At 38.2% G+C, this 576,716-nt stretch overlaps 1 protein-coding gene and 1 long non-coding RNA gene across 2 annotated transcripts; both read left to right on the top strand.

Moving 5' to 3' along the window:
- The first annotated feature begins 51,106 nt into the window (after nucleotides 1-51,106).
- LOC124237062 (uncharacterized) lies at nucleotides 51,107-54,260 on the top strand. The gene is made up of 3 exons (XR_006887926.1): nucleotides 51,107-51,324; nucleotides 52,773-52,832; nucleotides 54,062-54,260. It is a non-coding gene; the product is annotated as an uncharacterized LOC124237062 (long non-coding RNA).
- Nucleotides 54,261-119,228: 64,968 nt separating this feature from the next.
- KCNH8 (potassium voltage-gated channel subfamily H member 8) lies at nucleotides 119,229-456,716 on the top strand. The gene is made up of 16 exons (XM_046641053.1): nucleotides 119,229-119,306; nucleotides 226,345-226,578; nucleotides 258,817-258,948; nucleotides 310,184-310,311; nucleotides 315,344-315,584; nucleotides 344,257-344,414; nucleotides 346,891-347,098; nucleotides 383,300-383,497; nucleotides 394,053-394,252; nucleotides 395,126-395,375; nucleotides 400,682-400,896; nucleotides 423,046-423,084; nucleotides 427,441-427,799; nucleotides 430,163-430,269; nucleotides 432,958-433,034; nucleotides 456,009-456,716. Exons 1-16 carry the CDS (start codon nucleotides 119,231-119,233, stop codon nucleotides 456,714-456,716), a joined length of 3,330 nt encoding a protein of 1,109 aa, XP_046497009.1. The 5' UTR covers nucleotides 119,229-119,230.
- The last annotated feature ends 120,000 nt before the right edge of the window (nucleotides 456,717-576,716 follow it).

Raw genomic sequence — 576,716 nt, 5'->3', positions numbered from 1 at the left:
TTGGAGCCGAGAATATAAAAATACTCGTCTTAAAGTGTGTGCTTCAGTTATGAGAAGGAAAGTGTCGAGATCATAATGTTTTCTGTGCAGGATTCAACACAGCATGGGTGTTTTAAAACAAGCGGTAATCATTTCTCGTGGAGAAATTATAAGCTGCAGCTCCAGGCTCAGGACAAGCACATGGAAGACTCGATCTTTTCATCTCTCCGGGGAGACACACGGTAGTTAGCGGCTGAGAGTCCCTTGAACCAAATGGCAGAGTTAGTGATGGAGAGAATTATACAGTTTAATTTGCTCCGTGCTTTATTCATTCAGAAAGAAAAGGCACAGAACTCTTCTAGAATTCCGAAAAGTAAGAGGGAGGAAATTTTGGTTTGGAAAATTGACCTGTCTGGCTTCTAAAGAGGTTACAGAACAAATCGGTCAACTTCGCAACCAGGAAATAACACAACATTGTTACAATGATTTCTCTGGCAAAGCTGACTATATGATTTCTTTTAAAGATAAGACCTTTTTTGAGCCTGATGCAAAAACAGCCTCTGCCCCGTTAGACAGGGCGTTGGAGTGCTTGCTGTCGTCTGGGTGCATCCATGTGGCGTCTGAATCACTGTTACATCTCTGTTTAAAGATTCATTTTTACTAGAAATAATTTATCTGAAATAATAAGCAATGCACTGTATAGCACCAAAAATTCTTAGAAATAAAGGCAAGGAAATTAGTTATAATTATTCAAATAGTTCTTCAAAATGGTAGCACATGAGAAGAAAGAGGGGTCCGTCTCACCCTTTTTCTGAAGACCATCTTTGTTTACTTCATTCCCAAGTATTAAGAGATTGCATGAACCATTTGCATAGGATAACTAACATATACCACATCATTTGCACGTCTGCAAGTACACGTGAGTAATCGTAATTACACGTGACACCAATTACTCTATTACTTTGTATTAAATTATAATGGAAAATTCCACTAGAGAATTGAAGCCTAATTGCATCTTAATTTGCATAATTTTGCATATTAATTACATCTCAGATGAATAATAAATTTCAGCAGATTTTTAATTTATGCATAGACACAAAAACAAGTGGAGAAATAATTTAGAAAAAAAAATACCAGCAACTATTACTTAGGGCATTCAACTAATTTTGCTTAGTTTAGCAAAACAAAACTTGGTTTGTTTAATATAGCATCTTTAGGCTGATTGCTGTTTATTGCACAATATGTCAGTCTTGAAACATAGGTGCAGACATGGCTTTTCTTAATAAAAAAAGTGTTCAATTACAGCATTTTAAGTTTGGGATTTTATATTTTGATAAAACTGTCTTGGGGATAACATCGTTTCGTTGGAAATATCTTTAATTGTGATATATTTTTATTGAGGTTTAATTTCTGTCACAGTTATTTTAAATGCAAGAGATCACAAAAAAATAGAATGTAAGAACATTTTGGTGAAGGAGATCATTAATAAAATATTTCAAATCCTGTCTTATTTTGAGCCTGCTATGCAGTCACCCAAGATTGTTTTAGTGATTTTGCATGAAAGATTCAGGGTGAGAAATTCCATACATTTTTGTTTTGCGGAGTATAACAATTTAGAGGAATGGATTTTCAAGATTACTATTATTTTCTAATTGTTTTCTTTGTTTTTCACTGCCTGCTGGTAAACAGAAATACTTCTTGACTGCCTTGGTTTTAAATGTAGTCACCCTAGCTTTGAATTTATCCAACAAACAGAAGGTATATTTCTCTGAGATAATTAATGCATTTTAGTTCCATAGCTGTATCTAGGTTGACAGTCACCGACTTCGTGTGCCTCGAATGACAGTTTGTAACTGAAAATTCATTTCATCCACCTCTTGCCTAAACCCGAGCCTTATTGCTTTCTACCTGCTGACACTGTTACAGGAAAGGGGAGATCCCTCAGCTCTGTCTCCACTAAGTCTAATACTGTGATCATTTGCCAAATTATACAAAAGAAGAGGATGACAACGTCCTAATAAATCAGGAAACTGTCACGATTAATAATCTCAGCCGTCATCTGTTTTCCTATAAAAGCCCTACTGGCATCAAATATTTTCCAGTTGGGTTTGCAGTTCTGTTGGTGCAGAAACTGGACCTGTGCCAGCCTGGTGCCGTGCGACCTCGAAGAGGCCGTTCTATATGTCTTTTATCACATTAATCTGGGTTTCACAACTGTGCCGGTTCAAAGGGATGTAAGCAAGAATTCTTTACAACATATGTTCCCTTTTTCCAGTTACCGATCACTGTTATTATTTGCTATTTCACAGGCAACACTCTGAGCTAAGGGTTTGGATTTGTCTTTGTTTCCCCATATTTTAATATTTTCTGTTTGCATCAAAAAAAGTTTGCCTGGTTCTTAGGCAAACTAAGACCAACAGAAAAATAAAGAACCGTCCGTGCTCTCTTTATTCCATGGATTTCTGGTAGGTGCCTGACTCTGGTCTTTGGTTTCTGTTAACTGGTTACAGTCCTGGGAACGCCTTTGATTATTTGAATGTTTAAAAGCTGAAATACTTCAGCTATCAAAAATAGAACTGCATCAATGATTACATCGGTCACTTCACTTTTTTATTCAACCGTTTTGACCAGATCCTTATAAAAGAGAGATTGGAGCTGGATGGATTCCTCAAAAAGACCCAATCCCTCCAACATTTAAGCAATGGTTCCCTCTTGTGGCAATGCTTGAGTACTGCGACTTGAGAAAGGGGGTGAAGCGTTAAAATGGATTGCTACGAACCAGACGGTATTAGTCCACCTGCAGATTGCATTCGGAGGCCTTCCCAGATCTCCCAGGCCTTTCCTACCTATTTTCAGCCAGGTACAAGTTTTGAAATTTGTTGAGAAAGAACAGCCAAGCAGCCCGATGCTTATTACTGGCAGTATTAGGAAAATAAATAAATAAATAAAATAACTCCTTTGGGGTGTCATGTCCACTTTTTAGGACAGTTTTGAAGATGTTAATATGGAGGTAGGGAAAAAGGCAGTTTAGGCTTTCATTGAAGGCTTCTGAAATGGGTTTAGAACTTTACTATTCACAATATTCATTGTCTCCTGCAGGAACTTTACAAGTAGAGAATTAAATCTAAACCATGTAGAGGCTGGCCTGGTGGCACAGCAGTTAAGTGCACACGTTCCCGCTTTGGTGGTCCGGGGTTCCTTGGTTCCACCCCAGATGCAGACATGGCACTGATTGGCAAGCTATGCTGTGGCAGGAGTCCCACGTATAAAGTAGAGGAAGATGGGCACGGATGTTAGCTCAGGACCAGTCTTCCTCAAAAAAAAAGAGGAGGATTGGCAGATGTTAGCTCAGGGCTAATCTTCCTCAGGGGAAAAAAATCTAGACCATGCTTGTTCTTTCTGGTATTGTATCCTCAAAGTTCATCTGAGAGGGAGAAAAAAATCTTACACTTAACCAGTTGCTCAAAGATGGTCTTTCCAAGCACCTTTGATATATGCTCTCAAACATTTAGTTTGAGTCAAATTTCCCCCGGGGCCACCATCTTTTACAGTTTCCAAATTCCTGTGATAAAGAGGACACAGCAACTGAAAACAACCCACAAATGCTTTCTCTCCGTTTTGAGCTATGTTCAGAACACAACAGCCAAGATATGTCCCTTAAGTAGATTTTTTTCTTAAGATTATGTTTAATATAAAAGTAAAGTGCTGTTAGGAACAGAGATAAGAAGCTGCCTTTGTGATCATATGACTGTAAGGATTGCAGCCATCACGCAAGACGGGTGTGATGCTTTTTACTACGCATCAAAATCCTTAGTAATAAAAAATGCCGTCTTTCCATTCTACTCTAAGGACCCTTTTTAAGGAATGAATGCATTCGTGTTTGTCAAGCCCTTTTCGAAGCACAATCCTTCTCATTCACCAGAGTTGATTTATTTTGAAGTGTTACACGGGAAATGAGGCTCAGGATGGAAATGGGTACCAGTTCTGGGTTTCCGCGGGAGAGTGTTGGAAAGAGAGCTAGTGGCCAAGAACCGAGAGCACTGAGATCGTGTAATGACCAGAAACATGCTGCTTACTCTTCTGATTCCAAGTGAACTCCTCCTTCCCTCCCCTCCCTCGCCCACCCCAGGCTCAGCCTCCAAGTCACATGTCTCTTCACTTCATCGCCAAGGCAGCAAGGCCACCACAGCCCACCACTGCATACTTTACTGACCATCCTCCATTTTGTGTAGAAGGACACAGGCAGTAACATTTTAACTATCCACCTTTAATGTGAGTGATATAAGAAATGCATATAACAGAGAAAGGTTATATATTTAGGAAATGGGATGAGCATCAACTTAATTTTTAGCCTGAATTCCAAAATTGAAGAAAATAACTTTCTTTCTTCAAATAGTGAAGTTTAAAGAAAAAAAAAACAAACCTCTGTTTCTTATGGTGATTCTTTGCTACCCCTTTCTAGCCTCCCTGGGGTGGGGTGCCACTGCTTCTGCACCCCATTTGTCATGCTCTCCTGGGGCTAGTGTGAATTTTCCTGGGTGTTAGTACCCAGTCTCCTAGGATGCTTTTCCCTAGACTTTTCTTTCTTCCTTTGTGTTCAAAATAACAATATAAAATTACCTGAATTAATGACCATGACATGCCCCCCCTTCACAAATGCACAATTATTAGCATCTTGTGTCTACTTTTAAAAAATCAGCATCCCCTGGTGTGTATGGCTATGTACCTTCAAACACGTCTCTCTCCCTGTACTTGCTCACTGTGTCTCTGTCTCTCTCTCTCTTTCTTTCTCTCTCTCTCTGAGATTAACGGTGTAATGCATCAGCACAAGAAAAAACACAAAATAAAAATCCATTTGGCTTTTCACCTTCCTTCTCTTAGTAGAACACAGAGGCTCTTAGACATTTGCAAAAACTTAAGGAAATAGAGGGAACTGTAACCCAGAGGCGCCCAGATTTTAGATTTTAACGATCCAATGAAATGTCAAACAAAATATTCGGAATTTGGGGCTGAAATATATTTTCCAGGTTTTTGTTTTTCCAAAGAAAGTTTTCTAAAAATAACCATATATTCTAACCAACATTTATAAAAGAAGAGATAGCCTAACAACAAAGGAATAGGTAGAACATATCTGAGAAAATAAAAAGGATATCTTTTTTTTTTTGAAAGATTGGCACCTGAGCTAACATCTGTTGCCAATCTTGTTTTTTTTTTCTTTTCCCCAAAGCCCCCCGGTACATAGTTCTATATTCTAGTTGTGAGTATCTCTGGTTGTGGCCTGTGGGACCCCGCCTCAGCATGGCCTGATGAGCGGTGCCATGTCTGCGCCCAGGATCCGAACCACGAAACCCCTGGCTGCCGAAGCAGAGCGTGCGAACTTAACTACTCTGCCAGGGGGCTGGCCCCAAGGGTAGCTTTTTACTTTGGCTATATTTAGCTTTAGAAAACAATCACTCCACTTTCCTTACTTTTTCTCTTGTCTTTCATCAATCAGATCAGTTAAACTTCAGTCTAGAGCCCCGCCCGCTGGACCACACAGCAGCATCTGGGACTCCCTAGCTCATGGATTTTGTCCCTTAAGGCCATGGTCAAACTCCACCTCTTCCAAGAGATGCCCCTTAATTTCCTGTATCGGAATGACCAGCTGTGTCATCTAAGCTCTCATCGTGCCTTGTTTTATTTTCATCATTTGATTTTGAATCTGATAGGTATTTAACTGACCTCCATCTTGAGAGGGAAAACTCCTGAGGTTAGGAATTTCTATAACTTCAGCATTTTTTACGAAGCATTCCATAAATTTCAGTTGTCCGAATGAACCCAAATCTAAAAGAAAAGGATATGATTTCTTTTGCATTTTTTATGAAGCATTCCGTAAATTTCAGTTGCCCAAATGAACCCAAATCTAAAAGAAAAGGATATGATTTATGCAAGAGTTGATTTCTCCTCCTATAGACCAATAATTTCTTATAGGCATCCAGAAAAAGGGTGAGAAATGTTAGGAGGTAGAATTGATCACCTTTCCATATACCAGCAATGAGGGCAAGTGTCCAAAGAAATGTAAATTTCTCAAATGGTTTTATCTATGTTCAACCCCCAAATATATTTATATAAAATAATATAAAATATATAAATATATTTTAAAAATGTGTATAATAAAGTTTACACATCCCTGCTCTAATTAAGACCATAGCCTTGGGTTTAGATATGGGGAGGAAAATATATATTTCTATTAGTCTTGCTCTTGGCTAACCACTTCTATTTTTCACATTCTCTTTGATCAACTTGATTCCTGATAACTAGGATTCAGAGGTCCTTGGCTATCACGGGCTTATGGTTCTTTAGAGTTAGGAAACCTTTTGGAAATTATCTGTCTCAATCTTCCAAATATATGGAAGAAGAAATCAAAACTGAGAAAGACAGACAGATCTTCTAACTTCCCAGCCACTGCTTTTCTCACTCAAACTATTAGACTGACAGAAGGGAAAATCATGGAGCAATTGGTGCTTTTTGAGCGAGAGAATTTTTAGAGGTAATCTAATTATTTTTACATTGTATTAAACAAGGGAGAAGGGAAGGACGAGCAAGCCACCAAAATCAGTAAGGTCAACTCTATGGAAAACCTGGTTTTCATCAGCTGGTCCTAGCGTTGGGAGCCAGACTAGGGCCCAGAGGAAAACCCAGGACTGCTCCATTCTTGGCAGAAACCGTTTTTTGGGTGAGTAAGCCGCCCACTAGCCTTTTTTTCCCTCCCATCTTCTAGATAAAAATGAGTGTTTAAAAACTGTGCTAAAATTTTCAAAAACACCTTAAAAAGATTCCATTACTTAAAGTGATTTGGATAATTGTGTTCAATGGTAGCCATTATTTAAAAATATAATTAGTTGCTGAACTCAGAGAATGAGGGAAATTTCTGCAGGTGTTTCTCATTATTTGCTATGCATACAAAATATCTGCATAAATTACCATTATTATTCCAATGTATACTAAGAGACAATAAAGCATTAGCAAGCAAAGAAGAACGCTGTTGACCCACAGACTGTGAGAGGGGCCTGGATCCACAGTAACAGTGTGCTGGCCTTCAGAGCTGCTGCTACACATGTGCAATCACATTCAGGATTGAAAGAAACAATTTTGCACCTGTAACAATATCACATATGGAACGTAACTCCATCAGAATGATATTGAAAATGCAGGCGGGGGCGGGGAGAAACAACCACAAAACAATGTGAAAAGGAGCAGTGGATGCTCTAATTGTTTCAAAAGGTTTGCACATTCTGTAGGTGGGTCTCTGGGATATTTCTTTGAGTTTAAAGCCCCCATAGAACACAAATGAGGTGGTTTTTTTTTTTTTTTAAGTATGTGGTGCATTTCACATTTTTCTTTTATGATGTTTCTAGAGTTTGATGGCAATGTTATTGTCAGTGCAGTCCAACAGAACTACCTGTGATAGTGGAAGTGTTCAACGTCTGCCTAATCCGATACCAGTAGCCACTAGCCATGTATGCCTATTGAGCACTTAAAATGTGGCTGGTGCAACTAAGGAAGTGATTTTTTTAAATTTTATTTTAATTAATTTAAATAACTTCATGTGGCTAGTGGGTGCTGAATTGGACAGCACAGGACAACTTAGTTTCATTGAGTTGTCCTTGTCAATAAAAATAATAACTAATATCTTTTGAGTACTTACTATATACCAGGCACTGGGCTAACCATTATCTCATTTAATTACCATCATAGGTCTGTGAGGTCAATACTGTTATGGCTGAGGAGACTGAGGTCCATAGAAATTAAGTTACTCATCCTGAAGTCACCAGACTAGCATGTGAAGGAGTCAGGATGTAATTTAGAATCTGACTCCAGATTTCTCCCTACTGAACTCTTGTTAAGGTGGGGTCAAGAAACATGCTGTGAAATTCCCTTGACCTATCCACAATATATCAACTGCAGGTATATAACCTGAGAACAAATTATGAATGAATGATCCAGGAATGCGCCACATTGGAGATAAAGATTACCCAGTGATTAATCCAGTTCTTAATATCGATAAGACGGAAGCCCGGAGGAGCTGAGTTCAAACACATCAGTCAGTGGTTAGCAAGCCTAGAATCAAGGCCGTTGAGATATATATATGTATATATTGAGTGCCCCAAACAGCATGTCCCACAGTAACCACTCAGAAAATGGTAGATTTGCATCCTGTGGGGGAATCTGACCCAGCGACCAAGAAGGAAGACATGAAGGACATGCTGGGGCCTGATTATTTGCTGACAGAGAGCAAATGAAAAAAACTAACTGGAAAATGAAGTAAGTTACTGACAGTTTGATACGTAATTCTGCTTTTCATTTATCATCCTTGCTTTGCACGAGTAATGCTCCACCAATATACCCTCGCCCCTTGTAGTTCAGAATTCACAAACCTCCTCATGCTAAAGGCTCGTCCAAGAAAGGAGTGATGCTAAGAGGTTGTCAAGGGAATGAGGAAGACAGAAAATTGGTGCAGCTTATTTTTATCACTGTCATGTTGCATTGGGTGATAACAAAAACCTATGTGCAGTCTTGCCACCAGAGCCTTTGTGATATTCTTTGAATTCATGTAGTCTTCCTGAGGGTTTTACACAACTACATATCTTTTGACTAAATATGTAGATGTCTAGAACCCCTCTGGACTAGAGGGGTCCAGAACATGGAAGAAAACTTTCTTTTTCTCCTTAACGGTGGACTAGGCATTCTGCAAATCTTAGGCAGGTAAAATTACTCCCTTTGAACTTTGGAAAAGTTAAGCAACTTGGTCCAAATCACATAGCTATTGAATTAGAAAATCAGGATTTGAACTCAGATCTATTGAGTTCCAAAATTGGCACTCACTTTGCTCTTCAGACCTGCTCCTCATTGCAATGTGGTAAAGTCTGTGATCCTGGCTTGAAATTCTGAGTATAATCCAGTCTCATTTCTGATGTTCATCACAACCAGAGCTTCAAAGACACAAACCAATTCATCAGATTTGTCTAACGACATGTTTCAAAATCCTTGCTAATTCTGTTCCTTCCAACTAAATGAGACTCCATACTCTCTAATCTTACCTTGTGCCATCTCCCACAAAACTTTCCAAATTTCTAATTTTTCACATTAATTTTATTGCTCAATTCCCAGTTCCCTCTTAGGAACAGAGTTGATTACACCTCCCTTGAGCTCCCACAGCCATTCTTCTGTGTTTACCCTGTTGCACTATATTATGGTTATTTTTTTGGGCACCCATATCCTCCATTCTGCCACTCAAAGATGTGTTCTAGCCTTGTTCCTTTCTACGTCTTCAGAAACAGAGAAAGTTCCTGCACACAGTAGGTGCTTAACTATGTGTCGAATTGAACCAAGCAGCAAGTTCACACAAACTCTAGCCAAATACTAATTAAACCAGGATAGACATTCTTTCCACATAGACAATATTATGGAGTGAGCTAACCATAACAATGATATCTTCATGACTATTTATATGTTACTTTATGACAGTTTGCTTCTGGCTCTGTTTCCCCACAGGACCTGTGAGCCCTTTAAAGGGAAAATCATATTTATGTCAGTATAGCTCATACGTTAAGAGCATAGACTCTGAAACCAGATAGCCTAATAAGTCCGAACTCCTTACTAGCTTTATGATTGAACTGTACTTGGGTCTTAATTTAGAAAGGTGATCGAGTGACAACATGGAGAGGTTGATGCCATTGAAAGAAACAAGAGGCATGGCACACCACTCAGAGCCACAGGAGAAAGCACCAGATTCAGTTAGGAGGCAGAAGAGAAATGAGGGAAAACCTAGAGGAGAGCTTTTATTTGGGTTTCTGTAGGAAAGGCAAGGCAGGGAAGAATAAACAGTTTAGGATTGGCTAGTTTGAATAATTCCAGTGGTTTGGGGCTCTAGGGATGGTCTTTAGTTCCCTGTTACCTGGTCCTGCGAAGATTTAGGGCAGAGGAAATATTGGCCTGGTATGTGAGTTAGATGAAGCGGGTAGTTGGGAGGATGGTCTTGGGACGGGTTGGTTTGCATATAAAAGGCTTGCTCCCAGCTGAGTCCCTTACTATCTCTGAGAATTGGCTCCCCTCAGAAGGAAGATTTTCTCTCTCTACCCAGCAAGATTCTTAACATATCAAAACATCATAAGCTATAGAAAACAAAAAACATGATTCATACAACGACTTTAACAAGTTGCTCACCCTCTTTTCCTCCCTTTCCTCATCTGTAAAATGGGGATCACAATAGTTACAACATCATAGGGATGTCATGGGGATTAAATGAATACATATATCATACAGAACAGTAAGTGACATGTAGGAAATGTAATGTAAAAATTGCCAATAATGTTTGTCACTATATCTGCTCTCAACATGCCTCCCATGAAGTAAGAGTTTCTTGAAAAGTACTGAACCAATGAATGCATGAATGAGCGAATAAGTTTCCATAATTGTGCACCTTAACGTTGAGCAACCCACATTTTCAATTTCTTAGAGAGAGAAAATGAATCCGTGGGTAAAATTGGCACCGGAGTGGGAAGATGAATCAAATCTCGAGAAGGAATAAGATTCCCAGCAACTAAAGGCTTTGCTGCCGTTTTCCTATAGTGCTGCTTTTAGTCCATCTATCTCTGTCTCAATATTTAAGGCAGGCATTTGTCTTTCAGGTTTCTTTTGGCATCACTGCAGTCATCAAATGAAACATAATTTCCCCCATCCATAACCCAGTGAAGTTTAGTTGGACTTGGTACCGCTACTCTCACTCCCAATTTAAGAAAGAAAATTTGCATCCTCAGACATCAGCAGCGTGAGACAACCTAAGAAATAAGCATGCATTATGCTTCTAAATAGACTTTTCCTTTATTATCTGTATATGGCATCTATCTAATGGAAAATGAAGCAACAGTATCCATCTCTTTCTACTGCCATTACAATTCAATGGAATCGAATGAACTCTCTTTGTTGCAAGCAGAGGATCTAGTACCATTCTCTACTTCTAATGAACCTGGCATCTCGGATGCATAGACATTTAGAGTTGGAGAAAGGGATAGTATTTAATCTACCCCCCTAGATTTCCAAAGACGATAACAGATTCCAATGCCCCATCTGCCATCTCTTGTCAACAATCCTGGAAAAAGGAGTCATTTCTTTGCATTTAAGACACCCAGAATAACATCTTAAATAATGTCTTAAATCAGCATCATGGCCCGATGAATGCAGATATTTTACTAGTAATAATACAAGAAAATTACTTCAATGAACAACGAGGCTTGGAAATGTCTGTCTAATGTACCCTTGATGACAAAAGCATGGAAGAAATAGTTCGTAGTATAACATTGATAAGTAACTAATCCTCTTATTCATTGGTGTAAATAGCTGCGTTGGAAACAGCACAGAGACTTCGGAGGCCCAGATCTGCCAACCTCCAGCTACGTGACTTCGTGTAAATTATTTCAACACTCAGAGTCTCTGTTTTCTTATCTGTAAAATGAGGACAGCACAACCAGATGTTCAAGACCTAACATTTTCTGGTTTGATGATAGGAATTATACTCAAACTTTATGGTACTAATTATCTACAGGTCACTTTGGTAACAATGAATAGCAACACCATTTCACACAGACCCAATAGAGAATTAAGCAAACCACATGATAACCTCATAAGTATGCTCTTTATACATTTATAATCTTTTTTAATCTTTTGAGGCTATTCCCTATAACAAGAGATCCAATTTAGAAATGAGTTGAGTTACAGGTCTTTATATAGCATTTATTTCTACACACTTGAAATAGGAAATGTTAGCTATTTAATTAGTCAGGTTCATAATTTAGTTTGTAAACTCAGAGACCATATCTAGGTTTTACATAATATTGATTACATGATCAGGGCTCATTAAAGGATAATAATTTAAAAATCACTTTTAAGTGTTAGCTTTTTCTAGCTAATTTCCTTTCCATATGAATGCTTCATATTTTAATATATCACCTTCTCCTCCTATTTATTTATTTTTGCTCTAGAAAACTGGTGAGAGTTAATCTAGAATGATGACAAATTTAATGGAAATTTAAATGAAAGTGTAATCTTATTGGAATTTCATTTTTGATGACATAATAATAGGCTTATGTAGCACCTTTCATCTATGGACCTCTAAGCACTTTACAAACATTAGTTAATTCGCACAACAATCCTGTGAGGTTGGCAATTATAATCAGCCCCATTATGTAAATCAGGGAAGTGCAATACAGGGAGGTTAAGTTCCTCAGGCAACAGGAAAACCAGTGGCAGAGCCAGCGTCAGACCACAAGCTTTCATTTGCTTAGCATTGCACACCCAAAAAGGCTTGCGGAAAGCCTGCCATTTTTGTTGGTTGCATCGAAAAGATGTCTTTTCAAAAGAAACAAAATCCCAAAGAGATATCTAATTTTGTTACCTTTTCAGTGTTCCACACTGGATGTGAAAGAACTGGAAGGGTAGGGTAGGACAGAGGGTCACTTGCCTTGAAATTTGAAGAGAACTGGTACTGTTATGAACTCCCTCACCAGCATGAGACTCCAGCCAGAAAACCATGTGATACCCATTGATACATCAGCAACACTTGAAAGAAAAAAACTAATGTGATCATTGTTTATAGTAGCAGAAATTCTTTATTAACTCTTATTGATTGATGGGCCTTATGTTAGGTGTTTTGAATATGTTACCTCATTTTAATCCTTATATTAACCTATAAGTGTATTAGTTAGCCATTTCTGTGTAACAAAGCATCCTAAAACTCAGTGACTTTAAAATACATTTATTCTTGCTCATATATCTGTGGGTCAGTTGAGGGTTGATGATATGGGCTGGGCTTGGCCTCAAGCTGCAGGTCGAGTCCAGGTCTGCTTCATGAGCCTCGTCGTTAGACAGTAGGACAGCTGGGGCATGTTTTTCTCATAGCAAGCATACTTTAAACTATTACTGCACCATATCTACTGATATCCAGTCAGCCTGTGCAAGTTGCATAGCCAAGCTCAAGGCCAAAATGTGGTGAAGTACACTCTGCCAAGCTTGGGGCTAATCAAGTTGCATGGCTAAATCCAGCATCAATGGGGTAGGAAAGTTTATTCCCCCCATGAAGTTGGTGGAAAGTGTGAATAGTTTTGAATAATAATCTAACTTCCCATTGTAGTTGTCTTGTTCCCATTTTACAGATGAGAAAGTAGTCTGAAGGAAGGAAAAGCTTGGGAGCTTACGTGTCTTTATTTCTTTGTCCTAATCCCTGCTCCCACTCTTATTAAGCACCAAGTACATTGCAGGCTGCTTTCTCACCCCTCAGATCATCCACTCAGAAGTGATATAGACACACCTCCTCCTCGTCACTGGAGACTGATGATGATTTAAATTACAGGGCCATGGACCTCTCCATCCTGCTTATGGCTTAAGCAGGGGCTAAAAAACCCTTTTTGATTCTATGCCTATAGTTCCTCATGGGACCAAGAAGCCCTGAGCCCTCCTCATCCCTTCATCACAAGTGCATTTAGGCCATTAAACCATCCTGCTGCACTTCAAAGAATAATGCGGACAATTCACAGAAAGCACCCTTTAGCTTTTGGATGTATGAATTAATCATTCCAGCTAACTAGATAGAAAGTTCACCTCAGGTCTCTGACCTTCTCAAGATAAATATTAAACGTGTCAGACTTACTCGGTGGAAGCAATGCAAATTACCAATAGTCCCTGGGTCAAGGATCTGAGAAGTGATAAGAAGTTCAAATAAATCAGATCATGAGGTCAGGCAAGAATTTTATCCCTGGTGTGAATATTGTACCTCGTCCACGTACAGCTGTCTCCTGCCAATACCAACAGGGACACCAGGAAGTGTGAGATGGGCTGCTTCAAATCCTATACTTTTGTTGGCTGCTCCATCTTTCAACTCTCTTTACAGACTGCAAAATCACGAACACAAGAAAGGAGAAAGATTTGCAACTTCGTTACCGTACGTCTACCAATTTAAAAGGAGCTAATTATATTTAATATCTTTGAAACTATGAAATGGATGGAAGCTGCAATGTTCCAATGTTTGCTTTTCCAATTCTGTTTTGCAAGTGCAAGGATCCCCTGGCAGGGCTACAGGAGCAGCTGCAGGAGAAAAAAGAGAGGCAGAGGATGGTGCCCTTGGCCTCCCCTTACTCTACTGGAGCAGCTGCAATTTTATCGGCTTTATCAATTGAACTCCATGTACCATCACATTTGAATAAAAGCATTCTGCTGCTTAAAAAATGGTTGAAAACCATTGGTTCTGCTCACATCTTCCTCTGCTAGAAGACCCATTTTTCTACCCCCAAGAACAGTGCTTCTCTTGAAGGTGGCCTTAATATTTATTAATTTACGCTTTGGCTTTTCATGTATCAGACAAGAATGGGATTGTCTTTGCCATGTTTTAGCCTTTTTTTCCGAAACATGCTCCATTTTGTTTTGATTGCTTTAATCTTTTTGTTCCCCTCTCCTTATGTTCAGCCTCAAAATTGCTATTTTACTCCTAGCCTAGGGACAGGCATGTTTGATATCATTTCAAACAAATAACTGGAGATTGGAGAGGAAAACAACGTGATCTCTCAGATCTAAGAATGGTGGTATTTCATGTAATTTATGGAAAGCCTTCTGTATCACGCTCCCTATGGAGTGTCCTTTGGACGCCTGACCGCTGCCTTCCAGGATAGTCGAGTTTCCTGGAGCACACGGTAAGGCTCAGCATAACCCAAAAGGCTCTTTCCAATCACTTCCACTTCTCATTTCTTTTTTCTAAGTGACATGTATGGATGAGCAGAGAGACCACAGACACACACAGGCTGCTCCCTGGAAACCAGAGCTGCTTTCTGTCTCTTCCTGTGTGGACACAGTGGGATCCCTTGGACAAGCTAGAGCAGCGCTTCACTGAGAAATGCTACAGACTTCTCTTTTAACACAATATTCCAAGCCTCCCTTTTTCTTACCATCCTGAGTACTGCCTCACATGGTACCATCCCTCAGCTCCTCGGCTCTCTGAACTGTGCCATCACTGCACCAGAGAAGGAAGAACCAAATTTAATCCTCGATGATGTCAAGAGTCTCTTGTGTCTTCTTTGGCACCACCCCTGGTGGCAAATCTCTGACCCATTAAGGCTACTGGGGCTTTATATCTGCAATCATGTTGAAATAATATTCAAGATTCTTCTTGGTCACATTTTAGGGTTGTTGACAAAAGTAAATTAGAATACTTATTATGAACCTTTACAGTGTTCAAAACAGGGGAACTATACTGACATCTATTAAATAAAGCTTATTTTTTACCTTTCATGTGACACAGAGATAAGCCTAGTTAAGATCCTACCGCTGTTTTAAGTTCTTCCTTCAGTCCCACAGTATGAGCTTATGTGCAAATCCTGATTCTGTGAAATGCTAGTTACTTAACTCCTATATAGATGTTGTCAGTGCCCCACCCAAATCTGCACCCAAAGGTGCTTTGTGCACCTATTACAGTCAACTTCCAATTGCTAGCCCCTGCAAATCTTTGTCTAAAGGCTTTCTCTAGTGGCCAGATACATGTCCAAAAGTATGATAGGCTGAAAGCACAGAGAATTAGTGCCCCTTTGGGAACAGCTCTAACCTATGAGTGACGGGAGTTTGGGGTAAATACTCTAGTTTGAGGTATAAATATTACCCTTCAGGTGGGATAACTGTAAGGGGCAAATGTTCTGCACTGACTTCCAGAGTTCCCCAGTGGGCCTGAGTTCCAGTTAGCCACAGTGGTAATTAATAACTTAATAACACAGCATTTTTTATTTTCTTCCCCTCTCTGACTCACTTCCCAAATTTCCTACTGGCATCTTCTGGGATCACCTCCCAAATGAACTACTGGCACTGAGATCTTTGTTTTGGGATTTACTTGTGGAGTAACCCAAGCTAAAACTTTGCTATAAACCTCAAGTCAATCACTAGTAAAAGGAAGGAAATATTAACTCCCTCGTAGCCTTGTAAAGATTAAATTAAATAATGTCTACATAATTCTTACCCCTGTTACTGCCACAGAGTAGGCATTCAATATATTCTAGCTATCCATGGTAACCCCCAACTTGCCCCCAACCTCTATGACATTACCTGATTGTCTACCACTCTGTTTCCTACTCATTCCAATCGAGACACAGTGGTCTTCTTGCTCTTCCTCAAATATCCCAAGCATACTCCTGCTTCAGGGTCTTTGTAGCCTCAGTATCATCTTCCAGATACCTGCATGGCTTTCTCCATCACTTCTTTCAAACCTTGCTCAAATGTGGTCTCATCAATAAAGAGTTTCCTGACCATCATGTATGAAGGAGTAGTTCCCCTGAGGTCTCAGAATCCCCCTTTCCACACTGCACTTTGTTTTCTCCATTACACTCATCACTCTCCACTAGAAGAGAGACTCCATAATGGAAGGAGCCTTGTCTGTTTTGTTTCCTGGAATACTCTCAGCTTCTATAACAGGGCTGAGCACACAGTAAGTACAAAAATAATTTTTGTTGAATGATAAATGAATCTTCACAAAATCCTAAATTTAAAAACTTTTTTTTAAAGTATTCTTATGTTGAGATATATTGATGAGGGGAATCTTACCAGATTATGACATGATGTGCTGGAGCTGGCTTGTCTAGACTCATAAGAGACAATTGTTAAATATTCAATAATTTTGCCAACCAGTTGTTAAAGTGTTATATCCTGGGGCTGGCCCCGTGGCCGAATGGTTAAGTTCGCACGCTCTGTTTCAGCAGTCCAGGGTTTCGCCAGTTCGGATCCAGGCACAGACATGGCACCGCTCACCAGGCCATGCTGAGGCGGCGTCCCACATAGCACAACCAGAGGGACTCACGACTAGAATATACAACTATGTACTGGGGGGCTTTGGAGAGAAGAAGAAGAAAAAGAAACAAAACAAAAACAAGATTGGCATGGCAACACATGTGAGCTCAAGTGCCAATCTTTGAACAAAAACAAAGTGTTATATCCTAAAATTGTCCATGATGGAAGTATTTACACCATGGAAACTGGAAAATGCCATAAAACAGGATTTTGGGTTTTTTGGAGAAGAGTTTGCCAACACATCACTAATGACAGCCAAGATTCTGGTACAAACAAAAGTGCCCTCAAATGGCTAGAACATAGCTTTGAAAAAGGACAAAGGGTAACATTATTGAACACTGGCAACACCCTTGTCACTGAGTTTGGCTTTATGTGTGTGGTTTACACTAGCCGTTTATGCCCACCCCCCCCACCAACAATTCGTATGTTGAAAACTAATGCCAAATTTGATGTATTAGGAGGTAGGCCTTTGGGAGTGATCAGGTCATGACAGTAGAGCCCTCGTGAATGGGATTAGTACCCTTCAAAAACAGACCCCAGAGAGCTCCCTTGCCCCTTCCATCGTGTGAGGACACAGCAAAAAGATGGCTGTTTATGAACCAGGAAGTGGACCCTCGCTAGATAATGAATCTGCTAGTGCCTTGATCTTGGACTTCCCAGTCTCCAAAAGTATGAGAAATAAATTCCTGTTCTTTATAAGCTACCTAGGCTATGGTAATTTGTTAGAGCAGCCCAAGTAGACAAAGACAGTGTGAGGGATATTATAGAAGGATCCTCCAGGCAAATTTAGTAACATTCTCTTCTGTGCTACACCACACCATGCATACACTTTGACCATTGCTCATATGACATGAAGTTTTCATTGTTAATATAAAAGAGTTAGCTCTATGAGGACAAGACATTGTTCATCTTTAAAATCCCAGAGACTAACAAAATTTGCCCACACGGAAGGTTTGTTGAATGTTTGAATGATGCAGTGATAACAATCAGGGTTATGAAGACTGACACAAAAAGTCAGTATGTGCATAACTAACCCCATAATGCTTCCTTTCCTAGCATCTTACGGAATGAAGTTGATTTCAACCTCATCTGTAATTTGCAGTCATTTCTGTGGAGATGGTGACTAATTCAATGGGCTCAGTTTATTTTTCTTTGCACAAATAAACTCTGCTAAGGGTAGCCGTTCCCAAGATATGAATGCTAGTCAACTTTTAAATATAAATGGACTTCTGGAGCCACAGGGATATATCACAGAGAATGAATTAGGCTCTCAGTTTGGACCTTGCATGCCATTAGTAAAAGAAGAGCTACTGGAAGTCTGGGTAAAATTTTTCTATTTAGATGGGTATAGGAAGCAAGGCAGAAGAGATTATGTTGCAATGACAAATAAACCTAGGAACTGTAGTGATAGAAATCAATACAAGTTAATTTTTATTTGAATCTCAGTCTTATGTAGGAGACGTGGCTCTCTCGGGTAGATCTCCTCTAAGACACTTCTACCGACTTTCCATGGGTCACATGGCCCCATTCTAATTGCAAGAGAAGCTGGAGAAGGTAGTCTTTCTATGTGTTATGGAGGAAGAAATTATTCAGGTGAGCATCTAGTCAGTCTCTGCCGCAATATATCTAAAAAATTATCAGAGAGTCTACGCATAAATTAATTTTATGGGAAATCTTACTACCCTAAATTACTGACAACAAACTATTTTTCCTATGAGTGAAAGTCTCTGCTTGCTGCCCAACCATAACCTTCCCACTTTTTCTGGTTGGGAGAGCCTCCATCCCTCTCCTAGAGATTAGTTTTCTTAGCCTTTTTTCTCTAACCTTTTGAGTCTGAAAAAGAAATCTGATGGGAGCTGCTGGGAAAGATTTTCCTCCCTAATTAAAAAAGAACAGGAGTAAATTCTCTCTTTCTCCTCTATTGATATAGCATGTGGTCTATGGCTTCTGAAATTAGTACCACCATCTCTTGACAATAAGCAGAAACATAGCAAAGGTACCGAAGAGCCAAAAGTCGGAAGTGACATGGTTCTAGATAACAGCAAGGAACGTTGAATTAACTCTGAAATTCACTAACGTTGTGCCTTTTATTATTGGAGATGATAAAATTCTTTCATGATGAAATTTTTTTCAGTGTACTCTTTACATATTTTTAGGGTATTTATGGTTGGATTCAACAGGCATTTATTGAGTGCCCAGTTGGCACAAGGTATAGTATTAAGCCACAGAAAGATAATTTCCATGCGCCTCCAGATCCGCTCCTTTATTTACCTTGACTGCTGCCAGAGGCCTCTTTCTAAAAGACAAACACACGCTCTCTCGTGTTGAAGCCTGCCTGAATATTTTACCTGGAACCTTTCTGTCAGTCAGTTCAGGCTGCTATAACAGAACACAATAGACTGGGTGGTTTGTAAACAACAAACATTTTACTTCTTACAGTTCTGGAGGCTGAAAATATGAGATCAGGATGACAGTATGTTCGGGTTCTGGTGAGGACCCTCTTCCAGGTTGCACATGGCTATTTTCTTGTTGTTTCCTCACATGATGGAGACAGGAGGAGAGAGCTCTCTGGGTCTCTTTTACAAGGTCGCTAATCTCACTCCTAAGGACTCCACCCTCATGATCTAATCATGTCCCAAATGCCCCACCTCTTAGTACCATCACATTGGGGGTTAGGATTTCAACATATGAGTTTTGGGGGGATGCAAACATTCAGTCCATCATGCTTTCAATCCCTGGAAGACGGGTTGTAGTTTTAGAACTGCTAGGGTTTGTTGTGTTTTGCAGACCAAAGATAAGGGGAGAGAGGACCAAATTCTTAGCTACTCTGAGGTCTGATCTCTAAGATTATGTTGTTTTCTCTTTTGTGCTTTTATTTCGTCTTCGTTATCCCCAAACCCTCAGAAATTTTGTTGTACATAACGGTCGTGTACTGGTGTCCTGAAGAATGAGGTGAACAGCGAGTTCATTTTTGCTCAGATCTTCTCTGCTTTCAGCCCAGAAAGTCCCACATCCCTGCATATCAGGATGGTTGGTCACCCTACATGGAGATTGAAGGCACGAGGACTGGATCTGTTTGTGAGAGTGGTAGTTATATGGTGAAAACTAATCGAAATTGAGCTGAGAGCAGTTTTCCAGCCAGAAGGTGACACATCTCAAGAGAATAAAAGTACTTTCCTGGGCATCAAGAGAGACGCAGGACAGGTCATCAGACTTTCCCCCAAGGAAAAGGAAGTCAAATGGACTATTTGAATGGTAGCGACAGGAGTAACACCAGACAGGATTGGGAAACAGAGATCCTGGTGTTGCCAGTTTTAAATCATTTCTATAATTGTGATAAGTACTGCTAAGAAACACAGGGCTCACTGAGAGCACATAACAGGGCCATCTGTCTAGATGTATTTCAAAAGGCCTCCCTGAGGACATGAGTCCTGGTCATGTTGAATGTGAGGTCTTCCAGGCAGGTTAATTCTCTACCACCACTGACGTAAAGTAGTGACTTCTAATGAGTACAATTTATAGATACTATCAGTGACTCCAAAGAGAACTTGGAAACTAGTGTTAGAATTATTATAATTCTGATTTTAGCTACTTCAAGCAATCCTTTTCAGGCCTTTCCTCCTCCTATGTAACTATCCTTAAAATGTGCCAGACTGCCTCATTTCTACCCTGAGGCTAAAATTTTCCCGTAAATCAATTCTGCGTAATGTGTTCTCTAGTCAGAGAGTTGAGTCTCCCAGATCAAGTTATCCAACAGGAAGGAGCAGGGATAATGCTGGATGGCTTCAGCCATCAGTGTAAGGTGTTGGGACATCACAATTTGACCACACAAAGCTCAGTGTCCCTCCTGAGTAAAACCAGTGTCCAGAATGAACAAGGAAAAAGTTATCTATAACTGCAGGTGACACATTCCTCGAACCACACCAAACTCCATTACCTGGACAGCTTGCTGTGTGTGCAGGAAAATATACCATGCAGCTTTATCAATGATAGAAAATAAAACTTTCTCCAGCTTGCCAATAAAGTTCAGTGTCACTGGCTTCATATTCCTGTTACTGGATTGTGATCAGGTACCCATTATGTCTGCTTAGAAATGATATCACTGCCGCTTACTGGGTCAAAAAACTACTAATAGAGGTTCTCTGTCTGAATAGAGTACCCCCCAAGGCATTTTTGAAATTCATTTTAAAAATGAGGCAGATGAAAAAACAAGCTGCAATGGAGACTCTATAAGGCAGACACTTGTTTTTGGTAAAAATTCTTATGCATTCTGAACTGAGTAAATCTAACCTAGATTATAAACATTATATTATATATATCATTACATATGAAAAATAGTAAACAGTCAAGTCTGAAATGAGAAATAAAGAAATCAAATAAATAGATTAAAGGGCTGAGCGTGTTTCAGCAACTGGCGGGCTTACGCAACGGCAGTGAAGCAACAGGCGCAGACCCATGGTCAGTGGCCAGAAAGCTTTACTGTTCTCAATTTCCTGGCTCTGAGATTTTCGTGATTCTCGGACTCCAACTCTGGCTTCTCGAACTTTAACTTCAGCGGTACTTCCCATCAAGCAGTGACACTCTGGACACTGTTTCCAAACAAAATAGCCAAAAATGAAGATTCTTCTACCACCACCAGTCCAACTACACAGAACTCATGCCGCAGGACCACAGCATCCTTTGGCAGAATTTTCAGACCTTCCTGAACAGCAGCAGACAGGACACGGTAGCGGTTTGAAGCATGCACTCTGAGGTCAGATGGCCAGAGCTGGAATCCTCGCTCCACTGCTTGCCACTGTGTGATCTTCGGGAGGTTGGAAGCCCCAAAGCAGGGTCTATAACCAGCATTCGTGGCCACAACCCAGAGGGCAGTCTTCTCTTTTGTACTTCGGTTTACGTGTGTACATCTTTTTCCCAGCACAGCTGTGACTACCTTGAGGGAGAACCTCTCTTCCCCTCCAAGGAGAACCTTCTACACCGGAATGCACATAGTAGGAGCCTGATAAATATCTGTAAGATAAAAGACTAAATAATTCAAGTGGGTTAAATTATTATGTCATTCTTGATTTTCATTGCAATTTGTGACACGGACAACAAAGATGAAAATTTCTCAACTAAAATCTTCCATTTCTTGAGGTTCAGAATTTTTTTGAGGGAGAACAGGGTGGCGGTAAGAACTGCTGGGTTTGTCTCTGGTCCCTGCCACTTACTTGCTGTGTGATATAGGGAAAGTTCCTTATTTCTCTGTGCTTCACTTTCCTTATCTGTAAAGCAGGGACAATAACAGTTTCTTTGTGATAGAGTCATCATGAGGATTAAATGAATTAATAAATGAAAAGTTCTTAGAAATGCGTTTGGTGCATAATAAGCAATTTATAATTGTCTGTTATACAAATAAATTTATAAAACCAATAGTCATCCCAGAATTGCCATGTAAAATCAATGTATCTTCTTCCCCTCCCCCACACTTTTATTAAATCCATGGTATATCGTACAATTAGTGATATTTAAAAGTAAAAGAAACATAGTAACTAAAGGAAAGCAAAAGAAGAAATACAATAAGAAAAATAACCAAAGAAATTGGAAGGGAAAGGAAGAGAGTGAAAGTGGAAAGATACACAGAAACTTGGCCCTTCTCTCCGGTCTGGTGGCTTGATCTTGAGAATGATAGTGATCTTGTGTTTTGCACTTTGGTGGGAGGATGAAGTAGCTGAGAAGAACTGAGAATGATTTCAGGTAGAGTTATGTTATAGATTGAATGCTTGTTTCCCCCCAAAAGTCATATGTTAAAATCCTAGCCCTGGTATGAGGATGTGGCGCCTTTGGGAGGTGAATAGATCATAAGGGTGGAGCCCTTATGAGTGAGATGAGAACTCTTTTATAAAAGAGACCCCAGAGAGTTCCCTCCCTCCTTCTATTATGTGATGACACAGGGGGAAGATGGTTGTCTATGAACCAGGAAGTAGACGCTCACCAGACACCAAATCTGCCGGCAGCTTAATCTTGGACTTCCACACTGCAGAGCTGTGGGAAATAAATGCTTGTTGTTTCTAAGCCACCAGTCTATGGTATCCTGTTCTAGCAGCCCGAATGGCCTAAGACGAGTTAGTTAGCCTCTAAAGACACAGGACTGGTTAAAAGGATTTGCTCACGTTTCCCCTCAGCTCCTTCTTTCTGGTGTTGGTGCTTTTTGTCAGAGGTGGTCTGGAAGGAAGGTCACGACAGCAACAAGGAAGGTGAGAGGGACCGACCGTCTCAGGGCCTTTTCCCCAGAAACGTCAGTACGGGTTTTATGGTCATAATGTTAAAAGAGTTGATGGGAATCCTTCTAGAGAGAAGAGATCAGGTACATTTCTATTTCATATAAATACAATTCCAACTTTGTCCTAAAAATATGCGTGCAAAAATAAGCAACTTCTCTTTTGAAAGCTATGAAGTTATGATGTCTTTACTTTTTGTTTCAGGGTCATAATTAAAATAGTTCAGACCTGGCTTCTTAAATTATGTTCTAGAGAAAACAAGTTCCATGAATACTTCTTGTTGTTTTGTTTGTGTTTTCGTATCTCCCCTCTCATGGAGTTTTAACAGCTTTAGCTATTAAAGTTTTAACTTTTTTAAAAACACTTTTAAAAAAATTCAATGGTCAAAGAAGTAAGTAAACATTGAATTAACCAAAATTTAACGTGTTCTTTTTTTTTTGTGAGGCAAATTAGCCCTGAGCTAACATCTGCCGCCAATCCTCCTCTTTTTGCTGAGGAAGATTGGCCCTGAGCTAACATCTGTGCCCATCTTCCTCTACTTTATATGTGGGATGCCTACCACAACCTGGCCTGATGAGCGATGTGTAGGTCCATGCCCGAAATGGGAACCGGTGATGCCTGGGCCGGTGGAGCGGAGCATGAAAACTCAACCGCTAGGCCACTAAGCAGGCTCCTAACAAGTGTCTTTTTGATGGGACTTTTCAGAGCCTTTAATATGCTGACAAGCATTGTCCATCTCCTAGAAGGAGATAATATAGGCAGTTTTTGCTAAACATATTTGATCACACAACATTTGCAGCATTTTCCCCCATGGGGCATTGTGACAGGCATGTTTTAGGAAAAATACTACAAAGGGCTGACTGAAACTGTTTTATTCATATGAATATAAACAATGATGCAATGCATTTGTTTGACGTTCTGTACTTTTCTAAAATACATTCACACATATAATTGTAATAATTATCCATCACCACAGTCCCTGGGAAACAACAGGAAAATAATCAGCATTGTCATTTTACAAAGTTATGAAACAGAAGCCTTGGAGAGTTTAATTATTTTCTTGTCACATCACGTGCATCTAGGACTTAGGCCCCTTGATTCTTATCCTCTCAAATGCTCTCTTATTCAAGAACTACATGGACCATGGGCCACACAATCTCTCTGTAGTCTTGCAGCAGCTCCCATCTATTTGTTGCAAATCCAATGAGGGGTGAGAACATCTGAGGACACAGTAAGTGGATCTCAGGTCCAGGAGTAACTGGGACGGGCTATTTCTGAAGAGTCAGCATCAAGAGAGGCAGCATCTGTGGAGAGACTATGATAGAAGTTGGAGCAGGCCTTTTGAGATTGACAGGCAAGGGAGTGGTATGGAGCTGGAAACTGGAGCCGTGAAAGTCTGATGGTTGCTTAGGAGTGATGAACAAGAGCCATGTTGGCCAAAGTTCCCTCTCATTTGTTGGTGGCCGGGTGGCCTGTGGGTAGATCATTGCATAGTAGTCACAATCCGCTAATGTAGATAAGGGGTACGCGTTCTGCTTACCAGCTCCCAGTTCTGAAAGGCCAAGGAGAGCCTGAATGGGGCCAAGAGAAGGAAATCATGGAGCTAACTATTTGACTTCATTCTTTTTGGCATTTTCAAGGCGAAAAACATTCTCAACAATCACACTTGGTGCAGCCCAGCATACCAGGATATGAATAAAGTCTTAGAATTCAGTACCAAACATAATTACTATGTATGGACAATACACTTTCTCATCATCCAAGTCTTCAAAGCTGAAAGGAATGTGCAAAGTCAAGTACAAACCACGGCTTCCCAGGGAAGAGAATTCTATTCAGCCAGAAGTCAGTTAATCTCATAATGTGTTTTCCTGTGCTAAGTGGTATTTCACTGTATAAGTTGTCTAAGCGGCACACACTGGATTGCCACCAGCCTCCAGAGCTGTAGGAAAAGAAAATGATCACTTGTGTATCTTGGTGGCTTATCAGGGAACATAAAAGAATTAATGTATTTATTCTTTCTTCTGAGATTAAATGTAATTGCTTTAAAAAGATAATCATGCTATTGTTTGAATTGTATGCATTTCTTATGAAGCATTAATACATTTTCCTGTAGTCTGACAAAGTGTATGGTCTCTTATCCTCATTTCCCTGTGGATAAATACTTTGTTAATTAATAAAGTATTATATGAGCACTTAGTGTCTGCATTTAACAGTGCAAGGATTTCATTCAGATTATGTTAATAGATTGTTCGCATTATTTCTTGCATTAATTACAACTTCTCTCTGTGGTTTCATCATAAGAGCATTGTCTCTGTGAATACAGGGGGCTTTTTGGATTATATTCTTGTTTGACTGCTGAAATAATGCTAGGAAAATATTATTATATTGAGAACTATTCTCTAGGACTTGGATCAAAAGACAGAAACAGAGATTCAATTATTTCCAAATCTTCGAGGAGACACAATTAGTTAGAGTCTGCCCTAGTTGAATCAAAATCAAGCAATTTGGGAATTTCTCTGGAACCCACAATATCTCAGGAACAAATGTATGAAATTGGTATTCTGCATCATGATAACTTAGGCATAATTATGAGAAAAAAATTAAAAGGTTTCCTCTGAGTAATTGATAAATGTGGAATTCAGATGAAGCAAATACGTGGAGTAGGTATGAATATTAGGCCACAGGTGTGCAGGAAATTTTACTTTCTTTATTTTCCTTGAATCAACCTAGTTCTGACTCATCCTGCTGTGCTGCTGGGAAATTTAATCACAGTTATTACCTGACATGCCTCTCCCGGCCCACCCCTGCCCAGTGTTATATAAAGGTTCTGGGGTTTTATGTAACTTCTGAACATAAGGAAGCTCCTGAGGCATCAGTCATCAGTCCATCATGGGTGCCAGTGTGGCATTACAGGCCTCATTCTCAGGGTGCCTGACTGTGCTCAAGCAATTTGACATGTTTTAGAAGGCTGGGGATCTCTCTGTCCACTTCAGGGACGAGCCTCCCCAGACACACTCTGAAGAATGTACTCCCTTATCAGTCCACAGGAGGAGCACCACCACCAGGAAACAGGCCCATCCCCACTCTCCCATTCGCTGCCTCCATCTCTTTTTTTCTTTTCTCGGAAATAGTTCCCTCCTTCATGCCTATAGCTTTCAGGGCCACTTTCTCTCTCTCCAGTTGCACTCTCTTAGCACTATCTTTTTAGGCTTTTCCTGGTCAGGGAGACTAGTTCAGGGAACTGAAGCTTTCTGCCAGGCCAAAACATCTCAGAGGTCTCCTTGCAAAAGAATCAGCTATGCGAGCAGAATAGGGGTGGGAGGAATATACAGGACAAACATTACTATCTTGGTAACATATCTTGGAACATAAACTATTTTCCAAAGAAAGACAATTTTATTTAAAAAAATTAAACTTTACAAAATACAGTTCTGCTGTCATTATTTCATGTAAAAAGAGAAATGATTTCTAAAAATTAAATCTACTAGTTTGAATTCAAAATTTACAAAGGCTCAGATTTGACGTTCTAGATGACAATGTGATAAAACATTATCATTTGATGTTTAACTAATTGTATTTGTTTATAAAAATGATTAGGTTATTTTCATTTTATTTCTTAAAGATTCCTATGAAGTGTAATTCTTGAAATTAAGAAGCATATTTTCTTTTCTCCTTTTTTTAAAAATTTATTTTATTGAGGTCACGTTGGTTCATAACATTGTGTAATTTCAGGTGTACATTATTATATATCAGTTTCTGTATAGACTGCATCGTGCTCACCCCCAATAGTCTAGATTTTATGCATCACTGTACATATGTGCCCCTTTACCCCTTTTCCCCACTCCCACACCCCCTTCCCTCTTCCCCTCTAACCACCAATCTGTTCTCTTTATCTACGTGTTTGTTTATTTTCCACATATGAGTGAAATCATATGGTGTTTGTCTTTCTCTGTCTGGCTTATTTCACTTAGCATAATACCCTCAAGGTCCATCCATGCTGCTGCAAGTGGCCTGATTTTGTCTTTTTTATGGCTGAGGAGTATTCCATTGTATATACACCACTTCTTCTTTATCCATTCATCAGTTAATTGGCACTTGGGTCTCTTCCATGTCTTAGCTATTGTGAATAATGCTGCAATAAACATAGGGATTCATAAATCTCTTTGAGTTGTTGATTTAGCGTTCTTTGGATAAATATCCAGTAGTAGGACAGGCGGACCATATGGTATTTCTACATTTAATTTTTTGAGAAATTTTCATACTGTTTTCCATAGTGGCTCCACCAGTTTGCATTCCCACCCAGCAGTGTATAAGGATTCCCTTTTCTCCTCATCCTCCTCAACACTTGCTAGTTCTTGTCTTGTTAATTATAGCCATTCTGATGGGTGTAAATTGACAGCTTATTGTATTTTTTTTTCTTAATTAGGTTTTTTTTTCCTTGAGGAAGATTAGTCCTGAGCTAACTACTGTCAATCCTCCTCTTTTTGCTGAGGAAGACTGGCCCTGAGCTAACATCCATACCCATCTTCCTCTACTTTATACGTGGGACATCTACCACAGCACAGCTTTTGCCAAGCGGTGCCATGTCTGCAGCCGGGATCCGAACCAGTGAACCCCGGTCACCGAGAAGCAGATCGTGCGAACTTAACCACTACAGCCACCAGGCCGGCCCCTCGATGTAGTTTTAATTTGCGTTTCACTAGTAATTAGTGATATTGAACATCTTTTCATGTGCCTACTGGCCATCTGTATATCTTCTTCGGAAAAATATCTGTTCATATTCTCTGCCCATTTTTCAAGTGGGCTGTTTAGTTTTTTGTTGTTGAGTTGTATGAGTTCTTCATATACTTTTCTCTCCTCCCTTTTTATGCCCATACTCATTGTCATCTTTGACTCTTGAGTCCTTCTGTTCCAACTCCTTCAAGTTCCAGGTGCAGTTCCTCTCACTCATGACCTCCTCTTGCCCTTTGCGTCTAGCTTTCTCCCATTCCTAGAGCTGCAGATTTAACAAATAAAAATACAGAACAGACACTTAACTTAGGGTTCCTGATAATAATGAAGAATTCTTTAATAAGTACGTCTCATGCAATATTTGGGACATATCTATACCAAAACTTTCTTTGTTGTTTATCTGAATTTCAAAGTTAACTGACTGTTCTGCATTTCATCTGGCAACCTGGAAGTCACTATCTCCTTTTTTTCCTGACCTCTCTCACCTCCTCTCACGGAGCAATGGAAGATTGCTCCATTTAAAGACCCATTGTAGTAAATGTGGTTGAATATCCCAAAATCTCTGATGAATTTCTCAACCTGTGTTCCCAGGTCCTTAGCTGTTTAGAAACCAGAAACTGGTGGTCAAAGATACAACCTAACAGCTTCAGGATCCCACACATATGGCAGAAATAAAGAGTCGAGATAAGGAGTGAAAGTTTGGGTTCGAAGACAGTTTGTGTCACATAAGAAAGAAAATGGGAGCAGTTGATAATAATCAGGCATTCTGAATTCACGAAATAAAGTGAAAATAATTTCACAGTGCAGTTGAGATGAAAGAAGATTTTTGGTTTTTTCCAACGTGATAGCCCCAGAATCAGGAAAGTAGGCTTATTCCTTGAACGATTCTCTTCAGAAACCATCCATCTGGAATATGAAGACCCTTGTTATCTAGAGAGGTGTGGCTGGGGAGGCAGAGATCATTGAATTTTGTAGTTGTGCTTGGCCAAGCACTTAATGTATTGAAGCAAAGGTAAAGTTTCAAGGATTGTTCCCATCGGAAAACAGATTTAAACTTGTAGGCCAGGCTTTCCAAATAAAAGTGCAAGGACAAGAAAAGTCGAGGCTTTTATTTCAAGGCAAAGTAAGAGCTGTGTAGGATATGGTCCTTCTGGTTCAATAAAATCTCCAAGACGCTTTCAAGTTGAACATGTTTCTGAGCATTGCGAGGACATTTCAAAAATGGTTCTTCTTAAGCTGTTGCTTATTAAATCAAATCTGAATCAGGCAAAGGAACAGCACGAGCCAGGGGAAAGCCAGTAGAGGATGCATTAATGCAGCCTTGAAAATAACTTTCAAGTCTTACTCACCAACAAAATTTGGTTACATTCCACTTCATGTAGAATGATTTCATTCCTCTGTTTCCTTAATCAGTCCACCTTGTACAATAGCCATTTAAATCAAGGATTAAGCTTATCAAAAGGGTATTCTTTATTATAATTAATTCTAGGGTACAGAAGATACCACCTTCTAAAACAAACACAGAGTGAGGAACTCTGACATTCCATCATATTTATAGACAAAGGAATTGTATTTGTACAGAAAAAAAAAAGTCAGAAGATTGAGGCAGCTTTGTGTTTAAAACCCAGCTCCATCATTTACCAGCTTCGTGACTTTGAGTAGATCCATTAACCTCTCTGACTCTCTTCCCTTAATTGTAATATGCAATAATGATGTCTTGCATACATGACAGTTGTAAGAATTAAAAATAATATGTGTAAAGTGCTTCATACATAATAATACCTGCCATTTATTGAAGTCTATTAAGGTATCCCAAGACTCATAAAGGAGAATTGCTGAGACCTCTTGGACAACATTTCTTAAAATGTATTGGGAAAATATCAGTCCCTACAGATGGGTCTTATAAAGGGATTCTATTATCAAATAAGTTTGGGGAATGTGTTCTATAGACACCTCTTAGAAACTGATGAAACTCATTAATTTTTTTAAAAGACTCTGAGAAACTCTGCAACTAAGAAATCTGTTTAAGTTTGTGCAACACTGAATTTTCCAGGCTTAAGAATCTGGTAATCTTTTTGTTTGTGAGGAAGATTCACCTGAGCTAACATCTATTGTCAATCTTCCTCTATTTTATATGTGGGACACCTCCACAGCATGGCCTGATGAGTGGTGCTAGGTTCGCCCCCAGAATTTGAACCTGCAAACTCCAGGATACAGAACTTAACCAGAGTACGGGAACTTAACCACTATGCCACCAGGTCAGCCCCAAGAATCTGGTAACCTTTTATTAGGCATCAACAGGAATTCCAGCCTTTATCAAATCTTGCTTCTTGCATCAAAAAAGCAAATTTGTTGATATTTGTTCAGCAGAGGTTGTATTTCCCACTCATGTTGATCTTAAAACTTTTACCTGTCTTTTTCACTGATTTTTTTAACCTTTAGTTTTAATTCATGAAAAGAAATTTGGAGGAAATGTCATTTATTAAAAATTGTACCAATCCATTTTCTTCAGGGACTTTTCTGGTGTAACTTTTAAGTTTAAAATTTTGATTTCTTTAAGGAACTATTTTATCAACAACCAAGAAAATTCACTGATCCTTTGCCTTGTGAACAAAACATGCTACTTTCCTGGCTTCTGCTGACCTACATCCTAGATGGCTGGCTCTCACAAGCTTTGAGCTTCTCTCCTCAACTTACCATTTCAAATTCCATCGGCTTCTGCCCTCACTGCTCTCTCCACCTAGGCTATCACTTCACCATCCCAACATAAATATAATCCACTCTTCTATTTGTTTGTCTTCAAACTTTATCTCTTCCCTGGCTAGGCACCCCCATCCCCATGAGCACCTGTCTATAAACAGCATTTGTACAAACAGCTGTACAGAACCAGTTGGTGAACCAGGCCATTTCCCCTCCTGGCTTTGACGCTCCATGATCCAGCCAGTATCTACTTGACTTCACTGCTTCCTAAAGTGTCCCGCCAGAAAGATCCTCATCTGACCCATCCCGGCTTCAAAAGTTAGATCTGAATATTTTTAATAAGCCAGAAGCAAATTGTTGGTAACCAGAGAACGAAGAGTTGTTGATAATACATGTATGGAGCAGCAGCAGCGATTGTTACGTGAATGGTAAAGTACAAATGACTTGTATACAAGACAATGACTTATCTACTAGCAGACTAATAATACGGTCTTAGTCATGTACTGTTTTTGGTCTTTGGAAGGAGTGGTCTATTGGTAGTAATTCTGAAGGTGCCAATTTGCTCCCATCAAGCCTTTTTGAGCCTTTCATACCTGGCCATCGTGCAAGGAGCCCAGAGATCAACAGCTCTGATCCCATAGGCCTTGTAGAGAGTGCCAGTTGTGAGATGCAGCCAGAACATTCATCTCACAATCTCAGTTCCTAGAACACTGAGCCATCAAACAGCCTGCTGGGTTGGCAGGGGCTGCCTTGTTGATGTCCAAGACCAGGGTCGCGGCAGGGAAAGGGCTGAGGTGTTTTGGCACCCGGGATGGAGAACGGTTTGTCAGCACCTGCCCACAGTATGCTTGCTTCCAGGTGCTATGATAAACACCTTGGCTTTTTTACAACTCTCTAAAATTATTCTGCAGCACAACATAAGACTATAAACAAAGAGGAATATGGATGAACTCCCTGAATAGTGAAACATAAGACCCCTATTAGAGCAGAATGCAATATACCTACTCATAATCAATCTTTGGTTGTGTTTTTCATGTTGTTGACTTCATGAATATGAAAGCTCACTGTAATAAAATTCAAGTGTAGGTTTTCCATAAAATTTCAGCTTCCCAGAGCTGGAGGCTTTTGAATAAAAATTCTAATGATAAGAGTTAACACACAGAGCACTTTTCCAATACAAGCACAATTCTAAACATTTCACATATCTTAACTATCTTAATCCTTCCAACAATCCTATGAAGTAGATACTATATTCCCATTTTAGAGAGGAGAAGTGAAGTTACATAACTCTAAACATGGGGATGGAAGCATTGTTGAGGGTGAGCTGTTACAGAATCGATAGCCCTATTAGAGCGAGGGGGCAGCAGGTGAGCATGAAAACGGACTTGAGGTTGACAGGAGGAAACTCTGACATCGTCACTGCTTAATGATAAGTGTAGGAAAGTCATTCTACTCACATTTGGTCTCTGTTTCGCTATCTGTAAGATTAACATATGCTCATCTTTCCCCAGAGTAATTTGAAAACATATTTTAAAACATCATGGAAATCCATGACAGCCACGATGAATAACATGAGAGCCACTAATAATAAATAACTGAAAGCTATAGAAATGGACGAACCATGGTTTGAGCCATAATTTCCCAACTCCCTGTGCCGTATTGCATCTCCTGCAACTAGAATTAGGTGACGACTTAGAATGCTCTCTCTGGGACCATTCAGAGGACAGGACTCCGGAGTAGACTCTTAAGGAAGGGAGGCAGTCATGTTTCATTCAGCGTTATTTTTCTACTTGGGGCCAAGTATTAGGCTGAGCCAAATGAAATTGTCTATATTCAACCACTTTGACTTAGGAAACTAACAATTACGTATGGCCAATCTAATAGAAAGGCCAACTTCATGGGGCTCCTAGGAAAAGCATCTTTGATTAGAAGGTAATTCTATAACAAGTCTAGGCTGAAATATCTAGCCCAAACGAACCAACCTACACCAAACCTACAGTACCCTTGAATACATGATGGGGAGAAAGGTATGCAAACTGTACTCATTCTCGTGGAAATTTGAGTCAGTCTATGAGATCACAGTTAGCACGGGTGATACAACTGGAAACCCTGGATTTTCTTTTCCCCATGTCCAGTGTTCCAGAAAACTTGGTGCAACCATGCTCATCCTTTCCAGCAGGAAATTTTAAATACAAATCTGCTAGACCTCTTGCAAAACAAACAAAATGAACCAATAACAAACGCTCTTCCTAGAATTTTCTTTTTTTCTGGAAAGACAGTGAGTGAGGTAATGTAATGGAACTCTGTAATGCACTTCTACGATTCTCATTGTAATCTGTGAGATATCCCTACACAAATAGATTAGGAGTCACTCCAGTTCATGCTATCATTTTGGACTAAGACAGGCAGTATAAATGGGCAGACAATTTTTTTGATAATGAAATCTAGAAATTCGTTTGGAAGACCCTGAGCAACGTCATTGGTGCTTGTTTGATGCTGCAGTGTCATCAGTATGAAGTGGAACAGCTCTGCTTTAAAGTGCCTGGCAACACAGGCGCATGTCTCTGCATCTCAGGAGCACAAGCAATAAATATGTTACTGTAAATTCCATTCTTTACGGAAGAGATTAATAATGTATGAGCATGCATTTCTTATTGCCATCCCAATGAACTTCCAGAAGACTTTCAATTCCAAATTAGAAAAGCTGTGTTTATATTTTCCACGCTGTCATGTGTGTGCTGTACATGTAGCAAGAGATACAGACACATAAAGAGAAAATACAAATTATGAATCTTGGAAGAATCCTCTTTCTCTCCATAGGCATTTTTTGTTGTCTCTGGAGAGATCAAAAGTGTCACTGTACATATTTCAGAAAGTAAGAAAGGAACAGAAGCATAATGATGTTATGTCTTCCTGGGGATTTCATTACTTACGAGTGAATTGTGCAGGTGAGTGCAAAGGAGTGGTTTCTCGAAGAAATCCCTTGGAAAGTGAAAATTAGCGTGACATTAAAAGTGCCATTTATGTGACAGTGAATGTTCACCCTGACATGCATATACACACACAGACACAAAATATATGCACAAATAGAATGTGGTGGCTAAGACTGTCTTCCTGCAGGCAGGAGAGAAATTCTTAAGTTGCGAACTTACTTTTAAGTCTTTGAAGTCATTCAACCTCATACTTAGACTGCAAATGGGAAATCATGTTCAGGAGGCCCACCTGAAAACTCTTCTGCTCACTGTGATTAAGTGTAGCCAGCTATCTCTTCTTGGTCCTTTAGCTAAGATCAAATATAATTTAGCCAACTATGCGGTTGGGTGAAAAGTACTTGCTGTCCCACCACTTGGATTGTTGAGTGAGCTCTATGACTTCTGCTTATCTCTCTGTTTCTGGATCCTTCTCCTCTTTATAACGTCGTCCTAGATTTTTACTTCATCTTATTTTTAGATTTAGATAGTATCTCTCCCCACTACACACGCACAATGTAGGCGGGCCTTTAATTGCATGAAGCCAGTAGAATAGTCACATACCTAGCTCTAGGGTCCATTCTTCAGAAATTGATTTTACAAAATGACCTTAGAGGGATGTATCCACCCTGCTGTGAGATAATTTGAGTTTTGCTTGTGCTTACCTTATGTGGAAGATGGTGATACTTGTCGACCTAAAATTAATTCCTCAATCACTTCTTCCTTCTTCAGAGTGGCAATGTACCCAGTTAAAAATAGTCTATGGCAGCTAGAGATGGCCATGGGACATAATTCTAGCCAAGGAAAATGGTTGAGGCTTTCTGGGAAAGTTTAGATTTCTCAGTATAGGTACCATTCCTTCCTGTATGACCTTCTCTCTTCCTGCAATAGAAGTGAGATGAAGGTATGGCAGCTATATTGCAACGAAGAGGTGGAAAGCATGAACACAAAAGGATGTTGGAGCACAAAAATAAAAAATGTCTGGGCCGGCCCACTAGTGTAGTGGTTAAGTTCGTGCACTCTGCTAAGGCGGACTAGGGTTCACTGGTTTGGATCCCCAGCACGGACCTATGCACTGCTTATCAAGCCACGTTGTAGCAGGCGTCCCACACACAAAATAGGAGAAGATGGGCATGGATGTTAGCTCAGGGTCAATCTTCCTCAGCAAAACGAGGAGGATTAGGTGACAGATGTTAGCTCAGGGCTAATCTTCCTCAAAAAAAAAAACAAAAAGAAAGAAAGAAAATGACTGGGTTCTTGACATTATGCTAAGCAGTTGGAAGAGACTTGGACTCAACTACCTCTGTCACTACTACTTTTTATCATTTAATCAAAGTTAACTTCATATGCTTAAGTGACTGCAGCCATGTTTTCTGTTATCTGCAGCTGACCTCCTTCCTCAATTGATGTACAGTATTAGACAGGGTTCTCCTGAAACAGAACCAATAGGGATTTATCACAAGAAATTGGCTCGCTTGATTATGGAGGCTGAGAAGGTACATGACCTGCCAGCTGCAACTTGGAGACCCAGGAGAGCTGATGGTAGTTCCAGTCCAAGTTCAAAGGCCTCAGGATCAAGAGAGTCAATGGTCTAAGTCCTAATCCAAAGGCAGGAGACCAGTGTTCCAGCCCAAGGAGTCAGACAGAGAGGGAAAATTCTCCCTTCCTCTGGCTTTTTTCTCTACTCAGTCCCTCAGTGGATTGGATGACACCCATTCACATTTGGGAGGGCAATATGCCACTGATTCAAATGCTAATCTCATCCAGAAACACCTTCACGACATACCCACAATAATGTGTAAACAAATATCTGGCTATCCCGTCACCCTGTCAAGTTGACACGTAAAATTAACCACCGCACATACCTTACATTGTGCTAACAATTTCAGGTAACCGCATGAGTTCTTTGTGGGTTGCTTTAGAGGCTAGGTGAGTGATGGATGGGGCAAAATGATCAAGAGCCAGTTCTTCTTTCAGGTTCCTCCCTTCTGAGCAGGTGGGCCCACAATACCACTGGAGAACACTTTATTTTCCCTGCTTGCCTTCAACTTTCAACTATCCTCTCCTGTTTTGTTCAGCCCTCGCTCCCTCAGGGCTTCTATTTTACTCCAAAAACACGAACAGAAAAGTCAGGGAGACTGAATCGGAAGTAAAAGTATCTTAGTTTGGGTTTCTCCAAAGCAGATGTGGTATGAGTAGTTCATTTGGGAGGCGATTCTAGAAAGCACCTGTAAAGAAGTGGGAGGTGAGTCAGGGAAGAGAAGAAAGCAAGTGAAGGGTGTGTTATTGTACAGGTAACCAACAGTAGGCAATGAAGACTCAGAGAAATGGTGTGACATACCTCAGAGTTATCCCAACATGCCCAGATACTAACCCCAGCAAGGTAGCTGGAATATTTGTCTACCAATGCCTGTCAATCAATGTTGGAAGGCTGTTGGGGTGGGGCGGTTACTCCCTGACACCTCTAGCCTGTGGACCGAACAGCTTCAGGTAAAGAGTTGCAGGGGCTTGTAACTGGCAGCTATTGAGTTGTGTGCTGAGGGGCTATGGATAGGGCACCATCAATATCCGCTCACACCTCACACCACTCACATCCACTGCCCATGCCTCAATTTAAATTCACTCTGTTAAGTCAATGCTTCTTCAAGGTGGTATCCAGTTGCAATTAAAACAACAACAACAACAACAAAAGCCTTACACAGTAGATTTAGTGGAACAAGCTATTACCCTTGTTGCTGCAGTGCATCCAAGATTTTAAATAACGTACCAGGACTCTATTTATCACCCGGTCTTTGCCAGCTCCTGCTCTATCAAAGGGAGCATGTTGCTATTTTTGAGCTGTCTGGTTTCAGTGTCATCTGAGATTGTATATATATCAGCCATTGAAAGACCTCAGTATTCTCCTTTCCAGAGTTACTCTGGCAAATAGCCATAAAGTCCTTTGGGAAAATTGCTACTATATATTCTTGCTGTGTCATTGCAGGGATCTCCCTCAAAGGAACTTGGAATGTCCTCCCATTAAAGAGAAAACTGTCTCATGCCTTTGAGAGCTTGCTCAAGTTTGGAAGCTGGGTTGAGAATTGTGATTTTCCCCTTTGATGATTCTCATCCGTCTTCTTGCTCACTCACTTTTAATTTTTTGTTCTTGTATTAGACAAACAACGTCGTTGGCTACCCATCTATCTCACCTCCAGGCACAGCATGCTCTGTTTGCCATTGCCAGAGAGCGTAGCAGCTCAAGGCTCTCTGGGCCATGTTGGCAGGGCTGTCCACCATGAAATCACATTCATGTTATCTCTGGTGGCCTAGTGCTGCCATCTGACCACTCTATCCTGGTTCCTTATTATACCCGTTGACACAAGCAAGCCCACTTGTATAATGGCAGAGAATAGCCACCAGTGAACTTCTCAGTGATGCCAGTGTCTCTCTCCCTAGTGCATTCCTTATCATCTTCATGATGGCAGTGTCTTCCAGGCCTTCCCTGGGAATATAATTAGCTGGTGGGTTCTCTAGTCTCATACATCTTACTTAATAATCCATTTTAACATAACTTTATAGACTTTTAAATCCTTACTCAAGGCTGTGCCAGTGCATTCTGACATCTCTGCCTCATTTATTACCATCGTTTCCAGCCCTAAGGAACCATCATCTTAAAGAAATTAAAAGGGCTATAAAGAAATACTTGGGGCAAGCCCGGTGGTGCCGGAGTTAAGTTCGCACGTTCTGCTTTGGTGGCCCGGGGTTTGCTGGCTCAGATCCGGGCATGGACCTATGTACTGCTTGTCAAGCCATACTGGAAACCAGTCTGGCAGTGTCACAAATGGTTAAATGTAGAATTACCATATGATCCAACAATTCTACTTTTAGTTATATACCAAAGAGAAGTAAAAATGTAGATCCCCAAAAAACCTCTACATGAATGTTTACAGCAGCACTAGTCACAATAGTCAAAAGGTAGAAACAACCCAAAAGTCCATCATGTGATGGACAGATCAACAAAATGTGGTATATCCATGCAATGAAGCGTTATTTGGCAATAAAAAGAAGTGAAATACTGATACATGCTACAACATAGTTGAATCTTGCAAACTTTGTGCCAAGTGAAAGAAGTCAGTCACAAAGGACCACACATTGTGTGACTCCATTTACACAAAATGTCCAGAACAGGCAAATCTATAGAGACAAAAAGTAGATTAGCAGTTGCCTAGGGCTGGAGGTCAGGGATGGGGGGTGGATTGGGGAGTGATGAAAATATTTTAATGTTGATTGTGGTGATGAATGCACAACTGTGAGTATGCTAAAGTCATTGAATTGTACACTTTAAATGAGTAAATTATAACGTATGGTACCAATAAAGCAGTTTAAAATAAAGCAATAACTAAGTGTCACGTTCTCTGTAAAATGAGAAAAGTAGGAAAAAATATACAAATACATGCCATATATATTTTCTCTGCCCAATACAGTAGCCACTAGCCACATGTGCCTATCTAAATTTACACTTTAATTAATTAAAATTATGTATAATTAAAACTTCAGTCCTTGACATCCACATGTGGCTAGTGGCTCCATGTTTAACAGTGCATATACAGCATATCTCCATCATCTCAGAAAATTCTTTTGGACAACATTGATGTCTATAATCTATACATCATAAATTTATTTTTACATTTGCCAAATGCATTCTCGACTTAAGAAAAATTTCTTACTTTGAAATTTTTGCCCTCTCTGGTTTTAAATGATTTTTTCTAATAATAGATATTGTTTTTTGAAAATATTTTTACCTGGGGGAAAACGAAAAGGTGGCTAACCTATACTAGCTTGCTGCTCTCATCTCCAATCTCCTCACCAGGAAGGCAAGGATCATTGATGTCTAATATTTTCAAAAGCATCTCAATTTGAAAGTTTATCCAGAAAAAATGTAGTTTGTAAGACTGAAAGTTGAGAAAGATGGGAGTCTTGACATATTAAGATTCATCTTATTGGTATGTAAATATTGGGTATTAATTTAGAAACAAAGGGGATTTTGACAGTGAAGTGCTAATATTCCAACCTCCTCTGAGGGGGAAACGCATTTGATTGAATCAAAGGCATTGAAAAAGGAAAGTTATTTCAGTTGCTGTGTCACTCAAGAACAAGAAGAAAAGGGTAAAAGAAAATACTCTATTGATATGTGTTGTCATCTGGGGTTGCTTTTCCGTAGTCATCTGTGTGTGTGTTTGATTGTATTTTATGTCACCCTGGTGAACAATACCACAATATGTCAAGACCATTAGAATTCAACTACAAAGGAGCTAAGAAAAGAGTTCTGGTTTTCATGTCGATCAGCATCTTCTGCTTAGATTTGGAGGCCTTAAAATTAACTCAAGCAATATAAAGAAAAATATCAGACACAAGGCAGAACAGGCAAGCTCACAAAAGACTTCCTTTATGGCTCATCAGAGTAAATTTCTTGTCAAAATACTCCCGGCGCTAAGTAAAGGTTATCTATTCATATGAACACCTGACTTATAAAATCAATCAGGGCACAATAAGAAAGCAGCCTGCGTTTTGCATGCATTCAAGTTGTTGCTTCCATTAACTTAACTTCCTAAAAATATATTTCATTTTTTCCGTCTGCTCTGCACAACTCATTAACATCATAATCGCCAGCAATAATTGCCTGATGTGAGTAAAGAAAATCACGAAAGATGAAGAGTTGAATTACCACTTAATGAAAGAAGAAAAAAAGAAGACAATTTAAATCAACAGTCTACGATATTGCCACCACTCCCTTCCTTGAGAAAATGTATAGTAATTGTGTTTTGTGGAGCTTGTTGTGTTTATAAATGAGGATTCTCAGACAGTGAATTCTCAGAATGATTCTAAGGGCTTAATTGATGATATGAATCAGATGAACTTAAAAATATTTGCTCAGCAATCTAAAGATGCATTTTTTATAGCAAGTTGCAAAATAATACTATTTAAAATATTTCAAAATTATCTCTATGGGAATTAGAAGCCCTGACCAAAATGAAATATTTCCTCTCAGTCTTCAAAACGTATGGACTCTATCAAAGTCGTGTTTAATGTATTTGGGGACTTGATGAGTATCCTTTTAAATGAGAGCTTCTCAACTAGAGTTGATTTTGACTCCCAGGGAACATTTGGCAATGTCTGGAGAAATTTTGGGTTGTCACAACTTAGAGGATGCTACTGGCATCTAGGATAGGTCCCTACAACAAAGGATCATCTAGCCCCACGTGTCGATAGTACTGAAGTTGAGGAACCTGGTTTATACCAACAAAAGGACCTAAGAGACTACTACAAAAGGTAGCAAGTAAATAAAGGGATGATATTTCTTAATAACAAAAAGAACACAAAGAAGTCTGATCAAAGCTAAAAAATTAATGCAATATTTTACAAAACAATAATTTATTTTACAATTTAGTGAGCAAGCTGGAGCTAGGGAGATGGGAGAGGAAGGATAATGACACATTACTCCAGCTGCCCTTGCTGGCCAAACTTTCAATTCATGGTGATTTAGGTGTGATGAGTGTCAGATAATGAGCAGGCTCTAATTGCAGCAAAATATAATTATGATTTATCATTTTTATAGCTACTTTTTGAATCTGTAAACATATGAATTATTATGAGAAACAGATTAAGTGGGTGGACAAGTTCAGCCAAGCACACATGTGAGAGGATGTTAAGCGGAGTTTCAGCAGATGCCTTAAAACAGTGGTTCTCAAATGTGAGCATACAGCAGAATCACCTGGAGGGTTTGTTAAAACACAGACTTCTGTGCTCCACCCCTAGAATTTCTGATCCAGTAAGGTCTGGGGTGGGCTCTGAGAAGTGGCACTTTTAATAATCTCCCCAGTGATGCTGAAAATGCCAGTCTGGGATCACCCTTTGAGAACCACTGCCTTAATTCAATGGCTACTGCATTCTAAAATGGAGTGCAAAACAACTACGATGAAAATTTTTTAGAGGAAGTGGCTACAGCTCCTCCCCGACAACAAAGATATAAAAGAGTAGAAATTTAGAGATGAGGGAAGTGGAGGTCTTTTTAGAGGGAACTGTAAAATGTGTGCTGTGAGTTCCATCCCCTCCCCAGTAGTTGGAGTGCAGACCCCTCCCATCACAACTAGGGAAAAAAGCTTCAATCTAAGCACTTAGAAAGAGATGTTCCTTCGAGTTTGCAAACACAGAATGGACTTGTGTCTCTCTCGCCTGAGAAATCTAAACCATTAAGAAAGACTGGTTGGCTAGCTGATCTGATGGTGGGGCAGAGGGGATGTGGCTACTGTGTTGGAATTAGCCTGCACTGCTGGAATTTGTCAGAGAAAGAGATAGATGAGTGTCCCCCAATTGGTAGATCGTATGTGGGCTGTGTGCAAGGGACTTCACATGAGTCTTCTTAAATTCTGGCCAAGATGGCAGCCTGCTGGGCATAAGTAGAAAAGCCTAGAGGTATTGTTGGATTAGTAGAGGCCGGAAGGCAGTAAGATACCAGTCACACTAGAGAAACATTTTCCTTCATCCAGGCAATGAAAAGTCAAAAATTTCTGCACGAATGAGGCGAGTGAGATATCTCCAATGACCCAGTTAAGTGCCTCCAGAAAGTTCATTTTTAAATGCCTGCCAAATCTCAAGAGCACTGAAATTAGGTAAGTAGAAACCTACATGTTAAGTGGGAACTTTTCCCCCTTAGTGCATCTCCTTCTCTTGCTCCAGCTCTGGGAGGGTCAGAAGCAAGGTTTGTCAGATGACAGAGAAAGAATAAAATATGGAAAAGATGCCAACTACACCCTCATCCCTGACTCCCACCTTCCTGTCTGCAGGATGCCTGAACGACAAGAGGAGGAAATATTTTTAACTACGTGTGAGACTGGACTTCTAAATTACTAAACTGAGAGTGTGCTTGTGATTTTAATTGACTGCAGAATTGTTGGTTTTACTGGAGAGGGACCAGAAAAGTCAAGGGGCTGCCTGAAATTTGATCCAGAGACAAGGGAAGAATTTGCCCCACAATGGAGATTTAGTAAGAGAATGGAAAGGTAAAATTAAAGTTGCTCTTGCTTTGCCTTGCCCCCAAGAGTGATGTGTCTCCAGTAATGGTTATACACACAGCATTTATCATACCTTCCTAAGGTCTGTGAATGAGTTTCCTGCTACGCAAATCTATGCCTAACTTATTGCTTTGCATTTGTTCCAAGCTTTCTTCTTTGATAGAAGAGACCAAGGATTATTTTATAAAGCATGGATAATTGTAAACCAAAGAAAGTCTGATAAATGCCTGTTTGAATGCATTTGAATGCAGAAACATGATGTTACATTCCACAACAGATAAGTAGACCAAAGAATTTACCTGGGGTGTGTTTAATAGGAGCTGGAAGTCTTTTAATAACACTAATACTTGGATGAGCAATTGAGTAAGCCATTTATGGATTCAGTTTTAATTTATATAGATAATTGTAGAGTAAAACAAAAAGAATAGATGAGAATCCTAATGGATACATGTTATCAACTGCATCTGCCTTGAGTATTTGGGATTTCATTGTTATGAGCTGCGACAGTGAACTTCTCTTCAGGTCCCCTGATTTCTTTATCTTCTGTTTTAGTACACCTGCTAATTGTCACCATATCAGGGTTACGAATTGAAACATCATTCTGATCAGATCCCCAATCAAAATTGGTTAATGAGTCCTCATCTCTACAGAATTATACTACTCCATGTTGGTTAGGATTGTTGAGTAGGACATTCTTATGAACTATGGATATGATATTTCTGGAAAGGAATTTGGCAACTGAATCAATCAGAGTTCCACCAGGGAAACAGAACCAGTATTATCTATCTCTCTGTCTATCTGACATATATGTGTATACATGACATATATGTGGCATATACACATACATGTGACATATATGTATACAAGCCGTGTGTGCTACATATATGTGTGGCATATATATACATATTGCATGTATGTAAATATGTGTATGTATATACAAGAATTGACCAGAGTGATTGTGTGAACTAGGTAGACAAATCTGAACTCCGTAGGGGAAGGTCAGGCTAGAAACTCTGGGGCAGGATCTGAAGCTGCAGTGCACAAGAGGAACTTCTTCTTCAGGGAAGTCTCAATTCTGCTCTTAAGACCTTCCACCTAATTGAATCATGCCCAGCCAGATTATTGAGGATAATTTCATTTACTTAATATCAACTAACTGTAGATGTTTAATCACATCTACAAAATGCTGTCACAGCAACACCTGGATTAGTGTTTGATTGAACAATGAGACTATAGCCTAGCTAAGCTGACATATAAAAGTGGTCATCAAGACAACATTATCAAGAGGTGTAAATAGCTTCCTACTGTTTGACCCGGGATTCTAATTCTTGAAATCTGTCCTAAAGGAAATAAGAAGAGATGTGCACAATTTCTTACATGTGTTAGTGGCTCACTTCAATTACTATCATGAACCAAAGCTCTTTCCCACCAGCCATAGGTACATACATTCTCCCTCAGAAAGCATGCTAGTTTCACAAGTTCAAGTCAAGGTCATTATTGATTCATTGACTAAAAACTTGAATTTTTAATGAAAAGTAGAAAGGGGTTAAAAGGTGTTAAGTTTGCATATTGTGGTTATTTACATCTTCACACTATAGCATTTCCCAAAGACTCTTCAGTAAGCACGTGCATTTTGTACTCTGAAAAATAAGCATTTTATATATATTTTAAATAACTGCAAGAGACATTTTAAAGCACCAATAAGAGCAAAAACAACATTGTAATTAATTTAAGTACAGCACTCAGAATATGACAACATAATTTGTATATATCACAATGTTATGATTTTAGTTCAGTACCTAACACACCACACGGTACCTAATATGAAGGAATTAAAACTGGGTATTAGAGAATTGGGCTCAGACCCCTGAGTTCCACTGCAGGACGACCCAGTGACAACCAGAGCAGATAGTACAATAAGAACAACCTTCTAGTAATGAGTGGAGCTTGCATAGACTCTATTGCTCCTTTACCTGGTACCCACCAGGCCAAGGGCAAAGAAAACCTAAGTGTCAGCATAAACAGCTTGTTGCCAGCTCCAATGCTCCTGAAAGTGGCCTGATCTCTTCTTTGCCACCCAAAGGCTTGTCTGCTCTTCTCCCTATGCCAGCTCCCATAAAAAAAAATATTCTCATTATTTTTAGTATCTTCAGGTCCTCCCCACTAATCCAGAAGGGGCAAAATTCTTCAATCGACAAACTTCCTAACTTCTCCTATCACCAGGAGAGGTTACGCTTGTGTCACAACCCTGGATATTCATTGGAGCAGGTCATATGTAATAATGGACAAGGCTGCGATAGCTTAATTGTATGAGCCCAGCTTCCACCCTTTATCTTGACCTGCCAACTTCACCCTCAGAGTAGGACTGTCCATGTGACAATCAGTTAGTCTTTTGAACTTCCTTTTATATTCCATGTGGAGGTTGAGTGGACTCAGAGCCCTTGGGTTAAGTGTTCTCTCTCTCTCTTGCTTTTTCTCTCTCTCTCTCTTCAGATTTGTCTGATCACATTGGTCCCAAATTTTTAGATTTGCAGTTGAGAGTGGGGAAGAGATAGTCAGAGCCTAGCAGTTTCTACTTAGGCCTCAAGCTTTAGCCCAATTCTCCAGTTCAGCTTTTATGAGACAGCCTACAATATGGGATTGAATATTCTCTCAAATATCAATGAAGGGCTGCTTTGAGTCAAAGTTCCACTATTGTTTCTCTCAAACACAGTTCCCTTAGGAAGTCAAAGGGATTTAAAGTAGTTAGCAGGCAGCACTCAGACATTTCCAAATTTCCTACTCTGATTCAGGCACATTTTATTTAATAAAATTTAAATCTCATCCTTAACCCCTAACGAGGTCTAAAATTGGATGATACTCTGGTGCTAACCCCATATCACTCTCACTTCAAGATTAGATAGAACAACTGACCCTATTGCTCTATCAATTACAGCTACTCCTAATGACCCTAATGCCTTTGTTCTAGTCTGATTTCCAGGACCATGCTTGTCTCTTCATAGTCTTGGTCTTTCTGAGTTACTATTTCAGTCTCCTGTTCGAGTCAAGCCCTGGTGTCCAATAAAGAGTCTCTTCCTGCGAGATTTTAGTGTTTACCTCCATTGTTCCTCCTCAGCTTTGGTGATTTACTCTGCTGCCTCATCTTGAGTCCCATGGTAGGCACAATTATAAGATAGCCCTAAGATTTCTGATCCTTAATGCATATGCCCTGTGTAATCCCCTCCCCTTGAGTGTGGGCAGGGCCAGTGAATATGATGGATGTCACTCCGTGATTAGTTTGCATTATATTCTGAGAGGTATGGGATTTGGTAGGTGTAATTAAGGTCTCAAGTCAGTTGATTATGAGAAAATCAAAAGCGAGATGATCCTGGATGAGCCTGACCTAATGTGGACTCTTTAAAAGAGGGTTCAGGGGTAAGAGAAAAGCAGCAGCAGAGACGCTCCCTGTTGGCCTTGAAGAAGCAAACTGCCACGTTGTAGAGAGGGCTGTGCAGCAGAGAATGCCGGCTGGCCTCTAGGAAATGGGGGCCTGAGTCCTTCAAATGCAAGAAAATAAATTCTGCCTATAATCACACAACCTTTGAAAAGGAACCCAGGCTTTAGAAAGAAAGGCAACCCAGTCAGCATCTTGATTGCAGCCTCATGAGACCCTGAGCAAACGACCCAATTTAGCTGTGTCTGGACTCCTGACCACAGAAGCTGTGAGATAACGAGTGCATGTTATTTTAAGCTGCTAAATGTCTGATATTTTGTTATACAACAATAGAAAATTAATACAGCTTCCCAGGTTGTTGTTTTTACTAGAAGCATGACCGAAGATTGCAGTTCTAAAGGCTGCGTATGCGGTTCCAGGGTCAGCCAATTCTCTTAGCACCCTCATCCCCAGCAAAACACATTCCTCCCTTTCTAAACTGCCAGTATCTCTTCGGCTCTAAGGGGAGCTGGGTCTAATTTCACGCTAAGACTCCTCCCCCTCCTGCACTGGACTGATACCTGCCGACGACCCATCACAAGTCCTGAGATAAAACAACATTATGCTTCAGGAGTCACAGGATCAGCTGGGGAAGTTTCTTCCATTAATTACAGTACAAAGGAACCTACTGAACATGGTATTGTGAAGTTTGTTTTGAAAATCATATTCCTTTAGAAAATTACCATTCATTATGCCTCGTAGCCAAATCATTTCACTTAGAAGCAAAAATGTGATTTTCTACCAGCTGAAAGGTCCCTCCACAATGAAGCTGGAGAATCAATTCCTGAGCAAGCCTGTCTCTCCTGAAGTTAAGCTCTTCCTGCATATTTAGGGGGGAAAATGGACAAATCACATGTAAACGAAAATTAGATCTTTGAAAGCAAGAGAGACCTCCCTTTTGGTTCATTTCTATGAGTGTCTTTTTCTTCTTTTGCTTTTAAAATGGGAAACAATATAACTATCTGTATTCTTTTGTGAATAACTATACAATTCATCACTTCAAAAATGTAAATCTTTCTCTGATCCGTAATACCTCTTGGTCTCCGTAATGAAACAATCAAATCCACTCAATGTGTCTCAAATCTGCCATACTTTGTGACATTCCTGTGCCAAGTCATTTTTTGGCTCCTTGATATTGTAGTTTCTTGATGCATGCAATACCATATTTATAGCTATGGATTATACCTGCTGGATAGACTGCAATGATTTGCACAGTGATTTGAGTGGGTAATACATTGAGGAGGATGAGGCTTGTTGTGGACACAAAAGAAACGGAGATGATTCCTTTTCCTTCTTTGCTTTCTTTTTCTACCATCACAGGTTAAGAAATGAGGGGGTGGCAGTTTGCCATGTTAGTCACTGACTCAAATAAATATGCAAATAAATGAAAACCAAAGAGGTCCTAAAATGCCTTGACTTCCTTTTGGAACTCTAATCATTGCTTTGAATAGTTCAGAATATCTCACTAGTTGTTTTGAGCTTTATTTAGGGAAAAATAATTTTGAAATCAGCAATACAGCCAAGTTTAAAAAGACAGAAAAAAACCTTATCTTATCCCTTCTTCATATCTTCCCCACTCCCTGAATATGGACTGTCGTGAATTTTTCCCCTCTTGTTATCATGCCTAGGAAATTTCATGCTCTATGGAGGTTGACATGGTGACTTTCCTACTCACTGTTATAGTCCCACAGTTTAGCAGGGTTGGACACATAGTGGGGGCCTTACAAATATTTATGGATTGCATGAGTATCTCTAAGCACTTAGCAATTTGCATTTCCCTAAAATCAGAAAATGGATTGCATACACCTGGTTGAGATTGAAATTTCCCACCACTCCTTTAACCAATCTTTGACTTACCACTAAGTTATGCTGACCCAGGGATAACCCTTAGGAAGCAGAATTAAAAATAAAAATAAGAATAAAGTTTTTTGAAAAACAAACATAAACATCAGTGTTCACACACTGCAGAGAATATAGACTCTACAGAATTAGTTTAGGAATAATCACTAAACAAGTAAACAAGTGAAAAAAAAAAACACAGTGATATCCACAACCCCTAGGAGAGGTGAAAATCAGAATCGGGAGTGTACAATATATTATCTAAAATATCCAGTTCTCAACAAGACAATGCAAGGCATATGAAAAAGTAAGAATATTTGACCAACATACAGGAAGAAACCATATCTGTTGCAATAGAAAATCTCTGAAGGGGTTCAGATGTTGGACTTAGCAGACAAAGAAAGGTGGTTATTACAATATGTTCAAAAGCAAAAGGAAACCATGTTCAAATAATTAGAGGACAGTATGATGACAACGGATCATCAAGTAGAGAATATCAATAAAGAGATGCAAATTATAAATATTAACAAAATAGAACTTCAGGAATTGAAAAGCACAATAATTGAAATGAAAAATCACTAGAATAGCTCAGTGTAAGACTTGAGCTGGCAGAAGAAAAAATCAGCCACCCTGAAGTGGATCAATAAAGATTATCCAATCTGAAGAACAGAAAGAAAAAAGAATGAAGAAAATGAATAGAGCCTCAGACACCTGTGGGACAACATTAACCATACTAACACATGTACAAAGGAGTCTCAAAGAGAGGAGAAAAAGGAGAAGAAAAATATATGAAAAAATAATGGCTAAACATTTCCAAAAAAAAAGAGCGTTAATCCACATATCCAGAAAGCTTAATGAACTTCAAGTAAGATAAGTACAAAGAGATCCACATCCAGACAAAACTTAAACAAAGTCAAAGAGAAAATCTTAAAAGCAGCTAACACACACACACACCCCCCAACTTATCATGAACAAGGTAACCACACTGAAATTTGCAGATAGAAAAAAGATGAAGCCAGAAGGCAGTAGGTGACATATTCAAAGTGCTGAAAGAATAAACTCAACCAATAATTCTATATCGAGCAAAACTATAATTTAAAATTGAAGGCAAAATTAAGATCTCTCCAGATAAAGAGATTGAAAGAATTTACTGCTAGCAGACATTTATGACAAGAAATACTAAAGGAAGCGCTTTAGACTGAAGGGAAATGACACTATATGGCTATTTGAGTCCACACAAAGAAATAAAGAGCACTATTAAATATAATTATGTAAGAAAATACAAAAGATTAAGTAAAAATATACTCATAAGTAAATAAATACGTAAGTATAAACACATTTTTTCTCTTGTCTTAAGACAATTTAAAAAACAATGGCATAAAGAAATTATTATAAAACTGCGTTGTTGAGCGTATACGTATAAAGATGCATGTAGACATATGACAATAACAGCATGAAGGAGTGGGAAGGGGAAAAAAATCTGTGTTGGATAAAGTTTCTATATTTCACTGGGCTCAGGGGGTGGGAGGGGACTGGAAATATTGATACTTTATTGTAGAGTTATCTAGATTGTTTTCCAGCCTGAGAATTAACTAAAAACCTGGTCTTTGAGGAGTGGAATACAAGGCAGGTAAGTTTTGAGAAGCCTAAATTCTCCATCCCACCCCATGTTAGTCACTACAATGAGAACCATATCTGAGTGAGTCGTGAGGGTGATGAGTCTCAGCAGACAGAGGAAATAAACATAAAAGATGCCAAACTGGAGTGGCATCAAATGAAAGTTCATCATGTTTCAAAATATCCTCTGGCAGTGGTGCTGTTAATGGGAATGAGTCTATTTCAACTCAGTTTCAGTTAATTTTTTAAAAAGCTAATAGTGTGATAGTTTGATGATGAATATAAAGAAAGTTGTCAAGATTTGAAAGAGAAAAGGAGAGGAAATGAAAAGACCGAGAAATGCAATTCAAATGACAAGTGCGAGAAGCAGCCAGGCTGGGCATCCATCTAAATACCCACGTAACCTTGACCTTTGACTTCGCTCTAATCTGTCATTCTCTACAGGTTGAGTGATCACTTCCTTTTTCCTTTTTCCTTCCTGGTATTAATGATTATTTGAATAACTCCCTGATTTTATGAGAACATTAAAAAAATTCAGAGCACATTTTTATCATGTCAAAAGATAAATGATGAATTTTCTTCCCATGTTCCATACTCCATTAAAGTGACCCTGGGAAGTTTGATTGGATGTCTGGATCTCTAGCACCCGGAAATTTATGTAGATAAGCCACAGGATCCCAGAAGTCCTGAATCTTCTTTTGTTTTGCAATTCCTCATGGCACACACAGATAGCATTTGTGTGAATTATGCTAAGCATTTTTTTTTTCAGATTAGAGAGATTCAGGGAAATAAACAATTGTTTTGGAGCCTGGAGATCAGATAATTCTAGGATTAACAAAAATGGCCAGCAGTATCTCTATGGAATGAATAATTCAAGAAAACGACTTTTTCTATCTCTGTGTCCTTTTACCTTCTATCATCGCTCTTCCTATTCCTTCACCATTCTTTGTTTATATGGGGAAATATTGCCTCTAGAAAGTTGCTTTGATTATCAGCAGAAGCAGAAGTCACTATGACAACCTGACAAGCAGCCGTGATGCAAATGTCCTCTCTTGTTAAAAGATATAATCCCCCAAAAAGAAAATCTTGAGTGAAGAGCTCAGCATGGACTCTGGCCATTGACATGATGAAAATCGCCAAACACTATCCGGAGATGTTTGTGATTCACTCCTTGGGGGAGACTCCACCTTCCCAATAGATAGAAGTCATTGTCTACTTAAGGTCCACAGGATAATCAGATCCTGCCTACAGTGACCATAATTTTTATGTTATAACAATTTGTAACTTCTTACCTTACTGAAAAAAGTATAAATCGCTCAGTTTACTGAAGGTGAGAGAAGTAAGCTAACATGTCGAGTTGTGCTATTTTGTGCTGAGGACATTATATTATCATTTAATTGACTCATCTGCATAATTCTGTGGGGAAGACGCAGTTATGTACATTCTATGACTGAGGTGACCAAGGCTCATAAAATTTAAATGACTTTCTCAGGATCATACACATAAGTCCAAAATGGATTAAGAGGTGGAATACCTGGACAATTTCCTATGGTATCAGACTGTATCCAGCACTAAAACATTATCTAAGTACTTGGAAAGTTTCTTGACCAGTAATCCAAGAACTCATGTTAAATTCCTTACCATCATTTGGAAAGTGTAATTGGTCCCCTAGGGCAGAAGCAGAAAAAAGCAAAAACAAGAGTATAAAAACACTCCTTGTTAGTGTTGATCCCATCCCTGTGGAGTAAATGCTGACCAAACATTAAAAGAATATTTTTTAAAGTAGGGCAGCAGTGTTGCTTTTCCAAGGACCTCACCTGTCTCAACCAAGCCCTGTCATGTAGTGCCATGGGGTGAGTGTGCTGGGCTGCACACTCTGAGATGGAGTTAGCATGCAGACAACTTATTAGGGCGCATTTTCAGAACCAACACCTTTAGTAGGGACGGGAAGGATGGAAGATAGGCTAAGGGAGAAGGTAAGCTGTGATGGAGATTCAACAAAGGCCCCAGCCAACTCCAAGGGCAGCTGTGCGCTTGGGCCCTTCAGAGTTGGGCTGAGATGCCCAGGTCTCTGTAGATGCCTGTCAACCAGCCATTGGATGATATGGGTCAGCTGCCCCACGAAGGGGTGTGACCTTGGGCAACGGATTACCAAAGGATGACCAGGAGTAACTTTTGGAGATAGTGACAGCTGAAAACTGTCTTGTGGCAGACTCCCAGTCATTGGGAGAAAATGTCTCTCATTCCTGGAGAGAGTTCTGGGTGGATCATCACAGTGTCAACCACATATAACTAGTTGATAGTTAGGCCAGTCTTCAAATCTAGACCTATCTGACTCTAAATATGCACCACGTCCCTTATAAGCCTATATCTGTGTGAATCCGCAAAGAATACTATTTATGACTATTATCAAGGTTTTAACCTCTCTAACCAGGCTTCAGAGTATCTTAAAGAGCAAAAGTTATGCTCCTGGTTGCTCAAGTAAATGTCTGGTTTAGCTGCAACAAGTGTGAACTAGATGTGTGAAGGAGCAAGCTACAGCATGATATTTTCCCCCCAGGGTCCAGACACAGTGAAGTAATTCAGAGAAACCACTCTGTGATGCAGGCACATGGAGACGTACACCAAGGCTTTATCGTAGGAAGGCAGCCCCGGAGCCTTGCTCCATGCCTGGGAAGTGACCTGCAGGGAGGAGAGTTGGGTCCCTAGTAAACTCCCTCTAGCTCTTGCTTCCCATCCTGAAAGAGGTGTTTGTAGCTTTGCAAAGGAATATGGTCAACGCTGCTGGACATAGGCTTTGTTTTCCCCAAAGAGGTACCAGATGGCCGAAGATTCACTGCAGAGAAGCCAGGGTAAGTTCACAGTGTTTCCTAAATGCTTCTCCTGGCCGATGAGGAGTGAGTGAGAGGGAGGGTGTGGACAGTATCCAAACCATAATGTGGAGTTTTAGCCTGGGTTCCTTTACAAGCAGAGCCTGAGACAAGGACTCAAGTGCAGGTGGATTCTTTTGCTCTATTTTGGTGGGGGAGGGTTATCCCAGGGAGCAAGAGAGAAAGGTAAGGAGAACAAGACAAGGAAAGGGCTTTAAAAGGTGTCTCTTTTCTGAGTTGGTTGTGGCTGTGGGCAACTGGGACTCAGTTCCGCTGAAGACCTTTTGAGAAATTTTGCAGAACACACTTCAGAATTGCCCCATCAAAAAATGGGTGCCTGGGGCATTTTCCTAGGACTCCAAGCTCCCATTGTGGAATACTCTCCCTTGGGGAAATGAATTCTTTTGCAGTTCCTGAGCAAGTTCCTTTGGTTTTAGAGAAAGCGTTGTGAAAGCACAGTGGAGCGTCCAAGTGTGACACTGTTAGCGTGCATAGGAACTGTTGACCACAGCTGCTGCTGAAGTCAGACGTGGGTCAAGGGAAAATCATGTAGGGCTCCAAAGGTCTCTGCTACAGCTGGTAGTTGTCTGGGTAGATGGTTATTTGATGGTTATTTGAGGGATTAGTTCTGAGAAGAGCAAGAGTAGAAAGGTGGTCACCTTGACTGTCAACTCTAATCTTCAATGTTTCTGCTCTGCAGTGCTCATGGGAGCTTCCTCCAGCCCACATTAAAAAACATTTGTACCCATAGGAATCATTTCTCTAGGACATTTGTAGGCTCCTTGCTTTTAGTTCTGGCTGAATCCTCCAAGATGCAGGGATAATTTACCTGCACTGGGCCTCGCTTCTCATCTCCAGTAAATATCAGCTCTTACACCTGCCAAGAGGAGCAGAGTCCAGAGATTATATAAGTAAACAGTGTTGGCAAGGCTGGGGTGGTTTCTCCAAACTATACACGTTTTAAATGATTGGCTTGATGAGTGCTTACTAAAAAAACCAGTTACCAATAACCAAAGGTCATTTTAGCGACCTTCCATTTTGTCTGCTGAAGTCTTTCTTGGGTTGAGAAGCGCCTCTGGTGGTATCCTTCACCACTAACTCACTTGGTTCCTTCCTTGGGTTTCTGCATGTCTTATCCCCAAATTCTATGATTTCATTATGTATCATGAAATGGGCTTCTGTTTCCTTTTTTTTCCAATCATTCAGGCAGTTGAGATATGACATTTCACTTCATTTTGATTCATTGAATATAATTCAGTAAAGGGTGGAGAGAGAGCTAAACTCTTAGAGCAGATGCTGTTTCATTGCAAACCAGTTGGCTTTTCTCCTACTATTTGAAAAACTCTGATAACATTCATGCTTCCAGATTTCTGCCCCCTTACCTTTTTTGGCTATATCTCTGCATTGAACCTTGAAATGCAATTTTTCAGCACAGAAAAACAAGGCCGCCTTCTTTGACTGACGTCTAGAGAAGAAAAATAAACATGCAGGTACGTTTTAGGCTTCTTTCCTTATTACCTGTCAAATGTATGATTCTAAATAAAATGGAGCAGAATTTAAAACTCAAATACTGGCTATAGCTGGTTCTTCAATAAAGGACTCAACAGATCTTTTTTAAAACAATGATCTGGATTTCTTTGTATGTCATAACTTTCCTTATTCTCACAGCATCTCTGTAAGTAACTCCTATTGTTAGTCCCATCTCCAGATGGGGAAACTGAGGCACGTAGACATTAGCTAGCACTCCCGCAGTCTACAGAGCTACTGAGTAGGGGAACCAGGATTCAAATCCAGGCAGTCGGGCTTCAAAACCCTGCTCTTTACCACTATCCTACACTGCCTCTCAGCTAAAGTTCTCTCTGTAAAAGTCTTTGGCGTGAATTCACCAATACCTTGTGATGCTCTAAGAAGTTGAGGACACCAATATTGTTTATATGAACTGTTTAAATTTGTTTGAAAATTATCAGTAAAACAAGAAATTTCCTGCTGCTTCTAATCTCTATACACACGCTCTAATTTCAGCAATCCTGATTTCTCCCACAGACGAGAGCCCAAGGATGTACCTGTGTGTTTTGCTGGGATTCTAGAAAGTACTCCAAACGCGAGGGCTGCAGTTTGGAGATATTATTAGCCATAGTAAAATGTCATTAAGAATAGGAATTCTCGGGGCTGACTCCGTGGCCAAGTGGTTAAGTTCGCGCGCTCCGCCGCGGTGGCCCAGGGTTCGGATCCTGGGCGCGGACATGGCACCGCTCGTCAGGTTACGTTGAGGTGGTGTCCCACATCCCACACCTAGAAGGACCCACAACTAAGATATGCAACTGTGTACGGCGGGGTTTGGGGAGATAAAACAGAAAAAAAAAAAAAAAAGATTGGCAACAGTTGTTAGCCCAGATGCCAATCTTGAAAAAAAAAAAAAAGAATAGGAATTCTGTTAGTGTGCTTTGACTTGTTTGTATCTTAAAATCACCTGAAAACCTCCCTAATAGAGCTAAGAGGAGGAGTAAGCATATGGGCATGAGTACATGTTCCAATTCTGTTCCGAGTCTTTCTTTCTGGTTCCAAGGTGTAATGAAGTCTATTGCCCACTAGATGGCAGCCTTGCCACATGAGCCCCAGGCCTAAGAAAACTAAAGCGAGGACGGTTCTCATTCCAAAGTCGAACATTTAAAACGATGTTACTGCAGGGCTGATAGTGAGTCTGTTCCTCTAATTTCAGGATTAGAGGCCAAGACCTGTGGAAGAAAAGACTACCACGGAGGTGAGAGAATTGTCTTCTGCTCAATAGCTCGAGAGGAGTCAACAGGAGTTGTCCGAGAGAAACTTTTTCCCTGTGAGGCGAGGAAAGGTCACTTTCTGCTCCTTGCACAGTTGGCATCATTGTAGAAAGCTTCTTTGGGGGCTCATCAGAAAAACAGAAAGAGTTCGTTTGTAGTTATACACTGAAATAGCTGATTTCTTGTAGCTGTTAAATTATATGATTAATTTATAACCATATATAATTATATGATTATAAAAAATATATGCTAGACACTGTGTGTATAATTTTGTTTTCAAAAGCTCCATTTTTTTCAATAACATAAGAGATTTGAGGGATGAATAGAAAGTTAGTCATCTCAGTGTTATTACATACGGTCCTGTAGAGTCATTTAACATCTCCTATCTTTTTCTTCATCCCAGAAATGCCTCCTCTAATCTTTGTCTCTGTTAAACTCAGTCCAAGGTGAACGTTCCATACCCAGATCCTCCAGTTAGCATGTTCTCCTCGCTGCTGGATGGAAATTGAAGCAATTAGAAGGGAGAAAGGAGCTCCCTGCCTCAGGCCAGAAAGACAAACGTATTCCCGCCCGTCCCACGGGGGACCCTTGACCACATTGCCCTGTAGCTACAAAGACTGCTTCAGTTGGATTAGCCACTAAACAGGCTGTTGGGAGTTGGCTGAGGAACCGACTGCCACGTAGGTGCTTGCGAGAAATAGATTCATTGAGCAGTGCAAACTGTTCAAATTGGTTAAGCTACAACCAGCTCCGAGACTGGGGCCTAAAAATAATGTTTATCCCTTTCATTTTCTGTTGGCCTCCTACAGTTTTAATCAAATCTCCTAAGTCAGATGGCTGCTGATGTTCCAATTTATCTTGCTACAACTATTTATTAACAGAGCAATAATTATGACATGACATAAGCTCAGTAGGACAATACTGCTTTATGATTATCTTCTTGGAGATAAAAGCAAAAAAGATTGCTGTAAAACCCTGCATTTGGAGGAGGGGCACAATCTAAGTGAGTACTTTGTACAATGTGGAGCAAAGACAATTGATTCTGAAAAATCTTCATCAAACTATTCTTTAAAGAGATATAACAGGGGCTGGCCCTGTTGCCTAGTGGTTAAGTCCCCACACTCCACTTCAATGGCCCAAGTTCGGTTCCTGGAAGCAGACCTACACAACTCATTGGTGGCTATGCTGTGGGGGCGACCCAAATACAAAATAGAGGAAGATTGGCACAGATGTTAGCTTAGGGCAAATCTTCCTCAGAAGAAAAAAAAAAAGATATAACAAAGTCTTAATCCACATACAACATATTTGCAACTCATCTCAATGGTTATAGATTTTTTAACCATATCATTGTTATGGCTGTTGGCCTTCCTTCCTTTGTTCATTTATTCTTTTCTTCCAACTCTCTTTCCTTTAGCAAAAATACAGTGAGTATCTATGCATCTGCTACTGTATAAGGATATATGTAACATGTTATAAAGCAAGGAATTCCTCACCTATTATCTAGAAGATAACTTGAAACCACGGCGTTGTATACAATTGAAGTAACATTTAAAGATTTGCAACATTGCCAGCTCTTTGCTGTATGCTATCATGTACGTTACAGCATTCAATTCTCAGAACACCTTTTGAGTTGAGAAAACAGATGCAAAGAGGTTGAGTCTTGTTCAAGAGCATGTGGTGAATTCCAGAGCCACAGCTTGACTTCAGTTCTCTTGCTTTGGTGTCCAGCAGACTCTTACTGATTAGAGTCACAAAGGAATGCCTGGACATTTCCTCGGTTTTAAAACGAAGCCTCGCCTAACTGCTCTCTGAGTGCCTAAGCCAGAAGACTTGGCAAATCGTGATAACACCAGCTCTGTTAAGGGTAACTGGCAACCTATAACTGTGACCCCATTAACTACATGTTTCGTTTATACAAACCCTCCCTAATATTTGAAAAGAAGCATTCGCAAACAAAATGGTTAGGTTTTTGCCTGTGTGGTTACAGACAAAGGAACAAGCCAGTCCACAGTATCCTTTATATTTGTTCTTGATTGTACAAAAAACTCATCAGGAGAAAAATGTTAACCATAGATGACCTTATTAGATTCCACCGGCTTCCAGATGAGGAACATGAGAAAGAATTTCTGTTCTAGAGATGAAGATAGATAGGGGTCTCCAGGTACCACAGTCAAAAACAGACTCCCAAGTGTAGGTCATTCTGACAAATTTCACACAGTAGGTGCTTTCCATCTTCACAATGTTTGGGTGATAGTTGTGCATGAAGGGGGCCACCCCCCGAGAGGAAGCTTAGGGGTATATACGGTGTCAGTACTGTGGAGATTTCATACAAATGCCCAGCACTGGGGGCAATCCTAGTGCCCTCTCCCAGTCCTCCTTTCTGGGTCCAAATGTGACAGTAGCGTGCCCTCGCACTCCTGCTGCCCGAACCTCTACACAACGACCTAATGCAAAAAACTGCGACGCTGCCTTGAGCCTCTATTCGGCTCTCTGCTTCCATCACACCCACTCCCGCTCCAGGACTAGAGGCCTGTCTTCCTTTCCAAAAGGCTGGGGGCTCTCTCCACACTCTCCAGCCCACAGATGAAGGTTTATAGCTAAAGTGACTCTATATTTATCATCCAAATCAATACATATTAAAGATTGAAAAGGAACACTATTAATAAGGATGTGGGAAAGGAGAGTAAGCCAAAGTAGTCCTGGGCCAGCCAGGATGTGGGATATGAGTCCCTCTACCAATAGCCAATCTGGTTTTGGAATGAACCTGTGGCCTGGAACCCACAGTTAATATACATCTTCCTTGCTGGGTATCTAGTAAGAGGGGCCACTGGACTCAGTGACGCATGCTGTACTCATTGCACATTGCACGTAGCACACATAGCACACTCATGTTAGAATAATTTTAGACTTGTTTTTACAAAAGGACTAATTACAGAGTCATGTGCAGGGAGTAGGGGAACCACAAGGAGATGCAGGAACCTGGGGGTAGCAGTAGTTACCACTCGTACCGTAGAACAGGGTTTATGAAGCTATGGTGGCTTCTGGTGGGGCACAATGAATGACACTCAGGAGAGCAGAATGCCAAAGGCAAATCTAATTTATTACTCACAGGTGCAAGGGAAGAAACTGCAGCAGGCCTTGCAGGGCCAACAGGAAGTTGGGCAATGCGAGGCCTCAACCAACAGGTGGGGAGAGGGAGGGAGGGAACTGAGTCTTTATTGGAGCCCAGGACATAGCCAAGCCGGGTTCCCATGCTAATGAGGGACTGGTTATTTGAAAGGTAGCAGGTGGTCCCAGGGGACTGACTGTCTGGTGGGAACTTGAGTGTTTTGGTATCAGCTGTCCCATATTTTGGTGGGTGAGAGCAGAAGTCAGGATGGTCGGGTGAAGTCAGGATGTGGGCCTTATCTAAACAGTGCAGTAAAATGGGAAGTTTGGTTTTGCTTAACTGAGCTGGTTAAAGGCCCACAAAATGGATGCCGACGCAGCACAGAGAATAACTAACAGAAGATTATGATGCCCCGACAAGACTGCAAGGAATGAGAGGAGAGGCAGCAGTGAATATTAAGTGCATATTTATTTGGAACCCAGGAAAGCACGTAAAGTGTGCTACCTTGAGAGCAGCTGTGTCTGGAGTTGAAGGCCACAGCCTGAGGCAACTTCTCAGAGAGAAGATAGAAGAATGATTCCTCTGACCTCTCTAGTCTCCCTCTCCCTGGACTCCCTCCAGGGTCGCAAATTGGCTGACATAACTGGACACTGGAGGGCACAGGACCCTGTTGATGTAGTCCATGCAGGTCAGCATCCACACAGAAGAGAGCACGGTGGAGACAGGTAGGAAGTAGATCTGGGGATGAAGAAGCAAATGGAAGATGTCTGCCCCACCAGCGTTAAACAGTTGTCCTGGTTACTACTGCGGCATAACAAACCACCCGAACTTACGTGAGTAACACAACACTCGGAGTCCGGAAACACAGGCATATTCCTGGCATCCCACAGGAGATGGGGCACAGCTAGTCTCTGCTCCGTGATGCCTGGAGCATCAGTTGGGAAGGCTTTGAGGTGTGACTTGATGTCTAGGGACTAGAATCATCTGCTCACTTATCCACATGGCTGGCAGTTGATTTTGGCTATTGGCTGAGACCTCGGCTGGGACCGTCAGTCAGCACACCTGTATGTAGAGCATCTCCCTGTAGCCTGGGCTCCTGTGCAGCATGGTGGCTGGATTCCAAGAGGAGATATCCCAAAAGAGCATCAAGTGGAGGCTGTGTCAACTTTCGTAAATTAGCCTCAAATTACACATAACGTCACTGATACTATAGTCACAAGTTTGCCCAAATTCAAGGAGAGAGAATACAAATCCTAACTCTCCATGGAAAGAGTAGGATGGGAGAGAACGTAGTCATTGCTGGAAAATGCAATCTGTCACTCTAGGTCAATAGAACTCCCTATCTTACTTTTAACATCATCATGTATATGCTTTTATGCTTTTTAAAATAAACGTTGAATTAATATATTATTGACATAATTTGATTGATTGCATTCTTTGGACATTATTTATTTGGTTGTGCCCTATGCTAACAAGCAATACTTTGACAGAAGGAGCAAAGCCCTTTTTTGAAAATGGATGTGATTCCTTATAATACTATATATATATATAATTTTTGTATTTGTAATATTACATATTATAATTTTATAATATTAAATAATTGTTACAATGTAATTATAAATCCTGACTCTCCTTCCATAATTTTAGTGTATTGAGCACCTCTAGAATACTGCCATATGTCTATTCACACATTTAAAATATTGGGTTACAGCCAGTCAGTTTTATAATATATATATTTATATATATATATTCGATAAACTTTACGTTAAACTGGGTATTTTTTCCTAAATGGTTGTGGTAAGGGAGCAACATTTTGTATTCCTGCATAAAGTCCAGAATGGAAGATGTAATTATGCAGTGGTAAAATCTGATTCAAATATAGAGAATTTGAGTCATAAGCTGGATGTATTCCATATCTCTCAAAGTGACCCATTTATTGCTCCAAGCACTGTTCTGCTGTGAAGGAAAGAATTCTCTCTTGGGGTCGCATTAAGTCCTCTTAAAGGGATGACTCAAAGTACCAAAATACGGGCAAAGTTACTCTCTACGTTGTCGTGCTTGACATCGGTAAATGACAGTTCTCCTCTTAAGAAGAAAAACCCATGATCAGGGCTGAAAGATGAGAAAAACCTAAAGAAAACTTTTGAACAAAGACATTTAAGTCGGTGGGATAGAATAAAAATAAGCTGGTAAAGCAAAGGACATAAACAAATTAGGCAGAGGATTTTGTTATATGATCGAAATATAAATGCTTCCATGAAAAGAAGAGCTTAATATGTATTTGTTACAACTCTGCAAACAAGTAATTATTAAATTACTATAAAAACCAAGAAAAGAATAGACAATTTGGATAGGCCTATATCTATTAAAGAAATTGAACCAATAATTAATAACCTTCCAAAACAGAAAGCACCAGGCCCAGATGGGTTCACTAGTGGACTCTACCAAACATTCAAGAAATTATACCAATTCTCCACAATCTCTGCTAGAAGACAGAAGCACAAGGAATACTTCCCAATTTATTCCATGAGGTTGGCATTACCCTAATATCAAAATTAGACAAAGACTTTACAAGAAAAGAAAACTAGAGACCAATATAGCTCATGAAAATAGGTGAAAAATCCTCAACAAAATATGAGCAAATTAAATCCAACACTGTACAAAAAGAATTATATACCATGACCAAGTGGGGTTTATCCCAGGTATGCAAGGCTAGTTCAATATTAGAAAAGTCATTAATATAATCCATCATATCAACAAGCTGAAGAAGAAAACTTGCATGATCATATCAATAAATACAGAAAGCATTTGACATAATCCAACACCCACTCATGACACAAACTCTCAGCAAAATAGGAACAGAAGGGGTGCAGTGGTTAAGTTCACATCTTCGTCTTTGATGGCCCAGGGTTCGCCGGTTCAGATTGCAGGTGTGGACCTACACACTGCTTATCAAGCCCTGCTGTGGCTGGTGGCCTACATACAAAGTAGAGGAAGATGGGCACGAATGTTAGCTCAGGGCCAGTCTTCCTCAGCAAAAAGAGGAGGATTGGCAGCAGATGTTAGCTAAGGGTTAATCTTCCTCAAAAAAAAAAAAAAAAAAAGGAATAGAAGGTCACTTCCTCAACCTTATAAAGGACATCTACAAAAAACCTACAGCTAACATCACACTTGATGAGAAACTAAGTTTTCCTGTTAAGATTAGGAGCGAGGCAAGGATGACCTCTCTTACCACTGCTCTTTAACTTTGTACTGGAAGTCCTAGCTAATGCAATAAGACAGAAAAGGAAATTAAAACTATACTGATTGGGAAGGAAGAAATAAAACTGTTTTTGCTTGCAGATAACATGATTACGTATGTATAAAATCTGAAAGAATCAACAAAAAACTCTTGGAACTAAGAAATAATTATAGCAAGTTTTCAGGATATAAGTTTAAAGTACAAAAGTCAGTTGCTTTCCTATGTACCAGCAATGAATAAGTGAAATTTGAAATTAAAACACATCATTTACATTAGCATCCTCCAAAATGAAATGCTTACATATAAATCTAACAAAATATGTACAAGATCTTTATGAGGAAAACCACAAAACTCTGATGAAAGAAAAAATGAGCAAAGAGATAGTCCATGTTCAAGCATGGGAAAACTCAATATTGTCAAGATGTCCATTCTTCCCAGTAGGGTCTATAGATTCAATGCAAATTAAAACAATAATGCGATGCCACTACACATGTATTAGAATTGCTGAAATCCGAAACACTGACCACACCGGATGCTGGCATGGATGTGGAGAATAGGGAATCTTATTCATTGCTGGTGGGAAGGCAAAATGGTACAGACACTTTGGAAGGCAGTTTCTCAGTTTCTTACAAAACAAAACATACTCTTATGACCCAGCAATGGTACTCCTTGATATTTACCCAAATGAGTTGAAAACTTATGTCTATACAAAAATCTGCACAAGACTGTTTATGGCAGTTTTATTCATAATTGCCAAAACTTGGAAGCAACCAAGACGTCATTGAGTAGGTGAATGGATAGATAAACTGTGGTACACCCAGGCAATGGAATATTATTCAGTGCTGAAAAAGAATGAGTTATCGTGTCATGAAAAGACATAGAGGAACATTAAACGCATGTTACTGAATGAAAGAAGCCACTGTAAAAATGCTGCATACTGTATGATCCCAACTATATGACTTTCTTGAAAAGGCAAAACCATGAAGTTAGTAAAAAGATCAGTGGTTTCCAAGGGTCAGTGGGAGTGAAGGATAAATAAGTGGAGCACAGAGAATTTTTTAGGGCAGCAAAACTATTCTGTATGATAATACAGTGGTGAATACATGTTATTATACATTTGTCAAAACGCATAGAATGTCCAACACCAAGAGTGAACTCGAACATAGACTATGGACTGTGGGTGACAATGCTGTCAATATAGATTTATCACTTGTAACAAATGTACAGCTCTGGTGCAGGATGTTGACAGGTGGGGAGGCTATGCACAGGTGGGGGCAGGGAGTATATGGAAACTCTGTACTTTATGCTAAGTTTTGCTGTGAACCTAAAACTACCCTAAAAATAAAGTCTATTTTAAAAATCAAGGAGAGGATAGGGCAGTATAGATAATAATATGATCTTGCTAAAATATTTATCCTGTTCTGCATTGTAGGAAAGTTGTGCTACCCCAGTGAATGGGTACACCAGTGTCACGATCCTGGAAATTAAATCAAAGGCATCTAACCTCAGTTTTGGTGGCAGTTGGATATGCTAAACCTCGTGTCTAAAGCTATGGAGACTTCTGTAATTATTTCTGACTCAGAGTTGGAGGAGGAACTGATACACGGCTTGGGCAAAGTGAGCTCCTCAGAAGCTTTACTTTCCAAGTATGCCGGAGAGGTTCTACTCCTTGGGTCCTTCCTTTGTTAGTGTCAGGTTGGTAGACAACACAGGACCAGATGCCCCCATCATTTGAAAGGAGTTCTGCCGTAAAATGGAAAAAACACAGCAAAACAACACTTTCATAGTCATATTCTATGAATATTAATATATATGAATGACTATATAATTCGTTATACCTACGAACCCACAAGGGGCATATATAATTTAATAAGTAGATGAAGAAAATGTAGCTTAATATTAGGCCTTTGAAACTCAAATTTTTATTGTCTTGAAAAAGTATCTTCTGTATGTAGGTGGTATCTCACAGGAAAAAAGACCTTTGGAAGGAAAAGAACATCGCTGGCAATTCTTACAAACAGCATTTTTAGTGGATGAAAAATAGCTTTCTATTAGTGTGCTCATTGTCACTGACGACTTTGAAAATATCATTTTAGAGCAAAGATATTTCCTATGCAGATATTATATTTAAAATATTTCTATAAAATTCAATGACACTCATAAGTACCTTAGAAGAAGTGTATAGAAACAGACGGCACCACTGATTTGATTGATACTAAGAAAGAATCTTGATTTGGAATTTGGCTCGGTGAGCCACACATTATTCTCCTTTTCAACTAGCACATTTAATAGCCCTTATTGTCACTGGAAAATTGCTTTCTTTTTGAATGACTAGAGAACACGCTTGAGCCTTTTCAATCTGGATTCAGGAAGATGCTAATGGATCCTCTTAAGCTCAGAAAGAATATATTTTCCTGGGGTCTAAACAATCAGGCTTCCTTTTGCCAGCTGTAATTTTATGAAGGTGTTCTCCTCTAGCTAACTTTTCTTGACCGTGACTCCACACTCCCAGGGGTAACTCAAGCCATCTCTCACCTTCCCTCTACCACAGAGGAAGACGCAATGTAAAAGGGGTTAAAGGTGTATAATCAAATGCGAAGGGAGGAGGCATCACGATTGTTCACTTCCCCCCGAGTGGAACCCCCACCTTGGCACAAGTCTAGGATTGCCTCCCTCCTACCTGGGTGCTGTCCCTGATGGTTTTTTCTGACAAGTTAGTCCTGTCTGCCCATGAAAAGCAACCCTGCACTCTGAGAACAACTTCATTGCTGTTTTATCTTTATTTTTTAATTTAAAAAAATCATTCAGGCTAAGCAAATGCTCAGGTAAGTCCCCTTCTGACAAATTTATCCTGCGCCTGTATCAATAGGCTCAAATAAAGGATATATGTCTATATCACATCATAGTTTATGAAATACTCTTGTATATTACCTCCCAGCCAGGGGCCCATTATCTCCATTTATCTTTTCAAAAGGAAGACTCAGGGTCTGAGAAGTTATAAGGTTTACCTCAAGGGCACAGAGGGAACAAGTTACAGGACCAGCATCGGAGACCAGATTCTCCAACTTCTTGTTCCTGGTTGTCAAATTAAGCATGGATTAGAACCTCCTGGAGGACTAATTGGAACACAGATCTCTGAGCTTCACTACCAGGGCTCCTGAGTCAGCAAGTCTGGGGTGAAGCCAAGCATTTGCATTTCAAACAAATTCCCAGGTGATGCTGATGCTTCTGGTCCAGGGATCACACTTTGAGAACCACTGCTCCAGAACATGCTGTAAGCACATGCCTGCATTATTTGCATGCCTCTCACTCAAGATCCAGACAAATTTCACGACATTAAAGCAAATATGTAACAAAAACGAGAAGGGAAGAGAATCAAAATCTCTTTAGGCCTGCTGCATCCCTTCTTTTGACCCCTTACTATGGAATGCAGAGTCTGTCACCATTGCTGTTGTACCATAATGTCCTGAAATTTAAGTGGTTACAGCCAGAGGCTGTGGGGAGAGGAGAGTAGATGGGCTTTGTGTTGACAAAATGCATTTCCAGGATATGATCGTTTTGGTCTTTGCTGTCGATTTCATCACACTCTGTTCTCTCAGCAGGCTTTCAGCATCTGGCCTCCACAGGAAACTTCAGATTGACTCTAAGAGTGAGGTAAGTCTTTATTTTTAGCAAGGAAATATCCACCATTGCTAAATGTGTTTGATTTTGCTTTAGATTTCAACATAAATTCATTTAAAAAGGCACTGAGGCCAAAGGAAAAATAGATAGTCATGTTTGTTGTCGGAAAGTACTGTTTTACTAGAAATCAGGGAGTTTGGCCAGCTGAAATTTCAAACATTTTTCAAAGCAAAAATGCCATGAGCATAGGGAGTCACTTGAATTTAAATTCTAGAATAGCCTAATAATAACGAGCACTTGCTATGTGGCAGACGTGGTTTTAATACATGTCTACAGAAATTATTTTCAGTAACATTCTCAGCAATTCTAAGAAGCAGATACTACAAGTATCTCTATTTTGGAGATGAGGAAACTGAGGCCAGAAGAGATTAAGTGACCTACCTAAGGTCATAGAGGTGATTAAAAGTGGGATTTGAACCCACACCCAGTCTGGATTCTGTGCTTGGGCTTTGAGCCACTATCTCTTCACTGGATGACCCAAGCTTTCTGGCATGAATTCATAGGGAAAGGAGAAACAGGAATGAGGAAACTAAGCCCCAGTTTGATGCTATCCCAGGACTGTGCTGGCAGCAGCAGTGACTCTCCGTCTTGATTGCGTTGACTTGCAGTTGGGAACAAATAGTCCGGGTCCAGGACAGGTAATCTCAGACCTTGGATGACCCGTGGCTACTCTTAGCTTGTCTAGGTAAGTTGCCTTAACAACAACAACAAATTAGTGAGTAGTAAAGGGAAAATAACACCAATAAAATAACGTGACTCAGATACAGAGATAATTAAGGAAGAAAACAGTTCTGTTTCATCTGATGGGTCTTAGTTTAGTTAGCATGTCTGTCTAGTATCAATCATTTCTCCTTTGAAAGAAAAAATGATTATGATGACTGATCTTTTGTTACATAATGAATCATTTTGTGACAATAATTGACTTCCAGTAGAACAAAATGCACTCCCATAGTTTTTTTGGCTAATCTATCAAAGTAGTTAGCTCCTTTACTTGTTTATCTTTTCTTTTTTAATTGTCTCGAGAAATAAAGTTAGGAAAGAGGAGAGGGAAGAGCAAAGGGTGTCACTATTGAGTGTTACCCTTCTCTACCTCCACTGGGTGACCAAAGACTTGAGCCTGAGATGAAGTGACATTAGCCTAAATTGTGACCTCTTTGCTAGTTTCAAATTGTTTTCAAAGACCCAATTGTCAAACTTTCCTTGAAGTTTCTGGAGTTCTTAGTTCAGTGTCCAGAAAACAAACATCTTGAATTAGCATACTAATTTCCATTTACAGGGAACTTTATGTATCATCCAATTTGATTGTTACAACAATTTCTGGGCTAATTCTGGTGGTTATTATCATCATTGTTTTCTAAATGCAGAACCTGACACCCAAAGAAACTCATGTGGAAAAGCTTATATTTAGTAAGTGACAACGTTCAAACTTGACCCCCAGCCTACAAACTATAAAATTTTAGTTTCTTTTATTTTTTTTACTACAATGTAATACCTGAATGTAGAAAACAGCTTTATTATATTTGTTCTTTTAATTGCAATTGAAGACATCCCACATATATTTTTTAAGAGAAAAAATAACAAAATGGGTTTTTTCCAAGCAAGCTGTTAACAAGATTTGAGGAATGTGACAAAACAGATAAAAAGCAAAATTTCAATACAAAATGTTTTAATTATGAAAAAGCTTTGAAAATTATTTATAAAATATTTTGCAAATGTTATTTTCAAACATTAATTTGTTGACGGGGCTAATTTTCCATTGTAAAGATATAATCAAAAATAAAATGTAAATGTAAAATGACATTTAAAAAAAAAAAGGAAAAGCCAATATGTATAGTGATGGACAAAAATTAGACTAGTGGGGGTGAGCACAATGAAGTGTATTCAGAAATTGATAAATAATAATGTATACCCGAAATTATACAATGTTATAAACTATTATGATCTCAATAAATTTACTTGAAAAAAGAAAAAAAGAAAAGTCTTGCAAACGGCTGATGCACTTTATTAACTGAACATCCAGGAAAGTCCCAACCCTCAGTGTTTGTAACAGCAGGCCCTCCAGGACCAGTTCAACTGACTCCATCTTATCGGCAGGGTAATTAAGGGTGGTTTCTCAGAAGCTGAGGCCCCTTGTCCAGTTCAGGCTGGTTGAGACCACCAACCCATCAACTACGCCTGTGCAAATGCCCCACAAGTAACCTTTTTGATGTCAAGGAGCTAAAAACTCCAGCCTCAGATCAGGGTAACGCTGCCATTTTGTGGACATGCGTCTTGTTAGGAGGCGTGAAGCTTGACTTCGCTTGCACTGACGTCAATTACCTCACTTCTCCTCATAGCCAATCATCTACCTCTGCGACTGCACAAAATTGGGCCTCTCTTGCCTGGTGTGCAAAAACAAAAACCAATTAATCTATGGCATCAGCTTTTGGGGGAGAAATCGGTTTTATTCTGAGAGATTGATCTGCAGGAAGACGGGGGGGTGTGCCCTCAGATCTGTCTTCTCAATTCAGAATTTGGGGTGAAATTTAAGAGGTTAGGGAGAACAGGCTGGCATGTGGTAATGCTGGTGGGACAGGTTTTGATTGCTGGGCTTCAAATATTTAGGGAAAGGTTTTAAACACCTATGACAGTGTCCTAAACATTTTTGATGAGGTGAGGAAGGAATTTTAACACTGGATCTTCCTGAATGACGGACCCCTCGCTTCTGATAAGAGTCTGACTTTCAAGTTCCAGTTGTATCCCGGTCCTCGGGTCCCGTGAAGGAGGATCTTTCTTTGTGCAGTCACTTCAGGTCACAATTTTTCTTTTGCACATGCTCTGTCTACGTGACTTTGCAGTTTTTCTGAAAGACAATCCTTAATCACTTTGTTGATAAGAGAGGGGGTCTGTTTGAACTGGCTCTGTGGGCCCATGGTTACATCTCCCCTCTTCAGATCGTCCTGCTCTTCATCCCATAAATTGTACCCCAAGCCCTGGATCAGGGAGGCAGATCTGACAGCACATGCCCCTGTCTCCTTACAGATCAATCTAGCAATAAAGCTGATTTCTTTTCCCAAAAGCTGATGCCATAATAATTGGCTTTTTTATGCACATTGGGCAAGAGAACCTCAATTTTGTGCAGTAACATGTTGATCACACAGATGCAGATGTGGCTAATTTCTTGGAAGAGATGGAGAAGTGAGATCTCTGAAAATATATAATAGTATGAACAAAAATGTAAGAATAAAAACAGGAACATAATTTAATAGTGACAACTAAGTAAGAAAATTCATTTAATCAATTACAGAAAGTTATGACCTAGGAATTAAATGGAAGTTTCTGGTTTGGCTTCATACAACTCCTAAGCCTTTCCCAGCTTCCAGAACCAATAAGGAAGAAAGTACATGAGTGAAATAAATCCTAAGTATTCTTTCTACCAATTAGGACAGAAATCAACCGAGGGGATGAGCAGGAACGTTGCAAAAGGGAAATAGCAAGTCCCTAAGGTGCAGAAGTTCTGCCTTCTCTATAGACTCTCAGCACAGCCAGCAAAAGTGGTTAGAAATCACCGTTTTCCAGGACTCCCCACGGATTAGAGAAAATGGTCCAAAACTTAAAGGTATCTCCCCAAAGAAACAGGCAACATTGCTGTCTATGAGGAGTGAACCCAAAGGTAAGATATTTAACCCCATACAAAAGAAAGGGCAGTGTTGCCTACGTCCTTGGGGAAATGCAAACTAGCAATATTATAGTAAATGAAATAGAATGTCTAGACAAACATGACCACAATATCATGAGAAAAGTGAGAGGACACAGTGTGGCAAATATTAGCGAGAGAGAGAGAGAGAGAGGAGGGGGGAAAGAAGGAAGAAAGGAGGGAAGGAAAGAAGAAAAGGGGAGATAGAGAGGAGAGAGGAAAGAAGAGAGAGAAAGGCAGAAAGGAGAAAAGAAAAGAGAAAAAAGAAAGGAAAGAAAAAAACTTTTAAAAAGCAGATAAAGAATCCAATCTGGAAGGAAACAAACAAAGCAAACTGAAAAATAAACCCCAAAAGTGCTTTAGCAGAGTTTAAAAAAGCAAGAATTAAGTAAAACAAATCCTCAGATAGTAAATAATGAAGAAATATTAAACTTGAAAATTATTATAGAGATAAGAAAATGAAGATTAAAATATCATTAGGGAATTAATAAATAAGTTAGAAATAACTAATAATGGTAATAATAGTTAACATTTGTACAGCAGTGACTCTCTGTCAGGCACTGTTCTAAATAATACACATATACACATATATTTACCTATTTATACACACACACATTGAATGCTTAAAAGGATACATTATGTTACACCTAACCTCACACCATAAACAAAAATTAATTTGACACAGATCAGAGACTTAAATGTGAAAGGTAAATCAACAAAGCTTCTGGAGGAAAATATAGCAGAATATCTTCATAACCCTAGAATAGGCAAAAATTTCTACCCCAAAAACCTTAACCAGAAAAGATTGATAAATTAGACCTTATGAAAGAATTTCTGATCATCAAAAAACCACATGTAGAGCGTGAAAAAGCAAGCTACAACTGGAAGAAGAAATTCACGATACTTATATCGGAGAAAGGAGCTGTGTCAAAAATATATTAAGAAGTGCTAGAAGTCAATAAGACAGGCAAATCTATTTTTAAAAATGGCAAAAGATTTGAAGCGACACTTAATAAAAGAAGGTAGCCAAATGACCAACAAGTATATGTAAATATACTCAGCATGACCAGGCACCAAGGAAATGCAAAATAAAACCTCAGTGAGATCCTGCAAAAATGTCTCAAATGGAAAGCACTGACATTATCTAGTACTGGAGAGAATGTTCAGCAACTTGAAAAGTCTTATATGGTTGGCAGGAGTGTAAACTGGTTCAGCCTCACCAAATGGGTCCTTCCAGAATGAAGCAGGCAATGAAGGGAGTAGGGAAACCATCCTAAAGACATATTTAAGGTTTCACTGTAGAATACATAATCGACTTTCAAGCACATCAAAAATGTCTGTTTTACAGGTAACCTATTCACCACTAGGAATCTTTTTACACATGCTCTTTTGAAAACTTGTAAATTATTTTTTGTTTTTAATTGATTTATGTTTCAAATGCACTGAAGAAATTTACATTGTAAATGAACCCTGAGGCGGGTACCATAACACAGATATTCCTTTTGTAATATGAATAAGCCATGTTCCATTGTATCTGTTTTCTAATTAAATTTAATAACAATATATAATTGACATGTTCACCTAATCTTTAAGACAGCACAGAGATATATTCAGAAAACAGTTAATCTCATTCAGTCCCCTCCCTTTCACACTCCCATCCCCTTGAAGTAATCTGTGTTAAGATAAGAGTATGTATCTTTCCCAACTCTTTTCCAAACTCAAACAAAAAGTTTATAAAAATAACTGAGATGTCTGTTGTCTGAAAATAACTGAGATGTCTGTTGTCTGAATATGGGACGATGTGACATACATGTCTCTGAAACTTGTTTATCTCACTGAACTATACATCATAAATAACCCCGGAGGTCAGCATATACAGACATAATTCTCTTTGGAGCAAAAGCTTTCATTCTCCTGCTGCTGGGAATTTCTGCTGCTGACAGCTCCCATCTGCAACACCCCGGGAACTACCCTGGCAACAGAGAACTGCCTCACCTAAGGTGACGCCCCCTCCCAGTGACTAGGTGCAGCCAATGATTGACTGATGTGGGAATACCAAGGCCAAATATTTGTCTCAACTGGGGATGACTGTGAAGGGCCGTCTCAGCGCCAGAGTACCCTCATGGGATCGGCTGAGGCATCAAAGGAAACCATTGTGGGACAGCTTGTCTTTCTGCCCAGTCTTGCCTTTCCCCACCTCCTAACTGCGGTATCTCCTGAGATCTCTAATCAAAAACATTTTTTATCCAACGCCCCATCTCAGAGTCAGTTTCAACCTGACTTAAGACAACTGCCTATGTGAGGGAGATGGGGGTAGATAATGGCAACAAAGGGAAATAAATAAATACAACAGAAGAGACACCTTGTCTAGAGTAATGATGTTACTGCATTATGAACTTGGGCAATGATTCTCAAAGTGTGGTGCGTGAGCCAGCAGCATCAGCATCACTTGCTGAAATGCAAATTCTCAAGGCCCACGCCAGACCTATTGAATCAGAAACTCTGTAGGTGGGGCTCAGGAAGTTGCATTGCAACAACTCTTCCAGGTAATTCTGATGTTGCGCAAGTTTGAGAACCAATGGTATTGGAGGTATGACTAACTCAATACTCTACACGTAACATTTAAAAAAGAAGAGAAAATGAGTGTTATTGATGGTAGAAAGGACTTCAGAGTAAGAATTACAAAGCACAGCATTTAGCCTGCATTCTCCTATTTCTGCCCTACTATGGAGATTAGGTATTTATTGTGGAGTCAGTTCTGAAGTGTGGTAGAAGTGTGCCGATGTAGACATCCGTCTGTGGAGACAGTCATTTCCTGTCTCATCAGGCATGAATACACAAGACCAGACAAGTGACTTGGGATAGAGGAAAACCAGCCATGCCAGGGCCCTGTGACCACTCTTGGTTAATTCCAACTTCTTGATCCTACTATGGGCTACCTGGAAATCCCATCAATTAATTTCTGTTAAGGGCTGCCATGGCTCTTAATAACCTGTCCAGGTTAAACACCTCTCAAGGCACAGTGGGTCCTCGATGATGGACTCAAGAGGAGAGAGGAATAAACTGGAAAAGGAAAGAGCTTAAACTAGTAATATTTAATGTTGCTAGAGGGCTTGCTTCCAGGGAGGGTGGTTATCAATGTAAATTATGTCATTTGACACAGCAGAATATATTTAAATTCTAGCAATCACTGGTCAAGAAGCTAGGCCTCCATTTAATGGAGGGACATCTCAAGAAGTCCTCCCCGAGGAGAGGATGAGTGACCACAGATAGGATTCAATGGACAGTAAATGCTTTTTTTTAAAGCTTTTGTACCGAAGTGGAAACATAGAAGATACAATGACAGGAGTCCTAAAGCCTGGACTGAAGATAGGAGATGTATCATAAACAGAGGAGAATTGGACCGTGCTTGAAAACATGACCTGAGAGTCAATAAAATATGTTTCTAACATTGGCTAAATTAGTAAATTAGTCCTGTATAGCAATAAACTACAGTCTCAGTGGTATGTGACTTTCTCAAACTTTAGGTTGGTTGGGACATCCCTGCTGAGTTCAATTCCATCACTCATGTCAGCAGGTCAGCTGACTCAGGCAGGGTTTGGTTGGCTCAGTTCTACTCCGCGTGTCTCATTGTACCTGCTCAGCCTGAGGGGGCAGTGGCCACACAGGGAGAGCTCTTTTCATGGTAATGACAGAGGCACAGAAGTGCTTGACCAACTACAGAAGCACGTTTCAAACCACTGCTTGCATCACATTTGCTAATCTCCAATTGGGCAAAGCAAGTTTTGTGGCTGAGCCCAGAGTCCAGAATTAGGGGAGAAGGCTCCTCCCATGGTGGTGGGGGAAACTGCAAAAGTTTATGGTAAAGGGATGCAGTACTGGGGCCAATAATTCAATCTCCAACTTAAGTTACTTTAAACAAGAAACATAAACTGTTCTCTTATCAGAAAAAGGATGATAATAGTAGCAGCTTCACAGTGTGAAAAGGGATTGATAAATTTCTAGATAGTCGATAACTGGTAGACAAAAAAAAAAAGGAAAAAAGAAAAGCATCTGCCATTTGTTCATTAGTAAATATTTGTTCCAGACACTGTGATAGGTCCTAGAAATATTGTAGAGAGCCATTGACTAGTTCACAGTCTGATAGGAAAGACCAAGATCCAAAAATATAAGTGCAATATATGGACAGTTTGTGAAAATTTATAGATCTGTATCCTAATGACACGTACATCTCTGATATATTTCAATAAAAAGTTTAAATAATACTAAATGTAATAAGTGGATTGATGGGGATAAATAGTATATGTGGTGATAACATGAAAGACAGAGAGTCTAACTCTGTTTTTATCCTGGAAGACTTCCCAGGGGAAAAGATACATGAGCTGGGATTATAAAAGAAAGCGTAGAAAAGAGTAGAAGTTATCCAGGTGGTTGGGATGGAAGAGATAAGTGGATTGAACTTATTCTAGGAGAGAAAACATCATACACAAAATAGATGAGAGCCCAGTGCTTGATTCCCAGCAGTGAGAATCAAGTGTAGAAAGAGACCAGGGCAGACGTCAATCACAGAGTTAGGTTTCACGTGAGGGAAGCGTCATCTGCAGTTCCCTGAGCCCAAGCATTTCTTGGGTTCTTGGGAGCTTGGGGAGAAATTTATTCAAATTCTATCTGCTGGCTAGAGTAGAGCTTATTGTATTCTTTCAAGCCCTGTGCTCCTTGATCTTGGAACCGAGTAGGAGCTCATTCTACTGAAAGTTTTTAAATTTTTCCTCTAGGAAGAAAAGACCAACTACTATAGCTCGAACAGTTGGGTTTTGAGATGTCCACTGTATTTTATGATCCTTGTAAGCAAACCACTTACAACATTTTAGAAAAACAAAATAATTTGAGAAGAATCCTTATTATAAAATTAAAGGACTCAGAAACAAATAGGAAAATTAATAATTTTAAAAATTTAAAAATACTAATCATTGTTAAAAAATCTTCATACAAAGGAAATCCCAGGACGAAACTAGTTTTACTATAAAATTCCACCAAAACTTCAAGGTACAGATAACCTGAAGGTTACACAATAGGTAACTCCCTCTAATTAATTTTATGAGACAGTGCAACCTTGATATTCAAATCAACAAGGCATAATGAAAAACAAAACTTGCCAATTGTTCTCACTTGTTAATATGTATGAAAAAATCCCAAACAAAATTTCAGCAAGTCAATTCCATCAATGTACATCAAAGATATATCATGACCAATTGAGTTTATCCTGGGTGTGCAAAGTACATTTAAATTAGAAAATCAACTAATGCAGTTAACGACGTTAACAGATTAAAGGAAGAAATGTCATCCTCTGAATAGAGGCATAAAAGCACTCAATAAAAGTGAATGTACATTCATGATTAAAAAAATTATTAGCAAACAAATAGGTTGGAAATTCCTTAACCTGATAAAGACAGAGACTGTGATTTGCCTTTTTATTATTCACTATCTCCTTCTTTCTTAGTTAAACAATCTCAGGTTGGGGGAAGATATCAATGTGGGCGACAACAAAATGACATTTCTTAACTTCACTTACAGCCAGTTATTCATAAAATGTAGGGGCAAGTTTTTTTGTGAGAACTCAGTAGAATCTGATTCTGTTTCCCTTTCCTTTTTTCCCCCACTTCCTGCTTCTTGCTCCTGGAATAGCTGCTGTGATGACTGGAGACCCAGCAGCTATTTGGGGTCATGAAGTGACCTTAAAAGGACAATTTGCAAGAAGAATGTGGGAGGAGAAAGACTGAAGAGCTACATTCCTGATGATTTTATCTTCTATCCATCCTTGGACTGCTTACTTCTGTACTATTTTAAATAATAGAATAGACCCTTATGTATATAAACTAATTTTATTTTGGATTTTCTGAAAGAAATTGTGATGAATCTAAACTGGATACAATTCTGATATAGAATTTGCCAAAGGAAAACCCTGAAATCAGCATCATGTTTAATAGTTAAACATTAAAAGTATTTATTTTAAAATCAGAGTCAAAAAAGGCTTAGGACTTCTGATTAACACTGTACTGGAAATTCTAGCCAGTGAAAAAGACAATAGAAATATAAAAATGTATGATTTTCGAAAGAAGTGAAAAATGCTTTGTTATTTGCAGATGAGGTGATTTTTTATATAGAAAACAAAGTAATATACAAATACATTATTAGAATTAGGAATAGGCGCCGGCCCCATGGCTGAGTGGCTAAGTTCGCACGCTCTGCTTCGGTGGCCCAGGGTTTCACTGGTTTGGATCCTGGGTTAGGACAGGGTGCCACTCATCAAGCCATGCCGAGGTGGCGTCCCACATAGCACAACCAGAAGGGCCTGCAACTGGAATATACAACTATGTACTGGAGGGCTTTAGGGAGGGAAAAAAAAAAGAAGATTGGCAACAGATGTTAGCTCAGGTGCCAATCTTTGAAAAAAGAAAAAAAAAAAGAATTAGGAAGAGGATTTAACAACATTGCTGGTTTCACACTCTGCAAAGAAAAGTCAACTACATTTTGAATACTGAGGCAAGGGTAAAACATTTAATAAAAAATAGGTTAAGAATATAAGGAACTAGAAATAAATCTAACAAAAGATGTGCATAACTTTCTGAGAAAATCTTATCGAAATACATTATAGAAGTTCTAAGTAATGGAGAATCATAACTGTTTGTGCATAGATGGGAAGGGGAAATTATGAAGATGACTCTTTTTCTCAAATTAATCTATAGTTCAATACAATTCTAATAAAATTTCCAACAGTATTTTTATTGATCTTAGCAAACACATTGCAAATATAGGTGGAAAAACAAAAGACCAAGAACAGATAAGATATCACTAAAGGCAAAGAGCAGCATGAGAGCTTTACCTTATCAGATATCATTTATCATGAAGCCATAGTGGTTAAGACATTGCAGGATTTTGGGAGCTACAAATAAACAGGGCAAAGGAAGAGAATCCAAGAAACAAAATAATATAAAAATGGAAACTTGTTTTATGATAGAGCTGGCATTTCATATCAGTGGTTAGATTGATCAAAAATTGCACTGGAGGGTTGGACCCATGGCCGAGTGGTTAAGTTCGCGCGCTCCGCTGCAGGCGGCCCAGTGTTTCGTTGGTTTGAATCCTGGGCACGGACATGGCACTTCTCATCAAACCACGCTGAGGCAGCGTCTCACATGCCACAACTAGAAGGACCCACAATGAAGAATACACAACTATGTACCAGGGGGCTTTGGGGAGAAAAAGGAAAAAATAAAATCTTAAAAAAAAAAATCCCAAACCATCGCTATTTAAAAAAAAAAAATTGCACTGGAACAATTAGTCTTTTTATATAGAAGAAAATAAAATCAGCTCAAAGTTTGTTAAGGGCTTACATATCAAATTGAAAATTTTTGGTGCTTACAGAAGACAACAGAGTAAAAAGTCTTTATAATCTCAAGATAAAGAAATAATTATTTTGAAAATACAAATGATGCAAACCTCAAGAATATTACAGAAATTTTGCAACATTAAAATGAAATGTTTTTTCATCAGAAGACCTTATAAAGAAATAAAAAGACGAGCCATAAGCAGACATAAGATACTTGCAATGTTTAGAAATAACAAAGCGTTTAGCATCTAGACTATATAAAGAATTCCTGTAATACATACAACAGAAAAAAAGACAACCCAACAGAAAAATGGGCAAAATTACTGAACTGGCTTTCATGGAAGGGTTGATGTGAACGACAACAAACACAGGAAATGATGATAATCTTACTAACGATCATAGAAAAGCAAACTAAAACCACAGTGAAATATAACGTTACTTGACATAATTGACAGAAATTTTAAAATCTGACAATACCAACTTTTGCTGAGGTTGTGATGCCACCGGGGGACCCTTTTCACTGCTCTTGGGCATGTATATTTCCACTACCCTTTTGGAAACAATTAGACATTATTTATTACATTTGAAGATGTGAACAATCGATTAGCCAAGAAGTTCTTCTCCAATGAAAACTCAAATGATTACATGTATGTTTTAGGAGACAAATACCCAAATGATCAAAGCAGCATTATTTTTTAGTAAAATACCATAAAATGCTCATTCACAGGACAATGGATAAATAAATTGTGGTGTATTCATACAAAGGGATGCTATAAAGTAGTGAAATGATTGAACTAAAAGTCTGCAAATTAATAGGGAAAATCTAAAATAAAAATTTTAACCAAGTTTCAGAACAAGACATAAAACATTCTATTAAAATTCAAAAATAATGCATTTAAATCAAAAATACTTATGTGGTAAACTACACAGAAATGCGTGGGAATGCTATGAACAATATTCCAAATAGTGTTTACCTGTGGGTATGGTGTAAGGAGTGGCTAATGGCAAACAGGGCCTTCAAATATAAGGGTGATGTGGGCCTGCCCCAGTTGCCAAGTGGTTAAAGTTCCATGTGCTCCACTTCGGGGGCCCTCAGGTTCACAGGTTAAGATCCTAGGCATGGACCTGCTTCACTCACCAGCCACGCTGTGGAGGTGTCCTATATACAAAAAAAAATAGAGGAAGATTGGCACAGATGTTAGCTCAGGGCTAATCTTCCTCAAGCACAAAAAGAGGATTGACAACGGATGTTAGCTCAGGGCAAATCTTCTTCAGCAAAAAAAAGATATATATACACACACACATATATAATGATGATGTACTATTTTCTGGCCTGGATGGTGGGTACATAGGCTTTATTTATTATTATTCTTTACATTTTTAATATGTAGTCTTCTGTATGTGTGAAATATTTCGTATTAAAAAAGCAACCCACAAAAACAAAAAGAGTGAGAATTGCTCACAACTGACTACCGAACTGTATGGACATGATTACTTTAAGATAACTAAGGCTCTATCAGCTTTTATAACCTCCTCCGGGTAAAAATGATGGCTTCTGATGCCATTTGATTGCAAGCATCCTTTTCTGGATGCACTGAGGGTCAGGGCTGTATTTCTACCCACTTCCCCAACAGATTTCGATAGAACATTAAAACAATAAGTTAGCATAATCTCTGGACAGGTTGATTTCTCGCAGGAATTTTCAAAGAATGGTGTGCTCCTTTCTTTTGTGGAAAAAAATAGAATTTATACCTGGGAATAGGAAATTCAGGACCTTAAGGGTAAATATACTAAGAATATTGTTAAAACTATGTATCAGTATATTCAAGCTGAGCAAATTGTTAAGAGTTTCAAATATATTCACTCATTTGACTTATGGTTACCAGTGAGCTAGGAATTACTACCCCCATTTCACACTTGAGGAAACTGTATTTTCTGAAAATTATCCACACTGTTTTAATCCCAACATTTCTTCTAAAATGCGGAAGAATGCAGCCATGATGATGCCCAGAGACCTCAGTCTGTAAACATGGGTCTCCAAGAATTTTAGTGTTGACTGGAAGACATTCCATTGTCTGACTCATGTGTCTCTCCAGCCCTGACATTAATCAGTGTGACAAAACTACATATCTGAATTCAATCCTTTTTTATTCTGTTCCCTGTCCTCCATTCCAGGGCACCCACTTTATTCCTGTCTAGTATTTCAGAATACAAATAAATTACAAAACTAATTTCCAGATATACAACAAATGCGATGGTTCAGAGCAGTAGGGAAAGGATGCTAATTTCAATAGTGTTGGGCCAATTGTTTATCTGTATAGAGAAAAAACCAGTATACTGAATCCTACCTCACACTTTACACAAAAATCAACTCTAGATGGATTGAAGATCTATATATATGAAGTAAAACAAAACTTTCAGAGAAAACATAGAATAGTGTGTTTGTGTCTTTGGAGTATATAGAAATTTTTTGAACAGGGTGCTAAAAGCTCTAAACATAAAAGATAAAAAGAGGGCCAGCCCTGTGGCACAGCAACTAAGTTCGCACGTTCTGCTTCGGCGGCCTGGTGTTCACCGGTTCGGGTCCCGGGTACGGACCTGGAACTGCTTGTCAAGCCATGCTGTGGCAGATGTCCCACATATAAAGTAGAGGAAGATGGGCAAGGATGTTAGCTCAGGGCCAGTCTTCCTCAGCAAAAAGAGGAAGATTGGCAGCAGATGTTAGCTCAGGGCTAATCTTCCTCAAAAAAAAAAAAAAAAAAGACATGCTTTACACACCCACTAGAATTGCTAAAATGAAAAAGACAAACACTATCAAGTTTTGATCAGGGTATGAATGATTAGAGCTCTCATACTCAGCTTGTGGAAGTGTAAATTTGTATAAACACTTTGGAAATTGTCTGGCACTATTCATTGCGCTTAATATATGAATGCTTTATGACCCAGCATTTCCCTTCCTACATATACACCAACAGATGCACCATAAACTTAACAAAAGACATGTTCATAGCAGCAATGTTTTTAACAGCCTAAAACACAAAACTACCAAATGGTCATCAAAAGTTAGACGGATGAATAGATTGTGGTAATCACACAAAGTAACACTATACATCAACGAGAATAAACAACCTACAAATAAACACCGTAAGGATGAATCTCAGAAACATAACATTGGAAGAAGGAAGTATATATACTGTGTAGTTCCTTATATATCAAGTGCATCTATAGGCCACACTATTCTACTAGGTAGAAATCAGGATAGTGATTCCTTGGGGATGGGGGTTGGTGTAGTTACTGAAGGAAGGAGGGCCTGCCGGGGTGTTGGCTATGGACATGCTCAGTTTGTGAAAATTCATCAAGCTGTACAGTTTCCAAATGTGCACCCTTATGAACGCATGTTATATTTTTACAAAAAAAGAGCTCCATCCCATGATGACCTTACAGTCCTTCCAGGTGGGGACTTGCTTACCTAAGACAGAAAAATAGGACTCTGGAGGTGAAGTCCCAGTTGTGGGATTCTGACTGGAGTGGAGCAACGTGACTGGCGGGTTTACTGTGACACACACAAAGCTTAAACTTCAGAGCCCTTTACTCCCAGAAGTCCCTTCTAAGGCCCTGGGCAGGGGTCAAGAAGTAGGTGTCAGTAAATTTTTCTGAAGTGTCTGTAGAGCTTTTCACTCTCCTTTAAGTCACCACCTCATCATGTAGAGTAGAAATAAGCGTCCATGAAGAACAGTTTCACGCCTCCCCCCCAGTTATCCGCCGGCGCCAGCCTTTCCATACCGAGTGCTCTCTCAGCCCTGGACCGCACCACTTTGAGTCACTGCTGACCCTGTGCTGCTCGTGGCACAGGATCCCTGGAGTTCAGGCTTCCCTGTGGTTCGGGTGATGCAGAGGGAGTTGTTTGCTGAGAGGAGACGAGACTCGTTTCCCCTATGGTTCCATTCTTTATTTCCTTCGAGAAGAGCTCCCCACCTTTACATGAACAAGTCATACTACACTGAAGGCTTTGGAAAAACTAACGCAAATGAAATGTGAGGGAGAGAATTGAAAACTATGAACTATCTCTTGTGTTTGTCAAAGTCAAAGGGACAAGTAGCCAAGAATTAAAACCCTTCACAAAGAATGTGTTTGTAGATGTGCCCCATGTCCCAATGTTGTTCCCTTTGTTCTGGGTTTGCTTTCCTTTCAGAGAGTAATGCCACTTAACCTCGGGTATGAAATTCTTGATCTGTTCTTTGGGAAGCCTCAAGCCTTACCTATTGGTTGTTAGAGCTACATCAGCCTTCATCCCCCTTACCCTATGGTTCAGTTCTTTAATTCTGAGTTATTTAACCTAGAAAACTTCCCTAGAGACTCTTAAGGAACAGTTCAGGTTGACTTTGGTATTCTAAGTCCCCCCAGCACAATTCAGGCTGGGTGCAGCCCCAACCAAATTCGGTCATTTTCAAGGTTTCCCAGCTACTGTCAGTTGTAGCTATGTTTCCTTATTTTTTTTCAAGTCTTCAGTGGATAACTGATCATGCACACACACTCGCACACACACTGAAAGCATATCATCTCCCTGGGACAAAGATTGGTTCTCAAATTTCCATAATCAGTAAAGTCTAAACTCAGAATGAAGATGATGATTTGCTTACTGCTCCACCACCTGTAAGGTCATTCCAGACCACAACAGTTTTCTCTTTGATAGTGGAGTAGAGCACTGCTGGTGCCCGCATCTTATCTTCTCCCTACTCCAGCTTTCAAACTCTAGGCTACCAGGCCTTTTGCGGACCAAGAACCAGCTGGTTACTGAGTGAGCTATTGTTCCACTAGACCTGCAAGGACACAACTGAAGTCTCAAAAGGACGCCTTGTAAGGGCCCGATTAACTGTAGACATGACATCGAGCTCTCCTCTTCCTTGGCTAGTGTTTGTGTGTGTGTGTTACAGATTGGTGAGGGTGGGAAAGGGGGCATTGTCATAGAACTGATCCGATTTTTTTTTCTTCCCTTGCATTAGAAAAGTGAATCTCAAAGTATTATTCCAGGTCAGCAGAATCAGCCTGACCAGAGAACTTGTTGGAAGTTAGAATTCTCAGGCCCCTCTGCCAAACTTCTCAATCAGAAACTCAGGGTGGGCTCCAGCTGTCTGCATTAAAGTCTGGGGACCACTGGTCTAAACCTCCACCCTACTGCCTTTTAATTCACTGCCTGGCAAGAATGGGCCCAAATGTCAGACCTCTTTGTCACGCCTTCCCCACACCCATAACCCCGTGAGCTAAGCAGAGCAGAATTGCTCTGAATTGCTCTGTTCTCTGTGCTTTTCAAGCACTTTGGTCATACGTACAACTCTCTATTATATTACATTTTCTAAAATGGCAGTTTTCCACCCACATCTGTTTCAACTTACTTGTATCTCATGATGCCAGCTGCAGTCAAAAGGTGTAATAGAGAAGTCTTCTTCTGCTGACAGTGTTGGCCCAGTAAGTCATGCACGTTGAAGGGAGTCACTGGAGAAAGACAGCAGGAGCAACATGGTCCTGAAATTTTCATAGATGTCTCTTCCTCCATTCTCGAGCCTTAGGAGAAACATGAACCAATAAAGTAGTTATTAAGAAAAGAAAGGAGTTGATGAGCTAGAGAAGATTACACAGCAGATCAGTGATGTGTCTGAATGCTGAATGGTTGCCCTCTTGCTGAGTTTAGACTAATTTGCCATTTCTTAATTAAGCAATCTTTTTGCCATTACCATTCAGAAGGCTTCAGACATCAGTGCTTCTCATATATTGGGTTGCATATCTTCACCCTTTGAAGGAATCATGTGGTTAGAAGCTTATGAACCAGATATGGGTGTTGGAGACATACTTGCAAACAGATCCACATTGCCTCAGTGGAATGGCTCCTTGATTATAAATTAGATACTTCGGGGGACTGCAGAATTCCTTTTTAGTTAACTGTGTATAATTAGAAAATTACTGCTCTAGCAAACTCAAAACAATTTTTAAAAGTGAATACTAAAAATATAAGTTCTGGGAGAATTCAGCTCACTTTTCATTCTGTGTTGGTAAACCATAGCTGGATATTTGGAGCTGTCTGAGCAATCTTTGCAAATCAATTTATTCCTACTTTTGTTCTGTGTTGGGATTAGCTCCATGAAATGCTTTTCACAAAATGGACTTTCATGCGGTGGCCAAGTAGAAAGATTTTTCTTGTAGACGATGTTTTGGAAAAGTTGAGCAAATTCCTTTCATGGCTGTTCTCCTGGTACTTTCAAGAAAATTCAATGCCATCTTATTATTGACAACCATTCCTTTGAAATTTATTGATAATAGGAGAGAGTTAATCGATTAATCCACTAATTGACAGTGGATAATGAGGGAAAGAAAGTATAAGGTATTCCTAATATATTTATCATATATTACATAATTTAGTTGTGCTATTGTATACTGCTCCCAACAATAGAAATAAACATTTCTCATTGCTTCTGTTCATTTTTTCCACATACAATTTTTACTAAATATTTTGTAAATAGATAACAAAAGGACATGTTTCTATTATGCTATTTTAAAAGTTAATAATAAAAATTATGCATTATCTATTTTGGATAATTAGGAAATACAAACATAATAAAAAGCCACAATGACACTTAATCCCCATTAAGGAAAAATCTATTATTAATATTTTTATGAAGAATTTTCCAGCCATTTATCTACATGTGTGTCTACCTTTTTTTCAAATTTGGGATCATAATGTACTACATTGTTTTAATAGTGCTTTATTTAGATAATATATCTTAAGCATTTATTAATAGCTGTGCATTTTTAAAATTTTATAAAGTGAACTTATTGTTTTTTCACGTACTTTAATTTTCTTTCATAACATGATTTTAAATGACTTTAAAATTGTCCAAAAATGATTTTGATTCAAAAATCTTCCTCAGATAGAGAAGAAGCTCTAGCCAAGCTCTGTCCAAGAGAAAATGTGAGCCATGCATATAATTTAAAAGTTTTTGGTAACCACATTAAAAAAAGTCAAATGAATGTTAAAATTAATTTTAATAAGATATTTTATTTAACTCAGTATATCACAAAATCACCATTTTAAGATGCAGTCAAGACCAAGTATTACTAATGAGACATTTCACTTTCTTTTCTTCATTTTAAATCTTTGAAATCTGGTGTGTGTTTTACATGGAGCACATCTTAATTCTGATCAGCCATGTATCAAGTGCTCAATAGCTACACGTGGTGAGTAGCTGCCATACTGGATAGTGCAGCATTTTTCACTTGACTACAATAGATAGCAAATAAACAAAATAACTTAAACTAGTACATAAAGGTGTATGAGTTCCTTTACGTGGCTCTTTCACAATTTTTTCATTTCTCCGGTCACATTTTCCCATTGGATTCTAAGAGAAATTTGACGCAAAATTCCCAGGGGCCACAGGTGGCGTAGCGGTTGTGTGTGCAAGTTCTGCATTGGTGTCCCGGGTACGGACGTGGCACCTCTTGGCAAGCCATGCTGTGGTAGGCATCCCACATATAACGTAGAGGAAGATGGGCATGGATGTTAGCTCAGGGCCAGTCTTCCTCAGCAAAAAGAGGAGGATTGCCAGCAGATGTTAGCTCAGGGCTAATCTTCCTCAAAAACAAAATAATAATTCCCAATGATCTGGAGGTGACAGCTCCTTAAAGAGCCCCAGCCTACTCTGTCCTTGACACCCCCACCCTCACTCCCAACCCCAGCAGCCCAGGGTTCTGCAACATTGATCCTGAACTGCTTGCTTCAGCCACTGTGTGTCCTTGTTCTAAATTTCCTCCGTCTCTGTGCCTCATTCTCCTGCCTCATGATTTCTTTGAGGTCATGCTTCTAGGGGATATTTTCCGGTTACTACATTCCTTTGGCCCTTCCTCCTCTGGGCAGTCATGCAGCCTGTCCTCTTAGGCAGCCGTCTTCACACTGGGGTCTGGGACTCCCTGGCTTCCCAAGGTGCCTGGGCACGTAGAATTTTTAAGAGAAGGAATTTCCAAATCCTCAACTTCCATATATATTCTCATCTAAAATCAACCTGCTGGAGACTATCTCAGAAGTTCTCCTTTCTCACTTCCTTTTTACAAACGCCCCTTGGCACACCTCTCACTCATGTCTCTGCTGCTGTGCCCAAGCTGGAAAATTCTCCGGTGCACGCGACAAAGAATCGTTTCAAATCTCGGCGCAGGTGCCAAGAAAGGAATAACTAAGCCAGCAAACGCTTTAGGTCAGGGGCCATCCAATTCTCTGCTTTACACAACTCATCTAAGTGACTTATCAACTTAAAGGTTACTAAAAATAATTTTTGATAATGGATCACTCAATAATTTTTGTTATATAACTTGGCTGTCCAAGAATTGCAGGGTCATTACTGGTAACACGCTCTTTTCATTCCCATCTATTTATTTATGTAAACATGTTTTCTCAGTACTGACATCAGAAAAAGACATTAGATAGGAAAAAAACTGATGCCAAACTCTGTTTTTAAAAAAGAAGTAAAATTCGCCCTGAATGCATGAGGAAAATCTCTGTCCATCTCCTTAAGAAATGCAGTAAAATTTTATTCTTTATGTTTATTACTTATTAACATTTGTAATATATCTATGTCACTTTTATTAGCTATGTATTAATAATAACTCTAAAGACAATGCAATCTGGAGCCTTATTGTTATAAGAAATAAAATATTTAAATTTCAATTTATATGCACCGTTTTGTTGAAGGGAATTTTGATAGAGTGATCCATTCAAGCCTTTCAAGTACAGAAATATATTTTTAAGATAAAAATCCTATGACGGAGGTAGAATGGATATATAAATTCAAGGAAATATGAATTCAATACGAACACAGAAATACGTAAGGATTTTCTGTTAAAGAAAAACTTGTTCGTATATATTTTAAGAAAGACAATAGTCGGCATCAAACAGCTCTTATATTTAGATTGGATTTGTCACATTTAAGAGAGAGGTGTCAATATTTCATTATGCTAGAAATTACATCCTTTGTACTTAAAGTGTATGATGAAATTTCTTTAGATATCAAGTGAAAATGTGTAATGCGACCGTTACTTTTTTATAATGAGATAGTACATGAAAACTTTGAAAACCTCTAAAATTCGCTCAGCCCACCTGCATGTGGCCTCAGGGAGCCCCCATTGGCAAGACCTTTGAACTTTCTGCACCTCAGTCCCCACTTGGAATGATATTATCATATTAATAACATGCAGTGGTATTATTTACCTGACAGTGTGGTAAAGGTAAAATGAGATAACTTGTGGAGAAGCGTTGAAGTATTGAGGAGATGTTTGCTAGTAATAAATGTTTTCATTTATGACTTCCTTCAACCCCAAAAAATTTTAGGCACCTACTCTGTGACAGGAACTCTTTTAGGTTTTGCAGGTAAATGATGAAATAAAAATGGGACGTCCATGTTTGCGTAAATCTTACATTTTAGTGGCACAGGTAGAGTACACAAGTAAACAAATGAACAAAACAGTATCATTCATTGTAGGTAGTGATAGCTGCTAGGAAGGAAATAATACCAGATATTTCAACTGTTGTTGAATTTTCATTTTAGAGTTGTTGAAAGAAAAGAACATGCCCTGTGTCACATGGAACGTCTCTTTCTCCATGTTCTAAGACAGCCAAAGACCTCACAATAGTTTACAGCTCCCACTCCTCTGACATGGTCCCCTCCCATGCTCCACTTTGTCCACTGTGTTCCAGCCACTGTGACCTCTTTCCTGAAGCTTGACCAGTCCAGGCATGCTCCCTCCTTGCAGTATTTGTACAGGCTATGTTCTTTCTCTGGAACGCTCGTTTCTGATTTGTGCTTGGATGGTTCCCCCACTCCCTTACCTTTTTTCTTCCTCACGTTTAATCTTCTCAATAAAGCCTGCCCTGACCATCTTACCTAAAATTGTAAACTGTCTCCCCTGTCTTCCAACTCTGCATTACCAATCTACTTTGATCTATCCTTTTTCCTTTTTCCTCCACAGGACTTCTCACATTCTAACAAATTATATCATTTAGCTATTTATTATTTCTGTCTGCTCCTTCTAGAATGTAAGCTCCACAAACAGAGAGGTCTCTGGAATGCTGACGCACTGGTACAGTTCAATCACTAACAACTGTTGAATTTAATTGCAGTGTGTCCCCATAGGGTGCTAATTGTTTTATTATTGCTATCTGATTTAATCCTAACGACCCCCACATGAGATAGATCCTATTTTTGTTTCAGTTATCTATTGCTACATAAGAAGCCATTCCGAAACTATGTGGATTGATGCACAACAATTCATTTCTCACTATCCAGTGAGTCAGAAATTCAGCCATGTCTCAGCAAGATGGTTCTCCTGCTACGTGGGGATCATTCACTCATCTGGCTTCAGCTGGTGGCTGGGCTGGGCTGGAAGATCCATGAAGACTCCACTCAGATATCTGGGGCCTCAGTGCTTCTTCCTGTGACCTCTCTGTCACTACATGACTTTTCCTCCAACTAACAGTCTCAACTGAATTTCTTTATAGTATGGCAGCTGGCTTTCCCGAACACAAGCTACCAAACCCCTTAAGGTTTATTACTGGAACAGGCACAGACTCATTTCCTCTACAGTCTATTGTTAAAGGAATTCACAAGGCTGGCCTACATTCAAAGGGATGGGAAACAGAATCTACTTCCTAATGGATGGAGCAGCTTGGGCATATAGAGAGAAAAGGAAATGATGGCAAGCCACTTTAGAGACTATCTACTGCAGTTCTCATTTTTCAAACGAGGAGATTGGAACTCAGAGAGATTAGGTTGATAAATTAATAAGTGGCAGAGATGTGAGTCAAATCTAGGTTTCGCTGATTCCAGAGCCTGCATCCTTAAGCATTCTGCTTTACAGCCTCTAGAAGAGTGGCTTCCACACTGGCAGAGAGGAGGTCTGGGCCTTATGAGACAGTCTTAGAGGGCTGGCTGGAAAGCAGGCCTGTCACTGGGGAAGCAAGCAGTAAGTGTCCCAGCATCCTACCCTTGCTTCAATCAGAAGAGTTCAACCTCAAACTATTTTACCCATCGAACTTCCACAAAATTTGGACTGAAGAGAGGATGCCACAGATTTAGAACACGATCAAAGTATACAAAATAATTTTCTGAATAAAAAATGAATTTATGTCTCTATGAGTTAAAATCTCTAATATATTCAAAAATATGTAAGGAGTTTGTTTTTATGATTATTTTTATTCTTATTTTGTTTATAAAGATAAATTGGAAAGAGATAGCTGTTCACTATTTCAAATAGATATTTTATGCATGAGGCGAGGGTGATTTTTATACCGTGATTTCAAAATACTAGATTTTTGGAAAGACTCCCTTTGAACTCTTTTGAAATGTTGTAATGTGTGATGTGTCCAATTTCAAGCTGATAGGGAAACTATACATTTCCGTTGTGTTTGTTGCAAGGATATAATTTGGGAAGCAATATTCCATACAGTTGACGGGCATGTTACATTACAATTTTACTCAAACTTGGAACATTATTGTAAATTCTAATAACTCTATTTCTTCGTAAAACTGCAAATACTGGGGGAGGGAAAAATGGTGAGCGGTCACACTCCCAGGTTTCATCCAGAGGAATGCTCATTGTTTTCTTTCATACATTGCCATTGCATTTCTGCACAAGATTTTGTTTGAAAAGGAATCTGATGGAAAAATACAAGTTCAAAGCTGTCTCACTAAATGACCTCTGAGCCATGGAGTTCAACTGCAAAGTCTGTGGTTTTCTAGTCACCAAGTTCTTCATTTGCCAGAATTTATATTAAGATATTCCTGGAGTGGTTAAAGGATTTGATAATTTTATGAAAATTTTTGGCAATGATGACATTAATTGGAAATCGATGGTGATATAAACAATAATGAAAAACTTCCTTCTATATGCTGTTGCTAAGCTGGTATAAATATTTTGCCCAAGTATAACTATTTTATTCAAAATCTCTTGAAGGTAGTTAAGATGCCCACAGTTTCTCTAGAAAATTTCTTAACTTTCCAGAAAACTGCTCTAGATAAGAAATGCATAGACTTTCCATCCAAGAAACCAGTGGAGGGCAAGAATAACTGGCTTATTGTTAACCAAGAACCATTAGAGAATAGAAACTGTTCTAAATTTTTAACAGCCACAAGCTCAAATTTAATTCAAAATCCATTCCACTTTCTTGACTAGTTTTACTTTGCATCCAAATCATATTTTCAATATGTGCCTTTGTTTTTTAGGTTGACCCTAAGCAAACATCTGTTGCAATCTTATTGTTTTTTCCTCTTCTCCCCAAAGCCCCCCAGTACATAGCTGTATATTCTAGTTGTAAATCCATCTAGCTCCGCTATGTGGGAGGCCACCACAGCATGGCCTGACAAGTGGTGCTAGGTCCGTGCTCAGGATCCAAACCAATGAAACCCTGGGCTGCCAAAGCAGAATGCATGAACTTAAGCACTCAACCTCAGGGCCAGCCCTCAATATGTGCTTTTAATGAGTACTCTTTTCTTGGAACAATTTACTTTTGTTCCTGAAGTAGGAACCTGAGAATTTCAGGGGTCCCTCCAATTCCTCCTGGATTGGGAAATAGCACAGTAGATACTCACCCCACATAGTGAGTGTTGGAAATCATCAGGCACTTTCAAGTCACTAGAGAAAATATTAACTTGCTCTAGATCTGGTTTGACACCAGTAGTTGATGCACATCGGATCTAGAAAACATGCAACATTTTATATAGGCAAAATAGATCATTTCCCACAGCCCAGGGATGGTCTCTTGAACTATTAGAACAAACAGACAGATATCAAATGTCTAGCAGACAGAAACTTTGGTCTCAAGTTAAATCAGATACAGAACTAGTGTCAAAAAGTATAGTTTAGAAGCTATGAGTGCTCTGGGTTCACAAACTTGGAAATGATTGCTAAAATCAACAATGTCTGAGGCCCAATGATAAAAGCAAGAAAACCAGTTAGCAGACTACTATAGCAGTCCAAATGTAAAATGTCAAGGAGATGAACAAGGTTAGTCATAACTAACAGAGAGATGGAGGGAGAGATGAAGAAATAGTCTGATGTACAGTGACCAACCATCCTGGTTTGTGTGAGATGGAGAGGTTTCCCAATATGTAAGACTTTCAGTTTTAAAACTAGGATATTCCTGAGCAAATTGTCCAGTTTTCATGAGATTGATGGGTTTCCCAGAATCCAAGGCTTTTTAGTGCTAAACCTGAAAAAGTCTTAGGCAAACAAGGACAAATTGGTTACCTTACTCAACCTTTCTTCATTTTCTTCTAATGACCTAGCTCTTTCTTCCTTGGAGTCACTGCAGAAGTTTTTCCCTCTGCTGACGATATTGAACCTATCCCTCTAGAACATTCAATTATATCTGGAAAGCTTCAGACAATCTTATTCTAAATGTCACTGGAACATCTTGAGATGAGCCAGAGAGGGAAAAACACATTATATGGATGAACAGTGAGAAGTATGACCAGTGACTCCTATCAATATCAATGCAAACAGGAAGGTGATGGTCTGACATCTTTAAAATGCTGGAAGGAAAAGAAGAAAAGAAAACCTAGAATTCTATAGCCAACAGAGGTATCCTTCAAACTGCAGATAAAATACATTTTCAGATAAGCAAAAGCTGAAGGAATGTGTCGCCAGAAGATCTATACTACAAAGAATGTTAAACAAATTTCTTCAGCTTGAAGGAAAATGATCTGAGGTAAAAATTCAGAGATATCAAAGGAACGAAGAGCACAAAAAACTGTAAACTTGGAGGTAAATAAAAATGACTATTTTTCCTTGTTTCTTAATTCCTGTTAAAGACACATTACTGTTTAAAGGAAAAATAATAATAATAATGTATGATGATTGACTTCTAGCTTTTGCTCAGAATGGAGAAAATTGGAAAGAATGTCACTCTCACCCTTATAGGAAAAATTCTAAAAACAACATAATCTACAGATTCACATTTTTCTCAAGCCCAGTGGATAGCTGAGGTTGCAAGGCAATCAACTAACCTGAAGTCTAAGGAAGAATGTGGGCTCCTAGGAGACAGGGGACACGAACAATTGCTTACCTGGATCAGGACCCCATACAACCCGATAAGAAGAGATCAAGCGAAATATTTATCAAATTCCTAAAGGACATTTGCGGACTAGCAGTAAATTATGGGACCTCTGGGAACAACAGACACAAAAGTATTGCCACCTACTTGAAGGCTCCTATCAACACATGTCCCCAGGATTCACAAGATTCGGGGCAAGGAGGGAAACCTGAGAAAGCCTCCACTGTGGGGCAGGGTTAGAGAAGGGGCACAGCAGCGACTGTGAGGAAGCCACAAAGACCCGCTCTGATGCTTCTCCACCATCTCCCATACTGAGCAAAAGTGTTAAGCCTCTGGGAGAGGGGCGTCAAATCCTGTTGCCGTTAGACCACAGGTGAAAATGCATTGCAGCTAGAGGAAGGGAAGACCAACAAAAGAAACTTCTGCCCTGGGGGAGGGGAAAGAAAACATCCTGAACCTAGAGTGTTAGAGATTCTTTGTTGCCAGGAGAGATGCAGAGTCACCGAGAAGGCCTTGTCCCTGATATCCAGTCTCAGCACCTGCCTAAGACTGAGATCAAAGCTGAACAACATGGGACACACCCTTTGCCCCTCACCATTAGGCCAGCAAGAGTTGAGTAATCAGTAATAGCGCTCTAGTTCTGGGAGAGAAGGAAGAAGATGGAGAGAAACACTTTCTGAGGAGCAGATTCAGAGAGAAGACCTAAGGCCAAAGGAAAACAAGACATACAGAAAAACCCTTTAATACACTAGTTCTCAGCCAAAGTATAACGTAGGGCTGATGGAAGTCAGCAACAACAAAGCCCAAATCCAGATCAACTCCTCCACGCTAAACGGCTGTTGAAAAACAAAGCTTGCCCATTTCCATCCATAAATTCTAGTTACCTCATCTCCAGTATTCTATACATGTCAACTTTCAATGAAAAATTAAGCCACACAGCACCAATAGAAAGATACTCTGTCAACAAACATTTATATATGAAAAACTAAAAGTGAAAAACATCGTAAGAGAGATGAAGCATGCCTTCAATGGGATCTTGAGTAGGCTTGACACAGATGAGGAATGAGTCAGTTAACTTGAAGAAGTTACTCCAAAGAAGGTACAAGTGAAAAAGGAGTGAATAAAACAGAACAGACCAGTGAAAACTTGTGGTACAATATCAAACAGTCTAATATATATGTAATTGCAAATCCCAAAGGAGAAGAGAGAGAGAATGGTGCAGAAGAAATATTTAAAGGAGTAATGACTCAAAATTATCCAATATTAGTGGAAAACAACAAGCCACAGATCCAATTAACACAAAGAAACCAACAAAAATAAACACCAAATAATAACACTCATACCTAGGCTCATCATATTCAAACTGTTGAAAATTAAAGATTAAAAAATTCTTAAAATCTTAAAAACACATTATGTACAGAACAAAGAAGAGAAGTATAGCCAACATCTTGTCAGAAACTATGCACGTTAAAGACAGTGGAGTGACATCTTTAAATTGTTAAAAGAAAAATATCATCAACCCAGAATACTATATCCAATGAAAAATCTTTCAGCAGTAAAGGAGAATAAAGAATTTTCAGACAATCATAAACTGGAAAGATTTATTACTAGCACATCTGCAGTATAAGAAATATTAAAGGAACTTCTTCAGGCATAGGACAAATGATTGGATTCTATGAGAAAAATAAGTGACTCTTGATTCTAGGCATGTACAAAAATCAGTTTTGGTAGATTTTAGAAATAATGTAAAAATCCCAGCAATAAAACTTCTAGAGGATAATGTAGACAAATTTTCTCATGACCTCATGGTATGAAAAATTTGTTTAATAGATTAGACTACATTAAAATTAAGAACTTCTGTTCCATAAAAATGCATAAGTGAATGAAAAGGGAAGCTACATAATGGGAGAAGTCAGTCACAATACACTCAACTGAGAAATTATATGTATTCACGGTGTATGCAGAAACTCTTTCAAACCAATAAGACAAAGACAGACAACCCAGTAGAAAAATGGGCAACAGGTTTAAGCAGATATTTTACAAATGAAGACATCCAAATGGCCAAAAGTATTTAAAAAGATGTTGGTCATTAGTAATTAGTGAAATGCAATTTAAAAGCAAATGAGATATCACCAGAATGTTTGAAATAAAAATAACTGACAGTGCCAAGTGTTTATAAGAATGCGCAGCAATGGGAATTCTTACAAACTGTCGGTGGGATTGTAAAAGGCACAACTATTTCAGAAGAGTGTCATTTTTAATGAAATTAAACACATACTCACCTCATGACCCAACAATTCCAAGGACTATGCCCAAAAGAAGTGAGTACAAATTTCCATACAAAGACTTTTAGGGGGCCAGCCCCGTGGCAGAGTGGTTAAGTTCGTGGTCTCTGCTTCAGTGGCCCAGGGTTTGGCCGGTTTGAATCCTGGGCGCGGACACGGAACTGCTCATCAAGCCATGCTGAGGAGGCATCCCACATGCCACAACTAGAAAGACCCACAACTAAAAATACACAACTATGTACCCGGGTGTTTTGGGAGAAAAAAGGAGAAATAAAATCTTAAAAAAAAAAAAAGACTTTTAGGAGAATGTACATTACAGATTTAGTGATAATAGCCCAAGACAGGAAATAATCCAAATGTTTATCAACAGTAGAATGGGTAAATAACACATGGAAAAATTATGTAATGCCAATATTGTACTGCAATGAAAGAATGAAATATGGCTACATGCAACAACATAGATGAGTCTCACAATCAAAATTTTAGTGAATGAAGCCAGACAAGAAATGATATCTACCATATGATTCCATTTGTATAAAGTTCAACATCAGGCAAAATAAATCTCTGGTGGTAAAATTCAGATAAAGATAACCTTTATGGAGGAGAGCAGGATAGTGTCTGGGAGGGAGCATGAGGGTGCTGATAATTTCTTTCTTTATGTGGTACTTACCAGTTTGTTCACAGTGTAATAATTCCTTACACTGTACACTTATGGTTTGTGAACTTTTCTGCATCTATGTTGGAATTCAATAATGTGTATATTTTAAATTAATAAAAATAACATGTAGTAAAGTAAAACATATCGAGTTCCAAACTTGAGTGAAATTAATGACCATAAAATTGGCAACTATTTATTGTCAGTTCAATCTGAATGTTTCCTGGAAACCAACATTCTGTGTTGGGTAAATGACTGTGGCATGGGTTATGTTCTCCATCAAGTGCCCTGTGGAGCCTGAAGTGTGAGTCAGTTCAGTTCAGGTGACATTGGCCTTTGAGGGGTCTGTGCCCAGCAGGTGGCTTCCCTTTGCCCTTTCTGGCATTTTTCCCCTGTTTACTTTATGCTCCCTTCCTGCTGAGAGGTCCCTGGTATCAACAACAAATAAATGGGCAGCTGTAGCCCACACAAAGGGATGCCTTAGGTAATCCTTTTGTGACAAATCACCTAATTTTTTATTAATTCTTGTCCTTTTGATTTCAAGAGAAGGCAGAGGGCACTGCCTAGGCTCCCACCACCAATGAATACTATTTGTGGTTCGCTTGCCAAGAATTGAGGGAATGGATTTTTCTAAAGTACATGATAATTATAACTATAGCTATGCTCATTTGTACAGCATCTAATAAAACATTTTTATTACGAGATACATATTATCTCATTTGTTCTTCATAATAATCATATCAATAAGATGGGACAAGCATTATTCTCTCCCTTTTATTCAAGAGGAAATTGAGGTTCAGATATATCTTGCAAAATAAACACTTTATTTGAAATAAGTAGAAGATGCAGCTTACATATCACTGTCTGAGTGTGGGTTTCCTCAGAGGCAGATCCTGAGCCAAAGATATAAGTGCAAAGAGTTTATTTGGGAGAAGAAGGAAACACCAGAAGGGGAGTGGAGAAGTGAAACAGAGAAGGGAAAGCAATCAGTAATGGATGTGTTATCTACTCATCCACCACTGTGGGCTATTGGGATTTAATCCTGCTCTGGGAACCAGGGTCATATGTATACCTTACAATTACATCATCCACTATGGGAAACAGTATGGAGGTTCCTCCAAAAGTTGAAAATAGAACTAACATATGATCCAGCTATTCTACTTCTGGGTATTTATCCAAAAAACATGAAAAGACTAACTCAAAAAGATATATGCACCCATATGTTCATTGCAACATTATTCACAGTAGCCAAAACTTAGAAACAACCTAAGTGCCCATCAGCAGATTAATGGATAAAGACAATGTGGTATATATACACAATGAAATACTACTCGGCCATAAAAAAGATGAAATCTTGCTATTTGTGACAACGTGGATGGATGTTGAGGGTACTATGCTAAGTGAAATAAGTCAGACAGAGAAAGACAAATACGGTATGATTTCAATCATATGTAGAAGATAAACAAACAAATAAGCACATAGATTCAGAGAACAGATTGGTGCTTACCAGAGGGGAAGAGGGTGGGGGAGGGCAAAAAGGGTAAATGGGCACATGGGTGCAGTGACAGACCGCAACTAGACTTTTGGTGGTGAACATGATGTAGTCTACACAGAAGCTGAAATATAATGATGTGCACCTGAAATTTATATAATGTTATAAACCAATGTTACCTCAATTTTACAAAAGAAGAATTAAATTACCAAAAAAGCAAAAGACCTAGGGGCTGGAGTATTTATCCACCAACACTGGGGGAATTAACTTCCTATAACTACTTGCCTGCTGGGTAGGTGGACAAAGAGGATTTTGGAGACCAGAAAGGTCTTCGGCCAAAGAGATGCGGGTACTGGTAGTTGGAAATCAGGCCCAAGTTGCACTGATGTGTGTGATGATATGAACAGGAAATTTATTTTTTTATTTTATTTTTTTAGAAGGCAGGCAAAGAGTATTTAATGGGCTTTTATGGGGGTCCTCGCACTCCCACCAGGGCAGTGGGCATGTACAGAGCACGGAGAGCATCCGCGCAGGCTCAAGAGGTGCGATTCAGGTGGGCGAGATGCGACTGAACCTCCTCTGGGGCTTCCGGTAGCCGGCGTGGTCTTCACCTCCTGGAGGAGTGCAGGATCACCGCTCCCTGGGGGACCCTGTCCCAGTTTGAAGAGATACAGAGGTTGGACCTGGGGGCCAGACTCCGGCACAGGGACGACTGGGGGAACGGGCACAGAGGGGCCCATCGGGCAGTGCAGGCTCTGCTTGGGCATCCAGTCAGGAACCACCACTCTCTGCAGCCCGACAGCTTCGGCCATGTACTTGGGTCCTCGCCGTGCACAAATCGTGAAATACCAGTTTCTGGCACAGCCAAGGTCGAAAGGGTTGTAGACATGCAGGTATCGGTACTTGCCCTCCTGGTAGCGCTCGGCTGCGCTCACTGACCTGGCCTTGATGAGCAGCAGCACAAAGAGAGGCAGCAGGAAGCCAGCGGCGGGTACGGCCAGCGATGATCTTGTCCACACTGTAGGGCTGCTGTGGACAGGAAATTAATGGATCTGCTACACTTGGTAAATAAGTGTATTTTCTTGTCATTCGAGGTTGCCTTCCTTGAGTCCATTCTCTATTTCTTTCTTCCTGCATAAGAGTTCTGTATTATGTTTGGGGATGCAGAGATGGAGCATGTGACTTAAGCTGGTCCAATCAGAGTTATTGATGCGGGCTCGGTGAGCCAAGGAGTAGAAAGAAAGATTTCTTGGACTCTTAAGGTCTGGCAGTAGTGCTCTTTTCTTCAGAGAATAGCATGGAATAGCATGGGGATAGGACCCATGGGCAGTAAAGAGCTGCAGACATGGGTTGAGGGTAGGGCTAAATTTAAGGTATAGGTATGTGAGTTATCTCTTTACAAGACAATGGAAAGAATGTGTAAAAAATGTTGTTAAAATGGTTTCAGTGCAGGTGGGGTCTGGTTATTGGGTGGTCCTATAACTTTAGATAAGAATCAGACCTGATTAAGTCAGGATGTCCTGTGCTTCCAGGAGGATGTTGGTGGTGGAGGGAGTCAGTTACATGAGGTTACCAGACAAGCACAATAAACAAGAGCAAGATTATTATGCAGACGTAAGTCCTTGCCTTCCCCATTAAGAGTTTCTAGAGATAGGGTCATCCCTCCTTCTTCCTGGTGCAGAGAGGGAGATACCCTTACAGATACAAATTTCCCTTACAAATGTAAATGTCTCCTAACAAACAGGTAAGTAAATTCCAGTCCTCAGAGCCTCCTTCCTGTCTGCAGTTTTTAAAAGTAACCAGCCCAAAGTAATCCTCATCAGTTATCTGCTAACTTTTTCTGGATTCCTGGGAGAAATTTCCTACTTTATCATGATGGATGAGGAAAGAGAAGCCTGTTGACCTAGCAACTGCTGCGAGTCCTCTTGACATTACAAAGAGAGGTGACCCGGAGATGAAGTGCATAATATGGAAGGCAGGGTGAGGACACAGAAATCAATTGCTTAGTGATATTATGAACCCCTGGCTCAAGGCTTATCTGAATCAAGCTGAAAAATTGGACTTTATAGTTAAATAAAATAATTACCTTTAGTGTTTAGGCAAGTTTGAGTCTTTTACTTTTTTACTTACAACAAAAGGATTCTAACTGATATGAAATATGTCATCTCATCTAAAACACTGTCCATTGTAAGAATCATCATTATTTTATATACTACTGAGAAAAAAATGCTTTCAATTAAACTAAGAACCAGTGCTTTATATCCCTTAGGTTTTTAAAATTTTTATACCTTTTGTAAGATCTCTGTTAGACTTTTTTAGACATAGTCTTTTTCTATCATATAAATTTGCAAGGCATTCATTAGGGCATATGAGTGAAATATTCTAGTTAAGATAATCCTAAAATGCGTTCTCATTCGGAGTTCAACTCTCAAATCATCTCAGTCATCATCATCATCATTACCCATATGTTCCTGCCGCATATCCTCCTTGGGGACATAGCTTTTCTTATATGCCCACAATTTTCCTCTAGGCCCTACACATCTATTCTGCAAATTTTGATGCTTACTGTTTCTTGTGTGTGATAGGCAATACGTCAGCACACATCTATTCTGCAAATTTTGATGCTTACTGTTTCTTGTGTGTGATAGGCAATACGTCAGCATATATATATTAGCAACAAAACCTCACACATCATCTACAATGGATTTCTCCCTTTCTTGGGTCTCATAAAGCATTTGGTTGCAGCTTTACAAGAAAATGCAGAATGAGCTTATTCTTCCAATGGAAATATTTGCTTTGCAAATAGCAAATTTATGTCCCCACTGCTTTCTTCTGTTGCCTTTCTAGGTACACAATAACTTTTTACCTTTAAATCATAGTGAAATTTAAAAAATAGCAACGGAACTCAGTAAACATAGTAAATTTTAATAATGTCTTTAGCTCAATTGATGTCATAACAAATTACCAACTATGACCAAGGTTTGATCATGCACACAGGCAATAATAACTATGTTATGATTGTTGCCTGACTGAAAACCATTGTAAGATGCCATACATTGCATGACACACAACGTCAGAGATATTGAAAGTAAACACATGGAAAGACTCGCATCTTAAAATAGGTGAAATATGTTATCCCATGTCTAGTAAGGCAAAATCAAGTCCTCTCTGCTATTCTGGGCTCCTTTCAATACACTGTCTGCCTTATTTCAACAAGAATGTTTGGCTCCTTCCATTTCATTATTATAGTTAGAATTCTTTTGTTTTTCACTATTTACATGTTTTTTATTTTTTTAATTCTTTGAAACATAAGAATTTGATGGTCCTTAAAATATATTCTAATATCTAAGCATTTTTAAAAAATTGAATAAAATAAAATTTGAATAAATGAAGATAAATGCTCAATTTCTGGTTGTGAAGAATTAATACCAGTGCAAAGTCAGTCACCAGTAAATTAATTTACAAATTCAGTGAGTCCAATTTTCTGTAGATCCCAATAAGCTAATTGTGCGATTCTTCTGGAAGGGATAGTGTGCAAAAGTAGCTACTGTTTTTTTAAGAGAAAAGGAAAACTTTCTCTAAAATATATAAAATATTCTAGAAGAATACGTTAATGATAACAGTATAGGTTAGCACAGGTATAGACAAATATAAATGGAGCAGAACAGAGGACGCAAAGACACACATTTATGGAGGAATATAATAACGAGTAACAGTGGCATTGCAAACTAGTGAAGGAGAAGGATGGGTACTGTAAATGAGGTTGAAGCAAATAAATAACACTGTGGGGACTTACATGATCCAAAAGTTAAGAAATACAAACAAAAGAACACACAAATAATCTCATATTAATGCTTGGAGGAAAAAACCCATGAATTTTTGTTGTAATCAAATGAGGCAATTTTATTTTAAAAAGACAGGAAATCCAGAAGAATCTAAGAAAAAAATCAAAAGATTCTACCAGTATTTTATAAATATATGTACACAAAAGACTTGATAAACAAAGTTTGGGGTTAAGTGCTACATTGGGAGAAAATAGAGGCAACATACATAACAATGGAATAACTAATATGCCATATATATCCAAAGTATATAAAGTATGTCTGCAATACCATAAGAAAGCAACTCACTTTTATGTAATGAGATTTTGCAATTAAAAATTCATTAAAAATAAAACAAATTATGTTACTTTCATACCAAGAAAAAAAGAGATGTATTGTATTAGGAAGATTATCAAAATATATATATATCTTTAAATGCAGATAACAAAATATGCAAATTATGACTGTACTATTGAAAATTTCACATATTTTTATGATATATTTCATGATAGCTGTGATTATATGTGAGAAGTACAAATATAAGTGATTTTATTTTCTCTCTTTTTTTTTAAAGATTGGCACCCGAGCTAACAATTGCCAATCTTCTTTATTTTTCTCTTCTTCTCCCCAAAGCCCCCTAGTACACAGTTGTATATTCTAGCTGTAGGTCCTTCCAGTTATGCTATGTGGGATGCCACCTCAGCATGGCTTGATGAGCTGTGCCATGTCTGCGCCCAGGATCTGAACCGGCGAAAGCCTGGGCCACCGAAGCAGAGCAGCGAACTTAACCACTCGGCCACAGGGCTGGCCCCTGATTTTCTTTTTCTTCATGGGCATTATTGTCTGAATTTTTAACAAACATAACACATCAACTGCCAGCAAATATAAAAACTTTGTAAATGTACTATGGATGTTATTTTTTCCTTCTTCCAACTTTTATTTTCCAAATTTACCTAATCAAAATATTTATTTATTAGGATAAGCTGGGTTATGCCGCAGAAAATAAAAAATAAAAAATGCCAAATTTTCAGCAGCTTAACACACTAGAGTGCACATCTGATTTCTATTTTCAGCTTCTTGGCTATCCACCAGTTACATGGGCCTGCATAACTATAAGGGAACCGGGAAATGTGAGGGAGACCGTATTATTCCATGATCAGTCCAAGTCTCCACCACCATCAGCCCTTCCAGTCAATGAATATTCCTTTGTTAATTTCTTTCCACTCATAGAACACATTCAACCTTTCCCAAAGGAGACAACTCATTGTTACAGTCAGTCCCTTTATCCAGCTCAAAGTCCAAATTTTACTCCAGTTTCTTCCTCAGATTTGGTTGTGACTCTCTTTGGTCCAGACATCTATCAAACAAAAGCGAGTTTCTCCTCCCTCAACCAATATACCTGGTGGAACAGGGGCAGGATAACTTCAGTGAAATCTCCCACCAGAAAGGGAAGGAACGGGAGCCACCTAGCCTGCACCGGTTGATAGCAATTCTGAAATCCTGCAGGCCTCTCTACCCGGGATGCACCTTTATTAGGCTCTGACTCAACTCTGGGGAAGAAAATCCCTTGACCATCGCATTGTTTCTCCTGGCTTTCCTTTTTCAGTTGACTTCCCATCAATGAGAGTTTGGGGGCCTAAGGACTTTTATATATTGAATAATCACAAATATTTTTGGATCCAACTCTTGATTTCTGTAAAACTCTAAAAACTTCAGTACATTTACCCTTGATTTGCTTGCAGTCACATCAATGTGCCATAACCACGGCTCTCAGATTTGCTACATTTCTGTGCTTTCCTGCCCCTATCTAGCTTCTCTTGCTTGAGTTAATCGTGAGTACCTTAAGGCTGTCAGAGCAATAGATATAAAGGTCAAACACTTAATCTGATCTTTGTTATTTTAACCAACTGCCCATTTTACATTTATGGAAAAAAGCCTTCTTAAATGCTCTTTCTTATAGGTTGGTATATAGACTCAGTCACTTTTCCAAACCTACAAGGCCTTGAGTTTCTGGACTCTGTTTATACTTTTTCAATTCCACTTACATCCCAGCCAATTTCTTCACAACCTCAGTTTTTTCTTAAAATAACTTGCCGAATATAACCGATAGCAGCACCTCATACCACCAAGTTTTACCAAATGTTTTACCACGGGATAACATGGATCACCATTTTTCCAGCCTCTGCATGTGTTTCTTTCACTTCCTACTACTGCCCAACTATTAAGCTAATGCCACGTATTTTAGGGTTTTGTTTTTCTTTTTTTGCTTTTATGGCAGCCCTCATTCTAGTACCAATATTTGTATTCATAAGTATAGTTAGCTGAAACTGAAGTAAGAAACAAATCCTGAAACCTCAGTGGCCTAACATAACAAAGATTCATGGTTCACAAGTGTATATTCTGTTGCTCATTGGTGACTCCCTTGATTAGAGGATCTCTGTGCGGAACACCTCCAGTTTCGATCTTAGGCTTCCAGTTTACTGCAGAAGGGATGAAAGAGAGAGAGTAGCACCGTTAGCCGGAATTCATCACATGGTTCTGTCAACTGAAAAGGAGCTGAGAATTGTGAGGAAGCATGTGGGTATTTGGTGAGTAGTAACTGTCTCTGTCACTATAGTATCAATACTGAGTATTGAGTACTATATTTAAAAAAGTAAATCCACTTGACACAGGTTATCACCGCCCCTCCCAAAAGGAAAAAAAAACAGTAGAAATTATTTCCTATAAGTTATAGGAAGAAAGGAAAAAAAGCTAAAAGAATGTATTCCAAACTGATAAAAGTAATGCAATACCTTATATTCAGAGAAATATACTAATGTTTTATTTGTATGTCAAAAACATTAATCATAATTCACAAGTGTAGAGGACCTATATTTAGATATCTTTATCTTATAAAATTTTAATAGTAGTGACAGCATAAGCATTTATATTTTCAAATATAAGTAAAATTAATGTTTAAAATTATAACGTAATTTTAATCCCAGTTTTCTCGCAAAAATACTTGCAAATTATGAAAATAGGATATACAGAAAACTGCGAAGAAAAGAAAGTAACAGTCAGACTTCTGTTCCCAGTAACAACCACTGTCAGCATTTACATTTATTTCCTTTAAATTTTCACATTCATTGTTTACATTACAGACGTAATATTCTAATATTATTTGATGTTTTTCATTTTGCTAAATATTTAACATAGCATTTGTTTGTACTATTCAAAACCACTTATAAACATCATTTAATAACTATTCAATTAATCACATGGTATGTGATATAATTTATATAATTATATTCTTCTTGTTGGACATTCAGGTTTCTTTGCAATTTTCTAAATTATGAGTTATAGGAAATGAGCATCTTTGCACATAAATCTTTGGCCTTCTGAATGATTCATTGATATAGATTCCAAGGAGTACTATTACTTGATCAAAGGGCATGCATATTCAGAAGCTAATGAATATCGGCAAATTTATTTCCATAAATATGCTAATTTGTACTCCCACCATCAACATATGAATATGTCCATGTTACCAAACTTTTATCGGCACCTTTTTATATAAATATTTGCAAAGATATATACGTATCATGTATGTATATGTGACGTATACATACAATATGTTATATATCTTTGCTAATTTGAGAGAAGTAAAAGTACTATCTTCTTGCTTTACTCTTTGCCTGTTATTTCTTGAAGTAATTGTTTTTAAGTGAAGAATAATTTGAATAAAATAAAATGAATAGATTTTAAAGTGACAGTTTGTTTTGACAAATGTGTACAACAGAGTAACTACCACCCCAATCAAGATATAGAGTATTTTGATCATTCTAGAAAGTTCCCTTGTGCCCATTTCAAGTCAATCCTCTCCCAGAAGCAGACTCTATTCTGATTTTATAGTTTTTTAGAATCAATTTTATCAAAGTTGATATCAAAATGCAGCCACTTTAAGTGCACAGATAAGTGAGCTTTAACGAATGTGTATGCGTGTGTAACTAACACCCCAATGAAGATAAGCAACATTTCTATTACCTCAGACATTCCTTCCTTTTGCAGCCAATCCCTTCTACCTTGGCCTTGGACAACCATTGATCTGCTTTCTGTCATTATAGATTAATTTTGCCTATTTTAGAATTTCTCATAAATGAAATAAGACGCTATGTACTCTTGTTTCAGGCTTCTTTAACTCTGCGCAACATTTCTGAGAATCATCCAGATTGTCACATGTAGCAGTCATTCATGCTTCTTCATTGCTCAGTAGTAGAATATTGTGTGGATAGATTTTTTTCTATCTATTCACCTGCTGGTGAAATTTGGGCGCTTCCAGTTTGGGGCTATTATGATTTACAGCTGTTATAAGCATTCCCGAAGAAGATTTTATGTGGGTACGTCTTCTACTTCTATTGAATAAATACTAGGGATGGAATTGCTGTGTCCTATAGTAAATATATGCTTAACTAGAACTTTACTACAAAACTGATTTCCAAAGTGCTTGTACATTTTGACTTGCATGTACAAACCTTTCATTTGCCCACTTTATTGCCGAGGTGTGATATTATCAATCATTTTTTTAAATTGTAGTCATTCTAGTTGCTGTGTAGTGGTATCTTATGATTTTTTAATTTGTATGTCTCTGATGGCTAACGATATTGTGCATTTTTCCATGTCTTTATTAACTGTTGTATATCTTATTTTGTGAATAATATATTCAAAATTTTACCCGTCTTTTTTAAATTGGCTTGTTTGTCTTCTTGTTATTGAGTCATAAGAAATTTTTGTTTGCTGGATATTTCTTTCTGTCAGATATATGGAGTGTGATTTTTTTTCCCTGTCAGTGACTTTCCTTTTCCTTTTCATATTAATATCTTTCAAAGAGCAGTTTCTTTTTTCTTTTGACTATGTCCAATTTCCAATTTTTTCTTATATGGTTAGTGCTCTTGATAACCTAACAAATCTACTTTTAATCCAAGTTTACAAAGATTCTCTCCTTGTGGCCTCCTGGACATTTTGTAGATTTATTTTTTCTGTTTAGATTTATGGTGCATTTTGCATTGATTTTTTGTATATGGTGTGAGATAAGGGTCAAGGCTCGTTTTTTCCCCCAAATGGATGTCCAAGTATTTCAGCATTATTAGTTAAAAAGAATTTACTTTCTCCATTAAAGTACCTTGGTACCTTTATTGAAATTCAAATAACCCTGTATAGACGGATCTATTTCTGTATTCTCTATTTGGTTTCTTTGGGTTTTCTGTCTGTCTTTGCATCAACACTATATAGAACTGATTCAGAAATCTCTTTAGAGAGGTCTTTGGTGATGGTCTTTATCCATATGACAGCTTCCACGTAAAAGCCTTGAATAACTAATGTGAAGAAACTCCCCAAGACATAAAGAACCACAGTCTGAAGAAAAACAAAGCTTAGATTGGGGTGCCCAAAATTTATATGTAAGATACTTGCTGTGTGGTCTCTTTTTTGCTATCTAGTGAGAAAATACTGTGGCGGACTTTATTAAAGGCTTGTATTTAAAAACTGGAAGGAATCTCAAAAATACGTCATTCAGTATTTCTCAAAGTGGGGTTTGCATAGCGTAGGGAGCTTTAGTTCCAAATAACCAGGCTTCTTTCACCACCTATATATTTTTTGACTTTACTACTACCTGTAGTATTGTATATTTAATATTTTATATAATCTCTTTTAAAACATAAGTGATTTAAGGAAGCTAAACATAATACAGTATTTTAATCTCTTATAAAATGGGAAAATATTTTGATGATATGTGTTTTCATAATAGATAATTAATAAAATAAAATAATGTCATCTTGGTAACAATCTAAAATCAACCCACAACAACTCATAGTCCTATACTATGAGAAATACTGCAGGTGAAGCCTATAAAACTGTGCTGTAGGTCCTTCAGGGAGATTTCCACAGGGAAGTGGGTGATATTGAATCTAGCAAGTTTCATTTTTAGGTGACAAACAAAGATTCTGAATCTTTATAACATGGTTTCTGTGTCTTAAGTATTCAAGACTAGGACTCGAGTCTCCTGATTCCAAGTCCGATGGCTTTCTGATTATACCACCGTGTGTAGTGGGCCTTTTCTCTCTGTCTACTTTCTGAAACACGTGTATTCAAATCGTTATTAACATAGTTTTTATTAGAATGGAGCCATTATCCACATTAATATAATTATGTAGAAAGAGCCCAATTGGTAAGTCAAGTTATGCTTTTTGTGACTTTATAATCCACAGAAAGTCCCCTAATTCCTGGTTTGCTTAAATTATGTCTTAGGAAGCAATAAAATAAAACTTGAAATTTTGTAAATGGGAAAAACACATTTTCAGTCAAGTATTAACTTTTATAACTATCTAGTTTATAATAGAATTTCTAATTTTTGCTGAAAGCAATCGATCTAAGTACTATTTATCTTCTGAATATAATATATCATACCTTATCTTCTAAAAAATAAAGTAACCCTTTCAAATAATCAAGAAAAAAAGAAAGAAAGAATAGAGGTGATTTTGGCTACTCTCCCCCAAATGCTTCTACATGTGCTTAAATAAACATTTAACAGCAATTAAAATTGTTAGATGTTCCCGTTTTGTTGCCTTTGGCAGCGAAGAATGAGTAAGCTTACAAAATGCTATCTAGGGAAGTGTTTAACTGTTGAAATTTGAACTTAATATAATGGAGCTGCAATGTGGGCTTGTTGATCGATAAAAATTGCCTTCATTTCCAAAATTCAAGTAAGTCCACTCTTCTGCATTACACTGTACAGAAACAGCACATTGAGTCAAGGCATCTGCCTCTTGATCAAGAAGTACTTTACTCAATTCATTCATTCATTCATTTACTCACTCATTCTCCACTGGAACAATCACACTCTCTACGGTACTTGAACTGTTTTGAGGGATATTTGTTTTCGATCATTTTGTGCATTAAGCACAGCTGTGATATTGATCCTTATATATTTTCAATGAAAAGAATAAGCCTTTGAGGCTTCATCCCATTCAAATGTATCTTAGTATTGCCAACAATTTTTATAATTTGTTTCTCCGGGTCTAATTTCCCACTCCCAAAAGGGATGTGACTGCCACATGAAATTATCAGCTGAAAGAAAAAATGGAAAGTTAACTACAGATTATATTCTTTAAAACAATGATAATTTTTGTTCTCAGAAAACATTCTCTCTTTGCCTTACATTTTTTACTGAAAAGATAAAAACCACAAGTGTACAAAGATTTAAATTTTTTTTTTTTTTTAAGATCGGCACCTGAGCTAACAACTGTTGCTAACCTTTTTTTTTTTTTTTCCCCTGCTTTATCTCCCCAAATCCCCGCTAGTACATAGTTGTATATTAGATGCAGGTCCTTCTAGTTGTGGCATGTGAGATGCTGCCTCAACTTGGCCTGACGAGCGGTGCTGTGTCGGCGCCCAGGATCCGAAGCAGCGAAACCCTGGGCCACCGCAGCGGAGCGCGCGGCCACCCGGGCCGGCCCCAGATTTAAAATTCTAATAATTTCATTATTTCTAGTATTGCGGTTTTTTTTGCTGTTTTTCATTTTTTCCTTCTAATTAAAACTTAAATGTGATTGTTTTTTCTACAATGTTACAGAAAGAGGAATTTTTATGTGTGTCTCTCATAGAAAAACAAAAAGAGACGACATATAGGATAGATAATTGTGTAATAAAATGATCAATTAATATACATGTAAAAGTCACTGAACTTTTGGGGCTGGCCCAGTGGCTTAGTGGTTAAGTTCATGTGCTCCACTTCAGTGGCCCGGATTCCAGGCACAGACCTACACACCACTGGTCAAGCCATGCTGTGGTGTCATCCCACATAAAATAGAGGAAGATTGGCACAGATATTAGCTCAGGGACTATCTTCTTCAAGCAAAAAATGAGGAAGATTGGCAACAGAGGTTAGCTCAAGGCCAATCTTCCTTACCAAAAAAAAAAAAGTTACTGAACTTTAATTCTTGTTCTTATTATAATCCACATGCATAATAGGCTTTATTGAACTTTCCGTCTAACCTGGAATTGTTCTTTTCTAATTTTTCTTAGAGTTTAAAATATTCTCAAAGTGCTGGTCCTTCTCAATTCCTGTGATACATATGGCATATCTGGGTCTTCATATTTCCTGAGGCAGAGTCTGCCATATCCTCTACCTCTATAAACAGTCTCAATAAATATTTGTCACTCTTAATATGTATTCTACATTTATTAGGCAACAAATATGTATTGTGCTCTGTACTTTGCTAGATGGTAGGGGACCCAAAGAATAAGACTGACAGATAGAAAGTCAAGGCTGAACCATAAGCTATACAATAATTACAGATAGTTTTATAAACTGACATTGCAGGTGTTTGGCAACTCACTAGATATTGTTACATATTGTTACATTCTTTACTTGAACTTTTCTTCTTGAGTTCTGCTAACCTCAAGGCAGCCTTTATGCATGTTCCAGGGAGAATAGCCTGAAGTAGCAGCCACAACTTTGAAATTTTTAAAAATCCCTTTATTAAAAAGGAAATATCTAGCTGCATCTGAATATGAAAATAAAGTTTCTGGAAGATGTGCCTTGTTTATCCTGTGGCTTTAGAAATACCTTTACCACATACCATGAATCATCAGAGGCACGTATACTCCAGTTCGAGAAGCTTTAAAGGTGATCTACAAAGGATGATCTACCATGAATATTTTATCAGAAGAGTTACAACTCAAAAGAAGAGGAAGAAGGTAATCTTCCATGGCCACATTAGAGATGGAGCATCAAGAATTGCACCACCTAAATAGTTTGAAAAATATTGATCCAGGAAAGAACAGAAGTACAAAGGAAAAGTCACAAGGGTATTCTGCTGAGACAATTTAGATTTGTGTCCTCTCTTGAATGGACTGTTTGACCTTGGAAAAGTCATAGCCTTTCTTAAGTGCACCACTCTCCCTCTGCTAGAGTGATTGCATGGTCTCTATGGTCTTCTCTAGTTTTGCCATCTTATGATTCAAAAATATACTGAATTTCTTGTCACTTTATCACACTCCGCTTTGAATTTATGAACTCAGTTGAGTGGCAATGGTCCCTGAGTGGCAATGGTCCCTAAGTGCCAAGCTCACCCCCAGAAATAAATTCAGCAATGTAACTTTAAGGTACATTTTGACTGCCTGCAATTTTGAGGCTACTACAAAGGGAAGAAACTAGCATTTATTCAGCTACTAAAATGTGCCAGTAGTTGCAGATTCCACAATAAGAAAGAATTGACTCAACACTGTTCCTTATGATCTACTTAAGAGCAAAGATTATAGAACACAATTATATAAGAAACATTTCAAAACTGGGCAGCAGCAAAGGAAAAACTGAATCTTGAAAGTTAAAGTGATGCCCAAAATGGGAAAGAATTAATATTAGACGTCTTTTAAAGAAGGCGAATTTTGAGCTGAATCTGGAGGAGATAATAGCTGAGTAACAGAAAAAAGGAAGGAAAAGGAGGTATTGAGTTGGGGAAGTAACAAAAAGCGCAGTTGAAGTGAATCTGCAGTTCAAGAATTTTGAATGAAGTCACAGAATGAAAAAGTTGGCAACTTGAAGATCATAGTTGAGTTCCCTTAAATCAATCCACACTGTATGAATAACCCACTATGTTCAGCGGATGTAAGTCTATATTGGAAATCTACAAAAAGCACAATTTCAAATTAGGTACCATGAAAGATTCAAAGCATCCAAAATACAATCCTGGCACTTAAGGCATCTGTGATCTAGCAAAAGACCCAAGGCAGGCAGACAAAGAAAGGTAATAAAACCAAATTTTATAGAATGAAGTCAAAACATCAAAAAAAGACATGTCTTGATATTTCATGAGCCATGACCAAATTAGGAGTTTGAATAGTGCCCCTACAATTCAGAAAAGAAAGAGATCACTGAATAAGCACCAGGAGATTAAAAAGAGAAATGAACAGCATGATGTCTGACCACCAGGAGCTTATAAATTTTAAACATCTACTTCATCAACACTCAGAACTGCTCAAGCCTTCCCTTTCCCACTCTACCCTTTTATTTCTGTTTTCCGTTAGCTGAGTGATGACGGCATTACCATTTACATCAGCACTGAGCATCTATTCTCATCTTCTGCTAAAACATTGGGTTTAAATACATACAAAAGAGCAGCAGGAGACTTGAAAAAGACAGACTTTATATATATTTGTTTCTTCTTGCGAGAAAGTCTAAAAACAGAAACCAGGATAGACTCTAGGGAAGAGAAGGAGGGTGCAAGAGTCACTGTTTTCATCTTTCATGCATTACGCAAGACTGGATTGTCTTTATCTGTATGTGAGCAAAGGGATACCGTTTTTCTTTCAAGTTCTCAGGGGCAGCAAAGATTGTTGCTGGGGTTCAATTTTCAAGTGTAAAGAGGTGATTCCCAATCTTATTTTGAAATTTTCTACCTGAACATGGATCATGTTAGATTAAAGCAGGGAGGGACCTGGGAGACCTGAAGCTGCTCTTCCTTCTTTCTCCCTCTATGTGAATCCCAGAGATAGTAAATGATTCGTTCAAAGTCTCGAAATTAGTTGAGAATGAGCTTGGAGTGGAACTTGAGTTTTTGAAGCTCAATATTTTGCTTTTTCAATAAAACCAAGTGAAAGTTTCTTCCTGGGCTTTGGTACCAGGAGTGGTTTTGATCTCAGTCAAACGACGGAGATACTTTTATTCACCAGGCGATCTTATGGCCTCTACTTAAGTCAGAGCTTAATTTAATGCTCAGATGAGTAAACCACAATCCTTGTCCAATAAATTGCCCCTTCCTTTATATAATTTCTGATTTTTCCTGTTTTTGTTTTCAGTGTATTTTGGACTTCATTATAAAGTAATACATATTCATTATGGAAAATCTGAAAAACATGTCAGACGATAAAGAAACCAAAAAAGGTTCTCATAGTCCCACCACTTATATTACTTTATCTGAACTATGTTTCTGTGTCTGTTTTAATTGTAGACTGCTTTGAAATAGTTTGAGAAGTAGGAGGAGATTATTTTATTAAGCAGAAATTATATCACCTCACTTTCCACAAATATCCACATGTCTTTTAATATGTGTAGTCCATTTAGCTTAACTGGCATCCAACAAATGGAGCCCTCTCTTTTAAAATATGTATGTCATGGGGAGATGGAAGTCCCAGGGCAGGACAGAGGGAGCTCGCCTTGGACTCTTAATGAATGGTTATGCAATTAAGAAATATTTTATAGCTTGAAAGTTTTGCAATTTAAGAAATACACATTATTATAAAGCACCAGTTGCATAGCTGGAACAGAGAACTTTGGACCTTATACCAAGTCCTCCCCTCATCTTTTGCATGTAAATGATCAATCCAGCAATGTTGGGGAGCACACTCAGAATATTCTTTTAAGTTAGAACTTGTGTGATTTATAAATAAATAAATAAAAAGTGAATACCCATGTCCATACACACACGCCTACATTCGGGATATCAATCAATCAAAGGAGAAGAGACTGGATTGCAAAAGGAATTATAATGAACAAGCCATGAAGTCAGTGTTGACACTTGCCGCAGAGAAAGATCGGCTGTAGGATAATTTCATCCATTCATTCATTCATCGAACATTTTTAAATACATCTTATTGCCAGATAATCTTAAGTAAAAGATTGGGTAAGATAATCTTCTTAAGATAATAACCTTAAAAAGCTCAGTGTGTGGTGGAAGAGACAAGAGATAAACTGATAAATATAAAGCAATATATTGGTGAAATTACTGAGATAATAATTAGAACTAACTTTTATTCTTTCAACAAATATTTATGTGTCTACAATGTGCCAGAGACCATGTTATTCACTGGCAATACAATGGTGGCTACTGTCCTAATCACTTCCTTTATGTTGTCTCATTTATCCCTCACAATTGCCCTGTGAAATGTATGTTAATATAATTCCTGAGACTCAGAAAAGATAAGTAACTTACCTAAAACCACACAGGTAAAACTGGGTCAGATGATATACGAGTACTATTATGAAAGCAAAATGTCTCCATTTTAAGAGAGATCCACATAAGACAGGAGAGGAAAGTGGGGTATGCATGTGTTAGTCATGCTAAGGAAGTTTGGGAAGCACTTTTCAGAAAGCGAGGATAGTGTGACCAAAGTCAGCGTCTCTACAAGAGCACTGAATATTTTGGGAACTTCTAAGAATTTTGTTTTCCTTGCACATGAAATTCGAGGATGATAAGAAATGCATCATGAGAAATAAGCTGAGCTCAGAACATAGACCTCTGACTTTATCCCATAGGCAGCACGAGGAGTGACATGATCAGATTTACCTCTTAATAAGTTCACACCAGCTGGAGTGTAGAGAACAGCTCTATGTAGGCAAAACTTTAAGTCAGGAAACCACTTAGGAGGCATTGCAGGGGTTCACTCAAGATATGGTAAAGGCCTAAACTAGGGCATCAACTGGATGGAGAAATTAGAGACTCTTCAGACTCTACTTAGGAGATAAAATAAGGACTTAAAGATTAGATGCATGTTAGGAATAAGCTACAAGAAGGATGATTCCCTGGGGTCTCAAATGGATCACTTGATGGTGAGTATAAGAATTTATGTGAGAGAAATATTCAAGGGGTACTATAAAGCTCACAGTTGGATATTGCCGTTCAGAAACTTAGAAAAGAAGCCTAGGCTTCAGATAAAGATATGGAAAGTGTTCTCACAGAGGAAATACTTAAGATAGAACAATAGTTGAGATGTATAAATTCAGTGGCCCAGTTTACGAAAACTTGAAAAACACTAGAATATGAAGAATGGCTGAAGGAAGAGAATTTTTTGAAGAAAACTGAACATGCAGCAGGTAAGGGTCTTTTTGTCCGAGGAAGGAAGTTTGCTATCTTAGAAACTGATGGAGTAGAGAGGTTTAAGAAGGAAGTAATTGATAGAGTTAAATGCAGAAAAAAAATCAAGGATATATGGATTGAAAGTGTCCATAAGTTTAGACAACCAGGTATTAATGACTTCAATAAGAGATGTCTTGGTGGAATGGTTGAAGAAGAATCCAGAATACGGAGGGTTGGTGAGAGAATGGGGAGGTAAGAAAGTGGTCACAGTGATTATAGACTAATTTTCAGGAAATTTGCATGTAAAGGAAGTGTGAAAGATTAGATAGAACAAGGAAAAGTATTTCTTAGGACCAGAGAAGCTGGAATATTTATAGGTTAAGAGAAGGAAACAGTAGAGAGAGAGAAATAAAGATGTAGGAGAGGAAAGCTTGACAAATGGAACACGACTCTAGAAGTAGACTATGAAAAAGTAGAAGTGGTTGTGTGATACTTTTGAAGAGAAAAACTAATATTCTGGGAGAAAAGGAAAGATGGTAGGGTGGATGCAGATGTAAATTCACTGGTAGATGAGAGAGCAGGAAACTGAGGGTGTTCACCATTAACTTCTGATGACATTGGGGTGGCAGCATTTATGTAAAAGACTTGAGCAAAATGTTGAAAAGTTGGGATGGGTGCTAAGGACAAAATGTTAAGTTTCCTGTGTCAGAATATCTTCAAGACACGGGAAAGATGGTGAGAATTAACAAATAAAGAAAGCCAATATTAGTTCTACTTTTCACTTTCCACGCTCCCAAAGAGACTCACATTCACTGAATGGCAAAAAGATATGGATTATATCCTTGGCTGTGTGACTTGACTACTACTGTGAAATTTTACCATGAGTTGAGGATGCTACTAGATGAATCCTTGTACCTCTAGGAATCTAATAGCCATCTATTGCCCCAGGTCTTTTGTAGAGCCTAAATTCCTAAGGTGAGGGTATGTACAGGACAATCTAAAATAATAATAATGATATCCTATATTTGTTGAGCTCTTACTATAATTCAGACACCAAACTATGTGTTTTTACATTATTAAACCATTTAATTATCACAAAAAGCCCAAGGTCACAGTGTTATTATTTCCTTTTTATGGATGAGTGCCCCCTCTTATAGGTAAGGAAGACCATATGAGTAATTCTGGTCAGTAGCTCCAGAAAGAAATAACATGTATCATTTCCGGGCTGAAACTTAGAATAGCAGATGTGTGACCTTGCAAGTGACTTTTCAGTTCAGTGGCAATGATAGAGGTTTCTGGATGTGCAACTACAACATGGCTGAGCATCTGTCAGCCTCAGGTACCTGAGAAACTGTGTATAGAAGAGACCCCTCTATTGCTCTATAAGCAATAATTAAATTTTGGTGGTTAAGCCACTTAACTTTGGGGTGGGGTATTAGTAATACCACAGTGTAATCTAACCTATACTAACTAACAAGTTAGCAAAATAAGAGATGAAGAACTAGATCACAGAGCTAATAAATACTTTCTTCACTTTCCTCTCTAATGGTAAGATGGGACAAATGTGGCTCTTAGGAATCTGTTACCAAACTCACAGCCCCAGGTGTATGGCAATGACCTAAATCTCTAATGTTTTTGGCTGATATGTGGTCACTGCCTTCTTTCTCACACTCACGGTAGACATCTCTAGTTGATCTTGAACTCTCTATTACTGAGTCTGGGAGTGGTCTAAAAATTACTTTCAATGAAGGAAGCCCAGGAGCTGCTATCAATTTTTCAGAATTGATACGTGATGTGAAACCTGTTTGTCACCCATATTATAGACCTTTGTTTATGTCACTCCATGTTTATAACAGGCACATGTCTATACCTGTAGGGTGAGGGTTATGATAGAGTCATATGTGATTTACTATCGGAACACAAGGAAAGAAGTACTTAAATTTGATCTGAACTGGACCATGAGTTCAACCGGTAAGGAAAGTTAAAGTATGAGATGGTCACTTGAGGTAAAGGTAACAGCGTGTTAAAAGTGCTGGAGGTCTCAAAGAGAACAGCACATTCGAGGAACTGTGTGTAATTTATCGTGGATCAAGCATAAGAGGATGCAGGAATTAGAACGCTACGTGTGTGGTAGACGAGACTGGAGGGCTATGTACAGGCCAGCTCTTAAATGGCCCCCACATGATAGGTGATGAAATTTTGCTTTGTCCTCTAAGATATGGGGATTTTTAAGGAGGAAATTACATGATTCATTTATATCATAGAAAAATATTATGGTGGCTGCAGTCTAAAGGATCAAATGAACAAGAGTAGTTTTGTGTCAGGACAAACAGCAAGGAGAAATTGTCCTTCTGAGAAATACTGAGTGCATCAACTAACAGGGTGACACCAGAAAATGTAGAAAACACAGATTTTAAAGAGCTAGAGGTGAGAGAAATTAGTGAGATTATTTAAGTATAATGAGAGGATAAGCTAGATTGGCCCCCAGATTACAGTTTGAGCTAGTGGTGAATGACAGATAAAAAATGGAAAGAAAAAATAAAAGTAGACACTGGAGATTACACAACAGAGATATGTGAAGATTTTTCCCACTTAAGATTTATTATCAGCTGTAGAATCGCACAAATGGGCACGTGGATCTCTTTTTTCAGGAAACCTCCCTGATATGTACTGGTCACTTCAGGTCCTTGGAGAAGCAGACACCAAGGCAGGATTAGATGTGTAAGAGATTTATTGAGGAAAGAGCCTGTTAAGGATGAAGTGGGATGGGATCAGGCATAGGCAGGGCGAGTCTTCAGACTGTGATGCAGGGCTGACACCTGTGAAAGAAGAAGAGGGAAGGCAGGAGGAGTGGGTAGGAAGAGTGATACAGAGTAGGGAAGAGGCTCTGCTAAGCTAATAGGGAACTGCTGAGCAAAGATTACCCATTAGAAGAGTTCCACATTGGGCACGAATGGCCAAGCTTTCATACCTGCATCATGTTAGTCATTGGCTGGGGGCAGCCCTGAGAGAAGATGGCTCAGCCTGAAGAGCGTGGCAGATTTGAATGTGGCAGCTAGAGGCTGTCACTGGCAACGTTTGGCCCGCAGGTTCTCTTAAAAGGAGACCTGAGTCTCCTTCATGGCCACGAAATGTCTGTTCTTGAATATTCCAGAGCTCCTTTTCTTCAAGACCATGGTTGGATTGTGCTCAAATTGTGTTTTCTTAGATTCTGTATTTGTCTATTTGGCATCCATTCATCACAGGGTCAATTATGTTAGCCATATTTTCTTAATTTCTGTATTTTTGATGCTCTGACATTTGGGGGCCTTACAGACCCTGGGGGAGATTGCCCTTTCCAAGGTTAGCTGATTCCTAAGATGATAAAAACTTGCTTATGAGTACTCCTTTCATATGCAAACCAACCCATCCCACATTTATACCCCCAATCACCTCCTTATCTAAATCTCACACACCAAGCCGGTAGTTCCCCTGCCCCAAATCATCCCAGGACTGGGTGCTAGGTAACTAAAGCCCACACCTATAGCCCAAAGCCGGCCAGAATTACTCAAACTAGCAGTCATTAAGTTGTGGGTGGAAGTTTTAAAACACATTTTGAGCAGAGTTTCCATTAGTCTGGACCCTGATGATAAGCAGAGGCACATGCCAACTTATGTTGGAAATGTAGAGTGAGCAAGAAACAACACTGTTGTAATAAGCCACTGAGATTTTATATTTTTATTGAAGCCTAATCTAGATTATCCTGACTGTGATTATAGCTTCGGAGGTTTTGCCAGAGTATTCCAGTTTCTACACACAGTGAGAGTATTTGGGGAACAGAAGGTAGTGACCAGACCACCAGAATCCAGTTTGGTTGGACATCAGAGCAGGACACTTCAAAAGCATTCGTAAAAGAAATAAATGAACTTGCTTTTCCTTCTCAGCTTCTAGAGCCATTTATATTTAGAAGGAAAAGCTCAGAAGCCTTAGATTGTGACAGATGATTAACACATAACTGTGTTCTGAGTTTATAAGACCACGCGTTGTAACAGTCAGTCAACAATGTTTATTGTGTTTAAAGAATTTTGAATTAGGTGTGTTAGAATACAAAAAAATGAGAAATAGATTATAATAATCCCTTATGTCATATCCTACACATAATAGCTTTCAAAGGTTTTTCACAATTATTTTCTTCTACTCAGTGAAGTAGGGAGGGAAAGTATGATCCTGGTTTTTTAGGTGAGGAAACGGAAGCTCACGAAGATTAAATGACTTGCCCAAGGTCTTATGAAAGTCACAAAGGGGATAACGGGGAGAGTCAAAACTAGAAGCAACACTTCTGAGTAGAGGCTCTTTTATAACAGCCTATAAATTAAAATAGTTACTTCTCTTAAGGACTAAAATTCATGTTGCCAGAAAAAGTTGAAGAAAATTTTCAAAGCCTATAGTCAAGTACGTGGACATCATCGAAGCATTTGTTTGTGCCATGGCATTGGATGAATGCTATAATTAGAAAATGGACATGAAGAAGACCTAGAACGATCAAACAGATATGGTGGTTTCTAAAGCCCTTTTCAACTTCATTCAGACTGAAAAGACAGCATGAAGTGTTGGGGAGATGTTGGCTCGAAACCTTGGGAGCTTCCCAAGGTGAAGTCTGAAACTGGGCCCCATACATGGAGGGCAAGGAGAGATGGGATAAAGAGGCAGACCACTCCAGATTGGCAGCTGGCAGGTTTAACAAGCAAGGGAACTTACATACGAGGCTTGTCTTGGGCAGCCAAGAAACAAGTAGATCTCTGCACCTACCCGCCAGAATCTTAAAAGTTTATATTGAGGCCTTCATGGGGTTTAGTCACATATTCAGTCCAGATGGTCTCAATAACACATTGCTCTCTCGAGGCTGCATCCTTGAAAACAGCTCCCACTGTGGGAATGGTGGGCAGAATGCACATTTCCAAGGACAGGAGAGGGGAGGAGGAGCCTCCAAGAGACCAGGTCCAGCTTGCGGGTCAACCTGCAGTCACATCCTCTTGATGAACCTTTCCCAACAGGGGAGACTCGACATTAAAGAAAACAGAAACAATTGCCATTTATGTGTGGCTTTAGATCTCAAGGAATTTTAGTGTATATTTTTCCACTTGTGTCTTAACATTTTCTCTATAAACAATCATTGACTTAAGCCCAAATCTTGTACCCTAAATCCTAAACTCTTATGGAAATATGTAGAATAGGTGAAAATAGATTTTTTAATCAAATTTTGGAATACTATTATAAGGCAATCTCTTTTGAAACTTGAAATACTAAAATTAACGTGGAGATTTTAACACATGGACTTATGTTCCCTCCCATTGAATCTGGGCTCTGTGCCTGCTTCAGTTCTGGCAGTTTCTGGACGAGGTCTTAATAAACTGGTAGCTGCTAATTCCTGTCTCTTGGGACGCTTGCTCCTGAAACCCAGCCACCATGCTGTAAGGAAGCACAAGATGTCCATGGAGAGAGCCACATGAAAAATAACTGAAGCCCCAATGCCCCAACAGTGGCTGAGCTCCCAGCTGACAGCCAGCACTAAACTGACACCCATGTCAGCGAGCCATATTGGAAGTGACTCAGAAATAGGCTGTACCATTGACCCTGTCCCAAATGGCAGATCTAGGAGCAAAATAAAATATTGTTATTTTAAATTAGTGGGTTTGTTACACAGTAAATCAGCAAAATTTGCCTAGATTGGTTTTACAGAGAGAGGCCTTCCATAGTACATTATTTAGAGTACGTTGGTCTGAGTTTAGGGATTTTTGTGTCTTCTCTTACATTTTACAGTCAAAGGAATGATCTCCTCTCCTGTGAACATGAATCTCTTCAAATGGGTCTTGGGTTTACTGTATCGTGTGGTTATCCTGCGTTCTTGTAGTGTTGTCTAATTGAGGTCATAGAGACATGTCACATCTCCCTAAGATGGAAGAGGCCTTCAATGAAATGAGTTGGAGTTCTTTTTGGTGATCAGTGGGGACAGTGGGGACATTTCCTTTAAGGAAAGGAAATGAGATTTGGGACAGATGATAGAGAAATTCCCAACTCTCATTGTGCCTCTTTCTTGTGCCTCTGATTTCGAAGTGCCAAAGTACCTTTAAGGGAACTTAATATGCTAAAACTCTCACCAAGGTCATGTTTTAATGGTGCAATTTGGCCTCACCCACATCACAAACACTTACAAAGAGCATTAGGTCTTTGACTGGGCCAGAATTTAGAGAGGCCCTGGGCCCCAAGACCAGAATGGTGATGACAGTCTTCATTAAGAAGGACTCGTTGGTGGGAAAACCATGTAAGAGGTGGTGAAATCCATTTACTAATGAATAGGATCCAATAGGATCCTGGGCTTGAATATGAATTTAAGGCAGGGATCTTGTCATGCCTAGCACAGTCCCTAATACATAGTAGGTTTTAGAAGGGTGACTAAGGCAGTGAGTGAGAAATGCTGTGCTCCTCTTGCCATTTAGCTGAAGCTTTCTTTGGGGTTGCCCTTCTTAAGCCCCTCTTGTTGTTTGTTTCTTGCAAGTGATTTCACGCATTTGGCAACACAGATCAAGCCCACGAGGAAACAGTTTTTAGACACACACGCACAGCCCTACAGTGCACATTTTATGAATCCGAATCGTGATTCACACAATATATTTCATGATGAACTTCAAGTCACTTCAAGGGAGGGATTTTTCCGGCTTTTAAATGGACAGCAACAGTCTGGGTTTTTTTGGGACCTGATGCACCGCCTAAACAGCAGCAGGGACTCCCTTGTCTTTTTCTCCCGGGTTCTACCTAAGAGGGAGCCAACAGAGGCACCCGCAGTTGGCTCGGCGCGCCGCGTGGGGGACACCACCCTCGGGAGCTCGGTTTCCTCAAAGCACAGCTGGCTCGGCACGGAAGGATTGCAGGGAGGACAGGAGCGGCCCTGGACCAGCCCCGGAATCCCAGGCCCCGGGGACTGCCGCCCCGCGCCGCCCACTCAGGAATCCCCTCCCCTGCCGGACGCGCCCCAGCCCCGCTGGCCGCGCGCCGCGGCCGGATCTGCTTGAATTTCAACACAAAGGGAATCCTCGGCCGCAGGAAGTGCATCACCAGAAAGGGGGACCGGGGGCGGGGAGAGGGGGATGCTTCCCTCCCTCTCTACGCCCCCGCCCTCTTGGAGCACTGGACAGCAGTGAAGAAACCCTCAGGGTCCCCCCCTACGCCCCAGGAGCCGGGAGAATTCAAACAAGGAGCCTCCCCCCGCCCCCTGCAACAGTGGGGTGGGGAGGGGAGAAGCGGGCGCTGTCGCCCTCCAGCCAAGCCCTAACTCCCCGGCGGCGAGGACGCCCACTACCCCTCACCGCGGCTCACACACCTGTTCGCTTCCCCACTCCGTTCCTTCCGGGTGCACGAGCACCTGGGCTTGCGTTTGTTTTTCTAGCCCTGGGCTCTCAACTTTCCTACCACATCGCCTTCCCTTCCAGGGTTTTCCGTAGAATCCCGGCTCCGGGTGTCCTCCTCCGTTCCCAGCAGGAGTGCGTGCGACCCGGGCTTGGGCGAGGCTTTCCCTGGCTGAACGTTGCTGGAGAGGGAGTCCCCGCGAGAGCCAGAGGGAGAAGGACAGGGAGGGACCACTTTCGTTTTCCAAGACACTTGCTGTTCCAGGGACTCGGCCAGGCTTTCTACCTGGAGGTGCCAGTCTTGGAGGGAACCTCGCCGTTGGGCGGGAGGAGAGGAGGCAGGCTAGACTAATTTGTCTTGAAGCTATGTTTACAAGGCAACCTTACTGCTGTTACTTGCATTATATTTTGCAAATCAATAAAAACAGCAAACTTTTCTAGAAATGTTTTATTCACATCTCTCCAGAGTGTGGGAAACCATCCATTGTCCATATAAAAAGCTATTATTTTCTTTTAGTTTAAAATGGCTTGGGTAGACCAATGGCAGTTTGGGGAGAGGAGCTGAAACACCCCTTTTTGGAGCACAATTAGGAGAGGTGGACAAACCCTGGCGCTTTGGACCACTTCCCGTGTTGAAAGACCCGGGTGACCGAGGAGGGGGCCATGCAACTAACTCCAGGCTGCCCTGTTCCTGTCGCGGGCACTCGCGATGACAGGTGCGCCGGAAGGGGGCCGCCTCCCCCTGGGGCGCCTGGCTGCCTCAGCTCTCTTGGACACCACTGGGGGGCCTCCCCCCTCCCAAGTTCTAGGCGGAGGCCAGGTACCTGCCGCGACCTGTCTCCTCCCCTTTTCCAATACCACACCCACGGGACTCCGGTCTCCCCGGGAGAGGGACGGAGCGGGAACAAAGGGGTCTTTGTTCATCGGCTCCTGGGGGGGGTGGGAGTAGTGCTCGCTCGAGTTTCCCGGAGCTCCTTGGAGACGGGGAGGCTCAGCGCCACCGAACCTCGCCCACATCGAGCGCTGTCCTCCATGACCCCAGCGCCTTAGGTCAGGGCACGGCGCCCCGGGCCACCGCGGGCTCTTTCCGGGCGGGCGGGGTGGGGGGCGAGGCACCGCGCTGCGGCGCCTGGCGGGCACTGCAGTCCGTGGAGGGACGGTGGGGGGGTTTCGGCAGCTGGCGGAGGTGGAGGGGGCGGGAGAGGGAACTTGCTCCGGGCAGAGCCTGGAGGTGAGGGGCGGGCTCCGAGAGCGCTCTCCCGGCTGCTCCAGGCAGAGCAGCGGCGGCTGGAACTCGCTCCCTCTCTCCTTCCGTCCTCCCCCTTCCCGCGATCAGCCCCATCACCACGCCAGGCCCCCCTCCCCTGCCGTCATCACGCTCCCCTTCTCCCTTCTTGGCACTTTCCTCTCGAACCATCCTTCTGGACAAAGTTTGATGGAGAATTTCACACCACACTGGAAAAATGCCGGTTATGAAAGGATTACTGGCGCCCCAGAACACCTTCCTCGACACCATCGCCACCCGTTTTGACGGAACACGTAAGTCTTGCACTTCGACGAGTTGCATGGTATTTTTTAAGAATGATTTTGCTCATATAAATTACTTTCGTTCCCACCTTTCTTTTTGCACCAGTGGAGTGAATCCCTTCTATTCTTGCCAAGATGTCTTTTGTGCGGAGAAATTTTTTTCCTCCCATGGTTCAGTGTAGTATTAACACTTTGAAGTAGTCGCCTGGCTTGACTTCTTGGGTTTGTAAGGGCTGGAAAGACCGACGCCCGTGGTCACTATGCGACTTGTATTCTGGTACTTCTTTAAGTAACTGGCTTTTATTAATTTTATGAGGTGAAAGTAGGAAGTGTCCATATGGTGAATCGCCACCTTATTCTTCTAGAGTTTCAAGGCTCCCTAGGTTACAAGGAGAGTTTGGAATATTCTTCATCCATGCAGCTTCATTCTGTGAGGTCTTTCCCATAGGCATGATTTCCCTTCTGAGTTTAAGAAATGCAAACTAGAATCAGGATTCCCAAGTGTAAGCTTTCGGCAGAATTCTAAGCGTTGTGAGTTTGTCAGAATCTTGATTCCTGCTTTTGAGATAGAATACCATACCTCTCAATCCTGAAATCATCCTAACGCTGGAGGAGAGACTGTTGGGGAAGGAAGAGCTGGGCATTAGAAAGGCTGATCTGATCATAAGAAAAAGTTTCGACATTTTTTTTTTGATGGAGAATATTATTGGACGCTTAGCTTGTTTAAGGCAACAGTTAAAAAACAAAGATGTGTTGGTGTGTGGATGCTTGGGGAGACTGTTCGCAATTATCTTCAAGTTGTTCTCTTTCAGGACCACGGTCAGGGCCCCGTTCCTTCCCAGGCTTCTCAAGCTCCGTTCCTAAGCCAGTTGTTTCCCAGCAGGCTTTCGCCCTGTAATTAGGAGTCTGTTCTCTCATGCCCAACAAATGCCCTCATTTAGTTTCCCTATGACTATCCAGACCTTCCTCCTAGCTTATGTTGCTTCTGTATGTTTTCCTTTTTCTGCCTATTTCACAAGACTCATAGAAACTCCTTTATTCTAAAGGCTTTTTCAGTGGTTCAGGTATCATTTTTTACTATGATGGTATATTTCCTAGAACTGATATGGGAGAGCACATGTAACTCTATTTCCACTCCAGTAGTCTAGATACACACTGTTATTATGGTAGAAAATATGCCCTGGACTTTTCTGCTTCAGGAATAGTTGGAAAAGTTTACATAAGAGAGAAATGAAGCATTTACTTGACTTTGTTCAATTTTTATTTTTGACATCCAGTCTACTAATGGTAGTTGGTGTGGATAGTCTTCCAATGTTTTTATCTTTGGCCATTCTCTCCCCTTTTCAGTTCTAGAGGTGTCAGACTGTATGAGTGAAGTGCAATGCCATTATGTATCTGTCTTCCTTAGATAATAATATGAGAAAATTTTGTAATAAAACTTCATGTTCCTGCCACTGCCATTACCTCCATCACCCAACCACCACACAAAATCATCACTGTTGTTTTTAACCAGGCATGATTGTGGGACTACTATTTATTACCTTAGGAACTGATCAGTTTCATGTGGATGTTCTTGAAGTTGCAAATTTAAACCCAAAAGGCTTTTAACATTGATCACAAATTCATCTGTTGAAAATGAAGTAATTGGCACATGGCAGTTGCTTATCTCATTGTCATTTAAAGTTGAATGGAGTGCACTGCACGGTGAATGATCCCAGCATAGCCCCAGGAATCTCTGCAGCCATCTGTTTAGATATCAGTTGCTAAAGAGGGGGCTTTGGATTCCCAGTGTGAGGATAGTGTTGCCTCTTTCTCTTATGATAGGATTTGATAAGCAGAGGGCATATAGAGAGATGTCGGTGTACTAGTTAGTAGCTCTTTTTCTATCTTAACTACACATTACTGTTAATAAAATAGAAGGTTAGAAATCTGAAATCCTTATTTGGGAAGATCATCAGCACATACAGGCATTTAAAATAATAATAAAAAAAAACAGGAACTGTTGGATAGCATCCTTGGTCCGTGTTCCACAGGGTCTGGGGATTCATGGAGGGAGCCACTCTGTATGAAATCAATTTGAAAATCAGTGAAGCAAATTTCAAAGTGATGAGTAACATAAAGGTTTACTCTGGCAAGATTTTGTTTACAACATTTAATGAATACCCCTTGTCCCAACAAACCCCACTCCACGGAAAAGGATTGTGTTTTCTCATTTGCCTTTCATTTGAATTGCAAGATGGCTTGAATAATCTGAAATTTACAAAAACTACTTTAAGCAAATTTTTAGCCACAAATTTTGCTTGATCTAGAATCGTGGGCATACCATTTCCCCTGCTAAACATTTAGTTTATCTTATTATACTATCTTTCCTGTGTTGACAAATTTTATCAAGTATCATTACTACCCCTGAAACTCTTTTCCTATAATTGTCCTTCTTTCTCTTGATTTTTTATAGTAGTCATTTATTTTCTCGTGCAACATAATACTCTTTTGGCAAAATTGCCACCTGCCCAGATAAGGTATACTGGAAAGTGAATGATGCTCAAAATGTAATGTGTTTACTTGGTACATTTTTCTGCCTTATTTGTTAGGCATATTTTATAGTCACGTTAGTTTCTTATTTTGGACAATTCTGATGAAAACTGGGGGAGCAAGCAACAACCCTGGCAAACCACCTTGCTAACTTAACCACCATGTAGTATTACTAACCTCTTTGATTTAATCTTGTAATGGAAAGTTATAAAACTTAAAGCATCATCTAAAATTTCTCCCAGGAAAAAAATAAATATATGAAAATAAAAGCCTATAACATAATCTTACTTATTTATCAGTTGCGATGTTATCACAGGGCAACATAAGAGAAGTTAATAGTATATTTTATCACCTAGTGACACTATTGTTTTACATAATAGTATATTTTTTCCTTTTAATATTTAAGAAGTGAGCTTGGTCAAGATTGAAAGACAATTGTGGACCGTTAATTGAAACTATTTTTTTCTCATATACAATATAACTTTCAAAAACTATTGGAAAATATACATTTTTTTTAATATAAAACTACCCTAAAATATATTTACTCTAGGTGCCGACCCTGTGGCCGAGTGGTTAAGTTCACGTGCTCCGCTTTGGCAGCCCGGGGTTTCACTAGTTTGGATTCTGGGCGCAGACATGGCACCACTCATCAGGCCACGCTGAGGTGGCGTCCCACATGCCACAACTAGAAGGACCCACAACTAGGACATACACCTATGTTCTGGGGGGATTTGGGGAGAAAAAGCAGAAAAAAAAAAGAAGATTGGCAACAGTTGTTAGCTCAGGCGCCAATCTTTAAAAATATGTGTATATATATTTACTCTTGAAATATGTTCTCCTGTTTGTGTTTAACTGAAACATAAGTGAGACTTAGGAAAACTAAGAACCTTGCAAATATTGAATATGTTTGCCCTATTTAAGGAGAAAAAAGTGACTCCAATGAATTTCTTTGACTCATTACATGTATCTATACTTTCCACTTGAAACACTCTAAAACACACATACACACACATACACAATCTTAACATTATGACCTGCATATAGTTCACTCCCACGTAGTTCCTTTCTTTTTTTTTTTTTTTTACATGTTTAGTATATTTAAAAGAAATCTTTTCTGAGTCGACTTTTGCTTTAAGTACATGAATATTAATGTGGACAAAGGGAAAGTATAATAAGAGAACACATAAGCGCATATTTTTAAAAATAGTTTTTCAGTACAAATGTTTGCCACAGGGTACCATTTGAGGACAATGCATTTTTTTTTTTTGAGGATATAAAACTTTCAGAGGGAAGTGTCCACTTTCAAACATAATGGTGCATTAGCCTACATTTTCCAGTCATATCAAAATTTGGCCGAAATCCTCCTTTCCCTTTGGGGTTAGTGAGACAAGATTTAAGCTTTAAAGAAAGTTTTTAGCCCAGTGGACTTTATCAAGGAGATTCTAGTCAAAGTATTCAGAATAACGGTAGTTTCAAAACTCATTCATATTTGCATTTATTTATGTACTCCAGTATAGCCTGTTCAAAATGGTCTTAGGAAATTTGTTAAAATTGAAATATTTCACAGAGGCAATTCTCAACGTTTTTTTCTTTTCCTCCTTATGCTTTCATCAAGGTACAGAGATCTTTTAACATTAGAAGTGTATAGAGAAAGGTACTGTAGTCAACGCTGTAGGAAGGGGAAGAATAAGGTGAGACAGCGGAGATCTTCCTAAGTCTTTGCTGGGTTGTAGTTTGGACAATGTCATCAAAGGCATTTAGCCAATAAAAATGAATGAGCTCCATTATGTGTAGGTCTGTCTGTTTTACATGAAAACATTCAAGGAAATACCTAACACTCCATAGATATCTCTTCACAAATGGAAGTTTATAAAGACTCTTTGTTATTTTTATTTTTTGCATGCCACTAGTAGTCTCTTTTGTCCCTATTTTTTTGTTTAGGGAGATAGTTTCTGTGTTAGTTTTCTATTGCTGTGTAGTAAATTACCATAGACTTAGTGGCTTGTTACCTCACATTTTCTCTTGGCCAGACATCCAGGCAAGGATTAGCTGGGTCCTCTGTTCAGGATCTCATGGGGTGTAAACAGGTTGTCAGCTGGGGCTGTGGTCTCAGCTGAGGCTTGAGGCCCTCTTCCAAGCTCATGTGGTTGTGGGCAGACTTTAGTTCCCTGAGGGTTTATGATGAAGGTCCCTGTTTTCTTGCTGGCTCTCAGCCTGGGACTCTTCTCAGCAGCTAGAGGCTGCCCTCAGGTTCTTGCCACATGACCTCTTCTATAGGCCCCCTCACGACAGAACAGCTGCTTCAAGAACAGCGGGAGTGTCTTTCTTTTAAGAGTTCACCTGACTAAGTCAGGCCCACCCAGGAAAGTCTCCCTTTTGATTAAGTCAAACTCAACTGATTATAGATCTTAATGACATCTGTAGAATCCCTTCTAAAATCACATGTCCTGTCACACTGAAGGGAAAGGGATTAGACAGGATGTGTACACAAGAAGTTGGGAATCTTGGGAACCATCTTAGAATTCGATCTACTATAGTTGCTATCCATTGTTGTACTGTCATGCAAAGCCTAATGTTCTCACATTTGTTCTTCCATGAAGCAGATTTCTTGAGCACACTCTGTAATTCTGTATGCACTATGCACATAAACTCTGTTGAGTTTATGTCTGAAGTCTTTGTGACTATAAGGCCCAACTCAGTGAGGGGAGGGTTTTCGTTCACCTTTGGTGGTGGCATATGAATAAACCTAGCCTAGGCAATGTTTAGTCAGCTGTGCTGTCAGATTCTTCATTCTCTGATCTAGAAGTAATGTGGGAGGTATAGGAATATTTTCAGAATATTAACCCCAGCCTCTTGACAGGGTGTTCCCTCTTTCCAGATAAGGAAAGTACATGAGGTCTATAGGTCTGTGTGTAGGTATCTTAACTTGTACTGGATAGAGAACCAGTCCAAGAATGTGGCATCTGTAACGAATGACACCCGAGGCAGGTCCTTGCACTCTAAGATGGCTGAGCTGTTTCTACCTCACTAACCTTTTAACCAGTCCTGTTTCTGGGCCAACTATGTGGACTGTTTTGAAACAGTATATGTTTTCCATCTCTTTGTCATGCCTCTAACCATGTTTCAGATTTAAGGAACTCCCCACTATGCATTCTTACATTGAGCTTGGCTATGTTAAACTAAATTATGTGCTTTATTTAAACTTTATTCCAGGTTTACTAAAAAGTAGAAAGGAGAACAGAGAGAGGGAGAAGGAGGAGAGAGTAAAGAGGAAGGAGGAGGGAGTTATTTATTCTCATTCTTTCGAGTCTGTAGATGAAGGACTTATCACAGGGATTCTCATAACTTCCCTGCAAGGAAGTGTGTGATTTACATGATTTGGATTGATATCTTTACCAGCAATGCATTTCTTTTTATGAGTGACATATACAAAAAGTAAGAAAAGTTTTATTATATAGTCTTTAAGAATATCAGGTAATTTTATTTTGATATCATTATGTAGAGGAAAATGGATACCTAACATGTTCAGAATGGAAATTATGTCCACAATATATTTTTTCCAGGCTCTGGCATTTGGCATAAGCTTTAGACCAAAGGCCATAGCTTGAGTCCTCTTCTGGCATGAGAAGCATATTGAAGGTCCTGTATTACTAGTTTCTAGGATATCCTAGACCCAATGTACTTCTGGGACGGTACAGTCTCTCTGAAGAAATCTTTATTCATTCAATCAATGGATCATTTCTTCTATAATATTTCTTCAACAATCAACACTGAATATATACAGAATCATTGTGTTAGGATCTTTGAGAGAAATCAGGCTTGTCTTTCTCTGAAAAAGAACAATAAATGTATGCACAAATTACCATAATATCGATTGGAAAGAAATAAGAGTATTCAGGAGTTGTAGGCACGGGGTGGTGCACATTTGGATGAGGGAGGAATAATTTCTGTGGGGGCTGATCTGAGAGGGCTTCATATGGTGAATGACTTCTGGATGGGAGTGATTGGCTTATGTATGATAAGAGCAAAACGAGTATTCCATTGACTTTGCCAATTTGTGTAGCACTTGTCATTGAGGCTAATAAAGGGGGCCTTTAGGGAGAATAAAGTATCTTAGAGGATGTGAAGGGGGCAGGGTAGAGGCAAGAGGACAGTAGAAAGTCAAGCAGGCTAGACATGGAGCATCTTTAAAGCCACAGTGCTCTGTCATAATGAGCCACTGGAGGTTATAGATCTATAAGAAGACCTTATAGTAAGAGAAGTGTGATGCCATCTATGCCTGGTGCAGAATCTCTCAAGCTTCCCTATTCCTCAGGTTGGTACATAATACAGGAGGAATGTCAGCCTTGAAACCTAAGATGCTTCTTCCTCCTATCTCTTCTAATAATGCATTTGCACTTGGACAAGGGTCCCACAGAATGTAGTGAAATGAATGTGCTCTTCATTTTCTTGCAAATGTCTGCTTTGCCCAGGGAGCTAACTTTCCCTTAGGAAAGGAAAAGATTGATTCCTGACCACACAGCTGAGTACTCGCCTCCTCCAGGACAGTTCACCCCTGTGTTGTACTATAGAATTATGCCTGTGGAGAAGAAAAAGAACCGAAGGTGTGCTAGAATTTAGTCCCAGTGAAGTCGATTGGAGAAATGCCAACAGTAAAAGGCACAGAACTGCAACTGCTGCAGAGATAGCAGGGTTCACCCCAGCAGTGTATATTTGCTGAGGTAGTCTAAATACTAAGTTTTTAAATCCATTTTGGTTTAGCAGAGCCTACAAACGAAAAAGATGAGACTTCAGCTTTACCTATGGCCCGGTTCATATTTAGCAACTGGAACAATTGAAGAGCTTTTTCAGTCGTTTAAAGAGTCAAATATAATTCTGGGCTTACAAATTCCCTGGAAGATATATTTTATAGCTTTCCTTTCTAGCTGTTAATTCAACTGTCTGTCTCCCTTAAACCCTTAAAAATTCACATGTCCCCAGATGAACCAATAATCTTTTCTAGCTATGAAGCCTATTTGTCTACTTATGTTTTCTGGCCCCATTATTGGCATCACCACCCACCCATTTCTCTGAGCTAGAAATCTGAGTTGGCCTTGACTGCCCACACATCAAACTGATTATCAAGACTTTGAGATTTTACTTTAGAAATGCCCTAATTTGGCTCCTCATCTCCCTCTTCATTGCTTCTGCTTTAGTTTGGATCCTCTGTTTCTTATCTACACAACTGTAACCTTCCTCTAACTAGACTCCTGTGGCCATAGGCCCTTATCCTGCTCACTTGCTCCTCCTTCAGTCTACATTGTCCCCAGAGTGATTTCCGTTGAAAGCAATATGACCATTAACTCTCGTAACCCTCCCACTTAAAGCTATCCATCGGCTCCCTGCTACCTCTTGGAGAGTGTCCAAAGTCCTTCGTGTCATCTGACCCCCAAATGATAGTGCAGAATCTTTTTCCAGCCACTGCCTCCCAGGCTGCAGACATACTCACCCCCTGTCCCATGCTCATTCGTGTCTCTGGGCCTCTGCATGTCACTTGAAGAGCAAGATCTTTTGTTTTCTTCAAGACCTGTTCTAAGTAAAGAAAGATACGTTCTAAGTAAACTCTTTCTGTGAGGGTCCCGGTAGAGTTAGGTGACATTTCCTCTATGCATCCCTCTAGTCAGCTCTTACATGTGCTCAAATTATACTCCCTCATATTTCAATACTCGGCTATCAACGCCTTGAAGCCCTGACTGTGTCTTCTTTCATTTTGTCTCCCCCTTACTTAGACGCATCCTTGAAACAAAGTCTTTACTCGATAAATACCCCTTCAAGTAAAAGAATTTCAAATTCCTTGAAGGCCAGGGCTGGATATTGTCTTTATTTCCCTCCAGTAGTAACTAGTGTTTCTTTTATTCAGTATTATGTGATATGTGATTAAATTTAGTTTTGAAATGTGATTCTAGACTGGCTTCCAGCCCCTCATTTTCATGTAGTTCGAGTACTGGTTTCTTTTATAAAACTCTCATGATAATAGTGACTACCATTTGGGGCATGGCTACAGACACACTATGTACTATGCTGATGCTTTCTCTGTTCCTACCACAGCCCAGCAACCCAGCGAGGAGGAAGGCAGCCCCTTTTTTGTTACAGATGACAGAACTCAAGCTCAGAATTTTTCTACGTTATCACACTAGGCTGTGATGTTCTTACTATAGCCTATGATTTTTCTACTATATCACACTTCCTCTAAAACATGTATTTTTATAGCAAGTATAAACAGACTGGGACAATCTGTGGTATTAATTCTTGTTTCTAACTCTTGCAGAAAGGGATTTCTGCTTTAAAGTTTTTAGCCATTTCTAGTTTATATGCTGTTTCTTTTCTTTTGATATATTATGCTTTAAGTACTTGTCATTTAAAGAATGTTTTTAAATTGATATTTAAGACTCATGTCTGGAACTACTAAATGCATTCACTGTGCAAAGCAGTTTTGCTCATCAAAGAAAATCTACTGTCCATTTTTTAAAAAATAAAGAAATTCACTTTCTTTGAGATTTTGGTGCTTAGAACTTGCTGACTTTAGAACTTCCTTGTGATTTTTTATTGTCAGGCTGATCTCTCCATAGAAGATATTCTAATTCTCATAGCAATTATAGTGACATCATTTTGCATTTTTCCCTTGTTAGTGTCTTACAGAGGAAATTTTTCTACCTATTTTGAGGCTGTTTTTATTGGGAGAAATATCTTCTCCAGTGACAGGTACTGTTGATGTCTTTTAACAGAAATCATTTACCTTTTCTCCACAGTGAACTTACAGGAAGAAATCTAACTCTCAAATCTAGTCTAAAGCTCTTTTTTTCTTCTTTATGTTTTCTTTTGTTCTGTTAAGTCTTTTGGACAGACTTCCTTATTGCCCTTGTCAGTCCAACTGAGTTTCTTACTCTGGTTATTGAATGAGAGGGAACCGAGATCAGATCATTTGTCAGTCTTTCCATGTTTTATTTGATTTTCTAGGAAAAAGGATCAACATAAGAAGTTCAGATGTTATCAAAATGTCAAGAAGTCGACTTGTTTGACTTGTATGGTGTTCTGTAATGGAGAGAATAATTTAGCAGATAAAATTGGGCATACTTTTGACCTTAACACCTAAATAAATGTTTCTACCATGATTCCATGAGTGGTGGAGAAGAATGAAAGTCTCAGGACTGGAGCTTTTCTATTGTATTAATCTGGTGCACTCTAGGAGAGGTTACATCTCAATCATCTGAAAATGAGCTTGTCACACTTTCTCAACAAATGTGAGGATTCAGGTTTTAGGGTATAGAATTAATAGTCACCGAGGGTTCTTGTCTATCTGTATAGTGCTCCATATCATGTAGTGTATTTTCGGTTGGAATGAACCAAAAGTTATAAAATTATTTGAAAGATGGTAATAATAGCTAATATTTGCAGAGCATTTCAGTATATTCATTTTTTTATCCCATCACCTAAATTACTTTTGAACTAATAGACAAAAACTGGCTTCCTGTTACAATTTTAAGTGTGCATTTGTTTTACTATAAGTGAAGTTGAGCATTGTTTAATATATTTAAGATCTATTTGAATTTCCTTTTCTGGGCATTACTTGTTCATATTCATTGCCCTTTATCAATTGGATTGTTGCCATTGCCTTTTTGACATCTACAAGCTCTTTACACAGTAACAAAATGAACACGTTGTGGGTAATGTAAGCTGTATAGATTTTTTCTGATTTTGGTTGATCTTTTGATTTTTATATAAATGAATGAATTAATTTTCCTTTTATGATTTCTGTGTTTTGTGTTAGTCATACTTAGAGAGTTGTTTTCTATTCTGAAATTATTTTAAAAATACAATCCTGTGTGTTCCACCATAATTTCATTTTGTGTATTCAATTTTTTTCTCCTTCATTAATAAGTTCTGTAATTTAATCTGTTGAGTATGATGTAGGGCATCAAAATGTATTCTTTCTAGATTCCTGTTCATTTTCCTAACAACACTGTTCAATAATTCATCTTTTCCATACTGATTTGAAATGTCTGGTTTATCATTCTATATTTATCATATATTTATCTATATTTGTGTCTAGTTATCATTCTATATTTCTATATTTAATTCTATTTTTTGACTCTCTACTGCTATTACATTCATCTTTTTCTTTATATGCTAGTACCACAGTTTTAATTGTAGAAGTTTTATAATATGTGTTAAAACTCTCATTTCATTCTATTTTTACCCCAGAATTTGGCTTGGCTAATCATACTTATTTAGAAGTCGATATCAACTTAAAAATTAGATTATCTACCTGAAAAAAATCCTGATGGTAATTTTAATGGAACCTCCTGTGGGAAAAATGACATTTTTATGATGTCGAAAATTCATATCCAAAACCTTGCTATGTATTTTTACCATTTACATCTTTTTAGGAGTTTCTCAATAATGTTCTTGCATGTTTCTTGTTTATTTTATTCCTAGTAATTTCCTTTTTATAATTACTACGGAAAATGGAGTCTTTTTTCCCATTGTTTTGTTTTTCAAATTCAATCATGTTTGTTTATTTGAAGTCTATTGATCACTATGTGTTACTAATTTTTTAACTAGTCTGCTTGCTGAGTATTATCTTTCATAATACTATCCTTTGTAATAACTTAGCAGTTGGTTTCTTGGGGCTTTCAGGTAAGGAATAATATTGTCTTCAAATAATAAAAATGTTACTTTCTTGTTTCCATTTTTCACTAGTCTTACTTTTTGCCTCCTTAACTTTTCTTTCTATTGTCTAATTGCCTTGGCTTGTATTATAAATACTATAAAAAATAGTGATGATAACGAAAATCCTTTTTTTTTCCTGACTTTAATGGGAATTATTTTTTTTAAAGAATACCTTTTTATTTATTTGTTTGTTTGTTTATTTTGCTGAGCAAGATTTGCCCTGAGCTAACATCTATGCCAATCTTCCTCGATTTTTCATGTGGGTTGCCACCACAGCATGGCTGCAGACAAGTGGCATAGGTCCATGCCCAGGAAAATGAACCCAGGCCACTGAAGTAGAGTGCACTGAACTTAACCACTAGGCCATGGGACCAGCCCAATTGGGAATTATTTTACTGTTTTCCTAATAAGTATTTTCCTGGCTTTTAGTTTGAGAGAGAGGTATTTTTATCATATGTTTCTCCTTTTAAGAGATTTTGTTACATATTCCTCTTTTGTCAAGCAATTTTATCAATTGCCTTTTCATCATCTATCCAAGCAATTCTACGTTTCTTACTGAATCAATTAATATAATAAATTAAATTGACAGATTCCATGAATTGAACTATCCTAGCATTCTTTCAATAAAAGTTACCTGGCCATATTGCTGGATTTCACTTGTTAATGTTTATTTAGAACACATCTGTATGTGTGTGTTTGCATGTATGTGTAATATTGACATTTATTTTCTCTTTTTGTGTGTGTGTAGCATTGGATTTTGGTGAGGGAACCACATATCCATGTTTGTTTGTGCCTGTTACAATGTAGTCCCATCTGGTTTAGCATTTGCGCCAGATTTTTCATATTTTAATGAAATATTACTATTAATCATTGCACTAAAATGAGCCAAGATGGGTTGGTAGGCTTCCAGTTAGTTCTTATAGCTTTGACTATGTTCTTGTCTAATAGTATCTCAGATGCCTATGTGGTGAATATAGTTCTTATTTTAATGTGTAATTAAATCTGAAAGATGCCCAGCAATAATACATATCCTTTACCTCAACCCTTTCCAGATACAAAATATTTAATTATACATATATTTATGTATTTATCTTTTCCTAGGACAACATATGCATTGGAGCACTAAGGCCTATGAGATGCATAAAGTTACCAGGGCACAAGTTAGCAGAGTCAGTAGGAAACATGGGAAGTTATAGCTTAAGTATACATGAAATATATGTAGAATGTATCTGTATTTTTGGTAGTTTTAAATATTTTTCATTGAACCTTTTGTAGCATCAATGACCTCACAAAAATGAAAATGTTTAATGACATCGTGAATTCCTATTTATTAAGAAAGTTGATGATGAATGTATAGCAGGAAGAAAATGTTGGCATTTACGTCTATCACGGGTGCCCACATTGGGGCAGTATCACTGACCACGTTGAAATCAGAAGACACAAATCTGCTGAATAGCCATCAGCATGTTGTTAAAAAATTAGTAGTTGTCTGCAGTTTACCTGCAAATGATGATTCATTTCACAAAAAGAGTCTTGGACGTACAGCTCTGTGAAGCATGACTTTTCACTTAGATCAAGGTACTGCTCTTCTAAATGAATTTCATTCATTCTTTTTTTTGTAAAGTTTATAATGATATAATTTACATGCAATGAAATCACCTGTTTTAACTGTCTAGTTCAATGAATTTTGTAAAATGTCTACAGTCCCATAACCATCACCACAATCAAGATTTAGAATAGTATCTTAACCTCCAAAGATCACTACCCTCCCCCTACTTCCAGTTCCTAGTGACAGCTAGTCTGTTTTCTATCCTTATGGTTTTGCCTTTTCTAGAATGTACTATTAATGAAATCATACAGTAGGTAGCATTTTTTTTTCTGGCTTCTTTCACTTAGCAGAAAGCTTTTGCAGTCAATTCCTTCTTTTGCATGTATCAGTAGTTTGTTTTATTTTATTGTTGAAAACTTCATTCACATTCAATTTTAAGTTTTCTTGTACATGTAGGAAAAAATGAAGCAACAGTGGTTAATGTATTGTTTCAGTAGTAGAAGAACTTAGCAAGTGTGAATACCATCAGGGTTTTCAATGGAAAAATCAATTAATTTTAATAATGCGTGAGTTTTTGCATCTAATTCATGGATATAAGTAAAGCTTTTCAAAGTTGATTCTATAGACAATAAACCATATGTTATTGTAAATGTTATTTTATGGATCATTAAAGATAAAGTCACTTATTTTGTGGTGAGAAGACAAATGTAAATTTTGATAGAACACAGTGCCACTGTAAAGACACTGTTTATTAAATTAGAAAAAAATGTATGGAGCAGAAATGTGCTTGGACTTGGTTGTGATGTATGCATAATTCATTTTTCTGTCCAAAAGATGGTGATATTCTGTCAATCACTCTAGAGGCTGTAGTGGCCAAATTACTAAATATCTTACAAATGAGGAATTACGCTAGTTACACCAAAACATATGTGAGGTTAAATACAGAAAAATTTTTGGCATGGCAGTACATGGTTTCTCTTTTTACTACCATCATCGGTCAGAATTTTAAAGGGTCTGAGCCTTTGAATTAATGCTTTGCAAGCAATCTAAATGTCCAACAAAGTTATTAGTCTTTTCTAAATGAGCCTCTTATAATTTTCTTTTCATTTTGTTTGAAATCACTTGAAAATATTGAATAAAAATACTTAATAAACAGAGTACCAAAACCTTCATTTTAGCGAATAGCGGCTCTTGCAAACGAAATTTAAAAACAGGAAGACTTTGAAATGTATCACTCATTAGGCAAGGGAAAAAATTAAACAATAAAAGCGCAAACTATGTACTAGATTAATTCTGAAATTCTTTTTTTTTTTTTTAAGATTTCATGTTTTTCCTTTTTCTCCTCAAAGGCCCCCAGTACGTAGTTGTATATTCTTAGTCGTGGGTCCTTCTAGTTGTGGCATGTGGGATGCCGCCTCAGCATGGCTTGATGAGTGGTGCCATGCCCGCACCCAGGATTCGAACCAAGGAAACACTGGGCCGCTGCAGCAGAGGGCATGAACTTAACCACTCGGCCATGGGGCCGGCCCCCTGAAATTCTTTAATCTGTGTTTTGAATGTTTCAACTTGGAAGACTCTTGATGAGGCTTCCATTTTCCTCCTTTTTTTTTTGAGGAAGATTAGCCCTGAGCTAACTGCACCAATCCTCCTCTTTTTGCTGAGGAAGAGTGGCCCTGAGCTAACATCCATGCCCATCTTCCTCTACTTTATATGTGGGACACCTACCACAGCATGGCTTTTGCCAAGCAGTGCCATGTCCGCACCCGGCATCTGAACTGGCAAACCCCAGGCGGACGAAGCGGAACGTGTGCACTTAACCACTGTGCCACCAGGCCGGCCCCCATGAGGCTTCTATTTTTAATTGGATATATTTATGTTCAATATTGAAACAATGCCATTGAAAAGGTCTGTGATTTTGCAACTCCTACATTTGGCAAAACACTAGAAAGAATCATAGAGACACCCTTGATGTCAAATTTTTGTATTATAGAAATATTTTTTGAAGGTATTTACTCTGAATAAGGCAAAATGAGAGGACCTGTGAAGTATTTGGACTGAATATTTATACTTTTCAGCATAAAAAATAGAGTTGAGATTTTCCTAACATAGCAAAATTTGGGAGGGCAGGAAATGGAATTGAGAATATTCATTATTTAGCAAAATTTGCCATGTGCCTATAAGGTATTTCAACTACTACAGAGGATTTTTTCAATTAAAATTTTTATGGTCTATAGCAAAGAGTTAATTGAAGGTGTCTACAATTTCAAATTTGTTAACCATAAAATGTACCATTGAGGAAAATCACAGGCAATTTTACAAAAGAAATTAAAAGTAATAATATTATCTAAATAAAAAAGACATGTTCCTACTTTAAGGATAGAGAAATTGAAGCCCAGAAAGGCTGAATAAATTATCAAAAGTCACATACTTTATAAATAGTGAGGCTGGAATTTATACATATGATTTTCATTATAACAGTCTGTGTTTAATAAAAAGACAAAATTGGATCTAAATTCTAAGGCATTAAGTTTATATGATTAAGATCTTAATGGTCATGTTTGACTTGAACTTTGAGGCACTTAAACCATTTTCATGCTTTTTAAGAGCACACCATTTGGGAAACAATTCAGAAAGTTGTAAAGTGGCAAGGTTTTATAACCGGTATTGGGTGGATTATCCAGAAATTGACTTCCCTTGTTAGAATAAGCACAAAAAATGGTTCTTCTTATCCGAGGGGTCATGGCCCACTAGTGTTGGAGAGCTCTGCCACGAGTGCAGAAGTCTGATAATACTAGAACATCAGAGCAATCTATAGAACAATGTCACATGAACTTGAATTTTAAAATGCTGTGGCCGGTCAGTGGTTACTGAGGAGTGGGCGTAGGGTGAGGGATGGAATTACAAAGGAGCCTGAGGAAACTTTTGGGAATGATGGATATGGTTACTGTCGTGATGGTGGTGGTAGTGTTTTGGGCGTATATGTTGGTTAAACTTGTGAAAATTATACATTCTAAATATGCACAGTTTATTGTATGTGAATTGCACTTTACTAAAGCTGTTAAAAATGCTTTCTTGGTGGTAGGGAGAAGGAAGAGTTATAGCTGCAACACTAGGCGTGACACACACTCTGCATTCAATCTTCTCTGTCTCTCAACCTCTTGATGAGCAGCCTTTTCTGGCATGTTATTGGTTGTACTGATTCAAATTGAGTGTATATGACTTGAGAAACAGGTGACATTAACCATGAAGATATTGAAATTAATTACGCAAAATTATTATTTTAACAGTAAAATTGTATTAAAGTTAGTGTTGATCTTTTTGGTCAATAGTACAGACTTGCTTGCTATATTAGTTATGTACCGATTATTACAGCTCACATGTTTGTGAGTTGGCTGGGGTTCACCTAATCCAGGCTGGGCTTAGCTGGGTTGCTCCAGGATCTTGGCTTGGCTTGCTCATGCATATGTAGATTTTCTACAGGCTCTGCTCCTGTCTGGGCTTCATCTGAGAAGTTTAACTGGGGGCATTTCTGTTCCATATGTCTCTTGTCATATGCTGGTCTGACCATGAACCTGTGCTGATGGCAGAGGTGCAAGAAAGCTAGCCCAATAACACAAACATTTTCAAGACTTTTCTTTGTCATGTTTGCTAACATTTCATTGGGTAAACTAAGTCACAGGGACAAACACAGGTATGAGAATAATGTCCTTCCCACAATGAGTGGGCACAGAAAGTTATATGCCAAAGGAGAATTGGAGTCAATAACAAAATTTATACCACTTGCCTTATTACTATTATCTTTGCAGGAAAGGAAAAACATGCTTCAAAAAATTAAAAGTTAGTTCTCTAAAAATGATTAGCCATGTTTACTTTCATTGAAAATGACAATCTGATATCTTAGAATGGCTTCTTCATTTCCTTACATGCTGTTAAAATTAAAAATGAATACCATAAAATAGAAAATCTATGACACTACTTGTGAAATCTATAAAAAGTTACAAAAAACAGTTTTAAAATATTTATATATCATGGGAAAGTACACCTACAAAAAAATACACACTTTTGCGTAATGTTTTGCAAAGTCAGCCTGCTTCAGCAAGAATGTAAGCTAAAAGAGGATGGCAGTCACCTCTAGCCTGTTGGCCAGGGAAGCCATGCCCCTTGCACAGTTCTTGGTATACAGTTAGAACTTTAAATCTGTGTTTTATGAATGAACTTGCAAAACACAAAAAATTGCCTGCCTCATTAAAAGTTTTCATGAAATGAAGGACTTTTCTAGTTATGTGGAATCAAATTTGGTTAAATACCTTGCTGCAGTGCTCTCAAACAAGGGTCACACCAGTAGGCTTGGGGACAATAACAAGAAAACCAATAGATTTCTTTGAAAGTCGAGTCAAGAATGGTGATGGAATGTACTCTTAAGCTCTACACTGAACTAGAAAGCAACAGGGGTATCTAGAATGCTTAAAACAAGCTTTATAGATTTAGGCCCTCAATAGTTTTCCCACCATGTTTCTGTAACAAAATCATCAATGTGTGCTTTGACATCAAGTGTCAAGACCACTAATGAAACAATCTGACAGATTATATCCAACTTCCTCCATTTACTAGATATTGTGATATGTTTGTATAATATTTCCTAAATTTTCTCTTTTGCATGTCTCTCTCTCTTTTTTCTTTTTGAGGAAGATGGGCCCTGAGCTAACATCTATTGCCAATCTTCCTTTCTTTTCCTCCCCAAAGCCCCAGTACATAGCTGTATATTCTAGTTGTCGGTCCTTCTAGTTCTTATACGTGGGATGCCTCCACTTCATGGCCTGATGAGCAGTGTGTAGGTCCACGGCCAGGATCCAAACTGACGTACCCCAGATCACCAAACTGGAGCACACGAACTTAACCATTTAAGGGCCGGTCTGGCAAGTGTCTCTTTTATTTGTTATTCACAATACAGTGAGGTAGACATGGCAGGAATTTTATCCCCATTCTATGGATGAGGAAATGGAGTATTAATTTGTATATAATTACTGAGCAGATGAGTGACACAGACAGAACTGGGGCCAGTTACTTCTTAGTAACTTCTTAGGCCTGTGTTTTTAAATTATATCACATTGCTTCTAGAAAGGATTGTATGGGGGAATTGAAAAGATTTTCATAATAGAAACCTCATGGGCATTGAAGCAATGTTGCTTCTGCTAACGTAGATGTGTCGCAGCTTATTCAAAATGTTTCTTTTTGTGAATCAAAATATTTGGAAGATTTTCTACTACTCCTTCTTCAACAGAGAAGATTATGCATGGAGGCTTTTTAAAAAAATCTCAGTCCTCGGATATGATCCCTCCCACCCGAAATAAGCTATTTCTGCATTGTTGCTTATTAGGGCTTTTTACAAGTTAATATCCTCTTATTACATTGAAAATATTCAAGGCAGGAGAGGTACAAAAGTGAATGGCCATCTAGTTACTGGGATTCTAGTATCTTTCTATTCTTACTGATCAGAAAGCAATTCCATTCTTTTTTTCTAACTTTTTTCTTTCTTTAGATAATTGTAGATTCCCATGCAGTGATGAGAAATAGTACAGAGATCTTATATACCCTTCATCCATTTTTCCCCAATGGTAGCATCTTATTTAACTGTAGTACAATATCCCAACCAGGAAATTGACATTGATACAATTCACCCACCTTCTTCAGATTTCACCAGTTTTATGTGTCCTCATTTGTGTATGTGTGTGTGCAGGGGCGTGATTAGTTCTATGCAATTTGATCATATGTGTATATTTGTGGAACAGCCACCACAGTCAAGATGCAGAACAATTTCATCACAGGGATCCCTTGTGCAATCTTTTTCTAGTCACAGCCACTGCCCTCCCTGTCCCCTGGCAACTGCTAATCTGTTCTCCATCTCTATAATTTGGTCATTTAAGAACCTTATATACATAGAATAATACAGTAAGCACTTTTTGAGATTGACTTTTTTCTCTCAACGTGATTTCCTTGAGGTCTATCCGAGTTGATACACCTATCTATCAATAGTTCGTTACTTTTTATTGTGGAGTGGTATTCTATCCACTCATTTCTGAATTCCATTTTTCTCATCCGTAAATTGCAGGTTGGGCTCTTAGCACTTGCAACTCTAAAGGGCTCAAGTGATTTGTTTGAACAGATGCTTTAAAAAAATGCTGAAACACAGCCAAGGAGCCAACAGTCCCAGCAGCTACACACCTTAGAAAGATGGCATGTGCTTCCTCAACTGTTGGAACATAATCCCAGTCACAGAACAATCATTTTCAAATATGAAAGATGAAGAGTAACAGCTTTCATGGAAGTGTTTAAAGGAGGTGACTCGTTAACAAGTTTCCTCAGAAAAACTTGTGCAGATGCTGAATTCTCACCTCTCAAATAAAGAAAAATAAAGAATTTAATTATGAGTTCAAAGGCTTATCTACTGAATGGATTATTTCAGGGCCGACTTGTAACCTATCCCTCAGCACCCTTAGGGGCCTGGCAGCATACACCTGTCCTTCCTTGTCCCCCTCATTGTCCCTCCCCTAACTAGAGCAGCTCTGAGATCATCTGTCATCAACATTGAGCTCTGCATCAGCTTTCTTTTGAAGAATGAGTTCTGTGGCTGAAAAGAAATTTTGAAAACATCAGAATTGTCACCTACACATTCTATAATTGTAACTGTTTCACTGAGTTAGCCCCACAACCCCACTGCCTGTTCAAACCCATTGTTATGGAGCCAGTTCTTTCCTTCTACTTGGGTGAAATCTAGGTCAAGTTCTGGGACATTTTTGGTCAACGTTAGGTAATGAAAAGGTCTTTCAGATGCTGTAATTTCAGTTAATGAAGATCCAGTGCAGTGTAGTAGTCACAGTTTCCGTCTTCCTTTGAAATGACAGCCTCTTCCCTCCCCCAGCAGAGGTCCACTTTGGCCTGGCAGCCTGATGTGAGAAAGTTCCATACCTCAAGATTGCACCCCTCTTCTCCCATTCGTTAGGCTGCATCAGGCTCTTCTAGGGTTGAACCTGGAGGCCGAGAGGAGAGATACGGGACAGAAAACTTGTTAGTTGACAAATATTGTAACAAATATTGGAAGTTGTCATTAACGTTTTGGAACAAAGCTGATGTTTGATATGTACTCCTCTAGCCAAACTGGTAGAAGCCACTCTGATTGGTCACTGCCCTGTTCTGATTGGTTGGTGGCTGTGCCATCTAATTGTTAAATCTTTGGAATATGCATGTGGTTTGGGGTCATGGTGAAACTGATTCTCTTATTGGACACTTTTTGGGGCCCTTAAGACTTCCTATGCTTGTGTGCACACACACATGCACACACAGCGTCCCAGGGGATTTATCATTTATTTCCTTGACTTGGATGATCACATTCATTTCTGGCTGATCTCTCTCTCCTCATCCCCGAGACATCCAGTGGTACACCTCCAGCTTCTTCTGAGGGGATCACTTCAGCCCTACAGGGATCCCTTTTGGGCAGAATCTTGGACAGCCCCATGCTGTTTCTCTCGTGGGCCTGGATTACACGAAATCCATAGGCCATACCCTCATGTTCTTTGGTGGCCATGTTCAATATAGCCGTCTCGCTTCGCTATACCAGCAGAGCAGCTGGCCTGCCACAATCGCTTGCTTTCTACATTAGTTTTTCCAAATTTCCAGAGGTCACTCTTTGACTGTGTTATTGAAGGCCCATTTCCTGTGCTTGAGGTGAAAACCAAGCCTCTTCTATCTCTTGAAACTGCCCCCCTTAATCTCCCAATGCCATCGTCATTTCATAACCTTGGTGTGGTAGAAAAGTTAAGAGTATGCAAAACTGGTTTTTCTTAAAAAGCCTGTGTGTAGTCTCTCACCTCCTTTTGGAATGCAGGGACGTCAACACCTAACACTTTAGGCTGACAACAGAAATGGGAAGTGAAATAGATATATTTTATCATCCTGCTGTGTAATAGAGACACCTAACACATAATCGTCCTTCAGTAAATGGATAGCTCCAGCTAAAATGAATCTTATAGAGCCTATCAAGGATCCATGAATATTCTCCTGATGACTGAAAGATTGCATGTACATATCTTTTGTTTTCTTGTCAAAGAACTTCAATGTCAATTTTATGTTTTATGTTATGTTGATGAAAAGCATATATAGATGCTTTATTACAAAAACATACATATTATCTCATTTATTTTTCACAAGTACCCAACTAGTTTGGAAAGGAATTGGATATATTTCCGTTTGAGATCCATGGAGGAGATTTATATCCATGTGTCTCAATCATATATCCTATATTCTTTCTTTATATCACTTGATGTTACTATTTTATTCTATCAGTTTTTTGTGACCTACTTAAAGAAATGGCATCATTTTCATTTCATGGATATGAAAAACGGCATTCTTATCCTTGGTAAAATTTACCTGCTGTATTCTTAACCTTCTGTTTTTTCGTTTCTCTTCTTTAACAGTTCCCCGAGTTCTATCCCCAACAGACATACTCACACATATGTACACATACACAGCTATTTAGAATTTAGTATTACTTCAATTAAATGTTAGTTGTTCTCAAAGTGTAATATCTTGTAGAATGGAATAGTGTTTCATGCTTAAAGAATTTAGAACATTTTCCAACATCAGAGAGTTATATGGGAAGAGATTTGGGGATTATTGTGAAACTGACCGTGTTTCCTCCTTACACAGGTTTAAAGATGTTCAAAGTTGAGTGCTCAGCCTTCCTTGAGCAAGTGTATGAGTTCTTGTGGCATATATTTTAAGTAAGGATAACATTCTTAGCCACCCAGTCTCTTTCTTATTCTTACTTGTTCTAATTTCCTCACTTATTTATTTATTCTTATAAATTAGGAATATTTTTGTTACTCATAGGAATAATTTCTTTTTTGGGGGACAATTCATCATATAAATAAACATAAGTTTTAAGAAAATTTATTTTTTACTCTCTGAGAAGCTTCCTCAGCAGCTTAGAGTTTTCTAGGTTAAATTGGATCCCTTGGAGGACACAACTCATATTTTTTGCCCCCGTTCGTTTATTTCTATATACCTGTTCGTTTTTCAGTGACTAGAGAGGTAAAAACTAAGATTCAGCAAAAATGAATGATTCCTCTTGGAATATATTTTTCAAGTTGTCATTTGTTAAGTGTTGATGCAAATGGTAGACATACGTGGCTTTTTTTCAGTGCTTCGTCTGTGTTCAAGTAGATATTCAGTAGCTCGAATCTATAAATAAATGAGCCTCTCAGGAGTAAGATGCCATGAATGACAGATCTGCTCCTCTGATTACTAAATTCACTTAGATGATTCCATGCATACTTTTAAATTGGTGTCTGTGACGTTTTTTGAAGAGAGCAGGGAAACGTGTTAATTGCTGCCATTGCTGAGTTTACAGATAAAATGAGAAACATCTCGTTAACCCAAAGTGAGATGTGGTTTTGTGTTGCCCATATAAGGTGAGAAGCTGAGATCCGTTTTGAAATCTGGAATAATAACTCACAGGTAATTTTGCTGTGTTGTTGTGTTGGTGTTGGTTAGCTGATTGAGTTTTCTCTGCTCACTCAGTTGTGAAGGATCTTCGTTCTGAGTGAGTAGAGGAACTTGACAGTGTTTGCACTCAGTGTGACAATGGGGTAATGTCATCTGAGTATAGCAATTCCCTTTCTTAATCACGTGGGAGGGAGTGGGAAAGGCTTCTGATCTTTGTAGATAGTTGCTGTCTATCAATGGGTTTTCTAGGTAAAACTGTCTCGCTTTTTTCCTCGGATATTTGTTACTTCATGGCAATGGGAATACATTGACTACCTTCCTGGGTAGGGCAAATAACAAAAAGAGCAATATTACTGTAAATCATGGTGTCTCCTGGTACCCAGATTGTCTTAACAAAAATTGTATTTGGAACTACAGAGAAAGAGGTAGGCCCTCTTCACACTCATTATGGTATTACTTTATTATTATTTTTTGGCTTAAATACTTGTCTCCCACACAAGAATGCATACTGCTTGGAGACAGTCTTGTCTTTTATATGGTTATCTCTCCAGTGCCTTGCAGAGTGCCAAAAACACGGTAGATATACAAAAAATGTTTACTAAAAGTTTTTACCTGGTAAGTTTGAAACCAGAATTATAGAAAATATTTTTCTATTCAACTAAAGTTTTTCAAAATTTCTTGATCACTTATATTCAGGCGTTATCATCATCATCATCATCATCATCATCGTCATCATCACCAGTCTCTCTGCTCAGCATGTTTTCTACATAAGCTCATTTAATTCACACAACCACCTTATGTCTTATTAGCCACACTTCCGTTTGACAAAGGAAGAGAGTGAAGTTCTTAGATCTTGAGCAGTTTGCCCAAGTTTCACAGTTGAACAAGTACCAGAGGCAAGATTCAAACTCACGTTTGTCTAATTTTGGGTCCGAGCCACCATGGGGTTCATGTGATGGTGGTAGAAGGAAGCCGCCCGGTGCACCGCCCCCTGCAAACCTTCTTGATTGAATAAGTTTTCTGTTTATTTATTTCTTAATTCCTCTAATTCCACCCCCTGCTATTTACTTAGTTACTTGCCTCCTTAGATGTATTGTTTTATATTGAAGAGGAGAAAAAGTGTTGTCTGAGTTAAATTAACTGAAGGAGTAAAGATAACAGATATATAGTTATATATCAACAAATCTACATATGGAGATTCATTTCCTTCTAGATGGTTCTCAACCCTGGCTGCAAAACAGAGTTGCCTTGTGAGCAGCTAAAAACTGCAGATCACCAGGCTCTGTCTCAGAAATGCTGAATCAAAATCTTTTAGGAGGGACCCAGGCATCTGATTAAGAAGAAACAAATGCCGTGGTGTGTTCCTTATGTGCAGCTGGGGTGGAAAGCCATAGCTTGAGTCTGTGAGATGGGTTCTTGAAGCTATTTCCCCTTGAGCAATAGACCATGAGTGTGAATGGTGGTGCCTTGAGTAGTGGATGTCTAGACTGTTCCCAGGTTTTGCCCAGTTCTTTTGCTCTATCAATATTTATTGCATACCTACTATGTGCCAGACAATGTATGAGAGCTTGGACTTCCCCTAGTGCAGAAAGCAGGAAATACTTCCATCAATTAAACTGCTTTCTTTTTCTTTTTCATTAATATTGTGAGGTAGATATACTGTGTCTACAGCATACTTAGCTTCTCATTTTTTAGTCCTTTGCTCAATTTGTAAATGTTGCATAGAGGTAAGGGATTTAGAGAAGGGGGAGCAAGGGAGAGAGGCAGTAACTATATGTGGACTTAAATATTATGACAGAAGAACACACGGAGTCATTAATATAAGCTATTTACAGCTTGTGATTTGTGAGAAAACGATAGAACATTTAGACAAATATTTAAATAAATTCACCTAAGAACAGAGGCATTATGTCTAAGACTGTGATCCTCTTGGACATTGCATATCCTGTGTATTCATGTTCATCCTCAAGGAAAAGAATTCTCTTTGCTCCCCCAGGACTTACCCGAGCACAAATTCTTGGCAACTGTGTTTATCAGGGTTGGCACCCAAAAGTTCCCACAGGTGGCTTTATTGATCTTCGATCTGTCCTAGTATCTGGCACCTGCATGCTATACTCACGTTCCTTCTTCCCTCCCATAACCATAGTGACACTACAGTAACTCCTGCCCCTCAATATCTCTGCCACCACTCCCAAATCACCTCATTTGTCTCCTTGCTCTTTTGTGGCTAGATAAAGTGATTAAAAATAATAGAGGCAGATACTCTTGGAGGGTAGTGTTTCCTCCTTACTCTTCCTGCAGCTCCCCGCTAGGCTCCACGTTTACAGGAAATGAGTTTCTTCCCTTAGTTTAGTGATGTTTTTTGTTTGTTGTTTTTCAGTGTGGGTACTATATTTTATTTCATTTTTCTCACCCTTCGAAATTTGTTTCCAGCTTTATTGAAGTATATTTAACAGATAAAAACTGTATGTATTTAAGGTGTACAACTTAACAATTGGATATATGTATACATTGTGAAATAATCACCACAATTAGGCTAATTAACTTATCCAGCACCTCGCATCGTTACTATTTTCCTTTTTTTTTTCTTTTCAGTGAAAACACTTAAGATCTACTCTCTTAGCAAATTTCAAGTATACTATACAGTATTGTTAACTATAATCAGTCAAAATATTTTGATAAGTTAAAAAGACCAGTATATGAAGGTCGGCTTGGTGGTACACTGGTTGAGTTTGCACACTCTACTTCAGCAGCCTCGAGTTCGCCGGTTCAGATCCCACGCGCAGACATATGCACCACTTATCAGGCCATGCAGTGGCAGGCATCCTACATGTAAAGGAGAGGAAGATGGGCACGGATGTTAGCTCAGGGTCAATCTCCCTCAAACAAACAAACAAAAAGACAAGGATATGGAGGATTTGCCTCCTTTCTCTCACTGCTTACCAATTGTCAAAGATTTTAGCAATACAACTCTGAGTACATTAAAACTCATATAGCACTATTTGCTGGAGAACCATCCAAGGTGTTTTACAGAAAGAATTGGTTTTAAGGCAAATCTGATTCCAAGAATGGCTTTGTAACAAGGTGTTAAGATGCTTTCTCCCAAAAAGCCCACCTAGGGATGCCGCCAAAGGACCTTGTCACCTTAGGGCTTGTCTGGATATACCTCAAGCTCTGGGTGAGATGATAGTTCAGTGGTGTTTTGACATCTTTACATCTGACCTAAGCTCTAGGTCTTAGAAAGCACTGTATTTTTAAAGATTTTTACTTTTTCTCTATATTTTCAGATACCTTTGGACAGAATAACATTTTAAAACACAAGTGAGGTGGTTTCTTCAAAAATAACATTCAAAGTACCTCTAAAAGGGGGCCTGCCTGGTGGTTTAGTGGTTAAGTTCACGTGCCCAGCTTTCATGGCCCGTGGTTTGTGGGTTCAGGACATTGGGCATGGACCCAGCATCACTTGTCAAGCCATACTGTGGTAGCATCCCACATAAAATGAGGAAGATTGGCAACAGATATTAGCTCAGTGCCAATCTTCCTCACCAAAAAAAAAAAAAAAAAAATGCCTCCAAAGGATTCTACAAGCATTAAAAATTAAGGTCACACAGTTCTTTTGGCAAGTTTGTAAACCTCAGTATTCCCTCTACCTTTAGGGAAATGGAAAAGTATTTTGGGTGAGGTTAAGCAACCTACTCAATAGTCAAGGATTTACTTTAAAAGCTCTAATTTGGACCTCCTTCAGATTTTTAAGGAATATGGATTTTTTGAAATGTTGTTAGTCTTAAGAACTAAATTTAAACTGAATTTTCATGTTTTAGTGAGTTTATTTTCCCATTATGTCTTAAAGTATGTTTCTTACTCAATTAGCCTGCCATCTATTACATGCTTTAGAATGTACTTAATAAAAAAATATTCGCTATCCTCCAGGAAGTGATGTCTAGCCTAGGAGATTGGTATGAGCGTTATTTCCAACAACAGGGTGGAGATTGTTAATATGAACAAATGTAGAAAACTTGAATTATTTTGGTTTCTGTATAGGAGAAAGTTTGTACCTGTTTTCTTTAAGAAAAGGGGTTTTTTAGTCTATCCATAATTGTTTTGTTTCTATCAGTGAAAAGTATTGCAAAAGAAAGAAAGAAATGAGCGAATGTATCTCTTTGAATTAGACACCATTTTATGTTCTATTATGTAGTCTTTGACCAATTAGTCAAATATGCATATCTTTTCTTTTTTTTAATATTATTTTATTGAGGTCATATTGGTTTATAACATTGTGTACATTTCAGGTGTACATTATTATATTTCAGGTTCTGTATAGACTGCATCATGTCCACCACCAATAGTCTAGTTTCCGTCTGTCACCATACATATGTGCCTCTTTACCCGTTTCACCCTCCCCCTACCATCTTCCCTTCTGGCAACCATCAATCTGTTCTCCTTATCTATGTGTTTGTTTTTCTTCCACATATGAGTGAAATCATATAGCATTTGTCTTTCTCTGACTTATTTCACTTAGGATAATACCCTTAAGGTCCATCCATGTTGTCCTAAATGGCACAATTTTATCTTTTTTATAGCTGAGTAGTATTCCACTGTAAGTAGAATAGCTGGATCATATGGTATTTCTATTTTTAACGTTTGAGGAAGCTCCATACTATTTTCCATAGTGGCTGCACCAGTTTGCATTCCCATCAGCAGTGGATGAGGGTCCCCTTTTCTCCACATTCTCTCCAACCCTTGATATTGTTTGTCTTTTTATTAATAGCCATTCTGACGAGTGTGAGGTGATATCTCATTGTAGCGTTTATTTGCATTTCCCTAATAATTAGTGATGTTGAACATCTTTTTTCTTTTCTTTTTTTAAGGGTGAATCTGGCCTCGTCAACCTAGATGAAGTGCGATGAGTTTTAAAGAACATTATCGCACTGTGACAAATACTGAGTCCAAACTTTTGATAATGGATTAGCTTGGTCTAAATATAGTACTCTAGAATACCTTATTCATATTTAACCAAAAACATACGTATTCGAAGAAGTGGGTGATTTGAAACATACACAATAACTGTTTTGTTATTTCATCAGTCACACTTTTTTCTGTACTCATTCTTTTATTTCATGTTGATCCATCAAATGGCAATGAATATGTTGTGCTTTATGTGACTTTAAATAGTTGAGATGATATTTTATGGCAATATTTTCTCTAAACTCCACGAGAACATGAAGCCTAATTCTTGAATACTTTCTAGTTTATTTCTTCTGGAAATCCTGTAATATCACCTTTTTAATCACTGCTAAAATGAAATTTGGTTTGTTATCTTGATTCTTCTGTTGATCACATATTTATCCAATTAAATGGAAAGGCTGAATGTAAACTGGTTCTCCTAATACTCTCTATGACATTTCAGAGGGGGAAAAATCTGTGAGCTATTTATATTTACATTTGAATTCAAGTACAAGTTCCCATGCTGTATTCAGACTTCACATTAGACATTTTCCTCAACTGATAAATTTCTAGCAGCTGTGTGGGAGTTTAGGATCAATTTAGTTACATTAGCTTGTTTAAAAATAATGCTACCTAAAATGATAAAAATTCACATTATGATGTCAGTACTTTCTCCGGACAAGTTTCCTATTATTAGAATTACCTCAGAAAATGTGTGCTGCTGAGTTTGGGGTAAAATATTTGTTCACCTCTTGTCCTTTAATATTTCACATTAGTTTAATTCTCAAATAGATTCAGAAGAACTTTTTTAGTAAAGCCCTGAAAGAGACCTGAAAAATTAACTTATATCTGCTCCTTATTTGAAGATGAGGGAAATGAGCCTTCAAAAGGCAACATGACTTGTCCAGAGTCACACAGCTGGTTGGACCCCATGCTTCTTACCCATTGTCATGTCCATTCTATAGGCAATATGTGAAATTGGAAAGAATATTTGACTTTGTGACTCTAAACCGTCTTTTCTACATGGACTTTTATTCCATGGGAATTGACCTTTAAAATAATAAACATCTTGGAAGTTAAGAGATTTGCTTGGACACTAACGCTAACTTTTCAGTATTTTCTTTGAAATGATCTTTTTGTCGACATTATAAAATTGAGACTAGGCAAAAGTAGAAAAATGAAAACATAATGAGGATTCAATAAAAAACAGAAAACCTACAAGGTTTGAAATATGATTCTGAGTCTTCCAGATTCCCCATGATAGGCAGTGTCTACCTTGGTAGAGAGTGTCCTGCAAGAACATTCTACAATTTTCTTTTTCAATTAGATACTAACATCCTTGATTATTACAGTGAATGTTCTGCATGATCCATTGGGCACCTCTGTTCTCTTAGCTTAGAATCTTTTCTTCTTTTTGCTCTTCTGAAGCAGAAATGACTTTTAGTATCAATCCCTGAAGGTGGACACAAGGCAGGGAAAGAAGAATCACTTTTTAATTTTAATCCTGGCAAGCAAAAAATGCCTGACTCATCAGTATTTTGGGATTTGGGTTAAGGTTCCAATATCCAAAACTAATAAAAAGTTGATGTTAAGTTAAATATCTGTTTATTTGGATCAATCTGTTGTTGTCTTTGTGGATAGTCACATCCTGGCCATAGAGTGACTTTTCTTCCTATAAGCTTACAGAAGTTCATCCAGCAACGTTCCAGTGCCTTCCTTTGGAGGCAGGCATATGAATGTGAACAGAGCACTATGCTTCAAGAATACCTTCCTTGACTACTTTAGCTCACAAGAATCTCTCCCTTTTTCCCCAGGCCACCTAGCACTTCACTATATGTCATTGTGTTCGTAATACGGATAACTTATCTAGTCATGATGAGACATGATAAACTTTTTTAGAATGATGTTTTTATTTTTATAAATTCAGATATTTGTTAACTTGTTGCTGAATCAGAGCAATTATTCACTCAATACACGTTTATTGAGGCCTTACAGTATTCCAGACACTGTTCTAGGTACTAGGGATGTAGCTGTGAATAATTCAGAAAAAGCTCCTTCCTTCCCAAAGCTTATACTCTGATGCTAGGGGTAGGAGGAAATCTTTAACACATGAGTAAAATGAGTTTAGAGAGAGATACAAGACGTTAAGAAAATATAAGAGAAAAAAGGAGAAGAAGTATAATTGAAGGGAAAGGAAGTTATTTCTTTAGATAGGATGAAAGGCTCTTTACAAGTGACCTTTAAGTTTATACCTAATGAGAACAAATCAGCGATGGAAATACTAGCAAAGGGGAGAGAACGTCTAAGGGAGACGTGACAAGGTTGTAGACGCCGGGGTTGAGGGGTGGAGAGGCAGGAGGAGTGTGATATGAAACAAGTTCTGAGTGATAAGAAGAGGCCGGATCATGTAGGGCCATATAGGCCATGGATTATGTTCCAATTGAAATAGCAAGCAGGTATAAGGTTTTAAGAAATAGAGTGGTATTACCACTCTGGCTGTATTGGGAGAAAGCATAGATGCACATGAAGAGAAGCATCTCTTCACATATTTTTATCATCCCTTATAGAGCTGGATGGAAAAGAATGTGCTTGGTGGGTCCCTTCGGATCATGTGTGTGTATGCGCGTGAGTGTGTCTTGGGGAGGAGTAGGACTTTGGATTATTCTACCGTTACGGATGTGGGAGGCCTGGGTTTGCACTGATAGGGTTGGAAAGGATCCTGATGCCTGAGGGAACACTAGGACTTGAAGGAAAAGATAGGTTGTATTTGAGAAAAGAAGTCAAACAGGCATGATGAAGCAGGCAGGAGGACAGGGAAAGGAAAAGGAGCTGCCCAGACCTGGCAAGCAGGGAACTCACCAAGATAGGGGTGGGTTGAAGGCCAACTTGAGATAATTTAATGAAACTATGAATTTCCATGTTTTCTTCTTTTTCCTCCTTTTGTTGGGCCAAAGACAATATGAGCAAGAGAGAAGTGGTCAGATATTATGTAGTCACATGTATACATAAAAGACACGTACGTGCTTTATGTATATAGTCATTTACTCCTCCCGGCAATTTCAGGTTGAGTACTACTACTCCACAACAGCTTATCCAAAACACTTGGGGCTAGATGTGTTTCAGAATTAAGATTTTTTCAAACATTAGTTAAGATAATGTGATGCATATGCTAGATATTACCTAACACTCATTGGAATCTGGGGTGGCACCCTGTAATCAAACATGTTAATATTTCTGCAGCAAAACATACTGTTATTCACACAATCTGAGACACAAGACGAATATAAAGAGCCTCACATTAGTTCAAATGAGGTTTGCAGATAAGAGAGTTTGTGCTAAACTGTGAAAAAACATCGTTTTCAGAGTTTTTAGAAATGTTGGAATCAAGATTTTTACTAAGGAGGAAATTAGGTTTAAAGAAGTTAAGTGACTTGGTGAATGTGGGGCCAGAATTTGAGCACTACCTTGTCTGACCACAAACTCTCTGTTCTCAACCATCACTTTGTACCACGTCTGCAGAAATGGTGACTCCTGCTTATGAATATGTGTCCTGTATATAAAGACACATACGTGTGTATTGAGAGATAGATAGCCATAAGGAACTACAGTAAACTATGGCTACTAATAACTTTAAAACATAACTATTTTCTGAAGATGATGTTAATTGTTTTATACTGTTTCTAGCATGACACTGTAATGTTAATAATGACAAAGTTATCTTGTAATACTTTGAAGATTTAATTATGATACATCTAATGACTTAATTGAATGATTTAATTTTGATAAATGATTTAACTTATGATACATTTTAAGGACCACATTTTCTCTATTCTCTCGTTGATTAACAGAGAAAGTTTTACATAAATTATGGATGAAAGCAATCTCATTTATTTTTTTTTATTTTATTTTTTTTTTTAAAGATTTTATTTTTTCCTTTTTCTCCCCAAAGGCCCCCAGTACATAGTTGCATATTCTTCGTTGTGGGTCCTTCTAGTTGTGGCATGTGGGATGCTGCCTCAGCGTGGCTTGATGAGCAGTGCCATGTCCACGCCCAGGATTCGAACCAACGAAACACTGGGCCGCTTGCAGCGGAGCGCGCGAACTTAACCACTCGGCCACGGGGCCAGCCCCAGCAATCTCATTTATTTTAACCAAACTTCAGAACATAAATTCAAAGGGTTGTTTAGGCTAGAGGCTATTGAGTACTTACTATACTGGAAATATCCAACTAAACATGGAGTCTTGCAAGCATGGGATGAGAATATTCTCATAGAACAGAGACTTCTCTAGTTTAAGAACATCGCAGAGCTGGAAAGTGCTGGAAAGATCTGAAAATGCTGAGATTGTGGTTCTGAGAGCATTTAGCATGCTTTTAATGTGGTGACCAAATGATTACTTTCTTTCCTAAGATTCTTTTAGGACTGTTTTCTATCTTAAAATTTATCAGGGAAGTTAATAGAAAAATATCCTTCCTTTGATTGAAATTTTTTTTATATATGCAGTTTGACTGGAACATAGTGATTTTGAGCAGAAAGTGTTATACGGTTAAAGAAAACTAGTTTTTCTTTAACATTACCTGTCTTTAGATTATTTAATTTCATAACTTTTTTCAGATTACTCCATTCTGTGTGTGTGAGTGTCAGTGTGTGTATGTGCGTGATGTACAGTTGGTCCTCATTATTTGCGGTAGTTATGTTCTGTAAAGTTGCCATGAACACTGAATTAGCAAATATCGAACCATTGCTCCCAGGGGAAATACACAGTTAGGTTCCAGTGAGCCTAAGCTCACAACATTTTTGTCAGCTGATCAATATATAATTTTGTTTTACATGTGTTTCTGTTTAAAGACACCTTATGTAATATGTATTGTTGATTCATTAACATTGAACTCGTGATCAACAGCACTGAACGAAGCTTATGTAACACACATATTTTCTCCATAAGTCACATCACAGCCTTCTCAGGCTTATGAACACTAGATAGCACTTCAGCTAGATAGCACTTCAGTACTACGCTTCGTGGGCATTTTTTTTTTAAAAGATTGACCCTGAGCTAACATCTGTTGTCAATTTTTTTTTCCTCCTTCTTCTCCCCACAGCCCCTCAGTACATAGCTATATATTGTAGTTGTAGGTCCTTCTAGTTCTGCTATGTGGGACACCGCCCCAGCATGGTTTGATGAGCAGTGCTAGGTCCATTCCCAAGATCCAAACCAGTGAAACCCTGGGCCGCTGAAGCAGAGCACACCAACTTAACCACTCAGCCACAGAGCCGGCCCTTGGTGGCCATTTTTAAAACAGCAAAATCACCAATATAAAGCATAAAAATGTGAAAAACATGGTACTACACAGACCATGAAAAGGACACTTGTTCACAGTATGAGAGCTGAAACAAGAAGGCGGAGAGTCGCCTTGTTCGACCTTAAGTGGGAACATGTCAGGTGACTGAAATTTTTCAGTGCTCTGTGCATGTCTGTGAATGGCCGTGAAAGCACCACAAGTATTGATTTCGTGGTTACAAATAATTTTAGTGAGTAGGCAAATTCACAAATAAAGAATCCACAAATAATGAAGATTGACTGTACAAGGTTGCATCTGTGACATGTTCTGGTTAGTATAGGGTGAGAATTATCTTCTGTTGTTTTCTATCTTTTAATTCATAATACTTGGTAGACAGCCAAGCTCATTCTGTGCTTCCATTTATTAGTTATAGGCAAATATCTTGAAGTATAATATTTATCATCTTTCATATACCTGTTTATTAAATACTTGAGTATTTATGTACATGTATATTTAAATACGTGTGTATTATTTGCATACACATACAAAGACAGAGAGAGCAAGTGAGAGAGCAAGAGAGAGAGTAAGGACATACAGAAGAAAGTCATTTTTAAAAGTAAAGAATGTCCTAATTATTCATGTGTTAGTGAGCAGCCTGCTTAAAAATTCTTTGAAGTACATAAAATTGACTTAAGCTCTTCTGTTTATAGACAATTAAAATGAAAAACGTTCATAATTAATATGATCTTAACATTATTTTAAAATACAATTAATGGGAAGTCATCCATCTTCTGACATAGTTAATTTGGTTTTTGCCACACTTAGAGCTACTGAATTTGAACATGTCATTATGTATCAGTAGAGAGTGCTTTGCTTTGCTTTTTTCTTCCTTCTTAATATGAAAGTCAGTGGAACATTTGCTTAGCATATTACCTACTCAATTCTTTGGTCATTTATCAAAATTAATTTATGCCTTCTAGTAACACTGAATAGTGCAGGAAAGTAAATAGAGTAATGGGGTGGCGTTTTCCAGGAAATTCGGCATTTGATTGTTAAGATCTAGGATTGAGGCCTCTTGGAAATAAATAAATTCACTGGTTTGGGTTGTATTTTGTACTTAGAATTTTTCATTGCCGTATCTTTGGCGAACAGAAATACTTGGTCATTTTAACTGTTTGGTCCATTTAAAAAAATAATTGAGAACAAGGAATAAAAAGTGGGTGCTCTGTCAATCTCCTAATCTTTAGGCGCTAACTCAGTGACTCAAACATCAGTTCAACAACTACTTATGCAAATCACTGTGATACATATTGTTGAGGGGGTGGCTGAAATAGGAGGATGACTCTTTCCTATCTCAAGACACTTACACTATAGCGAGAAGTAAGATTGACACGATAGAGCACAGTGTAGAATGGAAAGTTCATCCGAGAGCTGGCAACAAGGACTATAAACTGATCACTGAGGGGAAGCTATTTCTTAAGGAGACTAGAAAAGGGAACATTTAGACTGGGACTCGTATTCTGAGTAGAATCTGTTAGGTAGGAAGGGAGAGTGTGGTTCTTTAGCAGATTTTACTGGAGCAGGGCATTCTTGAAGGTAAATAGTAGGGTGGCAAGTTCTAGGAAGGCTAGAATGGTCATTCGGACATAATGGTTCAGGTGTTAGAAGCTAGGTGATGTGATTGGACCTTCATAAATAGACAATAGGGAGCTATTGCAAAATATTGAGCTGGTAAAGTCAGAGCCTTACTTTAAGAAGCTCCCTCTAGCAAGGGAGTTTCGATGGATTAGAAGAGATGAGATACTAGAGGCAAAGAAACCAGGTAGGAATTGCGTTAATGGTATAGAGGGACCTGACTCAGAGAAGGAGATTTGACCTAGGATGATGTGGATGAATGTCAGAGACATTGTTGAAAAAGAATATGTTGTTAATGTAAGAAATAGTTTTCACTTGGCTGAGAGATTCTTTGCCCAAAACTTTGAGTTTTTGTAGAGAATTTACTCGTAGACGTTGTTGTTCTGGTTTTATTTGTGGTGAGGAAATGTTTATTATTTGTTCCTCTGCAGTTTTGCCAAATGTACTCATCTGTGGTGTTAGATACCAGATAAGAATGATCTAGTTTTGACTAACAGGGACAAATATTTCACTTAACCCTAAAACTCTGCTGATTAATAATTTAATCTTTATTAGTCTTTCAGAAGATACTTTAATATCATGGGCCTTAGTGTTAACATTAAGACTATCAGTTATCGTGATACTTTATATTCTATAGCGTTACTGATTAATGGAATTCGGAAGAAGAATTTACAGTAATATACTTCATTTAATCAGCAATTTACAGTAATCTGCTTCAATTATCCAGTATAGTGACACCTTTTGAACTCAGCTTCATTGCTTATTTTTTCTGCAGCTATTGCTCTCCAAGTTAGAGACAATCAAGACATCTACTTTGGCATACATTTTATTTAAAAGTGGAAACGTTCTGTTCCATCTCAGGGACTTTGGAAGATTTAACGGGTGTTTCATGAGCAAATTTCACAAGAAAGACTTAAAAATAAATATCTTTTAATGAATTCATCATTTGCAGTGAATTTAACAGAACCAAATAACAGTAGCAGCAACAATAAAACCATTCTCTTTATTAATCTCACAGAAATACACTAATAGCGTATTGTTATTAAGCAAAGCCACGTGGGAAACAGGTATTGAAAGACACTAAAAGTCTAGCTACAGGAGAAGTCTGCATCCATCACACATTGGACTCTGTAGTCTAATCAATGTAGAGAAGACCAGGATGATGGAGATGATGTAAATGGCATTCATGGTAGTTTTGCGTTAGAGTTGAGGGGTAGGAAGAAGAGAGACTTCTCGAGATGGACATCCTCTTAAAAGTATTTAATAAAACACAGGAGGAGAGCTGGGTTTCTGATATAAGACTTGATGCTTTTAAACATGGCCAGACTGAGAGTACCTAGGCAAAATAGAAAAGCTTTGCACCACGAAATTTTCATAAATTTGTATCAACTCCTTAATATTGAACCCTCAAAACATTTAAAAGTCAAAATCATCACTATGCAACAGAATCAATCTTTTCTACTGAAAAATTTGGAGAACATACATTAGGATACACTAGAATCTAACATGGTAAAATTAACTATTTCTACCCTCTGCCTACTTTCTGAACTTTGTAAAGGTGATCTGGTGGGACCTATGTTCATCCACAGGGACGAGATAGCTTTTTCCAATCCGGGCTAAGGATATTTTGAAGTATATATTTCAAAGTACTCATATTCATGCTTCTTATTGAAACAATTAGAAAGCCACTATTGAGTTGTTTCATATTCACCCCTGAATAAGCAGGAGGGTGTCAAAAAGGAAGATTAGCTTTGGCCTTAGGAATATTGCACTTTTTGAAACTAGCAGTTTCCAGGATTATTACAAGAATAAGCAATTACCAGTTTCATTAAGTTTGGCCCTTGCGAAAGTAGTTTCATCTTGGGTAGGTTCATATGTCTTCTCAACTGCACTTTAAACATTTAAAATCTATGTGGCTTTAAAATCTCATCCACTATAGTTATAAAACAAGTGAGTACCAAGATGTTTGTTTATTTTTTAAATTTTTTTGTTTACTTTCTAAATCCCTCCCCCAAAAAGACTATTCGACAGACTACAAGAATGTGCTCTTTGTAAAATATTTATGAGAACTTATTTTAAGATGGTTGCACCAAGTCTAAAATATATATTCCATTTAATACTTCTGCTGATAAGTGATTGCCATGTATAATTTCATAGAGTGATCACAGAAAAAGAATATTGGTTAGGGGAAATGGAATAAAACATAAATCCTTTTAGTTGAATAGAGACATGAATATAACATGGTAATATAATGATATCCAATTTCTGGGGTAGTGCGAATATTATCCTAACAAATATAAACTTAGGAAAGATTAGCATCTTCATGATGCTGTATTTCTTTCCAATAACGTGGTTTATCTTTATTTGTTGAAGTTTACTTTTGTGAAAGACATTTTTAGTCATACTAAAAATACATACTGAGAGAGTTTTTACCCTCAATAAAGATTCAGCAAATAATCTTTAAAAGACAGACGTTATCAAGAGGAAGACTGATCCTGGGAGGGTCGTGGGCTGCTCTTTGCTCTGTTGACTCTCAGATCTATTTCTTGCCATTTTCCTGCTTTGTTTTGTATATCATTCAACTCCAGAAGTTAGAAAAAGAAAATTAGACTAAAATTAAACAAAGCTGGAGGAGTAAAGGTAGATCAGAAATTTTCAATATAAGTCAAAGAAGATATGATCGGCTAAACCAAAAGTTTGGTTTTTTGAAGAAATTAATGATATATAAATTCTGTCAAGATTGATCTAGAAAAAGAGAAAAGACACAAAGAAATGAACTTGGAATAAAAAGGGACACATAGATATTTAAAAAGTCTCTGTGATTTCCATAGGCATCTTTAAGCCAATATAGAAACTTATATGAAGTGGATGAATACCTACAAAATGACAAATTCCCCAAATGGACTCAATGGATGGAAAAGTTGAACAAACGAATAGCCAGTAAAAAATAGATTAACCTGGGGCTGGCCCAGTGGCATAGTGACTAAGTTCACAGGCTCTGCATTGGCAGCCCGGGGTTCATAGGTTTGGATCTCGGGCCCAGAACTAGCACTGCTCATCAAGCCATGCTGTGGTACCAGCATAAAATAGAGGGAGATTGGCACAGATGTTAGCTCAGGGCCAATCTTCTTCGCCAAAAAAAAAAGAAAGAAAAAGGATTAACCTAAAAATGTTCATACTCTTCCCTCATTGCCTCCTGTCTTGCACAGGCAACAGAAAGTTTATAAGCACCCATATTTAAGGAACATATAATCGCTTATCTGGAAACTGTTTCAGCAAAAAGAGAATGAGCAAGAGTTCCTTAACCTAGAAATCTTGATACAAAACTGGACAAGGCTGGTAAAAGAAAGGAAAATTAGGGACCGATTCCTTCTGAAAGAACAAAGACATGTATAATACCAACAAAGTGAATACAGTGTCTCGTGTGTGACTTTTGTTTAGAAAATGGCCAAATACCTGGATAACTGTGTGATAGGAAAACCATGGTTCCGCATCAGAAAAAAACTGTTAATGTAATATACACATTAATAAAGGAGACTTTAGATTGTAACAATGGCAAACATTCTTTGCTGCTCTTCCCATCTAAAGGTGGAATCTGTTTCCCCACACTTAAATCTGGACTTGGTCATGTGACTTGCTTTGGTCAATGGGACATTAACAAATATGATAAAGAAGCAGCTTACAAAAGTGCTCGTGCATCAGGTCTGTCCCTTTCTTGTTGCTTGGAGCCCTGATAGCATCATGTGAAGACGTGTGGGCTAATCTCCTGCAGAATGAAAGGATAAATGGAGAAAGAGGCCGCAGTAGTCCCGGCAGAGCCTTAGGTCTGCCCGCAGCATGCAGCCTCCTGAGTGAGCCCACGGGAGAGCTGTGGCACTGCTCAGCTGCACACAGAACTGGGAGGAAAAATAAATCATTCTTGTTTTAAGCCACTAAGTTTTGGGGCATCTTGTTACTCAGCAAAGGCTAAATGATACATTGATGCATGATCTTACGCAGGAAAAAAGTTTATAGTTTGCAACAAATGCTTCTTCGTTAGGAAATACCATAGCAAAATAGCAGTAGAACTTTCTTAACCTGATTAAAGATATTTATCTAAAACTCACAGTTAATCTATTTAGTAGTGAAGTTTTAGAAGTATTCCCATTAAAATATGGAGCCAATCAAGAATACTGCTATTACCTCTTCTATTTAATATTGTACTGAAGTTCTAGTCAATGTAATGTAATCATAAAAAGAAATGAGACGTACAAATTAGAAAAGATTGTAAATGATACAGTTGTCTATGTAGGAAGCCCTGGAGAATGTAAATATCATTAGAACAAAAAACACGCTGAAGATGATGTGGAAGAATACCAAGAAGGTGTGGAGACCTGCTCTACCAGACGGCAGGATATATTATTTATTGAATTACAGTGAGTAATTAACAAAATGATGTTCAGGGACGGAAAGATGACCAACAGAACAGAATACGGGGCCAAGAAACAGACTAGATATTTCTAAAAACCTAATAGGGCAGAGTTCACATTACAAATGAGTTGGGAAAGGGTGAACTATTAAATTCTAAGTGGACTAAAGAATTAGATAAATAAATAAATAACTTCAAAACTGAAATATAGAAGAATCTCTTTATGATCAGAGGAGGGGAGCATTTAAAAAACACACAAAAAAGCACAAACTATTAAAAAAGATTGACAAATGCAATTAACTTACAATTTAAACATCATTTAACAACGACCACAGCAAAACCTACCACAAACATAGTTGCAATGCAAAGTGCAGACTGGAAGTACATATTTGTCACACGTACGGCTGACCGAAGATTGCGTGCAGAATTTTGCAAGAACTCCTATTAATCTAAAAAAGAAATAGGCAAAGACAGATCAGAGAGGGGAAGCCCTTATGGTGAGTCGACAGAGGAAAGAAAAAGGGAGAGATGCACAACCTCACACGTAACCAAGGAAATGCAAATTGAAACATTTCCTATCTCTCTGGCTGGTATATATTTTTTTGAAAATCTAACAAAACATGTACTGGCAAGAACTTGGAGAAATTAGTTTTAAACACGCCTTTATTCATATGAATTGAAACAGCCACTCTGGAAGAGCAATGTGGCACGTTATGGTAAACTTGAACTTGAGCATACTCCTTGACAGAGCTACAGTTTTGAGGGGAAAAAAGGCAAGTATGTCATTGCTTATATAGAGTTTATAAATATGTGGAAAATACCATATATTATTTATAAATATGTATCCATGTAGTAATAGTACAATAATAGGCATGGGAATGATAAACACTATTTTAGGATAGTGAATACAGTTGTAGAAAGAAGAGATGGAATTTGGATACACAAGAACTTCACCTGCATATGTAATATTTTTATTCAATATAATCTAAGGCAAAAATGGAAACTTTTAATATTTAATAAAATTGCTTGAAGAATACAAGGACATGTCATTTTCTATAACATTCTGGACAGTAATGATATTTCATTTAAAAAATGGTGTTAAATAAAGTCAAACTGTGTTGTTGTTGTTGATGCAGGACTTCTCAGGACCTTTATTATGCCAGGATGCACTGTGACTCTCTGAGAGGTAAATGTAGTGTGCAGTGCTCCTCAAACACATTTGGCCAAGGAATGCATTTTGAAGATATATATGGAGACACTAGAGTATTGCAGGACAAATGGGAGAAATGCAAATCTAGAGATGGACAATGCTATGGAATTCTTTTTTAGTGCAAGTCCCCAAGGTCTGGATGAGCATCTGCCTTACGGTCAAAATATTCAACCAAAATGTGGAACTTTGCCATATATGGTTTAATTTTGGAGGATTTAATGTAAAAGTTATTCAAACTTGTACCATAAAATATCTGTGGAATTTAAAATTTTAATAGACTTTTTACAGTTCTATTGAAGTCTAATTTATAAACCATGAAATTTTTTTAGAAGTGTACAGTTCAGTGATTTTTAGATAATGTATAGAGTTGTACCACCATCACCACAATTGAGTTTTAGAGCACTTCTATCACCCACAGAATCCTACCAGCATGTTTATAGTTGATCCCTCTTGCCACCCCCAAGCAACAACTGATTTGCTTTTTGTCTCTAAAATTTGCCTTTTCCGGACATTTCATACAAATGGAACCATACAATATGTAGGCTTTTGCATCTGGCTCCTTTCATTTAACCTAATGTTTTTGAGGTTCATCCATGGTGTAGTATATGTCAGTATTTTGTTCCTTTATATTGCTGAATAGTAGTCCATTGCATGCATACACTATAGTTTGTTTATCCATTCACCAGTTGACGGTCATTGGGATTGTTTCTAGCTTTTGGCTATGAGTAATACTGCTATGAACTTTCACGTACAAGTCTTTTGTAGACATGTGTTTTCATTTCTCTTGGGTAGATTCATAAGAGTGGAATTGTTGGGTCATTGAAAGTTTATGTTCAACTTCTTAAAATACTGCCAAACCAGTTTTAGAGTGATTATAACACTTTACATTTCTACCAGTCATATATGAGGGTTCCGGTTTCTCCACATCCTTGCCAAACCTCGTTATTGTCTCTGTTTTGATTATAGCCATTCAAGGGGTACGTAGTGGCATTTCAGTGTGGTTTTAATGTGCATTTTCCTAATGATCAATGATACTGAATACCTTTTCATATACTTAATAGCTGTATGATGTCTTCTTTGGTGAAATGTCTATTTAAGTCTTTTGCCATATTTTAAATTGGATTATTATTATTGCTTATTGAGTTATAAGAGTTATAGTCTGGATACTAGTCCTTTACCAGGTAGAAGATTTGCAAATATTTTGCTCCTATAAAAAAGAATGTGATTTTAAGTGGGGCTTTATTTTCACGTGTATCATATCTCTCACATGATCTTAATTTGGGCAGAAAGTACTGCTAAGAAGACACTTTAAGAGAGGATCATCACTGTGTAGCTGATCCTTTAGGTAGTGAGCATAGCTGTGCTTCTATGATTTATTTGCCCATTTTCTCTTTAAAGGAGATTTAAATCTTATGAAAAACATTGATTCAAACTTATTAGAACTCATGCATTCCAACCAGCGGTGATTCTGTCCAAGTAATTATCTTATATTTACTCTCTGCATTTATTCCAAAAATATAACCATTGTTCAAGACGTTCTTTGAAGTTTTTCACGATTTTGCATTCTGAGCCAGTGTTGAACCCCTGCACCCAATGTCCATACACCCGCTCACACACGTTCATCTTTTCTGCTTCAAAAATATAATATTTCATCAGTTATAGACCTTACCCTCATAGTAATTAGACAAACTCCTGTTGGCAAGATTAGTGTCTCATGGAAAATAGAGACTTCGTGAGAAAATAATAAAAAGTCTTTCTAAGTATATTTTAAAAAAACAGTAAGTAACAATTCTAGAAGTCAAATGCTTCTGGAAGATCTACATTGTGATCAGCATTAAGACTTGCTGGGCAGGTAACCGTTCTCCTGAGTCACCTTCCCAGATTGTCTAGAAGACATTGCTGCATTGACACAGTGCACTGGGGTGCATTCTCCTACAGTTTTACTTTATATAGAGGGCTCCTCTTAAAAAAAGAAAAAAAAGTTTTGCAGTTTGCCCTTACTGGCTTGAAATGAATGTCCTTTACACTTGAATATGGCTTTTGTTTCATTTTCAAAAGTCTGTCCAAAAGAAAACCTTGTATAAACACCTGGCATTTCACAAATTATTGTGTTGCTTAAGGGCACTTTCCTGGGCCTTGTCTTTTATTCATATATCGAAAGGGCAGAGCACAAATGGATCACTTTTGTGTGCTCTACCCTCACATGATGTAAGAGGTGGAGCAGGGAGGATAATACATATTCTTTGATGTGTTCTTTTTATTCTGTTAAAGGATAAATTTTAAAAAAGGAAAATAATGATAACTCTCATACAGATACAAAATAACCATAAGTTGAAGGTTTTATTTAACCTATTATTTAAAAAGAAACTATACAGACGTTACAAGGTTCAAAGGAGAAGTCAACGAATTTCAAATTTATACGGAGCCAAGAAATGTTAAAATGAATTTACAAGAAGAGGTGAAACTGGCTTTTTCCATGGCAGGCGGTGAGCAGGAGGGGGACAATGCCTGGTATTTCATTGGAGACATTTTGTAATCTTTTCTGCTTATTCCAAATTTCTGTATCATCTTAAGCAGGGGTTGTCAAATTTTTTTTGTAACATGGCGGACAGTAAATATTTTAGGTTTTATTGGCCTTATGGTCTTCCAATCAACTCTGCTGTTGTAGCATGAAAGCAGCCGTAGATAATATGGGAACAAATGGGCATGACCATGTTTGAATAAAACTATTTATGGACATTGAAATTTGAATCTGATATTAGTTTAATGTGTCATGAAGTATTATTCTTTCTTTGTTTTGTATTTTTCCCCAAATAAATTGGGACTATGGGCCAATTTTAGCTAACTTCTGATCTGCGGGGAGTAACCTGAAAAACTCCTAACTAAAATTAGCACAGATTTTCCAAAGTATGTGATTTATGGTAACAAATTTCCATACATAATAGCAGAAATCCATCTATCCATCTTTCTATTATCTATCCATCTATAAATATAACCGTATAATAGCAATAAAAGAACAATAAAGCCTTATGCTAAAACAGCAGAAAAAAACATGATTGGTTAAGTAAAGATTGCTATACCATGTTGTTGACTTGAGTTATATCACCTCAATTTATCACCCACTTTGCTCATGTAGGGGAGGAAGACAATTTCTCTATCCTCTCAGTCCTTCCGTCTAGTCTAAGATTTAAATTGACATAAGACAGAATAACAGGAGAAAAATCAAACTAAGTTTAATAACATGTGTACATGGGAGAGCAAAACTGAATAACTCCCAGAATGGCCAAAGCTGCCAGCTTAAATACCATTTTCAGCTAAAGACAAAGGAGGATCTTGGGGTTGGAGGAGTCAGTTATGGGAGATTATCAGAAAAGGCATAGTAAGAGTAAGGTTGTTATGCAGATTTAAATCCTTGCCTTCTGCATTGATAAGAGTTTCTAGAGATGCGGTTATTCCCCCTTCTTCCTGGTACAGAGAGGGAAACACCTTTGCAGATGGAGATGTCCCTGACAAATGTAAATGTCTCTTGCAAAGGGCAACTTCTACATGGTTTTCAGAGCTTCTCCCATGTCTGCAATTTTTTAAAAATAACCAGCCCAAAATAATCCTCCTGCCAAAGAGACACATCTTGGGGTGGCAAATTCTGCTCCCCTACCCTCATGAGAATCAACTCCTTGTGATCAAGTCAAAATTGCCTTTGAAAGTAGAGATCCTTTATCCTGAAGTGATTCTCTTTCAGAATTGCCTTTACCGAACTCACGTGGAGTTCCAAACACGTTTGGAACACACAGCTTTCCATGGTACCTGGGGAATATAGCCAAACTTGGAACCCAGTTGTTAACAAATGCTTAAGAGATAAGCTGAACTGTATAAGCTGAACTGTAGATCTGGGTATTTTCTTTTTATTAAATCATATTTTTAAAATTCTACCTGTAAAACAATCAAAATAATCCTTGAGAATAAATTTTTATGAGCCCCCATCCACCCTTTGGCTGAATAAACTGATGATTCCATAAATTGGGAATAGCTATAAAATTATATCTTTTATATATTTATGTGTTTATCATTGTGTTTTACAACTGCTATGAATATACTAGGGTCATCAGATATATTCTTGGGGTCCATGAGCTCTTAACAGTTTTCTGAATAAGTGTTTTTATTTTTATGAATGATCTAATAAAATCATAAGCATGTTTTCTATTATCTGTATTGCCACTTGATGACCGAGTACTGCTGTACAATTTTTGTTTCTACGTTTGTGTATTTAGTTTTTTAGTGGGCTTTAGCCGATATTTTAAAGTGTAATGTTTACCATAACATTCATCCAAATATATTCTACAATCTATACAAATATACTCTAGAGCAGGGGTCAGTAATCTTTCTGTAAAGGGCCAAATAGTAAATATTTTAGGTTTTCCTTTGTTTTTTTTTCTTTATGGAGATCATATTGGCTTATAACATTGTGTAAATTTCAGGTGTTCATTATTATATTTTAGTTTCTGTATAGACTGCATCATGTTCACCACCAATAGTCTGGATTTTATCTGTCATCATACATATGTGCCCCTTTACCCCTTTCGCTGACCCCTCTCCCCCTTCTCCTCTGGTAACCACCAATCTGTTCTCATTATCTATGTGTCTTCCACATATGAGTGAAATTATATGGTATTTGTCTTTCTCTGTCTGACATTTCACTTAGCATAATACACTCAAGGTCCATCCATGTTGTTGCAAATGGCATGGTTTTGTCTTTTTTTTCCTTCTTCTCCCCAAAGACCCCCCAGTACATAATTATATATTCTAGTCGTAGGTCCTCCTAGTTGTGCTATGTGGGACACCTCCTCAGCATGCTAGGTCCACACCCAGGATCTGAACCAGCGTTACCCTGGGCTGCTGAAGTGGAGTGCACGAACTTAACCACTAGGCCACGGGGCTGGCTCCTGATTTTGTCTTCTTTTAAGGCTGAGTAGTATTTCATTGTATATATACTCCACATCTTTTTTATCCATTTGTTGTTGGGCACTTGGGCTGCTTCCAAGACTTGGCTATTGGGAATAATGCTGCAGTCAACATAGGGATGCATAACTCTCTCTGAATTGTTGATTTCGTGTTCTTTGGATAAATACCCAGTAGTGGGATAGTGGGATCATATGGTAGTTCTATTTTTAGTTTTTTGAGAAATCTCCATACTGTTTTCCATAATTGCTGCACCAGTTTGCATTCGCACCAGCAGTGTATGAGGGTTCCCTTTTCTCCATATTCTGTCCAACACTTGTTATTTCTTGTCTTGTTAATTATACCCATTCTGACGAGTGTTAGAAGAAAATATATGCAGTGCACTCTTTGATATCGGTCTTAGCAGTATCTTTTCGAATACCATGTCTAATCAGGCAAGGCAAACAAAGAAAAAATAAACAAATGGGACTACATCAGACTAAAAAGCTTCTGCATAGCAAAGGAAACCATCACCAAAACAAAAAGACAACCCATCAACTGGGAGAAAATATTTGCAAATCATACATCCGACAAGGGAGTAATTTCCAAAATACATAAAGAACTCATACAACTCAACAACCAAAAATGAACAACCCGATCAAAAAATGGGCAGAGGATGTGAACAGACGTTTTTCCAAAGAAGATATACAGATGGCCAACAGGCACATGAAAAGATGTTCAACGTGGTTGATTATTAGGTAAATGCAAATCAAAACTACGGTGAGATAGCACCTCACACTCATCAGAATGGCTTTAGATGTTTCAGGTTTTCTGAGCTGTAAGATCTCCGTCACAGCTATGCAACCGGAAGTTGTAGCATCAAAGGAGCCAAGGGTAATATGTAAATGAGTGAGTGCGGCTATGTTAGAGTAAAGCTTTACAAAAACAAGTGGTGGGCTGAATTTAACCCAAAGGTTTTAGTTTGCTAACTCCTGTTCAAGCTCACCTGATGATTCTCCAAAATCTAAGAAAAATCCATCTATAATTATACACTACTTTAACAAAATCATTCTATAAATTAGGAATTTTAAACTTAGGAAGCCATTATTTGCTTGACAACATGATCCTTCCAGTATAGAAGTATAATTTACAATTAAGTCATTATTAATGCTATATGTTAAAGAGTTCTAGGTTTTCACAATTTGTTTGTTTGTGTTTTAATGAAAAGCTCATTCTTGAAGAAAATTGGTCTGCATTCCACAGGTTTGTTAGACAGACTATGAGTAGCTTTTCTTTTTGACTCAGCCATGATGCTTATACATCACCTATAAGCAACTAAGTAAATTGCTAACCACGTCTCTAGACATAGTACATACCTTTTCATGCTCATCTTGCAAGTGCAGAATTTTCAGATGTCAGCCAAATCAAAGGTGTTTGATGAAAAAATTTCAATCGTTAAAATGCAATGGTAGGTCATTCTTTGGTAAACCAGAAAGAAAGTTTAAAAGCTCATCACTTCCCCCAAAATCTATCCACTGGATGACTGATTTGCAGAATTTATCAAAATTACCATTTCTTTCTGAACATATTCAGTGACTATTCAATTGCTGAGTTGATTAATTTTTTATGAATGCATTTATAAATATATTGTTTTATTTATTTTTGATGAATCTAACAAATGTTTCATATGGGAATTGTTTAGCTTATAGTAATCTCTTTTAAATTCTTTTTAAAGTCATTTTTTATTTTATGTCTTTTAAAAGATCTTTTTAATTCTCAAGCAACAACAATTTAGCTTGTTATTTAATTGTTTATAAATTTATAAATTTTATAGCAATTCATGTTGTAGGACTACATTAGTAGTTTTTAATAGTTCTATAAATTTTAGCTTATTTTTTTGTTTTTCTAGCAATATTTTAAAGAATTATTTGATTGAAAGGTAATTTTTTAAAAGGTCATAGGATGACTTAGCTATCTTATGAACATATTTAATATTCATAAATTTGTAATTCATATTTAGCAACCAAAATTTAGAGTAAGATTACTACCCAAAATCTGTTTCACAATGACCATAAACATAAGTTTACCTATAAATGTTCCAAAGCAAATACATTAATATAAGGTTTTAATGATTTTGGTTGTAATTACAAAATTATGGTTGATATGCCACTTGGTAAAATAATGGTGCACTTACTTAAAGCCTGAAAGTATAAAAAATGAAATTGTAAAGAATGTGAAAGAACTAAAAAAAAGCCAAAATAATTCCATCATATATGAAGTTTTATATTTTGATATAAATTTTATATTTTATTTGATATAAATATATATAAAATTAAGGTTGATATATTCATGACAGATTCATAAAAAGAATGTGTAGTCATTAACTCTAATTTTAAAATTCATCAACATATTCCTTACAAGAGTTGATACTTTTGATAAATGTTGTGATTATTTAATTAACTGATTTTTGGAAAAACTGATCTAAAGCCAGCAGAGATGGCCTAATTAAGGGAGAGAAAACACCTGTGCTTGCCTTGAGTGGAAAACTTAAGTTGGGGCATCAGAATCAATATTTCTGTGAAGTCCTGTAGTGAAGTGAACATTTTAAAACTTGTGTTCGCAGGTTTTCCATCGATTCAAGAAACTAGTAAATGTCGTCTTTCATTTTTCACCTACAGAAGTTCTAGGAGAAAAATTTTATTCTCTGTCCTCTTTATTGTGTTAGCAACTGTTTGTGTTGGTAACAAATCTAGCTCCCTGTAGTTCTCGGAGGACACCCTAAGTTCCTCGTCATATGCACTCGTGGAGTAGCCCTTCTGATGAGTGGTCTGAAAGTGCTATTTGTGCGTCATCATTCCATCCTAATTTCTTTTAGGTTCTGCCACTACAGCTTAGTTAGAAGTTCCATGGTTTCTTTATAGCAGTTAGGAATGCTCTCTCATTCATATTCTCTCTCTCTCATCTTGCCAAGAGAAGAAGTTGCATGGATGCCTCGCTAGATCCAGTCCGACTCTTGGCTAGCTAAGGCCACTTGTCTCCAGTAGATCAAGGATTTTTTTTCACACCAGCAGAAATATTTTAAAAAGTGTACACATCCCAGGTGAAATTAATTTGACCTTTGATGAGATAAAAGGAATAAAATGTCTAATCCTGGCTGCTCTGAAGGGATGTCTTTTTCCTGGAATAGCTTTGTGGGGGATAAAATTATTTATAGCCAAAGAAATATTAGCTGCATGGACAAGAAGCCTAATGGCTTTAATGTGGAAGAAAATAGGATGCTGTTGGAGACTAGCTGATTTCTTAAAGCAACAAGTGGGAATGACAGTGTGGCAATAGTTTGGCTTTCACAATACGTAGTGGATGAGTTTAGGACAGAGCACACAAAGAAATACTCGGTGGCCACCTCCTCTTTCAAGCCTCCACTTAAAATCTCTCAAACGTGAGCCTCATGAAGATAGGGTGACTTCTACAAGTTTGTATGGCTTTGCTTCAAGAATGTTGTATGAGTTTCATTTTTAAGGAAAAAAATATATATAAAGCAATACTTTTGATATTTATTGTTGGTCAATACTTTGTCCTTAATTTTATAGAATTAATTTCATCAACCCTGTGGACTAGATCATTTTGAGGAATTGCCATGATCATATCTTAAAACTTTCAAAGAAACTTTTATCTTTGTAAAAGAATAGTAATAAACTGTCTATTGAAAAGTATTTTTAAATTACAAAATTTAAACATGTCTGTTTTTGTTTTTTTTTTTTCAGGAAGCAAAAGTCAGCTACTGTCTCTATGTTCTTACGCACTGTAATTTTTCTCTTGACTGCCTATGATCCAATTCTTCTTCAAAGAATGCCTTTATCTTAGGGTCTTCTCTGGTTGAGATAATCATAACTCAGTTAGATTTTGACATCAGTCTATTGTCATCTGCTTTATATCTTCCATGGAATTCATAATTGTCCCAAATTTCCAGTGCTCTTTTGTGTTTACCTTTATTTCCCCGTTTGTCTTTTTCAAAGGGATTTGGGGAGTGAAGAGATTTATTCTCTCAGCTCTCCTCCATCATGATTTAAGAAGACCACATTTCTTTTATTATTGACGTAAAATGTCTCTGGTTAAATAAATGATTCATTCATTTTGTGTAATTGATTTTATTTTTCCTTTTCAGCTTTCTACGGAGTTGGCTTGGGTTTGTGGTTGAATTTGATCCATTATATTTATTTTCGCTCAGTCTGATTCCAATAAAAGAGATGACTACTTATGTTATTTTCAGTGTGAAATACTTGTAGCAGGTATATTTAGAAATGATCTGCAAACTTGCTGCAAATTTAAGCCAATCAAATATTATTAGAAGCATTATTCTTCACTTTTTTTTACTGTTTTAAGTGCAGGATTGCTACTGATTGTCATAAAAGATTTAAGATTTCCACATCACCTTTTAGAAAGAGTCATTTATAGAGGCACTGAAACTTTTTCATTTTAAAGCAGTAATAATGAGAGAAAGAGTTTTACTTGGGAAGCCTAGGCCGATCTCATGCAAGGGTTATTTTCATTCCCAATTTGACTGAAAGTTTTAGGTTCTTAAACATATGCCAATTTAAAAAATAGTAAAGAGAACATCTTCTAATTCCAATATTTAATAAGTCCTCTCTTTGCAAAACCTGTAATTTAGTGCTCAACACAAAGTGTATGTGTGAGAATTGAATATTAATGTAATTTAGTGAAGTCTTTGCACAGGGAGGAATAAAAATAATCTTCTGTATCTCCATGGACACTGATCTCTCCTTGCTTTTGAGGCATATCATTTTGTCCCTTTCCTTCATCTTGTTCTTCCTCCTCTTCCTTCACATTTAATTAAACAAACATTTGTTCAATATCTCATAGGCACCAGGCACTGTTTTAGTCCCAAGAGATACAAAGATGAATAAATAAGCCATAATTTTGACCTTGTGTCTTGACCTTTACATGTGTGCAAATTCAAATGAGATGGTAGATATGAAAATGTTCTGTAAACTGTGAAGTATTATATAAATATCAGGTGCCATAGAAGGTACAGGTAGCTATAGAACTTATCCAATTTAAATTTTGGGTCAAGATATTAAAAAGTTGTAAAATTAGCCCTAAAAGCTTTCGGATTGTTGTCTTAAGTACTGAGTATTAAATTGGGGATAATTATGCTAGAGCAAAAGGGACTCCTCAAAGAAAGAGCTGTTTCACTGAAGAAATTTTGCTTTAACTTTAAAGCTTCAAACATTTTGGGGAGCTTATTAAGTATTAACACTTTTCTCTTGTAGTTGTTGTTTGTGTGTGTGCAAAGATCAAATGAGACAGTAGGTGTGAAAGTGTTCTGTAAACTGTAAAGTTCTGTATAAATATAGGGTGCTGTCATTGTGAAGGGAGGTGGTGTGAAGAGACTATGCAGCAATTTGGCTAAGATGTAATGGGCTTACATGGACCGTATCAGGACAGGAAAAGACAGTAGAGTAAGTTTAAAAGCAAAATTACAACTATCTATATGACATATTTTGAAGCAAGATAGAATGGCCTCAATTTCCAGAAATATATTCTGTCTATAACCTGCTATAGCATTTGAAATTCTGCTGGGGAAATTGCTTTTGTTTGATGCTAATAGTAGGTAATAGTGTGCATTCAAAGCTAGTATTTTTATAATGCAGTGGTTTAACGTTTGAAAGTGTCTTGCTGTATTTTTATTAGCTCTTGATAACATTTTGAGCTAGGGATTGGTGATGGTATTTTTATCTTCATCATCTCTATTGTCCCTTCTTTATTGATAAGGAAATAATGACCAAAAGTTGAAGGAACAGTTTATCCCATAACCATTGTGGGACGGGCTTAATCCAGACCATCTCATTTCTGTTTTCTTTCCACTCCATCATGATCAAACCCTTGATGAAAGATGTGTTTATTAAGCATCTATTATAGAGTTAGGGAATTTCAAAGTCTGTTGATACGGTTTCTTCAGAGGGCCCCACATTGTTGGAGAGACAAGTCTTATGGGTCAGAAACAGCTAGAGAAGGTTATAGACAGTAGTTGATTTTAAGTACTAAATTGTGTGGTAAGAGCGTTAAGAATTTAGATAATGGAGAAAACAATATGGGTTGGTTTAGGTCAGGGAATGCTTTGTTAAGAGGTGAGATTGTCCAATTATTTTAAAAAGTTAGATAAAAAGGAATAGGAGGCCCCCTTTCAGGGTAGATTAAAAGCTTTATGAGGAAGGTCATCAAAACTGAAAGCGATAGTAAAAGTGATTAATAAGACATGGTATATTTTAGGGGAAAATGCCAGTAACTCCTATAATCAAGTGTTTCCCTGAGCCTCACCAGCTATGATCATAGGAATGTTTACATCCTCTTTTGCCAGCTTGAGGCTTCCAGGGAACCCCCCGACCCCCAAGCCTATTCCCCGCTGTCATCACCTACCCTTGTACCCACTCGCTGGCCCTGCCCAGCCTCCTGCGGTTCCAAGGCTCCAGCGTGTTCATTCCTTTTACTAGTTGTGAAATGTTCCTTTCTCTGCCCTGTTCTGCATTTTTAGAAGGGATACCACAAGAGAACTGCTTGGTTCTGGCAGTAGGGCTTTTTTCCCCCTAGATTCCCACAGCCTTCTTCTTCCTCAAGGTACTTTCACGCTGACAGAGTAGATAAATCAGATGTGGAGTCTTAGCCCATCTATTCTCCATACCAAACAGAGAAGCTCCCGTGGGTCTCAACACCCAGACAGCTCTAGACGTTTGCTCTATCATTTGACAGTGGAGCACCTATTGCTCCCTTTGTATTTGGGTGGAATTTACCACTGAGTATCAGATTGGTGTGCTGCAGTGTTTTGCCTCTCACTACAAAAGTGAAAGGGAACGATGCTCCATCTTCCTGAGAATTCCCCAGGAGCCGGGACATAGCACGTGACCCAAGCTCAGCCAATTAGATGTTGCAGCCTGAGACGTTGATTCTGGAGCTAGTGACCAGGAAAGTAGGGCTGGTTAGGAGCCATGGTCCAGCACGGATGGCAGTGGTTTCTAGCAGTGGTCACATCTTGCAGAAGCACTGGAGTCTTGTAATTGGATTTGCCTGCTTTTTGATCCTTTAGCTCAGATCTTCCGTGTCCTCCTTTTTTTTTTCAGTTTGCATCTTCCTCTAGTCTTCTTGCAGATTCTGCCAAGCCTGATATCTTCCCATCAAATGTTAGAAAGATAGAAAGTGAGAAAATGTTTGTTTGCTTTTTTAAATTAAGATAGCTTAAGTTAGTTTATTTTTCTTGTAGCAAAGTGCTCTGACTCAAAACAAAAGATCCTATTGCCAAGTCCGGCTTATTCGATCATGCCCACATTTCTTTTCTTGTGCCAGATTTTCCCCGAGAGACCCCTAGTCTGCCCCTTGTTTAGCTATTATCTTCCCCTACTGCCCAGAAGGGGCTGGACAGACTTACATATGCCTAATCCTCATGAAAGACAGCTCTGTTCCTTTTCTGAATCTTCTAGCTCACATGTATGTTGAGAAAACGAGCAGGTACTCTTCAAGGGGTGAGGAGAGAGAAAGTACCGCCTACTTCCACGTGTTAGGAATTTTGAATTCCTCTTCTGGTCCAATATCACTGATATTCTCACCTAACACTCACATCAGTGTCTGAAATGGACCCTTTTACCCAATGAAAGACTTTGAAATGGAAACAAAATTTCTGAATGTCTTCAGAAACCAGATGTTCTTTAGCAACGTGCTCTTCCTGCTATCTGATTATGTGGAGGTCTCTATACCTTTCATTGTCTTTGAGCTGTGTACAACTCTGTAAAGCATAGATAACTAAGGGTGCAAATGATTCTTATCCATAGATGTACAAATACACTTTGTCTGGTGAGGACAGACACTTTTTCCACCATGGAGAAAGCCAGTTTTTAGTCTATTTGTAAGTTCGTTTCAGCATTTCTTACTGCCTATGTCTATGGTTCTTTAGGATTTTTCTTTGAGTTAGTTGTAACATTTGGCTGGTTATCTCATTAGTTAATAAATTAATATAATCTTTGGCACCTGCACCCTGCAAATTTTGTAGGAGATTTTATCTTTTTAAAACAATGATCCTTTAACAATCTCAGTGTACCAGATAGGAAATATGACACTTTAAGCCTCTAGTGACTTGAACATAGTTAATGAATGGCAGAGGTAAAATTTAAACCCAGATTTCCCAACTTGAAGTTAAACAATGTTTTTACAGGAAAGAAGTGATAAGTAAAACAGGGATCCTGTCACTTCTGTCCAAACCTGTAAATAGTGTTTTAATGAGCTTTCTGCTTCCAGTATCTTCCCCTTGATTTTGCTATATAAGCCACTGACAGATTATTATTCTGAAACAATGCTATATTCGTTTCTCCTGGACCATTTCTCCTAATGACTTCTAGGGTCAATTAGAAAGATTTTGAACTACTGACTTTAGAATTTCATTCCCCCCTACATCTTGCCCTATATACCCTCTAATATTATCTCTCAAACAACATACCTGTATTTACTCATCTTTGTTTTCTCCATTGTGAGGCCTTCTTCTGCTCTGATTTGCCAAATCCAATCCTGAAAAGTCAATTTGAATCAATTTTCACCTCTCCTGTCAAGTTTTTGCAAATCTACCTGGCATGGAGCCATTGGCCCTCCCCTAGAGTTACAGCAGCTGTCCATTCAGCCATTTGGCAGTCAGTCCTGCAGCTTTGTGGGGGCATGTAGGCCTTTATGTTTCATATTCTTAGAGGCAATATGTGCAGTAGTGAAGAACATAGGTTTTGGAGCCACACTGCCTGGCTTCAACTCAGCTCTGCTGCTTCCTCCCTCTACAACCTTATTATTGACATTATTTCTATTTTACTCACTCTTGAGTTATTTTCTCAACTGGATTTTAAGTTATTTGAGGACACAAATAATTGAAAAAAGTTTTGAACAGCATATGTCACAAATTTGATGCTTACTCACTTGGCAAAGGGGAGCTATTGAATGCTTTTGAGTAGGGTTTTATGTGTCAAGGCACTGTTTAAGCACCATGCAGCAAGGTATTGGAAAGGTTATTGGAAAGGCTGGGTCGAGGACTACTGCATTAATTCTGAACATACAATAGTTTCTCATTCATCTCCAATCAACAAACACTTATTGAGTATTCACCAATAAATTCGCCACGTGCCAAACATAAAGATCCATCATAGGGATTCAGAGTGAATGAGTAACCATTCCAATCTTTAGGGTACTTAACACCCAGTACAGGAAAATTAATAAGTAAACGAATAGGGACAATCATTGCTGAGCTTTATGACAGAAGTATGTATAGGCACAGGATATAATGGGAAACAAAGGCAGGGACAGAAATGGTTTCTCCAAGGAGGTAATTCTTAAGCCAGCCCTGAATAGGAGGCATTGGGAGGTAAAGGTATGGGAGTCTTCTAAGCAAGTAGAACAAATTTGTGAGGCCAGAAGCAACATGGCAGTGCAGGGCTACTGCAGTGGGGAAGGCTTGGCTGTGGCACAAAACAAAGCTGGAGAAGTAACAGGGCTCCATCTTGACATAAAAAGGATTTAGACCTTTTCGTATGGCCAGTAGAGAATGTGTGGAGATTTGAATTTCTATAAATAATGAGCACTAAGATTTATAGGCTATTGTGATTCTAAGTTAGGCTTCCTTTAAACATTACAGAAATAAGGATGTATCTTGTGCATGAGCGCAATTAATATGATAGTGACCCCCAAAGCCAAGAACAACAAACTTTCCCAAACAACAATAACAACCAATGCCAATCCCACTCCCCAGTGATGTTTTCGATGTTTTCCGAACACAGGGAAATACACTATGTTTGGTTGTTAGGGCGTCTCTTAGAATGTAGAATCCCGTTGAGTATGCCATAGCTTTTGAGATGAATTAGCCGTCTCGTTGAGAATAGGGATCTGCAGAAATAAGACACATCTCAGAAAATATGGAGGGAAGAGAGATGGGAAGAGAGGGATCCCAATCAAGGCCCCTTGAAAAAGCCACAAAGTAATGAGAACCTCAAAGCAGTGACTAGTGACAGGTGAATAGGTGACAAAGACAGGCTGACTGGCCAACATCTGCCTATTATCAGCCTCATGTTTACGGCAGAAAATTATAAAATAGGAAATGTGTTGTAGGAAGGGATGGCTTGACGTTGTGAAGGCTTTTTTTACTCTCCCTTCAAATATTTAGCTTTTACCACACCGAATGTTCTTGCATTCATTGTATTGTGTCATTTTACTAATGCATAAAGTCTGATAGTTGTTCATCGCTAATCAGGTTGAAATAAATCATGTTATGTGTTAAACTGAGCTTAATTCTACCCTCTCTTTTTCATCTGACAGGGTGCTTTTAGAACAATAAGTTCTAGAAATGTCAGAGCGCAAACCTTCATTCTCGAAGCAATTCACTAATGTTACATAAATCATTATGAGAAACAAAGGACATCACGCCCTAAAAGGCAATCTTTTCAATCATCTAACAAAAGAACACTCCCTCAAATTTGTAAATACGTATTCTCAGGTTGCAATATTAAAAGTTCTTATAGCTACTGAATAAAAATTGTTATTTGTGTAATTCATGCAGCAGAAATGTGCGTAAGTCTTTAGTTGTTGGAAACCATTTGTGTATCCATATTTATATTCTTACATAAAAATATATTACATAAAGAGGGACCAGCCCCATGGTGCAGCAGTTACGTTCACAGGCTCCGCTTCGGTGGCCCGGGGTTTGCAGATTCAGATCCCAGGTGTGGACCTATGCACCGCTTGTCAAGCCATGCTGGGGTGGGCATCCTACATATAAAGTAGAGGAAGATGGGCACCGATGTTAGCTCAGGGCCAGTCTTCCTCAGCAAAAGGAGGATTGGCCCCAGATGTTAGCTCAGGGCTAATCTTCCTCAAAAAAAGAAAAACTTGCAAAAATAGATTACGTAAAGATTTATATTTTAAAAGTCTGTTAGCAATGGGTACCTAAAGTTTCTCGTTATAAGGAATTTTCTCTTATTTTCATAAACAAGGCTGTATTCAGTAAAATGTGTAAATCACCACGAGCCTTATTGACAAATGACAGATGTGATAGTAAAACAAAGTAGCATGTGATGTAATATTACTGTTTCAATTTAAAAAGTGAGCGGTTCTGTCTGTCCTGATGAACTGGGTTTCGTTCTGCTAATTTCATGATCTAGTGCCACAGTTAATGAAATTCGGAGTAAGACCTCTTTTGAAACTGTTTTACTATAAATGCTCATGTGATATGAATCTTGGTACACATTTTTATTCTAAAACTGAAGAAGATAGTATCTTGTTCAATTAATTATTAGGCTTGGTTAAAAAAGAAAAAAAGCTAACTGATCAATTTGTCCCTTATATCATTCCAGAAACTAATACAAGGCAGCTTTCAGAGATACAAATAACTGATTAAAATGATTTTCCATAAAAAAACTTAAAAAACAATAAATGGGTGAGGAAATAAGAGTGAAATAACAAAAAATAAAAGTAGAAAATAAGATAAAGCCCAAGAATATAAAAGATGATATAAAAGATGATCTTGAAAACTTGCTAAATGTGGTTCAAAAATACGTCCAGATCAAATAGCAAGCACAAATAACTTGTAGAGTTTTATTTTTAAAGATAATTAAGGAATAATTAATAAAATGTATTAAATGAATAAAGTTTACTAAAATTTTATCTTCTGTAAGAAAAGTGGCACATCTTTAGAATTTACTGATAATTTAAATAATATGGCACCTAAGCAAAGTTGCAAAGCTCTTATTACGTACACCTTTGGGGTTTCCACTTTTTTTTTCCTTCTGGAAGAATGCTTTTTTATCAGAGTATAATCAGTGAGATCTTAAGCTAATTATGGTTTTCAATTTTACCTGTGGCCTTTGAATTTTTAATTGTTAGTCCAGCTTCATCTTTATCAACTAATTTTTGTTCTAGGTTTGGTTTAACCCTACAGGATGTACTAATGTCAATTTATAGTAACTGTAGTTTTAGCCCATAAATTAAAAAAACAAACATTCAGACATGAAGTTTCCCAAACCATTCATTGTACAGTGAGATTTCATTGGTGAAATTCTACCCGTAAAGTTGTGCTGTTTAACTAACTTTATATCCTCAAGTTACGCGTAATAAATGATTGGGATACTTTCAAGTATGGAAATGAAAATAGAAGTAATGATTATTCTCTTAAATTATATTAGATACTCATGTATGCTGCTAACAACATTTTCATCATGATGTGTTTATGTTGTCTCGCTCTCATTCTTTGTTTTTATCTAATTAGTTTTCAATAGTCAAAATTCAACAACTATTTTTTATGGGCCAATTATGTGATGTGTCATTTAATCTCACGTTCTCTCCCCAAGGAGATTAGCTGGGCCATTTTACAGATAAGAAAACTGTGGTTTAGCAATGTTAAAGGATAGTAGTGAGTGACAGAGGGAAAGTAATTAAATATAAACCTAACATTTTTTAACACAACACTCCACCAGATGCTACATAACACAATTCCCCTTAATTGTGTTCTTAATGGATGCCCTATTCAAGTCTGAATTTTTATGTCACAAACTCTGGGCCACATACATTAATTCAGCAATCTCTTGGGGCTTTGAAAAGCTGTCCACACTAATGTTGTCCATTAAATCCTCAGTGCAAGACAGGATAAGTGCATGAGAGCTCAAGTCTCCCACCTGAAACATGAGTTTTCTCTTCACTAAGCTCCATCCTATTTTCTTTTTAAATGCATCACTTACATTGTTACTCAGGGGATAACAAGTTGATTGCTTTCATATTTTAGATCAAAACCATTGGATGTTAATTTATATTTCCCTGAAAACAATTCATTAAGTCCTTTCCATCTAAAAACAAAATAACACTAACAAAATAAAACAAAATGAGAGGTCAATTCATTGGGTTTGACAGATTCATCACTAATTTTAAAGATAAAAGCTGGCAATATCAACTTCATTAACATATCTCCTGCACCAAATTAGTGAGTTAGGAGAACCGAGTTAAAAAAAAAAAATGTCCTTCTTGAGTTAGAGCTGGAAGTGCAAACAGGCCCCCTGAGGAGGGTGACCATATGCCACATGTCTCGGTTTGCCTGGCTTATGCCTGTTGTACTGTCATTCCATCTGGTTTAGCATCTACCCAGGTTTTTCAGTTGTTAAGGACACGTTATTCTTCATTTTGTTAATATGAGCTGGGTTGGGTTTGATGGATTTGGGCTTTGCTTGAGGCTTCTGCCATAGTCTGGTCTAGTAGTTTGTAAGACTCACGTGCAATGAAGAGATTTCTCACTTCAACTTGTGGTTAAATCTGAAAGACAAGGACCCGACATGCCTGTCTTTCTATTCTCAACCCTTTTCAGCTCCAACATCCCTTCAAAGACTGCATGCCTTGTGCTTGCTGATAAGACAAAGGGCTCTCAGAACTCGGTGACTGGGACCCACTAACTTCGTCTGTGCCAGATGCACAAAGCTGCCAGGACACCAGTGATTGGGGTTAGTGGGAAATTTTCCTCATGGTGTGGGAAACGTGTATGGAAAATAAAGGATGGACAGTCCTGCTCTATAGAGGAGTCTGTAGTTGTGTTTGTCATTTATTGTATGATTTAAGTCTACAACTATATTGCATGGCTTGGAAAATCTTTTTTATTTTGGAAAAACCCCTTTGGCAGCAATAACAGAACAAAAAGAAATCAATATTTAATGAAATATTAGGTACTGAATTTACAGTTAAGAAAGTTGATGATAAACATGTAACTTGCACAAAAAGTTTGTTGATATTACCACCCATTATGTGGACTGTAGACTTGTCACTCACCACATGACCGCCAGAAGATGCAAATTTGCCAAAGAAGCACCCATGTCCAGCTCAAATTCTGTTTCCATTTTCTTCAAAATTGATTAGAAATTTAGAACCAAAGTATTTAAAGAATGAAGTGGCAAAAATACTCATATTTTCAATACGCAGCAAAATGTAATTATTGCAAACACTGCTTTCAAACAGGAACATATTGAAATGGATTCTTACAAAAGAAGAAACTAAACAAATTAAATAATGAGAGCTCAACCGGTGTAAACAACTTAATTTCGGAATTTTATAATTGCACTTTGGAATATCATGAGTTTTGAGAAGAATGTTTTGTGGGCGTTCCTCTCTTTGGTCGAATATGTTTATATATTTTGAAATATTTAAATTTGGCTAAACATTCCAAAGAATCATAATAGAGATGACTTGTTGGTGTATTATAGAGAAATGTTTGGCAAAGAAAGTTATACATAAAAGCAAAAAAACTCAGTATCTATAAGAGTAGTCACATGTTTCAATATAAAAATATTAAAATTGAGATTATACTTTATGTAACGTGATTCGCTTTTTGCTTACCAAGTAACTTAGCACTTAAAGAGAGAATAATTCTTCAGTAAAAATTTTATGGCGTACAAGGAAAGGTCAAGTAAAATGTCCATAATTTCTTATGTATTATCTGTAACATGCATCTTTGAAGAAGTTTGCAGGTAATTATACAAAAAAAAATTAAAATAATAGAACCATATTGAAAGAATGCATTTTCAAAATAATACTAGTGACATGACACTAGAGATGGATACGATAAGAACCCGTGTAAAGTACCTAAATGTGTGCATAAATACTTTTTTTGTTGTTTCTAAACTTATTTCTCTTGGTAAAGTTTTGTAGGGCTTTACAATCCTTTTTGAGAAATTCCTAGTTAGTGCAGGATACAAAATTAATATACAGAAATCTGTTACATTTCTATACACTAATAGTGAATTACCGGAAAGCGAAATTAAGAAAAGAATTCCATTTACAATTGTATCAAAAAGAATAAAATACTTAGGGATACATTTAACCAGAGAAGTGAAAGACTTGTACTCTGAAAACTGTAACACATTGATGACAGAAATTGAAGACTACACAAATATATAAAAAGATATACTGTGCTCATGGATTGGAAGAATTAATATGGTTAAAATGTCCATACTACCCAAAGCAATCTATAGATTCAGTGCAATCCCTATCAAAATACCAATGGCATTTTTCACAGAACTAGAAAAAAGTCCTAAAATTTGTATGGAACCACAAAACATCTTGAGTAGCCAAAGCAATCTTGAGAAAGAAGAACAAAGCCCGAGGTATCATGCTCCCTGATTTCAAATTATACTACACAGCTATAGTAATCAAAATGGTATGGTACTGGCACAAAAACAGACACATAGATTAGTAGAACAGACAAGAGAGCCCAGAAATAAACCCATGCTTACATGGTCAATTAATCTATAAGAAAGAAGGCAAGAATATACAATGGGGAAAAGACAGTCTCTTCAATAAATGGTGTTGGGAAAACTGGACAGCCACATGCAAAAGAATGAAACTGGACCACTTTCTTAACCATATACAAAAATAAGATTTAAATGTAAGACCTGAAACCATAAAACTCCTAGAAGAAAACATAGGTAGTAAGCTCTTTGGCATCGGTCTTAACGATATCTTTTTGGATCTGTCTCCTCAGGCAAGGGCAACAAAGACAAAAATAAACAAATGGGACTGCATCAAACTGAAAAGCTTTTGCACACTGAAGGAAACTATCAACAAAACGAAAATACAACCTACTGAATGGGAGAAAATATTTCCAAATGATATCTCTAATAAGGGGTTAATATTCAAAATATATAAAGAACTCATAAAACTCCATATCTAAAACCAAACAGTCTGATTAAAAGATGGGCAGAGGACCTGAGCAGATATTTCTCCAAATAAGACATACAGATGGTCAACAATCACATGAAAAGATGCTCAACATCACTAATCATCAGGGAAATGTAAATACAAACCACAATGAGATATCACCTCACACCTGTCAGAATGGGTTTTCTCAAGAAGACAAGAAATGACAAGGATTGGCAAGGATGTGGAAGGGGACACCCTTGTGCACTGGTGGTGGGAATGTAAATTGGTGCAGTCACTATGGAAAACAGTATGGAGTTCTTTAAAAAATTTAAAAATAGGGGGGCCGGCCCTGTGGCCGAGTGGTTAAGTTCACGCGCTCTGCTTCAGAAGCCCGGGGTTTCACCAGTTTGAATCCTGGGCGTGGACATGGCACTGCTTCAGAAGCCCGGGGTTTCACCAGTTTGAATCCTGGGCGTGGACATGGCACTGCTCATTAGGCCACGCTGAGGTGGCATCCCACATGCCACAACTGGAAGGACCCACAACTAAAAGTACACAACTATGTACCGGGGGGCTTTGGGAGAAAAAGGAAAAATAAAATCTTAAAAAAAAAAATTAAAAATAGAACTACTATATGATACAGCAGTTCCACTTCTGGTATTTATCTGAAGAAAACAAGAACACTAACTTGAAAAAATATAATATATGCACCTCTATGTCCATTGCAGTGTTATTTACAATTGCCAAGATATGGAAGCATCTTAAGTGTCCATCAATAGATGAATAGATAAAGATGTGATATACATATATATGTGTGTGTGTGTGTGTGTGTGTATATGCCATGGGACATTACTCACCCATAAAAAAGAATGAAATCTTGCCATTTGCAGCAACATAGATGGACCTAGAGGGTATTATGCTAAGTGAAATAAGATAGAAAAAGGCAAATACCATATGATTTCACTTATATGTGGAATCTAAAAAACAAAACAAACAAACAAAATAAAACAGAAATAGATTGTATATACAGTGAACAAACTGGTGGTTGCCAGAGGGGAGGGAAAAGAGGGGATGGGTGAAAGAGGTGAAGGAGATTAAGTACAGACTTCCAGTTATAAAACAAATAAGTTATGAGATGTAATATACAGTATAGGGAATATGGTCAATAATATTGTAATAGTTTTGTATGGTGACAGATGGTAACTAGACTTATCATTGCAATCATTTTGTAATGTGTATAAATGTTGAATCACTGTGTTGTACACTTGAAACTAATATAATATTGTATGTCAACTATATTTCCATTAAAAAAATAAATAAAAGTAAAAATTCCTAACTATTTGAGTATGTATTTCTTTAAATCAAAGGCAATCTCTTATAAAATCAGTACAGCTATCAGAATCTGGAAGTGAACATTGCTTACATTTAATGTTCAGATCAGGTGAAGAAGTATTTTAATGTTTTATTATAGAAGATATGTGCTATTTTTACTTTATAGGAAGAAATTTATTTTGAAAATAGCTATTAAATAGAACTTATTGGCTTGCCAATATTTTAAAACCAAATTGTCAGTTGTTAATTATGTGTGTGTGTGTGTGTATATATACATATATTTTTTTTTTTTTGGTGCGGAAGATTGTCACTGAGCTAGCATCTGTGCCAATCTTCCTCTATTTTGTATGTAGGACACTGCCACAGCATGGCTTGATTAGCGGTGTGTAGGTCTGCTCCTGGGATCCTAACCTGTGAAACCCAGGCTGCCGAAGCTGAGCATGTGAACTTAACCACCATACTACTGGGCCAGCCCCAGTTGTTAATTAAATATTTTTAAAAGTATATAATTTAATCTTCTTATGGCTCCCATTCACTTTTAAATATAGCCTGATTTGCATGATAAATTATGTGGTCTCCCTGCTCATGTTTAGAGGATACATGAAAATTAACCAGATAAAAGAAGGGAGAGAAGGTCATTCCAGGAACTTGATTCTACTGTAAACTGAGGCTGCTACTCTCTCTCTCTCCTTTTTGTCGTAATCATTTGTGATCTTGGAAATGGAATTATATTGGCTAAACATGGCTGTGGAGCCACCCCTCTCTGTAATGGAACAGTTTTAGAGGTGGCTGCATAGAAACCCCCAAAGCTGTCTACTACCAGTTGACTTGAAATTGCAAATGATAGTATTAACTATGGCACAAATAAAGAGGAATAGAGTTCTGAATGGGAGTTTAAAAAAAAAAAACACTATTATCACACAAATGGTGTCAGGTTTTCTTTCCTTTTAAAATTAATATTTTGGCCAAAATAATTTTTTTAAAGAATTTAACCAAAACACTTTAAACTAGTTGGGAGAAAAACTTGGTATTGGAGAGGATAATCACACTCCACTGGAAATGAGAGATTGGAAGAGATCTTAGCTTCACTCATTATAAACAAAATCAAGATGCTTGTTAATGAACTTCAACCATATTGAACTGTTCATTCAGATGTTCCCAGAGGCCTTTTCCCTTGGTCTTCCTGAGTCTTGTCAAAACGAAAGACAAGTATATATACAAGGAGACCAAGTAATGAGGTACAAGGAGTGTTTCCTAGTCTTATTAGTGAGTAGATGGTCATTTAAAAATAAAAAGGCCAAAAGAGAGATCAAAAGAATACAGTGTTTATAGATCCATTTATCCACCCACCCACCTATCCATCCACACAGTCATTCATATGTTCCACTAATAGTTAATGAGTGCATATTTTTGACATATTTCATTGGCAAAGACTACAAAGACCTGGCCCTGATCGTAAATTACTTACGTCTAATGCAAGGATTCAGTGTCAATAAATATATTTCAGGGTGGCTAGGAGATTTCTGCATATATGCCACTAGTTTTGGGCAAAATGAGGTCTTTTCTGAAAACTTAGAAAAATAATTTCTTAGAGTTACTTTTTATGCTGGTAAAATTCTCATCCTTAAGTAAATACAGTCACTCTCCACTTAACTTTTCTAGTTCATTTCAACAAATGTTTATTGCTTGATTCCGAGCCAGGCATGGGGGTACTGAGAAAACTGATAAAACACCATCCTTATGTACGAACACAGAGGGCATAGACACACATGATGATTTGAAAACCCCCTGCTGATGCTCCGACCAAGGTGTCTTCAGCACATTGTGAGAGCACAGAGAAGGAGCATCTAATCTGACCTGGGAGTGCTGGCGAGGGGGAATGGTGTCAGGAAAGACCTCTGGGAAAGGTCTTCAAGGATGGATGAAAATTAACCACATAAAAGAAGGGAGGGAAGGATATTCCAGGAAGTGGGAAAAGTATGAACAGAGGCACAAAGGTGATAAAATGTGTAGTGGAGAATTACAAGCAAACTTGTGCTGCAGAAACATGATGAGAAGGGCATCATGGGAGGGAGATGAGCTGGAGTGAGAGACTGGGATCTGTTGTGCAGGGACTTACATGGGCTTTCAAGAAGCTTGAATCTTGAGACACTATTGAAATGATTTTAGGTGGCAGTGGGGATAGTGACAAGGTTAGTTTCTAGTTTATATCAGGTTTTTCAACATCAGCACTATTAACATTTGGGCCAGATAATTATTTGCATTGTTGGGGTCAGGGAAGAGCCTGTCCTGTTTGTTATAGGATTTTGAGAGCATCTTTGGCCTATACTCTCTAGATGCCAGTAGCATTACACACTTGTGACAACAAAAATTGTCTTCAAACATTGCCAATGTCCCCTGGGCGGCAATATCACCCTCAGTTTTAGGTGAATCACCCAGAGGATGAATGTCAGGGGCATAGACAAGTAGTAAAATCAGAACTGAATCTGTAGGTGGAGATTTCAGGGAGAAAGCAGACAGATACGGCAGATAATCTGGAAGACATCGGGATGGAAAACCTGGGAAGAAATAGAGAAATGAGGGAGTGGGATGCTGGGAGAAATCTTGGGTTGGGTTTTTGAGATGGGGATTCAAGGTGCCTGAGTTATATCCAGGCAGATTTGTCTGGCAGGCAGTTGAAGATGCAAACCTGAAACTCCAAGAACAAGTTGGGTCTTGAGGGAGAGACTTGAGTGTTGCTAACTTAAGTGAGGATGGAGGTGGATAGAGAAGGAAACACAACTGAGGGGGCCAACAAGTGAACCTTTGGGGACATAAAGAAATGGACGAGTGGACAGCAGGCGAGAAAAGTATCAAAGGCAAGGAATAATTAGGGGTAAGAGAAGAGCTAGGAAAGTGTGAGATCATGTCTGCCAAAGAAACAGGTCAAGAAGGAAGCTGTTTTAGCAACAGTGCTACAGGAAGGCATGTTCAAACAAGCAGTGAGAAGTGGTCTTTAGACATAGTGGTGAGTTCGAGAGGAAGATACGAGACTTAGTGAAGACAGTGTTATTCTGCTCTTTAGACTTGGTGGCTGGCACATAGTGGGTGCTCAAAAAAATGCTCATGAGGTGAATGAAAGAATCAATACGTAAATTATATTGAATTTTACTAAATAAAGCACCTCTTTTGAGAATATAGAAGCAGGTCTCTGTGCCTACATTTTTATTATAGTCTTTGGCTATACTATTACATTAAATATCGTATCTAAGAAAATAGAAAAAATTAATGCTTCCCCCTTAATTATATTATGATAATACAAAATGATCTGTTAATGTCTGTGAAGCATTTTGAGACTCTCAGAAATAGGCATTGCAGGCATGTATTTTTATTATGTCCCTTTCTGTACCAATATGCACAAATAGACAGCTGAATTATGCCAGTGACGAAATAAGTCCAATGTGTAATTGGACTCATTTAACGTATAAATGAGCATTTGCATGTCCTGAAATATGCCAAGTTGTGTCTAGAATGCTGTGAGCAGCTGTCTCATGTGTCTATTGGCTTTTCTCACCAAAAATCTAAACACTAGATATATTACGTGTCACCAATGTGGTGTGTTCTGGATACCAAAATGGGGGGAGGTTCTTGCGTGAAATTTTAACGTAATTGGTATGATTTCAGGGTTATTTTTTCTACATGTAGTTCAGGATAGTCAGTGTACTTAATATCAATCGGCAATTCTACTAAGATTTTTTAAAATAAGAAACTAGTTACAGCTGAATTTAATAAAACTCTAGCGTGTATAACCTTCACCTGTTTATCTGCTTGTCCCACAAGTTGAGTCAAATGCTAAATGCGACAGAAATTAATTTCCCGAGATTCCGTCTCAGTTTGAGCAAATGTCATTTGCTCCTCTTGTCGATGCTGTAGGAAAGGAGCTGTGTGAAAGCTTCCCAGTTGGAAATTTTCTACGTTATGTTTCTACTCATAAGGAGACATTTCATTCTTTGTATTTATTCTCAAGAGAGTACACATTTAATGCTTCAAATGTCATTATTTTTATTCCTGTGGTGCATCTTCAGTCTATAAAAAAATATTGTGAGTGGTATCTGTCCAGAAGTTGTCTGGGTGTTACCAAAGTGTAAATTCGCTCTCTCTTTATAGTTAAATTAACACCCTAACTCATTTGTACACGTTTCAAGAACTTGTAATATTGAAAAGAGTGACACGCGATTCTCAGTCGGCCCAGTATGACTTGAACAATTGTCTGTATTGATACACTGCTGAGTACCACGAGGCACAAATAATAAGTATAAATTATAATCCTTATTCTCAGAAGTTAGCAATCCTTTTGGAGAAAAGAGCTCTATAGAGCTCAGCACACGTTTAGAAGGTGTTTAGGATGGGAGAGATCCATGGACACAAAGGAAGTCAAAGGAGGCTTCATGGAGGAGGTGGTCTTCTTCCTGTTTTTGCTGATGTTGATAATAGTCCCAAAGGGAAATTTGTTTTTCCCAATTTGTACTAGAGTCCTCTTTATGAGTGGGAGTTGGGAAAAGGGGAACTGAATTTGCCATTTGGAGGAGCACAGAGTTAAAGCAAGGGATCAAGAGACATCAGATCTTCAAAATTTGGGGACTCAAAGGGTGTTTTCCCATACTTTCCTTATTCAGGAAACAGAACCACAGTCTGCTTTGGGCAGAGCTAATTTTTACTCGGTCCTTGAGACTTGCAGTAGCAGGGAAGTGGCTCCTGAAAGAAAGGACTTTTTATTGTATTTATTTATTTTGAGGAAGATTAGCCCTGTGCTGACATCTGCCACCAATCCTCCTCCTTTTGCTGAGGAGAATTGGCCCTGAGCTAACATCTGTGCCCATCTTCCTCTGTTTTATCTGTGGGATGCCTGCCACAGCGTGGCTTGATAAGTGGTGTGTGTGTCTGCGCCCCAGATCCGAACCGATGAATCCCGGGCTCCCGAAGCAAAGCACATAAACTTCACTGGTACACCACCAGGCCAACCCCTAGGACTTTTTAAACATATTTATATGTATTTCTACTTTCTCAACTCCTTCCCTTGGCTATTCTGGCGATAGCTTTTTCTTTGGTATTTAAAGCATCACGCCTTTTTACTTAAAAAGGTTCGTTGTGATTGCCATCACAAGTAAACCAATAATCTCTTTAGTGCTTAAAAGTTCATTTACTAATGAAAATAAATCTTGAAAACGCGCTTTTTTTTTCAGTTAGTAGAATCATCTGTATTTCTTGAGCACAGTGTCACTGCGCTTCCTAAGGCTGAGGAAGCATATTCATCTCGAAAGTAATGCTGATAAATTTAAGGAAAGACTTCCATTTTAAAATAGAGTAGGTTCTTGTAAGCAAAGCTAATTTAGTCTTTGGGAGTTTGGAGGTTCTTTAACACTTACCCAGAGATTGGCTATTACATCGTAAGACAGTCCAACCAGTCATGTGGACTGTCTTAAATTATCCAGGAGTTGAAATCTCCCTCGCAGAAGTAAGCAAATGATCACGTCTTCACCTGCGCTCTCAGTACAAAGCAGTGCTTCCTCCACTGGCTTCCAAACAAAAAGTGCTTATAGGAAGGCATATTGTCAGTGGTAGCATGAGACCTGAGAGAAGTGCCACTTGTTCACTCCAGTTGCCAAGGAGAGCAGTCACATTCATAAGCCATATGCTCACTAAAGACCCGGCAAAACCGTTAGTGAAAGACATGCAGGTATCTGATGCGTTATCCACCACCTGTGTAACATAACATCCTGTTTGCTCACTATTGTTGCAGCCTGAGCTGAAATGGGGGTAAAGCCTCAGGCTTTGAGCTCAAAGAAGAGAATTCTTAGGGGAGGCACTGGATAGGCCAAGGCTAGAGATTTAGTTTGAGAAGCCTGTGTTCCAGACTTCGCTTTGCCAAGAGTAACTAAGTGACCTTAACGATTTACACTCATTTCTGGTTTTCTTCTTTGTTTGAACAATATCTTCTTTGAACTAGGCAATCTCCAAGATGCCTCCCAGTTCTAACAAAAGGTCCTTTTAGAATCTCTCATGTATTTCTAAGAAAGCCTTTAACATTTGATGAGTGAAGAGACTTGCCATTGCATTTAAAAATGGAGAGAGAGGGATGCAGATGGACAGCAGCGCCAGGCTCTCAACGACAATCCCTTTTCTATCTACTTGCTTTCTTTTCCTATTATCTGATTTTCTCTAAAGTGACATTACCCAAATGCATAAAATGAAATCATATCCTTTCAGACTGTACGCCTAGCTATGTGACGATTAATGTCCTGATTAGTACACAGGGCTTAGTAGAAAATAGTGCAAGAGCCCTACCACCGGGTTGAATAAAGCTTTCTATTTGGCGTTCGAATCTCATTTGAAGTGTACCATGCGAGAGAATTCATTTTAATATTTCACCTTCTTTTGTATGGTACTCTTTTTTTCAAGATTGTCTTTATACTTCTGAAATTCCACTGTGGTGGATTCTGACACATTGTGAAATGGCTGTTTTAGTGTTATAGCAGGTTAAATTTCATATACCTATCAGCAAAAAAAAAAGTGATAAGAAAAACTGGGCATTCAGATCTATCCTAATGGGATTTATTCACATTTCTTAGTGAGTCAATTGAGAGATAAAAATAAAGGACCTTGGCGGGAATACGATGGTGGATTCCTTTGACAGCGCCACCTGGACAGAACCCTGTTACTGCTAGACCCCAGAAACATGATGAGTTTCTAATATTAGTGCTGACAGCTACTTTTTTCACAGTAATATGAAACCAAAATTATCTCAAGAAAATTTGTATTTTTATTTCAGTAACGCCTGGTTAATGTCACTATTCTCAGCCCTTAGCCAGATCGCCTCAGTTCTCCAATACAGCTGTAACACTTGATCTTTTCATTGACCGCATGTTTTAGTCACTTACTCTACGTATATCTACCACATACCTATCATTTTCAAGGTTTGCGTGAATAAGATAATGTGGGCAGAAAAGACAGAGTCCCCACCCACCATGACTTATATTGGGGAAAGGGTAAGAAAAACATGTACAATGATAAGAATGCAAGAGCAAAGTGCCAGTATGACAGTCAAAGAACAGATGTCATGAGGAAGTGTGTGATTTATTTCCAAATGGGTTTTCTTAACACAAGTACTTTGATTTAAAGGCAGGGAGTTTACTGCTGACTCGAATGATCAGGGGAGGCTCCGTGCAGGAGGCGGGGCTTGAGGGAGCATTGAAAGATACGAAGAATTAGGATAAGCAGAGAAGGCAGGATGGCGTGAACCAAGGCGACGTTTCTCAAAGGCTCTGTACCACTGCTGATGTGCCCAATTTACAGACGTGACATAAAATGATATTGAACCACAAGGTGAGAAAGTTTTCTCTTTCCAACTGGCTTTCAATACTTTTATTCAGGAAAAAAAGTCCTCAATTTCATGCTAATGTATCTTTAATCCCTTGCTATACTTGCCAGTTAACTATCCCTCTTCCTTCCCCCTGTTCTTTCACACATAGCCAGTAGGGCCCCAGGCTCAAAGACGATGGCAGACAACAGTAACTGTAATTCAAAAACGGGACTCAGATTGCATTTGTCTTTTAGTTCTCTTCACCTTACAGAAAGTAATGCTAGATTTCCATTCAAAATTGCGATATGAAACGTTTTAATCAAATCAATATATTAAGGGAAAACAGATAATTTAAGGAAAAATGGAGGCAAATAATAGAACACATGTTATGTAGCTAGGGCAAAATTTGTTTGGGCGGTGTATGAATGAATTTGGGAAAACACGGAGTGCCAATATAAATTATACTTAAGATGGTAAGTAGTTCCGTATGATAACCAGGAAAGTCATGATGGAAAGAAGCCAGAATAAGATTAGAAAGACAGGTTGTGAGAAGATCAAGGAGATCAGGGGATACTCGACTCATCAACTTAATTCATGTTCTGTCTTCTCTTGGGATTCCAGTAGCCTCCTTTACCTAGATTTTAGAAACTACGGCTTATTGATTCCTTCTCACATGCCAGGTATCATATTAAGTCTCTTGCATGTAATGATCACATCTTTCATCACAACCAACCTAAGAGGAAGGTATTAACCTGAGTATAGGAGTAAAGAATCTTACCAAAATGCACATAGCTAATCGCTGATAGAGTTGGGTTTGGAACCCAGGCCTATTTGATTCCAAAGCTCCTATTCTTCATCATGCCTGGAAACCCTACTCATCTTTAAGCCCCAGCGTGAATCCTAGCTTTTTCTGTCTAAGCCCAACTCTCCAACAGAAGGTCCATTCTCCTCCTTGGCCTTTCTGAAACTAGCACTATGGATATTTTGGTAGCAATTTTCTTCTCCCCTTCACTAGAAGTCGTTAGGTTGTAAGTGCCCAGTTCACATGTCCCAAGGCATGCAGCACTGTACTTTTCTCATGGTCAAGGCTCAAGTTGATGGAATATGAGTGAAATTTTCTTCCTCTGCCATGGCTTATCACAGCAGTTAGAGCTGTGCCACCTCAGGATGGAAGGGGGAACAGGAGCTCTGGCGAAGATAACTCAGGAACTACGTGGACAGGCTTTGCCTTTGTCAGATTCCAAGAATCTAATTAATTAATTTTGAGCAAATCAGCAACTCATTGGATTTGTTAAATCATCTTGGATTTTTTTCATACCTCGGTTTTATAACATCTGGGTTAAATAGCACAAAAATGGATACCTGGTAATTAGAGACTTTTAGCTCTCAGGAGAAGATTTTAACTCCTCTATTTTATCAGGGAGGAAACTGAAGACTTAAGAGGGTTTCATGAGTTGCTTCAGGCCACAGAGCAAGTTAAGGGCAGGCCTGTAACCACGGATCTCTCGACTCCTAGTCAATTATCTTCTATATTGATGGCTTTGAGCTTGGAGGTCATGTGCTCCGTCTTCCCACCCAGCATAGGGATCCCTACAGTATCCCTGACTGATGTCAACAGGCGCTGCTTGTGAGCGTGGAAGAGGAACTCTTTATCTTTGGGAGCAATGTATTCCATTTTAAATTAAAGAGTGTCTTCTCCTGTATTGAACCCAATAGAACGTCACAGTCATGTCTGTTGCTCTAACACCAGAGTTTCCTAGGGCTCCCTTTTTGAAACTAGCCGTTTTTCCATCCACATGAACTCCTTCTGTGATCCTATCAGTCCCAAGGCTTCAAACACATCCATATATTGAGGACTGTCAAATTTGTACCTCTAGACCCACCTTCTCCTCTAAACTCTAGACCCTGTACAACCACCTCCTGGATCTCTCCCTTTGGATGGCTAGTAGTCATCTCAGAGTTAATACCAAAAAACAAGGTCTTAGTTATCCTCTCCCACCAAAGAGTTCTCCCTACCCCCCAGTCTTTGTCTCGTGAGACTTTATTTTTCCAATTGCTCGGGCCAGAAACCTGAAGTCATCCTGATGCGTCTTACTCTCTTTCATTGTACAACTAAAGCATCAGCTACCCTACTGGCCTTACTTTAAAATTACTTCCAGAATCAACAAATTCTTGCCAACTCCACTGCTCCCATTGTGGGCCAGGCTATCCTTCTCACTTGCAGAGACAGCTTTCCCACCACCCTGTCTTCCTCCTCAACAGTCTGTTCTCACAGCAGCAGGAACATAAATCAAAATGCACCATGGTCTGCAAGCTCCTCACTGTCATCTGCCTTCTTTCTGACTTTAGCCTCTACTCCTCTCCCTCTCACTCAGTCTTCTCTAGGGACCGTGCCTCCTTACTGTTCCTCCAACATGCCCCATGAGCTCCCACCTCCAACCCATTGTATTTGTACTTGCAGTTCCCTCTGATTAAAACACTCTTCCCTCTGCCCTGCCCACCCACACTCACTCCCTCAACTGCCTTCACTTCTATACCCACGTTATCAGGGAAGATTCTGCCCACCACTCTCTCCCCAATATATTATCCCAACCCTCTGATTAATTTGTATCCATAGCATTTATGACTTTCTGACAAACTATGCATTTCCATGTTTGTTTTTTTATCCTTCTCACAAAATAGTGAGCTCAATGAAAGCTGGAATTTTCTTTTATTTTTGTTGTTTCCTAAGCATCTAGAATAGTGTCTGCAAAATGTAGGTGCAATAAATAAATACTTGTTAAATGAATTTCTCCTTCACCTTGGCCGTTTAGCCAGGTCTTATACTCGAACTGTGTTGTCTCTAGAACCCATGTTCAGGAATTTGCCTTTGTTCCAATAAATAGCATAATTTTAGTTTGGGACCATTAGGCAAAGTTGGCAGAACCTTTCTGACTCTGGATTTTTGCTATTTTATTTTCAACTATGATAATTACTAATATTAGCCACAGTTACCATTTTACTGAACACTTACATGGCTATCACTCTCTCAAGTATTTTCCAATATCGTTTCAGTTAATCCTTACAGTGACTCAGTGGGAAATGCTACTATTCCTCATTTTACAGATGAGAGAAGTGAAGAGGTTTAAACAACTTCCTCCAGCTCTTACAATCAGTGAATGGCAGAGCAGAGCCGCGCTTCAAAGCCACGTGTCTCTGATTCTAATGTACTGTGGTGATCAAGAGCACAGCCTCTGGGGGCAGAGAGATCAGGGTCAGCGCTGACTGACCACAGCTGTGTGATGTTGCTCAAGTTATTTTCCCCTGTTGAGCTTCGGGTCCCCATCTCGTAAATGAAGACAACAGTAAACCGGGGTTGTTAGGATGATTAGATGAGATAACTCTGGTCACATGCCTCAGTGCCGTCCTAGCACAGAGTAAAAGCCCAGTAAGTATTGCCACAATGGTAACATAATTAATAAGACTAAAATTTTAATAATTATTTTGCTACTATTGGATAATGCAAATCGTCTTAATGCTATTCTATCCCACCTCTATCTATATGAGTTCTTGCTTCAATCTGTATAATCTAAAAATTTGATAATGTCATCTTAATATAAACCCCTGATTAAAAGTGTGGAAGGGTGTAGAGGTAAGGCTAAACCTTTACACAGGCAGAGGTTCACCACGAAACTGCCTGAGCTTTGTTTGACTGCAACGAGGTAACAGTATGGCACCTTCTAGAAACATAGCTTAGTTTTACCAGTCTGTTCTGCTCACCTGAAAAAAGGCTAGCAGAGCTTTACTTTCCTCATCTAGGGATTTTTTACTTTCCTCACCTACTGGGACTAAATGACGTGTTAGGAAACCTAAGAAGGAACTCCGACCTCTACCACTTTGGGCAGACTGGTCTCCAGTTAGCTCTCTTTTTAGCAGTGCTAGAGGCAAGCTGGGTGCCTGGCACTTCTAAAAAGAAGTGGAGAGGGGCAACCTGCTATTTCTGTGAATGCTCTTCATTGCTTGGTATCACAGGCAATGATGAAACGACCAGTAGCAGTTACTACTATGTGTTGACTACTTACCGTATGCCAGGCACTGTGCTTGGTGCTGTACAAAATCTCACTTAATCTGCACAACAACTTTATATACTGGATGTTACCGCTATTTTCGAGAAGCAGAAACTGTGCAGAGTGGGTATTAGTAGGTGCAGTTGGTGTCCCATCCAGATCTCCTTTACTGGGCTGGGGTACTATGTCAGTTACCAATTTGTGCCTCAGCTCCTAAAGCACTTACGCTCTGTGCTAACGGAATTCCAGTAGAGGGCGCGAGAGGGACACTGTGGGAGGAAGCTGCTCTTAGACCTATTGGTGGCGTGAGTGGGAGGACATCCGGTGAAGCCTGCCCCAGCATCGAGCCCAAACCACAGGCCCTCTGCAAACCTGCAGCCTTAGCCTAGCCATAACCTGTCCACAGCCCTCGTGACACAAAAACCAGAGCCACGCATGACTTGCGCCCTCCCTCCTCCTCTCGCCAGCACCCGGACCTCCATCACTCACACCCATGGTATCAGCTGTTGATCACCTGCTCCTCGCTTGCACTCTCATCTAGAGTGGCGGCCTATTGCTTGCCCAGCAGCCCAGACCATCTGCAGCCTGGCCATACCAGCTGACTTCGCTGCTATTTGGTGAGCTGAACCACACTTCCTTCAAGTTTGTCCTTCCTTGGATTCTCTCTCTCAGCCCTAGGTTACTATATGATTACTCTTTTACCGTAGTTAGTAATTATTTATATAAAACATTTCCCGGGCTGGCCCAGTGGCGCAGCAGTTAAGTTCACACGTTCTGCTTCTCAGTGGCCGGAGTTCGCCGGTTCGGATCCCGGGTGTGGACATGGCACGGCTTGGCAAAACTATGCTGTGGTAGGTGTCCCATGTATAAAGTAAAGGAAGATGGCACGGATGTTAGCTCAGGGCCAGTCTTCCTCAGCAAAAAAGAGGAGGATTGGCAGCAGTTAGCTCAGGGCTAATCTCCCACAAAGCAAAACAAAACAAAACATTTCCCATTTAACTTACCGTATGATTTTTGTATCCAGATTGGATCCAGACTGCTATAGACCCATCCCATAGCTGCTACAAGTACTGGCTGTGTAACTCGCAGCTGCCCCCTTCCTTAGATAATTGCCCTCAGCCAATGGCAACTGCCTTGCCCAGGAGGTTAGTAGCCTCCCCGTTTCTCCCCCTCCACCTGTGGGCCAGAGCCAATGGCTAACCCACAAGAGCCAGCTCCTTGGACTTTAGGCAGAGATAATTCTGTGGTACACTTTTCCTTCCAGAACTCTCCTGTGGATCAGGTCAAGGTGAATTTTTACCAGAAACCGTGTTCATTCTCAGCTCTCTTTCCTCTTCTCAATCCTGCTCCCCTTAATCCTTTATAGGCTTTTCCTTTGAGTACTCCCTCAATAAATTGGGTATATTCTAACCCTTGTCTCAGGCTCTTCATTTAGGGAAACTGATCTCAGACATGTACCAACGCCACAGAGTTAGAAGATAATGAAGCTGGTAATTGTGCTAGGTCTGACTCCAAATCCTGTGCTCTTAACCATCACTTTCTCATTGTTGAAGCAATCTCCCACCTCCAACATGCTCTTGCTAACTCAATGTCTCTGTGCTGAGCCATCTTGGCTTTGAGGATGGTCTGTCATTGGTTCAGAGTGAAGTTTGTGATTACTGGTTCAGCAACATCCAAGGGCTGTGCCCACTGTTACGAGAGGTCCACATGCCCATTATCTGCTCCACACACCCTCTGTTTTTATTGCCTTGGGCCTGTATCTCTTCCTCCTCTCTCTTCTCCAAAGACTGTAGGCCGACATTCTGATTGGAGTTCTACCCTCCTAGTTCCCCAAAGTGACTTTGCTTGTTTAGTTAAATCATGCTGCTCTTCTCCCATCTTGTTTATTTGGGGTAGACAAGTTCTCTATGCCCTGGGAGTTGTGCACTGGCATTCACTAAGGTTCAGAAACTAAGATGACAGCTTGACACTTGACTGCCTTTTAGGTAAATACTAGTTTTTAGTGGGGACCATAGCAGCAGGTTTATTTATAACTCCTGCCACCACACACCGGCACTTAGTGGGGTGGAGCGGGGAGGCAGTTGAAAGGCTGCTTAGGGACCTAGGGGAACCAGGAGGACCTGGATTTACTAGAGCTTGTGTGTGTCAATCTTGAAAGATAATTGGGTCAACACTGCGTGAGAACAGCTTGTTTCAGCCCATTCCGTTTCCAGATGCTCTAACATATAGTGAAAGATTCAGCAGATAAGTCAACAAGTCTTGGATTTAATTGTCTCTTTTCCATGATCCTAACATATATTTTGGTCTTGTGGTTTGTGCTTTGACCACCACATGCAAACCCCTTTGTGGATTTCTCAGCCTAGTGAATGCCCCCTAGTCAACTCCGAGCGACTCCTGTGTTCCCATTTGGTAGTAATTACTTGACAGTTACACACTTCTTCTCTCTCTTCCTCAGTCAACAAGCAACTAATAAATAAACAACTGGTGTTCTCATTAGTAGGCTCTCCTTTCTTCAGAGGGCCAATCTATTCCACTTTATAAGGTGGCTTCACTTTCTCCAGCATTGCCACATTTTCATTGTGGCTGGATGAAGTAACAGCTGTAGCTAATTCAGTCACATTTTTTAGTTGTCCCGCAGTTAGTGAAATTATTAGCCATCCCTACAGAGTGTCAGCAACTGCAAATAGAAATGAGTCTTTGCAGGCAACCGAATCCAACCGGGAATTGAGAAATTAATAGGAATTTAGAACAATGGGCATGCTTGCAATGAACCATTTATAGGTTCAGACACCTAGTTCCTCTGGTAATTTGAATGAGCAGTTTTACTAATAAAATCTGTCTGTGTTTAGTGAACTTACTAGATCTATCTGTCATTCACAAACAACTTGAATTATCACCTTCCCATCAAATTTTGCCCTTTTCCTTAGCTTGCTGCCTCTCAGAGTGGATTTTCTCCAATGCAGGCAAGGGGATGGAGGGAGAAAGCAGTAGAAAGTGCTTTTAGCCCCAGCGGAGGCAGGCTGGCCTCCATCTACGTCAGGGATGAAGCGTGTTTATTTTATGCAGATAACATTGGATGAAATTCAAGTGGTGCCACTTTTATTTGACAGGGCAGGTATTCTCAATAGACGTTCCCAGTTACGATCAATATCTGCTGGTGGTCCTTGACTCCTCTCCCTACTAGATCGATAAGTGCCATCACCCCCACTGCTCTGACCTCAGTGGATTGTAACTTCAGGAACGTGAGCAGATGTCACTGGCAGGTTCAACATTTTAACAGTCTTGGTAATTCCTCACACCAGGAAAGCGTTTTAGAGTTTGCCTGCCACCCTTATTTACATGGTCTTAGGACTTTTGTAAAACTTCTCTAGTGGGACAGAAATGCCTGTCTCTCAAGGAAACATGAAGTGCTGCCCAGTCACAACCCATCAGGAGCCCCTTTTGTGTTCTGTGCAGTTTCCCCAGCAGTCAGAGTGCTGTTCTCAAGGAAACAGTTGTCAACAGGATTGATTTTTCCATTTGGCCCCTGGGATCGTGGCAGCGTGGCAGCAGGCCAGGTCCGGGGCACTGAGGGCCTCTGGGAAGCGGGAGGAAGAAGCCTGGGATCTCAGAGGGCGGCCAAACAGCCTGGAAGCATGGCTTTGAAGCAGGTAAAGCAGAGTGGTGAAGAGCTCCAATGAGGTTCTCCACCACATTGCAGCTGTGTGAGGGGAGAGAAAATATTTAATATCTCTGAGACCATTTCTTCATCTTTCAATAGAGAATGCTGACAGGACGCACCCCCTGAGGTTATTGCAAGAATTAATTTAATGAAGGATTCATGTAAATCTTAGTCCACTCCTTTGTAGAAGGCTAATATTTTTTGCTTGTGTACGGTTATCATCACTGCTAATTCAGGTTGAGAGGAAATCACCTGCTTTTGTTGAAAAGCATTCTATTTTAGTTTATTTAACTAATGTGGCTAAGGAAATTTCACCTTACATTTATACAGTTTATAAAAATCTGTCACATGCAAACTTTTAAAGCAGGTGACCATTTTGTGAGCAGGTGAGTACAGGTCTATACTCGCCTGTATTTGTACCTCTATGCATCCACATTGCTTTCTGGAGGCAAACATTTGAAGAGCTTGCAAAGTTTGTCTATAGTATATGAGGTCTTTTCCTTTATAGCCAATTTTATTTTTTACTTTGTTCATCAAAACCCTTTTCCAGGAAAAATACATACTTGTTTATGTATTTAACAAATACTTATATGTTTTTTACTAAATGCCAGGCGCGTTTTAGGTCCATTACAAATATTAACTCACTTAATCCTTATTACTACACTGTGAAGTGAGTTCTATCATTATCCCCATTTGACAGATACGTACATTGAGGCACAAGACAATGAAGCAAGTTGCTCCAGATCCTCTAGGTAGTGAGCTGACCAGCTAGGATTCTAACCCAGGCAGGATGACTTCAGAGTCTCTGCTCGTAGGTACCAGGCTAGGCCAATCTAGCCCATTTGTAATGTGGGGGCTTTTGAATGACAGGAGTTAGGATTAATTAAATTGTTCTGTGTGTCCGTCAATAAGGGATTTCTGGGTTGACATACAGTCGCCTCGTTTAGTAGGTTCAGCACTGTGGCATTAGCCAGGAATTCTCCCTCTGCACAGCGCCACGCAGATAAGGAGTTAAGGACATGTGTCACAGATATCAGGAGCCCCTGGAGTTGAGTGAATTAAGCCATTCTCTCCATGAATCCAAACTAGATGCTGAGGCCCTTGACGTTCTGAATCTCCTGAGGAGTCCCTGTCAGTGACTCACGGCAGTGCTCCTCAGCAAATGGAAGTTTGTCTTCAACAAATAAGAGAAGGCTTATACCCCGAGACTAGGATTTTATCATTTATATTTTTTTCTTCTGATAAGTAAACTCTGAATTTTGAGAAATTTTAAAACTCCACTAAGCATAATAAACCCCATGGACTTAAGAGATAATTTTTATGCTTCACCTGGCTTGTGGATGCTTTTGAAGAAGTTGATGGACTTGGAGGTCTTCCCTCGGTGGTGGTTATTCCTGACCCATCAACTGTGGGCTGCGTTTGCAGTACTATCTGACCGTGTTTTCAGTTTGAAAATTACCATGGGCTTTCCCCGCTGCGCTTTCTCCTGGTTTTCCTCCTCTGTCACTGGTGGCTCCTTCCCAGCTGCTTTGCGACGTCTGAGACTCATGAAGTCCAAGTGCTCCAGAACTCAGCCTTTGTACAGATCATGTCACTCCTCTGCTCGAAATGCTAGAATGGCTCTTTGTCCAAAGTCCTTGCATTAAGACCCTTTGTCATCCGGTCCTTTATTCGATCTGGCCTAATTGCCTATTGTATTAGTTTGCTAGAGCTGCTGAAACCACAAACTGGATGGCTTAAACAGAAATTTATCGTCTCAGTTTTGGAGGCTGGGAGTCTGAAATCAAGGCGTCAGAGGGCTGTGCTCTGGGGCAGGATGTGTTCCAGGCCTGTTCCAGGCTTCTGGTAATTCCCTGGCTTGTGGCAGCATCACTCCCATCTTTACATGGTGTTCTCCCCATGTGTACTTCTCTGTCCAAATTTCTCCCTTTCTATAAGGACACTAGTCCTACTACTGGAGTAGGGGCCCACCACACTCCATCCAGTATGGCCTCGTCTTAATCAACTACATCTGCAGTGGCTTTATTTCTGAATAAGGTCACGGTGTGAGGTTCTGGGAGTTACGACTTCAGCATATGAATTTTGGGGGCATACAGTTCAACCTATAGCACAACTCTGCTTCTCCTTGCTCACTGTGGGTCACCATTCTCCCCTCTTTGCTGTTCCTGAATACTTAGATGTGCTCCTGCCTTAAGGCCTTTGTATTGTCTGTTCCCTCTGCCTGGAACATCCCCACACCCCAACTGTCCACATGGCTCACAAACTGGGCCCTTCTCAAGTCTGTCTTCAAATACGCCCTCTTCTGTCATACCCCCCTCCCTTGATAGTGCTGTTTTAGTCATATCTCCACTCCCCAACCCGCCTTGTCCACTGTTTTTCTTTTTTCCATAGTACTTACCACCTGTTAACATACTTGATAATTTGCTGTTTACCAGTTTTGCTGTTTATTGTTTGTCTTCTCCCAACCCCGACACTAGAATGCAAGCCCACTGAGGGGTTCTTTGTTTTACTCTCAGATGTATTCTAAACACCTAGAACAACAGTGCTTGGGACATAATGGCAGCTCAAAAAATGTGCGCAGCGTTCCCATTTTCTGTGTGGTTTAGTTGTAGAGATGCATACCTTTAATACATTGGAGTAAGGCAGATGGGAGGAGAGTGAAACCTATCTTAAACTATTTTCTTGAAAACTGTGGCATGGCTTTCTCAGAGTACCCTACACCTGGGGCCTTTTTCAAATGTCACATTCATGATGACTGCAAATCTTGGTTAGGGCTTGCCACCTTTTCCTTCTGAGAGCTCAGTATTTTTTCCACCTACAGGATGAAACCAAAGCCCCTCTGATGAGATGATGAGAGGCCTTGATTGACTTGTTCCCACTGTCATTTATCACTTGGAGAAGCAATCATTGAGGCTTCTGGAAGAAACTGATGGTCAGGTTGAAGACTCAGGCATTGTGACTTGCTGTGATTTTCCTACTAGCATCAAAAAGCAAAAAGCTCCTAAAGTAGCCGCAAAGTGCTCTGAGAGACATTTCTCTGACTTCACTAGAGTGGGTGAGGTTTAAACGGCCCACAGATGTCACATCCAATTTCCTTAATAATCACATCAAGGCCTCTCGTGGGCCCCTGGTAGCAATGTCAGGAGCGACTCCCAGTGGAACCGCTGAGCCAGCCAAGCCACTGTGCATTTCTTGGCCTTAAAATCTATCATTTTATATTAAAACTACTTATTTGTTATCATCCTTTGTCCTCATAAATGTTGTCTATTTTTTATGAGCCTCTGTCCTCATAGGATGTGGCATTTAATGAGGGCGAGCACGTCCTACCCATCGTTGGTTTTCCTTCTGGTGTCAGCATGGATGCTGGCACATAACAGATGCTTGAGAGATGCTTCTTAAACCCCAGCGGAAGTACCACCACAGAGCACAGCTCACAGTCTCACGCAGGCTGCATCACCACCCAGCCTTGCCTTGGTCCTTTTGGTTTCGTTTCTTCTTGAACTCACAAATGGTTTTCAAAAATAAAAGCTGAAACACCACTGTAAGCCATTTTTCTGTCAGAAGCAAGATTGACAGTTTGCAGGAGAGTGGAAAAGGGTGTTTCTGATATCATGAGGCCCAGGAGGTGAACATTCTCAACAAGACATCAAAAAAACTGATGAGAATTCACAGGGGAGGGCCTGGCCACACAGATGTGGGGAATGTGCCATTGATTTTTTTCCAGCCACACTTGTTCATGGATGGCAACATTACCCATGACTGACCATAAAACAGCCGGGGCATCAGGAGGTAGAAGTTGACTGAGGCAACACATTGATCCCTCAATCCGCAGGTAATAAACCCATCTTGCTCCTTGTTCAGCCACCTGTCATATGCTTCCTGAACAATGTCTCTTTTTTCCTCTTGTCCTGTCGGTGCTGTCCACCTGAATCCATCTAGAAGAAAAACACTGGAAGTGTGAGTCTAGAGGTAGTTCCTTTTGATGGGGCTGGATTCTTTCTGCAGATGAAGATTTATCAGGAACCTAATGAAGCTTAAGCTTCAGGCCTTTCCCTTGCCTTGGTGGGGCCCAAGTGTGTCCCATTAATCATTTCTGTTGGCAAAATTTTTGAAAGTAATATATTTTAACCACAATGGTTTCATTGTACTTTCTCTTTCCATTCTAATTTGCTCTCTGCCACACTTTCCTTCATGTGGCTGCAGGCAATTTTGGGATCCAGCTAAAGTGGAAGTTGAATTGAAAATGCGTTTATTTAGTTTAGGCTGAAGAGAATATATTTATGTTGTTTGCAGTAATCTCCAAGTATAGCTATTGCTAGTTGTCCTGGTGTGGGAATAAATGGCTTGCAGGAGTACTCAGGCCACCCACTCTGTGACCAGGTGTCAGGACACAGAAGTGCAGGGACTGAGATCTTGCCTCAGGATGAGCAGCTCGTATGATGGCCCGCATCAGAATTATGTGAACAGGCGAAGAGAAAGGAGGATGGGGACTGACAGAGCCAACAACTGGTCTGTAAAAAGTATCACAGCGGCTGGCCGCATGGCTGAGTGGTTAAAGTTCTGTACGCTCTGCTTCAGAGGCCCGGGTTTGCAGGTTTGGATCCCGGGAGTGGACCTGTTCCACTCATAGCCATGCTGTGGTGGCATCCCACATACAAAATAGAGGAAGATTGGCACAGATGTTAGCGCAGTAACAGTCTTCCTCAAGTAAAAAAAGAGGGGGATTGGCAATGGGTGTTAGCTCAGGGCAAACCTCCCTCACCAAAGAAAAAAACGTATCACAAAGGGTATGTCAAGCAGTCAATTAACAAAGCCATTATGTTATTTTTCTGTATTTTATGAAATAACATTTCTACATTAAAAAATGTTTTTTCTAATTATTTGCAGATATTATGAGAGAATTGCTAAATGCCTTTTTGCTGAATGCCTTTATTCTATATCCTCAAATTTTCTGGGAAAAAAGATGGTGGTGAAATGTTCAATCATTTCTACTTGAACTAGAATTGACTAATTAGAATAGGTCAAAGCATGTGCATTTGTGTACAGAGGATAATTTTCTTTGGCATTTCCAACCATCAACATAACTGCAGGAAAGGTTTCAGAAAACATCAGTAAGGCCTTGTAAAATTGCCTGTAGTGTGACAAATAATACCAGCTCACCCTTTAGATAAATTGCACTCCAAGAAAAATAGTAATATTAAGCTTTGATAAGAGTAAGTGGTCCGGAGGAACTTTCCAGCTTAAGTGTCAGCCAGTTGCAGAGCCTTTGAAACCTTTGAAATGTCTGCTTTCACCACAGATCCATCTGCAGCTAGATCACTAGCATCCAGCTTGTTCCAGGATACTTTTTAGGATGAAGCCCACATAGATCATAAAGGAAAGCCTCTACGTTATGCCTTTCTAATGAAGAAGGACCTGCGTTTTCTGTCCCCAGAGATTTCCCAAGTAACTCCAGTGCACATCATCCACGCAAGTGTAGACTTTGACCAAATCCCTGAACTTCTTTGGGTCTCCATTTCTTCATTTTATACAACAAAGGTTTGGGGCCACATCTCCAACTCTCTTTCCAGCTCTAGCACAAATATTCTGTGGTCTTTATCTCTGTCTATATATTAAATGGGAGAAGAAAATAATTAGCACTCTAGGCATAATAGATGCTGTGGGAGATGAAGATACCACTGGAACCCTTAAGATTCCAATGAATTATTGCTTGACGCTTGGGCAAGAGTTAGTAGAGAGGATAATTTTGGCTTGAGATTAACAATTCCAGACAAAGGGCATTAGAACAGAATAACACATTATTCAGCGATTCTATGCTAATATCTCTACATAAGATTAAATTTGCCTTTGGTTAAAATTACCCACCACCATCCTCTATGAAGCAAGTCTACTGCAGACTGACATTTTGTCTTGTACTAACACACATTCTCCCCAGCATTGAACAGATAACTTGACTTGGAGTCTCTGATGAAATAGTTGCCTTATGTTTTGGGGGGCCACATTATATTGAAAAGAAAAAAGCTTATCTTGAAACCATTCCAATTGAAAGGTCAAGTTACCTATACTATTTAAAGTCCTACTCCTTTTTTCCTCTCTTTTAAATTATTTGCTTATTTATTTACTTATCTATATGTTCATGCTAAGCTTGTATATTAAGTTTGTAAGTTACATGTGCTTATTTGGGACTGATTTCCAGTGTACTACTTTTCATTTGAGGTCTCAAAGTTTACTGCTAGTAGCAAGAGTTTGTCTCAGCCATTCATCATAAACTCACATTGCTGGTGAAGCAATTGTATAACTCATCTTCTTTGCTTCGTAGTCTTACTTACATTTGGGACCGTGAAACCTCAAACTTTTGGCCCAATTCCTCAAGGACTCACCATTTACTTGCCATTTTCTTCTATTCATTTGGGAAAATGTTTTAAATAATTTCTGCCTCTTTAAAGGTTGCACTGCTATTTCACTTTCTAATTTCATCTCAAATATTTTAATCTTAAATATCTTTTCTGAGATGAAAAGGGATGCAAAGTCAAGGATGGGGAAAATGCAAAGGAAGTAATTTGAAATCATATAAATCATATTTGGTAATGCACAGAGCAATTAATAGAGGCAGATTAAGACCTATTGTGACACATCTTTTATTGGATTGGGCTTCCCTGTAGGAGAATGTGCGCATATCTTAAAAGACAGAGCCAAGATTTCTGTTAAAACTAATTGGCACAGAGTATTTTTTTCTCTCAGCAATTTCAAAGTAAAGCTTTTTTATGTGGAAAATAGAGTAACCTAACTCAAACAGGAGACCAATTTTTCTTGGATGTTGAATAAAGGCAAATTCCGACATATTTCAATGGTGACTATGTTATATGTTCCAACTTAGAAAATATTTAACCTTATTCCAGCCATTAGGTTTGTGAAGCACTTGACAATGTAATTCATTAAAAGTTGCTGTGGAGTCTGAGAAATTAGTCTAGTAGTGTTTATTCAGTTTTGAACCATGCTTGCTTTGAAAATTATGAATCCTAGCTAGCCTATGTTAAAAGACAAATAAGCCGTTCATAATGGTCTGAAATGCTGTTTAATTCTCCCTCCTTTTCAAAGGCATTCATTCCCACAAGGCTGAGAGGAATTAACTTTTGTTAAGGCTTACTTTGTTTTGATTTTTAACAAAATATATCATTGATTAAAGTAAAACCAGACCTTTTGTTGTTTCACCAAGATTAGAATCACCAGCCATTCTCCAGTCATTCTGAAGGATATATTTTGGGCAAAGTGTTGTTGGATACTGTACTAATGGATGCAACCGTGCATGAGGCCCAGCCTCTGATATCAAGGGGCTTATAGCTTATAGCGATGACAGATAAACAGAACCGTAACACAGAGATGGTTTTGGAAAATGATAGAATGGAGTAAAAGACAGTTCAGTTGAAGAAGAGGGAAGAAAAACAGAGGTAACCATGAGGAACGATGAGAGAAAAAGGGAATCTGAATGGGATATTGATGTGGCTTCAGGAATAGAACAAGATGAAGGTGGAGACAAAGGCTATAGTCAGAATATGAAGAGCTGAATGCCCACCTGAGAGGTTTGAACTTTATTCTCAGTCCCTGAAATCAAATGCTCGTGTGAAGGAAGATTTGACGAGACATAATAGGGTGATAGAATGTTAGAGTAGGAAGGATCCAAAGAAATCCAATCCATTGTTTTACAGATAAGGAAACTGAGGCACAGAGAGGTTAAGTGACTTTCCAGAGGTCACATAAAATATCAATGGCATAGTAGAGCTGAAAATCTGTGTGCTGACCCCCAGCCTAGAAATCTTTCCATCCTATCACACTGTCCTACGCTATTCAACATCAAAGTCTTCAGCAGTTACTGCTTCTTGAATATGTAGTACATTGGCCTAGTTGTCATTCTTTTTTAATATCTGCTTTTCTCCTAAAGACTTCTAAGAATGAGAGCTTTCTTCCTGATTCCTGCATGTGGCGTGTATGTTCACTATAACAACTTGCCCTTCATATGTAAAACTCATAATTTTCCTTCTTGCAAAATCATTGACCTCCTGCATTACTTGTGAATGGTGGTGTGTTTATTGATGGGGACTTGACAGTTCCTTGTAACCTTTATCCTCTAGAATAGGTTTCCCATCTATTCCAGGAGTCTTTTTGTTTCTTGTGCTCCCACATTCATAGATGGCTGATTTGGACAGTATTGACATCCATAATATGGGACTGAAATTAGCAGAAAAATTAAATGTATATATTTAAAATACTTACGAATGTTATTTTCTCCCATAACCTATTTTGGCTGGTGTGGTAGGTTGGGTGTACATATGTGTCAGTGATTTTAATTGAGTTTTATTGTTCATATATTCATGGGTATTTATTATGAATTTGGTGCCTATGAAAAGTGATACCGTGAGTAAACCATGTTGTCAGGAAGTGGAAATATAAATTTATAAATAATCCTTTTAATTTGAAATTCTTCTTGACCATATGGAGCTGTCTCCAGTCGTGGATGTTCCGATAGTGTAAATATTAAATGCTTATCTTGTAAGGCATAACTTGAAAAAATGTTTACAGCCTTCATGTTAGGAATACAGATTTTGTCAAGCAGGATAGCTTTGGGAAAGGCAGTGCCTATTACATTTATTTTCTAAAATGTCTGCATATATCTGGCATAATTATATATTTCTGTGTATGCACATGTGTGTGTATGCATGTGTGTATATGTAAAATTTTCCATCCTGGGTCCTGAAAAACATAATTTTGATCAGTAGTAGGTGGAATACTCAGACTTTTTGCCTCACACATTACAAGGGTGTGCTTGGTGTTTGGTGGAGAACAAGACACTCAAAAGAAAGTGTAATTTGTATAATCCTTGTCTTGATAAGGCCTCAGTGCCAAGAGACTGTCACACTTCGGAGGCATCATGCTTTATTTAGCATTAAGGTTTCTGCTCCAGCATTGCACACACACACAGACACACACATGAGAAAATTTGCTCTGCAGGAAAGGCAGCTGTCAACTTGCTGATGCTCAGGCTATACAGGCTGTGCTCGGCAAAGCTCTGGTGGGTGCCATTCTCATGAGACCACTAGACCATGGTCTGAATAGTGCCTCCCAGAGCTCTGCTGTGCTCTGCAAGAACAGTACTCATCTTAAAATGTTCCCAAAAGATTTTCAGTAACAGGAAACAACATCAGCACACACGAGATCTGCAGTTTCTGTACAGTTCTGGAGATCCACAATGTCCCATTTCCTCATCCCTGACCTTTCCACTAGACCACAAGACTTAGGGTCTATTTTTGGAGCTGTCCTCCCAAGTCTTCACCTGGATTCTTCCCTGGGCTCCTTTTGCCTGGATTGATCCAGTGACTCCCTCAGATCACTGCCTGCAGTTTGTTGCTTATATTCAAGCATAATACAGGAAGTGTCACTGATCACCTCTAGAGCCAATATCAGTCTTCCGGTGCCTCAATCTGCTTTTCTCATTAATCTTGAATACCAAACCAAACATCCCCCTCCCTCTATACTTTCTTCTTTAGCCTCTCTTGTCATGGATTCCTCCTTTCGTTCAATTCTTCCCAACCCAGGCAAGGTTGCTATTCTCCATAATGTTAGTGATCTGCATCCCTAATGAGCCAGGATTTTGTTCTTTTCTGATACCACACAGAAGTGGGGAGGATGGGGAGTAAGATGGTAGTATGTAACACTTTTCCCTTATTGAGAACTTTTGCTCCTAGAGGTGACCCATTGTCTAGATTGGGAACCAACATATACATGAGAACTCAAGAATTCCCAACAATTTCCTGGGTTATATTTGAATATGAGTGCTTTGATCTCCATACAGAGCTTGACAGGCAATAGATGCGCATAGAGACACACACAAATTACAAGTGATACAGAGATGTCAGGCATATCAACTACCTATGTACTATGTAGATCAGGAAAGAATTTAGCATGAAACAATAACCCAAACTTTTAAACATCTTGTTTATGCCAGAGATTCAGTGAAACATTTAGGATGTACTATGCACCAGGCTCTCACAGCAATCCTAAAGTGCAGGTAAACTTGCAGTGTCGATGAGCTGTAACAAGGTGGAAAATTAGTGGTCAGGGTTTGGGTGAAAGTGTGTTTAGACTCAAGGATCTCATGTTTCCATAGTATATCATGCCTATGAAAATAAAGATGCTTAGATGGGAAGGGCACTACCATCTGGGGCAGCCCTCCGTGCATAATGCTGTGTGCTTTCATGCATTCCTCATTCATACCACGTAACAATCACATGAATGAGGTATAGGTTATCCTTCCGACTTACCCCCCTGAGCAGAGAGAGGAGACTAATTTGCTCAGCATCACCTAAGCACAAAGGGATAAGGCAGAATATGAGTCCAGACAGTCTGACTCTGGAACAGGGGTCTGAAAACTGCTGCCTGCAGGCCCGATCTGGCTCACTTTCTGTTTTTGAACAACACATGAGATAAAATAGTGGATATGTTTTTAAATAATTGAAAAGAATAAGAAGAATCTTTCATAACAATACTTGTTTATGTATTTTCTATGGCTTCTTTCATGCTAAGACAGAGTTGAGTATATATTACTGAGATGAGACAACCCTGAAAGCCTAAAATATTTAGTCTCTGGCCTTTTACAGAACAAGTTTGCCAATTTCTACTCTAAAATCTCTATTCTTAAACCTTAGGCTATACTTTTTCCACTAGATCATGTTAGGCTCATGTTGAGTACTGTTAGAATTTCTAGGTAATTTCGCCTCGTGAGAGTTTTAAAATGAAAATAATAATCATCTGGGACCCTTTGAACAAGAGTAGCACAGATGTGAAATTTTAGGAGCAGCTCAATGAAAACATAAAATAGATTCTAGATTGTATGATGGGAAAATATGATAAATGTTCTACTCACACCATTGCTAGCTCTATGACTCATTAGAAAAAATGCATCCCCACTGACAAGTAAAATGGAGGTTTATTCATGTGCCACATCCCCTATATATTTAGCTAATTTGTATTGATTAGGTTATTTTCCAAAATAGATAAAAAGCAGAACATTAGCTGGAAAGTTATGAATAAAACCACATACTTACTGGTTTAGCTATTAAGGCCTATGAAATAACCTAAAGGAATAGCTTAGCTATGAAAAAGATTGATATTCAAGACACCTACTGCAGGCCATACACTTTAATAGGTGGTACCTGATTTTACTTCTACAATGTCATTTGGTGGATAAGGGCATCGAGGCTGACATGTAAAGTCATTGTTGCCAGTCATGTAGCTCACAAGCGACAAAGAAACCAGATCTTTCAATTCCAGATTTAGTATCTTTTTATAAAACAAGTTCCAAGACATTTATCATTTCAGTCTGTAAATTAGTCTGGAATTACTCAGCCAGTGGGACAATTGATTCTAAATGTTGCCCATTATTCGACTCTGTTACTTCTGTCTGTTGCTGATTAGTTGTTCAAAGGTAGGAAAATAGCTGAGAAAGTAAATAATATTGTCATAAATTTATATCTCACACACACACAAAATAGTTGAAGATGTTGACCCAAAAGAATGTATTTTAATAATTAGAGAGTTTCGATGAATTTTATCCCCAGCTTTTATAGAGGTTGGAGAGAGAACTTTCTTGATTTCCATGTATGTGACTAATTTTTATTTATGATTGGTGGTTCTATCAACTTTATAGTTGCAAAGGGTGAACATGTAAGTTGAATAAAGACTGAATAAGTAGTCAGCCATTTCATGTTGCTTGGACCCAGATAGAACAGATACCAGAGTTGCTGATGAGAGAAGACAGAGGTTAGCTACCATGCCATCTGAAACATGGTTATAGATGCTTGTGATAAAAGGTTTCAGCAAAACAGCAGATGTCATTAGTTACATGATACAAAAATTGTGCCTTCTTTTGCTTTAAAGAAAATTTTAATTTTGAAATAGGTATCTCTTACAATCAGACAAAACCAATGATCATTTCTGAATCTTTGTGTAATGTAAACGTGTCACCTGTTTGTCCCAAAACAAAAAGATTATTTGCACTTAGAAACATTCAAACTTTGAACAAGTCAAGGACAGTGCGCGTATTTATTAGTGTGTACTTCTGTATGTATCTTTTAAAGGCTCAAATCCCGGTGGGCACATAATTTGGTGCAATGCTTTTGTTCTTTGGGAAGCAAGTCTGTCATGTGTGTCAGGAGTTTGACAAGTTGTTCTCACCCTTTGAACCCAAACTTTTAATTTCTAGGAATTGGCCTTAGGACAAGTGTGAAAGATGTCGTTCACTATGTTAACTAAAGAGTGAAAAATTTTAAATAATCTGAACATACAAGCATAAGAAAATGGTTAACAAACTGTAGTACATCCAAAGCATGAACTTTGTAATCAGTAACTTGATGTTAAAAATATCTACTGTCACGGGGAAAACTTACGTTAACTGAAAATGAGGGATCCAAATTTTTAAAAATTTGATCATATCATGATATAAAATATGCATATGTACCTCTATGATAACACTGATCAAAATGCATTGCATTTTCCTTTTTATTTATACATGTTCCCCATTAGGTGACGCATAATTTGAGGGCAGGGATTGTGTTTAACTCGGTGTATTCTTATTATGTATAATGCTTGGTATGTTGTACATAATCATAACTTCCTCTGAATGACTAAGAGAAGTGAAAGAATATGATCTGGTTGTCTTTAAACAACAGAATTATGATTTTTTTCTTTATATTTTACATTTTATTTCTTGTATGATCAAAACAGACAATTTTTAAAGTAATAGTAAATTTATATATCAAAAAAGAGAAATAGCTTCTTTTCTCCAAAACTGCTGGTAGCTTAGGTATCTGTTGTTGAGATGCTTCTTTGTAATTTGGCTCTAGTTTAAATAACCCTCCTAAGGGGCAGCCTACAGGAGCAGATCTGTTGCTTGGCTTCCTTTCCACCCCAAGGTATTCTTTTCCAGAATGAAAGTACCCAATAATGCCATGCTGAATCATTATTAGCTCTAATTTGCGGGATGGAGCCTTTAGGTAAAGAGTGTTTGGGGTCTGATTCTGTGAACACTACTCATGCTCAGCTTTTGTTTCCTCAAAGGATTTTATCTTCATTCGTAAACATTCTTTTTCTCCTGGAAACGTCTTCCACAGTGCCCTTGCCAGATAAATACATCTCTGCTTGAGATATTAAATCAATACATCAAATTAATTGCGATGAGCTGAGACCTGACACTAGAAGAGAATACATGACATCTAGCTCAGGTCAGAGGTCACTCTGCTGAATTGCTTTTAAAATCTTTAATTATGCATTTGAGATGTTTGCTGCTGCATCTCAGTTGGAATTTATTTTTAGCAAGAGAATAGCTGAGGGGAATTAGTTCTACAGAGTCTTTTTTTTGTTTTTTTAAAAAAACAATATGTGGTCAAACAGAAGTCTCCTGCATGATAGACAAACAAGATACACCTTACAGGTTTATTAACTTCGATCAATAGGTTGCAAGCATCCTAATGTAACTGGAATACGTCATTTCTGTTTGGTTGCCAGGAAGATAATCTGACTTCTGGTTTTATTTCCCCAAACATATCCTTCCCTCAGAATCTGGAACTGAAAATCTCTCAACGGTTTCAGCGGAAGGATGTTCGATGTAGAAAGATTTGAGCTACGAGAAGACCAGGGGTCCCATCTAACAGAAGAGAGTTGCTATTTGCATGTGTCATGAGGACCTCCCTCACCATGCCCCTCCTAGATCATCTTACACTTCAATTCTCCAGGCTCTCATAGAATTTAGAAATGATCTACAGTAGCCCATGGGATGCTTTTGTGAAAATTAGAAAAAGTCACAACTGTCGGGCAGATCATTTAGAACAGGAGACCTCCTCGGGTGGACTAAGTAGCATTCTGGGGTGCAAGGTTGGTCACCAGCCCCCCATCGCCCCTTTGGCTGGGATCCTTTGCGGAATGCACTAATGCACAGCTCTGCATGGCTGCCCTGGGTAAAGAGTGAGTCTCCACCGGTTAGTGTGAGAATCCTATGAAGCATTCGAGAGGTATGGTATGAAAGGAGCACACCCAACTCTCAATTGGCGTGGGTCCCACATGTTTCAGTACCTACAAATCTCTTAAAAATAGTTCTTGACTAATGCAGAGACTACCAATCCTGCTGATGCCAAATCCAGAAAGTATGAGTAACATCCTTTTTTATCTGTTTCCAAAATTTGATCTACAAAATGCCAATTTTTTATGGTTCAACCGAAATAGCTCCCTCTATCAGTAGTGCCTGGCCATTTTTTGATGATCGGATTACAAATGTTACTTGCCTCTTAGCCTTACACCTCACGCCTTGATATTCTTTCCCCGAATGTAAACCAAGGTGGTGTCTTAAATGAGTGCCATCTCTGCCCAACCCTGTTAACTCTTGATGCTGTTGAAAACAGCTTTGATTTCGTATTGTGCTTATTGTCAGCACACTGAGTGGGGGCCAATTTTAGGATACCATAGTAAGTGAAGGACTTTTTATAAGTGGAGAGTTTGTAGCAGGAGTCATCAGCATCATTTTAAAAATAAACCTAGATAAATGAAAATGACTGGATTAATTCCTGGGTAAATATTTTGCAAAACACATATAGTGGTTTTATAGGTTATAATGCTCAGATGTGGTTTAGGTGTTTGTACGGGATAAATGAGTTCTTGCTTGTCAATAAAAAAGTTTATTCAATTTCCTCTTAAAAATATAAGATAATGAACTTCAAGAAACTCTGGCACTCATGCTCATGTGCTTCGCTGCTTTGTTTATTATAGGAAAAGAGAGGAAAGGAGGAAATTAGTTAAATATCCATCCGCAGAGGAATGGATGCATAGACTGTGATATATGCCTACAGTACAGTAGTTAAAATGCAACAATTAAATGTATAGTTATCAGTGTGGATAGATCTCAAAAACAAAATTTACTAAGAGGTGGGGGAACAGATTTCAGAATGATCCATAGAGAATGACACAATTTTTGTAAATTTTACAAACACATAAAACATTTCTATATGCTGTTTAGATAGACAAAAAATATGATGAACATGTAAAAACAAAGGTGAGTTGGGTACATGCCCACTCCAGGATTGCGTGTACTTCTGGGGAAGTATGAGCATGACTAGCATTGAGGAAGCATGTCCCCTGCATCTGTGATATTATAAAATTAGACATTAATATGGAAACGTTAATATTTGTTAATTCTGGACGATAGGTACCTAAGTGTTCGTCACATTACTGTCTTTAATTTTTATGTTTCAATATTTAATAATAAATATTATTTAACAAAGATCATCTGTGTAAGTTTGTTACAACTGGAAAAGATAAATATTATCAAATAAGTGGATTTTTCTTAAAAGTGCAGATGCTGTTAATCTTTTTGTTTTTATTGTTGAGGAAGATTCACCCTGAGCTAACATCTGTTGCCAATCTTCTTCTTTTTGCTTGAGGAAGATTCGCCCTGAGCTGACATCTGTGCCAATCTTCCTCCACTTTATATATGGGTCACTGCCACAGCATGGCTGACAAGTGGTGTAGGTCCACGTCTGGGAACCGAACCTGGGCCACTGAAGCGGAGTGCACTGAACTTAACCACCAGCCCATGGGGCTGGCCCCAATGTTAATCTTTTTAATGCCCTGGGATTGTCTCAGGTACAGAATCACAGTAATCTAAGGTGCTGAGTTAAAGCTATGCTAGTTGGAGCGATCTAAGTTTTTTCAATGATTATTTTAGGGAAAATGGCCAAAATTAAAACCAAGAAAACTGACTTCTGGCACAGATTTGATTGTACTCACTTGGGAAATAGACATTGCACATTTGTTGGATAAAGTAGTTAGATTCCAACATAGGATCTTGTAGTTAGAGATAATTAAAAGAAAGTAGGTCATTGAATAAATGACATTTTTCTGTACCCAGTTGAGGAACTGTGGGGGGGGAAGGCCGGGAAAAGCTTGGTGCACAGTCTCAGACTTCCTAGTGTAACTAACATGAGGACCTCATAATGGTATATAAACGGCTCCACGGATTCCTGAGGGACTTTCACTGCCATAGCTCGGCAGGACCAATAACTCATGTGGAACCCTGGGGCCGTAGGGCTTCATAGAGGTTGTTGGTCCCTCTTTGAATCATTCACAAAGTCTTCCTTCGTGTGGGGTTGGGTCTGTGCAACTTTTTGGTTAGCAACAACAACAATAACAATAAAGGTGTGGATAAAGATATCTTGATAAATCTCATACTCTCTGCTCTTCACTCACGCTGTGTTCAATCCCCTCTCCAACCTGTTAATATATTTCAGATGAATTACCCTAGGGTCTTTCACTGGGGAGGAAAGTGAAGGGGAAAATACTGCTATGTGCAGTGTGTGTTTGTGTGTGTTGAAGGTGGGGTAAGAGGGCTCTGGTTAAAGAGAAACAGGAAAATGAAGACTGGGGAAAACTGTAGAATTTGTGATTCTTACTTCTCTACTCTCACACTACACTTCACTTCACCTTGACGCCAGATGTGTGGGCTTTTCCACACGTCAAGCATTTATGCGACACCAGCTGAGTGTCCTACAATTTAACATCAGATCCCACAGGTTAAGGTCTCAGTCCACAAGACTGCGCCCTCCCCACTTCAGACACCAGTCAGAAGTCTGGGTTGTCGTCTGTTCTTCTGACTAACTGGCTATAAATCGGAGGTTACTTTGACCCCTTCCTTAGGTTTAATTAATTTGCTAGAGCAGCTCACAGAACTCAGGAAAACATTTTAGTTGCTAGATTTCCAGTTTATTCAAAAGAATATAACTCAGGAACAGCCAGATGGAAGAGACAAAGCAAAGACCAAATATATATTTCTTATTATAAATTGCAACATCACATATAAAATTAGGTAAAACTATTGCATTCTAACCTTTTGACGACTAAGACTAAATATATATTTCTTATTATAAATCGCAATATCACATATAGAATTAGGTAAAACTATTACACTCTAATTATTTTATATACCCATTCCTCAGAATCTAGCAAAGGAAGATATGGCATAAGTTTTAGAGGAATACATAAAATTAGAATACATAGAGGAATACATAAAAATTATTTAGAGCAATACATAAAATTATTCACCCGTAAAAATAATTAAACAAGGAGACCGTTATGCTAAGTGGTTCTACTACCTTAGCAGCCTATGTAGGCAAACCAAAACCTAAGCCTGTGAATGCCTCAAGGTTCAGAAATTGAAAACTAAGGATAACCAATCACAATCAGCTAGCGAGGCTTTAAGCTATAGCCAATCAAATAATTTCCTTTCTTTGCTTCCACACCTTCTCTATCGAAGTCTTTCTCTTAGCTCCTGTTGGCTGAGCCCTCCTAACCACTTCCAGTTTCCCATTGCCCTATTGGAATTGACTTTGCTCAAATAAACTCTTAAAAATTTTAACATGCTGCAGTTTATCTTTTAACACACTCACATTGCAGCCTTAGAATGGCCTAGTCTCCATTAATAGGTGTTCATATAGAACATGAATAAATGAAGATACCTGAGACAAAAAAGAAAACAAAAGATAAAGGAGTATTTTAAGTATGAAAATTATTCGCATCTTTCTATAATACAATACATCTCAATATCCTATGAGCCACACATACGTTATGCTAAAAGTATTTTAATATAATTGTTTTAAAAAATCGATTTTAAAACCCAGTTGAACTTGACTTATTATTCTGCTTTGATTAATTGTAATTCCTTTGGAAGTGACTTTATTTATATTTCAATATTTTTATCTGTACTATAGAATGGTATGAGACTATAGGCTGTACATGTTTCTTTCATGGTCAAGTTAAACAATACATGTTAATGTAGCAAAGAAAAGTATAGGATTTTCTCATTCCCTTTGTTTCTAAAATTATTTTTTATAAATTGCCTGGGAATAGCCATTTGATTGGAGATCACAGGAAGCATGTGTAGATGTTTTTATTGTTGTTGTCGAATGATAGAAGATTCTTCAGATATTACTCAGTCAGGCCGTTGTTCTCAGAGCTGCCCATTGCCTTTGTGGGAATTAGACAGGCCCCATCCTCCAGTGGACGTGGTCCAATATCAGGGCTCATGGTTTGGTGAGCTGAGCGCAGGCTGGATTTCTGTCCCCACACAGCAGTCAGCTGGGCACATTTTTTAGGACATGACCTGCTCAATAGTACATGACAACCTGGTTATTCTTCTCTGCAAAAGCCATGATGGGTTATAAAACCCTGCTCTTGACATTAGCACAAGGACCACACACTTGAGTATTAGAGGGCAACAACAGTGGGCATGTGCATTGGAGAGCAGTGCATTCCTTGAGTTCAGTGATTTATGTGGGTCTGCACAGAAGAAAATACCAGTAAATAATAAGGGTCCTGTAAATGCAGGTGATGAAGATCCTGTACTTTACAGACTGAGCTTGGAGCAAATGCAAACAGCCAGACTGAGAAATTTGTGCAATTAGTATATCAGCACTGATAGATCAAAGTGCATGGACCACTGTGGGACTCAGAACAGGAATAATGTAGATCCAGAGCTTGTGTGTGTGTGTTTGTATGTGTGTATTTGTATATCTTTTTGTTTCAAAACAATTTAAATCCAACTCATATCTTTATTGTGTAGGAAGAATGTGATTAAAGGATCCATTTTGAGCCTATTGGCTAAGGGGTAAATACAAATATTTATAATAATTTATAATTTATATATGTCCTATAAATTTTATGATGAAAAATTTAGCAGTTGGGTTTGGAATGCTTTATTTCTGTATGTAGATATAAAAACATCCAGTCTTCAGGGCTTGGTTGGAAGAAATGCTTCAACAAAGTATTGCCAAGTTATTACTTAGATTTTTTACCAATGGCCTTGGAAGTCATCTAGACGAAGTTGCTGCTGCTCATTGTAGCCCCCTTTCCATTGCATCTTTGTCAGTCATCCATCTCAATATGAGTACTCTTGCTAACAGGATGCTCACCAGATTTGAGGTGGCTTGGGACCTTTTGGGCAGCCTTAGCTATTAGATACATTGATATGCCTGCTGAGATGAAATCTTTTTCCTTGTGATGTTCATGAGTGAGCCTTGATTTTGTTTCCTAGACAAATCCAGAACATGACCACTCTCTCTTCTATGTGGTAATGCTGAAAATATATGAAATGGTATAATTTTCCTGTCTCTAGACTGAGAAAATAGTAGACTAGACAATCATAAAACAACTGAAAAAGGAAAAAAAAAAACAGGAGGTAGAGATTATTCCAAGTCTTTGTTTTTGCAGACACTAGCACCCCTTTCTGAAAATTTCTTATTTGTATAGAATAATAACTTTCTTTTTGTGATTTAATAACCACATGCTGAGCAAATACATCTTACTTTCTAACTGTGGATGAATAATAATGCCAAAAGAGCCTTTACAAGGGCAAAAGAACCAATTACCCAACATCCGTGTCTCTAAGATTGTCTAACATAAAACAGCCAAAACCCCAAAATCGCATTTAGGATGATGCGACTTCATAGCATACGTTTATATCTTGAGATTACACATCTTAGATTTTTCCCTTGATGGACTTTTGTTGTAAATTATAGAATTTCATACAAGTCTTCAAGGTCATTTGGTATCAATAACTGTCTAGCAGTAGATGGAAGGATGAAATCTTACACTTTTTTTTATTCTGAAAGATGTATCCAAAATACTAACTTTATTTTTTGCTAACAGCAAAATCTTTTAAGAAAAAGACCCAACAAGTTCTCAGAAAATATATATCATCCCAGAATAGAGGATTAGCTAAGTAACTGTTGGTATATTGATTATTATGTCACTACTCAAATTATGGTTATAAAAACAGGAATAAATGTGGAAATATTCATGATATTGTATGTTTTGGTTAGGAATGCTTTCAGCTTCGAATACCGGAAAACCAACTATCAGTGGGTTAAGAAAATAGAACTTTATTTTTCTCACCTAATAAAAAGTCTGGATGTAAGCTCTTGCTGGCATTGACTCTGCTATTTCAAGATATTGTAAAGGATCCAGACTTTTTCTCATCTTTTAGTTCTACCATATCCAGGCATGTTCCCTCAAGGTCACAGGCCATGGTCAGGACATTTGAGTTTCATTCCGATTGCAACGGAAAGCTTTTAAACAATTAAAAACAGGAGAGTGATAGACGTGATTTTCTTTACGAAGATTATTCTAGGTAAAAAGACCAAGAGCAGGTATTAAACCCGTATGTGGGTTAGGTTAGCATCCTTCAGAGTCACAGCGTTGACATCACTGATTCATGAGTGAGGGCCCCATCACTGGGGTGCTGACACTGGGCAACCACAAGATAGAATATCCTAGAGGGTGATTAAAGATTACAGATTGGGTATGAGCTTGTATATTGACCTTCATATTCCTCCCTAAGTTTTGAGCTTCTACAGTTCTGTGAACTGAGCTAATTATTGAAAGTCTTTTTTGGAATTACGGAAAACCATAAAATCAAAGGAGTTATGTTTCAGAACTGAGTCCTCCCAAACCTTAGAAATTGAGTATATACTCATTTACGAGGAGGATATCCCCTTTTCAGGTTGGCGTTGGGGTATATAATCTGAACCTCCTTCCATGAGTGCAGAAGGTCTCAATTTTGAGTGATTTGTGTCACCTAGTGATTTTGGTTAAAATGGAGATCTTAAGCTCCCATATTTGGAGATTCTAATTTAATAGATCTGAGGTGATGCTTGAGAAACTGCAGCTTTAAAAAGCAACCGAGGAGAGTCCAATGCACCAGGAGTACAAAGGCTGTAGGCTTGGTGAGGAGGAACCCCTGCCTAGATCCTGGCTCTACTTCACCTCTGGCCGCCATCCACAGAGATCAGGAATATTGTAGCTCTAAGGATATTTTAACTTGCCCTGTGGCTTTGTTAGTTTATTCAACCTTTCTGAGCCAAAGTCCCTTCATCTATAACAACACTTACAAGAAGAGGCTGTTGTGAGGGCCAGAAATTCAAAATGCAAAATGCTGGCCTGAGCACTGGCTTATCACAGCTGCTTACCAAACAGCAGCTATTACCTGCTTCATTTCTGCCCGGCTAATTTATTCGGCTGCCACCTTATTCATCTTGGTTTCGTAATGCAGTCAGCATTCACCCGGTTGGTTTGTTTCTCAATTTTTGTCGTCTTCCTCTTGCCTCCACCTCCCCCACAAATTCCCAGAGACCTGCCTTTAGCAGGTATCACTTTAATTAAAGTTTTGCACTCTCTCTGCATTATTTTAAAGGCACTAGAATAAAAACACTAATATTACAGCCATGGAATATCTGTAACTATCAAATTAGGTTACTCTTGTGTTTCCTGCTGCTTAATGTACAATTATAGCTTGTAAAATCACTCGTCTTTCCTATTTAATCTAACATGAGTCCTGTGAAGCAGAGAAGACTACACAGTGGTCAGATGATGTTCTGGAAAATGCTACCAAATTATGAAAAACATTTGAATTGCATTAGCTTCCACAGAATATAAACAAAACTTGAACGGAGAGGAAAAGGTCAGTCCACTCTGGGACACCAGGGACACTAATTTGTATACATTGTCTTCAAAAATTCAAATTTAAAAAGCTTTTAAGTATTAACAAATAATAATAAAATGAGTCATTTTTCCCCCCAAATCTTCATGTATGTTTGGAGTAGAGATCCTGGTTCAATCTGTTTGAAATTAAAAGGAAATATTCTTTGAATTAAACCTAATTGTAAGCAAACTCTAGCTTGTGCTGGAGGAGAATCAGGGGAAAAGTCAAATTAAATATTTTGGGAATCTACATAGTCATAGGCTATGGCTGGTTTCATTTGCTAGGTTCCCTTTATTCTGCCTTTCAATGGGCCAAGTAAGATACGAAAACATAATTCTGTTTTTCAGAACAAAAATATTGTCATGTTTTCTCGCTTTGTCTTTAAATAAACTCCTAGGAAAGGTTTTGCAAAAGTATAAAATTGAAACCACAATTAGCCATATATTTGGTAATTTAAGTTTGTTTAGGAGAATAAAATTACACTAAAGGAGAACTGTGCCAGAAAATCCAGGCTCCACAATTGCCAAGGCACTAAACGTCTCCTGTCGCTTTCCGCCTCACTCTCTGGGCCTTACCTTCCTCTGGGTTAGCCGGCTTGGGGTTTTTATATTATCCAGTGGTGTATCCTGAAAAGCGGGAAAGTATAGCCGACACTGAGTTTCCTCCTCCCCTACTTTCTGCAAAAGCAGGAAAAATGCTTGCCCTTTCAGGGAAGCTTACCTATGGTTCATATTTGATTTGCGGGTGGAGGGATAGGGAGGGACAGGAATTATAAATATGAAAATACAGGAATAATAATAAATACGCAAATGCAGGGGCATTTACATCACATCTAGTTCTTTTCTCTAGGCAGTGTTTGGAACAGGTTTGCCTACCCTCACTCAAGTAGTGGCTGAAATGCAGCGTCCTGGATTAGAAAATTACAAAGTAGCCCTCAATCACCCCAAAGAGCCCCTGACTATTCCAAGTTGCTTAATTCATATGCACACAGTTGTGTTCTTTGCTGAGCAGAAGTGCCTTATAATTTCTTCATTTTACAATTTGGACAAAGGGTTTTGTTTAGCCTTATTCAGCTTTCTGTTCTTGCTTAATTGGTTTTCTAATAGAAACAATTTTCTATTTCTGCTTACTGAAACTTTACCAGAAGTAGCATGTCAGGATGAAAACTCCAGGCATGAGCTAGGTGTTTAGGGTGATTCTGATTGTATTTTTAATGCAAAGGTGCTAGTTATAAATGATTCCTGATAAACAATAAGGCAATTGATTCAGCTAAAAACACATAGTCTTCATTTGATGTACTTTAATAAAAACTAATAAGTTACAAGTTTATTTCACTCGTTTACTTAATGAATATTTCTTGGGCACTTCCTAAGTGCCAGACACTGTTCTAGAAGTTGTGACCCCATTAATGAGCCAAACAAACCAAACCCCCGTCCCTTGGCATCCCAAGGGTAGAGTATAGATAATACTATTAAGTTTTTAAAAAGTAAACAGATGATGTGAAAGATTGTTTTGTCTAAAAGATTAATTCTGTAAGACAAGAACTAGAGAAAAATGGGCACATTAGTGTTTCAAATGTGTTTGTACTGAATGAATTGTGGATAAAATGGCAAACAAATTTGATTATTCCCTTTGAGGTTTTCTGCAGTTTTTCCCTCATTCATTTTGTTTTTGATGAGTGCTGTCACTCTGTCATAATTAAAAATTATTCTTTTTCAAAATTAAACTCATTTACTGAACTCTAAGAGACAATACACCTGAAGTTAGGACAACGCAGCATCGGAGCTCGCAGAGCTGAAAAAGTGGAATTTGCAAAAGTTGCTGATTTTGCTAAGACTGAATTATGGTAAAGAATGTGCTGAATTTGCTTAAAATTTATTTGTCTTAATGAGCTTTTATCTTTTCCTATTAGAAGTTTTAAAATTTGTTTATTTAGTTTTTCTTTTGCTTCCTCAAGATTACTATTTGTTTTTAATCATTATTTTTATTTAGCCATTCAAATGAACAGTTAAATAAACTTTAAGAAGATATTTTTGAACAGCTGTTACATGCATATGGTACAAAATTCAAAACTGAAAAGGGGCAAATTCAAAATGGTTCCTTTCCTTTTTTCATCCTCAGCTACCCAGATACTCTCCCTTGGTCATTTTCTGTCACCAGGTTCTTATAGATCTTTCTAGTGGTGTTCTAAATGACCTTCTCAAACTTTAATATAGGTATGAGTCTTGTTAGAATGTAGATTCTGATTCAGAGGGTCTGGGTTGAAGCTTGTCATTCTCCATTTGTACCAAGTTCCCAGGGAGGATGGTGTTGCCAGCCTGGGACTATGCTCCCTGTGGCAGGGTGTTTAGGCACATTTGTTTATACTTGTCTCTGTGTTTATTTGTTGATGGACTAAAGAGAGCAAGCTACTCTCATACACAGATACAACTTACCACTTTTTAGTACAACTTCAGCACTAGAATGGCATTGAGCTTTGCCTTGTTACAAAGTTTTCTTCTAATCTTTGTCTGTCTGAAGTTATAGTTTACATAGTATTTTTAAAATCAAACCATAAATGAATGATGAAAGCTAGCAACATGGCCATTTGTAGCATGCCACTAGGTAACGTGTAAATCGCAAGGACTATGAGAATACCTCTTTGCAAATTTTTCATCTGCCTTTTTTTTTATAAGGTTAGAAAAGGCCTCAAATCCAAGCACACTCCTAAATTTTGGCAGGGAGCACACTGAGACTTCAGCTTGCAGCCAGTACCATTAATCTAATAAAGATGCCATCATACTTGGAAATGGTACAATTAAGCTCCCTAAAATCAATATAAAGTGCAAAGATCGTTTAAATATTTTAAAGTCGTAGACATGCATATTCTATCTGCCTGAATAAAGTGGTCTTGAGAGATGATTGTGATCAATATCATGAGGGGGACAAACGTTGTCTTTGTTTGGACCTGTATGTAAATGTAATTTAGAAAGCATGCGATGGATAACTCATATTGCCCATCTACTTTGTCTGCAGCATATGTTCATGAGTACTTGCTAACACAACACAAGCTTTGGTTTTCTTAGAGAACCAACATCAGAGGCGCTTTTCGGAAATAAAGATTTGGACCATCAAAGTCTCAATTTCTGTGTTATTGGCAGAAAGAGCTAAGGGAGTACAGGTTTCCCTTTTGATGCCGAGTGAGTATCTATTAATGATGCCTTTGGCTTGAATGGCTCCCGGGTCTGCCACGTGGAGAGCTCTTAGACTGGGTTCTGAGACGGTTGTTTTGAAGTATTTGAGACTGCAGAGAGAGAGTGCTTTGGATCTGCCTAAACCTCTTGAGCATGTGGTATTCTATGTCCAGTCATGATTCTCAAACCTAGGTTATGTAGAAGTGTGTTAAATGGTATGCACAGAGTCATAGAAAACAAATGCCGTACCTTCCTGAAGTTTCAATTGAGTTAAAAATTTGTCAGTCTCATATTAAAACAAAGTCAGAAACCAACAGGAATATACAACACAGTATAATGCAAAATCCTGATGGATTTTTTTTTCCTGAGGAAGATTGCCCTGAACTAACATCTGTTGCCAATCCTCCTCAATTTTTGCTTGAGGAAGATTAGCCCTCAGCTAACATCTATCCCAGTCTTCCTCTACTTTTTTGTATGTGGGACACCTCCACAGTGTGGCTGGTGAGCAGAGTAGGTCTGCATCTGCGATCCAAACCCATGAACCCGGGCCACCAAAATGGAGTGTGCAGCACTTTAACCACTGGGCCACCAGGCCAGGCCCAACTGATGGATTTTTAAAACTGGAGATTTCAAAACGATATCGGACTTAGTTCTGTGCCTGCAGGCCCCTTGGAGGACGCATTTATTGGCTTCGGCTGGTAGGAGGATCTTTCAATGGGAGAATTTTAGGAATACTGTGATGTACATTAAAAGGGCGTGAGGAGCTCAGAAAGTAGATCATTTGAATAGCAGTTACATTTCTTTGCCCCCTGCAGGCCTCTGGAACGGGCCTATGCAAAATATTTTGGAACCAAGAAAGTTGCTGTCATAGTTTTGAAATATTGACTTTCTGGAGGAAATGAGGAAGTGCATAAAGTTTGCTGAGAGACCCAGGTGAGTTAGGAGGTGTCTTCAATGAACGTTCAATAAATAATCTCTACAGAGAAAAATCTGTGGTTTTTGCTCTTCGTAGAATGGAAGAGGTAAAAATCTTTTTCTAGAATTAGCCCTTTTCTGCTGGAAGTAGAGAACAAGTCACTTCTTTCAGAAAGAATGCATGATATAGTAAACACAGTCTGTCACACAGACCTGGTTTTAATCCCTAGCTTCAGACCTTGGACAGGAAAGTAAAGTTCTCCAGGTCTTAGTGTTCTCATCTGAAAAACGGGGCAAGTACAAGATGAAAAGGAATTAGTGGTGGATCCACATTTGTCCTCTCCTCTTTTTTGTTTCTTCTATACCTTTCCATGCCTGCCCCCATACCCTTCGTGCCTGGGAAGTCACAATGAATAGTACATCTCAGTTTAAATGGGAAAGTGGTGTTCTATGTTAGGAAGTCAGACCAAGTGACCCAGGTCTCCACCCACACTGAGATTCCCTCTGATGATCCAGGAAAGCTTTTTGCTAAGGAAGCATTTAGAGAAATAATCAACTGCCTAAAATGTAAACACGTTTAGATCCTACTGTCTACTGGCACTTCAAAATTGAATTTACACAAGAGGATGACCTAGAAACAAGCTGGGAAAAGCTGTGTGGCATTTAGATGCGTATCACATATGCATAATTGATTCCTTAAAAGGTTAAATACCCTTAGCATATGTATGGATAGTGGTATACCCGTGATGGGTTCATAATCATTATGGCAATGGCTTTGTTTTACATAATTCTAAAGTAAATGTCACGTTTCTTCTTTGGAGATTCCAGGACTGGCATTCAGAAAAGCATATGTTTCCAAGTAGATAGCTGGGTGAGAGGAGCCACTCTTTTCCTGAACAGAAGGACTATTCATGTAGCTAGTACACTAAGCTTTATGAGGCAGCCAACTGCCACTAAATTCTCTTTGGAATTGAAATGCAATTACATATCGAGGACAAGTGCTAAATATAAACAGAAAAGGCCAAATACATGACTTTTTTTTTTTTCCGCTTTGTTTTTGCAATATATTTGCAGGAAGAATTAACCACCCCAAATACACTATAATCCTTAATTGAAACACACAGATCAGGCAATTTGGTGAATCCTTTAGCAGCTTTTTTCAGAAGCTTATTGTAGCTCCAAAGGACTGGTCTTTTCTTATGTTCCTAAACAATTATAAAGATGCTAAGAAAACTAATAAAAGAAGCAAGTCACTGAGAAATATACAGAATGAAACACCATACTATATGCCACAAAAATCAGGGAAAAAATAGGCAATATGTTTCATGAAGATACGTGTGTAGCAGTAAAAACTATATAAATGGGAATTATTATTATAAAAATACAAGTTATGGGTGTCTTCTTTGGGGAAGGAGGGAAATACAATCTGTGTGTTACACACTGGGATTTTCACTCGATGAATGATCCATGGGTGTTTATTGTTGTTTTTAAATATTGTTATAAAATCTAGATGTGGTATTTTTTCTAATTTTTAAAATTGCAAAATAACAAAGTAGTGAAGAGAGGATACAAGTTAAGTCGGTAAAAAACCAGTGTAATATAATAATATTAATAAAGTAAATATGTTGATCTCAGGTTGATGGATGTATCTTCATATTGTTCTTTTAAAAAATTTAAATACATGCAAGACAACTATAAAACATAAGTCCCTAGAAGGGTTGAAGTAGAAAGATGAGAAAAGGTATACCAGATAAATACTAACAAAAGAAAACTACTGTAGCCTTTTAAATAATGGGAAAACGGGTCTTTAGGACAAAATGTAATGTTGTTTATTCTCTGTCTCCAATTCCTGTTTCTACCTTCATCCTCTGAGCCTCCTCCATCCAGGCATCTGCTCTAACCTTCCAGGACCTTTGATAAATCATCTCCGCCTATTTTTGTCTTATTTCTAATTAACCATTTTCAGAGCCTAGGATCTTTAATTTCTCAGCTCTGGTAGTACTTATTATCTGTGTACCACTGATTTTGGTGCTTATTATATGCTGTGTTTTTGAGTTATTGATATTCATGCATTTCTTTAATTAAATTGTAATATGCTAGAGCTAGAGACTATACCTTATTCATCTTTTAACACCCTTTCACCTCATCCTAGGACCTGCCATATGGTAGAACCATGTTACCTGGCCTACAGGAGAAAGTCAGTAAACATGTCAGCAGCCGACTGAAAAATGGCTTCTGAAAGCACGTTAAAAGCTCTTTCGGGATGTTTGAGTACTTTGCCAATGCTATGCATTTACATTTTCTAAGCAGTCTCTCTCCGTGGAACTTTCAGAATGGAGGGAGGAAGAGACACTACGGTTGGAGAGTGACCTAAAGCTGTGTGGAGTTGGTGAAGCTAAGACCATAGCCTAGATGGGAGGGTATCGCTTTCTGGACCTAGCTGGGAACTGTCACAGGTTCATGACTGATCTTTAAGGGCAGGACTGTATCTAATAAGCTTTTTTGCCTCTGCACCTGGAACAAAGTCCAACATATAGTATACACAGTCCATAAATGCTTCTGCAAAGGGGGAGAGAATTAAATATTAGTCTGGAATAATTTAATTCATTCCTATGGCTTCAAGACAACATACCATTGAAGGCTTCCCAGTGTGGGCCTTTAGCTCTGACTTTTCTCCACAGGAAGAAGTTGACTGGGAGGGTGGAGGAGCCAGACTGGCCCGGGCAGGATGCAGATGTTAGCACTAGAATTGGTACTCTAGGCTTAGGGGCTGTTTGGAGCAAAGCTGAGTAGAGTGGATTTGCTTCTGCCAGCTGATGGTGGGCTATGGAAACATGCAACAGATGTTGAAAAGGAGATGGGGAAGCCCACGGACTAGATCTTGTGCTTGTCCTGCTGGCCACCTGGAAGTAGCTAGAATTCCTCCTTTCTCATGACATACAAGATAGGCTGTCTGCTGCAAAGCTCTTTTAAACATACTGTTTTTTTGAATAGGCACTACATAAAGCAAATGGTATAAAATTCAAAGGTTACAGTAGGTAGATATAAAAGTAAGTGTTCCTACCACCTTTGCCCAAAGTTGCTCTCTCTAAAGACATCTACAGCTATTCCATGTATTTTTAGATATACATAAATATTTCTTATTGGGGTATATATGTGCATGTTTATATGTGTTTATATATTTTCATGCAAATAGTTCATGTAATAACATACTACATTGAATCTTTGTTTTTTCATTTAACAACTTCTGTTGTAGTTCTTTCCATTTTAATTTTTATTATCTTTAAAATTCTAGCCTCTAATATTGCCTGGTATACTGACAGTGTTCTACATTTGTTTGATGAGTGAATGAATGGATAATTTAATAATGGTCTCTAACTCATTCTGAACCTAGGAGTCACCCCCCAACAGGTTTCATAAATGCCTTATCTTACACCCCATCGCCAACATGCATCTTTTTACCTATAAACATCATATCCCTCCCTCAAAGTTAATCTCACAAAATTTGTCATGCGGGAATCTTCCCTGAATATTTCCTCTCAGGCTTGCCTCCAGGGGTTATCCCTAAGCACTTAACAAGTCTACTGTTTTTGATTGCCTTCTGCTTCTTATTTATTCATATAATAACCTTAAAGATACGAATAATACTCAATGATAATTTTTTGTTGAGTACTTATTTGTGCCAGGCACTGTACTAAGCTCATTGTAAACATTATCTCGTAACCCCTACAACACGCCTATAATGTAGGTAACACTATCATCCTTGTAGCATACCTGTCACTGTCCTTCCAATATCACCTTGACTCACCCTTGAGATCATGAACAGACAGTTTCCTTATGTACCAATGGTTTCCAGCATCTCACTGCCCAGGTGACCTCTGGACAGTGTGCTTAGCCCAAGTGGGTAGGCCAGAAATGCCAACATATTGACACCCCAGAAGTGACCCTAATCAATAATTTGGTGGATAAATGCCCCAGCTTTCTCTCCCCTCAATGGGAAACTCTGAGCTGTGTTCTACCCAGTCACTTCTAGGGTCCCTGTGTGATTGAGCCTCGGCTGACCGTAGCTGTAAACCCCTTGTTATCTCACTCCTTATTACCTTCCCTTCCTTCTCTTTCTCAAATCCCCACTTGCCAACTTCCTGGAGTCACCCCCAAATAAACTACTTACACTCAAATCCTTGTCTTAGCATCTGCTTTTAGGGAAATCAACCCTAAGGAAACTGAGGTTTAGACTTTGAGTAACATGTGTAAGTTCAGCTGTACATCAAGTGCAGATTCACAAGATGAACCAGAAGCCACGCTCAAAAGCACCGCACCTTAACGGCCAACCAGATGCTAGGTGCCTCAAAGCAGACCAGTGAATACTGTGCTCCCTCCATGGTGTGTTTCAAAATGCGAGCCGAAGTCAGAACTTAACATGTGCTTCTTTGGGTCAAGGCCGTTTTATGCTTTGGAGTGTCTCTTTTCCGCCTCGGCACATCAGGACATGCATTTTAGGCACTGGTAGCTTAACACATGTGCTCAGAATTTGTTATTAAAATTGTGATTTAAAAAGAGTTTCTCATGCTTGTTTAGTCGCTGAGTGTCTTCTTCTTGTTCTACAGATAGCAACTTCATCCTTGCAAACGCCCAGGTGGCTAAGGGTTTCCCCATAGTCTACTGTTCTGATGGCTTCTGCGAGCTTGCTGGATTTGCCCGAACTGAAGTCATGCAGAAGAGTTGCAGCTGCAAATTCTTATTTGGGGTTGAAACCAATGAGCAACTGATACTTCAAATAGAAAAGTCACTGGAGGAAAAAACAGAATTCAAAGGAGAAATTATGTTCTACAAGAAGAACGGTGAGTTGGCTGCCTTTGATTGGTGCTCATTGGGCAGTTGTGAAAGGTCACCTTCTTTCAACTCAGTAATTGCTCTATAACTCCCATTAAGCTTTAATGATGTTTCACATAAATACAGTCTGTTACAGAAGTTCCACAGATGCCTTGGATGATGGCCTTGTTTTAGCCATTAGCAGCATACACTGCATGAAAATGTAGCATTAGAATTATAACTCTCTAATGTCAGTATATTAACTGAGCTAATATATGTTAAAATAAAGTGTATTACTATTCTATTATGGTCATTCTTAAAATATGTATTAGATATGATCATTATTAATATATTAACAGATGATCTTTTATCCAGAGATATTTTTCCAAATTTTATACCTTTAAGAACCACATCTCAACCTCAGTCATTAAGGAGAGAGATCGAGTGTTTGCTGGAAAAAAAGGCCATTAATTTAAAGGAGATCAGCATAGTCATTTTCTCTTCTGGTTCGCTGGCCACAGTCTTTCTCACTACTCTTTTAAAGTCTGAAGACAAAAAGTCTAAAGGGAGTAAATTTGCTGGGCTCAAAACTGCCCCTGGGGAAATACTAGGTATTTTCTTGTGGTCGCAGTTTTGTGACTCTCCTCTAAAGGAAAGAGGATCTAGTCTTCTACAGATGGGTACGGTACCTACAGTGCTTGGGTCCTATGTGGGAATAGATATCATTATTCCATCGACCCTGGTAGATGGGGTGAATCCAAGAGGCATTAAATTGGGGAAATGAAAATCAAAAATGAGAACCAACATTTTCCATTTTCTAAAGTTCTATCTCTTCCTTGAATAGTTTTCTTTCTTCCTTTTAGTAACATAACCCCCTGAGTTTTAGCTGGGCACGTGGTGGTTGCCAAGATAGGGAACATATTTCCTGGCCTTCTTTGCAGTTAGATTGTGCATGTGACTGAGTTTTGGGCCAGTGCTTTGAAAGAGGGATTGATTTATGCAACTTCTAGATAACATTTCTAAAAAATGAAATTGTTTGCTCTTTAATTTCTCTTCTTCTCCTTTCCCATGGTGTTATGGTCTGAGTTGTGTCCCTTCAAATTCGTATATTGAAGCCTTAACTTCCAATGTGACTGTATTTGGAGACGGGGCCTTTAAAAGAAGTAATTAAGGTTAAATGAGGTCATAAGGGTGAGACCTTAATCCAATATACTAGTATCCTTTAAGAAGAGGAAGAGACACCAAGGATACACACACACAGGTCATATGGAGACACAAGGAGAAGACAGCTAACTACTATCCAAGAGAGGCCCCTTAGGAGAAACCAATCCTGCTGGCACCTTCATCTCAGACTTTCATCCTCCAGAACTGTGAGAAAATAAATTTCTGTTTTTAAGCCACCCAGTCTGTGGTATTTTGTCATGGCAGCCCTAGCAAACTAATGAGTATGGGTCAGAATGTTAAGGTAAGGTTGGAAAGCCAGCGTCAACCATTTGACAAGGACAACATCCTAGAGGAATGCAGAGCAACAATATGGAAGGAACCCACCCCAGACAAACACAAATACATTTCTATTTTGTTTGAATCACTATATTTTGGGGTCTTTTTGTTACAGCATTTAAATCATACTTTAACAATCTTGCACTATTGACATTTTGGGCTGGTAATTCTTTGTTGTGGGAGGCTGTCCTGTGCTTTGTAAATGATTGGCAGCATCCCTGGCCTCTATATGTTGCTCTCAATACTTAATATTGAGGTCATTGTCAGGAAGAGAAATAGGAGCCTGAGCATGGGAACTTCATCCCCTCTTATAAATTATTTGTCATTGGAGGCCAGTCCTTGATTATGTGAATTTTGGAAACACAGTAGTCATGAAATACTGGAGAATACCACTCTGGGAGGGACAGGATATCCAATCCTTTGGCACTAGGAACACAGTTCAGACCATTGTGTCCTTCCCAGTGTCAATAGATAAGGCCTACATAGCAAATATGATAAAAGAAAAGGATTCTAGCTCTATCTAATTATACCACAATCATTGAAAAGAGGGCTTGAGATAAAAGAAAATGGAGGATGTTACTGAGAATGCAGACTGGTAGGGAATGATAAAGCTGCCATCTGGTGAAACAAAGGGAAAAGGAATATCCTTTGTCTGAAATATCTGCTGACTGCAGACTTGTCCTTCTTAAGATAGGTTCCTTGTATAGGTCACTGCAAATCCGTTTGAGTGTCTTCCCTTTTAAGCCTCCTCAAAATATCCAAATGAGGCAGCACTGAGAAAGGTTCAGGGGGAGAGGGAGAATCTAGGTGAGAGGCCCAAAGGTTGGAGCCTTGGAGTCCAGATAGGTAAAACATATCGAGCACAGGGTGGGAGTCATCACAAAGAAGAATTTCCTGAGCCCTGTTTTTTGCAAGATGCTTGCAGCCTTGGACCCCTTTGGGTGGAAGTCATTAAAGGTATCAGTCCCCTCTAAGCCAAGCACTATGGGAAATTGTCTGGCATCGTGAGTAAACTAATTGATCCAGATATAAGTGATTAAAAATTGCAGCTTCCTCTGTACTGATCATGCTGTGGTATTGCTATCTTTATAAATATTTCTCTCTACAGACAACTGTCCCCCTTGAGGGCACAATCTACACGTTAGTTATTTCCACAACCCAGTGCATAGAGTTTGAGTCTAGAGCAGTGTCATCAAATGTTAGTTTCTCAGAAAATGCTTGCTGAATGGAATTGAAATTGAGTATTAAAGGGACCTATGGACACTTTACAGGACGTCTGGATTTCTGACTTTTGAACATGTGCTTACGACCTTAACGGTCCTCCTTCTCTCCTTCAAAGCTCATTTTCTTTTAATATACTTTAGAAAGTGGATGCTCATCTCTCATCCTCTCCAAATACGTTTCAACAATTTGTGATGGAGCTGCTTTGCTTCCTGGCTCCTCAGTGTTGTGCTTGTTCTCTTGACCTCATGGGAAAAGTGATGGGGAAAAGGCTGAACTTTCTCTTCCTACCCAGGCCTGTAATTCCAGTAACCTGGTCCAAGACTGGTGATGTGCAGCAGAGCGTTCTAAAGGTTTGGGACATCCAGTGGGACTTATCATAAAGGAAGACACGCTCTGATCAGGATGGCAAGTATGCCCGTTGACTGAGTCCAAAGAAAATATAAATAGGAAATCCTTCACTGGCATTGCCTATTTGGCAGAACCCAGTTCCTAATCATGCTTTAAGTCTTGAAGACTGCCCTCCTTCCTTCTCTACTCCACCTAAAGGCAGCCCCTTCTTTCGTAATTCATAGGGTGAATGTCCCCGACTTCTTTCAGAAAGTCTTAACCTGTTTAAGAAAATCTTCTCTACCCACCAGTTACTCTCCCTCAGGGCTCTCTCCTCCTCTCCTGACCAGGAAAAAAGGTGGGATACAGTATTCTCCAGAAGAATCCCTCCAAAAATGTAGAGTAATTCAGCCCAAATAAAAGTAAAATAAAACCATAAAAGAACTGGAAGAACAGTCCATGTCTGGTCTTTTGTTATCTCTGCTCCAACACGCTGTGAAGTCATGCTGCCTTCTCTCTGTGGTATTGTGGTTTCCTTGAGGCAGCTGATAGAAAACAGACACACAGAAACGTGTACGCACACACACACCCCTCCTAAAATAAAGAATACTTATCAAAGAGAGTATAATCTTTTAAAAGGTCAATAATAATGACTAGAAAAATAATAATATCTAACACTTATATATGTGTTCACTTATAGCACTTACGATGTGCTGAGAACTTTCCCACACGTTTAACTTTTACTTATGTTAGCCTATTTAATCTCAGAACAATTTTAAGAAAGAGATATTCTTATTATTGTCATATTACAGATGAGGAAACCAATATAGAGAAAGAATAAGGTGTTTCACAATTAAGTTTAATAGTTAGGAAGAGAAATAGTTTCACAGATAAGTGTAATTTACAAACTTTTCTTTGTCTAAAATGGAGATAGGAATATTTTACATTTTTTTGTTCAGTAGCTAATTTTCTCATTTCTTGTCCTCCCTCTCGATAGTCCAGGGTAAACATATATATCAGAAATGAGTACCATTAGGATGCCTTTTTAAGAAGCAGTCCCCTCCACTTCTGTTGATATACAAGAGGTATTAACCAGGGCTGCTGTGGACAAACAAATGTATGGCTACCCTAACTCAGGGTAATCATTTTATTAACTTTTTGTTTATCTTCTCATTTAAAAAAATATATAAGCAATACATATATCTTTGGGGTTCCCTCCTTTTCTTACAGTAGCATACTTTGCACACTGTCCTGTACCTTGCAGAACAACATGCATCCTGTACAGCTGCGTATACCTTCCAGAACAGTACATGCTGGAGATTGCTCCTTCTTTACAGCTGCATAGTATTACGTCACAGATCTATCAAAGTCCATTCAACCAACTTCCTATTGATAGACTGTATTCCCTTTAAAATGCGGTGTGTTTTCTTTGCTTTCTGTCTCTCTCTCTCTTTTAAGTACTCCTTTTGTTATTTAGAAAGTTTTCTGTGTTTTTCTAAGAGTTATCTTTTATGTGAGATGTTTATATGATACAGTCCCACTTTGTAAAGATTTTTATCTTCATTTCCTACTATACGCAATGTTGTAATTAGCCAGGAGCCACTTCTCCCTCCTTTTTCTCTCCCGCAACTCCTTTAGAGGAATGTTCTTTTAGTACCAGTTACTACCAATAAGACAGTTAGCGTGCGTGGTCTGCCTTCCTTATAGCCTTGCCTTGTTCCTCTTTCGCCTCTTTCATAGGTATTGTTAGCACAAATAGCAATTACATTTTGTCACTCTTATCTTCCATCATTTAATCTTATTGCTACAGTTAAATATGCTTAGTGATCACCATGTATTCTTATCCTAAAACTCCTCCACTCATTGCTTGCTTGTCTGAAGCTCATTCTGTGAGCCATCTCAGGAAGAGCTCAGGGGAACTGTTTTCCCCTGAGCTCTTGCATGTTTTTTTGTTTTTTCTGTTTTCTTTTTTAGAGATTGGCACCTGAGCTAACATCTGTTGCCAATCTTTTTTTCTCTTTTGTTTTTTTCTTCTTCTCCCCGTAGCCCCCCAGTACATAGTTGTATGTTCTAGTTGTGAGTGCCTTTGGTTGTGCTGTGTGGGATGCCACTTCAGCATGACCTGACGATCAGTGCCATGTACGTGCCCGGGATCCGAATTGGCAAAACCCTGGGCCGCCAAAGCGGGACACACGAACTTAACCACTCGGCCACAGGGCCGGCCCCAGAGCTCTTGCATGTTAATAACAGTATGACTGTGGCCTTTATACTTGTAGACCAATTTGGCTGAAAATTAAATCTTTGGTTCATATTTTCATCATTTAAATATCTCAATTATGTTATTCTCTTGTGTACTTGCATAGAGTATTGTTTTATCCTTAAAGTGCTGCTAGTTAAATGCCTTGGTGTTTTGTCCTGGATGTTTAATTTATCTTATTTTAATCCAGTAGTTTTACGGGAATATATCTTGTCACAGACCTGGGTCAGCAAATTTTTCTGTAAAAGGCCAGATGGTAAATATTATACATTCTGCAAGCCATACAGTCTATGTGACAAGCGCTCATCTCTGTCATTGTAGTGTGAAAGCAACCATAGAAAACGTGCAAATGAATGGGTGAGGCTGTCTTCCAATAAATCTTTATTGACAACAACAGAAGGTGGCTCGATTTGGGCTGCAGGCTGCAGTTTAATGCCACCTGGTATAGAATGTTTTGGATCAAACTTTTCTTCTCATGCTGTGTGTCCTGTAGTGTTTATGTTCAAGTCCCTTTGACTTGGAGAAATTTTTCTTGAATTTCAATCATCATTGTTCTGGTATATCACTTTGGTTTTCCTCTTTACGATCACCTAATTTATGAATGTTGGATCTTCTTTGCCCATCGTCTATACCTATCACTTTCTTTCTCTGTCTCATTTTACTTTCTTTTTTCTTTTTTCATTTTTTACCTTATATAATTTATTTCCTTTCCTTTACTTTTTTGGTAACCATTCACGCTTGTATTTCTTTAGTCTTCAGTTCTTTATCTTTTGTTTAAATTCTCTCCTGAGCTCGTTAGCTAGTGTTATTTATATCATTCTTTTGCCAAGTATATTCGTTAGGGATGCCAGAACAAAGTACCACAGATGGGGGAGCTTAAACAACAGAAATGTATTTTCTCACAATTCTGGAGGCTAAAAGTCCAAAATGAAGATATTGGTAGGGCCGATTTCTTTTGAGGACTCTCTCCTTGGCCATCTCCTCCTCCCTGTGTCTTCATATGGTCTACCCTCTGTGTGTTTTTGTCCTAATCTTCTCTTCTTATAAGGATACCAGTCATGTAAGATTAGGGCTCACACATGTGACTTCATTTTAAATTAATTATCTTTTTAAAGACTCTCTCTCCATTTACAGTCTCATTTTGAGGTAATGGCGATTAGGACTTGAACATATGAACTTTGAGGGGATACTGTTCTTCCCGTAACACCTAATCATACTATTTCTGAGCCCTTCGAAGTCAATGTATGCCATTGTTCCAGAGTTTGTAAACTTTTCTCAATTACTTTTTACTCGTTTTGAAATATTTAGGTTTTGTGTGCTTTATGGAATATTTTGACTCTGTCTTTACTTTCTGTAGTTACATTATTCAGATAATTTTTCTATCTTCTCTTTCGTTCTTTTCTATTGTTGTATTTGAAAAAGATATGTTTTTCTTGTCTTTTAGGAAAATATTGGACATAGAGATGTGCTAGGAAAACTTTCTTAAATCTACGGCTTTCAGGTTCCTTCTGCCATTACCAAAAAATCTTTTTTTAAAATGGCTTCTCCATTTAGCTGCATTTTTGCAACTTTCTGAGTTAGGTCGCTTCTCCTACTGTGGGCGTCTCCCGCACTGGTATCTGAAACTTTTCCTTTCTTTACCCTGATTTTCCTGCTATGACCAAGTAGGGCTCTGGTTCTAGCAGATTCTTCTCAGTATAGAACTCAGTGAGCTCTCCAAACTTCCAACAGAGAATTTCTGCTGGATTTTCTGAGAGCATTGAAGGCTCAGACAACCCCAACACCATCCTATCTTTCTATAGCCCATTTTCACTCACCTACAAATTGGGCACTGTGAAGTTTCCTTCTAGTCTTAATTGTATTCAGATCTGTCTGTGGAATCCTCTACCACAGAGTATTTCTTCTTTCGGGAGCAGTAGACACCTCTTGATGATACACAGGGTCTCAAGCTCCAAGGGCTATGAGAAGTCTCCTTTTCCCATCCTTTTTTTTCTATGTGGCTGCTGTTGCTGCAAGGGTCTAGCTTCTTAGTTGGTATTGCCCATCATCCTCTATTCTTGAGGTTTATGGAAACACGTTGTCATATAGTTTTGTTGATGGTGTCTTTTGCAGATTTCTGATTTTGCTGTCTTAGTTACTTTAATTTTGTGATAGGATTGGGGATACTTCAAAAACCAAGTCTCCATTGCCACTCTTGTCTTTCATGTGGTATTTTAAACAATCTTTTTAGACAATATACAATTGCTTTAGGTATATAAGCCCAATTTCTGAGCGTCTCCTTCTTCTTTTTTTCTCCCTAAATTGTCATTTGCATGGTTGGGGTGTGAGGAGCATATCTGAACTCATGGAATACTGTAGAAAGGGTTCCCCACCCCTTGTGTGTCCACTGAGTCATGCCTGGCCCATCTGCCTGACGCTTCCCTTATTGGCCTTTACAGCTGGGTTTTGTGCTTGGTGGTGCTCCCTAAATGACTTCCTCTCTCCTTAGCTCTTGAAATCACTGTAGATCCCTCTTCATTTTTCCCTCCCCTTTCGTCATGCCACTAATTAAAGCCTTCACTATTTTTCTCTATCCTTTATATTGCTGACCTTGGGAGACTGATGGCTACCTTGGGTGAGAATTTCCATCCTTCAAACATAGAAGCACAGGGAGTTCCTAAGTCAACTCGAGCACCCTTTGTGCTATAACATTTCCTCACAAGTAGGCAGCCAACTTCATGCTGGTAAAGACGTAGCCTGACAGTGTCTCTCACAAGTCCCAAAAACAGAGGAGGAAAAAGTTTTCTTCTGCCTTCAGCATTTACAAAAAACTATCCAACACAGCTCCCCCCTGCTTCAAAGCTGTGAAACCTCATAGTGAGGAGACTGTCTCTGGCCTCCCCTATTCTTTTTCCCAGTTCCTCAAGATAAAAATGGACAAACTGGGCTGCCATGTCATATTGCCTTCTTCCTAAGTCTGGCTTCCTGGCTAAGAAATTGTATCTTCTCTGTGTCGTGGAAGACCATCGTGGTTAGATCTATAAGCCCCAGTCTTTATATGATTATCTTATATGTTTATGCATGTCTTCTATACAGAAAGCTTGTCTTTCAAGCTCACTGTCATATTAAATAGTTCCAAAGGGAAGAAAAATGCTGCAAGAAGGCAAATATTTAAGGGTAAAATTAAAATGAAATAGTTAATTTTGCAAAAAGATTATCCTGATGCGTTATTTTGCTAGGGCTGTCATAATGAAGTACAACAAACTAAGGGGCTTAAACAACAGAAATTTATTGTCTCACTGTTCTGGAGGCTGGAAGTCCAAGATCAGGGGTCAGGTGGGTTGGTTTCTTCTGAGGATTGTGAGGAATAATTTGTTCCATGACTGTCCCTAGTTTTTGGTGGTTTTCTGGCAATCTTTGGTGTTCCTTAACTTATAGAAGCATCACCCTAATCTTTGCTTTCATCTCCACCAGGTATTCTCCCTGCATGAGTGTCCATATCCAAATTTCCCCTTTTTGTAAGGACACTAGTCATATTGGATTAGTTTTCACCCTAATGACCCCATTTTGACTTAAATCTCTGTGAAGACTATCTCCGAATAAGGTCACATTCTGAGATTCTGTGTGTTAGGGCGCCAACATATCTTTTTGGGGGGACAAAATTCAACCTATAGCACTTGGTTACCTTTACATTAAATAGATTCGAATTTAACCCACTTGCCCAAGATTGTAAATTAGTAAATAAAGAAACCGAGATGCATAAACACCCTCTGACTCCAAGGTCCTTACTCTTAAACCACTGGTTCTCTGTGAAAGTGGGGTTGGTACTACTTCCCAGGGCATTTTAAAAATCTCTAGGGCTGTTTGACTAAATAATTGGGGGTTGCCTTTGTTATTTAATGGACAGGAGTCAGGGATGCTAAATATATGGTAATGTGTGGGGTGGTCTTGCAATTAAAGAATTGTCCGACGCTTGGCATGACTTTTCTTTTGAGCTTTACTGAGATATAATTGATATACAAAAAATTGCAAACCTTTAACGTATATGTCTTGATGAGTTTGGACATAGGCATATACCCACGACACAGTCACCACAATTAAGGTACTAAACATATCCATCACTTCCAAAAATTTCTTTGTGTTCTTTTGTGGTTTTTTGGTTGGTTGGTTGTTTTTTGTGGTAAGAACACAACATGAGATCTATGTCATTAGTCATAGTGAGGTATATGGTATATAGTCCTAATGAGGTATTAGGAGATATCCAAATTAATCAAACTCATAGAAGCAAGAACAGAATGGCAGTTGCGAGGGGTTGAGCGGAGCGGGAAATGGAGAATTGTTGCTCAATGGGTTTAAAGTTTGAGTTATGCTAGATGAGCGAGTTGTAGAGATCTGCTGTACAGCGTAGGACCTATGGTTAACAATACAGTGTTGTGCACGGCATGACTTTCTAATGCTCCGTCAGGCTTTTCAGGAAGGAAAACACTAACTACCTGAGCTGAGAACTTAACACACAGTTCTTTTGGAAAGCATTAATTTCTCTCTGAATTTCCAAGAATAAAACCATAGTGTAGTGAGAGAAAATTAACCTCATCTTATTTAGAATTTCACCTTTTTAGAAAATCTTGTCACTGACTCACAGGACTTGTCACCAATGCAGCACGTCTGCATGTGTTCTGCACTCGGAACGGGTGCAATCACCTTGATTCTGCATATTGGTCCAATTATCCAACTGCCTTATTATTTATATCTTACATTGTAGTCAGCCATACCTGAGCATTTCGTGTTGAAATGCATATTATTTTATCAGAGATGACTTTATTTCTGGTATATTACTGTGAATAATATATAATGTTGCTTTTCTGAAAATAATGTGTATTATTGGTAGGCAAGTTTTATTATGATGACTTTTCAGTTCTAAATAGAAAAGAGGGGGGCTGGCCTGGTGAGGTAGCGGGTAAGTTTTCATGCTCCACTTCGGCAGCCTGGAGTTCGCCAGTTCAGATCCTGGGCATGGACCTAGGCACTGCTTATCAAGCCATGCTGTGGCTGGTGTCCCACATATAAGATAGAGGAAGATTGCCCCTGATGTTAGCTCAGGGCCAATCTTCCTCAGCAAATAGAGGAGGATTGGCAGCAGATGTTAGCTCAGGGCTAATCTTCCTAAAGAAAACAAAAGGGAAATATAAGTGTTTATTACAAAATGGAATCTTGAGTCTGATTAGAGTTGTGGATAACTCTCGTAACTCACAACCTCGGTCATTCCCATGTCGCCTTCAAGATTTGCCATTTATTTCCATATACCTCCTGAACTGCCCTGGTGATCTAGTGATTAAGATTTGACACTCTCACCACTGAGGCCCAGGTTTGTTTCCTAGTTAGGGAACCACATCACCTGTCTTTTGTCATACTATGGAGGCTGTGTGTTGCTGTGCTACTGAAAGCTATACCACCAGTATTTTAAATACCAGCAGGGTCACCCATATGGTGGACAGGTTTCAGTGCAGCTTCTAGATTAAGACACACTAGGAAGCAGGACTTGGCCGCCCACTTCTGGCCATGAAAACTCTATGAACAGCAGCAGAACATTGTCTGATACAGCACTGGAAGGTGAGAGGATGGTGCAAAAAGACCAGGGAGCATTCTTCTCTGCTGTCCACAGGATCACTAGGGGTCAGAATTGGAATTAACTCGACAGCACTAATAACAAGAAACCTACTGAACTATTGCTTACTTAAGCTTTTTCTTTAACTTAACTCACTTTTTTACTGAAATTGCAAGCAAAAGAAAACTAAATTACTACTCTTAATGGAAAACCAGGATCACTAGCATCAAACAGAAGGTAACCATAAATAAATATACAATCAAAACAGTGTTATTAAACTTTTTAAAATTAAAATATACCATGAAATCTAAGTAATAATAAATCTAATTGATTACGTTGTGCCAAGCAGCATGTATGTTATTTAAATTTTCCCAGTAATGCTTCAAAGCAAATATGAATTGTCTCACATTTACAGATGAGTAAGCTGGATGCTGAAAAATGACCTGAATGCGGGTCTGTGTTATGTGATAGACAGTCCTCGACCTGTCCTTGCCCCAGCAATTCTCCCTTGTTCATTTTCTTTACCCACTGATGCACTTCACATTTCTGTACTTAATTTTCTCAAGACAGGGTAAAATGCCCAGAAAAATCAATGCTGAATCTGTTAGTTTTCTTTCTTTCATTCTTTCTTTTTCTTTTTTTTTTTTTTTTTTGCTGAGGAAGATTAGCCCTGAGCCAACATCTGTTGCCAATATTCCTCTTTTTTTACTTGAGGAGGATTAGCCCTGAGCTAACATCTGTGCCAATCTTCCTCCATTCTATATGTGAGTCACCTCCACAGCATGGCTGAGCAGTCATATAGGTCTGCACCTGGGATCCAAATCCTCAAACCCAGGTTGCCAAAGTGGAACACACTGAACTTAGCCGCTATGCCATGGGGCTAGCCAGTTTTTATTTCTTTTAAAATGTAGTTATATTTTCAACTTTCTGTGATACAAACTTTAAAATATATACATATTTGTGACAGTAGAAACAACTTATTTGAAATTTACTGGATTTGGGGCCAGCCTGGTAGCATAGTGGGTAAGTTTGTGAACTCTGCTTTGGCAGCCTGGGGTTCCCAGGTTCCGGTCCTGGACACAGACCTACATACCACTCATCAAGCCATGCTGTGGCAGTTTCCCACATACAAAATAGAGGAAGATTGGCACAGATGTTAGCTCAGCAACTATCTTCCTCAAGCAAAAAGAGGAAGATTGGCAACAGATATTAGCTAGGGCCGATCTTCCTCACCAAAAACAAAATAAAATAAAATTTACTGGTTTTTATTTATTTTTTTTAAGGTAGATGCCTGCTAAGGGAGATCCTTGTTTACTCAACTGCCAAGTGATATAGTCAGATGCAGATCAGAAGCTGAAACACTAAATTCTTCAGTAAATAAAAAGTGGAGTGGTAGAAAGATTGGGAAAAATACAAAGAGAAGAGGAGAGAGGGAGAGAAAAAGGGGAAGGCATCTGGAGATATCTTACTCATTTCCCTCAAAATGTCTAAAGATAGGTGTGCTGTGCTAGCTGCATAGTTTGTTTCAATACACATTAAAACTAATACACAAATATTAAAATGTAAGTTATTTATGTGTACCACCTAAAATAATCTCTGACCCCCAGGAGTATGCATACCACTAACTAGGCAAGAGCTGTCTTCACTCCAATGTCCATATACACTGTCCGAATGAGGCACGTTCCCATGCAGTCTTATGAGATCAGCTCACGGGCAAAGACAAAAGGAAGCAGATTTCTACATGACTTTCCTCTTTTTTTTACAACGAGCTGCTCATGGCAGATAATTATAGTCAAACACGTTACTTTCCTTACACTAAGTTTATATTTGAGATGTTCTTAGTGAGTTCTCTTACACTCAGTTATTCAATGTGACTCTGCAGAAGATTTTTAGAATATTTGATTATGCCCTATGGGCATTTTAGAACTGAAGCTCAATATGGGAAAAACGACAAAGCCTTGGAGTTGTAAAATGTCAGATCGTTCTCAAAATTAACATTTTAAATGTGCAGCATTTGTGACTTCCCCATTTGACTGTTAAGAAATGGACTTGCAGGGGGCTGGCCCCGTGGCCGAGTGGTTAAGTTCGCGCGCTCCGCTGCAGGCGACCCAGTGTTTCATTGGTTCGAATCCTGGGCGCGGACATGGCACTGCTCATCAAACCATGCTGAGGCAGCGTCCCACATGCCACAACTAGAAGGACACACAATGAAGAATATACAACTATGTACCGAGGGGCTTTGGGGAGAAAAAGGAAAAAATAAAATCTTTAAAAAAAAAAAAAAGAAATGGACTTGCAGCATTACATATTGAATGGTTTCATGTAGGATCCAAATTTCAGAGCAAGGTGTGTCATGCCCATTCATGTAATAAATTACAACAAGAAAATGCTTTTTAATTCAAAGTGTAGTATTTAAATGAGTGTATTCTGTGGATACAGGGGTTCCCATCACAGGCATCACTTGTAGTCATTTTAGCTTTTCACCACCTCTAGAGAACAATGAGGCAAGCCGGCCAGCCAGGAATCTATTTTAACAAGAGCTAGAGAAACAAGCCTTGAGATTACAGAAAATAAAAGAAACTGTATCCTAAGCTTGAGTAAGACCTGGGGAGGAAGGAAGATAATTCTGAGCAAAACGAGGTCAAGCGCAATATTTTTCATAAAGATCTCCTTGGGCTGTTGAGGATGTCAAAGCAGCAGCATCATGGACATCAGCTTTGAATTGGATGGTGCCTGTGGCAGCCACTGAAAGCATCAAAGGGAACCTGGAAGACCATGCGGAACTTAGAGTCTTGCATTCTTGGAAGCCAAGAAGACTAGATTGTGGGGACATTTCCTCTGGATTTTGGAAGTATTTGTGAATAGTCCGATGGAGGCTTGGTTTCCTGAAAAGCTGGTGGAGGTGGGACCATGGAAACTTTTCTGTGAAATGAATACAACCATATTCTCGCTCACAGGTTTATAGAGTCAAGGAAGCACTACCCAATTTATCTAGTGTTCTAGTTGTCTATTACTGTGTAACAACATCATCAGAACTTAGTGGCTTAAAACAGTCACTATTATGTCATACAGTATCAGGAATCCAGGTTGGGCTTGGCAGAATGGTCCTTCCTTGTGGAGTTAGCAGAGATTGGTTGTTAGGCGGCATTCAGATTGGAGATGCGCTGCTTTGGAGGATCTTGAATGGCTTCATTTACATGCCTGGCATCTTGAAAGTCTGGGATCAGTTGGGACTGTCAACTGATATGCCTACACGTGGGCTCTTTGGCATGGAGTCCTCCGGGTAGTCTCGTGTTCCCTGAACCAGGCGGAAGCTGCAAGACCGATTGTGACCTAGTTAGGAAGTCACCTAGCTTAACTTCCTCCATCCTGTGTTGGTATTGTGGTTGGAGCAGCCACAAGTCCACTCAGATTCATGAGAAGGGGACCTAGGCCCGAGCTCTTGATAGGAAGAGTGCCAAAAAATGTGCAGCCACGTATTACAAACTCCATGTCTAGATTTGTAGAAACACATTTGTCGAGTATGTTCATCTGTGTGTACCAAGAGGCAAGAGGACATTTAATTCTGGTGCTTGTAAAATTTGCAGTTTTCATAATGTCTAAAGGGCCACCAAACAGGGACCTTGCTTCCCACAACTGAGTGTTTTAGCGAACTCTGAGTCAGATTCTGTCGCTCCTCTCAGTTACTTTGTCTAGTCTGATTCCTCTGATGTCTGACTTGAGACTTCGCATGCCCTGAAATAGAAAGCATTTATGATTTTATGATGATTCCCCAATATGTCTTTCAGTCTTGATAGAAGATTAGGATTTTATATTTTTCCCTCCTGTGTCTTTTGTATTCGAGAAGTGGAGTTCAGAAATGTGAATACAGTAAACAACTTTGAAGCGATTGTAGCAGGAAGGCAAAGGGCTCAGGAAGGACCTGAGCTGCAGGCGTCCACGTGCCGCCTGGAGGAGGAGCCCACCTCGCAGTTGATCTTATCGCTCGCATAGATTCAAGCTTTGTCCCTGAAAATGTAGTCAGCTTTCCTGGTCCACCTCTCAGATATCATAACAAGCTACTCTAACAGAAAGCTCGTTCTTTTTCTATGCCCACGGTTAAGGTTGCATAGTTTCATCAATAAGCAGGAGTGTTACGTCAGTCCCTATGTTGAAGTGCTCATCCAGGCTCCCCAGCCAGGATGCTCAGAGCAAAGTGAGACAGACAGTTGTGTGGATCACGCCTCCACGCATTCATCAGGAACGCTTAGCTCTGCCTGTCCCGCTGAGATTGAGCGGTCAGTGTTACTGCCTGACTAGCTTCCTGCACACCTTCACTTCTTCAAACTCAGTCCTCCCGACTTAACACAGAAGACTCCACACAATAGTAACAGCCAACATTTACTCAGTGCTCACTGCAGGTCAAGCTCTGTGCTCTGCTCTGTGCCGTGTCGTCACTTCAATTAGTCCTCTCATCAGCTCTTTGAGGCGGATCCTAGTGATGCCCCATTTCACAAAGAAACTGATTCACGGAGAAGTTAAGAGGAAGAGCCAGAATCCAAGTCCTGGCAGTCTGACCCCTGACCCCTGACCTCTGTACTCTCAAACACTAAGGCATGCTCATGGGCATGACAAGTGTAAGTCTCCTACCTAGGAATCCCATGATACTCTCTCACCTGCCCCTGGTCTCTGAGAGGGGATGGATCGCCTTCCCGGGTGCTACAGACACCCCTCAGAGAAGAACTGGCAAACCCTGAAAGCAAGAAGCTATTAAGTTATTACTCATTTTTGTACCTGTAGCTGTTCATTATTCCCATCTTTATAAGCCAGAAATGAAACATAACCGTAAACAATGTTGGAGAATCTTTGTAGCTAAATATGTTCCCTTTGAAACAAGCTCATTATTTTAAAGGTTCTCTCTTTCTGTGGTAGGAAGAAATGATATTGAACTTGGAGGAAGCCATGCCAAGGGTCTTCCCGCTACATTTACTGTGCCAGGGCTGAGGATGGCTAGCATAAAGAGATCAACAGTTAGAATCAGAAAGACTTGGGGTAGAATCTTAGCTCTCTACGCTCACTAAGTATGTACTCTGGTTAAGCCGCTTTCTTTATCTGAGCATCAACTTGATCTTCTCCATAACAGAGATAACAATGCCTCCCTCACAGATGTCTGATGAAGGACCAAATGAGACAACCATTGTTCAGCATACATTAGCAGGACAAGCTACACAATTTGCAGGGCCTGTTGCAAAGTGAAAATGCAGATACTTTTGTTAAAAAAAAGGTTACTAAAAATTTCAAGACAGCAACAGCAGATCATTAAACCAAAACCTAAGGCCCTTCTGAGTGGGGGGTCTGTGCAGCTATACAGGTTGCACGCCCAGGATGCCAGTTCTGAGCATTAGAGTAGTTCCCCCCTTATCTGCAGGGGATATGTTCCAAGATCCCTAGTGGATGCCCGAAACCATGGATAGTACCAAACCCTATGTTTTTTCCCATGCATACATACCTGTGATAAAGTTTAATTTGTAAATTAGATGCAGTAATAGATTAATAATAACTAATAAGAAAACAGAACAATTATAATAATATACTGTAATAAAAGTTACTATAGATCTTAGCAACCTCAGCATACAATTTTTTTTTCTTTCCTTTGGTCAAGAATTTTCACCTTTTCACTTAAAGGAAGCACTTTACAGCTTTTCTTTGGCATAGCCTAATTGCCCGCATCACTACTCTTGTACTTTGGGGCCATTATTAAGTAAAATAAGGGTGACTTGAACACAAGCACCGCGATACCGTGACAGTCGATCTGATAACTGAGATGGCTACTAAGTGACTAACGCGCAGGTAGTGAATACAGTGTGATGCTGTGGACAAAGGGATGATTCACATCCCAGGCAGGAGGGAGCAGGATGGGGTGAGATTTCGTCATGCTACTCAGAATGACATGCAATTTAAAACTTATGAATTGTTTATTTCTAGAATTTTCCATTTAATATTTTCAGACTGCAGTTGACTGCAAGTAATTGAAACCATGGAAAGCGAAACTGCGGATAAGAGGGGACTACTGTATAGCCGTTTAACAAATATCCCTTCTTCCCCTGACACGTCTCCTCAAGAAGAACCTGTCTACTCCCATTTCCCAGAGTGCCAGACCCTCAGAACCTCAGAGTTAGATGTCTGACTCCAGTGCCTGGCCGTGGGTAACTCTGAGCCTTGGTCTGTCTGATCGTTTCTAGATCCCCTCACCTGACTAGAAAGCCATGGACATCTAACCACCTTCAAAGAGATTCTATAGGTTCTGTGATGTGTTAGCCAAGAGGCTCTACGTCTTTTGAGTTGTATAAGAATTACAAAATTGACACAAAAAATTATACCATTTTAGACATGCTAAGCATATACTCTCCACATGGATAATTATATAATATTGACTAGTTACAGTTATATAAAAATAGAGCTGTGCTTTATTTCTCAGTGATAACCCTTTACTCCAAGACATCCATCAAATTTACACAATAACTAGTACCAGAAATTCAGATCTCTAGGGTACCCACTGGGACCCTTTGACCCTGACATAGAAAGCCATTCTTCCTACCACTGCCTCAGTTCAGGCTCTCATGATTCTTGCCCTGAGTTGCAACAGTTCCATTTAACCATCACCCAATTTCCAGTTATGCCCTCTCAAGTCCTTTCTTCTCACTGCCTTAGAGCCATCTTCCTATATTGCAAATCTGATCATACTGCTCTCCTATGACAAAGCCTTCAGCGCTTCCTCATTGCCTTTCAGGATAAATGCAAACTCTGGTCGGGCATATAAATCCACTCAGGAGCTAGCTCTGGTCTATAGTTTCTCTCTTTAAACTCATCCTTTCCTTTTTCCACTCTCTCTTCTCCCCTCATTCCTCATCATTCCCACTCCAGCCCACCCCCTGCTTCACCTGACTATTTTATAGTTGTATTTTTTTCTTTAATGTTCCATGTACTAACTTGCCTGTACCTTTGTACTTGATGTTCCCCCTGCCAGGAATGGTACTCCCCTCTGCCCATCCCCACCCTCACATTCAGCCAGTAAAATCATCAAGACTTAGTTTAAGCCTATCTCATCTGCAAGCCCTTCACCAGCTATGGCCTTCTGTTTCCCATCATACTGCCATTCTTTATAGTGGGTACCATCCTGCCATGAGCTGAATGTTTCTGTTCCCCCAAAATTCATATGTTGTAAGCGTAATCCCAATTTGGTGATATTTGGAGGGGCCTCTGGGAGGTAATTAGGCCACGAAGATAGAACTCTCATGAACAGGATTAGTGCCCTTATAAGAAGAGGCCAGGGATCTAGCTTGCTCTCTTTCTGCCACGCAAAGCTATAATGAGAAGCTGGCAGTCTACAACCCGGAAGAGGGCTCTCACCAGAACCCGACCATGCAGGCATCCCGAACTTGGACTTACAGCCTCCAGAGCTGTGAGAAATAAATTTCTGTCATTTATAAGATGCCTAGTCAATGGTACTTTGTAATAGTAGCTGAAACTAAGAAACTGCCTGTGTTGTAACTTTCTCTTTATACATTTATCTCCCCTATGAGATCGTACACAATCGAGGGTGGCCTTTCTTTCTGGTGCCCAATTAATCTTGGTATTTACAGTGCCTAGAACAGTCCTTGGTACATAAGAAATGCTTAATAAACACTTGCTGACTGAACAAAAATGTTCATCTTGCTGTGTCAAATGAAGCCCTGTACTGCTCCTGTGTTAGAATAGCCTTGAGATGAGTCGATCTCTACACTCTTCTAGAAACTCATTTTGCTCTTCTGTTTCAACTCCATGGCGACCTCTCCTTCCAAGTTTCCTCAGAACTCTGACCCCATGTTCCCCTTTTCATTCTATTTTTGACATTGTTTCCAATGCTAGGATATTTTTCTTTTTTTTCTACTTGCAGAACCCTTTCAATTCTCTATCTTGCACAGATAGAGGGAGTGGCATTCTGGAGTTTTCTGCTGGGTGGATAAATCAAATCTGTTGGCACGGGAAGTGAGCAGGTTGTCCTGAGGCATCTTAATTCAGGAATGGTAGATTGGGGTCTGGAGAATTATTCATTGACATCCTCTGCCCTTAGTCCTTTCTGTCATGGCTGCCCCTTGGAGACTGGGCCAATGCAGGCACAAAGTGGGTAAAAAATAATGCAGCCAAGAATGGTGAGTGCCTCCTCAGAGCACACTGGCAAGAAAAGGCCAGAGTCAGACAGCTGGAGAGACAGCCACCAGAGAATGCAGACAAAGCCAGCAACTTGCACACAACTCAGGAATGCTTGTGCTTGCTGTTGGGGACAATGGGACCCCTCTGAATGTGAAAGGAAGAAGTATTTTTGCTCCACCTGGGAGCTCTGGCATGTGAATATCCAAGGTGAACGGGCTCTCTAAGAAGTAGTCCAATTGTTGGCTTTTAGCATCTTGACAGGATGTTCAAGTGAAATTATATTTTCAGCTGCATATTTGAGAACAAAAATGTAGTAAAAATTGTATTATTGTGGAGAGATTTTTAAATATTTTCAGCGTGCTTGACTGGAAAAAATAATGAATTTTGTGTGTGTTGAGTTTGAGTCCTGGTTCAGCCATTGACATTCTGTATGTGACCTTAGCCAAGTCATTTCAACCTTCAATATCTGACCTTGTCCGTAAAAGGCAGAGATAATACCTTTATCTTAAAGCCATTAAGAGGATCAGATAGGGAAAGTAAGTTATAGAAAATATAAAGATGCTGGCTGTAATGATTCTCATAGTCTAGATTTTTATCTACCAGGCAAAAATGCTCCCATCACTATGAACTTTGTGATTTGAACAAGGTCCTTCAACTCCCTGAGCCTCAGTTTTCTCACCTGTAAGATGGCAATAATAGTAATAACATCTACTTCATAGGCTTAAATGAAACATTGCTTGTAAAGTGCTTTGCACAGTGCCTGGCACATGGGCTCTCAGTAAATGTTAGCTATCACTTTTGCAACCAACAGCATTGTTTTTCTAAAGTTGGAATTCATCTTATAATAGTTAACTTTGTTCTTTGAACACAAATTTTAGAACCCCTGCGATGTTTGGGCCCTGCACTCTGCTTTGCACATGGGAGAGTGCAAGAGAAAGGAAGACATAGTCCTTACTCTGCTGGATCTAATAGTCTCCTGAGAAACAAAGACTCATCATTTAATCACACAGCCCTGTTAAGCAGTTTGCAGGCAGACTACAGGCTGCTATGGAAGGGAATAACGGGGGGATTTGACCAAATCTTGGCTACAAGGAAGACTTCATCAGGAAGTGATGTTCGCATTGAATTTTGAAGGATGAGTAGAAATTGACTACATGGAGGAAAGAATGAAAGCATTCTAAGCAAAGAGAGCTACATGTGCAAAGGTCCTGGGAGAGACTGCCTCATTTGAGAAAAAGAGAGAAGGCCAGTGTCACTGGAGAACAAGCAGCAAGGTATCACATGGGAGTGGGAAGGCAGACAGGAGTCAGATCACACAGAGCTCCATAGACTATGCTCAGGCTACCGCCAGTTAACTAAAGGCAGCCAGTGTTCAAGGCAGAGAAGTCACATGATGAATACTTCTCTTTACAAAGATCGTTTGTGCTGCTATGTGAGGCAGGTAATCCGCATAGGTGATGACTGTTGCTCAGATCAGAGTGTGATCTGAGGACCAGTAGTATTGGCATCTCCTGGAACTTGTGAAAAATGCAAATGATCAGGCCCTGCCCATACCTACTGAATCAAATCTGGAGGCGGGCCCGGATTGCGGAAGTTTAGCTACTGTAATTGACAGGATTTGGTGTTCTCTTTGGTTTGGAGGATGAGAAAGAAGGAAGTGTCAAGAATAACTCCAAAACATGCATCTGCAATAGAAACCATCTAACCTGGCTCTTTGTAGTTTGTTGGGTATATGTTTTGAGATGAGAAGGGAGGGAATTCTGGGGCATGGACTTTGTTTTTTGTGTGTTTGGCTTTTGGATATTTACTAATCCACAGAGCACTGATGGTGGGATCCAAGAAGCATCACTACTACAAAGGACATCAAGTGAAAAAAATTTCTTATGGTTGGGAACATCTCTCCTGGATTGGCAGCATAACCAAGCTATAACTGGAGAGTTGATTTCATCTGTGATAAGGAGAACTGTTTTTCTTGAAGTCTTTACTTTCCCAGAATTCTTCAATTTTGAGTTCACTAAATGATCTTTTGAAACATCATGTTCCACTATTTTTTTTAAAAAAAGCACTCTGTTTCAGAAATACAGTTGGAGTCAAACAGCAAAAGAAGCCTTGTTAACAATGCTCCTAAGAAAAGATACTATGAAAAGGGAAAACATTAAACTCAGAATGTGTTTTGAGGTTAAAAAAAAAATCCCCTTTTGCCTAAGGGTGTAGTTACCTAAGTGTAGTTGCCTAAGTTATAGAAAAAAGCCCCTTTTTCATTTTGTGTAATATCTGTAGTGATTTAGGGAACTACCTGTTCTTGTCCGTGCATAAAAGAGATTGCCAGAGTAGAAGTTTCTCGCATTGTTTAGTTGCTTTGCGCTGACTGTATGAACTCTTTGACCGCCATCTCCATTTCACTCCTTTAGCCTCCTGATTTGCATGGATTTTGCTTTGTGATGTGGCTCAGAAAGTTCCTATTCCACACAATCGCCAAAGTAGCTTCTGTTCACAGAATTAGAAGAAAAACCTTGTGAGGGGTCCCTCTAAGACGTTGATGGTGAAGCCTATTTTTCAGGTGAAGGATAATTAAGTACATTCTCATTATCAAAACAGAAAGAAAATGACCATCCTCTATTAAGAAAATTGGGTTTTCTGGATCATCTATTAGAATGCACCACTGTGACATTTATACTCTAGGTTCGACCCAAAGAAATACTTTTTTTGGTTCTTGCACTAACAAATAGTGCTTGTCAATACTGTGGTAGTATAGAGTCTGGTCAAAACTCCCAAAGAATCAAGAATTAACCCCTAGTATAGAGTAATCTGTAGGCTTCAACATAAGGGGTTGGCAAAGTCCAGACTGTGGACCATATCTGGCAGGATGCCTGTTTTTGCAAAGGATGTTTTATTGGAAAACAGCCACGCTCCTTTGTGCATGTATTGTTGATTACTGTTTCAGCACTACAATAGCAGAGCTGAGTCGTTGAGACAGAGACTGTCTGAGCTGCAAAGCCAAAAATATATAATATCTGGTCCTTTGCAGAGAAAGTTTGCTGACCTATGAAGATGAATGTGCCAAATCTGTTAGGTTGAATATCAAATTGGGGCCCTCGTGGTTTAGCAAAATTATGAATTGCCATGTTTTAATTAAGTGTATATGCTCAAAATGTACTTTTTTGTTGTTGTGAGAGGCAAACGCCTGTAATCCTATGGAAGCTGGTGAGAAAACAGTATGCACAAATTTATTTTTCTCCAAATGATGTCTGTCTTGGCACAGGCTTGTCAGTGCTGATACCTCACCTGAGCATGGTGGGTACAGCACTGCTTACATGGGCACTGAGGTTTGGCCTCAAGTTTTTGGTGAGGTATCAGCTTTATTTTAGGGGAAAAGCAGTAAGTTGAGGAAGCATCTAAACTGTTTTGCCTCACAAGCCTGCCAAGCTGTGACTCAGGGCAATCTGGCGCAGCGTTCATGAGTCTTCAGCGAGAGACGAGTTTGCACAATGGAAGAAATCTTCAGTATGTTTGTTGTCTGCATGTTCTTGGAAAGTGCTAAATTGACACCTAAAACTGCAATCTTCCATTTATACACTGGAGAATCATCATGAGATCCTTAACCATTTCTTTTCAATTCCTCTTTCCTTATTTCCAAATTCTCATCTTAAAAGTTTCTGCTTTCTCCCATAGGACACATTTTCCATCCTTTTTACCTGAATTGCCCATCCTTTTAAACACAGATTCTAATTCTGAACCTAATTGCCTAACAAGGACTTGATCAGTGCTGAATTGTTTGCATGTCCTGGCTTATTTTATCAATAATATCAATAGTAGATACAAATATAATTTTTCTTTCTAAAATATCAATACTGGATTATTCACTCATGTGATAACTATTCCTTTGATGATTTTTTTTTTTGATATTTGGAGAAATGCACCGTGTTTTAGCACGAAGCCCATGAAACTGAGAGTCACATGACTTAAGGTCTAGACCCAACTCTTCCAACAGTTAACATTGTGACCGTGGACAGTTTGCTCAACCACTCTGAACCCAGGATTTTCATCTTTACAATGAAGACATGAAAGTCCTGTGTTCAGAGTGCAAAACAGTGATAGACAATACATATACACTCTCTACAGCCTCTTCTAACTCCGGCAATCTGAGATGATTTTATATGTTACAACTTAATACTAGATTAGATGTTCAAGGAAATCTTGAATAATTCTCCGTTTTCCAAAGCGATATGTTTCCTTAATTTAAAAAAATCATGGAATGTTTCATATGTTCACAAAAGACAGATTTTTATAACAAATACCCACCTTATGCCATCACCTAGCTTTAACAAATGTTAATATTGAGCCATAATTTTACCTGATTTTTTGTTATGTTTAAAAATCAAAACATTACGCATACAAGCAAAGTCCTTACTTTATATAACTAGTCAAAATGTGTAAAATACTTTACGTATATTGGGCTCTTCAGAGCTCTTAACCATGAGAAGTGGCCATATATGCAGTATGCAGATGTGCTGCAGACAGATGTAAAAACTATGTGTGAGGATCCTCAGCAAGTAAATGAAGAATCCAGGTCTCAGCCACATGCAATGTCATCTAAGCCCTGTGTTCTTTTCATTTCATCTTGACCGTCTTTTTCTGAATACATCATTTTGTAATCAGGGTTCTTTAGAAGCAACATAAATTGATTCTGGTTATCTTAAGCAAAAATAATAATTTATTAAAAACATGTTGCAACTTATAGAACCAAAGAAAGTAATGAGCAACCAGCCCATGTAAAAGGCAGAAAGCAGTAGTCTTCTGTAAGGTCTGGGTAGCAGCAATAGCTGGAAAGATTTTTCTGGCCTTTATTGTTGAATGAATTTACTTCTTCCATTTTTGATCTAAGGTCCTTCTGTTCAAGATTAAAATTTCCAGAAGAGAAAGACTGATTGGGCCTGTGTGTACTCCTTGTCTGTCCCGTCAGTGAGGGCTGGTCAGAGCACCAGGTTTGATAGCTCTACCAAGGCTGCCTGCAGAGAGGAGTTTTTGTTCCAAATGGACTATGGAAGTGTAGTGACAAGAAGAAGGGGCATGGACGCTATTCTGCCAAAAATATGAGATGTCTACTATACTCTTTATGGCAATCATGAGAATGTGCATCTCATATCTCTGATTACAGGAGAGTGATTGGCTGATAGCTGCTGTGCTCTGAAACACACTGCTTTGTTGGCACAGAGGCCAAACTTTCCTTGGGCTGCTCCCAGCCAATTACTGAGTGAAGCAAGGATGCTAAGACAGTTCTGTGCCCAGGAGATGCGGAGCTGCTTTGAGCGATTTGGCTAGCTGACTCTCCGATGACCTTAGCGAACTTTCCCTAGACCAGCACTGCTGTCTAGGATGCTGTCATCCAACTTTCCTCCCTTCCCTCTCTCCTTTGCTTGACCTCAAACCTGCATTGTGGTCTTCTCATCATTTGCTTCTGAGAGGACCTGCAATAACACGCAAATAGTTATTAATATTCAAAAGCAGTGTTAAGTAGCACTTTCACAAATAATTCCTTAAGAATGTCTTGCCACCGTCCTACACCATCTTTTCCCACACTCTATGTCTTCTTATCCTGCTCGGCTTTTTCTTTGTGTTGTAGCATTTAAAACTTTCTAATAAACTATGCAATTATTTGTAATTTATTATTTTTCTCTCCAAAGTAGAATATAAGCTCTCTCAGGGCATAGGACAGATTTATTTTTTGTTTGTATACTGATGTATCTGAATACTTAAAACAGTTCCCAGCCACGGCAGGCACTCCATAAATATTTGTTGCATGAATGAATAACTTTATGTCAAATTGCTTGCAATGTAATCTCCAAATATTTTCTTTTGAGTCCTAAACTAAGTAATCCCAGAGTCCCAGGCCCACTTAACCATGCTGAGTTCATGTAGGCCTTATGTTTATTGGCACCAACAGTTTTTCCCATTGCCCTGCAAAGACTATAGATTTCTCCAACTAAAGCCTTGTGCAAGTAGAGAGAGTTTACTTGATCCTCAAATTCTCATTTAAAGTAAGTTCTTTTTCACTGAACAACTGCAAGTTTGAAGAAATCTTAAATTACTCTTCTTAGAGTCAAGCATCGAGGGAGTGGGTTTGTTTCAGTGCCTTGTTCTCTGAAAGAAGTGGCTTACAAGGAGCAATGATGAAGCCAAGCCTGTTGGATCAGACACTTTTCTGCTCACTAACAATGGTCCATCATCTCTGGCTTTCTTTCCCCCAGAGGATCATTGAAAGAGAGAGTCATGGCTCAGAGTTGATTGGGGCTCAGTTCTCTTTGTTATTTCCAGTCTTAGAAGAGATGAGTCCAGAGCTACAGTGGTATGAGATCACCATTTCTGAAGCTTTCTAGGAAAGCAAGAAGCGGAAACATACTGGGAGGAGGGGTGAGGCAAAGATTTTGTCAATGAGGTCAGAATATGTTGCTACATACGTTAACAACTTAGGTAACTACACTTAAAAATTGTAATCAGGAGCCAGCCCTGGTGGCCTAGTGGTTAAAGTTCAGCTCTCTCACTGCTTTAGTGGCCCGGATTCATTTCCTGGTTGGGGAACCACACCACCCATCTGTCAGTTGCCATGCTGTGGTGGTGGCCCACATAGAAAAACTAGAAGGACTTACAACTAGGATACGCAACCATGCATGTATACAACAATACAACTTTGGGGAGAAAAAGAAAAAACAAAGAAAATAAAACGGTAATCATGAAGCTTTTGTGAGTACTGTCTCTTTGTCTCAATGTGGGACTGAAAGCAGCACCAGTAGCGAGTTTTGGATCCCATTGTCTCAGTGGATACTGAAGCAAGTGTAAGAATTAGCACCATGTGTACCTTAATGGAGGGAGTATGCCAATCTGAAACTAAAGAAGCAGAATCTTGTTTCACATAGAGGTTCTACCCTTATTCTGGAGTGGAGAGGGAAATTTGTTGATTATCCAAAAGCTTTATTTCATTTTTTCTTTTATAATAGGACATTTAAAAAAGTATATGTATCATTATATCCTATAGCATGGGTAGAAAGAAAAATTAAATAAAAGTGAAACTCAATTCCTAAAACATTGCTCATGGAATAAGATCATTCCCAGAATGTTATAGTAAAGCAAGATTAGAAAACCAAACTGGGACTCATGTTTAAATTCAACTCTTCAACGCTTACTAGTTGTGTGACCCTGAAAAAAATACTACACATCTCAGTTTCTACATTTGTAAGATATGGTTTGGTTTGGTAACACATTGGTCAGGTTGATGAGTGAGAAGTTTAGATATAACACATGTGAAGCATGTGACACAGTGTTTCGCATATAATAGAAGCTTTGTAAATTACAGCCATCACTAGCTCCTTGCTGTGTGCATTATATTGTCAGGACTCCTTTATCTCTATTTCTCATTGGACTGTACCCAATTATCCTGGTTCTCCTCTAAACCCATCCCAGCTGAATTTGTGTTTAATCATATGTGGAAAATCATTTCAGTTGTAGGTAAGAATGATCTTTGTTTATCATCAGAAGCAGTTGGGTTTTCTTAAAGCAAGTAATAGCTCCACTGGTCAATAATTCAGTAAACGACTTGTTGAGCAAGGATGTTGGAACTATTGACTGAAGCACCTCTTGGGGACGTTTTTTGGATCTCAAGTTCCCAAGCTTCTCTTGTTCCGAATTATTAGAGATTTCTGAGAGATGGCTATGCATACTTCTGGGAGAGGAATAGAGTATTTTTATTTAAGGAGAAAGAGAACTCGGGATGAAATAGAAAGAAGAAAAAAAAATTGGCACATTCAAATCAGTTAAGCATTACTTGATTGGGTAGCTATCTTTCCTCCCTTCCTTTGTTTCTTCCTTCCTTCCTTCCTTCTTTTCTTCCTTCTTTCTTTCCTTCCTTCCTTCCTTCTTTCCTTCTTTTCTCTCTCCTTTCCTTCCTTCCTTCGTTCTTTCCCTCTCTTCTTTCTTTCTTTTTCCTCTTCTTTCTTTCTTTCTCTTTTTTCCCAGATATCCTAACTTAACATAAAACTTTTCTCAAAGTTTGAAAGGAACTATCTGTTAGAACTTAAATCATGGAGAATACGTAGAAAGTGGTCCCCCCAGAAATATGACGTCATCACTCATTGCCTAGCCTTGAACTCCTTTTATTTCTTATCCTAAACTCTTGAGTTGCCAGAATCCCACTGTATATTCCTTCATGCTTATTCTAGAAAAGCTGAAAATAAGAATCCTGAGGAGAAACAAAACAAAACAAAACAAAACAACTATAATCCCACAATCCACCACTATTAGTATTAGTCATTTGTTTTTGTACAGAAACAAATTTAAGACACATTGCTGTATGAGATCCTCATTTTTCATTAAACATTGAAAGGAAAGGTGTCCTTAATCACTGCACTGTTCAGGTAGGTCTCCAACTGGTTCAGTTCATCTCCCACCAACCCCACTCTGCCCTCCATTGCTACACAGGCTGTCAGGGCCCCACTGCCCATCACTTTGGTTCACTAGTATCCTGGCATTTTGGAGGAAGGGTATCCACTCAAGGCAAATTCACTGGGGACTGCACAAAGACTTGAAACATATATAGGCTGTACTGTAGATGGATGGTCCTCGGAGGGGTATTCTCTGCAGATAAGGTGAAGCCTTGACCTGATATTTCACCAAAGAATCATTGCTTTCATCCCTTAGTATAGTCCAAACACCAAGAAGAGCTGGTGAGGCTGCTGTAGTAACTTGTCTCCCATGCAGCTCTGGGCACTCCAGGGGACTGCCCCCTACCTTTTTTAATATGATCTTCCTTTAGTTCACCTCTTCATACTACCCACCCCACTCCTATTTTCCTTTCTAGTCCCTTAAAAAGAGATCTTCCATATTGATAAAGAATCTGGAATGTTTATGCTAATGCTTTAAGCAAGCAGTGAAAAGTCATTGGGTGTTTTTAACCAGGATCCCATATTTTCTCAGCTCATTGGAAGCAGCCCAGGAGGAAAACTAAAGGTGGGGAGAACACTGTTGAAGAGTGGATGAGAGATGATTAAAGCCAAAACAAGGCAGTGGCAAATGTGATAAAGATGAGAGACCACTAAGAGCTCTGTGGTAGACTCAGTTGGGACTCCCATCACTGCCCCATTCTCTCTGCTACAGACACAAGTGTCCCATCATCCAACTATCACTACCAGTAACCTAGTTTACTAACCTGCAGCTCCTTTCTCACCCTCAACCCATATATCCCTTAGACTCATTTCCAAAAATTGTCAAACCTGTCATCACATCATTGACTAAGTAGCACTGAGACAATGGTTATAGAGAACAAGACTCATCAGATTTAATGTGAAAGATGAGAAGCAGCTGAAAATATTTATGTAACATGATATTGATGCTGTTAACACATAGGATATTATATTATTATAGTCATAATTTCAAAAACCGAAAGTCACACATCTTTATCATTAAAAATCCAATCAAAATCCTGCTTGATATAAGAAACACGAGGACATGCAGTGTGTCCATATCCCACTTTCTGCTGTCATGTTACCTTGGGAAATGCTACTTGCATCACGTTGTGACAGGATAGCCATTAAAGAGAAGGGAACAACTCGCAACTCAATTTTCTTTGTATCTGAACCTTCTTGTATTAAGTTATTAAACCATGAACTCATACTGGACATTTCATCATTAGTTTTCACTTATTGAAAAATACACTCTTTTGGGGGTATATGGTAAGCATATAACTCTTCTTATAATTGTAAATATTATCAAGTCAAATTCTGTACCCTTGTTTCCCAATGACGAAAAAGAAAGTACCAAAATGAGACATGGGACATTCCACCAGATTTAAGCTCTGTGCAATTATTTATGCAATTCTGAAAATACATTTTACCATATAGGGTATAAACCCTGTTTTCTCTCCATCAATTGTATTTATCCATGGAAATTAAAGGTATTATTAACTTAAATCCTGGCAGAGCCTCATCTGTTTTAGCACTCACCAACCCACATGGTAATTACTGCTGCTAAATACAGAAGGAGTTAAAATTGACACAAGATTTCTGCCCTCCAACCCTGCTTTTAAGAATCCTTCACATCTCTGGATTTGAGGCTGAGGGATTTGCTGCCTCCCATCTTAACCCTAAGAGAGATTTATTGTATCAGGCTGTAACTGCTGTTGCCTGAAAGATGTTGCATGATCATCATTGTGCTCACAGGTAAGAGAGAAAGGATAGACTCTGGGAATAACTTTGAATTATTACAGCCATGCAAGGTTGAAGATTTTCTCAGAGAGCCAGGGCAGAGGGCCTAGTGGAGAGACCTACGGAAGCAGGGAAGGGAAGGATAAGCGAGCAAATTAAGTGGGAAAAGTCTTGCTTTAAACATGATAGGTAGGTTTTGGCATCCTTCCTCTTTTGCTGGAAGAAGAAGCAGGTGCAGTATGCTTTGCTTTCTCACTTCAGAGGCGCCCAAAGCCCTATTTGTAAGGCTGTTGGTATGGATAAATCTGAAGGAGTGTTTGAAAGAAGAAAGGACGAAGGGAGGAAGATGGGAGGGAAGAAAGAGAAGGAAAGAAGGAAGAAGGGAAGGAGGAAGGGAGGGAGGGAGGGATGGAGGAAGGAAGGGAGGAAGGAAACAGACCTATATGTCCCTAACACTGCTTCCCTAATACACATTTTTGTCATATATGCAATGGGAATGTAGATATCAGCTTAGTTCACGCCAAATCATTACAAAACTTGAACTTAGAGGGACTTATATTAATGAAGTTTTATTGAACTTATAAAATGTCAAAGATCACATCTCATTGTAACTTAAAAGACAAATCTCAAAGTGATCTTTCAACTCTCCCAGAAAGAAAACGATGTGAAACGACAGCTGTGCGTCAAAGGCTGATCAGAGAATACTGCCGTGCTGGCAGCTGTTTCCTTGGCTTTCACCTCATTTTGTGCTTTTGTCTATCTCTTAAATACATTGGTGTGCCCGTGCAAAGGCTCTGTAGAGACAATAATGATGCTTGCCTGAGTGCATAGATAAAATGGACTTTCAGAAAAATTAATAGCCTTTGTTCTGATTTGGGAGATATTCTTGCAAGATAATTGAAAGAAAGATGACTTAAAATATAACCAAAATTCAGATTCATACCATTCTCCATGTCCACACTATTACTGTCTCTGGGGTCTGACTGATAGCTTGGCGTGATGGTTCTTTTTGTTCCTACCGTAGCTACAGCATTAGTAAAAATGACTCCCAACTTGAAATGGTGGCCATAGCAATTGAAGTTAAGAGCCAGTCTGGAAGGATGAGGATAGCAGTTTGCCCAGGGATATGGCTCATTTATGAAGTTTCTCCATTAATCATAGCAATAGAGTTGATATATTGTCTCATGGTTTTTGGGTTACTACACCCACCACGGGACTGAAGGATGTGAGAATATTACAACTGAGGGAACAAAGTTCCAGAAAGGTTAATTGACCTCCCAATAGTCACATGGCTAGTTAGTTTTAGAGCTATGGTTAGATCCCAGGTCTCCTGGAGCCTGGTGAGGCAGTATTATGTGGCATAAATATTTAGGAAGATGAATGAAAGGAAACCATAAGTCTGAGTCAAAAAAACAAGGAGGAAATCATGTCTCTGAAACTATTAGGAGGATGTGTGGTAACAGGCACATTTTCCATGCATCCTTTATATAGTAGAAGCACGTTATACACACATGTATTGCATGTATATACAACTACACTTTTCAAAAGATACAGTAGCAGCTTAATAAAATATGATTGTTATGTCAGATGGCCTCTAAATACAAATCATCTGCTTCATCTGGTGCTCAACAGGAGGAAAAATGATAGATTCCAAGGCTGGATGCATCGGCTGTGTTGGAAACTGTGAGATCTTATACAGTATACACAAAACAAGTTAAAACATCAAGGATATTTCTGACTCTGTTATTTTTGTCTTATACTCAACTTTGAAATCAACTCCCAAATGAAGATGAAAATTTACCAAGTTTTTTTCCCCCCATCCAAATAAAAATGAAGGAAAATTATGTGAGTGGATTAATAGTTTAGTTTTTAAGCAATAACTTTTCTGTCATTTTCAAATGTTTCTGCCCAGGAAAGCTTTATAGTAGGAAACCTAGAATAGTAATTTTAATGTATTTTTAAAATATGAAAAAACATTTCAAAATATAAGCCTTAGGTTTCGACTTGAATCTATTAATGGTATTTTTTGTGGTTTTTTTGCTCAAAAAATAGAATTGAACTTGATTATCATCTTTTAAAATATGTTCTTGAAATAAAACATACATACTAAAGAATACACATGGCATAAATGTACAGTTTGATGCATTTTCAAAAACTGAACTCTCTGTGTAAACAACATAAAGATTATAAAACACAATTTGACCAGCATCTCAGAACTCCGTGACCCGAGTCCCCTTTTATTCATAATCTCTCAAAGGTAACCACTAACCTGACTTTAACACCATAGATTAGTTTTGCCTGTTTTTGTGCTTAATGTAAAAGCATTCTACTCATTTGTATCTGGCTACTTTTGCTCAACATAATGTTAGTGGTATTCATCCATTTGATTGTCAAATCTTGTATATCCCTCATCCGCATTGCTGTATAATGTTGTATCATGAAAATATATCTTAATACTGCCAGTTTTTAAAGTATATGTAATAATTTGCAACCAACCAGCAATTTAGGAGAGTTCAAGTGACTATACATCTTCCCTCAAACTTAATATTTTCCATCTTTTTCATTTTAGCCATTCTGGTGGACAAGCATTAATTTTCAAGCTGACTAAATAAACCTCTAACAAACTCATAGCAGACAAAGGTCTTATTTAGGAAGCAGTGTGTGCTGGGGTGGGAAGGGGCACTGTTGTGTCAAGTGGAATGCTTCAACATCACTAAGTTCAAAGAAGCACAGATTGAATGACGTAAGCAGAAATGTCTCCGCACGGACAAGTGTTTTTGTTAAAAATACTGCCTTATTTTCAGAGAAAGCATTTCATTTGGGGATGAAGAGGTGTGCATATGGGCAAGATATTTATGGAATCTGAAAACTGACATTTTTAAGATTTTGGGGGGGAGTTGTGGGATAGAAGAAAACAGTAAAGACTTTATTAACTGTACCACTAATGATTGAGATTTTCATAGAAAAAACAGAAGGCTTTGGTTGATTTGTGTTTTTATTATTGTTGCAGGATCTCCATTTTGGTGCCTATTGGATATTGTTCCTATAAAGAATGAGAAAGGAGATGTGGTACTTTTTCTGGCCTCATTCAAAGATATAACAGATACAAAAGTGAAGATTACTCCAGAAGATAAAAAAGAAGGTTTGTACTGTTTTCAGAAAACATTGACAGATGGAGTAACATTTTGAAATTGTTTACTCAAAAACTCTGGGAGGAAAAAAAATTATCTTTTTAATAACAGCAACTGATAAATATTCATAACTGCTAGCAGTCTGTATTTGGTGCCTAGAATACAAAATCAGAGAGACTCGCGTGAGTTTACACTCTCCTTTGTTATAAAGACTCTTTTGACAGGAAACAGAAGTTCGTATTCTTATGCAAATAGGATGAAGTAGGAAAAACAATTTATCAGAACATAAAGATTCACACTACTTTGTTTTATTAGGAAAAAAATGAATTTATAGCAATAAGTCGAGTTAGAATGATATGATTAAAATATATCTCTCAGTTTCATCGAAAGTGCAGTAGCTCAAAACTTAGAAGGGCAAAATTTCATTTTACGTACAAATTTAAGTTTAGTGGTTGTTAGAGTGTAACATTGCAAAGAAGTGTGTCTATATCTCATAGTATATAATAGTATAATAATTTAAGACACAAACAAGTTTTCCAATGATCTTCAGAGGATTCTTTCTAAGACTTGATGTTGCTTACCTTATGTCTTCTGTTTATAGCTTATTAAGAAATTCCCTATATTTCATGTAAGCTGACAAAAATTAACACTGAAAAAATGCTGATGTTTCATTTAAACAGAAGTGGGATTAGATATTTTGGGGACCAGAGAAAAAGTAACTGTCATTGTAGGGATTTCCCATGTAGTAAGTTCTTTATGAGAACCAGCTATTTGACATTTCAACAGCTATGTCTTTTTAAGAATAGACTCTTTTACTCCAGCTCTTTTTAAAAATGTGTATGAGTGTTTTAAATATATTATGTCTCTTGAATTGACAACACAAATGGAGAGCTGTCATGATTTTGTGCCCCTGCCCCCAACTTCTATCATTTGAAATGTTTGTAAGCACATGACTGCTTTCCTGTGTATTTGCGTGACTAAATACTGTGGCCTATTTTACATACACAAAGGAAGAGCAGTCTTACAATTAAAGTTACTTGGATATTAGAGCAAGCGTAATATCTGTCCAGTGAGAGAAAAGAAAAGTGTGGAAATCAGTGTGTGCAATTTTTGTCTTTACTATTTTCTTTAGTATTATAGGAATACAAAAGGTGAGTATGAATTGTGTTTACTCACAATACTTCTGACACCAAATGTGTGGGGTTTTTCCATACCAACAACCAGTGCTACAGCTCTCCGGACACCAACTGGATGTCTTATAGTTTAATTCTACTCTAATGCTAACTACTCAGAGTGTCAGACTCCACATGTTTAAGGGCTCAGCCCCACAAGACCACCCTCACTTCAGATGCCAATCACAAGTATTGGGTATCCAGGGTACCCACACACTTCTGTCCAACTTGGCTACAAAATCAGGGGTTTCCAAGACCCTTCCCCCACTTTTCACATTTGATAATTTGCTAGAAAGGCTTCTAGAACTGAGAGAAACATTATTACTATATATACAACTCGGGAACAGCCAAATGGAAGAGACGCATAGGGCAAGGTATGGGAAGGAGAGGCGTGGAGCTGCCATGTTCTCCCACACTCCCAGCACCTCAGTGTGTTCACCAACTTGGAAGTTCTCTGAACCCTGTTGTTTAGGAGTTTTTATGGAGGTTTTCTTATGTAGTCATGATTGCTTAAATCACTGACCATTGATGATACTCAGTCTCTAGCCCCTCTCCCCTCTCCAAAAGGTCAGGGAGTGGGGCTGAAATTTCTGACCCTCAAATCTTGCCTTGATCTTTCTGGTAAGCTCCCCTGCTGACGCTATCTAGGGGCCCCCAGCCACCAATCATTCATTAGCATATAAAAGATTAATTTATCATTCCAGAGATTCCAAGGATTATAGAGTTACATGCCAGGAACAGGGGACAAAGAACAAGTATATATTTCTCATTATGTCACAGTATGGATTATTTGAATAAAACTTTATTCACATATTAAATATATATGTGTGTGTTATGTGTATTTGCATATATGTATAGAAAGACAGAAATATGAAACTATCTTTGGAAGGAAATATATGGCAATTCTTTTTTTGCTTCAGAGGGGGTAGTTTAATCAACCTGACTTGCTTTGAACATGAAGATCATGCCTATGTTTTTATATAATTTGTTTCCTCATCTTTGTCTTATGTACTTCATGTCTGTAGATAGTAGAGAAATCTCCATCATGGAAGACTTCAGTGGGTAGAGGGAGTCAGTATACTTATTCATTTGGGGTTTGAGAGAGCTCCATAAAAACTCTCCTTTCTCCAGGCAAGTTCTGAACCAGCTGAGAAAGAAAGAGTAAGGCAGATGGGAGACCAATATATCACCTTTATTTCTGATAAAATTGATGACAGAGTATGTGACATAAATCTACAGCAAGTGGGCTTCCTCCTGTTGAGCTCCAGATTTAGGCAAAGTTACCCCTCAGTCAGAAACAGAGCTATACTGGGGCAGAGGCAGAGCTCCCCTAGATCTGCCTTAAAGCTTGGGGGAACAGAGCATAACAGGTATTCTCCGAAGACAACTGCTCCCTAAAGAGAGGAAAGAGGAAGGGCCACCCTATGTGTGTCAATGTGTACTTCCAAACTCAATCAGATTAAATTCTTCCTCTTCTTCTGGGAAGAACTGAGAGAGAGGCCAGGTGTGTTACACTATCAGAGCTGCTTGCACGGGAAATATTGCACCTGCCATTTGGGGTGAAGGGCACACATTTGGACACTCTATGGGACCAAGAACAATTATTCTAATCCAAAGTTATATCTTAAAAATGAATTTTACATTTATATCTAAATAAACATATTAAACTATGGGCAACAATAATAGTCCTATTTTGTTTAGGGAACGTGTACAATATAAGAACTATTTCTTGCAAGTTTAAAGAAAAAATATCAACAAAACACTTTCAACATTAATTGATTAAATGATTTAGAAATTGGAAATATTTGGTCCCTAAACTTTCTATAGCTTTATGACTTTGTTCTTCAAATGATTGTTATTTCATATGAAATTAAGTATCATTTCTAACATATATTTGAAACTTAAGAACATATTCTTTTCTGTTGCTACATTATTATAAATGTCCCACAAAAGTATGTAGTATTTTTATAGATGCAAAGTGGTGATTGTAAGGCAGCATGTTTATAAAATGATCATAAAAAATTGATATATATTTCTTTCCTTTTTTACATACTCTTAATAGGCGAAAATACCTTACAATTCACCAGTTGATGGCACTTCTTGCAGGAAAGTCACACCTTAGTGTATGGTATTTTTAGAACAAAAAGATAAGTGTTTAAAAATCATTAAAATGTCACTGTGAACTCGAGCAGTATTGTATCACAGCACTAGGAAACTCTGAGCGTGTAGCCTGACGTGACCTGATATTGCATTTCATACGGATGTATCCCTGAAATCCCTCTAAGATGTAGAAATAAGGTTTGAGTTAATTATATTAATTCCCTAATAAGGCTCTTATGATTGACTTTGTTTAAGAGATACAATTGTGTATTTCTATTTTTACAAGATACTTTAATCATAACCTCTACATTGTTTGGGGTTTTATTTGAAATGAAGGGAAACATATTTTATAGAAAAGGCTATCAAGATATGAGATACAGTGCATACTTTGCATCAATGAATAGCAGTGATGGAAGATTAGCAGAAAATGCACAGTACTATTTGTATACTCGATAGCTTTCAGCTGGTGATCTGGAGGATGTGTGTGTGTGTATGTGTGTGTGAGAGAGAGACAGAGAGACAGAAAGAGACAGAGACTTCAGCAGAAATTTGGTGGTTTTTACCACCTTTTAAAATACCCTCCTTTTTTTGATGCATATTTTACTTTGATTCTAAAAATAGTGTGTAAACCACTAACTTCTGTATCCACATCTAGCATTACTGAGTAATTTTATATGAGATCATGTTTACCTCTTTCTCTATCAGTAAGAAATATTTTAATATAATTTAAAAGTGGATTAATACTGTATTAAGTAATTCAACAAATATTGAGTGAACACCTCCTCTGCCGTCAGTATTGAATTATTGCTTGAAGACGTCAAAATGGAGACAGTGCGCTTTGAATCCTCTAAACCTCAGCTCAGATCCTGGGTCCACACGTGTCGGCTGTTAGACCTTAGATGAGCCGCTTCCCTGCTTAAAGACTAAGTTTCCTCATCTACAAAATAGGGTAATCACACATGTCTGCACTTGTGTTAGGCTTATAAGAGATAATATATGCAAATCACTAGCACAGAGCATACAGAATACACTTAATAAAAGAGAGTTGTGGTCATTGCTGTTGCAGTCTACCAGTTTTATAAATATGGCTGCCTGTTATTAAGTCTCTGCTTCATACTTCACTTACTTTGCATTTTAACTCAAAGAAATAAGTGTTATTCCTATTCCCATTTACTCATGAATTTAAGTAATTTGGCAAAGTTAACATAGTAAGAAATGGCAGGATTAGGATTTACATTCAAACAAGCAAACTCCAGAGTGTACAATCTTTTTACTGGGATTTTTTTTTTTCTCCAAGAGCTCATGATCTTATGAAGGACATAGATGTAGTATTTGCAATATGGTGTACTCAGTGACAGTAAAGTGGCAGAAATAGTAAATTCTTCCCAGACAAGGGAAAAAAGGTCGGGGTCAGTGAGAGTTGGAACAAAGTCAAGGAGAACTTCGCAGGGAAAATAATATTGAAGCTAATCTTGAATGATGAGTGGAGTTTGATAAATTGAAGGGAAGGGATGTTAATTTCAGAAGATGGACTAGTGAATAGTTGACCTTTGCTCAGAAGTAGATTAAAAATCTAAAAACTTAAAAATCAGAGAGTTGAAGTTCAACTCTAGATGGTCAGGCAGGACTTAAATCTTAAAGATTTTATTGTCTTGCTACGGAGTTTAGATGGTATAGCGAGTTCAGAGTTAGAACAGGTAGACCTTGCTAATGGGAGATGAAGAAAAAGGAGAATTTGGTGAATTTCAAGTTTCTGTTATGGACTGAATGGTGTTCCTTCCAAATTCATATGTTGAAGCTCTAACCCCCGGTACCTCGGAAGGTGACTGTATTTGGATAGAGGGCCTTTAAAGAGGTAGTTAAGGTAAAATGAGGCCATTAGGATGGGCCCTAATCGGATCTGACCAGGGTCCATATAAGAAGAGGAGGTTAGGACACTCAGAGAAACACCAGAGGTGTTCGTGCACAAGGCGAGGCCGTGTGAAAAGGCAAGAGGACAGCACTTCCTCTTTGTGGTCTTAGCTTGTGTAAGCAGGTTTTATGCTCCAGTTTCTTAAGAATCAGCTTATAATACCCTCCACAATCCACCTTCTAACTACCATTCTACCCTCTAACCTTCTTGAATTCTCTGGACAAACCAAGCTGGTCTGTTCTCATTCAACTAGTAAATTCACACTGTTTTTTTCTCCACACCCACCTGCTCTAATTTTCCCTCGTTGGCAACATCTCTGTCACTTTTATTCACCATGAAAATCCCACCTCTTTTCTTTCCTTATTTATTTATTTTTATTGAGGTCACATTGGTTTACAAAGTTATATAAATTTCAGGTGTGCATCGCTATGTTTCAACGTCTGTGTAGACTGCATTGTGTTCACCACCAAAAGTCTGGTTGTCTTCCATTACCATACACATGTGCCCCTTCACCCACCTCTTTTCTTTGTAGTCGGTTTACCTGAACCACCTTGGCTCACAGTGAACACCCTTCCCTTAGACTATTCTGTGCCTTGCTGCTGGCTTCACTCTTCTAACTTATCTTGTCTTTCCCAAGCTGTTGAGGGCCTTGAAGTTGGCATACTGCTTCATATGTTTTCAGTTTCCTACAGTGCCTCACATATAGTAGACGCTGAGTACAAACTTGCTAACTAATTAATTTTATTAAAGAATCTTCACCTATGTGACAGTGTTTAGCTTCTTTTAGAAATTCCTTTCTTGTCTACTATTTGTAGCGTCTCAATTTTCCAAATGTTTCACAGCAGTTCATTCATTATGCTAATTTGGTTTTCCATTCAAATCAGTCAAGTATAATAATATGTGCCTCGTTTTCCCAGGCATGGGGCCCAAGGCAGTTATTTTTGTTTATTTCTTGTAGGGTGTCCCAGATTTGGGTTGCAATGATGGTTGACACTGGGCTATTCATTGTGTGGCAACAACATCATCAGCTATCCCAGCACTGGGGGATTTCAATTACAATTTCTAAAAAGTATGCACTTCAAATTTGTCTTGAGAATTTAGAGGTTGATGTGTGAAGCTTTTCACATCAACTTCAGTGGTAATACAAATCAGGATCCAAATGCAATGATGTTTCTTGGTAGTCTGACTTTTGGCAGGCAGCAGCAAGTTGGCATAATCAAAAACACTGACAAAAGTTTTATATTGCATCTGCTGCTTCCTGTTACTAAAAGGCTTCAGAAGAAATAATAATAATGAATAGCTGTACTAAACAATTAGATAGGAATTGCATTGAGCTACAAGAACCTGAAAACCTAACTAACACAAGCTTAAGCAGTAAGGGTCTATTCTTCTCATATTTCGAAGAGTCTGGAGCTGAGCGGCCCATGGCTGAAGCGGCACCAGCAATATTAGCGGGCACTCAGGTTCTTTTTCCCTTTCTGCCCTGCTGTCTTAATGTGCTGTTTGTCATCTCGTATTTGTTACCTCGTGCTTGCAAAATGCCTGCTGCACCTTCAGAACTCGTTCCTGTCATGTAGAAGGAAAGAAGAGCGAAGGAGAGAGGACGAAGCCTTCTTCCTCTGAGGCCTTGCCTTTGTGGGCCGGAGGGAATGTCCTGCCTCTGGCCTCCCCCTCCTGCCAGGTATTTCCATTAATGTGTCATTGACCATAACTCTGCCACATGGCTATGGCCAGCTCTAGCTGCAAGAAAGACTAGGAGATCAAGGTTTCTTTCACCTATTTTTTAAGCTTTTATACCTTTGTAGTAGAAACAGCCAAAAGAGAAAGGGCTTGGAAGTGAGGTTGGGTCAGCCAATCTAAACTGTCTATCATTTATTGATTATTTTCTATAAGCCAGACCGATTTCCCAAGGACCCTACAATGTAGAAGAGGCACTGCTCGGGGCCTCAGTGTGAAGAGGTGGAGACAGCATCAAAGCCCAGGACTACGGTCTCAGAGCTCATATCTTCCCACCATGCGCTGGGGCCTCCTATGAAACAAATGAGAGAAAATTGGAAATGAGATGGACAGAGGCTGAGATTGTCTCATTTCCTTCCCCGAACTCCTACACATGCTCTTCCTTGACACTGATAGCTCCTTCCCCAACTCTTTTCACCATTCTCAGTTCTATTCAGAGTGTAGTGCAAGGACCTGACACATCGCCATCACCTGGGAGCTCATTAGAAATGCAGAATCTCAGGGCCCAAGCAGCCCTCTGCATCAGAATCTGCATTTTAACAAGATCCCAAGCGATTTACATGCACATCCGAGTTTGAAGCCGTGTGCCACAAACATTCCTTAGAACCGCCTCCCTGACCATCCAGTCTGAAGTAGTCCACCTCCAGCCGCTCTATCTCATCACCGTGCTCGTTGTCTTCATTGCATTGATGGCTATCTGAAACAACGTTTTTCAAAAGTTGGTTTATATTGTACTTGTTCTCCAGTCCTTTAAGATGGAAACTTCATCAGGAAACAGGCTTTGCCTCTCTTGTTGAGGATCATATCCCCAACACGTACAGCATGAGTATTTAACGCTTAGTGAGCACTCAATAAACATTTGATTGATGGATGGATGAATAGGCAATGTCCAATTTAGGAAATTTGACTATTCAGAGATATAGAACAACATAGCATTCTTGCTTTTTTCATAATAATCAGATCATAATTATCAAAGTTTCGCATCTCAGGTGTACACTCTGATGAATTTGTTGTTTGGTTGTATTCTGCTTGATGTAACTCAAAGACAATTTGACACGTATTTATCAAAGTCAGCTCCTCAAAATGTGTTCTTACTGCTGGTGTTGAATGACCCTTTCACTTCAAATAGAATCTCTGCTGTTGGTTAATTTTTGTTCTTGTTGACTCTTTTATTTGTCTTCCAGTTTCTGAGAATCTCAATTTGGTCATATTATTGAACATAATTAAAGTCATTTGTTTAAAAAAATACAAAAATATTCTCCAAAAAGGCAGACAGTAAGCCACTGATCAGATATTAATTAAGTCAAAGATGATTTTTATGTACTTTGAATATTTTAATTTTCAATGTGGAACATAATAAAATGTTCCTTCCACCTGCTCAAATATTCTGCCTGAGTTTTTGTCTGCATAAAGAAAGAAACACATGCAAAAATCCCAATAAGATTTTTGAGCAGTTTCCTGATGAAAAAACTATTGTAAAAACTGGTTACTTTTTCTGAGGAGAAAGATTTCTGCCTCCAGGAGATCTATACTAACTCTTTGTCAAATGTGTGATGAAACTGGAAATTAAGAGCCCAGATAGATGCTTAAAGAATTTTAATCACACCTGTATTTCATTGTATTACCTATATTAAAAAAAAATTTTGGACTTTCTTTACATATTCACTAATATCATTCTCTCCTAGAATCTTCTAAGGGCAAATAATATAAGCCAGGCCTCATAAACTAAGTGGCCTTGGAGACCATGGGATAATGTGATGAGTGAAATACTGCAACAGACCGTGGTGGGAGCTTGAGGCATAGTACACCTGGTATGCTTCACCGAGTCATGCCAGTTTAAAGAAAAATTTTAAATATTCTGCAGCTAATTGAAATGCACCTGTGGACTAAATTTGTTTTATTGCTCACTAGCTTATGAGTCTTCAACAAAATTTTATCAAGTAATTCCTTATTAGTCTGATTGTTGTATAGATATTTCTAGTTTTATTACTTGAAGAATGGAGACATGTTTAATTCCTTTCTTTTTTGGTGAATTTAACATATACAAATGTTTTGCAATTGAATGACCAATTAACTGAAACCAGATGAATATGTGTTAAGAAGATGAGTAAGTTCAGGCTGAGAATGTAAGAAGCCATATGACTTCACCTCTTAGTTGGATATACATTCTTAGTGACATTCGCTCTGTCCAGAAGAATTCACCTAAACATTTGTATTAAGGAATATTTCTAATTTAGGGATTATAGGTGTCATGCTACTGTTGTGAATGATAGGACCATCACTTCGGACAGGCTGGAAACCACGGACAGAAAGGTCTGCAAGTACCTGTGTTTTCAGCTCCAGCATTTTGTGGAGAGGCGTGCTTGGGATGGGCAGGACAGGGTGGGTTTGTGCTTCAGTGGTGATGAGGGGAGCATTTACCCTTTTAGCTTTTTTCTTTTGCTGAGGAAGATTAGCCCTGAGCTAACACCTGTTGCCAATCTTCCTCTTTTTTTGTTTTTCACTTGAGGAAGATTAGCCCTGAGCTAAAATCTGTGCCAATCTTCCTCTACTTTATATGTGAGTCCCTCTACAGCACGGCTGATGAGCGGTGTAGGTCCACACCTGGGATCTAAACCCATGAACCTGGGCTGCCAAAGCGGAACACACTGAATTTAACTACTATGCAAAGGGGCTAGCCCCTTCTTTTCTTTTTATATGGGTTACTGCAGCAATGACCTTGCTAGTGTGAGAAAAACAGACTACTGGGTGCCAAGAGCTTGGGTGCCAGCTTTTTGGAGGAGTGCTGGGAAATAGTAAGGGCCCAGAAAAGGAGAGATTGCGTCCCCAGTTTCAGGGGAGTTTCCATTTAGGTTCTGGCCTCCACATCAGGAAAAATGAGCTTTCCACCCCAGGTAGCTTATTTTCAGACAGGAAGAATGTCCAGGAGCCACCAGCAAGAAATCCTGCTTATCTCCACAACAGGCCTCCCCCAAATTCCATGAGGCTTTTAGAGTATTTATTTGACACATTTTGTGGGGTAATGATTTGACTTATAGACAACATAACAGTTTCACTGGACATGTGTCTACTAAAATGTTCATATAATTGCCTCAATTGCTTAAAATTATATGGCAACAATTTTATTTGATCTACTTAAAAATATCTTTCAGTTCCTGAGGAAAATTTATACACATATAATTTGGTGACTGCTTCTCAATGTGGAGAATGAAATTTTTGCCCAAGTCTTAACATTTCATAGCAGACATTCATATTCAGAATGTATATTCAAGATGGGAGGTGAGATGAGCATATATGAACTAGAAAGCTGCCAAAATGACTGATTATATTGATGGGAAACTTTGGAAGTTATAAACAGGGCTGACAAGCATATTGGTTTGTGTTCTTGTTTTTTCGTGTTACTCTTCCCAGTCTAGACTATGAGGTCTGTGAAGGTAGAGGCCATGTCTGATCCACTTTGGAGCCCCAGAATTTAGGCTAGGGTATGACCTGTGAAAGAGTGCCATTAAGAGATGCAGAGTCTTGTGGCTATTTGGAATCAGTCTAGAATGATATTTTACAACTGAGGACAAAAACATTGAAAGAGAATTTTTGAACTGAGAAATCCCAGCAAAAATCTCAGGTTTAGAGGTGTGAGGATTTTTAAGGATGTGAGAGATCCTAAGTAACAGGGTAAAATAAAGTAGCAAAATGGGTAGAGAGAATAAAAGCATTGAAAAGGAAAAGGGCAACTTCTCCTGACTGTAAATGAAGAAAATTAGTGATTATTTTATAAAAACTAGAAATGAGATATTTTAAGTGTATCAGATACAAAATATATTATTTTTCGTACAACCTCAGTGCAGAGATGGGTAATTATGACTATCTGAATGGAATATGAAAGCAAATACATTATAGTGCAGTATAAGATATACACCTGTAAGTGTCAATCTTTCAAGAAAGTGGTTTAGAATAAAGTAATCACTAAGAAACGTATTCAGGAGCATCAAAAAGAAACTGAGATACCCAGGGTAGAAGGGAGGAATAGAGCAGAGCACTGAGTCACATTGGAACACAGTATTAAGAAGTAACCATTAGAATGACTAAGTATCATGATTTGGGTTGATTTTCAAGTACATATTCTCTTACATGATTAGGATGCCATAGTATGAACTGAAAGAAGTAATTAGATGACATCATCTAAATGGGACTCCAGCTATATTTCATCTTGCAATGATAGATTGATGAAATTAGAGGCTCACAAATTGTTTAACAACTTATTTACATACATTACAGCGTAAGTACAGAAAATCAAGCCATACCAATGGGTGATGACTTCCTGTGTAGGTAGTCTAGCTTTGCAGTTGAAAAAAGAGATTGATTGGCTAAATTAAGGTTAAAGTGAAAATTATTCCTATTAACGTTCTGTCATTACCTTCTGTGAAGGAATAGAACTTTAGATAAGTCCCAAAGCTGTGTGTACCGAGGGTATGGTGCCCAGGAAAATTGACTTTCAATTCTCTAGTCTGACTGCAAAGATCTTAGGAATATGCTGGCTAACAGTGAATAGGAAGGGACTAGAGGGTATCTAAAAATTCACTCATAACTGAAAAACAGGAAAATGGTGAAAGGAGGTTCTCAAAGGCTTGACAAATCCCCTCCTCAATCAGATGATCTCACTGGCAGCAAAGGGACAATATGAGAAGTTGAAAGCCAAGAATGCTTATCAAACTGCGCAAGTGCTGCTGGCTGGTCATTTGGCTCTGTGTAGTCCTTTCTAGATTTGCAGATAGAAGTGTTTTACCTACATTAAAGAAATGCATATCTTTCACTGATGTCTGGTGGTGTCTTTCCATAGTGACTATCATGCTTGTGCAATCACACATCATTATTAGAGCCAAAAGATGCACTATTAATTTGTGAAGATAATAAATGATAGTGGTGAGAAAAAAAAAGAAATGAACCTGATTATCTAGACAAGGATGGCAAATAGGAGTTACTATATGACCTAATGTCATGTAATTTGTAATAGATATCTAGAATTTTATGTTGAAAAACCTTTGTAGGTGGCATCTTGCCTCACAGGGGAATGATACTATAATCAATTACTGGATTCTGCCAAGGCTGTAATGAACAGGAGAACAAAAGGTAGTAGTCATGAGCAAGCCAGATATTCACCATACCTGCTGTTGAAGAAGGCATTATCATTTTCATAACAAGTAGAAAATTGGAGACCTTAATCTCTTGTAGGATTAAATCGTTGATACAAAATAGTATATCTTTCACATATTTATGGAATGAAAATAATCCATCCATTGTGGTTTGTTGTTGAGTTCTCAAGGATCTATGATTCTAAAAAAATCAATTGTAAAATTAAAAAGCATATGATGAACTAGAGGTGCAGAAAAGGCATTGTAAGTTAGAATACCTAAAATTGTGGCATTGAAGAAAAATTTTACAACACGACTGTGCAGGTGGTAAGGTAAGGGAAAGAATAGATTTGAGGAACAAAAAGAAAGCATGAATAAGACAGGTATGGTGGAGTTGGTGGGGGAGAGACAAAGCCTAGGTTCTAAGCAGAACAGGAGATCAGATTGCAGACAGCTTAAATCTAGGACAACTGAAAGAAGACACTGACAGTGTCACCCAGGTCTGGGTGGCGGTGGGCAGTAGGGAGTTGGTGGTGAGAGGCCCCAAAGACTTGCTTATTTAAAACCTAGTTCTGGGAAGCGCATGAAGAAAGAAAAGGAAAGTTTTCATAAGAGTTCCTAATCACAATGTCACACTCATTTCGGTTTGAGGCTGAATTTATAATACCTGTTGGATATGGAGTAATCCTAGCTGAAACTTTTATTTGAAATGATTCTGGTCTGTGAGGTTGCCAAAGCACACAGAAAAATAAAATTCAAATCTTCTCTGATTGGGCATTTTTAATTGCAGTTCTCAAAGAATCCTCAGAGATCAAGTTCCAAGGAATCTGAGCTTACAATGAAAAGTTAGGAATGCTGTGAGATAAACTACCATAACCAAGAATCACCAGAAAGAAGGAAATCACAAGGTTGAATCTTCAAGGACTGTAGATATTGGAATTATAAGATAAGAATCTAAGTATGCTTAATTTATTTAAAGAAAATTTAAAAGGGGTAAAAAATATCATGGAGCGACAAAGACTATCAAAATTAATCGGGTAGAATTTGAAAAAGAACCAGATAGAACTTCTATAAATGAAAAAGATGATAATTAAAAATTAAGACTCAATGAACAGGATAAATAGCAGATTAGTCACAGAATAAGAAGTAATTAATGAATTATAAGAGAAAAAAAAAATCCGTACAATGTATCACACAGACACATATGAAATAAAGGCCAAGAGAAGTAGTGGTTAGAGTAAAAGGATCCAAAATATCTGGAATTTTAGAAAGTATAGAATGGTGGAGAATAAACTGTTGAGGATTTTTCAGAATTAATAAAACTCAAGTCTCAAATTTAGGAAGCTCAACAAATCTGAACAGAATAAGTGTAATGAAACCAAGATCTAGAAATGTTGTGAAACTAAAGAATGCTAGATACACAGAGAAGATCTTAAGAGCAAGCTTAGTGAAATGACTTTATCTGCAAATGAAAGCCAATTTGACTGACAGTTCTCTTCTCAAAGGCAACAATAAACAGGAGGAGAGAGAGAACACTGTCTTCAAAGTGTTGATAAGGATCCCTGCCCACCTAGAATGTTGTATTCACTTGAACTCTTAGAGAAATGATGATACAGAAACTTCAGACAAAATCTTAGATCATTCACTAACAACAAAGCGTTATTATTAGAAACTTCAGTGTTAGAAATGAAAAAGGAGACATGACAATAAGTGCAGCAGAGATTAAGGAGATACGATAAAAACTTTTTGCCAATGATTTTGAAAAATTAGTTGAAATGGAAAGTTTGCAGAAAAATTCATAAAAATTGACTCAGGAAGAGAAAGAAAATTTGAATTATCCTACAATCGTTAGACATATTGAATCAGTTGTTTAAAAGTTTTCCCCCAAAATATTAAGCCCAAATGCTTTTACAGATGAATATTCCCAAACATTTAATAAACAGATAAACCTAATCTTAAAAAATTTTCAGAAGATAGAAAAATAGTTTAATATTGATATTAATACCAAGCAAAGATATCTTAGGAAGCATGGGGGAAAAAACGACAAGCTAATCTCACCATAAATATACATGCAAAAATTCTAAACAGAAAATGTAAATAAAAGAAATCTAGCAATGATAAAAAGCAACAGTGCTTCCTGAGCAAACTGAATTTATCACAGCAAAGAAAGGTTCAACATTAGGAAGTCTATTAATAAAATCTACCATATTAACTGATTAAAGGAGAAAATATGATCATCTCAATAGGTTCAGGAATTCCACAGCAGTACACATTAAAATTTTTTTGCAGAGCTCTTGGCAAAAATACAAATAAGGGAATCTTCTACTTTTTGATTAAGGGTATGTCTCTGCCCTTCCACCCCCCAAAATAGCCAATGTAATAATCAGTTGAAACACTTAAAATATTTCCTCTAAAAATCAAGATCAAGATAAAGAAACCCAGTGTTATTGCCAATTCTATTTAGCAATACGCTAGCAGTCCTCATCAGTGCAGTAGGAAGAGAAAAAGAAATAAAAATTGTAAAGGTTGTTATGAAAGTAACAAAACTGTCATTATTTTCAAAAGACAATTTCCCACAAGAATCTACAGAGAAATTACTGATATTTATAAATGACTTTAGCAAAGTTGACAATGACAAGAAAAATATCCAATGTCAATTGCATTTCTATACGTGAGCAACAAGTTGTAAATAAATGCAATTAAAAATATATACACACAACAGCAAACAAAATATTCCTATCAAAAAATGTGCTTGAACTTTAGGGAAAAAATTTTGTCTTTATTGAAAGACATTAAGAAATATCTAACTAAGTGGAATGCCATAAAATATTCACACATAGAAACCTTTAATATCATAAAAATATCAGTTAACCTGTAATTGATAATATAGATCCAGTGAAATTCCAGTGAAAATGCTAAATCTCAACAACATATTTTTTCTTTTTGTTTCTTTTAATTTTGATTTTGCTTGTTTGCTTTTTTGTAGAATCCAAAAGGTGATTTTAAAATTTGTGTGAAATAACAGAATTTCAAAAATAGCTGATAATCTTGACAAAGATAAACTAAATAAGAAAACTGGTGCTACCACATATCAGTATTTATGCTAAACTTATAATAATGAAGAGGTGTAGACAAATGAATCAGTTAAAACAACGGACCAATGGAACAGAATGGAGGGCCAGGGACCATGCATATACATATGTGAAAACCTGATAGATGGCCCAGCATGCATTGTACACTAATGCAGAAAGGGTGAACTATTTAATAAACTCATGCTGGAAATATTGAACATCCATATTTAAATAAAAATATATTTTGACCCCCACCTCACTTTGTAGACAGTAATCAATTTAAAGAGAATTAAGCACTTATATATATATTTTTTTAAGAAAGAAATATAGGTAAATATCTTACTGACTTTGGTATAGTGAAGATTTCCTTGAACATGAGACTAAAAATGTAATTTATATTTGACTTCATTAAATTCAGAACTCTTATTCATTAAAAGAATGCAACAAGAACAAAAAGATGAATGACCACTGAATTGATAAATGTCAGTGGGAGCATCATATGATGGAATGACCAGACACAGAAAGCACCTGGATAAGCGAAACAAGGGTCATTCATCAAAAAGATAGAGAAGGAAATTAGATCACTCAGAATACTTAGCTGAAAACTCACATTATTTTCTAATGACAGAAGATGATGGAAGCTTCCAGGAATGCTGCAAAAGGGTCTCATTAGTGGGCACAATGGCAGATAAATAGACTTAGTGATCAATACACCAGATATTCTGGAAGCCCAACTGTGCCTCTCCAAGCGAGTCCCACATATGTGAGACCAGAGCACTTCTGCATGTGAACCAGTCTGGATGTTGGCAGAGGACCACCTCGCCCAAGGAAGTCCAAGCTTCATTCTTCATGTAATACAATGTACAGCATGACTCAGACAACTGTGGAGTGCTTCACACTCAGACTGAACGCAGTCCTCTGTTACCGCTCTGGGCTCCCCTAAGCTAGCACAGCCCTGATTAAAGTACTTTCCTGAATTTAGAATTGCCAGACAAAAACAAAGACTAGCTACTCAGACGTCTCTGGAAGGCAGGGATGTACAATTGGTGTACAATGCTAGCTCTGTCACAGGTTTATGGGCCAGCTGTGGGCCCATACTGCAAAAGTCTGGAACAGATATTTGCAACACGAAAATACTGATGAACAATTAGTATCGAGAATATGTAAGGATGGGGCCAGCCAGGTGGCGTAGTGATTAAGTTCTCACGCTGTGCTTTGGAGGCTGGGGACTCGTGAGTTCGGATCCTGAGCATGGACCAACACACAGCTCATCAAGCTGTGCTACGGCAGTGTCCCACATACAAAATAGAGGAAGATGGGCACAGGTGTTAGCTCGGGGACAATCTTCCTCAAGCAAAAAAAAGAGGAAGATTGGCAACAAGTGTTGTCTCAGGGCCAATCTTCCTCACCTTCCCCCCCGCCAAAAAAGAATATATAAGGAACTCCTATGAATAAATAACAAAAGTACAAACAACTCAATATAAAAAAATGGCAATAGACATAAATAGGTCAAAGGAGATGAAAAGTGAATCAGCCATAAAGATGTCAAGAGATGCAACTTAATTAGTAATCAGGAAAGTTCCAATTAAAAACAAAGAAGTAGGATTTCATACCCACTAGCTTGGCAAAAATGAGTATAGGACACACTTGGCTATTGTACTTATTAAGACTCTCCTTAAAAGACAGCTATAATGATGCTAAGTGACCGTTTTTTTTTTAAATAGAAGGAATTCATTCAGTTTATAACCTGAGGTCATTTTGATCTGTTAACAGTAGCTGAAATTTGTGGGTAAAATTTGACGTTATTCTGGTAAAGAAGCAGAAAAGGCATTAGCCGTTCCAGCTGAGTAGACAGGGCTTGACTTTAGTGGCTGATGTGCTCCTCAAAATTTCCCTTTGCACTTTTTCTCTTAGCAAGGGAATAAATTTTCATTTCTAAATTAGAGATTATTAGCTTCACATTAAAAAATATGCTTCAATGTGAATCTGTATGTCAAAGTATAGTTTTATAACGTTTTGAGTAGTAGAAGAGTAGTAGAAGTCATAAATGTTACCAGTAGTACACACAGTGATTTTAGATGATACACAAATAACTTTTTAAAGAAAAATGTTACTATTTTAGCATATATATTAGCAAACATAATCAACACATAGGTATTATTTAAATGATCTAAATAAAAATGAGTTGTTTGGGAGTAAATTTTTAAGCTAACATTTATTTATTTATTTACAAATTAGTTTTTTTTGGCTGAGGAAGATTCACCCTGAGCTAACATCCACTGCCAATCTTCCTCTTTTGGCATGTGAGCTGCCGCCACAGCATGGCCACTGACAGATGAGTGGTGTAGGTCCATGCCTGGGAACCTGACACAGACCGCCCAAGCAGAGCACACCAAACTTAACCACTAGGCCGCTGGGGCTGGCCCTGAGCTAATATTTAAATGAGTATAATTTGAGACACATCCATTAATTATAGGAAGACTCACCAGGGAGTGAGGTGAACACAGATGGAAGACTCAGAAGCACAGTTAACTTTCAAAGCATTACAGCTTTCTCTAGCTTTTGACGCATTTACCTACAACTCAGTGGGGGAAATGGAGGCTCTGGCACTGAGGCATTTTTGCCATGCAGCCATGCTTGATTTCTGAACTTGTGAAAACAAAAAACATACTTACTTACCATAGGAAGCCTCAACTCCTGGGTATGCATTAATATTTAGAAATTTAATTTTAAAGGTATTTAAGAGTGGCGATTGCATAACATTTTTTATGTTTTCTTATAAAAAAGTTATATATCCCAGTGACTCCTTTTTAGAATCCTGAGGAAAGATTGTTTTTAGGTCAGTATATGAGTTTTGAAAATTCATTTATAGATACTATGATTATTTCATCTAATCACATTTTCCTCTTTTTATTTGAGAGCTGGAAATTTAATAATAATATTAAACACTATTAATAAATAATATTAAATTTTTAGCTCTTTTGAGCTTCACTTTATTAAAATTTTTAGCTCTTTTGAGCTTCATTTTATTGTTTTCTACCCTTTGCCTAAATTCTTTTTCTTATTTTAAAAAATCTTCTTAATATATATTTTTGTAAGCACCTTAAATGTTTTTTGGAATGAAAATGATACCTAACATTTATTGAGTGCTTATCATAAGCCAAGTATTTTTCCAGATACTTTCCATATATTCATTAATTTAATCCTCTTAACAACCCTGTGGTCTAGACAATATTATCATGATCGTTTTCAAAACTTAGGTAACATACCCAAGTTCACTGAACTACTTATTGTCAGGGTCAGGACTCGAACCCAAGACTCGTCTAGCTTCAGAATTTGATCTGTAATCTCTATATTATAAGGCCTCTACACCACAGTATAAAGGTATATCCACAATATCATGTATTAATTAAAGATACCAATAGCGTCAGTTTGTATTCATTAGAAAAACATTACTTGATCATTTATGAAAAATTATGAAAAAGATTAGGATAATATAGAAGAAAATTGAAGAAATAAGAAAATAGATCATTCCTAGATTCATTATGTGAGGAAAACCATCTTTCATACATTCATTGATTTATTTCAACCCATTCCTTTCTCTATCTGAATTTCAGTTTTTAAAACAATAAATCCATTCTATATTAATCCTCACTTCTAGGGAATTCTTTTGTAAAATTTCATTCCTTCTTGTTGAGGTTATAGAACATTTTATCACTTATGGATCCTTTAAGAAAGAAGAAAACTAACATTTAGTGGTCTACTATCAATAAAGTACTTTTACCCACCATCATCCCAATCATCCCATTAAATTTTCCCAGAAATAGCACTTAAAAATGTGAAAATGAATGAGTATTGCTTAATATGCTTTAGGGCCATTAGAAAACCATCTAATTCTTCTCTTCTGAATAAATTGCGTGTTCTTCTGCTTACTACTTAGGGTCTCCCTGTCCCCAGCCCTTCAATCATATTTGCCATTTTCCTTTAAGCCCTCTTGAAGTTCATTCTACTCCTTCCAAGTCTAGAACAGTACATACTAATGCGTATTATATCTCATCGGTACTGAGTTTAATGAAAAGATAACTTTTTAAGTGCTTGCATTTTATGTATTCTATCCCATCAGGATGGCTATTAAAAATAATTATGACTGTAATTCAAGTCATGAGCCACCATGATCCTTGAGATAATGTCTATTTTTCAATCTATATTCAGTCATTTACATCATCTCGTAATTGCAAAACCTGTAATAACTCCTTCCATCCTGAACCTCAGTCTGATAGTTTCCCATCACTTACTTCCTCAAGAATATATCAAATTTCAAGATATACAATCCCCTTCTTACTCACTCTCCTTTCCTGGATTAATGCAACCAGAAGGCTTTGCAGCTGAATATTTCTATTTGCTATACAATATGGCCTGCAAATAAAAATGTCAGAAATCCTAGGTACAGAGTGAAGTCAATATCAAGAAACTAGCAGATTAAATGCATACATTTCCAAAATGTCACTGAAACCACAGTGAAGAGGTTTTTTTCTTAAAGGACATAAACCCATAGGTCAAAAATAATAAAAAAGATAATAGCAACAACATTTTAGAAACTGAAAAGCAAATTGATGAGTGTGGACTGACTTAACGGATCTGAGAAACCTAAATCCTAACCAGCAGTGGAAAAAGCTAAGCAGTATGGCCGTTTCCACTATAGAACCTTCCAAAAGCTCAAGAATAGATACTTCTGAAACTGACAATGATGGTAAAGCTAAAAACAGGAAGACAATTTGAAAGTATTTTTAAGAAGAAGCTAGATCCACAGATTTCCTCCCTCAATATGTGCAACCAGACCACTGCCCTTCCCAAACCATGAAGTTCCCTGGGAAGCAGGTGTTAGTGGGATCAACATCTGTGTGGGAAAGAGAGAAAGCAGGACTGAGCAGAAGACTATTGGCATCTGATATAGTCACAAAAAGGCCTCCCACTTGGGATGAACTTTCAGAATGGTCCTGAGTTGGGGGGCCTGGACAAGCAGACTGACCAATCGTTGTAGTCAAACGATCCCCACAAATAGTGTGTGATCATGGCCAAGATGACCCTCTTCAACCAAGGGCACTCCCAACAGCTGGGGAAATAGAGCCTGTGCTTGCGAAGGAGGATATGAAGGGCACAGCATACTGTCAAACAGACCTCGCCACCCTTCTAGAAAACTTGAGACTTAACCTTTTGAGAGGGTGAAATAAAGGTCTCTGGATTGATGGAAACAAGGCTCATTTGGGGATATACTAAAATGGGAGGAAATACACATGTTTATGTCCCAAGTGCTGAGACCCCAGGCATCTTCCTCAGCTTGGCTCATAGAATGCCAGCAGCCTTTTGATAAGACTTTGAAAGAATCTTTTCAAAATAATCTGGACAGCACAGGAGGAAAGTTCCGAATATATTGATATCAGGACTTGCTCATGGAAATGGCCCATCAGTATCGCCCTACAACAAAGAGTAAATTTGACACATCTTACTCATGTGCTTAGACCTTCTATTCAGATTTATCATATTCTACTCTTAAATATGAGCAGATATCAAAAACTGCCCAGACTTCTACTGAAAGCTTCTAATATAAAAGACATAAACCAATTTAACAAAGAGAAAAAACCACCTTGAGTAAAAAGAAACTCTTTAGGAATAACAAAGTTTAAAATTTAATATCTCTAGAGAGATAAAAATAGATATTAAATCCATTAAATAAATACAGGATGCTGTAGAAAAAGAAAAGAAGCATTCAAACTACAAAAAAAAAAACCTTTGGAAATTAAAAATTGATGGTTTTTTCTTAATGTCAGTAGAAAAATTGGAAGACTAAGTTAAGGAATCTTCTAGAAATTAGCACAAACTGACAAAGATGTGAAAAATAGAAAAAAATGATAGGAAAATTAGAGGACCATCTAGGACTACACTGTCCTAGAATTTTCAGTGTTGATGGAAATGTTCTATATTTGCATTAATATAGCATCCACTAGCTACATGTGGCTACTGAACGCTTGAAATGTGGCTTATGGGACTGAGGTACTGAATTTTTAAAATCTATTCAATTTCAATTAATTTAAATGCAAATGTGAGAAGCCACTTGTGTCTAAGGAGTTGTCAAATTGAACAGCACAAATCTAGGAGGTTAAACAACTGGATTAAAAAGAGTACCAAAAAAAAAACAAAAAAAGAAGAAGAAAAAGAGAGAGAGAGGGCAAAAATGAAATTGGTTAGAAGGAAGGAATCTATTAATCAGCTAATGCAAGTTGCTACAACTGCAGGACATGAAAATTTCCACACTGCAATTTCACAACATTGTGAACAAAAAAAATGATTCTTTTGGCTTCCAGAAAGGAAAAAAAAGTAACATACAAGAGATCAGAAACCAGAATGACTTTAGACTTCTCAAGAGGAATACTGGAAGCTAGAAAATAGTAGAGCAATGCCTTAAAAATTAGAACCCTTGTACGCTGTTGATGGGAGTGCAAAATAGTGCAGCTTCTTTAGAAAATAGTATGGAAGTTCCTCAAAAAATTAAAAAGAGGAGCCAGCCCCATGGCCTAGGGGTTAAGTTTGGCGTGCTCCACTTTGGCAGCCCAGGTTCACAGGTTTGGATCCTGGATATGGTCCTACACCACCTGTCAGCCATGCTGTGGTGAGGACCCATATATATAATAGAGGAAGATTGGCACAGATGTTAGCTCAGGTCTAATCTTTCTTAAGCACAAAAAGAGGAGCATTGGCAACAAATGTTAGCTCAGGCTAATCTTCCACAGGAAAAAGAAAAAGAAAAAGAAAACTACCGTATGATCCAGCATTTCCACTGCTCAGTATTTATCCAAAAGAGTTGAAATCAGAATCTTAAAGAGATATTATCACTCCCATGTTCACTGCCACACTATTAATAATAGCCAAGATGTAGAAACAACTTAAATGTCCATCCATAGAGGAATGGATAAAAAAAATTGTGGTATGTACATACAATGGAATATTATTCAACATGTAAAAAGAAGGAAATCCTACAATATACGACAAAATGGGTGAGGCTTGAGGACATTATGCTAAGTAACATAAGGTAGTCACAGAGGACAATTACTGTGTGATTCCACTCGTCTGAGGTATCTAAAATAGATAAACTCAGGGAAACAAAAAATAGAATGGTGGTTTCCAGGGGCTAGGAGGAGAAGGAAATAGAAAGTTATTAATCAACGGGCATAAAGTTTCGGTTATACAAGACAAATAACTTAGGATGTGCTGTACAACATTATGTCTATAGGTAATAATACTATATTGTATATTTAAAAATCTGTTAAGAAGACCAAGCTCATGTTAAGGCTCTTATCACAATAAAATTAAAAAAAAAAAAACTGACTTTGACTTCCAACCTAGAATCTTTACCCAGCCAATTGCCAATAAAGCCAAGGGTAAAAAAACTATATTTTCAGACAGGAAAGATCTCTAAAAATTTGCCTCCCTTCCTTACACCTTTCCTCAGGAATCTGCTAGAGGCTGTGGTGCACCAAAATGAGGCAGTAAATCGAGAAAAATGAAGACGACAGATTTGGGAAATGAAGATATAATTCATATACTAATGAAGTTTATATTATCTTGAGGATGATGATCAAGGACCAGCTCAGGAAAAGAGCTATACATTAGATTCAGCAAACCATCCTGCCCAGATGAGAGCGGGCACAAGGCTCTGGGGGACATTGGAAAGATTAGTTGATGTTCTACTTGATGCATCAAAGTGTACTGAGGGAAGATTCACATGATTGGTGAAGAGTTTGGATTTTTTATTAGTGATAAATATATACAAGTCAAACCAAAAAATTGCAGATAATTATGAACTCCAAAGAAAATAAAAATTTGTGCAGAAAATAAAAAATATTTATTGTACACCAAATGGCTCAACTGTCACAATATTGTGAACACCGAATATTGATCTAATCAAAGTGACAATAAAACTATTATGGAAGGGAGGGGAGATGGAAGGAGGATGTGTGTGGTTGGGGGATGGAATATAAAAGTAAACAAAATTCTCATCCTTTATAGTGAAAATCAAGTCAATAGTGCCCAGAACTGAAAAATCAAGCAAGCGCCAGTAGAGATATGTTATTTTTAAGGAAATGATTCCTTCAAAAAAAAAATGGCCAAAAGACTAGAAAAGCTTTGCTCCTGCTGCAGAAAAAATGAGATGAGATCTGGGAACTTCTGGTTTTCTAAGAGCTTTTGGACTATTTTCAGCCACATGGAAGGATAGCTTTGATTTAGTTTTTAAAGAAGAATATGCATGTCTGATTAACAGCACCAGATGCACTCATCCAAACCTGCCCTAAGTTATTAGTGAGTAACAAAAAAATTTCTAAGAATCTTAGGAAAAACACAAAACAAAACAAAGTAAAACAAATACTACTTCCCTTTCTCTCCGTGGGGTACTTTAGTTGGTGAGATGGCTCCCCATCCCTTTTCCTAAATCTTAGGAAAAAACAACGTATTACTCAAAAGGGAAGAATACCATTCAAAAGTAGTCCTTGGGGCCAGCCCCAGTGGCCTAGGGCTTAAGTTTGGTGCACTCCACTTTGGTGGCCTGGATCTGGTTGCCAGGCACAGACCTACATGACCTGTCTGTCAATGGCCATGTTGTGGTGGCGGCCCACATACAAAAAAACATAGAGGAAAGTTGGCAGCAGATGTAGGATGAGTCTTCCTCAGGAGAAAAAAAAAATTATTCCTTGAATGAAGAAGACTAAAGGGGGAAAAGCTTCAGTTGTCTTAATGGAACAGGAGTTCTCTGCAGGAAAATAGTCAAAGTCTAATGTTTTACTGTACCCAGGAGGCATAATGGTGGGTGATTTCAGCCTTCTCTATGGTCCTACATCTAGTGAGTAGCTATGATTCCATCCAAGGTCTGACTCCAAAGCCAAAAGCGAACACTTCGTTCTAGAAAACAAACAACGTCAGGGCCAGCAGGGAGGCAGGTTAGTCAGTGGAGAGAGCACTGGGGAAGGCGCCCCAGAGCCAGAATTGTTTGCCCCCTCTTCCTTACCGGCAACGTGAAGCATATGCAGGCTGTGACTATGTGCCTCATTGGATTCATTTTGTCTATCAGGAGATGTGATATCATTTTGAGAATTAAATATTATAGATCATCTATGTCCTTCAATTATCAGCGAAAAATCCATTTGTCAGGTGGGTTTCCTTCTGTAAAAAAAATTCCTTCTGTAATATTAGCAGGCCTATCCTTTAAAGCTATGGGTTTCCTAAGTCATATAAAAGGGAATTTTCCCTCAAGTTTTTTCAAATGATAATTAGAATTTATGTGGTTTTATACTAATAGACCTTAAACAAATCTGTGCGTAACAGGTTTAAATGGACAATTCTCCCCTGCCTGACCTGAGCCCTGAGTGGTCCCATTGCCCGATTGGAGTCTAATCAGTTACCTAGGGAGAGAGGGATAATTCAAGGTCTGTCAATTCAACAAAATAAAACTTTTGCTGATTTCCTCCTAAGGTTTATATTTGGGTGAAATCTAGAATATCACATTAAATTCAATTCCACTGCAGAAGAAGCATTCAAATGCTCAAAGAAACCAAATATTTTTTAAAAATTCCCATGAACCCTGTTTCAGTCTGCTCAGGCTGCTATAACAAAACATCACACAGACTGGGTGGCCTAAACTATAGACGTTTATTTCTCACAGTTCTGGAGGCTGGAAAGTCTGAGATCAAGGTGCCAGCATGATCGAGTTCTGGTGAGGGCCCTCGTCCTGTCTTGCACATGGCTGCTTCTCACTTTGACTTTAAATGGGGAGTTGGGGGGAAATGGGAGAACTCTGGTCTCTTCCTCTTCTTATAAAGGCACTAATCCCATCATGGGGGCTTCACTTCCATGACCTCATCTAAACCCAATCACCTCCCCAAGACCCCACCTCGTACTGCCATCACTTTGAAAGTTAGGGCTTCAACATACGAGTTTGGACGGACACAAACATTCAGTCCATAACAAGCCCACACATCAAGAGCTCCTGTGAGTGTGGCCTTTGTTTCTACAAGAAGCTCAAGATTTCAATCATATTGGATTTTCAGCCTCATTTGCCGTATGATTCCTCTGCATGGCAGTGAGACAGGGAGCTTTCTATTCACATTTCAACAGGGAGCTGTGGTCCTGCACCAGCCTTTGGGTGATCAAGGATCTCGTCTGGAGGGAATCTTGCAAGGGCAAGTTGTCAGTAAACCCCAAAGCACTATGCTAAGTGTGAAAACCCCACGTCTACCTTCCTTTTCAAATCTCTTCCAACTTTGAGTAGAAATTAGTCACACTACTTCCACAGAAGGCGGTTTATTTCTAAGTATTTTGTCGGGAGAAGCATATCACTTTTAGTTTTAAGTCTTTGATAACTGAGGCAGAAAAGTAGTATCAGAAGAAATGACACTATGTACCTAACAAATTTGTACCACCTCTTCGTATGAAAAGTATGAAAGTCTTTAATTTCATAAATAGAAAGTGAAAGACACCTGTTCTTCAAAGGACCAGTTATAGCTGATGAAAGCAAAACCAAGTCAAACAACAAAAAGAAACAAAATAAATGTGTAGAGTAACAGCGCTATCAAGTCTGTTTTATAGATAAGAAAAAATGGAAAATTCAAGTTATTGATTTCCTGGTTCTCGGTGGTCTTTCCTACTGCTATCTCCTAAACACAGTATTTAAGAGAAAGTAATTGTTTAAAATGATACATATGTTTTTATGCTATTGAATTGTCACGGACACTGTGCTGTGACATCAGATTCCTGCTTCAGGTCTGAAAGACTTCATCTTCTGAAGGTGTTGCTGACTGACAGCCCTGAGCGTTTGACTCCCTACAGGGATTACTTAAGCTGAAAACAGGACCTATCCAAGGTGACGTCCCTTCCCAGGCAACCTTCGTCCAGTGACTGGTGAAGGGTGGGAGGAGAGTGGTATGAAGGCCCAGTCCTCTCCTCCAACTTGAGACATTTCTGAAGGATACGGCCAGCTCCAGAACTCCTCAGAAATTGACTGAGCCTTTGTTGAGACTGCAGCACAGCCCTAATTTTCCTCTGCCAATCCTGCTGCTCAGTTCCCTTCCCCAACAGATGTTGACCCTGAGGGCACGACCTAATGATCTGCCTACACGCGATGCTTTGGTTGGCTTCTTGGGGAACTCAACCCAGTCTCTCTCTCCTATTCTTTCTCTCTTTCTCTTGCCTATTCTCTCCCTCTCTCTCTCATACATACACACACACACACACAGCAAACTTGCTTTCCATTACAATGAAAACCAAGGACTAAATTAAATTAAATCAGTTTTCAAGGGAAGAAAGCAGACTGTCTTCATGTAAATTCCACTGATGCTAGCAAGCAAAAGTTAGTAATATCAGTGACAGTGTCAAAACTACAAATAACACCATATCACAACTCTCTAGCATTCAAATGGAATCCAAATGTGACCATAAGATTAAAACTTGATACTAGCCAAATGCTTATTCTCTAATACCTCTTTTAGACTTGGCATGCTTGGTTGTGTTTTGATTCTTACATAACCTGAGCTCAGTGGTTTGCAAACCTCTTCAATCTGTTAGTGCTCTGTTTCTTTCTCAGAGGGCCCAAGTGCCAGAGCTGCTGTTGTATAAGAGACAGGGGTTTCCCTGTAGTGAGAAGGATGCCATTCAAAGTGCTAGTGAACTTCCATTTTGATGTAAATTAATGAGGGACAAGGAAGAGCTGCCTGAAGGGATTATCAAACTTGGCTGTTAGCGGAGAAACTATTTGGAGGTTTAACGGTGTTTCATAAAGTCAGAAAGCACAACTTACGTGTACTGTTTAAAAGCTTAAGATGTAGCCAAAGTGCTACCCCTACATTCATTGTCACACTCATCTGTTCAGCAAAGAGTCATCAAACATCTAAACACATAAGAGTGAGAAAGGAATATTCTTGCCCTTACATAAACCACTGTCTATTGGGGAGCGACACAGTTAAGTAACTAAAATGTACTGTTCTGCACAGGAAAGCAGAGCTGTGAAAAAAGTGTTTTGAGAAAGTGATGTGATTATTTCTGGGTAAGAACGGAAGAGGATGGGGGAAGTAAAGGGAAGGTTTCTCAAAGGAGATGACAGTTTCAGAAAAACAGTATTTGGATAGAGTGATGGTAGAACATAAACCAAAAGTCAGATTCTTGTAACGAGCAGCCATGGCCTTATCGGAACCACTGAACATAACAGCTGAACCAGAAACTGTATGAAGATCTGGCATTTATAGCCACAGTAGAGATCGAAAATGGCAATTTGCTTTGGCATTTGGGCTCGATTTGTTGGTGGATCAAGTTAAGTGTCTCCCCTTACCCAGTGTCTCTGTGTTCTCTTGGGGCTTGCTTATTGCTCTTAGTAGCTTTTTGGATCTTCCACGTGCTAAGAACTTCCTGGGAAGAAAGAAAGGGCACTCTGTATCCCAGAAATACTAAAATATGGGGTGAGACAGGGGTATGTCTTTGTTTGCTAGATCCTAGACAGTGCCTACCACATTGTAGGCATGTCTTTGGAAAAACATCATATTTTGGAACGCATAGATATATGAATGATCAGCATACTGATGAACCAAGGCATATGAGAGAATTTTCTTTGTATTTGTTTTTTACCCAAGTAAAATTCCATTGTTACTCTACATAAATGACTGGTACAAAACTTTTCAGTTGTACTACTTTGATTTCTTAGAAGATTTTGACTACTTGTTAAAGAATAATGTCTTCTTTAACATAAAGCAACTCACTTACAAAAATATTTATCCAAGTTGGTGCAGCCTTCTTACCTTGTAGAAAATATTGCTGAATCCTATCCAGGGTTAGATGTAAAATATCATGGAATGTCAATATAAAGAATGTGGTTTTCTTTTTGTGTTACTTATGGATTTTCATAACTTAGGGATCATAACAGCACTGCTTTTATGAAGTCTCTGAGGAGAGACTATAAGAAAAGGGTTAGCAGGTCTGGAGGAGATGAGAGCCATCAGGAGGCTAAGAGCCTTTTCAAATGAAAATAACCACCTTTAGATCAACACATCCATATTGGCAAGCTAGATTGCGGTTCTTGAGTTGTTACAATTTGTTTCTTAATGGAGTACTTTTATAAACATGTCATAAAAATCATATGATGATGCCTTCATATTAAATTTTTAGTGACTAAAGGAGATATATAAACAGAATAAAATAAATAAAAGAGAAGATATATAATTATTTCACAAGAAAGACCTACAAGTCCAAGCTGAAATAAAAAACAGATTTTTTTTTTCAATTATATTTAAGGAGGAACACTATCTGGCAGATTTACCCATACCAAACATTTTTTGAAAGAATCCTGGCAGTTAAGAACTTGTTCGTTCTTCTTCACTCCACTCAGATTGGTGGGTCTACTGTGACTGGTGCTCTTTCACAGGATCCCACGTTGGCCCAGTGCCATCTTCTCACCCATCTAACTGTCACAGCCACCCGCTCTTCACTGTTCAGTGCAGGCCCACAGTTCACCCGACCCTTAAGCCCTTTTTAAGCGTTCTCTCCCTCCTCTTATATTTTACAATACTCATCCTCTTTACCTCTCATAGCCAATCCTCATCATCATCACCATGACAGTTAACCTTGATCGAACTGTGACCATGTGCCAAGGACTCCTCTAAGCACTTTATGGGTTTTACCTCATTTAATTATCACAAAATGCCTATGAGTAGGTGTTACTACCATCTCGGCTTTTAGAAATGAATACAGTAAAGCTCAGTGAGGTTAAGTAACTTGCCTAAACACACATCTACAAAGTGGTGGAGTGAGGATTTTGACCTATACAGTCTGGATCCGGAGCCCAAACTATTAACCACTCTGCAGTTTTGCCTCTCATTTGACCATTTTTTTCATATATTTTTAATCATTTTTACTGTATGTATGCCTTGGACATTTTTGTATCTTGACCACCTTGTATTCGTTTGCCTCACTCCCTGTAACATTTTTGGGAGGAAAAGGTCCACTATTTCTCCACTCTCTGACCGTAGTTCTGGTGGAGCTTGCTCCAACCCCCATTGACTCCAAGGGTGGGGTCTGACTTAGGCCTGGCTAACTAGAGATGTACTCTCTTCTGATAGAGAAACTGGTTCAGGGTTAGACACGTGATCCCACCAGAGCAAGGGAGACATCATGAGATGCAAACGTGTGTACCTTCTGGCTGGATTTGAAACTGAGGTGATGCAAATACTTAGGGCCTTTCTGAGAATTGACTTAACCCAGAGCCTGGACCAAAATTCCTTTTTCCCCCTCTTTAGCTAGTTTGAGTGGGATTTTCTGTCAATTGCTACAAAAAGTATCCTAATCAGTATAGTATAGGGCAGACATAATCTCCCAGATTAAATGGTGAATTTTTAGAGGTAAAGACTGACTTTCTAAAACTCTTTCTTCTGCAGTGTTTTGCACTTAAATATTGTATAATATTAATTAAACCCATTTTGAAAAACAGCGGAATCAATATGCTAAACCAAAATTTATCCTAAGTGTACTGCAAATTGCATACAACTTAGGTTTAACTTTGCTGTGAGTTAAACTTTTACCTGTTTATTTGAAATCATGCATTCTAAAAATGCAAATGTCTGTAGATAAATCTATGGCATAAAAAGAACTAAATTACTTCTATCTCTATCCCCTCAATTTTTTCTTCTTATTTCTTTCCTCTTTTCAGAGCATGAGGAAAACAGGGATATGTTACTGGTTTGCTATAGAAGATTCCATACTGTGAAATACCATATTGTAGCAGGAACACTGACTTAGACGTGGGAAAATTAACAAGCCGTATAAGCTCGGGTAGGCCTTTAATAGTCTCTTAGGCTAAACTTGGCTTGAGTTACCTCACACACACTCTGAATATATCAGATTTGATCCCGTCTTCTTGTCATTTACCTTATTAAAAAGAATGGGCACTATGACTATATGACATGTTTCTGCACCATCAGTCACTTCCTAGAAATCCTTCTGCTGTCATCAATAGCTTGTCAGAGCTTCTGGTCATGTGATATTAGTAAATATTATTCTAGATGAAGTCTATATTGGGAGAGTATGATACAAACGTGGCTCTTACGAGTATTATGATGGATAAAAATTATTTCTCCTAGATTTTATGCAATATTAAAACTAGCTCAAGGAGCTTCCTTCTTCACTGCTTTTGTGGGCCACAAAATTGAAACCGTAGAATAACTGGGTGGGGTGTTCCACAGGCCCCTTCCAGCCTCAGCTTCCTAGGAAAAGACACAAGGTCATTGTCTGGAATAAACCCGAGAGTACCTTGTGTAGTCGAGATGGGGCCTCCTTCCTCTTGTTCTAGACACCTGTTTTTTTGGAGTTAAATGAGTTCTGGTATCCAGGTTTTCCTGAAGACATTTTTTTCTCCAGAATTGCCCTTGGCTGCTTGGGCTTCATGAGAACATGCTGGCCTGTGAGCTGTTCTAGAGCTCCAGGAATACGAATGGTTGCATTGAATGGAGAACACACAGGCAGTTCAGGCCTCCAGCTGTAGGTCATGCTAAGAAATGTACTCTTTATTTTTCATTTGGTGGTGAGTGAGTCCTCTTGTCAAAGTATGCAATCAAATGGGGGTTTGGGATTTTTTTTAGGGTCATGTGAGGACAGCTTTCCTCTATTTCATAATTTTACCTGGAGCAGGTCAGCTTGCTAACTCTGTGACAGAGTAAAAAGATCCTAGGAGTTACAGGTTCAAGACCCATCTCTGCCACTAACTAGTGGTGTGACCTTCGGGCAGGCATTTTTGCCTCCCATAATTGCAGTTTCTCCAGCTATATAAAATAATCAGACTGCATAATCTTAGGCTTCTTTCATTGCAAGGATCTGTAATTCCACAATCACACTACATGACAGGAAGGCTTGTAGCGTGCTGGGTCACAGAGCATGCTTATAAATTGTGAACTTAAGATACTGTCTTCCAGATCTTTACCTGAGCTCACTGTGTTTGTACATGTAGTATTATCAGTTAGAAAAAAACACTCCTGTTCTGCCCTAAGTTCTTGAAATTGAAGTGTATGCTCTTTTTTCTGATGCTCCCACATGTTCAATTGAAAAACCCAGTAAATAGCTCTGTGGCTAAGTGAAGAAGCGCTTCATCAGGAGTGTCATGCATAAGGTTGTACATGGTCATGTGAAGTTTCCAGGGGTCCCTGTTTAACTTATGGTCCTATTCAAGAAGGAGAAAGACAAAAGCAGACTTTAGTATTCGTGCAGAATTTAGTGGGAATTTGCATTTCAATGCCACTCTTTAAATGGTTTGAGTCTCATAAACCCTACATTTTATGGAGTATTTGATGTTATGTAATGGTGACATGAATAGCGCTGGGAAATATTTGAACTTCAAATGTACTTGCTGATGTGCTTTTTTCTTCTTTAAACCTCCTATGTACATAAACCAAGGATCAATTATGCGGAGTTTAATGTCTAAAAGTTTGATAAAGCTGGGTCACTATACTTTCTGCTTGCCTAGAAAGTTAGTTCTCAAATAGGAATATATTTGGGAAGATGGTTAGCTCACATTCTATTTCTCATTTACTCTTTCTCACTTGATCTGGATCAGGGATCAGCCAACTTTTTCTGTAAAAGGTCCAATGGTAAATATTTTAAGCTTTGTGGGCCGTATAGTCTCTATTAAAACTACTAAATTCTGTCACTATAGCAGAAAAGCAGCCACAGACAATATGTAAACAAATGGGTGTGACTGTTTCCAATGAAACTTTATTGGCAAAAACAGATGACTGGTTGGTGAGCCAAAGTTTGCATATTCCTGATCTAAATAATTAATTAACAAGTGATTCCTACCTCAATCTCTGCCAACACCAGATCATTTTATACTGGGAATAGCATTGGAATAGGGGATCTGTATACCTGGCTCCCAATTATGACTCTTCTAATTACTAGACATGACATCCTGGAAAGTCTCATTGACGTAGATGTTATTTCAGTCATCTATTCAGTACTTAACATGTGTTAGTTCAGAGCTTATATGATTGCTGTTGTTGTGCTTTATAGCTTGTGTAATACTTTGACTATCAGATCGCAGGAACTTCTGTAGCCTTAACAGGTGTTGTTCAGGCTAGGACTCAGATCAATGGGACCATGTTTCTGTTCTTGAGGAGAAGGAGGAAAGAAAAGAGCTCCTCTTCCTGTGGTTCTAGAAGTCGTCAAGTTCTGGAATCATAAGAGGCACAGCACAGAATTGTGCAGTGTTAAAACTGGAGAGTGGGATGTCAATACCAGAAATGGTAAAGAAAATGGTGGTTCAATTTCTGATTTAAGAGATAGGATAGGGTGAGTCATGTCTACACCAGGAGGTTCAAGGAGACCATAGAGTCAAATGGGCAGGGAAGCCCAGGAAACTGATGGATACAATCAAGATAATGAGAACTAGAAATATTGCCTGTACTCTCTGGGATAGCTTTACAAACCCTGGTCAGCTTTTCTTACCCAAGTTTCTTTTAATGAACTGAGAGTATTTCTGCCAGCTCTTGTCTTATAAAGCTTACAGGTACATAGGTACTTCCTGGTGTCTAACCCATGGTAAATAGAAGCAGAACCATAAAATACTGATGTATAGAGATCATTTGAGGGTCTATTTTGATTACTAAAAAAGAATGTGTGTTAATAGTGGATTGGTAGTTAGCCACTACATTGACCCATCTAGAATAGTTTTGTATGCCTCAAAAATAGTTATTTCGTGCACTTAATGTATGTCCCCTGACCTATCTGAACCATCTTAATGATCTTAATTTAATTAAAGAATCATAGAATCAAGGCTAGAGATCCAGGGCCTTATATGTTAGATTTTATTGAAATTATTACAGATTCACAATTTGGATTCAAGGGAGTGAGATGATATCATTTTTCTTTTAAGGAAACAAATCAGGAAAATATCTCATGGTTTGCCACCACATGTGAGTATTGCTTCAAAAGAAAATCTCTAAAGTTGTCAAAGATTTGGATTATTATTTGGTGAATTGATGGGCATGACTGGAGAAACATGGATCGATTGAGAGTTGACTGTCCCCAAACTGAATATTTAATGTCACCCTGATTATTAATGCATGACCCAAAGATTTAAAAGAAATTAAGTCATTTATTGATTTCAAGTCACTTGACTTCTGTGCAACTCTATTTCTTTATTTTGAAAATCTTAATAACTCTAAAAATTTCTTTGGGAGTAGTTCATCTTTTATGTATGATTGGTTGCATCATTTTGTGATTGAATTGTATAAAAAGATTTTAAAGTTTATGCAAAGTTAACATAAGTAGTTTTCTCAGCCTTGGTACTATTGACATTTGGGGGTTAGATAATTCTTTGTTGCGGAAGGCCATTTGTGTGTTGTAGGATTTTTAGCAGCATCCCTGGCCTCCACCCACTAGATGCCAGTAGCACCCACACCCCAGTATGACCACCCAAACTGTCTCCAGACATGGTCAAAATCTCCTCTGATGGAGAGGCATGGTATACAGTAACCAAGCCATCACCTAATAGCATATAGTATTAAGGAATGGAAGAGGGATCATATCAATAATATAAATTTCTTTAATAGTTGAATTTTGGTGTTGAAGTGAATTAATTTATGGTATTCAGTATTTTTGAGTGGTGTATTATTATGCACAACCTTCTAAGGAAGCTCATCATTTAGAAATAAAACAGTCTTTGCAAAGAGCTCTCACTCTGTTCCTCCAGCTCTTGCATATCATGTTGTCAACGTCATGCCATGGTTATAAGAAGAAGATTATCTTTTGACTCTCTTCTTCAACCTGAGATTGCATGCAGAGTGGCAATGATGGAGTTACATCTCAGAATGGAAAGTGAATTGGGCTTTATCTTAGGACCTCTGAGAATTAGCTGGATCACCTTCATGCTTCCCAGCTCACCTTTTGTCTGGATAAATCAGATTGCTTACTTTTCCTTCAGGTCAAGAAATGTGAATTATTAATCTTTGTTTCCCCAGCTCAGTGGCCAGCACAAGATAAAGAGATGCTTTAAAATTGGATGAATGAGTTGAATCTATTTGTTGATCTTGTAGTCAAGGAATTGGCTTATGTTTTCAACATCTTGTGTTCTTCCTTTGTCCTCCTTTATCCCTACACTTTCATTCCTGGCTGTTTCTTGCTGGACTTAATTCTTCACAGATATCTTATTCTGTTCCTTCACTGACTCAAAGGATGGCCAAGACTTTGCTGCTTGGCTTCCTATATACCTGAGAAGAACCCAGAACAAACCATCAGTAAGAAATTTTGATGTAGGACTTTGGGGAATACTAGTGAGAAAAATATTGGATTATTTCAACACCCACTGTGATTGTGATAGAATTATTACTACTACAAATTATTAAGGCAAACCTTATTAATTTTTTTTACTTTTAATTGATTTCTACATTAGAATTCCTATAAACTTATTTTTCATCTTAAGTAATTTGTAATGCATTCTATAACTCTAAAATATGGACCAATTTCCTATAGACATTAATTATTTTTCAAAATCAACTACCAAATCTTTTTTAAAAAAATTTGGGGTTGGCAGTCCTCAAGAAAAAGGTTCCCATAAATTATGAGAAACTGAATGATAAACTCAATGGGCAAAGGCTTTGGAATTGGGCGGAACTAGGTACTAATTGTCATGCTGCCTCTTATAAGCTATAAAGATTTGGGCAAGTTATTTAAACCTATTGAGCGTTAGTGACATTATCTTTAAAATGGGCCAGTCCTAACTCAGAGTGTCACTGTGAGAATTAGAGAAAAATTAATTAAATGTTATTTAAGATGATATTTGCATAAAGTATATAGTTGTAAGTCAATCATAATCACAATAAATGCTTATGACTGATGGCAATTGTGGAGGTGATGGTAGTGGTATTAACTAGACATGGACAGGGCCAAGGCTATGCCAGATCATGAAGTGTCTCTGGTACCTTTCTCACTCCCTTTGCTGGGTCAGGCTTAAATAGAATCTTTCTCTCCATTCTATGCCACGTGTTGGTGCGCCATTGGCTGTCAAGTAATCCTTGCTAAGCAGCTAAGTATCCCTTCCAGGAAGTATTTGTATTTTAATAGAGGTATTCTTTAGTGTCAGGTATAGGCTCAAGGATCTCAATGAAAAGAGACATTAAGGTGATACTACCATATTGCTCTGTCTAACTTTTCCTGACAATTTATTTTCTCCACTCCAAGATCCCCAAACTAGGCGTATCAGTTAGCCTTTGCTGCATAACAAATTTCCCTAAAATTTAAAAACAACAGTTTATTATTTCTCATTATTCTTTGCATATGCAATTGGTTTGTCTGTTCCAAATGGTGTTGGCTGGAGTCACTCATGCAGCTGCTATCAGCTTGGAACTCAGATGGGGCTGAAAGATCCTAAAAGATTTCACATGTATGGTGCCTTAACTGGGGATGGTGGAATGACTAGGTATCTAGGTTTCTCTCTCTCTCCTCTCCCTTTCCTTCTCCTTCTATCTCTATCTCAAGCTCTAGCTCTGTTTCTATCTCTGTCTCTATCACCTCTCTCTCTTATTATTCAGTAGTTGAGCCCTTGCTACTTTGTGTAGAGGCTGGATCTAAAGAGGGCAACTATGGAATCTGTATAATCCAGAAGTCACACACCATCTCTTCTGCCATATTCTACTGGTCAAAGAAAGTCACAAGATCAGCCCAAATTCATGGGGAGAGGAAACACTCTGTGTTTTGATAGGAAGAGAGGCATGTATGAATAAGAATGTGAGGATCAGTGGTGGTCATATTTGTAGACAGTCTGCCGCACTCTGGGAAACTAGTCCATTTCACCCCACTTTCCACCTTCTCCTCTTCTTGAGTCTGTTTCCATATTTCTTCTGTCAGGATCAGTGGAATCAACGGTTTCTCAGTTTATGAGGGGTGAGTGGTTGTCATTGTTCTTTTTAATGCAGTATGTTCAGTGGAAAATACATGGGTTTCCGAGACATATACACCTCCAACGGATGTCAGGTCTACTTATTCCTAGTTGTATGAGACTGAGCAAAGTACATCAGCTCCCTTACCTCAGTTCTTCTCATCTACTAAGTAAGTAGAAGGGATAAAATTTAGCTTATAGGGTTAATATGAGGTTCATATTAATATAGTTTATCCACAGTGATTAACTGAAACTTAGTAAATGTTCAATAAATGTTAATTCTTCTATTTCTTCCTGTTTCTACCTCTCTCTCCTAGCTTTTCTATCCTTTACCTTTTTCTGGAATAGAAAATTTGTGAAAATTTCTAATCACTGCTTATAATAATCAAACACATTTGTCCTAAACCTTCTGATAGTTTCCCAAAAATGCCTCAAGATTTATAGAGCATTTTGACACTTACTATTCTTTTATGCTGGTTGACTTACTCTTTTCTGAATTTGCCATGTTATTGCTACCCCTAAGCCTTGGCTCACGTTTTCCTCTTGCCTAGTAATCCATCTTTATTGCCTGCTCCTAAATCCACGTGAAATCTTTTCTCTTCCAGGAGCATTGTCTATTATTTCTGTTGCCTAATATTTACAATTTTTTGTTTTAAACTATTTAAGTTCCTAAACTCTTTTCCATCGGTTTTATGATCCATAATTATTTTGGGGGTCTTTTAAACTACATACAGTCTCAACTACTCACTCCAAATTTCACACACTTATAAGTAGATCTAAACCATTGGCAACTTTTCAATAACAACATGTTGACTTGAATTCTTCCACAGAACACTCAAAGAAGCATTAAAAACTTATTTATAGGGCCATATCATCCATGAAAGATACCAGAAACTGCGTTACTCAATGTCTTGATAAATCCTGTGAAAAAATATATATAAATAGCAACTAATAGCAATGATTAAGGATAATCGAGTGATTGCAATTTTTGAGAGGACAAAATTGAAGACAACACATTATCTTGCTTGATTCATGCATTATATTGTGTGATTAGAATTTCCATAAAAGAAACTCCTAACCAATATGTGACTAAGCACTAAAAAAATAAATAAATTGTGAATAAGAGAATTCTGTTTCTATCATATTATAATATTTGTTATATTTAGAATATGCAGGGACTTTTTTTTTTAGTGTGTGTTGCTAGATAATTTCTTTATTTATGGCCTTGATAAACATCATTAGAACTGTGTCCTAAAAGAGTAAATAACTAGAGGACAGTTCTTACCAACCCCTTAGCATTTTTAATGGCTAAACACCATTTGTTTGTTCTTTCTGACTCTGAGAATCCTCCTTCAGTACATACTTCACTCTAAATCCGAAAGCAAAAATCAGATTACATCTTCCCCCTCTATATTACCCCAATATTTCTTTTAAGACTTAAAATTAAATTCTTTAGCATAATCCCCAATAAACTAAACCAAAGTTTTCTCCCAGTCTGTTTTCTACTTAACTGGCAACACTCAACTTAACTGAAAGAAATGCAGTAAAAGCAGAAATGCATGGTCCTATGGGAGATTGATGTGGTATTTCTGATTTATGTATATACAACTCTCTCATTGAAATTATTGGTGCTCATTAAAAGATAATTACCCTGACCTTGGTCCAGTTACTTAAATTTATCACTGAAGGGCACTTTCCTAAATTCAAAGGATTCAAAGAATCGCTCATCAAAGCATTTCCATTTCTATAATATTTTCTGAAAATTTGTTTCCACGAGTATTGTTAGGAAGTATAGATTTTTTTTTTAAATAGTAGTATTTACTCTTTCATTTGCCTTTCCTCCTCTGTTAACTGTTTGGTGGATATATATTTTTTTAATTTTAAAATTTACATGTTTTAGTTTTCAAATATAGGGAGTGGTCATTTCTAAGATTCAAAACAGCTTGTGGTTTGGTACCTACATAGATTTACAACCACTCCATTTCTTTCAGTCAAGTTGAGTGTTGCCAGTTAAGTAGAAAACAGACTGGAAGAAAACTTTTGGCTCAGTTTATTGGGGATCATGCTAAAGAATTTAATTTTAACTCTTAAAAGAAATATTGGGGTAATCTAGAAGGGGAGGATGTGATCTGACTTTTGCTTTGGGGTTTAGAGTGAAGTATGTACTGAAGGAACATTTTAGAGGCAGAAAGAACGAACAATTGGTGTTTAGCTGTCAAAACCCTAAGGGGTTGGTAAGAACTGTCCTCTGGTTCTATTATGAAAATTTTTAATCCAAACAAAAATGTAGAAAGGAGATTACAATGAAACCCCATGCGTCCATTATCTCTCTATAATAATTATCAACATTTAAAAGTGGATAAATATAAATTTGCTCCAAAAATATAAATTGAATAATTCTTGAGTCATTTTGTAATTTGATATATTAAGTTATGCAAAGGAATTTTATTGCTTTTTATTGCTATGTAAACTAATCTTGATCTTTACACCTAGAATTTATTATAACTGTTAATACTTGTAAAATTTCTGAATTCTTAATATTAGTTCATCTTAATCCCTCACTGTATTTCCTGCCACTTCGCTGCATGGACTTCTCAGACTTTTAAAAAATTACTTGAGATATTTCTGCTTCTCACTCTCAAGGGAAAGCTACCTGCTCTTGTAATAATCTTCTGGCCTTATTCTGATTTCTTCTAACCCAGTAAGAGGTCTATTCAAAGGAAATTGAAGTCCTGCCATTGAATTCTAATACAACTCTCCCTTTGTCTTTTTAGCCAATTCTTGCATAAAGTCTCCTCCCAAACTTCCCCCAATCAGTGGCTTAAATTGCTCACGCAGAACAACTGAAGTAAATGTATCAACTACGTGAATAAAGAACCTGATTAAGTAACCACTCTAGCAGCAGTATCTCTGTGCTAAGTCATGACTAGCAGGATTTTAATACAATATAATGGTATATCTTCCAGACCAGAAATTGTGTAAAGCTAAAACACCTACTGCGTTCTCCAATACGTTTCTCTACTAGGTGTATGTTTTTTCCCTGGGTTAAAAAAAGTAGAACTAGTAATACTCTTTTATTTTGATTCAAGATTACCTATTTAGTAATTTCCAGTTTCTTTAAATGACATAGTTCTTTCATTCAGTAAAATCTCATTCAGAAGCCCATTTTATAAAACAGATACACAAAAATGAGACTTTCTGGACTTATGCAATACCTGGTGACATTTTCCTGTCCCACACTCACATTTTTCCATCCCTGTAACATTTCTTCTAACTCCTGGGAATCTAAGGATCCCAATTAAAAAAAACAGTTTCTCAATGCCTGGAGATTTGATAATGTTAAAGAATTATGTTTATATATTTATGTGATAGATATTGTGATTCTGTCTCAAAAACTTTTTATCGTATATGTATGTATGTAGATAGATAGAGGAATAGATAAAGATGCCTTGAATTTGCCTCAAAAGAACCTGGAGGCATAAAGTGGGTGAAAGGAAACAAGACTGTCAATGTACTCATACTTGAAGCTGGGCAATGTGTTTGCCAGAGTCAGAGTTCTCTAGAGAAAGAGCCAGTAGCATGTATGTATATATAGCATATTTATATATCCATATATCAGAAATGGTACAAAATATGCACGCCTCTATAAAATATAGAATCAAGTCATATGCATAGCAGTTTTTTGATAATTTCTCTGAAAAATAGACTAACAAAGACAACAGATGAAAATAATGATGGTGACAATAATTATTTGATAAGCATAAAATCTAGCCAAATTCCCAAAAATCAATAGATATTTAAATACAAAATATATAATGAAGTATTTTTCTTATTTTATTCATTTGTTCATTAAAAAGAATTCAATACCTATATATACCAGCACTATTTTAAATACTAGTAGCACAACAATAAGGGCATGTATATCTCATGAAATGTATAAGAGTGACAAATATAAAAACACTCACATTTGTTTTGTAGATATATACATTTGTATATTTTTGTAATAAATTTTCTGGCACATGACAATAAAGTGTCATATTCTAACAAGATCAGTTCAGTCTAACAATTTTATAACAGATGGAAGTAACATGCTTTGAGGAAGGACTCCTTTTCTAAATTGACACCAGCGCTTGGGGTGGGCCACCATCACTGAGCATGGAAAACCAGCTCTGGGCTTTCATGCAACTTAGGTTCTCAAACGTTGAAAAGAAATGAAAACGTCTTAATATGCTGCACTCAAAATCAGTAAAAACCGACCAATACCTAGACACAAAACCTGAAAGTAATTTCTTTGACTCCTTATTTTGAAGTAGTTATATATTCATGGGAATTTTCAAGGATAGTAGAGAGAGAGATCCCACTTGTTCCCAATGGTTACATCGTACATAGTTAGAGTATAATATCAAAACTAGGAATTGACATTAGTACAATATGTGTGTATAGTTCTATGCTATTTTATCACATGGGTAGATTCTTGTGACGACCACCAAAATCGAGATACATACTGTTTCATCACTGCAAATATCTTCCCCTTGCTACCCTTATGTAGTCATACTCACCCCTCTACCTTCTACCGTCTCTAACTCCTGACTACCACTAATCTGCCCTCTATCTCCACTTAGAGGATGTTATATTAATATTAATTAATATTAGTAGTTCTTTTTTATTCCTGAGTGGTATTCCATGGTATGGATATGCCACAATTTATTTAATCATTCACTGACTGAGGAACATTTTGATTGTTTCCAGTTCTTGGCTATTACAAATAAAGTTGTGAAGAACAGCTGTGTACAGGTTTTTGTGTGGACAAAAGTTTTCATTTCTCTGGGATAACTAGCCAGGAATGCAATTGCTGGTTTGTATGGTTAAATATATATTTAGTTGCTGTTGTTAATTTTCAAGAAACTGCCAAACTCTTTTCCAGAGTGACTGTATCACTTTACATTTCCATCAGCAAAATGTGAAACGCAGTTTCGCCACTTCCTCATCAGCATTTAGTATTGTCACTGTTTTTCATTTGAGCTGTGCTAGTTGGTGTGTAGTGGTATCTTACTGTAGTTTCAATTTGCATTTCCCTAATGGCTAGTGAGGTTGAACATCTTTTTATGTGAATGTTTACCATTCTTATATCCTATTAAATGAAATATCTCTTCATGTATTTTACTCACTTTCTAATTGGGTTGTGCAGTTCTCTTATTGTTGAGTTTCGAGCATTCTTTATATATTCTAGACGGGAATCCTTTGTCAGATAAGTGATTTGGAAATATTTTCTCCCAGTCTGTAATTTGTTCTATAAATGTGCTAATTTTGAAACTTACATATATGATTAATATTCAACAATAACCACGGCAATTGTTTTGAACCAAGCCAACAAAAGATTTGGGGGGCAGGAGGAGTGTTTTGTCACTGAAGTTATTTAAATTTGCCAGCACATGGTGATAAGAAAAAGCTGACCAAGTGTAGTCAGATTTATTAATGTTTTTAAATTCCCAGCAGACAACGTTTCTCCTTATCGCCTACACCTGGTTGGGACTGCTCCCCTTGCCTTGTCCTGGTAAACCACTGCTCTGATAAACCCAGAGACTACCAGGCTTTTGTGACACTCTCAGAGTAACAAAATTCACAATAGACTATTGTACAATTCTGTATATGGAAAATCATAAAACACGTAACCCATAGATGTCGACTGAAAAAAATTACTTGGACATGTATTCCAGCCAATAGAAATAATTCAAAATTAGAAATTTAAGAATGTAGAAGTTATAAATTTGTATTTTTCCTAAACCAGTTTGGACCAGTTATATGTTAATCCAGAAGAATTCTTCAGTTCGCGGAGTAAACCAGACCCTGTAGCAATTCACTACATTATTCTTTCCCTTCTAGTCATTTGTGTGTATCAGTAAATATCTTTTTTTCTGGGGCACATCCTTTACCCCACAGTTCAGATGGTAACACTTCCCATGTCAAATCACTGCTTAAACACCAGCTAGCTGTGGTTATTCTGACCCTGTGAACTAATGGGTAAGTTGCAACACTGTTGGTGTTGGTCATGATCTCTGGGAAGCAGCTCTGAGATGGAGATTGCAGAAAGTTTCTTAGGGAGTTCTTTTAGGGTCAATGCTCCTGTATAGGAAGAGAAGGAAGGGCTGAGCAGAGGGAGAAGCTGGGGTGCAATGCAGTTGCAACAAGATATTTTGCTGGCTCCAAGTACACCACCAGCTAAAATTCCCAGCTGGCCTTCAGAGTTGGGCAGGGGGGCCTTTCATTACACTCCCATCATGAATACAGGCTGCTCTGGGAAAGCAATGTGACCTTGGTTAAGGTCACTTTCTTCAGCTGAAGGCAATTCCAGAGTAAACTGTGGGCTAAGAGGCAAGGGCTGTTGGTAGGCACCCAGCAATCACAGACTTAAGCCTTTTAATTCTGAAGTGGCATCTGGGCATATAGCACAGCATACTCTACAACTCTGCCAGCAGAATCCTTCAGTCTTTTCATTTCCTATCACAAAAGCAAGGCTTAATTAGTGGCCAAATGACCATATGTATTGCAAACCTTTTAAAAATGATTTTACATATATCTTTAAAATCATTGTGAATGAGCTGAGTTATAGATTTTTTCTTTTTATTTGAGTAAGGCTAAGGGTTCGGTTCCATGTCCTTTGGCAGATATTTACCCTTTCAGCGTTCCTCGTATCCAGGATCTGTGATTATTCCTGTATTAACTTACATTTAAGATTAGTTACATCATAGGAAGTCAATGATGTAAAAAAAAGGAAGAAAGCCTAGAACAAAATCAAAAAATAAATTCACCAAAATGTTAAATTATTTCTAGGAGATGGTGTTATGAGACAGTCAATTCCTGCTTTACACTGTTTTACATTTCTAACTTTTTACAAATATACATGTATTATTTTTTAATATTCAAGGAATAATTGTATATATGCTGTATATTTGCAACTGAGCTTACAAAAAATAAATACAGTAAAAATTTGGAAGGAAATGCATGAAATCCTTGATATGAAAACAACCAGGCATTCTTTATTTTTTTAATTTTCTGTATTTTCCATAATGAGTTCACACTACCTTTATTTTCTATTGTTTTAAATTTTGTCTTTTTATAAATTGCAAAAATTGTGAAGCTTCTAATGTCAGCCCATTAAATATGAGTTTTCCCTCCGTTGCTGGTGGATGTTCTCTATCAAGTTGAAGAAGATTTCTTCTATTGCTTGCTCATTATGAAGGTTTTTTTAAAAACAAGAACATTTATTGAGTTGTACGAAAACATCAGTATTTATTGAGATGATCATATGGCTTTTCTTCTCTATAAATCTGTTTAATTATACAAAGGTTTCCTAGAATGGAACCATCCTTGGCATAAATCCCCCATGAGCATGGTACATTTTCTTTTAATTCTCTGCTCTATTCAGGTTACTAATGTATTATTTAGAATTTTTGTGTCTGTATTCAAAGTGGTATATAGTTATCTTTTTGTATTATACTCATCTAGTTTTGGCATCAGAATTTTCCGGACTGGTAGATTTGAGTACAGAAATTTTCAGGCTTTTTTGTTCCCTGAAACTTTAAAAGAATTATTTGCTCTGGGGTGGGCCTGGTGGCGCAGCAGTTAAGTGCACACATTCCACTTCAGTGGCCTGGGGTTCGCCGATTCAGATCCCGGGTGGGGACATGGCAGCGCTTGGCATGCCATGGTAGCAGGAGTCCCACATATAAAGTAGAGGAAGATGGGCACGGATGTTAGCTCAGTGCCAGTCTTCCTGAGCAAAAAGAGGAGGATTGGTGGTGGATGTTAGCTCAGGGCTAATCTTCCTCAAAAAAAAAAAAAAAAATTATTTGTTCCTTTAAGCCTTGGTAACATTGGCCTTTAAAACCATCTGAAATAGTCTTTAGTGGGGAGTGATAAACAGAATGGGTGAGATGGTCTCTTTCTCTACTTCCTTCTACAGTTATTGGTCTATTCAGGATTTTTACTACTTTGGGGGCCTATTTTGGTAATTGACCACCCTTTCCACAGTATTCATTTAATCTAGAAAACTATGCTGATATAGTTTTGCACAAAGTAATCTCATAATTTTTTAAAGTCTTCTAAATTTAAGGTCTTTTTAAAATTCTTAATGTTGTTTGTGTTGTCTCTATTTTTTTCCTTGAGTATAATTGCCAGAAATATAATTCTTTTATCTTCCTTTGATTTTATTGATCATAACTTTTTTTAGCTTTGTTTTCTATTTCTCTTATTTCTACTTTCATTTGTATATCCTTCTAGTATACTCTTATGTGGTTTTCTCTTTATAAATTATTATATTTATTTTGTGACAAAGAAAAGTTCTACATATTTTACATTTTAAATATTGGATATTTATGTATGATATCTTTTATAATACATGCACTCTACGTATGAATTTTCCTCCGATCCATCTTTGATCATATCCACTGAGTTTAGATATCAAGTATTCTTGGTAACATTATTTCTTTTCTAAAAGTCTATAAGTTCGCATTACTAATTTCTTTTAAAATCAAGAGTTGTAGAGAACTTTTAAAGAAATACAAATGATGAGAGTTTAAAGTAGATGGAAGGTTTTTTCACTCACATGACTTCTACTTTTTGCAATACTTTTGAAATTGTCTTTGCAGAACAAAATCAACTGTTGTGAATGTTCCATGAGCATGTGAAGGGAATATTGAATGGAATCATAGATATGTGTTCATTAATTATAGATAATAAAGACTATTAAAATTCTTTATACTTTTATTTATTTATTGACACCATAATCTACCAATTTCTGAGACAGGTTAAATTATCTCACTGTGATTTTGGTTTTTATAATTTCTTTAATGTTTCTAACAATTTTTTCCTTTAAGCTTATATAATTCAGAGTGTAAAAATTCATGATTTTTATATTTTCTTGTAATGTTTTAATAAGGGCTATTTTGTAACCATCTTGAATCAAAAGTCTCTATTTAAATGGGAACCTATACTCTAAAATAAAGAAAAAACGTATTATGAAAGTATTTTACGATGTAAAAGGGGGGATCTGAGGATGAGTGGAAATGAAATACAGCCTAAAATTAAAGCTGGAGAACAAATGTTTTCCAGTATGTCTCTTTTGATGCAAGGAAAGGAGTGAAATGGGATGAGAAAAGACAGCAGAGAATATAATTCTTGTCTAGCAGATAGATCCATTTTGACTCAACAAGATAGCGCAGATAAGTGAAAATATCTGTTAAGAGGCTACTGCCTAGTTGTCTGTAATCTACTCTGGTGAGGTGGAAAGAACATGAAGTTTTGAGTAAAATCATTAAGGATTCAAATAGCCCTCCCACTTTGAATTTTGGCAAATTACACAATTTCGGTGACCTTTAGTTTGCTTTTCAATAAGTGGAAAACTAATGCCTAACAAAATGAGGATTAGATGAGAACCAAGACAAAGTTCCTAGCCTTATGCCTAGAACACCATGGGGGCTAATCCATTGCTAATACATGATGTTTTGTTGAGAAGTCTTAAAGTCACTGGAGTATAAACAAAATTTGGAATTTTTTCCTGGAAATTATCCTCACTCAGTATTGCTCAAGATCTAAAATTGCTTATTCAATCATTTTGCTTACTGACACAGCACCTCCTCCCCATATATTTTACTCATTTACCTTTTTTGACCTGGTGGTAACCTCCAGATCATTGAAATCTTCACCTTCTTTCTATCTGTTAGTCCACTACTGTTTTCATTTTCCTTCTACTTTCACTTCATGGTTCACAATTCTCTTGCACCTCTGTATTTTCTTTATATCCATCTGGCAAAGCTGCAAACTCAAAAGAAGCAACAATACATTTTCCCCCAGCCAGCACACAGGTGGCTAAGAATTGCTGGGATAAAGCTGTACTGGGGGAGATCGGAACCACTCTAAATGTGTTATTAGCAGTTTCAAATGGTGCAGTTGGATTCCCCAACAAAACTCTCTTTCCCTACTGGGCTTGACCACCCATCCTCAACAACAAATATTTCAGGCGTTTCTTACTATCTTCAAACCACCAGTTCCCACTAATTACCCCTCATCTTTAGCATTTGACTTCACCTCCAAAGTCAATGAGAAAGGAAGGAAGGAAGGGAGGAAGAAAGGGCAGGAGGGAGGGAGGGAGGGAGGGAGAAGCTCTCAGACAGTAGCTACCTCATCTTCTGCAACAAACCCACATGTTCACCTCCAACTATAGTCAATCTCCTCCTTCCCTCCTATTATAAGAGAAGGATGGGATGTTTCTTCCACCCAAGGAGGATCACTCGAAGTGTGGTATGAAGACACTATGACCTCTCTCTCTTTCTTGAAATGTTATTTTCCTTTAGATTCTCTGGCACCACCTTTACCATTTCCCTCCTCTTTGTGTTTCTCCTCTTCAGACTCCTTTTTTCCTCACTGTTGACCTATTACATTTTGGAGGACCTAGTTTTTCTCCTCTCACTCTGAACTCTCTTGCTAAGTAATTTCACAATCAATTAAGTGACAAAGCCAGGCAACTTTACTCTCAAAATGTATTTCAAATGTGTCGGCTTCGCTCCACCTCTATGGTGATCACTCTGGTTTAAGCTATTGCTGTGTTTCAACTGATCTACTCAAACGGCCTCCTGAGCAACTTCCTAACAACTGCTACAGACTCCACCTAATCGATTCCCATGCTGCAAGTCAATGTGTTATTTTGAAAACTCCAGCTTTCTTTTGTCCATTGAGTGCTTAAAACCTTCCTATGGCTTCATGTGTAGGAACTGTTAACGGTCCCCCAGAACTCATTCATTAATAGAACCCTCTCCAACTTACAACTAAGATTTAACAGGGCACATGGCTACCCATCTAGGGGCTCTATTTCCCGGCCTCCCTTGTAGCTGAGTGTGGCTAACATGGTGTGAGTAAAAGTGATGTGGCAACTTCCAGCTCCCTCACAGGAAGCTTCTTGCCCTCTGCTTCCTCTTCCTTCTCCCTATAGAGGAGTTGCCTTAGACTCAAAAATGGAGGCCACTGGTGAAGAACGGCAGAGCTGCTCCACCACTTTAGATCACTAACGCCTGCTCTGTTACAGGAAAGGAAAAGAAATGAGACAGAAAAATGTACACAGAGTGTATTGTTTTCTTATTCAAGCCATGACATACATATATTTTAGGGTCTTTTTGCTAGAGCAGCTTAGACTGTTCCCTAATTAATACTTTTACCATCTCATTAAAGTAAAAAAGCAAAATTCTTAATGTAGCCTCAAAGGCCCTAGGTGATGTGTCTGGCTTTTGCTTCCCTTCTAGTTTCCTTTTTTATTTCTCTTCCTCCCGTTCTCTATATCCAAACCCTCCTGGACTTCTTTCAGTTTTTCAGAGACGCTGCGCTCCTTGCTGCCCAAGGCCCTCACGCTTGTTATTTGCTCTGTCAGGAATGTTCTTTCCTCTGCTAGCCTTCATCATATCTTATTAACAGCTATTCCTCCTTCAGATTTTAACGCTGAGTCACTCATCTCAAGCAATTGATGCCACCTCCCCCACCCCCCCCCCCCCCCCCCCCCCCCCCACCAAATTCCAAAGTATTTGATCAGATCCCGCTGTTAAATGGTCTCATACCACTTTAGTCTGGTCCTTTGTTTGTTGTGAAATATTTTTTAATTCACAAATATAATATATATATAATATATATGTAATATAAAAATATTATTACAAGTCCCCATCTATCCAACATTGAGTTTAAGAAATAGAATTTTACTAATACCATTTAATAAGGCATATGGTGTTCCAACTATATTTTCTAATCTATTTGCAGCTAGCTATAGTTTAGTCATGTAATTATGTATAGTTTTCTATACCCTACTGGGCTTGACCACCCATCCTCAACAACAAATATTTCAGGCGTTTCTTACTATCTTCAAACCACCAGTTCCCACTAATTACCCCTCATCTTTAGCATTTGACTTCACCTCCAAAGTCAATGAGAAAGGAAGGAAGGAAGGGAGGAAGAAAGGGCAGGAGGGAGGGAGGGAGGGAGAAGCTCTCAGAATAATATGTTATTTTCTCTGAATAATATGTTATTTAGTTTTGCATGTATGTGGATATTATAAAAATGTTGCCATGCTCTCTGTGTTCTTCTGTTTCTTGCTTTTGTACTCAATATTATGTTTCTGAATTATTTCTGTGCTAATGGATGAGTACTATTTCATTCGTTTTTCATTTATTCCCAAGTAAGTCCAGTTTAATGGAATTTTAATATCCTGTGTCATGACTATATCACAATTTATGCATTTTTTGTTTATGGACATGATTTGTTTCTAGTTATACATACAAACACTCACGTATATTACATACATATGTATATATTTGTATACATATACAAATTACAACTATGCTGTCATGAATATTTTGTGCGTATACACATATATGCATAAATATATTTTTTAATGAGTTGCTCCCTATGCTATTTGTGAGTTTTTCATTCGGGAGTCACCAACCCAGGACATTTCAAAGTTTTTTCCTCTGCTTAGGAGATTTTAGATCACCTAAGTGGAATGATTTTCAATCCCAATCTTGCATGAAGATTAAATTGTGACTAAAATTTTTCAAAGAATTTTTTTTCTTCCATTTAGAGCCCAGACCAAGGTACGTTTCTTTGTTATTTTCCTTTGAGGGTCCTTTTTTATGACTATAAAATTGCTGTTGTTTGATTTGGAAAGTCTCAGCTATTAATTAGATTTCTCCTCTAAGAAGGATCCAGCTTATTGACTGTCATAAATCTCTAACCTGGCCAAATTTGTAGCTGGCATTGTGATTCCACCTGGCCTTTTGATACCAACTGATATTGCACAAGCAGCCTCCTGGCCTTTCCTACCACATTCTGCAGACGTTGTCTAAAACTCTGGCTGTTTTCAAATTTAAATATATTTAAAATTACTCCTTGATGGATTACTGATTACATTTTCAGATGTAATTTCTAAGAGTTCCATGCAGAGCAAAAATCTGAACACATGAAGACTTGATCTTAGCTTTTAGTAGCACAGTGAAATGCATTTTTGTTAGCCATGAGTTTCAAAAAGAAGTGTCCTCTTTGATGTTCTGCTTTGTATTTTTTAATCTTTTAGTGATTCAAGCCTATGGTAATGTATTTTATTTTAAACATTCTTTCAAAGTATGAAGCAACAGGTAAACAATTAAAAAACATGTAATATCAGGTTAGACTTTTGCAGTGAATAAAACATCCTACTTTCTGGTCATTAAAAGCATCCTGGGATGGAGTGGGAATGAGGGGTGGTTAAAGTCCTTGTAAGACTTGGAGTCCAAGCTCAGATGGGCAGGGATTAGGATATTAGGATATGTCTTAGTCTATGTGACAACACCAAGCAGCTTTCCTGGACATGACTGAAGTCATAAAGGTACTTGATGCTGCGTGTGGAAGAAGTCAGATAGTAGTTCTGCTCCTTACTAGCTGCTTGATCATATGACATGATATTAGACCTTTCTGTTTTCTTGTCTGTAAGGGGAGGATAATAATGCTTATCTCACTGAGTATTTATGAGGATTAATTGAAATTTATTAATACTGAGCCTCTAGAACAAAGCCTGGCACACAGGAGACATCAATAGTAGTTACATGGCTTCTCCAACATAGCAACCAAAGCAAATCATTTTTATGAAGAAGAGGAATCAGACGGCCTTCATAATACTATGGAGACGTGATGATGAAGCTCATATAAATAAGAGTTTTTAATGTTTATATTTTGCAATCACTTTGATATAGATACAATTTATTTAGGATGAAATTGTATGTTCACCAGGTGACCAAATAAAGACTAAATGCTTCTTAATGTCATATAATCAATTTATTTATTTCTCTTGGGCAGTAGCTTTTTGAAAGAAAAGAAAATAGCTGGATTCCTATCTAATTTTTCTAAAATAGAGCACAATTGGATTAAAGATTTAAATGTTAAAAACAAACAAGTAAAGACATAAATATATTGGAAAAAATCATGCATAGATTTTTAAAAATAATTTTTGAGCAAAGACAGTTTCGCAATGCAGGGCATAAATGTTTAGACACCACAAGTGAACAGACTTATAAGTAAATAAATAAATAAATAAAATCCAAAGTCAAGTAATGAAATGGTAAGATTGCTGGCAGCATTTATGACAAGAAAGTGGTGATTAGTATACAAAGAGTTCTTACAAATAAATAGAAAAGTACCAACTTCAAAATTGGAAAAAATAGCATGACTAGACTTCATAAAAATAAATGCAAATGGACAATAAATATTTAAATGAATGTTCACCCACAAGCATCATTTTTAAAATGCAAATTTAAACAATAATATGGCATTTTTCAACTATCAAAATGTTAGGCAACACATGTTTCGTAATTTTGATGTATGTGTGGTGAACAGGCACACCCATTCATTGTTGCTGGGAGTGTAAATTGCTGGAATGAAATTTGAACTATGCATATCAAAATTTAAAATGTACATAGCCACTGCTAGTAACTTATTTACTGAATATCTTGGCACACCAATGCAAAGCTCTTTGCACTCAAGAATTTTATTGCAGGATTATCTACACAGGTTTTTTTTTTTAAATTCTAGATAAATGTTCATGATAGGGAAATAGTAAAATAACTAAGGCTAGTTATATCCTTAACACAATGTACTCTTAGCTATAAAAAAGAATGAGAGAGAACTATAATGTGCATATTTGGAATGATTTGCATTATTTTGATGTGAAAAAAGTAATAGGCAAACAGCTTTTATTGTAAACTTCCATTTATGCAAAGAAACAAATATAAATGTGGCTATAGCATATGTATTAGATATTTTTCTGGAAAAAAATGAAGAAAAAAGTTGAGAGAATTACAGAGATGACTGTGGAATAGCAGGAAAGAAGGAGTAACATGTTTTATTTTAATGCTTTTCTGAACTGTTTGAAAATTTCTCTATTCTCATGTATGCTTTACTTTAATTTTAAAAAATTAATGAAGTTAACATGTTGACAAAAATATATATATTGTAAAGGACTACAATTAACCTCATTGGGAGCCAGAAAATAATTTTAGGTGTTGAAAAACATGTACTGTGTGCTCTTGAAGGGGAACTGTTAAAGCTTGACATTCTTGGCGTGAAATAATGCGTTCATTGGTGCTTAATTAGTTTTATTTTCCCCCAGACAAAGCCAAAGGAAGATCAAGAGCAGGGACCCACTTTGACTCAGCCCGGAGACGGAGTCGAGCGGTCCTTTATCACATCTCTGGGCACCTGCAAAGAAGAGAAAAGAACAAACTGAAAATAAATAATGTAGGTGGTATGTGTGTACACTATGAACACTAGGGTTTCCCCTGGTGGCAATGTTTGATTCGCTAAAGAAAGGCTCCAATTACTCATTTACTGGCTTTCCTAGATTTTTTTCAAGTTGGCTTGTGCTTTCCTACAAACAACAAACTGGAAAAGGTCAGCAGTCATGAGGCATTTCTGTAATAAAAGTGCTTAATCATAGTGTTATCACAGCACAGAGATTAGAATATTATTGCAGTCAGTACAATATGGTACTGGGGACATTGCAAACGGGGACATACTGGTTACATTTTATGAACAAGATGATGCAGCAAGTCATATTACACATTCAGTTTGTTGGTTAAGATTTCTCAAATTTAATTTTACTTCCATCTATTTTGCACTTTATCTAATTTAACTTAATGCTTTTATCCAGGGGGACCATGAACAAATCAAAGTTGTTACTCCATTTAAAAATTTGCATTTTATACAAAACACAGTTGGGTATTTCACGCAGTGGAACACTGGATTTGGAATTACATGCTATACATTATGCAGTTTTGTAAAAAGTTGTACTCATATAAATTACAGTAGGACTGCTTTCTGAAACCTGGTACTTATCTGTCAAAAGCCACAGCAAATAACTCTGCCTATAAAAGATAAGACTTTGCAGAGTTTTACATGACACACATCCTCCAGGATTTCACGCTTAATTTCTTAATTGCTTCTTAGCACTGAGAGACTTCCCTGAGAAACCCAGAACGATGTCTGTTTAGTTGTAGATATTCAAAGATAATTTTTCAAATCATGGGAATGTCGTTAATTTGCATTTGCATTGTGTAATGTTCAGAATACACAACTTAGAGGGTCTGTGTGCCTATGGGTGGCAAATATAAATACTCAGGGTCTAACTTGCCGATGACAGGAAAAACCACATAAATAACCAGAGCTATGTTGGAATCAATCTAAGACCCAAAAGTTCTGGGACTTAGGAACACAGGAGGATTCTTTGGCATCTTATTTCTTATGTAGAAAGCTCAAGACTATGAATCTGACGTACAAATGCTGTGATAAAACAGAGTCATGCATCAGACGTACAAAGTATCTGCTTGTCTGATTGTAGTGAACAAAGAAAGGCGAGGAGCGAGATCTGACATGAAGGTGCTGCAAACCTGGTTCTGCTTCAATGTGACTCCTCCTTCGCAGCCAGAATAAGCTGTTTTGATGCGTTTGTGCTCCAGAACCATCACCTGTGCTGGTGCTGATCTGCCATGCACCACTGTTAAGAGTCACACACTGCTTCTGTTGTCCTGACTTCATGTAAAGATTTTCTAGGTATATCTAGTGTCACGTTGATTTCCTGAGAGTCCAGGAATAAACTTGAAACAGTGCGTACCACTTGATCTATGGATCCTTCCAGTGGTTCTTATTTACATCTCCCTTCAGTTACCAAGTCAGCCTTAGTGACAGTAAACAAGTTCTAGGAGGAAACAAAGGTAACCACATCTGGGCTTGATTCTATGCAAGTCAACCAGCAAAGCACCTAATCAAATATTAGCCAGAGATCCTGTAATGCTGAAAGCCGACACTCTTCCAGCCTTTAGTTGAGAATCACATAAATATAGCACGTATTAGTGAGCTTTAAAACGCATTTGTTGAACATGCTGTTTTTCCCTTTAGATTCAACAAAGTACAGAACAGTACTTAAAAATCTGGCTTGAAAAATCATAACTCCCACTGCTTAGCTAATTTGCTAAATTGCCATTCATTTAAGAAGTACAAACATCAGAGTTGAGCATTAAATTAATACATAATAATTAAGGACATCTAATCAACACAGTGACTCTGACAATAGAGGTAACATCTTACTTCTGAAAGCAAAGTATGGAATCAGGACTGACTCTGTTCACCATCTCCTTTCAAGGAGAACAGAGTAGAATGGCTAAAAGACAGCAGGAAGAGAGAAGGAAGAAGAGGAAGAAATGATCTGGATAGTTTATTGGCTAAACAATCAGTCTTTGGGGAATTCTGGTTATATTAACATTTACACACACACAAAGAAGATTTCTTAATATTTTTGTAGCTCTTTGCTATTTACAAATTCCTTTTTCTTACGTCATATTTGATTCTTACAGCAGGCCAGTACTAGATATGATTTTTCCTAGTTCCATGTTAATGATGGAAAAGAACAACTTATTGAGATCTCACGAGTAGAAGCAGCACATGTGGGGCCCACTGTGAATCCTCTGACTCAAAACCACTGTGTTTCTGCCCTCCCTTGCTGCCTCTCTGATCCAGTTCTGTGGAACAGGAATATATGATTCAATTGTGAACAAACTAACTCATCAGGCCATTAGCATGGTTTGGAAATCAGATGTAACACCGTTTAGGCTGGGCTCTAACTTTGCCTGGTATATCTTGGAAAAGGTGTTTAATTTCTGCTTCGCTTGATTTGTTCCTCTATTCCACGGCATTGGGATGACACAAGTGTCTCCCACACAAATTTGAAGATCACATGAGAGTCTTGGGGGCTTGAAAGGAGAATACTTTAAATGCCTGAATGTTACCAGCAAGGTACTGTGCTGGCCGTCATCGAAGGCATGCCCTATGCTGGAATTACTCGGCGGAGTGACTGTAGAAACATTTCCCCCTCCCTTTGCTCGTTCAGAAGTCAGTTTCAAAGAAATGTTGCAAAAATTATTTAAGAAACAATTACCTTAGCTAGCCTTTGGTCTTATTCATTGTGTTTCAGTAATTCATTGGGTAGAGGTTAAACAGCTAAAACACCATTGGTGGTAAAGAATATGCTTCAAAATTAGTGAATGATACATAACTAAAATCGAGAATAGTGGTGTATTCTTCTTTAGGCAATCTCCAAATGTTTCAGGGTTATACATAATGTGTCTTTTTTCCCTTACTTACTAAAAGCACACTTTCCAATTGTAAGAAATTTTCTTCCATTCTGAAGATTTTTGATAAAACTTTGCAAATACAGTGGTGGGAGGAGGAGAGCATCTCTTTTTTCACCCAGGTGATGGTGTCAAGATGTATGCAGGATGTGAGCCAAAAACCTTTCAAAATTTAAATCTAATCTGAGATGTATTGGATTCTCAGTATCTTTTGAAATAATTTTAAATAATATGCTTTAAGTAGCCTATAAAAACAAGATAGTGTGATTTATTTTCTGATTTGTGGAGATAGCTAATATATTGCTGGCCTTTTGAATCAACATCACGAATGCTTCATATAATTAGAATAAACCAAAGAAAATACTTTACTTCTTGAGTTTTCCCAGCTTTCACTCCTAAAGCTGGCTTCTCCCTCAGACAGCGTAAAATTTTAATTTCTGTACCATGGTAGGAAAAGACTTATTTGGATAGAAATTGACATATTTCCCTATGGCTTCTGGTAATATCTTATTGTAGCAAATATTTGAAAAATAATTATATTAGAATCCATCATGTCCTACTGTAGGTAGAAATGCTCATCAACCTTGAGGAGATGAATACTTATGGACCCTAACCCTCTCTTCTCCTATGTACCAGCCTAAGCTTTGATGAGAAGGCCAACAGTTGTACTTCATTCTCTGCTTCTCAGTTTTTTAGCAAAATCCACTGTTGGAAACTGTTCCTAGAAACCAGAGAATGAGGCAAAGGAGGCAGGTCAAGAATCAGGGAATTCAATGGGAAATACACATAGTGGCAGATTGGCATCAAAGAACCATCTGGAAGTAGTGAAGCAGTCCCTCACCATGAAATCCTGGCGTTATGAGGTGCCTGTGTGGGTTGAGTGAGAATATTAACAGGAAGTAGAAACATGTGTTGGGAATGCCTACCAAGGAGAGATGCAAGATAGGGCATGCGTTAGTAATAAAGCAGCACAACTATTTGGTCACTGATAGTCACCAGTAAAGAACTAAGTTTTCCTGATTGCTCTGAACCTTTCGTGAATCCTCAAGTACTTCAGGAATCCCTGAACATACCTCATTAATTTGCTCTTCCCTCAATGGATAAAACAAGAAAGCACACTGTGACCTGCAAGTAACATGCATTCCAGAACTTTTAACTGTTCTGTTCATTCAACTTCACTTTCAAATTTAAGTTTCCAATACCTATCTTGAATTTCTTATTAGTTGAGGTCAGAGCAAGGTCTGCAAGTATCTGGTCATAGGCTCGTCAAATTTCCACGCATGCTGTTCTTGGGCCTCCCTTTGTCTCATAGCAATAAGGAGAATTGTTCATCAATTTAGACTGCTTTCAAAGCCAAGTGCTTTTGCCGTTATAAAAATTCCAGCTCTTCTTCTGCATTTAATCAGCTGCACAGTGAGCATTGTCTTTCTCCTCTCATGACTTGAATAATAACTCTTAAGTAACTGGTCCTCCCTTTGCCATCTTAACAAGGGCTAGCCAGGGTCAGAATCAATCCGTGTCAACCAAGGTTATGAGATTTGGGTTCCCAGTTTGAAACTTCACCAACAGCCACAAGGCAAAAATGCAAGTAGTTAGCACAAACTGGTTATCACTTGAAAGAAATGTAAACAACTGTTTACAATAGAAAGTTGATTATATATCTCTATCCTTTCCTAGGAAAAAAATTGGTACCTTTGCAGTCACTAGAAGAGTTTCAGGTCAAACATATTCTTTGGTTAATGACTGTTATCTCAAAATTATAAGTATATGGAATGTCCCCATGACAATAGAAATATAAATACATCTTTGTGTTTATAATGTGTGTAGAATTATACTTGCAACTGTGGATGTTGTTAGGTGGCATTTTAGGTAATAGTCTTTTTAATTTTTAATGAACAAATCTGGATTACTCACTTAACGTTCCTGACTAAACTTTGCCTCTTCCTGTGCCTTATAACAAAGACTTCTGCTCAATTGTAACATATACATCCTTACTTTTTGCATCACCAACTTTTAAAAGTCGCTTGTGAGATATATTGACGTTGTATACATGAATGATCCGTCTCACAGAAATGTGCATTTAAGGTTGTATGATCCGTGTTTCTAATGTTGTGTCTCCCTTCTCTCCCTTTTGTCTTTATCCACAGAATGTTTTTGTAGATAAACCAGCATTTCCGGAGTATAAAGTTTCTGATGCAAAAAAGTCCAAATTCATACTTTTGCATTTTAGCACTTTTAAAGCTGGCTGGGACTGGCTTATTCTGTTGGCGACGTTTTATGTTGCCGTGACTGTACCTTACAACGTTTGCTTTATCGGCAACGATGACCTGTCCACGACTCGGAGCACAACAGTCAGTGACATTGCAGTGGAGATTCTTTTTATTATAGGTAAGAACCAACAGCTGCTTTCGTAGGAGATTTTTGTAGGGGAAGGAAGTGTGTTCCAGATTTTTCTGATGAATTTGAGCTAAGATCCATTTGCATGGGCATGACTCAGTCTCTGATGCAAATTTTGAAGCACACATTTGAATTTTTGAAAATTGCCTCTTCCAGCTCTCTCCCTGTTCCCTTAGTCAAACAGATCTAAACCGATGTTCTGTGTGTCTATCCTTATTTTGCCAAAAATGGGCTAAAAAGACTTAACGGCTGGTTTGTTTGTACTCTTACATCCATCATGATCTTAACTGTGTAAGGTTAGAGATGGGGCTTGGCAAGAACCCATCATTGGTGTTCAGATAGCAGTCCAATCCTGGGCATAGTTCCCCAGGCCTTTTTGGCATGTGGATGGCAGCTGCCATAGGAGGCCTGGTTGCAGAAGCAAAGGATTACATAAGCCTGCCAGCCAATCAGGAGGAGCAGTGAGTGTCTGATATTAACCAGAGAAGAGGCCCTAAGGGGTGTTTGCTAAGTGATTTATCCCTAGAATTTTGGGAACCTCAGCTGAAGCTGTATTTGCTCCACTCTTGTAAGCCTCTTCCTATTTTCCTGTCCGTTAAATCTTCATCTCCTTTAGACCAAAGCCTAGCTCTTTCTTGCTCATTCTAGGACAGATTCTAGATCTCCATCAAAGCTTAGATTGACTCCCTGTCCAGTTCTTGATCCTCAGTACCAACCCAATACCTGCTTCTTTACCTGGCGATGGTGATATATGGAAACATCCATATTGTAAAGATAAGAGAATGTTTGGAAAATGTTTTCAAGCAGGTAGGTGAATAAAGGAATAAGAAATGGATTTTAAAAGTTCAAAGAAAATGAAATAAATAAGTGAGGCAGGTCAAAACCTTGTTTCAATGGTGGTGGTTCTTTTTTCTCTGGAAAGCTGGTAAAACTTTGGGACTGGAGTGAGTTCTCTAACCAAATGTCAACACGTATTTGCTCTGGATGACTTCGTATGCTCTTGGTGTGGCTTTGGCATCACTGTTAACATTGCAACTACTGAGCATACTCCTCAGAGGTATGTTAGGACCCCTGCTCCCCCACCCCCCGAAAGTGCTGGCTGTAGTATGTTCAGGCCACTAGATGGCAACGTTGTCTAGTTAGGTACCTTGGTAAGGCTACAAACTCAAGGAAATTTATTTTTTCTTTTCACTTAAACTATTCTTTATGGTAAAAGTATAAGTATAAAGGGATATTAAACCACTGCTAAATGGAAAATAACACCATTCTAGTCTGAAAAAGAATTTAAAATGAAAATCATAGACAAATTGGATGTGTCCGTATACCAATACATTGTAGTTTTATATCCTTTGCAAACTTTTGATGTCTTCTCAGCCCCACCCATGACACACACATAAATTAGCACTCTAAAAAGACTCTTCATGACCTCGTCAAAGTTCGCAAGAATTTGGGCAGTCATTTAACACGTCTAAGCCTGACTATGTGCTTAGCAAATATTTCATATCATTATTATTATTACTTACAAACTCTGTCATAGGGACAAGGTTATTTCTTGGACTTTCTTTTCCACTTTTCAGGTTCTTAGATTTTGAAATTCCAAGGGCTTGGAAGCCACTTATGGTACTCCATGTTCATTGGCAGATGATGACTTGTTTATACTCAGGAGAACTGACACCTATGAGAAAGATATTTTGTACTAAACAATGGAGTCTGGCTTGCCCCTTCCCCCGCAGCTGCCCCTAAATCTTCTCTGTTCTTTCTTACTGTCGATACTACTGTGATCTAGTTAGCAAGATGTTTCTCTAGGTAGGTAATACCCATCCCCTACTAACTGCATGACAAAGGAATGGAAATCCTCTCTTGTTTTTTGCAGTTTATCTTCTGTTATCACACAAAATTGGGGTTCTCTTGCCCAATGTGCATAAACAAGCCAATTAATTATGGCATCAGCCTTTGGGAAAAGAGATCAGTTTTATTCTGCAAGATGGATCTGTAGGGAGACAGGGGGGCATGTGCCCTCAGATCTGTCTCCCTAATTCAGGACTTTGGGCAAAATTTAAGAGGTTAGCGAGAACAGGCTGGCACACAGAAACACTGGGGGGACAGGTTTTGATTGGTGGGCTTCAAGCCTTTATGGTAAGGTTCTAAACATTTATGATGGGGTTCTAAACATTTATGATAAGATAGGGGAAGAACTTTAACACCAGATCTTCCTGAATAATGGGCCCCTCACTTCTGATAGGGGTTCAACTTTTAAGTTCCGGTCATGTCCCAGTCCTTTGGTTCTGTGGAGAGGAGAATGTTTTGGTTCCGTGATGATTTCAGGTCAAGATTTCTTCTTCTGTTCATGATCTGGCTGTGTGACTTTGCAAATTTTTTGAAAGGCAATTCTTAGCCACTCTGGTGATAAGATGGGGTCAGTTGAACTGGTCCCGGAGGGCCCGCGGTTACCCTTCTCCAAAGATTACTTTAGAGTTTGAGATTTTGGTCTGCTAACAGTTTTAGTGTTATCCCTGCCTGGAATTTATCCTTGCCTGACTTATTTTTATAAGCAGTAAAAATTTCCCTGCTCTTTCCTACTGTTGTCCTCCTGCTCTTTCATCTTTAAAATGAGTTTAAATGTATCTACAACTTATTATAACATATTTGGAAAAATAGCTTAAACTAACATTTCTCAAAGTATATTTCCTAAAATCTTCATTCTATGAAATACTTCACAAAGGTGACCTAAAAATGATCATTGAGAAATAAGTCAAAATACTAGAAATAAAAGTGTATTGCCTATAATATTGTATTTTTGAAATACTAAGGAAATGTTAGTACTATTTAATATTTATTAAATTGGTATGTGTGCTAAAATCCGTATGTATATTTAATGTAATGTTTATTTTCTAGTTCTGGAATAGTGTTATTAAATGGACATTTTATAATCAACTGGGTCAGAATTGTTAAAAAGTAGTTTCAAAGGAGGTTTGGGAAGGAAAGTTTTTCATATAGCTAAACAATGATGCTTTCAAAATATTTTGTTATTTGTTCTGTTCTATATAAATGTAAAGCGATGTGATTATTTTCCAGATAGGGAAAAATTAAATGTTCCGTGTAAAAAGCATATATAGTCAAAATGAAAGTTGGGAGATAATATATCTCTTTTGGAGATTTATGATGCACTTTAGCATTATAAATCCTGTGGGAAATTCAGCGATAAAGAAATCTATTTAACTGTGATTAATCCAGCACCTCCTAAAGTTATTTTTATCTCAGAACTCATTTCCCCCCAGACCACTTAGTAGCACTCTTTTGGGAAGACTGTCTTAAAAACATTTCTTCCCTGATAGATTCCCCATAAAGAAAGTACCTGAGTGCAATTATGCTAGTCAAAATATAACTCTGAATGGTGAGCTTGAATCTCTCCTAACTACTCTCTCCTTTTTAAGTTACAAACTGGTTATAAAATTACTTTTAGTTTGCAAACCATCCTGTGTAACTTAGCTGCTCAATCAAAGCCACGCAGAAACTTAAAACGAGAAGTGACCTCCTAGTAGTTAATCTAAGCCAATCTTTCTTACTTTATCAGTGGAGAAACCGAGCCCTAGTGACTTGCCCAAGTCTCCGTGACTAACTGATGGCAGACTCGGGTCTCCTGGCTGTTGGATCAGGCTTTTCAAGAATTTATAATCAATATGATTCCATTTTCTGAAAAATTCCACTCAACTTACTTTCCTTTTTTTTTTTTAGCAATAAGGCAGAAAATGAGAGAAAGAAGTGCCAATTTCCTTCTCTTTCTTCCATGAATGCAGAAATTAATAGTTTGAGACTCTGAAATCTTGGTGGTAAAAAATGTAGTATATCTGTAGGTCAAACAATCGCTTCCCCCATTTCCTTCCTGAAAAACCAAAGAACCCAATCTTGTGCAGGCAGCAGTATGCCCAGACCTGGGGAATGAATTACGAGTATTCTAAGCCAGTGGTATTTCCATTTCCCTTAGCCAGTTTCAGGTGTAGGGTTGATTAAGTATGTGACCAGTTCTATCCAATAGGATACAAAGCGATCATTTCTGAGGACTTCTTGGAAACCAATTTTTTTCCCCTGAAAAAAGAAAAGAGATATGTGAGGGAAAAATATCTGTGTCCCTGTTCTTTCTTTTCCCTGGGATTTGTGGATGGGAGGATATGATGTGTGTAACTACTGCAGCCAGCCTTAACCATTGGGAGAGACATAGGAAAGAAGATATGGATGGCAGAGCAGAAAGTTGAGATATTGCATCTCTGAACCCCTTATTGGGTAATATAATAATGTTCCTATTATGGGAGCCACTGTTAATTGGATATTCTGTTACTGATAGCCGTATCATTCTAAAATAAAACAAAACAAAACAAAACAAATTACCACTCTAGCATCTGTAACGCCTTCACTGGGCTATTTCTGAGGCTCTAAGGGTATATCCTTTCCAAAGAAATGAGTGCTCTTTCTGCTCTCCTGTCACCCACTATAAGCCTATCTAGGAAGTGGTTTGCACATACTTCTTATCCTCTGTTACAACCACAAAGCCTTAGAAACATTGGCTATGCCATAATGCTGTAACTCTGATTGACTTGGTCTGTCTAAGAACTCCTCAGAAAGCTAAAGGTCATAGGAAACATGGTATGCAATGGTATTTTATCTTTACTCTACATTTACCTTAGTCACAAAAGGACAGTTGAGAGTCGTGTGGGATAAAGAACAATCATACATTGTGTAGACCATCGTGTCCAGGACTGAACATCCAGCATCCTTAACCACTCCCCACCAGCAGTGCTCCTCAATTATTAGGAAAACCCCAAACACCCCATACATATTTGAAAGGCACTCTTTTCTCAATGTTGTGTTTTTAAGGTTATACTCTGTGTGGATTTGGGTGGTTCTGGTTCAGTTCTTGGTGGGGACAATATCACACATAGGGAGCATTTTAGAAATGTGTGAGTTTGACATTAATTCATTAATCAGCATTACCATCATTTGGTGTTTATTTAGTGCTTTTAGATCACATTTTATACATTTACGAGTGATTTCACCCCAACTAATGAGCAGAATTCCTGTAAGTGCAATATTTCTTATGAGCATACATCTATATTTTCATCATTTCTGATTATTTTATTTATTTCTCCTTTTGTCTTTAATGCTTTATTAACCAATGCTTCTATTTGCTTACATGTCACCAAATTTTGCTATCTTAGAATCTTTAATTTCTTTATATCATTTAATTTTCATTTTAATCTTGTGACATAATTAAGGCAGGTATATACCTGTTTATACACAGGAGGGAAAAGGAGAAAAAGAGTAAGCAGTTTATCCAAAATCTAGCCAATTACTGACCAAGCTAGGACTAAAATCCTAAACGCATTTGTAAAATGGGCAAAATAGTAGCATTATTGGGAGGATTTAGTGAGGTAATTGCATCAAGAAATAAGCTCACTCACTGTTCAGTCAGTAGTGATGGGTATCGTCAATAATGTCACCAAGCCCATATCTCTTCAGTCTGTTTTAATATCCACTATTTTCAGAAAGTCAGCACTCTTTAATACATATTGAAAATCCCACTAGCCATAGGAATAAGGTAGATCAGAACATTCCACATCCCTTAGCTTTCAGGAACACAAGTATCTAGGGACTCATTACACTTAAAGGATCTGAGGCTTTTACAGCTGCTTCTACAGACTTGGCTCAGCATCCTTTCAGAAAAGCCAAGAGAAGGTCTCTTGAATACCATCCTCTTACGTCTACCTAAGTCAGGCATCCTTTATCTGCAGTGCTCCAGGGTCTGGCATGCATTGAATGATCCCAAACAATATTAGAGTCAATTATTCCAGTGTCTTCTCCCATCCAATCTTTCATCAGCACTTCTAAGAACAAGAAAATGAGCTGATCTGCATTTCTTCTTCTCCTCCTTTTTCCTGCCCAGCTCTGATGAGGCCTGAAAGGCACAAGCTGGGCTTCCAGTAACACAATCTGGAAGGAAGTCATTAGCTACAGGCTTAATCACCAGCTGTAGAGTAACTGGGACTTGTCTCTATTCAACAACTTCGTAATTTTATTGGATCTGTGTTCAATTTCTAATAGTATTTTTTAAATACATGTTTGTTTTGTAAAACTTCTACCCAAATCCCCTCTTCGTTGTGCACGATTTTTATAAACATGCCTTTTCGCATTTAACGTGGAACTGAGGAGTAATGTCTTAAGCCACTCAACTCCAGTTCATTACTCTCCAATAGAAACTCAAGCCTCAGAAGTAGTTTAATTCTTTCAGCATTCTTGGGTGTCTTTTTCTGTTAGGGCAAAATATATAAATCTCGGTGAAACCTGAAAGAGTATAGACATTTTATGGCTATTTTATTGCACAAGCAAACCTCAACTTATAGTCGTTTTCCTAAAAAGTGCAAATGAGGATATGTCATTTTACTCCTCAGCTAAATGACTAAAATTGAAGATACAGACTTGGAAGCTGGAGGAAAAGACTTCTAACAATAAAGTTGAAATTTCATGGTGATGAGGGTCTTAAAATAACTTTTACTGCTGAATGATTTGGGCATCCTGATATTCCCAGACTACATATTTAGAAGCTTTGATAAGTTAGTATTCATTTCTCTCTCAGTAGTGGGGTTCCTCGCTCCCTTCCCCTCTCCCTCTGTCAGTCCTTTTCTTTTTCAGCTACCACTCACATACTCGTATTCTCCCTTCTAGTTTCACTCTGCCTTTCAAACATAGGGTGGCAATGGGAGTTCACACAGCCACACACCTCCATGTCTGCACACCTGCACCCCCACAACCCCACACCTTAAGCATGTTGAGGAAACTTTCCAGTTATTCCATTCAGCCATTCACCCTGATCTTGGATTGAGTAATAGGGTCTTTTACTAACAGTAACTGAAGATGGCATTCATAGCCATGACTCAGATTTGACCTTTGTTCCATGTGGCCATTTTTAACCCAACTATGAGGGTATTCCCAGTGGCTACATTCCCAGATAATATATTTGGAGTATCAGATAAATGGAATGTATTGTATTGAGCATTACTGACAACAAATGAATCAAACCCATTTGGTAACTGACCATCTATTTTCTGCTGAATAAATCTAAGCCTGAGGATATAGCAGTAATTAAACAAAAAACAGAAAACTACCCTGCCACTTCAGATTCCTAGAGAAATGTAACATATCCAGTGCCTTATCTCAAAAGTGAAGAGATTTTTATATGTCTTGGGGGAACGCCTTGGGGGAAAAAGAGACTGCATTGAGAAGTAAGGTACTATTTTCATTATTGTTATCAAGAGCTCCCAAAATAAGTTGGCTGAAAAGTACCTACTTACGCACTTGAGCAAAGACTAAAATTGCATTTCTTTTGCAAATAAACTATCAGTTTAATTATTGCTCCTTTAGGCTTTTCAGAATTCCCCCTGGGAAGATGAAGCGCTATGATGAATCAGCTATTGGGTGGATACCCAGGGTATGTGACCACTGTGTTTTCCTTAGCCATGTGAAACTGCAAAGCAGAATGTGATTGGTTCAAAAATAGCAATTATTATTATCCTTAGGTTAGAATAATAGGTTTATGTTTGATTATAAAAAGTACTTTACTCATCATCATTTCCTGTTAGACAGACAGGTAGATTTTTGGAAATAGCCTTGCCAATTTTTTGCTATGAACAAAATCATACTCAATGACAATGTTCTAACAAACCAATAATTTACATTTTCAAGGCATTTTCTTTTGATTAGTTTAATTTCTCCTCTGTGGATATATGCTAATTATATAAACCTTAAAATAGAAACAGTGGAGAAAAACAAATGGTCTTTTGTCACACCCATTCCAACACAACCAGTGTCCATATTAAATCTTTCTGGTTGTTTTTTCTCTGTTTCTTTTCATATGTGTGATCATAGTCTATGCAAATTTTGATGCCTTTTTTATAAAACATTTTCAAATAAGTATTACTTTATGATCTATAAATATTTATAAATATTCAATAGTTGCATAATATTCCATCATGTAAATAAACTGTTCTGTTTACTTAACCATGTCTTAATTGTTACATGTTTAAGGTGATTTTTATTTTTTGCCACATATATAAAAAATAGTAATGAACGTCTCTGTGAAAATTAAGTTTATTCACTAACTACACAGGTATATATCGAACGCCTCTTGTTTGCCAGCCACCGTTTTAGATGTTAGAGAGAGAAGAACAGTGGAATAAACAGAGATCCTTACCCTCATGGGATTTATATTCTAATGAGAGACAAACAAGAAACAAAGCAAATAAGTAAAATATATAGACCATCAGATAGTGGTGAATTGCATGGAGAAAAATAAAGCAGAGAAGGAGGAAGGAATAGGCTGCAATTTTAAATGAAGTGGTTGGGGAAGCCGGTTGAGAATGTGATGTTTAAATGAAGACAAAGAAAACAATCAACTCTATGTCTTAATGAACATTCCAAGCAAAGAGAACATCAAACGCAAAAGACCCTACTCCTACACTTAGAATTATGTTAAGGAGTGGAATTATTGACCTAAAGAATATTAATATATACAGCTTATAACATTTGCAGTTTTATTTATTTATGTATTTTTTTGGTCAGGAAGATTAGCCCTGAGCTAACATCACCACCAATCCTCCTCTTTTTGCTGAGGAAGATTGGCCCTGAGCTAACATCTGTGCCCATCTTCCTTTATTTTATATGTCGGACGCCTACCACAGCATGGCTTGATAAGTGGTGCATAGGTCTATGCCCTGGATCTGAACCTGTGAACCCTGGGCCACCAAAGCAGAGCACACGAACGTAACCACTATGCGACCAGGCCAGCCCCATCAAAGTTTCATTTTTTAATCACCTTATCCTTAGAACATTTATTGGTCAATAATGCTCTAGTTGAAATGCAATTTGTTCATACTAATGTTTTTTACAGTCATAGCCATTGTGAGAAGTTCTAGGTGCATGTTGCTTTCTGAATTTTTTTAAATACTATACAGTCATTTCACTTAGAGTAATTTAGATAAATTAGTGTTATCAATATTGTCTTATTGTTTTTATTCCTATTTTTTTCTTAGGAAATTAGATATACATGGAAAATAGAGTTGTATTTGCCTGCCAAGCACAAAACTTATTTCACAATGAACCTGAATTATGTTTAAATCTGAAACATTTGTGAGGTGGCAACTTTGGAGGAAAATTGCCTTAGCACTCATCCAAGAACGATGCTGCCCTGAGACTTACGTATTACTGTAAACAGACGATGAGAAGGAACATGTGCTCATAAAATATGAAACCATAGTGCTGTTTTGAACAAGATAGGGAAATTAAGGATGGAATATTACTAAATTTAGAAACCCAGAAGAAAATTATGAGTTCTTGATTTAGAAACTTATTGCAGAATAATGAGGGCTTTTTTTCCATTTGCCTCTTACCAAACATGGACTCTGCTATGTCATTCTCTCTTCTTCCCGCTTTTTCAAGTATGTTTTCTTGCAGCATTAAAAGAAGATCGTATTCTCTAAAAATGGCATTGTTTAGGTGGCTTATATTTCCCATTTCAATCCATGCATCTAGCATTTGCCATGGGAATAATCTCCTCTCCCATTACTCCAATTGCTTTCAGCTAAATAAATATATAAATAATTTTTAAAACCATGTATATATTGAATATATCGAGAAGTTGTTTAAATATCTTAGATAACAGAAAACATTGTAGTCACCTGGGTCTAGATGTAATTCATTATGTATTATTCAATTCATTAAATATTTGTTGAGGACCAATATGATCTCATCCAACTGACTGCAGATGGCAGTTCTTCAACATAGCAGAAAAGACCCTTCATGGTCTGGACTCTATCTCTATCCTTTTATCTTTCACCACTCTTTCCTCCTTCTGGTGGCTCCAGTCATACTGGACCATTTGCAGTTCTTCAACTGTGTCATTCCTCACATCCTTTGTATTTTCATATCCTTTGTATTTTCTACTCTCGGAAAAAAGGGCAAGACATCTTAGCTCCTCTTTGCCCAATCAAATTCTCCTTATTCTTGAAGTATCATCTTTGACCTCTTCTACAAAGTCTTTTTTTAACTCTTCCTACCCCTGTCACCACAAATCTGGGTTAGATTTCCCTCACACACTATTTAAGTGGTTTCCATCCCCCACTCTTCAACTGTATATCTATATCTATTTCTTTCCCCGTACACACATCTCATAAATAAACTATAAGCTCCCAGAGGACGTGGATTGGATAACATATTTATTTCTCTAGTTCCTCCAACTAATACAGTATCTGACCCATAGTAGGCAGTAAACTGCTATTTACTTACTACCACAGTTCAGATAAACAAAATATGAAATGTAGCTCATTGAGTGCTATAGCCTTATTTCCAAAGACAAGCCTCTGTGGGGTTTTTTGTGTGGTCCTGTAGGTGACTGTGTTTGTTTTTAAACTGTATAACCCACTTTAGAGTTACTAATCTTTAACAAGTCAGTACCACAAAGTAAACAGCATGTAGCTTGGGAAATCCCACAGATTTTGGTGCCCTGCCCAGCCCCTTGCAAACAGATCAAGAGCTTGTCAAGGCCCCCAAATGGAGTACTAGAGTGAGCATGGGATGAGCCTAGTGTCTCTAAAACTAGGTGTTAGGATGCCATCCTTCTCTAGATGACAACCCTTTAAGGGAGACTTCTGGACATGCAGACAAGCAAGGAGATGCTACAGCCTCAACTCGGTTAGACATACTGACCACTGGGAAATTAAAAATAATTCTTATCAATTAACTAATAAGAATTATTTAAAAGAAGATCTTATATAAACCTGATACTGTGCTGTGGGTGGCAAAAAGTGTACTGAAGAAATTGAAGGCATTCTCCCTATATTTGAGAAGCTTATAAAATAATTGAGGAAATTTGCCTAAGCATGAAAAACTCTTAGCAGATAGTACAAGAGCAGTGACAGCCTTGCTCCAAGCTATGGATTATGATTCCATGTCTGCAGGAAAGACATCTGTGGTGTATTTTGAAATAGATGTAGATCTGGTCCATATTAGTCATGAAATGTGAAGGTGTGATCAGAGAAGAAAAGTTCATGGGAAAGTAGGATGAGAGACCACAAAGGCTGAGTATTTGGAAGGAAGATGAACTTACCAAGGTAGCAACAAGAAATAAGCTATTCTTGTGGTTATTCACCCATTCATAATTCTACCTAAGCCTAACCTTATAGGCAAAATGAAATTCATTGCTGGAGTGGAATGTTTGAAGAGATCTAACACCAACTGGGCCATTGGATAAAAATCACGCTCTTAAAAGCAGAGTTGAGCATAAAGACACTGGATTCCTGGTGTTTGGGGTACAATAGCTGTTCAGTGAATTTATGTTAAATGTTTGAAATTGAGCGTGACTAGAATTGACTACGATAGTAAAGAAGACTGTCATTTACTTGGGTTGAATCAGGTATTGACCTGGATAAAACAGATAGGCTTGCCAAGAAAAATGCAAGATGTTAACTCTGACTTTAAAAATTACTGGTTCTTCATTTCTATAGAAAATATTAAGAATATGTAAAGTATATTTATTTAGATTATTTCATTTGAAACTTACAACAACCTTTGAGAAGACTGAAGTTACAAAGGCCTACTTCCCGTATTTCCTACCGCACAAAATTTTTAAGGCTGACCCTACATAATGCAGTATAGTATAATTAAGAACTAAATTGGATGGTAATATTCATCCCAGCTTATAGATAAACTGAAGCTCAAAGAGGTTTAAATCACTTTCAAAAAGAATGGAAATACAAAGGGAAACAAGGAGTAAACTTACATTTTGAACAGTAGATTTACGATAAGTAATTTTATATTTGTTATTTCATTTAATGATTGTAACAAGGCCACAGAAGAGTTTTCCAATCACCTGTAGCCTCTTGTTTGTCAATTGGTGCTTGTTAGTCTTTTTCTGACTGGATCTCTTTCCATCTTTGATGCTAGTGATCCCCTCTTCTCTTTCACTGGCTTCCATTGAATACGTGTTCTCCTGGCTTTCCTTCTCCTTCTTGGATGTTTCTACTCAATCTCCTCCATGATCTCTTCTGCCTTTTCCTGTGTTTTAAATGACATGACTCCCCTGGGGTTATCCTTGGCTCTCTCTTCTTTCTACCACACACTTAACCATGGGTCATTATATTACCTCCTATTATTTCAATGTCAAATCTTTCCAAAACAATATCTTGAGCCTGATTGCTTCCAAAAATTCATGTATGTGCATTCAACCATCTATAGGCTATCTTTCCAATGAAACACAGCTTCTTCAAATACCACAGATTGGAAGTTGAGCTCGTCACCTTTGTTCCCTAAACCACACACCTGTTTCCTTCTTGAATGTCCCCATGTCTGAAAGTCCTCAAGAGTTATACCCGCAGGCCTTTTCACAGAGTCCTCCTGCTCCCTCAATCCCCCAGTAAAATCAAACTCGAAATCCTGTATGGTCTACCTCCTAATCATCTATTGAAACGCCTTGTTTTCTTATTCTCACTGTCACTACTTTAGTTCTGGTCACCATCAGCTCTGACTGGATTATTCCACCCCCTGAGTAACTTCCTTCCCTGCCCACACTCTTAGTATCTATTTACTATGCTAGATCCACGTTCTTGTTATTGTTTTAATATAATGTATATCTGATCATGTCATCTCACTGTTTAAAACCCTTCAATCATTTCCTATTCTCGAACTTTAAATAAATGCATACTTTCCACCTCTACCCTCTTCCCCTCTGCCTTGCTAACTCTTATTCATCCTTTCGGACACAGCTCACTCGTGGTCTCCCACCTGTCTGTCCCAAGCTTCACCTCCTAAATCTGTGTTAGCTGTTCCTTCTTGGTGTTCCCAGAGCACACATCACACAATGTCATCATTTCCTGTTTACTTACCTGTATCTCCTACTGAGCTGTAATTTCTTTGAATGCAGAAACAGAGTATTAATCATCTTCATACTCCCAGAATCTAGCCAATATGTGTACATATAAAGTGATCAATAAATACTGGTTAAGTAAATAGATGAGGGGCAATTATTATTAGTTCCATTTTACTTAAATAGAAATGAGAACTTAGAAAATGTTAATCACTTTCCAAAAGACACACTGCTTCTGAATGGGAGAACTGAAATTGGAACCCAGTTATATTTTATTTTAAAGCCAATGTTCATCCCAAAGGGTCATGACATTTTATCATATCAGCACATCTAACTGAACTAAGATCATAATTTTAAAGAATAAAATACAAAAAAAATACATATTTTAAACTTGCTAATTTGTGCTCACAGCATGATTATTATTTTGGTTACTGTGGAAATCAGTAGTTTTGGTAGTATTCCTCTGGAGACCTTCCAAACCATTTTATTTACATTGGATAATCCAAAAAGTATAATGGGAAGTATGGAAAGACTCGAAACGCACTCGGGTGGAAGAAAAGTTTGGAACACTAAACAAGATGCAATTCTCATTCACTTTTTGGGGGAGACCAATAGCAAACAAAGAGAGGTTCAAAATTAGTGACTCAAAAAAGAAAAGTGCAGAGACCTGAAAAGGTCATTCCATGGGTGTACAATACTTTATCCGAAAATTCAAAGTTAACTGACTGTCCTGTATTTAATTTGCTAAATCTGGCAAGTAAATACAGGGATGACCTCAATGGATCATATTAATGCCTCGGTTTTAGCAAGCAATAGCAGAAGGTGGAAGCTCAGGAGCAGCTACATGAATGGTTTAGGTTGAAATGATGCTGACCAATTTTTGACTAGGGATTGCAAAAGAAAAACCACTACTCAGAAGTACTGCCATCCTTAGTAGAGGCTAGAGAACTGGGTTAGTCTCTTGCCCATAATGATAAAAGGTCACATTTTGATTGGACTGTCAAGACCAGCCATGAAAGCACTATTTCATGGGGCTGGGAACTGTTAAATTACCAAGGACAGAGCTACGGACTTTGCTGTGTGTTTTAAGTTTAATAAGATATTGTAATAAGAGCTGCAACAATAATTCAGTGGCTTATGGGATATAGAAATGTGTTTCCCTCTCACCTAATGTTCTGGGGAGTGCATTGGCAGCTAGTAGGGAGAAGTTGGGGGAAGTGGTTCTCTGACATAGTCATTTAAGGACTGAGACTGATAGAGGCTCTAATATCTTTAGCAGATGGCTTCTAAGGTCACTCTGTTCTTCTTCATGCCAGACAGCAGAAATAGAAAAGCAGAGTACAAAAAAACTAGCGTGCACAACTTTTTTTATTCTTCTTCCCAAGACCCCCCAGTACATAGTTGTATATTCTAGTTGTAGGTCCTTCTGTTTGTGCTATTTGGGATGCCACATCAACCTGGCTTGATAAGCAGTGTCATGTCTGCGTCTAGGATCCAAACTGGCAAAACACTGGGCCGCTGAAGCAGAGGTCATGAACTTAACCACTTGGCCATGGGGCTGGCCCTCTAATGTGCACAATTCTATGGACAAAGCATAAAATTTGCACTCAACACTCCACTTGCAAAAGCCCAGCCACGTGATCACGCTAGTTGCCAAGGGGACTGGGAAGTGTCATTTAGCTACAGTTCTATTACTCTGGAAAAAGGGGAATACGAGTTTTGGTAGACAGTTATCTTTTGCCATTATATTTTGCAATTATATCCTAGAGTTGCATTCCATGGCTTTTAGATTGAGGGAAAAAGAGAGAAGAAAAGCAAGGTACTATTTTAAATATTAGAGGCAATTTCCGCCATCATTTAACTTTGAGAGAATATGGGGTAATGTGTGAGATAGGGGATCACAGTCTGTGATGCCCTGAGTTGGTCTTAGTTCCTTGGTTATTGATTTGAATGTGATTTTAGTATTTTGAGGAACCTACAACATGACCACTGGATGCAAGTCAACTGCTTTATCTACTATTTAACTGAAGATGCCACAATCTCTTTTAATGGTGAAGGAAAAGGTGACCAAGTGGACTTGAAATATGCTATTCTGGGATCACACAGTTTATGGGTGACTCAGGTTCTTTTGGGTGTAATTTGGACTCTATGTGAATTACTCTTTACTCACTAACTTCAGAACCTATGCAAATCTGCTATCTGCAAAATAAATAAAAATTCTATTTCCCCACAGTCATTTAATAAGAGCTTTGTGGTTCCATGCTTTGGATGTATTTCAAGGCTTGTGTATTACAAGACACCAAGCCAGTTCTTCCCAAGCAGTGAGGCCTATAGATAAACAAAGGCAAGTAATTCACATACTCATTAAAGGTACCACATAAAAGAAAAAGTAAGAGGAAGAGTAGTGAACAGCTATGGAGGGTGATATTTGATCAGCTCAGCCCAGGTCTTGAACATAATTATTAAGATAATACAAATGAATCCTTATCACCAAGAGATGCATTTTTGTAACAGATTGAAAATCTGAACTGACCTTACACGTGAAAAGTCTGATAACAATTGAAATATACAGAATGTGTGGCCAATAACAGTCTTGAAGCAAGTTGAGAGGCAGTTATGTGTGAATCTCTTGAATAGCAAAGACGTTCCTGCCTGTATTTAAATACATCTTCAGAATAGCATTAGTACTGATGGACATTCAAATGCTAAAAAAGCAAATAGCATTAGCTTGGGTAATAGAATTCATCAAAACCATCCCAAGTCAACTTACATCCTAGTGATGGCCAAATACCACATTTGCGTTACTCAGTTGTTTGAGTGATGCCTCCGAAAACGATTTCTTGGAATAAAACCTTGGCTTTACAGTTTGTGGCAGTGTTCAGTCCTGAGTATCCTGAATTTTGTAACACCTTCTGACTCTAGTCCTGATAAAGATCATGTGATTTTATCCATATTTCTAGAAAAACAGCAGTCAATCTATTGCAGTGTAATAAAATGTTAATTTGAAGACAAGACGTTCCTTGAGTACATGAGTGGATGGTTTTTAACAAATAGATGTATTTTTGTCAAATTTTATTTATTCATCTTTACATCAACAACCACTGCCTGATGAATAATAAGTATCAAAACGCAGGGTAGGTAGGTTTTGAGAGTTATGTTTTGCTCTCTCTGGAATGTCACTGAGAAACTCTAGACGCTATATTTATATAAACAGATACCAGAGCAGTTTCTACCCTTCCTTCCAGAAATGCTATACAGTGAGTAAAGGATAAACTTTGTAAGAACTTAAAAAACTTTCAATGTGAAATATGAACAAATAAAAATAACTGGCAACTTCATCTCTTTTCAGGCTCTAGCTCTAATTGGTAACCCCTTTGACACCATACTTTTTCAAAAGATAGATCTAACCTCCTGGAGCACATCTTCCACTCTCTGACTATAACCCAGGTGCAACTTGGCATTAACTGGCTCTGGAATTCCTCCTGGCCTTCTCTAGTTCTGCTCTGTCTTGAGTTCCACATGTGGCTATTTGGATTTTTTTTTTTTTTTTTTTTTTTTGGTAAGGAAGATTTGCCCTGAGCTAACATCTGTTGCCAATCTTCCTCTTTTTTTGCTTGAAGAAGATTAGCCCTGAGCTAACATCTGTGCCAATCTTCTTCTATTTCGTATGTGGGCCATAGCTACAGCATGGCTGATGAGTGGCATGGGTCCAGGATCTGAACCCATGAACCCAGGCTGCTGAAGCGAAGTGGACCAGCTTAACCACTAGGCCATGGGGCCAGCCTGGTTATTTGGATTTTTAATTCTGCTTGCCTTGTGATTTCCCTTCTTGGCTTTGATGATCCGGTTACTACTGTGAATTCTTGGCTCTTAAATGCCTGGTGATGTTGACTTGACTTGTCATTGGACTACTTTGTCAAACAACCCTGAGGGAGAATTAATACAACATAGACACTGTTTTACTTCCCAACTTTCCATTTGACTTCAGTGACCTCGATTATAACACAACTAGAGCAAGGGACTACCCTGTGCCCCAACTTTGGCATTATTGTTTGGCCTATTCATACATAACTGAAATTATATGGATGTGGCTTGATATTATTGATCTTTTTGTGAGTTTACTACTTACAATGACTAAAAAATAGACTAAATTATTGAAATCACAAGTAGAAATGCAATTCTGGCAAAACACAAATATGTGGGCAATTTCTACTGGTACGTTCATGAGAAAAGCAATGAAATCATAATATGCTTAATTGAGAATCTGTTTTTCTCTTAACAAGCATGGTTCCATTATTTCAAATACTGAATATTTTATTCCATTTAGATTTTTTTTTTTGAGGAAGATTAGTCCTGAGCTAATATCCACTGCCAATCGTCCTCTTTTTGCTGAGGAAGATTGGCCCTGAGTTAACATCTATGCCCATCTTCCTCTATTTTATATGTAGGATGCCTGCCACAGCATGGCTTGATAAGCAATGTGTAGGTCCATGCCTGGATTCGAATCTGTGAACCCTAGACTGCCAAGCAGAGTGTGCAAACTTAACCGCTGCACCACTGGTCTGGTCCCTAGATTTTTTTTAATATGACACTTAATATTTGTGACTAATCAACTTTTGCTTTAAAAGTTGAATATATTAGTCATAGTTTAAATGCCGTTGAGAGTCAGGTTGGACTCTCTAAATATAGGTTGGACACATCTGTTTCTGACTGTGTTGGAAAAGCTGGTATCTGACAGATAGGCCATTGGAAAAAAGTATAGAGATCAGAAGCAGATCTGCACATATATGATCACTTGGTTTATGACAATAGTGCCACTGAAATGCTTTAAGGAAATGATAATGTTTTCTAAAATGGTGCTAGATCAATTGGATATCCACCTGGGAAAATATAAATCTTGACTACTGCATCTCACCATACACAAAATCAATTGCAGATGGATTGTAGACAAAATGAAAGTTAAAAAATAAAACTCGAGGGGCCAGCCTGGTGGTGCAGCAGTTAAGTGCACACGTTCCACTTTAGTGGCCCGGGGTTCACCAGTTCGGATCCCGGGTGCAAACATGCCATGCTGTGGTAGGCATCCACATATAAAGTAGAGGAAGATGGGCACGGATGTTAGCTCAGGGCCATTCTTCCTCAGCAGAAAAAGAGAAGGATTGGCAGCAGTTAGCTCAGGGTTACTCTTCCTCAAAAAAAAAATTAAAAAATAAATAAAAAATAAAACTCGTAAAAGACATCATAGTAGAATATCTTAATAACTTTGGCATAGACGTAAATTACTTAAACAGAACACAACTCATAATCAGAATATATAATACCAATTCCTACAAATCAGTAAAAGAAAAGAAGGGGAAACATATTTCATTAGACAAAATCAACACTTCATAAAAGAGGATATTGAAATGTGCAATTAGTATGTGCTCATTATCATTAAGAAAATGAAAATAACTTCACCACCACTAGAATGGTTAAAATAAAATTTTTTAAAAAGACAAATTACCAAGGTTTGGGGAAGATATGGAGCAACCTGAAATTTAATACACTGCATGTAGAAATGTAAATTAGTACAGTATCTCTGTTAAATTCTTTGCCAGCATCTACTAAAGTAAAATATATACTTACTTTATGACCCAGCAATTTGACATAAAATCAACAGATACACCTGTACAAGGACAGTTATACGTATTATGTGTATGTGTGCATATGTATATATGAGAATATATATACACACACTTACGTATATACATATATGTGTAAATATATATATATATCTTTCTAAGAGCATTAACTGTAATAGCCCAAACTGGAAACAAACCAAATTTTCATCAACAATGAAATTAAGAAGTGAATTTCTGTATAGTTATCCAATGAAATACTGTACAGCAATGAAAAACAGTGAACATGGTACTACAGTACCAAATTGATGAAAATCACATATGCGTTGTCTAGTAGAAGAATGCATAGACAAGAGTACATACTATATGATTCAAAATAAAGTTCCTAACTAATTAAGCAAAATTAATCTATGATAATTGGAGCATCAGTGACCTTTCGGAGGTAAATGACTGCACAGGAGCACAAAGAAGGCTTCTGGTGTTCTGGGGCTAGTTATATCTCCATCCATAGTGTGACAAAGGTGGTCAGCTTTGGGAAAATTCATCAAACTGTCCACTTAAGATCAGTGCATTTTATAGTATATATGCAATTCTTAAAATAAAACACTTTTTGAAATATTTTAAACAATTTTGTATATTGCAACCTACAGTCAAAATGCTAAATATTATTTTTATGAGTCTAAAAATGACCTAAATTTTAAAAAGCAATTTATAGATATCACCAGAAGAATCCCCTTCATATGCCGGAAGGAGGGGATGAATTATAATAAACACTGTGTTGGTGGTAGCATACAGGCAGACTCTAAAGTATAAATTGCATCTGTACCACTTTCCACTTGGGCATCCTTAGGCTAGCTAATTCTGAGTCTGTATCTTATCCCTAAATGGATGTAATATCTACTTCATAGCGACCAGGTGAGGATCACAATAGCTAATACACGGAAAGCACTTAAAACAATCCCTGTCACATAGTAAGAATTTAATGAATGTTACCTATTATTATTTGCATTGTTATTATATTCTTGTTATTTTAGTAACACTATATTATGTGTCTCAGGTCTATAAAGTAACACTAAAAATAATAGTCTTAACATGTTATTCAACCTTAGCTAAGTCATTCATCATCCCTGTTTCTCAGTTTTGAAGACTGTAGAGTGGTAGTAATACTAGGAGTAGTAATAACAACCTTGACAACTAATACCTGCTCAGTGGCTCACAACCCAGGGATTCTGACTCCGCTTTGTGTACTATTAGCCACTCTGCTTATAACCTTCTAGGAATACCTATCAGTCAGGATGGGCTAGGGTTTGCTGTGGTAACAAGCAACCTCAAAGTTTCGGTGGGATGTAACACAAAGGTTTATGTCTCACTCGTGCTTTGTGTTCATTGTGGGTTGGCAGTGAGCTCTGCCCATTTTAGTCGCTCAGGAGCCCAGGCGGACGGAGGCTGCATCTTGCCACAAGCTTCCATGGTCATCAAGGCAGGGGGAAGAAAATGTGAGGAATTGCAAGCTAGCTCTCAAAACTTTCACCCAGAGGTGTTTCAGGCTACTCCTGCTTCACAATTTCAGCCAAAGCAAATCACAGAGACACACTCTGTCTCTTCAGGTGGTGGGGAAATAGGATCATACCAGGAGGTAGAGAGCCAGAAATATTAGGTAAACGGCGCTAAAGACTATCATCAACTCTAAGGATATTATTTCCCTCAAATGTGAAAATGAGCATAAAAGTACTAATTAAAATGTAAAGTTTTCTGCAACTATACAGATCTTATTTAATCTAAAGCGTTTCTCTCTAAGGAGGATAATATATGTTGGATTTCACATTGGGGTAAACATTAATTTGGGGTAACATTAATTGGGATAACATTAAAAAATTTGTTATCTCAGTTATCTCAGTCTTTATTAATTCTAAGTTTTGTTACTTGTATAATTAATATTTACTTCATATGAAATCAATAGACTAATTATTAATTTTTTAAATTGCCTGACTGAATATTACAGATATGCTAGGTCTTATATTTTCTATTGTACTTAAATTTGGAAATTTTACCCCATGATAGCTATATTATAGACAGAATGAGTATGCCAAGACTTTCTGTAATTAAGCAGCATATTCGTAAATCATGGCTTTTCAGTAGGTTTGTGTTTAATCATTAAATTATTTTATTAAAAATGATCCAATAACTCCAAAGTTCAATATCTAATTTAGAGTTACATATTACCGAAAAAGTGAATAGTTTATAAGGAGCCAAAATTGGTAGTTTTTACACATACCAATGTGCATGGTACGTGGGAATCTTTAGATACAGTAAAATTGTACAATAAAATTAAAGCAAAGTGCAAAGTCAATATAACAAAACAATTACTTTGCACAATAAGTAGGGGTTTTAATAGAGATCCGCAGGGATCATACCCTATCTCCTTTGACCTGCCAGCATATTCCCAGCTTACTTATTCACCAAAAGGTGGAATGACATCAGATAATAAAAATATGAGGGCCCCTGGTGACCAGACAAAGGCATGCTTCTTTTGGATGCTTTGTCCATCTTGGAGTGCCAGGGACCTTGCACAGGGCAAAGAGCACAACAGGTCCTCAATAGCAATATTTTTTATAGTACTACAGGATGTCACAAAGCTGAAAGGGGAGGTGTACTTTAGCTCTTCCAATAAAGAATAGGAGCAGTCAGTTGGGAGCAATCTGTATGAAAAACAACATTTGGGGATTTGCCTTAGCAAAAGTTCACTTCAACTCATAGTAATGCAAGAGTTTTTTTAAAATCCCCCAACAACTTACTAAGGCTGCATTACTAGAAGTATTAAAACCAATTCTAAATACTTTCTAGAAGCATTACACTCCCACCAGATTGGCAAAACTTTTAAAGTCTGATAATATCAAGTGTCAGTGAGACTATGGAGTCATAAGAACCCTGAAAACACTACTGGTGGGAGTGTACATATTTGCTATTCTCCTCCACTCTGGACAGGCTATATCTGGGCATTAAATTTTGTCCTTCCTGGTAGAAAAGGGAAGAGGGACACCTTTGAAAATTTATGTCCTCCTTTTAGGCAAACAGGGGGAGGGCAGGGAGCTTTTCTTTAATCTGCTTCTTCTCAATTACTTTCAGCTCAAAAGTATTCATATGCCAAAGTGGCATATTTTGGGTGGCATATTCTGCTATCCTTTGGTAGCTTACTTCCAAGAGGGCAGTAGCCAACTACATGAGTGGTTTTCTTTTCTTTATTGTGTTAAAGACTTGAAAATCCCTTTTCAAAATAAAAAACTGATGGAGTGACTCACTACGAAATGAATAAAAATTCAGCCTGAAAAGAGGAAGTGAGGAAAGGAAAAGGCGTTAGCCCAAATCCTATCTTCCGTGAGACTGTTGTGAAAACCACTAAACTAGAGAAAAGCCTCAGGACTGGGAAGAGGAAATCTTATCAGTAAGAGACAGTGGGAAGAAATGGAGATATTCTCCTGGGGGACTGAGAGAACCTGATGACTAATCTCGAATATTTATAGAAAGGGCTTTTGGGTGGGAGAGGACAATGTATTCTGTGTTGCTGTAAGGACAAAACTAGAACCAAGGAGAGGTTGTTACAAGGAGGAAGTCATTTATTCGAGGAAAGTAAGACGTACCTGATGGTGGATGTGTCAAACTAAGATGGCGCTCTCAGAAAGCAGAGGGCTCACCATTGCTGGAAGCATTCAATGACTGGTTGACCACATCCCTATGAAGGACAACATGGATGGGGTTCTGCATTCTGAGAGACATTGGGATAGAGGACTTATAGGTCTCTTCCCTTCTGAATGAGTCCACATGATATTGATGTTGAGGCTCAAAATCTTTGTAAGGGTCCACCATGCTAACATTGGCCGCATTGCTATAAAACAGAAACTGATACCAGCATCAACCACCCCTTGATCCACCTGGTTGCTTTCTTTCAGCCTCACATTTTCTTTTAAATGTAATTGCTCTTCAATACTATTTTTCACTTAATCTGCTGCCCTATCTTTGCCATAAATCTCTCATTTTAAGGTAAATAAGAGGGACAAATGTTGACAAGATGAGCAAGTGTGGAGTGGTATGAATATCTTATTCACTAATATTGGCAATCAATTACAGTCATTCTTAGGATTGTTAGTCATTCAAGCATGTTCATTAATCAGCTCTCAGTTATTCATTCTTCCACACCTTTTGGCTCAAATTTGCTGTGACATCATACTGTGTTCAAAGGAGTGCCTCACAAGCCATGAAAAAGACAGAGTGTCTTTAGTATGTTAGTCAGTAGCTGGTTTAGTTAAATATCTGTCCACCCACGCTGTACTACATTGATTAATTTTTAAAGAAATGGCTAAATGAAGATATTAATTATTTGTATGTGTGCCTATGCTCTCATGCACACCATTATATTTTAATTTAGTTATTAATGAGTAAGCCGATATGATTTTAAAATTATTTCCCATCTGGCTTGCATGCTAATAAAGACAAGAAATCTACTAATTTGTGCCATATCGAATTTAACCTTTTCTTTTTGTACTTTCTAATTACATAGCTCTCAAGGAAATCAAACTAGAAAAAATGGATTTAACCTTCCTGCTTTTTAGTCCTCATACATAGCCATGTAGTGTGGAAGAGAAACAAAACATTCATTTTTGGAGGTCTTAGCGATATGAAAACAGAACATGTACACAGTTATCTCCCTATTATTTGTCTTTATTTTAATCCTGCTTATGTAAAACTGAAATACAACAAGAAGGCAAGTTGATTATCTTGCAAAATAATTAAGTGCCATCTGAATCATCAGAAAATTCAATTGTATTCTGCCTCATTTTGGTGTAGTATATTATGATCAAGTTTGGAGATGCTGTAAACCACATAGAGTATGTACGGTAATTCTCTTTTGCCCTGCTTGTTTACTCATTCCACGTGATACCAGCACCATGTGCCACAACAGATTGGTTATGCCTGTACAAACACAGGATGCATCAATGTTTCTGAATGGTAGATTTTTATCAATTAATTTGTTATGCTTTTGGAATATTTCTCCTGATTCGAACTGTGTGCGCATGTGTACTTAGAGACAATTGTACATGCTGCTAATAAATGAAATTAAAAAGAAAAATTAAATATAAAATTTGGATGTTAATGAATTTTCATGTATTTTTCAACATAAAGTTGAAAAACATTATACTTATGCCTTCTGGATGTCTCAAAATGAAAATCATACTGCTGCCTTTTAGGTGGGTTTTGGATTATGTGGAAGAGACCACATTCTTACTGTAACATTTGATTGAGTCACTGATTTAATTCACCAGACACAAAACTTTACAGAAAGCGAGACAACCACAGGCGGAGGAGCAGTTACAGCGAGGTTCATGCAGCTCCGCTTTGCTGCCATGATTCTCCCACAAGGGACATCAGATCTAGAAGACTCTTTTCCTTCTCATCACAATCTCATCTTATTCTATACTCCGCTCACTCTTAAAGAAGAACGTGTACTAACCATCTCTGCCCTTCCATTTAAGGGAATATTTACATTCAGTTCTCCTGGTTCTTGAACAGAATCACCACGTGCTCATCAGTGGAGAGAAAGCAGAGTGAATTCTCAGTTGTCGCGAGACAAAAGCTTATTCCTTGTACTTACAGAATCAATAACAGTTCATTTCCCCGCATTCAGTCCTGTGATTTTGATTTAATCTTCTTTCAACTGAGTGCTGCTGATGCTGAATTTAATCTAAGGGCTACAATTGAAAATGCATTTTCCTGCACCAACCTATTGTTACTGCCTCTAAAATAGATTTGAAAGTGCAGTAAATCTTTAAGATAATGGAAAGAAAATGGAATTGAGTGTCAGAAGTTGTCCTGCTTCTCTACTGCTTACTATCTTCATGACTTTAAGCAATTTCCTTAAATCTCCTGAGTCATTGGTAAAATGACAGTGATAATATAGACCTGAGAGAACTGTATGGAACCACACAAACTGATACACGTGAGAATATGTTTCGTAAACCACAATACACCAGAACCATGTGTATTCTTATGCATGTGACAAAAATAGGTGTTTTAAAAATCAGCTATCCAAAAATAATACTAATCACTCTATAAACCTACAGTCTTTGCACAACGATTGTACCATAGTCCTGAAAACATTCGAATATGATATACATCTAGGTTTTTCACCTGAAAATAAACTTAAAAGTATTCAAGTATTTAAAAAATATATTTATATCCATAGATTTTAAAAAATAGCTTTTATTCTTTTACTATTACAACTGTTTGTGTATAAAGTCTTATAATTATTTCTTTTTAAACCTAAAATTAACATATCTGCTTTTCTTCTGATTAACACAATTGAGTAACAAATTATTTTTTTAAAAGCTTTCTAAACTGATATTCTGAAATGACTCATCCAAGAAAATACCTTTTCTATTCAGAAATCTGCACTTCTATTTTATTCTTTAGTCAACCACACTATTAACCACACAACCCTAAAAATGTTTGCTGTATCAATCAACCAAAGGCCAATCATTTCATTCATTCCTCCATTCAGGGGAGTGCCCCAGGCACGTGGATGATGGCAATGACTTTTCTGTGACATTTTTGGTAGACCTGGCGATGAGTTAGTAAATATGTGAGGAATTTGTCCTTTCTGTTTTATAATGAACTTACAGGCTTACCTCAGCCTGCGTTGTGGAAACCAAAGATCACTAAAGGGCTTGGTAAAAACCTCTTTGGATTTCTCACTCATGAGTTGGAAACCTAAATTCCTAACCTGAGCTTTCTTTTGGAAACTATGAAGTTGAAATCTCTGCTTTATTTTATCTGCTGGTGGCCTGACCTGTGAAATTGCTCTGCAGAAATACATCCGTCTAGAATGTTAAAGATTGAAAAGTTCACACACTACTGTAACAATCTTATGGCATTCCGCTGAGCTCCCAGCTCCCTCTTGGTGACCAAGCTATGATGATGCATTGCAGCTTTGCCATGAGAGCAATCTTACCCTGCAGCGTGTAGGGGAAGTGGGAGAATTCCCCTCCCCTCTTTTCCTTAAGGTTCTTATGGCTGGTCAAATAATTAAAAAGGCAGGTTAGCAGGAGAAAATCAAACAAAGTTTAATAGCATGAATACATGGGAGAAACTCAGGAGAAAGTGAGCAACTCAGCCAACTGGTCAAGGCTGCCTGTTTAAGGATCTTCAGCTCCAGACAAGGAGGACGTTTCAGGTGGTGATTTGGGGCTTCAAAAGGGAGGAAACTCACAAGGAAATGGAAAAGCAAATGTTTGGTAAATAGAACTTTGATAAGAGTGGGCTTAGCAAGGATCCTCCCAGTCTACCGGATACCCAGAGCTATGTATGGTGATGGCCTGTCCTGGGGACAGGCCTTCAGTTTAAATTTCTTTTAGGCTGTTAGAGGGGAAAGGTCGAATGTTCTTCCTGAGTCTGAGCCTTTATTGTCTTCAGCTTGAAATAATCCGCCTACCAGAGTGGCGCATCCTCGGGAGGTCTGCCCTGAACCCCATCTGGTGACATATACCTTGGGATTGTTTTCATCCTGTGTGAGTGGCTTATCCACGAGCTTCATCCTTTCATAGTCTCAATATTAACAATGGAACTAAATTAATGTTTTTATTTTTTGACAAAAATATGACTTTTAATAATGCCGTTTTAATAGCTTAGATCATTCACAATAGACTTGAAAAATTATTGTTTTCTTAGAGTCGCCTTGAACTTGCTTCCAGACCTGCGATGTGCTGGTCTCTGTTAAGGCACCAAAACCCAAAGCACTGAATAGGAATTTAGGAAATTTGGATTTGGGTCTTGCTCTTTCACCACCTGGCTGAGAGTTTTAACCCTGTGCTTCAGCTTAATCATCTGTGTGACCCCGGGAAAATCACTTGATTTCTTTTGTGCCTCCGTTTTCTTATCTATAAAAGGAGATAATAAAGTGCCTACTTCTTAGTGTTGTTGTAAAGAGTCAATGAGATTATGATTATAAAGGGCCTGCAACAGTACTGGATTTATGCTAAGAACATATATGTTATCTATAATACTCTAATAGTAATCTCTTGTCATAATTCTTATATTGTCTCACCTCACAAGGCTGTAATAGTACCAGATGACATAATAAATGAACTAGTTATTTTCATTACTGCATAGCAAACTACCACAAACTCAGCAGCTTAAACAGCGCCCATTTATGCCATAGTTTCCGGAGGCCAGAAGTCCAGGTCTAGCTTAACTGGATTCTTGCTCAGGGCCTCACAAGGCTGCAATCAAGGTGTCAGCTAAGCTGTGTTGCTTTCTGGAGATCCAAATTCTCTTCCAAGCTCATGTGGCTGTTGAAAGAATTCATTTCCTTAAGGTTGTAGGGCTGAGGTTCCCATTCTTGCTAGATGTCAACCAGGGTTCACTCTCAGCAACTGGAGGCTGCCCGCTGTTCCCTGCCATGTGACCCTTTCTGTAATATGGCAGTTGCTTTCTTCCAGAAGAGAAAAGCTTGTCTCACTGGCTTCCAATACTTTACCACGAGATGACGAAAGCTCTGCTTTACAGGGCTTATTTGATGAGGTTGGGCCACCCAGGGTAATCTCCCTTTAGCCATATAATGCAGCATGATCATGGCTTGATACCTTCCCATGCTCACAGTTTCCACCCCCACTCAAGGGGAAGAGATCACATGAGAGTGAGTGTCATGGAGCGGGGCGGTCATCTTAGAATCGGGCCTTCCACAAATGTGAATATGAAGTAAAAAGTAAAAATGCTGTATAAATATAGAGTGCTCATTATTATAATTTTTATTATTGTCACCATGATGATCATGATATTAACAAATTCTTAACCTCATACAACACTATTCCACTTATTTTCAGTGGTTTAAATTAGCTATAAAGAGTATTCCAATTCATCTAATAATTGTGTACCTCAGAGCTTAGCATTCAGCTTATAACTCCTTGAATTCCTATTCTCTTTGGGATGTTTACTTCCTACATTCCCTCCTTTGATCTGAGTCACTGAATCATGGCAAGAACAAAGTTCCATGGAGAAATAGGTTTCTGTTGGAGTCATCAGTCCATAAAAAGTTCAATCGTTATCACTCTTACATGTATGTACCAGTCGTGAAATTCCCAAAGGCCTGGTTGTACTCAGCTCTAAAACAAATAAAAGAAAAGGTCATATTTTCCACTGCTTTAATGAAATTTAACCCAGAACTAATGTGACAGACTCAGAGACGTTTATTTGTAGGCAGCAGGACTGAGTTTAAGATAATCCACATGACTATGGCTTTGTCATTTAACCAGCACTCATGGTGGCCTTGTATACTGTAAAAAGTTCAATAAGTAGATAATAAAATCAAATATAAATATAAAGCAAAAATATATACAAAATAAAAATACAATAAAACAACGATGTAGGGAAAAGTTAAAATTAATTCCTCATCCTTTAAAATAAAATGGGGAATTTAACCCAGAAATGCAAACAAGAAGCTTCTGGTATTTTATTAATACAAGTGCTTTCAGGGCTGAGATGAATTTCATATCCATACGGAGATTAGTAAAATTTTTGTACACAGAATAAAAAAAGAATACAAACTATGAAATGTATCTGTGCTCAAAATCATCTCTGCCACTGTTGGCAATATGATCATGGATGAGTCAATTTTCCTCACTGAGACCTCATTACCGCCTCCTGGATAAGGAGTTAATACTGTCTACTACAGAAGATGTTCTGAGGAGTAAGTGGAATAACCTATGCTAAGATCTCAGGACAATGTTTGGTACATAGAGGGCATTAGAAAGTGATGACAACTGTTGTTATTGTTATTATTATTTATTTTAATTATGTTAACATGTGACCCGATGTCTAGGATATATTAAGTACTCAGAAAATATTACTTTCTTCAACCTTCTTGGATACCTGTTTGTTGAGTTGAGCTGGATCTGTCAAGAAGAGTATTATGGATATTATCAATCTGAAATACATTAAGAGGTTACTCTTAGTCTAAACTTTATTTAATTGTATGCAATTTTCTTCCTCCCCTCTTTCTCCATGCCTTCCTGTCTTCCTTCCATCTTCCCTTCTTTCACTCTACTCTCTCTTTCTTCCTTCTTTTTCTCTATCGTTTTTTCTCAAGCAGATATTATTTTAAATTTCCGAACAACCTATGTGAGCAAGTCTGGCCAGGTTATCTTTGAAGCAAGATCAATTTGCATCCACTACGTCACAACCTGGTTCATCATTGATTTGATCGCTGCCCTGCCTTTTGACCTCCTGTATGCTTTCAACGTCACAGTGGTGAGTAAAGAGCTCCCTTCCACATGACCTCAAAGGCTGGTTTTACCCCTGTGCTTCTTTTTCACATGTTCAGGTTTTATTCATTTGTGGCAATTTGTGCATCCAGGATTTTGTTCCCTCTTCAACAAAGATGCCAAGGTGACCAATGATATGCCTATCAGATTCTCCACTTGAGGAAGTTACTTCCTTTTGAAATTTGCATTACTTAGTTATACCTAGTTATTTGCATTGTTTCTAGTTATTTAACCAGGATATACAAAAAGCCTGAATTTATTATCAATACTGACTCACTAAAAAATCCTTTGACAAGGAAACCATGTGTAGAAATACGAGCATTACTTTATATTACTAAGGGAGATATTAGCCTTGAGAATTTGGTGGAGACTTTAAAGATTTCTTCTCCTTTTATGAATTTCCTCTCTACCTCTTGAGTATTTCCTTATTCACTGACAAAACAAACAAGACCGATCAAGATAGAGAAAAATGCTCAAATAAAAATAAGAGAATTTAACCACTTTTTGGAAGTCCTTGTAAAAATGTTGGATGGGACAGAAACCTAAATGATGCAATGACCAACATAAAGTTGAGAGTTCTCTTGAATTTTAATTGATATTTGTAGCTTCCCCTCTTTCTTCATCTAAAGCCTTTATCCTCATGTCTCATCACAGGAAAGAAAACATGCCCACTTGTAGTAGCTATTTTTACTATTTAATCATTGATACTCTTAAAAGCAGTAAGTGCTTCCTTATAAATAGAGAGACATCTAAGGAAGTATAATAGTAGTTTGGGACCAGTAATGCAATTTGCTGTGGAGTAACCAATTTTAGCAGGTAAAAATTTACCGATTATTAGTTCAAGTTAAATATATTTCCCACTCAGTTGATAACCCCTTGTAGAAATCATATTCTCTATCAAGAATTTAAAAGCGTAGTTTTTAATATTAAACAAGGTGATCAGTGTTTCAAATACATTCGAATACAGAATGAAGATCGAACTATACTCCTGACTATTTAGTACAGATTTCTGCACCTGTTAATTGCCTGTACAATAGCATTTTTCTTTTCTTTTTCTTTCTTATTTTTTTTTTAAGTTGGAAAGTTGAGGGTGTCAATCTCTTTAAAAGGTTTATAACTCAACTGAAAGGAAAGCTCTGGAGAAAAATCTAGTATGTAATATCAATCAGTGCTACACTGAATTGTTATCCAAGCTTTTTAAAGTGCTTTTTAAGATTGAATTTGACTAGATAAGTGTACTATAATGAAAGCGTAATGACTTAAAATAAGGCTTTTGCAAGGTTGCAAAAAAATATCCAAAAGCAATGTATAATTCACAAAATGCTAAAAAAATTTCCAAATTCTCCTAGAGAATTGTTAAATACATGGTGCTTAATAGACTCTGCTCTAAACTAATTGACTCTTTTGCTATACTAATAATATTTTTTATATTCCATTTTTCTTTGGGTCCTGAACAAATAGAATAATTTTAAATATATATGTTATAGAATTATATGATAAAATACATAAAATAAAAAATACGTAACATGTATTTATGTCTCAGCATCTCATTGCCTAAAATTAACATGGATAAAGGATTTTTGAAAGTCTAATTCTCATATTTTGATAAATTTTAAATTCTTGTGCACTTTCACTACACTTCTGTCTTTCTTCTTTCTTATTTGTGAAATCTGGCACAAATACTTTACAAAGAATAGATCAACATCTATATCAGAAAGAAAGAAAAAGAACACAGCTAGCTAGCAGGTTCCTGAATTGATCTTATGATTTTATCTTTTTGAGTACAGAATAAGTCACAAGATTACAACTGAACACAATCTTATTGAACATCTATTGTTATCCTAAGCTTGGAGTGTTTTGTATCTTAACTTAGTAATTTATCCTTTTATTCATTTAACACTATTTATTGAGCAATTACTAAGTGTCAGGCACTATTCTAGGTACATTTTTCTTAGTGATAAGGGAAGATGGCTAGGAGAGGAAGGAATTAGAAGTCAACTGAATCCAGCTAATTGCAAAAGCAAACTTCCAAAAGATGCTGAACTTGTTTATAATTCTGTCTGTAAAGAAAAAATTCCTCTTAGGTTGGTCATATACATCACTTCCTTCCACTCTATTTATGATTCTACCCCCCAAATTAGATAAAGTCAAGGAATTTGTCAAACTCTAATGTCAAAACTCTATTTGATATTAAATCAGCCAGGTACAGAAAAAGAGAGAAATCTTAATTAAGGAAGAAAAGTATTTACTCAAAGAAATTAAATTGTCTTATCTTCCTTTATCCTATCACTTCCTGATAGAATATGTCAAGAACAAAGAAATGGTCATGTTCATGACCATAGTACTGGAATAATGTTTATACTTCATTTCTAGAACTTTCCAGAATGGCTATAAGCTAAAGTAATGTCATGGCGTGAAGTGAACCCATGAGCTAAATTGTGCTGCTCTGTCTGCTACCTCAGGTGTCTCTCGTGCATCTCCTGAAGACCGTACGGCTGTTGCGTCTTTTGCGTCTCCTGCAGAAGTTGGACCGTTATTCCCAACATAGCACAATCGTCCTGACTCTGCTCATGTCCATGTTTGCGCTCCTTGCACACTGGATGGCGTGTATCTGGTATGTCATTGGAAAAATGGAGAGGGAAGACAACAGCCTTCTGAAGTGGGAAGTTGGTAAGGGCTTACATTTGTCACATTTTCCATTTTTAAGCAAAAAGGAAGATTGTCTAGAATTTGGAGGAGGTGAAAGATGAGTCTATAAGTATATGTCCTCTGTTGATTTTTCTCATCTTTTTAGGGGGAGGGAAAGGTCCATGACGCAAGTGATTTTTTTTTGAGAAAATTTTCTGGAGCAAACTTATTTTTTTTCAAAGAGTTATGGGTTAAACTTTCAGTGGGTTAACTGTTCAAAATGACCAGGAAGGCTGTAAAAGTTTTTAGATAGGTAATGTGTGATCTTATCTCGACATATCCAATACAGGGACAGTAATAGTAAATCACTGGGCACCTGACCTATGGCCAATCATGACAATAAGAAAATGATCACTTGTGTTTGGGAGTTGGGGGGGGATTTAATAGAAAAGATACACCTACCATTCTTTCTTTTAAAAAGCAAGAGAGAGCTATCATAATGACACAGTTTCCACATTTAGTGAACTTTGAGAATTTGTGATGTAGAGAGAATTGGATATTCACAAATATAATTTACAAAATTTTGTGTCCCCATAGTACATGGGAGTGTAAGAGATTTTCCAAGTGTTACATAATTCTGCATAAAGAAAACTGAAACATTCTGCACGTCAACACATCTTTTAACTTATGTCAACCACATAAACTTTAGAAAAAATGAAAATTTTGAAGCTGTAACTCTCTATCCTAAAATATCTTTGTTCTTCTCATAGTCATTTCCTTTAGAGAATCATCATAGTACCCTACATAGGATTTTTGTTCTTAATCTGATATTTAATCTAAAGAATATGTTTCTTGGTTGGTTAAAAAATCCTTCATTTATGTTCTCCTCCAAAAATCAGTCTTGAACTTTTGAAAGAAGCCCAGACCTTTGCACAGGGATAAAGCCACAAGAGATTCCCAAGAGAGAAAAATGTTCTGACCTCTCATGCCAGCACTTAGTGGCAGAATGCATTTTGAACTTCCCTGGGTTGGCCCTCATTAATGCCACTCTCTCACCGTAGGGTGTATACAAAGCCTTCAAAGGGCATCTTTGGAGAAAAAGCTGGAGACCTTAAGAAAGCAGCTTCAAGGGAGTGACTCTCCTGTCTATGTTCTTAAAAATGCTCCTACACATCTCAATTTCATCCCTGAGCTACTCAAAGCAGCTGATGTACTCTGAGAATTTTCATCTCAGAATGGTTTTCTTATCTTCCTTATCAAAGCACTTTTTTTGTGACTTGCTGTGGACCTCAATTCTCAGAAATGAAGTAAAGGGAAAAATAAAACTGCAAAGTGAAAGCAAAAATATCCTTCATAAAGAGAATATGAGATGAGAGAGAGAGGGAGAGGTAGGGGGAAAGAGAAGAGTTGATCAAAAGGAGGATCAAAGCCTGGATTGCACTTGGATTAAAATATTTTCCATCCTTCAATACCATTTCCCTTTCTCTAACTTTGTCCTGAAGGCTTTTCCATCACATACTCTAGTGGAGCTCTAATGGTCTTCCGTGAATTACGGCATTAGATCTCTGCCCTTTGCTTTGAACCCATATTAAAACTCTGACTTGTGGTCAGCCACCTGATTCCCTTTTGGACCTGACCTAATTTCCTTTGGGCCCCAGACCTATACACTCATATTAATTTGTAAGGCTTGTCTAGTCTGAGAGTCTCCAGATGGGGATATTCAGCTTACTCATGCTCTCAAATTTAGTTATGTGAGGAAAGCTTTTTGTTTTGTTTCTAACACGCCAGTCCTGCTGCAGACATACAAACTAGTTTTTATTTTTCTTCCCACAAACATACAGAGTTATTTTCTAAGAAAAAAGAAGCCAACTACCTGAACTGCTTCTGTATTGCTCCCTTCCACTCCTACTCTTGGTCCTGGGGTTATGGTTCAGTATAATGAGTGGAGGCTTGAGAACTAGAAGTCAACCCACAAAGAGAGCATTGGCATAATCGAATAGTCGGAAGAACCTTGGGTTGGAGGCAATGGATCCCTTCTATCATCATGGTTCTACCACTAACCAACTGTGAGATTTGCAGTAATTTTGTTCACCTGCCTGGGCCTTAGTTTCCTCACTATATAACTTGAAAGTCTATTTCAGGTTCCATGATTTATGACTTTAATGGAAGAACAAACCCAGTATCGTGTGCTTAATATACCTATCTTTTATTTTAGCTCAGTACCCACATAAACCAGCAGTAGCAACCATCCAACGTCAGTAAGTTTAAGGAAAAGGGCTGTGTCAGGAAGTACATTCTATGATCATGGCATGTCAGGGAATTGATATGTTTTACTCAGTTGTGATAAAAATGACCGAACATTTATCTTTAGAGAATTAGATTTCCTGTCCAAACACCTCTCAGGATATGATCAGGAAGGTAGTGCCTGTCAAAATTGGATTTACAGGCTTGACTACAAGGACTTTCCCTTCCTCTAAAATTACTTGCATCATTTGTTCATTTAAAACATTCTCCAGCTGAGATTGGACACAAATTAAATAATTATGACCTTCCTTGCCTAATTTTATAATGAAGCAGCTGAGAGTCTAGGCTAATTTAGTTTTTACCATGTAATTTGTCCACTAATAATATGTTTTACCTTTTTCGGTCCAATTATCATGAATTGGAAAACGCACTATACAAACACAATTTCGTTAGAGAACACGTTGTTCTTTATGTTGTGACTAACATTAGATGTATAGAACAGATTCACCTTTCCAAGTGAAAAAAAAAGGACATTTTCTTTCTAATCGCTAATTGCCTTGAAATGATTTTTTTTCCCCTTTTGTCCTTGGCAGGCTACCACTTACAGCTAGAGAGAGTTCCAGTACTTTGTATCAGACCAAATCAAAGTTAGTCTTTAAATAACGTTATAGTGAGAGATATAGATATCTCTCTAAGATATCTATTTTTGGAAAGAAGTATACCTGTAGACTAATTATATCAGAAGCTGCTTATGAACTGATTTGCCTAGTGTTATATTTTACTTTATATTTTTATATGTTTCTATACTATATTTGAAGGAATTTGAGGTTTGGCTTATTGTTCCCTGGAATTGTAGACCTGGGAGGACCTTGGTCCAACTCTTTGATTTTATGGCCAGAAATCCAGCTCTAGGTCATGCAAGATCTTTGGTGGAAGTGGTTGTTGTCTATTGTGTCCACTGCTGCATCCCCATTGTGGCGTACAGTTCCTGGCACATGACACATGTGCAAAAAGATTGTTAAATAAATCAATCTTCAAATCATTCAGTTACTAAGTCACAATCATGAGACAAGAACCTAGACTCCCTAACTCCTTGTGTAGAACTCCTTCTAATAATTTTGAATATTATGAAATTATAGAGAATGGCTATTTAGCAAATTCTTTCTGGCAGGAAGATTGAGAGGAGAACAAATAGGGTGCTCACTTAAGATTTGACCATTCATTCCAAAATTGTTTTTTTGAGGAAGATTAGCCCTAAGCTAACATCTGCTGCCAATCCTCCTCTTTTTGCTGAGGAAGGTTGGCCCTGAGCTAACATCTGTGCCCATCTTCCTCTATTTTATATGTGGGGCACCTGCCACAGCGTGACTTGATAAGTGGTGCATAAGTCTGCGCCCAGGAGTGGACTGGCAAACCCCAGGCCACCAAAGAGGATCACACAAACTTAACCGCTACGCCATCCAGTGGCCTCCAAAAATATTTTTGAGTGCTCACTGCTTGCTTGGTCCTGTGTTAGGCCCTGGAGATACCAAAACAAATAATATACTTAATGCGATGGAGCTTAAAGTCCAGTAGGAAGAATAGATAAATAATTCACTGAATATATCAGTGTGATATATTCTATAACAAGAATATGCGTAAAGGAGTAGTAGCTAAATCTAACTAGAATGTCAGCAAAAGCTTTTCTGCCTTGAGCTGAGTTGTAAAGGATCAATAGGTCTTGTCTCTACAGATGCTGAGGAATGGGCGTGTGTGACAGCAGGACATGACAATATGATGCAGTTCAGTAGAACCAGGATAGAGGTGAATGGGGGCAGGTGGATGGTAGTAAGATGATGCACTAAAGAGGTAAGTAGTTAGGGGCCAGATCTTTACAGACTGTTCATGCTAATCTTTAGAGTTGGGACTTCATCCTAAGGCCACAGTGAGGCAAAAATTCTCTCTTGGGCAGTGATCCTTTGAGTATAGAACACTGGGCAACAAGGGAAGGTGTTTGGCTTTGCTTCATTTTCAATATCTGTAAAATGCTAATAGTAATAGTGCCTACCTCATTGGGGTTGCCAGAATTAAATTAGGCAATCTATGGGAAGCATTTAGCACTGTGCCTGGTACCAAGTATCTGCTCAGTAAATAGCAGCTATTTTAACAATCATTACCATTTTATTATGACAGTTACTTCTAATAGAGCGCCATGAGCTGTGACTGGTGATACTTAGCATTTTATATGGGAAAGTTATTAAGAAATGGCTTAAAAAGAGTTGCCTTCAAGGCCTAGTTGTAGTGCTGGACAAGAAATTATATGTTTTTGTGTATCTTCAACATAATATATTTACCCAAACTCTTTATTTGAGCAACCCTCTGAAAAATTAGTAATTTTCACATAGCCTTATAAGTGCACACAGATAGGAGATTTCTCCTTCAAGGCTAATACAGGAGACAGGTCCAACATCCACACCCTATAAGCTTGCTGGGATATATCAAACTTTTATGAAATTTAGACATAGTGCTTCCATGGCAAGATGTAACATTGCGTTAAAGAGATATATCACAACTGAGTTGAAGCATGCTTTTTTCAATTTTAATTTCTGTTTTGGCTGCAAAAAAACGTTTCAGAATGATCTCTTTGGGGGACCTTTATTTATCTTCTGTAAGACCTGAATAAATACCCAGCTAGAAATGTATGAGAAGACCTTGCATGTTTCCTTATATCCCAATTAATGTAGGGATATATTATTTTAATTATTATCTCTTATTAAGTTCGATTAATGATATTCATAAAGTTCAATTAATAACATTGAATTAGTCCTTAAAGAGTTCCATTAGGATTCTGAATAGAATATAATAGTTCTGATTTTAATCTAGAAAGATTTAGATTTGGATCTTGCTTCAGGCATGTACTAGGCATGTGATTTTGGCCAAGATGACTTCAGTGTGTGACTTTTTATACAATGATCTTAGTTCCCTCATCTGTAAAATGGATGTGACGTTTTGGAGGATTAGAATTATTCAGGTTGACATACCTAACATAATTTCTGATTTATGATAGGTTCTTGTAGCTAGTAACTACCACCTTTACCACCACTACTACCACCTCCACTCTTATCACTAATTCCACTCTTATCACTCAAACTCAGCCACCTGCTCAAATTTACATCCATGAACTATGTAGAGCTGAAATAGCAATACTATTCAAGTTTGGTGAAGAGGTGATATCTGTGTATCAGTCAGGATTCTTGATTGCAAGCAAAGACAGAAAAGGAATTCATTAGCAGGACATGCAGACTCAAAATTACGATAGAGAATGAGACTTGGGAAAAGAATATGAGCCAGATACCCCAGTGCAAGAGGCACTGTTGCTGACATTTTGCAAGGGTGGCCTGGACCTGTTTCTGTCTTTGTAGATGCTATGAGAGAGTCTTAACCCTCTGTTCATCTCTGACTCACAGTCCCTGAAGGGAGAATTTAATTGGCCAAGCTGAAGTCACATGCTCAGATACTGACTGCTGGGGCAAGCAGAGACCCCATCTTACACTTCCGTGGTGGGAAGTGGGTCCCTGTCTCTTCCTTACTTTATCTATGGTGAATTCCCCCTTCACAAAGGAGTTTAGACAGCCAAAAAAACCAAAAGACAAAAAACCAAAGAACGTTTACAATAGCATCTTTACCCTTACATGTAAAGACAAACAGTAAAACTTATTAAAATGCTTCCAAGAATCCTCATACCCTTCTCAGACATCATCACGTCAGATGGAATTAGCTGAAAGACGGGGATGTGGTAATTCTCAGTGGATCTTGCTCACTACAACAGTTGATGCTCCTGATGTAAACTTGACCATGGAGTTCTTACCAAGCTGGGCTTCCCCAGCAAGACTGCATCTTGGTCAGCAGCTCCCTTCTGTTGCTAAAATGCTACCTTACATCCTTTCTCAAAGCTCTCTATTTCTAAGGCTATGACATGCTGAACTTTAAAATAAATGATCTACTCCAGAAGTTAGAGATGAGAGTATTTTGCAATAGAAAGAAGCTTTTTTATCTTTTAATCCTTCTACTGGAGTACACTTATCCATTGTAAATGCCTAAAAAGTGTATCTGTATCACTGACCAAAAAGAAAAAAATGCCCAAGAATCTAGAATGGGAAAAAAAGGATTAAGTCAGATATCATTTTCAAATTTTCATTGACAATTTTAATCCTAAGTCTCTTGATCCTCATTGGATAAAACATCATAAAAGCTGATGGATTTGAAGGGCTCTCTGCTTATTAACAGCTTAGCATCGACAAGCCTCATGGAATGGAAAAAAAATAACCAGGCTTATGATATTGTGAGCGGATTACTTCAATAATTGTATGAAATTCTCCTCAAGAAGGTAGACTTGACAAGCACTCTACCTTTTCAGGTTCTGTGTAAAGGATTATAAAACTTTTTTAGATAACCCTTATCTGTAGATTCTCATTCTTGGGAAAACATGAAATAAAGAAGGGGAGGAAAAAGCCTAAAATGAAGGTTTCCAATTATTAAAATGGACCCTAGTGAGGGACTCCTGGACTTGTTTTTTAAAGCAAAGTTTTGAACTTTAAGGGGCCCTGGAATCACCTGAGAATTGCCTTAAAACACCGATTCTAATTCAGTAAGTCTGAGGTGGAACCTGAGACTCAGCATTTTTAACAAACTCCTGGGTAAAGTTGGGCTGCTGGTCCCCACACTACACTTTGAGTAGCAAGGTTTTAAAAAGTCTTGAGGGCCGGCCTGGTGGCACAGCTGTTAAGTTCGGACGTTCCGCTTCTTGGCGGCCCAGGGTTCGCCAGTTCAGATACTGGGTGCGGACATGGCAGCTCTTGGCAAAAGCCACACTGTGGTAGGCATCTCACATATAAAGTAGAGGAAGATGGACATGGATGTTAGCTAGGGCCAGTCTTCCCCAGCAAAAAGAGGAGGATTGGCAGTAGTTACCTCAGGGCTGATCTTCCTCGCACAACAAACAAAAACTCTTGAGACATTTTGTGAATTTAATACTCTCAGTTATAAACAGTACTAAACTAGCGACAATTCAGTCCTTTCTATCCTTCCTCAATCTCAATCGTATTTGCGAATTCATATGGACATAGTTCACTCGTAAAGGCCCAAGGAGGTCCAGTGAGAAGGAATTAACCTCAGTGCTGAAGAAGTATGGCACAGTGCTTTAAGTTTCATCATCAGAAACAGTTTATATTACTGTTAGTTCTCAGAAACTTAAAGCAAATACCATCAGTTTTTAAAGAGTTGCCGATGCTCTACTCTTTCAATAAAGATTTTCACAAAACAGAAACATCTCTGTGTTTTAGGAGCAGGATTTTACTCTTTTGCCACAAAGAGCAAACGTTTTATTCTTAAAACTCATACTTCCCTCGTACTTTATTTCTGAGCATAACAATAAACTTTGCTGATAAAAATTGGGGAAATAAAGTACACATGAGTGTCAACTTGTGAAGTTGAGTTATCTCTGTAGTCTGATAAAAATTATTTGGGCATTTAGAGAGCAAGCAGGACAAAATGAGCTTCTAATTGCATAATGTTCTTAATCCTTTGTTAGGGAATTTCTGGATTTCAGGTAGCCGACTGGGAGTTGATATTTCAAATTGCCAGGGTTACTTGATAAAAGGACACACCAATAGAAACTACCAAAGCTGAAATATACTCAGAATATCTTTGCATCAGTTTCCAAAAGCGTTCACACCTTAGACCAAACACTGCAAGCAGCAAACAGTTCTGTTGTCGTGTAAGTTTGAGAAATGCAGCCACTCTATTCCCATTCTGAAGGACTGACAAGGTGGATTAGCATAGTGTGAGCTCAGAGAAATCCCAAGGAAACTGATTAAACTTTGTTTAACCTGAATGTTGCATAAATTTATTTTACCACATAACCCTGCCTTTTTGTAATACTTGTTATTATTCTGTTAACATCCCATGAATCTGGAGTTTAAAAAAACACACCTTAGGAAAAATTAGTGAACTCAGTAGCATAGGAGGAAGAATAATAATGATTTTCATCTTTCTAAAAATATAAAATACAACGTGCAGCGTCTCGCAGTAAATACACAAGAATAGGGAGACGGATTATCCTTATCTTTCAAACTGAAATAGTAAACAATACTTACCTTGGAGTGTAGTTGGTGAGCTTAAATAAGCTAATATGAAAGCAGTTTGCAAATTGGAAAATACCATAGAATTATGGCATGTCATTGTTGTGTTACAGTTAGTAGAATACACACAAACACACATGTGTGTATATATGTATAAGTGTATCTCTATTTCCAGAAAGACGTTATGTACATACTCTGTACCGCAAACTCCTGTCTTTGTGTTCATCTTGGCGGACAGAGAGAACTCGTGCACAATACATGTGTTTGGGTGGATGCAGGAACAATCGCGTGGACCACAAATAAAGGCTTCTATGCCATGTCAGTAGGTCACTCCACTCAGATTAAAAGAGGCAGAAGCTCTGAAATCAATCTTCCTTCAGTGTTTGGAAGTAAGTTACACTGGGTCTGTGCTTCCAAATAGTATCTCATCATTTATGATAATATACAACAATATTCTCATTGCTCATCTCGTTAAGACTGGATTGCCGTGAAGAGTAGACTGTAAAGTCATAGGAAGCCAAAACTCAGGATTCTGTTTCTATTGAACGCCTGTTTCTTTGGGGTATTTTGGCTATCCAAATACTGAATTTCCTCAGTATTCAGATCACCCTTGAACAGGAACTGTCTTATTTCTCTCTCAAAAGACCTCATAACACTTGACAGTCGTTAATATGAGTACAAATACTATTGAGTGTTGGTAAGTGTCACCTGTTGAGCTGTTTTGGCTTTCTCATTTATAAAACATTGTCTAAATATAAGATTATCTGCATAGCTCTTGCTGTTTTTGAAAATGTATCTCTGACCTTTATCCACTTATCAATTTGTAACCCATGGTCTATTTATACCTCAAACTTTTGACCATCTCATGAAAACAATTGCTCATTTTCTGGTTTTTTTCCCTCTAAAAATAAATTATTGCTTGTTTTTCATTTACTAATTTAAATTCATGGTAGATATATATATATATTATAATAATCCTCCTGTTTATGGTTTGCTAAAGAACAGACTTTAGCTATTATCTCAATCAAGGGAGAACATATTGTAAACTCATAAATCATTGGTTTGTTTATAATTTTATTGTGGAAAATAATTACTAGATTCCTAAGGCTATGGGCATTGACTATGACCTCAGTACTGAGTATTGACTGAGTCTAACGTAAAGTGTGAAATTTCAAACAGCTTCTAGCAAAGCACAGCTCTCTGTCCACTCATCCTCTTATTTCTTTAACCAAAACAAACAACCCAGACAAACAAATAAATTTTAAATGATGAAAGTAAAAACCAGAACTACAATAGCTTATTCCTGAGGATAAAAAGTGTTGAGCAGCTAACACTTTATGACTGAGGCTAATTGTTATTCTCTAGTGATGATATTGTTCAGTGCAGAACTTTTATTATCTAGACTTTGTTAGAATATGTAGTATATATGTTGTTATAATCCCTATACTGTCTCCCATTTAATGCCTCCTATACTAAATTAGATTCTGAACCCACTTCCACTGTTGCGGTTGGAGTTCTGGACACCAGCTGAGTGTCTTACAGTTGGACTAAATTACGATGCTTATCTACTCAGAGATAGCATCAGATGTCACAGATTAAGGGTTCAGTCCTACAAGACCGCCCCCTCCCACCACCCACTTTAGACATCAGTCACAAGCCCAGGCTGTTACCTGTGCTTCTGACCAAGTGGATATAAATCAGAGGTTCCCACGACCGCCTCTTTGGGTTCAATTAATTTGCTAGAGTGGCTCACAGAACTCAAGAAACCCATTTACTCACTAGATTACCGATTTATTACAAAAGAATACAACTCTGGGACAGCCCGATGGAAGAGATGCAAAGGGCAGGTAATGTAGGAAGGGGCACTGAACTTCCACGCCCTCTCCAGGTATGCTGTTCTCCCCAAATCTCCACACGTTCGCCAATATCGAAGCTCTCTTGAAGCTGGTCCTATTGGATTTTTATGAAGACTTCATTATAGAGGCATGACTGATTAAATCATTGGCCATTGGTGATTGATGCAACCTCCAGCCCCTCTCCCCTCCCCAGAGGTGGAGGGCCAGGCTGAAAATTCAAACCCTCTAATCACATGGTTGGTTCTTCTGGCAACCAGCTCCCATCATTAGATGCTTTCCAAAGGTCACCTCATTAGCATGGCAAAAGACACCTTTATCACTGTCAACACTTAGGAAATTCCAAGGGTTTTAGTAGCTCTGTGCTATTAAACTAAGACCAAAAATATATTTCTTATTTCAAATCACAGTATCACTAACTATTTAAGTATGTGGAAGCCGTATTCCTTGCTTAGTGTCAGAGTTTTTGTGATGTTGCAGTGAATCAGCCAATTGCTAATACATTTTCAATCTCTTACTATGTGGTAGCCTTGGAGAAGAGAATTATTAAGCAATGGTTTTGACTTTATAGGGATACAAGAGAGGGCTAATTTTCTCAACTCCTCTTCACTCCCTATCCTGGTTCTTTTTCTGTCTCAGAAAATGGCTCAAATTTGCTACCACCTTCCAGCTGGAGGTAAATTTGAGGTGACACTGCTTACAGCTAACTAGACCCAAAAGTCTCCAAGGAGCTGTTTCCTGGTCTCATTTTGGCCTTTCAGCCCTGGAAAAGACTCTTGGTCTTTAAATATCTTGAGCTTTGCCCTAGGCCTAGACCTTGGAAGAGAGACTCTCCTTTGAGTATTTTCTCTAAGGAGCCTTTATTTTGAGGTGATGATACTTTGCTGACCAGGCATTGCCTCTCTATGCTCCTCCCAAAGGATCCTATGACTTCTATCATTGGAAATTTTGCCCACCTCTGACCTCTTCCTTTCCACCCTGTTGGATTTTCCTGAGTTGTGTGGCTGTTAATATTAGGGACAATAATGTGTTTCTGGCTCAGGGAGTGCCAAATGCTTGTGTTCTTAAATGAGTTCAAAGTTGAAGACATATCTCACACAGGAAACATTAATTTTAGGGTGGTCTAAAAGGTGATGTGAGCGTTCAAAGAAGAGAAACACAGTTTGCTTCTGGCGGTCGGGAAAGTTCGATATAGCTCATTGAGGCTTGGATCTAACTTACTTTATTTGTATGTATGTACACATTTATATTCTAAATGTCTAACTAGTTTCCCAGGATCACTAATTAAATACCGCATTTTAATCATACTTAATTATTATGCATTCTTTTGATGGTTACTGGGTTTCATTTTTCTTCCATTAACAGTCTAATTTTATACCAATAGCACAGAATTTTAATTATTATAGGGTTTAACAGCAAGTAGAATAGGACCATTCTAGCCCATTTACTCATTTAGATCAATATTAGAGAAAATTCTATTCCCTCCAAAAATCCAAATGTCATTTTAATTGGAGTTAATTTTATAAATTAATTTGGAGGAAATTCATGCTTTTATAACATTGAAGTATTTTTGTCATCCAAGACTATGGCATTTAGTATCCATCTATTTAAATTCTTTTATGTCATTAAGAGAAACTAGGTAGTTTCCTTCACACAAGTTGCTTGTGTTTCTTGTCAAGTTTATTTTTAAATACTGTACATTTTTGTGCTTATGTGAGTGGGATCCATTTTCCATTAATTTTGTTTCAGTTATTATTGGTATAAGACAATCTAGTGACGTGAAAATAATATTTTATAGATCTCAAATAATGTGCATCAATAAGTTTTAATTAATTTATTTGAGGTTTTTAGGAAGACATTCATACAATATAAAGTACTAATAAATTTCTCCCTGACTTATCTAATATCCATACTTGTTTTAGCTATTGTTTGAGAAGATTGTTTATTTTATTAAATATTTACTCTAACTCGACTAGAGGATTTTACTGAAAAGATATTTTATGTTACAAACAGGCATTGTTAATGATGCTCAATACTTCACAGAATCATATTGAACATTAAATTATAGCCCTCCAGAGTATATTTCATAAAAGAGTATGGTGTAATAGAACAATTCTTAGCTTGGAAGCTGGGGATCCTTTAGTCTAAACACAGCCCTGCTACTAAATAACTGTGTGACCTAGGAAATTTTATCAAACCATATCTGTCCCAATTATCTCTTTGAAAATGAGATACTTGACTGATTCTTCCTGAATCTTAATGCTTCTTGAGTCATAAGCCCTTTTGAAAAGTAAATGGAAGCTGTAGATCTCTGATGATAAATTCATATATCCACGTGTAAATAGTTTGCATAAAAATATAGTTGTATATTCCATGATGTTCTTTCACAGGCTCCTGGTAAACAAAACAAACAAATACATCCTAGAGCTGGATGATCTCTAAGTTTATTTTCAACTTGGAGAAGATTTAGTTACAATTCCTTTAAGAAAACTGTCTTGCACCTGAAACTTAGGTATGTTGAAGAAATAATATCTTAGTCTGTTGACATGCCTTTCATCATAAGTGAAAACTGGGTTAGAGCTGCTCTAACTCATCAGTAGAACCTTTTTTAATCTTTGGGTCCTTTCCAGGTTTTGTACCATTAGACTGAAGTTGTCTTCTGTACAGTAATATACATGCCATGAAATCCCTCTTGTTTAATCCACTTCTTCCTAAAGTTCTTAACCATTGGTGGTTTAGCCACAGCCGTACACTTCCAATTTTATGATGCAAACAAGCTCAATAAACAATTTCACTTCACATGAAACTTTTAAGAAACATAATGATTTCTTAAATTGAGAGAAAGAAATAGCACTCTCTAGATTGGATATAGAAATAACTGGTGATTAAAATGTGCAAAATTTTGTTTCTGATTTAATTTCTAAAGGATAGTCAGAAGAAAAGCTCACTTCCTGATATCTTAAGACTTCTATCCTTTGTCTAATGTTCTAATTAGCCCAGCTGGTGAGTTGCTTTAACTCCAGCATTTTCTTTTCAACCTTTGTACTCAATGACCTTATGCAATTGAGGTGACTCCAGTTGAGTTACTCTTTTATTTAAGCCAACTTTGATTCATAGATTCACAGGATGTTAGTGTAAAGAAGAACCCTGGAGAGAATATATTCTAAACCTCTAATTTTGCTTAATTGCTTCTTTTTCATGAGGTGTCATGGTGTACTGGAAAGAACGGTGGACTGGGAGTCATGGATTTAAGAGCATAATCCTGGCTCGAGGCATCATACATCTTCTCTGAAAAATGCGGTGGTCAGAACAAATGATCTCCAGAATCTTTAGAACATCAACTTCTCTTATTTTTATGTGAAGAAGAGCAAAACAAGATACTTTTAATAGAGTTATTCTACTCTAAGCTTTCTGAAGATAGAAATATATGTTTCTATTTCCAAAAATTTGCAAACTGGTTTTTGTGATTTCTGCCCCTTGTTCCAAAGAAGAGGTAGGGTGACCTGATGTATGTCTTTTTAAAATTACTTTTTAGTCTATATATTCCTTTCCTCAAGATCAAACATAATATTTTTTAATTTCTAGTGCTGAAAAGTAAAGAATATTTTAAAGAAGTAGTAAGAAATACAGAGTGATTTCAATGGAAAAGAACCAGGGTGTCGGTATTTTTCTTAAGTTAATTATCTTTCTTTACCTAAATTTAAGAATATTGGATCCAGATAAGAATTCTTCTGAATAGCAGTCCTTTATGCAGCCTCTTGCATCTTCCCACTAACATTCCTCTGAAGGCCAGGATAAAAACATAATGTCACATCTTAACCATCATTGAAAATGTGGATCAACCATTGATCTATTATTACAAGAAATGAGAGAAATTTCTACTAAAAGGCAGATAAACAGGATTGGATTTTAAAATATAATCAACAGACAACTTGAGTTTTTTGAGACCCACACTAATGGAAGCCCTTCATTTCAGACTCATACTGTGCCCTCTGATTCGGAGAGCAAAACTATCCAAGAAAATGGAACAATTTTCCCTCTACTGCTTAGACATTGCTTTAAAGCAGAATGGTAGCTCCGCCAGGCCCAGTAGCCTTTTTGTTCCAGCTAAAATTAGGAGAGACTTTAAAGTATATAAAATTTCCCAGTTTAGAGATGAGGTTAAAGAAAGGAGGTACTAAAATGATGAACTGTCAATATTGACTGATAAGTAGAAAACTATAGATTAAATGGGCTTTTGAAAAATTAAATGTCACCGATAAGTAGAATTTAAAATAGTACACATATCTGATAAATTACAAAAACCATGGAACATATAGATAAGCATAGGAAAAAAGAAAAGATCAAGAAAGCACAAATATAAGAAATAATAGGCCATTAAACATCATGATTTTAATGAATATTTAATGACATGGGGAAAAACTCAGGTTATTTCAAGTGAAGAACCCAAGGTATAGATTTCTATATATTATTTGATTCCCATTTGGGATAAAAAGGGAAATACACACACAAACACAAGGACTGGAAATAAATTCAATGAATAGTGGAATTACTTGTAAATTTATTATTTTCTTTACATTTTTTTAAAAGAATTGATTTTTATCAAATTAATATTTAGCTTCCATTTATTAAGCACAAACTACATGCATGGTGCAGTGCTTAATATATTTGTGTGCCTTATCTCATCTGATCTTTATTGCAATCTCATCAGGCAGATTATTTCAACCCCATTTTACAAAAAGGAAACCAAAGCTTGAAAAGTTTGAGATTTCCTGGAGACTTCTTTTTTAAATTAGGAAATATTTTTAACACACACAAAAAAGTTTAAAACATATATAATAGACGCTTCCCGGAAATTGTATCTTTTTAAACTTCTTGCCATATTTGCTTAATTTCTATTTTTAAAATTACTTTATTACAGATAAAGCCAAAACCCCACTACAATTTAATTCTCACTTGCTCCCTCCTTCTTTCCTCCTTAATATTCTAACGTTGGTGCATAAGATTTTCTTAGATGTTATTTTTACTCCACAAATATATTAGTAAAACAATATACGATATTATTTTGTCTCATTAGCTTCCATATAAATCATCACAAATGGAAGTAGTAGTAGTAATAATAATAATAATAATAATTATAGCAGACATGCATGGGGCTTTCTCAGTGCCAGGCGCTGTTCTAGGTACATTACATGGGTTCATTCATTTAATCCTGCCATAATCCTATGAGCCCAATAGTATTATCATCTCTATTTGTTTAATATAAAATACTCTGTTTAATATACATACCTGTTTAATATACTTCTGTTGTACAATAAGCCAGTTTACTCATCCTTTTGGTTTTTTATCTACTCCTCCATTGAGTTGCTTCACACCTGTCATTATTACAAGTAGTGAGCAATGAGCAATCAAAGGAGCAATTTCCTTCTGCCTACATGCAAGGATTTCTCTGGATAAGACATGTGGGAGTGCACTTGCTCAGTCGAAGGACGTGTGCATCTGCGCAGTTAACAATACTGCCAAATTCCTCTTGGAAGCAATGTTGTACGTGTTCTTCCCCAGATCTTCGCCAACAATTGTTACAAATGTTTTTAAACCTGTGAAAATCAGGGGAGCGGGAGAGTGGAAGGTATGAAATAGTGTCTAATTCTTGTTTTAATTTCTCTTACCCTGAGTAAGTAAGGTAAAACATATTTTCATATATTTTTTGGCCTCTCTAGTTTCTTCTTTGGTGAATTAGACACTTAGTTTGTTAATTTGCAAGTTCCCTTCTTTCCTAAATAATCTATTTAATGCTATATATTTTTATGCATTGAAGTCTTTAAAAATTGTTCTTCAAATTATATGGGACTTTTGAAGGTAACTCTTTGTTATGATTTCTAATTACGTTCATGGGTTGTCACAGAATTTGGTCTATGTGATACTGATTCTTCAGTGTTTGATGAGGCTCAGTTTGAATATATGCTTTATGTGTTTGGATAGAATGGGCATACAATTTTTTAAATATAGTTTTTAGTTTGAGGTTTTATATATATCCATTAGATCAAGCTTCTGAATTTAATTATACATATATTATAGATCCTTACTATTTTCCATCAAATATATATACCAATTTTATTTGGTGCTTTTTCAGATCTCTGTTCATTTTCCCTAGTATTTGGATTTCTTTTTATATTTCCAGTTCCTTATTTTTTGTCCTTTAGATCAAGTTTCTGAATTGAATTTAAATATTTTAAACATATTATCATACTATATTTTTCCATTTTTATTTTATTAATTCAAGTGCACCATGTGCTAATTTTCTGTTTGTTTAACTCTTACAAAAGGTAAACTATTTCCTCATTTATTTTGTAATTTTTTTTCATTTTTCTTGTGAGCTCATCTTCAATAGGGCTTCTTTCTATAGAGATCCTGTGTAGGTTGGGGTAGGAGAACATCCATAATTTTAGTTGTTGTTTGTTTCTTTGTCTTTGCCAAGGACAGTAGGATTATCCTGTGCCTTAGGATCAAATTTTTTAAAATTTCTTAGCTTCGAGGTTCCTGTGCCTCATGGATAGTGTACATTCAGACACCAAAATGTATACAAGGCACAAGCCTGGATTTTAAAAATTTCTCTCAAAACTACTTTTTTCAAACTCAGGTTTCCCTGTCATCCCTGTAAGTTGTTGGGCAAATTATTTCTACTCTTCTCCCTTCATGTGTCAAACTTTGAGTATCCCAATTGTATACAAGGTGTCACTTCCAGCATTGTAGGAGTTGAGTGTTCTCTCCTGTGCGTGTACGGGTGTGAAACCCAAGTGCACCAACATCATTACTTGTGATTAGCTGCCCATCCCTCTCTCCCTATTAGCACCACCACCATGATGTCAGTTAACAAACTCGCTACTTCTCGGTTTTGCATGTGGAGAGTTCACTTTCTCTTTTGGAAGAATATGTATATTTCCAGGTGTTTACATCAGAAAGGTTTGCACATTAATTATGCCAGAACTGCAGTATCAATTTCTGCCCAAAAATAACATAACCCAAATTCCAATGTGATTTTGTTGTATGTTTTGTTAGAAATATAAGAATGGCTGCAATTTAATCCATAAAAGACGAATTGAATAAAGGTTAATTACTTAAGACCTTATTCCCACTTGGAATGCCTTTATGAAGGAAAATGATTTAAACTTAAGACCTCAAATCTCCAATCCTTCAAACAGAATAGTTCAGTTACCATGAATATAAATTATTCTGCTGTCTTAAGAAGACATCATCAAATGTGCTTAATATATAATTATTTCTTTCTACCTCCTGTATTAATCATAGTAATTCTTTTGGAATAGGTGACAATTTAATGTACTGCAGATTATTTTCCTAAGAGACTACAGATATAGAGAAAAATAGAACAGAAAAAGAACCGAGTGTTTGAGATTATTGCATTTAAACCCTACAAGGTTTTCAGTATTTACTATAAAATAAATATTTGTTGAGGCCCTAAAAAGGACAGTGTTATGAGATGAAAGCAGTACAGAGAATTATAAATTAGAGCCTGTCTTCTAGAAATGTGCTCTGTGGTTAGAAAGTCAAGAGGTGGATACAAAAAAACATAAAAATTATTTTTTAAAAAATATTAGTTTGGTGTAAGTTTGTACAGGCTGAAATTTCCTTAATAATTTAGAAAGAAGTAGAAGTGATTCTAACTGAATCTCTGTGAAGATGGCATTTGAGCTGGGCTTCCAAAGGTGAGTACTATTTTGGAGGAACATTCATCAGAGAACGTCTAAGTAAGGGGCACAGTGTGAATAAATGCATGGAAGTGGGAAATCTCACAACGTATTTGAAGAACAGTGAGCGGATGAGGTGAATCTATTTAGAGTAGAAAGTTCTTGAACAACTTCGGTCACAAAATAAGAAGCCTAGAGGAGAAACAGGTATAGCACACATGGTTGAAGCAGGCCAGGTACTGGACTAAAGATTATTGAAATTAAGTTCTGAAAGTGGAGAAGGCAAGTCCCATGTGAGGGAATCAGCCATGAGCTAACTCCAGCACCAGTATAGATGAAATGTGATCACATCTGATTTTTCCAGAGAATTTGGGAATCAGGATTTTTTGGTATATCTCTGATATTTAGACATTGGCAAATAATTCAGAACTTGGAAAGCCTAGTGTAAGAACCAAACAAAACATCTGTGAACTTGCTTAAGCCCATATGTCAAAAATTTGCCATCCCAGACACAGAGTGAGAAAAAGAGGGATAAGACCAAAATAATGGGTTGAAGTCCTGGCTGAAATGTGCAGATATAATTCCTAAAACAACAGAGAGCAGAGAAGGTGTGACTGGATTAATATAGGAATTTTATTTCAAGCTCAAGAGGGGAAAACACAGAAAACACTTCTTCATGATATTTGCCAAACTGTTTAGTCCAGCTGTACATTCTCATGAAAAGAAATATACATGCTATTTATAGGAAATTGGTCTCAACTCTATGGACTTTCACTAAGGAACTTCTCCTCTGTTTGTTATCTTAAGTGTGTGAATATTTTTATAATACAGTATTGAATTTAAAAAGAATTTCCACGAGAATATTTTCATCGTTTGAGATTTTTGACAAATATGAATACAAATCATAGACACGATAGGAAATAAAAGATAGTTAAACATTTTATCTAAGCTAATTAGACATGTGGCATAAAAATTTCACTACCTCTTCTCTCCTTTCTTGTCATGTGTGTATGTGTGGGTGTTTGCTTTGTATTTAGGATTTTTCCAACTAGCCACAAGCAGAAGAAATCATTACAATGTGTTTCATAGTCTGTGACCCTCCAGAGGCTTCTGCAAAAATCTCCTTGCTGACACATTCCTTTACTTGCACATAAGGGTCTTTTTAGTTTTGTTTTTTTTCCATTGAGGTTAGTCAAGAAAGACAAAGACAAACTCCAATTTTAATTCCTCAGGAACTCAGAGCTCAGAGACCCACTTAAGACAGAAATGATTTATTAAGGCCCACTTTTTAAAAATGGTGGATTTGTAGCCCACTATTTTTATCAATGCCCCTGTCCTCAACACCAAAATTAGATAGCCTGGCAGAAATTATATACCAGAATTTTCATTTCATTGAAATATTAAAGACAGAAATAAAAGTTAATGTACATCTAGCTTTATGTAACTTTGGAAATTTGTAGCCATTTTATGTTAAGAGGATGTTGAAAATTAACCTTTGGCTTGACAGCCTCTGCGAACTTATATTTGATCTCTTAGGTTAAGTTGTTATATGATAGTTTTTAAGAATTTGAATTCTACATTCAAAGCCTGGCTCCTCTACTTGCTGTCCGTGTCACTGTGTGTGTGTTACTTACCTGTCTAAGGCACGGTTTCCTTGTCTGCACAATGAAGACAGGATTATCTACTTCGTTAGGTTGTAAAGAGAATTAAGTGATATAAAGTGATTACTAACTGCTGCCACTGCTACTGTTGATGTTTTAGCTATCATTATTGTTATTATTGACATGTGGTATTTTATTAAAATCATGACTATGGCAGCTGATTCTGTTCCCAAGAAACTATAAGTACTTTATTTACGGTATTGAAGCCAGTGCCCAAACTGCTTTCTGTTTTTACTGAAAACCTGATACTGATGGTCAGGGATTACAGTTCTATTTTTAGCAATCTTTCTAGCCTGAGATGGAATTCTGTCAAGATTGGCTTTTTTTGAGTGTGACCCATAGAAGGAGGGTGGTATTTCTAATTTTATCATCTGCCCATAAAATCATATTTTAGTGATAGCTAATTCCATTAATTTTTAAAACATACTGGTTTAGATTTACAGGTTGCAAAGCTATTCTGTGCCCGAAATGCTTTATTTTGGAATTTGTGGTGACTCTTTCTGACCCACTAGGGACCCACTAGGGTGAAATGATTTCAGAGTCAATCGGCACCTGATTTATATTGAGTGTGTTGTAAGTGCGGACACATGATTCCAGTCTCCAATACAGTGTTTTATATGTTTCATACAAAAATGTTTGTTCATAACAATGCAGATGTATTTGCAAAAATCCAAAAAATAATACCATGGTGTAATAGGATTCCGAAGAGTCACATATTCTTAAATGAATAATCCAGTATTATTTTGTTGACAACTGAGCATATGTGACCCTGTGATTTCTCTGTTGACAACATGCTTGGTGATGGTGTAGGCAAGTCATGTTATGGTAGCATTCTTTACAAACGCAATGGCCATATTGAGTGTGTGTGTCTGTGTGTGTGCGAGAGAGAGAGTGAGAGAAAACAGTAATCCATTGCCACTGCCAAGTTATAGAATCTGGCATTCTTTTAAATTGGTGAATCAAACACTTTTCATTATTTAGAAGGGATGGATTCCATCTTTGGGTGGCAAGCTTAATGGAATTATTTTAGTTAAATTCTCTATTTTCTATGAGTTAGTAATTACATTGAGGTATCGATCAGATGATTAAAAAAATCCTTATTTGACCAAAGACTGAATTGATTTGATGAGTAGAAGATGTGTTGGTGCTACCATTTTGAACCTCCCATTTGAAATAATCCTGTGGCTATTTTGTCCTCACTCTCTTGACCCATAAGGACATTTCCCTTCTATGTTTGGTAATGCAGACATTCTCATTAGAATGAGAGGAACATTTCTGAATTCTCATGTAGAGGGTACTTGCTAGAACTTCATTATGCTAATATAATTTTTGGATCAAGTATCTATAGAGTAGGGCTAAATAATTCTTTTCCATTTCCTGTTAAAAAATTTATTGGAATTATTTTTATCAAGAAAAGTTCTCTACGTAAACTTTATACCAAAATTATTCGTCAATCAATTTTTTTTAAATCCCACATCAGAATAGAATGAGTTTTCTTTTGAGACATTTTACCAAGTCCAATTTTCTCAATTTAAGTTTTAGAGAACTAATTTTGTCAAGAAGATTTAATTCTTCCACCATTTTTTTGTCAATAACAAATTTTACTCTGTGCAGTTTTAGCTATTGTGGATTTTATTTTTTATTGACTATTTCTACTGTGTGTACTTTTTCCCCAATGAATGTTTGCCGTCTTCAGTGTTCTTAAAGAGTGTTGATTTTATTTTTTTTTAATTTTTTTTTTTTTATTTAAAGATTGGTACCTAGGCTAACAACTGTTGCCAATCTTCTTCTTTTTTTTTTAAGGATTGACACCTGGGCTAACAACTGTTGCCAATCTTTTTTTTTTTTTTTTCCTGCTTTATTTCCCGAACGCCCCCAGTACATAGCTGTATATCTTAGTTGCAGGTCCGTCTAGTTGTGGGATGCAGGACGCCGCCTCAACGTGGCCCGAGGAGCAATGCCATGTCCGCGCCCAGGATCCGAACCCTGGGCCGCCGCAGCGGAGCTTGCGAACTTAACCACTGGGCCACGGAGCCGGACCCAAGAGTGTTGATTTTAATCAGCTTCTTTTGTGTTATTTTATTTTGGGAACTAACCATTTTTAGCATGTACTGTTTTAAACATTGTCAACTATATTTGTCTCATTTCTACTACTCATGTTTATTAATTGAATAAAATAATTAAAATATATATGTTTTTGAACGAGGAGCAAAGAACATGAGATATAACAAACGATGTATCTAGATGGAGGCAGGGGTCCACTGTCATTGCAATCAGGACACTGAGTCAAAATGTCCTCTTTCAAATTTTTAGACACCTTAGTGGAATCAATCAGGAGACATATGGTTTTGCCAAGTGATAGTGACACCTTTGAGATATTCAATATATTTTATTCTCGGTCTACAGTTATGGGTCACTTTATTCTAACACACAAATCTCCCTATGGCATATGTCCATTTTTAATTATATACATGATATATGATGAAAATTGTCAACTCATCTTCTAATTTACAAAAGTACTTTATTTTTGAATAATATATTATTTGTGACAAAGTGAGAGAAGACCACAGGAGAGGTAAAAAGAAACCAATATTTTCAGCAGTAATCATACCCTAGGCACAATGACAGATGTTTTACAAAATTATCTTCTTCACTCCTCTTAATAAACAAGGAGGCATTTTTAGCTCCATTTTTTCAGTTGAAGAAGTTGGAAATTAAAATGCTAGCTTACCAGAAGTCAAATTGTTAAGTAGTGGTGGGGCTATAGTCCAAGTCATTCTGCAAACCCAAAGCCTGTTTTGTATACATGACAAGAGGATCTATTCTGTGGTCTTTATGGTTTAGAAGGATATGCATTGAGTGTGTATTGGGTGCCACACCCTGAGCTAGGCTTGGGAATCAAGTGTATATGGGAGACCATAATCCCTACTCTCAGGGAGCAGCCAGTCTACAGGCAGATGATCATATGACATTAAAGGGCGGTAAGGCCTCCAGTCGGGGGATAAAGGAGCTAAGCGATTGATCGGTTTAAGCAATGAGAATGAAAAATTGATTACATAGATTACTGAAAAGTGAGAGGGGGTAAAAATACCCACTAAATGAAATCACTGCAGGTGAGAGAATTTTCCAATATCCTACAAGATCCTTAAAAATGTTTATGTGTTGCAACAGTGATGATGATTCATAATGATTATAAATTATTATCTAGATCAGAAATTATTATCTAGATGCCAACATAAGAGTTGAACGTTAGCAACCTGAAATCTTTAGCATGTGCCTCTCCAAAGATTGCAAAGTATCTCTCATGCTTCTGCATTTCTTGGCCTCGTAGGCAGATTGAAGGATGCTAAGATGAATCCCAAGAGATTTCTCCAAGTTTCTCAAAGCCTCAGTACTTTTTGCTTTATTGGTTCTTTAAAAATTATTTCTAAAATTTTTAATTGTGCATTATCTTTTTTTTGCATGATGAGTATTCTCAAAATAAAGCTGAAGGAACTCGCCTGACTCTAAAAAGAATTATACTTAAGTCCACCCCTATATTCTTTGTGATTTCCCTGTTACATGCACACGCATACACACACACACACATACACACACATGCATATATGGTGGAGAATAATTTTTCCTGCTAATTTATTCAAAGGCTTAACATTCTTGCCAGGAAGTTAGCCAAGACAAGTCAAGTCTTGTCTTGAAGGGGCAATTGCTGACCAAAAAAAAAAAAAAAAATTGATTGTGTTTGATTCTGAGAGTAAACATCAAAGATAGACTTTGACAAGCTGCAGGGTGTTCAGGAAAGAGAAACCAGGTGCAGGAAGTGGTGTCATATGACCTTGAAAAAGATGACCTCATAGAGTGGGTGAAGTTGAAGGCATTGATAACAATATTTCTAAACATTTCTTAGACCTTATGGAAGAAGGGAGTAGAAATAGGGCTGAAGGTTGGAGGACCAGGGGAGGCGGATTGGGCTCAGCACCAGACTTAGAGAGAGCCAGGGCTGTGATAATGGGGTAACTCATGTTTTCCTGGATCTTCAGCTCTTGTTGGAACTGGGAGCCAAATCCTTCCGTCCACCAATGCCTTGGCTCACCAGGGCTCTGGGTGCTTAGTTTCCTCCTGAAGGGTCCCTGCCACTGTTCCCTCCACCCTGCCAGGTCATGCTGCTGTTGCTTCCAGCCATTTTTCCCAAGATGTGATGGAGTTCTTGGACTTCTCTGTTCCCATCATCCCTGTGTCTCTTGCTACCTCTGCTATATGGCCAAAGTTGGACAGCTTTTTCCTTGAGTGACACCTACAAAACCTGTCCCATGGAATTTGAAACATATTTTCCTGCACCTGGACTGAAGGGTTTTCAAAAGATACTATCCAATAAAAGTATAAACCCATTTAGTCCCAGTTGTTAGGGTGAGACAGGCAACTGTGTAAACAAGCTATATACTGTACTTGGGTTCTAATGTGACTTAAACCAACTTTTGTGTACCAGGGTGGAGACTAAACCATCTTTTGCTCTCATTTTCATTGTTTCACATCCATTACAAAGGCATTACAGATGCCAAATAATGGATTTGTAAACAGAGAGTTGGTATCTATGGGTGAAATGAAAACTCAAATGACAGTGAATGGAATGGTTAAACCATGATTCAAGGTGCTTAGTTTATCCAATATTTTTAATAAGGTCCAAGAAATTACATAAGAAAGTGGGTTCTTATGAGAAAAACAAAAGCTATGTAGTCTTTAATTTCTGTAAAGCATAAGCCTGACCTATATAAAATCTCTTGCAAAGTCCACAAGAAGGTAACCAAAGAGTTCTATTTCTGTAAAATGAAGCATTGGGAAGTTGCTGAGAGTTCATTCTGTGGTTCCAAAAAGCTCTTATATTACCCAAGCCTTTGCACACATAGACCGCTAACACATCAATTCCCGCCAACTACCTTTGGAATAATAGCTAGGACTTCCGGGGGGTAGAGGGTGGTGAAGAACATCACAAAAGTTTCCATGCTCAAAATAAAAATAACACCAGGTCTCCAGACCATATGTCCTAATGATGGTGACTGTAAGAAGTAGAAGAAGACAATATGGAAAATTTCCATTTGCAGGTGGAAGGGAAGAGCAGCTACAGAGAAAAATCCACTGGGCTAGCCATTTCTAGGAAAGAGATGAAGTCAATCAGATGTGCATTAAGACCAAACCTTGACTGACAAGAAGGATGAGGAGCTAGCACAGCATGTCAAAAAGTGTAAAGACTTTCAATTCAGACAAACCCAGATTCAAAACCTGGTCCTTCTCCTTAAGAGATGTCTACTTGGGTCATGTTTTACTTTAACTTTTATAAATACCAATATTTTAATATCAACATTTCACATTAGAACACTTAGCTCTTAGAGTTGTAAGAAATTAAATTACACAATATAGGATTAAATTAGATAATATGTAAAGTATTCAACACACTGGGAGAACAACGTGTGATCTCCAACCGCAAATGCACAAATAAGAATACTATAGCATACTGCTATTTTTACCATAAAGAATTAAGTAATGGCAAAGCAAATTGATGCCAGAAAATATTCTGAGTTGACATCCTCCCCATTTTATGTCTTCAGTACCTCGTAATGGAAAGTGGCATTTGTAAATATGAATGGTGCAAGATCCTTGATTTCCAAGAATGATATGATTTTGTACATTATTTCTACTATTGGTTCATTATTTTCTACTTATGGAAATGGGATGCTGGATTAATATTTTATACATATTTTCAATAATGAAGGATTTTAAAAGTCTCCTCTATTTTCAGTAAAACAGAAAATCTTCATTCCTTTAAAACAACAGCAGCAACAATAATAATAGTTTTTTCTCTATGCTTGCTGTGTGTAAAAATGTGCTCTACTCAGCACTTTATAATTTCCCAATAACCTATGAGGTAAGTTCCTGTGATGTTCTCCATTTTGGAAAGGAGGAGACTAAGGCACAAAGAGTGTAAGTATCTTACTCAATGTTACACAGTGATTAAGTAGCAGAACTAAGATATGAAAAGGTCAGGCAATATAATTCCAAGACAAGCTTTCTTCTGCACTGCCATATGCTGCAGTGCTTGCCTCTGGGTTATCAAGGTCAACTGCGCTACCTGGTCTGATAGACTTCTCTATAGTCATGTTTCTCTTTTTCATTCTTCCTGTGTTTCTTGATACTCTATGTGTTGTCTCTCTGTGCTCAATTTACTTTTCATTTTTAAAAATATCCATGCCACCCTTTAGGTCTCTCTGACACAATCCCATTGTCTTGTGTTTACTTCAAGCCAAATCACTCAGCCACCTGCTGGCTAAAAACTTATTTTGGAATGTTCATGCAAATTCCCACTCCTTATTGTATTTCACACCCCATCAAGCCATCAAACAAAGTTAGTTATATGTTTTTAAATGCATTACTAGACATCTGAGTCAGAATCAGCTCTTCTAAAGGAGAACAAAGGCTGACACCTCAAAGCTGATGTTCCATTTTGAGACTTGGGGCTTTCCTAGAAACTTGAAGAAAATACCTTTAGAACTGTTTCAATACCAAGGGAAGATAAATAAAATCCAGAGGACTCATTAATGGATAATTTGAACAACATTCTAGCATATTATATGGTCTAATTTATTTTAGAGTTACTTTTATAATTGAGATGTTACAAAACGTATCTCCTTTAATGTATTTGGAAGAAATGTAATTAGAACTTTATTTTGAAGTTCTGCAAACCAAGAAACTTGAGATTCCTTTTTAATGGATGTCAAGCCCTATGCTTCTAACTTAAATGACTGCCAGGCAACTATTACAAAGAGCTGAGAAATGGTTTGCACACATGGGACTTTTCACTTCATTTTTCTTCTTTAGATTTGCACCAACTCTGAACCTTTGAAAGAAAAGACAGGACAAGAAGGAAATTGGGGGCAATAATGAAAAAAACTTTAGCATACCAATAAAATAAAATTGTTTGTCTAGGCTCAACTACTTTTATCGCAAATTTTCTTCCTGGAACAAATTTTTGTCCTGATGTAGGTGCAAGTGGTGAGCTCTTGGATTAGAATTTTCTGACTGAATGACAAGTTGTCTTTGTAAATGATACTCTGAGCTCAGGCATGAATGAATTTCAGTCTTGGAATTATATTGCCTGACCTTTTCATATCTTAGTTCTGCTACTTAATCACTGTGTAACACTGGGTAAGATACTTACCCTCTTTGTGCCTTAGTCTCTTCCTTTCTAAAATGGAGAACACGACAGTAGCTTACCTCATAGGCTATTGTGTAGTTATGCAACGGAATTCACATAAAGTGCTTAGCAGAGCGCAATTTTACACACAGCAAGCACAGATAAAAAGTTATTGTTGTTGCTGCTGTTGTTTTAAAGGAATGAAGGGTTTCTGTTATAATTATTGAAAATAGCGGAGACTTTTAAAATCCTTCATTATTGAAAATCTGTATAAAATATCAATCCAGCATCCCATTTCCATAGGTAGAAAATAATGAACCAATAGTAGAAATAATATACACAATCATATCATTCTTGGAAATGAAGGATCTTGTACCATTCATACTTACAAATGCTGTTGTCTATTGTGAGGTACTGAAGACACAAAATGAGTAGGATGTTGATTCAGTATTTTCTGGCATCAATTTGCTTTGCCATTACTTGACTTTTTATGGTAAAAATAGTAGTATGTTATAATATTCTTATTTGTGCAGTCATGGTTGGAGACCACACACTGATCACCTAATGTGCTGAATACTTAATATATTATTTGATTTAATTCTATATTGTGTAATTTAATTTCTTACAACTCTAAGAGCTAAGTATTACGATCTGAAATGTTGATATTAATGTCCCACAAACTAATTAAGCCATGAGAAGAAACGTTACAACAGTCACTCAAGAAAAAATGCCATGTTGAGCACAGATCTGAAAGTATAGTGAATTGTGTGAGCATTTTATATAGAAAGGTTAAATGCAAACAGTTCATAGCTTATGCTCTGCTAACTTAGCCATGAGCCTAATCTTTGCTAGAATTTCCTTTATTTTTAGCTGAGATTTGAGAAGTATTTGGAAGTGCCCCAGTTGGCTGGAAACAGATGGCGTGTGCGGCCTCTTCTTAGGATCAGTCAGAAAACTCTACAGTAGCTGTTCAACTGTGGTTTTGGATTGTTTTTCATTCTTTCTAGAGTGCTTTGTTTGGTTAGTTTTGGTTTTGGTTCTTTGGTGCATGTGATGATGGCCAATTTTAGCAGTTTACAAAAGTACATAATCTTTCAGTTAATCATTGTGTAAGTGAAACGCTATACCTTAGTAACCAATATTCAGGAAGTTTCTATTATACAAACTTCAAATTTAAATAGATTTCAGAGAATGGTGACTCTGGAATGGATTTAACACAAGTGGTACATTTTTTTTGACAGTACTAATCACATATAATATTTCTTGCTCTGAAAAATTGTTCAGCAGTGGAAATAGAGCAGAAGTGATACATGCATCAAAATGTAAAAACCTTCCATCCTTATCCCATCAATATTTGCTGATGGATCATCACTCAAATAATTAAAAACAGATAAAAGATGAATTCACAAAATCATAGGTTATTACACAAGCATTTTGCTTTAAAAAAGTCAACCATTCGTGAAGAAATATTACAGGATCTTATTTCATAAAATCTTAGATCTGAAAAAGAACCTAGAGATTACTCAATCCAGTCACTCCATATGCAAGTTTGAAAAATGGAAGACCAAAAAGGCTAATTGATGCATAAAGATTCATACATCTAATTAGTTAGTGGCAAGACCGAGATTAGGACCCCTATTTCCCGATTCAAAGTCCAATGTCTACTACTTTATGGGTAGTTCTTTTTGTTTCAGAATTTCACCTCCAAAGTAAGTTATACCACTTCAGAAATATAAGATATCTTTTGTGAGAATCAAAGTGTGTGTTTAGTGGGAATTCCAAATAATGGAGTTCCTGTTCAGATTGGGACCTCAAATTTACTGATGGCTTCTCCTTAGTGGAATCAACAAATCAATATCAAACACCATGACAGCCTTGAGCTCTTCTAGTCTTATCCTCGGTCACGTCCTCTAAAGTAGCAATGAGGTGAAAGGTTGAAAGTGAGTTTAGGAATCTAAGTCTCTGAACTTCTCCTTAACTCTATTTATTAAATTAAAATAGAGAAAGCCCATGGTTTAGTTGGTAGTAATGCAACAATGTTAGTTTCATAGTTTTTGACAAATGTACCATGGTAATGTAAGATATTAACCTTAGAGGAAACGAGGTGAAGGATATTCAGGAATTGTCTGTTCTCTTTGCAACTTGTGTCTTAACCTAAAATCATCCCAAAATAAAAAGTTTGTTTAAAACAAAAACAAAATAAAAAATTATGGTGGCCAGCATTAGGTGACCCCTTAAGGAATGGAGACAAGTATGTTTCCTATCGATGTTTCTTATCAGTGCTGTGGGGTATAGATATTTTAAGGGACGATGGAGATGAAATCTCAAGCTTTTCTCTTATATTTTGTTCAGGGTTAACAACTTTTTTTGAGTATCTGTAGCAGTAAATCCAATACCTCACCAATGCTTTGGGTCTCAATTGCCACACCACCATCACCCATACATACACACATAAACACATGCACACACTCAGGCTTCTGACACTTAATTGGGATTTCTCAATCACTTGTGTGACTGAGTAGTCCCACACTTCAACCTCTTGCCAAGCAGGCTGCAAAACCCAAAGTCCTCCCACTGTGCCCCATAGCAGTCATTGTCTCCCACTGCTCTGCTTCTCGCAGCCAGCTCCTGCTGCCTATGACTCACAGGAATTACAGTGCTCTTCCACCTCTCACACTGATGAAGTCCAAGAGGATTAAGTAAGTCTTCAGAATCATGGAGGGAGGAGAAGCAAATGTTAACTATAGGATTTTCTATGCTTGGAATTTACATTAGAAACCTCTTGATCACTGTGAAAGTAATATTCAGGTTTTATTTTCCTTTTTTCTCTTTTTTTTTTCTGCTTTATCTCCCCAGATCTCCCCAGTACATAGTTGTATATTTTAGTTGTGGTCTGTGGGACACCACCTCAGCATAGCCTAAGGAGAGGTGCCATGTCCGCGCTCAGGATCCGAGCTGGTGAAACCCTGGGCTGCCAAGCAGAGCGCAAGAATTTAGCCACTCGGCCATGGGGCCAGCCCCAATGTTCAGGTTCTAAATACCATATTATCCCCTGTCTACATTGTGGATTGTATTTGGATAATTCTTCCATTTTTCTCTGATATGATTTTGGGACACGTTCCCCTATGCTAAACAAAAGTGGGCACTGGAAATGTAAACATTTAATAATGGTTTCAACAAGCACAATTAAACAGATAATTTTAAATGATTGCTTCTTTATAAGTAGAGCAGTCTAGCAAGAAGATCACGGATGTGAAAGTTAGTGTTACGGATTTGCCTCTCAGTTCCAATACTTCCTAAAAGAAGAGAGGAAATTGTGCATCTTCTCTGTTAGGACTCATCAGTTGAAAAAAAAAAAAATGCAGACTTATTGTGAGAATTGGGAGAAAATAATGTTAAATGAAAGCCTAGCAAAATACTAGGCATTTGGTAAGTGTTGGCTGCTGTCGCAAATGTTATTGGTGCTCCTCTATGTGCCCTCAGTCTGTGTGATTCTCATCCTTAGGATCTCTGTCTGTTGGCCGGAGGCATTGTCTCAAACTGTGAAGGCTCCTCTGCTAGCAGGCATGGCGCTGGTGGGGAATTAATGTGCCCCAGGAGAGGGGTCAATCAGTGATGGCTGATACTTGGTGCTTATGTTCCCCTGTGCTAACAAGGCTGTGTGCTCTACACTTGTTCTGGAGATTCCTCGATGGGATTAAGCTCCAATCGCCTGTTAGTGAATTGCCTATAGTGGTAACTTGCTTGACTAGACATACTTCCTTGGCTGCCTTCCCTTTTCTGTGTCCCTTCCGCACTGTCTCCTAGAGATAAATACTGGACTCAACATTTAAATAAATTACTTATACTTAAGGCCTCATCTCAGGGTCTTCTTCTGGAAAGCCTTAACTAAGACTACTTCTTTCTCCGTTGTGTATGTGCACCATAATAAAAAATGGCACCTTGCTTGTAAAGGCATTCAGTTACACTGCAACCCCAGTACTCTTGGGTCTATACATATGGCGTGTGAAGTACTGTGGCATAGTGGTCAAGACCTTGGGCCCTGACAGCACACGGGTCTGGATTAAAATCCTGACACTGCCACTTTGAACAAGTTATTTAATATCTCTGAGCCTTGGTTTACTCATCTTTAAAATGGGGATAGTAATTCTAAGTTGTAATGATTAGTGAAATAATGGGTCAAATATGGATGATAATTGTTCCTATTCCATAGGGTTAGTGCATATAAATGAGAAGAAAGATGCACCGCCCTAGTGGAGTGTCTGGAACCCAGGAAGCACTCAGTAAAATGTTAACTGTATTAGCTTGCTAATAACAAGAAAACCCTAACAAGGGCTCCATTCCTGCTTCTTAGCTAAACCCTATTACAGCATGGTTCGTTCATATTAAAGTCATCAAAATACCATTTTGGGTTATAGGCGTGATTATGCATGTGCCAGTCCTTTCTCTCTCTTCTCTATCCATACAAACACATCTTTATATACACATTTCAATCTGAGTTAATATGTTTACATTTTACTGGATGGTTTTTCATATTACTGAAGTATTTTGTATGACCACTGAGATTCATCATGGGCTTTCCTTAAATAAAATGCTCCTATTCCTTTCATTAAATCTAAAATATCTGTTAATTTACCAAAGGCTAATGTAAACTAAACTTTTCAAGGACACATTTGTTATATAAAGCAGGCCACATCTGTACAAACTGTGAATGCACACGCATGTGCAGTAAAAGTGGGTATATTACTGTAGGAAACCTGAAGAGTAAAATAACAAGAAACTCTGTTTAGAGTTAAAATTATGTTATTAAGCAAAATACTGGGCCCATGGTAAGTATGCAATGAAAAATTCATGGACTGAATTATCACGCTAAATTATAGGCTCTTCTAGGCTTAATCTTTAAAAGTAATTCTATCTTTGAAATTTATATTTATTTCACAAATCTACTCTATTTTATTCATCTAATCTATTTTAGTAATGATAGGATTATTTTATATTACTTGTTTTTATCAGATGGCAATATATTCGGTATATTTAGATCTTACTTTATGTTGTGTGCTTTTTCCTTCAAAATGTTCTTCAGAAAAAAATTTTCAGCAGAAGCAGACACACTGTTCTAGGACATCCCTTCCTTTAGAGACGAATTTTCCAGCATAAGAAAAGATTGGCTTCCAAATTGGTTAAATTGCTTCTTCTGTACAGCGCAGTGACATGTTGTCTTGTAACAGTGGAATATGTGCTCTCTTTTCGAACGAGCTGTTCTATGAAAAAGTTTTATTTAGCCCACAGAGCCAATCTCTGCATTTGTGAGTGTTACCTCCTTTCTGTATTACCAGGTTTTTTCATCATCTGTATTGCTTCTGCTCTGTCAGCTGTAACACAGTTTAGTAGCAACCCTTCTTAAAAAGCGAGATGTTTCTGAAAATAGACAGAACAGTTGGCTAGACAGAAAAGAGATATCAACAAAAGTAGGTCTGCTGTTCCTCTTTGTTTTGCCCCCTGAATCACTTCTGAGGCACGCAGTTTCACACATATGTAAACGAACAGGCATAGAGTGGGAATATAATCTAACGTAATCTGTACGTCCCAACGCAAACTTTGACCCCATTTTATTAACGAAATCAAATTATATGAAAACTGATTCGGCTCAGAGATTTCTTAAATGTTTCACTTTTGTGCCAATTAAGGGGTTTAACTGAATGTATTGGCTGGGTTTGTTCACTTTTTTTTTTTTCTGAGAGAACTTTGGGTTCCAGAAGTAAATGAATTCTTTAAATCTGTGCAAGATCAACAGACGGGTCCAGTTGTTTATTCATGGTTGATTGTAGAGCTGATTCAGCCGAGAGGAAGCAGCGGCTTGATTGTGTTTTTTTCCCTTTGTGCATCAACTAAAACAAAAATTAGGTCATGCAGTATTTATTCTCTGGGTAAAATGATTTTTTTCAACTGCTCAGACTTCCCATTAATTAGCGGGAAAGACCAATATGGAATAAAGGGACAAGCCCCTCTAATCACTTCTTTGTCAAGTAGAAACGATATGACATCCCTTTCAGAGCACAACTTAGAAGACACATGAAAATAGCCAACCCACCAGCTGGCCAGCATCCCGTGGTTGTCCACAGTTGACAACGCTTGAGTCAAATGCCTATAAGAGTGCTTCTCTACAGAAATGGGCATCCTGAGGCTAATGATGTGTTCAGATGTCATCTCTGCTTCCTGATTTTACCTCTGTATCTTGACTCTCCCTACAATGCCTATAAATACACACATATAAATATTTTTTAAATGCCCATTTGTGTTGCTTTTGTGATATCTCTTTAATTAATCTTGGACAAATTGTCTTTATTTCTAAATCTTTTCCCATACAAATTAAACCAAGTTTTATCAAAGCAAGCTTTATCACTTCCTCTTTCTCTTCACTTATAATTCTAAAACCAAGCTTTTGGGGGGGGGGAAGATTAGCCCTGAGCTAACATTTGCCACCAATCCTCCTCCTTTTTTTGCTGAAGAAGATTGGCCCTGAGCTAACATCTGTGCCCATCATCCTCTATTTATATGTGGGACCCTTGCTACAGCATGGCTTGATAAGCGGTGTGTAGATCTGCACCTGGGATCCAAACCAGTGAACCCTAGACCACCGAAGTGGAGTGCATGAACTTAACTGCTAAATCACTGGGCTGGCCCCAAAAGCCAAGCTTTTTAATCTGGGTCTTTGAAGCAGACATGTATGAAAGGGCTGCAGGAGGCCGTGAACCACCTGAATATGTATACAGAATCATGTGTGTCTCCACATGTACTTTGTTCTGAGGAAAAGACCATGTCTTTCTTTTGATTCACAAGTGGGTGTATAACTCCCTAAATTTTAAGAACTACTGTCACCTGGATTTTCTCTCTCTCCCTTCTATTAGTTCAGAAATGCTAAATTTTATCACATGCAGCCCCTGGGTTCTATGGAATACAGTTGGCTACCACCTTCCTTTCCCATTATAATTTACTGCTGACCCCTTATTTTCTCTTACCTTTCTGAATTTTGTGCTTTCTCTGTTCCAATTTAAGTAACAGAAGAAAGAGAGAGAAAAGAGGTATTCTGTACTAAACCTCTACAGGTAATGGTGGTTGGCATTTTCTTCATGTGGCATTTCATTTAATCCCATTGCAACCCTACAAGTTAGATAGTATGCATGCCTATCTTCACAAATGAGAAACATGAAGCTCGAAGAAGTTGGTCATCCTTATAGCCGATAGATGGAAGAGTTGAGATCTCAATCTGTGTTTGAATCTAGAGTTTATTCCTTCGTGAAGCCTCTCCAGATGGAGTAAATGGTCATAGCTTACTAAGGGCATCACTTTTTATAGTGTATAACTTATATTTTATTATTATTCTCTATCATCAAAAAGTACATTCATTATACTTTGTGCATAAATCTAGTACAGATGTACATGTTGCTATATTGCACCAGTGTTGTCACATTATCTCATACTATCACAGAAGGCAAGAACCATTTATACATTCATTAATTCATTCAGTTTTTAAAAATAACATTTATTAAATGCTTCTATTGTCAGTTGCTTTGCTAAATTCTATAAGAGTGGTTCTAAGCATTATCTTCACATTAGGCTCTACTGTAGAACTTTTAAAAAATGCCAATACCTGGGCTTGGTACCAGGAATTTAATTCAGTAAATGGAGGTGGCACTTGGGCAGTGTATTTTTATTAATTTATTTTTTTATTATTTATTTATAATTTTTGCTGAGGAAGATTTGCCATGAGCTAACATCTATTGCCAATCTTCCTCTTTTTACTTGAGGAAGATTCACTCTGAGCCAACATTTGTGCCAATCTTCCTCTGTTTTGTATGTGGGTCACTGCCACAGCATGGCTGCCAACAAGTGGTGTGGGTCTACACCCAGGAACCAAACCCAGGATCTGAAGCAGAGTGCATAGAACTTAACTACTGGGCCATGGAGCCACCCCCTTGAGTGGTCTATTTTTAAAACCTTTCCCAGGGGCAGCCAGTGTTGAGAACCATTGTTCTAGAGCAGTGGTTTTTCGAAGTGTGGTCCCCTCGATCTGCAGCATCAGCATCAGATGGGAACATATTATGAAGGCAAATTCTCAGCCCTTCCCCCAGCCTCCTCATGTACTGTACCAGAAACCCCAAGGATAGGACCTGGCTGTCTCTGTTTAACAAGCCTTCTTGATGTTTCTGAGCTACAGGTTGAGAAACACTTCTCTAGTGACAAAGGATGAACATGGCACAGTACTTGCCACTAAGAATTCCTCCCTGATCTCAAGGAATTCCCAGTTGTTTCAAATTTGTATTTTAATTACCTAAGACAGTTCCATAATTTGTAACTTTAGGTGATAATGACAATACTATTACTAGTTAAAAAGTGTAATACTTTTCATCTCTTCTTGGGCAGCCATTAAATGAAGTGTTTATAAGGAGGTAGTGATCGGTAGGGATGAAATAACATCCCTTAGCATAAGTCTTATGAACCTTATGGTTGAGCTGAATTGTCAAAGTGTTTTGTAACACACACACACACACACACACACACACACAAAGAATTTGAAAATATAGAATCTTAAAAGGCAAATATTTCCAATAAAGGGCTTTTAAGTGGTCTCGTGTTTTGTTTCCATTCTATTATTCCATTATTTTTAATATTTAGTTTCTATTTCCCATCTTGATTACTATAGCTTTTTTTTTTACAGCTTTATGAGAGTATGATTGACATGCAAGAAACTGCACACATTTAAAGCATTTAATTCAATAAGTTTTGACACATATATATATATATATATACCAGTAACATAAAACAGTTGTAGGAGGGCATCCAATTCTATTACAGGTACTTCTTAGTTACAGAATTTTCCCCCTCCACTCCTAAATGGCAGAATGAGCCTGCAGAGGAGGCTTTCTGAGAAAGTTGCATGACCTAAGACTTGTAAGGCAATTAGATATCATCCCAAGTGAATAAAATGGGGAAAGGTTTTACAGGATAGAAATAAAGCCCACCTCACCTGTGTGAAGTCTAGATTCTTGTGATTGTTGCCATTTATCATCATGCAGGGCTTAAAAATACCTACTCGACCCTCTTATTTCTTAAAATTCCTATTGAGAAATGAGCTTAAGCACTAGTGAAATACACAATGCTGTTACTGAGAGTGGCTATCCAGGGCCCTATCTCCACAGGCAGTTTCTTGCATTAGGGTGGCCTTTTGAGCTGTGCCCACCAATCCTTTCTTGAAAGCATATTTCTCTGCTGTGTGTATCATACAGAATGTCTTGCATAAAAGTGATGCTTTTGCTTTTATAGCAGTGGAATCTAATTCCTTGCCTTTAATTTCCTTTTACGTTTCTCTCTTCTTTCTCCTGAGCAAATAATGGTGTTCATTTATCATTACTCCCATGTACTAATACTGAGACTTTACTTTTTGGGCTTAAATTCTCGTTCTTTCTTCCATTGCAGGTTGGCTCCATGAGCTGGGAAAGAGGCTGGAGTCTCCATACTATGGCAACAACACCTTGGGGGGCCCGTCGATCCGAAGCGCCTATATTGCTGCTCTGTACTTCACCCTGAGCAGCCTCACCAGTGTTGGGTTCGGGAACGTCTCTGCTAATACAGATGCAGAAAAGATCTTCTCCATCTGCACCATGCTGATCGGTGGTAAGGGAAATTCTTCTGTTATACCAAGAGAAGGAAGCAGAGTCTGCCACTGCTGCTGTTCTGTTGGCTCTGTCCTAAAACCTAATATAAATATATTGATTTACAGCAGAAGACTCTAAAAAGCACTAATTAGGAAATGAGTGATATACATTTTAATATACAGATTAGTAATGAAAGTCTGTGATGTCGAAAAATTCCACTTTCTAGAAGTAGCCATTTACCTGATGGTTGATTTTGAAAGGGCAGGCACTTGGTATTCCCAACACAATTGCAGGCATATGTTTGAAATTCCATTTTATAGTCCCAAACAGGTCAGTGTGATCTAATTTTGTTAATACTAACGTAGTCAGTTAAGGATCTTTGATAGATCACTTAGTTAAAAATAAAAACAAAAACAAAAAACACCAATACAATAATAATAAATAGTTAACATTTATTAATTGCTTGTATGCTCCATCCTCTGTGCCAAATGCTTCAACACAATACCCTAAGTAATTCTTAAGGCAAATCTATGGGTTTGGCATTCTTACTATCCCATTTGACAAGTGGAAAAATTATTGTATTAACGTCTCTGAGTTCCAAACTCACCTTCTGTATTCTGCTCTGCAATGCTGGGGTTTGGACTCTGCAAACCTCATTCTTTGCCAGCCGACTTCAGTTACTTCTGACAATAGGGGGCACCAGAGGGAAACTAGAAAGCAGGAGTTGCAGAGAAGGGACTGCCTGCCTCTCATGTGTATGATGTACTCTAAGTGGCAGGCCACCTCAAGCAGCAACAAGCGGTTCAAGCGTTCAGCATCTTCGGGCGCTCCCAGAACCAGTCTCATTGGGCCTTCTTGGAGATTCCTGCATCAGTCGGGAGTGCCCTCACATCCAAAGTCAGAGCCCTGGTTCCCTGTGGCTCCTCACAGCTCCTCCTCTGGGCTTCTGTGTTCTGATAACTCCACTTCTTCCCTGTGTTTATCCATCTGCAAGGGCAGAAGCTCCTCCCTCCCTGTACTTACTATATCCATGTTACTTCTATGCTCTCTTTTTGCTCATTCAGTCTTCCGACACCAGGGAAACCAATTCCCTATAGTAAATTCTCTTTGTTGAACTATTTAATTTCTTTTTTCTGAATCTCCTAACTTATCCAGGCCTGATACTATTATTGTCCACATTTTTCGGATGGAAAATCTCAAGCCTGGAGAAATAAAGTAATTTTCCCAATGCCATACAACCAGTAAGTAAAAGAGGCAAGGTTTGAACCCAAGTGAATACTTACTTCTATCTTTAAATACGTAAATGGAAACTCACTGAATTATAAAACTGCTATCATGGAGAATAGGTCGTGTGGATGTCTACCTGGATCAAGAAAGGATTCATATTAGACCAGAGTTCTTTTTTATTATTATTTTTTTTGAGGAAGATTAGCCCTGAGTTTAACATCTGCTGCCAATCCTCCTCTTTTTGCTGAGGAAGACTGGCCCTGAGCTAACATCCGTGCCCATCTTCCTCTACTTTATATGTGGGACGCCTGCCACAGCATACCTTTCCAAGCGGTGCCATGTCCGCACCCGGGATCTGAACCAGCGAACCCCAGGCCCCAGAAGCGGAACATGCGCACTTAACTGCTGCGCCACGGGGTCGGCCTCTAGACCAGAGCTCTTAAACGAGGGTTCTATTAGTATTTTCTGCCCCACACTATTCCCCCAAAAGCCTGTTTTATCATCTTCTCTTCAAGGCCTTAATCTTAAATATCACTTAGAGTTTTGAACCTTAGAATAAGGGATGGTTCCTACCAGCTTCCTTGCATGGGAAATGGGAAATGCGTATGTGCGGCTTTGGGCAGTGAGTCATCCAGCCAGTGGAGAAATCAAAGAAATTTAAAGCCAAACCTGCCCTTAAGGACAGTTTGGAAGAGAGAGGCTGAAATATGTGGAAAGAGTTTTAACAACATCAGGCAGTAAATGTTAATTGCCAACTCAGTTAGGCAGTTCAGAAGCAGTGAGAAACAAGGGCCCGGGATCCGGAGAATTTCTTGGAAAAACAGTGCTTGTGGCAGAGTTGCTGAAGCAGCATGCTGCGGCTGCAGCCATTGGAACAGACTCTTGGCTGATGAAGAGCAGTAACAGCCTAGGGAGCAAAGAACAGGAATTTTCATTTTCTGAAGAGCTACGATGTGCCAGACCCTGTGATGGCTGTTTTATACCCAGTGTTATGACTTATATAATTGGTGCTCTCCTCAATGGCCCATCTTTCAGTCTAGCAAAATGACAAGCATTTTGCAAATAAACACAGTCTATACTTATTTAATATTTACCCATGTTTCTTCTATTCCTGTTGGAAATCTTGGGAAATGCTCAAGGCTTAACCTACTAATTTGACATTTGAAGAATCTTAGATAATTGTGTTTACTCTCTATTGGTCAACAGACTATACTGTGAGTGGTCTTGAATCAGAAATTGTTAAGGCATAAATAATTTTCTGCTGTTCACTGTAAGTAGAAGCAATGCTGGTCACAAAGCCAAAAGATGTGGCAAATAATCAGATAATGTCAATTTGTCACTTGTTAAATGTTTCTTGAGCAAATTATCCTGGTGCAAAATCAGTGCTCATTTGTAGGTGGCACTAAAGCATTTAGGTGACTTGAGTAGCACTTAGGAAACCAGTGGTTTTGAATGCCAAATGCATCTAAGCAACTTGAATTTATTAGTTAGAGCTTCCCAAATTGGTGTTTGTGGAAAATGACTCTGATTGTGACAATTACTCTAGGTTAGGAGAAATGATGCCTTCATTTTAATATTTCCTAATTAACTAATTACTTGCATAACTTTGAGAACTAATCATAAGAGGTCACAATATTGAACACTTTGTTCGTTTAATTCTCATAACACAGTGAGATAGAGGTTATTAACACTCCAATTTAGACATAAGGCAGCAGAGATGTAGTGAGTTGAAAAGCCAGGATTCACTAAGACCTAGCAAACTTCTCATAAAATATCCATTTCATTATATACTGTAAATTGATTGTATTCACTTAATTTCTATAAATATGCACAACTAATTATTTTTAAAGACTCTAAATATATATTATCATGGACTCAAGTCTAAGGTGTTTTATTAGGAATCCTCACACAAGGCTGATGAATTGCGAATGACAGCGATGCAATATTTACTACAAAAGCAGGCAGTAGCAATATTAAATGTTGCAGGTGACTGCCAAAACCCCAGATAATTACCTAGGGCAGAGGCACTCACAGGCTCCGTGAGGAGGAAGGAAAAAGCAGAAGCTTCCATCTGAGCATCTGTAAATATAGGGTGTGCAAAACATTGATTTGTGAGAAGAAAATGTAAAACTATCAAATAGATTAAGCAAAAACAATGAGGAAAAAATCCATACCTAGACAAATCCATGTGAACTCTGAGAACGCTCAAAACAAAAAGCAACCTTAAAAGCTACAGACAACTGTTAGAATTAGTAAGTGAATTTTAGTTAGACTGATAGATACAAGGTCAATATGCAATACAGGAAAAATCAATTGTATTTCTATATGCTAGAAACAAACAATTAGAAAATGAAATATGAAAAATGCTTACAAAAATATCAAGTATATAGGAATAAATCTTTAAAAATGTGCAATACTGCTACACAGAAAACCACAGAACATTAGTGAGAAAATTTACAAATGATTTAAAATAATGGAAGGATATAAAATGGTGACGTTTTTGAAACTCAATATTTTAGAGACCAATTTTACCCAAATTAATCTAAAGATTCAATGCAATCTCAATAAAAATCCCAGTAGATGTGTGTTTGTTTAAAAAATGGCAGACTGTTTCTAAAACTTCGTGGAAATGCAGAACTAAAACTAGTTAAAGCAATCATAAAGAAGAAGAGAATCGGAAGAATTGTGCTATAGATATCAAGATTTATTATAAAGTTACAGTAATTAAGAAAATATAGTGTTGATTCAGGAACAGACAAGTAGGCCAATGGAATACAAGAGAATGCAGAAACAGGCCTGCACACACATGGTCACTTTACTTATGACATAGGTGACACTGCAATGCAAAGGGAGAAATGATGAGACTTTCAATAAATGTTGCTGGGTCAAATGTATATCCACATGTTGAAAAACAACCTTGACTCCTCTTAAAACTGTACATTAGGGGCCAGCCAGTGGTGTAGTGGTTAAGTTCCCACACCCTGCTTCAGCATCTCGAGGTTTGCAGGTTCAGATCCTGGGCATGGATCTATCAACTGCTCATCAACCCACGCTGTGCCAGCACCCCACATACAAAACAGAGGAAGATTGGCATATATGTTAGCTGAGGGACAAGCTTCCTCAAGCAAAAAGAGGAGGATTGGCAACAGATGTTAGCTCAGGGCCAATCTTCCTCACAAAATAAAAAACAAAAAACTATACATTAAAATTAATTCAAGATGGATTTTGATCTAAATGTGAAAGAGAAAACAATAAAGCCCCCAAAAGATAATATAAGAGAATATTTTCATGACTTTGGATTTGGCAAGGTTTCTTTAAAATGATACAAAAAGCCTTAACCATAAAGGAAAGATTGATAAACTGAACGACAAAATTTCTATTTATCAAAAGACATTGTTAAGAGTGTGAAGAGGCAAGCCACAGGATAGGAGAAGACATTTGCAAGCATTTACCTGATAAAAGACTTTTATCAATCACATGTAAAGAACTTTTATAAGTCAATAAGAAAAGAGTAGACAACCCAAAAATGTGTAAAAATTTAAAAAGTACTTCAAAAATAGATTTCTATACTTGAATAGACAATAAACATATAAATAGGTGCTCAACATCCTTCATCAAGGTTATGCAAATTAAGATCAAAACTTGATAGCATTTACATTCACCAGAATGCTATATGTAAAACCACTGACCACTCTGAGTTTGCGAGGATGTGGAACATCTTGACTTCTCCTGTACTGTTGATGGGTGCGTCACCAGTGCAACACTTTTGTCAATAGCTACCAAATCTGAATATACCTATACTCAGTGACTCAACAGTTCAACTTCTGAGTGTATATCCAACAGAAATACATACATATATACATCAAAAGGCATGTACATAGATGCTTGTAGAAGCATTGTTGTAAGAATCTCAAACTGGGAAAGCCCATTAATAGGAGAATAAACAAGTAAATTATGAAATAATTATTCAATAGAATACTATACAGTAATGAGAATGAATGAACTGTTACATCATGCAACCACATGGATGAATCTTACAAACTCAATGCTGATCAGAGAAACCTGGCACAAAAAAGTACATATTGTATGATTTTGTTTAGAGAAAGTTTAAAAGTAGGCAAAGCTTATTGATTGTAATACAATTCATAACTGTGGTTACCTTTGGTGATGGGGCTGGTTAGTGACTGTGAAGGGAGCAGAGGAGAGGCCCTAGCACACCGATCATATTCTGCTTATCCATCTGGGGGATGATTCCATGGGTCTGCTCACTCCAAGAAATCTCAATGAGCCATCCATTTAGTATTTGTGTAATCTTCTCATTGTGTGTCTTTGATATTAATACCTTGTACAATTATAATAGATGAGCTAAAAATAATAACATAACTAACAAAAGTGGAATGAGAAGGTGGGTAGCAGCAAGCTGAGTTCTCACCTTTCATGTCGGGTTGTTTTCAAGTATTGTCTTAACATGATGAGTTACACAATAGAAGTAAAATCATATTGTCTAAAATATCAGTGATAATCACAAGAGCTACATGAAATAATTTTAAAAGATTGCCTTTGGGGAGTGGAATGGGGGTGAAGGGATAGGTTTGGGTATGAACTGTTCATAAATTTTCTAACCACTTACAATTATGAAACTATTTTTCTTTTGGAGGAAGATTAGCCCTGAGCTAACATCCACCGCCAATCCTTTTCTTTTCGCTGAGGAAGATTGGCCCTGAGCTAACATCTACGCCCTTCTTCCTCTACTTTATATATGGGATGGCTGCCACAGCATGGCTTGATGAGCAGTGCTAGATCCGAGCCCAGGATCCCAACTGGCGAACCCCAGGCCACTGAGGCGGAGCATGCGAACTTAACCACTGCTACACCAGGCCTGACCCACATGATTATAAAACTTTTTAAAGAAAGTGTCAAACTATCAGAGGTTCATTTCAGTTTCATAAATATTTATGGCCCACTTAAATTATGCCAGGCACTGTGTTAGATGCTGAGGAAACAAAGATGACTGACGTCAGGCTCTCCCTTAAGGAGTTCACAGTTTGGCAAAGGAAATAGGTACTTAGATGTTCTTTCTTTTTCCATTTTCATTTTTACTGTTACAACGCACATGTAGAAAAGACTGGCAAATCCACACCAAAAATAAAATTGCATAGAATCCTATCACCAAAAGATAACCTTTTCAGTCTTTTACATTTATATACCCCTATTTTCTGAAATATTTATATCAACTACACATATCATTTTTGCCACCAAACAAAATATATTGAGAACATTTTCCCACATCTTTAGAAGTTCTTCTATCACACATAGTAATGGCTGCCTAAGAGAAATCTAATGAGTTAGACCCAACTGATGAGGACATCAACTCAGCCTCAGAGGGTATGTACAGCTTCTAGTGAAGACAACTCTCTCAGAGGACATGTCCACTTTAAATGAGGCATTGTTTACATGAAAAAAGTAGAAACTCAATAGTCAAGGCTTTCCTTGGGTCTTCTTATCCTGTGCAAAGTGTCCTGACATGATTCTATTGGACCCGTTTGAGCTATGGTGTTCACAAATTCAGGCCCTTTTTAAGATGTCTTTAGACTGCCATTTAAATTCTTCACTCAGGAAATTGTTCTCACTCTCTATTTTCGCAACCATCTGCCATCCACAACCTGGTGTACTTGTAGCAAGGAGTGGAAAATTCCAGGGCAATGAGTAGGTGGGAGAGAGAGGAGGACAGCTAAGATTACCCAAAGCCTGAGCCCTGGTCTCCTTTTACATCAGGAGAATACAGTCCCTATGCAGACTCTGAAGGAACTGCAAAGTAGTTGGCCATAGAAGAGCAAAGGAGAACAATGTCACCCAAAATCCAGAAAGAGAAGTATCGGGAAGGGAGTGAGAGAGAGAAGTCTGTTTACTTTCTTCTTAGATTCCAGTTGTTGAGGTTCCTCCAAAGACCTGACAGCAAGATGACATTTTACAAAATGCATTCTATACCAAACTCCTACACACAAAAAAAGAGCCTCCCACACACTCAGCAGCAGGCCTGGTGTGCTACTTTAAGAACTGTATACCTCAAATCTGCTAGGAGTCGAAGGAAAAGTGAACGGTAATTTCCACACTGACCTGGATATGGAAGTTCTTGAGTCAAACTTTCAGAGCAGATGGAGTGATTTGGGCTGACGGTTATAGACACTCTTTGCTAGTGTGAAACTGATAACCAGTGACAGAGGGACAATAACTTTGGAAACAGAAAAACTATGAGAGCTAGGCCTCTATGTTTTTAACTACTTAAATTAGAAGTATTTTCCTATGCTGAAATGAGACTTTGAAATTATGGTGACTCCGACATAGAGTAGCACTTTCCAACAATTATGAATGCTGCAATTAATCCAGTAATTCATTTTATTGATAATGTACAATTAAGGTGCTAAATGATCTGAGCATATTACTTCTCTTACTTTAAGTGCTTTACCCACATTATAATTAAGCAAAGCAAAGTTAAAATCATACGCGTAATTAAGGAAAGCAGTGTTAAAACAAATGAAATAAAATTGTTCTCGGTACTCAGTTCAAGCTCCATAAAAGACTGTTACATACTTTTACAGATGGTAGGGCTCCCAAATACTGAGCCCATAAGTGTATTAACAGAGCCTGAAATCAGTGTTTAATTTCTTAGACTTGGAGAAGAATCAGTTCTTTTGTTTGCTGAATGTTTATCATAAATAGAGATCTCCTCTTACAAATAAAATACCTAAGCATCAGAACCATACGGAAGAATGAACCTCTATTTAGAGTCTACCAAGAACCATTCAACTGTAAGTTGTTAAGCAGTATACATTGTTCTTGGGATATTTTTGACCCATTGGAAGACATTTCATTTTTGATCATTCAGAAAGAATATATACTTACATGTACTTGCACGTAGCAGGCACCTATTGAATACTTCTCAAATTTCTGTCATCAAGAAGTTATATCCACCAAGAACCACTTTTAATTATTTAAGAGGTTGTTGGAACCTCTTAAATCTGAAATCTCTTAAATCTGGGTCCTTTTCCCCAAATTTTACTCTACTGAGCATGCTGAAAATTCGTAACACTTTTCACTTTCGTGGGAAAAATTAACATAAATTGAGCACCCACTGTTTTTCACACATATACTAGACACTGAAAAAAATATATTAACTCTTTAAATCTTGAAATAGCCCTATGAGTAAGGTACTATTATGCCCATTGACATGTAAAGGGACTGAGTCCCTGAAAGAAAATTACGTGTCTTGCCTAGTTTACAAGAGCTAAGAAGTGATAGTAAAGCCAGGGTTCAAATCCAGACATGTCTGATTCTGAAGTCCACATTCTGTCTGCAACATTATATTGCCTCCTGTATATATACCTAAGTTTAACCCTGTTCTAGTAACTTCTCCAAAATATTCAGGCCTTTCTTGTTATTACAGGATGACTTTATAGGCATGGTGGCTGTATTTTCCATAGATGAGTGATGATATATAACTTATTAAAAATTTTAATTCCCTTGTTAGATTATATTGAAATTACTATTCCAATGGTTAATAATTTCTGGTAAGTGTAGGGGGATAAAAAGAATTTGAATTGGGGCTATCCTGAAATATTCAGGAGGATAAATGTAATAACATGTTCACACATTTGCACTAATTTACTCATTTTGATGCTAAGAAAGTTTTAACATAATTCCCTGGACCGTGAAATTTTGGCACAAGGAGATTTTGATAGATCCTAATAGACAAACTACTAAATTTTTAGTGTCTTTTTTTTTTTTTTTTACCAAAACTGCTGAAACAGAGGATTTCACTCAATGCCTGAGCTTCTTACCTCATTGCCAATCTCTCCCCAAGATGAGGATCAGGGCTAAATCTGAATATCCCTGAAAATTAATTTCCCATAAGTGTGAGTACACCTGGCTCTCATCTCTCTCGCAGTTTCACATCTCCACGTGGGTCCAAGGCCCTCTCCAGCTATCTGCTGGCATCTGCAGAGGCCATTCCAGTTCTGTTTGGCTGACTAGCGCAAAATTTGTCACCCCTTTTCTGACTTCAAGATATTTGACCACCTCCCACGGTGGGCAACTCCTGGAAACTGAAGTCCTTTCACTCGCTCTATTTTTTCCAGTAGAAAATCCATCTCCAATCCCCACCCACTGTCAGATTCTGGTGAGCAAAATCTCTCTCTTCACGCTTTGGTAGTAGTTTCAGAAAGGGAGGGCTCAGCAAGAAAGTGGAGCTTAAATACTATCTAACCGAGAAACCTCATCAAAACAATGGTCGTGTAGTTATTTACCACCCTCTTCTTCTCAGGAGGGTAATGATAACTCTAAGCAGAATACTTGTGTTTCTCTGTGAACTCATTTGTTTCTTGACAGTCTCGAATTTTCTGATATCTCCCTTAAAATTAAAATGACTATGGAGCTGGGATGAGGTTGGGGTTTGAAGACATATTCGTCTCAGCTTCAGATTGCTCAGGAAATCCTCAATTCCATTTCTAACAAGTTCCTCAATATTTGTTAACATAAATATGCTACATTTAATATCCTATAACTAATTTTTTTCTTTTTTTGAGGAAGATTAGCCCTGAGCTAACTACTGCCAATCCTCCTCTTTTTATTGAGGAAGACTGGCCCTGAGCTAACATCCATGCCCATCTTCCTCTGCTTTACACGTAGGACACCTACCACAGCATGGCTTTTGCCAAGCAATGCCATGTCCGCACCCGGCATCTGAACCGGCGTACACCGGGCCACCGAGAAGTGGAACGCGCGAACTTAACTGCTGCACCACTGGGCCAGCCCCGCTATAACTAATTTTAAATGATGGCTTTGGAGAAGAGACTAATATTCCCATAAAGGCTACTCAGTTATGATAGACTTATTTTTTAAAACATATTTGTAATTATAATAAAAAATAACCATTAAACTATAACTTGATAGTTTATTCTATGAAATTATTAAAACTATTTCATCATACCCATTAAACTATACCAAGCTACTAAAATAATACAGATGTGAATAGAGTGCAAAATAAAAGTTTGTCATAGCTAGAATGGCAGCTAACAGATTAAATGTGGGTCAAAGGGGCTTATTTTGCATCATACTGAGTATTTTTAAAAGATGTTTTTATTCTGATCAGGCCATATGAAATCAAAATGACCGTATCAGGTCGGTGACAAAGTGGCTGCACCAAAAGGCTCATACCAAAATAGCCGCATCACTGTGGCCACGTAAGCATACTCTGCTCTGGCTCGGGATACATAGACTGTAAACTGAGACTTAAGAAGTGAGCCCTCCATCATCTCTCTCCCCCGTTTTGTGTTGTGTTCTTCCTTCAGCCTTGATGCATGCCTTGGTATTTGGAAACGTGACGGCGATCATACAGAGGATGTACTCCAGATGGTCCCTCTACCACACTAGAACGAAGGATCTGAAGGACTTCATACGTGTCCATCACCTGCCCCAGCAGCTCAAGCAGAGGATGCTCGAGTATTTCCAAACAACCTGGTCAGTCAACAATGGAATAGATTCAAATGAGGTAATGTTCATTTCTCACGTTGACATTTTCAGGCAGAAAGCACATATTCTAAGGTAAAAGCAAGGTGCTCTAATGCAGGTCTCAGAACAGAAGTACACACCTACCAACTTTTTTAACTCTTTAATTTTAATGTCTCATGAAACCCAATCCATCCTCTTTCCTCTGCTTTGGTGTATGTTCTCATAATACAACTTTGGATTGACCAGTGTTTGACATTAACTTTCTATTTTGGTCAATCAGGTGGACTTATTTTCATTCTCATTGACTCTCTTTGCAGGAACCAATTCTTAATGACAGTTGAATGGTGTAATCTTGGAATATTAGATTAATCAAAATAATATTTACCTTTAAAACCAACAAAGTAAAAAAAAATGTTTTTCAGTAAAGGTGTTATCTTTGGACTTGCAGAAACACCCCAAACCACTGTAAAAAAGCTATCGTATAAATCAAGCAACCATTTCACCAACCCCCTAACCAAACCAGTAATCAACATCTTTAAAGTGATTATTTGGTTTCTCCTCTCTTCATCTGATCATGACACCAGAGAAAACACCAGAGGGTCCACATTCCATATCTTCTCTCCTGAGTAGGAGTCTTTGCGAGAAGCAAGTCACAAGGAGCTTTATGTTTTCATTCTAGAGTCTTTTATCAATTTATTCTATTTCTCCAGACTTATTATCAGCTGATTATTCAGTAGCGCATAACTGGGGTCATGGCCATTGAGAAATCTCTCCATAATTATACATGCTTGTACTTCTTCTTCTGCTCTCTGATTGGTCAAACAGTGGGAAAGAAATCTGTGTTGTCTTGCAAAGTAAATCAATTAGACTAGACTTACCCCAACTTGATTTTCTCTTTCACCTTCTTTCATAGCTTCTGAAAGACTTTCCAGATGAGTTGCGTTCTGACATCACCATGCACCTGAACAAGGAAATCTTGCAGTTGTCTCTTTTTGAGTGTGCCAGCCGGGGCTGCCTCAGGTCTCTGTCTCTACACATCAAAACCTCCTTCTGTGCTCCGGGGGAGTACCTGCTGCGTCAAGGAGATGCTTTGCAGGCCATCTACTTTGTATGCTCGGGCTCCATGGAAGTTCTTAAAGACAGCATGGTGCTGGCTATTCTTGGTAGGTCTGAGTTGAAAAGCTTCATGAAATTTTACTCTGGAGAAAAAATTAAGGAGATGAAATGGGGAAAAAAAACTATGATTGAGAGTAAGCAAATTATGGATGAATATATGGACTCAAGGTTATTCTTCAAATGGGTTTAATTTGCCAACTATTTATTATTATTATCAATTGTTATCTCGCTATGTTAAGCATTATATCCAACACATCATTTGATCCCTGTTAAAAGGCCAGTGGTATAAATAGTATCCCTATTTTACAAATGAATAAATAATATCTTAGTTAACTTAATTTGTCCCAAATAACATAGTAAGAAAATGGACATAGTTCTTTCTGATTCCTAAAACCAGATTATTAGTCATGATATATACTGACTCTTGGTGAAATATCTGGTCGATTGTACAGGGCATTTCTGTGTTTTTTTGGAAAGTGAATTCAGAGAAGAGCATTGAAAATTAAGTTTTATCTGTGATAGAAATAGAGAGAAAATGATTATGCGTTGACTGAGTTCTTATAGCAATCATCAACCCAATACTGTCAAGATGACTATAGCCTTTTTTTATTCCCTCAAAGAAAACTCACAAGACAATTTGTGAAGACCTTGGACCACAAAATTGTTTCCAACTATTAAGCCGTAATTGGTGTCCATTGAAATAAAGGGTCAGTTGACAAAATATGACATGTAGGGTGAGTGTAGAAAAATCCCTATCCATAATTTTATGTGTACCTCTTAAAAAAATCAATTTGATTTATTCATTTGTCTCTCTGTTTATTTATTTATTCAACTAATATTTTCTGAGGGCTCATGAATGAATCAGGTGCTGGTCTGAGCAATATATTTTGCACGAGAATGTAGCACACCAATGTTTAGAATTTGTGTTAATAAAAAGGAGCTGATGTGGCACTTTCCATTTATTTTTAATTTCATATTTAAGAACCTAATATTTGTAAACAACTTGACCATTTACAAAATATTTTCACTTGTGGGATCTTGATTCAACCTTCCTAACACAAAGAGACAGATAGGAGAGGTATTTTCTCGTTTTTTCAAAATCAAAGCTAACCTAGGTGTTTGGACTCTGTATCCAGCGCTCTTTCCCCCTCTAAATAATACCAGTTTAGTCATATAACGCATATGTATATATTATGTTCAGTCATATAATATATATGTGTATATATTTATCATAATTATATAAATCATTGAGAACCTATAATCATTGCATTCTAGTTAGTAAGCTTCTAGACAGATTATATTTTGGAAGAGAGAACTAATATTTATTGACTCCCTAATATGATCCAGGTGTTTATGTCCATCATCCAATTGAAACCTTGCAACCCTATTAGGTTGGTGTGATTATCCCCAATTAAAGGTGAAGAGATGGAAGCTAGGGAATGGTGAAACAGCCATGTGCTTTTCATTGCTGCATGTTGGCTTCACTTTACCATTTACCAGAGGAAAGGTACGGCTGCCTTTCAAAGTTTTGGCTCAGTTCTTGACTCACTCCCTTATGTTTTCCTCCTTAATAGAAAGGCACAAAATAGCAACTAAAAGAGTTTATCATCAGCTTGGCCAGTTCATTATCAGTGTTAGGGTGAGGGTCTCTATGGGTGTGTTTTGTAAGAGAATGTAGCACTCTTCCTGCCCATTTCTCATCTTTGTCAAGTTAAAAGCCAGTCATTCTATCATCTTCTGCTTCTAAATTAAAAGTGACAATTATTTTTGTTTGCTTCAAAAACTTAACTTTAATCATACAATACTTCTTCATGAGTTTCCTTAGTATCACTGTAAGTTTTATAGCCTGCCTATTTAACAGGGCACACAGTTATTTTCCAGAACGTTATGATTTGATATACATGCAAGCAAAAATAACGCACCATTTTTAAACATTGGTAATGTGGATTTTTTTCCATAATTGTCATGAATTTTTAAATTTTGTAACTAGTAATAATTCTAGGAATGGAATATGAAGGCGTCATCCATAACACTAGAGAACAATAGGTGCAAATTTGATGACATATGTAAATACCATTGTTTGCAATACACAATGCAATTAGATTACTTTGTTTAAAAAAACAAATTCTACTAACAGCTGTAGGATTTAATCCATTGCATTTTGCTCCTGCCCAATTTCCTCCACAAATTGTGATTTCCACGATTAACATTTTCACATCTTTGCTTCTACTGTGTTATCCATCAAAAGTGATTTAAGTGTAAATTGCCACATGACCATTTTAAACACGAGTACGTGGTATTTGGACTAAACCCAAACAAAGATAATAAATTATTAATATTTTCTCTCTGTGGTTAACATTATTTCAATGGAGATTGACTATCTTACTTTCTCTATGGTAATACTGTCTTATGGGGCCAATTCAAATCAATACTGACTTTGATAACCTTAAGCACGTGGCTTCACATTTGATCTGTACATATTTAATACATGTTCACTCTGCCAACAAGATGACTTAATCTGTAATGTCGTGGGGAAGAAATAGCACCAAACAGCTGTCAGCTGTAACTCATTCAAGCAATTCTGTGGTCCAGTCAATGCATGAAGGCCTTTCCTAATCTGATGCCTGGGGAGGGAGTTGACCATGAAGGCCAGGATTTGTTACTGGAATAGAACATTTTTGCCTCTTATACCTTCATTTCATGTCCCACTAATTGTGTTTTCCCACCAATTTCTTCATTCTTGTTTAAACAACAAAGCCCTGATAAATGCACTCTTCACAGATGGCATTAGTCTGACTAATTATGATTAAACACAAGTTAAAGCTCTAACCCGGATGGTTTGCAGATGCATCCCATAAACTTTTAGTTTTTTTCTTGCCCAGTGGAAGAATAACTGATTAGCAAATATCAATTATAGAACTCTGAATAATGGAGACTGTAAGTGACCATAGACATCTTTCTGTTCTTTTAGAATAAGGATACTGAAGCCCAGAGTACTCAAGAAGCTTAGATCTAGGTCCCAAACCTGGATAGTGAGAAATCTACAAAACGGTAAAATTAGTGAGAGTGAGAACCATGTTGTTACTTACCAGTGTCTGCTTTCCAGGACTCGACACGAGGTCTGGCACACACGTCAGTGCTCCATAAATATTCATTGAATGAATAAATAAACTGGGATTCTTTCCAGGGTGCCAAGTTTGGCAAGATGTTGGTGCTATTTTTATAACAGGGTCATTGTGGCCAAAAGAGCCATGGCCACTCGAGGTATGAAAGTATGACAGCCCTAAAGTTATTCCAAACACCAGTTGCTTAATAAAATGTGAATGCTCACTATGGCAAGATAATGCATCATAATAAATTCTCCTCAGATATACAAAATTTGAAAATTTGCTGTATTCAAGGCACCCCGGCTATATTTACATCTTGCACCAGTACCCAACTTGGAATTTTTGAGCAGCAATTTAGATTTCTAACAAAATATGCAAGAAATGAAATTTCCAAGTTTAGCAGTATTGATGACAACAAAAAATCAGACTTGAATTCATCAGCACCATGTGGCTGTTTTTGCCCGTAGTGTCTATATGTATAGATTTCAATCTTTTTTTGCTTCTGCCAAATAGGCTCAATTTCAAGGTTTAAATCCAATATTAATTCAAAGATAATACTGAGATACAATTTGATAATTTAAAAATGCTCAAGTTTTTGCTGTGCCGTAAATATTTATGAATATTTCAGGTATTCATGGTTAATTTGGCATGTTTCCTTTTACTGTCAAATTCAGTAAAACAGATTTTTATTGAAGCCTGCTACATGCCAGAAACTTTGCTTCTGGAAATGCTGGGCACAATAAAAAAATAAAACTTTAGAAGTTACAAAATTAATTGAACACAGGACGGGCAGTTCCTTCTATAACATTCCAAAGATATTATTTTCTTGGTGGCTTTTTTTGTTGGTCAATTGTTTATTGTTGGTTGCCTATGAAATGGAGCAAAGTGGCCATTGAAAAAAATAAAAGTTAAAGCTAGGCATGATGCTATTTGAGGACAAAGTAAAGACTCAGAAACTCCTAAGCTGTAGCCATGTAGCTAGCGCCAGTGTCCTCTGTGAACTTGATCATATTACTTCAGCTTTTAACCAAAGTTTGTCTGAGAATTGAATGGCTTTTCTGTCATGTTTCTCACATGGATGCTGAGTGAATTAATAACTGTGTCTAAAATAAATGTGAAGCTGTAATCAGCTGTTCATTAGCTCTTACATTTATGCTCACCTTCCCGCTAAGTTAAACTGAGTCAAATCAATTTAAAGATTTTAAAGATCGGAATAAATTGTGCAATATCATCTGGTCAGCTCACTCAAGGAAGCAAGCTGGTTCCCAGGCAGGGAAATCCAGCCCAAGACTCATAGGCTGAGGTATTGCAGACAAAAGATCGGGGGTGCTGGGTGTGGGGCGGGCCATAGGTGGCTTAGGTAAAGCGGTGCTAGAGCTCTCTCTCTGTAGTGCCACAAGTGAAGAGCTCATAGTTTTCATTTATTCACTTTCTTTTTGGATGGAGCAAATGGGGTTTTTATACTGTCACAGAGCATTAGAACCATGACATGTTTTACATTTTTATGTAGTAGATTTCACTGTCCATAATGTTCAATGGTTATCTCTGTTATCTCTGCCTCCCAACCCTGAGATGAGGGAAGGAGAAAACCTCTTTCCACATCACCCACCTGTCTTGTAGCCATGTTCAGAGATAAATAAAACAAGCCGAGTATGTTAGAAAGCCGACGATGAAGCTTACATTATTATTCTAAGTGCTAGAATCAAAATGATTAATCCACATCTTGATGGTCTTACACAGAGCCTCTTTTACACTCAGAAAAATTTGAGCTTTTGTTATTTCTCTTGAACCGTTAAGACAACTGTGACAAAAGTGTCAACTGGTTTGTCTAAAGTCGTTTACCGAATCCTGTGAGGGACTTGTCTGGAGCCCATCTGTGACCTACAGTTCCTAATTCTGGGTCTCTGGTCTTTCTCCTCTAGACAAGTATTCTCTGCTGGGAACAGTTTTGCCCACCAGGGGACAGTTGGCAATGTCTGAAGATATTTTGGGTTGTCATCGCTGGGGGTGGGGGATGAGAGCGGCTGCTAAGCATTCTACTATGTACGGAACAGCCCCCAAACAACAGACAATTACCAGGCCCCAAATCTCAATGCTGCCAAGTTTAGAAACCCTGCCCCGGAAAAAGGTCCCTCTTCTCTTTTCAGTCTAATCTCAGAGAAGGGAAGCCTGTGAATCAAATGAAGTTTCCAGTCCTAAACATGCTTTTTTTTAAAGTGACATTTCTCTTTTTTCACTGTTTCAAGGGAAAGGGGATTTAATTGGAGCAAATCTATCAATTAAGGACCAAGTGATCAAGACCAATGCAGATGTGAAGGCTTTAACCTACTGTGATCTCCAGTGCATCATCCTCAAAGGACTCTTTGAAGTGCTAGACCTTTACCCAGAATATGCTCACAAATTCATGGAAGACATTCAGCATGACCTCACATACAACCTTCGCGAAGGTCATGAGAGTGATGTAAGTCTCACTTCTAATTAGTGCTGAGACCTAATAACACGGGCCCTGGAGATCATTTATAACAGTACAGGCAGACGTCATGACCTCACTTTAAAAGTCTCTGAATATATAAGGTATGATTATTCAGCCACTAGTTAGGCAATTAAATAAATAGCCACAAGTCAAACCTGGAGTTTATTGTCAACATTCTAAGAAAGTATTTTTTATGGATGACTTCTCTTAACTCAGTTTCTTTCTTGTTTATTTTCATGTGTTTAGAAGCAATTTCAATGATATATGACGTTTAGCTAGAGATGTGTGATATCTCCAGAATTGAAAGATTTCCAGGTAGAATATGTAGTTCAGAGTTTGCTGTGTTTGTAACTCTTGCTTGATATAGATTTTGCTTAAGAACAGTCTTTTTGTTAACCAGTACCCAAAACAGTCTATCTTAAAATGACTAAATATGCATAAAAGGATTCAAGCCAAAGAAAGCATAATGACACTTTATGAAATTATATATTTGCTGCATGTTTCAGCTTATACAAACAGCTTTCCTGTCAAAATATGTACTATACTGCATCCTGTGATTAAGCTGATCGTGAACATGACTACATTAGATGTGTCAGAGGGACAAATGATTTAATAGGAATGATTGTTGAAAGGCAAGCCAGAGCATGCATAGCATTCTGTGACAACAAAAGCCTTGACCTGCTGTCCTGAACTCTATCCGAGATATTTGCAATACTCAATTTTTTCCTAAGGGTTTAAGAAGCAGTTGTTTGGACTAACTCACGTTGTGCAGACATTTTGTTAGTCATTAATATTCTCCACTTTGAAAGGTAGAGAAAGAATCCAAATTTTGTATTACCTCATCTTGGTTGAGGATATCAAATGACGTCAATACTTCGATGGTATGCCATTCTGAAGTTCAAGATTACCAGTTTTGAATGTGTGCCTCTCCCCATTGATGATAGCAAACAGCAAAGGAGGTATCGATATTTCTTGGGAATCTATTTGAGCTAAGCACTCTGCCTATATAAAGCGTCTCATTTAGTGCTTCAAATGACTTTTTAAGGTAAGCATCCATCAATTTTTTTGGATGAGAAAACAGATTCAGAATAGTTGAGTAATTTATATGTCATCACACAAACTCGTAGTGGGCAGGGATAGCATATGAGCTGAGGTATCTGTCATTTAAAAATTTATACACTTTCTGGACTGGCCTGGCGGCCCAAGGGTTATGTTCGCACATTCCGTGTCGGCGGCCCGGGGTTTGCCCGTTTGGATCCCGGGTGCAGACAAGGCACCATTTGGCAAGCCATGCTGTGATAGGTGTCCCACATACAAAGTAGAGGAGGATGGGCACAGAAGTTAGCTCAGGGCCAGTCTTCCTCAGCAAAAAGAGGAAGATTGGCAGCAGATGTTAGCTCAGGGCTAATCTTCCCCCCCCCCCAAAAGAAACAAACAAGAAATCTATACACTTTCTATTAGTTCCGTTGTCTCTTCTTCTTGAAGGCAATTTTCGTATCTTCCTATTCAATAGAGAAAATTTTAAAACTACCAGTGTTTTTTGTGATCTCCATGACAGCCTCATGTGACAACTATTTTTGAAGAATGGAGGTGAGTTAGAAGTTGGATGCAACCAAAAAGGAAAAAAGAAATGAGGAAGAGAAAGAAATAGCCAACATTCCTCAGCATGGAAAAGTGGAAAATATTGGTCCTCAATCCCTACTTTCTTTTTATTTGATTACTTTTTAAAGATCTTTATATTTGATCAAATTTTTTATGCTTTTTTTTCTATTTGCTGGAACATCAGTCATAGTGATTTTAAAATTCCAATGTCTGAGTGGGACTATTTTCATTTTCTGTTATTTTTCTCTCTCTTGCTTTTTGGTCATTTGGTTCCCTTTTTTTAGCAGGTGTCATAATTTTGTTTAAATCTAGATATTACTATGAAAAATTGTTCATATTCTTTTCCTCCAAATAGGATAAGATTTTCTTTTGGCAGGCAGGTAGAGGACCAGTGAATCATTTCATCCCGTCCATAATTCCTCCTAGGCTTTATCGAGCTGGTTTATTTCAGTTCACTCTTACTCTAGGGGTGTGGCCCTCAGTCCTACGACGTGGTTGTTCTGGGATCTCAGGTGAAAGCCTTGGATGCTTCCCAAGGCCCCTCTGATTTGGCACGGCTTGAACTCTAGCCTTCATCTCCTCCGCACCACCTGGTGCTGAAATCGCTGCTCTGCCATTTAGCCGCCCAGTTGCTGTTTTCCTCTGCGTTTCCTGGAGCACTCTCTGTGTGTGCTCCAAGGAGGAGCTGGCTAAGGCCTCAAGGGCCACGTTAATGCTGTTACCTCCTCTCTGGAATGTTATCCTGCAAATCCCCGATGGTTTGGTATGCCTGAACTTCATCTTCTGTGTCCTCAGCCAGTAAGCTTCCTCCTTTCTAGTCTGTTCTATTCTACCTCACAATGAAATAGAAAACTCCCTCAGGAAAATGCCTGGGTAAATGTGCTGCTCACACTGGCCAGCTTCCCTTTTCCCGGGGATCACAGCCCTTCACGTCTTACCTGAGTCTCTCACTCTCCAATGCTTTCAAACAGTTATTTTATGTATATTGTTCAGATTTATGATTATTTTTTACTGTAGGGTTAGTTCAATATAACCTATGTCATTACGGCTGGAACCAAAAGTATTGCTTCTTTCAGAGGGCTCCTTATGAGCTACATTTTTAAGGGTAAATGAGACCTGAAGCTTACCTCTGAAATCTTTATTGTTTTATATTTTCTAATCTTTTATTACTCAAAACTTCTGTTTACATATATATCCAAGATCCTGGGATGCTGTGCTTTCTAGAGGCTGAGTAAATTTGAACTACCCTTCTCCCTAACACCATCCCTTGGGAAAAAGTCTCGTGCTCTTTCTAGGCATATTATGGCTTTTAGGGAAGTTTATATTCCGCTGGTAACCTATGATTATGAATTCCTGCTCTCTGTTCTGCAACTCTGCTCTGTTTCAGACCCAAGTGGAACCCGGCCCCTTTCTTTAATTTCCATGCACACACAAACAAAAATATCCAATCGCGCAAGGTTTTTTGGTGGGTTGGAGCCTTTGTGGAAGGTTGGGCAATGGGTTCTAAAAGGAGGAATGTCTGCGTAATGAAAATGCAAACAGTATAAATACAACTTGTCTATGTACCCTTCTTCTTAAAAATCACTTGGCCACTCTGCCACGTTGTTCAGCCCTTTATTATTGCTCTCGCCTCTCTCCTCTCCTCTCTTCTGTGCTTTCCCTTCATTCTCAAATTCCCCACTATTTCTCATACGTATTAGCTTAACTCTTCCCTTTGGTTGCCTATGTCTTTGTAATTTTGCCTTCTAGATGTTACCTTTTACCCCAAGTAGCTTATAAGCTATCAAGTGACATAGAGAGCTACCAGAACATCTGATGAAGAGAAACCTGATAGCCAACTCATTTTGAAACAAAGACCCAAAAAGTATTTTAAGAAATAGTTAAAATTAAGAAGGGATATGCATGTAGCAGTAAGCTATGACTCCTAGAACTGCGATAAATTATGTCACTTTAGAATGACAGCTCATCCAATTCCCATAGGAAAATTAAAATGTATAAAATACTTTCTAAGTTTGTGAAAAGGCTAGCTAGTACTGTTTTGACCTCATGCTAATTATGCATTTTATGCACTCAGTGTATTTTCTATATTTGCCCTTATTTATATCTCCTGGATGGCCCCAATAATGGCGTAGATTAATTTAGCTATTTCTGTCTATGCAGATATAAGAAATTAGCTTCACTGCTTCTCGTGGTAAACACTGTAAAATTGATTTTAGCACAAACTCATGTGTTATTGATTGTGAAATTTAGTTTGCCTTAGCATAAGAATTATGAATTTGTGATAAATAAAATGATTGACAAGTATCTAAAATATCTGTTTTTAAAAATTAATAATACTAATACACTGAAGCTGAGATATTGATATGGCTATACATAAATATCTCATGTGCTTTGCACGTGGTAGACACTGACTCGGTGGTGGTGTTGTGGTTGTGGAGTAATAAAAAGCAATTGTTGTTGAAAAAAGATGATAAATTCTCCAGTTTTACCTTTTTTTTTTTTTTAAAAGATTGGCACCTGGGCTAACAACTGCTGCCAATCTTTTTTTTTTTCCCCCCGCTTTATCTCCCCAAACCACCCCGTACACCGCTGTATATCTTAGTTGCACGTCCTTCTAATTGTGGGATGTGGGACGCCGCTCAGCATGGCCTGATGAGCAGTGCTATGTCCGCGCCCAGGATCCAAACCCTGGGCCCCCACAGCGGAGCGCGCGAACTTAACCACTCGGCCACGGAGCCGGCCCCTCCAGTTTTACCTTAATGAGAGGTTTCTCAATGATGAAACCTATTAAATTTTGTATGTGTTGATCACTTCATTTTTTTCTCAATTTTCCATTATTATCATATAGTCTTAGCATAAAAAAATAATCTCCCCCTTCAGTCTCCCCACCTCTTTAGTAAAGAGAGGGCTATTTCCCCGGTTTCCTGAGGGTCAGCGGCCTCTAGGTCAAGGTCTTTGAACTCCCCTCTCCAGCATGGCACGAGAGGTTATACCAAAATTCAGAGAAGGTTCCTGAAGCAGAGACATGGGAGCTCTTGAGGAACACCCACTTTCAGCAGCTTTTCTTCACTTTTGACATATTTGATGATTCTTGGGTAGTTTATGGTGCTGACCCATAGCAGCTCAAAACCTCAGCATTCATCGTAATATCCCAATTCCTCCACACCAACACACACACTCCCTCTATACCAAGCACCATGCTTAAGCAGTGTAGTTACAAAACTATATGCTTCAGAGTCTTAGCCCTCAAGTGAAACAAATACATATATAAACATAATTCACTGCAAAAGTTCCAGAGGGGTCATATGCATTAGTTAATGCAGATATAACTAAACATAATTGAATGTAAACATTTCGTGCTAATGGAAGAGTCAACTTTGTGGGGGTTGCGTGCATGTGTGTGTGTGTGTATGTGTGTGTGGTAGGTGCTGAAACGTATCCATTTGACCATGACCAATGAGAAGTGATATACTAGTTCTCCCTGCCTCTGTTCTTGTTCCCCAACCCTCTTCTCTCCTCAAGGCTACAGGAGCAATCTTTTCAAAATATATATTAGATATGTCATTCTGTTGCTTAAAATATTTCAATGGATCTTCCATGAACTCTTAATAAAATCTAGATTTCTTACCATAGCTTTCAAGATCCTATGCATTCCAACCCCTGGCTGCCTTACAAACTCATCTGATGCCATCTTGCACCCAGCACTCCAGCAAACTGGCCTGCTTTCCCTTCCTTACATGGGCCAGGCTCCTGCCTGCCTTTTAGGCCTCAGGGCCTTTGCATGGCTCTTCTTTCTTCCTGCAGTGCTATTCCTCTGGCCTTAACTGACCACCTGCTCTGGAGTTTGCCTCTCCCAGTTATCCTCTGTCACATCACCTTGTTTATCTTTTTCATGGTAGTTAGCAACATCTGAAGTTACTTAATATGTATATTTTCTTTTTCCCGGTCAGTTTCTCCTACCAGAATGTCTGCTTTGTGAAGGCTTTATCTTATTCTATGCTGTATCCTCAGTATCTATGTCAGGGCCTAGTGTAGGATCCACATTTAACATATACTTGAAGCTTGAATGAGTGAATGTCAAAAAGTTTACCTTGGGACCTGGAACCTATATGAAATTTTGAGAAAATGAACAAAGTCCTGAAGACAGCAGGCTATGTAGCCAGTAAATGGAGTCTAAAATGAAAAGTAAAGGGAATTTAGAATTATATTTCTTAGAAGTAACAAAGCCAGAGAGTGTCGACAGTAGAATTTGAAAGAGAAGCTAAATTGAAAAACAGCTATTTTTCACTTCTCCTACGTTCGGGACAAGAGGTTTTCAAAAGCTGTAGCAGGAATTTAAACTGAATAATAGAGAAGAAAAAAAAAAACCCACCTCGCAATATAGGTAATGTAGTCCTCCAGGCGGTTTGGTTTAGCAGGTTGTGTTAATGAAAAAGGATCTGCCTTCAACTCTAAGCTAACGCACATGTTTTCTGTAGAAATAGATGCACCATTACAACACTAATACCCCCAGAAAGCAGAGAATCAGTACTGTTAACTGTTAAATCATTCTGAACTGTTGTTACTCACCTCACTTTTATTGCCCGGAGCATGAGGCCACAAACTTTCTAGGTGAAATGAATTTACATGTGGAAAATTCCAGGGTCTAGTAGAGCAGCTTATCTGTGGTTATGAAATACTTCGTCAAAGTGTAATAGGTCTGTTGCCCTTAGTGATAAACTGTGAGGTATAGGGTCTGTAAAGATGCTCTGTATGATGAAATCTCATCATGTATTTCTCATGTTCCTTAATCAGCATTAGCCTCAGTGGTATCTGAATGTGAACTTGTATTTCCCATCCGGGTCTGGACCCCATGTCTTTTTTTTTTTTTTTTTTGAGGAAGATTAGCCCTGAGCTAACTACCGCCAGTCCTCCTATTTTTGCTGAGAAAGACTGGCCCTGAGCTAACATCCATGCCCATCTTCCTCTACTTTATAAGTGGGATGCCTGCCACAGCATGGCTTTTGCCAAGCCGTGCCATGTCCGCACCGGGATCTGAACCAGCGAACCCTGGGCCGCCGAGAAGCGGAACGTCCAAACTTAACCGCTGTGCCACCAGGCCAGCCCCCTGTACCCCACGTCTTTAATGTGCAAAGGTGAATCTTTATTTACAGTTTTCTATTTTCAGAAGGCAGCACCTATCTCAAATGCAAATATCATTGGAGAAAGCATCTAATTCCCATGCCCCATGGAGTTGTGTCCACTTGGACCTCTTGGCAATGGAGAATTTCTTGTGTAATTAAACTGTACTGTATGCATGAGGTTCAACTCCATGCTTCCTCCTTTAGATAAAAAGAAACCTGAATAGATCTTTCAAGCGAAGTCTGTCATTTGCCAGCATCTCTTTCCTCCTATGTGACCACATTACAATTTAATTCAAGATTGTACTGAAAAGGGAGTTATTTCCAAAAGAGGGACTTGGTTTAAATTTCGTCCCCATTTCAGTCTGAAATAAGATTGGGCTGCTTGGAAGCAATTTTCTTAAAAATGATTTACCAAATAGTAATAATTTTAAAAATTGTATCTGACAGCCCAGATACTTAGCTCTTCAAGAGTAGCCTGTGTGTAGGTGTGCGTCTACTAGAGCCTTGTATCATAGGAGAACATATTAATTCTGCACTTTTCTGAGATAAATGTTCTTAGCAAATTGCACATTGAAAGACTCACAGGTCACTTTAGCATGGCAGCTTTCCTTGCCATCTCCGGACCAACAGGTGTTTTGTTTATTAGTTGTGTATTTTCAAACACTCTCCCTTAGGGAGCAAGAACCCTTCCCTGAAATATCTTGTAGTGAACTGTTTTACCCACTGTTCACTTTCATGGTGCTTAAGACCCTGTCAGCTAGGATAGGAAAAGCTCAGTAAGTAATGACCTGGAAAGTTCACTTGCATGCGGGATATATTTTATGTTCTGAAACTCTTCTCCTATTGGGGTCTTTCAGTGGATTCAGAAGTCGTGGCCAACATAGTGCCTTGAAGGAAGAGATTGTGTTTCAATTAGTGTCCCCAGAACCTAATGTTGTGTTTATGCTCATGGCATTGAGTAAATGGAGACTGCTGTTGAGTTTCTTGCATTATTGTCATGTCGGACTTACTCTGACTGCAGCAAAATGACCCTCACTGCCCTCTTCTCTTCTAAGTGATTGCCTATGGTTCCTGCTTCATTCCCTCCATTATCAGTCTTGTTCCCATCTTCTTCTCCCTTAAAGAAGATCTCAGGGAGCACTGGACTCTAAGTGTACACTCCCCTGTAATCCTGAAGTTCTCTTTCTCCTGCCTGGTCCACTACCTCAGAGAGATGAAGGCGTTATACTCCTAAAAAGAAAAGAGGTATGCTCATCTCTTTTCAGACTAGACTGATTCTTTTTAAAATTTTTATTTTAAGACAGAGCTAGTGTGGGACATTGGCAAAAGGGCCAGCCTGAGAATTCTGTTAAGTTTTGGGGCATTCAGAATGAGCACATTGACTGTAGGAAATAGAAATCCAACTCAAATATAGCAGTGGAGGCAGAGGAAATTTATTGTAAGGATTCCAAGTATCTAATGGGATTAAATAAAACACAAACACACACAAAACATACACACACACAAAAACATGCACACCTGGATCTCAGGAATTCTTATAATCAGGTTCTCAAGCTCTCTTAGAATGTTCTCTCCATTTCTTACTTTTCCTTTTCTCTCCATTCTTCTCTCCTTCAGTAGACTTGTGGTCTTTCTTTCCTTATACAAATGTCAGGAAATAGCCAGAGATCCTCAATTCAAAGGACAGCAGATTAAGCTAGACTCTCTTCATTGTTCTAGATTCCTGTAGAAAGACTGAGTGGTTCAGCTTAAGTCAAGTCCCTATCCAGGTTTCATCAATTATTTTTGTGCGTGTGTATGTGTGTGCGGTGGGAGTCAAGGATGGAGGGAGTCCACATTGTAGTAACACAGTGGTTTCCAGGGCAGCTCAGTGGACTGAGGAGTTGTGATAAGAGACAGGATCCTGAGAAGAGGTGGGTGGTTAGAGGTAGTTATTGGACAAATGAAGCAAGGCCCGTGAACGTGTGAACTGTTGGTAATCACATCATTGTAAGTTGCACAATCATATCTCAGCAACATTTTCTTTGACACCAAATCCATTTAAATATATATTAAAAATAAAAACACATAAAATAGAGAACACACAAAAAGCTTAAAACCACCCAGAATGGGTTCATGTTTCATCTCCTCTGGATTCTCTCCTGTGTAGGCTTTTCTCAACCAAATAGCATGAGGCATATCCTGCAAAGAGATCAGCCATATTTTGATGATGTCTAGGGTATTTCAGCTTGTGTTTGCAGGTTGAACAGTGAGCAGTTCGATTTTTAAGCTCCTTACGGGGGAGAGGGTGTTAACTGGCTTGGGAAAGTCAGAGAATAAAAAAGGCCACCTGCCATCCCATAAACAAAACAAAAAAGTCTTTTCTTTCTCTACTTCCCTGGTTGCTTCCATCCTGCAGGGAACAACAGATGTTCAGCCTGAAATAAAAAGCATCAGATTTGCATATGCACACATATACACACAAATGGGCAGGGCTCAATTTATGTGCATTCCTTGAGAATGAAAAACTACCTGGGCTACATCCACCAAGAATAGTCTCCTGTGCCCCACAGTTACTTGGGGGACCAGGGTCCTCCATTCCACACTGCATTCTCGATTGTTGTGTAAGCCTTAGAAGCACAGAGCTTGCCCTCTTTAAGTTCTCTAGCCCGGGGTGGCAGAGTCCTGCCCTCCTAACAAAGGCTCTAGGAAATGAAGATGATGTTGATGCAGCTGATGGCACAGCAGCTCCCCTGAGCCAAACTGTATGCTAAGCACTTTACAGACATGAACTTTTTTTATTCTCACAACAACCATGGAGATAAGTTAAGTTCATGTACTAGACATGAAGACTAGTTAAGGATGAGGGAAGTCCAGGGTCCCTCAACAAGGAAGAAAGAGGGGTCAGAAACTGCAACTTCAATCCCAAACCATCCGAATCTAAAACCCAATTGAAACAGTGTAAGTTTGTCCATCAAAACAGAGTTAATTCATGCTCTGTCCCTTGATCCTATGAACGCTGCATGCCAGCTACATTGCAGGTTCCTGGAGCATTCACAGGAAATGTGTTTCCACAGGAAAATGTCTCATATGCCAAAGACAAGTAAAAAATGAACCACATAATTTTTTGATAATTCATCAAGCTTACACTTTTGATTTGTGCACTTTCTTCTGTATGTTATACTGTGGTGAGAAAGTTTTTCAAAAATGAATCATAAGAATTAACCAAGTTATAAGTGGAGAACTCAGTTGTATACATATAAATACCTTGACAGCAATAACTATATTTTATTCATCTTTGTAATCCTTTTCCAAGTGAAATTGCTGGCACAAAGTATGTGCTTGATGAATGCTTATTGGAATTTAGTTCATTTATTTCTGTAGAGATATGTATTTCCAGATCCACAGAATAATCGACTCTTACAACTGGAAGGGGCCTTGTGTAACATCTAATAAAACTTGGTTTTTCTTTCAATTGCAAGTGGCTTCAGGAGGGGGGAGAAAGAAAATTTATTCACTCCCAGAACTAAAATTCCAGTCATTGATTAGCTATATAACTTCAGTGAATTATATACCTAAATGAGTTAGAATATTCCCTTTGCACAAAGAGGACTTTCGCTTTTGGATAAAATCTCTCATTGACCATACTAAGCATGTGTTTCAAATAAGATTCAATCAAAAAATCAGAGTGTATCTCATTTGGTTTTAATTTCTCTTGTCAACTGAATATTTAGCAGCACATCTACTGAGGAGGAAACGATGCTAATATTTATTAAGTACGTATTATGAGTAAGGCAATGGGTTTACATTACTTCATGTAGTTTAATTTTAATCTTTGCATCACCCCTGAGAGCTGGGATTATGTTTTTGCTTTACAGATGAAGGAACTGAGCGTCCGAGTACACTGCCTGAGCTATAGAATCAGTGAAAGAGACAGACAGTGTAAAACCGAGTCCAATTCTGGTATTCTGAATCCTGGGACATTTGACCACTAAAGCACTCTTCCACAAATCAAAACATAATTCTCCTAAGAGGGGGCTGGTCTCCTTCAGACATCCTGACCTACAGCAGAAGCTATACTGAATTTCCAGAGTAACGTTCACTTTAATCTTCTTAACCTTAATGCTCTTACTTGTCACGTCTCATCAAAAACCCCACTGTACCTAAAGATTTCAGGAAGGACATCTCATTACCAAAAGGACAAGTAAGACAGCAGGACTATTCTAGCCTGTGTCCTCTCTACTGGGTTTTCTGCTTTTATTTGCTCGTAAATCCATCCGTTTATTACATAACCCTGTGGCCGTAGAATAGCTCTAGGAGAATTTCTTCCCATTCAAGTATGTGCTTTTCAGGCTGCTATACACATCATTGTTCTTCATCCTTTCCTCGCTCCAAATTCAAGAGTAAATTTGTGAAATCTCCACTCCAGCATCATTTCAAATGTGCAAATAATATTTCAATTTCTTTCCAGACTCAGTTTTATACTTGGAAGAAGCTGGAGGCCTTCTTATTCATTGAAATAAATAAAAATCTCATTGGAGTGCGAACATATCACATTTGCCAATAAATAACACATCCTCAGTGCTTCCTGAACATGCACACACACTCATCCATGTACGTACAGTTATGTAGAGGAATTGAGAGTGTACGCGAAAGAAGCAATATTTTTAACTTAGAGTTTTGCTCACATTTATCAATCAGTCTGCAAATATTTTACCTGTGGATATGTTAGGAGTTTTTAAAATTTTATTCTTTTTTTTCAAGAATTCGATCTCCTAGGACTTGTTAGAATATTCCTGAAGTTTTTCTGCAGTAAATATTTCACTCTTTGACATGTGCAAGTCTGCTAATATTTCACAGGTCATCCTTGGACATGTGCGACATTTCTTCTCACTAATCCCATAATTCTTGCCTCTAATCCCAAACCGAGACTCAACTGTTACATATAAAGTCAATGGGTGGTATGACTGAAACTGTTGTAAATGAGCTAAGTTCGCGGAAATTAAACTAAAATTAAAAACAAACTACAAGATCCCAGGATAAACATCTTTAATGGTGCTTTTCCTGTGAAGTTCCCCAAAAGGGTATAGACAGCAGATCCTATGAAATATGGTTGAGACAGTCTGCATACACCGCCACGCAGACTGTGCTCAGAGGGCAGATCTGGAAACCTCTGGTTTCATCAAATTTGAAGCCACTATTTGCTCACTATTTAAGCCCAGCATTCTGGGATGCCAAAAGAGCGGTGGCTTTGACTGGAGGAAACAGCTGCCAAGTAGTCAGAAATATGAAGCAAACAAGATACAAGTTAGGGAGGATATTGAAGTACCTCGAAATTATGAATTGGAAGACCAGCATGCTGTAATAATGACAATTCCATAAGGGCAGAGGGACGCGGGAGATGCAGTTTTGTCAAATGAATTGGGATTTAAAGGATTTGGTTTCCGTGTCATTGAGAAAAATGATTAAGGAAAATTCTGAGATGAACATCTGCAAGATGCTAAGCTTTTAGTGATGTGGTAATCCCACTTATATCTTCCATCCTGAAGATTAAGGTCTTTAAAAGCAGAGCATATGGTGACCAATCTGTGTCACTGCATTTTGCCAGCATTCATAAACAGCCTCAAGTCTGACTAGTGCTAACAAAGCATATTTATATTCTGGGTTATACAGTTTACATTTTTTCTTTGAGGCTGTTAGTCACCCTTCTACCTTGATAGTACAAAATGGTAGCATCATATATGAAAAAAATCCAAAACACCCAAACAGGATTCTGTCAAAAAAAGCAGTGAATGCTGGGTAGTAGACTCAATACACATAGGAGTTGTATGACTTGGAACAAGTTGCTTACCCGCAGTGGGCCTCCAGTTCCTCATCTCTGGCCTAGGTGATCACTAAGAAATTGTCTGGTTGGGTCAGGCTGAATGCAGTAATGGCCAACTCCAAGTCTCAGTGACTTAACACAATAAGTAGAATAAAAGACTTCTGAGTTCTGACTCATTCATCTCACAGTGTACACATGGTAGCTTTTCATTTGGTGATTTGAGGACCCAGCCTTCCTCTATTTGGTGGCACCGTCATCACCTAGGCCTCAGAGTCCTCTGGAACTCAAAGTCCTCCACTAGATACTTCATACCTGACCAGCCAACCAGCTGAGAGAGAGAATATAGAGGCTCTCCCTGCATCCCTCAGGGGCCAGAGCTAGAAATGCCATAGATCTCTTCTGTTCGCATTCCGTTGGCCAGAATTCATCATCTGGTTCAGCCTAAGTGCAAGCAGGCTGGGAAATCTCATCAAGCTGTGTGTCTAAAAGGATGCAACTGGTGAACAACCAACCAGTCTGAGCCACAGGCCCTTCCAGCATTAACTTTCTATTATTTTTTAATTCCAGTTTAAGAAAGCTTTTAAACACTGAGAAAGGTGCACAGCCAAGTTAAATTATTTGTTTTTGCTCCATGTGTGTGTTTTATTATTGTTTTAGTTTTGCCTTTAAATGAGAATATGTTCTTCAGGAAACACAGAATTGGCACACACACCATCGTGTTTAGTATTTTGAAGAAAATATGAGGGAGGAGTGGCCAATGGATGCAGCTTGCTGGATATATGAGTGTGCCATCATTTTAAGAAAGCCTGGCCTATAAGAATATGAATCTACAGAATTCGTTAAGAAATAGGAAGGTGTTCACACCTTAAAATATTTCTTCAATTTTTCTAAGCAGTTTACCACAGAGTCACTTTAACGGTGTTTCTCTGAGTGAAAATAAATGTTTGTTTAGGAATTCTGAATAAATTCTCGTAAAGGGGAGAGTGAGAGGAGGGGCAGAGGCTTCAAGGCAATGTTAGAGAGCCAGTGCCAAGGAGAACTCACACCTCCTGAAGATGTAATGGAAATTAATGGGGAAACTAGGACTTCCTCTGTGGGACTCCACGTGCCGTATTTTGGAAGCACCCTTATTACCTAAAAGGTGGCGCCTACACAGTTCAACTAAGGCCGGAACTGTTCCTTCAAAGAATCCAACTTTGCTGGTTTCCTGCAATCCCCAAAGAAACAACTTAACAAGCACAGTTTGATCCGGGAGATTGGAAACTTGAAAGACCAGAATTGGTTTGCACAGATTTGTGTAAATAGTTATGAAAGAATCATCCTTCCAATAGAGTCACTTGTACATATTTTGCAGTCATGGAAATAATAGCCTTAAAACTTGGAGAGAAAAGTTTGTTCTGAAGAGAATTATATGCATCCATTTGATGCGTGTAACTAAAAGAATGATGTCTTTGTGTGATGCTATAAATAACTGAGTTAGATAGTTCTGTAAATTCAGAAGGACCCCACTATAAGAAGTTGCACCCATTCTAAATGGAAATGCCTTATTCACTGTTCACATTTTTATGAAGACGACTTCCTCAATGAATATCACTGTGACTTTCCCCAAACTTGGAAATGGCCACTTTGTCACTAGGTTGCCATGTGATAACTCTCAAAGCTTGTCCACATAGCTTAACTTCAGGAAAAGAGTCATTGCCTCACCTCTCCTCACAAACCCCTCCCTTAAATTTCTCACTATTTATTTTTAAAGGTTAAGGAAAAGTCTATCCTATGATGAAATCTCACATTCAAAAATATAAATTTACATGAGAAAAGAAATAGAAAATACACACTGCTGTATAAATAATTGGAGAATGATTTTTTTCCCCCAAAGGAAGCACGTTTTGGGTGAGAACATTATTAGGAAAGAGACTCAGAGAAGGAAATGAGATATATCAGATATATTTTATCTGTGACAATTTTTGTTCTGGAAGCTTCCTGGATTACCACTGGAGGAGCAAAAATGCCCAATCAGACAAGTTTCGTCCTAAATTTCAGTGGCTTGTAATCCTATTGTGAATCCTCACGAAGACTTGCTTTTAGGCAGCGTATAATTTGTCAGTAATATCTTCCTTACGGTGCCCCACACATCACCTGTGAGTCCAACGAAACCGTAACATAGGAAGCTTGGCCTCACATCTACTAACTGTGAGACTGTCTTCCTCCCTTAGAAAATGTCAAATATTTGGTCAAAGGGTGAATACTATGATGAACAATATTCTTCATGCTAAAGTTTCAAAGATATCTTTAATTTAAAAATGTATGCATGTCGTCGTGTAGAAGCTGCCTATGACCCCACTATCAAAGTCCTATATGGGGCCTCGTCTTATTTTCTGAGGCTAAGTGAGCTTAACCGAGGCACGGTGCTTCAAATAAGCAAACTAGCTCATTTCAGTTTGCTGGTTCAAACACTGTCTACAACATATAGGGCTGTTCAACTTTTTTGTTACAGTGTAAAATTGACAATGGGCTTCCTAGGCAGCAAATTAGGCATTTTGCATTAGCTTTAAAAGGGCCATCGGGAGTTGTGATGCTCAAACTTCTCACATTAAATCGAGCATCTTTCTTCACCGACCTGGTTTGGAACCAAAGTACTCAGCATGTACCCTGAAAATCTTACGAAATCAGCTATTGTGTTTCTTTACAATTACATAGTAGCTGATTTTACCGGGCTAACCAGGAGCCATTGTACCCTAATCAGAAGCGGGTCATTGGGGGGCATGGGATCGCAGCTCAATATAATGAGTTTAAACTGTGTAAATTCTTTTAGCACTGATTAGCCTGCTGAACTCCAGAATCATTGGTTTGGCACATAGCTCCTTAAGCCTGAAATCTTTAAAACTGTATGTTGTTGTTGAGAGACTTCTGGTTAGTTTTCTTCACATAAAGGTGTGTATTTTCCTTTCTAAAATGGTATGAACCACATGTTAGTAAATAACACTCTCTCCCTCAAAATCATCCTGCATTTTCCAAGTTTTCAAATGAGTATTAAGGGATTCCTTAGGGTTTTCTTTTAATTCCAGAGACTTGTAGTTTAGGCATTTGAATTCAGAAATGGGAAGTTAAAGTTGTTCTTGAGTTAATTTGTATATATTTGCAATGTCTTTTTGATCGTATTCATAGGCATGGACAATTTGAAAATGCCTTATCTTATTAGTTTGTGGAAAGTATTCCACTTAGTATTGTGTAAATAAAAGTTGTGTTTTTGTGGCCCTTCTGCTAGGAGAACAATTTGAGGAAAACTCATATTTAAAACCTTTATGACCTCTTTGTTAAGGAGTCCTACATATATTTTAGTTTCAAGCTGTACAAACCTATCTGTGTGCATGTTTAGTATCCATGACCTAGCTAATAAAACCCCATTCCCCACCAGCCCAATTCAAAGAAAACGTTTCTTCATAATCACTATGTCAATAGTAATATATTTAACACTTATTAACGTGAATTACTCTTTATGCCAGACACTGGACCAAGTATTCAACCAATGCAACGATGTGAGGATTTTTTTCACCATAAATTCTATGTGAGAATTCCTTGTGGATAATTAAGTTGAGATTTTGAGACTTACACTGCCCTAAGGGCTCCATCCGAATGCTTTCTCTGCCTGGAGAACCAAGGGAGACCTGCAAGGCATAGCGCCACCTAGTGGTCACTTGTGGCATGGAGGTTGGGCATTATGGCCAGAGGGAGGCAGGAAGTGGAGAAACGTGAATGTAGGGATCCGTGGAGAGTTTCAATGACAGAACCAAGAGAGAGGCACCTTTGTTATTGCTAATAGAACAGAAAAGGAGGGATAATTTTAAAAAGTCTTATTGTCGGTTATCAAATGTGTTGCCTTTAAGGTTCTTGAAACATACACACGAAAAATAAGAATTATTTTTTTCATTCGTTTTGGTTGCTGTACTGCGTTGCTCTTAATGGGACACATGCCAGATAAGGCCAACTGGGTCTCCAAGATTTGTTCAGTTTACACATATATATCTCATTTAATCCTCAAAATAACTGTGGATATCATCATTATTTTTGAGAGGAAGAAATGAAAGCTCACAGAATTTCAATTGACAGTGACTGACTTTAGTTCTGACCAATGGAATGGAAGTAGGAGTGACATGTCACTTCCATGCTAGGGTGATCACGTGCCCAGTACGCCGTCCCCATACTCTCTCCCCCAACTCTCTCAAGCTGCCAACTGGATGATGCCGGGACAATCCTGAGACCACATGATGGCAGAACCACAAAATAGAAGAAGCCTGTGTCCCTGAGTTTACCACTTAGGGGAGGACTGCTAGACACACATCAAACTGTACATGAATGAGAAATAAAGTTCTTTTGTGTTAAGCAATTGAAATTTAGCACATTATTTGTTACCTCAGCATTACCTATCCTATCCCAATTAATATGCTTCCCAAAGTCATACAGCTAATAAGTGACAGGACTAGGAAAATCCAAACTCTTAACCACAGTGCTACACTACCTTCTAAATCTAGTATCATCCACCGGCACACAGACCTTTTATCATAATATACACCGCTGAAGAGTTTTTGTGGTGCTTCCTACACTATAGGTCCAGTAGCTGATTCTCCAGCTCTAGCAGTCAGCACACACTAAATTGAGGACTCGATTACTTGACTTGTATTTTCTGCATCAGAAGGAATAGTATTTATCTAAGGGAAGAGAATTCTTTTCTAAGCCCTAATAGTTTGTCTTGACCTCAAGGCTCAGGGTGAAATTGGGAAATGTCGGAATCATCCTTTTTTCACTAAAATCTCATTTCTGTTTCTAAGTTATAAAACAAACAAAAGAAACAATAGAAACTGTATTACACATGTAGGGTTTCAGACCAGCCTCAAAAATCTCTCCTTTGGATTAGATGGTGGTGAACTCTCAGCCTTGTTTAGTTGAAAATGAGTGCTCCCTTATCCAAAGCCTATCCTTCCTCCAGAGGTTGCCATGGCTCCTCCCATCTGCCACCTGCCACTGGTGTCACTCACTAATTATTGGCACCTGCACTTGAGTCTACATGAGAAGGAAGCAAATTAGAAATGAAAATGAGACCTATTGATATGCTACTTGCCTATATTATATGACAACTATTTATGGTTTTGTAAGAGTGGACATTTTAATCATGTGAGTTATGGGGTTATTTATGAGTATCCTTCATTCATATTCTGTTTGTCCCAAACAGCCCAATACTGGTGATGTTGCTGTCCAGTGAACAAGATAAAATATGTGATAATCCCTTTTTCTGAATGGGGACATGTGTTCCTTCAATCTGCTTTGTGCCTTAATCAGTGTGGCATTATTAACAAAGCAGAGGATGTTATGAATCAGTCAGAAAGAAGAGCTTGTAATTCACAGCTCACTTCCCAGTTGAGCAATCAGCTGTAGATAACATTCCTACCAGAGCACTTTAGTGTTTTATGAGATTCCATAACTGAGGGGACATTTGCGGACTCAGGAGCTGTGAACCAAGTAAACAACGGAAATAGATTCCCTACCTTCCTTGGGCCACTGATCCTTTGGGTTACAGTGTAGGATTCCTAGATCCATGTGGGTTCCATTCACATTTGCTTCCTTTCTGCTTCATAGTAGTCAACTTCTTGGTGGTTCAGCCTTTTGAAAACTACTTGAGAGTAAGGAGAGTTTATGTAATGCCTCCCCACCATTGAAAAACCACTCAAGTTTCTTCTAAAGGTAGGGCATTAGCATGGAAGGTGGAGGCCCCAAAGCTTATTGTCATAGTACCATCTGTGAGAATTCAGAGGCATTTTAATGGATGGAGGAAATAGATGAAAGAAATCCGAGAGCTTCTTTCTCAAGTAGAAGAATTCATGAAAGTCCTAATAGCAGAAAAATTTCCTGGGCTGGCCCCGTGGCCAGGTGGTTGAGTTCGCACACTCCACTGCAGGTGGCCCAGTGTTTCGTTGGTTCAAATCCTGGGTGCAGACATGGCACTGCTCATCAAACCATGCTGAGGCAGTGTCCCATATGCCACAACTAGAAGGACCCACAATGAAGAATGTACAACTATGTACCAGGGGGCTTTGGGGAGAAAAAGGCAAAAATAAAATCTTTAAAAAAAAAAAAAGAAAAATTTCCTGTTAAGGAATTTAAGAACTTGAAAAAATGAGTTGGGTGGCCAAGATCAGGTATGAACCTATGAACGCTCTTATAGAAATGTCTTCATTTAGTAAAATAGAGAATATTAAAAAATACAATGGTATTTTTCACACCTGAAATTACTATAATTTGATTATGTCTGATTTGCATTTGCAATTCAAGCTCAGTAGTAGAATTGTGAGGACTTCTTTACACAGTTTCGTGTGAGAGAGACTCAAAATCTCTAAGACTGCCTTCCTCAAAACTTTTCAAAACCTTTGAGTTTTCTTCTAATTGACAGAAAAGGAAAATGGAATCGATAAACATTTTCTATCTAAAAGTATATCTATGCTTCCCCCCCGCCCCCACCCGGGGAGAGAATGCCTAGAATTCATCAGATTTCCTGAAAAATTTGTGACTCAGGAGAAGTTAAAGAGGGGCTTGGGCAATGTAGGGGAGGAGCACATTTCCTCTACCTGCTGTGGGTTCTTCTGGCCAGAGATCAAGTTAAATTCACATGAGACAGAATAACAGGAGAAAACCAAACAAAGCTTTATAACATGAATACATGGGAGAGACCCAGAAAAACTCAGTAACTCGCCAAAATAATGAAAGCTCTCACCTTAAATACCATCCTCAGCTAAGGACAAAGGAGGGTGTTGGGGGATGGGGGCAGTCAGTTATGGGAGATTATCAGAAGAACACATAAACAAAAGTAAGGTTATTATGCAGACTTGAGTCCTTGCCTTCCCTGTCGATAAGAGTTTCTAGAGATAAAGTCATCTCCCCTTCTTCCTGGTACAGAGAGGGAGACACTTTTACAGATGGAGATTTCCTTTACAAATGTAAATGTCTCCTAACAAAGGGTAAGTAAATTCTACTTTTCAGAGTTTCTCTCATGTCTGCAGTTTTTAAAGGTAACCAGCCCAAAATAATCCTCATGCCAAAGAGACATATCTTGGGGTGGCCAATTCCAGGCCCCCACAGCAACTTAGTATCGTGAGATTTTTGGGTCTGCTTCATGGCAATCATCAAACTGTGTGCCAGATTAAATTCCACAATGTATCAGGCATTTAGTCTTACAGCCCAAGTTACAGGGAGGAGGTACCCGAGAAAATTTATGATTCTGTGTAGGGTACATGGAAAGTCAGGATGCAGGGCCTCTGGCAGAGGTTGTGCAACTAATTGGGCAAGTCATCTCATCTTCTTGGGCCACAGTTTCCACATTTCTAGTTGCAGAGTTGGACTAACTCAGTGGTTTCAAACCTGACCTGGAGTCCTGGGCCCCACCCACCACCAACTGAAAGAGACTGGCTGGGGTTGGTCCTCTGGAATCTGATTTGTTTTAGGAATGCTCTTCAAAGCATTCTGTTATTTGCCAGGCATGTAAACCATTGTAGCAAACACTCTTTAGGGTCACTTCTAGCTTTAAAAGACTGAGTTTCCCTTAAACTAATATTCTCTGCCCTTGGCAGAATCTAGATCAGCATGAAGTGTTAGCCAACAGAATGAACATGTCCTGGCACTCTTTTTAAATACATGTAATTAATACTATATGTAAATGAAATGTTTTATTCAGAGAGCTTATCACAGTAGTGTTGGCTATATGATGTATACTTATGGCATAGGATTGCTATGAAAATTAAAGGATGTGGCTGGGGAGCATTTGTCAGGGTGCTGATCACATAGTGAATACTTAACGGATTGATAAGTGGTAGGATGATAATAACAGTGACATTGGTTAGGAGATCTTGCTACTCAAAGTGTGCCCTGTGGGCCGGCAACATGAGTATTATCTGGGAGCTCATTAGAAATGCAGAGTCTCAAGCCCTACCGAGACTTTCTGAATCAGAATGTGCATTTTAGTGAGATCCTCAGGTGATCTGTGTACACAGATAAGTTTGAGAAGCACTGATTTAGAAAAACAGCCTTGGGATTCAGCAACTTGACAGAACTCATACTAGTAGTAAACTAGGGAGCTGGCAGTCAAACCCAAATCAGAAGACCCTAAGGCCAGGGCCTTTCTCCCCCACCCCACCTCCCCGTCAGAGGCCATCTCTGACCTGGAGCTCTTCAGGCTTTCTGAATTCTACTGGGATGTTCTTTGATCCAAGCTGCAACAGAAAGTTTGTAAAACACATTTTTGTGTCTACCATAGTAGCTACAACACTGTAATTTTGTTTTATTTTTCACATTTTTAATTATTCAGCTGTTTTATTTGTCATCATTTAGGGAATTATTACAAAACTTATGTCTACAATGCTTCTGATTAATGCATATTTAGGCAACTAAGCAGATGCAGAATGGGTTGACTGCTTTGATAAAATTAAACATTGATGAAACATATATTTGCAGAGCGATAATGATACCAGCATTTGTATAAATAATAACATCTATTTCCCTAACCATCTAGGAAAAAAAAAAAATCAGTGGGAGGGTGACAGAATTACCAAATATGTCTCTCTTGCTAGGCAGATCATTTTCAAGTGCAAGGTTTGTGTGTGTGTGTGAATAAAATTATGTTAATTTATAGTATCTATTTGCCACTTGAAAATGAAAGAAGTGTATTTGAGCAAAAAACAATGCAGATGAGACCTGAAGCATGTTTCCAGGGTATGGCAGAATTTCCAGAGCTTTGCACATCATGGAAGGTGCATGTTTTTTAATGCACTTCTCCACAGTACCGCAGTTTGATTTTATACAAGATGTGTCCTGAGAGCCAAGTTTAAGTGATTCTCCATTACACATTTGTTTTTTCACATTTTAGCGTCTCTGAAATTAGGATCTGTCTCCCAATGGATAGCATGTCACAATTTGATTGGGAGGATTTTTTTCTTCTTTATAATCAATGGGATCTTACTTTCAATTAAATAGGGGATTAGGATCCCCCATGAACTTAATCCTAGTCCACAAGGAACATCTTAGTGAGTAAAACAAATGGGACAGAAAAGGACCCATCATCTCTGCCCGTATTCAAGTAAGAAGGGGAGGTGGATAAGTAGAAAGAAATGAGATTAAACGAAAAAAGATTCCATGGGTTTCTGTTTTCACAGAGCCAGAGAGAAAAAATCATAGAAGAGAGAACTTAGCAAAAGGGCAGTTTAGAGAGTAAGGGAATAAGAAACAAAAGGAGAGTGAATGAAGCAATAAGATGGAAAATATAGCCAATAAGCCCCCTATTTTGATCATTATTTCCTAGATGCGATGTCCTGTCCTAGACGTTTAGTTTGCTGCTCTCTTTTCTTATCACACACACTGGGCAGTAGAGCTCCTGGAGGGTGGGGTGTGGGAGGTGTTTTCAGCATCTTTCAGGAACTATGTTCTCTGGTCTACACAGGTGGATCGGTTGTCCCCCATCCTCTGAACTTCCATCTCTTTCCCCTGCCTCCCACCTTGCACCCAGTCTCAAACCATCCGGGAAGGTTTAAATGATTGTTACAACTTCCGCTTGTTTGTTTGTTCTTTCAGGTGATATCAAGATTGTCGAACAAATCTACCATCTCACAGGTATGGCTTTTGTCAAAGAGTGAAATGTTTATCTAAAATCTGTAGGACTTCCATTAAATGTGTCTCTCCCTTGAGAGTTTTATGTATTTGCTTTTGACTTTCCCTAATACACTTCCCAACGAGCCATGTGGTGACAGACTTTCTTGAGTTTGGCAATAGAGAAGAATTGAAGCTCATATATCTATTTAAAGGTTTTATTGTTAGTGCTGAGAAGTAGTTTGTCACCAAAACCTGCCAAAAGTAGCAAAGTCTTGAGGTATTGATTTTAGAAGTCCTTTCATTGTGTTTGAAATCAGCAGTCAAATAGTTTTCTTGTAAATATCCAATGGATGGTACAACATGATTATCCTTAATGTAAAAAACATGGTTTAGAGATATTCTGGAAGTAGTTTCACTTGAGCTCTTAAGACAGTCCAAATATTTAAGTAGCTTCCAATTTCACAGAAAACTTTCCCAAAGAAACAGTGATTTGTTTATTTATTATCTAGATTTTTATTACCAATAATCCTGTGACAGGAATCCTATAAACAGCTCCTTTTCTTGCTCTGTACTATTCTTGAGGCAGAACCCAACTTTCACACACACATACACACACACACACACACATGCATACAGAGGCACACAAATAAATCAAGTTACATATGACATTATGAAGACATTGATAATTTACTGAAGACGGTAATGGACGGAGCAAACCTTTTTTTTTTCTTTTTTTTTGAGGAAGATTAGCCCTGAGCTAACACGTGCTGCCAATCCTCCTCTTTTTGTTGAGGAAGACTGGCCCTGAGCTAACATCCGTGCCCATCTTCCTCTACTTTATATGTGGGACGCTTACCACAGCATGGCTTGCCAAGTGGTGCCATGTCCACACCCAGGATCTGAACTGGTGAACCACGGGCCACTGAAATGGAACATGTGAACTTTACCGCTGTGCCACCGGCCGGCCCCAGGGTTTACTTTTAATACCATTGAGAAACTTCTTAAGAGCTCTTAAAACATCTCAGTGCTTTCAACTAAGTTTCTCTCTGACGCTGGTTGTCTTCTCTCTCTCATCTCTACAAAATCCCTCCTCAGGAACTAGCAAAGTGGTCATTATGTTTCAACTCTTCTCAACAGGCAGCCTTCCCTCACTATTGTACCCCTTTTCCCCAGACCTTTCCTATGTTCTCTTTCCCATGAAGAGAAATTTAGCCTTCTTTCAGATTTTCCAGTTTGAATTCCTCAGCAATTTATTGTGCGCTGAAAATGAACATCCCTCCCAAGAATATCCTATCCTTAACTTAAAAAAAAAATCTTATGTGTAATTTAGGCTGAGGTTCATTTGAAATATTAGAACTACCAGAATAACCGGAGTTTTCAGACAATTGATGTTCATTTCTCTCTCATGGAGAAGTCCAGAAGTGGGCAATATAACAGTGTGTCAATAGGGTCGCAAGCTTTCTTCTTTCTGCTTCATCATCTTCAACATATGGCTTCTTTCTTCAAAATCTCCTTCTTCTCTAAGATGACTGCTGGAGATCCATCCATTTCATCCATATTCCAGACTAGAAATCAAAGACATGTGAAAGAGTGAGATAGAGGCTCCCCTCTTTTAGGAGCCTTCCTACAAGTTCCTTATAACATGTCTACTTACATGCCATCATCCCAGAACAGCCTCATGAGACAAACCAAGAAACAAGAGAAGCTGAAAAAGGTGATCTTTGAGCGGGGTGTGTCGTTGCTAAGAGTTCGCTTAACTAAGAGAGAAGGGGAGATTATGTGAAACTACATAACCAGTGTTCTCTGTAGCACCTGCCCTCATGTAAATGTTTCCATTTTGTTCATGATCATCATCACAAGGGGAAGCAGTTATTAAGCATTTTCTGTGCTTTTGGCTGCTGTACTTCCATTATCTAGTGTTTAATTTTTTCCTCACACTATTCCGAATTTTCTGCTGAGGAAACCAAGGTTTAAACAGTTGTATTACTTCACCAAGGCTATAAGTAGTAAATCACAGGACTTCTGGGACTGTGTGACCAAAAATCCATGCATTCAACTACTAGATTTTGTTCTGCTTCCCCTTTAGTCAAGAGGGGTTTGATTGAATCTGAGCATTTATGAGTTTGACATGACTATCCCAGCAAATTGTCTTGAGCTAAATTAGAGATTTCTTTCACTATGGTTATAAAAACCTCATTGCCCTCATGGAAGCATTTGTCAAGAGAGGATGAAGGGGCAGATAGAAGAGAAGGAAGAGATGTGTGGTTGAACTTTACAGCAGTGTATACGCAGGTGAATCCAGCTACACAAGGGAAGTAGGTGTTTCTGTATAGCTGGCCTGAGGAAAGCAACTGATACTCCTGCCTAGAAGCTGCATGTGGGGCTGGGTGTTTAATAATGAAATAAATTTGAGTCCTGTCTGTAATGATGGTAGGAGGGGTAACTTATTCTTGGCTTAAGTAATATTGGCTGTCTTGATCACAAGAGTCAGTATCTAAGCAACTTGTCTAAGGTACCAAGTCTCCATGACAAAATGGAAATACGAAATTTAAACAAACTCGTAGAGATACAAACACCATAGGTTATTAGTTGGAGGATTCTGTCAGGGCCAATGGAAGCTCCTTGAAACAAAGGAATGATTAAACTGCCAATGCAAATGTAAACACAAGTCCAATTCGAGAATGTACTCATTGTTTTTCATTGCTTTGATAAGTTTGCCCTGTTGCGTCTTTACTGAGTGAGCTAACTTTTCCATTCTACGATACTGGTATACAAAAGTTTCCCTGAAATTTCTCGTAGGTCTAACTTTTGTTAAAAGCATAGCATTGTAAAATGTTGTGTAAAACAAACAACAAATAAAAGCAAGACCATGACTATCCCAATAAAGACTAATGGCATCACCATTAATTAAAAGAATCATATCTAGTTGGAAAGTCTCATAATGCCATTGCCTCAAGAAATTTTGAGCCATTAAGATTAAAATACAGGGCCGGCTCCGTGGCCGAGTGGTTAAGTTTGCGCACTCCGCTGCGGCGGCCCAGGGTTCGGATCCTGGGCGCAGACATGGCACCGCTTGTCAGGCCATGTTGAGACGGCGCCCACATCCTACAACTAAAAGGACATACAACTAAGATATACAGCTGTGTACAGGGGGGGTTGGGGAGATAAAGCAGAAAAAAAAAAAAGATTGACAACAGTTGTTACCCCAGGTGCCAATCTTAAAAAAAAAAAAAAAGATTAAAATACAAATAACTTCATGAGTAACCCAACCATTTCACTTCGCAGCTATAGACTAAACTGAATGAGCCACCACAAGTTCAAGTACATTTTTTATATCTATCATTGTAACTGTTATAGTAAAATCCACATATACTAAAGAACCAACTGTTTATTAAGATGAGGTAATAACCACAACAGATCATGAGATTTAAATAGTACTCTTAGATCTTTTCAGTTTGTTGTCTTATTTTTCTTAGAAATTATGATGAGCAGGTATAATTGATTATATCCTCAAAAGAAACTGAGGGACAGAAAAATGAATCGACCTTTTGGAGCAGGGAAGCCATGCCTGGGGCAGAGCAAAAAACACGTATTCGTATAGTGACTCTGCTGAGGGCCACTAGCTTAGCTGTTTGGTGTTCTCTCGGCCCACCTCTCCATCATTACCTCTGTTGTCCTTGCCCGTCCTCTTGCTTGCTTCTTCTTAGCCTATAAGGTTGAATGACTTCAGCCAAGAGTCCAAGGATGGGGTTTGGCAAGACTTTCTCCTTCCTTTCCCAAGGCTCTTCAAGGGGAGCAGATCAAATCGTTTGCTCCATTTCCTGCCAACTAACTCACAAGAATAAGGAGAACAGGAAACAGAGTAACTGAGGACACTTCTGATCTTCTTCCATCTCTGTGATCCAAAATAGGAAAGATTTTTACTCTCAAGGATAATATAATTTTACTGGTTGATCTCCACATAAAGGTCCACTGAAAACCCTATAACTTTAAAATAACAAGGCCCAAGATCTTCCAGTAAAATTGATAATGTCTTTATTCCTAAGAGTATGCCATCATATACTATTACAAGTGGCAGGCTGATTAAAATCTAGAAGAAAACCTTGTAAAATGCACCTTTCATGCAGAGTTTAAAAGGCCAAGAGAAGGTTGATGGGATAACCTCGGGAAAGCAGAGCAGGTAAGCCTGGGGAAGATCAGAAATGGGGAGACTTTTAAAACCCTAATAAATAATAGCAAAATCCACAAGTCTTTGGTTTTAATGAGAAGAAAGTCGCTAAGACTTTTACTTTGTTCAGATGGGACCTCCAGCGTAAGTGTTATACCTCTCAAGAAGTCTTTGCAATCTGCACTAATCTATGTTATCCACTGATTTAGTCAGAGCCCAAGGGAAATGGCAGCATCAACAAGAGACTCCCATCCATTGTGGAAGATGAGGAAGAGGAGGAGGAGGGGGAGGAAGAGGAGACAGCCTCCCTCTCTCCCATCTACACCAGGGGATCCTCCTCTTCACGCAACAAGAAGGTTGGAAGCAATAAAAGCTATCTAGGCTTAAGCCTGAAGCAGCTGGCTTCAGGAACAGTGCCGTTTCACTCACCTATCAGAGTCTCCAGTTCAAATTCTCCAAAAACCAAACAGGAAACTGACCCCCCTAACCAGGGTAAAAGGAAAGAGAAGAACTTGAAACTGCAGCTTTCGACTTTGAATAGTGCTGGACCCCCAGACCTCAGTCCAAGGTAAGAGCACATCATATAATTCTTTCCCAGGTGAAAATGGCTGCCTTTTATTCAGACAAGAAACTGGCTAGTAAATTATTCAGCCTTCTGGGCCTTTCGACTGCACAGCTTCCTAGCCTGGGATCTTCAGCTTTCCTGAATTTTGTGTGCAATTTCTGCCTCTATGTGGAGGTGTGCGCAGCAGGAGAATAAATAGTTTTAGTCGTATTCTCAAAACAGTCCATTAAATATTCAGAATTCCTTTTCTACTCCCTTCATCCATTTAGCTCTACTTAATATTATAAATGTATATTTCTACATTGTAATTTTATCATTTATAAATTTATAATGAAAATAAAAGAGATGGAACAAAGCCCATTGACGTTATCCCCTCATATCTCACCTTACCCAAAGTTTTATGAAGCAATGAGCTGAAATTAAGGAGGGAATGAAGTGCTGATTTTCATTTTTCATGCTAGTTGCTTCATTATTGTGGATGACTGAAGCTTAGTTTTAGTTCTGACCTCTTCAGTAGGTAACATGCCGTGGCTCTATTTTTAATCTAAAAAAAAATTTACTTTAGGATCTACTAAAAGTGATAGAGAGGGTGAAAAATCCTGACTCAGAAAATATGAAGGGAACAGGATGGTGCACTAAGCAATTGTAAAAATCACAATGCAGCTGTGTAATAACTTTTTGCTATTAGTACTGTCCAGTCGATTCTGACTCCTAGCGACCCTGGGTACGAGAGAGCGGAACCCTGCCCAGTGTTTTTGCACCATCCTCTCACCTTCTGGTGCTATATCAGACAATGCTCCACTGTTGTTCATAAGGTTTCCATGGCCAGTTTTGTCAGAAGTGGGTGACCAGGTCCTTCTTCCTAGTCTGTCTTAATCTGGAAGTTCCACTGAAACCTGTCCCCCGTGGATGACCCTGCTGTATTTGAAACACCGGTGACATAGCTTTCACCATCACAGCAACATGCAGCCACCATAATAGGACAACCGACAGATGAGGAATAATAAATAGAAGCAAGAAAAAAACATATTGAATGTTTCCTACGTTCCATGTACTCTGTTAGGTAATTTTACATTCACTATTGCATTTAGTCCTCTCAGAAATTCTATAAAGTAGTTCATTTTATCTTTACTATAAAGATCTAAGAAGTGAAACTTGAAGGTTAAGTATTTTGTCCAAAATCTCATAGATGAAGTTCTGAAATCTGGATCCAAATTCTGTTTTTCTACTTGTAAGGCAAGTGATCCTTGTGATATACAATATATTTGATTATTCATTTGAAGAACACAATTTATCCATTCAGAGAGAATATTAAGAAAAAATAAGCAAAACAGGCTTAGTGAAAAGTAGGTGGACATTCAAATGTTAGGAATTCAGTTGGAAGTGGTAATTTGAAAACATTGCTTAACTCTTCTCCTTCCTAAATTTTTGATAAAATTAAAAATAATAAATTGTAAATAGAGGGAAAATGTATCAGAGATGGAAAAAAAGATTTATGTACAATTGATCCTATACTTATAAAAAGAACACAGTTTTTTATATACATAGAAAAAAGAGAGAGAGAGAGAAATGTTAACAGTAGTGGTGGCTTACAGGAGATTTCTATTTTCTGATTTTTGATATGTTTATGTCTACATTTTCCACAATAGACTTATATTTTTTTTAATAATAAGTGAGTTACATATTATTTACCGAGGAAAGAAGACTAGCTAAAGTCCTAACAGCAATTTAAATATGATTCTTCAACTGTCACTTCAGTTTTGTCCAAGTCCACAGTGAAAGGCACCAGAGTTATTTTCTGTGACGCTGTAATCATTAGGGTAAAATTTTTCAATCTGGGTAGAGCAGTGATTTAATACAAATTTAGATAAGAGAACTTCTGTCTCTTAAGGTTTTGAGTCTGAGAATATATGATTCTAAATTCTATAGCATTCCTGTCCAATAGAAATCTAACGTGAGCTAAAATTGTGAGTCACATATGTAATTTAAAATTTTCTAGTAGTCACATTTTTAAAAAGTAAAAAAAAAAAGTGAAATTAATTTTAATAATATATTTTAACTCAATTTGCCCCAAATATTATCATTTCAAATGTAAATATAAAAATTACTAGTGAAATAATTTCTTTTTTTTTTATTGAACGCTTCAAAATCCAGTGTGCATTTCATACTTCCAGCACATCTCAATATGCACTAGCCACATTTCAGGTGCTCAATAGCTGTACAAGGTTGGTGGCTACCATATTGGATAGCATAGCTCTAGAGTGTCTAGAATTTCAGAAATTTAACACAGTTTTTTAAGGCTTTTAGAAATACTGGAACTCATAAATATAAATGTACAAGTCACCAATTTCCTTTATTTTAAACAGGATTGTTGACGGAATTGAAGACGGAAACAGTAGTGAAGAAAGTCAGACTTTTGACTTCGGCTCTGAACGAATCAGGCCGGAGGCCAGAATTTCTCCTCCTCTCGGAGGTAAGCTCTATATTTAGTCTCCTCTCAAGAGGCGAGATTTCTTTTAAACTTGTAATGTTTGGCATAGGCACTTTTTTTGCCTTCCCGTTCTTGGAACATTCTCCATGCGATAGAACTTTACCAACACTATGGAATAATTGGACTTGAGTCAGTGCCATGTCCAGGCTATTAAGATCTCATTTGTAATTGTTCCTCCATCCAGGCTGGATGCCCTGCCACTTACCAGCCCAGGTAAACGGTGTGTCAGGACACTCAAACTTCTGCTGCTCATCAGAGAGTAATAATGTTTTCCTATTGTAAGTGCAGACTAATCCACAAAACCAACATTACTCAGAGGAAATGCTGTGTCGGTTGTGCACTGTAGGAACATCGGTTATATTTAACCAAGTTATTTGGCAAGAGATTATGTATGTTCATTTTGTCAGAGGATGAACAACTTCAGAAGAGTGTAATAATGTTGGACGCGATGGAGAACTATATGAAGCACTACCCTTTAGCTGGTGAATTAATGTAAAAGCACCCCCAGACTCAGCCCACGCTCCTCTCTCTGCCTTTCATTCTTGATTTCATTGCCCATAAAAAGAAATCTGGGGGCTGGCCCTGTGGCCGAGTGGTTAAGTTCACGCGCTCCGCTGCAGGCGGCCCAGTGTTTCGTCGGTTCGAATCCTGGGCGCGGACATGGCACTGCTCATCAAACCACACTGAGGCAGCGTCCCACATGCCACAACTAGAAGGACCCACAACGAAGAATATACAACTATGTACCGGGGGCGCTTTGGGGAGAAAAAGGAAAAAATAAAATCTTTAAAACAAAAAAAAAAGGAATCTGTCAACATGATGAAGGGCAGAAATAAATTCTAAAGAAGAGACATCTGTAGCTTATAAAGAAAGAATAATGAACAAGTGTTAAATAGGCATAGGAAATACAAAACAATTACCAGCAAACTACCAGAAGCAAGGCCAGCAATCCCCTGCCAACTATCTCCTCTTTACACCCAGCTCTGAGATCTGACACGCTTGTCAGAATCTCTTCATAGACAAAGTCAAGCCCAAGAAAGACTTTGAAGGTACAGTTCTGGAAGTGTGTCTCCATTTGGAATACCAATATTCCATCTTTCGTCCTAGCACTCGTCATCTTCTGGGGGAATGGAAGACTCCTTGATGGGGACACAGTGGGAGGGAAGGCAGAAAGAGAAGGAGTGCAGGTAGTCTGCAGTCCTAATTCATTCATTCAATTAACTTACATGTGCTAATATTACTCTGCTTGGGGTAAGGAACACAAATCATAGTTATAGTCAAGCTGGTGTGAGTATTTGCTATGAAAGTTGGTGATGGGTCCCAATTGGAAATTTCCTTTGTTGGCTCACCTGGACCTGGAGACCCATAGAACCGCACCATGTCCGTCTACCTATTTCTGGTCTCACCATCCTCTTAGCTTCCTCTTCTCCTTTTTCCCAACATCTATCCCTATACTCATCCATTCAAGCAACAAATTCTCTTGACTCTACCTCCTAAATATCTCAGTTCTGTCTAAGACCTTCTATCCTCACTACCACCAGCCTATTCCTTGCCACATCCATCTTTTGTCTGCATTCCTACCAAAGTCTCTTCTCTGGTCTCACACTGTTCTCCATACAGAGTGAACTTTATTAAAAATACACATTTATTCTTCTTACTCTACTCTTATGCTTAAAACCCTGATGGCTTCCTATTGTCCTTGGTATGAAATCCAAACCTATTGCATAATTACTTTTTAAATTTCTCTTTTCCCTGTTAGACTCTATGCTCTATGAGTGTCCATCATATTTTCTTTATTCATCACTGTCTCCTCTAAAGGAGGCTTAGCCTATTGTATAGGATCTCTAATCATTTGTTGTATGAATGCATTAACTTTGCAAAATCTCTCTTCAAACTGAGCTCTTACTACCTTGCTACTGAGGATTGTTTTGAGTGACTTTTTTATCCCACAAACAAGTTTTCTACCCATAATTTACCAGAATTAGAATATTAGGACGGTCACATCATGAAATATATATATATATAATACATATATATGAATATATAAATGAGTTCTAGCAAAACCTGTCTACTCCAGCTAGCAGTGACTCATCTGTACTTTTGTCCTTGACAGAAATAAATGTATTTGTAAGAGTAAGGTAGAGAAAAAATGGAGATGAAAGAACCAGGAAATGGGAGAAATTACGTTTTAGAGCAACACAAATGGAGACAGAAAACCTGCAGTGGAGATTAGCACCTGAAATAGAGGTGGGAGGAAAATGCTCTGATGGCACAGGAATCAATATTTGGAAAAGAAAGAGAGGAGGAAAAGAACATTCCTTTTCCATGGCTTGGGTACTGGCTCTGATATATTTTTAAAGAATGGTCAAAGAAGAGAAAACGCACTATCTTGGAACATGCTGCTTGTGTTTAGAGAAGGGAGATTTGCCTTCAAATCAGTGTGGTCAGGTCACCACCATGATGTGTGCCTGGTTCCAAAGAGCATATCAGGCACCATCCAGAGGAGCAGGAGAAGCTTGTCCAATCTCAGGGAGATAGACCTTATAGAGCACAGACCTCAGGAAGGGTGAAAGGTAGTAGCTTGGGCTTCCTTCCTTATTCCAATTGCCTGAATACTCAGTACAAGTTTTGTTCTTAAAGGTCTTATTCTGTGTGTGTGTCACTTTTCAGACCCAGAGATTGGAGCTGCTGTGCTCTTCATCAAAGCAGAGGAGACCAAGCAGCAGATAAACAAGCTCAACAGTGAGGTACGGAGCTTTCTCTTTCTTCAGTCATGCTGGAGCAGTAAGAGGAGGTCTAAATCCTAGTTACCAGACAAAGCAGTATAACAGAGGAATTCCAAGCATGTGCTGTCATGTCAGATCACCATGGATGAATTCCCACTAAGCTCATATGAGTCATGTGACTGTTGATTATCACTTACCTTCTCTCAAGCTCTCTCTCTCCCCATGTAAGAAGGGGAGAGTAATCATGCCTCCTTGATGGCCTGTTGTGAAATTAAATGAGATAACCTAGGTAAATCATTTAGCATAAAGTAAGCACTAAATAAATGATAATCATTATAATGAGGGCCATTATATTGATATTTGGTTTAATTGGTGCTTTTTCACTTTTTTCATGTACTTTAATTTTTAAATGAGTTAAAACAAGATAATTAGTCCACAGATGAATCAAAAGTAATGAATCAGAGGAATCAAATGGCCTGAAACTCTACTCCTTTCTCTGACACATACTTGCTGTGCAACGTTGAACACTTTACCTCTCTGGGTCTTACTATCTATCCATGTAAAATAAGGTAATCTTTTAAACAACTTTATTGAGGTGTATTTTACATAACATAAAATTCACCCATTTCAAGTAAACAGTTCAAAGATTTTCAGTAACTTTATTGAGTAGCTCAACCATCACCATCAATCAGTTTTAGAATATTTTTACCTCCCCCAACAAGATCTCCCATACCCATTTACAGTTAATCCCCGTCCCTGCATCCCAGGCAACCACATATCTACTTTCTGTTTCTGTAAATTTGCCTTTGCTGGACGTTTCATGTAAATAGAGAAGGTAATTTTTGAATATATTTAATTAAATTAAAAAAATGGATTTTGAGACAACAATTTAGATGCAAATAGTTTATTTGGGAGGTTGTCTAGGAAGCAAGATGAAGAAGTAGAAAAGTAAGACAGAAAAGAAAGCAAAACAATAAGGGAGTGTTAATGAGATAATTCACTCTGTGGGCAACTGGGGCTTCAGTCCTGCTGCGGACACTGAGAGAATGTGTAGGGCAGCTCACAGTTGTTCCACCACCAGGCGAGGAAAAGTGGAGCTGTGGACAGTTCCTGAGGGGTGAACTCCCGAGCTCTTCATGCAGGCCTAGCTGTAGAGGATGCTGGGAACTTTCCTCAGAGAGGAATATGAAAGAAGACCTGGACCTGTCTTTGGTGACCTTCAGGGTAGACCTGGGGCAAACGTGCGGGCAGGCACAGACAGTGTAATAAAATCCCCTTCTAGGACTAACGTTTTAGATTATCTGGTGAGATCTTGGTGGAAAATGTAACCAAACTGATGATACTGATGAGATTTGAGAAAAATTAAATACATATAATCATAATCAGTTTCCAGTTATCTGTAATAATGGAAGACTGAGTAGCTTGTCATAAAGTCCAGAGGTCTTTCTTAAACGTGTGTTTCTTCAGCTTAGTGAAGATGTATGTTTTCCTGTCATCTCTCCTTCTGCGCCTATGCTCTGGAAGTGAGATTGTTGCTAACAAGAAGAGGGCCAAAGGGCAGACAAACAAGATAGGAACAGAAAAACTAACTGGGTTGAAAATCCTTAAATCACAAGGAGTTGGCTATCCACTGGATCACCCAAATAGCCTCTTGTTAAAAATACACCAAAAAAAAACAAAACAAAATAAACTCAACACCCTGTTGGAGAACTGGACATTAACCTCCTATTGAACAATTTCTTTTCAGATATCGTTCTCAGCTAAAACCACACATTAAGACCATGTGAATTCTTTTCTCTCACATTTGAGATCATTTAACAGTTTTAAGAACTGACTGATCAATATCTTAGCTCAAACACTAGCATTAATGATTATTCCCGAAGAAAAAATATGTTTATATCTTTACCTTTTGGTAGGTAGATAATTTTTCCAAGTTACAGCTGTAAATCCACACACTGTATGATTTTCCTTTGACAATGTGAGCCAGTGATAGACGTGTTAAAACCGATAACCACCTGAAAAACAAAATATTTCCCAGTGTGATTCTGTATTCATGATTGCTTTTCTAGTGAGATGACATAAATCTTTTTATCTTGTCATATATTGAAGTAAAAAGGGCAAGATAAAATATCAATGGTCCAATTATCCTTCCCTAAAGAATTAGCTTTTCCTTATAGGCAAATATCAGATTTCTTCATGGTTGAAGTTTCAGTACAAAAATCTTGTCCTTTACACAGAATTTAATTTATACACAGTCTTGATCCTTTGGGTAGCGCATTAAAATACACTGAGACAGGCCGAATGAAAATACAAATTGGCTTCAAACTGTAAAATTATCCCCCTTCTAACCTCCTACTTGTTTTCGTCTTGTGTCTCCTACAAAGTAATGCTGTTTATACAGCCATAGAAATCTGTCTTCTAAAGTCCAAGCCTAATTTTTCCATTTCACCCGGTTCCTGCTACTTGTGTGTATGATAATTTGATTGCTGTGTCCTTTGTTTATTCTATTTTTTGGTTAGGATTAAGCAAGAGAAGAATTGATAATAAATGTGGGATGTACTGCATCATAATAATTCTGCAATCAAGAGGGCAATCCCCAATATACGAGAAATGTTGAGCATTATGTGAAGCTTGAGAGCATTGCCAAATCCCCATTCTATTTGTTCAAACATTTAAAACATAAAGAAACTGTTCATTGATATGTAGATTTTGTAATCAGCTGGCTAAATACAGAACAAAAATCATAAAAGGAGTAATACTGGTAATAACCTACATTCACAGAATAGGTACGAGAGTTTAAAAGATGTAGGGCAGCTGCTAATATTAGAAAGCTTTTGAAAACACTGCCACTGCTTTACAGCAGGGAAAGAAAGAGTGTAATTCTAAGAAAATTGTTTAAAAATAACAACAAAACGTCACTGTGGGGGCCACGGGCTGTGTGAGTCAAACGCTCCATTTCTGAAAAGGTTTGTAGGTAAAGGTTAGAGGGTTTTCTCACTTCTGAAATCTGGTTGACCCAGAAAGACATTGCAGCAAAGCCTACGAAGGGAGGCTGCACGTTCTGCCACAGCAGGCATAGGGCATAAAACACTCTAGTAGAGAAAGAGAATCAGCTTTACAGAGAGACAGACATTTAGATCCCCATTTATAAAGTTAACTGTGACTTCAGCAAAGTGTTCTCCTTCCCTAAGTTCAGAGTTTTCCTCTATCAAATGTTAATAATAAAAATCTGTAATAGAGCATTGTTGTGGGGACTTCATACCGTATGTAAAGCCCCAAGCATGACGTCTTCTCTTAATAAGTGATCAATGCTCATTCCCTCCTCATAGAAGGTTATGCTTCTGTTCAACAAAAGGTGACTCTCAAGTTACCCCCCCACCCCCCACCTAACCGTACCCAGAGCAGAGTAATGGGAGAAAAGAATTAGTCAATGTTTATGGAATGAAATGAAAACGAATGAGTTAAGGGAAACATACTTAATCATGAAAATGACTACCTTCACCTGAGACTTTCCTTTTACTATGAAGATTCTCAATATAAAATTAGAATAGAAAATGATAAGGTAAATTGTGTATATTTCAATGCATCTTATTTTAGCTAAGTAGTTTGATGCAATAGTGTTACTGTATTAATGACATAAGGCTTATAGATTTAAGGGCAAGAGGATCCAGCAAGCCAGTTTAACAATGCCAGTTTAACCTGATATTACACTAAACACATACATGGCAAAATGTTGATAAAACTACGCAGAAAAAAAACCTACCAAGCTTAACAAAAAGATAGTCATAGTTAAATCTTTGTTTTCAAAATGAGAGAATGCAGGTGACTTGTTAAAACAGCCTTGCTCACCAAAGTGCACTTTGACTCAAATGCTCTGATTGCCAATTTTTTAGCATTTTATTTTGTATATACATAGAAGAGCCAGTTAATATTAGGCCATTTTAATCCACCTTGTGTCTTAAATATATTAAGGAGGATGAAAGTGTAACAAGCCTAAACAAAAAATGAACTTTGTAGAAAAAACTTAGATTGACTTTTTTAAGAGAGAAGTCTTTCTCATACTAATAATTAACACCTTTTTTAAAAAATTTTATTGAGATATAATTAACATATCATATAATTCATCTATTTAAAGTGTACAATTTGAAGGCTCTAGTATATTTGTAGAGTTGTTCATCCATCACCAGAATCAACTTTAGAACATTCCATTACCTCACAAAGGAATTCTGCACCACATAGCCATCACCCCTAATGCCTGTAGCCTGCCTTGCGCAGCCCCAGGCAACCATTAATATACATTCTGTGCCTATAGAGTTGCCTATTCTGGACATTTCATAAAATAGAATCATACAATACGATCCTTTTGTGACTGGCTTTTTTCACTTAGCCTAGTGTCATCAAGGTTCATCTATGTTGTGGCATGCTAGTACTTGATTCTTTTTCATTGCCAATTCATATTCCACTGTATGGATATAACACAAGTTGTTTATCCATTCATTAGTTGATGGACATTTGAGTTGTTACCATTTTTTGGCTAATGTGAATAATGCTGCTATGAACATTTATAAAACATTGACACACATTTTTGTGTGGACACATGTTTTAATTTATCTTAAGTAATTAAGTGGAATTGCTGGATCATATGGTAACTGTATGTTTACACATTTGAGGAAATGCCAGACTGTTTCCCAAAGCAGCAGCAGCATCTTACATCCCTAGAAGCAGTACACGAATGTTCCAAGCTCTCTTCTTCTCTAACAATTTATATTTGTTATTATCTGACTTCTTGATTATAACCCTACTAGCGTATGTGAAATGGTATTTCATTGTGGTTTTCATTTGCGTTTCCCTGATAGCTAATAATATTGAACATCGTTTCATGTGTTTATTGGCAACTTGTATATCTTTGGAGAATTGCCTATTCAGATCCTTTACCCATTTTAAAATTGAGTTGTCTCTTTATTCTTGAGTTGGAAGAGTTCTTTGTATATTCTAGATACAAGCCATAATTTGTAATTTTCTTCTCCCATTCTTTGAGTTACCCTTTCATTTTCTTGATGGTTTTCTTTGAAGCACAAAGGTACTAATTTTTGTGAAATCCAGTTTATCTATTTTTTCTTTTGTTCTTTGTGATTTTGAGGTCACATATAAGAAACATTGCCTATCCCAAGGTCATAAAACTTTATTCCTGAGGCCGGCCCGGTGGCGCAGAGGTTGGGTTCGCACATTCCACTTCGGCATCCCAGGGTTCACCCATTCAGATCCCGGATGCAGATATGGCAACGCTTGGCACATCATGCTGTGGTAGGCATCCCACATATAAAAAAGTAGAGGAGGATGGGCATGGATGTTGGCTCAGGGCCAGTCTACCTCAGGAAAAAGAGGAGGATTGACAGCAATTAGCTCAGAGCTAATCTTCCTAAAAAAAATAAAATAAAATAATAAAATAAAATTTATTCCTGTGTTTTTTTCTGAGTATTATAGTTTGAGCTCTTACATTTAGGTCTTTGATTCATTTAGAGTTAATTTTTGTATATGGTGAGAGGTATGGGTCCAATTTTATTTAATTTTTTCATGTGGATATTTAGCTGTCACATCACCATTTGCCAAAAACACTATGCTTTCCCCATTGAATGGGCTTGACGCTTTTGTCAAAACTCAACTGACCATTAAGGTGAGGAATTGTTTCCTGACTCGCAGTTTTATTCTGTCACTCTATATGTCTACCCATATCCTAGTACCATGCTGTCTTGGTTACTATAGCTTTAAGTTTTAATTGGGGAACTGTAGGTCCTCTAACTTTGTTCTTCTCTTTCAAGATTGTTTAGACTATTTGAGTCCCTTGAAATTCCATGTGGATTATAGAGTCAGCTTGTTGATTTCTACAAAGAAGTCACTTGCATTCTAATAGGGAATGTGTTGACTCTACAGATCAATTTAGGAAGGATTGTCATCTTAACAATATTAAGTCTTCTTATTAGTGAATACGGGATATTTTTTCATTCTGTTTAGATCTTCTTTAATTTCTTTCAACAATATTCTGTAGTTTTCAGTGTACAAGTTTTGTGCTACCTTGGTTAAATTTATTCCTAAGTGTCCCACTATTTTTGATACTATCACAAATGGAAATGTGTTATTAATTTATTTTTGGATTGTTCATTGTTAGTGTACAGAAATACAACTGATTTTTGCATGATCATCTTGTATCCTGAAACTTTGCTGAACTTGTTTAGTAGCTCTAATAATTTTGGGGTGGATTTTTTGGATTTTTACATAGAAAATTATGTCATCTAAAAATATAATTTTATTTCTCCTTTCCAATTTCATTGCCTTTTATCACCTTTTTTTTTTTTTTTTTTTTTTGCCCAATTGCTCTGGCTGAAACTTCCAGTACAATGTTGAATAGAAATAGAAAGAGACATCCTTGTCTTCTCCCTCCCCTTGGGGGAGGGGGTTTTTCAGTCTTTCACCACTGAGTATGATGTTAACTGTAGTTTTTTCATAAATTCCCTTTATCATGTTGAGGAAGTTCTCGTATAGTACTGGTTTGTTGAGTGTTTTTATTGTGAAGGACTGTTACATTTTGTTGAATGCTTGTTTGTGCATTTATTGAGATGATAGTATGGGGGTGTACTATAGTCTATTGATATGGTGTATTACACTAATTGATCTTAGGATGGCAAGCTAACCTTGCATTCCTGAGATAAATCCCACTGGTCATGGTGTGTAATTCTTTTTAAACACTTCTGGATTCAATTTACTAGTATTTTGTTGAAGATTTTTGTATCTATATTCGTAAGAGTTATTGGTCTGTAGTTTTTTTTTTTTCTTGTGATATTTTTGTCTGACTTTGGTATCAGGATAATATTGGTCTCATAGAATGAGTTGGGAGGGGAGTCACAGGGAATAATTTGGCTCAAAAAATATATAAATAATTTCTGTTCAAATACCATTAACCAGAACTAATTTCCTAGGTACAATTAATTTCAAGAGGCAAGAAAGTATAATCTTCTGTGTACCTCAGAAGAAATGGAAAGCTAGATACAGACAAACACTACTAATAGCTAGCACAGCATTCAAAAGTTAATAGGGAATCTTTGTCTCCTTTCGTTGTGCTCCAATTGAATGTCAAAATATCCCCAACTAAATGCATCGTACAATACCCAGGTAAACAGATACAGATAACGAAATGCCTTCTGCTGGAAAACAGAGAATCTCAGTTGTTGTCTAGGTTATACTTGACAAAGCTAGCAGATAAGTTTTAAATTTGTCTCACTAGATCAGATCAGCGAAGTCTCCTTGAGTCAAAGAAATTGAATAGTAATAATAGGTTGTTTTTAAATTAAAAGTTGCTTTACTGCTTTTCTACATGGCTATGAAAACTCAAGGTTCTATCAATAATTCACGTAAGGAAACCTACAATAATACCTTACGGTAAAGTTCATTCCCTGGTCCTCTGAATCAGCATTGTCATTATATCTTTCCGTTGACAATTAGTTCAACTGAAACACACTGATAGAATTGCCAGACCATCCCAACATCTGACTGTGCAGTCTCTTTTCTTCATCATCATGATCATTTATAGCTCTTGAGCATCAATTCTCACAAGCAAAATATAAACAAAGACTGTACATTCACTTTTTGGCATATAAAAACGAAACTTAGGGGCCAGCCTGGTGGCGCAGTGGTTAAGTGCACACATTCCATTTCGGCGGCCCGGGGTTCGCCGTTCAGATCCCGGGTGCGGACATGGCACCGTTTGGCATGCCATGCTGTGGTAGGCGTCCCACATATAAAGTAGAGGAAGATGGGCACGGATCTTAGCTCAGGGCCAGTCTTCCTCAGCAAAAAGAGGAGGATTGGCAGCAGTTAGCTTAGGACTAATCTTCCTAAAAAAATAAAAGTAGGGAAAAAAAACAAAATATATTTAACTGCTATCAAAACCATTCTTCTTTTTTTATCTTAATACATATGTATGTATTATTGATGTTAATGCTAAATTTTGTGAACATAGGTTTCTTAACTGGATTATGTCTACCTAATTAATGATTTGTACAACTCCTTTTGGTTATTTTCCACTTTTCAAGCCTCCATGCATAGGCAGATTTGTAGCTCTCATGAGAGATTTGCTAAAAAGTAAATAAATAAATAAAACCCTTAAAAAGGGTAAGAATCTCTCAAAAGAAAAAAAAATGTATGCCACTCAAAAGTTTATCTTATGAAATGTGGACTTAAAATGCGTGTAACTTCCGGAGATTAGCTGTTTTATCCTCTTTCCCTGAAATTACCTGTATATAGGTCTTTTCTCATCTTTGATTAGAGAAACTAAGTAAGGTCCCAAGTGGAGACCAATGCCACATTCCAAATGGGCAATACGAACAGAGTTGAATAAAAGGAGTCTTTACAAAGGAGTTGGTATGGTATAGGGAAACCACAAAGGCTAGAACAGCCCCTCCCACCCTGGTGCTAATAATGACAGAAGTTCACCACAACTCCTAGTTCTGAAGGGGCCGAAGTAGAGAGTGGTTATAGAATCTTGAGTCAGAGAAAGCTGAGTGGAAAAGGCCACCTGACAGGAGCTATAATCCTTTGTTGGGACCTTCTCTGAACCTCCGCTCACCTCAACCCTGAAGGGAAACAGACAGAGGAACACAAACCCCGACGTCCTGTTCTTACCTCCCTCTGATCTGCTCGTGTTCTGCAATGGCCAAACCCAGCCAGAAGCCAAAGAGCCAATGAGCCTGATGATGGAGTCCATGCAAATCAGCCTCTAAGGAGTAGATTTGGTTGGAAAGTGGCTCTATTCCAGAGATACAAATGGGAAATAGTTCAGTAAAATGAGTTACTATATATCTAACCAAGTATGGAAAAATTCAAATGAAATTTAAACAATTAGTTATTAGTTACTCATTACCAGTAATTAGCCAGTTTGGTGGTAGCTAGTTATTAACTGACTACTAACTGATAGTTTCAGAATAATTGGTTATTTTTAAAAAATGGACATGGGTGTTCCCATATCCCAAATTTTCAAGTTGATGTGTTATTAAAAGAACATACATCTCTGCCATTTTCCATTTATTAATAGGAAAATTAAGTTCAATAATTGATCCAGTTCAACAACCACAAATAATGTTGGATTTTTTTTTATAGGATCTTAGAGTTGGAAGGGATTACAGAGGCCATTTTCTTTCTTATCCTCTCCCTGGTACATGTATTTCCCAATTTTAAAAATGAGAACACTAGGCCAACCCAGTGGCGCAGCAGTTAAGTGCACACGTTCCAATTTGGTGGCCTGGGGTCCGCTGGTTCGGATCCAGGTGCAGACATGGCACCATTTGGCACGCCATGCTGTGGCAGGCGTCCCACATATAAAGTAGAGGAAGATGGGCATGGATCTTAGCTCAGGGCCAGTCTTCAGCAAAAAGAGGAGGATTGGCAGCAGATGTTAGCTCAGAGCTAATCTTACTAAAAAAAATAAAACAAAACAAAAAAATGAGAGCACCATATATCTTTCAAAAGGGCTCCAATTCCTTTAGCATTGATTCCGCCTCCAATCCCCTATGAATTTCCTTGATTCCTCCCTGATAGATGACAATTCCCAAGTTCCTTCTTTGAACTTCAACACCTGCTTTCAACCTTGCCCTTCAGTATTTGCTTTTATGTAGTTCCATATTATTTTCATGTGTACATTTCTTCCTTCCCCACATAGAGCACAGGCTCTTGAGAACTTGGATTATATCTTCAAAAACTCTGTGAATTGCCTCAAAGTTATTATTATCATTTCTTTAAAAGTATTGAAATTTTACTGAAAGTGCCACAAAGAATGCTGTGTATCTCAAGTAACTCGTGTTCAGGACTAGAAAATAAATATACATGAACTCGTGAAGGCTTGGATTTTTTTCGTTCTTTTTATTAGAGAACAATCAGGCACCTAGAGAAATGAAGACCAACACTTCCCATTCACTTATGCACAGTTAGAAATAAACACAATGCACATAAATCAGTACTAAATTAGTCAAATTTCCTTTTGTGCTTAGATAACCACGTCTAGAATAGAATTTGAAATAATCAATTGTTTAAATAATGAGTAAAAGAATTGTTCTGAAAGAAATAATTAAGCAACCTCAGCTTGATAGTACTGTAGTTTCATAATGTGGTAGAATCATGAAATCTGAAAGTTGAGAACTATCTTAAAGGCAACCTATTCTGACCTTTCACCCTAATGCAGGAATTTTCTTTTTAAGGTTGCTGGGAAAAAGTTATTTTGCCTGAATATTTTCTGAAGTAAGCAGCTCACCATGCCCCACAGAAATCTACACCAAAGGTTCCCAAACCCTGGTTGTGCTTTCAGATTCTCTGGGAATATTTTTTCGCATAACTATAAATACTTTTTATAAATTAATATATAAAATAATGAATAAATATTTTTAAAATAACTATTCCTGTGGCCAATCATAAACTAATTGAATCTCAGAACCTCTAGAGTTGGCACTGGGCATCTATATTTTAAAAAATTCTCCAAATGCTTCTGATGGCAGTCCACTATGACAAATAATGGCCCACCTCATTTCTCAATTACTTTAGCTAATAGAGCCCTCTTCTTTATATTTGGCTGGCATTCCCCTCTGTAAAGTCTGTTAATCATTTTTCCTACTTCTATCTCTCTTGAGTTACATAGAAAAAGCTGCACAAATGTTCTTTTTTTAATAAAAATACTTTAAATTTTGAAGATCACTAATAGCTTTCTTCTTTCCCATTCTGTGGCATATTTTCTCTTCTATAAATGTTCTCTCTTCCTTGAAACTTTATCATGTGACCCAAAATCCAGACTCTTCATCATCATCATCAACTTCCTTTGCCTCTGCCCCCTCCTCTTGACCCAGTTTCTCAAACGCAAGCACAACTGGCCCCAGTGCCCTACAGAGGATCTTTCCAGAACAGAGGTTATCGTCTATGAAAATGTTTTAGCTTATGAAAGTACCTCAAGCTCTTGTATTTGTTCCCTCTGCTCAGAAAGCACTTCCACAAAATATCTGCGTGGTCAGCTCTCTTCTCTCTTTCAAGTCGACGTTCAAATGTCAACTTCTCGGTGAGGTCTTCCTTCACCAACCTTTTTAAAATAGCAGCTCCCTCTTTCCAAATTTATTTCCAAATTTGTTTTCCCTCATAGCTCTATCAAATCTCTATTATCCTACATAGTTTATTTATCTACATTTTTTCATCGTCTTTCTTCCCCCATTAGAATGGCAGTTCTAGGAGGACAATAATCCTTATCTGTTTTTATCTTTTTTCTTTGCTATATGATTGGCACATAGTAGACACATATTTATGATTGGTGAATGAATAAAAGATGCTTGGATTGTGCGTTATATCTATTTTAACCATCAGGCATTTAAACATTGAAAAGAAGAGAAAAATGGAATCTCAATTTTGAGTTTTAAGAGACAATAGAAGTCCTGGCATGTGAGATGCCCCATCACAGATGAGTAAACTAAGGCACAGAGATGATCACATAGGCAGAAAGTGAGAGAGAAAGGCCTAGAAACAAGGCTTGAATCCCAGTTCAGTAGGTTTTCTTTTTATTGGGTTATCTTTCAAAGAAGATCATCCTTAGTCTGTATTGAAAAGATTTTCTTCTGAAATATCAGAAGCCCACATCAAGATGTGAATCTTTGGTTCCTTAAATTAACCATATATATATATATATTTAAATTAAAGACTTGATTTATTCATGGAAAGATAATTTTAGGGTAAGATAATTTTAGAAAGGGCTTTCAAAAAAGCCTGATAAAATATACTGTATGCTTATTCAAGGGGAAATATATGTTTCCCATTGATGACTATTTCACATGTTAGCAGTTTCAAATTTTAAAAATGGGAGGGAGTACATTTCAAAGCAAATAAAATGATAAACAGTAAGGAGAGACAAAGAGGAGGATCCACTGGTAATTTACTGATTTTTTAAATGTATTTTTTATTCAAATCTGATAATGTAACAAGGTACTGTTACTACAGCCCTGTGTTGCCTTCAACTGATGATCTGCAAGCTCACTTTCTAAACTGAATCTCCTCAGCTTTAGAGATGAAGGGATTTCTGTTCAAACAGCATTTATTAAAGCATCTGTTAGGGAAATGCATTTCTGTTTAAAACTCCATTATCAAAGAAGCTTGAGTTGGGGAAGGTGTGTGCCAATGGTTAAAAGAGAGCTCTTCCTGGAGACCTGAAACAAGCTTTAGGTACCATGGTTCCATGATGGTTTTCTGCTAGACCTTATTGGGTCAGTGTTTCTCACTGGGGTCTTCATTGCTCAATTGCTTTAAGGAGTCTCTGCACTAATTCACATAGGAACCTACCCTTTCAGTGTGTTTTTGGACATTGATTTGCAGTAGTTAAAAATAGGTCATTGATGTTTACAACAACCAGAAACAAAGGAGAGACAGCTGATGAAAATTAGTTCTTTTTTTTCACGTAAAATGTCATGGGGGTATTTTTTAAAAATTAAAGGTGCATAGACATATTATAAAAATGGGATTCTAGGGGCCAGCCTAGTGGTGTAGTGATTAAGTTCTGGTTCTCAGCTTTGGCGGCCTGAGGTTCACAAGTTGGGATCCAGGGCACATAGCTAGCACTGCTCATCAAGCCATGCTATGGTGGCATCCCACGTAAAGCAGAGGAAGACTGGCATAGATGTTAGCTCAGCAACAATGTTCCCCAAGCAAACAGAGGAAGATTGGCAACAGATGTTAGCTCAGGGCCAATCTTCCTCCCAAAAAAAAGGAAAGAGAGATTCTAGTGTGCATACTGAATATTTTGCTTTTCTTTTTTAATCAGGAGCTATTTTAAACATATAGAAATTGAAATAATAACAGATGTCCAAATAACTATCATCCATATTAAGCAAATAATTTTTCCATATTTCAGATGTTGTGCTTTGAAGAAATTTAACATTTTATATCCTTTAAAGCCCTCTTTTCTTATTTCATGAATGATAGAACTCAGGAGTTAGAGAAAAAAATTTAAGAAAAATTTAGAAGAAAAAGATCATTTTAGAAATTGACTAAATGAGAAGCTGCACAAGAGCAAATAAGCAAAGAACATCAAAATAGGTGGTGAAAAAGAAGGAAAATCTAAAGTATCTAATCTAAATGAAGAAAGAAATTTAAAAAAAGGATTTTAGGAAAAGTGTCAAACATTAGAGATAAGCAAAGAAGATCTAACATACAAAAAATACAAGTCTAAAGAAAAAAGCCAAATTTAGAAAACCAAACAAACGCTAAGAATGATAATCCAATAAAAATCTCCTGAAATTTTTTTTTAAATGAAACTACATATTGAAATTATATATTGTAGTGAAATTACTGGACTTTAAAGTAAGAGAAAAAAGTCTTTGGGTATCTAGCCAAAAAAGATCTTACAAAGGACTTGCAAGAAAAAAATCTAGACTGTCATTAGACTTTTAAGATAACGACATTTTATGCAAGAAGATGGAGTAACATACAAAATATATAAGATTCTTAATAAAAGAAAATGTAAACTAAGGGTTTTATATATGGTGAAAAAGAACATCAAGTAAAAACTGCTATCAAAGTGAAAGAACTCCGGGAATATTGTTCCCATATACATTTTCTGAAGAATGTACTAAAGAACAAGCCTCAGAAAACCAAGATGACTTGAAAGACATTGTCATCAGTCAAGTTCATCAGCATTAAATATGTGCTTATTGATAGCACCAAGTCTAAATCAAAGTTAAGGGAGAGAGAGTATAAGTTGTCAAAGGCCATAAGCTCTGACAGTGTAAATATAGCAGACCCGTTAAAAAAGGGAAGAAGAGAGAATAAGAATAGAATACGCTCCCAAAAATTTCTTAACTGCTTTCAATAATCATAACTTATAATGGTAGTACTGGTATTGATATACTGAAACTTTTATGTGTAGTGGGAGATAAAGCAAATGAGTAATTATGGGATATCCTAATTCTATAATCCTCTGTACCTCAATAACCAGGATTCACAGTGTAGAAAAAGGAGATACAAATATAATATAGAAAATGTTAAGTAGAAACACTGTAGTCCTGAAATGGAAATAGAAATACCAGTATGAACTTCTGTAGTATCGTATATATGCATATATCTCCAAGCTCTTTCAAAAGAAAAGGAGTAAAAACAATGGCCAGCCCAATAACAGTGAACATCTCTGTGTCTCGATTATGGTCTCAAAATATAATTTCCTACTAAAAGAAACTGGAGTTTCTTGGATAAATGGCTGTTTCCACTTCTGGGGCATGAAATACCCGTGGTGAGTCCGCAGAACCTTGGTACACCAGACAGCAAGAAAGCTGTCAAACACTGCTACGATAATGTCGAAAGAACTGAGGAGCCAGTATGAAGAGTGTCCCCCTGACCAAAGATAGGATAATTTGAGCTTCAGTAAGGATAAGATATACAGTGGATTGAAACACATAAAATAGATGGCAAATGCTCCAAGCTGGCAACCTAGGAAGCTCCTGAATTTCCCTCCTCCAACAGTCACGCTGAATGTACACCTACGCACAGAAGAGTTCCCTCGGAGAGAAACACGGAAACTGGCTGAGGGACTCCTATGCATCAGGCAAATGAGAAAATAGCCACAGGACACCTGGAAATGGGTAGAAAAGGCTGAAACATATTTTTACCTTACACACCCCTGGCACAGTGCCATACATTTAAGAGTGAACCCCCACCTCCCAGCTTCTTCCTGAGGACTGAAGGATTTGGAGGGCACATCTAGTCCCCCAACTTTTAAGGCTTCTACCTGAGGAATGGGCCCCCAAAACACGTAGCTCTAAAAGCCAAAGGGGCTTGCATTCCCAATTCCCATAGGACCATAGCAAACAAAGACGCAGTTTTTATATGGGCGCAAGACCACCCCTGTGATTGTATACTCGGGCTCAGCACAGAGGGACCAAACAAAAATGCCCATCTCCCAGGAAGGGATTTGACTGCAGACTTTCCCAGCTGCTACCTGAGGGTCCAGCTTCTAACCAGCCTGCATCGAAGTGCTCATTGTGATCTTCCACTCTGGGACACTGATGGGTATTGGCACACCCTCAACTATTGGTGGCCACCAAGAACAAAGTGGGCACCCTTGACAATCACAAAACCCCTAAACCCTCAAGACTCCACCAAAACACTTTTAGAATGAATAAGTGAATTCAGTAAAGTTGCAGGATACAAAATTCAATATACAAAAATCAGTTGAATTTCTATACGCTAACAACCAACTGTCAGAAAGAAAAATTAAGAAAACAACCCCAATTACAATAGCATGAAAAAGAATGAAATACTTAGGAATAAATTTAACCAAGGAAGTTCAAGACTGTACACTGAAAACCATAAAATATTGTTGAAAGATTGTTGAAAGATTTCCATCTAAGCAAATGGAAAACTCCAACTATAGACTTGCCGAAGGAATTGAAAAAAGCTGGCAAGACTAAATTTTAAATTCTTACTGAAAGATCAGTGCATGAGGAGTTAACCAAAGGGACTAGATCCTTAAGAATAGGAGCCAGTGGTCTGACCCTGTAGAGTATGAACTCGCAGCGATGGAGCTTGTTAGAAATGCGGAATCCCAGGCCCCACCACACACCTACTGACTCTGAACGTGCATTGTGTCCAGATTCCCAGGATTCCTAAGTGCATTACATCTTGACAAGCACTTTCTTATACACAGTTGATATTCTGAGAGGAGACAGACCTTTGTTTGGTGTTCACTGATGGCAGTGAGGCTCCCTTAGCTAAAGAGCAACTCAGATACAAATCAAACTCTCACGGAAAGCAAGAAAATAGATGAAAAAAGCAACCAAAGGGTTGATAAATAATGCATTACCTTAGCACAGCTAAAGTAATAAAGTTGCATCCAAAGGCTTGAGCTTGTAGAAACTCAATGAAACCATTGGCGTCATCACTTTCAAGACTATAATTGGTCATCTTTTATTGGTAATGCTAGACTTGTAATTCTTCTCTTGTTGCAATTTAAGAGGCATCAGATGCACCTGCAAAAGTAAAGCCCTTGGTATTATTCCTGTGTGACCTCCAATAAGCCACTTCACCTTGCAACATTCTAGTCTCTCCAGCTGTAGACAGAGATTTACAACTTTTGTTAGTAACATCCTCATTTGGATGAAATATATGCAAATGCTGAGGATGATTATTATTTTAGCTGACAGATATAAAAGACTGTCACTTGTTTTTGAATACTTTGTGAAGCAAAAGACACAAGGATGAAATTATGCCGATCCTCTTTTTTGTTTTGCCTGCTTATGGAGTTTGATTGAACTTGTCTAAATGCCATGATAAATGTGCAACATAACAAAGGATTAAATGAAAGACCATTTAATTACCTGAATCAGAGCTTGTAAAAATGTATATGTGTTTGTGGCAGGGGGAGAGGATTGGTGTAATCAGTACCCCTGAATTTAGCAAAATTGTGTCTAGAAGGAAAATGTGTACATGTTTGGCAAAAATTGAGTGACAGGTCAAGAACTCTTCAAACTAAGGAGATTATATCAACAGATGCATTCCCCATCTGCTCACTGAATGCACAAAAATGGAAATCACATTTTTTCTGTCTATCAACTGAAGTTCCAGTTATACTCAGAGTCAATGAATCATACCATACCAATAGCCAAGACTGAGAAATGTAAAACATGAATAATATAAGATGAAAGATATTGTCAAAGACACATTCTGGTCTTCATTATGAAACTCACATTCCTATTCCCAAAAGGCACAATCCAAAGACACACCAGAACAGCAAATCTGTGTTTGCACCCAAAATGCACACAATCTAACTGTAAAAGCCGGCAGTGTACAGTGTTACTGGGACAATAGGTCACCAGCACCACAGATGGATTCTTTAAATGATATAATACGACGATGTTTTAAAATCTCCCATTTTGAAGTTGTGGAGACTTCCATGAGACACCGAGATCATATGAAACATTCTTACCTGCTAGAGGTATAGTGATACTTCTGTGTTCTTGCAGCATTAGTTAGGGGAGATTGCTGAAAGTTATTTAAGTTCAAATGAAAATAATGGAAATTCATACTGAGAAATTGTCAGGCAACTTACTGTTCATTCAATTATTCAACTATCAGCAAAGATTTATAGACGGCAGGACTGGCACAGGGGCTTGAGCTATATTAAAGAACAATAAAGACTGGTCATACCTGCCCCCCTCCAGCCCCATATTGGTTCTTATTCAATTCTGGTCAACACCAAGCTGCACGCCATTGTATTATGGCTCACACATTCTTTATAGAGAATTCTCAATCCATCTGGCTGCAATTACTCAAAACCTTAACTGGAAATACCAGATCTTAACAACATTTTTCAAAGACTCTGGTTATTGCTGTTACTATTTGATACCGCAAAGATCCAGAAAAGGCAATGCTAAACCTTGGAGACTATTCCTTCCAATATTAATTATGTAAAAGTGTTAACAGGAATGGTTTCTCTCTCCATACTGAGGCTGAAGAGGAATTATACAGATAACTGACATTTATTTTCTTTGGGCTAAATGTTTCCTGGGTTAGTATTCTCTATCATGCAGAAGTTTTCAATTAAGCTGAGCGCCTGTGTTGCGTTATCAAATCAAGACACCTGAAATTCTGACATAATACCAGTTATATGGAGACTAAACTTTAACATCCATTGCATTATTTAATCCTCACAACAAAGCCCTTGTGGAAACATGACTCAGAGGAGGCTGAGAAGTAACATCACATCAATGGAGCAAATTAAGCATGAGAGGAAAAAGCCCAATACTCTGGAAACATAGGCAGCAATGACTATTTCCAAGCTAACGGAAGTTCTGAGGAAGCCTGGATATGGCAGAGATAGAAAAATTGTGGCAGTTAATGATTCCCTTCTGAGTAGTATGGAAAGATCAGTGTGGGATTATCATGGACATTTGACAGTCTCTTGTCACAGGGGTATTTCTATTCATGACAGGAGGTGCTGCTCGACAAGAGCAAGTACCTGAAAACTTGTTGAAAGCTTAATGATTTGTATAGTTAAACGCATGATGCTGGGAGAACGGAGAAGGGAAGAATCTTTAGGTGCTCCAAAGTTTTGGATAGAAAACTGAACCACTTGGAAGCACAGATGGTGTTTTCATCACTTCTTTCTGACAGTTGGGACTTTGGAAGGGATAGAGAAATCTTGAATGCGAACAATTGGCTACGCAGATGGTGATGGTGAACTGGTTTGGCCAACAGCTTTCAATTCCAGACGGATGGATTCCTACTCATAGAAGAATTAGACGGAGGAGGAGAAGGAGGAGGAAAAAACGGATAAAGAAAATGAAACAATAGATGAAAAAGAGAATAATGTGTATTAGGTTATGGTTTCTTTATCTATTATCTTTCTTAAAAAGAAATCATCAGAAGGCCACATCTAAAATCCAGGGCAGCAACCAGGGGTGCAAAAAAGTTTGCCAGATTTCTACTGATGAAACAACTCTGAATAACTTAATTGATTTGTCCCTTGACACTCACAATGTAGTCATGAGAAATGGGAGTCAATAAATAGGGAAAATTTTGCCAAGGGATTAAAACTACCCATGGAAATCAAGTTTATGCTGGAACTAGTAACAAAGTGCTAAGATAAGTGAAGTCTAGCAGAAGTCTTGGCCAAAAGGGACTTCTTTCTACAATTATGAAGGAAACACTATAAGATCAAAGAGATATAAATATAGCATATTTATGGTGAAATCGTAAGACAAAATAAGATAAAAATTTAAGATGATATGAGAACCAAGTCCTTCAAAATGACAGGAATTGCATTCATTTAGACATTCAAGATTTACTGAGGACATGTTGTATTCTGGGAGTCCTGTGGGTCCAGGAGATACTGAAATAAATAACAGTTTCTACCCTCAAGGCTTTATGGCTTAGTTGGGGGCAGACAGTCCTATATGATACTCAAACTGCTATGTGAATATCAATGAGCTGCCAGGAAGAAGTTCTACAGAGTAAACAAGGGATCAGAAGAAGTTTGAAGGGAAAGAAGAAATTTACAGGCAGAGAGAAGAGCACTCACAAGCGTGAGCTGAGGCTCTTGCTGTCTCTGGTCTGATGGTGTGCCAGGGGGAAAGTGTGGGAAATGTGACCATCAAATAATGAGCTGGGGCTTGTGGAGGGCTTTGTAATACCTGCTCAAAAAAGATATTTTTTTTCTCATATGAGTGACAGAAAACCTTTAAAGATTTAAGCAGTTGTTGAGGTAAGTGGGAAAACTTTGGTCCATTTGATCTGAATGATTTTTCTGTTTGCTTTTATTGACCTATCTCTGCAGTACTCTAGTTTTAAGTTGTATTTTGAAGACCCGGCTCCATAAGAGGATGGAGAATTGTTCACAAAGTAGCCCCAACAACCTCTTTTAGCAAACGCACATCTTCTTATGTGCTGTGAAAAAGTCTTGAGCCTCGTCTTCCTTAGAAAGCAGAGACACTGCATTCTTTACTTTCTATATTTAAGACCAAGGTCTTTTCTTTTCAGAATGAATTTTGTTAGCAAGCCCAGCAGGAAGCAGTAAACAAAAGTGCAGTAAAACTTTACTGCATTTTCTGTGGCAGCATGCTGTCACCTTCAGTGTCACTAGCATCTCCACCTCCAGGAGATGCCACCTCTCCTTGTGACAGCTGCTTTGTTCTTGTAAGGGGGGAAAATATCTTACCTAATATGGAATAATTCCCTCATGTAACTTTAATAAGGTGCAGGGGCGTGTCCACAGTGACAGGAATGTTCCCTAACATAAACTGATCATTCTCTAGAGCTAAAGAAAGGTCTCTTTGCTCCTTTTAGTTCAAGCCATTATAGTGATTTTGTTTTCTGAAAATGTTAATGCTTATGTACATTTCTGGAGCCAGTTAAGACTCTGGATTCCCATTCAGAGTTCATGGCCTCAATGTTCTGGCAAATCCACATTAAATTTAGATGTCAAGAAAGTGGCCGTGGAATGGTATTTCAACCATGGAAAAATATCTGTTTATTTTGAAAGCTGGAAAAAATAGTTCATCAGAAACATATCTGTTAACATATTGTCCAATTCCAGGTTTTCCTGTATTGCAAACCTTCTTTGTTATTGCTGCATTCATATAATTTTCTCTGAAGAAATGTTACTGTGCTAATCAGTCTCCCATTTTTCTAGAGTCGACATATTTGCTTATTTGATGTTAAATTAACACTTCAGACAGCTTTTACACATGAGGCTACCTTTATTATCCTTTGTACTCTTCACAAATTCTGACCATGTTAGCAAAAATCTCTCAGCTCTTAAGCAACATCTCCTTTTCTATGTGATAATGTACTATAATAAAAATGGCACCAAGCTTAGAAGGCTTGAATTCTAGACCCAAGATTGTCGTTTATGAAATAAGGGACCTTAAAATGTCATCTAACCTCTGCCTCTTAGTGTCCTCTTTTTCCAGGTGGGGAAATAATAATGTGTCCTGCCTACCTTAGCGTTGTTAATAGATCCAGTAGGGAAATGTATCTGAAAGCACGTTGTATTATAAATTTCTTCAAATGTTTATTGAATAACATAATTGCTTATGTGCCTAAAATGCAAAATCGTTCTTCAAAGACTGTGTCTTTATTCAGTCGTAATGAAAGGCCAATTGAAAGGATTTTTATTGGGAGCTGAGTTAATGCAGCCCTGGTGAATTTGATACAGGAACTAAGCTTAGACAACCTATAAGAATGGGTGGCTAATATGTCCTTTCAAACATCTCATTTAGTGTCAGCTTCTCTGCTAAAATTTTGATAGAGAAGCTCATCAATTCAAGATGGAGCCCATGGGTGAAAGTCTGCAGTGCTGAGATCCAGACACAGATTTAAGTGTGATCCACACACTTTAGAATTGAGCCTTGGCAGAGGACGAAATTGACACCTGCAGTGAAAATTTCAAAACACATAGAATCTTTTTCAGATTCACTGTTTCACTTCTTAAATGAGGCTCAGAGGTATCTTTTTGTCGCCAGAAGTTTTAGATCTGCTGCAAAGCCTGGAGAAGTATTCAATGGAGTCTCTCGAGTTCCATGCTAGCAGCAAGGCAGAAATAGTTTTGGCCTGGCAATTTCAAGGCAGGTGTTACCAGTTGGTTGCCTGAACCATGGAAAAACCTCCTTCTGGCCTTTTTAAAATGCCTGATTTGAGCGGCACGACCTCCTGATGGGCCTGCCAGGGAGAATTAGTTTCAGAATGCGCTCATAGAAAGTGGACTGGATGAAGTTGCTGGATGAATGAGGAATGTATCCATAAATGTTGAAAAAAGTCTACCCAAAACAGCAATCTTGGTTTTGGCATCACTGAGGTTGAACTGCTCTTTTGTTTTGTTTACTGATGGTAATGGGCCGATGGGTTCAGCTGCTTGTACTGGAGTTTTGTGGTTCGTGATAATAAAATCAAGTCATTGGAAGTCCTTTACAAAATATAGTCTTATAGCAATGAAGGCAAAATATTACGACACATGTTAGTGTCATGAACTTAACAAAAGACTAGAAAATATGTGTGTGCGCTGCTTTCTGAAATGCAGGGTTTTTTCACCTTGAAGAATATAAACGCTCCAGAAGAGCTAGATTCAAGACAAATTCAATCCTTTTGGTGGTCTTCCATGGTTAAAAAAGTGATGTGGTTTTTAGGAAAATAAACCCTCTGGAGAATTTCGCTATTGATTTTAAGAATAAAATGAATAAGGAGGACTCTTGAGTGATTCTTAAGTGTTTGAGGGTCATGTCTGCTTTGAAAATCTGATCAAAACTAAGTGTCTCACCCAGCAAAGTGGATACAGCACATAACACAAAATTCGGGTTATAATTCCACGGGGTTCCAGACAGATCCCAGCGCTCTCGGTTGGGTCCCCACTCTGCTTATCTGTACTCTCCCGCCTTGCACGTCTTTTCATTTTTTTCCAACTCTCATTTTCTAGCTTTCCTTCTCATTTTGTAGCTTTCCTTTTTTCCACAAACTCTCTTCCTAGCAAATCCGCTGTGAGTTCTTGCTTACCACCCTCACCATCACTGAAGGCCAGTGCATTTCTGAACCTATAATAAGCATAGCTCTCGAACAGAAAACGAGAAAAGTGACAGCTATCATTTCCTCGGGACAGATGTGCTGAGTGCTAGCATACAATACCCTCCACTCCATGTGTTTTTGAGGTGTCTGAGTTGATTGGTGGCCATACTGTGCATCCCACTAACTCAGAGGAAGCAAAAGATACTGTCCATAATTGAGAAACAAGAGGTGATGGACCCACATCTCTAATTTCTTTCCAGTTTTATTGAGCTGTAATTGACATAAAGCATTGTATAAGTTTAAAGTGTAGAGTATAATGACTTGACTTACATATATTGTAAAATGATTACCACAATAAGTTTAGTTAACATCCATCACCTCATACAGATTCAAAAATAAAAGGAAGAAAAAAATTTTTTGCCTTGTGGTTAGAACCCTTCTACTCTCTTAGGAACTTTCAAATATACCATATAGCAGTGTTAACTATAATAATATTGTGCATTACATCCTCAGTGTTTATTTATTTTATAAAGTTTGTACCTTTTGGCCACCTTCAACTAATTCCCCTCCTCCACCCCCCTGGTAACCACAAATCTGATCTCTTTTTCTGAGGTTTTTTTTTTAAGATTGCACATGTAAGTAAGATCATACACTATTTGACTTTCTTGTCTGACTCCACATCTCTAATTTTGTTCAAGAACCCCAGAATCACTGATTAAGAATGCCAGCTATTTGTGTCTCTCTAGAATCCCTTAAAATGAGGATGGCTTTATATCAGGTACCCAACCTCCCCATTCACCCCTTGGACTTGGCTGGAGTTGGAAGTGGAGCAACCTTTCAGACCTTCTTATTGAGAAATCTCACTTCCCTCCCTCACTCCACTGAAATCACTACCATCTACCTCTGACTATTGCCTTTTGCTTTGCTTTGTCCACACAGGTAACAACATTGACTCAGGAGGTCTCCCAGTTAGGTAAAGACATGAGGAATGTGATGCAACTACTAGAAAACGTTCTGTCACCCCAGCGATCATCGCGATTTTGCTCTCTGCACACCACCTCTGTGTGTCCCTCCAGGGACAGCTTACAGACCAGGATGACCTGGAGTACGCACCAACCTTGTCTACACTTGCAAGCAGGTGGTGCTGCTTATCCCCAAGCACAACTTTGTCACGGTAATGTCACCTCAGACATTTGGAGTGTGGATCCCTCCTCTGAGGGGAGCAGCCCCCAACGAACTGGAGCTCATGAGCAAAATCCTGCAGACAGTGAACTTTATCATACTCCACACCTTGATTATTCGCCTGCCCACTACCAGGTCGTCCAAGAAGGTCATTTGCAATTTTTAAGGTGCATCTCTCCACATTCAGATTCCACGCTGACGCCTCTGCAGTCCATTTCGGCGACCCTCTCGTCCTCCGTCTGCTCCTCCTCAGAAACATCTTTGCACCTGGTTCTCCCAAGCAGATCAGAGGAGGGCAGCTTTAGCCAGGGAGCTGTGAGTTCCTTCAGTCTGGAAAACTTGCCAGGATCTTGGGACCAGGAAGGAATGGCACCAGTCTCTACTGAACCCTTGGAGAACTTTCCATTGGAAGTTGTCACAAGCACAGCTGAAGTGAAAGATAACAATAAAGCCATAAACGTATGATATTTGTGCACGTGAGGCAGCTGCCAATTTCAACTCCGCCACTGCATGACAGCTTGAGTTTGCCTTTTTGCCTCTGGCAGGTGCGAAGACTGGGCAAAGTTGGGTGTCCTGCAGGTGAGAGATGAGGAGCCACGGAGAGGCAGAACCACCTCCATATTGTAGCGAACACTTTCTAGATCCTAGAAACATTTTCCTGTACAGATACTAACTTTCTGGTCTGTTTGACAGACTTTGGTAAAAGTCCAAAGACCCTGAGGGTCTGAGCATCTAGAAATCCCAGACAAAGAATTTGTGGATTCGTTTTGTCCCAGGTGGCTTTTGTGAAATGCAGCAAAGGTTTTTCCGGAGTGCCTGTCTGTCATTCCTGAACAATATCCATAGCACTGTTGGCCTCGGGAGTGCACAGCTCCTGCTGATCTATTTTTCTCTTTGTGAAGGTGGAGGGACAATTATCACTGCATGTCATCTCCTAGACAATCAGTCCCACAGAGCTGGTGGCCAGTGGTTAGCTATTGCACGTTATTTGCCATGTAAATGAACATGTCTTTATTTATCAAAACAAAGAGAGGCTATTTTTATATCCTTGGTATGAAATATGTATTTAAACTATTTAAAATATTTATAAAGAAATGAATGTTTTCTTTTCATTTTGGTAAAAAACAAGAAAAGCTCGCTGTTTTAACAAGAAATGCACTACCGTTATGTAAAGTAGATCAAAAATTATTTATTGTTAAAAGGATATAGTTTCAAAAGGAATTCCCCTTTTATCTGCATGCAGTTTGCAACAAATGTATCCCCATGCTTCTGGATTACAAAAGGAAAGTGAGGTCATATTTTATTGATGAAATAAAAACGTGGACTGAGTGTCAAGTACATGAGCTCTGGGATGGTGGTAGAGAGGGCTCCACCTTGTCTCTGCTGAATCACGTCAACGACTGAATCAAGGCTGCCCCCACTGTGCCAGCATAAACGTCTCTCCTCCAAAATTGGTGTGTGCAATATGAGATTACAGTTACATTGAGACATTTGGGCCTCATAGTGAGGGAGAAAACCTTGGGTGTATCCACCCCCTGTGCTACTCTTTCAGGAGAGGTTGTAGGCATGAAAATTCCAAAATGGTGCCAAGACTTCTGAGCTATGGCGTGTGAGAGTGATGCCAGCTTGCACTGGATCCGCACTTTAATTTTTTTCTTTCAAGCGCTCAATAATGCTGCAAGTTATGTGGAGCAGGTGTTTTCATTTTCATTTTGCAGAGAAAAAAAGGATCCCAGAGATTACACAGCAAGGATGCTGGAGATGGTCTAGAACTCATAATGCTCCCTACATCTCAGCCAGCACGCCAATTCAGATGTTGGGCTTGGGAATGATTTATTAAATGTCTTCACTGAAGTTTTGTGTTTAAGAACATTTAGGGTCTGATCATCCCGGACATTCTTAGAAAACATTGAATTCACATTCTGGACTTCCCTGTTCTTATTTCCCACCACAAAGAGTAAACAATCTGAGATTGGATCATTAGAAACATCTAAATTAAGCAAGACTTCTGATGTGTGAATCTTATACCCTAAAATTGGCTAGAGTAGCAGAAAGAAAAGAAATCTTCCCTAATTTGAAAATGAAAACAGTCCAGGTTTATGAGGCAGGTCACTCCAGACTCAATGCATTCTACTCCCCTACCTCGCAAATTCAATCTGTCCCTGCTTAAGTGAATGGAAACACAGAGGCACAGGCACGCTTCTCCATTTAATGTATTCATCTATAGTCCCCATTTTACTCATCCTGACCTATGTCATCATTTTAGGTACCATTCAAAAAGAACTAACTGGTGTTTGTTTGTGAATATCCTTCTGGCAAACTAGCACTATTATTACTGATGCTAATAATGACTGACATTCTGTTTTTTGAGTACTGACTATGTATCAACAGATGTTTAGGAATTAACACGTTATCTTTCCTCATATAATCCTCAAAGCTAAAAGTTACTGGTTATTATTGTCCCCTTTTGGTAAATAAATAATTTGGACATAGATTTTTTAACTTGCCCAGTCACGTTGTTTTAAATGATAGACCCAATACTCCCATGGCCTCTCTGGGTACCCCTCCCTTCGTGTCCATCCATTCTTGCGGCCTTTTGAAACTTTACTAGTAATTAATTTCTTTTGAAATCCATGAATAAAATAAAATAAAATAGTTGGTTTCTTTTAAACTAGGCATACAAATGAGGATTTGGGGAAGTCCCAGCGGAAGGCTTGGAAGTACGCCCACAATTTTCCAGCCAGTCACCATCTCTGTATCTACTCCTAACAGCTGACTTCAGCAGGCATAAGAACCAGCTGCCCACCCTGGATGGGTGTGCAAGCGGACAAGAAGGAGTGAGCATCCGGGAGAAGGGAGGGTTCCCATTTCTTACAGGGGAGTACCTGCCTCATCTGAATCTGTCCCTTATCAACCTTTTCTGTCATCATCATTATTCTGACAAACAAGATTCTCCCATACCTGGGGCAGCTCAGAATGAAATGTTTTGGGGTTTTTGGTTTGTTTATTTATTCATGTTGTGATATTATTCTAGGAAATGAGAACTCCAAGTTTTTGTAGATGTCTGATTTTCTAAACATTGTTGCTATGCAAATAGCAGAGGTCCTTGTCTTATCAGGGATGCAGTTTTGGCTCCCTACATTTTCCTCACCCACCCACTCTGCTGATGGAGCAAAACAGGGATCCAGAGGGAAGAAAAGGACTTAATTTCTCCATCAAGTATAGTTTCTTAAAAATACTACTGGGGACTAAACTCTTCTGTGTAGTTCTAATTAACAGAACCAGATAGACAGGTTATATAAGACTTTGTTTTGGTTCAAGGTATGTAGAAATTTCTGGCATCTAATGTTACTCAAAAATGGTATTTATTGCCTCGAGAGGGGGTAGAATCAGTAACAAGTGTTCTATCAGAGGTTTCATAACTCTTTGACAGGAACATTGTTTTCCAGAAGGGCTCTGTATTAGATGGGAAGTTAGCAGAATACCTGCATCAGAATCACATGTGGTAGTTGTTTAAAATGCAGAAAGTCTGGCTTCAGTCCAACCCCTTTGGATAGAGTCTGGGAATCTACCATTTAGTAAACTTCCTGGGTGACTCATATACACTAACGAGTGGGAAATATTGGTCTAGAATCTATAGTAGTAGAATATTGAGTCCTAGCTAATTTATGCGTAAGTGAGCTAGCATCTAAATTCTATTATCGACATTATAGACAGCCCTGAGTCTATAATTGTATAATAGAGAGCTCTGGTTAACCCTAATATCAGTAGTTATCAAACTTTAGTTTGAATAATGTAGTTCCGGTGGATCTTATTAAAGTAGTGATTTCAAGACCTTCATCCCTAAGATACAGACTGGGTGCCAAGTGATTCTGATATGAGTGTTCCGGGGAACAAACTCTAGAAACATCATCCTAAGCAGTGTGCTCATCTCTTAGATAACAAGGTTCTGTGAGAGGCAGACCAACTAGATTCGAACCAATTAAAACTGACAATTGCGTACAATGCTATTTCCGTACAGTTCCTAACACATCAGTGATTTTTTTCATTAAAGTGATCGGTCACTTTCTCCAAGAGAGCTTTGAGCATTCATTCATTCATTACTTCAACTAAGAATGGTTGAGTGCCAACTATGTGTCGTGCACTAGTACCTCTTGACTTCTTGTGGATCTTTGTTTTTCTGTTTCATTTGGATTTTCTAGAAGGAAAAAGAAATGAAAATGCCTTTTGAGGTCTCATAAACTGGTCAGTTCTTCCCTGATAGGGAGGACTGATGTTTGGATGTGAAGCAAGCCAACTCTTTGGTTAGAGAATGACAATTGCTGTTTAGGGCCCTTGTGTGGAATGAACTGCTCAAGTCGAGATTATGATTTTACCCAGAGCAATGAAAATACCTTGTTCCAAATAGTTCTTGCTAAGGCTGTATCTTCTCATGAAGTGTATAGTTCATTTCCTAAGGCCATCCTTGTAAGACATTGCCTTTACCATAGAATTCTGTAGTGTTCCAAATGCAGTCTTCCCTCAGATCACCATCATCCCTGAAAATAGAGCCTCAGCACAGAGTCGGCTCAAAGAAAGGCATTTTATTAAAGGCTGTTCCAATGGCTTCCTTTGCCCACTTCTTTCAGTTCATCCAAAGGGAAATGCTCCAGATAAATGATACTGAAAAAGGAGCAGGAGTTTTGAAGGGATACAAATGAATATTTGCTTCCAACCATTTTTCCATGCTCTGGGACCCCAGACATGTTATTTGACACTTCTGAGCCTCACCTTCTTCATCTAAAACTCCAGGATTAAAATACATCTAACTTGCAGAGTCTTTGTGAGGATTTAATGAAGTAATTTATGTGAAAGCACACTGCCTGACATATAACGAATGCAAAGCAAATGTCAGTTCCTCTCCTCTGGCTCTCTCCTGCTTCCCGGCCTCCTCTCATCTTCCTCTCTCCTTCCCTTCCTGATTTCCCCGCCTTCCTTCCTCCCCTCTCCTCTTCCCTAACCCCTCCCTGGCTGTCCCTTTTTCTCCTTTTCCTCTCCCCTTAGATCTTCTCCATCCCTCTTTCATCTCCCTGCTCTCCCTTTCTCCCTCCTTCTTCCCCTCCCGTGTCCCAGGCTAACTTCTGGAAAATGAGCCCTTTTGATGTTCTCTCTGCATAGGTCACAATCTAGCTTTTATACTATGGCCCCTATAGTCTGTTCCTCACAGTTATTAACAATCAAGTCAACATTTGCCTTTAATAAAAATGTCGTTGCGGAGGCACCAGGGTAAAAACGTGCTGTCTCAGCTCTCAGCCATCTTAGCCCCAACCCATGTAGCTTCTGATTTCTTTATCTGAATTTTAAGAATTAAAGCCTTATTTTTAAACTCTTTACAACTACAGAAAGATTGAGAAAATTTATTCACGAACATGAGTATATTCCATAAACGTAGGCTCCTTTTTTTGTCTATAAAGTTTCTCTATGGAGATGTGCTGTTGCTTCAGGAATCACACACACACACACACACACACATGTATGCCACGCCTACCACCCCAGGCCCCAGAAGCCCTGAGCACTGTCAGCCAGAAGCCTCGGAACTTTCCCTGTGGCAAGTGGTCTTGCCCTCTTGCCCACAGCTCCTCCAGTTGGAAGCAGAAATGATGAAATGTCTGCCACTTCACACGGATGCCTTCAAAGCTTCCCCTCGGTATCCCATGGAGAGAGTAGGTCCCCCCGGAGGGAATAAGCTAAATGTCACTCCCTGCAGCTTGTGTCCTGAAAGAATCTGTTCCTTGGATTGTATCATTCAATAGAGCCCTGAATAAAGGGCTCACAAAAGACACGAGGACAGCCCAGGAGGGGAGAGACAAGCGGATCTGCACCTGTTGTTCCAGGGAATCAAATAAGTGTACATTCTAGAAAAAACGGCTGGGGAAAACGTATCCTGTTGGCAAAACTATTTCCGTCTGCCTTAGGTTTTTCCCCTATAGAGAGAAAAAGATGGGAATGAGGTGGAATTTAATACTGAATCTAAGGCACTGTTTGGCTTTTTTTGTTTTTTTTGTTTTTTTTTTTTACAGTTGGCTTGATAAAAATAGAACGTACGTATGTGCTATATTTGAGTACAACAGAATAAAATAGGAGGAAGTGAGACTTAAAAGTGTGTCCATGCTTTTCATTTTTGTAAGAACCCTAACTTGTAAGAACACTAACTTGAAAGGACCGTTCTCCTTTAGGAATTCCCTCTGGGGCGAGGAGTGCCCTGTCCCTTAGGTTCTCTTGCTCTCTGTAGTAAATTTTCCGCCAATGCTGAGGCCCCTGAACTCCAGCTGCAGTTTATTCTTCACTATGGTTTATTTGCCCTGAGGGAGAATTATTTCTGAAGTCAGAATGGGGGTCCGTGTTAACTGCTGCTGAGGAAGGGGCTCAACCGCAGCTGCATCTCTCAGGGACACAGGGCCCTGCGGGGCTGCAGCCGCATGGGCAATGCTCTGAGTGTCTTCGCGGTCCTTTGCTGTGATTGGCAGTGATGTCCAGGAGCCGCCAGGTTGAAACACAGATTTCTGAAAGTTGCCATGGTGACCTGTCGCCCCAAATGAGTCATGATTGCTTCTCCTGATCTGATCAGGCAACCTGTAGAACAAAATTAAATTGTCTCCTCTGGCTTCTAGTACCCAAAAGATATTTGAGTCTGAGACCTGGATCACTTAGTATATCTCTGGTTAACTTACGTGAAAACCACATCTGCAGAGAAAGGATGAAGGAGCCAGCATTTCTGACTCTTGCTTCTCAAAGTGTAGTCCATGGAGCAGCAACAGGAGCTTTCATCTGGGAGCTTGTTAAAAATTCAATCTCGGACCCCATCCCAGAGCTGCTGAATCAGTCTGCAGTCTAACAAGATCCTCAGGTGCACATTGTACAGTTTTTTAGAAACACCAGAATAAACATTGGCTCTTGACTCTGGCTGCCCATTAGAATCACCTGTACAGCTTTTAAAAACCAGACTCTTGGCCGCACCTCAAAGATTTTGACTTAGTTTTTCTGAGAGGGACCCAATATGTAATGCTTTAGACTTCCCAGGTGACTCCAGGATGCGTCCAGAGTTGAAAAAACATAACTTTAGAACAGCACTTCTCAAAATATGGTCCCCTGACCAGAAACATCAGCGTCACCAGGAGCCAGTTAGAAATGCAGATTCTCAGGCCCAGCCCAGACCTACAGAGTGTGAAACCCTGGGGTGGGCCCCAGTAATCTGTGGTGATTCTGGCACCTACTAAAGTTTGAGACCAGTGCTCTAGCCTGGGGGACAAAGGAACCAGCATGGGCTGAAGTAGGTCCTAACCAGGTAGGAGTTGGAATATAATAATATAGTATTATCATACACTAGATGTTTAGTGAGATGCATATCAATATCAGCCTTCTTCCAGGAAACTCATTTTCTATCAGAGACTAGGTGGGGAAGGAAGTTCATAAAATATGTATTATTGAGCAGATAATCACTGTGAGCTACTGAAGCTTAATGGCCCTATGTTGCTCTGGGGGACATTGTAGAATATGACCATGAGTGGCCCCATCTGAGGAGGAGGAAGTGGCATAGTCATCCTCCAACTCCCATCTGTCAATGGCTGAGGGCTGCTCCCAGAGATGTTAATGTCACAGTATGCCTGGCCCGCCCCGTGCAAAGGCAGAGACAAAGCCTTAGCAGAGAGTCACAGGTCTGCGTGTGCACAGCAGATAGGGGCAGGGCACCAGTAAGCATCTGCTGCGTGAGGTGTGTATCAGGTCCAGCCAACAGACAGGAACCACACAGTAGTTCGAATAGGAAACACTTAATATACAGAATTATTCCTTATTTATAGAGGATTAGCTCCTATGAAGAGATGAAATAGAATGCTAAAAAATATCCTATGGCCAGGAAGAGTCGGCAAGGAAGGAGCAAATTTGGAAGAAGCCTCCCCAAAGCTAGGATCCAGACTGCTGAAGAAATTGTAGCCCACTGAATGGCAGGGAAGTTTGCTGAGTTGCCTGGACCAGAAACGTCCAACTGCTGGACTGAGGCTGGAGGGTAGGGAAATACATTCAGGGCAAACAGGAAACCCCCTGCCGCGGTGCAGATGGATTGAGGCTGGAGCCAGAACTGGCAAGCTGAAGGCGAGCATCACTGGGTGTCCAGCATGCTCCTGGTCACCGAGTACCACAGGAGCCAACCAAGCAGCGTTGGGAAACCAGAAGCCCCTTTCTTCTGCAGTGTCCCTCCAGCGCCCTCTACTGGCAACGGGGAAATATTAACAAGGTCCAATCCAGTATCTGAAATGGCAATGCAGCAGGGCAAAGAAAGGTGGGTTTCGGGGTGAGTCTGACACAAGGTAACACTGTTCACAGAAGATCATTCTATAAATGGAACAACATGTAAAAGATTATTTTTCAAATTGTAAAATTCTCCTTGATAGTATTCTTAAGTGAATGTTTTTATTAAAAAACATAAGAATTACTGCCTACAAGAAACTTTTTCACTGCTACCAGTATTTATTATTTTTTCTAAAAAATTGTTAGCATATGGTCTTCTTAAGAAGGTTTGTCTTCTGTGTAAGAATGTTGTGAATTGACTTCTGTGTCCATACACATCTTCTCTCGTTGCCTAAAATTCCTTTAATGAGGACCAAGTCTTTTGTCTACAATTAATAACAAGTGCTATATATCCATTTTAATCCATATAATAGAAAAGCTGTAGCATATCTTTATCTCTTTCACTGCAAGTTTTGATAGGTAGCCGGGAAAGGGAGGAGAATGGCTGGGGTACAAGGTGAACAAGATTCTGCTTAGCAGCTAGAATGTCATTGCTTCCTTCCCTCAACGACCGTCAGGAAACCACATCTGCTTTTCTCACCCTGGTTAACACAGTCAGAGAGGGTGAACCAAAAACACAAGTTGAAATCCTCTCTGATATAGCACACTTTTCTTTCTTCTCCTCCTCACTAGTGATAAAACTGTCAATTAAAATATCACCTTGAGATGTCTTTATCATATACACATCCAATTAATTAACCTTTCCACTAAATGAATTAATCTCTTGACCCGTCAATATGCTTCTGGCTATTAATTTATTATTTCCTTTCAATTACTGTTAATGTTCATAGTCACTCATAACTCTTAAAAATAGAAAAACAATCTGTCTTAGAGTCTGCTGATAGGTCAGAGCATTCATTCTTCCTCCTCCTCCTTGCTTTATGAAGCTTCAAAGGCCATCAAAAGGATACATTCCCATTACAGCATAACTCACAGACACAGAAACCAAAAGATGAGAGGTAATATGGATGGGGACACAAACTCATTTTTGAGAGTTGAGCACATAGCAGAGCAATTGGCATTTTGAAGGAAACTGTAACAGAGTGGGCAAAGAGTTGCTGGATGACTACTGGTCAAGCCCAGTGTGGAAGCAATGTACGGGGTGAATTGAATTAGACCAGGCGGCTTCTGAAACCTTCTCTGGTTTAAGATCTTCCAATTACGGGGAAAGGAGAGAAAAGTAACACTAAGAAAAAAATTCAGTGGGTCACTTGGACTTTATTCAGATGTGACCAAAACTAACATTGATAGCCCATAGAAGCATGGAAATCAAAAGTGAGAAATAATTTGGATAGTAAATATTCAAGCAGCTCATGCCCCAGCTCACAAAGCTTAAAGAAGCCCAGCTTCTAGAACCACCAGAGAGAATTGCATCCCTCCTTCCTTCTGATGCCAGGACTGATGCTGGGCCAGCCATTTCACCTAACTCTATATTTAGCAAAGAGTAGTTAGATATAAGATGAATAGAGATGAGAAGTAGCGGAATTGGGGAGTATGCCCCACTACATGCATCCAGGATGTCCCCAGTTCTGAGGGGATTTGAGTTGTACCATTGGGGTTTGTGTAAAGGGGTCTCCATGTTGGAGTTCAATGCCTTTCTTCCATTCTCCTCCTTCCATGTTTTGCCTTTTCCTCTTCCGTTCACATCAACCTAAGATGACTTTTACTGACTATCTGCTATATGCCAGTTACTTTAAACATGTGCTCTCCTTTCATCTTCTCAGCAACTCCATAAAATATGCTTTCTTATCCCTTTGTCACAAAAAGGAAGCAGAGGCTAAGAAACCATGTAATTTTACACAGCAAGTCAGAAGCAGAGTCCTTTCTCTCGGATTCCAAAGACCACACTCTGCCCAACACTACGGTATCACAAGATCTCTCAGACCCTCCTAGAAGTTTGTAAGCTCATACTTAACCCTGTCCTGAATCTGAACTTGGAAAACGAATCCTATTAAGAAGCGTATACATTTACACAGTCCCTTAAAAGTGTAAGTGCTTTTATTGAATCTCCTGATAAACCTGTTATATTGTCAGACCATAAGAGATTAGCCTTTTTTTAGATGAGGCTATTGAGGCAAGGTTGAACAAGGAGTCCAAACAAGAAAGAAATGTAAATAGCTACTATCTAATGGACGCTTATTAAGTAACAGGCACTATACTCAGAGTTTTATGTATCAATTCATTTTGTCCTAATAATGATCTTCTCGGGTGGTTGCTGCTATTATCTTCATTTCATTGCTGAGGAAACCGAGGATAAGAGAAGTAAATAACATGTCCAAAGCCAGACTCCTAGTAAGTGTCTGAACTAGGAATTAAACCTAGTTATATGGGTTCCAGAATCCTTGCTCTTAGCTCTACATCATATTTGTCTCATGCTTCTTTCTGACCCGTGAGCCACTTTGGGTTGTAAGGCACTCCCAGACAGTCAGTCTTTCCATAGATTTATATTCCCCACACAGCAAACTGGACAAAGCCTGGCACAAAATAGTTGCTGTGAAAATATGACTGAAAGACCTGATAGTCTAGACAATGACCATTATGAGCATGAGAATTGATAAAAGACTGGTCATTATAAGGCTTCATAAGATATATTTAACATTCAAAGCGAATAATGAAATGACATTTCAATCAGCTGCTCCAAAAGATCTATTCTTCTGCTTCCTGATCTCCCATCAACTGTGTAGCAAAGGTGGGATGTAAATAGGATTTAATGTGGTGCAATGTCTGTGTCCCAAATGAACCCAGAGATGGATGGGAAGGATCTCCACTCAGCATATTCCATACAATCTTCTTAACCATTATTAACCTCTTTCCTTAATGTAGCCCTCTTTGAGGGATCTTGTGAATATTTATATACCTTAGGGTATCAATTTTCCAGCAAATAAATAACCTAAGTACTTAGCATTACCATCCTTATTTTCCAAAAAATAGAAATCAGAGGAAATGGCATCTTTTCTTACGGCTTAAAGTCTCTGAATTGCCCAAGTCAACAACTCTAATGCTGCTGGTGGTAAGAAGAACTGAAATATGCACAAAGGGTTTTATTCCTCTATCCAAATCAAAATGGCAAGGCATTCACACGCAAACATTCAAGACAGGCAGACACCTTTCTTCTCAGGCTCTCATTAAAGCAGACACAAGTTAAATGTGACCCACATTGTCCTACCTGAACTATTCTCAAACGTGAATTTTTTATTGAGGCCCCCAAATTCTTATATTTGTGCCTAGACCTTTCTCTTAGAACCAAGCCCTTATTATTTATAAAGCTGGAAACTTAACAAAGAAAGGTCTCTGCCCTTCTTTCCTTCCCCTCTGCGCATCACTTCCTTGTTTTCCGTCCCCCCACCCCCGGCCCCCGATTCATCCCCATACTCTAAGTTGAAATATCAACACGAGGGAGTTGGCTTAAATGTGAGAGAAAATATTTCCATCATCTGCTCAGAGACCTCTGCCAAATATCAAGGTTATTGACCCACATGGAGTGTAAATATACTTTGAAAGCCATATGTCAAGGGACTTTGGCTTACATTATTCACTGGGGCTGCTCAGGAGCAGGCTGCTCAAAGACAGAGCTATGATGGAGGCCACATCAGAAGTAAGGCTATAGTGTGGTTGTTTTTTTATTGCCCTAAATAATATCAGAAGAGTTGATTCACTTACTGTGATTCATTTATTGAAAAACAAACAGCTAAATTTTTCCTTCACAGAGAGGAAATTTGACAGAGTAAAGGGGAGTTTAGATTTTTTATAAGAAATCATGTACATTAGTTTTCGGTAATCATGGCGGACTCCTATCACTGCTACAACAGTTTGTCGATGGCTAAGTGTGGTAGGAAGCTTCTGATGTGGCTCCCAGTGATCTCCATCTCCTGATGTTCACATCCTTGTGTGATCCCCTTCCCTCAAGCGTGGGCTGGACCTAGTGACTTTCTTCTAACAAACAGAATACAACAAAAGCGATGTGCCGTCACTTCCATTATTAGGTAACAAAAGACTGTGACTTCTCTCTTGCTGGCATTCTCCCCCTCAGGTTCTTCTCATTGGCTCATTGTGATGGAAAGCACCACAAGGCAAGGAATTGAGGGCAGCCTCTAGCCAACATCCAGTGAGGAACTGAGCCCTCAGCCCACAGAGAACTGAATCTTGTCAAGACCACTGAGTGAGTTTGGAAGCAGATCCTACTCCAGTTGAACTTTGAGATGAACCTTGCAACCTCTGCTTATTTCTTGATTGCAGCCTTGTAAGAGACCCTGCAGCAGAGGACCCAGCTAAGCCATGCTCAGATTCTTGACCCACACAATCTGTGATATAAAATATATGCTGTTTTGTGTCAGTAAGTTTTGGGATAATTTGCTATACAGCAATAGACAACTAATACAATCAGAATGGGGGAGTATGCCCTTAAATTGAGCAGAAGCCCCAACACTCTTTCTCACAAAAAAGTAGCTACATGCACAAAAAACCCAAACACTTCATTGTCATAGGGTTGCTTGATGAGCATGACATTAAGTAAAAAGGAATTCATTGGCTTTCAAAGCTGTTTCATCCAGAGTTGAACGGCTCTTTGTCTAAAGACTGAAAAACAACGTTCTCTCCTTTGGATAGGACAGGAAAGCACTCATGGTTTTTTGTCCTTTCATTCTACACAGCCCTTCTCCAGTCGGTCCTGGAGACAGTTGATTAGATTGTTTATAATACAGCTGATTGATCACAATACAGTTGATTAGGTTTTTGCTTCCTGTAGTTATCTCAGAATTCACAACCTCTGACCATGCTGATGGGTCTGTATGGTTTCCAAGTCTCATGCAGATGGTTCTACTCTCCATCTTATGCTGATTGCTACTAGCTTCCATCTCAATCTTATCCCAATAACTGAAGTATTATTAGCTCCAGTTTATACATAAAGAAATCTGAGAGAGGTCACATGACATGGAAGTGGAGTAGCCAAGAATAGAATCCAGTCTCAAGGGCTCATCCCTTGGATCACTCAACTTTTCAATACCATTCCTTCCTCCTTGATTCTTTGTAGGAATATAAAATGAATTTCACGAATTGCACATTGAATAATGCTCATAGCTCCCAGTTCTACCCACTTCTACAGTAATATCCCATACTTGATACCACCCTCATGTCATCTTGGGTTATATGGTCTCTCCTCAAGCTGTGTGCTTTCAAGATTTCATTCTGATCTCTTCCTCAGAGTCTTAGAACTTTAGGAACTGGAATCTTAGTATCTTTCCCAAACATTCTCTCTTGCCTCCTTGAAAGGCTTAGAAAAGGCATAGATCTTGAAGTCTAGCATTCCTGGGTTCTAATTCTGGTTCTACCATTTACTAGAGAAGTGACATTTGAGAATGTTGCATAATATCTCTGGTCCTCAGTTTCCTAACAGTTTCTGAAAAAGAAAAAAGAAAGAATCGTGTGTGTTTTAATAGTTAAATGAGATGCTAGATATAAAACATCAGCACAATATCTCCCGTATTGTAGGTGCTCAACAACTCGTAATTCTCGCTTACTTATCACCCTTGTTTCTATTATCTTCTCCATAGTCTTTTCTATGTGAGTAAAAGGACATAGCCTATTTTGCTTGGCTGACCAGTTCTTTCTCTCCCTTGGCAAAACCCAACATCAACTGAGTACATAATTAAAATGTTTAAAAACAGAGATTTCTTCAGGGGTTGATTCTTCCTGTTGTGTTGTTTCTTGGTGAGTGTTCAAGTTTCTTTCAATATCACCATACAGTAATACTACACAGTATGTTAGATATCAGGTATGATTTCAAGGCTGTTGGAGTGAGAAGATGTTCGTGATCATGAAATCAAATCTCAACTTAATATGAACCTTGGCCCCAAGATAGGTCTGCAAACAATCCCATGAGTTCATCCGCCTTTAGGATGTTATAACCCCTGACAAAATCCCCAAAGTAAGTCCAAAGATGGTCAATGTCAGATCATGAATCAGATAATACATGACAAATCAGATAATACATGACACTTTGTTTCTTGGCATATGCCCTCTTCTGAGTCCATTTCTCCCTGTATGGAATCAGAAAGACACTTTACAGATCTGCTCTGTTCTCAGTCCTTCCATGTCAAACCATGTGATAATCACCCTATTTTTATTTCTAAAGAACAATTTGTCCTTGATTGTGTTTACTCATTTTTCTGATTAGTTCCTGCTTTTTCTCTGTAGTAGAAGAAAATGGCCTCTAGTTTTTTGTATGAAACTGTATTTTGAGCATTAAAGTTTGGATGTCTTTCCACTTTACTGACACCTTTAGACTGTGACACATAACTGGTGCTGGGCTCACCTGAGAACCAGAGAGGAGCCTAGTAAGAAGTCTGTTGATGATTTACCACCTCTCAGACAGGTTCACAGCCCAGCCCAGGACAACCTTTCGTGCTTTATTTTCAAGATCTCAGATCTCTTTTCAATGATTTCTTACCCAGATGATACAAATTGCTTTCTTATATTCAGTGCAAGGTTTTGACCTTTAAGTTCTTTCTTAAGGGGTGTAAGAACCTCTGGGATCCCCTCTTAATAAAATTTATATGTGAAAAGGCAGGCACTGTCATCCGCCTTTATTCTCGCCCCCATTAAATCTTTGTTGTTTTTTTACAGCCTGTGTGCAGAGGCTAGACTGGGTTCTACAACAATGTTAATATGAAATTGGAAATTTCAGTGAGATACATATGGCAATTCAACCTTCAGGCCCCAGCTCAAATGTCTTTTTTAAGTTTATGCTCTTAGATCACCATGAGATTTTCTTTCACAGGATTTAAATTAAAAATGTGTGCTATTTATGTGATAAATGACTCTCTCCTAATCAGACTGTGTACTTTTTGAGAGCAGGCACCTCATCTATTTTGCTCATCAGTATATCCACAGACAACATAGAATTTAATAAATGTGTTTAAATAAGGGAATGAACATATATAAGGAAACGTAAATAAGGGAATGAACATATAAATGAATAAAAAGGTGGGATCATATTTTTGCTATTATGGAAACCATGTCATTAAGAAATCTTGTTGACACCAAGCCAATCTCTAAATTGTGTTCCCTGTCTTTGCCATGTTTACCACTTCATAGGATAGTGGTTCCTCCAGTAGAAGAACTTAGGGCTAACTTTGAGTTCTGTGAGGCTGCCTGAAATCTGCAGCAATGTAGCTGCTGTGCTAGGGATAAGCACACCCAAAGTCTAGCTTCCTCAGACTCTCCAGGTTCTGACTCAGCAGCATGGACACAAAGCCTGAAAGAAGTTTCGGACCTAAAATTCAGCCATACCTGAATACAGAGGAAAGAAGTGAAGGAGGAAAAAAGGTGGGAAGTGAAAAGAGCAAGGCAAAAGAAGAGAGCATTGATTTTTCAACACAGCCATTGGAAATAAGAGGAAAAAAATAATAGTTATTATGTAACTAGTTATACCATTACACAATTACCAAAGAATTATAGCACATTTTTCAAAGCTTAGGTTTTTAAAATTGATAAATAGAAGGTTGAGATGATGGTATTATCTCTTACAGTTCAATATGGTGCTGTTGGGAGTATTGCAAGATACCTGGTGTTTATATTTAATATAAGTTTCTATCTTCTATCTATCAGGGGAAAATTGAATAAAGACACTATGGTTTAGACTATCTCAAAATTTTTCAGCTGTAGATCAGTATACAAACATAATTAATGGTGGGACTAGAAATTCCCTGCACTGGGAATTCTGGCTTTATTGCTATTAAATCCTCTGCACAGAGGTTGGGCCAGGAGGTCTTGGAACCACATGTTCCACTTCCCCCTCCTATCCTGTCCTCATTTCTGCTCCTGAGTAGATTTTCTCCAGGAACAAAACCATACGATGTAAATGACACGTGTTGCCATAGCAGCTAAAAACATTCAGTTCTACTTCCCTCCTCTCAAAGAGAGCTTAATGCATTCAGTACCTTTCTTGGGGTTAGAACATGAGTTAGAAGTTAAATTAGGATTAGCCTCAGATATTCTCTCAACCACTGAGATAAATATCTGTGCAAAGTCATTGATTTTTGATATTCCAAATCATCATCAAATCACTTGCAGCATGAAAAAGAATCAACCCTGTGATTGATTGATGGATCCACATCCATACTATCTCTCCAGGGGCTTTTCTAAGAGTGCTATGACAGGAGAGAACAAAGAACACTAATTGGTCCTGAATTTTCTGTAGTTTCGAAAGTTGGTTACATCTCAAGTTAGATTCAAATGTTTGATTCCTTGCAGGCTAATTCAGCAAGCAATACCCCATTAAGGCTGGTCCTCCCCCGACTGAGTCAGATAATTACTTGCTTATGCTTCCGAGCTCTCACATCCCTTCCAATTTCTTTTGTTTTCTCAATGGAACTACTGTCTGCTTGGTTAGTTAAAAGGATTAACTTCTAACTGAAAGAGAAGTAGGAGTCTTTCCCTGAAGAACCTGCTCTCTGTGTCTCCATAATAGAAACAGGAAAGGCAGGAAGTCCTACAAACACTGTTACCACGTTTATTGCCAAGTTTGTCCATGTCTGTTCATTTCAAGACACAGCTCTCTGAAGCTGTGCAAAATCAAATAAGGAGATATATTCCAAGGAAGGAAAACAACAATAAGCAAACAGATCTACGCAAAGACTTGTACACAAATGTTCACAGCAACTTTATTCATAATAGCTTCAGACTGGAAACAACCCAAATGTCCATCAACAAGGGACGAACAAAATGAATGAACAAAATGCTAATCAGCTAAAAAGGAATGGTCTATTAATACGTGGAACAACATGGATGAACATTATGCTGAGTGAAAGAAATATACCGTGTGATTATATTTATATGAAACTCTAGAAAAGACAAATCAAATCTATAATGACAAAAAGCAGATCACAAGGGAAAGAACAAAGAGGGACGTTTGTTTGTGGAGTAACAAAAATGTTCTGTATATTGATTGTAGGAGTAGATATATGGATGTATAAATTTATCAAAACTCGTTAGAATGCTTAAAATGGTTGCATTGATTTTAAGGTTGGCACCTGAGCTAACAACTGTGGCCAATCTTTTTTTTTTTTTTTCCTGTTTTATCTCCCCAAATCCCCCTGGTACATAGTTGTATATCTTAGTTGCAGGTCCTTCTAGTTGTGGCATGTGGGACACTGCCTCAGTGTGGCCTGACGAACAGTGCCATGTCCGCACCCAGGATCTGAACTGGCGAAACACTGGGCCGCCGCAGCGGAGCACGCGAACTTAACCACTCGGCCATGGGGCCAGCCCCCAACACTTTTTAATATAAATCATATCTCAATAAATATGACAATATTTATCAAATATATTTATGAAAATTTATGAAATATTCACATTTATGAAAAATAGGAAATATATATTTCATTTCTTACTACCAAACCCTTGTCAATGTAGAGAGTGATACTATATACCTGTGGTAAGCTGGATAACAGCCCTAAAGATATCAAGTCCTAATCCCTGGAAACTGTAGATGGAAAAAGAGTCTGTGCAGATGTGATTAAGTCAAGGCTCTTGTCCTGGACTATGCAGGTAGCATCTACAATGCTATCATGAGAGTTCTTCTAAGAGAGAGGCAAAGGGAGATTGCACATACAGAGAAGACAATGTGAAGACTGAGTCAGAGATTGGAGGAATGGAGCCACAAGCCAAGGAACGCCAGTAGCCAACAGAAGCTGGAAGAGGTAGAGAACGGATTCTCTCCTACAGCTTCTGGAAAGATCGTGGCCCAGCTTGATTTTGGCCCAGCGATACTGATTTTGGACTTCTGGCTTCCAGAACTGTGAAAGAATAAATTTCTATTGTTTTAAGTCACCAAGCTTGTGGTAGTTTATTACAGCAGCCATGGGAAACTAATACAGTAGTTTTTGTAAAATCCTAAACATTTAGAAGTTTTAAAATTCCATTCAATCAGAAAAGGATTTAACGAGTGAGCACTATAAACAAGACCTCAGGGAGAACCAGGCTCAATTCACTTATAATCAAAGGGAGGAAACAGATGCTAGAACACAGGGCAGAAGAGACAAAACTGTACCAGAGAGGCTTCTTGGGTGATGGGCAAACAGAGGAGGGAAAGATGATATCTGACCAAAGGATCCAAGAATGCTTCTGGAAAAAGCCACCTGCAAATCTGGTCTTGAAAATTGATAAGACTTTGGCAAAAGTTGACAGGAAACCTGAATGTACTTGAGAGCCACTTCTCTAAGTTCATTCATTATTAAGCTTCCTGGGCGCCATATCGTGGATACAGCTACCTGTAGTTCACACAATGCCCCGTGAAATCACAGCGTCACCCTCACTCACCATGGAAAATGTGTAATATGGATGCTGTTCTTATATCCTGACATTAGCTACCACCAGGCATTCCTCAGTAGTTCTTTCTCTGTAGGAAAATCTTCACTCTCAGATGAATGCTAAAAATATAGCTTCTCTCACCACTAATCTTTTACATTTGTGTCCAAGAGCAGAGGTCTGAGGTTTTACAGTTGACAGCAGTCCCAATATCTCAGAAACTCGTTTGACCAAAAGGCATATTTCACACACAATGTTGTAAGAAGAAATGAAGAAACACAACAAAGCCTGAAGTGTGCTATCACAAAAGATGTTTAGGGTCTAGTGACAAACAGTAGCATATTTCAAAAATAAAAACTAGGTTCTAGGATTTAGAGTTTAGTAAACTATAAAATTCTCCTCAGTTTTCACCAAACCACCCCCTCCTTCCATAGACACACGTTATCAATAATGAACGGGAATGAGCCTTGCCAGGTATGAAAGCACATTACAGTCATTAAAGCACCTTCGTGCTGGAGATGGAATACAGAGCTCAATGATAAAGAATAGAGAAACTGGAACTATACACAAACATGGTGGAAGTTTGGTATATGATAAAGTTAATATTTCATATCAATGGGCAATAAATGATAATAAAACAAGTAGCATTTAAAAAATAAGCTGGATTCTAACTCACCCCTTGAACTAAGACACAAATCCCAGATGACGAAAGATTTAGGTATTAAAAAAATAAAATGAAAGTACCAGGAGAACAAATACACACACACACTCATAAAAATCTTTGAGTACAGAATTCTTTTCCAATCAGGACACAAAACCTAGAACCATAAAGACAAAAAGATTGAAAACAAGTTTAAAAGATTGGTGAATCTGATTAATAAACACGAAAACTTTTGTGCTAGAAAAAATACTATAAACAAAGTGAACAGTCTGGAGAAAATACTTGCAACCAAGGAAAAAGTGTTAATTTCCTTAGTATATGAAATAATCATAAATATTAATTAAAAGATCAGTTAGCCCACTGAAAAATTGACAAAGGACAAGGATAAATGGTTCACATGGCTAATAAAACATCTTTTGATGGTATGTTAAATTGGTATCACCTTCTTAAAGGGCAATTTGGCAATATCTGTCAAATTCTAAAGGGCATACACAATTTGATGGAGGTTTCCACTTCTAGAAAATTATTCAAGAAGTATTCTCAACCAAGTGCCCACAAATATTTATGTACAAGAATGTATTTTATATGTGGCAGCATTGTGATATCCTATTGGCACATAAAATCATTTCATCAAATTTGTGCATTAAGATGAAAGCCTTAATTGTTGTTAATGGTTGGGTATCACCATCACTCTGTGGAAAGAGGTATCAATTTATGAAAAGATTTTTGTTATTGGAAAGGGAAACAAAAGAAAAAATAAACAAATGGGACTACATCAAACTAAAAAGCTTCTGCACAGCAAAGGAAACCATCAACAAAACGAAAAGACAACCTAACAACTGGGAAAAGATATTTGCAAACCATATACCAGATAAAAGGTTAATATCCAAATATACAAAGCACTCATGTCTCAACAACAACAACAAAAAACCCAATTAAAAAATGGGCAAAAGACCTGAACAGAGATTTCTCCAAAGAAGATATACAGATGGCCAACAGACACTTGAAAAGATGTTCAACATCATTAGCTATCAGGGAAATGCAAATCAAAACTACAATGAGATAATTATATATGGCTATAATTAACAAGACAGGAAACAAATGTTGGAGAGGATATGGAGAGAAGGGAACCCTCGTACACTGCTGGTGGGAGTGCAAACTTGTACAGCCACTATGGAAAGCAGTATGAAGTTTCCTCAAAAAATTAAGACTACATCTACCATACGATCCAGCTATTCCACTGCTGGGTATTTATCCAAAGAACTTGAAAACACAAATGCTTAAAGATACGTGCACCCCTCTGTTCATTGAAGCGTATTCACAATAGCCAAGACTTGGAAGGAACCCAGGTGTCCATCAAGCGACAAATGGATAAAGAAGATGTGGCATATATACACAATGGAACACTACTCAGCCATAAGAAATGATGAAATCCAGCCATTTGTGACAACATGGATGGACCTTGAGGGTATTATGCTAAGTGAAATAAGTCAGAGGGAGAAAGTCAGATACTGTATGATCTCACACATAGGTACAAGATAAAAAACAAGAAGAAACCAACACATAGCAAAAGCGATTGGATTGGTGGTTACCTGAGGGGAAGAGGGGAGGGAGGAGGGAGAAAGCGGTGATTTAGGCACACATGTGTGGTGATGGATTGAACTCGGTCTTTGGGTGGTGAACATGATGTAATCTACACAGAATTAGAAATATATTATGATGTACACCTGAAAGTTATATAATGTTATAATCCAATGTTACTGCAATAAAAAAATTAAATAAATAAATTTTTAAAAAAGGTTTTTGTTATTATCTGTTGAAAAGATTTTTATTGGAGAAAAAGCACCAAAAGTTGTTAGGGAAAGGGAAAAGCAACCTAGAGTTGCAAAGTCATCTCGTTTCGTTTCATTTCAAAGAGAAGGGCAATAGAATTTCAAAAAATATACAAACTCAGAGTGTAGATATCTTCTAGGACTACACCTATGCCGAAACACATTAAAGTCAGTGATCCTCGTTTTGTAAGATTTCCAATAAATCATTTTAGAAATATCTTTTACTCCACTAGCAAATAAGTGAGAAAAGTCATGTACTGGAAGCTGTTTGTGTGAGGGTTCTTTCTCAAATGATATTTTAGCCTGTCGTAATGGAACACTCATCTTCCAAGTTATTAACAACAAAGGAGATCACGGGAGGAGTCTAACCTGAGATGAAGGCAAATAATACAGGGAACATTTTATAACTCGCTAAATATTTAGAGATATCACTCCCAATTGCCCAAGAAGTAGCTTTTATAAATTTTCAGAATTAAAAATGTATGATACATTTCCAACAGGAAGCATCTTCGGACCCAGAGCAGATCGTTCAATTTCTCTGAGCACGCAGAGTTGCCTATGGAAAGCCACAGGAGAAGAGAAAAATCTTTGATTAGCTGTCATTGTGGTCTAAACCTTTAGTAACTCGGGGAAGAAAGCTTTTGTCCCACTAACCTTCTAGCTGGAAATCTTGTTGAAATACCCATCAATGGCTTTAAAATTCAGCAGCAAACACATGAACCCCTTGTCACTTAATGGAAAGATTTATCCCCTGGGAACTCTAATTTAGGCCAATAGAAGAGTCACGAAGAGGAGTGTTACAAGGCAACCAGCTATCCTCACAGGTGGACGTGCAATCTTAAAATTTAATCTCGGGTGACTGCAGGGACAATTCCAGCCGTAAATAAGAGGCGTCAGATTCTGGGATTTGCTGCCAGTCTCTCTCTGATCATTACCCTGGATCCTGCAATAACAAAGCCAAATTCTTCCCCTATTTTCAGAAAAATTAATTTGCCCAAACATATACAGCTAAAAAGATGCAAAAACACCAAACATAAACTACCATTTTTATGTGTCACTATGTCCACTTTCTTTTGCTGTCATCTCTGATTAATCATACCATTTGCTCTGTAGCAGCTTAATATGTCCTAATATAGACTTTCCATGAAGCTATAACCCACTGTCTCGACTGGATTAAAAAAATTGATGTATTTATTGTCCACTTACAAATTTATTTTTCAATAATGAAACTCTCAAAAAAAGTCATATTTTTGAGATGTAGAAAATGTTTATTGTCAACCCAGTTACTTTTCTCTTAAATCAAGCTGCACCAACTTAAACATACACATCAATTCCACCCCAACTTTATCAGCAAAGTGCTATCAATGCTTAAAATTTTCTACTTGATGTGGCTCTATTAAACATTTTTATCACTAGATAGTATGAACAATTTTTCATATTATTGTTTTCCAGTTGTATTTCCTCTTTTGAATTGTCAGCCCATGTCATTTGCCTACTTATCTCTTACAGTCTTGATACTTTTCTCATAACTTTGTGTGCATCCTTAATATGTTATAGATATTAAATTGTCATTCTGATGTAAATATTTTGTGGTACATTTTGTTTGTCTACTATTTTTTCATCATAAGGATATTTTAAACTTTTATATATTAACGTATTTGCACTTTCATTATTGTTACTTAGCTGTCGAAAAAGTTATCAATCCTCCATAGATAATGTAAATAAATGATTCTATTTTCTGCCACTTCATCTCTAATTTGATGTTTCTAGAGGTTTCATTCTTCTTCAGCACACAAGCAGCAACAGATAAATTACAATTCCCACTCTCAATCTAGCTATAAAGCTACTCCTTTTTCTTTCACCCAGCAGAGACTGCAGTGCAATCCTGCAAAGAACACGTATTCACTCCACATCCCCACCCCATGACAATCGCTGCCTTATTCACATGGAGTAGATTTTGACGATTAGTATAAAGTGATTTTTTTTTATATTTCAAGATGCTAACCAATTACTTCAGTGTGACATATTTAATAATTTCCTTTCACTACACATTAAAACATTTTTTTTTCATTTTAAAGACTATTATTTTAGAGTAGTTTTAGGTTCACAGCAAAATTGAGAGGAAAGTACAGAGATTCCCAATATGCCCCCTGCCCTGACACATACATCTCCTCCCCTGTTATCAACATCTCACAGTAGGGTGGTGCATGTGTTACAACTGATGAACCTGCAATGACACATCATAATCGCCCAAAGTCCATAGTTTACATTCCTACCCATTTTTTAGTAAAGTTACTCACCTCTGTGAGGTTTGTTTATACATACTTGATGCTATTCCATTATTTCATATCTTTATTTTTCAACCTATATCAAAATACCTTAAATATTATTGCTTTATTTTTTTTTAAGCACACCTTTTTTGGGGTTTTCTTGGTGAGGAAGATTGGCTCTGAGCTAACATCGTTGCCAATCTTCCTTTTTTTTTTCTCCCCAAAGCCCCAGTACGTAGTTGTATATCCTAGTTGTATGTCATTCCAATTCTTCTATGTGGGATGCTGCCACAGCATGGCTTGATAAGCAGTGTGAAGATTGATGCCCAGGATCTGAACCAGTAAACCCTAGGCTGCCGAAGCAGAGAGCATAATTTTAACCACTCAGCCACGGAGCCAGCCCCTTATTGCTTTATTACAAGCTTTAATTTCTAGAAGGTATTTATCTCCCTGTTGCTGCTCTTTAAAACACTTCTCTTGATTTTTTTACTTCATTCATGTTCATTTTTCAAGTTATTTAGAAGTTTTCACTGAATTGTTAAAACTCCTTTCGAGATTTTGATGGAAATACTATCAAATAAACTTTTCAAAAACTTGGAGAACTTACAATTAACATGGCGCATTGAATCACTCTGGAAAGCTGACTGTTGTGCCACAAACATTTAGAAAAGCTGGACAAAATATAATCATATAAAATATTTAAACGTTTAACAAGCTCCAAACCAGAAAATGGAGAACAGATAAGGTAACAAAATTTGCGAAAATAAATTTAATTGAAGATATAAAAATTTTATTATGAGGAACCTTATAGAACCGTATAGAAGAACATCAAAAGGTAAACGGAGAAATTTAGAAATACTTATTTACAGTAACTACATTTCCGTTATTCTTTTCATACATTTATCATTCCTTTTGCAATTTGTTTTAATTAATGGACTTTATTTTTTAGAGCAGTTTTAAATTTACAGAAAAGTTTAGCAGAAAGTACACAGAGTTCCCACACACTCTCTCCCTCCCACTCTGGCCCCAGTTTCCCCTATTATTGACATCTTGCATTAGTGTGATACATTTGATACAATTAGTGAACCAATATCGATACAATATGATTAATTAAAGTCCATAGTTTACATCAGGGTTCACTCTTTGTGTCATACAGTTGTATAGGTTTTGACAAATGCATTATGTCATGTGTTCACCGTTACAGTATCATATAGAATAGTTTCACTGCCCTAAAATTCTCCTGTGCTCCACCTATTCATCTCTCCCTCCATCCCTCTCCTGGAGCCGCTGACCATTTTATTGTCTCTATAGATTTGCCTTTTCCAGAATGTAATATAATTGAAATCACACAGTATGTAGCTGTTTCATAGAAGATAAATATATTATAATATACGCAATATATAGTGATTTTCAATGACTGATCCAACATTTTCTTATGCTCTGCATTCATTCATGCATACACACACACACACACACACACACACTCCTTTATTTAACTGGTGGTAGCCAGCCCAAATTAAGTTGAAGAGGTCTGTATTCACCTGCAGCTTTTGTGCCCGTTAAAGATAATAATAATGGAAACCCTCAAAGATATTCAATCTCTGTTTTTCTTTTATACGTTTATTTTGACATGGATTCTTTCATGAAAATACTTTCTTCTATGCCTTCATTTCCAAAGTTTTGTCACATCAGACTCCAGCATTTAGCAGAACTTAGGTTTTTGTGGCTGTACAAGCAAATGGTTGTATAGTGATAAGCGAATAAATGAATGGACGCAAGACAGTTTTACAGAAGAATGTGGTTTTCAGCCAACATCATCAATTCCTAGTATTCCTTTGTGATAGCATTAATTTCTAAGGTTTTTTATCATTAAAACACTCCTGATTAAATAAATTAAACTAATACTTATAAAAAATACTAGCTATGACGTAGACTAAATTTATAATCTTTCTACTATGTTTACACATACTATGTTATGTGGAATATTCTGTCATCAAATTTAACTCTATATTAAAATACTTGTCATTGGCCTGAAATCATAAGAACTCTTACCTCCACCAGGGAAATGTATTATGCCATTTACTGGATTTCCACGGCTCTAGGACCTAGCAGATAATTGGATGCTGGAAACAGCAGTCTTAGTTCCAAGGTTCCTCCTCTACTGTGCAGAAATATCAGCAGCCCCAATTCCATAATCCAGAGGCCACACTGAGTCTGAAATTTCAAATGCAGTAAAAGTGACTGTGTCTCTGGTGGTTGGAAATGCTCATCGACATTCAGACAGGTAGTCACCTTTCTAGCATTTCTTTTCTTTTCTTTATTCTTTACCTTCAAGATGACTGTCATTGCTCAAAGGAACTAAGAAAACAAAAGGAATGAGGACAAAGAATGACAATGTGGTAGCAAGAATAGAGGCTTAGCAATCAGAGCATGACCTTACATAACATCTGAAAGGTTATAATGCAGTTATCTTCCAGAATCATTTTTTGTGTATACCAAATTGACTGTCATGTCATTGAGTAAAGGTTTCATTTGTCATTTTTTCTAAAGCTTATAGGTGAAACCAATATTTCGTATCCACCATATAACTTAGAGAGACTTTAATTTGTCAGGGATAGTACAAGGAATGAAAGAGGGGTAAGGATTCAGAGGCAGTGATAAGAAAGTAGAAAACAAACTCAGGATTCAGAGAATTCTGACAATGAAAACGAATACAGAGGAGGGTGTGGGAGTGGCTGGAAGGGAACCCAATTGGAGCCCAATCTGAGACGAAACTTCCATCTGTGCTTTATGAGAATCAAAATTCTGTAGGAATTGTATTACCAAAATGGAATAAATGCCTTGTGTAAACAGGATGGAAGTGGCTCATACAAATGAGGAATGTGAGCAGAGAACAGTATGCAGAATCTTGCTCAGTGTCCACAGCCTCCAGCATGATGTCGTGGCTGTGGAATAAAATTTATTGTGATACTGCTTCAATTGGTTTCAGGAGTCTGGAGGGAGTTCAGAGCTCCCTCTAGCCTGCTGCATTTGTCTGTAACATAGGCCTGGGGTTATGACATTTGATGTGCTAGAGATGTCATGTTGGATGTGAGCATCAAAAGTTTCTGTGGATTATATTAGTGTTACACTGATAGATATACCTCTTTGGGGTAACAGTGACAAAGCTATAGCAGTGAAAGAAAAAGCCCTTCCATGTATACGTCTTCAAGGCCATCTCTATATGTCATTGATTCTCAGTCAGGCACTGGTGCTGATCAACACGAGGGCTAAATATCCATGAAGAGACCTTCCTGGGGTGAGACTTCCTCACTTATTCCCAAATAATACAGCCTAGAGAACAAGACACCTAACTGGTGATTTCAAGTGCCCATCAAAAATATGCGGTAGAGAACACACAAGCACTGCTAATACCTTCTTGGCATCGTGTGGACCTCTCGGCTGGACTGCACATGGCCTAGATATTCCACTTCTTGGCATTCAAATTTAATTTCTTAAGATTGGTTCTCTAGTGGTTCTATCACAGTTGCTACAGAGATACTCAAACCAGAGGTCCACATGAGGATATATTTATCAAGTAACCCCAGCAGGAGATCTGCAGTGTATGCCCTCATCAATGGAGGCTTTGAACACGGTGAACAGCCACATAGACAATCTAGTGCCCCTCCCTTAGTTGGAACACTTACCCTGCAAACCTACAGAAATGGTTTCAAATTGGGGAACTGGGATTGGAGGATGAGCCCCAGACTAGACTAGTCCCTCTGCACTAGCTGATTAGATGGATTTTCCTGTGGTGAAGGAAGTGTCTCTTGAACCATGCAACCTGCCTCATCACGAATTGCACATGAGTGCCCTTCCTATTTGCCAGCACTCACAATGGACTTACTATATAGATGTCAACAAGGAAGAGAAACAAACAGATACGTTCATGGATTTTTTTTCTCTCTCTCCCTTGGAAGGGACCTGCCACATCTTTGGGTTCCTGAAATTGAACCACACATCTCTGGCAACCCTTCCTAGCAAATGTGGAGAAGTCCATCTCCTGGCTCCTACCGAGCTTCTGAAGTGCCTATCAGTTCAGAAAACTCAAAGGCTAATAATAATCTCAGTAAGATAATATTGTAAGACAATAAAAGCAATAACAAATGTTACTGAAAGGTTACTGTGTTCTAAACACAGTGTCAAGTGCTTTACATATGTTATCTTTCTTATTCTCACAAAAACTCAATAAAGTAGGTACTACTGTCATCTCAGGAATATGAGACAGAGAGGTGAAATAACTTCCCAGATGTCATGCATCTACTGGTAGTGAACGGAATTGAAATTCAGTTCTGTCAGCTACCAAAGCCCATACTCTTAAACTTGCTCAGGAGATACACACACACACACACACATACATTTTACATGTACATATATGCATAAACATATATACATACAATATACAGATGAGAGAGAAAGATTATTCTCTGAAAAGGGGTTTTGTGAGGCTCCCTAAGTATCTAGTAGGTATCCATTCTCCCTTTCTCCCTTACCAGCCACAACTCTAATTTTGGTGGGCTATCAATTTGTCCAGCTAAAAATCTTGATTTTACAGTCATTCTTGCAATTATGGATGATCTTGTGACACGGTTCTGGCCGATGAGACTTAATTGGGAATGTGGTGCTAATTTCTTGACAAGTTTTTCTGTCTCCTGATACAGGTGCTGCCTTTTCCCCCTTCCTGCTCCCATTCTCTTTCAGGCTAGGAAATGGACTTGATGCTTGGAGGTGCAGAAGCCATCCAGAGACCATGAGGAGGGAATCCGCACAGTACAGATGAGAGAGTGGGAAGATGGAAGAAACGTGAGTCCCCGATGGCATCAGAGTCCTACTGAATGATTTCTAGACCTTATGTGGAAAAAAAAAAAGCCTTATTTGTTTAAGCCATTGTTTGATGGATTTTCTTCTGCTTTGAGCAGAGTACATTCTTAACTGATATAAATATTAATGAACACTAGTTTTGTATTTTATAGCTCAAATTCTGTGAATTAAAAACTCTTTTTTCCTAAGTCTTATTGTAATGGGGTCCTCCTTGGTAATAAGCACTTCTAAACTGTGGCAATACCCCTTCCAAACTTTAAAACTTTTAAATATGCCTCTCCTTGGGATTAAAACATCCACACAATTATACACCTATGAATGCCATGTCCCAAGCACATAGCAACTTGGTGCTGCAACTTGACTAGTGAACTAAATTATGGGGGGGAGGGGAATACTGTGATAACTCCTGCTGCTTTCCAGCCAATTTGCACATTTTCCTAGATTTATTTTAGATTTTATTATCACCCAAACACCTGCTGCTATGTAGGCAGGAAAACAGGCCAAAAACAAGTGAGGAAGCAAAACATACTAAATTAAAAACAAATGTGTACAATCTCTAAGTATAAGATACAAACCATAGCCTCCAAATTTGAGGGCCAGCGATCCTGGTCACTAACAAGTCTCTAAGCTGCCATAAATGCCCAAAATCAGATAAGGAGAAAAAATAATCCAGAGAATTTCCATGTTGTTTTCTCTTCCTTTCACTCTATGCTTTCTGTAGAATGGAAAAAATTATTTCAAAGGGTGCATTCTTATCTTCTGTCTTCTTTTTTCACCAAACTCAGCTGCAACTTAATTTACATCTACATTTTTGCCCAAAACGTCTTTTAAGCTTCTTTACTCAAAAATCACACAATACAAAATAGTAGGGAAGAAATGTTGATATTAAATATAACTTTATATGATTTTCTTATTGGAAATTGTTGATTTTTGAGCCCTGATGAGTCTGTGTACAGGAGTATGGAGTTGAGAGAACTACTCTGAGCTCCTAAACTGAATAATTTAAGCCTGGTTTTTAGAATAAATATTGCATTTCCAGAGCCCTTTCTTTACTCTTGAGACTACCCCTCAAAAGGTTTCCTCTTCACTTCCTCCTTACTTGAGCTTGAGAGAAAGGCACCAAAGGAGAAAGGAACCCAAATCCAAAATTTGGTTTCTTAATAACAGCTCTTTGTATAGCGATAATTTTATTCATCACTGTTTCAAAGTGGAGCTGATGCCTGGTTATCATGAGAGTAACCATCAGGACAGAGGACCGGAGCTTCTTCCCAAAGATCACAGACAGCTACTCTGGGAGAATGTGCTGCACATGGCTTGCAATTGGGGAGGAGAAAGTCAACGGGACATAGAGAGGTGGTGATGGGACTATATGAATGAGAGACAAGGGGAAAGGTTTTTAGCAGTTGTCATATGTAGAAAAAACTTCAAGGACAGAGAAAGATCTAAAGAGCATATTTACAGAAAGCTTTCTGCACTGGATAAAAATCCTTGTTCTGTCCCTTGAAAACCTGCAATAATGATTCACATTATCTTTAAAGCTTCTAGTAATGGCCTGTTATCCTTTGAACACAACATGAATCATTAGGGACTGAGATTACACAGGTCATATATTAAGGGCCACCATACAAGTGGTATGAACTTAGGCGCAGTGCTGGCCTGTGCAGAAAAAAAGCACTAACAAAGATCCAAGCTCAGGAGTGCCCGTTAACCAGGCCAACTCAACTCCTAGAAGAAGAGTGTCAAAGAGTCACAGATGCCAAACACACACTATGATGATTCTTAGAATATCATGGCAAACCCACAGGGACAATTTGTGGAAGAATATCATTTAAAATTTTATGTTCTAGCTAGAAAACTGGATGTAGGCAGCATCATATGAATTCTCTAAATTTATGGAAGTCTAAAAAGTTGTCATGAAATTACCTCCTGGAAATTGTTTTTTTTAAGTACACTTGATCTCTCAGTTTCTTCAGAAATTAGTCATTTTTTTTTCTGGAAGAACTGAAGGGAATTGCAGACATCGTGGGACCAGATCCAGTCTTTTGCCTTTCCTAGCATAATAAGATCTGATATTTTAGATTTTACTTTTGCCTTAGATCTTGCAATTAAGGGACTTTGGAATTACTGGTCTTGTCTGCTGCCTACCAGAAACTGGAAAAAAATATTCTGAGGTATAGCTAAAAGATGTTATAGGACCAATAACAGTCCGATGATTCCTACTTCCTTTGTGACCTTACGTAATTTTCTCCCCTTGAACATGAGCTGAACCTAGTGACTCGCTAGTGGATAGAATACGGCGAAAGCAATCTGATGTCATTTTCAAAGGTGGCTTACAAAAAGACTATGGCCTCCTTATTGGGAAGCCTCCATCTCTCACTTTTTTGCTAACTTGCTCTGAGGGAAGCCAGCTGCCATTTTGTGAACTGCTTTCTCATGAGGCCTACAGATGTGGAATTGATGTCTCTAGTCAACATCCAGGGGAGACTGGAGGCCTGTCAACAGCCACATGAGAAACCTTGGAAGCAGATTCTCCCCCAAGTTGAGCCTAAGATGACTGTGCCTTGGCTGACACCGGATTGCAGCTTAGACAGATGCTGAGCCAGAGTCACCCGGCTAAGTTACACCTCATTCCCAGCCCTCAGAAACTAAGATAATAAATGCTATTTTAAGCTGCTAAATTTTAGAGTGAATTGTCATGCAGCAATAGGTAACTAATATGGTTGTCGTGACTATAAAGCCTCTAAGGCTAAAAGATGCTACAGACGAGATAAGAATATAGTGAGTTCAAATTTAGGGGTTAATTATGGACCCACGTCTACCCACTAGTATTTCCAGCTCATTAGCAAGTTGTCTCTCCACCCTGGAGAGGGTACTCCACGAAGTAGCAAATATAGTAGTAGAGATTCAGGACAAGTAACCAAGGAGAAATGTCTTGCCCTTGGTTCCTAAGTCTAAACTTATATAGTGAGCTCTCCATCAGGACCATGGAACATGCTTATAGAATCAGAGAAGCGTGCTTCAAATCTAGGCCCAAGTGATTTATAACCAGTGGTGTATGATAGCTGGCTACAACTGGTTTGCTAGAGCATATTGTGCACATCTTTTCCCACCTCCACATTCAGTGTAGTGAAGTTAATAGCTTGAAATTGGCTATGGTGAGAGTATTTACACCAAGAAAAGCAGCAAAAGCTAGAAATCAGGCTTTCTTTCCCCAAAGAGTCAACTATTAAACATTTACCAGCAAATCAATGTTTGTAACCAAGAGCTGCTAATTATCACAGACCCAAGGAGACACCTGAATTCCATTTCCGGCAAAGTTAATCAGGGTTAAGGGAGAGAAGAAGGTGATCATGGCTGCCTTCAGGGGGGAAGACAAAATAGATAGTTGAGTTGGGATTGGAAACATCAGTGCAGACTTAGGGAGCATAAATTGATACAAGTATGCTTCAGTCTTTAATTTGGATTCATATGTGCAAGGTCCTAGTAGCTACTATTATCATCACCATTTAGTAGATACAGAAACTGAGAATTAGGGGCATTAAATAGCATTCCAGGACCATAGAATTAGTAAGCACAGAACCTACACTTGAACTCAGGTGTGTGAGGCTCCACAGCATACTAACTATATGCTCCACTGCCTCCCACTCTGCTTCGTCTTCTGACTCTTCGGCAATTTAAATATCAGTAACAACTGTGGGAACAGTGGAAAATAAGAAATGATTAAGGGGAAAGGTTCATTAAGAAAACCAGGACCATATCTGGATACAAAAATTAAAGAATTCCATTCAAGATGTTTTATAAAAACATAGCATAAAGCCCACTGCACAGGAAGAAAGCTTTGTACAATAACTCAACACAACATGTCTAATGTCTTCAGGTTTCCATGTTTTCGAAATGAGAATGTGATATGATATGTGGCACTGTCTCTGAAGTCATAAGAATCTGGATCACATTTTCTGAGATTCATAATTCCCATCATTTGAAGGCCTTACTAGTGAATTTGCATGAGGTGGAATACAAGAGCTAACCAATATAAAACCAATTTTTAAAGAATCAAACAGTCCAGAAAAAAACTCAAGGCCATATAACAGGCAAACATTTATGTAAGACCTGAAGGTCATACCAACCTGAAGGCAAAATAAAATGCAGAAAAGAAATCAGATCATATTTGGCCCTTCTGGTTGTATTAGAACTATGGATTAAGCAGAATTCTCTAATTCCAACCATAATGACTAGAGAAACATGTATAACATATGAACATGAATCAAGATTTCCAGAAACAGCTATGTGAGAAAGTGTGCTGCCTGGGTGACTCGCTGAAGAGATAAAAGCTAAAGACAGGAGATCCAGATCCTATATTTGTATATTAGTAAACACTAGAGATCCCATAAGCAGTCTTCCTATACTACAAGAAAAAGAGGTTGCAGGAAAAAAAGAGTATTTGCTAAAATAAAGAAAATCAGGTATCACAGGAAGACATCATAAAACAAAATTTAAAAGCCTTCATCCAAATAAAATATAGGAGAATGCTTTGCTTTCTGGTGGACCACCACTGACTTCAGTAACAGGTCAGAAAACTGCTTAGTCTGTGTGCAAGCCCATTCCAGGAGTTAGATGACTTGTCCAACTTTAACATCCTTTCACGAGAGCATTCGTGGCTGCACATCCCATTAGATTTGTATTAGATTGCTAGATTCCGCCTGTAGCACAGCCTTAGATTCTTGCGAGGCAAAGTCTCAAAAGGTTACACGACGGGAGGCTTCTGAGAGCATTGACATTGGAATTTTATATCACTAGAGACTATATTTAAAACATGATACCTTTGTTGACATCATTAAAAGCAATAAGAGTCTTATAATGGTTACTCCCAGACAGAGTAATGATTGCCAAAGACACAAGGGGCTTCCAGGGGTGTTTGCTATGTTGTTTTTTTTTTTTTTTTTATCTAGGCTGCTTAATTGAGTGATTTCCAATTTGTGAGCCTACATCAAACTGTATATTTATGATTTGTGCAATTTTCTGTATGCACAGAGTGTGTACAGAATGATGCACATTTTAATAAACATGTCACTAAAAGGAAACTAACAAATGATGGCTACTTGAGATCATTATCCTACCTCCTTAGGGAAGACTAATCTCTCTGAATATTTGAGAAGCACTAAATAAGAGCAAGGGACTGTGCTAAGTGCTTTGCGACAGGACTTCCCTTCCTCCAGGAGCTTTCTATTCAATAAAATAGAAAAAGAGATGCAATATCAATTCATGCAAACTGCAATGTAAATAAATAACAGGGAGTAGTAAGTGACAAGTATTATAGAAGTGACGTAGATGCGGCATTGATATTATAGAAGTTGGAAGGAGGGAAAGATCATTCTCGGTGGTAAAAACCATAAAATGGAATATTCTATTGCTCCTCTCCCCACTCAGTGTCCTGAAACAACTTACATATTGCTGGACATTAACTAGATCAATAAAAGCAGATAGGGAAATAGCAAAGTCTTTGGAGACAAAGACAGAGACAGAACTGGTTCCAGCCCCAGCTCCATCATTTACCGATTGTGTAAAACCATGGGCAAGTTACCCATAGTGATCAAGTATTGGTTTTGTTTTCCTAACCCTTCTCCCCTTTTTAACATAGAAATTATTATGGAGGAGTAGGGTAGACCTCTTCCTTCCTGACTCCAAACTTGAGACTGTAGTGGAAGCAACTAATCTTGTACCCAATCCCCTGCCACTTTCATTAGACCAGGAATGGGCACGTGGTCCATAGGAGGCTAGTCAGAGTTATCGCCTATGTACTTGGTTGGAGTGGCAAAACTATGAGAGAAAGGGCTGCCAATGGCCGTGTTCCCTGCTGTACGGCCAACGCTAATGTGAAAGAATGAAGGTGATATGCAGAAAAATGCAAGGAGAATAAGAGCCTGCAGGAGAATGGGGCCTGGCACCACTACTCTCCCTTGTTCCAGAAAACTCTGGGGCTCAGCATTGTCCTTGCCCTTTTCATAGTTTGAGTATTTATGCCAATTAACTTCCCATTTTGCCTAAGTTAGTTTATACCATGTTTTGGTCGTCTGCAATCAAAAAAGCTATGACAAATACATTTCCCTCACTGAACTTTGGTTTTCTCACCTACAAAATTGAGAAAACATATATATAATGCATAACTTTGTAATAGAGGTTAAATATTTTACTATCTGTAAAGATAATTGTTTGATATTAACTCCTTACCGTGTCCCACCAATGTGAGGATTTACATCACCCATTCGAGGATTCTCCAAACTAGGATCAATCTACATTTCTTCTGACTTTACAAAGCAGCTGGACAAGCCATAAACCATACTCCCATCATCCAAGAAAGACAAAGGTAGACTGATCTCAAATAGTTCCTATGACCTTCCTTTCTTTTTCCCCAATCAGCTCTCATTCCAAACCTATTCTCCTCTGATTCACCAGATCGTTCTCGATTTCGAATTTGATCCCTAACTCTGATCTGTTATGGGATGTTATGCTTATTCTCCACCGCATTTTACTTTCCAATATCACAACAGGATTTTTTCACTTGACACACCCTCCAAACTGCCCTCCCTGAGGCAAACTTAGTTAAGCATCTGCTTAATTTGGTCCCTTGAATTTTAACCCTTGGCACCCGCTGTATGATCAACACTTCTGGTCTAGTAACTAGATCAGTTTTCACCCTTTGCTAAGGACAACATTCTAATACTCTCAAAAACATATCCAAAATACCACAAGACTTAATAATTACAGCTAAAATTTATTAAACACTTACTATGTGGCAGATTCTATGCTAAGCTCTATGTTTACATTATTTCATTTACTCCTCATAGCAACACTATAACACAGGTACTGTTATTTTCCCTAGAAATAGTAGACAAAGAAACTGAAACTCAGAACATTTATATAAAATTTTCAAGATCTTATAGCTAGTAATCTGTAAAGTTCAAATAGAAGCTCATGCAGTATGGCACTAGAAACTACATTCTAAACACTGTGAAAGATGTGGAATAAACCATATACTTCGGATTTTGGCTTCATCCCATCCTCTCTTCTTTACCTCCACCAAATCCAGGTTAGGATATGAATTCCCTAAGCTGGGTCTTCTTGTTGGTTAAATTACCAGGAACATTTGTACACAGGTTTGCTTATAATTTTGTGTTATATAGACTCAACCTAAGAGAAAAACATTACTATTTTAATTACTCCTTCCACCAACTATCAGGGATATTTTCATCCTGGGAAACAGAAAAACAAGTTCATGTGAGAGGAAGACTGAGACATCAAAGCATTTAAAAAAGAGATTTACTTAGGAGAAAGTTGGAAAAAATCAGACTTCAGAAAGATTGGCTTGTTTGATAAAAAATACAACATAAATTGAAAAGGAAAAAAAAGCCTGTGAAGTTACCAGGGCTATATAGTTTACATTAATCTATTTGTAGTAGAAAAAGAACTTTATCACATAATTTTCATACCCACAAAGTATATTACGTATCTTTAGAAGTCAACTTTGCAAAAGTCAGAGTTACAGTGATTCTGCTAGGGAGTGAGTAATTTAATGGACATGCTTAAAGTTTCATTAATTTTAGAGACCAGAACTAGATGGATGACCCTGTTACTTTTGGCTTATCTCATTCTGGGACATCACATAAATGTTTATTCATAATGGTGGCAGGACAAAGTGATCATTTTTCTTCCACATTGGCCATGATTGACATGGCTAGGATGGCCCAAGACAACAGTTAAGTCATCTGGGTAACCTGGAACATAATGAAAAGACATTGTGGCTGACTTAGAAACCATGTCATTGACAAAGTGGTTATTACAATTAACACTTCTTGGAGGGAAATGTCAGAGGGAAGGCATTTTAATGAGCTGAGACACCTCTGTTTTCCCTCAAATTAAAGAAGACAACATAGTACTGCTGAAAGAACATCGACTCAGAGATAGTGGACCTGAGTTCTGACTCCATAAATTACCAGGAGTTTGACCTTGACAAAGTCATTGTGTTGTGGCTGATATGGAACACTATTGGATTCCTTTTGTACAAGGACATGTGGAGATTAATTATATTAGCTAGGGTATAATCAGAGAAGCAGATCCCCTAAGAGACATACATAATGAGAGATTTATTATAGGGATTTGATCTTATACAGTCGTTGGGATGGTTAAGCGGTCTGTTTAAGGCTGTTGTTTCTGTGTCTTGTTCTGGAAACTGAAGCCTACAAGGAGGGCAGTCAGAAAGGGAAAATGGATGTAAAGTGGGGGAAGCAATAGAGAATATACAAAGAACTCAGACAACTCAACAACAACAAAAGCCAAATAACCCAATTCAACAATGGGAAAAGATCTTAAAGATACACTGCTCCGGATAGGCTAGGAGAGTGACATCAGCATTACAGTGGAGTAAGTTGTTCCCTTTGTCTCTCCCCTCTAAGTTACAACCAATTGGACACCAGTTGACCAATGGAGGATTCCCTACAAGGCACAACAGAACATGTAAGAGATCCAGGAATCTATATAGCTGAAGGTGGGTGGACTAGAACACTTGGAGTCAGTGGAACTAGGGGAGCAACCCCATCCCTCCTCCCCTGGCAACAATGATCCAGGACACAGATCCCCACTGTAGCGCACACACCCATGAGAAAACGGGTGCAGCTTGCTTCCTGCCCATCTTCCAGCAGACTTAGCCAGCTCACCCTGAGCCAGCTCACCAGCGGCCCTGGTGGGGGTGGAGAGTGAAGGCCAGCTTGCTACCTGCCCATCTCCCAAGGAACTTATCCTGATCCCCTGTGAGGGGTCCCAGCAGGGGCAGAGAGGGTGAGTTGGATTGCTTCCTGCCTGTCTCCCAGCAGATCCAGCATGCCAGCCCCCTCCCCATCCCCTTGCAGCGGCAAGATCTTTCCAACCGTGGGGATAATATACAAAGCTTGAATTTTCCCTGCTTCAGTAGGACACTGTAACCTGAGTTTTCAAAACACACCAGCTATGGCCAGAGACTAGAGGCTGCACAGCAAGCAACAACAAAAACCTCTCCCTGCTTAGCTCCTGCTCTCCACTAGTGGTGGCAGGCAGAACCTGCAACCAGAGGTTTCAGGAACCACAGCAGCAGCAGTGACCCAGCCTCTAGTGGCAGCATGCCTGACATCAGCTCCACCAGAAGCAGGAGCTGCATACAATTCCCTGAGTCCCCAGGCCCCCAGCAGCAATAGAGACATCCATGAACTCAGCACCCCTCACAGCAGTACAACCAGCACCCCCAGAAAACCCAGGAGCAGCAAAACAGGTGGTGCACAGCATAGCAGCATCTCAACCCATGGAGAACCCATGGAAAGCCAGTTGAGGAATATGAGACCCAGTCAATCCTGTAAGCAGTAGAAGGGTTCACAGCCTGGTGACCACAGAGGTGACACTTGAGACTAAAGTGAAGGCGCTAGAAAGCCCAGAGGCACAAGAGGCACAAGGAGGGCACTGATGATGCCCCTGGCAGAGGCAGTGGACGGTGGAAAGTGCAGGCTCTCAAATACAACCAGAAGCAGCTCAGAATCAAAGCAACAATGCTGTACCAAAACAGGAAAGGTGGTTACTACCACAAATGCACCAGCAGAGGATCAGTTCATCAAACACTATGAAGAACTACAGTAACACAGTAGAACAGAAGGAGAATGACAGCTCTCTACAAACCAAATTTGAGTGACAGAAGATTACAATCTGATGGACAGAGAGTTAAACATAGCTGTCATAAAGAAACTCAATGAGTTACAAGAAAACTCAGAAAGATAGTTCAATGAGCTCAGGAATAAAATTAATGAACACAAAGAATACTTCACCAAAGAGATTGAAACTCTAAAAAAAAAAATCCAAACAGAAACTCTAGAGATGAACCCCCATCAGGCTTTCAGTGGATTTCTCAGCAGAAACTCAAGCTAGGAGAGAGTGGAATGATATATTCAAAATACTCTAAGACAAAAACTATCAACCAAGAATACTCTATCCAGCAAAATTATCCTTCAGATATGACAGAGAAATAAAAGCTTTTCCAGACAAATAAAAGCTGAGGGGGTTCATTGTCACTAGGACTGGGGTACAAGAAACGTTGAAAGCAGCCTTCCTACCTGAAACTAAAAAGTGAAGGTTTACAAAACTTTGAGCAAGGAGATAAATAGACAGATAAAATCTGAAAATTTCAGCTGTATATCAGAATAGGTTAGTAAACGCTTAATTATAACATAAAAGATAAAGGGAAAGAAAGCACCAAAAATAACTATAACCAATACAATTTGCTCACAAATTCACGAGACTGAAGAAGAAGAATTTGTCAAACAAGAACATAGAAGGGGAAGAGGTAAGGGACAGAACTTGCATAAGCTAATGGAGATGAGAAGCTATCAGAAAAAGGACTATCATCTATGAGATCTTTTATACAAACCTCACGGTAACCACAAAAAAAAAATCATAGCAGAGTCGCAAAGCATAAGTACAGAGAAAATAGTGAAACACATCACAGAAAACCACCAAACTGAAATAGCAGAGAGAAATACAAGGAAAAAGAAGCAATGGAAATATAGAACAACCAGAAAACAAAAGATAAAATGGCAATATTAAGCCTTATATATCAGTAATAGTTCTAAATGTAAATGGATTGAATTCACCAATCAAAACAGAGTGGTTGGGTGGATTAACAAACAAAACTCAACAGCATGCTGCCTCCAGGAAACACATCTCAGATCTAAAGACAAACATAGGCTCAGAGTGAAGGGATAGAAGATTATACTCCAAGTGAGTGGCAAACAAAAAGTGGGTGTAGCCATACATAGACAAAACAGACTTCAAGAAGAAAAGATAACAAGAGACAATTATGGGCATTATATAATGATAAAAAGGACATTCCACCAAGAAGATATAACACTTATTAATATATAATGCATCTAACACAGGAGCACCAAAGTATATAAAACAACTATTAACAGACCTAGAGGGAGAAGTTGACAGCAATGCAATGATAGCAGGAGACCTTAACACCCCACTTACATCAATGGATATATCATGCAGACAGAAAGTCAACAAGGAAACATTGTCCTTAAGTGAAACACTAGACCAGATGGACTTTAATAGATATATATAGAACATTCCATCCAAAAACAGCAGAATACATACTCTTCTCAAGTGCACATGGAACGTTCTCAAAGATAGACCATATGTTGGGAAACAAGACAAGCTTCAATAAATTTAAGAAGATTAAAATCATCAAACATGTTTTCCAAGCACAATGGGATGAAACTAGACATCAACTACAAGAAAAAAGCTGGGAAAGTGGGGCTGGCCCGATGGCTCAGTGGTTAAGTCCCCACATTCCACTTCGGTGGCCTGGGGTTCACTGGTTTGGATCCCAGGTGTGGACATGGTACCACTTGGCAAGCCATGCTGTGGTAGGCATCCCACATATAAAGTAGAGGAGGATGGGCACGGATGTTAGCTCAGGGCCAGTCTTCCTCGGCAAAAAGAGGAGGATTGGCGGCAGATGTTAACTCAGGGCTAACCTTCCTCAAAAGAAAAAAAAAAGCTGGGAAAGTGACAAATATGTGGAGACTAAACAACGTGCTACTGAACAACTATTGGATCAATGAAGAAATCAAGGGAAAAATCAAGAAATATCTGGAGACAAATGAAAATGAAAACACAACATACTGACTCTTATGGGATGCAGCAAAAGCAGTACTAAGAGGGAAATTTATAGCAATATAGTCCTACACTAAGAAACAAGAAAAATCTCAAATAAGCAATCTTACATGGTGCTTAAAGAAACAGAAAAAGAAGAATGAACAAGCCCAAAGTCAATAGAAGAAAGGAAATAATAAAAATTAGAGCAGAAATAAATGAAGCAGAGAATAAATAATAGAAAGGATCAATAAAACCAAGAGCTGGTTCTTTGAGAAGATAAACAAAATTGACAAACTCTTAGCCAGATTCACTAAGGAAAAAGAAAGAAGACTCAAATAAATAAGAGGAGAAATTACAGCAAACACCACAGAAACACAAAGGATTATAAGAGAATACTGTGAAAAGCTATATATCTACAAATTGGACAACCCAGAAGAAATGGATAAAATCTTAGAACATACAAGCTGTCAAAACTGAATGAAGAAGAAATAGAGAATCTGAATAGACCAATCAGAAATGAAGAGATTGAAACAGTAATCAAAAACCTCCCATAAAACAAAACTCCAGGACCAAATGGCTTCTCTGGTGAATTCTATCAGATATTCAAAGAAGATTTAATAGCTATCTTTCTCAAAATATTCCAAAATATTAAAAAGGACAGGATGCTTCCCTAACTCATTCATGAGGCCAACAATACCCTGACGCTAAACCAGACAAGGACAACACAAAAAAGGAAAATTACAGGCCAATATCACTGATGAACATAGATGCAAAAATCTTCAACAAAATATTAGCAAATGAAATGCAATAATACATTAAAAGGGGCATACACCATGATCAAGTGGGATTTATTCCAGGGATGCAGGGATGGTTCAACATTTGCAAGTCAATCAATGTGATACATGACATTAACAAAATAGAGAATAAAAATCACATGATAATCTCAATAGATGCAGAGAAAGCACTTGACAAGATCCAACATCCACGTACGATAAAAACTCTCAATAAAATGGGTATAGAAGGAAAGTACCTCAGCATAATAAAGGCCATACATGACAAACCCATAGGTAACATCACACTTAATGGTGAAAAACTGAAAGCCATCCCTCTGAGAACAGGAACATGACAAGGGTGCCCATTCTCACTCTTATTCAACATAGTACTGGAAGTTTTAGCCAAAGCAATTAGGCAAGAAAAAGAAATAAAAGGGATCCAAATAGGAAACAAAGAAGCAAAGTTGTCACTATTTGCAGATGACATGATTCTATATATAGAAATCCCTGGGGCCGGCCTGGTGCACAGCGGTTAAGTGCGCACGTTCCAATTTTTGGTGGCCTGGGGTTCACTGGTTTGGATCCTGGGTGCAGACATGGCACCGCTTGGCAAAAGCCATGCTGTGGTAGGCATCTCATGTATAAAGTAGAGGAAGATAGGCACAAATGTTAGCTCAGGGACAGTCTTCCACAGCAAAAAGAGGAGGATTGGCAGTAGTTAGCTCAGGACTAATCTTCCTCAAAAAAAAAAAAAGAAAAGAAAAAGGAAATCTCTAAAGAGCCCACCAAAAAACTTTTAGAGAGAATCAACAAATACAGCAAAGTTTCTAGGTACAAAATCAACATACATCAATCAGTTACATCTCTATATGACAACAACAAACTAGCAGAAAGAGAAATCAAGAATAAAATCCCATTTAGAATCACAACAAAAAGAATACAACACCTAGGAATAAATTTAACCAAGGAGGTAAAAGATCCATACATTGAAAAGTACAAGATATTGTTGAAAGAAATTGAAGACATAAAGCATTGTAAAGATATTCTGTGCTCATGGATTGGAAGAATAAACATAGTTAAAATGTCCATATTACTTAAAGGAATCCAAAGATTCAGTGCAAGCACAGTCAGAATCCCAATGACATTCTTCATGGACATAGAACAAAGAATCCTAAAATTTATATGGAACAACAAAAGACCCCAAATAGCCAAAGCAATCCTGACAAAAAAGAACAAAGCTAGAGGTATCACACTCTGACTTCAAAATATACCACAAAGCCATAGTAATCAAAACATTGTGGTACTGGCACAAAAATGACACAGAGATCAATGGAACAGAACTGAGAGCCCAGAAGTAAAACTACACATCTAAGGACAGCTAATCTTTGACAAAGCCAAGAACATACAATGGAGAAAGGAAAGTCTCTTCAATAAAACGTGTTGGGAAAACTACACAGCCACGTGCAAAAGAATGAAAGTAGACCGTTATCTTACATCATACACAAAAATTAACTTAAAATGGATTAAAGACTTGTATGTAAGACTTGAAGTCATAAAACTCCTAGAAGACACTATAGGCAGTAGACTCTTTGACACTGGTCTTAGCAGTATCTTTTTAAATATCATGTCTGACTAGGCAAGGGAAACGAAAGAAAGCATAAACAAATGCAACTACATCAGACTAAAAAGCTTCTGCACAGCAAAGGAAACCATCAACAAAATGAAAAGACAACCCACCAACTGGAAGAAAATATTTGCAACTCATTTATCCGACAAGGTTAATTTCCAAAATATACAAAGAACTCATACAACTCAACAATAAAAAAATGAACAGCCCTATCAAAAAATGGGCAGAGGATATGAACAGACATTTTTCGAGAGAAGATATACAGATGGCCAACAGGCACATGAAAAGATGCTCAACATCATTAATTATTAGGGAAATCCAAAACTATAATGGGATATCATCTCACACCTGTCAAGATGGCTATAATTAACAAAACAAGAAATAAGTGTTGGAGAGGATGTGGATAAAAGGGAACCCTCATACACTGCTAGTGGGATGCAAAGTGGTACTATGCATCTATGCTATGCACTATGGAAAACATTATGGAGATTTCTAAAAAAATTAAAAATAGTAATACCATTTGATCCAGCTATTCCACTATTGGATATTTATCCAATGACCTTGAAATCAATAATTCAAAAGATATATGCACCCTTAAGTTCATTGCAGCATTATTCACAATAGTTAAGGTGTGGAAGCAACCTAAGTACCCATCAACAGATGAATAAAAAAGACAAAGTTGTGCCATTTGCGACAACATGGGTGGACCTTGAGGGTATTTTGCTGAGTGAAATGTCATAGAAAGAAAATACCATATGATTTTACTCCTATATGGAAGATAAACACACACATAGATAAGGAGAATAGATTAGTGGTTACTAGAGGAGAAGGGATTAGGGGTAGGACAAAAGGGGTAAAGGGGCACGTATGTATGGTGATAGATAAAAACTGGACTGATGGTGGTGAATCTGATGCAGTCTATACAGAAACAGAAATATAGTGACGTACACCTGAAATGTACACAATGGTGTAAGCCAATATGACCCAATAAAATAATTTTTTTAAAAAAAGAAAGAAGAAACATTTAAAAAAAAAAGAGAGAGAAATTGCTCCAAAGAAGATAGATAAATGGCCAATAAGCACAGAAAAAGACGCTCAATATCACTAATAATTAGGAAAATGCAAATCAAAACCACAGTATGATACAACTTCACACCCATTAGAAAGCCAAAACAAAACAAAACAGGAAATAACAAGTGTAGTAAAGGACATGGAGAAATTAGAACTCTTGTGCATTTCTGGTGGGAATGTAAAATGGTGCAGCTGCTTAAAAAAAATGATGATTTTTCAAAAAATTAAACATAGGATTACCATATGAGCCAGCAATTCCACCTCTGGGTTTCTTCCCAGAAGAATTGTAGCGGGGTCTCAAAGAGACATTTGTACACCCATGATCATAGCAGCATTATTTCTTCCAGGTTTATTGTGTTATAATTGACATATAACACTGTGTAAGTATAAAGTTCATGATGTGGTGTTTTAATACATGCATGTATTGTGAAATAATTACCACAGTATGTTTAGTAAACATCTCTATCACCACACATAATCACCGTTTGGTGTGTGTGTGGTGAGAACACTAAAATCTACTCTCTTAGCAACTTTCAAGCATGTAATACAGTATTGTTAACTATAGTCATCACACTGTACATTACATCCCCAGAATTATTTATCTTATAATTGGAAGTTTAGACCCCTTGACCAAAATCACTTCATTTCCCCCACCTCCAGCCCTGGCAACCAACAATCTGCTCTCTGATGCTATGAGTTTGTCTTTTTTTTAGATTTCATGTTAGTGAGATCACACGGTACTTGTCTTTCTCTGCCTGATCTATTTCACTTAGCATAATGCCCTCAAAGTTCATCCATGTTGTTGCAAAAGGCAAAATTTCTTTTTCTTTTGTGGCTGAATACTATTCCATTGAATGTAATATATATCACATTTTCTTTACCCCTTCATCCATCGATGAATACTTAGGTTGTTTCCATGTCTTGGCTACTGTGAACAATGCTATAATGAACATAGGGGTACAGATACCTCTTTGAGGCAGTGATTTCATTTCTTTCGGATTCCCAGAAGTGGGATTGCTTGATCATATGGTAGTTCTTTTAACTTCTTGAGAAATTTCCTTACCATTTTCCATAGGGGCTATACCAACTTACATTCCTAGTCACAGCGCACAGGTGTTTCCTTTCCTACATATCCTCCCCAGCACTTGCTTTTTCTTATCTTTTTGATGATAGCCATTCTAAGAGGAGGGACGTAATATCTCATTGTGGTTTTGAGTTTCATTTCCCTGATGATTAGTGATTGGGCATCTTGTTGTATACCTGTTCACTTGTATGACTTTTTTAGCCAAATATCTATTTAAGTCCTCTGTCCATTATTTAAATCAGATGGTTTGTTTGTTCATTATTGAGTTGTATGAGTTCCTGTATATTTTGGATATTAACCCCTTATCAGATATATGCTTTGAATATATTTTCTCCTATTTCATAGGTTGCCTTTTCATTTTGTCAATTGTTTCCTTTGCTGTGCAGAAGCTTTTTAGTTTGATGTAGTCCCACTTATTGATTTTTGCCTAGTTGTTTGTGCTTTTGGTGTCGTCTCCAAAAAATCATTGCCAAGACCAATGTAAGGAGCTTTTTCCCTACATTTTCTTCTAGGAGTTTTGTATTTTCAGGTCTTCCATTTAAGTCTCTAATACATTTTAAGTTAATTTTTGTGAGTGGTGTAAGATAGGGGTCCAATTTCAGGTTTTTGCACGTGAATATGCAGTTTTTTAAAACACCATTTGTTAAAGAGACTATCCTTTGCCCATTGAGTATCCTTGGTTTCCTTATCAGTATAAGTTGACCATGTATGTGTGGGTTTATTTCTGCCTCTCAATTCGTTTCCATCAGTCTATGTGTCTGTTCTTATGCCAGTAATATACTGTTTTGATTGCTATAACTTTGTAATATGGCTTGAAATCAGGAGGTGTGATGCCTCCAGCTTTGTTCTTTTTTCTCGGGAACACTTTAGCTATATAGGGTCTTTTGTGCTCCCATAAAAATTTTAGGATTGTTTTTTCTATTTCTGTGAAAAATGTCATTGGGATTTTCACAGGGATTCCATTCAATCTGTAGATCACTTTTGGCAGTATGGACATTTTAATAATATTAATTTTTCTGATCCGTGAACATAGGATGTCTTTCCATTAATTTCTATCTTCTTCAATTTCTTTCATCAATGTCTCATAGTTCTGAGTATACAGATCTTTCACTCTCTGGGTATTCCTAAGTATTTTATTGTTTCTGATGTTATTGTAAATGTGATTGTTTTCTTTGATTCTTTTTTGGATAGTTTGTTGTTAGTGTATAGAAATGCAACTGATTTTTGCTTGTTGATTTTGTGTCCTGCAACTTACTAAATTTATGTATTAGTTCTAACAGTTTTCTGGTGGAGTCTTTAGGATTTTACACATATAAGATCATATCATCAGAAACAGAGAAATTATATTTCTCTTTTTCTGAATTAGGTGACTTTTATTTCTTTTACTTGCCTGATTGCTCTGCTTAGGACTTTCAGTACTTTACTGAATAAGAGTGATGAGAGTAGGCATCCTTGGTTTATTCCTCATCTTAGAGGGGAAGCTTTCTGTCTTTCACCACTGAGTATGATGTTAGATGTGGGCTTGTCACAGATGGCCTTTATTATATTGAGGTATGTTTTTTCTATGCACAATTTATTGAGTGTTTTTACCATGAAAAGATGTTGAATTTGTTAAATGCTTTTTTTTTTGCATCTATTGAGATGGACATATGATTTTTGTTTTTCATTCTATTAATGTACAACATTTCTTGGTTTGCATACATTGATCCATCCTTGCATCCCAAAGGTGAATCCCACTTGATCATGGTGTATGAACCTTTTAATATGCTGTTGAATTAAGTTTGTAGTATTTTGTTGAGAATTTTTGAATCTATATTCATTGGGTATATTGACTTGTAGTTTTCTTTTCTTGTAGCGTCCTCATCTGGCTTTGGTATCAGAGTTATGCTGGCCTCATAAAATGAGTTTGAGAGTGTTCCTCCGTCTTCAGTCTTTTTGGAAGAGTTGAAGAGGATTGGCATTAATTCTTCTTTAAATGTTTGGTAGAAATTGCCAGTAAAACCATCTGATCCTAAGTTTTACTTTGTTGAGAGGTTTTTGATATCCTGCCACATAGGCAATTTACTAAATAAAGATTAAAGTACTGATTCTGTAGTTAGACTGCTTGAGTTCTAATCATGACTTTGTAAGTTATTGGCTTTGTGCTTCTGGGTCTTTAAGAACCTGCTTCTTTACCTCTAAAGAGGAGATAACAATAGTATAAACTTTATAGTGTTCACTGAGAGAATGAAATAAAACAGCATCTATAAAGTTCTTAGAGTAGTACCTTGCATAAATAGCAAGCATGCAGACAAGGCTACCTACTGTTTTTCATTTTGTGGCTGTACAAGAACAGCTCCTTAATTGAAAATTGGAGCTTATAACTTATAAAGAAGTCTCAGGATGCAGTACCTGAATTAATTAAAAATAAATTTGATAGACTGTTAACCATAAGTATAGACCTTTGCCACAACTTGGTTCATTACTTTTACTATTAGCCAGTCATTAGCATTAATAGTATTTGTATTCAAATAATTTCTCGAGAAAAAGATATTACATTTCCTCCATAATTTGTAGTTTAATGAAATCTCCAGTATGTGGGAAATTGTTTCAATTGCCAGAAAAGCCATTCTGAGCAGCCTCATTTAAAAATCGTTGTCAATGGGTAAAGACATTGTGTAGAGTTTGTATTTTACTTTTACATATAGATCACTTTGCTTAGTAAAGAGATTTCCAAAGAAATTTGCCTGTCAATCAAGATATTGTAAATCAAATAATATTACCACCTTGACTTACATTATAATTTTCGAAACATGAAATCATTTCTAATGGCTCATTAATTGACTATGACTTTTATTCATTGGAGTTAAGATTCTCTACTTAGTGATTAAGCAGTAAGCAAACATTTATCTGCCAAGCAAAAACTATGTATTAAAGGAAATCGATATGCATTCATTTTAAATTTGAGTCTTTCTAAAGACAGCCATCCCTTAATAGTTCAAATTTGAGTTTTTATATAGTTTTTTCCCTGGTAAGACACAGTTGTACCCTAGTTTTGGCTTTGTTTTCCATTTCCAGGTTGGTAATGGCTCCCACAGCAGGGGTCCGAGGTAGCGATCATTTCACACCACATGGAAATGCAGCCACTGAAGTGAACTGTTCCACATGTCCAAGGGGGCTGAAAGGACTCTCAGTCACACAAGCTGTAATGTCCCAGAGGGGATTTACTCATGGCAGTGCAGTTCACGGATTTGGAGAAAACTTAGTGAAACCTTGACAGTGATCAAGACCTCAACTTGAGCTGCTTATTTTAAGACCAGGAACAAAGTCAAGAAAAGGCTGTGTCAGGGGAAATAGGAGTCAGTTCTAAAAGGAAGGTCCTGATAGAATTGTCATTTTGCAGTCCCAGCATATTCTTAACTTTTTTACACTTAAGATTATCAAGGAAATTCAAAAACTTTTGTTTATGTGGTTACAGCTATCAATATTCACAATATTATAAACTAAAACTGAGAAATATTTGAAATATTTATTAATTTATTTTAAAATGAATTTATTACATGTTTGCATAAATAATAGATTTTATTAAAAATAACTGTATTTCCAAAAACAAACAAAAAAATGAAGAGTAGCATTGTTTTACATTTTTGGAAATCCGTCTAATGTTCAGCTTAATAATAGACAGCTGGATTTTCAGACCTGTGTCTGCATTCAGTCAAATGCTTTGTAATTTTTTGGATTAACGTGTATGAAGAAAACCAGACCACACACAAATTTGTAGTTGTAAAGAGAAGAGTATTTTAATAGCCTTTTCATATATTCATGATTTTTTTCTTTGATGCTATGTCAAAACTCAACAAGTGGTAGTTTCTAAAGGTAAGTGGCAGTAAGGAACCTGAAACAGTCTCAGTGAACTTTGCATACTCCGTTATATTAATATCCATTGGTCTTTCTTGCTCTCTGAATGGATCTTTTAAACATAAATGATTTTGTAACAGCATGAGATGATCATTTGAAAAATACTGGTTCACTGAGTTATCCAGATATTTAAAATGTAGACACATTTTATTATATAACATCAAAAAATAATATTTATTAATATTATTAAAAATCTCATTTGTTCTCACTGATGACACTGATCTCATCAGAAAAGTCTTTGAGAAAAGGTCAAGATCGTGTATCAGATGCAAGTTTTCTAAAATTTTAATTTTTCACTTGAAAACTTGAGCTACAGCTTCATTTATTTTTGAGAAAACATTTGCTAAATACCCAAGCCTAAATAACCACAGTTTGCCTATCAATAGATCTTTCAAGTAAAAACAGAACTTCCAAGTTCCATGAAAATACCTTTGAACTCAAAGCACACAAGTGCTGTATGCATACTTCCCATTATGTCATTCTGAATATGTGAAAAGTGTACTCTAGAATAATTTAATAAGATTAACCATTTTACTGATGTGTAAAGGACATTCTTAAGTGCAACTGGCATTTGTGAGTGTGCAGCAATGAAGAACACAATGACTACTTATATAGTTTGGTCAACTGCTTTGATTCATACTTAGGCACCTGCAGTTTACACACCACAGCTTTTGCACCATCAGGACGAATGTCGACACAACGCAAAAGGCAAATACGACCTTATTACAAAAATAGTTTAACCTCATAGACTTCCTGAAAGGATCTCTAGTACCCCAAGGGCCCATGGACCATATTTTGAAAACTGCACTTCTAGAGAATTCCAGGCCTATTAAATGGGACCAGTCGGAAAAAGCCCTTTAATGGGGCCTAATGCCTTTGTTTCAGATTTCCTTTCAGGATCTAGCTAAGAACTGGAAAATTTGGGTTCCTAATTGCCTGATGGAAACCCAAATATTCTCAAATTAGAGAAAAAACAAGCAATAAAAACTTAGTTCATTTTTTAAAATGAAACAACCTAGTGAGTCATTACTTTACCTAAAACGTTTTAGCCCATTAGTGTTCTACTGTCAAATTCCATGTCACTCTGGATAAAGTTCTATATACTGTAAAATAATTGTATGAGAACAAAAATTAAAATGATTCCTAATTTAGAAAATCTTTAATTGGGATAAACCATGAATTTGGCTCTATCATTTTTAACTTGCCTAAACATGTCCATTATTTTTGCACAAAATCTTATGTAGATAAACCTTTATTGTTCTGAAAACCTTCTCGTTTTACAGGTTAAATAAACTGAAGCTCAAGGAGTTGCCACTTAAATCTTAGAACCTTAGAATTGAAATAATATTTCAGGTCATCTACTTTAACCTTCCTCTTATATGAATTTCATCCTTCTTAAATGAACTTTCAGACTTGCCTTAAATCCTATCAGTGGCAGATAGTTCACTGCCTCAGAAGGCATTATTGCATTTCAGACTGGACATCATTAGCAATTCAGACGTTTCCATTTAGATTGAGACAAAGAGTCTTAGACATACTTCCTAATGTAACATATTATTTCTGCTTACTAAGACCATATTAGCTTTTGCAGCAGTCAAAGCATAATACTAGCTTGTGGTGACCAAATGGCTTGGAAACCCATAAGTTTTTCACATGAATTGTCATCTAGTCTACCCCAGACCACTTATGGATTGTACTGTTGATATTTTCTTCTAAGGGCAGGATTTTAAAATTAAATTTCATATGGATCGCTTTGGTTCACAGAACAACTTCTCATGATCAATTTCAATTTTTATTTATTCAACACTGATATTACATACATGCAATTTATATCATCAGTAATATTGATGTAGAGGTCTTCATTTAATTTTCTTTCTTATATCAATAAAAACAGGAGGAGGACAGAGAGCTATGGCATGACACTAGAGATACTCATTTATTCAATCACATTTGTTAAGATTTTACAGTAGTGTTCTATGCCCTTATGATATTATATGATATTATATGATTTTAAATATGATATTTATATATAAGCTATTTTCTGTAAGCCTTATGATAATGAGTAAAGACAAAGCTGTAGTATATACTCAAAAATTATGATAAAGGAGTCAAAGCATATCACTACAAGAAGTCATTAAATCACAAAGGAAGACAACAAGAGAGGAAGAAAAGAACAAAGGATCTACAAAACAGTCAGAAAACAATTAACAAAATGGCTACAGTAAGTCCTTACCTATCAGTAATTAATTTAAATGTAAATGGATTAAATTATCCAATCAAAAGACATTAAATTGCTGAATGGATAAAAAGAACAAAATCCAACAATATGCTGCCCACAAGAGACTCACTTTAGCTTTAAGGACATTCATAGACTGAGAGGGAAGGAATCAAAACAGATGCTTCAAGAAAATGGTAATCAAAAATAAGCAGAAGTAATTATATCATGTAAAACAGACTTTAAGCTAAAAAGGGTCAAAAGGAACAAAGAAGTCCTTTGTACAATTACACAGAGGTCAATCCAGCAAGAAGAAATAACAATTGTAAATATTTATATACCCAACATTGGAGCATATAAATTTATAAAGCAAATACTAACAGAAATGAAAGGAGAAATAAACATCAATACTATTCCAGCTAGGGAATTTATACCACACTCTCAACAACAAAGAGATCATCCAGAAAGAGAATTAATAAGGAAACAGTGGATTTGAACAACACTATAGGCCAAATAAGAGACATAGACAGAACATTCTATCCAGCAGCAGCAGAATGCACATGTTTCTCAAGCACATACAGAACATTTGCAAAGGTAGATTATATGTAAGGCCACAAGACAAGTCTCAACATATTTAAGAAGACAGAAATTATATAAAGTATCTTTCCTGACCACAATGGTATGAAACTAGATCAATAACAAGAGTAGAGTTGGAAAATTCACAAATATGTGGATTTAAAGAAATTAAACAATACATTCCTGAACAACCAATGAATGAAAGAAGAAATCAATAAGAAAATTTTTAAAAATATAATGACAAACAAACATGGAAACACAACATACCAAAATTTATGGGATTCAGCAAAAGCAGTACTAAGCAGAAAGTGTATAGCAATAAATGCATACATCAAGAAAAAAGGAAGATCTCAAATAAATAACCTAACTTTACATCTCAAGGAATTAGGGAAAAAATAACAAGCTAAGTCCAAAGTTAGCAGGAAGAAGGAAATAATAAAGATTAGAGTAGAAATAAATAAAATAGGGAATAGGAAAACAATAGAAAAGATTAACAAAACTAAGAATTGGCTATTTGAGAAAATAAACAAAATTGACAACACCTTAGCTACACTAACCAAAAATACAAGAGAGAGAAAAGACCCCAAATCAATAAATTATAAACGAAAGAGGAGACATTATAACTCATACCACAGAAATACAAAGGATTATAAGAGACCACTATTAAGAACTATATACCAACAATTTGGACAACATAGAAGAAATGGATAAATTCCAGAAACAGACAACACACCAGGACTAAGTCAGAAAACAGGACTGAAATAGAAAATCTGAACAGACCTATAACAAGTAAGGAGATTGAACAGTAATCAAAAACCTCCCAAAAAAGAAAACTTTAGGACTAGATGGTTTTACTCGTGAATTCTTCCAAACATCTAAAGAAACAGTAACATCAATCCTTCTCAAACTTTTCCAAAAATTGAAGAGCAAGGAACATTCCCAAACTCATTTTATGAGGCCAGCATTACCCTGATACCAAAGCCACATAAGGACACCAAAAGGAAAGAAAACTACAGGCCAATATCCCTGATAAATACAAATGCAAAAATTCTCAACAAAATACTAGCAAACCAAATTCAACAGCACGTTAAAAGAATCACATACTACGATCAAGTGGGATTTATTTCTGGGATACAAGGATGGGTCAACATATGCAAATCCATAAATGTTACACACCACATTACTAGAATTAAAGGCAAAAATTATAAGATCATCTCAATAGATTCAGAAAAAGCATTTAACAAAATTCAACATCCATCACAATAAAATCTCTCAACATGAAATGGGTATAGAAGAAACATATCTCAACATAATCAAGGCCATATATAACTAGCCCATGGTTAACATCATACTCAGTGGGGAAAGGCTGAAAACTCTTCCTCTAAGATCAGGGATAAGACAAGCATGCCGACTCTCACCGCTCCTATTCAATCTAGTACTGGAAGTCCTAGCCAGAGCAATCAGACAAGAAAAAGAAATAAAAAGCAGCCAAATAAGAAAGGAACAAGTAAAACTGTCTCTGTCTGCAAATGACATGATTTATGTATAGAACATCCTAAAGACTACATCAAAAAGCTCTTAGAACTAACAAATGAATTCAGTAAAGTTTGCAGGTAAAAAAATCAACATACAAAAATCAGTTGCATTTCTATATGCTAAGAACAAATTACCTGAAAAGGAAATAAAGAAATAATATAATTTACAATAGCATCAAAAACAATAAAATATTTAGGAATACTTAAGAATACCCAGGAAGTAAGAGATACGTACACTGAGAAATACAAGACATTGATGAAAGAAACTGAAGAAGACACAAACAAATGAAAAGATATGCCATGTTCGTGGATCAAAAGAGTTAATATTGCTAAAATGTCCATATTATCTAAAGCTGTCTATAGATTCAGTGCAATCCCTATCAAGATTCCAATGTCATTTTTCACAGAAATTTTTTAAAAATTCACAAATTACTCTGAATAGCCAAAGTAATCCTGAGAAAGAAGAGCAAAGCTGGAGGCATCACATTTCCCAATTTCAAGCTATATTATAAAGCTATAGTAATCAAAACAGTATGGTATTTGGCATAAAAAGAGACACAGAGACCGATGGAACAGAATCCCATGCAAATGGTCAATTAATATTTGATGAAGAAGCCAAAAATACACAATGGAGAAAAGATAGTCTATTCGATAAACGGTGCTGGGAAAACTGGATAGTCACATGGAAAAGAATGAAACTGGAGCCCTATCTTATTCCACTCACAAGAAATAACTCAAAATAGATTCAATACTTAATGTAAGATGTGAAACTATAAAACTCCTAGTAGAGGGGCTGGCCTGGTGGTGTAGTGGTTAAGTTTGTGCACTCCACATTGGTGGCCCAGGGTTCGCAGGTTTGGATCCCGGGCACAGACCTATGCACTGCTCATCAAGCCATAGTGTGGTGGCGTCCCACATACAAAATAGAGGAAGATTGGCACAAATATTGGCTCAGGGCCAACCTTCCTTGCCAAAACAAGAAACAAAAACAAAACAAAACTCCTGGTAGAAGACAGAGGGGAAAATCTCCTTGACGTTGGTCTTTGCAATGATTTTTTGGATATGACACCAAAAGCACAGGTACGAAAGCAAAAATACACAAGAGGGACTGGATCAAACTAAAAAGCTTCTGCACAGCAAAAGAAACAATCAACAAAATGAAAAGGTAATCTATGCAATGGGAGAAAATATTTGCAAAGCCCATATCTGATAAGGGGTTAATAACCATATTATAAAAGGAACTTACGCAACTCAATAACAAAAAAGCAAAATAATCCATTTAAAAATATGGGCAAAAAACCTGAATAGACATTATTACAAAGAAAATATTCAAACAGCCAACATGTACGTGAAAATGTACTCAACATCATTAATCATCAGGGAAATGCAACTCAAAACCACAATGATCTATCACCTCACATATGTTAGAATAGTTATTATCAAAAAGACAAAAGATCACAAGTGCTGGCAAGGATGTATAGAAAAGTGAACATTTGTGCACTGTGAGTGGGAATGTAAATTGGTACAGCCACTATGGAAAACATTATGGAGGTTTCTCAAAAAATTAAAAATAGAAATACTATACGATCCAGCTATCCCACTTCTGAGTATGTATCCCAAGCAAATGAAATCATCATCTCAAAAACACATCTGCATCCGCGTGTTCATTGCAGCATTATTTACAATAGCTAAGACATGGAAACAACCTAAATGTTCATCAATGGATAAGTGGATAAAGATGTGCTTCATGTGTACAATGGAATAGTATTCAGCCATAAAAAAGAAGGAAATCCTGCCATTTGCAACGACATAGATGGACCTTGAGGGCATTATGCTAAGTGAAGTAAGTAAGACAGAGAAAGACAAGTACTGCATCATCTCACTTATATGAATGAGATTTAAAGAACAAAATTCATAGAAACAGAGAGTAGATCAGTGTTTGCCAGGGTTGAGAGGTAAGGTTGGGGTAGAAATGAATGAAGATGGTCAAAGGGTAAAAACTTCCAGGTATGAGATGAATAAGTTCTGAAGATATAATGTACAGCATGGTGACTATAGTTAGCAATACAGCATTGAATACTTGAAAGTGCTAAGGGAGTAAATCTTAAAAGTTCTCACCACACACACACACAAATGTAAATATGTGAGGTGACAGGTATATTCATTAAACTTATTGTGGTAATCATTTTGTGATATATTTCATATCATTACTTAAACTTACACAGTATTATATGTCATTTATTTTTCAATGATGCTAGGGGAAAAAGAACTGAGAAGCCCAGCTCAACTCAAGTGTCCCTTATATTATGTGTAATGGTGTCATTTTATAATGTAACATGAATAATAGTAGCACAGAACAGGAAAGTCCCTAATTATAGCTACATTTACTGACATACGTCATTTGTAATTCCACAGGCTGAGGTGTCTGAAGATGACATAGATGCCAATAGTACTCATTTGAAAATCACTCCATTTTTTCCCCAAAGCATGAACTCTGTATTCGGGATTGATGGCTGTCATTTTCAGAGTAAACTACGCACTGCCATTTCTTGGAATTTAGATTACTCCGCCCATAACCCACCTTCATAATTTATTCTCTTTTCATCTTTTGTGCACTAGGATCTCTGTAATTGAGTCCTGAATTTGAATACATGGTTTTCTCCCTGATGAATTTCATTCACATATCTATTCATTTATTCATGACTCTATTCATTTATGCATCCAACCATTCATTCATTGACTGCTTGTCATGTGCTTGTCACTAGGGACTCCAAGAATAATACAGAAACCCACAAAAGATTAAATTTGTTTTCAAGAAAGGCAGAGCCAATATTTTTTCAAGTTCTTAAATCAAAGACAAAGAAAAAATACTTCACAATGTTAGTAGTGGTCGTCTCAAGCAGTATTTTTATTAACTTTTCTGTTCTATCCATATTTTCTGCCATAACTTGGTCAATTTTATAATCAGTAAAATGTAATGAATTAAAAATTTACTAGTTTGAAAAGAGAATATTAATTTTTTTAATTAAGTCATATGATATTCAACAGTACGATGTGAGAAAAGTCATATATATGTGTAAATATCTCTATGGTACCACCTCAGCGAGCTGGGTGACTGGTTGCTCACTGGTTCTACAAGTTGATTGATCATCTAGAAAATCAGATATGCTTTATCTTTCTTTCATATTAACAATATAATATACTTTTATTTTCTTCCTGTAATTTATGATGACCATATGTCCAATATTGTTCTCTTTTCACTTCTACTATTAATACATGATTACATATTCCCATACAGGAACCAGTACTTATCAGATCTAACTTGGTGTTCAAAGACCATGCCCTTCTAGGGGGGTTAATTTACATAGCTTTCCTTGTAACCTGATTGCAGATCCCAGGGGAAGAGTTGGAAGATGAAAAAGAAAGGCTCATAAAGAAGAATATGAGTCTTCCACCAAGTTCTCTAGTCTTAATTTCAGATTCCACTGAGGAGTGAAGACTGACAGTGCTCATCTCTGAGTAGGACTATAGACAAATACTAGCATTCTCTAGCCCAGAGATTGGAGTCACAAAGGGCTACCAGGATGATTAAGAACATGGTGCTATGTGAGATCAAATGGTCTTATGTCTATACTTTCACAGATAAAACTGAGAAAGACTGAGGCTATCACCACAGGAGTCAATAGGTATCCCATTGTAAGATATCTTCCTTTTCTACCATCTTATTCTTCACCTACTTTTTTTGGCACCTCTTGTTAATGATATGAAGTCGGCTGTCCCATTAATTGACATTCTACGTAGTCTGTCCCTTCTCTATGGTAGCTTTTAAGAATTTCTTTTTCATTTTTCATGTTCTGCAGTTCCAATACCAAGTATTGAGTGTGTTTTTTTTTTCATCCTAGCCAGTGTTTAGAATACCCTTCCATTCTGAGTACTCTGTTTCAGATTCTGCAACTTGTGTTTCAAATCTTATTTCTTCAACGTTCTCTTCATTCTCTCCCTCCAGAAATCTTAGTAGGCATATTAAAAGTTCTCAATTTACTTTCCAAGGCTCTCAACTGCTCTTTCATATTTAATATGTCTCTCTCTGCTGTTTTCAAGATGAATTACTCAGCTAAAGTTTGTTTCATTGATTGAAGTTATTTTTTAAATGTATTGATTCTTTTTCTGTACATGTGCTCTTCTTTCAATTACGTGTTTTCAGAATTTCTTGTCTTCTTAATTAAAGCACTTCTTTAATTAAATTGCTATAAATTTTTTTGCTCTAAATATACAAATTTTAATGTTTTTATCACATACAACTATAACTTTAATTTTACCTGGAGTAAGCAAGTATTCCCTTTTCATTATCGTTTGCTATGTTCCTCCATAACCAGATTAATGGTACATTCCAGAAAATAGGGATATATTTATTATTACATGTTCTCCAACACTCTTCTGATAAAACAGTTTATTCACTCATTAACAAGGAAGTCAATTTTGCTCTCATTCATAAAAGCAAAGACAAAATCTGAGGTGACATTGGTGTTTCCTCCCAGATAGAATTACCTTCCCTTTAATTTACCCCAATTTTAAATTCTATTTTGCTAAAGGAGGTTACTTTGTTAAAGCAATGAAATGAGGAGCTTCAGTCAATACAGCTGTAAATAATCATGCACAGTGCTGACATCTGTGAAAACTATTAAAAATAAGATTCCTGCTACGGGAAGGATCACGCACTTGATCTGAAATCACTCATTCTGTAATCGCCACTACATTGATCACTCCCTTATGGCTTTTTCTTTCTTGTGTAGGAAACACCACATGATTTATATTTTGTTATGCACTCAGGTTTAAAGACAAACTCTGGAAGTGTAAACCTCCATCAGAAGCCATCCTAGTGAGACTGAACTGTTTTCATAATGCATAATGATCCCTCCACCAGGTGCAGGAAGATGACATAAATTCAAAGGAAGCAGTATGATGGCCATGCTGATTAAGAAATATTGATGAAATATTTCATTCAGCAGGCTTTTCTGTTCAGCCCTGAGATCAAAATAAGATGCCATATCATTTACTTACGTTTTTTTATAATTGTCATAATTATGAGCATTGCCGTACTGACTTATTTTATACAAGGGTCATATCTGTAAGTAATACTTTAATAGGTTCAGGTAGTGGTTCAGGAAACAAATTATTTCTACAACTGTAGTATCAAGAGAAGTTTTATAGATGGCCACTGTACCTTCTTTCTTTGAAATCAGTTGAAAGTAGACAAAATCCTGACTTCCTCCTGAAAAACAGAGTAGATTTTTTTTTAAGACTGTATTTTTCCTTTTTCTCCCAAAGCCCCCCAGTTCATAGTTGTGCATTTTTAGTTGTGGGTCCTTCTAGTTGTGGCATGTGGGATGCCACCTCAGCATGGCCTGATGAGCCATGCCATGTCTGTGCCCAGGATCCAAACCACTGAAACCCTGGGCCGCTGAAGCAGAGCACATGAACTTAACCACTCGGCCACAGGGCCAGCCCAAGTAGATTTCTAATTTATAGTTTCCTCCAAACTTTTCTTAAAACTGTATTTATGTAGATCAATAAATTGCTGATCATTCATTCTATATAAAATGAAATAAAAATTTCTTCAGTTTTAAAATTACCGAGGCACAATCCCATATTTGCCATTTTCATCAATTACATTTCACATAAATATTCACATAAATGTTTGGATTAATCATGCTGTTGTCAGTCAATCTGAAAGAGAATTTTTTTAATTATCCATCCAACAAATGTTTTAGCATTTGCCATGTAGCAGACATTGTCTCCGCTCCATCTGCACCCATCAGATTCCCTTTACAGTTTCTGTGCACCCCTTCTCCAACATCTGCGCTGTTGCTTTTAGTGGCCTGCCTCTGCTACCCTCTGCATAAAACTTCCTTGGGCTACAAGAGTCACTTTGCCTGGTTTCCTGCAAGGGCAAAGAACCAGAAGGGCAAAGTGTGCTCATTTCCAATGATTGACTAGTGAAGTGCTAGCTCCTTTGACTTGAGCTTGGAAAAATAGGAGGCGTTAGATTCCAGATCAGGATGAGCCTCATCTCATCTTCGGGTCAGGTGGGACATCACCCGAAATTACGCCCTCGCTCAGCTTCTTCACCTGCTCTGTTCTGCTCCTCCCACCCTCTTCTGGGAACACCGTCTAATGAAATTGTTAGCACACAAATCCTCTCCCTGGTGTCTGCTTCTGGGAAAACTAACCCAAGACTACTCGGTGTCTTACTTGAGGCTGGAAACTAAGAACACAACAGTGAGCAAATAAGACAGAGAAACTGCCATTTGGTGCTCATGGTCTAATGAAGAAGATGGGACATGGAATCAGCATTAATGCACAGTGTGAAAAGCATACTCTCAGGAGACAAAGAGCGCCTTGGGAGAAGAAGCACATAATCTTTTAGGGCGGCAGTTGTCAGAGGCGGCTTACCAGAGGAAGTAGCATTGAAACTGAGACCTCAAGGCTAAACAGGAGTTACCCATGCAAAGGGCAATGTGGAAAATTGCAAAGGGATCATCAAGTGTGATGGCCCAGAGGGGAGAAAGCACACAGCTGGATCATTTAGTGAAGATATTTGTACAGAGCTTGTGCATTACTGCATTGTCTTGTAAATCCAAAGAAGAATTATACGCGGGACTTAATTGAATGAGACCTTTTAGAACGATCATTCTTCCATTCAACAAACATATTTGTGTACTTCTTTTTCAGTACTCACATGCTTTACAATAGAACAGGAGAGCACTGGCAAGAACTATCTTCTGAAGTACTTATTGAGATCAACAAACCAAGAACTTTAGAAGTTTAAAATCACAAAGGATCACTTTGGACTACAGTGATCCAGGTGGGGTTCAGTCATTCAGCTCAAGACGGGGAGGGTGTTAGTTGGCAGAGAGAGGTGAAGACCACATTCCAGGTGGTAAGTCCCAGAAGAGGGAATGACTAGTTATATTCAAAGGTGTGGAAGGGCAGACCCCAGTGAAACTTCGTCCCCTCTCTGTAGGCGTGCTCTCTGACTCATCTAGCTAGCTAATCACCCTTTCTTCTATATATACACCCTAACATACACATTTTTCTGCAATCCCTTTCATTAACTCTCTGACTTCTTCAATAGACTATGAATTCTTCACAAAGGCAGAGGTATTTATCTTTAATATGCCCAGTTATTACGACATAGCATGTGTTCAAAAATGTCTACCGGGTAGAGGAATTAAAGGACAAATGAAAGATTATTTCTTTTAGCTTTTGCTCTTTTCAATGTGGGCAGAATATCTTATGTACAAAATCTCTAACTCACTACCTCCTCCTTTTCTAGGCCAGAGCTGTCCAATGGAAACATAATGTGAGCCACATAGGCAACTTTAAATTTTCTAGTAACCACAAGGAAAAAAAAGAGTAAAAAGCAGGTGGAATTAATTTTAATAATCTATTTTATTTAATTCAATATTTCAAAATGATAATTTCAACATGTAAATGTTTTAAAAGTATTGTGAGATATTTTACATTTTTTTCATACTAAGAAACCCAGTGTGTATTTCACACATGCACATCTCAGTTCAGACCAGTCATAATTCAAGTGCTCAGTGGCCACATGTGCTAATCACAACTCTCCTGAACAATGCTGTTTTACAGACTGTCTCAAGATACAAAGTTCACATTTTTACAGTATAAGATTTTTTTCCAGTACAAAACTTTCCTAAGAAGCAAGAGAGTTTCAGGGACACAATTTAGATCAGAATTTCTCAATAGTGACACACTGATGTTTGGCTTAGATAATTCATTGTTGTGAGGGGCTTTCCTGTGCATCAGAGGATGTTCTGCAGCATCCTCGGCCTCTACTCACCAGATGCCAGTAGAAACCCTCTCCCTTGTGACAGCAAAAATGTCTTTAGACATTGCCAAATGTCTTATGGGGGGGGCAAAATTTTAAACCAGTTGAACCCACTGCTTTGAAACCCCCGTTAAAAATTACTGAACTAGATTACCCCTTTGAACTCTGGGAACCAGGAGTTCTGGGCTCCAGCAATCAGTAGGTCTCATGAAGACTTATCTTTATCAGAATTATCACGCCAAGAGGAAACCCTGCACCACAGGGGGCTTGTTCTGGAATTTCTGCTTGCGGAGGCTTTGGTGATCTGCCAAGAGCATCCATGCTTCCCATTCCTGGCCATTGCAGGACACTGTGTTTGGTTTGACTGGTGTTTGTTCAGGAAGTACGCCAGAGAGAGCCTTTTCCTGGCTTTTTCTGTCATATTTCTTATGGCAGTCCAAGATTTCTTACTTGCAAACAATAGGAATTGATTCTGGGTAAGTAGAAAAATAATTTATTGGAAAGTTGTTGGGAAGGTTATTAAGATCACACAGTCCACAGGAAGATGGAAAAACCAGACTCAGAAAATAGTTAAGAAGCAAGGGAGACTCTTTAGTCGAATACTTTATTACAAGAACAGTCTGATCAGGAATGCAGCTGTTGGGGCCACAATTATTGGACTCTTGCTGCCCCTGGATACTGGACCCCAAAGCTGTTGTTATGAACATTGTCCAATTTCATTGTGATTTTGCATCATTCTCCCCTTGAAATCTCTAATAGATGTCATCTGCACTTTTTAGCCCTTGCATATAGAATGCAGAAAAACTTCGAATTGGTTAGAGAACCTTGATCCATCCTCACACGGCACTTGATCCATTTTCACGGCCTTTATGAACCTCTCTTGTGGAGGTTTGCACTCCAAACTACTACAAGTGCTTTCTTCTCAAAATCCTCATTAGACGTGCATAATTCCAGATACTCAGAAGCTCTCAACCAGTGGCAGTTTACTATAACTGATCCTATCAGTGGAGAGAAATTCAATTGGCTTCACCAGAGCCACTGTCGTTTCTTTCTTTGACCCTCTCCCTTTTTCTTTTTCTTTTCCTCTCAGATAGTCACCTCCAATGGCTCTTGGAGTATTGGGCCCTACTGGCCCGTACCTGCTTGCTAAGTTGTTCCTGCAGTTAGTAAATAACAACAAACAAGGATCTTGGCTAAGAAAGACGATTCATTGTAATGACATTACAGGGCTTTAGTCCTGTTTTCCAGTCATCCATTCATTCACTCAACAAATACTTATGGAGTGTTCACCATGTGCTTAACTCAGTGCCAAACCCTGCGGATGCAAATTAACCAAAACCAGCCCTTGTATCTGTGGAAAATATAGTCTAGTAGGGTAGACAGACATTAATCAAATAATCACAGAAATAATTATTAAATCACAATCAGGAGAAATACCTGAAAGAGAAGTATATATCATATGAAATCCTATATTTGGAAGGTTATTATAATGCTATAATAGTCAAGAAGTCACTGAGGGTTTCTCTGACGAAGTGGTACCTGAGGAGAACTGAGGGATGAGCAGAAGTGAAGTCGTTGAAGAGGCTAAGATGGAGCACTCCATGGAAAATAAACAGCAGTGGCCAGAAGAAATGTGGGGAATTCAAGGGAATGAGAAAGGCCAGTGATGCCAAGGCAGAAAGAGCAAGGGAAAGCATACGTGTTTACCTCCCGAACCGCCAGCTTTGTTCAATCAAATGTAGGTCAAGGTATTAGTTTTTGTTTTTAGAAAGATTAGCCCTGAGCTAACATCTGTGCTGATCCTCCTCTTTTTGCTGAGGAAGCCTGGCCCTGAGCTAACATCCATGCCCATCTTCCTCTACTTTATATGTGGGACGCCTATCACAGCATGGCTTGCCAAGAGGTGCCATGTCTGCACCTGGGATCCAAACCAGTGAACCCTGGGCTGCCAAAGCGGAACACGCACACTTAACTGCTGTGCCACTGGGCTGGCCCCCAAGGTATAAGTTTTAATTAACCAAGGAAAGATGTCCTTTTGGCTAGTTATAAGAAAATCATTGAGGCAGAGTTGAGGAAGTGGCCAACAGAAAGACCCTCTTGCTGAACTCAATCATGACTAGAACGAGATGTCCCATAGTTGGCTCATGAACTGGTTCCTTTTGTAATTTATGGAAAAGCAAAAGACCTTGGTGTACCAACCTCCTCCAAAAAAACTTTCTTCCAAGTTCAGTTGCTATGACTAGATGACTTCCACCTACTTCACCAGAGAAAGAGGACTCTGGGATCTTCTAATTATTGTTGTCACTGCCAATCATACATCTGAATCCACTAAGTATAAATTTGATGCCAGAATGATGGGTGCTCAATTGAAAGTGAAGAAAATTTGCTTCTAGAAAAAATCCTAAATTTCTGAGACAACTCAAAGAGAAACTGAGTAAGCCTTTCACTTGAACGCCTGGGAGTGGCCCACGTGACCCAGTCTAGAATAAGTTAAAGAAAGCAAGTTGTCTTAGGCAGGATGGCAGCTCTGCTTCTTCATAGCCGAGTATCTGAAAGCAAGACTGAAAGAAAGCAAGGCACAGCCAGTTTCCTTTCTTCGTTTACACCTCCTTGTCCGTGTGGTCTTCCTTGATCAAACTGGTGTGATGTGAGAGCCAGACTCATCTCCCTGAACGCTTCTTCTGACCCAACAAGAGTGGACTCCATGGAAACTAAAATAAGCAGCTGTGTGACTCTCATTTGCAGCAGGAAATTCCGCTTTGATCCTACTAGCTTATTTTCTAAGATTAAAAAAACGAGAGAGAAAGAAGAAAGCTGTCACTGGGAGGCTCCTGCTGGTGAAGCTCAGTGACATTTTAAGTGGCCTTACCTTGATGCTTTTGAGAAAAGTTTTCATATTTGGAAGCGACTGTCACTCATTCTCCAACCTGGACCCTCACCTCGGAAAGAAGAAAAGCCTGAAAATGCCTGATAAACACACAACTGGAAAATGAAGGTTGATGTGTCACATGTTTTGCTATCTCAATTTTGCGGATTCTAAAGCCCCACTTGGGGGGAACGGACAGTCAAAGACAGACAGAGCTAGAAATAGTGAGCAGAGTAAGAAGTGAGAGAGAAAAGAAAAAGAAAAGTGAAAAAGAGGGAGATGGAAGCAATTCGGAAGGTGACGAAGAGACCATGTGAGAGAGGAGTGAGGGCACAGATAGAAAGATGAAGCCGGAAAGAAAGAGAGTGAGAGAGTCAGAGGCAGACAGGGACACAGAGAGGCAAAGACAGCGAGGGGTTGAGAGAAAAGAACAACAGAGAGAGCTAGAAAGGAAAGGATGCCTGTAGTAGACATATGAAAGAAAGAACAGTCCTTCAAGCAGAATCCACTGAGCAGATTCTGTGCGAGCTTTCTGCATTAGCAGGCACTGGGACTGTAGACATAAATCAATTAAATAAGCTATTGCAAGGAAGAGCAGTGATATACAAAATGGAGTGCTCTCTGAGAACACAGCAGGAACACGCAGCGAGTGTAAGTGATCCAGCACCCTTTTGGGAAAGATATAGATCTTTTCTTTTAATAAATGTGTAAGAAAAAAATAGTTCAGAGTTTACAAACAATGGGTTCATAAAGCTGAATTTTATCTGATTTGCAGCTTTCCTAGATATTCTCCTTTCAACTCACACTTCTCCTTGTCAGAGTTGCCACTAGCTCATACAGCAATGTAAAAGACTAAAAACTTCATTTCTTCACGTCAATTTACATCCATGCTTGGAAACTTATCATAATGTGTTAGCTTTCTTAGAACAAAAGACTGCTGTCTGCCAAAAATTCATTTGAATAAATATATACATGCTTTGTGTTCAATGTCAGTGATGACTCACGCAGTGCCCAGTCTATACAGCTGTACTCAACAGCCCTGCCTGCCTTGAATGCTGATATGCACCTCTTCCTTAGGGGAGGGCCTCAGACTTAAAATAAAGGAAAAGTTTCTGCCTCCTTCTTGTTCCAGGCTCCTAAACTGGAAGTCTACAGGCTGATGTGCCCCTGCTTGCTTTTAACTGAAACTGAAAAATCAGAGTATTTGAGATAAAACCTCAAATTTCTAGCTTCTCTTGAAAAATTAGCTCTGATAAGTCTCTGTTTCCTCACTGCAATAACTAGCTGGAGCCGAGTAGCTCTGCCCTTGTAGCAGAGGCATACCCTCTGAGGAACACCTCTCTCCCATTCTCCACTATTCCTCATCAATCTCCAGAACATGGAAGCTCAAGAGTCAGTGCCATTCGCCATAATCCTTCCACTGCTATTTTGTTGATCTGCTTCTCAAAGGACTATGTATAGTCCTGTCTGGCCCCTGTAGGCAACTGAATTTGAAAACTTTGATCTAAAGCTATGTTGTCCAATATGGTAGCCACTAGCCACATGTGGCTATTTTAATTTAAATTAATTAAAATAAAATAAAATTTAAGTTTCAGCTCCTCAGTTGCATCAGCCACAATTCAAGTGTTCAATAGCTACCCTGTGTCTAGTGGTTTCCATATTGGACAGCACAGATATAACACACTTCCATCATTGCAGAAAGTTGTATAGGATAGTGATAATCTAGAGAAGGAAGAAGAGCTGAGACCAGAATTCCTCCCAAATTTTGTCCCAAACAGGACACAAGATCCAGAAGATATTAGTAAGTGCTCTATAGTCATATAACATGGGAAAACACTGTGGGTATTAGTGTCTCCTGGTTGCTGTAACAATTTACTATAAACTTAGTGCCTTAAAACAACACATATTTATTATACAGTTTTGGTGGTCAGAAGTCCAAAATGGGTTTCTCTGGGTTAAAATCAAGGTGAGAGTAGGGCTGCATTCTTTTTGGAGAATATAGGGAAGAATCATTTTCTCGCCTTTTTTTTTTTAAGATTTTTTTTATTTTTTTACTTTTTCTCCCCAAAGCCCCCCGGTACATAGTTGTATATTCTTCGTTGTGGGTCATTCTAGTTGTGGCATGTGGGACGCTGCCTCAGCGTGGTTTGATGAGCAGTGCCATGTCCGAGCCCAGGATTCGAACCAATGAAACACTGGGCCGCCTGTAACGGAGTGCACGAATTTAACCACTTGGCCACGGGGCCAGCCCCACTTTCTTGCCTTTTCCAGTGTCTAGAAGCTACCCTTCCATCTTCAAAGCCAGTAGTGGCCAGTCAAGTTTTTCCCTGTGTGACTCTGAAAGTGATTCCTCTGCTTCCTTCTTCCACTTTTAAAGACTCCTGTGATTGCATTGGCCCCACGCAGGTAGTCCAGGACAATCTTCTCATCTCCAGGTCCACTGATTAGCAGCCTTCATTCCCCCTTGCCATGTGATATAACATACTCACACGTTCTGGGATTAGAACATGGACATTCTTGGAGACAATTATGCTGCCTACCATGCTGTGTTAAACAAAATTAAACAGGGATCTCTACAGCAGGACTTCAATGAACTTTTATTATCCAAGGAGCAAAGTGAATTGCTAGGGGAGTGTATGACATAGTGTTTGTTAAATCTACTTCATTACAGAAAGTTTTTTAATAAGGAACATTTATTAACAGCATTTCAGGGAATAGAACCTGAAAAATGCCTCTGTTTGAGGTCAAAAAGAATGACTCTAAAAGAAATAATCTTTCCAATTAAAGACCACAATAATAGAGCTGTCACTAAATAGTATATGTAAATTGTTTTGCAAGTACTTACAGGGTTGTGTGGAGCCCTTGTCCATTTAAACAGGACTAGACGGAGGAGGTGTAAATGAGCCAGCGACAAGGAAAGATGACTGAGCCCACTCGGTCTGTATTGTATGAACATCCAGAGTCATGCCTTTGCCTGGGCTCCTTAGTTCCGAATCATTATTAGAAAAGTCATGGGACGTTATAGCTATAAGGGAACTTTGAGGTAATCTAATCTAAAGGCCTGTGGTATTGGTGTGTCTTATGTCTTACAGCTAGTATGCATCTGCAAACAGACTAGATTTCCATATTCCCGAGTCAGTATTCTTCCCAGCGTATAAAGCTGCATCTTCCAAAAATATAGAAAGCCAATTGTTTAAATTGTTTGCAACTAAACATCTAAGATTATTTTGCCTTTTCTAGGGATTAAGAAATAAAGGCTTTCATTAGAAAGAATCACAGTATTATTTTGCTGTCAGCTCCCTCCCTCAGAAATTTCCCTATAATTCACACGGATTCCCTGTCCACATGGACACTCTAACAAAAAAAGATGATTAAGTTCCTACCTTGACCTCCTCACCAAAGTGCTTCCATTGGACCTGTCCTTCAGGAAGCGAGGAATCGAAAGGGTGCTATAAAAAGGAGATTAGACAGGTAGGTGATGTGGGAAGTTAGCACATAAAAATGTGAACAAGAGGACCATTTATTTTCAAGGACGAGAGGGAAGGATAAACAACCTTGTACACTGCTCCTCAGCTCCAGGGAGGAAATCAATCTGCTGTTGATGTACCTCCACCAGGACAGCTATTCATACAATGTCTGCTACAGCGCCCATCCCCATTTGGTTCCTAACAAAGATTTTCTGGTGGATTTGAAATCTTCTAATGTTGTTAACAAATAAGCTTTGTTGTTTTAATAACACATTTTTCAAGTCTATAATCTGTCTTATGGGTTATTGAGGACAAGAAGGCCCTTTGCAGGGGAAAAATATTAATTATAATACTGTTTACATTGGAAACAAAATCAGAAACATTCAGGAAGTAACAGCCATTCCGAGTTGAGGGAGATGTTAGTTTTTGGTAAATTCTTACTCTTAGAATCATAAAAAGATACAGAATATTCTATTCTTTGAGTATTTCTAGGTAAACTGACAAAGGAAAGTAATATGCACTTTGTAAGACCCCACACTCATTCAGGTTAGTTTTATAGAATTTAGATTTTGTGTAATTAGGTCAAATATATGGCTGTAGAGGGATTGGTCCATTTTCTGAACATGATCTGAACTCTCCTTTCATTCACTAGAACCAAGGAGGCAGTGATCTTTCACAAGATTCCAGGAAAGAGAAATGACTCCAGTGAGGTTGGAGGGAACAGGCTGCAGTGGTGGAAAGATCCCTGGACCAGAAATATGATGACATTTGAGTCAAGCTCTACCTTTAACCTTAATAAATGCCTCTAACCCATTGATTTCTCATCAGTAAAATGATGAGGCTACTTTACTTCATCTCTAAAATCCCTACCCCTGTAGGAAATGTTCAAGAAGAAAAGATGAAAATCAGAGACAGCTCCTCTGATCAATTTTCAATCTTGCCTCCAAATAGCTCATCTCATCACATCATGAGCAGCTAAAAGACAAAGCCAGGAGTAAATCCAGGGATTCAGGATGCCTCCCCCGTCCCAGCTAATAACTAAGGACCCAGAAGGGACTGGGTGTGATGTCCTGGAAATACAGATGGCAGATATTGAAGACCAGAGTAAGCAATGTGCTATATTGAACAGAACTGTTGGTTTCAAATGGTAAAACTTCAACTCAAAGTAATTTAATCACAGAGAGAGAAAGCTAGAGAGCAAGAGAAAGAGAGAGAGAACTTGGTCCACAAAACTGGGAAAGGAACTCAGTGTAACTAGACTTAGGGATGCCATCAACCCATGTGATATCATCTAGACTTCCAGTCACCATTTCTTGGACCTGCTTCTCTGTGTCACTCGTTCATTCTGTTCTACCATATCTGGACCTTCTCCTTTTGGAAGACTGATAGGAGAACATAGCCACAGACAAATTCAGACATATGGCATCCCAACTTAGCATTCTCAAAGGAAAACTAGAGCTTCTTTCTCCTATCCATAGATTAAAAACTCAAGGAAGAATTCTTAATGACCCCACTTGGTTCATGTGCCTTAGAGCTGCAGCAAGGGAGATGGGATGCTATGAATGGCCAGACTTAGTACAGCTCCAATACTTTGTGGCCAGGAGGTGCAGAATACTATTATTGAAGCCCCTCCAGGATCACAGAGAAAGGAGGAGTTCACCAAAGAACAAAGAGAAGACATGGGGGGTATCCTGGGCAAATGAAAACAATAGATATTAAATTGTGCATAGGACAAGAAAGTTCAGGGATTGGACAATGAAAGGGTCCCTGTGCCCTGAGTGCCTCTCAAGTGTGTATCCTTGGGCCCTTCTTTTCCCTTTTGAGGCACTCATGCTCATAGTAGAGAGAATGTAGATGGAAATCTGGAGGTCCAAGTTTGTCCCTGCCTCTGACACTGAGGGATCTTGCAGAAATTACCTAAACTTTTTGAGTCTCATTCATAATTTGAGAGGGTTAGTTAAGATGATTTTAAAGATCTCTTCTGGCAGGAACAACCCATGAGTCTCTGATTTAGCCTGATTTCCAATGTGTAAAAATGTGTGTGTGTCAAATAGCCCCCATTCCACAATCACCTTGAAATAGCTCTACCCATTCAATAATAGGTGAGCCTCCCCCTTGACTGATAGAGTTGGTGGTAGTGGTGGTAATGCTGCTGATGGCCATTAGCATTTACTGAAAGTTTGCTAAGTAAGCAACAGGCATTATGCTAGGCATTTTAAATACGTTTTCTCCAATTCTCACATCTCTGCAAAGTAGATACTCTTATTTCAGTTTCACAGTTGATAAAATTGATTCTCTAGGGGCTAGCCTGGTGGCATAGTGGTTAAGTTCATGCACTCCACTTTGGCGGCCGATGGTTTGTGCATTCAGATCCCAGGCGCAGACCTATGCACTGTTCATCAAGTCATGCTGTGGCGGCATACCACATACAAGACAGAGGAAGACTGGTAGGGATAAACTCAAGGACAATCTTCTTCAAGCAAAAAGAGGAGGATTGGCAACAGATGTTAGCTCAGGGCCAATCTTCCTCACACACACAAAAAAGTTTCATTCGCAGAGAGGCTAAATAATTGTCAAATGTAACATAGGTATATATTCATGTTCTTTTATCTCCAGCTGTTGTCCTGATACAGTACCAGGAAGTCCCTTCTAGATGATAGAGGGCAATTATCTATTATTAATAATCTGCTTTTTAAACAATGTATTATGAGTATCTTTCTAAGTAAATAAACACAATTTCGTCATTTCAAAGGCTAAATAGATTCTAGTATTTAGTATATCAAAATTATTTAATCAATCACTGATTTTTATACATATTGTTTGCAAGTTTTCTCTATTATGAGTGCTACTGAAATGAAGATCTTAGTCTTTATTAGTCATTAAAATCTTTTCTTTGGGTCTCTTTCAATTATTTCTTTAGGTTGAAGTCCAAAATGTGAAATCACGATATGAAAGAGTATGCACTTGGATATACATTGCTAAGTTGACATCCCCTCCAAAATAGACTGTACCAATTTATCCTCCCATAAGTAATGCATGAGAGTGTCTATTTATCCACATCCACACCAACAGTAGGTATTAGGATCCTATGTACTAGTTGACAGTCTTATGAGTGTTATACAGTATCTTATTTTTTATTGTATTACTATGATTACTCATGAAGCTGATGATTTTTTCATGTGCTTATATGCTCTATTACTTTTTGTGAATTGCTTGTTCATATCCTTAGCCCATCTGTCATAAACCTTAAAATCTTGGCTTTTATTCATATTCACATTACAAACTGAAATAATCAAAGGCAGTTTTTTTAAGATGAGCTACAATTTTAGTGTTTAAACCATTGGATGCCATATTAACATCAGAATAAACTTCTCTGGGTGCCTTTCAATATTTCTAATTTTCCAAAGATTCAGGAAGCATGGGAAAGTTGCTATCTGAGACAAACAAACAATCATATAAGGTATAAGCACAGCAGAGGGGTGAAAAAAATTTTAATTTAGTTGATGTTTTAGATGCTATTGGGGCCCCTACCTACCACATTTACTGGGTCTCAGGTACTGTGAGTGTTGGCTGCTAAGAGCTCCCTGGCTGGGGTGTGATGTCCTGGAAATATAGCCCCTTTCTCAAGAAAACTGTCCTCTATTGATGGGAGCCACACGGCTGGTAACATTCACCAACTCTCAAGAGCCTATAGTCAATGACTAATCAATACGGGAGTACAAAAGACTCAGCCCCTTATCTTGTGGAGGGAAAACTTTGTGGTGTGGCTGATGCTCTAGAGGCACCCATCCCACCACCGGTGGGTCAGACCAAAGCAAGATTTTTCCTAAGATGACAACCTTGCTTTTTCTCTGCCTGCTTCCCTCACCCACTTTCAGGTTCTTCCTAAGAGCATCTCCACCATAAATCAAGTATTCCTGAATTCTTGCCTCAGGCTGTATTTCTCAGAAACCCAATCTAAGATACCAGGGGTTAGCAAGACTTCGTGTAGGAGCCGAACTTTCAGCTGAGTCTTCTTATGTGTGTGGCATCTAATGCTCAATGGATGGAAAAAGGTGGGCATTTCATGTAGATACAATGGGTAAAGAAAAGCAGCGAGGCATACTTGAGGACCATCAGGTGCCTTCATGAGGCTAAAGTATAAGAAATGTGGAGGGTTAGGGGAAGATATGATTGTTAGACTTAAGAAGGACTTAAGAAGGACCAATTAGGAGGCTAAGGCAGTAGCCTCATTTAGGGCTGATAAGTGCCTGCACTTCAGCAATAACTGCCAGAATCCAGCCCCCTGACAACACTTCCATACCTGACACGGAGTCTTGGGAAATTATGGAGGTTGCTGGGTAAAGATAGACTAAATGGGGTTAAATATGTTTTGGTATGGCACAAAAAGGGGCTATCGGCTCATATTTCAATTTTAAACACTCTAACCTACAGCAAAACCAGATTATTCATCACTGGAACTCAACCAAATGACTAGTCAAAAAGACAAAGCATGATATGAAAGTAAGGAGGGAGAAGAACCTGCCAACTCAGCAAGACTTGACAGGTGTTCAAGAATTTAGGCTAATTAATTGACCACATGGCTGATGAATTATGGTAGTATCCTTGTTTGGAATGAAATACACTTGCTATCCAATTTGTGGGGGGTGGTGAGGAGGAGGAACAGGGGAGACATAATTGAAGTTGAGATAAAAATTAATGAAAAGAACTAGGAAAAGGAAAAAGACTAAAGAGTAATAAGCAAATAAGAAGGACAGCAATTTAGATAAGCATCCCATTGTAGAATAATAAATGAATCTAAGACCTGGATGCCTTGTAGGGCTGGCAAAAATTGTATGACCTTCAAGTCTTTTAAAGAGAATTATTTGAAAATGATGATGAAAGCTGGAAGCTAATGGACTGAAGACATATTTACCGCTCACCACACCCTAAGCAAGTACTCTTGGAGACAAGTTCTACTTTCAGAAGCTAAAAATATTTATATTTTTCAAGGAAAGGTTATTACTTTAATAACAAAAGTACTGTCTGATAGGATTAATGAAATATTCTGATAACGAGCAGCCAAATGCGGGGAGGAGCATCCAGCCCAGGAAGCATGGGACAAAGTAAATCCGACTTGCTTTACATGTCCTTGTGCTCTTCAGCCTCTTTAGCTCAGCCAAAATGGAAGCAATCCTACCGTCTCAGTTTTCCCAAAAGTAAGATAGTGTAAGGGAAAATACGCCATCTTAAACCTGACTCTGTTTCCATCACTAACCAGCTGTACGACCTTGCAAAAGTCATAACCCTCTAGATCTCTGTTCTCTTACCTGCAAAATGACAGGGGCTGCACAAGAGAATGAATCCAACTCTAAACTGCTATTCCTCTATTTTGAAGCCTGCAGCAATCATTCTTAGACACTAAAATGACAAAGTAGGATGAATCAGTTTATATCGCATAGCCATCAGCTCTATTGATGGCTGTGTCAACTGGTTTGACTTGAAAATATGTCATATAAACATAGTTTCTACTGCTTCTGAGTACTACGTCTTTCCTTCTGGATCTGACTTGGCATTAGTCCCACTGATGATGAATCATTAGATTTTTTTTCCTGAAATTATTAAGTAACCAGTTCCTCCCTAAGGTTTGGGGTCTAGTGGAAAGAACATGGCACTGTGGAGCAGAGGCCTTGAAATTCAATTCCTGCCTTGTTGCTATTGGATTTCATGGACTTTGGGAAAGTCATTTAACTCTGAATGGAAAGCAACCATAATTGATCTGTCTTCTTTGTAATACTACCAGGGTCAAATAACGTGTAAGACAGAGTCATTTGAAACTGCTGTGTGCTGTATGAATCGTAGGCCACAAACTGACATTTGCCAAGGAATAACTTTATTTCTACAACTGAATTTAATTTCTATTTTGAGCACTCATTCTTCTAGGTGTGAAAATTAACCTCAGTCATTTCAAGTCCTTTCCTGCTTCCTTTGCATTTGTGCCCAGAGTCCCAGAAGGGCCAATGCATAGGGGTGGTCTTCATCTGTCACTCGTCCCTGCTGACATCTACCATGACTGCCCCCCACCTGTCCCCAACTGGTCTCTGACTGTCAGCCCCTTGAGGTCACTGCTGCATCCTCCTTTTCACAACTGTGAAGCCTTTCCAGGTTTAAGAAAACTTGCAAAAGAGAAAGAAAAAAAGGTCAGTGAGACAAAAGAACTAACGTTAAAACATGTTATTGAAGCCAAAGGAGGAGAAAATGCCAAGAAAAATGGTGGCAAGAGGGTTTAAGTAACTCAGAGAAGTCTAAGAGTAGAAGGAGACCAAAATGGAGCTACAGATGAGTTTTGCAAGAATAGCTTCCACTGAGTGGTAGATATGCAATCCTAATTGCAGAGAGAGAAAGAATACTAGTAGTGAATGTGACAATTAAAAAGTGTTTCTTCTAGAAAAATATGATTGCAATTATCTTCACTTTGGAAAAGGGTGAGAGTCATACTCAAAGATTTAATTTAGAATGCAATAATTTGAGTAAATGAAAGAAGATAGTGCTTCATACTGGTCAGTAAGACCTGACCACAAGAGTGATTACAATCCAGAATTTTCAAATTTTGTCTCCCTAAGTAAGGTAAAATATTTAAGCCCATAGTGATTAGTCTACCACTTCTCTGTGGAGTAAACATAGAGTAAACTCCTACTTCTCTTAGGAGCAAACAGCCAGTGAAAATTAAATCCTTTCTTCTGCTGTAACAACCTGAGACAATTAGTGACCAGCGAGTAACGAAACAGGAACTATTTCCAATGGTTAAGGGAGGGGAGAAGATAAGTGGAATTGCTCTGGTTCCACAACTTTCTACTTTGCACAATTCCATAAGACCAACCAGATTGCTTTCAATTTAAAGAGTACCATGTATGTATAATCAAATTGATCACCTAGGAGTGATCATTATCAGAGCCTTTAATGCCAGTCACATGAATCTTGAAGAATGCCCAGACTATAAGAATATTTCACCCTAAATTATTCTCCTAGGCTTGTGAAATGGAGGCGGAAATGTATCACAATGACTTTCATCTCCTTCTATCTCAATCCACGAATCCCAATCAATACACATTTTTAATTTTCAAACATTTAATGCTAAGGCTATTTAATTCAGCTGGATGATGGAGTGAGTTAAGCAAAACTTTGGTAAATTTATTAAGTGCTTAGTCTACGCTAGACGATGTCCTAGCTCTTGAACATTAAGAGCTCAAAAACAAGTATGAAGTATGAAAAACAGATTGATAATTGGCACAATAATTTATAATAGCATCAAAAAAAATGAAATACATATAAATCTAGCAAAATTTGTGAAAGATCTGTGTGCTGAAAACTACAAAATGCTGATGAAAGAAATCGTGGAAGACCTAAATAAATGGAATCATATATCATATTCATCCATTGGAAGACTCATTATTCTTAAGATGTCAATACTACTCAATTGGCCTATACAATCCCAATCAAAATCTTAGCAGGAGTTTTGTAGATATTGACAAGCTGATTCTAAAATGTTCATGGAAAGGTAAAGGAACTAGAGTAGTCACAACAATTTGTGAAAAGAAGCACAAAGTTGGAAGAGTCACACTACTTGACTTCAAGTCTCACTACAAAGCTGTGTCATGGGTGAAAACATATATAGATCAACAGAGCAAAATAAAGAATCTAGAAATAGACCCTCAAAAATATGGCCAATTGATTTTTGGCAGATGAAAGGCAATTCCATGTAGAAAGAATAGCCTTTTCAATATATAGTGCTGAAGCAATTCAATATCCGTATGTTAAAATGGAACCTTGTTCCATACCTTGTGCTGTGCATAAAAATTGACTCACAATAGGTCAAAGACATACACACATAAACTAAAGCTCTAAAACTTCTAGAAGAAAAAAAGACAAATTCTTTGTGACCTTGGATTAAGCTAATCATTCATAGAGAAGACACCAAAAGTACAATCAATAAATGAAAATATTGATAAATTGGACTTCATCAAAATAAAAAACTTTTGCTCTGTAAAAGTTATTGTTAAGAGAATGAAAGGACAAGCCAGGGCCTGGAAGAAAATATTTGCAAAACATATCTGATAAGATCTTATATCCAGAATGTAAAATAACTCTCAAAACTCAACAATGAGAAAATAAACAACCTAATTAAAAATGAACAGTTGTCAAATGCTGGAGAATATGCAAAGAAACTGGATCATTTATACATTACTGGTGGAAATTCAACATGGCACTCCACTCTGGAAAATAGTTTGATAGTTTCTTTTGAAACTAAACATGCACTTACCGTATTACCCAGCAATCCTCCTCCTGGGCGTTCCCAGGGAAATGAAACCTATGTTCACAAAAAAACCTGTATGTTAAAGTTCAGAGCAGCTTTACTCATAATAGCCAAAAGCTGGAAACAATCCAATCGTCCTTAAGCGGGTGAATGGTCTAACAAACTACAGTACATCCGTGCCACAGAATGCTATTCAGCAGTAAAAAGGCATGAAATATTGATCTATGCAACCACTTTCATAGAGCTCAAAGGAACTATGCTGAGTGAAAAAAAGCCAATCCCCAAAGGTTACATACTGTATGATTCCATTATATTATCTATTGACACACGCAACAAATTTGGTGGAACTCAAGAAAATTATGCTGAATGAAAAAGAAAAGTCAATCTTTCTTCCCACCAGGCTCTCAGGCAGGAAACTGAAGAATCTTGTTGATGAAATCTGAGCATCCCAGGGAAAGAACCAAAGATGTTGAGATCACAGGCTTCCCAACAAATTTCCAAGCTGATCACCCATATGGCAGTTCACAGTCAACAAGCTCTACATATGTTCTCAGAGCTTCTAAATCAGCTTCTTTGTCCCTGACTCTGAAAGAAGAGCTAGCCAACAAGGATTGCCAGATCTCTGAGAAAAGTCTTTAACTCAAAAGATAGGGACTAAAATAAATAAATAGAAAACAAAAACAAATTGGAGGAAAACAAGACTGCTGGGACAAGAAAACTTCTCACACAAACACACACCAATAAATGCAGAGAGAGGATGGAATACATTGCACACACAGAATATGAACAGGAGGCTATGCAAAAGGAGCATTCCAGCAATAAGGAAGAAACCATAGGGATGTAAAATATGATAGCAGAAATGAAGATATCAAGAGAGGGGTTGAAGATAAGGTCAAGGATATATATGTGTGTGTGTGAGAGAGAGCAAGAAACAAAAAATAAATAGGAAATAGGGGAGAAAGAAGAAGAAATCAAAGAATCAGTCCATCCATCACGTGCAGGAAAAAAAAAGATTAGAGAAAATGGAGGGCAGAAAACCATCAATGAAATAATTTAAGTAGAAGATAAATGTGTCTTTACTGTGGCAGTTTCATAAAACACTCTCAAAGGAAAAAAAAAATCTTATGGCAAGAATTTGTGAGAAATAAACACATCGCAGAAAACAAGTTGTGAAAAGATGTTTTTTGAGCACATTAAGATGACAAAACACCTTACCAATTCTTGGAACTGCTCGGTCACCGTCATCAGCTTTGGGTAGGAAGGACAGGGAATTCACCACTTCTTTCTTCTGCTCATCAATCTTTTACTTTCATTTTATTAAAAAAAAAAGGCATGTCTGTTTCAGGTTTTAACCACAATTTAATTTAAAGGAACTGAACAAGTTATAACAGTGAGATCCAACTGTTGATTGTGGCATTTTATTTTATAGCAAAGTGTATATCTAAAAAAGAAAAAGCACTACCCAGCTTTCAATTTGAAAACACATCAGGCTGCCGATAGCTCTGTTCTCTTTGGAGGGCTTATACCGCTCTTCATTCTGAAAAAGAAATTCAGATTTATTTTTTAATATTCAGAATTTTTACAATGACTCTAATGGCCCCTGTTGGCAATTTTCTGCTATTCTGAGGTGACTGGCTACATGGGAACAACAATGGGTAGGTGTCATTTCACCTCTTCCCCCTCTTCCCCACCCCCCAGTGCAGATGGCCCTGGCTAATGAGACAGGGCCACTATCCACAATGAAGGGGTGTGAGTCAGCATAAGAGGCCAGGGTCTCAGTAGGGCAGATCTTGAAAACGTCTTCATTTTATCACTACAATAACGTTTAACCTTGATTTTTTGGAACAAATTGTTCATAGGCAACCGAGAGTCTGTTCTGTGTTATGCTCTGAGTTACTTTTCTTCAATAAACATTCCCAGAAAATGCACGCACAGTTCCTTACTGTTTGAAGAGGCAAAACCCAAGAAAAGCAGCTAAATTGATTGATGGTGGCTTTAGGGTTTCAAGGGACAGATTCATGTCACTCTCACCCTATTCAAAATCCTTTGTCTTCAGTTCAATTTTTCTCTCTCTTGTCCTCCTTCTTACTTCCTCTCTCTCAGTCATTCTCCCAAGCACAACTTCCTGTAGACTGTCTCTTTTAGATGTTGCATAGATAATAATACACAAATGTAGTCAATATTTATTCATCAAAAAATACTGAGTTTCTATTACATGTCATACACTGTGCTAGGAATTGGAAACCCACCCTAATAAAAAAAAAAGTCTTTGTGGAGTTTATAATCTAATGTAGTTTAAAACTTGAAATTCCTATGTTATTGCTAAATCTTCCTTCCATTCGTCTTTCCATCACTTTCCTCTTTATACATATTCATCGCCCATCCTCTCTCCTGTCACAGAACATAGCAACCAATATCATTTTAATTGGTAAATTCAGGACTCAGTAATGCAGAAGCTGTCAAAATGCTAAAAATAGATGTTAAGGCTCCCCATTTACAGTCAACAACAACAAAAAGAAAAGAAAAGATTTAAGGTTATCAAACCAATCAAAGAGTTTATTTTAAGTACTCAAATTGGCTATCAGATTTGGTATGACTAGAAATAAGGAAAAGGTATGCCAAACAGCTGTTCAAAGTCCTCGGCACCTGCGTTTCCCCAGGCCCTACTGGTTTGGGAGTGACAGAGAGTCAGATTTATAGAAACACAGTAGTTTTCTAATTCTTCCCTCACCTATTATTGAATATCTTCCAGATACCCTTAAAAGCTTCCCCAAGCATTCCTGCATGTCCCCTGGAGATGTCCCACTGGTATTGAAGAGCAAGGCCTCTCGGGTACCACTTCCTCCTCTTTTGCTCTGGCTTCAGCTCTGGCTCCACGTGGCACTAACAGCAAGCTTCCAATCTCTGTGAAGTCTGGTGAATGTGCAGTTTCACTGATGCTGCCTCTGATGACATCTTTTATCAATGTCGTCTGAAGTCAAGCTGTGCTCATGTTGTGCTTTGCTGAAGCTGCCAAATCTCCAATATGGCTGGTGCCCTCCCCTGCTGATTGCCCAATGCCTTCCACAGAGCTGTGGCTGTCTCCGTTTTCTGCTGCACTGCATAAAACAGACAGCCTCACCTTTGTTACTCTCCACTAAATATACCTTGTTAGCAGTTCAGAATGCAGCAACACCACAAGACAAATAAGAAATAAAGTACTGGTTTGCTTATGTGGGAATCTTCAAAATGCTGGGCCTTTGGATAACTATGTTGGAAAGCACAGTTAGACAGCCAAAGCTGAGCTTTCTACCTTTCATTCTCAACTTAGATCTTAGAGCCTGCAAGCTCAGGCATGCAGACAGAGGCATAATGGGGGCTGCAAACCAGACTCCATATCACTTACACAAACAGTCCTACCCTATACACCTGGTAACACACACAGAGAGCTGGGAGAATGAAGTAAAGCCAGTCATGACCAGGATTCTTGCATGGAAGCCTTGCCCCAAAGATGTAGCAAGAAATAAACTGAGAAAGTATGTATGTATAGCACATCAAGACATTCATTTTAGGTAATTTGATTTGCCCAACTTCCTCCCACCTTGCATTCCTCTGACCTGGAGGATTCTTCACTCTGTGTGGGCTGCTAAGACAAAACTTCTGGTGTGCTTCCATGACGATCAAGGAGGCAGTAGGGAGCTACCTCTATGTGCACCACCAGGTATCTTAGTCTCCTGGGTGTCCTTTCCAGCGCTTGCTGATTGAGACCTTAGTAAAGCAATGTAATCATAACTTTGGACTGATTAAAGAAATTATCCCTGATAATCCTAAATCTAGACCCGCCTTTTATATCTGGTCTGGTTTACAAGACCTTCCTCAGAATATGGGCTGTGGGTCCCTCCTAGGTTAAGTGCAAGGAGACAAAAAGGCCAGGGAGTAGAAGAATGGAGAAGGTATGTCATCTGTGTGCATTCTGCTCACTGGTAGATAAGTCCCAGTGAACAAAGTTCTGCCCAATACGGTTTGCTCTTCCACCTCCCTTAACAAGAGTAAGAGAAACAAGAAGTGTTCCCTGTGCTCCTTTAGGGCACTTGGGGAACAAAGGTTCATTCAACCCTCAAACCCATTATGTCCTGAGATAGGAAAGAGGCGCAAATGTTTCTCCCTACAGATTTAAAAAGAGTGAATACCTATGCCTTCCAAGACACTTAGAATTTTGGAGAAATTTAACTTTGTTTCATTGGTAGGCCTCTCTCTCCTCTCCAAAACCCAAGCCAATCCACGCAGGCAGTAAATAAGGATGATCTGTGTATGATGATTAAAATCACCTTGCCCCTGCCGATGCTCGGGAGCTGTTATGTACCAACATTACTCTATCTTTTCAGGAAGAGACTTTCCCAAGAGGCCTCCTATCATTCGTACAAATAGACTCCTGGTGAGGCCAGCCCTCCAGTCTTCCAGACAGGCCTCAACACACCTTAACCTAGGCTGAGCACGACTTTGGCTCTGCTGCAAAATCAAGCCCTATCATATACTAGCTCTCATTGACCTTTGCAGTCACATATACTTACCTTTTTGTCCAGCTTACCAAACTACTTACATTGCCCTAGGCATACTTATGACCTATATACCTGCCAAAAAGTTTCCTGCCATAAAACAAATAACTAAAGCATTTAGGCCAAAGACTTCATGAAAGTATAAACCTGCACTAGTATATGCAACCGCTTGTCCTCTTTCACTGGCAAATTGACTCTGGTTATTTTCAGAGTTCACATAACTGTCAGCTTGGGAAATGCCTTTTGTGGATGTAGGCCTAAATTCTGGACCGCTACTTTAAATAAATTTTAGTTGTTTTCACTTTTATGATGTACGTAATCAAATTTAGTGAACACTTGGGTGCGTTGCCTTTGGACTGAAATATTTGCATATTGTCTTCAATGTGTCTGTAATTATTGTACTTTTATGTTTCTAAAATTACAAGATCTTAATTGCACTTACCAAAGTGAGGTCAAAAACAGCAGGCATTTTGATTATCATTCTTTTCAAAGGAGTAAAAGCACCCTAGAATTAAAGACTTTTCCCTAATTTCCTCAGGATGAAGTTGATAGAGTTTTGGGATACAGCTGAAAATTGAAATTCTAAAGAAATGTCATATACAGGGAACCAGCCTTGGTACTTTGCAAAGAAGTACTAACATTGGGGTTAAATAGGAAACTGAAAAAATTAATTACATTAAATGATCTTGTACCAGACAGTCTTTGTGATAAATTGCATCACTGGCCCCAATTCTTCACACCCACACTCCTGTACCCACATCTTTTGTCATGTGACTTTGCAGTTACTCCCACTGAAAAATGTGATTTGCTTTGGCCAATAAAAGAATGGGATTGAAATGAAATTGCGCCAGTTCCAACCTAGGCCTTAAGAGGTCTTGAGTGTTTCTGCTTGCATCCTTATGTTCTAGCCATCTCTGTGAGAAGCTCAGGCCAGGGCTTGTCTACTAGTCTCAAGCAAGGATGAACGACATCTGCAGCAGAGCCACCCAGCCAAGCTGCTCCAGTCAGCCAGCCTAGACCAGCTGACCCCCAGCCAACTCACAGACACATGAGTGAATCCAGCCAAGATCAACAAAGCTGGCCAGCCAGTCCCTGTCTAGATAGGCTGACTCCCAGCTGATCCACAAATATATGAAAAATAGTAATGCTTATTATTGTAAAGGAATTGCAATTAAAATAGGATGGTCAAGGAAGACCTTGTTGAAACAGTGCTATTGGGACAAAGGCATGATTTTGTGGTGGTTTGTCATTTAACATTAGTTAGTCAATGCAGTCTAATTAATAGATGTATAAACTTTAAAATATTAACTTAAATTCCATTTAGAAGTTTGTCCCTTTGGAAAAGTTAAATTCTAACTCCTCTTGAAAATAAAGTTACCAGCTAAAGGCAAAACATTGGACTTTTCAAACTGAGGCATGATGCAGTGCTCTTTATACTGTGTAATCCAAGTGAACTTTCCAGGAGGTAAAAGATACAGTGATGGCAACTGGACAGCTACTTTGAGCAATTTAGGTAAATACCATCTTAAAATGGTCAGTAGGAGAAAGGCAGACGATTCGGAGATTCAGTAGGGGAAAGACAAGTCAACATCTATATTCCAGCTTTTCTGATTATTTCTATAAGCCAGTCATTAGCATTAATCAGCAAGCACTTCTCAAGCTCCTAAAATCTCATGAGAGAGCACAACTTCATTAATGCTGATTTCTGTTTCTTTTCTTGTTCTTGTCCAGAATCAAATGAAACCATTCCACAGGTCTCATGCTAACAAATAATGTAAAAATGTTGATTTAAATTAAATCAAATTATTAGTCTTTTATCTGCTAACAAGGTACCTTCGATTAATTATTGAGTGTCAAAAACTAATGAAAAGGTGGTATTTCCTTGCTTTGTTTTAAACTAACTATCATAGACTCAGCTGTGTGCAGCTTATTAAGAAATTAAGTCTTTTGAATATGAAATACATTTATAAGAATAAAAAATGACAAAGCTATTTTTTGCATGCCAAGTAGCTTAGAATTTTATATTTAAATTCATTAAAAGTAATCTGAAACATTCTAAATTCTATGTAATGTGAACATTCACTGGATCTTTCCGTAAGAGCTAGAATTATTACAGTTTCACTCATTAGACACAATATGAAGATATGTGTGAAATTTAGTATAAACCTGCAAAAGGCCCTTTGCCCTTAAAAATCTGCTTTGTAATCATTCATTTAAAAAGACTTATTGAGCACTGTATTAGTCACGGCCTCAGCGGGAAACAGATGGCCTAGTCAAATTAGAATGTTTTCAGTTGGGACTCATTACAAGTGTGGGCAGGGTGAAGGGAAACCACAAAGAGTAGTGTAATAACAGGATCTAAAGGGTCATGTATTATGATAGGTCAACAATAGGTAGCTATGACCCTGCAGTCTCTTTTAATCTCTCTTTTTCACTCTCACTCTCACTTCAATTTATTTATTTTAGAAACCAGGTTGTTCTCCTGTAGAATTCCTCCCTATCTGCATTTTACTGGTCACAACTTCATGTCATCATATAACATGTTCCTATGCCTCCAGATTTCTTGTAAATTTATATTAATTTCTATATTTCCCATAGATCTAAAGTCTTAATCAGGTTCAGGCTTGATTTGGTTTTTTTTTTTTTTGGCAAGTTCTCTCTTTTTAATATCCAGTTATTTGGGCTTCACATGCCTTATTATCAGAGAATCATTTTGCTTATTTTTAATGCTTGCCCCACCTCTAAATTTTCCAAGAGACCATGGAAAGGATAGACACAGCCTGGCTGCCTCACCTTCTGCTATGTGGAAGGACCATCTGTCCTAAACTCTGAGGCATCTCTAACTTCAGTTTAACAGCCGGCCACACCTGTGCCAATCTCAAGCTCTCAAAAGTCTTAGCCCTGAAGTTAGGTCTTCATTGCAGACTGCCTCTTCCCACTGTGTATTTTGTTCCACCAACAGTCTTTAGTAAAGATCCTCTTAATCCATTTGATAAGTTCTCAGAAAAGGAATGGCCTTGGCCTTGAAACTTTGGCTCACAGAGGCTCCATGATCTGAGCCCTTGTGACCTCCTCCAGCCTTTGATCTGTTACAGAGGACCTACTGTCCTTACAATTACATATCTAAAAGGAAATGTTACATTCTTTTCAAAACAAAGAAAATTTTCTGGTAAATGATTTGCTGTCTCTGCCTATATGGTGGAATAGTGGGCAATTCTGTTTGATAAGCTCAGCCTCTAAGACACAGGATTTAACAGAAGTATAATCTTATAGGACCACAGAATTTCATGGAAGTGGTTACAATAAATCTAGAAAATTTTTGACAAAGGTTGCCAGATATAATCCTTTAAGGAACATTATGAGTTAGCCTCATCACCCTCATTCTACAAGTGAGGAAACTGAGGCTCAGTAACTTGCTGAGGGTCATTGAAATCTCTTTCCTGTATAACATGATATGTAATCAATATTCAAATTAGCAATACTTGTCTAAAGTGAGACAATGACATAAAAGAGAACCATATTTCAAAAATCTGCATAGGTCTGGCCACAGGCAATATTCATTCTAAAACTGGGGCCAGCAATCTTTTAGAAGCAAGGACAGAAAAAACGAAAAAGAGATACTCTGCATGCTTCTCTGGGCCCAGGAGATCGGCAGAGCACCCTGGGGGGTAATCTTCTGCTACTGATGGGGATGAAAAGTGCTGGTGCTGCAGAAGCAAGACACAGCTTGGCATTGTTGTTTTTTGGCTCCAAAGCCATAAGCTTGTTCCTTGCTAAGCTGTTTATCTACCCTCACCCCATTCTCTCATTTCGTGCCATCAGTGCTCTTACGTCAACATCTTTCTTCTTTCTGTCCAGTGCTATTTATTTTAATATAACAGTATATGTGATATTTAGGATTTAGTTAAATGCCCAGGTTTTCTGTATCAAATAGAAAACTAATTTTATTCACTTATCTCTATAATCTTTCCTGCTACGTACCAACACTAAGGAGTCTGTTTATTTCACCATCTAGTCCCCAGGTGTCTTCTGACTTGCTCAGACCTAAACAATAGGAAGGAGCATGAGTCAAGATCTGTCATTTTGTGCCCTTTGAAGGTGATTGGAACCATTGCCAAGTTTTTTAGCAGATTCTCCATAAGAGGACCCAGTCCATGTAATAAAGACATGATTTTCTTGTACCTATCTTTTTCAAATCCATTCTTTCAAATCAATTTATTCTGTCCATCCATTCATCCTTCCATCCCTTCACTTATTCATTTATCCATCTATTCATCCATTTATTCAGACACCCCTCCATTCATTCATCTACCCATTCATCCATCTATCCATTCACTTGACTACTGACTCATCCATTTGTTCATTCAACAAACGTCTGTTAGGTCTATGCTCTATGTTGGGCACCACTGTTGAATTATTCCCTCCATGTCCCATTCTATCCTATGCTTCCCTATCTTCTTTATTTTGTTTATTTATTTTTCAGTTCTACTCAAACTTCTGCATCCACCACAAAAATCTTACACTTTGTTATCGACTGCAGTGCACGTAATAGTCTCTTAATATCTATTCATTGGGTAATAAGAAAAAGAGAACAAGAAGGAGAAAGTCATGGTGAGAAAAAAAACCTGGGGGAACATTAGAAAGGATTTAGGAAGTGAGATGGCCAGTAGATTGCCTAATCTGATAAAATTTCTAGGAAATATACTTGGAATAGTGGTATATAATTTATGCACCACAGAACACAAGAGACAGTAGGAGGAAATCAATTTCCTTATAAGATAAGCAGCTTTCCCAAGGCTAAGTTGTTAGTGGTGTTTTTATTTCCTAAATAGATCTATAGTACAAATGACGGGAGTTGGCAGCATGCAATTCCCTTGATTTATGCCAAGTGATGTAGTTTTGTTAAAACAGTCCCATCTGGATCACGGTCCTTGCCAGGACTCATTATATAGTATGTACAGGTTTTGGAATGAAATAGACCTGAGTTCAAGTTCAAACTCTGACACTTTCTACCTATGTGACCTTGGGCAAGTTATTAATGTCTCTGCACCTTTTTTCGGCTATATAATAAGAATAATAATACTTATCTCTGTAGAGTTTTGAAAATTAAATGAGATACATAATAAAATTTTTACCCCTGCCCCTAGCATGTAGTAAATGTTTAATCTTAGTAGCTATTATTAGAACCATCACATAAATTTGATATTTCTCATAAGCAACCTTAGGTAGTTCTTGGTTTGTTTTCATACATTTCTACTTCTACTTCTGCTTTTTAAATAGGAGGGGGCATCATCAATATTAAGATAGGTACTAGCTTCGGTTTTTGAGGAAGGTCATGTAATTTAACTGATATTTTCCATCTTTAAAAGAAATTCCAAAACTGCCTACTGTATTGACAATAAATGTTTAAACTAACATGAATTGCTTCTGAGAAAGTCTCTGGGCTTCATTTATTAAACCAATCACTTCCTCCAATTGGCTTTACTGTGTAATGGGCAATAACCCTGAACAAATTAATCCTTTATGATCTAATTTAATAAAATTTTAGTGCACAGATTTTGGCCAGAAGGTAATTAAATGTGAATTAAATAAGATTATGGAGCAAACAAGCCAATCATTAGAGGATTTTTTAAAAATAATCCAGAAGCCAGCTAAGGTCACCCTGCCCCTTGAAATCAAGATGAGATTGGCTTAAGCCCCATGCCGCAGCAGTGGGAATTTCAGCACTCCCTTCAAGATTCCTGCAAATGGATTGAGAGCCTAGGCTCTTGTGGTCTCTTGGTTTCCAACTACCTGCTTCTGCTGCAATTAAATTATTCAATTGATGAACAATTTCACGTGAGTTTCATATTGTTACCTTCTTCCAATATTGCACTGAGCCAAACTGAGAACTTGACCTCTTCTCTTGATTTCTATAAAGACAAAGTCCTCACAAAAAGCCTTTGTGTGTAGGGCTGACTTATTGAAGGTTTGGAGAGCAGCGCAGGAAAGGAGGTGTTTAAGCATCACAGTAAAGTAAAAAAAAAAAAGTTAAAATTGATTATGAGACAAATCTTCCTAAAGTTCATTTTTTAATTCTGCCACTACAGATTGTTCACCTCTCCTATGCTCCAGTTTATGTCCCAGACTGTAGTCAATTTCTTTCTTTTATTTTTATTTTTTGAGGAAGATTTTGAGCTAACATCAGCTGCCAATCCTCCTCTTTTTTTTTTTTTTTTTTTTTGCTGAGGAAGACTGGCCCTGAGCTACCATCTATGCTCATCTTCCTCCACTTTACATGTGGGACGCCTGCCACAGCATGGCTTGACATGCAGTGCATAGGTCTGCACCCAGGATCCCAACCAGTGAACCCTGGGCCACCAAAGTGGAATGTGCAAATTTAACTGGTATGCCATGGGGCCAGCCCCTATAGTCAATTTCTTAATAGTTCATTTCTCTCCTAGTCCTCTTTGCCTACTTCCTCTTGAAATGTCCCTTAAACCTACCAATTTTTCTCACTATTTATTGGAGTAGTCAGTTCTCTCTGGCTGTTATCTCTAAATTTAGTGGCAAATCTACTTTATGTTGGATGAATTCTAAACTGATCATGTGTTAAACATAACAAATGGCTAATCCATTCTCTTGGCAACACAAAAGACCGGCAGAAACCTAAGGTTTCCTTTACCAGGATCTTCTTTCCTAAAAATATCTAATTTTAAATAATGATTTCTCCTTGTTATGTAAGTATATAAGGAAGTAACCAGGAAGTGAACAAGGTAAACAAAAGGAAGCCAGAAACAGAATATATTGTAATGGGGGAATAATTCTTCAAAGATTAGAAGACTATTAAATGAGATCCTCCACTATGATTGATGTGGGGAAATTTTTATGCTTTTCCCCAGTCTGACAGGTCATTGAGATTTGGACATCTTACTGGTCTTAAACACAGAAATTTGACCTTGAACAAACAACAGTAAAAATAGAAATCCGTTCCAGCTATATTACTTGGTTGGTATGAGGATCAGATGAAATACTAAATGCATATGAGCTTTATAAACTGGGAGACATCATTGAAACATTTCCTTGAACTTTCTAAAATGTGGAGACCCATGAGAAGGCACACAAACTCCCTGAAAGGCACAGAATGCTCTACTCTAAAAATTTGGACTAGATATATGGCAATCAGGCAGTAGTTTTTGCAACAATGTTTTAGTTCATTTTCACGAATAATCATGTTAAATACTTTCTTGGTACATCGTATAGAAACCAGAATGTGAAGGAAGGTAAATATCAAAGTAAGGGGACCACCAGGAGAGCCCAGCTTGCATTAACCAAAGAAACTGATGGACGAACAAGATACCAATCGTTGTATTTACTATAAGTTATGTTACTTTCATTCAGCCTAGAATATCCATTCTATTGTGATAAGCACATTCTCTTTCAATATGCAGAGCTTCATGCAAAGGCATGTTATAGATAGAAGAGTGCATGGTGAGCCTGGGACTAAAGTAGCGAAATTAATTGTATGATTCTTGCTCTGGTTGTTATCAGACAAATGGCAGCCCAAAATATCCATTTTCACAATAGGAACATACATGCATTTGGTATCAAGCACTCGTGTTAGTTGCCAAGATACCGGGGTTTTTTTCCCCTGGAGATTGTTTGCATGGATAGAGTCCCTATTTCTCTGACTTTCCTTTCCTACATTAACCAAACTTACCAACCACTTCTCTTTATCTTCTTTTCCTATATATGCGATACCTTTGGTCAAGCCTAGGGACCATTCAATCTTATTAAATTGACTTTACATATTTCTGAAGGGATGGACCATGCTACAATCCAGTTATCATTCCATTCTCCAGGGTCTATATATTATTCCCCTTATTTCTTAGTCATTTGAGAGGCATCTCACTGTTACGACTCCCCCTTCCCCTCACTCAGCCAAATAAATATGTTCAAAGAAAGAAATGTCAGCTTGCCCATTACTCCACCATCTACTTCCTCTCCGGGGTGGAAATTCACCTACACTTGTCTTTTGAAAAACCTGAGGGACCTCCCTAAGGCACTGAACAGCAGCCTAAGAATAGACTTCCCCCTAAAATCGGAAAGTCCCTGAGCAATAGCAAGGTATAAATCATAAAGACCTCTAGAAGTTGGTCTCCAGAGATTAAAAACAAAGTTTTAAGAAGTAGTGATAAAAGAACTAAACTTAGGTTTTTGAATTCTCCTAGTGCTCTCCTTACTTTGCTCAAGATGTTTCAAAATGGCAAAACTTTTAATGAACACTGTAGATGTAAGAACATCTCGTCCAACGTACATTTCTGAGTGCATGCTATACGACAGTTCTTGTAGCAGGTGAGTAAGATTAAGTTAAGGTCATGGTCATAGCTCTCAAGGAATTTACATACGGGGTAGGAGACAGAATAAAGAAACCAACAATTGGAATAGTGGACAAAAAAAAAACTTTTGAAAAGCAAATAGTTAACACCTTGGGAGGGGCTCAACCCTGCTCAGCAGCGGTAGGGCACAAAGATTACGTACGATCAAGGCAGTGGACTTCTTTCTTTTCATGTCCTTGGGCTTTCTCCCATCAAACAATGGCACCAGTTGGAACAATAGAGACACTGTAAATTCACAAACATTTAATTTATTTACCTTGGTTATAACAACATCAGCAGAAAAGACAACAGATCTGCAATATTTCTAAAATTTCCCCACTTACATGCTCCATTCAACCATTTCCTTAACACCCAAGAACATCTCTCTTTAACTCATCCTTTGCGTGCCTCATACAATCCTCCAAAATTGCTTGCTTAAATAAGATAGAACCAGGTAGATGATTGCTTTCTCAGCCTATTAGAGCTGTTTGCATTTGATTTTTCTCAATATAACATCACTAAAATGAGGAGGGGCCAAAGCAACTAGGAGAGAAAGCTATACATTTCAGTCCCCATTACTCTCTCTGTTCCCTCAGGTTGAACCCCAACGCTGCCCTTTGCACTTCGGGTCATCATCTGATGAATGCGGCAACAAAATTGTAAGCACGCAATAATCTTACCCTTATCATCTTTGTTTCTCCAAGTGTACACCAAAGATTCACTGACTTATATTTAATATTGACATCAAATACAATACATTTTCCTCCCCTTACATAATAGATTTCTTTTTTGACTAATTCAACACAGCATAAGGGACTGTGGGGAATGAAGAAGAAACTACCCCATCCAGGAAGATTTCCAAAAACGGTGACGGCCAAGATGAGTGTGGAAGGATGGAGAGAAGCTAGCTAGTTAAGGAAGAAAGGGAAGGGACATCCAGGCAGAGAGATGGCAATAGGGACAAGACACAGAAGGGTGGGAAAATGTAATTCTTTCAGAGATGCACAAGTTTAGTAAAAATGGAGCATCTGAGCCACATGAGAGGAAGTCTAAGGAAGAGGGCAAAACCAAACCCAGTAGCCAACTGATGAAGAGAACTTGAAACTCTAGATCCAGCTATTTCTGTCTATTAATCACCATGAAGGCAATGACTGTGTATATCTTGTCCACTGCTGCAACCCCTAGATCAGGGCATGGCACATGGTAGGAACTATATTTGCTGAAAGTGTGAATGAATGAACAAATGAATATAAGTTGTCCTTTATGTATCGCTGTCTCACGTGTAGCACTCCCGTATAGCAGTCCTATTAAGACAGCTATAAATTAAAGGTGAGAAACAACTCATACTAGTAGGTACTCATATAAAATATGGCACTCTAAATGCTTCTTACCTAGGCTAAGTATGTAGCTAAAGGTCCACAACTTTGACTGAATACTGGAGTCACCTGGGGAACTTTTAAAACTATCAAAACCCAGTTCCCAATTAAATCAGAATCTCTAGAGGTGGAACCCAGCAGTAGTTCTTTAAAGTCTCCAGGTGATTCCAATACCCAGCCACAGCTGAAAACTCCTAAGCTTGTGCTTCAACATCATCCAGGGTTTACAACAGAGTTTCTGCATCTTTGGTACACATAGGAACCACCTGGAAACTTTTTTCCCCGAAAACCACATGCCTGGTCCCAACTCCTGACTCAGTAGGGGTGGGAAGGATCCCCACCATGTGTATTTCGAAAAAGCTCACCAGAGAATTCTGCTGGATGCCAAAGTTTGAACGCTAGACCTTTAGAGAAGGGAGAGTGAATTTTGGCAAATACTCAAGATTACATAAAGGCAGGGGGTGGAGATGAGAAAAGAGCTCTCCCTAGCCTCCGTCTTGAGCCATGAAAGTGTCACTGCCAGAGAGAGACTGTGCAGGAATGAAGACACGAGTTACCACCAGACAAATGACTGAAAGCATCTTTTGACTCCGAGAAGCGACATGCTTAGCTCCTCAGGCACGTGACTTGTTTCCTGGGAAACAGATCAAGAGATGGGACCACCTATTGGGCTTCATGAATAAGCCTAATAGTTGATCATCAGCTTGACTTATCTACATCTGCTCACGAGCAGTGCTAAGAAGGACCCCCAAGTCCTACAATGAGGGCTTCCGGGCAGTCTTTTTCACATCGAGGCTACATTATGGATCACCTTCTTTTGCATTGCTGTCTGTGAGCGTTGTTCTTTCTTTAATTAAATCCCTTGAGTGAAAGGATCTTCCCAATCAAACAAATTCTGGAACTGTCTGCAGAGGTAAGCAGATTAAAGAGAAGAAAAATAAGGTCAGCCAATTATTTGTTAAGGGAACGGGAAGCAGGAGCTATCATGGATCTCTTTTAAAAAGAAGTGAATCAGGAAGGTAAAAAAACATTCTAATAGTCATCTGCATTGTTTTCTCCACAAGGCAAAAGATTTTTAACATTCTTTTTCAAAGTCTTTGAAGACAGAATCAATGAGCTTCATGTGGCACAGAGACAAGAGTTTCTCAGACTGTCAGAAAAAGAGAGAAATTGGCATTCATTAGTATCAAATTGAGCGTTTTCTCTTATCAAAGTCAGTCTGCATTCTCTTGTCTTTATACTACTGCACTTATTAGCTTGTCTATTTTGCTGTTATTAACTAAATGGAAGTGCGTGCAGACCTAAAAATTAGTTTATTTTTATGTAATTTGTTCTCAATTTCTCATTTTTTTCTCATAGAAAATGAGTCTAGGGGTGTGTTGAATTGCTCTTGTTATTATTTATAATAGTTATTAACTTTCACATCTATTTATACAGTACCATTTAATCAAGTTGCTTTGCAAGTTTTAAGAAAAATAGTCTCATGCTCAGAAGCTGTGAGCCTGTCCCACATTAGAACGATTAATGATCCCATGATGCCTGTCGCCTGCACACATTTTCTCAGAAGAAAGAGCTATGTCTTGCTGACTGCCCTACCACACCCTTCTGTCTACTTCACAGTCCTTCTGTTTCTAACGTCAATGACTCCTGTTCGCCACAGTTCAGGAGGACTGGGGTCGAGGAGGAAGCAGCGGCCTCTTCAACCCTGAGACCCTGATGAAAGTGGCTGTCATTGCTCTGTTATGCAAAACACAAACAGGACAAACGGGGAAAAGGAGGAGAAAGACTCACTTTGACAAGAAAAAATGCTCAATTTAATACTAATGAATGCCAAATACCTTTTTAACAGTCTGAGAAAAAAAGCAATAAAAGTAAAGAATGCTAATATTTATTGAACAATGGTGATGAGCTGGCATTTTGCTAAATCTTTTCCACCTTAGTCTTAATCTTCTAATAACCATATAAAATAGGTAGCATGGTTATCCCCCTCAGAGAGTAGAAAACTGAGGCTTAAAGAGATTGTAGGACTTGTCTAAAGTTACGTGTGAAGCAAATGGACGAACTGTGATTAGAACCTGGGTTAACTCGAAACTTTCATGGGAATGTCCCCAAAAAGGCTCACGCCACTCTATGGGGAGGGGCAGTACCCACTCCAGAATTTACCTTCCATGCCGTATCTCATTTTGGATAAAGTCAGTATGATTGATAATTGTGTTCTTCAAATTTTGAATTTAAGTATTTTCTCTCCCATAAGTTAATTTCAATCTTATGAAATCAACAAACAATAGTCACATATTGCCGGGTTCTAACTCTAAACGGTGGGAAACTACCTTCTCTCAAAAGCTGACTTCTCTAGAGTTATTGAGTGTCTATAACACATTCGGTCCTTTTTCTCAATGAGAGTGACTGATTACCAGGAATAAGCTATAACCATTCTCAGACCCGCGTAGACAAGCCCCCTTTTAATTTCTGTGCAACATCACAGATGATTCCAAATATTTTCTAAACCCATGGTTGATTTGCTTTTGATCTGTTTGGGGGGAAAAAATAGGCAGCATTTGATGGCTAGGCTGTGTCAGTGGAGAAAGTTAACAAAGTTCTGCTAGATACCTGCTCTCTATTCAATAATGTGATAAATGCTATGGGAGACACCAGAGAAATATAAGCAAAGTCCTTGCCTTTGGTGAATCTAATTGGTGAAATGAGACACATAACATGAAATAATTCATAAAGGAGAAAAGCACGTAGTAAAATGATAATCGTGTGTAGGAAATAATAATGTGATGAAGCTGTTAAAAATAGCTATAGGCTGAACTGTATATTTGTTCATTTATCAAATATTAATTCAACGCTTGTCAGATAATGTGAGATTTCAAAGAAGAATTGGATATGGACTCTGTCCTCTAGTCTAGAAGCTTATAATCTAGTTGGGAAAATGTATACCTATAAACAAAAATAACTATAATACAAGGCAAAATATGATGAATTTTAGAAGAATATCTGATATGAAAAATCAGAGAAGCCTTCACAAAAGAGGTTCCAAATAAGTTTATTTTGAGAGTCGAGGAGACTTTCAATGGGTGGAGAATGGAGAGAGATTTTCCGAAGGGAAATTTTGCATTTGAGCCTGTGTGTGCATGCACACAAGTATGTATGTGTTTTTTAAAATTAGGAAAGAAATGCACAAAATTTAACTGGTTATTTATGGGTTTGGGAATTGCAGGGGCTTTTTGTCTACTTCTTGGCAAATTTCTGAATTTTTCAAGTTCTTGACAGTGCACATACTTTGCTTCATAATCAGAAAATACCTTTTTCATTTTCAAAGCATTTTGCATACCCTTGGTAAAAAAAGATGAAGGCTGAAACAAAGAACAGACAAAGCAGATATTCTTCTTGGTTTGTTTAAGGGAGGGATGAGGCACCATGGGAAGAGAAGTGTGTGGGTCACTTCCTTCTCTGTCCAGAGTTGCGGTCGGTGTAGCTCTTGACTATGTTATCACTGATCCCATAACAAATGAACTAATCTCTTCTGTGTTGAGCTGTAAGAAGGAAGTATAATCCTGAGACCTTTCCAAGGCCTGCTTCCTGTTGTATAACCTTTCTCAAAACCCATTTCTACTTGCCACAGTTATTCTATATTAGCCTCAGCCCAGCAAAAGTCCTCACTCATCCGTGTCTCCATTCAGGTGAGACAAGAAAACAAGCCTGAGACAAGGCTTAAGTGTTGATGCTTTATTGAAAGATGCAATAGCGGAACAGTAAGAGAGACAAAGAAAGATGGGAAGTAAACATAAGATGATATATTACCATGCCAGCTACTGCTTCACAAGCCACAGAGACATAGTTGGTTGCTCAGCTGTATGAACATCTCCAAACAAGCTATGTGGAAAACGGTGCCTCAGGACCGTCTTTGAGAAGGAAGAAGGGAGAGGAATTTATCTGATGCCTTTCCCTCTCTATCTCCTGTCTCCCACTTGGTCAAAGTTTCCCCATAGAGAACTGCTATCTTAGTTTACATTATTTGACCCCTTTTGGCAGCTGTTGGGGAAGCCAGGTCCCATGTCCTGTGGCATGGAGTTTGTTCTGAGTCCAGTGGAACAGAAAGGAGCCAGGGTCCGTGGATCAGATTGAGTCTGGCCTGGGATCACATCATGGTGGTTTCCGTGGGGTCTGTTCTAACAGAAGAAGCTAGACTGATATTGGCAACTGGCTTCCAATGAGCCAGCGGCTGAAGGTCTGTGGACTTGTGACTTTGAGAGAATCTAAAGTAGTGCTTAAAATGTGTCCAATATAGCTTGTTATCTTAGCCTGGGTGTTTTCTAGAAAAGCAGAGGCTGAGGCAGGGCCTCAGTGCAAGTAGTTATTTGGAGATGTGATTCTGGGCAACAGGAAAGAAGAACTAGTGAGAATGAAACAGAAAAGGAAAGAAAGCCAATATAAATGATCATCCTGCCTTGGTCACTGCTGTGGACACCCAGGCTTCAATCCTGCTGAGACCTTCTGAGAAACCATGTAAAATGTGCCTCAGAGTTGAACACCTCAGGAAACAAAAAGAGGGGCATCTATTCTCTGACTCCCAGTCCCCGTTGGTCAAGGGTTGCCCATTGGATGCTAACTCCCTTGCACTCCAGATTGCCCCTGTATAAACACTGGATGGAATCCCACAAGCTTCCCAGGCAACAGGGTCAGAAAACCCTGATGCAGAAAGTTGAAGCTACATGGTGTCACCAAGGGAGGTCACACATGCCCAAAGCTGGTTGCCACAGGAATAGCTAGGGTAAAATGTAGGCCAAGTGGGTATGAGGAAGGGTATGAGAGCTCTCTGCCACACTTGTCAATAAGCATTTCAACAGTAGGATTTCTCTTCACTTTTGCTTTCCAAACTGGCTAGATTTTTAATTGTCAGTTGTCAATTTTTGTTGTTATGATATTTAATATGTAGCCCTATAAGTAGAGTGTTTTCATTTTAACAGAAATCATGCCATAAAAAATGTAAGTGTTGGGGCTGGCCCAATGGCCTAGTGGTTAAGTTCAGTGTGTTCCATTTCAACAGCCCATGTTTGGTTCCTGGGCGTGGACCTACAGCACTCATCAACCATGCTGTGGCGGTAACCCACATACAAAATAGAGAAAGATTGGCCACAGATGTTATCTCAGGGTGAATCTTCCTCAGCAAAAAAAAAAAAAAAAAAGTAGGTATGTAATTTAGGTTTATATTAAGACAGTTAAACAGGAAAATAATTTTTATTTTTCCTCTGAAAGAATTTAGGAAGGAAGAAAACTTACTTTTACTGTACTAAATGCCATATCCTGTGCTGGGCTCTTTGGAACATTTTGAGTTTCTATAAACTCTGTGAGAAAGCATTGTAATGCAGATATGACTCAGGACCTCTGCATCTCAGAGGTTTCAGTTTTTTAGACTTAATGCCCCTCTTACAGCATGTACAACTCAAGCACATTCCTCCAAATTTCGGTCACTTCCAACTTTACTTCTGCACTGTCTCCTCTGTCTCAGCTCCTTCATCTGGGAATAACACCACAGCGAGGCGCCTTCTTGTAGAGCAGATAAGACTCAACCCCTTGACTGTGAACGCCCAAAAAATCCAATCACACTCATGATTTCAGGAATTTAGTTTGGGTTTTCAAAGCTTGAGGAATAATGGAAAGAGACCACATCTATCACTGCTCAGCATTCTGCCTTCTCTCTGAATCCACTCATACCCTGCCCCTTTCCAAAAGCTTGCACCAGACACATAAGCATCTGACTACACACAGCCTCTGAGATCAGGGAACGCAGACTTCTGGTACTGGATGTGACTCTCCATCCATTTGGGAGCTGCCTGATCCAGCTTATCAGCCTTCCCCATCTCCAGTAGGGCACTGATGAATAAAATGACATCATTCTACAGCATTAGTTCAGCCAAGAAAACACATATTGACTGTCTACTCCATTATGAATCAAGCTCTATGCCAAGAACTAGAAATTATGGGCACCATCCCTGCCCACACAGTACTCAGTTTTGTGGAAGAGACAGACAAACATAATCATAATTCAGAGTGATACTTTCAAGAAACAGAAGCAATGACTGACTCTCTCTGAGACAGCCAGCAAGGCTTCCAAGAGTAGTTGATGCCTAAGATATATTATAAAAGATGGACATAGGTTTATCATATGGAGAAAGGATGGAAGAGCATTCTAAAGGCCACGTAATTTATAAAGGCACACAGTTAGGAAGTCCTATGCTACGTTTGGAGGAATTAACATGGTTTTAAACTGATGGATGAAAAGTATAAAGGGAAAGAAGTGTGAAATGAATTTGGATAGGCAGATGATGACCAGATAATGAAGCCTGGAGTCATGCTAAAGAACTTGGACTTCTCCTGCGGGTGATGAGAGCTGGTGAAGGATTTGAAACAGCACAGTGACATGAGTAATTTTATATCACTCTGGTTGCCATGTGGAGGATCAGAGGCCAGTGAGAATGGGGACAGGAGGTCTCCATGGCAATAGCCCAAGTGAAAAAGTATTAGGCAGGAGACTCCCTAAGTCTCCATGGCAATAGCCCAAGTGAAAAAGTATTAGGCTCTACAACCAGGACAAACATTGGGGATGGGGAAGAAGAAACAGGTTTTAGAACTAGTTAGGAAACAAAAGTGACAGAATTTGGAGACTCAGGGAATATAAAAGGTGAGGGAAAGCTTAGAGTCGAGAATAATATCCTGATGTCTGGCTGAGTGATAAAATGAGTGGTGAGGCCAACAACCAAAAAAGGAAATACAAGACAAAGGAACATGTTTATGGCAGGTGGTAGAAGAGGAGCTTAATTTCAGGCAATCTGATTTTAAACTGCCTGTAGAATGTTATCTTGGCTAGCTATTTATGCAAAAGGAAAACAACTCCAAAACTCAGCAGTTTGAAAAGCGATTACTTATTATCACTCATGGATCTGAAAATTGACGGGGTTTGGTTGATCTGGGCTGGACTCAGCAGGGCAACTTTGCCTTATGCTGTCATGAGTGGGTGTGATTCTCACTATGCATCTTGGGTTGGATGGGGAGGCTCTGCTACATGTTTCAGTCATCCTGATTGGACCCACATGCTAGCTAAGGCATTTTTTTTTTCATGAAGATAGCAGAGGTGGGAGAGAGCACGTAAAAATACACAAAGCCTCTTATGGCTTGAGCTCAGAACTGGCATACTATCACTTCCACCCACATGCCAATGGTCAAAGCAAGGCCCAACACGTGGCCAAGCCCAAAGGCAAAGGATGGGTAAATACCCTTATCCACCTCTCAGCTATGGTAAGGGTGCAGAGGCAGGCAAGGGTGAAGAATTTGAGCCAATAATATGCGGGCTCAAATATCTGGGTAAAGATTTTGGGAAGGCAGTTGAATACGTATGAGATGGAAGCTTGCAAGAAAACTAGGGCTAAAAGTTGTAGATTTTGGTTTCATCAGGGTGTAGCTGATGATTAAAGTAACAGGAGCAGAGACAGAACATTATTATATCCATTTTGCTGATGTAGTAATTGAAGTGGATATAAGTTAAGCAATTTGTGCAAATTCACATAGCAATTGAGGCAGTATGAGTCCAGAACACACGCTTGGAATCTTGACACCATACTGTGTCTTAAGAGTGTCAAATACCAACTTTTCAGTCTTTGAAAAATTAGTACAAAAAATTGCTCATTTTTACAAATGAAGAAACAGACTCAGAGGGCTTATCTAATTTGCCTAAGCTTCACACAACTTGCAAGTGGCAGAGTTGTGATTTGAACCTTGATCTTTCAAATTCCAGGGTTCTCGTACTGACCACACAGCAGTCAACGCAATAATGATTCATCCACACGTTTAGTTCACCCAAAGCCCTTCTCCAAAAGCAGGAATTTTGAACCACGACTTGAGTTAGCAAGATTGCTTTCCTTCTATTGTTTAGTGAATGACAGCCTAAGAAAACAACAAAAGAGTAAAATATGTGGATCATCTACCACTTTCCTTTCTGATTGATGGGAATTTCAAACATAGACTTGACAAATAGAAATGAACATCTGTAAATACCAGACAAGCTACTGTTTCTTTGGGGAGGCTGTGCTTTCTGGAATAGCTAAGAAGTTGAACATACCTTGTCTACCAAATCCAGAACAATTGTACTCTTTATGGATGTGGCTAGAACTTTTCACAAAAATCTAAGTCTTTGACAAACTCGTAAATTTGACCTACATGATATGAGATCATTCAAAGTATTATTTGGAAAGAAGATAAAATCGTATCCTGTACTATAATTAAAACTACATAAGTAGCACTTTGTGTATATGAACAAGAAGTGATAGAAACCGTGGAAAATGAAGAGCAATTGTTGAGGAGTCTTTTTTAATTTATAATGTTTCTGTTATTATTTCATTGTAGTGATGTTCATTCAATACAGTAAGCCTCTTTTCGTCTCTGTGGTTTTGAACCCGCTCCATGACCTTCCCCCTCCCCTTTGAATTGAAAAAATTCTAAAGACAAGAAATATTATTACGATTTATTATTTATGATGTAATGAAATTTTTGTCTAAAACATTCCTAATGTCTTTTTAAAGTTCGAATTCATTTAATAAATGAGCTAAATCAACAGAACTCACTGCTCTGGCTCTATCCCCAAATTTGCTTGGATCTCAGGAACACCACCCGACACACACATCAATCCAATTACCTACCCAGGCTTTTGGGTTTATAAACAAGCAATTCAATCCAAAGATTAAAGCTTCTTATAATAGATTTCTTTCTGCATTGAGATTGAGAGAAGTGGATTTATAACTCCAGATCTTACAGAAAAAGTAACGACCTTTGATGATGAGGCTGCAACATCATTCACAGCAAGAAGAAAGCATTCTTTAACTCCATTACACTTCTATCCTAGGAAGACTGGATCTTATAGATTTTTTTCTCATGGAGGCAAGTTCCTACTTTACACACTTTCTTTACCCAGCCAAAAAATTTGGTGGGAAAGAAAGTAGCACAGTGCCTCATATTCTTATTTCATACCTTAGAACACAACTAATTACATCATATTAAAATTTACTGTAAGTGTTTCTATTTCCACCATAAAGCTGAGAGCAATTTTAGAGAAGGAGTATTCATCATTATACTCACCATTCCTAGAGTGGTGCCTGGCATTATGAACAGAGGTTGTTAAACGGACATAGGCAATTGCAAGTAGAAATCATGAGTTATCAAGTCCCCACCCAATGATTGGTAATAAAAATTAATGCTAATATTTACAAAGTTCCTATATGTTAAGCATTTTTAATGCACCATTTTCTTGAATCCTCATCACAACTCCGTGGGGTTGGTACTATTATTTCCCTCATTTTTTGGTTTAGGAAACAGATTCCAAAAGATAAATAATTTGTTCAATGACCCATGAATAGGAAATGGTAAGGTTTGGATTCAAAGTCAGACACTTTTATTCCATTCTTACCCAGTATTGTAAGCTGCCTATCTTTAGTGCCAAGAATAACATTCTCTGGGGAGAATATAGAATGTTCTATTTCCCCTTATCTAGAAAAGGAACACAAAGCACAATGAGAAAACATAGTCTCTGTCAGTTCCTGAACTGTACCTTCAAATTCTCCGAGCTTGTCCCATCAGGAAATTCCTCCAGATCTTGCCTTCTTTTCTCCTGCTCTTTGCCAAGCTAGATATTGACTCTCCATCCTGATTCATTCTTTTCATATTGCTCTTAATTTTGACTCAAGAATCCAGGTCCAGAATACCCCTTTATTGATTCAGAAACCCCATAGGCCAGTCCACTGGTTATACCAGGTGTCACAGGCATAGACCCTGGACTGGGGCACCTGTTGAGGCCAGAGACCCATGAATCACCACTTCCCCCACCCTGAACCCAGCCCACAGATACTTCTAGTCAGGGACACCAGCTACCCAGAGTGATTTAGTTTTCTTTGACAAGGTTCAGGTGACCAGAAATTCATTCATGTTTTCTTTGACCCTCTCCAAATTTTATTCCTCACTTCAAAAGAATCAGTAATAATTCTTAAAGACTAAGCCTATCATAAAAGTTCTGTACACTAGGTCTTTACTACACAAAGTATAACCTCCAGACCAGGGAGCTTGTTAGAAACCAGATTCTCAAGCCCCACTCCAAACATATGGAATCAGAATCTTCATTTTAGCAAGATCCCTAAGTGAGTTTTTGCATATTAAAGTTTGAGAAGTATTGCAGTAGATGACGACTTCTCTTTACTAAACTTCTAAATATTTTCTACATCTTTATTCAAACAAAGTATGTCCTTATTCCTACGTAGTTCCTTCCGTTCATTCCAACATGTTCCATATGTTCCCCTGTGTAACTGGAAAAAAAATCCAACAAACTCCCCTTCATTATTCTGTCTAGATCTCTATCTATACCCAGCTTGAGAAGTTTACTGAGTCAAGGATGCTACTCTGAATGTTGTTATTCTGTGTTCCTGTCTTACTTATCCTTACAGACAATGCCTTCATTCAAGGCGAGCAATGTGTTGTATTAATCTTTGCAGCCTAGAAGCTACCATAACATCTGGCACACAGTAGGTAACAAATCATATTTGGTGAATAAATGAATGGCCATTTTGCTTTCCGTGTGTTTATTTTTCTGAACTACCTCCTTTGTAAGGTTATAGAACCCTGGGAAGTAGATGTCTTATCTTACCCATCGTTGTTTCTCCTCCTTTTTTTTTTTTTTCTTGTGAAGAAGATCGGCCCTGAGCTAATATCTGTTGCCAATTTTCCTTTCTTTTGTGAGGAAGATTGTCCCTGAGTTAACATCTGTGCCAATCTTACTCTATTTTATACGTGGGATGCCACCACAGCATGGCTCGATTAGTGGTGAGTTGGTCCACACCCAAGATCCGAAACCATGAACTCCAGGCCACTGAAGCTGAGCACGCAAACTTAACCACTACAACATGAGCATCTAGTAGGGTACCTTATTTGTAGTAGATGTTTCACAAATGTTTATTAAGTTGAAGTGAATTGGTAATTGGGCATGAAGAATAACAGGTCATTATCAAATTAGAAGATTTAGTCTGAGATGAAGTTGAACCTGTTGTCAAGTAAGCAGAAAGGAGAAAGCACCAATGAGAACAAAGTAATTATTTTCATTAAGATATAATAGGATAAAATCTTACCTGAGGGACAAGAAAAGGATGGGATATTAATTTTTTAGTGACTTAGAGGATTTAGAATTATTTCTTGACTCAGATGGGTTTTGATACTTATGCAAACAAAACAAACTTGACTTCTTTAAAAGACAGTGTGATGATGTGAAAATGTTATGGGCATTTTCCTTTCTGCATAAAATGGGAGCTATGATAATGCATCTTTCACAGGCTATTATGAGAATCAAACAAGACTCTATAGGTAAAGAGCTCAACAGTTCTTGTTGAACATGTATTAGATGCTGAATAAATGTTAGTTTCCTTCCTCTTCATTGGAATAAATTAAATGTATTTACTATACCCTGTTCTTTCATTTATTCATTTCACATTGAGTGAAGATTTTCTATGGGATCAAGACAGTTAGAAGGAGGAATGACGCTTATTTCAAGTCTTGAAGGACAAAGAAGATTTCAATAAAGAGAGAAAAAGCTAATTCAGATTGAGAAACAATATGGACAATAGCACAGAGTTAGGTGTGTTTAGAATACAAGGTAAATTGGAGAATAGTAATAGAATTTGAAAGTGAGAAACCAGTATATAAGGACAAGAAGATGGATAGTTTTGAACACCAAAATAAATATTTGGGTTTTCGTGCTGTGGGCTTCTGGAAGCCACTGAAGAATTTTGGCATCGCTTGTGGCTGTCTTCTAATCCTCTTCTCATCTCACTCTACACATTCTTCCCTATATGACCTCATCTACTCCTATGTCATTGTGACAACCTGTATGTCCTAAACCTACATCTGCAGCCCAGAGCTCTCCCCTGAGTTCACACCGACGAGTTCACATCATGCAACTGCCTAGGGACACCTCCACGGGGACGTATCACAGATAACTTTCAGCTAACCATGTGAAAAATGAACTCATCATCTTCCCCAACTGTCCCTTATGTCAGAGTAATTCCACTGTCATCCACTCAATTTTTCAAGCTCAATACTTGGGATCCACCCTTGACTTTGCCATCTCCCTATCTTCTGTATCCAATTATAACATTCTCTAGAATTAAACACCTCTCGAATCTTCCTATTTGTCTAATCCTAGCTGAATCAACCCTAGCATAAGTCAACGTTGTCTCTCATCTGGATGAGTGTAACAATCTCCTAAATGGTCCTCCACTTCTGCTTTTGCCCCTCTCCAATATATTCTCCACACAGGAACAAAGAAGACATTTAAAAAATGTCAATCTGAGCACATGGCTCCCTGTTTGAAATCTTTCAATGGCTTCCTTATCGATAACACATGGAACAAAATTCGAACTCATTAAGATGGCTTGAAAGGCCCAGCTCAATGTGGACCACACGCATCTTTATCTTTATTTCCTGATACTTTCCGTTTTGATTATCACACTCCAGTTCAGCTCTCCTAATGTCACAGTCTTCGCACATGCAGTTTCCTCTCCTTGAAAGTTTCCCTTTCTCTTCCCTCCACGAATGTGGCTAACACTACCCTTTGTGCATTATAATGACTTGAGCAATGTCTGTCCTCCCGGAAAGACTGCACAAAAGGAATCTCAATCCTCTGCACCAGTGCCTAGACAATGCCTGGCAAATAGCAGTTGCTCAATAAAGACATGAGTAAAGAGGAGTGGCATAATCAGAGCTGTGTGGGATCCCTCTGACATCAGGTAGGATGTTGTCCTGGACAGTTCAGGGACCAAATTCAGGAAGCTATTACCTAATTAGATGAGTGCCAGGTGTGAATTATATAAACAGGAAAAAAGAGATGGATATTGTAAAAACTACCAATGTCCACACCCATATCCTAGAACTAAAATAAAAACTCACCCCATAATATCTTTGCATAAAGATGTGAAATGGGACCAGAAGTATTACCCTACACCTGGACTGCTTAGGAGGGATCAATTACTCTAAGAGTATTTCATGATTCTATAGTCTTCACCATTTTCTCTGAGAAGGATGCCCTGAAATACAGCCCACGTTTCAGGACTTTACCAACCTATTCAGTCTCTAAAGATTGCTTAGAAGTCTCTTTTCACTGCCTTAGAAAATGGCCCGGTGAAGTTTTCAAAAGGCTTTTTTAATCTACCTCAAGAGAGAAATTATTTACTTGTCCTTCTAGAAAGACTACATTATTTCTTATATTACATTTGATGTGATCAAAACTAGAGGGAACTATCTAGTACTGTAAGGTAAACCCACAGTATTGTTCAGTATTGCCTTTGATTCATACCTAGTTCTGAAGGTTTACTTGTTGTAGGAATATTTTTGGTGGGTGCTTTATAACTGTGGGCACCGATCACTCAGTAAATGTATTACTATTGTATCATTGAATAAGCTTTTGGTCAAATACCAGGAAACTAAGAATTTGCTAATAAGCTGTTTTAAAATCATTTCAGAGCTTTGAGTTTCTATGGCTAAACATATTTCTAAAAAGCCACATGAACTAAATATCAGGGTGAATAATAGATCTTCATTCCTATCCGCTGCTCTGCACCCATCAATATCACTAAAAGAATGATTTGTTTTTTAAGCCAGGAAAAAGGCAACCAAAAATGTGTTAGAGTTTCTGTGAGTTAGATTTGAAAGTAAGGATGGTATTAAGCAAAGATTTATCCAATGTCTTTGGGAAAGTCACTTCTCTGCCTTAGTTGCCCCATCTTTCAAAAGAGAAAGGTCAATCTGATGATCATTAAGGTCTCTTAATCTTGGGAAAATGTCCCACAGTCTAAAGAGAGAAGCAGACATTACAAAATAAGTAATTGTCGTACAACGTGACGTGTACAAAAATAAAATAAGGGGGAAACAAGGCATTATCTCTTCCTGCAGGTCTGGGGACAAAGTCTGCAAAGGACAAAATATGGTTGTTCCACTGATATCTTGAAGAACAAATAGGAGTTGAAAGAATGACAAAAGAGGAGAAAGGCATGCCAGACAAAAGAAAATTTGGGCAAAGTCCTGGGGGCCTGAAACAGCATGAGGTGTCATGAAACAGCAGGGACTTTGTGGTAGCTAGAGCAAAGCGTGCCAATGTTAGGGCTGCAGGAAGTGAGCTTGGCAAGCAAGGCTGGGACCAGAAGAGTTGATTTATAATGGGTAGGAATTGGGGAGAGCAGAATGGGCATTAAGGGATTTTAAGGAAAGAAGAAATATAAAAAGGTTTTCACTCTGGAGTAATAATAGAGGATGCAAAGAAGGTGGGAGAAATCAGACGCAGGAAGACCAACCAAGACCGTTGTTATTGTAAAGTTGTAAAATGATGAGTGGCAGTGAGAATGGGAAGGCATTTAACACACACACACACACACACACACACAAAACCTATATTTTCAGAACTTGGTAGGTGATTAGATATGGGAGTTAAAAGGTAAGGTAAAGCTGATGCTGACTTTTGTGGGGAGAAAATACAACACAAGTGCTAAGACACATTGCTAGTGGGAATGTAAAATGGTGTAACTGCGATGAACAACAGTCTGGCAGTTTCTCAAAAGATTCAATAGAGTTACCATACAACCCAACAATTCTACTCCTAGGTATATACCCAAGAGAAGTGAAAACATACGTTGACCAAAAAGTAGTACAAGAATGTTCACAACAGCGCTATTCATAGTAGCCAAAAGGTAGACATATCCCAAATGTTCATCAGCTGATGAATGGATAAACAAAATATGGTATATCCTTGCAACGGAATATTATTCGGAAATAAAAGGAAGGAAGTACTGATGCTACAACATGGATGAACCTTGAAAACACTATGCTAAGTGAAAGAAGCCAGGCACAAAGGACTACAAGTTGTAATTCAATTTAATGACATGTTTATGCAAATCCATAGAGACAGAAAGTATTTTGGTGGCTTCATAAGGCTGGGAGGTTGAGGAGAAATGGGAAATGATTGCTAATGGATACAGAGTTTCTCCTGAGGTGATGAAAATATTCTAAAATTGATTGTAATGATGATTGCCCAACTCTGTGAATATACTGAAATCCATTGAGTTGTCACTTTAAAATGGATGAATTGTACGTATGTGAATTACATCTCAATAAAGCTGTCACTTAAAAAGTTCTAGCAGCACTCGTTCCCAGCTATAAGCTCCTTAAGGATAACAATCATGCCTCAGATGTAGTAGGACCTCAGAAAAATGTTTTTGAATTGAAATCGCTTGGATAGATCGAATTGAAGTGAAAACAGTAGCTAATCATTAGGGGGCCACAGATCACAAAATCTTTTAGACTTTGATCATGCACCTAGAATTAAAAATACCAAAATACCAGAAAACACCAAAATGATGACATGTTCTCTGTTCCACCTCTCAAGTGCCAACCAGCATCAAGGTGTCCATGGCTTCCCTCATTAAATCATGCATGGATAAGAGGTCCCCAAACTTGCTCTTTTAACCAAACCGAATGACTAAAATCAGTTTCTTGTACATGGATGGATTACTCTGGAGGGCTGAACTGAGAGGTGTAGGAAAGGTGTGGGAATTGAAATTGGGTTTTTTTACTTGTTTGCTAATTTGTTAATTGGTGTTTGGTTGGGTTTGGTTTTTGGAGGCAATGAAAATCATAAATGAAGATTTTAACTTCATTAGAATATCGTTCACCCTTCCAAATACTGCTTCAGATGGTAACTTTACTGATCACCTCAGACATTTTTGATTTGATTAATTTTTTGCATTTTATGCTTTGTTTTATTTGGCCTTGCCTGGCCTGGCTCTGTGCATATTTGCCTTTGTTACCCACCAGTATTCCAAGCCAGGTACTAGAATAGTGAGGCTAATATTTATGGGAAAACGAAATAAAACCAATTTATCCATTCCATAACCAATCTGTGGGTAAGAGATGAGAGGAAAGACAACTACTTCTAGACTTTCAAGGAATAACTTTAAGAAAATACCGAAGAGCAAACAATTACTAAAATAATTTGGGAGTAAACCTACCCCCGTCCACCTCACATCAGTTTACATCATTCTTGGCCTTCTCCTATTTCACCAGCAAAGCCAAAAGCATAGACTAGCTCTAGAAGGTCTAAACAGAGCAGGATCTTATGATGGTCTGTACTCCTGGGCCTCGGAATAGAAATATGGGGAGAAACTAGGTCAAAGTGATCATTTTCATCACTCTTTATCCCCTGACAGTTATCCAGATTTATTCTCCTTGCTACCATTCAACACTAACAGGAGTTTTCCCTTTAGATTGTCATCTGTCTCTAGAGAAATATGGCCCACAGGAAATCAGTCCCTCCATTTGTCAACCATCTGTAGAACTCCTTAGAACCCACCACTAGTTCTATCATTTAGAGCTCCAAAAATAATCAACTCCACAGTGGGACCCACCAAATAAAGAAAGGCTGAGAGATTGTCAAAATGTGACTAAACAGCTTAGCAGGAAGCATCTGCATCAACAGGAAGATCATAAATGTGGCAAATTACATCCAGTGTGTTTACATACTGAATCCAAACAGATTTCTTCTATAAAACAGTAGAAATATGCTTTACCCTTTTCCATGAAGATGCAACAATGTCAAAGTTTGAATACACATTTTCTAAATTTCAGATGGCTTGAAAATATGTAATATTTAAGCCTACTAGAAAAGTCAACATACTGAGTTCTACCCTCAACACTGACTTTGTTGTAGCCCGTTTCACTATCATAAAGCACACCCAGAATCTATGCAAAGTGAAATATCAGCAATGCAAAATTTGGCTTTTATTAAGTACCTTGGCAAGCCATTTAAGGCTGCATATTAAGTGTTTAGTAGAATAACAACAACAATAATAATAGCAAATGCTTATTAGTGTTTATGTCAGGCACCATTCTAAGTACATATTAGCTCACTTAATTCTTACAACAAGTCTACGTAATAAATAACAATTATTATGTCCATTTCACATTAAAGAACTGAGTCAGAGAGACACTGGGTAACTTGTCCAACTCATACAACTGGTAATAGCAATCTAGTTTCAGAGTCTGTACTTTTTTTTCTAGCTTTGTTGGGATACAATTGATATATAACATTTAAGTTTAAGGTGTACAATGTGATGATTTGATACTATACATTGTGAAAAGATTTCCACAGTAGTTTACCCCTCCATCACCTCACATAATTACCATTTCTTTTCCCTGGTAAGAACATTTAAAAGTACTCTCTAGCAACTTTCATGTATATAATACAGTATTGTTAAGTATAGTCACCATGCTGTACATTAGATTACCAGAACTTATTTATCTTAAAACTGTAATTTGGGGCCCTTTGACCATCATCTCCCCATTCCCCCTCCCCCTTGCCCCTGGCAACCACCATTCTGTTCTCTATTTTTATGAGTCCAGCGTTTTTAGATTCCACATTTAAGTGAAATCATGCTATTTGTCTTTCTCTGCTTGACTTCTTTCACCTAGCGTAATGACCTCAAGGTCCATCCATGTTGTGCAAATGGCAGGATTTTCTTCTTTATTTTTTTCTGGGGTTGGGGAGGGTGTTCACTATTTATTTATGACAAATATTCCACACCTGTGATCTTCTCCAGTCATAAGTTCTTTGAGACAATGCTGTTGGCCTTGGCCAGTTGGAGAATAGAGTCATCTGACTCACCCACCCTGCAAATGGCCCTGCAGATAGTGTAGGTTTTAAACTGGCCATTGAACCTACCTGTCACCTTGTCAGCATCAGCCATGTTCATCTGGATGGATACCTGGTCCTTGGCACCAATGATGTGGTTGGTGGCGGAGTGGCTGAATAATATTCTATTATATTTACATACCACATCTTCTTTATCCATCCATCCATAGACACAGAGTCTGTAGTTTTAACCATTACACAATACTATCTCTAAGTAGAAGGTGGCGTAAACAAATGTGTAGGACCTGGATTAATAATGATATCTTTGCAGTTTATATATCTTAATTCTGAAACAACTCATTAACACATAAAATAAACTTTAAGAATGTATAATAGATGATAATAATAATAATAATTACCATCTATTGAATCCTTAAAATGTTAACAGGTACTTCGTTAAACGCTTTACATGTAGTACCTCATTTAATATTAACAACATTCATATGAAAGACAAATCCTCATTATTTCTATTTTACATGTGAAGAAATGAGACAAAGACGGATTAAATAATTTACCCCAAATTACCAGATAACAAGTGGCAGAATCAGGACCAAATCTAGAGCCCACGCATTGAAGTTTTGGTAAGATATAAACAAGTTTAAAATGTCTATATGTAGCTTACAAAATCTTTCACTGAATATAAATCTATCAAACAAATCAAGTGAAAAAATATTTCAAATATTTGTAATTTCCCATCAATCAAAGCTCCACATTTATCTGAAAAGGAGGAAAAAATAGGACATATTAAATGAAATGTTCATTGAGCAAATGCATTACCAGTCAATTTTGCATTGAAAATCAAAGTTGGTGATGCGCTCATTTCTTTAAGCTCCTCTCCACAAATATCATAGAATAGCAAGAATAAATACATATTCAGGAAATCTTTAATGATTTGTGGCATCAGCATCTGCAGAACCTGGAGAAAAAGATGAAGTTTCCACATATTGAAAAGATTAATGAGTGCCATCAACTTACTCTTGCATACCCTTCTTTTTCAAATTTCTTTCAGCCTGTTTATCTAAAATATCCTGTGCTCTGTGTCAATGACCTTTGTTTCGTGAATCCATGAGATTTCCACAGTGGCAACCTGCTCGTTAGTGCACCCTCTACAGGGCACCTTCTCTAGTCTAACTTCCCTACTTCTTCATCAGTGCTTTTTGGAATCACCTCCCAAATAAAACACACTCAATACTCAAATTCTTATCTTAGTGGGAAATCCAGCCTAAACCATTTTAACATAGATCTTATTGTGCTGTATGAAACTGTCTTTTTATTAATCTTCCTTAATCTCTACCACATTCACCATTGTATCTCCAGCATATTGCCTAGCACATAATGGTCTCTCTCTAGATGTTTTCTAAATAAATGAATAAAAGAATAAAGGAACAAGTTTCAAATCATATGTCTTTATGTCAGAATGCTCTTATATCATTAAAATCTGGCTTCTGCCTCCACTACACTATCGGGTGCCAGCTAAAAGCATGTGTGGTCTTCTATCCAAGAAAATCTATGTATCAGTAGAATTCAATATTCATTCACCTGGAACAGGCAAGTGTTTTCCTAACAAGAAACTCAGACTCTCAAGACCCCTCTCCCAACCTCTCAACCCTCCCCCATCTACCATCACCAGGCAAAAAATCTGGATTCATCCTTGTCCTCTCCTTCTCTCCAACACATTCATCATCTCTCGCACAAAGTATTTCAAACAACCCTCCTGGTCCCCTGCCTCTAAAACATTTTTCAAGTTGCAACTGAAGTAATATTTCTGAAATGCATATCTGATTCTAACACTCTGTTGCTTAAAATCCTACAGTATATGTCCATATCCTTCAGCATCATCTATAAGGCCCCTCTTGGGGTAGCTCCTCCTGTGTCTCCAGCCATCCGTCTCACTGCTCTCCCCTGACCCTTCAGATCCAGCAGTTCCACCCATAGGGGAACTAACAGTCCCACCAGACTCAAGGGTTTTTTCACACTTGCTAGACTTAAGTGTGAATTAAGGCTTTGAAATTCCCTACTCTAAGCCTGCCTGGAAATGACTTCTCATCTTAGTTCTGAATTCAAGTCACTACTTTTGTAAAACTTTTCCCTGCCTCTCTTTCCCAGAGACAGCTGTCCCCTCTTTACCCTTGGCTCCACGGAGTACTGAGATCTACTTTCACTTTTAGATTCCATAAAAGTGTCTTGCACTTATTTATACATCTGCTTCCCGCTGTTTGACTGTACATCCCATCAAGGACAGAGACAATGTATCATTGATTTTGTGTTCTCAGGGTCTAGAATGAAGTGGATTCTCAGTAAAAGTTTGTCAAATGAATGAATGAATGTATCCTGCTCTTCCTGCTCCTTCTCAATCATTTGCACCATTATTTGTGACAGGAGCTATGGAGCTGGACAGAAGTTGTTTCCTGATGTTGACGTTGAGAATACAGGGTTAGGCTTTGACTGGGTGCCAGCAAAAGCATTGTTCAGCTCTCTGCCCAAGACAATCTATCCCTTTATTAAATCACTGATAAGTTTATTTACATTTCATTGTGGTAACAACACTTAACGTGAGATCTACTCTCAACAAATTTTAAGTGCACAATACACTATTATTAAATACAGGCACTATGTTGTACAGCCTACGTTCTAATCCCTAGAATTTACTCATTTTGCATAACTGAAGCTTTATATCCATTGAACAACTCTCCATTTCCCCCTGCCCCCAACCACTGGCAGCCACCTTTCTACTCTTGTTTCTATGAGTTTGACTATTTTAGATACCTTATATAAGTTGATTCATACTTCTGTGACTGGCTTATTTCACTTATAATATCCTCCAGGTTCTCCCATGTTGTTGCATATGGCAGAATTTCCTTCTTTTTTAGGGCTGAATAATATTCTGCTGAATGTATGTAACACATTCTTCCACCAATGGGCATTTAGGTTGTTACCACAACTTGGCTATTATGAATAATGCTGCAATGAACATCAGACTAAAGATATCTCTTTAAGATCCTGACTTCAGTTCTTTTGAATGTATATCCAGATGTGGCATTGCTGGATCATATGGTATTTCTATTTAGTTTTTTGAGGAAACCTCCATACTCTTTCAAATGCAGCTTCACCATTTACATTCCCAACAGCAGTATACGAGGGTTCTAGTTTCTCCACATTCACATCAACACTTCTTTTATTGTTTGTTTGTTTATAATAGCCATCCTAACAAGTATGAGATGATACCTCATTGTGGTTTTGATTTGAATTTCCCTGATGATCAGTGAAGCTAAGCACCTTTTCATATACCTGTTGACCATTCATATGTCTTCTTTGGAGAAATGTCTATTCAAGTGTTTGCTCATCCTTTAGTTGGGTTTTTGTTTATTTGTTTGTCTTTTGCTATTGAGTTGAAGTAGTGCCTTATATGTTTTGGATATTAATCCCTTAGCAGACACATGGTCTGCAAATATTTTTTCCTATTTCTTAGGTTGCCTTTTCATTTTGTTGATTACTTTCTTTGCTGTGCAAAAGATTTCAGTTTGATGTAGTCCTGCTTGCCTATTTTTCTTTTGTTGACTGTGCTTTTGGTGGTATAGTCAAGAAATCATTTCCTAGACCAATGTCATGTAGCTTTCTCCCTATGTTTTCCTCTAGGAGTTTTACAGTTTCAGGTCCTAGATTTAAGTCTTTAATCCATTTCAAGTTGATTTTTGTGAATGGTGTAATATAAAGGTCTAATTTCATTCTTTTGCATGTGGACGTCCAATTTTCCCAGCATCATTTGTTGAAGAGATTATCTTTTCCCTATTGTGTATTCTTTCTTCCTTGTGGAAGACCAATTGACTGTACATGCATGGGTTTATTTCTGGGCTCTCTATTTTGTCACGTTGTCTATGTATCTGTTTTTATGTCAGTACCATACTATTTTGATTACTATAGTTTTGTAATATTGTTTGAAATCAGGAAGTATGATGGCTCCAGCTTTGTTCTTCTTGCTCAAAGTTGTTTTGGATATTCGGGATCATTTGTGCTTCCATATGAATTTAAGATTATTTTTCTATTTCTGTAAAAAATGCCATTGGGATTTTGATAGGAATTACATTCAATCTGTAGCTCACTTTGGGTAGTATGGATGTTTTAACAATATAAAGTATTCCAATCCGTGAACACAGGATGTCTTTCCATTTATTTGTGTCTTCTTTAATTTTCCCTCATCAATGTTTTATAGTTTTCAGTGTACAGATCTTTCACTTCCTTGGTTAAGTTTATTCTAAATATTCTATTCCTTTTGATGCTATTATAAATGAGATATTTTTCTTAATTTCCCTTTTGGGTAGTTCATTGTTAGTATGTAGAAATGCAACTAAATTTTGTATGTTGATTTTGTAACCTGCAACTTTACTGAATTTTTTATTAGTTCTAACAGTTTGTTGGTGGAGACTTTAGGATTTTCTATACATGAGATTATGTCATATATAAACAGAGATAGTTTTCAATTTGGATGCCTTTCATTTCTTTTTCTTGCCTTATTGCTCTGGCTAAGACTTCCAGTACTATGTTGAAAACAAGTTGACAGAGTGAGCATCCTTGCCTTATTCCTGATCTTAGAGGGAAAGCTTTCTGTTTTTTATTTCAGTTGAGTATGACATTAAGGCTTTCATATATGGCCTTTACTATGTTGAAGTAAATTCCTTCTATACCTAGTTTTTTGAGATGTTTATCATGAAAGAGTGTTGAATTTTATCAATGCTTTCTTTGCATCAGTTGAGATGGATTACGTAGTTTTTATCCTCTATTCTGTTAATGTAATGTATCACTTTAATTGATTTGATTATATTGAACCATCCTTGCATCCAAGGGATAAATCCCACTTGGTCATTCTGTATAATCCTTTTAATGTGCAATTGAGTTCAGTTTGCTGGTATTTTGTGGAGGATTTTGGCATCTATGTTCATCAGGGATATTGGCCTATAGTTTTCTTTTCTTGTAGTATCTTTATCAGACTTTGGTATTAGGATAATGCTGGCCTTTTGAATGAGTGTGAAAGCATTCCCTGTCTTCAATTTTTGGAAAAGTTTAAGAATAATTGGTATTAATTCTTAAATATTTGGTAGAATTCACCCATGAAACCATGTAGGCCTGGGCTTTGCTTTGTTAGGAAGCTTTTGATTACTAATTCAAACTCCTTACTAGTTACAGGTATTTTAAGATTTTCTATATCTTCATGATTCAGCCTTGGAAGGTTGTGTGTTTCTCAGAATCTATCTAGGTTATCCAATTTGTTGGTGTATAATTGTTCATAGTAGCCTTTTATGATCTTTTTATTTCTGTGGTACTGGTAGTAATGTCTCCTCTTTCATTTCTGATTTTATTTATTTGAGTCTTCTCTCTTTTTTTCTTAGTTTAGCTAATGGTTTGTCAATTTTGTTTATCTTAAAAAACTCTCAGTTTTGTTGATTTTTTTCCTATTGTTTTTCTATTCTCTATTTCATTTTTTCTATTCTAATCTTTATTATTTCCTTCCTTCTGCTAGCTTTGGGCTTAGTTCCTCTTTTTCTAGTTGCTTGAGGTGTAAAGTTAAGTTGTTTACTTGAGATCTTTTTTCTTTTTAATGAAGGTATTTATCACTATGAATTTCCCCCTTAGTACTGCTTTTGCTGCATCTCAAAAGATTTAGTTTGTTGTGTTTTTGTTTTCATTCATCTCAAGATATTTTCTACTTTCCTTTTTATTTAATCTTTGACAAATTGGTTGTTCAAGAGTATGTTATTTAATTTCCACATACTTGTGATTTTCCAGTTTTTCATTAGTTATTGATTTATAGTCTCATTCCATGGAGGTCATAAATGATACAAGTATGTAGAAAATATGTCCTTTAGAGGGATTTAGACATAGATGCTCACCATGTTCACCAATTCCATAAGCATTGCTTCATAGCTTAAAAATAGTAGCATCATGGGAAGCATTTCTCCTATAGCAATATTCCCCAAAGTAGGGCTAATGAAATGAATTTCGGTGACTCATAGATCAAATTTGGTTTAATATTTATGCATTCATTTTAATATGAATTAGAAAATGAAGCTTTCCATTTATGGTAGTAATTTCAGTTTTCTTCCTAAATAAATATTTTGAGTTTTAAAAGTCACTCTATTAAAAATATTAAGTACATATGAGTACAACTGGTGCAAATATCATAAAGTGGAAATAGTGCCCTAGAGTCTATTGATATTGAATTTTCAACTTCATGTGCTAGAAGAGTCACTGATAAAGAAAATTGTTGTGAGAGCTGAACCAAAGTTATAACTTAGTCTTTATGGAATGCCCACTAATTTAATCCAACTTTAAAATAGATTGTATCCTAGCTACCTAAATGATCTCATTAGCTAGGAGAATGCTAGTTGTGTTCCAGGAGGTGACCTAGTGATCAATCTTAGTTTATATTTATTTCATGAATAGTTAGATTTGTGTTCCTTTTGTTAATCCATGATTATAAAAAACAGGAATCTGAGGGTAGGTGGTTCAATAGTTCCTAGCAGTAGTAAAACTCTGCTCCTAAAGACTGCCATTCTTCTACCTCTTATTGTTATCGAAACAATAGCAATATTTCAATCTGCTCAGATCTTAGTTTCCCAAAAACATACAGAGGTAAAGGTATCTAGAAAGGTTGTCTGAAAAGCCACTATTGGATAGATAACACCGTTGTTTCCCAGGAAGATGCAAAAGCTTATTGGCATTGGTGAGATGGAAATACCTTCTGAAATATTCCAGATAGGTAGCCTCTCTTTAATGTAGTCACCAGTGTGACTCTAATGACACAATTCCTTCCACAGGGGGGCAACTCCACCCTGGTAAGAAAACAAGAGAACGGACAAACCAGAAGAAATAGAGCCAGGTGCGGAAACCATCAGGGACCCACTCTGAGAAGTAGAGGCTAAAGGAAACTCAGGTACCTCCCAGGGGATTCCTCTGGCAGAAGTTGTTGTGTAAAACTAAAGGTTTATTCACTAACTAAATCATACTTCAAATGTTCAGTAATTATTTCCTGAGCCATTCGGTAAAGAAATTCAACAGGAAATTGGCTACCAGTGCATTCAGACTGAATTTTTATTCCTCTTTGGAAAACGTTGTCATATTACAAACACTGAGGATAATGAATGTGGCTCTGAGTTTGACTTTTTCAAAATCCAAAATGAAAAGATAGACCACAAAGTGAGAAAAACCCTTGCTCATCATGCAAATGGACAGAGGGGAAGAAGGGAAAGTCAGACCCAAGAGGAGTTTGTGATATATTTGTGAAATTAGACTTGCCTTACAAAAGGTCTCTTGCACCATTTTAAGTATTGCTTTAAAATGAAATTCGAAGATTCCAACTGATGAGTATGTCTTCTGTCCCTGAGCCACCAGAGAGGTGATGTGATGGAATCACAGACATGACTTATGAGCAGTAAACAGGTGTGGTCTGTGTAAGGAGCTCACCAGGCAGTTTTATTTTCAGATTAAGTTGACAACCTCCTCCTTGTCCCTAAGTGGTTTCTCCACCTTATTTATTCTCTGTCCATCCCAGTTCCCTTTTCCCATTCAACTACTCCCACTCATTCTTTCCCTCTATTTATTACCCTATGTTCTGTTTTCTTCATTCCCTTTCCATGTCCCTCCCATTTATCTTGGTTCGAATTCCTGCAGAAACTGAGACAAAGATTCAAGTACAAGTAGTTTATTTAGAAAGTGCCAGAGACACCTGTGGAGGAGTGGGGAAGGAGCTCAGGGAAGGGAAAGCAGTCAATAAAGGGTGTGTATCAGGCAAGTTAACACTGTGGGTAATGAGTTCAATCCCACAAAAAAAATTCTGGAAAATCACACGCCTCAGATTTATCCCAGCTGAGGGCAAGGGAGCTGGAGTATTTGTAGACCAACTTTCAGAAGTCATTGACTGAGGGCTGCTCCCAGGGAAGTTAATTCCTGCTACTTCAGGCTGGCCATACGCTCAGGCAGAGGTCTTCCCTGCCTTGGGAAAGAGGCAAAGAGATGCAGAAAGTGGCAGAAACACATTGAAGTGATAAAGCCCTAGGATAGGGCACTAAAAACAGCCACCACTGCTCTCCTCTTTCCCTAGATTCAATCTCCACTCATCACAAAAATGGCCTCTCTCAGTGATAATAAGGTGTCAACAGCTGGCAAAACAAATCAGAGAGGCCTCTCATTTTAAGATGCAGTCATCACAGGACTTTAGAGTACAGCCAGCGATGACACGAATGTCCCAAATCTGAGTGTCCATGGTTTAGAATGTTCTATAAGCCTCAGAAAATTAGAAATCTTGTTAAAGCTGCAATGCCTCTCTGGCAGCATTGATGGACAAGCTGCCAGATGCCTGTCAGAGCACCACAGCGAAACCCTAGTATCGGGCATCGAGGGTCACTGGCAAGCTTCAGTGCGCATTATCTCCCTTCATTTTAGGGCTACACATGTCAAAATAAGCTCTGTTGGCAAAAGTGGTGTGTTTTTTTAAATTAGTATCTGTCTACCTTTCTACAGTACTTGGCAGAGAAGACCATTTTGCACAGTGCAGGAAAGTATAGGTTGGGAATTAGACCAACCACATATGGATGCCAGTTTTGCTTCTTACTAAAGTAAGTCATTCAACCTTTCTATCTCTCTGTTTTTCTATCTATAAAATGATGATAATAATCCTTCAGCGGGTACTGTAAAAAATATATATAGTGTGTGTTTGACAGAATGCTTAGTAGTCCTAAGTGCTCTCAAAACATGATGTGTGGCGGTTTTGTACAACGTCAATTTAGTAGAGCTAGAATATTGCTTCCCAGAAGTCCCTTCTTTGTATGATTTTAGGTTGGCATTGGCCACAAAAGACATTCACACAAGATTTGGAAGGCAAAACTTTCAAGGTCGGTGTAGAACACCAGGCACTGTGGCAGCTCACACACATTGTCACTGACCTCTGACCCACCCGCTTGGCCCAGGGAAGCACCCAGATCTGCAGCTCCTCCAGCTCCCACTGGTTCTCCTCTTTCAGTTTCTTCAGATCTTGGGCCAGATGCACGTACAGCTCCACGGCGAAGGGCACCAGCTGCAGATGTGGAGGTCTGGCTGCCTGCAGGTCACCTACACTGTCGGGATTGGAGGTAGTGAGAGACAGACATGGGTTCTAGTTCATCTTCGTGGGTTCCCATTTGTCCTTGCTGTCATTGGCATCCTGTCTTCCTTCCTGATTATAGATCTGGCTGAACCATAGAGACTTCCAGCCAAATACCAGAAGCAGAGGCAACAGCCTGCGCAGCCTGTCCCGCCAGGTCCCACAATTATATAAGGTCTAACCCAATAATAAACCCCTTATTCTATGTCAAAATCTGACTGATACAACATGGTAGTTATGTGACAAGATGTTAAAATGAAAGTGTTTCAGACTCAGTTGTACCTAAGCGGTGCCATACATAAGCCTTCAGAGAGTAACTAATAATGTAAGGTGTCTGAGACAAAGGACAGATGACTGCAAAACTAATGATGTCATTCCTCTATTTATAACACTTCAGGGCTTTCCCACTACACTCGCGATAAAGTCTAACCTTTTTTATATAGCACACAATGACCTTCGTGGTCATAAACTCTACTCTCCAGCCAAACTGGAACTGCCTTCAATTATTCAATTCTTTCTCTTCTCCTCTGTTCCCCTCCCCTCCGCTCGCTCCCTCCTCGCCCTCCCGCCCTCCTTCCCAGTCATCTCATAAGCTGTTCCATCTGTAAGGCCCTGCTCTCTCACCATAGACACACACATGCACACACTCACACACACACTCTCTCACACACACACACACCCTCTTTCACCTTGCTAATCTCAGCTTATACCTCACTTCTTTTACGATATCTAACTTGGCTCCAAGAATTTGATTTGGAAATAGTTCTCCAAGCATTTCTATTTGCTCACCTCCTGGCTTTTCAGTCTCCCCACTTACCACCAGCACATCTTTGTCCCTCTGATTCCAATGATCTCTTAGAACTTGGATGCCACTGCTACCTACAACTTTCTCTAAACGACATTAAGGTCCCCTCCTATGCGACACTCTTATTGTAGTCTTTTATTGGAACTGGATGTTTATTCAACTGTCACCCATATTAGACGTTTAACTCTCTGGCTGCCATTTGTGTGGATGCTGTGATGTGCTGCCCGGAACTCCTTTCAAGAATAAAGAGCTTAGTACTGCAGTTTCTGGGAGAGTTGCTGGCAGAGAGCCTTCTACTGCCAGCCACCGTGGGGATTATAGAAAGCTGAAAACTGAAAAGAGCCAGCTTGCCCAAAGTTGCTCCCCCTACAAGGGGTGACTAACATTGATGCAGATGTATAAGCCCCAGCCTTCTCGCCCCACTGCAGGGCAGCTCTGAAGGACAATTCTTCAGAACTCCCCAGAAGGCTGGCTGAGGTCTCCACTGAGACAGCACCACAGCTCACCCTCTTCATCTGCCCTATCCAGCTCTTTCCCTTCCCTTCCCCAGGTGTTGATTCCAACAACACTCCCAAGGATATCTTCTGCATACTCATATCTGTCCCAGAGTCTGCTTCCCAGGGAACCCAATCTGTCCCAACACCCTTGTCCCCACCACCCTCAGCACAGGGCTCAGGATAGGGTGCTGTACAGTAAATACTGTTTGATTAAATCAAAGACATAGATGGTGAAGACCCCAATAGTCCAGAAACATGGAAAGAAGAGGGGAACAAAGCTGAAGGACTGCTTATTCAGCTGCCTCAAATGCTTCAAGAGCTCTCTAGAAGTCTAAAACTTGTGGTTCCGGAGTTATACAGACTGAGCTACTCCATACAAACTTTCTGGCTGTGCAGTCACCACAGCCAAGAACTCATTTGGGATGATTTAATTATATAAGGACACACAGCCTGGAGGAAAATACCAAATTCTGGCCTAGGTAACTTGTGTTTCTGGAAAATTAACCAAAAACTATGAGATCCATTCTTAAATGACAAGAAGAAGACAGTTTAGGAAGAAAGAAAATATAGGTGAAGGAAGAACCAAAGACAAAGGGGGAAAAAGTATTATTTCCATTCAGGAAGCAGTAAGAAGTTCAAACTATCTGGAATGCGCAACAGAAAGTGATGGAGGATGAGGCGGGAGTGATAGATAGGGCTGAGTTATGGATGGAGGAGTTACTTGTAAAAAGTTAGAATCAAAATATCTTAAAGTTTCATTCAAGTTAGTAATGCCATTTATTTACAAATCAAATTAGTTACCTTTTAATTTTGATTCTGTTTCCCAAAGAATAATTTTCCATTAAAATCATTAAATTCATGTTTCCTGAATCACTCCCTCTAAATCTAATCTACTCCCAAAGATTGAGTTATCTTCTCAGCACATTAGGCTCAGACACTTTCTTACTTAATTGTCATTTAATGTAAGTAATTAAGTCTATTAAGAAGCAGAAGATGTGGAATATGATAAATGGGTGTAGCAAAGTTCTGTTGTGATATCTCAGCAATAAAAATCAATATATAATGGTCTGATTCCAAATACTGTGAATTCTGTTGAAAGACAAATGTTTGCAAAACAATTCTACATCCTTCTAAAAATGTAAAGTGCAGAGGCTTACATTGAAAATTTCCAACATCTTGTACATGTCATTGCATTCAATAAGATAGACAGCATTCATTTGATCTCCTTTATAGCAGGTACTACAATCTAAGATTATTTTGTGCTTTATTTAATTGTTTATATATCTGTCTCTCTACCTTCTTAGACTATTAACTCCATGAGGGCAAAAATCATATTTGTTGTTGTTGTTCCCCCATTTTATCTCTAGCACCTAGCACAGCACCTCTCTCACAACTGACAATAATTAATTTGGCAATAAGAATGAATGAGCGATGAATAACTAAGCACTGGAAAAAAAAAAGTCATTTTGGAGGACTTTAATTATATTGCTAGCAACCTTAGAGATACTGATAAAATTGAGTCAGATCCACTGAAACCCTGTTTCTTGGGTTTTTTTTTTTTTTAAGCTTGAACTTGAAGGATGGATAAGTTTGGCTTCTTTTTTTTAATTAGTCCCTTTTTTTTTTAAGGTGTACTTTTTGGTGAGAAAGATTGGCTCTGAGCTAACATCTGTTGCCAATCTTCTTCTTCTTTTTTTTCTTTTCTCTGTCTCCCCAGAGCCCCAGCACATAGTTTGATATCCTAGTAATAAGTCATCCTAGTTCTTCCATGTGGGACGCTGCCACAGCATGGCTTGATGAGTGGTGTGTAGGTCCACGCCCAGGTTCCAAACTGGAGAACCTCGGGCCGCTGAAGCAGAGAGTGCCAACTTAACCACTCAGCCACAGGGCCAGCCCTAAAAACCTGGTTTTAACTCTTGGTCACTTCTTGTCAAGTGGAATAGTGAAAAACCACATGTGTTTACTTCTTACATACTATTTGTCCCTATATCAAAATATCATCCCCATGGGCAGGATAGAGTTGAGGAAAGGGAGAATAGATGTTAGATGAACCCATTTTATGAGTTAGAGTTCTTTGGTGGCAAGTGGCAGAAACCCAGTGGCTAATTTCAGCATAGGGGAATTAGGTTACAAAAATGAAAATAAAACAAAACAAAAACCAACCAAACAACCAAATAAAAATCCCTATTGGCATTTTGATTGAAATACACTGAATTTATAGACCAATTTGAGGAAAGCCAACATGTTGACTATACTGAAACACTTATCTATAAAAATTTATCTCTTTATTAAGATATTTTTCCATAATATATTTCAAAAAATTTGTATAGTTTTCTTCATAAAGGTACTGCATGTCTTTTGTTAGATTTTCTCCAGATTTTTCTACACCCATATACACACATGTGCAAAAACATTTAAGTAATATTATTTAAAAATTATATATTCTAGTGGTTATTTGCTGTACACACGAAAATTTAGTTGAATAATATACATTGATTTTATATCCTGTATCAGCCAGCCATAGATGTGTAACAATCCACCCCAAAACTCAAGGGCTGTGTTCTTGTACCTCTTTTATGAGAAGAGAAGATATATACAATCTTCCACGTCCATGAGATGTGAGCTTTTTGATCCATTACCTTGCACAGACTATGAATTGGAATAATTGCTAGGTAGATTGGACCCTCAAGGCAAGTAGTAGCACTCGGTCCTAAGCCCTGTTCTAACTGAAATGAGAATGTGGAAGATTATATTTTCCAAAATGGCCACAATAATGTCTCCCATCCTTCACGTTCTTCAACAACGTGACC

The sequence above is a fragment of the Equus quagga genome, chromosome 1 (assembly GCF_021613505.1).
Source record: "Equus quagga isolate Etosha38 chromosome 1, UCLA_HA_Equagga_1.0, whole genome shotgun sequence".
In the NCBI taxonomy this organism is placed as follows: Eukaryota; Metazoa; Chordata; class Mammalia; order Perissodactyla; family Equidae; genus Equus; species Equus quagga.
Note: the sequence above shows the minus strand (reverse complement) of the source record. Positions and strands in the feature narration are given on the sequence as shown.

Bases quoted from the DNA above. Each gene is read 5' to 3' on its own strand.
- KCNH8 (XM_046641053.1), top strand. From the start codon at position 119,231: ATGCCGGTTATGAAAGGATTACTGGCGCCCCAGAACACCTTCCTCGAC. The intron at 226,579-258,816 runs GTGAGTTGGCTG...TTATTGTTGCAG, and splicing joins TATGTTCTACAAGAAGAACG to GATCTCCATTTTGGTGCCTA. The intron at 394,253-395,125 runs GTAATGTTCATT...CTTCTTTCATAG, and splicing joins ATGGAATAGATTCAAATGAG to CTTCTGAAAGACTTTCCAGA.